This window comes from Molossus molossus, unplaced genomic scaffold (assembly GCF_014108415.1).
Source record: "Molossus molossus isolate mMolMol1 unplaced genomic scaffold, mMolMol1.p scaffold_m16_p_11, whole genome shotgun sequence".
Taxonomy (NCBI): Eukaryota; Metazoa; Chordata; class Mammalia; order Chiroptera; family Molossidae; genus Molossus; species Molossus molossus.
Genome location: NW_023425346.1, coordinates 19,108,955 through 19,682,328, shown reverse-complemented (window position 1 = coordinate 19,682,328; position 573,374 = coordinate 19,108,955). Strand labels below are relative to the sequence as shown.

At 38.7% G+C, this 573,374-nt stretch overlaps 3 protein-coding genes, 1 non-coding gene and 2 pseudogenes across 21 annotated transcripts; 3 read left to right on the top strand and 3 right to left on the bottom strand.

Moving 5' to 3' along the window:
- Window positions 1-9,444: 9,444 nt before the first annotated feature.
- UBXN4 (UBX domain protein 4) lies at window positions 9,445-55,647 on the bottom strand. Of its 2 annotated transcripts, XM_036254425.1 has the most exons (14): window positions 54,109-54,146; window positions 45,750-45,852; window positions 41,083-41,111; window positions 40,462-40,580; window positions 39,177-39,351; window positions 36,142-36,235; window positions 26,440-26,494; window positions 25,289-25,453; window positions 24,427-24,554; window positions 18,567-18,669; window positions 16,234-16,365; window positions 13,509-13,711; window positions 11,425-11,559; window positions 9,445-9,490 (listed from the first exon to the last, which is right to left on the bottom strand). In XM_036254425.1, the coding sequence occupies exons 1-14, from the start codon at window positions 54,119-54,121 to the stop codon at window positions 9,466-9,468; spliced, it is 1,479 nt and encodes a 492-aa protein (XP_036110318.1). In that variant the 5' UTR covers window positions 54,122-54,146; the 3' UTR covers window positions 9,445-9,465. The 2 variants fall into 2 exon arrangements, with proteins under 2 accessions (XP_036110318.1, XP_036110317.1); XM_036254424.1 differs by lacking the exons at window positions 9,445-9,490; window positions 54,109-54,146 and adding an exon at window positions 55,521-55,647 and having other exon boundaries at window positions 10,946-11,559.
- Window positions 55,648-88,944: 33,297 nt separating this feature from the next.
- On the bottom strand, window positions 88,945-299,490 carry R3HDM1 (R3H domain containing 1). 14 transcript variants are annotated; one of them, XM_036253690.1, is made up of 26 exons: window positions 299,341-299,490; window positions 222,040-222,248; window positions 220,212-220,422; window positions 206,075-206,116; window positions 205,520-205,609; window positions 200,896-201,010; window positions 198,629-198,707; window positions 189,812-189,871; window positions 189,588-189,728; window positions 183,830-183,938; window positions 183,646-183,741; window positions 181,255-181,292; window positions 181,121-181,171; window positions 180,786-181,012; window positions 178,442-178,696; window positions 175,579-175,730; window positions 168,959-169,273; window positions 162,703-162,829; window positions 138,709-138,863; window positions 134,321-134,472; window positions 107,452-107,555; window positions 105,322-105,494; window positions 97,008-97,152; window positions 91,793-91,875; window positions 91,292-91,376; window positions 88,945-90,267 (listed from the first exon to the last, which is right to left on the bottom strand). In XM_036253690.1, exons 3-26 carry the CDS (start codon window positions 220,380-220,382, stop codon window positions 89,906-89,908), a joined length of 3,327 nt encoding a protein of 1,108 aa, XP_036109583.1. In that variant the 5' UTR covers window positions 220,383-220,422; window positions 222,040-222,248; window positions 299,341-299,490; the 3' UTR covers window positions 88,945-89,905. The 14 variants fall into 14 exon arrangements, with proteins under 14 accessions (XP_036109583.1, XP_036109582.1, XP_036109590.1 ...); XM_036253689.1 differs by lacking the exon at window positions 299,341-299,490 and adding an exon at window positions 297,762-297,849 and having other exon boundaries at window positions 88,947-90,267; XM_036253697.1 differs by lacking the exon at window positions 299,341-299,490 and adding an exon at window positions 297,762-297,849 and having other exon boundaries at window positions 88,947-90,267; window positions 178,628-178,696.
- On the bottom strand, window positions 268,337-268,491 carry LOC118625963 (annotated as a pseudogene).
- Window positions 299,491-300,329: 839 nt separating the features above from the next.
- ZRANB3 (zinc finger RANBP2-type containing 3) lies at window positions 300,330-572,996 on the top strand. 4 transcript variants are annotated; one of them, XM_036254751.1, is made up of 21 exons: window positions 300,330-300,447; window positions 335,050-335,217; window positions 406,419-406,437; window positions 463,804-463,982; window positions 465,054-465,285; window positions 466,875-466,960; window positions 487,097-487,268; window positions 492,372-492,488; window positions 513,717-513,836; window positions 520,144-520,263; window positions 525,458-525,637; window positions 526,445-526,597; window positions 545,142-545,520; window positions 548,264-548,461; window positions 554,910-555,001; window positions 557,551-557,652; window positions 558,817-558,959; window positions 565,761-565,871; window positions 566,896-567,304; window positions 570,652-570,783; window positions 572,883-572,996. In XM_036254751.1, the coding sequence occupies exons 2-21, from the start codon at window positions 335,057-335,059 to the stop codon at window positions 572,979-572,981; spliced, it is 3,204 nt and encodes a 1,067-aa protein (XP_036110644.1). In that variant the 5' UTR covers window positions 300,330-300,447; window positions 335,050-335,056; the 3' UTR covers window positions 572,982-572,996. The 4 variants fall into 4 exon arrangements, with proteins under 4 accessions (XP_036110644.1, XP_036110643.1, XP_036110645.1 ...); XM_036254750.1 differs by lacking the exon at window positions 300,330-300,447 and adding an exon at window positions 324,792-325,003; XM_036254752.1 differs by lacking the exons at window positions 300,330-300,447; window positions 335,050-335,217; window positions 406,419-406,437; ... (2 more) ...; window positions 466,875-466,960; window positions 487,097-487,268 and adding an exon at window positions 490,201-490,433.
- On the top strand, window positions 381,525-381,734 carry LOC118625676 (annotated as a pseudogene).
- Window positions 400,536-400,696, top strand: LOC118625900. The gene has a single exon (XR_004958757.1). It is a non-coding gene; the product is annotated as a U1 spliceosomal RNA (small nuclear RNA).
- Window positions 572,997-573,374: the final 378 nt, after the last annotated feature.

Genomic DNA, 573,374 nt, shown 5'->3' with positions numbered 1-573,374 from the left:
TGATCTCACTTGGTTCACTTCACATTTTTTTCTCTGAGTTCTGAACTGCATGTAAATCCTTGACCATCCCACACTCCTGTGTGTCTTCGCGAATACTATTCTTTCTGCCTAGGGTGCCCTTTCTTCTGAAAATGCCTTCAAGTCTCAGCTCAAATATGCACTTTCCCCTCCAGATAGCTGCCCTCAATTCCCCAAGCAGACACTCCTCCTTTTACTTTGCTTGCATCTCCCCCATGACCACATTTTACTGGACCTGCAAATGTCCCTGCGAGCAGCTTCAATGGACCACGTCTCACTGTCTCCAGCAAGCACATTTTGTGTTTATTCACAAAACATATCCATAGTAGTGGTAAGAGCACAGAAAGATGTGGTCTTATCAATTCCCTAGAATGTGCTAATGAGACAGTCTAAGTGAGGAACACTTACAAACTTATTTGGTCTAGATATGTGAGAATGTTTTATTTTTAAATAAAAAGTAAAGCCCTGGCCGGGTGGCTCAATTAATTGGAGCACAGTCTCTCGTACACCAAAAAGTTGTGGATTGATTCCCGGTCAGGGAGCATACAGGAAGTAACCGATCAATGTTTCTCTCTCAAAATGAAGTTTCTCTCCCCCTACCCCAATTCCTCTGTCCCTAAAAATCAATAAAAACATATTTAAAAAATAATAATTGGGAGGGATATCTTGGCTGTGCAAGTCCCCCTGAGGAATGAGTCCCAGCCACACACAGGTCTCCCCAGCCAGGGGCACCAGTACCAGGAAGAGGTGTCCCCCTACAACATCTATCTGGCTGTGAAAACCAGTGAGGATTGTGGCCAAGCAAGATGGAGGGCTGCTGGAAACTTAGGCGCTCCTCTTAAAGCACGGAGGGGGGGGCATGCACAGACTTACCTGCACACAAACTTACTCGATCTGGGCCCCAGTGCAGGGGGAGCAGCTCAAAAAGCACCAGGTACACGAGACTAAATTGAGTAACTTCAGAGAACAGGCTGAAGGGCCAGAGTCAGGACAGCTCTCTCCAGGACGAAAGTGCTGGCCAGCTCCATTGTTCCTTTGTTGAGTGCTCCTCTCCTTCAGCCAGGAGGCTCAGACAGGTGCCAAATCTGTGCTATTAACCAGACAAGACTGACACCGTTCACACCACCCACGTGATTCCCTAAGACCTGCCCCACCCAACTCATACACCCTGACTTGCAATGGCTTTTCCACACAAGTGGCTTCAGGTTCACGCTGCAGACTTGCCCAAAATCTCTCAAAGGTCCACAAACCCAAAACAAGCAGTGTCTGACCTCGGTGTGCCTGGTAGCTCTTGCTAAGTGGCCCCAAGCCCAGCTCAAGCAATGGCTGGTCTCAACTTGCACTGCAATTCCTATCAGATGGTTCCAAGCCTAGAACATGCAGCAGCCAGTCTTGGCTAGAATGTAGCTTCAGCTAAGCAGCCCCAAGTCCCTCCCAAGAGGCTCCAGAACCAACACACACAGTGGCCAGCTTCAGTCCACACCAGAGCACTGCCCATCGAGCCCCACAAACATCACCCTCGAAGGGCAGATTTGCTGGCACCAGAGCCCTGCTAAAGCAATTCCTGCTCTGTGATGTCAGCCTGCACACAAGAGCTCATCTTTTGTAGTCACAGCCAGTTAGCCTGATGGTCAACCCCACCCACTAATGTGCCAATAGCAATCAAGGCTCAACTACAACATAAGGGCACACACAACCCACTCATGGGACACCCATGGAGCAAACAGACTCAGGTGAAAGGAAGATTGCCCCACGGGGCCCCCCACAGCACACCTACTATAAGGTCACTCTTCCAATCCCAGGAGACACAGCAGCCCTAACTAATACACAGAAACAAACACAGGGAAGCAGCCAAAATGAGAAGACAAACATGTTCAAAATGAAAGATAGTACAAAACTCCAGAAAAATAACTATATTAAGTGGAGGCAAGCAATCTACCAGATGTAGAGTTCAAAACACTGCCTATAAGGATGCTCAATGAACTTAGAGGACAAAACAGAAAAACTCAAGAGAACTTCAACAAAGAGACAGAAAACAATAAAAAGAACCAGTCAGGCCCTGGCTCAGTGGTAGAGTGTCAGTGTGTGGACCAATGAGTCCCAGGTTCAATTCCAGCCAAGGGCACATATCTCGGTTGCAGTTCGTCCATGGCCCTGGTCAGGTTCATGTGGGAGGCAACCAGTTAATGTGTCCCTCTCACGACAATGTTTCTCTCCCTCCCTTTCTATCCCTTTCTCTCTACCTGAAGATAAATAGAAAAATATCCTCGGGTGAGGATTGACAAAAAAAAAAAGTCAGAAATGAATAATTAATACAATAACTGAAATGAAGACTACATTAGATGGAATCAACAGCAGATGAGATGAAGGAGAGAATCAAATCAGCTATCTGGAAGAAAAGGTAGTAAAAAACATACAATCAAAACACTAAAAAGATGGGTGGGGGGGATGGGGAAGAGGGTGTCAATGGAGAAAATAGGAGAAACATCTGTAACAAAAATAAATGGAAAAAAAAACACTGAAGAGAAAAAAAATTTTAAGAGGATAGGTTGCCCTGGCTGGTTTGGCTCAGCAGTTAAAGCGTTGGCCCATGGACCAAAAGGTTGCAGGTTTGATCCCCAGCCCTGGTGGGGCGCATGAGGGAGGCAACCAATCAATGTGTCTCTCTCACATGGATGTTTCTTTCTCTCTCACACATCAATGTTTCTCTCTCCCCCCGCTCCTTCCCTCCTTCCACTCTATCTAAAAATCAACTGGAAAAATATTTTGGGGGGAGGATTTTTAAAAAAGAGGAGAAGAAGATATCACAAAAAATATGAGTAAGAAAATATAGGAAAAAAAAGATTCTCACTGAAAAAGGCAAACACTTGATAAAAGCAGTGGACCAACTATATAAAGCTAGTACAAAGGTTAAAAGACGAAAGTAGAAAGATAATGTGTAATTACAACAATAAATTAAGGGATACACACAACGAAAACATAAAAGAAGAGAACTGCTGCCAAACTGGGACTGACCCGCACTGCTCACGCACAGTCCACGTGCGGGGACGACCAGAAGCACTGTGCCTTGAGGCTGGACGTGGGCAACTTCTCCTGGGCTTGGAGTGTAGTACGCACAAAACAGGGATTGCTGATGCCATCTACAGTGCATCCAACGACAAGCTGGTCTGCATCACGACCCCAGGAAAGAACCGCACGGTGCTCATGGATGGCACACCCTACCGACAGTGGTACAAGTCCCTCAGTGCACTGTCCCTGGGCCGCTAGAAGGGGACACAGCTGACTCCTGAGGAGCAAACGATTGTAAACAAAACCAATAAAAAAAAAATTCAGAAGCAAAATGATGAAAAGAAAAAGAATGCCCAAATCAGCCGTCTTCTAGGGGAGCAGCTCCAGCAGGCAAGCTTCTTCCATGCCCCGCTTCAAGACCAGGCCAACACGGCCACACAGACGGCCATGCGCTCACGGGCAAGGAGCTGGAGTTCCACCCAAGGGAAATCAGCCCAGAAAGGCAAATAAATCTTCCTCCCTGCTATCTTAGCTCATGTAATAAAGGTGTTTGTTGTTCTTTGTCAAAAAAAAAAAAAAAGTCAGAATGTGGCTGAATGAGAACAACAAAACCTGTACATATACTTCCTACAAGAGACTCACTTCAGATCGAAAGACACACATGGAATGAAAAAGATGGAAAAAAATATTTCATGCAAATAAAAGCAGAAAAACAGGTGGAGTAGCAATACTTACATCAGACAAAAATAGATTTTAAAACAAAGGCTTTGACGAGACAATGGGCATTTTATAATGATAAAGAGATCGATCCAACAAAAGGACATAACTCTCATAAACATTTATGCACCCAATATAGGAGCACCTAAATATGTAAAGCAAATACTGACAGAGATCATGGGAGAGATCAACAGTAATACAATCAATAGGGGACTGTGACATCCCATTAACATCAATGGACAGATCATCCACACAGAAAATCAACAAGGGAATAGTGCCTTTAAATGACACACATTAGACCAGATGGATTTAATTAATATTTGTAGAACACTTCACTCAAAAGCAACAGAATATACATTCTTTTCAAGTGCACAGGGAACATTTTCCAACATAGACTATCTGTTAAGCCACAAATCGACTCAATAAATTAAACATTTTTTTTTCTTTACTGACTTGAGAGAGAGAGAGAGAGAGAGGAAGGGAGAGGGAAAGACAGAAACATCGATGAGAGAGACTGGCCACCTCCTACATACCCCCCCACCAGGAATAGGGCCCACAACTTGGGCATGTGCCCTGACTGGGGATTAAGCCAGTGACCTTCTGGTGCATGGGTCAACACTCAACCACTAAGCCACACAGGCCGGGCAAGACTCAATAAATTTAAGACTGAAATCATGCCCTGGCTGGTTTGGCTCAGCAGTTAGAGCATCGGCCCATGGACCAAAGAGTCTCGGGTTCAGTTCTGGTCAAGGGCAGGTACCTCAGTTGCGGTTTGGTCTCCAGGCCTGGTTGGGATCGTGTGGGAGGCAGCTAATCTCTCTCTTTCCCCCAACCCCAATTCCCTCCCTCCCACTCTATCTGAAGATAAATGGAAAAATATCCTCCATTGAGGATTTAAAAAAAAAAAGACTGAAATCATATCAAACACCTTCTTTGATCACAATGGTATGAAATTAGACGTCAATTATGAGAAAAAAATCTCACAGGTAAAACCAAAGTAATCTACAGATTCAATGCAATCAAAACACTAATGGCACTGTTCACAGAACTAAAAAAAATAATAAAAAAAAAAAAGTTTTTTTAATTCCTCACCCGAGGATATTTTTCTATTTATCATCAGATAGAGTGGAAGAAAGGGAGAGAGAAAGAGAGAGAGAGACAGAGAAACATCAATATGATAGAGCCACATCGACTGGTTGCCTCCTACATGACCCAATCAGAAGCGGGGATGAACTGCAACCAAGGTATGTGCCCTTGACTGGAATGGAACTCGTGACTCACTGGTCCTCGGGCCAACAGCTGAGCCAAACCGGCCAGGGCAACAATCCTAAAATTTATATAGAACCATAAAAACCCTAAGTAGCCAAAGCAATCTTGAGAAAGAAGAACAAAGTTAGAGGCATCACACTACCCAATATCAAACTATACAATAATACAAGGTTACTGCAATAAAAAAAAAGCATGGTACTGGCATAAAAACAGACATATAGATCAATGGAACAGAATAGCCCAGAAATGAACCCATGCCTCTATAGTCAACTAATCTATGACAAAGAAAGCAAGAATATACAATGGGGGAAGACAGTCTCTTCTATAAATAGTGTTGGGAACACTAGACAGACACATGCAAAAGATAAAATAAAAACTAAACCAGCTTCTTACACCAAATTCAATAACTCTAAAATGGATTAAAGACTTAAACGTAGGACCTGAAAACCAAAAAACTAGAAGAAAACACAACAGTAAATTATTTGAGATCGCTCTTAGCAATATTTTTTTTTACATATGTCTCCTCAGGCAAGGGAAACAAAAGAAAAAATAAACAAGTGGGACTACATCAAACTAACAAGTTTTTTGCAAAGAAAACCATCACAACAAAAAAACAACATACTGAATAGAAGATATTTGCCAATGATACAGTTGACAAAAGGTTAATATCAAAAATAATATATAAAGAACTCAAACAACTCAACACCAATAAAACACACAATCCAATTAAGAAATGGGCAGAGGACCTGAACAGACACTTCTCCAAAGAGGATGTACAGAGGCCAAGAGACATATGAAAAGATGCTCTGTTGTAGAACTGTGACCTGAAACCTGTATAATTTTGTTAATCAGTGTCGCTCAATAAATTCAATTAAAAGGGGGGAAAATGCTCAACATCACTAACCATCAGAAAAATGCAAATCAAAACCACAATGAGATATCACCTCAACCCTGTCATAATGGCTATGATCAATAAATCAACAAAAAACAAGTGTTGGTGAGGATGTGGAGAAAAGAAAACCTTTATGCAGTATTGGTGGGATTGTAAATTGTTTTCCAACCACTATATAATATAATAGAAGTTCCTCAAAAAATTAAAATAGACCTACCATATGACCCAGCAATTCCACTCCTGGGTATTTATCTGAAGAAATCCAATACACTAATTCGAAAAGATATTTGCACCCCTATGTTCACTACCGCATTATTTACAAAGCCAAGATACAGAAGCAACCTAAGTACCCATTAATAGACATATGAATAAAGAAGTGGTACATATATACAGTGGAATATGATTTAGTCATAAAAAAAGAATGAATGGACCATCTACAACAACATGAATGGACCTAGAGGGTATTATGCTAAGTGAAATAAGTTAGAGTAAAACAAATACCATATGATGTTACTTGTACAGTATGTACAATCTAAAAAACAAAATAAACAAACAAAACAGAAAGAAACTCAGAAACAGAGAACAAATGATGGTTACCAGATGAGAGGGAGTTTTTGGGGATGGGTGAATAAAGGTCAAGGGAGTAAGGACAAATTGGCACTTACATAAAGTACAGCATAAGAAATATAGTCAATAATATTGTAATAACTATGCATGGTACCAGTTGGGTACTAGAAATATCAGGGAGAACACTTTGTGAAGTATATAATTGTCTAATCACTATACTATATACCTGAAACTATATAAAATAATACCGAATATAAACTGTAATTGAAAAAAATTTTTAATTAAAAAAAATAAAGAGCATGAAAAAAAAATCAGCAGTTGCTAAAATTGTCATAGAAAAGCCCTGGCCAGGTAGCTCAGTTGGTTTAAGTGTTGTCCCGATACACCAAGGTTTCAGGTTCGATCCCCAGTATGGGCACATATAAGAATCAACCAATGCCCTGGCCAGTTTGGCTCAGCGGTCAGAGCCTCGGCCCACAGACCGAAGAGTCTCAGGTTCAATTCCCAGTCAAGGGCACATACCTGGGTTGCAGGTTCAATCCTCAGTCCCTGTTTGGGGCGTGTGCAGGAGGCAACCAATTGATGTGTCTCTCACATCGATGTTTCTTCCCTCTCTTTCTCTTTCTCTCAGTCCCTTCCTCCCTTCTACTCTCTCTTTAAAAAAAAGAAATTAATGGAAAAATATCCTCAGGTGAGGATTAACCAGACAAAAGATCCCTTGGGAAAAAAAGTGTCCCTGCAATGAGCCCCAACCTGGGAATCAGGAACTGTGGTACACAAACATTTTTCTCCATCAATAGACAGGAAAAGTTTATTAGATGGGGGTAAAGGTGGTTCTAAAACTAATATTAAAGACATTTCTTGGGTAGAAAGACAGTATTATAAGCTGTCAATTACACTTAAATTAATCTCAAAATGTAATAACCTTTTTTTGGTGGGGGGGTATGGACAAAATATAAAGTTTCGCCTTAAACTTGTAAGAAGAGCCAGGAAAAATCGGGGAAGGAGGGAAAGAATATTAAAACATTATATAACATTATATAACTAGTTATAAAAAGTAGGTTGGTAGCAGAGAAAGAATAGAAAGATCAACAAAGGAAAAGCACAGACATATGAGAATAAAGTACGTGACAAAGGTGACATGCCACATCAGTGGGAAAAATAGATTATTCCATAAATGGTGGTACGTCAACAGGTTAGATCTTGAGGATGTCAGCCACAGGAATGGGACAGGAGCCAGAGCCCTTCCTGGGATAACAAATTTACATGTAAAAAAATGAAACCATGAGAATACTAGAATAGAAGGGCAAATTTTTAAAAATTATTTTCTGGCCCTGGCCAGTGTGGCTCAATTGGTTGAATGTCGTCTGGTACACTGAGAGGTCACTGGTTCAGTTACCTGTCAGGGAGGGCACAGGCCCAGGCTGCAGGCTTGATCCCCAGTAGGGAGCATGCAGGAGGCAGCTGACAGATGTTTCTCTCTCTCTCTCTCCCTTTCCCTTCTTCTCTTTCTCTAAAATCAATAAAAACAAATTTAAAAAATTATTTTTGAAATGGAAAAGGTATTTACAAGCAAGACTTAAAACCCAGAGGCCATAAAGAAAAAAACTGATAAATATTGCGGCAAAATTACCATCAACATAACATATTCATTGAAAGATAAACACGGAGAAAATATTTACATCATTTGCTAGAAAAAGGGCTTTTTCTTAATATACTTGGAATTCATTCTTATAAGAAAAAGATGAAAAACACAAAATAAAAACTGGCAAAGAACAAACAGGTAGTTCTCAGAAAATATATCAAAATGACCAATAATATTAAAAGATGCTCAATTTCATTCATGATCAGCACAATGCATAAAAAAGTGCAGATAATTTTTCATCATATTGAAAAAGATAAAAAGGTATAATACAATGTTGGCAAGGATGTGGTAGGGATGTAAATTCATAGAGCCACAAGAGGAGGCAATTTGGCAGCATTTTTTAATAATCCAAACTGCAAACACCCTTTGACTCAATAAGCTATACAAACCTACAGGTGTATTTTCACATCTAAGAAGATACCTTCACAAAGATAATCACTGGACCAATGTTTATAATAGAAAAACAAAAATAAGAAAAAAATTATAATAACCAATGAATGGCACCAGAGCGTGGATAATAAATTTGGGGGTACATTTATCAAGCAAAATGCTATACAGCCTTTAATAAGATGAGTTAGCTATGTACTGATAGGAAAAAAGCCTCAAGACTGTAAGTAAAAAGCAAACTGTAGAGTAGTATATATATGATCCCATTTATTTAAAATATAAAGATTACATATTTGCTTATTACGCATAAAAATTTTCTGACAATTACAAAAGAAACTGTTGATAGATTAAGGTTACTTCTGGGGAATACAACTGGGGTGAGATGCAAAGAGGGAGATTTCATTTTCATTTTATAGCCTCCTCTACTGTTATGAGTTTTTCTTTACCATGTATAACTTTTTAAAATATAAAGTTGAAGAGGGATCCTCCTACTCAAAGATTGTGAACCATTCTTTTATGTACATTTTCCTAAGATCTATATTTGATTTTTTTCAAGGCAAACTGACTTAAGGTTCTCTAAGTTTTTGCAAATGTATTTCTAATAATTATTAGTAGGGTCACACCCATTTGACAGTTTTGTTTTAAAATCACATATTGAGCCCTGTTGGTGTAGCTCAGTGGATTGAGCGTTGACCCATGGACTGTGAGGTCCCAGTTTGATTCCCAGTCAGGGAACATGCCCAAGTTGCAGGCTTGATCCCCAGTAGGGGGTGTGCAGGAGGCAGCCAATGAATGTTTCTCACACTGATGTTTCTTTCTCCCTCTTCCTTTCTCTCTAAAAAAATCAATAAAAACATTAAAAAATAAATAAAATAAAATCACATATTGCTATATTTTAAACAATGACAAACCTTTACTTAAATTGTATGCTTGCTGGATTTTTCTTTTTCAAGCTCACTTTTTAAATTATGGAAGTAATTTGATAACTGCAAAAAATCAAGAAAACATAAAAGGGTGCAAAAAAGAGAAAATCACGTATACCCCCTCTTACCACTTTTAATGTTTGGTGTGTTTTCTTTGATCTTTGCATTATGTTAATGCACAGTAGTGTCTATTTAAAATGTGTTTACAAAGCTAAGGAGAGGTCATAGTGTACCTACAACTCTGTATTCTTCTTCTGTCCCCCAATATATGAGGTACTCTACAAATATATTAAAAATTGAATTGTTGAATTAGTATTGTACCATTTCTCCTCATTAAAAATTATTTCTGCACAAGGCATTATTTGGTTCCTAGTTCTTAGGTAAAATAAATAATGATGAAAATATTTATACCTAAACTTTTTCTGCATTTATGATCGTTCCTTAGGAAAATGTATGGGATCAAAGAGAATAAAATATTTTTTTCTGATAATGTTTTTCAAAAAGGTTATATCAGCTTTTACTTCGACCACCAGCGTAGCCTGTCTCACTGTTTCCTTGACAACAGTTACTATTACCATTTTAAAATGACACTGTGCCCTGGCCGGTTTGGCTCAGCGGTTAGAGCGTTGTCCCGCGGACCAGAGAGGCCAGGGTTCGGTTCCTGCTAAGGGCATGTACCTCGGTTGCAGTTTGTCCCCGGCCCTGGTTGGGATTGTGTGGGTGGCAGCCACTCGATGTGTCTCTCTCATGTCGATGTTTCTCTCTCTCTCTTCATCTCTCCCTCCCGCTCTATCTGAAAATGCAAAAAAAAAAAAAAAATTTTATTTATTTAAATGACATTGTTATTTCATAGGTGAAAACCAGAAAGTTTGCTGAGAAAATTTCTCCCTTCCATTACAAAATAAAGTCCTTCTATATGTTCACTCAAGAGTGGTATCTTCCAACCTAAAAGCAGGTTAAAAGAGGAACTGTCAAGTTTATTCCCTTTTTCAAACATTATTAGTTTAGTGGACTCTGCTACCAAAAATATATGGATAAAGTAGCGTGTAAATCAGATTAAGAATCTCTTTCATGTTCTTAAGAATAACCAAATGAGTAAAAGGCATATATTTATTCCATTCTTCCTGTCCTACAATGCAAGTATTTCAGGTCTTTGAAGTGTGATTACTGACAGCAAAACTTCAGTATAAGGGTGAGAGGACTAGTTGTAGATTAGCTGTTGTTTTGCATCTGATGAAAACAAAAACTGTAACATTATGCAAACAAAGTGATACCTCGCTGACTTAGGAGAGACAGTAACATACCATCAATGTGTGTCAGAAAATTTCTTTCTCCAGTGATATTTAAGGTAAGATGGTCAGCTACTTTCCTGAGATAGCTCCAGGGCAATACTGGGGGTAAATCAGACACATGACCTCAACGGAGCCCTGTGCAACAAAAAGATGCTAGGATAACCAAACTTAAAGCAAAAATAAGATCATTCTGATTTTTGGAAAATATTTTTTATTCAGTGTTAAAGATTAAAAACTACAAGATTTTGCTTGCAGCTGATGAGTGGAAAGAAAAAAAACATAAATTATCATCTGATTGGCTAGTTAAAACGCTCTGACTCAGAGTCAAATTACTGTGACACACAGTTACTTTGTGTGGGCTTAGTTCTGGAGCAGTCAACTCTAAACAAAACGTATTATCTGAGAGCACAGGGCTAATGGGTATCTGAAATACTGAATAAGGAAACATAAAGGGAGGTTGTGGCAGACTTCTGATTCTTTTAGGCTTCTAGCAGTTGGTTACCATGTGCAAGGACCTAGCAGCGAGTTATTTTATCTCTTGACTTGTCTGAGTTAAACAATTTTAACTCACTAAGCAGGAATAAAGAGACACTTTATAGATCAATTAGAAAACATAAAGCAGTCCCACCTCTCCAGCAGAATTTTAGTTGAATTAAATCATAAAAGAAACAATGATTATTGCACATAATGTACTTGTCACACTACATTTGTTGAGTAGAATTTCCATTCCAAGTGTTGTTTTCATCTTCACCATCATCTTGAGTCCTCAATCTATATATCTTCCCCTCCTTTTTAAAGTCTTCCCCCCGTTTCTCCAGCACTCTTTTTCTGACAGGTTCCCTGATACAACAAAACAGGGAGAAAAGAGATGATATAAAATGAAAACAGCAGTAACACAAAGCTGTTTCTTTTACCATTCCATTAGTATAGGCAACAATTATTTTAAGGAAAGTTCATGGGAAATATAATTATATCTACTACTGTAGTACTAGACTTGATACATTTTTGGCAGCTTAACTTCATCTGTTCTCCAAGACAAACCAGCTAAATCATATTTTCCATTTCCATGTATTTCTTGATGACTTTCTAAGCTTTAGAAGAGTGGGACTATCTGCCAACTACTCTTTTCTTTATTATTTACGCAAGCTGATAATATTTACTGAAACTTACACAGTACCCTAGAAGTTATTCAAAGCTCCATTCACAGCCTAATTTACAGAAATGGTCAATTAGCCATTTTAATCCTTTTATAATGTTTAATAATTTATTTATACAATTAAGAACAAACAGGATGAAAATGGGAAAAAAACGGATGAAATTTAAAGTAATTCATTCTCTAACACCAGAGGGGAAGAGAGAGAGAGCAAAGGAAAACCAACAGTGGACCACAAAGTTTTGCCTCTCAGATATACATTCACCCCATCCTTTGCCCCAATACAAGTCCTGTTCCCTTATTGAAAAATGTTTTAAAAACCCACACAGCAAGCTATCTGATAATACAATAATTCAGAATTAAATGCTTCCACCCGATGCTCAGTAAGAGTTCTAAAGTTCAGCACTAACAAGGCCTAGTTTGAATGCTGTTCTGATACTAGAGAAGAATTTTCCCTTGTCTCCATTTGAATAATGTACTAAGGCTATAATTGATCCTCCTGCCTAATAGTTCAGAAATAAATAAGATAAAAGCTAAATCAATCCAACCACAATATTTACACAAATCTTCATCTGGAGCGTCAATAGGACACAAGACTAGGGATTTCCTTACTGATGGCAGACAGGCAAGAATTTTTATTACTTATCACATAAGACTGGTATGACAATTTGCTATAATGCCTATTAACAGCCTAATAGAGTGTTTAACATAGTAGGTATATATTAAAATAAATTGTGGTATTGCCCGGCTGATGTGGTTCTGTGGATGAGTGTCAACCCATGCACCAAGAGGTCACTGGTTCGATTCCCGATCAGGGTACATGCCCAGGTTGTGGGCCAAATCCCCAGGGTGGGGCATGCAAGAGGTGACCAGTCAATGCTCCCTCTCATCAACGTTTCTATCTCTCTCCCTCTACCTCTCTAAAAATCAATAAAGAAAAAAATTTTTTTTAAATAAATTGTGCTATTATTAGAAGGGGGTATAATCTCACCTTCTAGGAAAATACTTTGTTAACCTGTTTCAAATATACAAAATCTTAATCATTAGTGTTGTCTGTTAGTATTACCTTTCTAACCTTGACCATCTGCAATAAAAGGTAGGTCTTTTGGTTAAGGAACTAATCCAAATAACTCTTTGAAGGAGGCACCATTTTAAGTGAATATCCAGTTTCTTCAGGTTGGTCCTTCTCTAAATGACCCAGAGAAGACAGCCAGCAGATCAAAATCCACTTGGGTTAAAATACTCTAGAGCACAATCCCTCTAAAGAAATTATGCAAGCTGGCTGTGAGAAATCAATGGAATGAAGTATCTTGTCAGGAAAAACATGGCTAGCAAGAAAACACACTATTTAGACCTGGGGAAAAAAAATGTGCTTATACAGTTAGGGGATGAAGAGAATCAATAATGAAATAACAAAACCAGGAGAGGTGAAATAGCTTTCTATGAACTAGGTTTCAGAAAGATGACTGAGAAAACTCAGGTGAGTTTCCCAGGAGAGATGATATAATAAATCTTCAGAACATTTGTTTTTTCCCCCATATACAGAAAGAAGGCAAAGTACCTTTAACAAAATTTTTCATTTTGAATAAGGTACTAGGCATTACTAACATTTTGCAAATGGGTAAAACACAGATACCTTTTTTCTGAAGTGCTAGAAGATGCAAGGTTTGAGGATTCTGAAGACGCTGCTCTCACTGAGGTCTGTGCAGGAGGAGGATTACTAAATAAGAAGTTGCTAATCAATCTCCAGATGGCAAGGAATGGGTAAAGTACTGTCCCCAACAATGTCCAAAAATCTCCACTGGAAGAATGTACCATAGATGTAGTTGGTCTTCCTGCCTTAAAATAAAGAAACAAACCTAGATAAAGACTGCATCAACCCAATTATATCACACTGAAGGTTCTATGTGAATCTTTTATCCGAAGAATGGAGCTCTACTTTTTATTTTTTGTTTTGTTTTGTTTTTTATCCTCACCCGAGGAAATTTTTCCTTTTGTTCAGATAGAGTGGGAGGGAGAGAGAGAAAGAGAGAGAGAGAAACACTGACGTGAAAGGGACACATCGAGCCCTGGCCTGTTTGGCTCAGTGGTTAGAGCGTCCGCCCGAGGTCCTGAGAGACCCGGGTTCGGTTCCCGCTAGGGGCGTGTGCCTCGGTTGCAGTTTGTCCCCGGCCCTGGTCGGTTGTGCGGGTGGCAGCCACTCGATGTGTTCCTTTCACATCGATGTTTCTTTCTCTCTCTCTGTTCCTCTCTCTCCCTCCCACTCTACCTGAACAAAAAATGGAAAAATGTCCTCGGGTGAGGATAAAAAAAAAAAAAAAAGAAAGGGACACATCGAGTGGCTGCCACCGCATGACCAACCAGGGCCAGGGACAAATTGCAACTGAGGTACGTGCCCTTAGCGGGAACCGAACCCAGGTCTCTCTGGACAGCAGGCTGACGCTCTAGCTCTAACTGCTGAGCCAAACCGGCCAGGGCAGAGCCGTACTTTTTTTTTTATAATAAGTCTAACTTTATTTATTTATTTATTTATTTATTTATCCTCACCCGAGGACGTTTTTCCATTTTTTGTACAGAGTGGGAGGGAGAGATAGGAAGAGAGAGAGGGAAACATCAACGTGAAAGGGACACATCGAGTGGCTGCCACCCGCATGACCAACCAGGGCTGGGGACAAACTGCAACCAAGGTACATGCCCTTAGCGGGAACCGAACCCGGGTCTCTCCAGACCGCAGGTGGACGCTCTAACCACTGAGCCAAACTGGCCAGGGCCAGAGCCATACTTTTTAAAGGAGTAATCATAACATAAAGACAAGTCATTTTTGGTAAAATGAACCAATTATTTTTAAGACAACTAAACTTTTATATTGAAATTAATAACTTTGATAAGAAAGATGCTTCTTGAATATTAAAAAAGGGGGCGCCCTGGCCAGTGTTGCTCAGTGGTTAGAGTGCCGGCCCTTGTACTGAAGGGTATCGGATTTGATTCCCAGTCAAGGGCATGTGCCTGGATTGCAGGTTTGATCCCTGCCCTAGTCCCGGTGTGTGTGGGAGGCAACCAATGGACTTGACTCTCACATCGATGTTTATCTCTCTCCCCCTCCCTTCCTCCCCGCCCCCCATCACTCTAAAAATCAATGAAAAATATTCCGGTGAGGATTAAGAATAAATAAATAAATAGGGAAAGTCTCAAACCTCAGTGAATGCAACTAATCCTGATTATTGGAGGGCTAATTGTTGCAGGAGTGGGGCTCTAGTTCAGAGCAGGTAATACTACACTAACCCAGACGCAGAAGACTAAGGCTCTCGTCCCGGCTCTGGCACATAAGGTGGTACCTCTGCAAAGTCATTTGAGCTTTCTGAGCCTCTTTTCCTCACCAGAGATTAAAATATTGTTGTATGGGTCAAATGGAATATGTTAAAAATTAATGTTGTTTTTGTTAAAATGTTTTTTAAAAATCTGGTAAACAGTATAGTAGTACACAAAAAATAGAGGAGAATTTGAGATCTTGTTCCTCTGGCAAGTGTCCATTTTGGCTCAAATAAACTCATAAAAATTCTCAAAAAAAAAACCAACCCAACAACACTGCCCTGGCTGGTTTATCTCAGTGGTTAGAGCGTCAGCCCGCAGATCAGAGAGTCCTGGGTCTAGTTCCCACTAAGGGCATGTACCTTGGTTGCAGTTTGTCCCCAGCCCTGATTGGGGCCGTGTGGGTGGCGACCACTCGATGCGTCTCTCTCACATTGATGTTTCTCTCTCTGTCTTCCTCCCACTCTATCTGCAAAAAAAAAGTCCTCCAGTGAGGATTAAAAAAACAACAACACTTAAGTCCAAGATTAGATACTCTGCATTTCTTACTTTCTTCTCTTACAGTTAATTTATTGTCCATGAAAATAAACAAGGAAAAAAGCTGAAAATTAAACTAGTGCTTCACTAGCAATAAAAATACATAAAGCACAGAATAATGGAACAATAAACTGATCTAGCCCTGGCCAGTTTGGCATAGTGGTTAGAGCATCAGCCCTTAGACTGAAGTTGTCGTGGGTTTGATTGCTGGTCAAGGGCACGTACCTGGGTTGCAGGTTCAATCCCCAGCCCCAGTCAGGGTCCTGCGAGAGGCAGCCAATAGATGTGTCTCTCTCTCCCCCTTCATTCCTTCCACTCTTTCTAAAAATCAATGGAAAAATGTTTTGGTAAGGATTAACAACAACAAAAAAACTGATCTAAAATTTTTGGACAATGTGGATTTTATATATCCACAATACACTATTCAGCTTCCTTCCTCTAAGTATAAGAAACAATAAAGAGTAGAACAAACAGCACTGTAAGAAAAGAATAAATATATGTGTGTATATACGTACTGGTAAGAGTACCACTGAAGCACTTGGGGCAAGTTCCAAATCCAATAATTTCTTTTTATAATCTTCTTTGGTAAATTCTCTCCTGGGAAACATGGTTGCTAATGAAAAATTACCATAAGTGTTGCCAACAGTCTGTAACATAATAAGTTTTAAAACATTACAACGTGCCTTTTTAAAAGGTATTACATACTCATATGCATCTAAATAGACTGCTTTAAATAAAATTGCCTGATTTTTAAAGTTTATTTAAATGTTAACTCAAAGAAAATTTATAAAAACTGGGGGCAGCTGAAAGCTGTCAAATCCAAATAGTTAAGAGCTCAAAAATGACCCAAAATTAGCAAGAATATAGTTTCTAAAACCATATAAACAAACTGAATAAAACTGAATTAGATATCTCTTTTATATATGTATGCTCCATGAGAGTTTTTACTATCCTTTACAAACTTCTATTAGTATCTTATGAATACATTTGGATTACAAATGTAAATTAAAAATATGGAATAGATCAAAATTTCCCTCATATATATAACACACGAAGTTTTTGCCTCCTCCTCTCAAAGAATAAATGGTGCATAATCAACCTATACCATACATATAATCCCAGACTCAGGAAATTACACGAAGCAGCATCAGAGCCACCCTCACAATTTTACTTGTCAAGTCTTAGACAACTGTTTATCTAGAAGATTCCAAAGAAAAAGATGAACACTTTTGTGGTTTTTGTAATTTTTCACTGTAGATCTTATACATACCTCTCATTGTTCTCACTCTAACATAAAGACATACACAAATACAAAATCAGGTCATTCAACTGGTAAGAAGTTCTAATAGGACTAAAGCAATCAAAGATCTTTTTTTCCCCCTCATGTGCCTCCCCCTCTTTACTTACCTGTGGTAGAAGCACTAAGACTCAGGCCAGGGGCACCCCCTTTTGGGAGGCCCCAGGTGAGGTTTCAAGGCAAAAGAAGAATGAAAGCAGCTATTTGGGTTAGTTCTACTATATAAAGTTTAGGGAAAGGAGTTCTTTTTTTTTTTTTTTTATCCTCACCCGAGGACACTTTTTTTTTTGCATTTTTTGTTCAGACAGAGCGGGAGGGAGAGAGAGGAAGAGAGAGAGAGAGAAACATCGATGTGAAGGGACACATCGAGTGGTTGCCACCCGCACGACCAACCAGGGCCGGGGACAAACTGCAACCGAGGTACGTGCCCTTAGCGGAAACCGAACCCGGGTCTCTCTGTACCGCAGGCCGACGCTCTAACCGCTGAGCCAAACCGGCCAGGGCGGGAAAGGAGTTCTTAAAATAAATTTTTATATTGTCCAGCCCAGCTCACCATTGGAGGAAGGCAAACAGCAGGCATCCTTCCCTCGGGATCCATAAGTGAGGTACCAGATTGAACAGAGAGATCTAGTGGAAAGATCTGAACTCTAATTTTAACACTGAAGTGATAGGAGACAAATACTGGTACCTATAATGAGCCTAGATCCTACAGGACATCTGATGCCTAGAATCCACTGAGTAAGAAATCAATCAGGAAATACAAACTGATTGGAAGTTACTCGCTGCTACTTTTCTAAGATAACAAATTTCACAACCATGCTGATTTTAGAGTAAGGGCACATTCTGAAAGTAAATTCCTAAAGAAGATACTTGTTGCCAAATAAAGATTATCGGTCTCACCCTGGCCGGTGTGGCTCAGTTGGTTGGACATCATCCCCTATACCAGGAGGTTGCAGGCTGGATCCCAGTGGGGGGCATGGCGGGCAGGAGGCAACTGACTGATGATGTACTCTCACATCAATGTTTCTCTCTCCCCCTCTCCCTTCCTCTCTCTCTAAAAATCAATACACTATTCTTTAAAAAACATGAGATAGTCTCAGTATTTAAATTATGGAAAAAAAAGATTATTGGTCTTTAGGCTTAGGCAACTGGCAGATGGTGGGAAAATGGCAGTTCAAAAGCATTCTAAGCAACTGCAGAAAATGTGGAGGACCAAGAAATACTGCATCCTTTTTACTGGGGACAACTCCCTTAGATAAGATCTCTAAATCATTTGATTCTCCTCCAGTTAAGAATACTAAGCAGTGAAAAAATTTCTAGACCTTATTGTACAATATCAACAAATTCTTATTTTTGCACGACAAACATGTTATTCCTATGTGGCACTAACTCATGAGGGAAGCTCCACAACATCCCAAAGTTGTCCTGTGCCTCCCTCCTGGGGATAAGTCATGACTTATGCACATTCTTCAAATCCTGCTTGAAAATGTTCCCCTCCTACATTTTAATAACCTATTTATCTACCTTTACTACAACTCAAGACAAATTTACCTGTGCAGCAAACTGCCTTGCCTCTTCTAGAGGAGCATCAGAAGGGAACTGATTTGTAAAGGAAGAACCATCAGGAAGACGAAATTGAATTCTTGCAACAGTGCTATGAAAAAAAGAAAATCTGAGTCAGTATCATTTACCTCTATATATTTTCAAACAATATCAAAAGGTAGAGAAAATAGAAGTAAAAATGTGCAGTAAAAATAGTTTTTTCCCCACAATGTCAGATCTTTTATATATATATATATATATGTCTACACATATATATACACGTATGTGTATATATATGTGTAGACATATATATATATATTTTTTTGTCTCACTTGAGGACATTTTTCCATTTTTTTGTTCAGATAGAGTGGGAGGGAGAGAGAGGAAGAGAGAGAGAGAGAAACATGGAGGTGAAAGGGACACATCGAGTGGTTGCCACCCGCACGACCCAACCAGGGCCGGGGACAAGCCGCAACCAAGGCACGTGACCTTAGTGGAAACCGGTCTCTCTGGACCGCAAGCCGACGCTCCAACCACTGAGCCAAACCAGCCAGACCAGATCTTTTATATTTTTTAAGAACAGCTTTACTGCACTATAATTCACATAACATAAAATTCACCCTCTTAAAGCATACGATTAATTTTTAACAAAGTTGTACAATCATCATCAATTTCTAATTCTAGAACATTTTTATCACCCCAAAAAGAAACCCCAAACCCATTAATATTATTCTCTCACCTAACTCTTGCAATCACTAATCTACTTTCTGAATCTATAGGTTTGCCTACTTTGGGCATTTTATATAATGGAATCATACAATGTGTGACTTTTTGGTAACTGGCTTCTTCCATGTACCATTATGTTTCAAGGTTCATTCACAGTGCAGCATGTGTACTTCTTTCCTTTTTATTGATGAATAATGTTCCATTGTATGGGATATACTATGTTTTGTTTATCCATTCTTCAGTTGATGAATATTTGGGTTATTACAACATTTTGGCTATGATGAAGAATGCTGCTGTAAGTATTCAAGAACAGATTTTTGTGTGGACATTTATTTTTCAATTACACATAAAAGTAGAATTGCTGGATTATCTGGTAACTCTATGTTTAACATCTTGAGGAATTGCCAAATTGTTTTTCCAAAGAAATTGCATCATTTTATAATCCCTTTAGCAATGTAGGAAGGTTCCAAATTCTCCACATCCATGCCAATACTTGTTGCTGTCTCTTTAAATGTAGGCATCCTAGAGGGAATGAAATAGTATCTCATTGTGGTCTTGATTTGAATTCCCTAATGACTAGTGATGTTTAAGCATCTTTTCATGTGCTTATTGATCATCTGTCTATCTTCTCTGGAGAAATGTTTATTCAGATCCTTTCCCCATATTTAAATTGGGTTCTTTGCTTTTTATTGTTGAATTATGAGACTTTTTATATTCTAGACATATAATCAGATATATATGCTTTGCAAATACTTCCTCCAATTCTGTGGGTTACTTTTTCACTTTTTGTTAAAATTTTTAAAAGTATAGTTGACATACAATATTATATTCCTTTCAGTTAATTAGACATTTATATACTTTATGAACTTAGCACTACAATAAGTCTAACCACCTGTCACCATACATAATGATGAGGATATTACTGACTATAGGGAATATTTCCTGCGCTGAAATCATATCCTGTGACTTATTCTATAACTGGCAGTTTGCATTTCTTAGACCCCTTTACCTTTTTAATCTCTCCTTCCGTTTTTGATGATGTTCTTTGAAACACAAAATTTTTAAATTTTGATAGAAGTCCAACTTATTGCTTTCTTTTCTTGCTTGTGATTTTGATGTCATGTCAAAGAATCCACTGCCTATTCCAAGACCACAAGATTTCCTTTTCTTTTTTCCTAAGTTTGTTTTTTTTATAATCCTCACCTGAGGATATTTTTCCATGTATCTTCAAACAGAGTGTGTGTTTGTGTGAGGGCGGGGGGAATACTGATGCAAGAGAGACACATCTAGCTCCAGCCAGTTTGGCTTAGCAGTTAAGAGCATCGGCTCGCAAACCAAAGAGTCGCGGGTTCGATTCTGGTCAAGGGCACAAACCTTGATTGCACTTTGGTTCCTGGCCTTGGTCGGGGTCATGTGGGAGGCCCACATCGATGTTTCTCTCTTTCTCCCCCTCCCACTCTGCCTGAAAATAAGTAGAAAGATATCCTTGGGTGAGGATTTAAAAAAAAAAATTAAAAAGAGACACACTTCTATGGTTGCCTCCCACACAACCCTGACCAAGGCCAGGGACCAACGCTCTAACCACTGAGCCAAACCGGCCAGGGCCTTTTTCCTAAGATTTTATACTTTGTTAAAAAACATGTTTTTATTGATATTTTTAGAGAGAGAGGGAGAGAGAGATAGAAACATCGATGTGAGAGAGAAACATCGATTGGTTGCCTCCTGCACACCCTCTACTGAGAATTGAACCCACCCACGCAAGTGCACTGACCAGGAATTGAACCAGGACCTCTCAGTCCATGGGAGGATGCTGAATCCATTGAGCTACACTGGCCAGGCAAGATTTTATACTTTCTAAAAAAGATTTTCATTGATTTTTAGGGAGAGAAGAAGGGAGAGGGAGAGAGACAGAGAAACATCAATGTGAGAGCAGAACATCAATCAGCTGCTTCCTGCACAATCCCTACTGGGGATTAAGCCCACAACCTAGAAATGTGCCCTGACTGGGAATCAAACCAGTGACCTCTTGGAGGGATGACCCTCAACCAAGAGCCACATTAGCCAGGCTGATTTTATACTTTTAACTTTTACATTTAGGTAGATGATTCATTCTGACCATTTTTTTTTGTGGGTTTGTTTTGGTGTGTGGTCAGGGTCCAAATTCATTCTTTTATGTGTGGATATCCACTTGTCCAAGCACCATTTGTTGAAGACACTATTCTTTCACCACTGAACGGTCTTGGTACACTTCCCAAAAATCAACTGATCACCCTGGCCAGTTGGCTCAGCGGTTGGAGTGTCGGCCTGCAGACCAGAGAGTCCCGGGTTTAGTTTCTTCCAAGGACACATACCTAGGTTGCAGTTCATCCTGGCCCCAGTTGGGGTAATGCGGGTGGCAATCAGTTGATGTGTCTCTCTCACATTGATGTTTCTCTCTCTCTCTTCCTTCTTCTCCCTCCGCTCTATCTGAAAATAAATGCAAAAATGTCCTCGGGTGAGGATTAAAAAAAAATTAAAAAAAATCAATTGATCATAAATGCACAGGTTTATTTCTAGAGATTCAGTTCTATTACATGATCCATCCTTATGCCCATTCCATATTGTCTTGGTTACCGTAGCTTTGTAGTAAGATCTAAAGTTAGAAAGTCTGAGTCTAACTTTGTTCCTTTTCCAGATTGTTTTGACAATTCTGGATCCCTTGCACTTCCATATGAATTTGAGGATCAGATTCCTGAAAAAAATCTCCACACACACATACACAAACAGTTGGGATTTTAATAATAATTGTGCTGAATCTACAAATCAGTTTGGGAAGAAGCACTGCCATTTTTTTTTTTTAAATCCTCACCCTGGGATATTTTTCCATTTATCTTCAGATAGAGTGGAAGGGAGAAAGGGATAGGGGAAGTGGGTGAAGGGGGAGGGAGAAAAGGAGAGAGAGAAGGACACATCGACATGAGAGACACATCGATTGGCTGCCTCCCACACAACCCCTACCAGGGTCAGGGACCGAACTCAACAAAGATACTTGCCCTTGAATGGAATCAAACCCAAGACTCTCTGGTCCCTGGGCTGATGTTCTAACTGCTGAGCCAAACTGGCCAGGGCAGCACTGCCATCTTAATAAAAGTGCAAAACTTGTACAATAAAAACTAGAAACACTGTTGAAAAAATTAAAATCTAAATACAGCCCGGCCGGTGTGGCTCAGTGGTTAAGCGTGGACCCATGCACTAAGAGGTCGCCGGTTCAATTCCCGGTCAGGGCACATGCCCAGGTTGTGGGCCTGACCCCAGTGGGGGGAGTGCAGGAGGCGGCCAGTTGATATTCTTTCTCATCGATGTCTCTCTCTCTCTCTCTCTCTCTCTCTCTCTCCCTCAAATCAATCAATAAAGAAAAAAAAAATTTTTAATAAAAAAAGGAGTTTTTAAAAGTAATTTTTATGGTTACAAAAATATGCTTGTTACTTTTCCAATATGAAAAATATAGAAAAGAGAAGAAAATAAATATTAATCACAATCCAACTAACAAGATGTACTGAAAATCTGAATTTTTATCATTGTTTTGGGAACTGCCTTATCACTGCTACATGTCACTCATTCTGGTATGATTATCAGTAACACTTCCTCCACCTCCTTCACCACAGGAGTGACCTTATCAACTACCCCAAACAAGAGAGTCCACATAAGTAGACAATACTGATTGATCTGGAGGTGGCCACATCATCCAAGCAGGGCAAATTAGAATTCCCTTCAGTGAATGATATGGGCTTTGGGAGAAAGGGTTCATCTCTCCTTCTGGAATCAGGCACTCAAGATCCTGAAGGTGCTATAAGGCCCTGGGCTCTCCTAACACCACCTAAGACGTTTCTCTGAGAATGAAGCTAAACAGAAGAAACCAAAAGATTAAAAAGAAAGAAAGAAAGTCCTAAATATCCTTTTGATCCCTGAATCTAGCTGTGCCTAACCAAATCTGTCACTGGAATTCCCAAATGCAAAGCCAATGGATGTCCTCTTTTGTTTTTATCCTATTTGACTCAGAATCTGACAACAAAAGAATCCTAATATACAAGATAATCATTATAATCATTTTGATGCCTTTTGAAAGAGTTTTTTTTTTTTTTATCCTTACCCGAGGACATTTTTCCATTTTCTGTTCAGGTAGAGTGGGAGGGAGAGAGAGGAACAGAGAGAGAGAAAGAAACATCGATGTGAAAGGAACACATCGAGTGGCTGCCACCCGCACAACCGACCAGGGCCGGGGACAAACTGCAACTGAGGTACGCGCCCTTAAGCGGGAACTGAACCCGGGCCTCTCAGGACCGCAGGCCGACGCTCTAATCGCTGAGCCAAACGGGCCAGGGCTGAAAGAGGTTTTTTAAACCTCCTTTTAAAAGTCATTTACAAACATTCATCACCTTGTAACAGGGTTATGTCCTAACAAACCCATTGTAAACTGAAAATGCATTTGTTTTCTTTATTTTTTTTATTTTATGTTTTTTTTATCCTCACCCGAGGACATTTTTCCATTTTTTGTTCAGGTAGAGTGGGGGGGGGGGGGGGAGAGGAACAGAGAGAGAGAGAGAAACATCAATGTGAAAGGGACACATCGAGTGGCTGCCACCCGCACAACCGACCAGGGCCGGGGACAAACTGCAACTGAGGTACGCGCCCTTAGCGGGAACTGAACCCAGGTCTCTCAGGACCTCAGGCTGACGCTAATACAATGAATACACTGTAGAGTATTGGTTGTTTAACCTTGTGATAGTGTGCCTGACTGGGAGCTGCGACTCTCTGTTGCTGCCCAGCATTACAAGAGTATATACCATACCACTAGACCAGGAAAAGATGAAAATTCAAATTCTGAAGTATAGTTTCTACTGAATGCTTATCGCTTTCAGCCATTGTAAAGGCTGAAAAATCCTAAGTCAAACCTTCATAAGTTAGGGACTGTCTGTACTTAGTACTATTATATTGAACACTCACATTCAATAATAAATACCACTGGCAGTTGCCAAACTGGTATGTCCTTCTAAAACTACTTATTATAGCCACAGCACACACATCAGTCTTAAAAAGCAGTCCACAACCTCTGTTCTTCTCAGCTGCTGCATATACAAAAATGTTTAAGGGGGAAATAAAGTACCTTCTTTCTCTTGCAGAAGCATCCCTCTTAACTTCCACTTCTGCCTGTTTAGCCAGCAAGGCGGCGGCTTTAGCAGCTTCTACTTCTTCCTTTGTCTTTGCAAAACGAGCTGCTCTCTCTGCACGATCCTTTAAAACAGTTGTTAGACACTAAGTATCTTTCACTGCCAGAATTCTCTATTCACACATTCCAAAACACAAGAAACAAACACGCACATGCATAAAATTCCTTAAAGCCATACACAGTTAACTTTATCACTCTGGATCTGATATTTTTTAGTTTTATCAGCTGCCAGGGACCAGAGCTGTTATTAAACAAACAGGGACTTAATTTTGGTCATTCTTGTATCACCAGAGCCTAGAACAAGGTCTAGCACACAGCAGATTAGTATTTGTTGAATAAACAAATGAACAAACAATATTAAGGTAAGCATGGATTTCATATATATTTACAACTGTTCAATTCTAAAAGCAATTGTTGTAAAACCATCCTAAGCTTCTACTTGATGTTCTAAATCCTTTGAATGTCCCAAAAGAGAATGCTTGTGACTAGAGAAAACTACTAGATAACCAATTCTTAGCTTCTTTTCTAGAGAATCTTTGAAAACTACCTTTTGAATACTGATAAAATTCGTGACATAAGGAAAATAATTAATTTGAAAAAAATAATCTCAATTTTAATATTAACTGTATTTTAATTCAATATATAATTTCTGTAAAAGGAAGCTGAGAACTGGTACTTTATGGATCACTAAAATTTACTATTTTTGTGAACAATGGTAATAAACCAAAACCATTATGTATGGAAAAACAATTTCAAAAATGTTCTAAGGTCAAGCATTAAAAATAAACTTAACACTCACCAATGCAATCTGCTGTTTTATACGCTCTCGAGCTGCCCTATCTTCTGCCTTTTCTCTGTTTCTTTCTTCTAACATCCTTTTCGTTAATTCCTCTTCTTGCTTTCTTTTATAATCCAACATTTCTTTTCCAGTTTTTCTCCTCTCAATTTCTTTCTTAATCTCTCTCTGCATTAAAGAGAAAGTTTTATGAGCCAAAAACATAACATCATAATCTGCCCTAGATATTTTTCTGTATGCACGAAAAGCTGGTTGTAGGTACAGCTAAAGGAATAAAACAACTTCAAAAAATGTAATTGCTGTAGAATTTATTAACAGCAAGGGATACTGATTAAATGTATATCAATTTATATATCTTTGCTGATGATTCTATTAAGATTATGATGTGCGTCCAGCCGGTGTGGCTCAGTGATTGAGTGGCGACCCATGCACCAAGAGGTCGCCAGTTCAATTCCCAGTCAGGGCACATGACCAGGTTGTGGGCCTGATCTCCAGTGGGAGGCATACAGGAGGCGGCCAATCGATGCTCTCTTTCATCTATGTTTTTATTTCTCTCTCCCTCTCCCTTCCTCTCTCTCTAAAATCAGTAAAGAAAAAAAAAAGATTATGATGTGGTCAGTGTAACTGAAAACAAAGAGAATTACAGGTCTTTGGTTTCTAGATATGTTACCCATCAAGGACAACAAGGCAGTCATTTATCTGGCTTAAAGAAATGATAACCTTCCTATATTAGAATTCCAGAGATGATGCAGATTAGGAATGCATGGTGAGAAAAATAAATGGTGCACTAGAATGCAGCAACCCTACAGGAAAAATTTAGCAAAATGGCTACAATTTTTTTTTCACAAAAAGGAACTAAAATTTTGATCTGCATCAAACTAAAAAATATTTTAGTTTAAGTCCCTTTATTCTTAGTATAAAAGACTCATAGCAGAAGGAGAAATGATGAGCCAATTTACTCCCAGCAATTTACAAAAGAACAGACAAAAAAGTGTACACTATGATCCTACTAGGGAAGATAGATAATCCCCTTCACTGTGCTGCAACACTGAATTATAACCAGGAAGCCATCCTAGGTTTGACAACTGAAAAGGGAGTCAAATGTTCCCTCACTTAATAAAAGAGTAAAACAATGTTCAGTGCACAAACGTTACCTGTTCTTCCTCTTTCCTTTTCTCTTCTCTCCTTTCTTCAAGTTTTTTGGTTAGTCTGTATTATAAAAATTTTTTTAAAATATGTTAACTGAGACACATCATAATAATATAAAATATACTTAGATTTATTTAGCTAAAAACAATGGGGGAAATGTAGAAAGAAACAAAAAAAGCTCTAGAAGACAAAGCAACAAATTATCTGCTTTGGCTCTGACTGCAAGAGAAATCTGTGAGAAGTCAGTGGAAGCCCACTGGGAAGCCTGCTTCCAGCTCTAAGTGTCTCCCTCCTATTTACCATTAGTTCCCCTTTTTATCCCCCCATTTGATATTGATTTTAAAATATACGTATACATCTTCAAACAAATATTTTAATCAATTAGTTACAAATGCTTTACCCCCTTACACATAAGTAAATAGCAATATGGTACAAAATTGTTAAAAATAAAAGCAAAGCCCTGGCTGATCTCAGTGGTTAGAGCGTAGGCCTGCAGACCAAAGAGTCTTGGGTTCGACTCTGATCAAGGGCACGTGCCTGGTTGCAGTTTGGTCCCAGGCCCTGGTTGGGGTCCTGTGGGAGGCGAACAATTGATGTGTCTCTTACATCAATGTCTCTCTCTCTCTCTCTCTTTCTCTCTCTCACCCTCCCACTCTATCTAAAGATAAATAGAAAAAAAGTATCCTCGGGTGAAGAATTTAAAATAAATAAATATATAAAAGCAAAAACTGAAGGCTAGCATTTATAAAAACTAAAAATAACAAAATTTATTTCCCACTGCAATAAATTCATCAATTAAAAAACTAATGGTGCAGCCCTGGCTGGTTTTGCTCAGCCGTTAGAGCGTCAGCCTGAGGAACGGAGACACCCAGGTTTGGTGTCCACTAAGGGCACGTACCTCAGTTGTATTTTGTTCCTGGCCCTGATTGGGGTTGTGTGTGTGGCAACCAGTCGATGTGTCTCTCTCACATCAATGTCTCTCTCTCTCTCTACCTCCCTCTCTCCCTCCCGCTCTATCTGAAGATGAATGCAAAAATGTCCTCAGGTGAGGATAAAAAAAAAAAACTAATGGTTCAGCCCAGCCAGTGTAATTAAGTGGTTGAGCATTGCTCAACCTATGCACCAAGAGGTCACCAGTTCAATTCCAGGTCAGGGCACATACCCAGGTTATGGACCCAATCTCCAATGTGGGGCATGCAGGAGGCGGCCAATTGATGTTCTCTCTCATCAATGTCTCTCTCTCTCTATCTTCCTTCCTCTCTCTCTAAAATCAATAAAGAAAAATTATTTAAAAAAAACTAAAAAACTAATGTTTCTGCCCTGGCTGGTTTGACTCAGTGGTTGAAGTGTCCGGTCTACAGACCAAAGGATCTTGAGTTCAATTCCCAGTCAAGGGCACATATCTGGGTTGCAGGTTCAATCCCCAAACCGGTCAGAATCGTGAGGGAGGCAACCAACTGCTGTGTCTCTCTCACATCAATGTTCCTCTCTCTCTCCCTCCCTCCCTTCCACTCTATCTAAAAAATAATCATAAAGATAAAATAAAATAATAGTTTAAAAACTAATGGTTCTGAAAGCAGACAGTGGTAATGGTTGAACAGTGTGAATATATTAAAACTCACTGAATTGTACATTTTGAACTTTATAGTATGTGAATTACATCTCAATTTCTAAAAATAATGGAACTTTAGCCCTGACCAGTTTGGCTCAGTGGTTTAGAGTGTCAGCCCATGGACCAAAGAGTCACAGGTTCTAGTCCGGTCAAGGGCATGTACCTCAGTTGTAGTTCAGTCCCTGGCCTTGGTCAGGGTCATGAGGGAGGCAACCAACTGATGTGTCTCTCTCACATCACTGTTTCTCTTGCTCCCTCTTTCTCTCCCCAACTCCCTCTCTATCACTCTATCTGAAGATAAATGGAAAAATATCCTCAGGTGAGGATTTAAAAAAAAAAAAATGGAACTTTCTCTGAGAGGGATTTGGGTTACAGGGATATATGTAGTTGCTAAAACTCAGCTGAACAACTTATGCCAGAAATCAAAGGAGTGCTCAAAGAATAATGAGACGTATGTCCAAAGCACAGAAGACCCAGTATGAAGGGATTCTACTAGTCAAATCTGGGGCAATCTGTGTACCAAAAAGAATAAGAGAAATGGCCCTGGCCGGTATGGCTCAGCAGTTAGAGTGTCAGCCCTCAGACCAATGAGTCACGGGTTTGATTCTGGCCAAGGGCACATACCTCAGCTGCAATTCGTCCCCGGCCCTGGTTGAGGTCTAGCAGGAGGCAGCCACTTGATGTGTCCCTTTCATGTAGATGTTTCTCTTTTTCTCTCTCTCTGTCCTTCCCACTCTATCTGAACAAAAATGGAAAAATATCCTCAGGTGAGGGTAAAAAAAAAAGAGCAAGAGAAATGAACTGTAATACATTAGAGAGAAAAAAGGATTCATGAAACATCTTACTGCTGAGAGGAGTTATAAACTGGTATATTGGTAAGTAACCACTTTTGGAAAACTGCCTACTACCTATGACCCAGAAATTCCCACACCTACAAATTTATCCTGAAGATATGTTCACCAAGACATGTACAATAATGTCATAGTGCCCTATTCATAATAGCCCAAAACTGAAATAATTCAAATATCCATCAACAGTAAAATGAATAAACCATACAAAAGTCAAGTAATAGACTACCACACAGCAATGACACTGCACCAACTACTGCCACATGCAACAACACAGAAGAACCTCACAAATACAATGCTGAGCAAAGGCGAGCATAAACAAGGACTACATGTGGTATGGTTCCATTAAATTCAAGATAGTGCCCTGGCCAGTTTGGCTCAGCGGTTAGAGCGTTGGCGTGCGGTCTGGAGAGACCCGGGTTCGATTCCTGCTAAGGGCACATACCTCGGTTGCAGTTTGTCCGGTTGGGTCGTGTGGGTGGCAACCACTTGATGTGTCCCTTTCACGTCGATGTTTCTCTCTCTCTCCCTCCCTCCCACTATATCTGAACAAAATATCAAAAAATGTCCTTGGGTGAGGATAAAAAAATAAAAAATAAAAATAAATAGATTCAGGATAGTGGTTATCTCTGGGAGGGAAGCAGGAATAAAGATGCATTACGCTGCCCAGCCGTTATGGCTCAGTGGATTGAGCATCGTCCCATGGACTGAGAGGTCCTGGTTCGATTCCCAGTCAGAGCACATGCTCGGGGTTCTGGGTTCGATCCCTAGGAAGGGACATACAAAAGGCAGCCAATCGATGTATCTCTTGTACATCAATGTTTCTATCTCTCACCCTTCCCCTCTAACAAAATCAATAAAAAACATATTTATAAGAAAAATATTAGGCCTCCAGTGTATGCAGTGCACTTGTAATTTTCTATTTCTTGATCTGGGTGCTGGTGTCCAATAAGAAATTTACTGAAAAAGCCCTGGCTGGTTTTGCTCAGTGGTTAGAGCATCGGCCCACAGGCCAGAGAGTCCCGGGTTCAATTCCGGCCAAGGGCACGTACCTCAGTTGTGGTTTGTCCCCGGTTGTGTGAGTGGCAGCTAATCAATGTCTCTCTCTCACATTGATCTCTCTCTCTCTCTCTCTCTCTCTTCCTTCCTCTCTCCCTCCGCTCTATCTGGAGATAAATGTAAAAATATCCTCAGGTGAGGATTAAAAAAAAAAAAGTTTACTGAAAAAATGGCAGGGCACTGGAGAGTTTGGCTCAGTGGCTGGAGCACTGGCCCACTGACCGAAGGGTCGGGGGTTCGATTCCAGTCAAGGGCACATACCTGGGTTGTAGGTTCCATCCCTGGCCACGGTCAGGGTCGTGAGGGAGGCAACCAATCAACGTCTCTCTCTTACACTGATATTTCTATTTCTCTCTGTCCTTTGGTCCCTTCCACTCTTGCTAAAAAAAAAAGCAATGGAAAAACATTCTTGGGAAGATTAACAAAAAATAAATAAATAAAAATAAAAGGATCAGGAGTGGAAATCAGGGAGAGGAGAATCAAAGAAAGCACTTTTCTATAGAAGAATAAAAGCCAGCAAATAAATGTAAAGGGAATAAAATTGGGGGGGGAATATCACCATTAAGAAAAATACGTTTTACTGATTTTTTAGATAGAGAGGGAGAGACATAGAAACAATCAATGTGAGCCCGGCCAGTGTGGCTTGATTTGTTGAGTGTCATCACACGCACCAAAAGGTCGCCGGTTTGATTCCCAGTCAGGGCATAGGCTCAGGTTTCAGACTCGATCCCCAGTAGGGGCCTTGAAAGAGGTTTAGCTCTGTGAGACAGGGAAACTAACAGCATGTTAGGGGGTTTCAGAATCCAATAACCCTGCAGAGAATGAGTAAGTCGGAGCAGAAAAGCACCACAGAGTTTACAACAGGGGACAGTGGGAATGAAGGCAAACTTAAGGGTACACAAATGATGAGCTAAGAGAACATTTGGAATAGGAATATTATACAGGTTGGTGTTTTTAGTTATTGTCATTGTCAATGAATCAGATTCCACAAAAAGAACAAAATTCCTAATTGGGTGTAACTCAGATAAATAAAATTCAGGACCTCACTCTGTGAATTATTGATCAGTATCAGGACCCAGGCTTTATTGGTTGAATCTGATAAAGAAATCTGAGCCCTGGCCAGTTTGGCTCAGCGGTTAGAGCGTCGGCCTGCGGTCCGGAGAGACCCGGGTTCGGTTCCCGCTAAGGGCACGTACTTCGGTTGCAGTTTGTCCCCGGCCCTGGTTGGTCGTGCGGGTGGCGGCCTCTCGATGTGTCCCTGATGTGTCCCTTCACGTCGATGTTTCTCTCTCTCTCTCCCTTCCTCTCTCTCCCTCCCACTCTGTCTGTACAAAAAATGGAAAAATATCCTCGGGTGAGGATAAAAAAAAAAAAAAGAAATCTGAGCAATAATTTGAAGTACTTATATGATTTTTTTTTTTATCCTCACCCGAGGACATTTTTTGATATTTTGTTCAGATAGAGTGGGAGGGAGGAAGAGAGAGAGAAACATCGACGTGAAAGGGACAAATCAAGTGGTTGCCACCCACACGACCCAACCGGGGCCGGGGACAAACTGCAACGGAGGTACGTGCCCTTAGCGGGAACCAAACCCGGGTCTCTCCAGACCGCAGGCCAACGCTCTAACTGCTGAGCCAAACCGGCCAGGGCCTTATATGATTTTTTTTTTTTTACCTCACCCGAGGACACTTTTCCATTTTTTGTTCAGATAGAGTGGGAGAGAGAGAGAGGAACAGAGAGAGAGAGAGAAACATCGATGTGAAGGGACACATCGAGTGGCTGCCACCCGCACAACCGACCAGGGCCGGGGACAAACTGCAACCGAGGTACGTGCCCTTAGCGGGAACCGAACCCGGGTCTCTCTGCACCGCAGGCCGACGCTCCAACCACTGACCCAAAGCGGCCAGGGTTGATTTTAATTATATGACCACATAACCTGGATTTTTCAAAAGTTGTGTAAGCAGCAAAGTTATTTCCCAATGAAAACTGTTTAATTATTAAGAGTTTGTCAACATTTCATGCAATTTCAGTATTAGTATCCTTTTTTAAATCCTTACCCAAGGACATTTTTCACTGATTTTTAGAGAGGGAGGAAGGAGGAGGGAGAGAGAGAGAGGTGGAGAGGGAAGAAAAGAGAGGTAGAGAAAGGGGGAGGTGGGAGGGAGAGAAACACATCAATTGGTTGCTTCCTGTCTGGAGACCAATCCCACAACCTACGTATGGGCCAGGAATCAAATCAGCAACATTCAGTGTACAGGGACAGTGCTCCATCCAACTGAGCCACATCGACCAAGGCAGCATATGCTTTTTTTAAAAAATTGCATACATGGTTCGGTCATGCACCAAGAGGTCACTGGTTCAATTCCTGATCAGGACACATGCCCAGGTTGTAGGCCCGATCCCCAGTAGGGGGTGTGAAGGAGGCGGCCAACTGATGTTCTCTCTCATCAATGTTTCTATCTCTCCCTCTCACTTCCTCTCTCTCTAAAATCAATAAAGAAAAAAAAAATTTTTTTAATTGCATACATGTATCTCCATGAGCACTTTAAAAGTTTTTTTTCAGTTTAAGGAAACTCAAACAACTGTAGACCCACTCTGGTCTGATATGCTAATTTTAAAAGTAGTAATATTCTGCCCTGGCCGGTTTGGTTCAGCGGTTAGAGCGTCGGCCTGCGATCCTGAGAGACCCGGGTTCAGTTCCCGCTAAGGGCACGTACCTCGGTTGCAGTTTGTCCCCGGCCCTGGTCGGTTGTGCGGGTGGCAGCCACTCTATGTGTTCCTTTCACATCGATGTTTCTCTCTCTCTCTCTGTCAGTTTCTCTCTCTCCCTCCCACTCTACCTGAACAAAAAATGGAAAAATGGCCCTGGCCAGTTTGGCTCAGCGGTTAGAGCGTTGGCCTGTGGTCCGGAGAGACCCGGGTTCGGTTCCCGCTAAGGGCATGTACCTCGGTTGCAGTTTGTCCCCAGCCCTGGTTGGTCGTGCGGGTGGCAGCCACTCGATGTGTCCCTTTCGCATCGATGTTTCTCTCTCTCTCTCTCTCTCTCTTCCTCTCTCTCCTTCCCACTCTATCTGTACAAAAAGTGGAAAAATGTCCTCGGGTAAGGATTAAAAAAAAAAAAAAAAAAGGAAAAATGTCCTCGGGTGAGGATAAAAAAAAAAAAAAGTAGTAATATTCCATGAAAAAAATTTAGCAACCTCAGAAGCAAAGAAAAAAATTCCTTAATTCATCTTTCATAGATACTAATAAATTTGTATGTCTTAAAGTGTCTTTGATTCATTATACTATATATAACACATGTATACCAGTGCATGTACATATAACTTTTAAAATTAAAATAATACATTATATTGTATTTATAGAACTATACAGCCAGACAGTAGACATTCCCTTACATGAGAATGGAAGCTATTAAGAAATAACAGGCCCTGGCCGGTTTGGCTCAGCGGTTAGAGCATCGGCCTGCGGTCCGGAGAGACCCAGGTTCGGTTCCCGCTAGGGGCATGTACTTCGGTTGCAGTTTGTCCCTGGCCCTGGTTGGTCGTGCGGTGGCAGCCACTCGATGTGTCCCTTTCACATCAATGTTTCTCTCTCTCTGTCACTTCCTCTCTCTCCCTCCCACTCTATCTATACAAAAAAATGGAAAAATGTCCTCGGGTGAGGATAAAAAAAAAAAAAAGAAATAACAGGAGGGAGGTTGAGGGGATGGATGAAAAAAGTGAAACAGATTAAGAAGTACAAATTGTTGACCCAGTGATCCCACTTCTAGGAATATACTCTAAGAAGCCTGAAACACCAATCAGAAAGAATATATGTACCCCCATGTTCAGAGAAGCACTATTTACAATAGCTAAGATCTAGAAACAGCCCAAGTGTCCATCAGTAGACGAATGGATAAAAAAGCTGCGGTACATATACACAATGGAGTATTATGCAACTGTAAGAAAGAAAGATCTCTTATCCTTTGAGACGACATGGAGGGAAAGTATTATCCTAAGTGAAACAAGCCAAACAGAGAAAGACAAGTATCATATTATCTCACTTATTTGCGGAATATAATGAACATAACAGTCTGAGGAATGGGGTAGTCCCAGAGACGTGGAAGTGCGGTACAGACTGACAATCCCCAGAAGAGGGGGTGGTGGGGGAGAGATAAACCACAGAACTTACATGCATGTATGCATGAACAATGGACATGGACAACAAAGCTGGGGACAGGGTGGGGAGGGAGGGGTTGAGGGGAATCAGTGGGGGGAAAAGGAGAAACATTTGTAACAAAAATAAATTAATTAAAAAAGAAGTATAAATTGCCAGTTATAAAAACAGTCATGGGGCCCTGGCTGGTTTGGCTCAGTGGTTGGAGCGTCCACCTGCGGTCCGGAGAGGCCCGGGTTCGGTTCCCGCTAAGGGCATGTACCTCGGTTGCAGTTTGTCCCCGGCCCTGGTTGGTCGTGCGAGTGGCAGCCACTCGATGTGTCCCTTTCGTGTCGATGTTTCCCTCTCTCTCTCTTCCTCTCTCTCCCTCCCACTCTGTCTGTACAAAAAATGGAAAAATGTCCTCGGATGAGGATTGAAAAAAAAAAATAAAAACAAACAGTCATGGGGATTTAAAGTACAGCACAGGGAATATGATCAATAATATTATAATAACTATGTATGGTGTCAGATGTGTACTAGACTTATCAGGGTGATCATTTTGTAAAGTATATAAATGTCTAATCACTACGTGGCACACCTAAAACTAATATAATATTGTATGTCAATTACAATTAAAAAATAAATTAAAAAAACAAACAAACATAAAACTCACCTTTCCCACTGAATTAAATAGCACCTGACCCAACCCCACAATGAAGGGATACTTGTTGTATTTCTTCTCATTCCAACCAAGTAGCCAAATCCTTTTCTTATTTTTTATTTTCCCTTCACCTCAAGGTGGTGGGTTTGGTGTTAGCAAATCAGAAGGAAACAAAAGAGGATGAGTTCCCGGGAACTCTGGTTCCCTGGTGCTGCTCCTTTAGCCTTACACCATTTCTTACTACAGTGACAGGATCTATTAAGCTTTTCACATCCTGGCCGTACCCACCTTCTTCAAAGAACAATCAGAATCTAGGCTGTTCTGAAATGAAGCTAATTTTTACAGAGTTGTGAATTAACCCAAATACCCAATGTGAGCAATCATTTTGACTCTTGTTTCTCCACAGCATCTATATGAACAAGAAATGTCAAGTCTTTCTATGTAATTCTTCTTAATGTTCATATAACATTAAGTAGTTTTAAGTCAGGATTAAAAAAATTCCTGCATATCCATTTACCATTATTAACTCATCTAACTTTTAAGAATCATAGTATAAAAGACTATGATTTACTATTTACTAAATCATTACAGTTTAAACTAGAAATCACAAACAGTAAGAAATTTGTATCTGATATCAGACCAACTAATAACATATAACATTAATAGATATCCAGTAGTCCGGCCTGTGTGGCTCAGTGGTTGAGTGTCGACCCATGTACCAAAAGGTTGCTGATTCGATTCCCGGTCAGGGCACATGCCCACGCTGTGGGCCTGATCCCCAGTGGGAGGGATGCAGAAGGCAGCCAATCAATGTTCTCTCTCATAGATGTTTCTATCTCTCTCTCCCTCTCCCTTCCTCTCTCTATAAAAATCAATGAAGAAAAAAAAAAATGCCAATGAAGACCAGCTGGTGTGGCTCACTCGTTGAACATTGACCCATGTACCAAAAGGTTGCTGATTCGATTCCCGGTCAGGGCACATGCCCAGGTTGTGGGCTCAATCCCCAGTGGGGGGCATGCAGGAGGCAGCCAATCAATGTTCTCTCTCATTGATGTTTCTATCTCTCTCTTTCCCTTCCTCTCGCTCTAAAATCAATAAAGAAAAAATATTTAAAAAATAAATAAAATAAAGATAATTTTTTTTAAAAATGCCTGTGAAAAAAGATTCTTAGAATGATCAGACCTACAGCTAATATATGAATTCAGAGATATAGAAGAACTTTACTTCCTGAATTAATCTTTATGGATACAAATAGGTCGGGTAATCACAAAATTTCAACCCAGAATTCTGAAACTTCGTTTGTACGCTTTTAGCTTTTACTGAAACTAATGAAATAACTGAAAACCACTGTCTTTTTAATAAAATACTATTTACAAAAAAAAGAGCAAACCTTTCCACTTTGACAGTGAGGTCCTCCGCAGGTCTCTGATTTGAACATCCACTAGGCTCCTGAGACGAAGTGGCATGGCCTGATTGTTCTCCTCCTTATTTATTAAATATAAAAAAATAAGAAAAATATTGCATTTAATGCCAATTTTTTAAAGGTAGAAATGTTCTACCGATAGCAAGGTTAGAACAATTGATAATCTTGTTTCCTAAACATTACATATTTTTCCTAAAATAGAACAGGAGATAAGAAATGAGCATTACTAATTCTGAACTTTGGATCTGGATACAACAGTATATAAATAGGAAATAAGGCAGTTACCCAGTTAAGGGCCACCATGGTAAAAGTTAAAAGTAAAACTTGAAGAAATATTAATCTAGCAGAAGGGGATATAATAAAAAGTAAGCATGCCGCCCGGCCGGTGTGGCTCAGTGGTTGAGCACTGACCCATGCACCAAGAGGTCGCCAGTTCGATTCCTGATCAGGGAGGCAAGCAGAAGGCATGCCCAGGTTGTGGCCCAAATCCCCAGTTGCGGGGCATGCTAGAGGCAGCCAATCAATGTTCTCTCTCATTGGTGTTTCTCTCCCCCTTTTTCCTTCCTCTCTCTCTAAAAAGCAATAAAGAAAAAATTTTCTTTAAGTTTATTTAAAAAAAAAGAAGAACAAAAAGTTATTAAGTCTGGCCAGAGTGGCTCAGTTGGTTGCCTCCCACATGCACCCCAGCAACTGATCATCCCATGCATCAGGAGGTGATTCATTTGATTCCTGGTCAGGGAACATGCCTGGGTTGTGGGCTCAATCCCCAGTATGAGTGTGCAGGAGGCAACCAATCAATGTTTCTTTCTCACATCAATGTTTCTCTCTCCCTCTCCCTCCCTTTCTCTCTAAAAATCAATGAAAATAGTTTTCAAAAACAAGAAGTTATTAATTCCCTACGAAACACACACAATGGTTTAACTTACAAGTTTTAGACTTTATAATGATGCAAAAGTGATACACATGCAGTAGAAACCACACTTCAAATTTTGAATGTTAATATTTTCCTGGGCTATTGATATGTGGTAAGATACTTTCTCATGATTCTAGGCAGCAGCTACCAGCCACAGCTCCCAGTCAGACATGGGACCACCAGAGCAAACAACCGATACTTTCCAGGGTGCTGTTGTTGCCAGTGTTTTTTTGATATTGTGTCCTGAGCACATTCAAGGTAGGCTATTCTATGCTATGTTGTTTGGTAGGTTGTGTGTATTAAACACATTTTTAACTTATATTTTCAACTTCTGGGTTGATCGGGACCTAACCCCATTGTAAGTCAATGAGCATTTGTATTCAAAAGGGAATAAAAAATTTTGGAAGTGATAAATATCCAGGTAAATGTAAAAGATAACAATTCTGCTGTACACCCAAATGGACTACTTATAATAGAGTCCCCAGTCCTATCTGCAGCCAGAATTTGAGTGATCTACGTTTTAAGTAAAACCTTAAAACGAGACTATTAAGAAGAAACCTGAGAGTTGTTCCTCAAATATTTAACAACCTGTTATGTGTAACTTCATAAGTAGCACTAAAATTAATGGAAAACTATAGGGCATCAAATTTCAGGTCAACATGAGAAAGAACTTTTCTAAAAACTAGGGCTTTGCCCTGGCAGTATGGCTAAGTTGGTTGGAGTATCATCCCTCTTAAACACAGAAAGACTGTGGGTTCGATTCCTGGTCAGGGCACATACCCAGGTTGCGGGTTCCATCTCTGGCTGGGGTGCATATGGGAGGTAACTGATGAATGTTTCTCTCTGAAATCAATATTTCTCTCTCTCTCTCTCTCTCTCCCTTCCTCTCTCTAAAATCAATAAATATATCTTCTGGTGAGAATTTTTATAAATAAATAAATATTAAAATAAATAAAGCCTAGGGCTTCAACAATAAAATAGGCTTTCTAGGCAAGGTAATGAGCTAGCTTCCTGTCATTATATGTATTCAAACAGAGGCTTGATGATTATCCAGGATGATGGAGTAGGACCATCTTTCAGGATACCAATATTCCAACTTCTTGGTTTATCTAATGCCACATGTTGACTAATACAAAGCTGTATTATACTAAACAACACTGACCATGATCTCTAATAAGCAGTATAAAATTTCTTTTGCCTTTTCTATCGACCACTCTTCAGTTACACCTCTTATTTCTGCAACCTATTTTTACAGTTGTCTTTTAATTCTAATTTTAAAAATACAAATATTATTCTCTTAAATGTATTTTATCAGTTATAAAAACAATTCCAAATACATTAGTTCATTTGGACCTTTCAAAATCCTCTGGCTGGGAAGAAATTTAAAAACAGCTGAGTGGCGGGTTGCAGTTTGTCCCCGGCCCTGGTTGGTCGTGCGGTGGCAGCCACTCGATGTGTCTCTTTCACGTTGATGTTTTTCTCTCTCACTCTCCCCCTCCCTCTCTATCTGAACAAAAAATGGAAAAGTGTCCTCGGGTGAAGATAAAAAATTTTTTTTAAATAAATAAAAACAGCTGAGTGGCCCGCCAGTGTGGTTCAGCAGTTGAGCGTTGACCCATGCACCAAGAGTTTACTGGTTCAATTCCTGGTCAGAGCACATGCCCAGGTTGTGGGGCAAATCCCCAGTGTGGGGCATACAGGAGGTAGCCATCAATGCTCTCTCTGATCAATGTTTCTATCTCTCTCTCCCTATCCCTTCCTCTCTCTCTAAAATCAATAAAGAAAAAAATTTTTTTAAAAAACAGCTGAGTGTCATAATGACAGTCCCTGAACCACAGCACAGTAGCAGAAACTACGAATCAACTATTATAGGCTGTTGCCTATTTGGGTTTGAAGGGCATATTCACTGACTTAATCCTCTTTTGTCACTAAATGACAAACACATGTATTTAAGACAACCTTACATTTAAGTTAAATGAATGTGAGGGAGAAAAAGACAGTATTTTTATTTTTAAGGATATTAATCCATAGCCATTAAAATGAAGTAAAGGAGTACTTCTACTGTACTCAAAGAGTACACTGAAATTACCTGCTGCAGAATCTGACTTTGTATCGGAAATGGGTGGTGTCTCACAAATCTCTGCATTTCCAGACTGAGAGTTTTCAGAAGTGTTGTTAGGTTCAGATGAAGTGGATGGAGTAGAGACTGAACTTTCTGACTGGTTGCCATTTGCCACTGAAGTTTCACCTTTTAATGAGTGCATCTAGGGAGAAAACACATTGAAATTTAATTAACAAATAATCTAAACTTACGATGGCAGATAAGACCAAAATATGAGTAAGTAAAAGTATACACTTTCTAAGTAGACAAATCTAAAATATATAATCCTAAACATGACAATCACGTTACAGAATTCTCCTATAAACTGACAAGAGCATAAAAAGATTTTAAAAGTACAATGTTGGTCCTGGCCGGTTTGGGTCAGTGGTTAGAGCATGGACCCGTGGACCAAAGAGTCGCGGGTTCGATTCCAGCCAAGGGCACATACCTCAGTTGCGGTTTGTCCCCAGCCCTGATTGGGGGCAGCCAGTCAATGTATCCCTCTCACATCAATGTTTCTCTCTCTCTCCCCGCCCCCCCCCCCCCGCCCACTCTATCCTAAGATAATTTGAAAAAGTATCCTCTGGTGAGGATTAACAACAACAAAAAATGCAATGGTACTTTTCCTTCTAATTAAAACCCAAGGGGAAAATTACAAGCTATATTAGTCATTTCCCCAAAGTAGATACAAATGAGAAATAGAGAAAGCTCCTTAAAACATGTCAAATAATATACCATTAGGTATCCTAATGTGACAGGAACTCTCTTTGCAACAGAGTGATATGCAGCCCTGGCCAGTGTGGCTCAGCAGTTAGAGTATCAGTGTGAGGACTGAAGGGTCAGGTTCAATTCTTGGTCAAGGGCATGTACCTGGGTTGCAGGTTCAATCCCCAGCCCTGGTCAGGGAGCATGCAGGAGGCAAGGGTTGTCTTAAATACACAATGTGTCTCTTCCACATCAATGCTTCTCTCTCCCCCTTCCCTTCCACTCTCTCTCTAAAAAAAAAAAAAAAAATCAATGAAAAAAATAGCCTCAGGTGAGGATTAACTAAAAAAGGGAAAATAAGAATTAACTTAAATATTAGGTACAAACACCTCTAATTTCATAATGGTATTTTTAAAACCAGTTCAGGAAGAGAATATTTACTACCTTTCCAATTTAATGGCATGGCAGGTTCCTGAATATACAGAGCAGTTCCAAAAATACTCCAATGTCAAGTTCCTTATAATCATTTTCACATGTTTATACAAAAAATAATTGAGTTCCTTCTCACCTGCCGGACTTTGTGAATTCTGGTAACAAGTTCATCTGCAGAAACACTTCCTGCTATTACTTCCAAGGGAATTCCACTGTCTCCAATAAAGAAACTGGATGGAACACACACTACAGGATCTGTACAGTTTAATTAAGTCTAACAATTCATGGGAAACAAGGAAATAATTTTACAAAACACTACTGATAACAAAGCAAAACAAAACATCTTTGTGAATTTCACAAAATAATCAGCTAACATGTTTACAAAATAATTTCAATTACTGCATGTGACATGGAAATTGATTTATGACTTATGTGAATTGCATATCTGTGTGGAGAACATCTACCACATTACCCTCTAACATAACTTTTACATCTATATTGCCTCTTGTCAGCTACTTCTAACATGCCAACCAAACCTGCTCCATACTTTCTAGATGCTTACAATAAACTCCTTATAATGCCATTTGCTACAATGTTCTGTCTCAAAGGACACTTAGTAATATAAAGTTCCAATAAACAAGAAGGCATGAGTTTGTAAATAAAAATGAGTAATTTCTAAATGCCATGAATTAACCAAAAGAATGTTAAATAAATCCCCAAGCAAAATATATGTAAAACCAATTCATTTAAAGGATACAGATTTGTGAAAATTGTAAACAGGCTTCACTGTAAAAAAACAAAAAACAAAATCAAACAGAAAATCACCAGATGAATGCAAGTGCTTCCCAAATACTAACTTGATTTTATAAAAATTTACAATAACAAATATAAGCATTTTTCTGAAACTACAAGTTCCTTTCATTGCCATCAGCTGGAAGGAGAAAAATATAATTCTTAATTCACAGACCTTTTTTTGTTTTATAATTTTCAGATTAAAGAACTTACTCTTGCTACCCACAAACTGATGGCTGGATCTGGTGGTTAAAACTCAAGTTAGTATCTGCCATGTTGCTTCCTCAGCAACAAGTAAGTATACCTGAATATAATACCTTGTAACAAGAAGATATTAATGCCTATGACTTACTTGTGCAAGTGATAATACAATACCTGTGATAAGAAAGGACTGAAAGCAACCTAAATATCCACCAATAAAAACGAATTAATTATGCATCATAGAAAAAAAAATTATATTGAAAAAGTATGTCAAAAGGGTACAGGGGGGATAAATGGTGATAAATGGAGACTTGACTTGGGGTGCCGAACACACAATACAGTGTACAGATGATGTGTTGTAGATTTGTGCACCTGAAACCTGTATAGTTTTGTTAACCAGTATCACCCCAATAAATTTAATAAAAAGGAAAACAAATATAAATATATTTTCTTGATTTGTTTGCCTCTAGAGAAGAGAACTGGGTGGTTAAGAAAGGGACAGGAGCTCTAGCTGGTGTGGCTCAGTTGGTTGAGCATCCTATGAACAGAAAGCTCACCAGGATGATTCCTGGTCAGGGCACATGCCCAGACTGTGGGCTCAATCCCCAGTAGGCATGAGGCAGCTAATCGATGTTTCTATCTCACATCAATGTTTCTCTCTCTCTGAAATCAATAAAAATATATTTCAAAAAAAAGGAAAGGACACTGGCCGGTTTGGCTCAGCGGTTAAAGCGTCAGCCTGCGGTCCAGAGAGACCCAGGTTTAGTTCCTGCTAAGGGCGCGTACCTTGGTTGCAGTTTGTACCCGGCCCTGGCTGGTTGGGTGGCGGCCACTGGATGTGTCGCTTTCACATCAATGTTTCTCTCTCTCTCTCTTTTCCTCTCTCTGAACAAAAAATGGAAAAATGTCCTCGGGTGAGGATTAAAAAAAAAAAAAAAGGAAAGGGAATGAAGATTTTATACTATAATGTAAGAGATATTGATCAATGTAGATGAGTAATTCCAAGAATAAATTAATGGGTCCAAGAACTAGAAATTTATTTCATTTTTTCCTTAACATATGATCATAAAAACATCTGAAAACATAACAGAAAAGTAACAGTACCAAGAATCAGCCCAGCCAGTGTGCTCAGTGGTTGAGCGTCGACCCATGCACCAGGAGGTTGTTGGTTTGACTCCTGGTCAGGGCACATGCTAAGATTGTGGGCTTGAAACCCAGTGGGGAGCATGCAGGAGGCAGCCAACTGATGTTGTCTCTCATCAATGTTTCTCTCTCTCCCTCCCCTCCTTTCTTCTCTCTCTAAATTCAATAAAGAAAGAAAAAAAAAAAGTACCAAGAATCCTGCCCTGGCCAATGTGGCTCAGTTGGTTCAAGCAAGGAAATGCTGTCAGTTAGATTCCCGATCAGGGCACACGCCTGGGTTGAGGGCTCAATCCCCAGAACAGGGATGTGCAAGAGGTAGCTGATGGATATTTTGCTCTAACACTGGTGTTTCTCCCTCTCTCTTCCTTTCTTTCTAAAAATCAATTTAAAAAACTTTAAATAAATAAATAATTACCAAGAATCCTATCTTCTCAGAAATAACCACTGTAAACTTCTAATGGATGTCCTTCCAATTTATTTTCAATGGAGACTATCTCCATAAATAAATATACACTAAAATATTCCTAGAACATTAGGTAATTTCATTATTTTTTAATGAATAGAATTTACTTTTCATAATTTAAAAGACACTAGATTTGATTAGTAGACAATCCAGAGTGAAACAAACATCAACCATCACTATATGCAGACATCCCTGTATCCACTAATAGAAACTTATTTTTAAAAATGTTAGGTAAGGCCAGCTCGTGTGGCTCAGTGGTTGAGCATCAACCCCTGCACCAAGAGGTCATTGGCTGGATTCCCAGTCAGGGCACATGCCCAGGTTGTGGGCCTAATCCGCACTGGGGGGCATGCAGGAGGCAGCCAATCAATGTTCTCTTTCATCAATGTTTCTCTCTCTCTCCCTCCCCCTTCCTCTCTCTCTAAAATCAATAAAGAAAAAAAAAAGTTAGATAAATAAGTCTAAAAATATTCTCAAGAATTCTGAAATTCTTATTTCTTCCACATTCCAAATAAAGCCTTATATTCCTCCTGCCATTACTGACTCTAAAGGTGCTCCTGGAAGGTAAGGGACAATATAAATGATAAAATATGCATTAAAATGATGGATTCTTTTTATATGTTTTATTGATTTCTTTTTCTTTTAGAGAGAGAGAGAGAAACATCTATGAGAGAGACCTATCAACTAGCCGCCCCCCACACACCCTCCACTGGGGATCGAGCCCACAACCCAGGCATGTACCGACTAGGAATTGAACCAGTATCATAGTCCATGGGACAATGCTCAATCCAGAGCCACACCAGCCAGGCAATAGTGAAAATTTTAAATAAAAAGTTTCTAAAATTACAGGTAAATGTCTGAATATTTTAATCTTGACAGTAACTGTCAAACATTATTCATTCTGAAATTATTAGTATCAAAAGGACAGCAAAACCACTTTCCAATTACTAATAAATTAATGTTTCTAGAAAATTATCATCGATGGCTGCTGCTATCATCATAAAAAGAAGTAACAAGGAATATGTGCCTTCCAGTGGGAGACATACCACCATCTATGAAGTATTCTTGAAGGGAAAAAAATCCAACCCGAATTCAACTGTCAGAAGAATAGAGTACAGAAGAACAAACTAAATAACACAACAGGGCAGCAACCAACAAAATCCATACTGGAGGAGCCCTGGCTAGTTCTGCTCAGTGGTTAAACCATCAGCCCATGGACCAATGAGTCACGGGTTTGATTCCGGTCAAGAGCACATACTTTGGTTGTGGTTCGTCCCTGGCCCTGTTCGGGTCATGCGGGAGGCAACCAGTCAATGTCTCTCTCTCATATTGATGTTTGTTTCTCTCTCTCTCTCTCCCTCCCTCCCACTCTATCTGAAGATAAATAGAAAAAAAAAAATCCATACTGGAGGAAACTATGGTACCTTCAAAAAATAAATTGCAAAGAAAAAGAGAGTGATACAGAGAGGAAGCCTACAGACTACAAGAGACTTAAGAAACATAAATACATCATAATGTGTGAAACTTGATGGATTCTGAACCAAACTAACTGTAACAAATTAAATTAATAATAAAACTACGACTCTGATGAGATCATTTAAAACTGGAACACTGGGTTAATACCCGATATTAAGAAATTATTATTTTGTTTTTGAAGTAATCCAGTTATGTTTAAAAATTAAGAATCCTTATCATTCAGAGACATACTAAAATATTTATGAAGTGATGTGACAACTAAGAAATTATATGGGATGAGTGGTAATGGGTAGGCGTATAGAAACAAGACTGACCATGAGTTGATAATTATTGAAGTAATTGACAAGTACATGGGGGTTTATTACATTCCTCAGTTACTTGTTATATGTTTGATATTTTCTTTTTTTTTTTTTTTTTTTAATCCTCACCCGAGGACATTTTTCCATTTTTTGTTCAGGTAGAGTGGGAGGGAGAGAGAGGAACAGAGAGAGAGAAACATCGATGTGAAGGGACACATCGAGTGGTTGCCACCCGCACAACCGACCAGGGCCGGGGACAAACTGCAACCGAGGTACGTGCCCTTAGCGGGAACCGAACCCGGGTCTCTCAGGACCGCAGGCCGACGCTCTAACCGCTGAGCCAAACCGGCCAGGGCATATGTTTGATATTTTCTATAATAAAAAATAAAATTTAAGCCCGGCTGGTGTGGCTCAGTGGTTGAGCATCAACCCATGCACCAAGAGGTCACCGGTTCAATTCCCAGTCAGGGCACATGCCCAGGTTGTGGGCCCAATCCCCAGAGGGGGACATGCAGGAGGCCACCAATTGATTTTCTCTCTCATTGATGTTTCTATCTCTCTCTCCCTCTCCCTTCCTCTCTCTCTAAAATTAATAAAGAAAAATATTTTCTTAAAAAACATTTTAAAGGGGGGGGGATGGATGAATTAAATAAAACAAACTGTAGATAACAAGTACTATGAAGGACCTATAAATGTCCCTATTCCTATTAAATTAACTCCATTCCCAAAATTAGATCCAAAAGAGTGGTCAACCTTTCAGAGATATTTAATATATGATTTACAGTTACTTCCAAGTTTTTAGAAGATCTGAAAAATCTTTCAGAAGAACTGAAGATCACAGTTCTTTTGTATTTCTGCGGATAGACTAGGAGAACTGAAGTTTTCCAGCAAGATATAAGGATGAATTTGGAAAACAACAATCAGAATTTAAGACCCCAACATGCCTTAAATAAAAATAATTCTTTTAATCTAAAAGTATCACCATAAATCACAACCAAAGACTATAGTGAAAATGTTTTTTAAAACTGAAAAATTAAAACATAAGCAAACCTTTTGGTATCAATTTTAATAGCAACAAAACTGTTCGAAGTTGCTTCTGTCACTTTCTCATCTTCCCAACTTGCAGCCATCTGGGTAGACTGCTCATCATCACCTATAAAACATTTCAAGGATTCTTATTACACACATAAAGCCAGTATCTGCTGATTCTTTTCCCTGGATATCTGGAACTGCAAATAAAATATAATCCAACATGTACTATTTTCTACCAAAGTGAAAACTCAATTTTTCCATAAAATGAAAAGTGTGACTATATGCACTGTTAATGAAATAAAAAACAGAAGATTGCCATTTAATTATACAAAGCATTTTCTAAAAGAAGACATCCAAATAGCACCCACAAAAATTACAAGCCATGGGGAGAAATGCAGTGACTATTTTGGCTTTTCAACATGATTGCAGATATAAATGTACAATATTCCTCCTTTATGTAGCAACTTGGTGGAGGTGCCAACAATTGGGAGAGCATGAAGAAATCTGGGCTGCTGGAAATGTTTATATCTTACCTAGATAACAGTTATACTGCTGCAGTTATATGCAGAAATTCATCAAGCTGTTCTACTTAATATATTTCATCTAATATACTGTATGTCATACCTCAATGACACAATTTTTTAAAGTTATACCTATCAAGAGATTATTTCGATTTTAGACCTATAATGTCTGTATTTTGGCATAACACTTATTGGTGGACAGAGGGAAACTTACCTGAGTAAGTCTCTGAAAAATATTTCTGAGGTTAGCAGAACTAAGCACTTTCTCAAAGGTGAGCAACCTTTGCCAATTTACAGATAAAATAGTTTTCAGGCTACATTTTTCATTTTACAAAAATGAGATCATTGTATACCTGCTCTTTTGTAAGCTGCTTTCACCCCCCAACCCACCCCTAATTTAATCCATACTTAGCCTTCCCCAGCTCAGTTTTTTGTTCATAGTAAGTCCATCCTTTCAGTTCTCAGGTCAAAAACTTTATTACCCTTGACTTCAGTGGACTCTATCTCCATAATACAGTTGACCCTTGAACAACACAGGGGTCGGGGCACCAACCCCCATAGCAATAAAAAATTCGCACATAACTCTATGTATTTATTGGGGGGAAAAAATCCACATATAAAGGGACCCGTGTTGTTCAAGGGTCAGTCGTATATCCAGATGTAACTATTTCTTACCACTTTCATTGCTACCACTCTGCTTTATGCTACCACATCTCACCTAGATGATTACAATAGCCTCCTAACTGGTTTTACTGCTTAGTCTATATTTAACACAGCAACTTTCCTTAAACTTTCCGATCACATCAACCCTCTCCTCAAAATCCTACAATGGCTCCCTATTTTCCCTCAAAGTAAAAGCCAAAGTCCTTACAAACGTCCAGTTACCTCTGTCCTCAATTCCTCTTACTTTCTTACTATTCCTTGCTTTTCTATTCCTCAAATTTGAAAGACATCTCATCTTAAGGTCTTTGTACCAGTTGTCTCCACTACCGGGAATGTTCTTCCCCCAGTATCTACATGGTTAACTCTCAACTAACATAAGTCCTTGCTCAATTATTATCTTCTCAAAAAAACCTTCCCTAATCACCACTTTAAAATTATACTCCCTACAAATATTCCCAAAGGTTCCTTATTTCCTGCTTTTTTTCTGTAACATTTATTATCACCTTTTAATAGAGTATATTTTTTTGTTTGTTTTTTTCCTCACTCGAGGTCATTTTTCCATTTTTTGTTCAGGTAGAGTGGGAGGGAGAGAGAGGAACAGAGAGAGAGAGAAACATCGACGTGAAAGGAACACATCGAGTGGTTGCCACCCACACGACCAACCAGGGCCGGGGACAAACTGCAACCGAGATATGTGCTCTTAGTGGGAACCGAACCTGGATCTCTCTGGACCGCAGGTCGACGCTCTAACCGCTGAGCCAAACCGGCCAGGGCAATAGAGTATGTTTTTTATTTATTATGTTTACTGTTTACTATTTGTACCTTCTACTAGAAAGTAGGTTCCAGAAGGGCAAGGACTGTTTTCCTTTTTACTTACTGATATGTAATAACTCAAATGCTTACAATAAAACCTGGCATATGGTAAGTAGGTGGCATACAGCAGGGTCTCAATAACTATTTTGAGAAATGAATAGCTAAGTTTTTTGGTACAGTAAGTATCTTGGCATATTTACAATACTTGACTAATGCTGCACATGAATATATTTTGTATGAGAAGAGATCCAGGAATACCAGGAATAGGGGCTTGAGAAATGTAGCCACAGAAAAATAAACAGGGACTTTAATTTAGCCACAGACCAAAAACAAAATGAATGCCCAAGCAGACTCCTATATATTGAAGAAGCAGATGGTGGGGGGTGGGGGGGCTTCATTTGTGGTGACATCATTCTAAGCACCTATCTTAAGACACTATGGCCCTGGCCAGTTTGGCTCAGCAGTTAGAGTGCCCGCAGACCAATGAGTCGCGGGTTCGATTTCGATCAAGGGCTACATACCTTGGCTACAGTTCATCCCGGCCCTGGTTGGGGTCATGTGGGAGAAAGCCACTCAAAGTATCCCTTTCATGTCAATGTTTCTCTCTCTCTCTCTCTCTTCCTCTCTCCCTCCCACTCTATCTTAACAAAAAATGGAAAAGTGTCCTCAAATAAGGATAATAAATAAATAAATAAGACACTATGGGCTGCAGAAAGATATAAAATTCAAGTCAATGACAAGAATGTCAACCTTGAAAATAGCTGTCTGGGAGCACTCTTACTACAAACACTTCTTAGAGAAGACTGTGAGACATGAGGGATTCTTTATTCTTTCTTTCTTTCATATATTCTGTATTTTTTTTTTTTTTGGTAAGTGCCCCTAGAGGGAACTGAACCTGGGACTCTCTGGTCCACAGGCTGACGCTTCAACCGCTGAGCCAAACCGGCCAGGGCTATATTCAGTATTTTATTCCACATTTACTTTGTGCTAGGCATTGGGCTATGAACTAAACATAAAACAAATGAGCCCTGGCCAGTTTGGCTCAGCGGTTAGAGCATTGACCCATGAACCAAAGAGTTGCGGGTTCAATTCCAGTCAAGGGCAGGTACCTCGGTTGAGGTTCATCCCCAGCCCTGGTCGGGATCCTGTGGGAAGCAGCCAGCCGATGTGTTTCTCTCACATCAATGTTTCTCTCTCTCCCTCCCTCCCTCCCACTCTATCTGAGATAAATAGAAGAATATCCTCGGATGAGGATTAAAAAAATAAAAAAATTAGACACCTTCTGCCCTCAATGGAGATAAAAATCTAATGGTACAGAAAAAAAGTACCTGTTTAATAAACAACTATAAATAATTATAGTACTAAATGCTGTGAGAAAAGAACACAACTATTAGAGAAAATAATGAGACCTCCTTAGATTGGTCAGAGAAGCCCTCTCTGTGGTGACATTTAAGGTAAGACTTGCCCTGGCCAGTGTGGTTCAGTGGTTAGAGCATCAGCCATGATTCAATTCTCAGTCAAGGGCACGTACTTGGGGTTGCAGGTTCAATTCCTAGCCATGGTTGGGGGGCATGGAGAGGCAACCAATTGATGTGTCTCTCTCACATCGATGTTTCTCTTTCTCTCTCTCTCTCCCTCCCCCCATCCCTCTTTAAAAATCAATGGAAAAAATATCCTCGGGTGAGGATTAACCAAAAAAAAAAAAAATTAAGACTTGCACGGCTGGTGTGGCTCAGTGGTTGAGCATTGACTCATGCACCAAGAGGTCGCCGATTCAATTCCCTGTCAGGGCACATACCCAGGTTGTGGGCCAAATCCCCAGTAGGGGTATGCAGGAGGCAGCCAATAGATGTTCTCTCTCATCAATGTTTCTCTCTCTCTCTCTCTCAAATCAATAAATCAAAAAAATTATTTAAAAAAAAAATCAGTCCTGGCCAGTTTGGCTCAGTGGTTAAGAGTGTCAGCCGGTGGACCAGAGAGTCCCGGGTTCGGTTTCCAATAAGGGCACGTACCTCCATTGCAGTTTGTCCGTGGCCCTCGTTGAGGTCATGTGGGTGGCAACCAGTTGATGTGTCTCTTTCACGTCGATGTTTCTTTCTCTCTCTTCCTCCCTCTCTCCCGTTCTACCTGAAGATAAATGCAAAAATGTCCTCGGGTAACGACAAAAAAAAAAAAAAAAAATGGTATCAGAAGGGCTAGACCCAGATCTTCTTGAGAGGCCAGATGCTCCAGGCCTGATGACAAAGGTGAAAAAAATGCAGAAGAAAGTTCAGATAGCAAATCTTCTTTTAGTGACTAAGTTTAATTTTGATAGCAATTACATATACATGTGTAGATAGACGTTACATTCTATCAGAAAGAGAGCCTAAACTTGAACTCTTTGTCAAAAAAAGAAAAAAAAAGCAAATGGCCAAATATTCACACCAAGCTTCCTCTGTGTTAAAATCATCATCATAATAAAGCATTTATAACCTGAATTTTTAAAAAAATCTTTTATAAAAAGGTAAGACTTAAAGGATGAAAGAGCTTAGCCATGCCAAGAGCCAGAAGAGTTCACTAAGCAAAAGGAATTTAGGTGTAGGAAAAGGCTTGTGTGATTGGTAGTGTCATGAACAACAAGGAGCACAAAACAAGATAAGCCTGAAGGGTTAAGAGTCAAAGATGACACCCAAACCTAGGGTTTATCAAAGTGGATTTAAGGTGATGCCATTTACTTAGGTGTAGCACACTGGGGGAGAAAACACAGGTTCAGGCAGTAATGTACTTTCAGGCCTGAGAATCCTGAGGCATCCTAGGGGGGATGTCAAGTAGGCAGCATGAATCTGCTACTTCTGAGGTTGGTGCTTTGCACTCCCTCACCTGTGTTGTACCAGATGTCACAGCCCCACTAACAATGTCTGTCATGACTCAGCCTAGCAGCTGCTGCAGCAGCTGCTTGACCAAGAGGTGTAAGGTCAAATGAAATTACTTAACTGGGTGAGAGCTTTTTTTTCCCCCTCGATCTTTATTGCTGAAAGTATTATGGATGTCCCTGTGAGAGTTCCTTTTTTTTTTCTTTATTGGTTTTAGAGGGAGAGAGAGAAAGGGAGAGGGGGAGGGGAAGGGGAGGGGAGGGGGAGAAGAGAGAGAGAGAAACATTAATGAGAGAGAACATCAATTGGCTGCCTCCTACATGCGCCCCTCTGGGGATTTGGCCCACAACCTGGGCATGTGCCCTGACAGGGAATCAGACCTGCGATCTCCTGGTGCATGGGTCAACACTCAACCTCTGAGCCACACCGGCAAGGCCCTGTGAGAGTTATCTTAACAATAGTGAGTGAAATTATCATTTGCCAACTGCAGTATCTTTTTAAATTTTTTTCTTTATTGATTTTAGAGAGAGAGGAAGAGAGAGGGAGAGAGAGAAACATCAATGAGAAAGAACATCGATTGGCTGCCTCCTGCATGTCGCTCACTGGGGATTGGGCCCACAACCTGGGCACATGCTCAGACCAGGAATTGAACTGGCGTCCTCTTGGTGCATGGATTGACGCTCAACCACTGAGCGACACGGGCAGGGCTGCCAACTTCAATATCTATAGTTTCTTAGTTTTAATCACATTATGAACTATGCTGTGGAGTTGGGTGGGCCTAAGATTTCAGGAGAAAACATTGTCTCCTTGGCAGTATCAGCAGTATCCAAAGTAAAGGTACTTAGCCCTGGCCGGTTTGGCTCAGCGGTAGCGTTGGCCTGCGGTCCAGAGACACCTGGATTCGGTTCCCACTAAGGGTACATATCTCGGTTGCAGTTTGTCCCCGACCCTGGTTGGGTCATGTGGGAGGCAGCCACTCAATGTGTCCCTTTCACATCGATGTTTCTCTCTCTCTCTCTTCCCCTCTCTCCCTCTCACTCTATCTGAACAAAAAAGTGAAAAAATGTCCTCAGGTGAGGATTAAAACAAAAACAAAGTAAAGGTACTTAAAAGAAAATAGTACAAACTCAGAAGTAAAGAATTACAGACCCGCCCTGGCCGGTTTGGCTCAGCGGTTAGAGCGTCGGCCTGCGGTCCTGAGAGACCCGGGTTTGGTTCCCACTAAGGGCGCGTGCCTCAGTTGCAGTTTGTCCCCGGCCCTGGTTGGTCGTGTGGGTGGCAGCCACTCGATGTGTCCCTTCACATCGATGTTTCTCTCTCACTCTGTTCCTCTCTCTCCCTCCCGCTCCATCTGAACAAAAAATGGAAAAATGTCCTCGGGTGAGGAAAAAAAAAAAGAATTACAGACCCTAGTAGAGCTGGCAATTCCAACTTAGAAAACCTCTATTTTATTTAATTTAAAAAAAAAGTTTTTTCTTTATTGAGAGAAGTTTAGAGAGAGATAGAAACATCGATTGGCTGCCTCCTGCATGCCCCCCACTGGGGACTGGGCCCACAGCCTGGGCATATGCCCTGAACAGGAAATTGAACTGGTGACCTCTTAGTGCATGGGTCGACACTCTGGCCGGGCGAAAACCTGTTTTAACAAAAAAAAAGGCAGTGTCTGTCAAGGAAATTTTAGCCCACTAGCAACACTAGTCAGTGAACTGACACCTTAGCTTCAGGATCCTTGTCAGATTATTCTATCTTCTCTGAAACGGGAATCAAAATTTTTCACTTTTTTTTTTTAATTGATTTTAGAGAAAGAGAGGAAAGGGAGGAGGAGGGGAGAGAAAAAGAAAAAGAGAAAGCTCTGGCCGGTTTGGCTCAGCGGTTAGAGCGTCGGCCTACGGTCCAGAGACCTGGGTTCGGTTCCCACTAAGGGTGCGTACCTCAGTTGCAGTTCAGTCCCGGTCCTGGTTAGGGTTATGCGGGAGGCAGCCACTCGATGTGTTGCTTTCACATTGATGTTTCTCTTTCTCTCTCTCTCTCTCTCCCCCTCCCTCCCTCCCACTCTATCTGAACAAAAGTGGCGAATAAAGAGAGAGAGAGAAACATTGATTTGTTGTTCTACTTATTTATGCATTCACTGGTTGACTCTTGTATGTGCCCTGATAGGAGATTGAACCCGAAACGCTGGCATATCAGGACGATACTCTATCCAACTGAGCTACCAGGCCAGGGCCCAGTATTCTTTCTTCCAATTTACATAGCTATTAATACTTTGAAAATCCTTTGTTAATTTGCTGGCTGAACTAGTAGTAATCTCTCCAGTCTCCTAAAGTCAATCCTATAATATTCTTAAATTTATCCATGAAAAGGTCACTAAATATAAACAACTTGCCTAAAATGTTTCCCACTTGAGTAGCTTTATAAACCCAAGTGACCCTTAAGACCACTTCTAGCTATAAAAATATCTCTTTAATTTTTTCTGAGTTAGTGTATTATTGTTGAGGTCTTGGATCTAAGATAATCATGAGTTCTGATTGTATGCTTCAGAGTTCTAAACAAAGGTCTAGGCAACCTTTAAGTCTTGCAGTTACAGTTTCATGACGCTATTGTCTGCAAATTCCTAGAGTGACATTAATCTTACCTAGTCTTGGACATTAACTTCCTAAAAAGCTAGAAAAGCCAACAGTATTTTCAAAGGGTCAAGGGACAGACTCTGACAGATTACTAACAGTCTTCCTGCAAACATTCAACAGTTATTGATATTCTAAAAGCACAGAAAACATGCTCATCTGTCAAAAGTTAACTGAAGAAGGTATATATGTATACACAGCGCCACAAAAACCTGTATCTTTATTTTACTATTGTAATAATTAGCACTACTGTTTCCAAATGGATTTCCAAATGTTTATTAACTAAATCTAGCATTACTTCTTTCAAATTAACTGATTAGCTCAAAAGTGCTTTCCAGAAACATTTGGACACATCAATTGTGTTTTCTGTTTAAAAACATGACTAGAGGGAGGGGGAGGGGGGATCAGTGGGGGAAAAAGGAGAAACATCTGTAACAAAAATAAATAAATTAATTAAAAAATTAAAAAATTAAAATAAAAACATGACTAGATTTCCTGATTTGTACACCAATTTCAATAATCACATAAAGTCTACAATTGTTCGGTTTTTTTCTAAAGAAACAAATAAAAAAAAACTTTTTAAGCCGCTAAAAGAATTTGTCAATATGTAAATCCTTTCTGTGATCCTGGTGCATGTCACTTAACCACTGTGGACTTAAGTTTCCTCATCTATAAAATAAAGATAACAGCCTGGCCGGTGTGGCTCAATGGTTGAGCATCGACCCATACACCAAGAGGTCGCTGGTTCAATTCCTGGTCAGGGCACATGCCCAGTTTGTGGGCCAAATCTCCAGTGGGGGGCATGCAGGAGGCGGCCAATTGATGTTCTCTCTCATCAATGTTTCTATGTCTCTCTCTCTCTCCCTCCCTTCCTCTCTTTAAATTCAATAAAGAAAAAAAAACTCACCTGAATGCTGCATTCCCACGCACTAATATATCACTATGCTGAACATAAAAAAAGATATTAAAAAAGAGAGATAATAAAATTTATTCTACCTACCACAAGAATAACTATAGATTTTATGTGATGAACACAACTTAAAATGTCATAAAATTACTATTGTACTCTTAATAAGCATAGTATCTATCTATTTATTTTCCTTTCTTTTTTGGTCTCCTTTTTTCCTGTACAGGATTACAACAGCATTTTATGTGAAATATAAACTGTAAAACAGCTAAGAGAATATGAACTACTCAAACTCTTCTAAATTAACAGCATTAGAAATTTACCTTTAAATTTGGCATCACAAAACAATAATAAATTTCAAACTTAATGGTAACTGAAAACTCTTTTTCAGCAACTTGTTCTCACTGTAGTGCATAAAGTGACAGAGCTATTATGTAGTCTCCCAAGAGTCATGAGTTAATAATGAGTAAGCCGTTATTAAACATAAATAGTTGAAATAATACACCTCAAATTAACAGTAGTCACGAACACTGATTTGATTCATGTTAACGAGAATCAGCAATACCACAGAGGCATAGGTTACTGCAAATCTAGAAGATTTCAGTAATAAAATAGGAGAGGAATAAAATACGGATCACATTAACCCAGAGCAACGCGGGGTAAATGAGTTAATACACGTTCCGGAAACTGCAGATATTACACCAGGAAGACAACAAAAAGAACCAAGGACTGAACGTCTACTCCTTCTAAACGAACGGTTAAAAAAAAAAAACAAAAAACCAATTTGCAACAAAGCAATGATTTCACATTAGACCCTCGTCACTATCCTTTTAAAAAAATCAAACCCATATAAAGCTCTGCAGTTTGAGTTTCGGGAACATTTGAACGCCAGTGACCGTGAACATCAGGTGGGCTCCCTTTGTTGCTTACCGATGACACAGCTTTCTTCCTGACAGTCCACAACTAATTACGAACCCAAATGCCTGTTTAATGGCCTGCCGTATCCCCACCCACACACCAGGAACTACACTGGGACGTTAAGGCATCCCGAAGTGGGTCCTCGGGGACAGGGCTCTATGGGGGCGTCCGGGAGGGGCAGGGGGGTCTGTCGCGCCGACTCCCCTGACGGCGCGGGCGAGAGGCTCGGCGGAGAGCAGTGGGGCTGGGCGGCGAGGGCCTGCGCGCCGGCTCTCCTCGCCTCGGGCAGAGAGGGGTCTGCGGGGCGCAGCGCTTGGGGGGCGAAGCTGGGACGGTGCCCGGGCAGGGGGCCAGGCCCGCTGTGCCGCAAACGGACGAGGGAGGCGCAGAAAGGCCAGGGACGAGCAGCCCCGGACCAAAGGCTGTGGGGCTCTGGGGTTGGAGGTAGGCCGGAGCGGGTGTCCAGCCATATCTCAGGCCCCCGCCCCCTTCACCTGCCACGAACACCACGAAGACCGCGCCGCTCCTCTTGGCCGACGCGATGGCGGCCGGGATGGCGCCCTGGAACCACAGCATCGCTCCACTCGGGTTTGGGTGCTCGCTCGAAGTGTTGTCGTCGCGGTCCCGTAGCTGGCCCCGCCCTCTCCTTCGTCGGACCCCGCGGCCCGGGAGCCCCAGCTGGTCCGCCTCCCGCCTCCGGCTCCGCAGGAACGCGCAAACTCCTCAGCGGCCTCCGGGGACGCGCGCAAACGCGCAGGCGGAGCGCGCCGCGTCACGTGACGCCACACGTCGCGGTCGGCACGGAGCGCCTTTGCCTCGTCTCCTAGGCAAGCTGGTGCGTGCGCGCGCCCGCTAGGCCTTAGGGAGCGGACGTAGGAGGAGGCCGTGGACAGGGGGCTAGACCGCTAACGCGCGTCGGCGGCGCCTGCGAGAGGCACGACGGGAACCGTGGTTTTTCTAGGCTTGTTCTTCCTTTATGGAAGAAAGTAACTGACTTCCGGGCACGGCTAAGTGGGCAGCAGTGAGAGCCGCTTCACAATCGACAAAAGGAAGGAGAGGAAGGGCCGCTGGCCTCCTGACCCGGAGATCATATGCCCTCCCCCCTTGAGACCGTAGATGGGGAGGAAATCGCACCCACGAGTGGGACCCTTGGTGGGGGGCGATGTAATTACTAGGATTAGTGGCCATTGTGTGATAGGGTTGGGTGTCTCTCGGTATGGAACTAAATGGGCTTTGTAGGGACTTAGTGAGAGGCTTTGATTTCTGTTGAACTTATTTTATCAGCCTAACCTTGACGAAAAGACAGGACAAAAACCCACGACAGTTACCGTCCGTGATGGAGTAGAGCCCACGTACCCAAGGGGAGGTAGCGGCAGAATGTAAGCCGGAGCAATTTCCTAGCCATTGACTAGAGAACAGTACAACACCTGAAAACAGCTATACTATTGCTATGGCTGCTTTCTAAAATAACCCAAAGCAGAGGATAGATAATGACTTGATTTATTTTCCAGCTACTTTCCATGGTAGTACAAAAGAGAGGAATAGATAATGATTTTGTTTACAATTTTATGTAAGAATGTTTTATAAGCAAGATAGGGCACTTTGTGGCTGGTTGTTATTAAAATGAAAACGGACCCATATTTAATTATTTTGCATGGTCTCTAATACCTACTAGCCAAAGGCATATATGGTTGATATGCCATCACATCCTACATCAATTAAATTTCTCCTCCAGCAATACAACCATTTGAAAATCATAGCAGGATTAAGGAGATGCTATGTCTGAAAATACACCTTTCCTGTAATTAAATAACCTAAAAATAGCTGACAGATTGTAATCCAATGTACTTTTTCCAATCAGGACTTTCATACAGTATTATTACAAACTGAAACAAAATACCGACTATACACAGTTGCTGCTTACATAGGACACCTTTCCTCAAGAAGAATTAGAATTGGTCTTCAACATCAGCTTTTTAAATGGATTTCTTAAGATTTGATCAACGTATACATTCTTTCAGTAGAGCAATGATTTTAATCATTCCCAATAGAATGAAATATTATAAGAATGATTCGTAATCTTTCATTCATTCATCACATTTATTGTTCTCCTAGTAAGAGGTAGGCCTTGTACTTAGCATTGGCAAGGAGGTGAAGTGGTCAGACAAAGGCCCTGCTTTTGTGACTTTAGACTGTCCTAAAGAGGAAGACAAACATCAAACAAGTGATTATGAATGCCACAAGAGGGATAATTAGGAGTGCTTCAGAGGTGTGATAATGTGACCAAACATGGATAATGGGGTTAGAAAAGGCCTTTCTGCGAAAATGACATGTCAGGAGAAATCTAGGTAGGCGAAAGAGAAACTGTTCCAGGTGGAGGAAACAGCAGTGTTAAGGCTGTGGAGCAAGTGAGAGTGGTACACTTGAAAAACTGAAGAATGTCCAGTGCAGCTAGAACATAGAAAGGAGTGTACTGCAAATGCGGCTGGAAAGATAAGCAAGGGTTAGATCATGCACAGCCTTGGAAGTCATGTTAAGGGTTGCAGACAGTTTTCTTTCTTTCTTTTTCTTTATTGATTTTAGAGAGAGAGGAAGGGAGAAAGAGTGATAGAAACATCAATGAGAGAGAACATTGATTGGCCGCCTCCTGCATGCCCCCCACTGGGGATTGGACCCACAACCTGGGCATGTGCCCTGACTGGGAACTGACTAGCGACCTCTTGGTGCATGGGTCGATGCTCAACCACTGAGCCACACCAGCTAGGCTGCAGACAATTTTCTAAAAATTGTAGAAAGCCGTTGGATTTTAAATGGAGGGATTACACACAAGACTTGTGTTTTTAGAATGCAGCTGTGCTGCGATTTCAGTGGATTGGTTTGGAAGTGGAATGGGTGAATGTGAAGAGACTGGTTAAGAGGCTGTCGTCCATATATAAGGGAGATGGAGAAGTGGATGCTTTTGATATTTTGGAAGCAAATCCAACAGGTTATGTTGATTGATTAGGTATGGAACTTGAGGAAGGAGTAGTCAAGAAGAGATCTTGGATTTCTGTAGACGGTGGCCATGAGACAGGGAACGTCAAGGAAGAGCAGGTTGGTGGGGAGGAGTGCATGAAGATGTGTGTTCAATATTAGACATGTTTACAGTGCTGGCGAGACATTAAAGTGGAAATGTTAAATTAAGTAGGCAGATAATAGATTTGGAGCTCAGAAAACTTTTTAATTTTAATTTTTTTGTTAATCCTCACCCAAGGATATTTTTCCATTGATTTTTAGGTAGAGTGGAAGGGAGGGAGGGGGAGAGGGAGAGAGAGAGAGAGAGAGAGACATCGATGTGAGAGAGATATATTGATTGGTTGCCTCCCACACAACCCCAACCAGGGCTGGGGATCGAACCTGCAACCCAGTATTTGCCCCTAATCAGGAATCGAATCCGGGTCCGAGGGCCGATGCTCTGACTGCTGAGCCAAACCAGCCAGGGCCAGAAAACATGTCTTGCCTAGAGATAAGAATTTGAGATTTGTCTCCATGCAGGGGATAATTGAGGCTCAGGTGAATGCTATCACTTACAGAGTGTGCAAAGTGAAGTGAGATAAGAGAATATGACTGATCGCTGGCCAGTTTGGCTCAGCAGTAGAGCATTGGCTCGCGGACCAATGAGTCGCGGGTTTGATTCCTGTCAAGGGCACGTACCTTCACTGTGGTTCGCCCTGGCCCTGGTCAGGGCCGTGCCAGAGGCAACCAGTTGATGTGTTCCTCTTATGTAGATGCTTCTCTCTCTCTCCCTTTCTCTCCCTCTCTCCCCCACTCTGTCTGAAGATAAAGAGAAAAATATCCTCAGGTAAGGATTAAAAAAAAAAAGAGTATATGGCCCTGGCTGGTTTGGCTCAGCGGTTGGAGCGTCCACCTGCAGTTCGGAGAGACCCGGGTTCGGTTCCCGCTAAGGGCGCATACCTCGGTTGCAGTTTGTCCCCGGCCCTGGTTGGTCGTGCGGGTGGCGGCCACTCGATGTGTCCCTTTCACATCGATGTTTCCCTCTCTCTCTCTTCCTCTCCCTCCCACTCTATCTGTACAAAAAATGGAAAAATGTCCTCGGGTGAGGACATTTCAAATCTTAAGAAATCCATTTAAAAAGCTGATGTTGAAGACCAACTCTAATTCTTCTTGAGGAAAGGTGTCCTATGTAAGCAGCAACTGTGTATAGTCGGTATTTTGTTTCAGTTTGTAATAATACTGTATGAAAGTCCTGATTGGAAAAAGTACATTGGATTACAATCTGTCAGCTATTTTTAGGTTATTTAATTACAGGAAAGGTGTATTTTCAGACATAGCATCTCCTTAATCCTGCTATGATTTTCAAATGGTTGTATTGCTGGAGGAGAAATTTAATTGATGTAGGATGTGATGGCATATCAACCATATACGCCTTTGGCTAGTAGGTATTAGAGACCATGCAAAATAATTAAATATGGGTCCGTTTTCATTTTAATAACAACCAGCCACAAAGTGCCCTATCTTGCTTATAAAACATTCTTACATAAAATTGTAAACAAAATCATTATCTATTCCTCTCTTTTGTACTACCATGTCCTCAGTATATGACTGAGGTCTTAAAACCTCCAACGTTTACAGGGTTGTATAGAAAAGTATAAACCAGAAGAGAAAATTCAGGAAAGGTAGTGGGGGGAGGGGGAGTGTATGTGGTGGAGGAAAATGGGAGAGTATGACACCAAAGAAACCAAGGGTAGAGAAGTTTGAGAAGAACAGGTGAGAAGCAGCTATACTGAATGCTGCTGTTGGATCAACTTAAATAAGATTTTTTTTAATCCTCGCCCAAGGATATATATATATATATATTTTTTTTTTTTTTATCCTCACCTGAGGGCATTTTTCCATTTTTTGTACAGATAGAGTGGGAGGGAGAGAGAGGAAGAGAGAGAGAGAAACATCGACGTGAAAGGGACACATCGAGTGGCTGCCACCCGCACGACCGACCAGAGCCGGGGACAAACTGCAACCGAAGTACATGCCCTTAGCGGGAACCGAACCTGGGTCTCTCCGGACCGCAGGCCGACGCTCTAACCGCTGAGCCAAACCGGCCAGGGCCCAAGGATATTTTTATATTTATCTTCAGACAGAGTGGGGAGGGGGAGAGAAAGAGAAACATTGATGTGAGAGAGACACATCGATTGGTTGCCACCCACGACCCCAACTGGGGTCGGGGGCAAACCACATCTGAGGTACGTGCCCTTGGCCGGAATCGAACCCTGGACTCTTTGGTCCGCAGACCGACGCTCTAACCTCTGAGTCAGACTGGCCAGGGCTCTTTGAATTTTTGATCAGGGCACATGCCCAGGTTGCAGGCTCAATCCCCAGTATAGGGTGTGCTGATCAATGTTTAGCTCTCATATAGATGTTCTTCTCTGACTCTCCCTCTCTCTCTCTCTCTCTAAAAATCAATTAAAAAAAAAAAATGTTTCCCTTTGTTGATTTTAGAGACAGAGGAAGTAAGAGGAAGAGAGAGACAGAAACACTGATGAGAGAGAACATCTACTGGCCACCTCATGCATGCTCCCCTCTGGGGATCGGGCCCACAACCTGGGCACGTGTCCTGACTGGGAATCGAACCAGCAACCTCTTGGTGCATGGGTCAACGCTCAACCACTGAGCCACACCACCCGGACGAAAAACCAATTTTTAAAAATCTTAAATGTCCATTATTTTTAGCAACATAGAAGTGATTATCATCTTAGCTTGTAAGAAGGGTTTTGGTGGGTTCTCCTGTGTGGAATCCAGATGGCAGTGGTTTGAGGAATGAGGAGAGATAAGGAAGGGGTGCCAGTAAGTGTGAAAGGAAAGAGGAAGAAAAGAAATTGCTACACAGGGATTTGGATTGGGAAAGAGCCTTTTTTAAAGATTAGAGAGACTTGTATACAATTAAATGCAGATGGAAAGGAGCTAGTCTTGGAGAGATTGAATGCACAGGAAAGAGGGAGATCCCTATGAAGATGGGATGTAAATGAAATATATGGCATATTGTGCTAATAACCCACTGAACAATTTTTTTTACCACACACCCCCCCCCCCCGCATTATTCCTTACTGGCAGAAAGGGGAAATTGCTAGGTAGTTGTTTTCTTTAGCCTACCCTTGCAGCCAGTAGGACCTTGTGAGAAATAGGGGTGGATGCGTGCAAGATAAGATTTCCTAATAAAGAGTCACATGGAAGAAAGCATAAACCTTCTTTGCTGGATGTAGTTGTGTGTATATGATGTCTGGTGCTGCTGCAGCTATTTTGTGGCCATGAGGAACAACATTGCCAACACTCTGAGGATGGTAGAATAGAATGTGGAAAGCACTTGTGTCTATGATGACACAAGTCTTGTCTTGTGAAATAACAACTGTTCACATTGGTTAAGCCACTGTAAGTTGGATATTGCTTCCTGTAATCACCACCATTCTAAACAAGCTGGAATGGAATCCAGAGCACAGGCAGACAGAAGAGACACCCTTTCCTTATTAACAGGAACAAGAGAGGGAGAGGGAAAATAATTTTGGACATAAATAAGTTTATAAGTTTCAGGACATTAAGTTGACAATAAGAAAATAAGTTTTCATATAAAAGCTGAACTTTTCCCTGTGAAGAAGTCGTTTGCTGAGAGTGACAGAGGAAGGAAGGAAGGAGATTGGTACCATGAGGATAAGGGACAAGGTTTGAAATAATATTCATGAATGTTGGGGGGCAAGGATGTGGGTGGATTGGGGGGGGCGTATAGTGTACCAGCAGAGCTGAGGGCCAGGTGAAATTGGTGGCCCTGAATTTGCCCAGTGTGGTTTGCTCCAGTGGTCACTCGATTCTTTGGACACAGGCACTGAGAAAGTGGAGATGTGGATTTATTCAGGGCTGTGGATGCTAGACAGTGCAAGAAAGAATGAAGGGACAAAGGAGTTTAGGAGATGAGCAAGAGTGAGCAATGTGATGGGGCATGAAATCTAAAGTGAATGGGAGACAAGTAAAAGTGGTCAGGAGATAATGGACACAAGAAAGAGCAGAGGGGAGGTCATGGCCTGGAGGACAGGGGCAGGCAGGAGGCTAGTCAGCAATATGGGATTTTAAATGTTAAATTTTCTGAGGGAAGGGAGGGATTCAGAATTATGGAAATTGCTGATTTCTTTGTGATTCTTGAGTTTTGAAGTCCAAAACTGTCAAATTCAGTCAGGTAGAATATATTCCTTCCTGAATCAACACACCCTTCTTTCTTCCTTCAGAGTGAAACCAGTCTGCTCCCTTTAGTCTGTGTGCAACCAGCCACAGCAACCTTTCCATTCTTTTGTTATCTTTTTTTTTTAATGCTCACCTGAGGATATTTTTCCATTTATCTTCAGATAGAGTGGGAGGGAGGGAGGGAGAGAGAGAGAGAGAGAGAGAGAGAGAGAGAGAGAGAGAAAGAAAGAAACATCCATTGGTTGCCTTCTGCACAAACCCGACCAGGGTCTAGACCAGCCACAACCGAGGTACATGCCCTTGGCCCTTGACTGAAATCAAACCCGTGACTCTTTGGTCCTCGGGCTACCACTCTAACCACTGATCCAAATCAGCCAGGGCCTTTTGTGTTATCTTTTTTAAAAGTTTTATTTATTGATTTGAGGCAGAGAGATGAAGGGAGAGAGAGACAGAAGCATGTATTGTGCCCTGACCAGGGATCAAACCCACAACCCTGGCATATCAGTACCCAGCAAGGGCTCTTTAGTGTTATCTTAATCCTTTTAGTTTCAATATGGTGGATAACCTGGTGCTCCACCCAGACCCTGCTGTAGAACCATGGCACCCACTCCCCTAGCTGCTGGGGTGTTGGTGGCTAAAGGCTCAAAGCCGTGTGCTTCTCAGAGAGTTGCACTCAGCCTAGGGCACAAAGGCCTGGGTCCCCTGCCTCATTTTGGCCTTACAAGGGTCTCCTATCTCCGGCCCTCCCCCTTAGGTCATCTTAGGCCTCTGTTACAACAGCATTTTAACCAGTGTTGTTAGCAATGTAGTTCACTCCCTAGCAAACCTCCTGCACAGATCTGTCAGTCTGTTTCTGTGAACCCAAATGAAACAGAACACTAATCACTTGAGTCATACAACTTTCCTGACTACTCTTTCTGCCTTCTCTTCAGTCCGTCCCACAAAATGATGTCACGCTATCTTTCCCTCACAGCTGTTTACCCAGGACAGGACCCCTGCTGCTCCTCCTCTTGGCAGTGTGGGACCTTCAGATGTTTGGGTCCCGCATTTGTGCTGGAGCCCATGGGCTCTGTCTGGTCTCTTGCTCTTCTTTTTGGGCCTGCGCAAAATTTTAGAAAAGTCACACCTAGTTTGTCACTCCCCTTGCACTTCTAAGCTTCACTTCTTATTTTTCTTTATTGATTCTAGAGAGAGAGGAAGGGAGAGGGAGAGAGATAGACACATGGATGAGAGAACATCGATTGGCCGCCTCCTGTGTGCCCCCCACTGGGGATTTGGCCCACAAACGTGGGCATGTGCCCTGACCAGGAATCGAACTGGCAACCTCTTGGTGCATGGGTCGATGTTCAACCACTGAGCCACACCGGCAGGGCTAAGCTTCACTTTTTTAGTTGCTCTTCAGCAGTATCAAGAATTTGAGTTTGCCAACCCTGTAGTATACATTTAGTTGGCATCAAACAAACATAAGTACACAAACAATGTGGTTGGTGTTTCACCAATCTGCTCTGTACCAGCTTTCATCTAAGAACAATTGGCCAGGTAGTGTGGCACCTCTGGAGGAAGTACATAGTTTCTCATTGTTACTTTATTCTGTGATCACTTTATTTTATTTTAGTTTTTTAAAACCTCACCTGAAAATATTTTTCTATTAATTTTTAGATAGAGTGGAAGGGAGAGAGGGAAGGAGGGAGAGAGAAACATCGATGTGAGAAAGACACATCGATCGGTTGCTTCCCCCATGACCCCATCAGTGGCTGACGATTAAACCTGCAACCCAGGTACACGCCCTTGACCAGGAATCAAACCCATAACCCTTTGGTCCGCAGGCTGATGCTCTAACTGCTGAGCTAAACTGGTCAGGGTGAACACTTTATTTTATAAATAAAATGAAATAAAAACAAAATAAGCCCTGGCCGGTTTGGCTCAGCGGTTAGAGCGTCGGCCTGCGGTCCTGAGAGACCCGGGTTCAGTTCCCGCTAAGGGCATGTACCTCGGTTGCAGTTTGTCCCCGGCCCTGGTCGGTTGTGCGGATGGCAGCCACTCGATGTGTCCCTTTCACATCGATGTTTCTCTCTCTCTCTGTTCCTCTCTCTCCCTCCCACTCTACCTGAACAAAAAATGGAAAAATGTCCTTGGATGAGGATAAAAAAAAAAAAAAAAAAATTTTTGCCCTTGCCAGTTTGGCTCAGCGGTTAGAGCGTCGGCCTGCGGTACGGAGAGACCCGGGTTCGGTTCCCGCTAAGGGCACGTACTTCGGTTGCAGTTTGTCCCCGGCCCTGGTTGGTCGTGCGGGTGGCAGCCACTCGATGTGTCCCTTCACGTCGATGTTTCTCTCTCTCTCTCCCTTCCTCTCTCTCCCTCCCACTCTGTCTGTACAAAAAATGGAAAAATATCCTCGGGTGAGGATAAAAAAAAATAAAATAAAATAAAATGGGTTTCTGTGTTCTTTCTTCTAAAAGGTGAAAAGTAGCAGCTCTACTTAATCTCTCTATCCCCCACAATGCCTTGTTTTTCTTAGTGAATTGAATGACTTATTAGTGTCGGGAGGCCAAATTTTCACCATCACAAACTTTCTACAGTATTTCTATTTGCACAGGTAAAAACCCAGCACAAACTGAATTCTTAACTCTGGTTGCTCAAATAGATTGCCATGTTCCTAAGAAGGTGAATGATTCAGTGCCAAATCTTCACTATTGCCTAAAAAAGAAGTAAAAGGGCATCTCTTACTGAAGCTGGATTGGTAATATCACCTTGAAGCATACACTCACACACCATGTAAAACACAAGACATTTTTTTTTGTAGTTCCAAAGAAATTTTTTTTTTTTTTTAATCCTCGCCCGAGGATATTTTTCCATTTTTTGTACAGATAGAGTGGGAGGGAGAGAGAGAGGGAGGGAGAGAGAGAGAGAAACATCGACGTGAAGGGACACATCGAGTGGCTGCCACCCGCACGACCCAACCAGGGCCGGGGACAAACTGCAACCGAAGTACATGCCCTTAGCGGGAACCGAACCCGGGTCTCTCCGGACCGCAGGCCGACGCTCTAACCACTGGCCAGGGCAGTTCCAAAGAAATTTGAACCTGCTTACCACTAGAGGAGGCAATATGACTTACATATTGCAAAGCCATGGTGTGTGTGTGTGTGTGTGTGTGTGTGCTTGTAAAGGAAAAATAATATTCTCTGTTTTTGTTTTTCTCTTGAGTGAAGGAGTGAAAAGTGTAAAAGAGTAAATTAAGCCCTGGCCAGTGTGGCTCCGTGGTTAGAGCGTCAACCTGAGCACTGGAGGATCTTGGATTCAATTCCAAGGCAAGGGCACATACCTGGTTTGCCTCCAACCCAGGCATGTCCCCTTGACTGGGAATTGAATCCATGACCCTTCGGTGAGCAGGCCAATGCTCTAACCACGGAGCACATAGGCCAGGGTGGGAACATATAAGGCTTATGGATGCATATAAAACTTAAAAGGGAGAGAAGGAACATTTGAATATGTTGTAAGCTTCACTCACAACAATTGAGTTTTCATAAGTAAAGATAGGATGGCACTCCTCTCTGGCTTCTCCTATAGATCCAAGTGCATAAGACAATCCAAAATGGCAAGCGCTACATTAGCAAGGCAGCCAGTAGCTTAAGAGTTAACCCCATGAACTCTTAGAGTCAGCCTGATTCGTGTATGCAGTCAATACTTAAACTAGCTGTGTGACCTTGGGTAAATGTCCTCACCTTTCTGACAGTTCAGTTGCCTCACACCTAAACTGGGATAATAATATAACTTACCTATTAGGGTTATTGTGATGATTAAATAGGGAACTTTATAAGTGCTTAGCAAGTGCTTGGCACATAGTACAGTTGACCCTTCAACTACACAGGTCAGGGGCACCAACCCCTCCCATCTCCCCACCTCTCACCTCTCTATGCAAAAATCTGCATGTATTTTTGGACTCTCCCAAAATCCAACTGCAGTCGTCCCTTATTATCTATGGGAGTTGGTTTCGTGGACACCCAAATCCACAGATGACCAAGTCCCTTATGTAAAAAGGCATACAGTCCGCATCTGCAGATTCCCAACAGTGGCTCAAAACCTGTCTTTGATCTGCCATTGGTTGAATCCCTCAGATGAACAACCCACTTACAGGGAGGGCCAAATGAATATTTATTGAAAAAAATTTGCATATAAATGAACCTGTACAGCCCTGGCTGGTTTTGCTCAGTGGTTAGAGCGTCGGCCTGCGGTCCAGAGAGACCCGGGTTCGGTGTCCGCTAAGGGCGTGTACCTTGGTTGCAGTTTGGCCCCGGCCCTGGTTGGGTCATGCGGGTGGCAGCCACTCAATGTGTTCCTTTCACGTCGATGTTTCTCTCTCTCTCTCTCTCTGTCTGTCTCTCTCTCTCTGTCTCTTCCTCTCCTGCTCTGTCTGAATAAAAAATGAAAAAATGTCCTTGGGTGAGGATAAATGAATGAATGAATGAATGAATGAATGAACGAACGAACGAACCTGTGCAATTCAAGTCCCTGTTGTTCAAGAGTCAACTGTAATTAACTGCTCTACAAATGTTGGCTGTTACTTCTGCCTGCCTGCTGAAATTATATATATGCCTTTCAGGATTCAAAGCATTTGGCTCAGCCAGATCATTTCTTCATCTAATCACTGGACAAATATTTGCTGAGAAAGGTACTGGTGGGAGCTGAGGATATGTTAGTAAACAAAAGTAATAGCCATTTTTCCTGATTATATACTGATGGATAGAAAACATTAACAACTAATTGGTCAATTACTCATATAATTACCATCGTGATTAATGCTTTGAGGAGAGAGTACAGGAAATTATTAGTCATTACTGGCCCAAGTGACTTAGTCTGGAGGACTGAAACAGGGTCTCTGGAGGAAGAGCAGGCCACCTGAAGCAGTAATATGAGTTGAGATCTGAAGTGTGAGTACAAATTAACCAGAAGTTGGACGGTAGAGTGGGAAGAATAAATGTTCCGGCCCTGGCCTGTTTGATTTACTGGTTAGAGCATTGGCCCAAGGACCAAAGGGTCATGGGTTCGATTCCCGATCAAGGGAGCATACCTGGGCTGCAGGTTCGATCCCTGGCTCTGGTCGAGGTTGTGTGGGAGGCAACCAATCAGTGTGTCTCTCTCACGCTGATATTTCTCTCTCTTTCTCCCCCTCCCTCCCACTCTATCTAAGAATTAATGGGAAAATATCCTTGGGTGAGGATTAACAACAACAAAAAATAGATGTTCCAGGCAGAAGGTAAGTTCCATGTGGAAAAAATAATCCTCAGATCACAATGGCTTAACACAAAAAAAGTTTATTTCTTATTCACTTCACAGACTAATACCAGTCAGATGTGTCAGGGTTGCTGGAGCAATGGGCTCTGCCCCCTACAGTCATTCACGAACTCTTCCTTTCCCCCACATCCCACAGATCTCCATTAGGCCCTCCACCTGCAGCCAACAAGCCAATTTCAATGTCTACAGATCACCTGAAGATCTATTATTATTATTATTATTTTCTATTTTTCAGATATAGTGGGAGGGAGAGAGAGGAAGAGAGAGAGAGAGAGAGAGAGAGAGAGAGAGAGAGAAACATCAATGTGAAAGGGACACACTGAGTGGCTGCCACCTGCACGACCAACCAGGGCCGGGGACAAACTGCAACCGAGGTACATGCCCTTAGCGGGAACCGAACCCGGGTCTCTCTGGACCGCAGGCCGATGCTCTAACCGCTGAGAAAACCGGCCAGGGCTGGAGATCTTATTAAAAACACAGATTCTGATTCAAATAGGTCTGGAGTGGGACCTGAGATTTTACATTTGTATTAAGCTCCCTGGTGATACTGATAACTACTGGTTTCTAGTCCCCCTCCCCACCACCCTTCTGATTAGCAAGGGCAGAGAGAATCTCTTAGAAGGCTTTAGGATCATGCATCATTTCTGCTTGCATTTCATTGACCAAAAACTCAGACACCTGGCTAGGTATAGGGAGGGGCTGGAAAGCCTAGTCTGACAATGTGCTAGGGAAGAGATACACCCACTCCCTGCCAAACTTTGTTTAAAAACTAACCAATCTCTGCTACAGGTGGGAAGAAACTCACCAGTTTCTGGCAGATCACCACTGTATAGAACCTGGAGATGAGGCAGTATGGCATATTTGAGGAACTTAGGGAGTCCAGTGTGACTAGAACCCAGGAAGAGGGAGATCAAGTACAAAGTAAAAGGTACGCCTGGACAGGTAGGTAGGCAAGGATCAGAGAATGCAAGGCCTGGGAGATGCTGTTAAGAATTCTGGAAAGTGGAAAGTCATTGAAGGGTGTTAAACATGAAAGTGACATGATTCCATTTGTGTTTTTAAAAGTGCATCCTGCCCTGGCCGGTTTGGCTCAGTGGTTGGAGCGTCGGCCTGCGGTACAGAGAGACCCGGGTTCGGTTCCCGCTAAGGGCACGTACCTCGGTTGCAGTTTGTCCCCGGCCCTGGTTGGTCGTGCGGGTGGCAGCCACTCGATGTGTCCCTTCACGTCGATGTTTCTCTCTCTCTCTCTTCCTCTCTCTCCCTCCCGCTCTATCTGAACAAAAAAATGGGAAGATGTCCTCAGGTGAGGATAAAAAAAAAAAAAAGTTCATCCTGACTAGAGTAGTGAGTGGATGGCAAGGGGAATGTGTGTGTAAAGAGAGAGTTCAGGCCCTGGCCGGTTTGGTTCAGCAGTTAGAGCTTGGACCCACAGACCAATGAGTCACGGGTTCAATTACAGTCAAGGGCACGTACCTTAGTTGCAGTTCGTCCCTGGCCCTGGTCGGGGTCATGCGGAGGCAACCAGTCAATGTGTGTCTCTCGCATCACTGTCTCTCTCTCTCTCTCCCTCCCTCCCACTCTATCTAAAGATAAATAGAAAAATATTCTTGGGTGAGGATTAAAAAGAAGAAAGCGTTCAGAACCTACTGCGGTTGTCCAGATAAGAAATGATGGAATTTGAGACACTACACTTGCTCTCCTTTGCTAGCAGTCTACCCCATCTCTCTGCATCTTTTTTAACTTATACTTTTTTTTCAGTTTTATTTATTTATTTTTTAATTAATTTATTTTTGTTACAGATGTTTCTCCCTTGTGACAATATAGTGACAATTCACACTTGATTTTCACTATATTTGTAGTCTTTATTAATCAACATTTATTCAGAGTCTATTGTACATAAGATTCTATTGGACATAAAAGATATACCAGACTTTATTTCAGTTTTCCAGGACAGTGCTATCTGATAAAACTTTCAGCAATAAATGATGTTTTTTTAGAGTACACCCTCTACCGATTGTGGAGGGGACATGACTGCCTGCTCCAAAGACTGTCCTCAGCCACCAGAAGTGAAGGGAACATTCTGTGTCTGCTCTGTTCCACGGGATCTTCACTGACCACGTGGCTACTAAGCCTTTGAAATGTGCAACTGAGGAACTGAATTTCTATTTGATTTCATTTAAATTAATTTTAATTTTAATCTAATTAATTTACTCCCTATATATGGCTAGTATCTACCCTTAGGGGAAAAAATTGTTTTTGAGAGAGAGAGAGAGAGAGAGAGAGAGAGAGAGAGAGAGAGAAAGAAACATCAACGGGTTATTCTGCTTATTGATGCATTCATTGGTTGCTTCTTGTATGTGCCCTGACCAGAGCTCAAACACACAACCTTGGTGTATTGGGATGATGGTCTAACCAACTGACTACCCAGCCAGGGCCTAGTATCTACCATTTTGGATAGCACAGCTTCAGGCGTGGGAATAGAGTGTTTACATGAGAGGATAACCAATAATACTGCACAGTATATGATCAAACCAAATATGCCACATAACAGTATAAACTGTGTTATATGCAATTAAGAAAGGGATTCAGAGTTTAGGGCATAGTCTCTGGAGTTCTAAACCTGATCAAATGACTTATTTGCTTATTGTTTAATCTCTGTAAGCATCATTAAAATGTTGCTCGTGATACTGACATCAATGGATTATTTTATTTTTTATATATTTTTTTCCTTTATTGATTTTAGAGAGGAAGGGAGAAGGAGAGAGAGATAGACACACTGATGAGAGAGAACACTGATTGGCCGCCTCCTGCATGCCACACCGGGGATTGGCCCACAACCTGGGCATGTGTCTTGACTGGGAATCAAACTGGTGACCTCTTGGTGCATGGGCTGACATTAACCACCGACCCACACCAGCCAGACTATTTTTATATTTTTCAATGGATTATTTTAAGAATGAAACGATCTCTGTCTTTCTATTTTTTTTAAAAAAAGAATGAAACAATCTTGCTCGGCTGGAGTGGCCTGAGTGGCTCAGTGGAGCGCTGTCCCGAAAGGTTTCAGTTTCGATCCCCAGTTAGGGCACATGAGGAAGGCAACAAATAGCAGTTTCTCTCTCACATCTATGGCTCTCTCTCTCTTTGTGTCCCCCCCCCCCCGTGTCTCTGCCTCTGTCTGTCTCTCTCTCCAAGCATGACCTCAGGTGAGAATTAAAAAAAAAAATGATATCATGTGTGTAGTATAGACATCTAGTGTTTCTGCCTATTCGGTGTTCACTTCTCCACCTGTGATTACAGCACCAAGCCTTCCCTTGGGTACTCACTCTCAGTCCATGTGGTCTGGGTGGTGCTGCCTTCATTGTTGTCCCCCAGAAATCAGCAATAAGACCAGAGCTGGTCAACCAATTTTTTTTAACCACCATGATGGTTTAGTGAGGGTCCTTCACCCAAACCAGACCAGTGACACTCAATTTCAGGATTTTTGTAGAAATTAGTAGAAAAGAACTGTTCTTCATTTGGGTTGCTAAGAGAATAGTGTAAGCTGGGTCTGCTGGTGGTTATCTTGTCAACTAATGGAAAGCATCTGTCTGTACACAGCCAACACATGGTAGAACAACTTCAGATGCAGACAGTCTCTCCAGATGATTTTGCAGAGCTCCTGGATCCGGTCATGCCTGAAGCATCTGCCTCTGATCTACTTTATTACAGTGAGCCAATACATTTCCTTGGTTGCTTTAGTCCCTTTGAGTTTGTTGTTGTTTGTTTTTATCAGTAGGGAGGCCACTAAAATAATCAAAGAGTGAATAATAAGGATTAAATTGAAGGGGTGACAGTAAGAATAAGAATGGGTTTCAAAATTAAAAGGTCATGGCCCTGGCCGGTTTGGCTCAGTGGTTTGACCGAAGAGTCTTGGGTTCCGATTAAAAAAAATTTTAAGGTCATGGCATAATCCACTGGTGCTTCATTCATTCATTTATTCGATACACATTTGCTTAGCATCACACTAAGCCCTAGAAGGACAGAAGGGAATGGAACAGACTTGATTTCTTACCTTACAGTAACCTACGCCTCTGCCCTGGCCGGTTTGGCTCAGCGGTTAGAGCGTCGGCCTGCAGTCCGGAGAGACCCGGGTTTGGTTCCCGCTAAGGGCACGTACCTCGGTTGCAGTTTGTCCCCGGCCCTGGTTGGGTCGTGCGGGTGGTGACCAATTGATGTGTCCCTTTCACTTCAATGTTTCTCTCTCTGTCTCCCTCCTACTCTATCTGAACAAAATATCAGAGAATGGCCTCGGGTGAGTGTCCGATGGCCTGGGGACTGGCGCCAGGCAAAGTGCTCGACCATTGTCTCCTTGCTCAGCCTTGCCTCCCACCCTGAACTGCCTGCCTCGAGCTTGTAGATTAACTCCCATCTTGCTCTTATCGATTCACATTCCAGAGGCTCCATGCATAGCCCCCGCAGGGCCAAACCCTAAGGAACAAATCCCAGCTGCAACAGGCAGATATAAAAGACACAAGCCCCTACATTGAGCGCGGCTTCTAGGACTTGACTCCTGGAGTCTGTGAACCCGCCCGGAGTGCACCCAATAAAGCCTGATCCCTGTTTATTCGGCTGATTGGCTCTCCAGTCTCTTCTCTGTTTTATTCGGCGGCGCCCCAGATTCCTTACATCTGGTGCCGAAACCCGGGAGGAGGGTTTTGTGACCCGGCCTGGCCTTTCTTGTCGGGACGAGAGTCCCCCTTCTCTCCCTGCGCCGCCACCCGTCTTCTGGATTCGGAATCTCCCTCGACCCAGCACCGACTTCGGAGCCAGGCTCCCAAACCGTAAGTCGTTTCACTCTTTATCTGGGGTTTTCAGAGCCAGTCTCCAAACCCATTGGAGCCAGGCTCCAAAACCGGTTCGCTTTTTTTCTGGGGTTTTGATCTGTCGTCAGTCCGGGGCTCGGGGCTCCCGTCCAAACCTTGGCCAAGTCGGGACGCCCCCGCCTCTCCGCCGGAGTTCCAGGAACTCCCGGTCTGAAGCTGCTTCGAGGGACGCCTGAGGCTTCTTCACGACCACCCTGTCCATCCAGGACAGACATCCGTCCGGGGACCAGCATTCAAAAGGGACGCCTTTTGTATGTCTGCTCTCCCGACACTCAAAGCCCCTCTAACCTGTCGCCATGGGCAATTCCGAATCCAGACTCGACTGTAAGACACCCCCTCGGGTGTCTCCTCGAAAATTTTTCCAAATTGGGATATTCTCAGAGTCTACACAAGGCACCAGAAAAGATTCTGAAGTCCCTTATATTCAGGTTTGTTGGGTACACTCCGCCCCCCCCCCCTCCCAGATAATCCCCTCAGTTCCCCTGTCGCTGCCCACACCCGGTCCCGCACACCCACGGGGCCACTGTCCTTGCCTCCCACTTCATTTCCCAGTCCGCCCCTGATATCAGAAAGAATCTCAAGAAGGTTGAGGAGGGCCCCGAAACTCCCATCCAAGACCTGGTAAAGATGGCCTTTAAGGTTTTTAATGCCCAGGAGGAGACGGCTGAAGCAGCCCGCCAGGCGAGGCTCCAGCAGAAGGTAAGCCTCCAAACCCAGGCTCTGGTAGCTGCCCTATGGCCAGCAGGGGATCCGAAAAGACACCAGACCCCAAAAGGGGGACCTCGCTCGCCTCCAGGCGCCTGTTTCAAATGCAGCAAGGAAGGCCACTGGGCCAAAGCCTGCCCACAGCCCAGGCCACCTACCAAGCCCTGCCCCCAATGCAAACAAATGGGACACTGGAAGTCGGACTGCCCGACCCTGCCTCAATGCCGGGGAAATGAGACCCAGGATTTCCCAGCATTGGAGCTACTAGGGCTCATGGACGACTGAGGCGGCCCTGGTTCTGCGACTCCAGTCATCCTCGCCGAGCCCAGGGTCACGCTCCAGGTAGCGGGTAAGTCTATTTCCTTCTTAATAGACACGGGGGCTACCTACTCTGTCCTCCCCTCCCATTCGGGCCTCACTTTTCCTTCCCAGGTCTCAGTTATGGGAATTGATGGGCTCCCTACAACCCCCAAACAAATGGCCCTACTTAACTGCATCTTCGAAGGCCACCCGTTCTCCCATTCCTTTTTAGTAATGCCTGCCTGCCCAGTTCCACTCTTGGGGAGAGATATCTTATCTAAACTCCATACTACCATCTCTTTCCTCCCCCAGCAGCTGCATCTAATAGCTTTACTCTCTGGCCCTACCCAGGCTACTGCCTCAGCTTCCGCGGTCCAGCTCTTACCGGCAGTCCACCCTGGGGTCTGGGACACAAACACCCCCTCGGTTGCCTCACATCACGCCCCCATCCTCATCAAATTAAAAAACCCATCATCTTACCCCAATCGCCCCCAATTTCCCATCTCTCAGGCTCACCGACTAGGACTCCACCCCATTATATCTAAACTCAGAAGCCAGGGCCTCCTCATTCCTACCAACTCCCCCTGTAATTCCCTCATTCTGCCTGTTAAGAAACCCTCGGGGCAGTACCGCCTTGTCCAAGACCTTCGCATAATTAATTCAGCGGTCATGCCCATCTCCCCTGTAGTCCCAAACCTCCTCTCTCATATTCCCCCCCATACTACTCATTTCTCGGTTCTTGACCTAAAGGATGCTTTCTTTACCATCCCACTACATCCTGATTCCTATTTTCTCTTTGCTTTCACCTGGGAAGATCCAGTCTCCAATATTTCCCAACAGTTAACATGGACTGTCCTCCCTCAAGGATTCCGAGACAGTCCGCACCTCTTTGGTCAGGCTCATGCTCAGGACTTAAGGGAATGTGATCTGTCCCCATCCACCCTTCTCCAATATGTAGACGATCTTCTCATCTGCTCCCCCTCTGAAGGAGATAGTATCTCAGCCACCACCGCTCTCCTCAATTTTCTTTACACCAAGGGTTACCGGGTGTCTGCACAGAAAGCCCAGATCGCGACTCCCTCGGTGACCTATTTAGGGCTCCTTGTCACTCCGACACACCGGGCAATCACCTCCGACAGGTTGCAGGCCCTTAGGGACTTACAACCCCCGACCTCGGCAATGGAAATTCAGTCCTTTCTTGGGCTTATGGGGTTCTTCAGGCACTGGATCCCCAATTTTGCCCTCCTAGCCAGACCACTCTACCAGGCAGCCAGAGACACCCCCGAGGGACCCCTGACCTCCCCTAAGGAGGTCCGCCAGGCTTTCCAGACCCTCCTTGAGGCTTTGTGCTCGGCTTCAGCTCTTGCTCTCCCCAATCCCCAACGACCTTTTCTCCTCTATACAGACGAAAAACATCACTTAGCCATAGGGGTCCTGGTTCAGCCCCTCGGCCCCACCCTGGTCCCTGTTGCTTACCTCTCAAAGCAGCTGGACCCCACTGTTCATGGATGGCAGCCTTGCCTCCGGGCCCTTGCAGCAGCAGCAGCAGAACTCACCACGGAGGCACTGAAGATCAACCTACAACAGCCTCTCCAGGTTTTCTCCCCCCACCGCCTTACTGACCTCCTAATTCTTCCAGATGCCCAAAGACTGCAAATACTGTCGAAGATCCACAAGTCTCTCCACATAGGCCCCGACGCCCTTCACCGATTCTTATCCCCAATCCTCCACCCCGACAAACTCCGGCCGGCTATCCAGGCCGCACATGCCTCATGTTCTGTCTGTTCCAGGTCCAACAGCCAAGGAGCTTGCCATGTACGCAGGCCCCTACACCAAATGCGGGGTCACCTGCCAGGACAAAACTGGCAGATAGACTTCACTCATATACCTAAACACAAACAACTAAAATATCTTTTAACCGTGGTTGATACTTTTTCAGGTTGGATCGAGGCCCTCCCAACCGCCTCAGAGACTGCAGAAACCGTAGCCACTCACCTACTGAAAGACATCATCCCTCGCTTCGGGCTGCCAAACTCCATACAATCAGACAACGGGCCAGCTTTCATCTCCAAGGTCACTGAAGCGGTCTCGGTCTCTCTTGGCATCAAATGGAAACTACATGTGGCCCAGTCCTCGGGTAAGGTTGAGCGGGCCAATGGCCTCATCAAGGAACAGCTAACCAAACTCAGCCTGGAACTCCGTCAGTCCTGGCCTGACCTGCTACCCCTGGCCCTTACCCGTCTTCGAGCCACGCCTCGGGGACCCTCTCACCTCAGCCCTTTTGAACTTCTATACGGAAGACCCTTCCTCCTTCCTACTCCGTCTATAGACTCCCCACCCCCTCTGGCCTCATACCTGCCCTACCTCTCCCTCCTTTGCTCCCTCCTCCGAGAACACGCTAACCGTACCCTTCCTAAACCTGGACCTGACCTGGGATCGGAGCTCTCCCAACCCATTTCACCCGGAGACTGGGTACTAATCAAGACCCTTTCTCCCCGACCCCTACACCCTAAATGGGAGGGGCCATACACCGTTGTTCTGACTACTCCCTCTGCAGTTAAGGTGTTGGGGATCTCCGCCTGGATCCACCTCTCTGGGATAAAGAAAGCCCCGATTCCAGAAGAGCAACCAGTCCCGGAGCCTCGCTTCACCTGCACTCCATTAGGGCCGACCAAAATCAGAATATACAAGACGCCCTAATTGGATCATCCACGATAAGTCATTATGATTCTGCTATACATCTTTCTGACTCTGGGCCTCGCCCCTGGTTGCCCACTCATTCTTGCCACCTTCTCTCCTTCGCTTCTGGAATCCTCCCATCTGTTCCGTACCCTGAATTTGACCCAACGCCCCCTCTATAAGGCCAACTCCACATTTGCGCCTGACTGTTGGGTCTGCCTATCCCTGTCCTCCTCAGCCTACTCTGCCATATGTGTGGGTCCACCACCTATATGTCTCCCCCCACTAACTGGACTGGCACCTGCACCTTGGTATATCTCACCCCCAACATCAATATAGTCCCCCAGGACGCCTCCCTGCCTGTTCCCGACTTCACCCTGACGCATTCGGGAAAGGCGAGATCAATCTTGGAGCACCTGGTTCAATTCCAACTGGGCACACTGGGTTTTGCCGCTTGTGGGTCCCCTAACTCTCCTTTTTCTAGCCTTAGCCTTCGGACCCTGTCTCCTGTGACTGCTCTCCTCCCTACTACAAAACCGACTGAAGGCCTTCACCAGCCAGACGGTGCACGAGATCATGATGCTAAGCCATTATCAACCTCTCACCAGATCCTCAGGCCCGGATCATGCCGACATGGGCCCCCTCCCCTAACGCCGCCCCTGTCCAGCTCGAAGTAGCCAGAAAGATACCTGCGCCCCTTTGTCATTATCACAGAGTCGGGAATGTCCGATGGCCTGGGGACTGGCGCCAGGCAAAGTGCTCGACCATTGTCTCCTTGCTCAGCCTTGCCTCCCACCTGAACGGCCTGCCTCGAGCTTGTAGATTAACTCCCATCTTGCTCTTATCGATTCACATTCCAGAGGCTCCATGCATAGCCCCCGCAGGGCCAAACCCTAAGGGACAAATTCCAGCTGCAACAGGCAGATATAAAAGACACGAGCCCCTACATTGAGCGCGGCTTCTAGGACTCGACCCCCGGAGTCTGTGAACCCGCCCGGAGTGCACCCAATAAAGCCTGATCCCTGTTTATTCGGCTGATTGGCTCTCCAGTCTCTTCTCCGTTTTATTCGGCGGCGCCCCGGATTCCTTACAGTGAGGATAAAAATAAAATAAAAAAATTAAAAACAGTAACCTACTCCTCTGCTAACAACCTTGCTTTTATTGGTGCTCTTCCAAGTGTCTGTGTCCTTCAGGGGAGCCACCTCAAGGGGCTGAATTTTAATTGCTTCAACTAATTATAGTGCTCTCTTTCCCCTTATCAAATAATCTCCTTAGGCAGAGGCAGACTTGTGATATAATTCTGGTGCATGAGAAGTGAAGAGAAACCTGTTGGGACTTCTGGAAAAGCCCTCCTGCAGAGATGTTCCCATGTCTGCTTCTGAATGTTGTCACCTGTGGATGACACCTACAACTATAGTAGCTATGAGAGGAAACAGCCCAAAAGGACAAGTCAACATGCCTGAAAGATGTAAGGAAACTGGATTCTTGGTGGTCTATTTGAACTGCTCCATTAACCAATCCCGGAAGCACCGCCTAAGGACTGCGTGTTGTGCGGAATACTGCTTGTGACTGTCTAAGCCTCGGTCTTCCTGTTAACTGCAGCTAAAAGCATCCTCATCACCTGGGTCATACAGTGGGTAGGGCATGGTCTCTGTCTTTGTGGAGACAGACACATGAACGTGTAACTATGATTCAGTGAACCAAGTATAACAAGTCCTGAGTCCATGGTTGCATACAATGCCAGGCAAGGGGCAAGAGTTCTGCAAGAGGTCGAGAGGCCGGAAAGTCTCTAGAGGAAGAATCATTCACTCGAGGTCTTTTTTTTAAGAATTTATTTTATTTTATTTTATTTTATTTTATTTTATTTTCTTGGTATGTGCCCCTAGCGGGAACCGAACCTGGGACTCTCTGGTCCCCAGGTCGATGTTCCAACCACTGAGCCAAACTGGCCAGGGCCACTTGAGGTCTTGAAAGCTCTGTGGACATTATCTTTTTAAAAAAATTACTACCATTATTATTATTTAAAAAACAATTTTTCCTTTATTGATTTTAGAGAGAGAGGAAGTGGGAGGGAGAAAGAGATAGAAACATTGATGAGAGAGAACATCCACTGGCCGCCTCCTGCACGCCCCCTACTGGGGATCGGGCTCACAACCTGGGCATGTACCCTGACCAGGAATAGAACCGGCAACCTCTTAGTGCATGGGTCAACACTCAACCACTGAGCCACACCGGCCGGGCCCTGTGGACATTTTCTAAGCAAAAAGGGACAAGCCTTCCTTCCTCTAGTCCAGTGGTTCCCAACCTTCCTAATGCCGCGACCCTTTAATACAGTTCCTCATGTTGTGGTGACACCCAACCATAAAATTATTTTTGTTGCTACTTCATAACTGTAATTTTGCTACTGTTATGTTTTAGGCGACCCCTGTGAACGGGTCATTTGACCCCCAAAGGGGTCGCGACCCACAGGTTGAGAACCGCTGCTTTAGTGTAAGCAAATAGGCACCTGAGTACATGATGCAGCTCAGAAACAAGAAGGGCCGAGGAAGTGGCAGAGTGCAGGGGCATGAGGCCAGAGGTAAACTGGAGCCAGAGTATATGGCATCTGAGATTCGTCCTATGGGAAATAGAAACTATTAAAGGTTTGTAAGAACGGGAGTTCATACCCAGCTGGTGTGGCTCAGTGGATTGAGCGTCGTCCCATGGACTGAGAGGTCCTGGTTCAGTTCCCGGTCAGGGCACATGTCCGAGCTGTGGGCTCGATCCCCGGTAGGGGAGCATGCAGGAGACGGCCGATCGATGGATGTTTTTCTCTCACATGGATGCTTCTATCTCTCTCGTCCTTCCACTCTCTCTCTAAAAAATCAGTCAAACTGTCAAGCCTGTGAAGAATTTTTTGTTTGAGCCAAACTGTCAACAATTGCCAGGAAGCAAAATCTTAACTAAATGGCAGTTTTGCACCTTAATGTATACATTACAATCAAAAGAGAAGACGTCTCAACGGTTGGAGAGTCGACCTGCGGACCAGAGTCCCGGTTTTGGTTCCCGCTAGGGGCACGTACCAAAAGAAAAAACAAAACAGAGAGAGAAGATGTAATGGGTTACATGAAATCCATTGGTGATAGATTAGGGAGGTGGGAGAAAGCAAAGCATAGGGGTGCGGGGGATCTCTGGGATTGGATAAAAAGTAAAATGATAGACACATCATTCTTTTACACACATGGGTACAGGATCGTTAACAATCAATAATTAACATGATAATAACAATGAGGGGATTTGTGGTTTTCCCCCTGGTGCATAGGTTGTGTCCTGAGGGGTCTGGAAAAAAAGGAAGTTACCCCACATTCCAAAGGTATGTTATCTGATGCAAAAAGACAGTAGGCTCCATTAAGGTGAAAATTGACCTTTGTCAGAGAAGATGCTGGTTTAGGACATGACCACCTGCCATAAACTGCTTTTAGTTAAAAAGTACATTTCAGACTATCCTTTGTGGTTACTTTAGGTCTTTGGGTTTGCAAGGCCGTCACGCAGTCCTTCCCTGAGCTTGTCAGGTTAGCATGTGGCCTCTTTTCATCCACAAAACAGACAGACAGACAGACAGACAAAAAAAAAAAAAAGAAAGAAAGAAAGAAAGGGAGTTCAAGTTCAAAATTTCCTACCTGACAATAAGCAATTGTAATAGCCTGGGTGAAAAACATTAAGGGCCTGAATTACAGATGATGATGAGTAGAGGATTTAAGGGACCCAAAATTGAAAATTTGGGAAAGTGAAATGGAATCCTGGTAGAGAAGGGGTTATTATTATACTAGGTTACTACGCCTTTTCTCCACCACTAGAAAAGAACAGTGGTGTCAACACCAGAATCTACTCTAGCCAGTTTAAGCAGAAAAGTGATTTATTTTTTCTTTCTTTTTTATCCTCACCTGAGGACATTTTTCCATTTTTTGTTCAGATACAGTGGGAGGGAGAGAGAGGGAGGGAGGGGGAGAGAGAGAGAGAGAGAGAGAGAGAGAGAGGAACATCAACGTGAAAGGGACACATCAAGTGGCTACCTCTTGCACGACCCAACCAGTGCTGGGGACAAACTGCAACCAAGGTATGTGCTCTAAGCAGGAACTGAACCCGGGTCTTTCTGGACCGCAGGCTGACGCTCTTATCACTGAGCCAAACCGACCAGGACAGAAAAGTGATTTATTTATTTATTTATTTATTTATTTATTTATTTATTTATTTATTTTTATCCTCACCCGAGGACATTTTTCCATTTTTTACTCAGATAGAGCGGGAAGGAGAGAGAGGAAGAGAGAGAAACATCGATGTGAAAGGGACACCTCGAGTGGCCGCCATCCACATGACCCATCCAGGGCCGGGGACAAACTGCAGCCAAGGTACATGCCCTTAGCGGGAACCGAACCCGGGTCTCTGTGGACCGCAGGCCAACGCTCTAACCGCTGAGCCAAACCGGCCAGGGCAAAGTTTTGAAATCTGGGATTCCACACAGAAACCACAACAGAAATTCTGTGTAGTGCCCGCTTCCTCCCTGTTCTCTTCCTGATCAGATTCTCCCGGGTGTGAAGGTGGCTGGTGGAGCCCCAGAGCACATGCCTGGATCTCAGCCATGCTGGGGGCCAGCTTCTCTGAGCAAAAGGGAAGTGGGAGCTGGTCACCCTCGCTGCTCTTGTGGCATAGAAAAGAAACCAGACAACAAATGGGTCCGGGCCGCGAGCCAGTTAACAAAGACAAGGTTGAATCATATCTGAGCGTTTATTCTGGTATTGCCGGCAGTATGGGAGAGCAGCCAGGCCATTCAGCAAAAATGTGCTCTGCACTCCCTCCGTAGGTGGCCGCTTATATTGGGTATTAAATGGGGAAAGTAGGCAAAAGGGAACATCAGTGCATAAAATGGTTGGGGAAGTAGCAAAGGGAATATCTGTGGGTAAAACAGCTACAGATGACAGGCATGGGGAAGTCACGGGAGCTGGGGAATGGGCTGTCTCCAGGGCACTGCCTCCATGACTCCAAGGTTGTTAGTCTTCCCACGATGGCGGGGGCGGGGGCAGTTCTCAGGTAAAGACAACGGACAGCATTCCCGAGGTAAACTCCCAGGGTGTACAGCTTCCAGCCTGGTCAGAATGGGCTTTCTTTATTCTTTTTAAAAATTTTTTCTTTATTGATTTTAGAGAGAGAGGAAAGGAGAGGGAGAGACAGAGAAACATGGATGAGAGAGAACATAGATTGGCCGCCTCCTGCACGCCCCCCACTGGGGATCGGGCCCACAACCTGGGCATGTGCCCTGACTGGGCATTGAACCGGCGACTCTTGGTGCACGGGTCGACGCTCAACTACTGTGCCACACCAGCCGAGCAGAATGGACTTTCTTTAATCAGAACGAAGCAATCATGATTAACAGAGCAAGGATGTTCAACATTTCTTATATCTATGGCTAGCATCCCATTATGATTAGTTCTCTATTATTCTATTATTCTCTCCTGCCCCCTCAGAAAGACTTTTCCTAAATATCGAAGGGGTATGTAAAGGTGTCCAAATTTGCCAAAGAGTGATTTTTTTTTGTTTTTGTTTTTAATCCTCACCAGAGTGTGGGAGACTATTTGCATGGCATCCATTTTGTTAAAATCTGCTCTGCCATCTCCTGCCCCAAAGCAGGATATCTCTGCATTCTGCATTCCTTTAAGTAACCATTTACTTAGCCTTATGCTCTGTTTGTCTTTTGTTCCACCTGTGATATTTACATGATATTTACTTGAAATGGCTTCAGGGAGGTTGCCACAAACTTATCGCTTGGCAACAAATGTTCTTGTTTTTCTGCTTCTTGACCTATATATAGTGTGGATCTCCCCAGAATAAAGGAGACTTGATCAGAGCCCTGTCTTGTCTCCATTTCTCTGTCTCTTGTCCCTTCTCCTCCTCACTCCCCCTCTAGAGTCCTTGTTGCTCGACCTGTGGGACGGGTCACCAGAGACATTTTTCCATTTTTTGTTCAGATAGAGTGGGAGGGAGAGAGAGGAAGAGAGAGAAACATCGAGGTGAAAGGGACACATCAAGTGGCTGCCACCCGCATGACCCAAGCAGGGCCGGGGACAAATTGCAACTGAGGTACGTGCCCTTAGCGGGAACCGAACCCGGGTCTCTCTGGACCGCAGGCCGATGCTCTAACTGCCGAGCCAAACCGGCCAGGGCAAGAGTGATGTTTTGGTGCAGGTGGAATGGAGGATGATGTCGACTACAGTTGGAGAGGAATAGCTTGTGGATATTAGTATGGATGTGACACAGTCAGGGCCAAACTGTGAAATGAGTATTTTGTTGGCTTTCGTACTTGAGTTTGAAGAAGCTTGCTTCTTGTTTTCATGTGCGTCAATCAAGCGAATGATACGTCAGAGCTATATGACTGTCTCATAACCCGGTGTAATAACCTCCTTCTCTCAGGATGACTATGGAAGTCCAGCTCCAGCTGGTACTTCGTTATTTCTCTGAAAATGGAGGTGCCTTAACGCTCTGCGACTCTGAGTGTGGTCCAGTACCAGCAGCACTACTGACTTGCTGAATAATTTTTAAAAAATATATAGTCTATTGATTTTTAGAGAGGAAGGGAGAGTGGGGGAGAGAGAGTGAGAGAGAGAGAAACATGGATGTGACGGAGAAACATCAATCAGCTGCCTCCTGCAGGCCCCTTACGGGAGCTTGACCCCAAAAACCTGGCATGTGCCCTTGACTGGGAATCGAACTGGAAACTCCCTGGTGCACAGGACTGTGCTCAGCCACTGAGCCACACCAGCTGGGCAAAACATATATATATTTTTAAAAATCCTCACCTGAGGGTATTTTTCTATTTATTTTCTGACGGGGGGTGATGGGGGGAGAGGGAGAGAGAGAGAAAGAGAGACAAAAATCCATGTGAGAAAGATTCATTGACTGGCTGCCTTCTGCACGACCCTGACCAGGGCCAGGGACCAAACTGCAACCGAGCTATGTGCCCTTGACCGTAATCAAACCCATGACTCCTTGGTCTGCGGGCCTACGCTCTAACTGCTGAGCCAAACCAGATAGGGCTAGAAACATATTTTTTAAAAAGGGGTGGGATTTAGTCCTAGCCTGTATGGCTCAGTTGGTTGTATGGGAGGCGACCAATCTCTCTCTCTCTCTCCCTCTCTCTAAAAGTCAATAAAAAATATCCTCAGGTGAGGATTAAAAAATAAAAAGCTCGTCTGGCCGGTGTGGCTCAGTGGTTGAGCGTCCACCCGTGCACCAAGGGGTCTCCGGTTCCATTCCCGGTCAAAGCACATGCCCAGGTTGTGGGCCCGATCCCCAGTAGGGGGTGTGCAGGAGGCAGCCAGTTGATGTTCTTTCTCATCAATGTTTCTCTCTTTCTCTCTAAAAATTAATATAGAAAAAAAAATCGCTGGTCGTTGTGGCTTAGTGGTCAGAGCATTGGCCTGTATGCTGAAGGGTCATGGGTTCAATTCCTGGTCAAGGGCATGTACCTGGGTTGTGGGTTTGATCCCAGCCCCTGTCAGTGCAAGTGTGGGAGGGAGGCAACCAATCAATGTGCCTTTTTCACATAGATGTTTCTCTCTCTCCCTCCTTCCTCTCTCTGTAAAAATCAATGGAAAAAATATCCTCAGGTGATGATTAACAATAACAACAACAACAAAAAAGAGGTAGCGTTACCAGGCCAGTGTGGCTCAATGGATTGAGCATGGTCACATGGACTGAGAGGTCCCAGTTCCATTCCCAGTCAGGGCACATGCCCAGGTGTGGACTTGATCCCCAGTAGGGGGTGTGCAGGAGGCAGTTAATTAATGTTTCTATCTCTTTCTCTTCCTCTCCCTCTAAAAAAAAAAAAAAAAAATTTTTTTAAAAGAGGTGGCTTTTATTTTCTCTACTGCAAGAGAGATTTATTTCTTCTGCTATGGGCTATAACATTTTTTAAACCAATAATATGCAACATAAATGATATTCTGGGACTTCAAGATCAGGTTTTAAGAGGATATTTCTTATTCAGCCATAAAAAACCACCAAGGTTTGGCTCAGTGGTTAGAGCGTCGGCCCGCAGACCACAGAGACCCAGGTCGGTTCCCGCTAAGGGCACGTACCTTGGTTGCAGTTTGTCCCCGGCCCTGGTTGGGGTAGTGTAAGTGATGGCCAGTTGATGTGTGTCTCTCACATCTGTTTCTTTCTCTCTCTTCCTTCTTCTCTCCCTCTCGCTCTGTCTGAGGATAAATGCAAAAATGTCCTCGGTTGAAGATAAAAAAACAACAAACAAACAAACAAAAAAACCACCAAGGAAGTTCTGCAACATGGATGAACCAACCTCGAGGGCATTATGCTAAGTAAAATAAGTGAAAGAAAAATACAGTATGATCCATCTCACACATGTAGAATCTAAAAAACTTCATGTTTCCCGAACTTTTGGAAATAGAGATTAGAGTGGTGGTTGCCAGGGGCAGAGGTGTTGGGAGGGGGGCAGAGGAATGGGTGAGGATAGTTAGAGTACAAACTTCCAGTTATAAGAAGGGCCCTTGGAGCTTAGAAGAAAGGCAAAGAAAACACACCTGGGGAAAGGCTGCCCCAGAGAGCGAGAAAGCGCTGGGTCCTTCCTCTTGAGGGTTGTTGTCTGCTTTTGCTTCTCTAAAGGCAGGGATTTTAGGGGAGGTCTCAGTGAAGGAGCTCAATAAAATATTCATCAACTTTCCAAGTGTGTCCCTTCAGGGGGGTCATTAGTCATTGTAGCTAGTCCTAATGTCCACCATGGCCTCATTTTCTCTAAAATTAATTTATAAAAATCCCACTAAATTTGGGTGGCTTGTTGAACAGCAAGAGATAACTGAAACAGTCCTTTTTTGTTTGTTTGTTTGGGGAGGGGGTAGGGGCGTTATGGAGCTAATGATTTATCTATTTCAACGCTTCCCCCTTCCCCTGCAAAGAACCAACTTTTACCAGTTTTCTGATTCAGAAGGTCCTACTGTCTTTTCCTTACATTCCTCCAATAGTCTTATGCTGATGAAATAAAACCAAAATGAATCCAAGTGTAGACACTAAAGAGGAAAATAATAAATATGCAATATGCAGTTTGAGCATATGTGGGCTTGGAGTAGATAAAATGGGCAACTGTGTCTACCTGCTTCTCATGCTGGTGAAGGGCTGTGGGCTGAATGGCTGCACCCGAGCCTTTGGTTCTTTTAGCATCAGTTCATAAAGATTTCTAGGATTCCAAGCAACATGGGGCCAGTTTTGAATCATGCCGCCATGTATAGAGCATCTTTATGCTAGGGCCATACTGGGATCCAGAAGATAGAATCTGCTGTGTTTTCTGCCTTTGGAGACTATACATCCCACATCTCATCTGTTGGACGGGCAGTAGACCAGAAATGGGGCGTCTGCCCACTTTCACAAAGGCCCTGTGTAAGTGAGGTAGTTACTGATGTGCTGGCTTGACTCTTCCCAAGACAGTCTGGCATTGTGGGTGTCTACTGAGACCTGTGTTTCCACACTATACTCAGGCCACAGGTCCCTGCCTGGTGGGATCAGAAAAACAAGTTTTTTTGTTTTGTTTTTTGGTACGTGCCCCTAGCGAGAACCGAACCCGGGATTCTCTGGTACGTAGGCCGGTGCTTCAACCGCTGAGCCAAACTGGTCAGGGCAGAAAAACAATTTTTTAGCTTGCAGCATGGATCAGATTCTTACTTGGTCATCAGCTAAGATGACAAGCTAGTTTTTTATTTTTAAAAAATGTTTTTATTGATTTTTTAGAGGGGAAGGTAGAAACATTGATGTGAGAGAAACAACAATCGGCTGCCTCCTGCACGCCCCCTACTGGGGATCCAGTCCCAAACCTGGGCATGTGCCCCGACTGGGAATTGAACCGAGACCTCTCAGTTCATGGGATGACGCTCAATCCACTGAGCCACATGGGCCAGACAGTCTAGTTATGTTTAATCACTGTTAGCATCATGACAAACACACTTTGTGCTTTAGATTCACAAACACAAACTGTAAGCCATTTTCTTAGCTTTCTAATATGTAAAGTAGCAGAAGTGGAAAGTTATTAAGTGACCTCTGCCATTCCCAAAGGGGCTGCTGGTGTTGCTAATATAGGGAGCAGCAAAAGCAAGTTTACAGTTGTTCGCATAGAAATGTAGTTAATAAATAGTAATATAAGAACAAACTTGTTTCACATACTCAAACTGTAAGCCTACTTTTGCTACACTTTGTAAAATAAATATGGTCAGTGATGTGGGAAAAGCAGTCAGAGCTGTGGGACAGTTGAAGCTATCCTTAGGAAGATTTCAAGTCTGGGTCAAATCACATCTGAAATGCTTCCTGTATGTGCTACCTTCTTCCACCATTTTTCTATAGGTAAAATCAGATTCTAGAGCAAGAACAGAGAAATATAGCTTAGAAAACGGGTCTATTTTGCTTTTTTCCATCACCATTTATCCCCTCTATGCCATCTTCCACCTCCACCCCCCCACCCTGGGTGCATTATTTTTATAATGTGTATATGGGTTTTTGGTTTTTTTTTCAATTTCATAACTATTTCCATTTGATTATCAGGGAATGGGTGGTAGTGGTGGCAGCTAAGAGCTGACTTAACAATCCTTGCTCTAATTTCCTACCTATTTCCTCTGTGTGGTCTTCAACTCTTACAGGGTAAACCAAGGATCTAAAGCAAAAATTTATGTTTTAATGTACAGCATGGTGAATGTAGTTAATACTGTGTTGTATATTTGAAAATTAAGAGACCTTAAAAGTTCTTATCACAAGAGAAAAAAAATTTTTTGTAACTATGTTAAGTGATAGATGTTAACTAGACTTGTGGTGATTATTTCATAATATATACAGATATCAAATAATCATGTTGTACAACCAAAATGAATATATCAATTATACCTCAATTTATTTATTTTTTCTTTATTGATTTTTAGAGAGAGGGAGAGATAGAAACATCAATGAGAGAGAATATCGATTGGCCTCCTGCATGCCCCTCACTGGGGATCATGCCCACAACCTGGGCATGTGCCCTGACCAGGAATCAAACTGGCAACCTCTTGGTGCATGGGTTGACACTTAACCACTGAGCCACACCGGCCAGGCAATTATACCTTAGTTTTAAAAAAGCCCCCGCCTCCAGCCCTGGCCAGTGTGGCTCAGTGGTTGGAGCATTGGCTCTGGGACCAGTGACTCGCTGGAGGCAGCCAGTCTGTGTGGCTCTATCATGTTGATGTTTCTGTCTCTCTCCCCCTTCCACTCTATCTGATAATAAGTAGAGAAATATCCTCAGGTGAGGAATAAAAAATAAAAAATAACCCCCCCCCCAAAAAAAAACCCTCTACTTAGATTTACTAGAATTTCTACTGCAGGAGTTAAATATTCAGAGAACTGAAATAAGCCATATGGTTGTGGGGTTTTTTGTCTCCATCCGCATGAATGGTTGAATAATTCTTGCTGCAATGCTGGCCCTAATTACATATACTCTAGATCTTTGACTCTATAGTAAAAAATAATAAAGATTTTTTCCTGGCCAGTTTGGCTCAGCAGACAGAGCATGGCCCGCAGACTGAAAGATCTTGGGCTCAAATCCTGGTCAAGGGCATGTTACTTGGGTCGCAGGTTTGATTCCCCTGTGGGGGAGGCAACCAATTGATGTGTCTCTCACATAGATGTTTCTCGCTCTCTCCCCTCCCTCATTCTACTGCATCTAAACAAATTAATAGAAAAACACCCTTGGGTGAGGCTTAAAAATAAATAATAAAAATTCAACAGGCCTTGGAAATGATTTTCATAGTCCTTACTTCTCCCCTCTGTGTATGGCTCCTTAGTATGACGTGGTTCAAAGGCAGCTCTGACGCATGCCCCCAGGAGTGCAGTGTTTATCCTCGGGATGCACCAGCTTGCGGGGAGGCCTAGGGTTCCCAGGGACCAAGTGTGACCGCAAAGGCTCTGGAGTGAGTGAACATGTGCCAGCCCGATAATACCTCTGCTTGAGCTCCTCCTACTCTGGGAAGGAAGCGAACCGGGCTCCAGACAAGTTGTGTATGGCGGACCTTCCCACCTTTTGGGTTTCCCAGCACTTTGCTTGGCTAGCATATAGGGAAAGCCTTCTATACAGCATTTGAGCTAAACTGGACAACTGGGTGATCAAATATATCGGCTAAGAACACAAATTCTCTGTCTAACCAAACAATGTTCTATTTTTAGTTATGTAAGTATGTCCATAGTCAAAACTGTCTACATTGATTGGTTTTAACTTTATGAAAGAACAAAATTACAGGAATCATACCTACCGGAATCACTGCCACAGAGGAAGTGATGCTTTGTAGAATGCTTTGTAAGATGAAGGGTTTACTATACAATATATAAATGATGTATTACAGAGTTGTACCCCTGAAACCTATATAATTTTATTAACCAATGCCACCCCAATAAACTCAATAAATAAATAAATAAAAAGAAAAAAAACGAAGACGAGGGATTTACTGTCTTTCATCTTCGCTAAGTCTGAAATTAAAGTCGTCAGGACAATTTAAGTCTTTATTTTTTTATTTTATTTTTTCTTAGATAGAGCAGAAGAGAGGGAGGGAGAGAGAAAGACAGAGAAACATCAATGTGAGAGAGACACATCGATTGGTTGCCTCCCACACAACCCTGACTGGGGCCAGGAATTGAACCTGCAACCCAGGTACATGTGCCCTTGACCGGAATCGAACCCAAGACCCTTTGGTCTGTGGGCCGCTGCTCTAACTGCTGAGCCAAATCGGCCAAGGCAGGACAGGTTAAGTCTTTAATACTGGTACTCATTTAAAAAGGTGATTTTAATTTACAAAAGACAAAGTTGGTCTATATTTGTAAACATTTATTCTCTTGAACTGAAAAAGGCTTGCATCAGCACACATTGTACAGCCTTTCAAATTACACAGAATTGAAAAAAAGGTTCTTTTTCATAAGTGCAATGAATCTTTGATGTCCAGTGATCTGCTGCGAACAATGTTAACAAATTTTAACTGCTTAAGAAGTTTCCAGCACTCATCAAATGCATTTCCTTAGGTGACAAAAATCCACATGGAGGGGTATGCAATAAGTGGCATTTAGTTATTGGAAAGACATTAAAAAAAAGTGTAAGTATTTTCCTGTCTAGAATGATTCCTATTCCCCTTTGAGTCTAAGTGGTTTGACTGAGAGGCCTTAAGAACATAACATAATTGACTTTACACTTAATGGTCATACTACCTAAATGAGTAAGAAAAGATCCCAATGAGGAACAAATTTTGTTTTTTCTGGAAATTGTTTGTGTTTAGAGAAGAGCAATCTGTTTGTGGACTCTCCTCAGTCATCCTTCAGCCCCTCAAAAAGACAGCACATGGTTCTGACTTGGTTATTCCTCTCCTGTATTCTTTCCCCCAAATACTATGTTGGATCACACTGTGCTGGTGGCAAAAAAGAAATACAGGTTGTAACTAACTGTAATAATTTTGAATAATTTGCTGTACAATAGAGCTCTGGATCTGATACAAGGGTTCAGAAATATAAAACAAAAGAACTATAAAAGTTAGGAGACGTAGGAACAGCATTTCCTCAGAAAAAGCTGCTAACTGCATGACTCCAACGTGGATTCCTAGTCATCTGGGGTGCACTGTGTACTCCCTCCCTTTGCTGGAACACTGGCCTGTCTTCAGAAGCTGTTATGCCATGACCACACATTCTAGGAGTCTCTATCGTGTTAACAAAAGCTCCAAACACCAAGCCACTTAAAGATGGGAGAGGACGGGGGAATCATAAAGGCCAAGGGTCCAAGGTGGCTGTTACTGAGAACTTGCCCTTTCCAAAATGTGAAAGTCATAGTGCTTCTTGCTTGTTCTCAGTTTAAATTTGTTAACCGAGTTAATCTGTTTCTTCAATGCATTCTGCGCAGCTGAAATGGAGGGGAATGTGGCTAAGACGGTGTATGTGGAGGCCAAGTCAATGGGTTTAGAGCGTTCAGAATTGACAGTGCTGTCCCCACTGCCACAGTAGAGGGGGTGACGACGTGGCTGGGACTGGGACTGGGGGTCCCGCAGCCACCGGATCTTGGCGCCAATTTTAAAGAGTTCCCCGAAAAGCTTCTCGGCTTCCATGCGAGTTATTCCATCTGGTAGTTCAGTAATTTCCAAGACTTTCCCAACAACTAAAATGGAAAAGGCGTAGAATTAACAATCCCTGTTGCTGAAGAGGGAGGCAAAAAGTATTGTAGACCCAAATATGACACAGAAAATGAACAGAATTTTCTAAAACCATTCAAATCCACAAAATTATAATTATTATGGCTACTTTGACACTGTCCCTACTTACCCCTTAGGCAAGGTGTGCAGAGCTCATGGTGCTAAACTACCCATGTCAGCCTTCACTGATAACTGCACATATAAAACTCAGCACCGCTCGGCGGCTTCTCTAAACGAGGTGTGTGATTCTGGGCAGACAGCTGCCTGGACTGCACGTTCCATTGCAAGATAAAGATAATAGCACTTGCCCTAACCACCGCAAGGAAGTTGAGTCGAAAGTTAAAGTACATACTCAACAGCATTTCACATAGAAAGGTGATATATTTGTTCATTTAGACTACCTCCAAATGGGTGTAAGAACTATTTCCTTTCTTTCTTTTTTTTTTTTTATCCTCACCCAAGGACGTTTTTTGTTCAGGTAGAGTGGGAGGGAGAGAAAGGAAGAGAGAGAGAGAGAAACATCAACGTGAAAGGGACACATCGAGTGGTTGCCACCCGCCCGACCCAACCAGGGCCGGGGACAAACTGCAACCGAGGTACATGCCCTTAGCGGGAACCGAACCCGGGTCTCTCTGGACCGCAGGCTGACACTCTAACCGCTGAGCCAAACCGGCCAGGGCCTATTTCCTTTCCTAAAGGACAGAGGCAAAGAGTTTCCTTCTACCTGTTCCTGTCACACACATCTTTTCCCTTTGGTCCCTTCACCCCTCCTAAACCCACTCTGTACCTCAATACGTTCACAAACCTGAGATGAAATAGCATTAAAAGAACATATTCAAGCACCCTACGTTATAGACGGCACAGTTTTTTATGACTTTGCAGGACTCTAGGAAGAGGAATACTCATTTCTGTGCTGTGGGGTAGTTTTAAAGGCCGTCGAACTGGTCAACTGTTCGCAGAACCACCTCCAGTTGCCTCTCAGGGACACACCTGCTTCTCCTGCACCAAGGTCAGTGGATGCAGCTTTTTTAGCTTGTTTCCTTCCTCGGTTTCCATGCCTGTTGCCAGACTGACCCTGAAAATCCACAAAAAGATGAGAAATAAAGTTAATAATGCTGAAAAAATGTGGCTGCAATGTTTAAACACCTAATACCTAACCGTCATACTCAGCCTGGGTTTTGTATTTCAGGAAAAAAACCAATCAATCCCAGGCCTTTGGAATTCTGCCTTTGTAGCAATGGCACTCGTGTCCCTCACCATGACCAGTCTCTGGGTGCCCTACACACCGCCACCACCCATCTCGGGACGGCATGCTGCCTAGTCAAGCCGTGTTCCAGCCTCCCTTGCTCTGCTCTCGATGGGCCGGGACAGCTCCGAGGCTGAGTTCTCCCTGTGCGGCGCCAGCAGGAGGCCCAGGGTGCCCACACTCAGCAACAGAAGTAGGATGTTCTGCCAACAAAGCCTAGGAGGCCAAACATCTGGCTTTCTCACCTGTTGGGTTGGCATGTGTCCATGCAGAACAGCAGGAGGGTTGTACTGCAGTGGTTGGCCAAGTAATGGATATCTGGCATCTCCTGAAAGTCAAAGGAAACGTTTTTACATTTTTCTCCACTCAGTTATAAAGTACTTCCTAGAGTTTTCTAAATTGTCTCAGTTCAGTAGGTACTGACATATTTAAAAAAATAATAAGTTTAAAATATCCTTTCAGGAGCTGGGGTAGCAAGGCCAGTGTGGCTCAGTGGATGGAGCATCGCCCTATGGACTGAGAGGTCCTGGTTCGATTCCCAGTCAGGGCACTTGCCTGGGCTGTGGGGTTGTGGGCTGGTTCCCAAGTAGGGGGCATGCAGGGGACAGCAGATCAATGTTTCTCTCTTTCCCGCTTCCTCCCTCTCTAAAAAAATCAGTACAAATATTAAAAAAAAACAAAAAACAAAAACAGCTGGGGTAAACTTCTCAAAAGACTAAGGACTAATGACAGTAGTTATGAGAGAGGGTTAAGTGGTGGGAACTGGGTTGACAAGGAGTAAGATGAAGAGAAACTTCTCTATATACCTTAACATTCCATATGTTAAGCCCACCAAAATAACTATAAATACCTCCTTCCAACCACTTGAGGTGCTAAAATCCACATTTTCTCTGATGATTAAAAATTAATAAACTTACATTTCAGGGGAAGGAAAAGACTGAAAAAACATTAAGCTCCCTAGCTCCCCAAATTCACTATTAACTACTATGAATATATGCATGTATAATATATTTACGTATATGCACACATTTTTAGAGTTTTAACCAATAGGTTTATTCATATTGTAGATATATTTACATTGCAGGCTCTTTTTAAACGAAAGCTTGTATTTATAACATTGACTTGCTTAAAAAGAGGTGCACAGTCCTTAAGGGTTATTCATGACAAGTATCCTCTTCCTAAATCAACAAGTGTGGGGTAGTCAGGATGGAGATTCTCGTTATTTTCTTTCACTCAGGAATGTCTAAAGTCAACACACGAAAAGGCTTAATAAATGCTGATTGCAAAAACCTTGTCATGGAGCCCTGGCCAGTTTGGCTCAGCGGTTAGAGCGTCGGCCTGCGGTCCGGAGAGACCCGGGTTCGGTCCCTGCTAAGGGCACTTCAGTTGCAGTTTGTCCCCGGCCCTGGTTGGTCGTGCGGGTGGCAGCCACTCGATGTGTCCCTTCACATCGATGTTTCTCTCTCTCTCTCCCTCCCACTCTATCTGTACGAACAATGGAAAAATATCCTCGGGTGAGGATAAAAAAAAAAACACAAAAAAAAACCCCCCAAAACACAAAAAACCTTGTCGTGGAGGAGAATGCTTTCATTTGTTATATTCTTGCTTTATTTTAACCACAAGGCCCTCAATTTAGGACACTCTGTGTTTGGAAGAGGGTGATAGGTAGGTGCTAGGAAAGCATCTTCAGAACTGATACATCCCCTGTCTCTTGCCAGTTTCATAACACAGAGAAGCAAGGTGTACACTTCCTACCCTTCTATGGGGCTCTTTTCTGATGGACACTGTGAAGGTGCTTGGGCACACCCATGACATACCTGCTCCTTCCCAAGCACTACTTGAGGGGCAGATATGACACAAAGGCTTAGCACTGAGATCAGACATGCACGTGTTAATCTTGAAGATGCATAAAAAATAGTGGCAGGGGGTCAATGGGGGCAAAAATGGGGAACATCTGTAATACATTCAACAATAAAGATAAGTTAAAAAAACAACTGTAAATAAATCAGAGTTAAGTTTAGGCCTATGGAGAAGTATTCTTTTCAAATATGGAGATGAGATTGTAGTCAGCAGTAACCAAAGACCCGTCTTTATAGGCCATGCTATGTGCTCCTCTTGGGGTGTTCATACTAGACAATGCATCTTGATATTGTTATATTGCCATATAGTTTCTTTTCTTTCTTCTTCTTTTTTAATCCTCACCTGAGGATATTTTCCCATTTATCTTTAGATAGAGTGGGAGGGAGGGAAGGAGGGAGAGACAGAGAGAAACATTTATGTGAGAGAGGCATATCAACTGGTTGCTTCCCACATGACCTGGAGATCAAACCTGCAATCCAAGTATGTGCCCTTGACTGGGAATCAAACCTGAGACCCTTAGGTCTGTGGGCCAACACTCTAACCACTGAGTCAAACTGGCCAGGACTTGCCAGATAGTTTCAGCCCACAAGCAGTTTCAATGTCTTTCTTTCTTTTTAATAAGAGAAATTTTATTTAGAAAGTCATAAAGGTAGCCCTGGCCGGTTTGGCTCAGCAGTGAGAGTGATGGCCTGCGGTCCAGAGAGAACCAGGTTCGGTTCCTGCTAAGGGCACATACCTCGGTTGCAATTTGTTCCTAACCCCAGTTGGGGTCATGTGGGTGGCAGCCAGTCGATGTGTCTCTCTCACATCTATGTTTCTCTCTCTCTCTTCCTCCTTCTCTCCCTCTCGCTCTATCTGAAGATAAATGCAAAAATGTCCTCAGGTGAGGATTAAAAAAAAAAAAAGTCACAGCGGTAGAAGAATTGAGCTCACGAAATAAGTTACAGAGGCAAAAGAAGGGCCCTTGGAGCTTAGGAGAAAAGGTAAAGGTAATATACCTAGGGGGAAGGAAAGGGGGAGGGGAAAGGCACAGGAGTGCTCCTGGGAGGGGTGGCCGCCTCAATTTCTTTCTTTCTTTTTTAGAGTGGGAGGGAGAGAGAGGAAGAGAGAGAAACATCAAAGTGAAAGGGACACATCAAGTGGTTGCCACCCGCACAACTCAAGCAGGGCCGGGGACAAACTGCAACCGAGGTACATGCCCTTAGCGGGAACCGAACCCGGGTCTCTCTGGACCGCAGACCGACGCTCTAACCGCTGAGCCAAACTGGCCAGGGCTCAATTTATTTCTTATAACATGTTTTATTTTTCTAGATTAAAATAACTGGCTTTGTAGAAAATTTGGAAATACAGAATTACAAAGGAGAAAATAAAAACCACCTTAGTAAATTCACCATTTCTAACATTTTGGTGTGTATCTTTTTGGTCTTTGTTCTACATATGTGTACTCATACATGTGTATATATGTGTATTTTGTAATTCTTTTAAAACTTAAGATATGCCTGGCTGGTGTGGCTTAGTGGTTGGGCGTTGACCCGTGCACCAAGAGGTCGCTGGTTGAATTCCTGGTCAGGGCACATACCCAGGTTGTGGGCCCCATACCCAGTGGGGGACATGCCGGACGCAGCCAGTTGATGTTCTCTCTCTTTGGTGTTTCTATCTCTCTTCCCCTTTCCCTTCCTCTCTCTCTAAAATCAATAAAGAAAAAAACCCAAAAACCTGAGATATAATTAACACAAAACAAAATGCACATCTTAAGTGTTAGGTTTGATGACTTCTAACAACTATAAAAGTTCATGTAACCATGATCCAAAAAAGATAATGAACACTTCCACTTCCTAAAAAGTTCCCTCAAGCTCATTTCTAGTCAACTCCATATCCCATTATCTGATTTCTAACATCATAGTTTAGTTTGCCTGTAGTTGGAGTTCACATAATTAGAAACATATAGAATGTCTTTTTTGTGTGTCTGGGTTTTTTTTCTTTATTGATTTTTTTAGAGAGAGGAAGACAGAGAGGGAAACATCGATGAGAACATTGATTGGCTGCCTCCTGCATGCCCCCCACTGGGGACTGGGCCCACAACCTGGGCATGTGCCCTGACCGGGAATCCAACTGGCGACCTCTCGGTGCATGGGTCAACGCTCAACCACTGAGTCACAACGTCCGAGCTCTGGTTTGTTTTTTGCTTAACATAACTCCGAGCTTCTTCCATGTTGTTGCATGTCATTAGTTTGCTTTGTTCATTTTCACTGTTGAGCAGTATTCCATTGTTAAGCTTCTATTGGTAGGCATTTGGGTCTGTCCAGTTTGGGCTACTATAGGTTGTTATAAATGTTTTTGTACAAGTCCTCATAACCATGTTTTCACTTCTCTTGGGTAAATACCTAGGAGTGTAATTGCTACATTGTACAAAACTCAAATCTTTTCTCAAAGTGGTTTTTTATTAAAAAAAAATATTTTTGGTCTTTATTGATTTTAGAAAGAGAGAAAGGGTGACGGAGAAAGAAATAGAAACATCAATGAGAGAGAACATTGATCAGCTGCCTCCTGCACACCCCACATTGGGGATTGCCCTGAAACCTGGGCATGTGCCCTGAAACCTGGGCATGTGCCCTGACCAGGAATTGAACTGGCGATCTCCTGGTGACGCTCAATCCACTGAGCCACACTGGCCGTGCTTTAATGATTCTTTAAAACATAATTTTTAGGTAATGCATTGTATTCCTTATATGAATATACCATAATCTAATCATTACTGAAGGGCATTTAGGTTGTTTTGAAATTTTTTCTTTGCTACAGAATAAACTCTTCTGTGCATAAATCGTTTGCATTATGTGCATTTATGCTTACAATTCCAGAAAATAAAATCAATGGATACCCTATTCTTTTATAACAATTATTTGTGTGTCTGTTCCTCCAAAAAGACTGAGAATTGAAGAAGACAGAAGACTTCATCTTATTCATTTCTATACATCAAGTGCACAGCAAGTTCTCAATAAATGTTTGTTGGACAAATTATTGAGTAAACTCCTGATATATATATTACTCTAATATAGAAATTAGAAATATTGAACAAATACAGAATATTTTTTTTATTTTATTTTTCTTTATTGATTTGAGAGAGAGAGAAAGGAAGAAGGGGAGAGATATAGAAACATTGATGACAGAGAACATCAATTGGCTGCCTCTTGCATGCCCCCCACTGGGGATTTGGCCCACAACCTGGGCATGTGCCCTGACTGGGAATTGAACTGGTGACCTCTTGGTGCATGGGTTGATGTTCAACCACTGAGCCACACCGGCCGGGCTAAATATAGAACATTTTTATGGAGGAAGAGTCTAAAGATAATAAGTTAAAACAATTTTAATTTTGTCATGTAAGTAATTACTGAATGTAAGTAATTACTAAATTAATAAATTATTAATTAGTGATGAAACATGAAGGTCAGGAGAGTATATGGTAATAAATAAATATGCCTGGATGAAGGTGAAAATGTAGTCCTGCGGAAAACTGAAAAGTAGCAATACCAAGGTAAATCATTTATTAGGTTTGAGGTGTTAACATTTTCTGAGGCTGTGACTAGTTTCATGCACACTTACCTTGCCCAGGGATAAAAGGTCTAGAGAACTGGGGTATGATGGAGAGTGGTGGTCCATTAGGACGAACAGCTTTCAGGGTGGATAGCTGAGCTGGTGCTGGAGACTGAGCTGGTGAAATAATGGGACTACTGAGTTGAGGGCTGTGCTGTAATTACAACAAGAAAGTGGGACAACATTTTAGTGAGGCTGTTTGCAAATCTCCTTTGGGACAAAAATTTTTATTTTATTTTTTATAATAAATATGGACTTGCTATACTACTGCAATTTATAGTTGTTATTACAAAAATTAAAACATTATGGACATTCGTAATTTCCAACTCCCAAAGATAAACACTGGTAACAGATTATTTCTATGCATATGCATCCATACATTCATGTTTTACAAAAATGAAAAGACTGTACATCCTATTTTTGAATCTTTATTTTGTACCTAAACAGTAATATTCTAGACACTTATTGATGAGAGAATATTTACATCACCCTCATTCTATTTTTCACATTAACTGTTTAACATTTCATTTGTAAATAATTCATCCCTGAAGAACAGTTGCAAAAATAGTACAAAGAATTCTCAGCTTTTTTAAATGTTAATCTTTTATTACATTGGATTTACCTCTCTTATTTTTTTCAGTTGTTCACCAGACCCCTCTATTCTGAAATAATGTGTCTATTTCCCCAAAACAAGAAAGTTTTCTGCCAATTGTCTCACTAATGCATTTTATAGAAAAAACAAACATAAAATGGAACTAGTCCAGAATCCAATCGAGAATCAAGTAAAGTGTTGCATTTAGTTGTCATGTCTCTTTGATCTTCTTTAATCTGGAGCAGAGCTTCAGTGTAACTTCCCTTTCATGACTTTGACACTTCTGAAGGTTATTTTGAAGATAAGTTATTTTGTAAAATGTTCCTCAATTTTGGTTTGCCTGCTGTCTTCTCATCGAAAAGTTCATGATATACATTTGGTGAGGGAATACCAGAAGTGATGCTGTGTCCTCCTCAGTGTACCATCCGAGAAGAACATGCTGTCCACCTGGCATCACAGTATTGGTGAAGTTATTTCAATAGCTTGGTTAAGGTGGTGTCTGATAGGTTTCTCCACTGATTGTAAAGTTACTATTTTTGCCTTTCTAGTTATAAATGTATCTTGTGGGGGAGATCATATCTCTGAAGAGTGATCATTTTACTTCTCTTTCCAATTTGGATGTATTTTCTTTCTTTTTCCTTTTTAAAAATATTTTTCTGTATTTTATCTAGCTCTTGTGTATTAAAGAATTCTTTTTTAAAATTTTTTATTTTCAGACAGAGTGGGAGGGAGAGATAGAGAGAGAGAAATATCGATGTGAGAGAGACACATGGATTGACTCCCACACAAGCCTGACAAAGGCCGGGGACCAAATTGCAACTGAGGTATGTGCCCTGGGCTGCAATTGAACCCGCAACTCTTTGGTCTGCTCTAACTGCTGAACCAAATTGGCCAGGGTTATTTCTTTTTAATGTCTAACTGCTCTAGGTAGAACTCATAGTATGATGGTGGTTGAGAGAAGATACTTTGTATGATATTTACCATTAAATATGTTTTTTTTATTGACTTTTTAGAGAGAGAGGAAGGGGGAGAGAGTTAGAAACATTGATGTGAGAAAGAAACATCAATCAGCTGCCTCCTGCACCACCCTCTACTAGGTATTGAGCTCGAAACCTGGGCATGTGTCCTGACCGGGAATCAAACCGGGGCCTCTCAATCCAAGGGACGATGCTCAATCCACTGAGCCACACCGGCTGGGCTCATATCTACCTTTTAAAGTCTAAGGAGACTTACTATGTGGTTTAACAAATGGTGTATCCTAGAAAAGGTCCCATGCACACCTGAGAAGAATGTTTATGCTGCTGGTGTCCAGTACAGTGTTCTTTTTATGTTTTTTAGATCTAGTTGCTTTACTGTGTTTCAATTCTTTATTTCCTTATCTTCTGTCTGGTCATTCTAACCATTATTCAGAGTGGGGTAATTTTTAATATGTTAAAAAAAAATTTTTTTCCTTTATTGATTTTTACAGAGAGAAGAAGGGAGAGGGAGAGAGAAACATCGATGAGAGAGAACATCGACTGGCCGCCTCCTGCATGCCCCCGACTGGAGATCACTCCCACAACCTGGGCATGTGCCCTGACTGGGCAGGAATCAAACAGGCAATCTCTTGGTGTATGGGTCGACGCTCAACCACTTAGCCACACTGGTCGGGACTATTTTTTTTTTTTATCCTCACCCGAGGACATTTTTCCATTCTTTGTACAGATAGAGTGGGAGGGAGAGAGAGGAAGGGAGAGAGAGAGAAACATTGACGTGAAAGGGACACATCGAGTGGCTGCCCCCCGCACGACCAACCAGGGCCGAGGACAAACTGCAACCGAAGTACGTGCCCTTAACGGGAACCGAACCCGGGTCTCTCCGGACCGCAGGCCAACGCTCTAACCGCTGAGCCAAACCGGCCAGGGCAGGACTATTTTTTAATGTATTTTTTTAAAACATTTTATTTTATTTTTTGTTCAGATAGAGTGGGAGGGAGGGAGAGAAAGAGAGAGAGAGAGAGAGAGAGAAACATTGGTGTGAAAGGGACACATTGAGTGGCTGCCACCTGCATGACCAACCAGGGCTGGGGACAAATTGCAACTGAGGTATGTGCCCTTAGTGGGAACCAAACCCAGGTCTCTCTGGACCGCAGGCTGACGCTCTAACTGCTGAGCCAAACCGGCTAGGGCTTAATGTATTTTTATTGATTTTTAAGAGATAGAAACATCAATGCAAGAGAGAAAGACTGATTGGCTGCCTCCTACATGCCCCCAACTGGGGATCAAGTTGCAATCTGGGCATCAAACCAGGCCCAAATCAGGACTACTCAGTCCATGGGAAGACGATCAATCCACTGAGCCACACTAGCTGGGCGACAGTGGGTTATTAAAGTTTCCAAATATTACTGTAGAACTGTCTATTTCTCCCTTCAAATGTGTAAATTTTTGCTTCATGTATTTTGATGGTCTCTTATTAGGTGCGTGTTTATATTTGTTATATCCTGTTGCTGTATTGAAACTTTTTTAAAAAGAGAGAATGGAAGGGAGGGAGGGAGGGAGAGAAACATCAATGTGAGAGAGACACATCAATTGGTTGCCTCCCCCATGACCCTGACAAACGCTGGGGATGGAACCTGTAACCCAGGTACATGCCTTTAACTGGGAATCGAACCTGTGACCGTCTGGTCCACAGGCCAATGCTCTAATTGCTTAGCTAAACTGGACAGGGCTGTACTGAAACTTTTATTAGATTATAATGTACTTTGTAGCTTGTGAACTCTTTTGATCTAATGTCTACGTCTGTCTCTTGACTGAATAGTTTAATCCATTTACATTTAAAATAATTACTAATAAAGAGGGACTTATTTTTGTCATTTTTCTATTATTTTTCTAAACGCCTTGCAGGTTTTTTTTTGTTGTTGTTGTTCTTCGTTACTGTCTTCTTTTGTGTTTACTTGATTTTTTTGTAGTAAAATGTTTAAATTCCATTCTCATTTCCTTCTGTATATATTCCATAGGTTTTTTTTCTTTATGGTTATCTAGGGGATTACACTTATCCTAAAGTTACAGAACTCCAATTTGAATTTATACCCATTTAACTTCACTAAAATACACACAAAAATCTGCTCCTTTAAAGTTTTCCCCATTTCTTTTGGTTGCTGGTGTTGTAAAATTATATCCTTATACACTATATGCCCCAAAACAAACTAATAATTTTCTTTTTTAAAATCCCACATGAGGACATGCTCAGAGAGAGGGAGGGAGGGAGAGTGAGGGAGAGACAGACATTGGTTACTTTCTGTAAACTAATATCTCTTTTAAGTGCATTAATCTTTTAAAGTATGTAGAAAACAAAATGTGGAGTTATAAATCCAAGTTATAAAAATACTACCATTCAGATAATTAAAAAAAATGAGCCTCTTGAATCATGCACAAATACTATTAGCTTTTATAACTGCCCATGAATCTAACTTAGCTGAGAGTTTTATTTCTTCATATGGTATTATGTTACCTTTCTAATGTCTCTCTTTTTTTTATCCTCACCCAAGGACATTTTTTATTTTTTGTTCAAATAGAGTGGGAGGCAGAGAGAGGAAGAGAGAGAGAGAGAGAAACATCGACGTGAAAGGGACACATCGAGTGGCTGCCACCCGCACAACCAACCAGGGCTGGGGACAAACTGCAACTGAGGTACGTGCCCTTAGCGGGAACCGAACCCGGGTCTCTCTGGATCGCAGGCCGACCCTCTAACCACTGAACAAAACCGGCCAGGGCACCTTTCTAGTGTCTTTTCATTTCACTCTGCAGGACTCATTTGAGAATATCTTGCAGGGTAGGGCTCAACTTTTGTTATCTAGAATTCTTAATTTCCCCCTTACTTTTAAAGGACCATTTTACGAGATGAAGGATCTAGGTTAATAGTTTTTCTTTTGTTAGCACTTTGAATATATTAACCTGCTGCCTCTAGCCTCCAAAAATTCTGAAATCTGCTGATAAACTTTTTGAGGATCCCTTGCGATGAGTCAGTTCTCTCTTGCTGTTTTTATAAGGATGATTTTATTTAATACTCACCCGAGGATATTTTTTCCATTTATCTTTAGACAGAGTGGAAGGGGTTAGGGTAGGGGGAAACATCAATGTGAGAGAGACACATCGATTGGTTGCCTCCCGCATGACCCCAACCAGGGTTGAGGACGAACTGCAACAGAGGTACGTGCCCTTGGCCAGAGTCGAACCCACAACTCAGTCTGTGGGCTGACTCTCTAACTGCTGAGCCAAACTGGCCAGGGCTCTCTTGCTGTTTTTAATATTCTCTGTGTCTTTGGCTTTTAGGAGATTGATTATAATGTGTGTCAGTGTAGGTCTCCTTGAGCTCATCTTAGAATTTGTGGAGTTGCTTGACATTTATATTTAAGTCTTTTATCAAACTTGGGAAGTTTTAAGCCATTATTACTACAAATATCCTCTCTGCCCTTTCTCTCTTCTCCTTCTGGGATGCCCACAATATGTATATTGGTGCAGTCGACGATCCACTGGTTCCTTAGGCTCTGTTTACTTTTGTTCATTTTCCCCCCTCTCTGTTCCTCTGACTTGTTACTTTCCAATGTCCTATTTTTCAGTACTCTGATTCTTTGCTCTGCCTACTCAACTCTGCCCCTGAATTCATCTAGTGAATATTTTCATTTCAATTATGGTGTTTTCAACTCCAGAATTGATTTTTGGTTTCTTTTTAGGTTTTTGATCTTTTTATTGATATTTCCATTTTGTTCACACATTGTTTTCTTTCTCTAAATTGTCCTTTAGTTATTTGAGCATCCTACAGTTATTTTAAAGTCTTTGTCTAGGAGATCATCTGCCATCAAGTCTTTTTCAGGGACAATTTCTGTTGATTTATTTTTTTTCCATTGAATGGGACATAAGTTCCTGTTTCTCTGTATACCGTGTGGTTTTGTTGTTGTTTTTTTTTTGGGGGGGGGTGCTAATTATCACCTGAGAATATTTTTTTCCATTGATTTTTTTTTTTTTTTTTAGAGTGGAAAGAAGGGAGAGGGAGGGAGAAAGGGACGGGGAGAGAGAGAGAGAAAGAGAGAGAGACATATTGATTGGTTGCCTCCTGCGTAAAACCCAGCTGGGGTGGGGATCAAAACTGCAACCCAGGCCTGGCCGGTGTGGCTCACTGGTTGAGCATTGACCCGACCCGTGCACCAAGAGGTCACCAGTTTGATTCCTGGTCAGGATACATGCTCAGGCTGCAGGCCTGGTCCCCAGTGGGGGACATGCAGGAGGTGACCAATTGATGTTCTCTCTCTTTGATGTTTCTATCTCTCTCTCTCTCTCCCTTCCCCTCTTTCTAAAATAAAGAAAAAAAAATTAAAACAACAACAAAAAAAACAAAAACAAAAAACCTGCAACCCAGGTTCGTGCTCTTGACTGGAAATCGAACCTGTGACCCTTTGGTACGCAGGCCTATGCTCTAACTACTGAGAGGCACACTGGCCAGGGTGCCTTATGGGTTTTTGTTTTTTTGTGTGATCCTCACCCAGGACATTCTTTCCATTTTTTGTTCAGATAGCGTGGGAGGGAGAGAGCGGGAGAGAGAGAGAGAAACATTGACGTGAAAGGGACACATTGAGTGGTTGCCACCTGCACGACCCATCCAGGGCTGGGGACAAACTGCAACTGAGGTACGCACCCTTAACGGGAACCGAACCCGGGTCTCTCTAGACTGCAGGTCGACGCTTTAACCACTAAGCCAAACCGGCCAGGGCTGGGTTTTTTGTTGTTGTTGTTGTTGTTTAAAACTGTATATTTGAATCTGATAATGTAGCAACAGTGGAAATCAGACTCTTGCTTTCTCAGGGTTTGCTGAAATGTTTTGTTATTGTTTTTGTTTATTGATTTTTGCAGGCTTTTTCTGTGCCAAAGTCAGCCTGAGATCTAACTTTAAGGTCTTTACGGAGCCTGTGATGAATATCAAGACTATTTCCAGTTTTTCAATGCTACAACAGGGAAGAAAGATATATCCTTGTACACATATTTCTGTAAGCTTGTTCCACAATTTTTAATAGACAAAATGATAGGAAGTGAATTTGTGGATCAAAGGCTATGTACCTTTGCCTGGCCGGTATGTCTCAGTGGTTGAGCATCGACCCATGCACCAAGAGGTCACCGGTTTGATTCCCGGTCAGGGCACATGCCCAGGTTGTGGACCCGATCCCCAGTGGGGGGCATGTAGGAGGCGGCCAATTGATGTTCTCTCTCATCGATGTTTCTATCTCTCTCTCCCTTCCTCTCTCTCTAAAAATCAATAAGGAAATAAAAATAATAAAAAAAGGCTATGTACCTTCTACATTTTGGAAAAGGGTCACTAAATTGCACTTCAAAGAGTTGTACTAATTTATAATACCACCAAAAGTGCACAAGACAGTGTGTAACCTCATATCTCTCCAACACTGCAAATTAGTAGTCTTCCTAAATTTTCCCAGTTATACAGACAAAAAAATACTCTTATATTTTTATCTGTTTAATGGCCATTGGTTATATATAGTTTGTGAGCTAGACTGTACATGACCTTTGATCTTTTTATTCTGGTATGATTTTGTCATGTGCATTGTAAACATTTTTTGCATAATCTTAAAAAAAACATTTCAAAACCTTTTAACCCTGTAAACTTTCAAATATATAGAGGTGTAAATAGATAAGTATAACAAAATTCCATCGACCCATTATCCAATTTTGTCATTTCCCCTGCTTTTTTCCCCAATAGTATTTAAAGCAAGTCTCAGATATCACAATATTTCACTTGAAAATATTTCAGTATATACATATTTCTAAGAGATAAAACTATTAAAAAGAAAACACCATTATCATACTAAAAATTAACATATTTAAATATTCGCTTTTAGTCCCAAAACATCTTTTGACTGGTTAGTATCCAAGAAAGATACATTTGTTGTATCTAATTATTATACCTTGTCTCTTTTAATCTATAACAAACTCAACCTTCATTTCAAAAATGTCATTTATCTGTTAAAGAAATGGGGCCAATTTATCCAGTAAAATAAGGACATGATACCATATAAGTTGTTTTTTTTTCCCTTCCTGGATTTTCTATAAATTACTAGCTAGAATTAATCTAACCAGATTAGGTTCAGGTTCAATTTTTTCTTTCTATTTTGATAAGAGTACATCATGGAATACTGTGTATTTACTCTACACCACACCAGGAGGCAAATAATGTTTGGTTGACCCACTTTTAGTGATGCTACAATTGATCAGTTGCTTCAAGTGTTGTCTGACTAATCTATCCATTTTAAAGTTCCCCATAAACCTTTTCCTAATGTTTCTGGCATATGCTGATGATTTTCCTTGATCTATTAGTTTAATAGGATTCTAAAATGGTGATTTTTAAATTCTACCATTGCTTTTATATTTATTAATTATATTTGTTCTATAAGAAAGAGCATTCCCTCATCAATTTTCTGGTTACACTAAAATGCAGTTTATATAAAAAAAGTAGGATACTACTTAATTCTTTTTCTTTATCAAATTCTAGATCTAATTTATCTTCTGATTAAAAAATGTTTGAATATGCAAAAGTTGAGAAATCATATTTAAATATTGAAGAAAACTGGATATAAAAAATATTCAAACTTCTGTACTTATCTGTTTGATGTTTCAAATTCATTGTTAACCTTTTTAGGTCAATTTTCTGTGACTAAAATGTTTAAAGTATTAAAATTAAATATCTTACCTGAACAATATTGTCTACATTGCTAAATTCCACACACTTCTGTCCTCTCTGGTGATCACAGTAATATTTGTTTTGTTTCCACTGTGGGGGTGAGTGGGCACGAGACTGTGGATTGTTTGGTACATTAAGCTGCATCATCACCATTCCTCCACCAGGTGGTGGAGGTGGTACAGCTGAAAATCAGAATTAGGATACCATAATTAGTATATTTTAACAAATAGCATCTTTAAACACCAAGATAAAGGCAATAATTTTACACTTTTGAAAATTTTACTATTATATATGTAAGGCAGATTTAAACCCCAGTGCTTTTTGCTGAAAGTGTTATATTGTTTAAAAAGGCATTAAAATGGACTCTGTAGATCTAAATATCTCACTTAACTTAAAAATAATAGATCTATAGTTATTTAGGGAAGTCCAATTATCTACTGCAGAAACTAGTAGAGAGAAGCATAATTGAGATATGATATATAAAAGTGCTTAATTTAAAAAAATGAATTAATTTTAAAATAGGCATTTTTCTAAATACAAAGAATAGGAAAAATGATCCTACAAAAACTTAGACATATAGTCAAAAGTTATCTTCTAATAAATCAATTCCATTCAGTGTAAAAAGTTTGGGACTTGGTAATAAAATTAACAAAGCACAATTTTAGTACCCCAAAATGTCTTATGACTCTCGGAAGAACTCCTTGGCTGACTTTAAAGATGATAACATTTATGTCAAAACACTATGCTAATTGTATAGCAGAGATAAGTGAACTATTATATCTGTCTTCTTATCTGATTTATTTCTCTTGTGTACCACTACTGCAGCACTGCTAGTATTAGGCATACACTTTGCCTGCCACTTACCACTTTAGTGTACGGTAAGGGAGGAGCCTGTGCCCTGCCAACAGGGCCACAGTTTGCGTAGTTTTCAGTTCCCTGGAAACAGAACCAACCTGACCTGGCTAGGCAAACCACAGAAGGGCCGATTGTTTGGGGATATCTCCAAGTTCTCCTCAGCCACAGCAGTACATGTAGGATGCAGCCACTATCAGTCATTTTATTTAATAATGATTTACTGTTTCTCATAGACTATATGTCAATAAATCATCACAATAAAATATGGTGTTATAATAAAGGACTGTTTAAGACACTAGGGAAGCACAGAAAAATAAGGAACAAACTCTGTTTTAAGGACTGGGGAAGCCTTTATAGAAGAGGTAATTTTTGAGTCAAAATTAAGGATGAGCAGGATTTTGGCAAGCAGAAGATGGTGGATAGGCATTCCAGGCAGAGGGAAGAATAGGCACGAAAGTATCTCTGGCATAAAATAGCATTGTATATTCTGGAAACAATTCTGTGCGAATTGAGCATATAAGCATAAATAGGAGGACTACTTGCTAGAGTTTAGATAAAGAATTCATGCAAATTTTTTATTCAGAGGAATGACACAGAGAAACTTCTGTTTCAGGACAATAGTCTTTGAACTGTCCGTGTATGTGCTTGTGTATCGGCGAGAAGAAAAGCTCTGTATAGAGGAAACATGAAATAAGCAAAAAACACTCGAGATTACTGCAGATAAGACATGAAGAGAATTGACCAAAAGTAGCAGCAGTGAGGAAGAAAAGAAGGTAACAGATTTGAGGAAATAGTGGTGGCATGAATGTGAAAGGGGAGAACAGAGAGTTAATTGTGACTATGAATTTTGTTTTAGTTCCTAGATAGGTGAGGTAAGGAATGTCCAGTGTAGTTGGCTATAGGTCCTGTCTCAGCAGAAATAAGATTTGGAAGGTGTTGGCAAAAAGCAGTAGTTGAAGCCTTGGAGGTGGTTGGATTACTTAGGAAGACCTTGAAGAGTAATGAGAGTAGCTAGGAAAGGACATAGAGAACATCAATATAGGTGAGGTCAGGAAGGAAGAAGAGCCTGAGAAGGAGAAACAGGACAGCAGTGTGGTAGTGGTAGTAGTAGAAAAGGAAGTACACTGAACCTGTTAATTCTAATTTTGCACGGTGCCTAAATATCCTGGGATACCTCAGCACATAACAAGTTGAAAACCCTTTTCTAGAAATGCCTAAGGAATTTAATTTAATTATTTCTCAAATGAAAAACCGTTATCCCTTTGTTCCGTTATCTATTCATACCTGCACACTGGTGGCTTTGAAGCTGCTGGGAATTGCACGGTGAAGTAGTTCGAGGAAACTGTACTTGTTCTGATCCTGCATGTTGTAAGTAACCTACTGATGAGCTACTGGGAGAAAAATCAAAAACAGAAACATAGCACAGAACATGAAGATGACTGTAAGAGTCTTTGAACAAAGAGTCCTACAATTTTATTTAAATAAAATTATTCCTCAAATTTAGCAGTAAAAGTAAACACTAACTTTTTTCTCTGTGAGTTATAAATAATTATCTTTTGGATAAAGAATTATCTTTTAGAGCACTATCTTACATTTATGGTAATAATACCAATCTTTTATTTATTTTTTTTATCCTCACCCGAGGACATTTTTCCATTTTTTGTTCAGATAGAGTGGGAGGGAGAGAGAGGAAGAGAGAGAGAGAGAGAAACATCGATGTGAAGGGACACATCAAGTGGCTGCCACCCACACGACCAACCAGGGCCGGGGACAAACTGCAACAGAGGTACATGCCCTTAGCGGGAACTGAACCCGGGTCTCTCTGTACCACAGGGTGACGCTCTAACCGCTGAGCCGAACCGGCCAGGGCCAATCTTTTATTTTTTAATTTAATTTTATTTTTATCCTCACCTAGAAAAATTTTTTTCAATTTTTTGTTCAGATAGAGGGGGAGGGGAAGGAGAGAGGGAGAGAGAAAGAGAGAGAGGGAGGGAGGGAGAGAGAGAGAGAAACATCAATGTGAAAGGGACACATGGAAGGTTGCCACCCCACATGATCCAACCAGGACTGGGGACAAACTGCAACCGAGATACGTGCCCTTAGCAGGAACCGAACTTGGGTCTCTCTGGACCGCAGGCCAACGCTCTAACCGCTGAGCAAAACCAGCCAGGGCTATATCAATCTTTTAAGGCCAGCAAAAAACAACCAACTCTATTGCTCTTACTCGTTTACAAATTATTCTAAATATGCCTTTTGTATTCTTCAAATAATTACTTAAAAAAATAACTCACTAACTTTATAAAGTAAAAAGGTAATTTATTTGGATTTCACTAAGCTGTATTTCAGAAAAGAGAACATGCAATTTGACAAGGATGAGACTCAGAAAAAATATTATATCGCTTAAAAATGTACTATTTAAGAATGAAGAAAACAATAGAATACTATTCTGACATATTCTAATATAAATACTGACAAACAAAAAAGGCTGTTAGTGTAAAACCATTAGGTTACAGCTGTATTTGTCAACAGTAAGTCTTTGAGAGTATGTAATTTGTCATAAGCCTTTAAATATGTTTTTATTAATTTTTTTAGAGAGTGAAGAAGGGAGAGAGAGATAGAAACATTGATGTGAGAGGGAAATATCAATTGGCCGCCTCCTGCATGCCCCCTACTGGGAATCAAGCCTGCAACCTGGGTATGTGTCCTCACCGGGAATCCAACAGGGACTTCTCAGTTCATGGGACCGAGGCTCAATCCACTGAGCAACACTGGCCTGGCTGTCATAATAAGTCTTTAAAGTTTTCTTTTTGTTAGCAAATTTTTTCAGAAACATAGTTTCAAATTACAGAGAGATACTATTAATTCTTTCTGAGAATTCTCAATAAGAAATCTTCATTTATATATAGAACTCTATTATTTACCAGTTTTTTTTCATCATTTAAATAAAATTTCTCTACCAAGTATTATTTCCTAACCTACCTTTAATAACTTTTTACACTCACATATCATGTAATGCTTTAAAATGACCACATTAGATCCAACTACTGAATTATAGAGAATACAGGGAGACATATTAAACAATACCATGATGACACAATCAGGAAAATCCAGATTACAGGACATTCTACAAGACAAAGGTGTAAAAACACAAGCAACATTTTTAGAGTAGTTGGAAACATAAATAACAATGGGATATTTGTTATAATTAAGAAACTGTGGCCCAGCTGGTGAGGCTCAGTGGTTAAGCGTCGACCCCATGCACCAAGAGGTCGCCAGTTCGATTCCCAGTCAGGGCACAAGCCTAGGTTGTGGGCCTGATGCCCTGTGGGGGGCATGCAGGAGGCGGCCAATTGATGTTCCCATTGATGTTTCTATATCTCTGTCCCTCTCCCTTCCTCTCTCTCTAAAGCTCTCAATAAAGAAAAAAAAAATTGAAAAAAAAGAAGAAAAAAAGAAACTTAAAATTTTAAAGATGTGAAATAGTGCTGTAATTATGTGACTTAAAAAACAACAACAACATCTAGTAGGCCTGGCCAGGTAGCTCAGTTGGTTAGAACATCATCCCAAAACGCCAAGGTTGTGGGTTCGATCCTGAGTCAGGGCACATACAAGAACCAACCAAGGAATGCGTACGTAAGTGGAACAACAAATCAATGTTTCTCACTCTACCCACCATTTAAAAACAATAAACACGAATTTGAAAAAGACCTTTTAGGGATACTTATATTAAAATACTATGAATAAAATTATATGATATCTGAATTTATCTCAAAAATGATAAGGAAGATGAAATGGAAGTTTAGATGAAAGGAGATTAGTCATTAGTTAATAACTGGAGAAGCTAAGTGATGGGTACATGGAGGATAAGTACACTTTGTTTACATTTATTTACTTATTTATTCTTAGAGAGAGAGGAAGGGAGACAGAGATAGAAACATTGAAGTGAGAGAAAAACACTGATTGGCTGTCTCCTGCACCGCCCCCACTGGGCATCGAGCCCACATCCTGGGCATATGCCCTGACAGAGAATCAAACCTGGACTTCTCAGTCCATGGGATGATGCTCAATCCACTGAGCCATGCTGGCCAGGCTGTTTACATTTATAAATACTTTAAAATGTCTATAATAAAGTTATAAAATGACTCTCTGATTCAAGTGACAATTCTTCAATTAGTAAGAATTAAAGTTCTATTGTTATTTAGTGGCAGAGTGGTTCAAAAAAAAGGGAAAATGGTAAAGGGAAGACTTCATAAAAACTAAGTATGACCAATGTTAAAAAAGTACTTTCTGAAATTAATGTTAGTTATGATCAGAGGATGTTCATGTATTAATTACCTGTGGGAATAATACAGCAGCTTAAGACAAGGTTTGTAAATGTGCTGTTACTGGGGAGAACAGAAAGTTTTGACACAGGGTGAAAGGATTTTTAGGTTCTGTTCTAACTGGGGTAAATGCACACTTGGGCCATGCAGTACCCTCACCCTGATCTTGTTCACTAAGCATATTCTCTAATTTTTTTTTTTATCCTCACCTGAGGACATTTTTCGATATTTTGTTCAGATAGAGTGGGAGGGAGAGAGAGAGAAACTTCGACGTGAAAGGGACACATCGAGTGGTTGCCACCCACATGACCCAACCAGGGCTGGGGACAAACTGCAAATGAGGTACGTGCCCTCAGCGGGAACCGAACCAGGATCTCTCTGGACCGCAGGCCGACGCTCTAACCGCTGAGCCAAACCGGCCAGGGCAACACATCAATGTTTTTATCTGTCTCCCTTCCTCTCTCTCTAAAAATAAATGAATAAATAAATGAATGTAAACAAAGTGTACTTATCCTCCATGTACCCATCACTTAGCTTCTCCAGTTATTAACTAATGACTAATCTCTTTTCAACTAAACTTCTATTTCACCTTCCTCCCTTATTATTTTGAAATAAACTCAGATATCATAATTTTACTCACGAGTATTTCAGTATAACAGAATTCCAAGACTACTGATCTCCCCAACAGAAAAAAGACACTTTAAGGGACACAGACTGGGCAGTAAGCAGCTCTCTTAAATCTCTTCAACACTCTATTTTTTTGTTTTTAAATTTTCTTTTTTCCCTTTATTGATATCAGAGGGAGAGATAGAAACATCAATAAGAGAGAACATCGACTGGCCTCCTCCTGCATGCCCCCTACAGGGGATTAGGCCCACAACCTGGGCATGTGTCCTGACAAGGAGTTGAACCAGCGACCTCTAGGTGCATGGGGTTGATGCTCAACCACTGAGCCACACTAGCCGGGCTTAAATGCTCTATTTTTAATTATTAGCTAATTTGCCTTCTACAAAGGCAGAGATATAACACATTAGAAAAAGGAAAAGCATAAAAGTCAGTTTTTAAACACCATTCTCATTTAAAAAGTACAAATATAGCCCTGGCCGGTTTGGCTCAGCGGTTAGAGCGTCGGCCTGCGGTCCTGAGAGACCCGGGTTCGGTTCCCGCTAAGGGCGCGTACCTCGGTTGCAGTTTGTCCCCGGCCCTGGTCGGTTGTGCGGGTGGCAGCCACTCGATGTGTTCCTTTCGTGTTGATGTTTCTCTCTCTCTCTCTCTCTGTTCCTCTCTGCCCCTCCCACTCTACCTGAACAAAAATGGAAAAATGTCCTCGGGTGAGGATAAAAAAAAAAAAAAAAAAAGTACAAATATATTTACCAAAAGAGAGCAACTTCAGAAATTTCTCCTTTGGAAGACAAGATAAAAATAGAAAGAGGGGGACTTTTATTTTTTTATCCTCACCCGAGGATATTTTTCCATTTTTTGTGCAGATAGAGTGGGAGGGAGAGAGGGAGGGAGGAAGGGAGGGAGGAAGATAGATAGATAGATAGATAGATAGATAGATAGATAGATAGATAGATAGAAACATCGACGTGAAAGGGACACATCGAGTGGCTGCCTCCTACACAACTCAACCAGGGCTGGGGACAAACTGCAACCGAGGTACGTGCCCTTAGTGGGAACCGAACCCGGGTCTCTCCGGACCGCAGGCCCATGCTCTAACCGCTGAGCCAAACCGGCCAGGGCTCTCATCGATGTTTCTATCTCTCTCTCCTTCTCCCTTCCTTTCTCTCTAAAACTCAATAAAGAAAACATAAAAAAAAGAAAAGAAAAAAAAGAAGGGGACTTTTAAATGTTAAAACACCAGACCCAATACTTGAAGTTCATATTGTGCCCTTGCACAGGAAAATAAAACATCAGTCTCATGAACCCATTTGGTCTGAAATTTCCTGAAAGGTACTCACTTAAACCTATGAATGTGTACATTAAAACTAATTAATAAAAACAACTTTCAAAGGTATTAAACATCATTGCAAGAAAAATTAGTCTTGCCACTTACACCAATTGTTTTGCCATACTTTTTAGGAGCTGCTGCTTCTCAGTGTATGAAACAGCCAATCACATTGCTGTAAAATGGCTCTACAGAATCAGCGGAGACTGATAAATGATATATAAATACCCAATAAGTTTCTTCCTCTGGGTTTTCTATAATGTTCACCTACAATCTTCTATGATAATTCATAGGGAGAAATTCTCCTTTGCTCCAGTCATTTATTTCCTCACTTTTTACTGTATTTTGGAATCAAAACCACAATGAAGAAAAAGATAAACACATTGCATAGTTTTACATATTTTAAACATCAAAAATGTACAGCAGTCTACCAAAGTGTGAAGAATTAAAAAAAAAAATCATATAACCCTTTATGAATGCCTAAAATTGGCCTCTTATGAGGTAGTATTGATGCCACTTTGATCAGCTCATGGTAATCTATCTGATATGCCATAGTATGAGTGAAAATTAATGCTTGGCATTAAGATATATTTATTAGATATTCTTGCAAATTTAAGTTATGCTACATTCCTATTTATTTATTTATTTATTTATTTATTTTGGTACATGCCCCTAACGAGAACTGAACCTGGGACTCTCTGTCCGCAGGCCAAAGCTCCAATCACTGTGCCAAACCGGCCAGGGCCATTCCTTTCTACTTTAATAACCTTTGACATTTAACACTTGACCCAGGGGAAAAGACCAAGGATTTGGGTGTCAGAAGGCAGCACAGTTTTGAGTTCAACCACTCCTTTTTTGTATGACTTTGAACATTTATTTGAATGTCAGTTCTCTCATCAATAGACAGGTGATTACCACTTGCTTACCAACTATAATAAAAGAATTGGCCAAATAATTAAAAATACAAATAGTTAAATGAAAAAATATACAACCTCATTAATAATCAAAGAGCCAAATGAAATTGAGATATGTCACCATTTATGAAACATGAAAACAAGTCAATAGCCACTGAGATTGTAAATCAAAAGGTACCAAGGACCTTAAAATCAGTCATATCTTGGAAGCAACCCAAGTGCCAATCAGTAGATGAGTGGATAAAAAAGCTGTGGTACACATATACAATGTAATATTACTTGGCCATAAAATAGAATGATGATGGCCTGAAGGATATTACACTCAGTGAATAAGTCAGTCAAGTCAGTCGGAGATGGACAAATACCATATAATTTCACTTATATGTAGAATCTAAAAAACAAAATAAATGAACAAACAAAACTGAAAGACTCCAAGACACAGGGAGTAAACTGGTGGCTGCTAGAGGGGAGGGAGGTCTGGGACTGGCAGAAAGGTGAAGAGATTAAGAAGCACAAATTGGTACCTACAAAATAGTCAAGGGGATAAAAGTAAAGCATAGGGAATAGAGTCAAAAATACAGTGATAACTATGTATGGTATCAGTTGGGGTACTGAAAATATAAAGGGGAACACTGTGTAAAGTATATCATTGTCTAACCACAAAGCTGTACACCTGAAACCAGTAAATAATAATACTTAAAGAAAACAAAATAAAAAAAAAGTCATATCATTTGACCTATTAATTGCCCTGTAAAAACTCTATGCTAAGGAAGAAATTCAAACTGCATTCAAGATGGATCAATAAAGTGGAAAAAAAAAAAAAAGGATATGACCTACATGTTCTATAACAGCTTAAATAAATTACTGTATATTCATAAAATTGAACAGTATAATCATTAAAAATTACATTTACAAATAAAAAAGTTAAAAAGAAATTTTTTTAATCCTCACCCGAGGACATTTTTCCGTTTTTTGTTCAGATAGAGTGGGAGGGAGAGAGAGAGAGAGAGAGAGAGAGAGAGAGAAACATCAACATGAAAGGGACACATTGAGTGGCTGCCACCCGCACAACCCAGCCAGGGCCCGGGACAAACTGCAACTGAGGTGTATGCCCTTAGTGAGAACCAAACCCGGGTCTCTCTGGACCGTAGGCTGACGCTCTAACTGCTGAGCCAAACTGGCCAGGGCTACAAAGAACATTTTAATGACACAAAAAACAATATATCAAATGAACAAAATATATCCAATAGAATCTCAACAATGTAAAACTATGTATTAGTCCGGCCATTGCGGCTCAGTGGTTGAGCACTGACCATTGCACCAGGAGGTCGCCAGTTCGATTCCTGGTCAGGACACATGTCCAGGTTGTGGGCCAGATCCCCAGTAGAGAGCGTGCAGGAGGCGGCCAATCGATGTTCTCTCTCATTGATGTTTCTCTCTCTCTCCCTCTCTAAAATCAATAAAGGGAAAAAAAATTATATATAAAAAGAAAAAAAGACTTATAAAAAATATGAACATGAAAACAGTGGTCAGTTTAAGGTTGCGGGGCTATGGCTGATTCTTGATACTTTATACTTTATTTTTATTTTCCAAAACGGCATGCATGTAATTTTGTAATCATAAAAAATGAACACTAAAAATATCCTATGACAACTGCTGGAAAAATTTGACTTTTAAATGTTGTATCAGGGATTTAATTTCAACTAATAGTCTGAATCTCCTTCAAAAATCTTTAACAGATGTCAGAGAGTGTGGCCAGGAGAGTTATACTGAAATTCTGCAATGTAAACCTCAATTAATTTGACGGTAAGATGCTCAGCCAAGCTTGCTATTTCTGGAAGAAAATGTTAGCTTTCTGTCTTACAAGACTTTTGCAAATCAAGGTGATTTCTGCCTTATATAGTTTTGTAATAAGGATATCTATTTAGGACAATATAAATAAGCTCTCAACTAATTAAAATTTGATTAAACTATATACTCAATTAATGAAATTAAATGTCAAATGAAACTCTTACTGAACAAAATTTTAGGTTTTCCCTTAAATGCAAATGGCCATTTTTTTCTGGGCTTTCCAGGGAAATGCTCAAATTTACAGAAATATTACCTATAGCTCACCTCTTTCCAAATGTGAAATATTTAAAAACACCAAAAAAACAGAAAGAAAATATTTAAGACAAAACAAAAAAGAAGTTGGGGGACTTTTGGTCAAGATGGTGGTGTAGGTAAATGTGGTATTGCCTCCTCCCACAACCACATCAAAATTACAACTAAACTACAGACAAACCATCATTCAAAACCTCCTGAAATCAAGCTGAATGGAAGTTTTACAACTATAAAATTAAAGAAGCCGCATCAAAACTGCAATCAAAGCTCAATTACAACAGAAGGGTGTAAAGTTCATATGATAGGTGCACCTGGAGGGCCCAGCGGGGAGACCAGGGAGGACATCTACTACAATAGGCCACCCTAGGAAGCCCAGGAGACATAGCAACTCTACCTAATACATAGAAACAAACACAGGGAGGCAGCCAAAATGAGGAAACAAAGAAACATGTCCCAAATGAAAGAACAGAACAAAACTCCAGAAAAAGAACTAAATGAAATGGAGATAAGCAATCTAACAGATGCAGAGTTCAAAACACTGCGTATAAGGATGCTCAGTAAACTTAGCGAGGGCCTCAAGAGCATAAAAAAGGATCAGTCAGAAATAACAGAGGCACTAACTGAAATAAAGAATAATTTACAGGGAATCAGTAGATAAAGCCAAGTAGGTAATAGTAGGTAAAGCCAAGAAGCAAACCATCGATTTGAAATATAAGAAAGCAAAAAACAAACAAACAAACAAACACCCAATTAGAATAGCAAAAAGAAAAAGGAATCCAAAAAAATGACGACAGTATTAAGGAGCCTCTGGGACAACTTCAAATGTACCAACATTTGCATCATGAGGGTGCCAGAAAGAGAAGAGAAAGAACAAGAAATTGAAAACCTATTTAAAACAATAATGACAGAAAACTTCCCTAACTTGGTGAAGGAAACAGACAGACAAGTCCAAGAAACACAGAGAGTCCCAAACAAGATGAACCCAAAGAGAATCACACTAAGACACATCATCAAAATGCAAAAGGTTCAAGACAAAGAAAGAATCTTAAAAGCAGTAAGTTACCTACAAGGGAGCTCCCATAAGACTGTAAGTTGATTTCTCAAAAGAAACTGTGCAGGCTCGAAGGCAGTGGCAAAAAATATTCAGTGATAAAAAGCAAGAACCTACAATCAAGATCACTTTATCCTGCAAAGCTATCATTTAGAATCGATGGACATATCAAGAGTTTCCCAGGCAAGAAAAAGTTAAAGGAGTTCATTATCACCAAACCAGTATTATATGAAATGTTGAATGGTCTTCTTGAAGAAAAAGATAAAAAATATGAACAAACAGCCCAGCCAGTGTGGCTCAGAGGTTGTGCGTCAACCCATGCACCAAGAGGTCGCCAGTTCAATTTCTGGTCAGGGCATATGCCCAGGTTGTGGGACCGATCCCCAGTGGGGGGGCATGAGGAGGTGGCCAATCGATGTTCTCTCTCATCAATGTTTGTATCTCTCTCTCCCTCTCCCTTCCTCTCTCTCTGTAATATCAATAAAGAAAAAAAAATGAACAAACAAAATGGCAATAAATACATATCTATTGACAACTGAATCTATAATCAAAATGAACAAGTAGAACAGAAACATTCTCATGGATACAAGAACATTTTGTTGGTTGCCAGATGGGAGGGGGGTTGGGGAAATGGGTGAAAAAAGTGAAGGGATTAAGACGTACAAATTGGTTGTTAGACTGACAAACCTCAACGGGAAGGGGGGGTGGGAAGAAATACACCAAAGAACTTATATGCATAAATGCATAACCAATGGACAAAGACAACAGAATGGGGAAAGGCAGGAGGGGGTCAATAGGGAAAAAGGAGGAACATCTGTAATACATTAGACAATAAAGATAAGTTAAAAAAAAAAAAGTTGGAACATGTGGGATAAGATTGTTGCTTTTATTGAGAACGCCCAATCTAGCTTTGTTTCCTGGCAGTCAAGATAAAATGGTGAACCCGGAGGATTATACAATTCTGCAAGAATGATAAAGGAAGAAAGCATTTAAGCCTCTGGCAGTTGCTGGACTACAGATATATCCCAATTGTATTCTATGATTAATTCAAAGCAAGTAGTTAATTATAGAGGAATCTAGTCCTTTGATACAAAATATAAGACATAGGTCATATTTTACTAGGAATCTGAGGGGCTGGGGTGGAAATCTTGCCTGAAGAGAGGATTATCTCCTATTTGGTAAATAGGTAGAATGCAGAAGTGCCTGCAGTAAGAGCTAACATTTTCCTCTAAAATGAACTTTATATTTGTCAAGTTCTTGTGTGAGACCCAAGGGTCTACACTACACATTTCATATAAAAGATGCCTTTGGCTTGATAATTGTAAGGGTAGCTATTATTATACACATTCAACCACAACAATATCCCTGGTGCTCCTGGGACAATGGCTGATTTTGAGAAGGGCCGTATTCTGATGACACACTGCAACTATCATCAAGCAGCTGTCAGTGGACCTGTTGGATATATAACCTTAGTAGTTTACTGAAATGGTGAAAACATCTGTCAAAGAGTAATTTTAGTTTTAGTATAGCTCTGATCCTAAGCTGTTCTTTAGGAGATAATTTAGCTACTTACTATTCATCTCCTGAGTGAGACCGTAAAATTGTGTTGGCACTGAGGACCATGCTTAAACACCAGTATGATATAGCTAAGAACATGAATCCAATTCCCCAAACAGCTTCATCAAATCTTTTAAGTATAATTTCAAGACAGGATGCTAGAATACTATAATTTCATTCTTTTAAATAAAAATTTCACCTATTACAGATTGACTTCTGGTGTGAAAGCATGAGTTGTTAACCAGCACCCCACTGAAACTAGTGAAAACTATAAAAATGCAACTACTTAAAGCCTCTGAAAATGGCCCAGAGGATGAACAGCAAATGTTTAAAAACATAATTAGAAAGGTGATTCTGGTATTTGAACCAAGAACACAGAGCTCCCTCTCCCCACAGCACACAGATGAAGGGCTTTCTTCCTAGGGGGAGTACTATATCAGCGTTCTCTTTCTGCCTCCAGGTACCTGAAGCTAAATTCAGAGTCATTGGGGTTGATAGATGAGAACCCCTTTTCTCCCATCTTCTACCCGTGGAACAGGAGGTCTGTGGTGGGTATGGCATTCTGAGAATACTGGGTCCAGGCCCAACCACTTTTTTGTCCTAGCTCCTGAAGTGGTGACCCATGTCAGGAGAGGTAAGCTGAGGACCCTAGGCTGTGGTCCTCTCACCCTCCAAGTGCTCAGCTCATAAAAAAGAGGTTGCCACTTGGAGAGAAGCTTACCATTGTCTACATCACCAGCTCCAGATACCTGGACCAGAAATTTTTCTGGGGAGAAAACAGGCCATAAAGCAGACAGCACCTAATGTCTTCTCAAAAAGAACGGTCTTAAATTGCAAAAGAGAAGGAAGAATTTCAAGCTTAAAGGTGCTCTCAAGAATAGTACAAGTTAATTAAAAAAAAAAAAATAGTACAGGTTGTAGTAAAGACAACTGGGAGGTGATCCAAGACTCAGGCTAAACTCAGGCCTGCTAGTTTGAAGGAGGGATCCTGGTAAAAAGACAGCTGGATGGCGTCTTCCTGAGGCCAGAATAAAAATCAAACTCTGATCCCAGAAAGTGCTGAATTCTATTAAACACTTAAAAAAGAAATAACAACAATTCTTCATAAACTCTTCCAAAAGATGGAAGAGAACACTTGCCAACTCATTTTATGGGGCCAGTATTACCCTGATACAAACCAAAGGCATCACAAGAAAACAACAGACAGATATTTCTAATGAATACAGGGGCAAAAATACTTAACAAGATACTAGTAAACTGAATCCAGCAATACATAAAAAGAATTATACACCAAGACCAAACAGGATTATTCCCAGGAATGCCCAGGATCTTTTAATATCGGAAAATCAATTAATGTATTACATCATTCAACAGAAGAAAAAATAAAAATTATATGGTCATCTCAATAGGTATAGGAAATATACATAACAAAATCTAACACTCTTTCATGATAAAAGTACTGAACAAACTAGGTACTGAAGGAAATTTCCTCAATCTGATACAGAGCATCTATGAAAAATCCATAGTTAACAACATAATTAAGTAAAAGACTAGATATCCTCCCCCTAAAATCATGAACAAGGCAAGAATGTCCATTCTCACTACTTTTATTGAACATTGTAATGAAGTTCTAGCCACAGTAATCGGGCAAGAAAATGAAATAAAATAGCCAGACTAAAAATAAATAAAACTATTCACAGATGACATGATCTTGTATATAGTAAATCTCAAGAAATTCACCAAAAAAGTATTAACTAGTAAATGAGTTCAACAAGGTTATAGTACACAAGATCAATATACAATAAACTGCATTTCTATACACTTGCAATAAATAATCAAAATGAAATTAAAACAATTCCATTTATAGTATAATCAAAAAAGAGAAAATACTTAGCAATAAATTTAATACAAGAGCCCAGCCAGTGTGGCTCAGTGGTTGAACATCAAGCCATGCACCAAGAGGTCACCGGTTCAATTCCCGACCAGGGCACATGCCCAGGTTGTGGGCCAGATCCCTAGTGGGGGGTATGCAGGAGGCGGCCAGTCGATATTCTCTCTCATTGATGTTTCTCTCTCTTTCTCCCTTCCTCTATCTCTAAAATCAATAAAAAAAAAATTTAATACAAGAAGTGTGAAATTAACATTGAAAACTACAGAAACATTAAAACAACAATGAGGTATCACCTCACACCTGTCAGAATGGCCGCCATCAACAAATCATCAAACAACAAGTGTTGGCGAGGGTGTGGAGAAAAGGGGACTCTAGTACACTGCTGGTGGGAATGCAGACTGGTGCAGTCACTATGGAAAACAATATAGTGTTACTTCAAAAAATTAAAAATAGAACTTCCATTTGACCCAATGATCCCACTTCTAGGAATATACCCTATGAAGCCTGAAACACCAATCAGAAAGAATATATGTACCCCCATGTTCATAGCAGCACTATTTACAATAGCTAAGATCTGGAAATAGCCCAAGTGTCCATCAGTAGACGAATGGATAAAAAAGCTGTGGTACATGTACACAATGGAGTACTATGCAGCTGTAAGAAAGAAAGATCTCTTATCCTTTGAGACGACATGGAGGGACCTGGAAACAAGTGAAACAAGCCAAGCAGAAAAAGACAAATATCATATGATCTCACTTATTTATGGAATATAATGAACATAACAGTCTGAGGAATAGGGTAGACCCAGAAACATGAAAGTAGGGTACAGACTGACAACCTTCAGAAGAGGGGGTGGAGGGGAGGGAAGAGATAAACCACAGAACTTATATGCATGTATGCATAACCAATGGACATGAACAACAAAGCTGGGGATGGGGTGGGGGGGGATGGGGAGGAGGGTGTCAATGGGGTTAAAAAGAAGAAACATCTGTAACAAAATAAATAAATTTAAAAAAAGAAAGAAAAAAAAAGAAAACTACAGAAACATTGTTGAAATTAAAGATCTAAATAATGAGGAAACATTCCATGTTCAATGGAAGATTTAACATAGTTAAGATGCCAATACTCCAAATTAATCTACAAATTCAAAGCAATCCCCATCAGAATCCTAGCTGACTTCTCTGTAGAAACTGACAAGTGGGTCCAGCTGATGTGGCTCAGTGGTTGAGCGTCGACTCATGCACTAAGAAGTTGCTGGTTCGATTCCCAGTCAGGACATGCTAGGTTGTGGGCCAATTCTCAAGCGGGGGGTGGGGAGGGGTATGCAGGAGGTGGCAATCAATGTGCTCTCTCATTGATGTTTCTTTCTCTCTCTCCCTCACTCTAAAATCAATAAAGAAAAAAAAAAACTGAAAAGAAACTGACAAGTGGATTGTAAAATTAATATGTAATTGTAAGGGACCCAGATAGCCAAAATGATCTCGATAAAGAATAAAGTTAGAAGACTCACACATCCCAATTTCAAAACTTCATCAATATAGTATGGCACTGGCACAGGAGAGACAAAATTTAATAAAATAGAACTGAGAGTCCAGGAATGAACCCAGACATCTAAGATCATCTGATTTTCAATAAGAATGCCATTCAATGGGGAAAGAACAGTCTATTCAACAAATGGTGCTGAGACAAATAGCGATGTGCAAGAGAATGAACTTGAATGCTTGTCTCACACCATTAAAAACTTATTATTATTTTTAATATGTTTTTATTGATTTTTTTAGAGAGTGAGGAAGGGAAAGAAAGATAGAAGAAACATTGATGTGAGAGAGAAACACAGATCGACTGCCTCCTGCACACCCTCTACTGGGGAGAGAGCACACAACCCAGGCATGTGCTCTGACCAGGAATTGAACTAGGACCTCTCGGTCCATGGGACAGCGCTCAATCCACTGAGCCACAATGGCTGGGCTAAAACTATAAAATGTTTAGAAAACAGAGACAAAGACATAAAGATTAAAAATGGCCCTGGCCGGTTTGGCTCAGCAATAGAGTGTCAGTCCGCGGACCAATGAGTCATGGGTTCGATTCTGTCTGAAGGCACGTACCTTGGTTGCGGTTTGTCCCCAGCCCTGCTCGGGGTCGTGCGAGAGGCAACCAGTTGATGTCTCTCTCACGCTGATGTTTCTTTCTCTCCCTCTCTCTCCTTCCCTCTCTATCTAAAGATAAAATAGAAAAATAACCTCAGGTGAGGATTTAAAAAAAAAAATTAAGAACAGCAAGAACTTTGTAATGTTGGATTGGTAATGAATTCTTTCATATGACAACAAAAGCACAAGCAACAAAAAATGGATAAACTGAAGTTCATCAAAGATGAAACTATTTTATACTTAAAAAGACTGAATCAAGAAAGTGAAGCCCCGGCTGGTGTGGCTCAGTTGGTTGGGCATCAGCCCATAGACCAAAAGGTTGCCAGTTCAATTCCTGGTCAGGGCACATGCCCAAGCTGCAGGCTTGATCCCTGGTAGGGGTCTTGCAGGAGGCAGCTGATCAATGTTTTTGTTTCTCTTTCTTTCTCTCTCTCCCTAAAAATCAAAAAAATACCTGAGGATATTTTTCCATTGATTTTTAGATAGAGTGGAAGTGAGAGAGGAAGACAGGGAGGTGGGAGTGGGGGTGGGGGGAGGAGATATTGATCTGTTGCCTCCTACATGACCTTGACCGGAGCCTGGATTGAACCTACAACCTAGGTAACATGCCCTTTCCTGGGAATAAAACCTGAGACCCTTTGGTCTTCAGGCTGATGCTCTAACTGCTGACCCAAACTGGCCAGGGCTCAATAAAAAATCTTAATATATAAAAAAAAGAAAGTGAAAAGACAACCCACAAAGCGGGGGAAAACATTTGTAAGTCATATAGCTGCTAAAGCAGCGGTTCTCAACCTGTAGGTCGCGACCCCTTTGGGGGTCGAATGACCCTTTCAGAGGGGTCGCCTAAGATATAACAGTAGCAAAATTACAGTTATAAAGTAGCAACAAAAATAATTTTATGGCTGGGGGTCACCATAACATGAGGAACTGTATTAAAGGGTCATGGCATTAGGAAGGTTGAGAACCACTGTTAAAGGATTTGTTTCAGAATATATTAACTCTTAAAATTCAATGATAAAGACACATAACCAATTAACTTGAACAAAGAACTGGAATATACATTTCTCCAAGGAAGATATATGAATGGCTAATAAGCACACAAAAAGTATTCAATGTCATTAGTCATCAGGGAAATAAAAATCAAAACTACACTATCACTTCATACACACCAGAATGGTTATTCTAAGCAATTCCACTAATTAAGAAGAGTTGACAAGGATGTGGAGAAATTGGATCACCTATGCATTGTTTGTAGAAATGTGAAATGGTGTAGCGTTCTAAAATGGTAGTGCTTTGCAATGGCATGAAACTAGAAATCAATTGCAACAAGAACATGCAAAGACATTTCAACACATGGAGGCTAAATAGCATGTTATTAAACAATGAATGGGTCACCGAGGAGATCAAGGAAGAAATTAAAAACTTCCTGGAAACCAATGAAAATGAACACACAACAACACAAAATCTATGGGATGCAGCGAAAGCAGTTCTGAGAGGAAAGTTCATAGCACTACAGGCCTACCTCAAAAAACAAGAAAAATTTTTAATTGACTGTCTAACCTCACAACTTAAAGAATTAGAAAGCAAACAAAAAGAAAACCCCAGAGCAAGTAGAAGAAAGGAAATAATAAAGATCAGAGCAGAAATAAATGACATAGAGACCAAAAAAACAATTCAAAGGATCAATGAAACAAAGAGCTGGTTTTTCGAAAAGATAAACAAGATTGATGGACCCTTAGCTAGACTCACCAAGAAACAAAGAGAGAGAACCCAAATACACAAAATCAGAAATGAAAGAGGAGAAGTAACAACCAACACCACGGAAATACAAAAGATCGTTAACAACTACTACGGACAACTATATGGCAACAAATTCGACAATCTAAGCGAAATGGACAAATTGCTAGAAACACACAGTCCCCAAAACTACTCCCGGAAGAGATAGAAAACTTGAACAGACCAATAACAACTAAGGAAATTGAAGAGGTAATCAAGACTCTCCCAGCAAACAAAAGCCCAAGCCCAGATGGCTTCACGGGGGAGTTTTACCGAACATTCAAAAAAGAACTAACACCCATTCTCCTCAAACTATTTCAAAAAATTCAAGAAGAAGGAAGACTTCCAAACACGTTCTATGAAGCCAGCATAATTCTAATTCCAAAACCAGAAAAAGACATTACAAAGAAAGAAAACTACAGGCCAATATCCTTGATGAACATAGATGCCAAAATCCTGAACAAAATATTAGCAAATCGGATCCAGAAATACATCAAAAAAAATTATTCACCATGACCAAGTGGGATTCATTCCAGGGATGCAAGGCTGGTACAATATTCGCAAATCAATAAATGTGATACACCACATAAACAAAATGAAGAATAAAAACCACATGATCATATCAATAGATGCTGAAAAAGCATTCGACAAAATCCAGCATCCATTTCTGATAAAAACGCTCAGCAATGTAGGAATAGAGGGATCATATCTTGACATAATAAAGGCCATATATGAAAGACCTACAGCCAACATCATACTCAATGGACAGAAACTAAAAACATTTCCATTAAGAACAGGAACAAGACAGGGATGTCCACTTTCGCCACTCTTATTTAACATTGTACTGGAAGTCTTGGCCACAGCAATCAGACATGAAGAAAAAATAAAAGGGATCCAAATTGGAAAGGAAGAAGTGAAACTGTCATTATTTGCAGATGACATGATATTGTACATAGAAAACCCTAAAGACTCCATCAGAAATCTACTAGACTTAATAAATGAATTTGGCAAAGTAGGAGGATACAAAATTAACGTCAAGAAATCGACGGCATTCTTGTACACCAATGATGAACTCACAGAAAGAGAAACTGAAAAAACAATCCCATTTACTATCGCGCCAAAAAAATTAAGATACCTAGGAATAAACTTAACCAAAGAAGTAAAGGACCTATTTGCAGAAAACTACAGGTCATTGAAAAAAGAAATAGAGGAATATATAAAAAAGTGGAAGCACATACCCTGTTCATGGATTGGAAGAATTAACATCATTAAAATGTCCATACTACCCAAAGCAATCTATAGATTCAATGCAATCCCCATCAAAATACCAACGATATATTTCATAGAACTAGAACAAATACTTCAAAAGTTCATATGGAACCAAAAAAGACCCCGAATAGCCACAGCAATCTTGAAAAAGAAGAACAAAGTAGGTGGGATCACAATACCAGATATCAGGTTATACTACAAAGCGACTGTAACCAAAACAGCCTGGTACTGGCACAAGAACAGGCACATAGACCAGTGGAACAGAACTGAAAACCCAGAAATGGACCCAAGGCAATATGCTCAATTAATATTTGACAAAGGTGGCAGGAGCATACAGTGGAGTAAAGACAACCTCTTCAATAAATGGTGTTGGGAAAATTGGACAGCTACATGCAAAAAAATGAAACTAGACCATCAACTTACACCATACACAAAAATAAACTCGAAATGGATAAAAGACTTAAATGTGACCCGTGAATCCATAAAAATTCTAGAAGAAAATGTAGGCAACAAAATTTCAGACATCATACGGAGCAGAATTTTCACTGATACATCACCTAAGGCAACAGAAATAAAGGAGAAAATGAACACATGGGACTACATCAAACTAAAAAGCTTCTGCACAGCAAAGGAAACAATCATCAAAATGGAAAGGCAATCCACTGTATGGGAGAACATCATTGCCAATGATGTATCAGATAAGGGGTTAATCTCCAATATATATAGAGTGCTCATACAACTCCACAAAAGGAAGACAAAGAACCCAATTAAAAAATGGGCAGAGGAGCTGAATAGACACCTCTCCAAACAGGACATACAAATGGCCAAAAGACATATGAAGAAGTGCTCAACATCACTAATCATCAGAGAGATGCAAATTAAAACAACAATGAGGTATCACCTCACACCTGTCAGAATGGCCGCCATCAACAAATCATCAAACAACAAGTGTTGGCGAGGGTGTGGAGAAAAGGGGACTCTAATACACTGCTGGTGGGAATGCAGACTGGTGCAGCCGCTATGGAAAACAATATGGTGCTACCTCAAAAAATTAAAAATTGAACTTCCATTTGACCCAGTGATCCCACTGCTGGGAATATACCCTAAGAAGCCTGTAACACCAATCAGAAAGAATATATGTACCCCCATGTTCATAGCAGCACTATTTACAATAGCTAAGATCTGGAAATAGCCCAAGTGTCCACCAGTAGACGAATGGATAAAAAAGCTGTGGTACATATACACAATGGAGTACTATGCAGCGGTAAGAAAGAAAGATCTCTTATCCTTTGAGACGACATGGAGGGACCTGGAAAGTATTATCCTAAGTGAAAGAAGCCAAGCAGAAAAAGACAAATACCACATGATCTCACTTATATATGGAATATAATGAACATAACAGTCTGAGGAATACAGTAGAACCAGACACATGGAAGTAGGGCACAGACTGACATCCCTCAGAAGAGGGGATGGGGGGGTGGGGGGGTTGGAAGAGAAAAACCACAGAACTTATATGCATGTATGCATGACCAATGGACATGGACAACTAAGCCGGGGACGGGGCGGGGATGGGGTGGGGTGGGGTTGCCAATGGGGTAAAAAATTAAAATATCTGTAACAAAAAAATAAATAAAAATTCATAAAAAAAGAAAAAAAAAATGGTAGTGCTTTGGAAAACACTAGGCAGTTCCTCATATGATTAAAACAGAGCTACCATATGACCCAGAGATTCCATTCCTAGGTATAGATCTAAGAGAAATAAAAACATATGTCCACACAAAAACGTACAAACTAATGTTTACAGTAGTACTATTCATAAGAGTCAAAAGGTGGAAACAATTTAAATGTCCATCAACGGACAGATGGATAAACACAACATGGTAGAGGCATACATAAATACTATCTAGCTACATAAAGAAACAAACAACTTAAAAACATGCTAAGTGAAAGCAGCCAGTCAGAAAAGACTACATGAGATTCCATTCATATGAAATGTCTATAACAGGAAAATCTATAGAGATAGAAAGTAGATTATTGGCTGGGTGATGATGGTGGTGATGAGGTCATGGTCAGAGGGTGATAACCAAAGAATATAGAATTCCTTTGGTATGGATGGACCTAGTGGGTATTATACTCAGTGAAATAAGTCAGTAAGAGAAAGACAGATACCACATGACTTCATTTATATGTGAAATCTAAAGAAAAAAATAAATGAACAAAATTGAAACAGAGCCCGGCTGATGTGGTTCATTGGTTGAGCATCGACCCATGCATAAGAGGTCGCTGGTTCGATTCCCAGTCAGGGCACATGCCCAGGTTGTGGGCCGAATTCTCAGTAGGGAGCATGCAGGAGATGGCCAATCGATGTTCTCTTTCCTTGATGTTTCTCTCTCTCTCCCCCTTCCTCTCTATCTAAAACCAATAAAGAGAAAAATAAAAGAGTTGTTTTAAAAAAAAAAAACAGAACAAAAAACTGAGCCCTGGCCGGTTTGGCTCAGCAGTTAGAGCGTCAGCCTGCAGACCAGAGTCCCGGGTTTGGTTCTCACTAAGGGCAGTTTGTCCCCGCCCCCGGATGCGGTTGTGTGGGTGGCAACCAGTCGATGTGTCTCTCTCACACAGATGTTTATCTTTCTCTATTCCTCCCTCTCTCTGTCTTGCTCTATCTGAAGATAAGTGCAAAAATGTCCTCGGGCGAGGATATAAAAAAACAAAAACAAACCTGAAACAGACTCAAAGACACAGAGAGTGGACTGGTGGTTGACAGAGAGAAGGGGGATTCTGGGACAGGGTGAAAGAGGTGACGGGATTAGGAAGCACCAGTTGGTAGCTACAAAATAGTCATGGGCATGTAAGTAAAGCACAGGGAATATAGTCAAACTATGTTTGATTATAGCTAGATACTAGAAATATTGGGGGGGGGAACACTTTGTAAAGTACATGCTTATCTAACCACTGTGCTGTACACCTCAAACCAATACCAAATAATATTGAAAGTAAACTGTAATTGAAAAATGAAAATTAAAAGAATATAGAGTTTCTTTCCTTTTTTTTTTACTTCCCCAGTATATTCACATTAAAAAATTTCTTTGTGGTGAAATACAGATATGATTTACCATTTTAACTATTTAAAAAGTCTTTAATACTTGAAAGGACTGCATCAAGAAGGTGAAAAAGCAACCCGCAAAAAAAGAGAATATATTTGCAAGTCAAACATCTGCTAAGGCATATGTATCGGAATACATGAAGAACTCTTACAATTCAACATAATTCAACATTCACATTGTTGTATGATCATCACCACCACCCATTTTCAAAACTCTTCTCACATGCAAAACTGAAATCGTGCCCATCAAACATTTAACTATCAGTTCTTCCTTTTTCCCAGACCCAGACAATCACCATCCCATATTCTGTTCCTATGAGTTTGACTACTTAGGTACCTTGCAAAAGTGGGATCACACAGTATTTGTCCTTTTGTGACTGGTTTATTTAAAGCATAGTATCTTCAAGATTCATTCCCATTGTAGAATGTGTCAGAATCGCATTCCTTTTTAAAGCTCAGTAACATTCCATTGTACGTGTATACCATACTTTTCCTTTTTTATTTTTTTTTATCCTCACCCGAGGACATTTTTCCATTTTTTGTTCAGGTAGAGTGGGAGGGAGAGAGAGGAACCGAGAGAGAGAGAAAGATCGATGTGAAAGGAACACATCAAGTGGCTGCCACCCGCACAACCGACCAGGGCCGGAGACAAACTGCAGCCGAGGTACGCGCCCTTAGCGGGAACCGAACCCGGGTCTCTCAGGACTGCAGGCCGACGCTCTAACCGCTGAGCCAAACCGGCCAGGGCTACTTTTCCTTTTTAAAAAAAAATGTTTTTATTGATTTTTTTTGGAGAGAGGAAGGGAGAGAGAGATAGAAACATCGATGTGAGAAATATCGATAGGCTGCCTCTAGCACCTCCCTCATTGGGGATTGAGCCCACACCCGGGCATGTGCCCTGACCAGGAATTGAACTGAGACCTCTTTAGTCCATGGGACGACGCTCAATCCACTGAGCTGTAATGGCCAGACTACAATACACTTTTCTTTATCCATTTATCTGTTGATGGGAACTTGGTTTGTTTTCACCTCAAGGTTTCTTTTAGAAGTGATGAAAATGTTCTAAAATTGAATGTGGTGATGGCTGCACATATGTGAACACACTAAACATTATTAAATTGCATACTTTAATTGGGTATTGTGTTTTTTTTAAAAATTGGTTTGAGAAAGAGGGAGTTGAAGGGAGGAAGGGAGGGAGAGAGAGAAACATTGATTTGTTGTTCCTTATTTATCATTGGTTGATTTTTGTATGTGCCCTGACTGGGGATTGAACCTGCAACCTTGGTGTAATGGTGCTCTAAATAACTGAGCTACCTGGCCAGGGCTGAGTGGGTAAATTGTATGGCATGTTATTTTTATCTCAACAATGCTGTTTACAAACTAGATAAACAAGGAAATGGCAGGATAGACAAATACTATGTATATATAAAAGGTATTTACAGCCCGGCCAGTGTGGCTCAGTGGTTGAGTGTCGACCGATGCACCAAGAGGTCACTGGTTCGATTCCTGGTCAGGGTACATGCCCAGGTTATGGGCCCGATCCCCACTGGGGGGCATGCAGGAGGTGGCCAATCAATGTTCTCTCATAGATGTTTCTCTCTTTCACTCTCCCTTCCTGTCTCTCTAAAAATCAATGAAGAAATAAAAAGTAATAAAAAAGGTATTTACAAAGAAGTTCTATTATATGAAGTTGTCCACAAAAAGGTTGATGATTTAGGAAAAGTAGTATTATGGGAAACTCGACATAAAAATGTTATTGCCATCATACCTTTTTTCTTCATGGTTTTGCAAATATCTTGATTGTGATTTCAAATTATTATATTTTTTGAGGGGAGAATAGACCCTATGTATTCTTCTCAAGCAATAATTAATTAATTTGAAGAGCAAGCCCACATCTGCCACAGCTTTTAATGGCTAATAAAGTTGATGTCTTTGAAAATTTATGAACAATTGGCAAGGTGTGCTAGGAAGTCATTTGGTCTTCTGCTTTCTTAGACCATTGGATGTCTTACTCTCAATGATAGTTAAACAAGCTTCCTGAACTTAATAACATTACTTGGTAGACACATATGCTATGACCCCTAAAGATGTTGTAAGTAATCTATAATCAATTCGAGGGCTGTAGTATCACACATTTAATTCTGTTTTAAAGAGACTGAAGCAGTTAACATAGAAGAAACACTCTGAAACTCATTGGTTCTATTGTCTGATTCACCATCTGTGACAAATAAGCAAATGTCACTATATTTAAACCAAATTTAATCCGTCAAGGAAACTGGAAACTTAAACTATCCAAAGGTTACTCCATATTTGCTTTTGGATCTTTTTTGTTGAATTTTCCTACCAATAACAGCACTCTTGTTTTGAAGCAATTTTTTTTTTAAAAGAGAGAATGTCAGGGAGGATGACAGAGGGAGACAGACAGACAGACAGACATTGATTGGTTGTCCCTGCATTACCCTGACAGGAGCTGGGGATCAAACCTACAACCCAGGTACGTGCCCTTGACTAGCACTGAACCTGTGACCCTCCAGTCCTCAGGCTGAGGCTCTAACTGCTGAGCCAAATAGGCCAGGGCTGTTTTGCAGCAATTTTAAATTTGGGGTGGTGATGGGTTATATTTGTGGTAGACTTTTAGAGGTAGAATTACATAATAATAAAGTACAGTGACTTTGTGTTTTGTTAAATATTGTCAGATTGATTTATATAAAAATGGGCTCATATGCCTAAGAAATCAGCAATGTTTGTCTTTGCACAATACTCTGTTTAATTACAACTAAACTGTTTTATCCTCCTTTTTTTGTTAAAGTTGCCTTAAATCTTATTTCTTAGTCTACTTGGGAATAACACCTAAATTAAAAATATTTGCTGCCTTAAGGACAAACTAGTGATATTTGATGGTTTCTTTCAGCTTTTGTATTTGCTTTATGGGGAAGTGTCTAGGCACCACAATAATCTGGAACAGGGCTCAGAACCAGGTAAGCACTAAAGGCATGTGAACTGTTAAAACAGATTTCACAAATTCTTCAAAGATACCACAACCATTTTTCACAGTAGAGTCTTCTAGGATCTAACTCACAGCCTTTCTTTTATAAACTAAGTTCTGCCCTGGGCAGTGTGGCTCAGTTAGTTGGTCACTGCCCCATGTACCTAAAGGTTGCTGGCTGGATTCCAGGTCAGGGCACATGCCCGGGTTGTGGGCTTGATTCCCATTAGGGGATGCGCAGGAGGCAGCTCACTGATGCTTTGCATAGATGTTTCTCTCTCGTCTCTCCTTCCTCTCACATAGATGTTTCTCTCTCCCCCCTCACTTCCTCTCTCTCTAAAAATCAATAAAAATATAAAGAAATAAAAACAACAACTTCGGATGTTGTTGGGATGATTAAGGGTCAAGATGGTGGCATAGATAAACATGGTACCACCTTCCCCCACAACCAGATCAAAATTACAACTAAACTACAGCACAACCAACCATCTTCAGAACCACCTGATATCTGGCTGAATGGAAATCTTACAACTAGGGAATTAAAGCAGTGGCCATCTGGAGATTGGTAGGAAGGGTGAAGACAAAGAATGGGGCTGGTCCTACACCCACATGTGGAAGATAAAAATTAGGAGGTATATCTCAGCTGTGGTGGTCACCCCTCAGAAGCAACGGATTCCAACCCCACACCAGGCCCCTAGCCAATACGCTAACCGATAAGCCAAACCAGCCAGGGCTCCCTTATCTTTTTTTAAAATATGTTTTTATTGATATTTTTAGAGAGAGAGGGGAAGGGAGAGAAAGATAGAAACATTGATGTGAGAAAGAAATATTGGTGGGCTGTCTCCTGCACACCCCTTACTAAAATAAAGATCGAGCCCACAACCCAGGCATGTGCCTTGACCGGGAATTGAACCAGGACCTCTCAGTCCATGGGATGATGCTCAATCCACTGAGCCACACCGGCCATGTGTCACTTATCTTTTAACTACTGTGCTTCTAAGCTATTCCTCAGGCCAAGGAGAGGTCTCAAATTTTTATTTTCCTCGGAATAGCAGGCCTAGGACTAAAAGTATGTATGGTTCATTCCAAAGCGTAGTCACCATGATGACAGAATTCAAAACTGTCTATGTGACAGCTTTGGATTCTGTCATCATGCTTAGAATAGGGCTGAAAGTAGAGGGGGTCCGGAATTGTGCTCTCTCACCTCCAAACATACTTCCAGGGCCAGGTCCCTCAGAAGTCAAGTACACAAAATCTTTTTTTGTTTCAAGGGATTGATAAATATAAGAAACATGTTATATAGATTCTTATAGGTTTGATCTCCTTCCTTCATGAAAGCCCTTCTACCCTGCATGTAGGTCTGTAAGTAGTAACATATAAAAACATATCTTGTCCGGCTGGTGTGGCTCAATGGTTGAGCGTCGACCCATGCACTAAGAGGTCGCCAGTTCGATTCCTGGTCAGGGCACATGCCCAGGTTGTGGGCCTGATCCCCAGTGGGGGCACGCACGAGGCTGCCAATCGATGTTCTCTTTCATTAATGTTTCTATCTCTCTCTCCCTCTTACTTCCTCTCTCTCCAAAATCGATAAAGGAAATTAAAAAGAAAAAAACAAAACAAAAACAGGTATCTTTTGGTCTCTGTATTAAGTAACACTTATTTCTCTTAGCCTCTGCCCTACAAAGAAATGATTACTTAGGTAATTTTCTCTCGGATAAATGACAAGTTACACTTTGGCTCAAAAAGCAGATAATTCAGCAATTTTTGCAATATCCATTTTACCTGCTTTAGCACAGAATTCTGTCTCTAGTTGACAACTCAGAAACTGAACTGGCATTACATATCCCAAACTTACATAAATTAGAAAAAAGAGGCTCAGCCCTGGCCAGTGGCTCAGGTGGTTGGAGCGTCGTTCCATACACCCAAGGGTTGAGGCTTCAATTTCCAGTCAGGGCACATATCAGATTGCAGGTTTGAGCCCTGGTTGGGGTTTGTAAAGGAGGCAACCGATCGATGGTTCTCACATAAATGTCTCTCTCAAATCAATAAACATAACCTTGGGTAAGGATTAAAAAAAAGGAAAAAGAAAAGTGAAAGAGGCTCAGATTGATAAACTCACACAACAAATGGGAAATCTAATGCAGTATACATTTCTATTTTTATTGTGCAGCAGCTCTACCTCAAAAGAGCTGGGGCTCATTACAACACAACACGCCAAAGCTGCCTGTGAGATTCACAAACTTGCTGTTTAAAGAGCCTATGCTTCTTCAATCTGTGGCAGCCACAGAGCCATATAAGTTCCTCTGAGGTGTGTGTGTTTCTGAAAACACATAAAATGAGAGCTATTTCTCCATTTCCCAAACAGATCCAATGAAGCAAGTGTATCAATCCCCTCTTCCATCTGTAACCATAACTGGGTGGCAATTTCTTATTAGCAATCATAACTAAGGACCCCTTCTTATTAAGAGCAACCTTAATAGGGATGCCATGAGAATAAATGAAGGACTGTGATACATTCTGAACAACAAACTACAGGTATCCAATTCAAAAATTACTATTTTTAACACACTGAACTTATCAGAGAAACGCCTGCTCTTCCAAGTTGAAGTAGCTAATGGAATACTTCATGACTTGCTTTAATATAGAGCTACTATCATTTGCTTCTCTTATATACCTACCTCCCCTTACTGATAAAATATGAGCTCCCCAGAGCTTGAAAAATTTCAGTATATTTTGTAGCTGACGTTACATAAAGGAAATATATTCTTGCGAAACTTCTATAAAATCCTTAAGTATTAACCAACAAACATTCTAAACTCCAAGGTCTATGGCCAACTATTTTATCCCACTTGGGTAAGTTAAAGGAGACTAGTTTTAAGAGAAATTCTGACTTTAGTTTATATATGGAATGCTTTGACTATACTGATTTTGTGAAAAGAAATATTAGAAAAATAGATTGTATTTTTTTATTCTACATTAGAGAATGATCTCAGGTAATGCCCCTGACACAACTTTAAAGTTAGCAACAGACCAAAATCCTGATAAAAATGAGAAGCTACAGGATTAGGTTTCTTAGTCATACTCACCTTAAATTATTTTGTTGGCCAGGTGGAATGACACTATAGTAAACTGGAATTCCTGTTGTGGGCATAGATCCTTGATTAGATTGATTAGGGAAAATAACAGGCTGTTGATAAGTCTGATGGGCAATTCCTTGAGAACCTTGAGGCAGTGAAACCTAAAATTTGAAAGACAATTTAAAGGGAAAAGGTTCTTTAAAACCTTGCAAATGTTAATGTCTCTAGCCTTCATAAACTTTTCAATGACAGCAAACCCTCAATTTTGTGGACCTCAATTTAACAAACTTTGGATTTAATGGACAAAAAAATCTGGTCCGAATGTCATATGTGAAAATAAATACTTTGTTCATTTTAAAATGCTTTAAACCAAGATTTGCTTATAATTAAATTAACAGGTTATTTTTGTCATTAATTCACTATTATTTTTTTTTAATTATTATTATTTTTTATCCTCACCCGAGGATATTTTTCCATTTTTTTGTACAGATAGAGTGGGAGGGAGAGAGAGGAAGGGAGAGAGAGACAGAAACATCGATGTGGCTGCCACCCGCACGACCAACCAGGGCCGGGGACAAACTGCAACCGAAGTACGTGCCCTTAGCGGGAACCGAACCCGGGTCTCTCCGGACCGCAGGCCGACGCTCTAACCGCTGAGCCAAACCGGCCAGGGCAATTCACTATTATTTTTAACAAATTTTAGCAAATAGGCCATATACTGGAAAAAAACACTGTAGTAATTTCGCCCACATAAATAAATATTATGTATCTACAACTAGTCTACATATTTAAATTCAAGAGTCATCACTCATACACAATGTTTGGCGAATGATTAGCATGTGATCACACTGCACTGCACATGGTAATTGGTTCAGTTGTGTGGTGTGACCTTCTGCAGCAGTTTTAATGAGGGCCACCGATGTTCCCAAGTTCTCTAAGCCATGCCCCAGCTGTGCACATCAGTTTATTTGTGGCGACTGGTGAATGCACATATTTACTAGACATATTCAATATAAATTTAAAATTATAGTAATACACACAGAAAACTTTTCTGTGAAATTAAATTTTTCATATATAATTTTAATTACACAAATGTGTTTACATATGTAAGTAAAAGAGGTTAACTAATTTTTCAATTTTTTAACATACACAACATTCGGAAAACCTACTTTATTTTATAACAGACTTGGCTTTAACGGACACCCCCTCACCCAAATTAGTCCATTATATTGAAGTTTTACTGTACCACCAGTTAGGAATAAGCTAAAATTGCCAATAGGCTGTCCTGATAAGTTAGCCATAACACTACCACTTTATTTCTATGTTTTTTTTTTGCTAGAAATTGTTTTTCACTAGCATTTATCAATTGTACTGTAGGCTAGATTATTTTTTAAAAAGATAAGACTCTTGACCTTAAGTAAAAGTTCTTTTAAAAAAATAAACTGTTTCCAAATAAGGATGACCATTTGATATGGAAAGAGTAATACAGTTAACTCCAGGTAGAGGTAAGTAAAACCCAGGTAGGGCACCAGTGAGATACACTGGATCAGAAGGAGTGTGAGCCTTGGAGCTTAAGATATCCAGATGTGATATCAGCTTCATCACTTTGCTACCTATGTGACACTGGGCAAATGACTTTACTTCTGAGGTCCCAGTTGCTTATCTGAAAAAATTGGATGCCACCTTCATTTCAGGGGAGGTATTATCTTTATTATAATACCCATTTACAGGTTCCAGCACAGTAGGCATTTGGTGGACAGTGGATCTTCCAATTTTGTTTTCTAAATTATTAATTACATAAAAACCACATGAGCATAATAGATTCTTCAATTCTGTATTTCAATGTTCTAATTTCTATAGTTTCTAAAATAGAAACCACACAGGTATAATGGGTTCTTAATTTACAAATATGCCACAACATTACAGTTGGATTAGAGTGATTTTGGTACATAAGGCCAATATAAAAGCTTCTGATGATTATGATGATGATGATGATGTTAGCAATAGTGGTAGCAATGATAGCAGTATTAGTAACAGTGACAACAATGAAAGATAATAATACTGAGTACTTATTGCTATGTTCAGGTTCTGTTCTAAACACTTTGTGTATTATTACATCAAGTCTTCCTAATAACCCTAGTAAGATACTTTTATCATCTTGTTTTATAGATGGGGAAAATGAGGTTAAGTAACTTGCCCAAAGTTGTATAGCTATTAAGTAGGGAAGTCAGGATTTGAACCCAGGCCATCTGGCTCCAGAACCTTAGTTCTTTATCCACTTTGCGCTGTTCTCTATAACCTGACTCCGTGATTTATAGGTTAATGATGCACTTCTAAGTCTTGCCAATACAGTATGTTTCTGAAATGTAACTGATCCTTTCAAAATACACAGTAATCTCTTAATTACTTTCAATTTGGCTCAATCATTGCAAAGAGAAAGTTACTGGTTTGATGTATCTAACTCTGTATAACACAATATATTTTAGTCTTTATGTCTACTGAAGCAGTGTTAACATTCTGAAATTATTATTTCTGATTATATCTAAGTTAATACATATACAGAAAAGATTTAGGAAAATTACACAACTCAATCTAGATGATTTAACCTGTAGAATAAATCTGTAACTAGTGGTAAAGAAACCAAACCAAACCACTGAAGTCCCAAAAAAGAAAGAGGGTGCAGTACTTGAGAATGTATAGCTAGGAATACTCTACTGAGGACAGATGATTTCTCTGGCTTATTTTTTACATAACAATTTATCAACACCCAGCTCATCTACCAAAAGCAGGAAGAAAGAGGCTGTCATTCATTGCTCATCAGAGCAACACTTCTCACAATCATTCATCCAGTATGAGGATTATATGAAATACCACAGGAAAAGAACATAGCTTGTAAAAAAGTATGCTATAGAAATTATAATAACTGTCTTAGCTCCAAAACATTTTAAATATTGAGCTCCATTTTATAAAACTACACTAACAAGGTTGTAAAAATATTATTTCTTGCACTAGACTGTGAATCACTAAAGGTCAAGGGCAAATCTTATTTACATGGTGCCTGGGCACCTTATCTAATAGATGCTCCATGTGCTGGATTAGGTAGCATGATCGGGGTGGTTGACAAGGGAGAGTTTCTGGTGTGATATCGATCCTGTTTAATATTTAGCTCTGAAGAAAGTAGGGGATGGGCAGTCTCGTGAACCTAGGCTCATGCACGGAGGATGTGAAATAAAAAGCATAGAAAACGTGAGAAAAGAAAGATGCAAAATCTAGTTTCATAATGTATCTTTTTTCCCCCCTTAGATGCTTTCAGTAATTAGGGGGCTTCAAAACTACACACACTCTTTAGTGCTCAAAAGTTCTTAACACTTCCACATTTTACACTTCAATTTCAATTTTAATTTTCTGGTTAAATGGAATATGCTGGCACCTTTGCTCATATACTTCTCTATTCCCAGAATGTCTTCCTAACCAATTTATGCCCATCTTTTTTTTTTTTTTAAGAGATAGTTTAAGATTTCTATCTTCCCAGAAGACTTCTGTATCACGTCTCTAATCTGTTCATGGCTGTATTTCACAATTATTTCATTTGCCAGTCTGTATACTATCACAAATTTGTTTGATTATGTTTAGATAACATACATGTGCATTTATCTTCCCAACTAGATTGTTTTTACTTTGTGGAGATGAATTAAAATAACATTTGGATTTCTTAACTTTAGACTCAGTCATGGAAAACCATGAGGTTAATAAAACAAACCCACCTGCAAGTCATTCCAGAAAGATAAAGGGAGATAAAACAAATTTCTGAAAATGTGGCATGTTAAACTAAAAAATCTGACTTATTTATGAAACGATAGGTATTTCTACTTTAGAACTATACATTAAAATCCATGTCATTTTTAATAAATGTGTTTCTTTTTGGGATTCAGGTGGGAAAAAAATCAGTTCCACCATGGGCAACTCCACAATCTCCTCTATTCTAAACACTGATAGACAGTCTGTACTCTATTTTACAATTTCAAATACCTACTCTCATTGCTATTTCCCCTCGCATTCCACTCTCTCCTACAAAGAGACTTTGTAAGAGGATGAATTATAGAATAAGACACTTGCTTATATACTTATGTAGTTGGAAACAGTCAATGCAAGATAGAATTTACTTGTCAATATCAAAGTGGTTCAGATATTTAAAAAAAAAATTAATGAAGTGAATAAATAAAGTAATAAAATGAGGATAAAACAAAACTGCTATTATTAATAAAACTCTTGAAACTACCAAGCTACGTATTACAGAGCATTACCCCTACATTAAAAGAAGAGAGAGAATGCATAGTAGCTATACATTTTATTTATTCAAAATTACCTCTACCCAAAAGAGGTGAGTGATAACGTACCTGATATGATGGCACTGAAGGATAGGGGATGACCACTCCTTGAATCTGATTTCCAATGCTGTTGGGTTGGCCACTAACAAGGCTCTGACTCTGGGGTTGCTGAATTCCAACTATTCCTTGGTAGTTTTGTTGCTGGTTGGGCATAACTTGATAACCTGTAATGGCACAATGAATTAAATCCTGCTTTAAATTTATTTTATTTCATCTAGTAGGATGTTTTTATACTTTAAGCAAGTAATTTGTGTTCTAAAATGACAGGATTTTGTTTTAAACAATCAACCCTCTACTATGAGAGTTAACATTTAAAAGGTTTACTATGTAGGTAACCCATGTCAGCTACATTTTTCCTCCTTAAAATACATTCAAATAAAATTTGTGAACAAAGATTTCCTTTGCAGTTTTGGAAATTTATAGGGCCAAAGACTTGGTTTACAGAGACAATTACTATTTAGTATGTATTAAAATCTATTATGACTAGTTTTGGGGGACCAATGCAAAAAACAAAAACAAAAGTAGGGCACCTTGCTAAAATATTATTGAGAATTTTATAGTGATAACAGTAGAACACCCCAAGCACAGGGCCCTGTGTAACTGCAGAGGTTGCATACCCAGGAGGTTGGCATTTCTGGAGGCCAAAAAAGGGGAGAGAAGGATCACTTTCAAAGAATGGTTGCATGTTTAAAAAAAAAAAAAAAAATCACACTAAGATATAAATCCTTGTATTAGAAATGTGTCAAGGACACAAGGAAAATGAAGTTATTTAGTAATATTTTTAAGATTATTTCCTTATTGTGTTATAAGGTCACTAGACAGAAACAGATGCATAAAGAGATTAATCTGCCAGAAGTCACAAATCAAAGGAAAGAGGAAAACACTTTCCTAAGTTGAAGGCCCTGTTGATAATTTAAGTAGTCAGTGAAGAGTATAAATTTACTTTAATCAAGTGAATTTATCAGTTATTTAAATAAGAATCCACAATGATAAGTTTTTAGTGAATATGAATTATATTTTGTCTCTTGGTCCTAAGAGGATTCCTTTAGGTAAATCAATTAGTTTAAGTCTTACGTAAATTATTAGAAGCTGCAACAAATCCGTTGTAGAAAACAAACAAACAAAACACCCATAAAAATAAATAATCAACCTTCCAGGTTCAGGGTATTTAAAAGTTTCTACAAAGATGAACCAAACTATGGCATTACTTATACAAACTTGCATCAATAAAGGTCAGTGAAATGATTTCTCTGATAACACCATAAATATATTTTGCTATCTTATAAATATCAGTTTTCATTTTCATCCTTATCAATCCCTAAAGCAACAGAAATGGCAAAGGTCTCATCTCAGGTGTTGATTGTAGATAATAGCATCACTACAGTTACCCAGAAGCCTTGCTGAATCTGCTCAGTGACTAAATAACTGAATAAAATCTAGCATCAACCTTCCCTAAAGACATAAATACAAAGTACATTTGGTAACTAAGCAACATATTAACAACAAAGTAAAAATCCAGTTACAGTGAATCCTTTAATAGTGAAGGGTTTTGGAAAATGATGCTCTTTCTAAGGCAGCAGTGCTTTATGGCCATATTTCAAATGACTTTTCAACAATTTAACTTTGTACAAAAAAATGTATATTCTAGTCCTGGCCAGTTTGGCTCAGTGGTTAGAGTGTCGGACTGCAGACCAAAGAAACACAGTTCGATTGCGGTCAAGCACATATACCTGGGTGGCGGTTTGGTCCCCAGCCAGGGTCGGGGTCATGTGGGAGCCAACTAATCAGTGGTCTCTGTCACATCGATGTTTCTCTCTCTCTTCTTCCCTCCCATTTATTCTGAACATAAATGGAAAAATATCCTCGGGAGAGGATTTAAAAAAAAGTATATTCTAGTCCTTATCTGTAATAAGTGATTGATAATATGCTATTTCTTTTTTCTTTTATTTTAATCCTCACCCAAGGATATTTTTCTATTTACCTTTAAGTAGAGAGATAGGGAGAGAGAAACATCAATGTGAGAGGGACACATTGACTGGCTGCCTCCCACAGGACCCCAACCAGGGCTGGGGATGAACCGCAACCGAGGTATATGCCCTTGGCTGGAACTGAACCAGGGAACTCATTGGTCCGCAGGCCAATGCTCTACCACTAAGCCAAACCGGCCAGGGCAATATGCTATTTATTTCTTATGCTATTTCTTAAACCTTTCTCCCTGTCAATTTCCTATAGTACTTAAACTTGCAGGCAGATAAAGGATGAGCAGAAGAAACTTCTTTCTTGCTCTTTAGTATAATAATAGATATTCAACCCTATTTTTGGTTTATCAAATGACAAGTACTTCAGATTCATACCTTAAATACCAAACACTGTCAAAAAATACGATGACACATTTCCACCTCTAGGAAAATAAAGGGCAGAAGTGAAAATAGGATGTGAATATAACATGTTTTCTTGTGCTGGAAATGCCATCTCTGAACACACACATGCACACATGCATATATTGCAGCATTAGAATTTGGGTTTAATTCTTTACAAACTGGGAAAATAACTTCCTCGGCTCAGCAGTTAGAACGTCGACCCGCAGACCGGAGAGTCATGGGTTCAGTTCCCACTAAGGGAACGTACCTCGGTTGTACTCTGTCCCCAGCCCTGGTTGGGGTTGTGTGGGTGACAACCAGTCAATGTGTCTCTCTCATGTTGATATTTCTCTCTCTCTCTTCCTCCCCCTCTCCCTCCCACTCTACCTGAAGATAAATGCAAAAATGTCCTTGGATGAGGATTAAAAAAAAAAAAAAATTGTTTTGCCCTGGCCAGTTTGATCAGTGGTTAGAGCATTGGCCTGTGGTCCAGAGAGACCTGGGTTCGGTTCCCGCTAAGGGCACGTATCTCAGTTGCAATTTGTCCCCAACCTTGGTTGAGTTGTGCATGTGGCAGCCACTTGATGTATCCCTTTCACATCGATGTTTCTCTCTCTCTCTCATTCTCTCTCTTCCTCCCACTCTATCTGAACAAAAAAATGGAAAAATGTCCTCGGGTGAGGATAAAAAAATTGTTTTGAATGATTTTTAGAGAGAGAGGAAGGGACAGGGATACATTGATTGGCTGCCTCCTGTCCCCCCCACCCCCCCGCCCACTGGGGATTGAGCCTGCAACCTGGGCATGTGTCCTCACTGAGAATTGAACCGGCGATCTCTTGGTCCATGGGTCGATTCAACCACTGAGTCACACCAGCTGGGCTGGGAAAGTAACTTCTCACAATGAACTTGTCAGAATTACAGTCCACTAAAATTTAAAAGAAAAATGTGGACACCTGGCAGAAATCAGTGTAATATAATCTGACTTAAAATACCTTGAATAAATAATTTCTAGTGTTTTCGAATTACATTTGTAGTTTATTCATAATATATTCAAAGTTATAGGTTACTTTGAAATAAAACTGAAAAAAACAAAACAAAAGCTCATTTACGTGCAAATGTGCTTCTGATTTCCTTTATCTAAACTTACCCCCTAAAAAAATGCTACTTCCCACAAACTTAAAACTAAATCATTTAATAGTTAATAAGTTATTTAAAAAATTCCATGTGAAAAATTTAAAGGTATGAGTATTTAAATAAAATACTTTTAAATGAAAAAATTTTTACTAATTTTTGGAGATTCACTTTGGAGACCTCCTGCCTAAAATTCTCTCTTATGAAAGGAAAGTCTGACACAAAAAGCTTTAAAGCTACAAATTTCATGCCATACTGGTGTAATGCAGTCACTTGGACACTACACTACACTATGGAATTAGCATCAGGGAATTCCCAGTGGTATTTCAGATTCCTGAATGCAACAAAATCTCCATTAATATCCATGACTACTAATAGATTTACATATACATAATATGTACACATTATATATATACATATATATAATATGTGTGTATCTCCACACATGTGACAACATAACATGACATCTAAAACACCTGACTCCAGCACCTAGTCATTCGTTACAGAGGGTAGTAAAAACAATGCTATGAGCTGAGGATGTGTCTGGTAGGTGATATAAAGATGAGTAAGACATGGCCCCTATCTTTGAAATTAGGAGTTCTTAGCCATTACATCATATCAGAATAGCAGAATAAACAGGGTCTTATAAAAATGAGAGGGAGAAATTAATCTCGACTGATATGAAGTAGTGATATTTGGGCTTGGACTTAAAGAAAAAGAAAAAAGTCTGGAAAAAGTAAAAATTGAATAGTATGTTTGAGAAATAGGGAATAGTCAGGAGTGGCTGGATATGGTATATGGAATGAAAAGCAGAAGATGAGGTAGAACAGAATACTGGTGGAGCCCTGGCCGGTTTGGCTCAGCGGTAGAGCGTCGGCCTGTGGTCCAGAGAGACCCGGGTTCGGTTCCCGCTAAGGGCATGTACCTTGGTTGCAGTTTGTTCCCGGCCCTGGTTGGGTCGTGCGGGTGGCAACCACTAGATGTGTCCCTTTCACGTCGATGTTTCTCTCTCTCTCTCTCTCTCCCCACTCTATCTGAACAAAAAATGGAAAAATATCCTCGGGTGAGGATAAAAAAAACAAAACAAAACAAAACACTGGTGGAGAAACAAAGAGTTTACAAGTGAAAGAGCAGTGAGAATGAAACAGAAGTTCTAGTTTTTCAAGATTATAGAAGTAAAAAAATAAAAATAAAAAAATTAAAAAATAAAAATAAAAATAAAAAAACAAGATTATAGAAGTAGAAAAGTAACTAATATTAGAAATTCATTTAGAAGTGGCATAAAAAAAATGGAAACATGTTCTTAAATAATAGTGGACTATAAAAAATAAGAATGCTATCCCGGTCAGTTGCTCTGTGGTTAGAGCATTGGCCTGTGGACCACAGGTTCGATCCCAGGATCTGTCGGGGACATGCAGGAGGCAAACAATCCATGTGTCTCTCTCACATCAATGTTTCTCTCGCTATTTCCCTCCCTCTCTTCCACTCTATCTAAAAATCAATGGGGGGAGTGGGGAGAATGCTGAACACTTTAAAAGAAAATATCTTCCTTAAGAAGCTCTCTTATTAATCTCATAATTTTGTTCATTGCCTTATTTAAGAGTTTTTATCTCTTAAAACTCTACAGTTAACATAAAATTGTTCTAATTGATCACTCATGGTTTATGTATGCCTTTAAAAAACCTGAAATATGGTGTGCCTTTTAAGGGTGAGGTCAGAAACATCACCCCCCCTTAAACAATAACAAAACTCTAAATCACCCATATTGGCTATCACACAGCCACGCTAAAAGAATGGGCACTCAATATTTATGCTTATTCATTAAACAGTATAGAAAAACACTGTGAACAGAATAAAATCAAAATAATATATGATTTTGACATATATTACTTTCAACTAATAATATATGTAAAATTATAGACATATAATGATTATAAAAGGATGGACTCTTATGTACAGAGAAGGTATTGCCTTTGTCTTTTTTTGTGTGTGTGGCATGTGCCCCTAATGGGAACCGAACCCGTGACTCTCTGGTCCGCAGGCCGACGCTCAACCGCTGAGCCAAACTGGCCAGGGCCGAAGGTGTTGCCTTTGGAGAGGAGCATGGGTGGTTTACCTAGTGACAAGTGGGAAGATGTTGCATGTGGAAAAGTGTCTTTAAACAGAAACATACAGGAGTGACATCAGAGGAATGGTGTGAGAGATCCCCTTGAAGATTCAACAATTTTAACAGCTATAACTCAACAAGGATTCTCTGCTCAATGCAAAGCACACCTGAAAGATCCGTGCACTGAAACACCTAAAGGTGGGCAAGTGGGAACAAAAGGGAAAGGTGAGAAGGAAGAAGTGCTGAGATGAGCCATGGTGCAGCCCAGATCTCACATCTGGGCCTGGAGAAGGGAGGAATCAGGTTGTGGCTGGCATTCCCTTCAGCTGAGAGGAGCAAAGAGATTAGGTGGGGATTCCTGCAGGTGTGAGAGCTATGTGCTGAGCCCAGAGACCTGGGAAGGATACAGCCCAGGAGTGCAACTATAACTGTTGGGTCATCAGCATTCCAGGCAGAGAAATCCATGGAACCCTACCGCTCCCCATAGCCTCCCAAAGCTTACCTCCCATCACCCTTGGTGTTGCGTTGCAGAGCACATTACCTAAAACCCCAATAACTAGTACTACAGAATCACTTTTTCCTGAGCAAACAGGGCATTCTGTTTCTGGTCCCAGAGTTAGGACACAGGGGGTACCTCACTGAGGTCTGAGGTCACCATTACCAGGAGGGCAAAACAACAAATAAGCTGGCCAGTTCCCCCAGCATATCCCACCCCCATGCATCGTGGCTAAACTGCGCTACACTGAGGGCTGCAGGGATTTCACAGAGCTAAAACAACTTTTGATACAGCCCTGGCCAGGTAGCTTTGTTGGTTAGAGGGTCATCCCAATATGTCAAGGTTATGGGTTTGATCCCTAGACTGGGCACATACAAGAATCAATCAATGAATACATGAATGGGTGGAACAACAGAGTAGTCTGTCTGTCTCTCTCTCCTTAAAATAACAAACTAATTTGCTAGAGAAGTGCTACTCATACATAGATGCCTAAACAGAGAAGCAATCCATCAAATACCATGAAAACCAAGGTAGTAAGGCAGTTCAGGGAAAAAAAAAAAATCCAGAAAACAAACTTAAAAACATGGAAATATATGACATAAATGACAGAGAATTCAAGATTGTATTTCTGAAAATACCCAATGAGATGCGACAAAACAGAGACAGGCAATTTAACATGCTTAAAAATCAAGTAAATGAACAAAACAAGTACTTTGCCAGAGATTGAAACTTTAAATGAAAACCAAATAAGCCTGGCCAGTGTGGCTCAGTGTACTGAGCATTGTCTCATGGACTGAGAGGTCCCGGCTTGACTCCTGGTCAGGGCACATGCCCAGGTTGTAGGCTCGATCCCCAGTAGAGGGTGTGCAGGGGGCAGCTGATCCATGTTTCTCTCCTACATCAATGTTTCTACCTCTCTCCCCCTTTCTCTCTCTCTAAAAAAAATAAATAAAATTAAAATTCTGAAGATGAAAAACTCAATAAAAGAGATAAAAAGTGAACTGGCAAGTGCAGAAAATAGAGTGGACCAGATGGAGGAAAGGATTAGTGATATCGAACATAGAAATCTAGAAATGACGCAAAAGGATGAAGAGTGACTTGCGCATAAAAAGAAATGAGAGAACTCTACTAGAACTATCTGACTCCATCAAAAAGAGTAATGTAAGAATAGGCATACCACAAGAAGAAGACAGGGAAAAAGGAATGGAGAGCCTATTCAAACATAGTTGATGAGAACTTCTGAAACCTATGGAAAGAGCTAGATCCTTGAATCCAAGAAGCAAACAGACCATGTAGTGACCTCAATCCAAAAAGGCCTTCTCCAAGGCATGCTGTATTAAAATAATCAAAATTTAATGACAAAGAGATCTGGCCAAGTGGCTCAGTTGGTTGGAAGATCATCCTGTACACAAAAAGGTTGTGGGTTTGCTCCACTGTTGGGGCATGTATGGAAAGCAACCGATCAATGTTTCTCTTTCACACTGATGTTTCTCTCTTTCTCTCTCTGCTCTCCTTCCTCTCTCTCTAAAAATTAATATTATTAATAATAACAATAACACCCCAAATCCTTGGGTAAGGATTAAAAAAGAAATTAATGACAAGAAAGAATTCTCAAGACATCCAGGGAAAAGAAGAAAGTAATCTATAACAGAAAGCCCTTTAGGTTATCACTGGACTTCTCAGCAGAAACTCTAGAAGAAGCAAAAAATGAGTGGAACCAAACATTGAAACTACTAAAAGAGAGAAATTACCAGCCAAAAATAAAATAGCCAGCAAAGTTATCCTTTAAATATGAAGGAGGAATAAAGGCTTTTCCAGACATACAGAAGTTGAAGAAATTTATCACCATAAAACCTCCACTGCAGGACAATACTCAAGGGGATTATTGTACCTGAAACAAAGAACAAAAGGTCACAAAACTATGAGTAATATCATCAAAAAACTTATAGCACAAACAGGGATAATCTGTGACAACAAAAACATAGAAGGGGAGCGGATAAAGGAATGATTTTTGCAAAGGAGGATGGAGATCAGATGCAGTAAAAAAAAAAAGGACTACTATATATATGAAACTTTATTTTTCATAAAACCTAATGGTATCACACACAAAAATCCCCAAATTGAGGTACATAGCTTAAAAAAAGGAGGAAATGGGGGTAAGAAGTATGGAATACCACCGAACAAAATAACAAACACAAAGGAAAAGAAACAATGGAGGCACAGAACTACCATAAAATAACGGGTAAAATGACTATAGGAAATCCTCATACATGAATAATTACCCTAAATGTAAATGGACTGAATTCACTAAAAACAGGCACAGAGTAGAAGACTAGACTAAAAAACAAAACCCAACCATATGCTGTCTTCAGGAGACACAACTAAGCTGCAAAGACAAAATTAGACCCAAAGTGAAAGAGCAGAAAATGATTCTCCAAGCAAATAACATCTAAAACATCTCCAAAAAAATAACAGAAAAGCAGGTACAGCCACAATTATACTTGACAAAACAGATTTCAAGATAACAAAGGTAACAAGAGACAAAGATAGATATTTTATAATGATAATGGAGACATTACATCAAGAAGACATAACACCTTTTAAAATACATGCACTCAATCAGGGAGCACCAAAATATATAAAGTAACTACTAACAGAACTAAAGGGAGAAACAGACAAAAAACACAATCATAGTTGGGGATCTCAATATGCCACTGACAGCTCTTGGTACATCACCCAAACAGAAAATCAGTAAAGAAATATTGGCCTTAAATGACACAAATGGACATAATTGACATTTATAGAGCCATTCATCTCAGAACATCAGATTATACATTCTTCTCCAGTGCACATGGAACATTGAAGGATATACCATATGTTGGCCACAAAACTAGCCTTAACAAATCCAAGGAGGTTGAAATTATACCAAGCATATTATCTGACCACAATGCTTTGAAATTAGAAATCAACTGCAAAAGGAAGTAAAGAAACCCATAAATATGTGGAGATTAAATAGCATACTACTAAAAAATGAGTCAACGAAGAAATAAAAGGTGATATAAAGAGATACATAAAGACAAACGAGGACGACAATATGATATATCAAAACTTCTGGGATGCAGCAAAAGCAGTACTAAGAGGGAAGTTTATATCATTACAGGCCTATTTCAAGAAACAAGAAAAATCCCAAGTAAACAACCTAACATTGCATTTTAAAGAACTAGAAAAAGAGAAACAAAGCCACCAAAACTCAGGAGAAAAAGAAAATAATGAAAATTACAGCAGAACTGAATAAAATGGAGAACAAAAGGCTATACAAAATATTAACACAACAGGGGAGGGGCAGGGCAAATATGGAGGGGGATAAAAGAGTGAAAAAGGGGGGACATCTATAATACTTTCAACAATAAAGATAAACAAAAAAAATACAACAAAGAATTAGTTCTTTGAAAAGATTAATAAAATTGACAAACCCCTGGCTAGACTCACTAAGGAAAAAGAGAAAAGATCATATAAATAAATCAGAAATGAAAAAGAAGTTGCCACATATATCACAGATATATAAAAGATCATACTAGAATACTATGAAAGATGACATGCCACCAGATCAAATAACCTAGAATAAATGGGTAAGTTCCTAAAAATATATACCCTTTCTAGACTGAATCATGAAGAATTATGAAATCTAAATAGACTGATCAGCAGTGAGAAAATTGAAATAACCATCATAAACCTCCCCCAAAATAAAAGTCCAAGACCCAACATTTGATACCCATTCCTCTCAAATTCTTTCAAAAAGAAGAAGAAGAGGTAATACCTCCTAATACATTTTATGAGTCCAACAAAACCTTGCTACTAAAACCTGGCAAGGATAAAACAAATAAAGAAAACTACAGACCAATATCTCTGATGAATACAGGCACAAAAATCCTAAACAAAATACTAGCAAATCAAATATAACAATACATTAAAAAAAATAATACATCATGATAAAGTGGGGTTCATTCTGGGAGCACAAGAATGGTTCAAAATATGCAAACTGATCAATGTAATACAGCACATTAACAAAACAAAGGATACCAATCATATGATCTGATCAACTGATGCAGAAAAAGTACTTTATAAGATACAACATGCATTTAAGATTCAAACATTCAATAAAATGGGTATAGAAGGAAAGTACCTCAACATAATAAAGGCCATGTATGACAAACCCTCAGCCAATCATACTCAATGGTGAAAAACTGAAAGCTTTTCCTCTAAAATCAATAATAAGACAAAGATGCCAACTCTCACCAATCTTATTCAACATAATTCTGGAAGTCCTAACCACAGCAATCAGACAAGAGAAAGAAATAGCCCTAGCTGGTTTGGCTAAGCGGTTAGCAGTGGTTCTCAACCTTCCTAATGCCGCAACCCTTTAACACAGTTCCTCATGTTGTGGTGACCCCCAAACACAAAATTATTTTTGTTGCTACTTCATAACTGTAATTTTGCTACTGTTATGTCTTAGGCAACCCCTGTGAAAGGGTCATTCGACCCCCAAAGGGGTCATGACCCACAGGATGAGAATTGCTGGGTTAGAGTGTCGGCCCTTGGACTGAAGGATCATTGGTTCGAGTCCCAGTCAAGGGCATGTACCTGGTTAGAAGTTTGATCCCTGGTTTAGGTTGGGGTAGTGTCTCTTTCATATCGATTTTTCTCTTTCTCTCCCTCCCACCATCCCTCCCTTCTACTCTATCTAAAAATCAGTGGAAAAATATCCCTGGGTGAAGATTAACAACAACAACAACAAAAAAGGGAGACAGAAAGAAATAAAAGCCATCCAAATAGGAACAGAAAAAGTAAAAGCATTATTTTTGCAGATTACATAACTGTGTATATAGAAAATCATAAAGACTGCACCAAAAAACTATTAGAAATGATAAACAAATATAGTAAAGGTGCAGGATACAAAATCAATGTACAAAAATCCACTGTTTTGCTATATACTAACAATAAAACTTCAGAAAAAGAAATGAAAAAATTCCTTTTGCAACTGCAACCAAAAGAACAAAATACCTAGGAATAAACTTAACAAAGGATGTAAAGGACACATATATTGAAAACTAAAAGTATTATTAAAAGAGATTTACATAGATTTAATGCAATCTCCATCAAAATCCCAATGTCATTAAAAAAAAAAAGAACAAGAAATCATCAGATTTGTATAAAATGACAAAAATCCCCAAATAGCCAAAGCAATCCTGAGACAAAAGAATGAAACCAGAGGTATCACACTGCTTGACTTCAAATTATACTACAGAGCTGTGATAAACAGCATGTTATTGGTAGAAAAAATAGACACAAAGATAAAAAGAACATAACTGAGAGCCCAGATATAAAATCACAGGTATATGGGTAGATAAGTTTCAATCAAGGAGACAGAAACACACAATGGAGGAAAAAAAGCCTCTTAAATAAATGGTGCTGAGAAAATTGGAAAGCCACATGCAAAAGAATGAAACTAGTTTACAGTTTGTCCCCATGTACAAAAATTAATTCAAAATAGATCAAAGACCTAGATATAAGATCTGAAACAATAAACTATATAGTAGAAAACATAGGTACTAAACCTAAGGACCTTGGTCATAGAGAACATTTTATAAATTTGACCCCAAAGGCAAAAATAAATTAATGGGACCATATTAAACTAAAAAACTTCTGCACAGCAAAAGAAACCGACAATAAAAAAAAAAGGCAACCAACTGAGTGGGAGATGATATTTGCAAACAACAGCTCCGACAAGGGGTTAATATCCAAAATATACAAAAAAACTCATACAACTCAACAATTCAATTAAGTAATGAGCAGAGGACCTGAACAGACACCTTACCCAAGAAGAATACAAAGGGCCAACAGATATATGAAAATATTTTCAACTTTATTAGCTATTAGGAAAATGCAAATCAAAACTACAATGAGAGCCTGGCTGCTATGGCTCAGTGGTTGAGTACTGACCCATGTACCAAGAGGCCGCCGGTTCGATTCCCAGTCAGGGCACGTGCCCAGGTTGTAGGCCTGATCCTCACTGGGGGGCATGCAGGAGGTGGCCAGTGGATGTTCTCTCTCATCAATGTTTCTCTCTCTCCTTCTCCCTTCCTCTCTCTCTAAAATCAATTAAAAAAAGTTAAAAAAACAAAGACAAAACAAAACTATAATGAGATACCATCTCACACCTGTTAGAATGGCTATTACCAACAAGGAAGGTGATAACAAGTGTTGGAGAGTTTATGGAGAAAACAGGAACCCTCATTCACTGCTGGTGGGAATATAAACTGGTACAGCAACTATGGAAAACAGTCTGGCAGTTCCTCAAATAATTAAGAATAGAGTTACCATATGACCCAGCAATCCCTCTTCTAGGGTCCTCCTGAAAAACTAGAAAATATATGTATTCACAAAGATATATGCATCCCTAGGTTCACTGTAGCATTTATGGTGGTCAAGACATGGAGACAACCAAAGTGTCCTACGATAGAGGACTGGAAGGGGAAAAAAAGATATGTGTGTGTGTGTGTGTGTGTGTGTGTTATGGAATACTACTCAGCTGAAAGAAAAGATGAACTATTGCCATTTTTGACAACATGGATGGATCTTGAGAATATCACGCTAAGCAAAATAAGTCAGAAAAAACTAAGAACCATACGATTTCACCCATATATGGGATATAAAACTAAACTCAGAGACACAAAGAAGAGTGTGGTGGTTACCAGAGAAAAAGGGGGTGGAGGGGTTGGGACTTTGGGTGATGGGCACACAATTCAACATACAGATCATGCATCATAGAAATCTATACCTGAAACCTATATAATCTTATTAACCAATGTCACTCCAATAAATTTAATAAAAATAAACAGAAGCATACATTAAAAATACATATGTATATGTTACACAAAACCAGGGGCTTACTACGTGCTGACAGACTGAGTGAGAATGGCCAGTTTTTTACTGTCTATATTTAGCAAATGGCTTCTGATACCAAAGGTAAACTTAGGTTTTAAGGTAACATGTTTATAATGAGGTTAAACTCATTTAATTGTCTTTTCATTGAAATGAAACTCTTTTTAAAGAGTTCTTTTTTATTTTTTGGAGAGAGAGATAGAAACATCGATTTGAGAGAGAAACATCCCCTACTGGGGATTGTGCCCTAAGTGGGAATCAAACCAGGACCTCTCAGTCCATGGGATGACAATCTACTGAGCCATACCAGCCGGGTTTAAAATGAAACTTAATTCAATGACTACAAATCAACCTCAGTTTAGAATTCATGGATCACTTATTAGGTTTCTCCTCGAAAAATGCACAGCAGCTAAACCACAGATGTCATGTAATTAACTCAAAGTGCTTACTTGATAAAGGAAGAACACAGAACTGTTTTAGTTTATATCTAATATGCAAAACTTGAAAGGAAGGTTTTATTTCAACATTTCTGGAAGAAAAAAAGGACTTTAAAGATCTTATAAAAAAAAACACCTTAAACTATTTGATTATAAAATAAGTTTCCATGAAGGAAAATTTAAAAAATACAAAACAAAGGAAAAAAACACTTTGAAAAAAAACTTTTTTGTGAAAACAATCAGAGATAATCACTATTTACATGCTGTATATGTAGCTAGCTTTACTTTCTATGCATAGAGAGCAACATATTTACCCACCTATGTTATGTATAGAAATGGGACCATAAGACACATGCTCTTTTTAAAACCTTTCTCCATGTAATGTTTCTCAGGTGATTAACAGGGATTTTACAAGGCTATGGGAAGGAAGCATTTAAGTAAATTTTCCTAGAACATATTTAGAGTTCAAGTTAACAATCAAAGGATGAGAAAACAACTCAACTAGTCTGAACTCTCTACGGCACTTTAAGAAGGAATGTTTCAAGAAGCTAACAAGACAAAAGACTAAACATTTTAGAACAAACTTTATCAGTTTCTCGTGTCACTCTGGAGTTCAGCCCAAACAAAAATTTAGCCCCAAATTCCTACGCCTTTTGATTTAGAATAGTACATAATTTTCATTTCTTTGATGGTATAAGACATTTATTGGGTTTCAGGCACTGTTCTAAGTACTTTACACATGATAATTCATTTAACGTTCATAATCTCATGAACTAGGTACAATTATTATCCCCATGATTCAGATGAAGAAACAAAAGCACAGAGTGGTTCATACCTTGTGCAAGGTCACCAGCTGATGAGTGCTGTAGCTAGGATGTGTACACAGCAGTCTGATTCTAAATTTTACTTTTCTCAGGAACAAATGTTGAAGTAGAAAGAATATTCCAATAATACTGTTCAAATAAGCAGAACACTAAATACCTGGCCTCTTTCCATTTGGTTAATGAAGACTTACTGTAGTTTAACGTATCCAAGTCTCAAGATAAACTTGAGAGGAAAACAGAGAATTATTGCAAATAACCAATCAATTAGGAAACTTTTTTTCATTTGAATCAAAGATTATGTGAGGATAAGCACTGTTACCCAAATTAGAAATCAGAGTGAAAGACTGTTGGATAGTTAGTTCAGATGGTAGCTATTTGAACTTGGGGGCTGAAAAAAGAACAAGTGTCTAAGAGTTGATATGATCAGCCAATAATGTCCTCTTTCTGAGAGGGACTCTCCTTCATTTATTTAGCCCACGGTATGTGACCTCTGTATTTCAGGTTCCACACCCCTTGGTCTGTGCTTCTCAGTCTAATTATTGCCATGTCAATCTCCAAAGTTCCTGTTTGGGTTTGAACTTTGCTATTTTGCATTAAAGGCTCCCTTTGCTCAAAATGCATACCCTGTTCCCACATTCCCTATGAGTCGACAAAAGATTTCTCTAGTAGAATTTTCATAAGTTTGGCTTTCTTCTCTACAATTTGAGCTGCTCTGCCAAGAAGTGAGACTTTACTATTGTAAAAATTCCTTTTAAATGGTATAAAAAAAAAATTAATGTACTATATTTGAGGTGGTAGAATTATTGCTGATTAAAATAAATTCTACTTTGCTGTATTTTCCAGTTGTTATGGTATTACTTTTATAAGGAGAAAATAAACCGGGAAAAAAAAAAAAAATATATATATATATATATACATATATATATATATATAAAACCTCAGATAATGACATTGGTTGACCTACTTTATTATTTCATATTTTATAAGTGCTACTGAAAGTTGTATGTGGAAAATGAAAATTTGGGTCTTGGCATATTGCTACTGGATTGTTAATTTCTGAAGCAACTGATCAATAGATTCAGTTACTTCTTGTGGTCTCAGGTTACTAACAGAGGGGAAGATTTCTGCATTTTCATCTATTGTGCCAGGATCTGGTTCAGGCTGTTTAGGTATGGATAAGGTGAGGAAGAGCTTTGGAAACAATTGTATTAAATCTCTTGCCTAGCCGGTGTGGCTCAGTGGATTGGGCATTGACCCATAGACTGAGAGGTCCTGGGTCTGATGCCCGGTCAGGGCACATGCCTGGGTTGCCGGCTCGATATCCAGTAGGGGGTGTGCAGGAGGCAGCTGATCAATGTTCCTCTCTCACATTTATGTTTCTCTCTCTTCCTTCCTCTCTCTCTTTAAAAGAAAACAACATATTTTAAATTTCTTTGGGGGTTAGAATATGTTCTATGAAGGTTCATCCCTTTGTACTCCAGACATCTCTGCAATGAACTGAATGTTTATGTCTCCCCCAAATTCCTATGTTGAATATGGGGGAGACATGATCACCAAGGTAACAGTATAAGAGAGTGGGGCCTTTTTGAGGTGATGAGGTCATAAGGGAAGAGCCCTCATGAATGGGATTAGTGCTCTTATAAAAAAAGACCACAGAGAGATCCCTTAGCCATGTGAAGACACAATGAAAAGACATAGTCTATAAATCAGGAAGTGGGTTCTCACTAGACAATGACTCTGCTGGTACCTTTTTTTTTTTTGGTTAATCTTCACCCAACGATATTTTTCCACTGGTTTTCTAGAGAGAGTGGAAGGGAGTGAGGGAAGGAGAGAAAGAGAGAGAAACATCGATATGAGAGAGACACATCGATTGGATCAGTGCCCTTGACTGGAATCAAACCCGTGACCCTTTGGTCCACGGGTCGACACTCTAACTGCTGAGCCAAACCAGCCAGGGCATATGCTGGTTCCTTGATCTTGAAAATCTCAGCTTCCAGAACTATGAGAAATAACATTTTTGTTGTTATATATATAAAAGAAGTCAGACTTTACCCAGTGGGGCAATGCTAGTTTTAACATGGACATCTTGTGTACAAGGGGTATATTCTGTATTATGGGTGAAGCAATGGCTCTTTTCTATACACTGAATAGCTTTATATTCATTTTTACATTCAAGGTAGGAAAACCCACCCGGTTTGACCCTCACTGAGCAGGAAGTTATCAGGGCTTGAGGAATCTTTCTAAGGTTGTCACAGCTAAAATAAAAAGCATCATTTAACATTTGATGCTTTGTATAACTGGTACCTCACCCAGGAGGCAAATTCTACTGTCACTAAGACAGGGTCCTAAACTGTTTTTCCAGCAGTGAAATGAGATGTTGGACTATCCATTCTAATAATTACAACAAACAAATCACAGCCCAGTAACTGGTTAAAAAGCATGTAATTTTGGAATATATTCTCTAAAGAGCTGAATATATTTTTAAAAAATTTTCTTTATTGATTTGAGTGAAATGAGATGTTGGACTATTCATTCTAATAATTACAACAAACAAATCACAGCCCAGTAACTGGTTAAAAAGCATGTAATTTTGGAATATATTCTCTAAAGAGCAGAATATATTTTTTAAAAATTTTCTTTATTGATTTGAGAGAGAGAGAGAGAGAGAGAGAGGGAGAGACACTGATGAGAGAGAACATCGATTGGCTGCCTCCTGCATGTGTCACACTGGGGATTTGGCCCACAATCTGGGCATATGCCCTGACCAGGCATTGAACCAGTGAGCTCTTGATGCATGGGTTGATGCTCAACCATGAGCCACACCAGCTGGGCTAAAGAGTAGGATATTAAAAGTTGCAAGAAGATTACTGAACTTTTTCAAATGACAGAAGACCATGGGCTCTATATTGGTTAAAGTTACTATAATCACTAGCAAAACTAGAAATATTCAGTTGGAGTGCACTAAAAACAAACAAAATATCCACAATACCATTCTACTAACCCAATTAAAGATAAGAATCTTACTATAGTCTTTGTAAGACAAAATCATTAATAAAATAATTTATTAGCAACCTAAAAGATCATCTAACAACATGCCTCACTTTATGTACACTGACTTTTTTTTTAATATCCTCACTGGAGGACATTTTTCCATTTTTGTGTACAGATAGAGTAGGAGGGGGAGAGAGGAAGAGAGAGAGAAACATCGACGTGAAAGGGACACATCGAGTGGCTGCCTCCTGCACCCGGGGACAAACTGCAACAGAGGTACGCGTCCTTGTGGGAACTTAATCAGAGTCTCTCTGGACCGCAGGCCCACGTTCTAACTGCTGAGCCAAACTGGCCAGGGCTATGCACAGTGCCTTAATAAAATTTACATCTTAAAAGAAGTGTTCAAGGTGCTCACAAATTCCTCTGAACCTGTGTTTAAACATTCAGGCTGCTGAGCATCAGTTGTTACAGTGGCACTTAGAGAAGTGGCAAGGTGCTTCAAGTTCATTATTTATTATTGAGACAAAGGAAGGGGAGGGACAGAGTTCTGAGTTTCAAAAGTATAGTTTGAAGACTGCAAGCATGAGAAAAAAATCCAATGTTCTGCAAAAGAGGGAGAAGTTGGAAGATTAGGAAGAATGAAGTAGATTCCTAGAGAATGAAAAGTACCATCACATTTAAAATGTATTACAAGCCCTGGCCAATTTGGCTCAGCAGTTAGAGCACTGGCCCATGGACCAGAGAGTCCTAGGTTCAGTTCCCGCTAAGGGCATATACCTTGGTTGCAGTTTGTCCCCAGACCTGGTTGGGGTCGTGTGGGTGGCAACCAGTTGATGTGTCTCTCTCACGTTGATGTTTCTCTCTCTCTCTCTCTTTCTTCCTCTCTCCCTCCCGATCTATCTGAAGATAAATGGGGGGGGGGGGGGGGGGGAAGTCCTTGGGTGAGGATAAAAAAAATAAATAAATAAAAGCAAAATGTATTACAAGAAGTGTATTCTCAGTATTCTGACAAGATATGTCCAACTTGGCAACTACCTAAATTATTCTTTCTGCAATAAAAAGCATGTTTCAGTATATCGGAATTAAAAAGAAATCCTTCCTGTGATATATCTGGATTTAACCTAGAAGTCAGAGGACAACAAAATATCCTTTATGGAAATCTGTGTCAATAATGCGGGAAAACAATGGTTTCAGAAAGCAAACAACGCCAATTTAAGTGATACCAAGCAGAAGAAACACCCAGATCTCAATATAGGTGTTATTTAACACTGCCATTCTCCTTTGTTCAAGGACTGTATGTTGCAATATTATACCATTTCTTCCAGCACTTTCAGAGGAAAGCGCAATCGATTCTGCAAGCGGAGAGAACTAGGACAATATAAACTGATGGCTCAGGCACATCCCTGGAGGGTTCCAAAGAATAGTCTATTTTTAACTCTCTTTCACGCCAACAGAGAAGAGAACAAGAAGGAAATAGTGTGTTCAGCAGAAAAGTATTGACCAGGCTGTAACAGGCTAGTTTTATTTTATATAGGTGACCCAAACTAGCATTTGTGTTAAAGGAAAGCACTCTTAATATGGATTAGATATAATTAGAAAGATAAAAAGAACTGAAAAACTGCTTAGTCAAAATAGCCATAAATCTAAGGTTTATTACATTTTATTACTGAAAATTTTCAAGACTAAACTTATATAGCTGAAGCCCTTTGAGGGTAGTTTTTTTAAGAAGCCATTTTGCCAACTTTAAATTTATTGGTAACTAGTACAAGACAATATAGAAGAACCATTTACAAATCATCAAAACCTCAAGTGTGTTATCCTGGTCTGTCTTATGTCTGTGGCACTATTTTAGTGAGCAGGCAAGTTCAACTACCCTTTAGTGAATTTGGAAGAAGACACAGTTCCCAGCACATCTTCACTATTCTTTCTCCTCTATTGCACTCTGGACTCCTACCTCTGTGCCTAAAATAAACATAAATTCAAACAGAAAAAACAAATCTAATAAAAACAGCCAGAGATCATAGCTGACAACTATTTAAATGACAGTCCTATGGAAGAGTCTATACAACTCAAGAAAATCTATGGGTACTTACCAGATACATTTGGCTCCAGATTTCAGTGGCGGCAGGTTAATGGAGAAGGGAAAAGGGAAATAGGTGGATTTGTAGGTATTACACAATGTCTGAATCTGTGCTGGTCATACAATACTAAGAAACGCTCACAGAATCAATGGAAAAATGATAGCCAAGGCTACCAACCTAGTAATATAAATACAAAATTCTTACTACACCCACCAAAAGTTGTCAGTAAAGAAAATGACTTTGTGCCCAAGGGCCCTATTTGATAAAGCTAAATCCTTTATCATTTTACCCTCCCATGCTTATGCAACAGGGCCCTTTCTTCCTTGCTTGCCTTTTACATCCTACTTACTTTAAATTTGCAACTTGCAGTGCTGCCAATATTCTGTGTATCTTACAGACTGTTTATCCTAAAGTGCTCTTCCTACAGTGCAGTTCATCAGGACCCTACCATAGTTTGCTAGTAATAAAAATCAGTTTGGAACCACACGGCTCTGAGTTATATGAAAAGCTGATATTCTTTTAATTTATCAACTGGTTGCAAAACTAAAATTATATTTAGTTTTACAGTCATTTTGCTTCCCACATGCATACAGTATCACGGTTTGGGGGAAAAAACATGGAATTATATCCCTGGTCAGAGCCCACTAGCTTCAAATGCTTTAGGTATCTTATTTGATAGCATGCTTTAATGAATAATGATCCTAAAAAGTTATTTAGCAATAGGAAAAGAGATGTGTTTGACTTTTGCTAATGAGTCTGGCATACTTAAGACATTAAACTTTTAAGAAAAGCTCTGTACCAAACTGAATCTGCCATCCAAATCTGCTTTGAAAAAGGAATTAAAGCAATAGCTTTCACAAAATTTTAAAAGGTAAATTAAATTACATTAAGCCAAGGTTGTCCTTTAAATTCAAATCCCTGTTGCTGAGTATGATGCATGATTAACAGGCATTACAATTAAAGGAAAATATAAGCAAATGTCAACACCTTAATACAGCATTAAAAAAAAAGAAAAAGCAAACGGAAAAAAAAAAAAAAATAGGCAGTGGAAACCTGAGTAAAAAGAAGCCAGGAAGCAGCTGAAAAAGAGACCGGTTCACTGTGAGAAATGTAAACCTCTCAGACAGTGCTACGGCCCCGAATCCAACAGCTCAGGAACAAGGCCAATTATTGCAAAATATTAAACATATATGGTGAAGCTGCAAACTTTTCAAAAGAGTCATAAGAATGAAAGCAGCTACATAGAAAACAGCCAGGGCCTCATAAAATCTTTGCTATAATCACTACCTGCTGAAATAGGTTTCTTTATAAGCATACCTAGTTCCTTATATGTAGTATACTTTAGAGTCTCCAAGCTGTAAATTTTATGATATAGGGTTAAGATAACAAATCCTTATTATTGCAACTGGCAAGTAACCAGATCTTTTGAAACTCAGTTCTTGATAGTAAGTCACTCTTGCAAACCAATTCTCTGATATTCCCACCTTTCTGAACTAGAAACGATTCAGTCAGACAGACACAGAATCATGGAATTTTAGGGTACACAGAGGCTTCAACAGACAATACATTAAAACTCCCTTATTTGGAAAATTAGTATATTGAAACCCAGAGGCTTTAAGTGATACACCTAAAACCAGTTAAAAATAACTAAGGGCTCTCTTACCCTCTGAGATGACGTGGAGGGACCTAGAGAATATATTATGCTAAGCAAAATAAGCCAGTCAGAAAGACAAGTACCACATGATCACATTTATTTGTGGAATATAATGAACAAATAAGCTGCTGAACAAAATAGATCCAGAGATATGGAAGTAGGGAAGAGATCGACACACCTGAGGGAAAGAGGAATGGGGTGGGGAACGGAAGAGATAAACCAAAGAACTTATATGCATAACCAGTGGACACAAGACAACAGTGCGGTGAAGGGGGCGAGCACAGGAGCAGGGAGGAAGATGTCAATGGGGGAAAAAAGAGGGACATCTGTAATACTCTCAACAATAAAGATAAATAATGAATAAATAAGGGCTGCCTGGATATGACTTTTATTTTGTTTTCTTTGATGTCATACACTACTACCACTGTCCAAAAAGCCTTATGTAGCCAGGATTTTTTCTGCTTCTGTTGACAGAGATTGATTCTACCTTGATTTGAATGACCATGGTTGTTTCACATTCATAACAAAAGATTTGTATATTCATTCCCCAGCAGTAATGTCAGTACTGATTTCAATTTAGTTCCCATAACAGGCTGGAGGTTTATTGTTAAGGAGACCAATAACTATTGTGGTCCTCTGGCACACACGTGGATAAAAGACCAAAGCATTTTATCCTTTCTCTCTTTTTCCAAAAGGGAAAATAAGAGAAAATCCTATAATTTACTGCCCATAACCTACCTGGTCAAGAACATTTGATTCAACTGGGTTGTTAATTTATGGCAAACATTTCCTTAAAGTTATATACAAACATTTAAAAATTATTTATTTGTGCCTCAGTGAAGAAAAATTGTTCCAAATCTATCAATGCTTTCATTATTTGGTTGAATAATTAGTTTCACTCTTTCAGGCAATAAAAGAAAACAATATGCTTAACGCAATGTTGTTTGAAGAAAAAAATGTAAGATGTGACAGTTTCTAATTTTAATTGGATAGGGATAGTAGAATGTAGGGAAATATAAAGAAAAAAATAAGAAAAAGAAATTCAGGAAGCCTGATGTTTACATATAAAAATGTAAATAACTGAGACAGCAACTGCTATAAATCTGTGAAATAAAAAAACAGAAACAAAAAACTGCCTGTCCCATTTCCCAGTGCATTTTACTTTTCTAACTATTCAGAGATATTTTCTCTGGGTCTGTATTATCCAGATACAATCTAACTTAATCATTGTTTTATTCTTCTCACCATAACTAGCATTAGAAAAAGCTCCCTAATTAAAATATGACTGATGATAAACATATGCTATCTGTCATACACATATTTTGGCCTTCCATTAGGAATGTAATTTTCCGTTATTTTCCATATATAAGTGGGAATATTTTTTTCAAGCATGTACTTGTACAAGTACACTTGGTCCTAAGGAACTACGTTAATTAGTCACACACAAGGTACTTGAATGGGGAACATGAAGGTAAATTTCATTTTTTATTATCATGGCATTAGCTATAATCGTATTATTATCTTCAGAGAAAAAAATCAGGAGAAAAACATTATGCAAAGTTAGTCACTGACTGAGTTTCTAGGAAAACTCAAAAAACAACTTCTATAAGAATAAAACATGTACTAAAGCAGTGTCACAACCAGTGTTTCTATGTATAATGAACAACTTTTGATGCCCTTCAAAATTATAGCATATAATTTTACATTATAAGTGAACTATATTTAACTTCAGGAAAACATGAAACTAAAGAGCCATACTGAAGACAGAGGGCAAATTCTAAGTTGGCTGAAAGGACCAGTGCTTGTACTCAAAATCCTTTAGAAGAATATGTCACACATAAAATTGAGGGCCAGTAACACACAAAAAAGGAAGAACCTACATACTAAGTACAAGACAACTCCTAGAAGCAACAGATTAAGGACTCCACAGATGATTAAGTAAGATGCATATCTTACCAAGGGAAGTTGGTAAGTCACAATGACCACTGAAGACTGCATAAGTGGTAAGAAACAAGAACACTTCTCATCTGATTGCCCAGTGCAGAAGTCTTCCTTCTGAAACTGTGGTACCCTTTAAGAGTTCTACGCAATGTCAAGAGCAAGAAACTGCCTACCAAGAAACTGTTGGAGGAATATGTGGCCTTAGTGAGTCATGCTGACATAGTCTGAAAGTCTCCAATGGTAACAAGCAGTTTAAAAGGCTCCAAAGAAACCAATAAAAATTCTACTTCAACACCTAGAGTTATGAAAGGCTGAAAAGCAAAATACTTTATTAAATATCTAGGGCAGAAGAATATATCTAGGTGGGAAGCACAGAGAGAAATTAGTTTAGTAAAATAAGATAGTTTTGTACACTGAGATCAATTGTTTTCATTGAATGCTTGAAGAAAATTTGAAAGGGGCAAAAAAAAAAATAATCTTTTGAATTTTAATATATTTGATATATATATAGTATTAGATTGTATTTAGTTTTAAAATACCTTTCACTAAACTGAAAAACAAAACACAAACACAGATGTGTTAAGAACATCATTCATTTTAAAGGCATTCATACTGATACTGAGACAAAAAATTTTCACTAGGCTAGAGTTCTCAATCAAATTTAGGTTCAGGAAACATTTTGACTTGCCTTGCCTCTCTTTTGTTGTTACCATTGGTGGATTAGTAGGCTGCAAAGAAGGCTTCAACTACAATGGCAGTGAGCACCAGGAAGCTGTTCATCATACTGCTTAGCCTGGCCCAACCTTATTATGTCTCCCAACCCTTTAGCATATAAACCTGACATTGTGGTATTTGCTAGCAGGTGCTAAGATTTGCCTACTCTTTTAATATCACTGGTTTGCATATTTATATGTATGCACATATCTGAGACCCTTCATAGACTGAGTGCGGCAGTATCTTAACAGTAAGATTGAAATAAGGCAGGTGAAAAAAAAGCAATATTCGAGCACTAAGAATTAATGACAGAAATACTACTCACCTGTCTGCTGTGCAGGCTGTAGCAGTGGTTGTTGGTTTAGATGTGAACTGTAATGGATAGAAGGAACTGGGCGATACTGAGGTTGACTGGAGTGATAGTGGCCTGGAGCACAATAACAGGCTGGCATCTAGAAAAAGTATTGAGGTAAAAATCAATTTTACCTACAATAACTTTTTTTTTTTTTTTCTGTGATGCACATCAGAGTGTAATGAGTAATAATTCTTTCCAACACCAATCATCTAAAAACTGATTTTCTTAGCTTTAACTACAAAATTAAAAAAAAAAAAAGCAAACACACAGTATAAAACACCTACCAATATGCCCACCAATCAAATTTAGTAGATTTTAATTTCTTGGCCATATTTGATCCAGATTTTCCTTTCTCTTTTACAAAATCAAACACTACTGAAATAGCTGAAGGATCACTCCAACATTGCCTTGCTCCACAAAAAACCCATTGTATTATTCCTACAAGTGTTTTTAAATGTTTAATGGCAATCATTATATAAGACACTTTATCCATTCCCACATTAATACAGTTGTACTGTCCCCATTCCTTACATTTTCTAATGCAAATTAGAACACCAATATACAAATTTTATTTATAAATTATACCTTAATAAAGGTAGAAAAGAAAGCCAGTAAGACTAGCTTGATTTAGTTTTCTTTCCAGAGCTATTTAAAAAAATTTTTCTTTTATTGATTTTAGAAAGAAAGGAAGGGAGAGGGAGAGACATAACCATCGATGAGAGAGAACATTGACTGGCCGCCTCCTGCATGCCCCCCACTGGGGATCTGGCCCACAAACTGGGCATGCGTCCTGACCAGGAATTGAACTGGTGACCTCTTGGTGCAACAGGCGACCTCTTGGTGCATGGATTGGTGCTCAACCACTAAGCCACACTGGCTGGACTCCAGTGCTATTTATATCAGACTTGATTTTCTCTGAAAATAATCTCATCTATTTTGGGGTGAAGAATAATCCAGTGATGTAGAAGTATGTGGTAGTAAATGCTATTTGATTCAACGGCTCTCTCAGACTTCGCTCTTCCTGATTGAGTTACTGCTAAAAGACAGAGATCTGTGGAGAGCTTAAAGAGTGCCCATTTCTTTTTATTAAATCTTCACCTTAGGATATTTTCCCATCTATTCTCAGATAGAGTGGGAGGAGGGAGGAAAGAGAAAGAGAAGGAGAAAGAGACATCCTAGGAACATGCCCCTGACCGCAGTCGAACCCGTGATTCCCTGGTCCACAGGCTGAAGCTCTAACTGCTGTAGCAAACTGGCTAGGGCAAGAGTGCCCATTTCTTTAGGAAACCAGCCAAGTAGAGAATTTCCAGATCAGCTAAAAGCCAAGAACACCCCATATTTCCTGTAATATTCTTCACTCTTTTATTTTTATATAATTTTTATATATTTTTTTCTTAACGTATGATAGTGTATTTATTTATTTATCTATCCTCACCTGAGGACATTTTTGCATTTATCTTGAGATAGAGTGGGAGGAAGAGAGAGAGAAAGAGAGAGAGAGAAACATCGATGTGAGAGAGACACATCGAGTGGTCACCACCCACGCAACCAATGTACGTGCCCTTAGCGGAAACCGAACCGGGGCCTCTCTGGTTCGCAGGCTGATACTCTGACCTCTGAGCCAAACCAGCCAGGGTGAGTCTTTTAAACATTAGATACAAAACAGAGGTGATTCATTAGTATTTCTTAGAGATATCAGCAATCAATAGATACATCTTGATTTAAGATCTTATCCATTATTATACTTTTCTGTATGTGTGTAAGAATATAAACAATATTATCTTTTTTTTTATCCTCACCCAAGGATATTTTTCTATTTCCTGTTCAGGTAGAGTGGGAAGGAGAGAGAGGAAGAGAGAGAGAGAGAAACATCGACGTGAAAGGGACACATTGAGTGGCTGCCACCCGCACGACAACCAGGGCCGCGGACAAACTGCAACGGAGGCACGCGCCCTTAGCGGGAACTGAACCCGGGTCTCTCCGGACCGCAGGCCAACACTCTAATCACTGAGCCAAACCGGCCAGGGCTATTATTATCTTTTTCTTAAATAAACAAAAGACATCACTGAGTATGGCAAAAATTATCACTAATTTTCTGTTTATAATGTACATACATGATATATATATATGACAACAATGGATAGAGGGTAAAAAGAATTATACTGCTAACGTGACTAGGACATAGTACTTGCAGTTTCAGATAAACATGAGGCAGATTGTGATAAGCTAAAAATATATATAGTAGTCCCTAAAGAAACTACACAAAAACAAGATTCAAAGGGCTATAGATAAAGAAAAAAGCAAAAGAAGAAATACAATGAGACACTAAAAGCCCTGGCTGGTGTGGCTCAGTGGGTTGGAGTGTTGTCCCTTACACGGAAGGGTGGTGGGTTTGATTCCCAGTCAGGGTGTGTGTGGGAGGCAATCAATAGATGTTTCTCTCTGACATCAAAGTTTCTCTCTTAAATCAGTAAAACGCATATCCTCAGGTGAGAAAAAAAAGGAAACACTAAAAGGGTTCAAATAATACAAAAAGCAGAAAAAGTAGACAGAAATAAAATACAGCTAGGACAAATGGAAAACAAATAGCAATGTAGCATACCTGCATCTAACTATATCAATACCTACATAAAAGAATAAAGAACTAGACACTCTATTCATACTGGGTAAAACAGCAAAAAAACCCCAACTGTATTGTATGTAAAAGACATTTTAAGTACAAAGGTTGCAAATAAGAGACTGAAAAAACCATGCCATTTAAATGCTAATAAAATGAATGCTGAAGTCACTATATTAAAGCCAGATAAAACAGGTTTCAAGACAAAGAATAGTACTAAAAGCAGAAAACCATTTCATAATGATATGAGTCAATATAGTAGAAAGTTATAATAAATAGGAATTGCTTAATATAGATTCAAATACTATAAAAAGACTGATAAAATTTCAGGGAGAAGTAGATAAACCCACCATCATTTTTTGTTGTTCCAATTTTTATTAATTTATTTTTGTTCTGTATTTTTTTCCTTTTTCCCCCCTAGATACCCTCCACCCAATCCCCCCTCCAGCATTGTTGTCTATGTCCATTGGTTATGCATACATGCATGTTAGTTCTTTGGTTTATCTTATCCCCCTACCCCTACCCCCCTCCTCTGAAGTTTGTCAGTCTGAACTGTACTCCTTTCTATGTCTCTGGGTCTGCTTTGTTCATCAGCTTATTATGTTCACTATATTCCACAAATAAGTGAGATCATGTGGTATTTGTCTTTCTCTGATTGGCTTATTTCGCTTAGCATAATGCTCTCCAGGTCCCTCCATGTTGTCTCAAAGGATAAGAGATCTTTTTTTCTTACAGCTGCATAGTGTCCCATTGTGTGCTGCAATGAACACAGGGGTAAATATAAGGGGCTAATTTCCAAAATACATAGAGTACTCATACAGCTCAACAAAAGGAAGACAAAGAACCCAATTAAAAAATGGGCAGAGGACCTAAATAGATATATCTCCAAACAGAACATACAAATGGTCAAGAGGCATATGAAAAAATGTTCAATGTCACTAATTATCAGAGAGATGCAAATTAAAATAATGAGGTATTACCTCACACCTGTCAGAATGGCCACCATCAATAAATCATCAAACAATTGCTGGCGAGAGTGTGGAGAAAAGGGGACTCTAGTACACTGCTGGTAGGAATGCAAACTAGTGCAGCCACTATGGAAAACACTATGGCGTTACCTCAAAAAATTAAAAATAGAATTGTCATTTGATCCAGTGATCCCACTTCTAGGAATATATCCTAAGAAGCCTGAAACAGCAATCAGAAAGAATATATGTAACCCTATGTTTACAGCAGCACTATTTATAATTGCTAAGATATGGAAACAGCCTAGCAGCAGATGAGTGGATAAAAAAGCTGTGGTACATATACACAATGGAATACTGTGCAGCTGTAAGAAAGAAAGATCTCTTACCCTTTGAGACGAAATGGAAGGACCTGGAGAGTATTTTATGCTAAATGAAATAAGCTAGACAGAGACAGACAAATATCACATGATCTCACTTATTTGTGGAATATAGTGTACATAATAAGCTGATGAACAAAATAGATCCAGAGACATAGAAGTAGGGTTCAGACTGACAAACCTCAGAGGAGGGGTGTAAGGGAGAGGATGAGATAGACCAAATAACTTATATGCATGTATGCATAACCAATAGACAAGACAAGGGGGGGGGGGGTAAGAAGGAGGGTGTCTGCAGGGGGAAAAAGGAGAAACATCTATAATACAAATTTATTAAATAATTAAAAAAAAAAGATACCTGCCCTGGCCGGTTTGGCTCAGCGGTTAGAGCGTCGGCCTGCGGTCCAGAGAGACCCGGGTTCGGTTCCCGCTAAGGGCATGTACCTCGGTTGCAGTTTGTCCCCGGCCCTGGTTGGTCGTGTGGGTGGCAGCTACTTGATGTGTCCCTTTCATGTTGATGTTTCTCTCTCTCTCTCTCTCTCTCTCTCTCTCTCTCTCCCTCTCCCTCCCACTCTATGTGTACAAAAAATGGAAAAATGTCCTCGGGTGAGGATAAAAAAAAAAAAAAAAAGATACCTTGAAGAAAAAACAAAACAAAATAGTCACAAGGATGTAAAGTATAGTATAGGGAATATAGTCAATAACATTGTAATAACTGTATATGGTGCCAGCTGGGTACTGGAGGGGGGATCACTTTGTAAATTATATAAACAATCACTATGTTTGTATACCTGAAACTAATATAATACTGAATGTCAACTTTAATTGAAAAACACAATCTCCTTCTCCTTTAGAATATTTAAAAACATTAACTACTTAGGGGTTATATTTAATAAAATATGTGTAATACCTGTATAATGAAAACTACAAAATACTGTTGAGACAGTGTATGGAGTCATCTTAGAAGACTGTCCCCATCCCTGAACCACCTTTCTACTTAGAGATGATGGCCATCTTCTAAGGTGACTTGTCAGCAAGTTTATCAGGTCCCCTTGGTAATGAAGATCATCTGTTGCCAACCACTCAAGAAAATCATGTTACACAATGTTGGAGATGTAGATTCGTGGAAGAAGCTTATGGAGAAGGAAGACGAGGGGCTATTCAACCGCCTAGGCATTGGTAGTTTAGTTCCGTATCAGATGGTATCTTTCTTCTTGGTCCATAGAGAAAGAAAGCCTTCCTTGTTGCTGGCACACTGGTTCTGGGCACCCTAACTCAGCTGTGCAGCTACACACAGATCATATGGGACACTAGGTGTTTTCCATCCAGGGAACTTGGCAGTTGGAGCAGAGCTCACAGAGGAAGTGTGTTTAGGATTATTGCGACTCAGGGATGCTGTTCTTGAATGGAAGATCCGGGACACTGTGCCAGCAAACTGTGACAGAGAAGTCTTCCCATCATATGCTTTAAGCCTTCTCTAAAACAGCAGTGAGGTTCTAACTCTACGTCTTCTACCCTGAAGGTCATACACTCTTTCTCACTCAGTCTTATCTCTAAAATAGGAAATAAGGTACTGCTCTTAGGTCAACTTCTACTCAGAACATAATATATTCTGGGCTCTAGAATCAGAGATAAGTAAATTCAAATCACTACTATGCTTACGCCACATTCTATTTCTGATGCTGGAGTGCTAACTCAATTTCTCTGAGTCTTCCTTGTCTCCGCAGCAGCTTTGGTAGAGCCATAACTTGGAGGGGAGTTAGGAAGGGAAAAGGAACTGTAGATAAAAAGTCCCTTCTGTATTCCTTGTCATTCGTAGTAGGTGCCGAATAAACGCTAACTCTAAATAAAAAAAATACTGTTGAAAACAATGAAGGAAGATCTAAGTACATGGAGAGAGATAACATGTTCCTGTACTGGAAAATTCAATAGTGTTAAGATGTTAACTCTCCCTAAACTGATCTATCTCTTCTTGAAATGCATTTTATTTTTATAGTGCACCCACTTTATTGCGCTCCTCCTAATTGGATTATAAAACAGGCCACTGAGAGTCAAAAGGAAGCGCCAAGAGGACATAGTTTACTCACTTGTCATGTGGTTGTCTAGCATACACTTGAAAATTTCCAGAGAAAAGAAAATTATGGCAAGTTTCACTTATACATTTCCACAAATTCTTTCCCCATGAAATAAAAAATAAACACTCTAATGTTAAAACTGATCTTAAATGAGAAGCTTCCATGGTGGAGAAAGATGAAAAAGGGACATACCTGTGGTGAGGGCTGCTGAATATATCCCTGCTGCTGGAGCACAGGCTGGCTGACAGGATGACCAGAAGCAGAATAACCAGCAGTAGGTACTGGCTGCCCAGGTGGTAGAGGAGGAGGGGGAGGGGGGGGAGGGGGAGGAGGGGGAGGTGGTGGTGGCGGTAGTGGTGGTGGAGGAGCTGCTGTCATGATATAACCAGACTGCTGTGGGGACTGAAGAACAACAGTAGACTGGAACATGGTAGCATGAGGGTCAGAACCATCTGCAGATGGCTGGCGGGCAAGACTCATGTGGCTAAACTGAGACCCAAGGTTGTCCTAATAAAAAGGAAAAAGTTGAATCAGTACACCTTCCATATACAGACCAAACTGATTAAAGAAAAATACTTCCTGTATTTTAAGATAAGTAGCAGTAGTGTATATTATGGAAATCATGTATCTATAACAGTCATGATTTAATAAAAGAACTGCTTCAAGAAACTTAAAACTCTAAGGCAGGAAGGTAGGAATATTGTAATGCTGTCGTTACAAATTACTTGTAATGGAAATGCATAGCACGCAGAAGAGTAGGGTATAACAACATTTCAAACACAAAAAGTGAAAAAAACTCTTATTTAAATGAAGATTAAAAGCACATTAGGATGTGAAAGTAAAACTGAAAGGAGTTCAAACCCCAGGTAACTAGCATGGTATAGTACTAATTATTCTGCACTTTAAATCATCACCCCTCTTCCTAGAAGGCAAGATCCACTAAGCATTTTTGTATCTCCTATCATACCTAACAGATATTCTAGAAGTTAAATAAAATTAAAATCTATCCATCCTTTTCTTCTCATTAATCTCTCAAAAATAATTTAGAATAAATTCTATTCTTCCCTATTGTGTTTCAGTTTGGTCCTTAAGTCACATGTCAGACAAATATAATCCAAATGACAGTTTCCTACTGCTTTTGCTACTGGGTGAGCAGGCAATGGTGCCCATCCAAGATAGGGTTATGATTTATGTTACCTGACATATGTTTCTCTGGTTCAACAACACCATAAAGACCAGTTCTGACTATTCTAGAGAAATATCACTGGAATCAAAATAACAGGATTAAAATGGCATTTTCCTGTTCCCAAGGAGTCGCAGACTGGCAACAATATACAGTATACCACATTTAGCTAAGAGGAAAAGCGTAAAAAAAAAGTTACTTAAAGTATTGTGGCAATGGAGTTGTCAGATCAAAGTTGACATGTCTGCAATTTCTATAGTCTACTGGTTTTGCAAAGTAAATGAAGGCTATAGCGAAGATAAGGAATTGAAAAGGGGAATCTGATTTAATCTGAAAATATATAGTTTTACTCCTCCCAAAATGGCTTCTCTGTTCTCCTAACTCAATGCATAGTTTCAAAAGGGAAAAATATACCTAAATATACTAGTTGTAATTACAAAGTAATATGGCCAATATTTTAAAAAGAGATACCATAACTGTACACCACCAATACAGTCACCATGGCAAAAAGTGAATTTTGTCATTCTACAGATCTGCCCTTCTAAAAAACATTTTTGAGGCTTTTATTCTATTCTTTTTAATGTTGTCTTTCTCAATGCTGGCAAAATTTCACTCTTTCAGACTGGAAGTGATTTTTGAAAATCATTCAGAGCCAAGACTGGTAAATAAAGTTGCCCCCAGGTCAAAACAAAACTACCCCAAATAAAACAAACATTTCTAAAAAGTGTAGAGTGATTTTAAGATATACCTAGTAACTTAACTTGGAAAGCAACTTCAAAATGTGATGGCTATGCAGCCTATGAAATAACAACATTACTGGGAAAAGAATGTAGGCTATCAGGGAGACTCATTTTAAGGGAAGGAAATTAATATTTATTGACTATTTCACGTTAGGCACTATATATTGCTGTCTCACACAGTTACTAATTATAGAAGGTCACACACAAAGCACATGGCAGTGGTATGCCTCAGCTCTTACGGAGCGATATAACTTGGGGCATACTTTGTATTAAAGGAGGTCCCATTACTTTATAGTCACAGATAAAATATCAGAGACCTTTCTTAGAAATTTACTTAGGAGGATGTCTCCTGTAGTTATAAGCTTCAATTCACCCTAGTGAACTGGTACTAAGTCTACTAGGCCTGTGGCATTGGGGAAAGAATAGAAAGCCTAAACCCAGGTGAAAGCTGCCACCCCAGGATTGCAGAGCACTACACTGAGCTCAATAAGAAAAGTAGTTAAAACATGTTAGAACGAGAATAGTCAACATAAAAATTATTTGATTATGAAAGACAGAAAAAGATTGGGGTTTAAACAATCACTGTGATAAGCCAATATAACAAATATTTTATGGAAGATAATTAATTTATTTCTAATATAGGTTAGAAACACTTTTCAGTATATATGTATCCCTGACTTTAAAATAATTACAAAAGATCATATCACTTTAATCCCATTCACGAGCCTTCATCACACATCCACCCACAGAAACCACACAGGAGGTGAACAGAGATATAGTACCACGGAGTATTGCTGGGTGGGTGAGACTGGCAGGAGCGGGGATGGGTAAGGGACTGTAGAGTACTGAACAGGCTGTGAAGAGGACTGCAGAGGACAAACAGGCTAAGGAACAACAGGTTGGCAAACAATGTTAATGTCAGAATAAAATATTAGAAATGCATAAAACAGAAAGTTACACTTTTTTGGCAATAGTTTAAACTACACTTATACAGTCATCTTCAACTCAACAGTGTAGGAAACATCAAAACAAGGCTAAACAAAGAAACTCTACATAGTAAAATTCTTGAGAATATACCTATGCTTAAATTTATACACAATAGAAAGTTAACTGAAATTCACTGAAACAAGTAATTCAAATCCTATTATATAACCAAGACCCCTGGTTTAAGTCGGTAAAAGCAAAGACACTTATCCTTCCTTCCTGATTTGATGGCAAAGGGCTGCTCTGTTTAGTTATATTAATGCTAAAATAAAACTTCACTTACTTTGTTATCAGACAGTAGTAACTTACATAATATCTATGCCAATCACCCTCTTTATTTGATATGGCATGATGAGGTACTCTTTTGGGACTAAAGTGACTAAATTTTAGCAATTTTTAAAGAAAACTATTGAAGATACTATTAAGAACAAAAGCCTAAAGAAACAACACACATACAGGCACATGCAGACATATACAGAAAATAAACATATTTTTATATACAGAAGATAAATATATTTTTCTTATAACTGAAAATTTTTATTAAAAGCTGAAAAACCAGTTCTTGAAATTTTTCCACTAACGGAATACTCTTGCACTCGAAGAAAAAAGTTTCCCAAGGGCACTCAAAAAACAGGTGTTTTTTTTTTCATTCATCTTCAGATAGAGCAGGAGGGAGAGAGAGAGAGAGAGAAACAGTGACGTGAGAGAGACACATTAAGTGGTTGCCACCCACACAACCCCATCTGGGGCTGGGGACAAACTGCAACTGAGGTACTTGCCCTTAGCGAGGACCGAACCCGGGTTTCTCTGGACCGCGGGCCGACGCTCTAACCGCTGAGCCAAACCAGCCAGGGCCAGGTGTTTTAAAAAATAAAAAAGATTTTAACAATTTCTAAATCTATGGAATATAACTGACCACCTATAAACTAACACTAACATCTGATTCAGCTTTCCAATCTTTTATTTACATAGTTTATTACAAAGGGGGTAATAAACACATTGGCTTAAAGATGATCATAATTCATTTTATAGGTAGCAAGCAGACTAAGGTGAGTGAAGTGACCTGTAGACAGTTGTATAAGCAAGCACTGGAGGAACCCATGTAATTTTATCTAATAAAAACTCTTACTTTTGGTCAAAATGTATATATATGAATCTCCCTCTGGAATATTTCCAAAAAGAATACTTCAAAATTGCAAAATAAACTAACTGAATAAGACTACCCAGGGAATAATCTAAATAAGAAAATCTTATACCAACTAAGATGTATAAACAATGAGTTGCCTTTTTACCACAAAGTCAACTCAATAGTTTCTAAAAATACCAAAGGCTTATATTAGCTTAGAACCCCACAAAAAAATCTAGAACTAAAGTAAAAGTACGAAAAAAGGTAAAACCTGAAAGATCTATCAAGTAGCCACTGGTTCTTCACTCATTTCTCATCCAGAAATTAGCAAGCTTCCTAATGGATGACAGCACCTATTACACTAAATGAGATGTAGTAGTTTTAGAACTTCCAAGCATAACTTATTCAATGTGTTATGAAGGCAGACAACCAACCATTAAGACATAACTTTCTTCCAGACAACCTGATCTACTATGTAGGTGTTAGAAGAAACGAAAGCTTTAGTCTGCTATGGAAAAAAAGAATAGTATTATGAGCACCATGAGTATGAATTAATGTCTGCCATGGCATCAAGTGGTAAAAAGAAAAATGTGGGCTAAGAAGATTGGCTGATCAAAGTAAAATTTTGATACGACTTAGAAAAGAAAAAGCCTGAGAACTTCCTTTTGCTACTTAAATTGCAACTGGCTGGCTGCAAAACAACACCCACTTAAAGTGATTGGTTTCAAGAAATGTAGCCCATCTGCAGGCTTTGGAAATCACAGCATTCTTTTGTTTGGTTATTAGAAATTTTGTGGATGGATTACCTCACTGTGCAAAAGATAGTTACTGAGTATTATTTGTTCATCAATTCTCTATTTTTGTAACTGATGATGAAATTACCAAAATCATGTGAAGCAATGCCAGGAAAAAAAGAGCTATGGGGTTTGATAAATACCCCAAGATTTCAAATGACAGTCCATTACAGCATTTATTTCTAAACTAAAACTGTCTACACCTTCACTTAGAATCGTCTCATAACTAAATCAGTTACTTCTAAGAGATATATAACCATAGATAAATCCTTAGAATTTTTTTTTTTTTTTATCCTCACCTGAAGACATTTTTCTATGTTTTGTTCAGGTAGAGTGGGAGGGGGAGAGAGGAAGAGAGAGAGAAACATCGATGTGAAAGGGACACATCGAGTGGCTGCCACCCGCACGACCAACCAGGGCCGGGGACAAACTGCAACCGAGGTACATGCCCCTAACGGGAACCGAATCTGGGTCTCTTGGGACCGCAGGCCGACGCTCTAACCTCTGAGCCAAACCGGCCAGGGCTCCTTAGAATTTTTTGAAGCTACTAGACTAACATTATTTTCACTGAATGAAATGAAATAAAAATCGTCCTATAAAGCTCCTAGTGAAATACACAGTGATGCATAAATAACCCAGGATAGCAAAATGCAAGAAAAACACGACCAAGTTGAATGAAGCCAAGGCAGAGAATAGGGATGAAGTTTTATGTAGTCTAATAATATAACTGAGTGTATGTAATCAAAAGTGCTTGGGAAATGAGAATGAGAGTCTTTGGAAATAGTTTTAGGCAATTTCCTCTACATATGTGAATTCATATTTATAGTTTTAGAAATGCAACAAAAACCTTAATGTCCATTTACTTTAGATAAACTGCCTTGCCCAGTATTAGGAGTGCTAATTGTCAGAGGAACAATTATTTTCATGCCCTTCAAAATATCTGATAACTTTATCAAACTGCTCGTACATTCTTTATCCCTGCAATACAAATGCTGTAACTTATGAGCAAAACTAATACAATTTCTCCAGCTGAAGTTTATCACCATACTTCTTTCACAAGAAATTATTCTGCATTTTCTCATCAGTGGAGTTTTTAGAGGGTCTTAGAGGGAAAAAGAGGTGTAACTAACTGTACATACTGTTTTTAATATGTTACACAACCTTTAAGACAAAATGAAATAAGAATTCACACCGGTATAATCAAGTTCTGCAAGGATGAGTAACACATCTACAGGGGAAAAACCTGAATGTGAAAATCTGTGTGTAAATCCTAAACATTTAAACAAATTCAAGATATTAAGTGCTTTTGTGAATTTTTCTTTTTAACTTTTTCTTTATTTATTTTTAGACAGAGAGGGAGGAAAGGGTGAGATAGAAACATCGATGAGAGAGAACATCGACTGGCCGCCTCCTGCATGCCCCACACTGGGGACTTGGCCCACAACCTGAGCATGTGCCCTGAATGAGAATCAAACTGGTGACCTCTTGGTGCATGGGTTGATGCTCAACCACTGAGCCACACTGGTCGAGCTGCTTTTGTGAATTCTAACTTGAGATGTTTATGTCTCTAACTTTCATAGTAGGTGGGATGGAGAGCACACTGCAGAACTTGAGCAATTCAACTCAGCTTCTTCAAACTGATTTACTGAATTTTAAACAACTGACTGGGATAATAAACAACCTTAGTTTTGTTTTTATGACTCTTGTCCATTTCTTGCTGTTGTGAAATAGAAATAAAATACTCACCACAGAGGTTCATGAGATACAAAATTCGCTTTTTTCCAATATATATGCTATATTTATTACCTGAAAAGCCCTTGAAGTTAACCTCTCTTCCCACAAGTAGTGAATGGGATATCACTGGTGGAGAATATTCAAGTTCTAAGAGATACTTACGTGGGCTATCTCAATTATAATTAGTGAATTTAGTCCCAACTATGCAAAGGTGGGTGAATTTAGCATTATGTAATCGTGGATATGTGCACCTGTGAGAAAATGTGATTAGCTGCTTGTTGTTGAGGTGGTGGGGGTGGCAGAGGTGGCTGTGGAGGTCCAGGCACTTGGGTTCTGACTGGTTGTTGAGTCATAGGAGGATTATACACAACTGGACTCCCATCTGGATTTATGAAGGGCTGACCTAAAAAATTTAAAAGGATGAAAAAATTTAATTTACAATAGAATTTGAAAATAGGTCATTCTAGTAACAATTTGCAGTACACGTCTACAATCCTTATGCATAATTTTAAAGCTTCAAGCTTTTGAAAACCAAAAGATTTTCCTACATGAGGAGTCAAAGTCAGACCTTATATGAAGCTATTAACAGTCTTTATTTTTCTCCCCACTTAGAGTGAATATTCAAACGTTTGCTCAGTGTTTTACTGTAAGGGTGCTGCTCCAGAATCTACTCAAGTTATTTTCTAATACATCGCACCTTCCAAAAACCTCTGAATTCTGCATACATCTTGCTCCAGAGTTTAGTTACAAGATTATGGTGCATTAGTGCTGTAATACATTTCATTTTCAAGAACAAAATGCTTGATTTTGGGATACTGAAACATTATTAATCAGCCTCTATTAGGGAGTGGAAAATAGCTAATTTATAGGCCACAATGCATATATTTAACTAACAAAATTAAAACAATGAAAATGGTTGACAGCTTCAAATTTCAAGTGTGGATTTCATGGCAGTATCCTTACTTTGTAGCTTCTAACTTATTAAAAGTTGTAAATAACTTTTAAATTCTAAATTGTTTTCTAAAATAATCTGTTTTAATTCCAGTAAGATTTATTCATAGGTAAGAGAGAAAACTAGAAAGAACTTTAATATTGATTTTGAGGCTCATTTTTAGGGCTTACTAATTACCAGAGGGATATTTTAACTGAGTAAATTTTACTCTTTTACTACACACATTCTAAATAACATTTATTTAAAAAAAAAGCAGTATTTTTATTGTGGGAAAATAACAAACATAGATACAAAAGAAAATAAATCCCCCATAATCTTATCATTAACGATTTGGATATCTTCTTCTAAACTGTTTTTGAATGCACATCTAGATTCAAAGATTAGCATTTTTCCTCACTATATACTAGATTATTTTTTTAAAAAGAAGGGACTATGTGAAATAAACTGACTATTGACTATGATATCCATTTAGTATGGGGTTAATACAAAAGAAAATAAGAGAATTTTGAATAATAGTTTCTTACATTGCCTTCAAAACATCCTTTCTTTTAGATAAATCCCTACTTTTTAAAAACCTTATGATACATAATAATATTTGGAAGAGAAGAATCCACTGCTCCATTATTATCAAGTGGGAAAAGTCCTCCAAAGTCAAATTATTCTCATCAGTTAGTTTCCTGACAATTTGTGTTGGTTATAAATAACTAGAAACAAGTCATGCTGGACATTTGTTGATTGTTAACTTTGAAAATAAAATGGAAGGAAAGATTTAGGGTAAAAGCATGTATGAAAGTAACTTAAGGACTGTCTGAAAAAAGTTAGATGTGTTGTAACACTGCTCTCAAAAAGCAGAGAGGTCACTTTTCAACTCATTTAAAATTAAGAATACAATTCAATTTCAGATTGATTAGTTCCCCACTCTATTATTCACTACTAAATAGACTCATGTTACCAGAAATATATTAACTGATGTACTTTGAATGAAAAAGAGTAGGAAATAGTAAAATATTAAATCATCCTATTTCCCACAAAATAGGAAATTTAATAATATAAAAAACCTGAAGGCTAAGAAGATAACTGTTAATAAGCAAAAACAAAATTTGTAAAGAATCAGTTATTTATGCTAATTCAATTCTTATATAGAAACAAAGAAATCTGAAGGCAGTGAATTCATAGCCATGGTTTTTCTCTACAACAAACAAAAGTTAACACTCAGAGACCCCAACACTCTCACCTATATCTACCTTACTACTATGTTGATGTGACCATGTCAGCTAAGTTTGTAAATTTTTAAGAAAGGTTATCAAATGATGTAAGGTTGTTTTCATTATCTTACCAAACGACTGGGCTGTGTTATTTTGAAAAGAGACCCAAACTTCTTGTGATCTTTTAAAAGATCACAGTTTTTCTATAAAAGTCATTTTTTACAATGTATGTAATGAAATATATTACAATTGTATCTCTCAGAGGTTGTTTCCCTATCTGTAAATGGGGGTTTAACCTACTAAGTAGTGTTGTCATAGTGATAACTAATGTATTTAAAGCACCTTATACAGTATATGACACGTAGTAAATGCTTGATATATGCAACTTATTATCTAATTGCAAAGAATACGTTAATATTAATTCATAATGACTACCTATTTACTTGTACTAATATAATCTCCTTTAGCTTTTCCTCAGTAGTAAACAATTATCATATTCAGAAGAACAATTACTTATAGGTTCTTTCCACTTCATTCTATACCGAGTAGAGTTGTTAACTCCCACTCTACATGAAATGCATACTATTTCCCCCAGAATAAAGTTTTTATCAAATAAAACTCTTTCTAAAAATCAAAGCTTAATCAAATAAAGTTCTTTTAAAAGGTGATTATCTCATTTCCAGGAAATAAGTTGTTTTTAATTTAATTACAGTTAGGCCATTATTTGGCCTAAAAGATGATGTCATAATGAGAAAAATACTTCCTGATATAAATATATCTTTTAACATTTTCTAGCATTAAGTGTTTTTATTAAAGTGTAGGGAAAATGCTAATTACACATGAGAAATAAATAGCTGACAGCACATATACAGACATTTCATTTAACATGTATTCTTTAATTTTCAGATAACTCCTGATATCTCAACTGAAATAAACACCTTTTTTTGGGATACCAACCTGTTTGTGGGTTGATCAGAATACTGCCAGGTGGTATGCCTGCCGCTTCCAAGGGAAGCAAAAAGAAGCTAGTGCTAGGAGATGCAACTTGCCCATTTAGGCCACCATCAAAGGAAAGAGAACTATGAGTGCTGACAGTTGGATAGACGACAGGTGCGCCATGAGAAGACTGGCTGAGAGCTGTACCTGGAAGAGGCTGCTGGATGTGAGAAAGAGAGCCCGTAGATGACCCTACACTACCAGAAGACTCAGAACCTAGGGGAGGAGTAATGAAAAATATGGATTTTTTAAACCTCACATAAAAACGCAGGTTTTAAATATGTAACAATAAAATTCACATTGCATAACATGCAGTTACCGCATAAAAACATAGGCTATTTTTGATTTACTGTACAATTTTGCTTTCCCTCCCCACAAAAACAAGTTTAATAGAGCTATCTGCTCACATAAGTTGTTAGAGAAGTCATGGCCAAAACATGCAATTAGCACATTTATAATAACACCAGCCTCAGACAATCACAAAAAGCACATTCCCCAAACAACAAAGTTACATATATTTTACCTTTCAGATTAACACCTAGGAATATACAAATTATAATTTTCCCACAGGAAAAAGAATTTAGCACAGCCAAATGCCTCAAACCATTTATATCAGAAATCCCTTATCTATTAGAACACATAAAGATTAAGAGTAGTGTAGGAATGATAAATAAAATAAAATTTTCTATCAAGAGAAATAATTGTCGTCTCGTTGAAGAATTTCATTTTTAGCTCATAATCATTGTATCTTCCTATAATGTAAAGTCACCTTTCAATTTTTTATTGTATCAAGGGACAAAGATAGCATGGAAAATATCCAAGCACTTACATTAGCATCAGCTTAAAATTTATTTCTCATTGTATTTAATGAGCTAATTTTATAATTTATTTTTAATTGCTTTTGTGCCTGCAATGATTTCATTTTCTATTACACAGACACAGAAAATGTCACTGACTTTCAGTATAATGGCTAAAGGTGAATAATAAAAATAAAAAATAAAAAAAAGATTTTGATAATGTACACAGTTAATCAAGTTTTGCAAAACAGAGTTGACTCTGGGATAAAGAATTAATCTTTAATAAATAAACAGATATGAGTATACTATACAGATTTCCTCTGAGGGATAACTTCTAAATTGTGCCAAAATGACTATTGACCAGAACTATATAAAAATAATTTTTTCCTACTGAGTTAAATAATATTTTTATCTCTAAAGATAATATAGATAATAAATGAATAGTACGAATACTTAAAATGTTTTAATTTGGCACTGTCGGAATGATGTTTCTCATGACACATGAGTAGTTTTTTTCTGTTATGAAGCTTAGGTGGCCATTTTTCTAGTAAATGCATATTTGGCCTATATGCATACTTCTTATATTCATAAAACTTACCTATTTTTAGCAATATTCTATCACATATATCAAAAACAATTTAAATAGCTACAATATAAGTTAAAAATGTGACAAGTGCAATTCTCAAGCCTTGATATTTAAAGCACTGACTATAGTAAGGGATTAAAATAAATACTGTCCCCTTCAAATATACATCTCTCTTCAATTGTTATCTGTACAACATCAAATGTTTAAGCTGACCCAAATAGACTAAAGGGAGGTAGCCACTTCTGCTGATGTTCATGCTTATTTTCAAATAAAGATAAGGACCTACAAGGATCCTAAGAGAAACAAGAGCTTTTTATAAGCCAGTCCGTGACAGTGGAAAGAGAAAATGTTATGAGCCTAAATGTTATGTACTCTAAATGTGAAGAAGCTAAGAGAAAGAGGATGTTAATTAAAATTTTCACTCATTCATAATAATTACATATTATCTTCTTTAGTTTTTAAGTTCCTCAAAAACTCAGCAATTTCATTCAGTTTTGAGTGGCAAAGAAAGAACTTTATCATGAAAAAATGCAATCACTAATTGATGATATTAGCTGAAAACACAATCACTATTAAATAATCCTAGGTGAGAACAATGCCTTCCAACTATAAGCAATGAAGACTTTCCTGCCACCTCTGGGTACTCAAACAAGAGATGACATTTCATTGAACCAACATTACTAAGTTTATGTCACAATAGAAAATTCTTATTTTAACTGATATTTGTAAATCTCTCATACAGAGAATAAGTCATTATGTCAATAAACATTTTATCTCTTAAGTACTTTGGAAGTGCTCAATACACTACTGATAGGAATTTCATATTTTAGGATAATTACATAAGCCATATGACACATAAAGAGCTCAGATAACATTAGGGAAACTAATGTTTTGATTGCCCATTCTAGACAGATATTTATACCTGTTTTCGAAAGCCTGCTTATGCTTTTGCTGCTTCCAGAACTATCACCTCTTGTCAGGACTGAAATTCCACTAAAGCTGCTGGCTTTGGTTACAGCAGGCTTGAAGTTTCGGAGAGAGCTGTCTGAATCTGTGCTGCTCCAGGGTCGTGGCTCAGAGTACTTCAGTTCGTTCTCAGTGCTGCTTTGATGGCTATTTGTTGATCTCCCTGAAGCATCTTTATTAACTCTGTAATTTAGAAATAAAACTTTGAAAAGCGAATAGAGACAAAAACAAAAAGAATAAAGAAAAAATGCTTTAATTTTTTAATACTGCATGAAAGCATGCTTACAATACCTAAATATTTGGCGCCTCTGTTGGGTACCACTAGCATCCTCATCTTGGATTCTGTTGGCATTTTAATAAGACATTTTTATTTCTATTAGTATCAGTCAGACAGTTACCAATACAAATGTTAAAAATTCCCTCACCTTTTGTCAATAATATAATTCTCTTGGGAACACAGGGACTAGAAAAAAGAATAAATATAAAAAGTTGAGCTCCTGTCAAATACACAATGCCATCTGTAAACCAATGATGACAACAAAGTCATGTGTAACAATATTTAAAAAGTATCCCTCCCAATCCACATGGTCATAAAAGAACACAAATAAATGATAATGGAATTTATATTGGCTTGGAGATACTATGCTTACTTTTAACCAACATGCATCTTGAAGCCATTCATTTTTGCAGTTCAAATTAATTTCAAATTAAATTATCCTATTCCAAACAAATGAACCCATTATTATTATATTCAAGGTATACACCAGTCTGTAGATTCCACCTCATTCACTCAACAAATATTTTGAACAGCTGTATAAGCAGCTATGCCTCAACACAGCTTTTCTAATGTTATGAACCTAGTGCAGTTCACTATTATTTTTGTTTGTATAATTACAACAGCCTTCTAACTAGTTTTCCAGCCTAAATAATGGCTGGAAAGTCACTAAATTATGGCCAGACCTGGTTTTTGCAAATAACGTTTTATTGGAACACCACCATGACCACTCATCTTTATACTGTCTATGGCTGCTTTCACATTAAAAAGGCAGTTCAGTTGTTACAATGAAGACTATATGGCTTGAAACAGTCTAAAATACTTATGATCTGGCCCTTTATAAGAAAAAGATTGGGACAGTTTGGCTCAGTGGTTGGAGTATCGGCCTGCAGTTCAGAGAGACCCGGGTTCGGTGTCTGCTAAAGGCATGTACTGTGGTTGCAGTTTGTCCCTGGCCCTGTTTGGGTCGTGTGGGAGGCAGCCACTTGATGTGTCCCTTCCACATCGATGTTTCTCTCTCTCTCTCTCTCTTCCTCCCACTCTATCTGAACAACAACAACAAAAATGAAATAAAAGAAAAAGTTTGCTGACCCCTGCTCTAGGTAAAAGCCCACCTACCTTAACTAGCTTTCAGGGTCAAGTCAACTGCCCCCTGCTCATTTCTCCAGTACAAACCTTCCTCACTTCCTATGTCACCTCATGATAATCCAGGTACTCTGAATCTTTCAATTCTTCATTGTCAAATTGCCCTTTATGTCTGGGCTTCTGTAAATACTGACCCTCTGCTAGGAACCTTTCAGTCCTTTAGTCCCCTCTTGGAAGCTAACTCTCATTCCTCAGCATTGGTGTGTGGTGGTTCTCTGCTGTGTCCTTATTTTACCTTTATGTCTCTACACAAATCACACACCATATCATCGTCTGGCTACTCATCTATCCTATAAACTAGAGAGAAATACATCTCATTTAGGCTATGAGTTCAGAAGACCTAGGCTGAAATCCCAACTCTGTCATTTTTTAGCTGTATGATCTTTGGCTATTTTACTTAGTCTCTTAGAGCTTCAGTTTTCTTACCTATAAAACAAAAACAATAATAGTACCTACCATATGAAAGCTGTTTGGGAGATATATCATTGTAACTACTCACAGGTATGCTCTACTATGCCTAGCATAGCACCTACTATATTAATTGAAAAATCAATTAGCTTTATTAAAAAAACACACAAATTATTTATCAAGAAAATTCCACTAATAAGTAGGATTTAGAGCACACATGATTTTGTAGACAGTGACCAATGTTCTAAAAATCTGAAGCCTCGAAGAAAAAAAAATTATAAGAACTATATACTCAGTCCAGTATAATACTCCTAAAGTAGATCTGGTACTAACTTTTATTTATTTGTTTAAAAATATTTTTTAATGATTTTTTTAGAGAGAGAGGAAGGGAAAGAAACATAGGTGTGAGAGAGATACACTGATCAGCTGCCTTCTGCACGCCACCTACTAGGGATCAAGTCACACCTGGGCATGTGCTCTGACTGGGAATCGAACTGGAACCTCCCAGCCCATAGGAGGATGCTCAATCCAGTGAGCCCCACTGGCTGGGCTGCTACTAACTTTTAAAAACCTTATATAACTCTTGCAATATAGTATTGTATACACTATTAAATTCTTAACATGAACAAGAAAGAACTCAATATTTCTAAAAGGTGACTCGATATGTAACAAATGTGGTTCAAAATGTGATCACTCTCGACTGGTGTGGCTCAGAGGTTGAGTGTTGACCCATGCACCAAGAGGTTGCTGTTTTGATTCCTGGTCAGAGCACATGTTCAGGTTGGGGGCCCGATCTCCAGTAGGGGGTATGCAGGAGGCAGCCAATTGATGTTCTCTCTCATTGATGTTTCTCTCTCTCTTCCTTCCTCTCTCTCTACAGTCAATAAAGAGAAAAAAAGTAATCAGTAAGTAGATTAAGAAAGAAGTGAGCCCCTACAATGCAATTAGTGTATATTCTAACATGAAGAGCTAAAGTAACAACACATACATCTTGGGAAAATATACGGTCTCTAGCTCTCTGGTATTCTTCTTCTCTCTCTTCTATAGATTTGCTTCTTCTGTCATCTTTCAAACGTATTCTTATCTAAAGAAAAGAGAAAAATTAATTCTTGGAAAAATAATCTGCTGGTATGTCCTGTACATATTAAAATGCTCAAACTGTGCTAGATTACCTGATTATCATCTTTGTCAAAGCTAGAGTTATCTCTCTTGAGGATATATCGTTTCTGAAAGTCTTCACCTTTATCATCCTTAATATGTTCATTAAATTTCTGATCAGGTCTAAACAACAGAAACAAGGGAACAAAAAAGGTAATATACAAAATTTACAGGTAAATGTAACATTTTATGAAAAGTAACAGAAGTAATTAAAGTTATCACTCACTGGTGCCATTAATAGATTATCTTATTTCACTTACACTTAACAATAATCTAAGAAAATATGAACTATCCTGTTATGTGTCAAAGGCCATATGAAATACAGTGTGGGTTCTAGAATCAGACTTGCATTCAAATATCCAGCTTTACCAATTTACTTGCTTTGGGACTTGCACAAGTTACTTAACTTTTATATTCCCTAGTTTCCTCAATTGTAAATGGGAATTACAGTGTATCTACTTCATAGAGTTATTCTCAAGATGATTTAATAGATAAACAGCATTTAAAATAGCAAAAACCCACTAGAAGTGTGTTACTATTATAAATATTACTTAGAAAACAGATTCAAATGGCTTAAGCAACTGTCTAAGGTAAAAGGGCAAGTACATGACTGACTCATAGTTAAAGCCCTGGTATGTAAGACCCAAAGACTATATGTCCTCTTTGCACTGCCTCCTTTAAATCTAAGAAAAAAAATCCAGGACAAAAAAAAAAATATACCACAGTATCATGTTATATTCCTATAGCGCTTAGTTTGGTGTTATAGAATTGAAGTAATCAAAGTTTGTGGTTGAATTGACAAATTAAGAGATTACTTCAACGTAAAAATTCTAGAAGAAAATGCAGGCAATAAAATTTCAGACATCACATGCAGTAGAATTGTCACTAATACAATGCCTAATGCAACAGAAACAAAGGAAAAAATAAACACATGGGACTACATTAAACTAAAAAGCTTCTGCACAGCCAAAGAAATAACCATCAAAGCAGAAAGGAAACCCACTATATGGGAGAGCATAATTGCCAACAATATACCAGATAAGGGGCTAATTTCCAAACTATATAAAGTACTCATACAATTAAACAAAAGGAAGACAAAGAACCCAATCAAAAAATGGCAGAGGACCTAAATAGACACCTCTCCAAACAGGACATAAAAATGGCCAAGAGACATATGAAGAAATGCTCAACATCACTAATCATCAGAGAGATGCAAATTAAAACAACTATGAGGTATCACCTCACACCTGCTAGAATGGCTGCCATCAACAAATCATCAAACAACAAGTGCTGGCGAGGGTGTGGAGAAAAGGGGACGCTAGTACACTGCTGGTGGGAATGCAGACTGTTGCAGCCACTATGGAAAACAATATGGTGTTTCCTCAAAAAATTAAAAATGGAACTTCCATTTGATCTAGTGATACCACTTCTAGGAATATATCCTAAGAAGCTGGAAACACCAATCAGAAAGAATATATGTACCCCTATGTTCATAGCAGCACTATTTACAATCGCTAAGATCTGGAAACAGCCCAAGTGTCAATCAATAGATGAATGGATAAAAAAGCTGTGGTACATAACACAATGGAATACTATGCAGCCATAAGAAAGAAAAATCTCATATCCTTTGAGATGACATGGAGGGACCTGGAGAGTATTATGCTAAGCACAATAAGCTAGTTATAGAAAGACAAGTATCACATGATCTTTCTTATTTGTAAAATATAATGAACAAAACAAGCTGAGGAACAAAACAGACCCAGAGACATGGAAGTAGGGTACAGATCGACAAACCTCAGAAGAGGCGACGTGGGGGGAGGGAAGAGATAACCACAGAACTTATAGGCATATATGTGTAAACAAGGACATAGACAATAATGCTGAGGCGGAGAGTGGGGTTTGGAAGAGGGTGTCAATGGGAGAAAAAAAGAGAAACATCTGTAACAAAAATTTTTTAAAAAAGAGACTACTTCAAAACACAAGCAAATTATTAAGAATTTTAATTACAGCAGGATACATCTTTGTTTTATGTTAATTGAAACCAGTAACAGAAAAGTTCTTATTGGAGGTTAATGTTATAACTAAAGTAATGATTTTCTTTTCTTTTATTTTTTTTTAAATCCTCATCTGAGGACATTTTTCCATTTTTTATTCAGATAGAGTGGGAGGGAGAGAGAGAGAGAGAGAAACATCGATGTGAAAGGGACACATCGAGTGGCTGGCACCCGCACAACCCAAGCATAGCCAGGGACAAACTGCAACCGAGGTACATGCCCTTAGCAGAAACCGAACCCGGGTCTCTCGGGACCGCAGACTGACGCTCTAACCTCTGAGCCAAACCGGCCAGGGACAAAGTAATGATTTTAAAATCTTAATATATTTTATGACTACCTGGTTTTTCCTCTATGGAAAAGTTACATGTTCAACTGAGATCCTGAAGACAAACATAAGGTGTGGCCCTTGGAAAATTACAATTATGTAAAATTTCACTTCCTCAAAATCATTCATTCAACACTTAAAAAATTTTATTTTTAATTTGTTGATTTGAGAGAGAGAAAAAGAATAAAAACAGATTTGTTGTTCTGCTTATTTATGCATTTGTTGGTTGATTCTTGTATGTGCCCTGATGGGTAGAATCCGCAACCTTGGCGCATCAGGACAATGCTCTAACCAAATGAACTACCTGGCCAGGGCTAACACTCTTGTTTTATCCTGTCAAAAACTGGAATTGCTCATTTGAAATATATGATATATACAAATATATTTAGAAGTAAAAAAAAAAAAGTCCAATTGAACCCTCAAGTAGTTTTTTTACATATAGTTAAAAAATAAATTATACAGTCACATAATATATTATGAATATCATTAAGTAAATTTCTAAACCAAACAAATCTGAATAATGACATTTTCAACAAACTGACCAGATATTTTATTATACGTAGTACCTAAATAACACTTTTAAATATTTGTTTTAACCTAGTGAATTTTTAATAAGGTACATAAACCCCTCTCAAATTATGCAAAAAGATTTAAAATGAGAATTATCTAAGTAAACTGAAGAAATCTCTTTTTAAAATGTACTAGATAAGTGAAACAGAGCAGATCTCCACATAAAACTATATACAGAACTAAAGAGAAAAATACAGAGTAAAACCAGTTTCATGACCAAACTCATGAGAAAAAGACTGCTTTCTTTAGGAGTTTGAAAGATTGTCTATGTAGTTCTGACAATGGCACATGATCAGCCTGTTTACTTATATCAATTATCTTTGTAGCTATTTAAAGTCACATTTTCCTTTAAATTTTTCTTGCTCCTTTAACTTGAACATTCTTTTTTTTTTAAATTTTTTTAAAATGTTTTTATTGATTTTCTGAGAGAGAGAGAGAAGCATCAATGTGAGAAACATGGACAGGCTGCCTCCTGCATACCCCCTACTGGGGATCGAGCTCACAATCCAGGCATACCCTGATGGGGAATCGAACTGGGACCTTTCTGTCCATGGGATAACGCTCAATCCACTGAGCTACACTGACCAGGCTATGTCACATTTTCTTATTGTACTTGGGTGAGAGATTGTTATTTTAAAGTGAACTATAAGGTTTAACCAAGGGCCTGGCAACTTTTCTAAGAGCCACTAGACTCCCATACCAAATAGCATCAGCAGGCATTTCAGCTAACCTTAAGACTGTCTTACCTCTTTCTTTTATAGATGCCTGAATTTACTGCCCTGCAATCGCCAACTTCCCGCTCCATTGAGATACCCCAGTGGACACCGGGTTGTTGACATCCACAACACCACTGGTTCAAGGCTGGAGCGGGTAATCTGCCTATGAGGAAAAGGTAGGTTCGTTTTTATTCAACATGGAGCAGATCTCTAAGGTTTTCTGATTTACAACCTTCATATTGCAGAAGATACAAGAATACAGTGTAACCTCAATGATTTGAAATTTCTACTTATAATTATGCTATTGATCTATTCTTCTTTTAATATATAATAAATATCTGTGTTTAGCTGAACTTTGACAACCTTGATTAAGAGAACCCTAAAGCTTTCTGACATTTATAGCATTCAAATAACTGAGGTTACACTCTATTGAAAACCTTAGAGAGTCACCAGTCAAAATGTTAGTCAAAATGCCTGCTAATATGCATGTGCTTGGGTATCCAGTAGCTCTGAGTAAAGTTGAAAGGTATTGGTTAGATTAACTAGAGTTCTATTCACCTTCAGTCCAGTGGATATGTTATGGTTACTATCCTACTTGAGCCATGATATAACTAATTGGGAAAAGACTAATTGATGGGGATATTTAAAAAAGACTAAGGGATGGGCAGAGGAAAATTAAATCAGATTTACATTTGCAGGTAAAATTTAATCCCTAAAGAAAGATATGATCCTTTTCATAGACATTTATCTGCATTAATTTAATCTTAGTTCTAGAAACAGTCATTTAAATTTACTAGGTTCCATCAATATACCTATTTTGTTGACAACATTTTATTTAAAATAGAAGAAAAATAATGAACTGAAAAGTATTGACTGCTGCTCAATACCACAGAATCATTGCCACACATAAATTGATACAGAAAATTCTATTGAGTCCAGATGATGTGGCTCAGTGGTTTAGCATCGACCCATGCACCAAGAGGTCGCCGGTTTGATTTCCAGTCTATCTGGCTCAGTGGTTTAGCATCGACCCATGCACCAAGAGGTCGCCGGTTTGATTTCCAGTTAGTGCACATGCTCAGGTTGTGGGCTCAATCCCCAGTTGGGGCATGTTTCTATCTCTCCCCCCCCCCCCCTAAAATCAATAAAGAAAAAAAAAAGCCCTGGCCGGTTTGGCTCAACGGTTAGAGCGTCAACCTGTGGACCAGTGAGTCCCAGGTTCGATTCTGGCCAAGGGCACGTACCTCGGTTGCAGTTCGTCCTCAGCCCTGGTTGGGGTTGAGCAGGAGGCAACCAGTCGATGTGTGTCTCTCTCACATTGATGTGTCTCTCTCCCTCCCTCTCTTTCTTCCTCCCTGAAGATAAACAGAAAAATATCCTTGGGTGAGGATAAAAAAAAAGAAAAAAAGAAAATTCTATTGCTAGGCAGATCACCACCAAAGCATAAATTTTAATTGAACTCGTTTTAGGATTAGGTTTACAAATAGGCAGAAGAGGTGTTGTGAACATGATATAATTTTAGGTGCCCATGCGTTGGGCCTTTTGCTCCCAAATGCCAGCACTGATGATCTATTTCACCAACAGTGTAGACCTATCACTTTTGAAAGAAAATGGCGTCTCCTAACTCCTTAAAAAATTTCCTCAGTAAATTATTTATAGCTCAGAAGACGGTTAATCCTTTATTAACCAATAGACTCACCTTCTGGGGATTTGTAGCAGAAAAGGAGCAAAACCAGAGGTGGAAAGGATGGTAAACTGACAGAAGATTAAAGGTAATTGTGTCAAAATTTGTGTCACTCTATGGCCTAATTTGCCTAAGGTAAGACATAGTATCTAAATTACATTAATTTAAAAATCCATAAGAGACTGGCTGTCAAACATCACTGATATTATGACCTCTGAGGTCATCCATCCACTTCATTTCAGTTTAGACTGGTGCATTTTGAATCTAGTGAGTGAAAAGTATTTTTGATCCAATCATATAAGTTTATTATAGAGCTTAAATAGGTTGCTAAACATGTGGAAAACCTCAGATGAAAGGTGCTGTAAAAAGAGAAAGTACTGTTACACGCACATGCAACATTTACCTCTGTTTCTTAATACTTACATTCTTGTATTACTAGTTTTGTTTACTATGACAGACTTTCCACTCTGATCAACATTGTGGTCTAATCCAAAGTAAGCAGCTACTCTGTGTAATAGCATCCTATGGTAAGATGTCATGGGGGGGAATTTCTTGCGTGGAGACCTAGAAGTAGGAAAAAAACGAATTTAGTAGATCAAGGAAAAGTGTGATGACAATTTCTTTTCTTGTTAAATGTCAGGACTTACTCATTATTACCAATGAAATCTAAAATTTCTTGTTCCAATTTCAACAGCATCATTCTGTCCCTGAAACAAAATATGAAGACTCTTATATGTAAAACTTAACACTGAAATAATCATGTTAATTTATACTGCTAAATATTTGTCTTAAAAATTGTACATTGAAGACTACTATAAGCTTGATGCTAGAATATTTAAATGCTTTCTAAAAAAGTAATGTTTCAAAAAATAAAAGATGACTTTTTGAATTTAATTTTTTATTATGGAAAATGTTACACATACACAAATGTAGAAGGAATAGTGTAATGAACTGCAATATAGCCTTCACCCAACTTCAACTAGCAACATGTTGCCATTCTTAAAATAGATGTATTTTTATCTACCAAGTATCATTATATTGGAGTCTGTTCTGTAAATAGAGGTGTGGGGCAAAAGTAGGTTTACAGTTGTGACTACATGAAACAGTTTACTCATGTATTATCATTTATTAATTATTTTCCATACAAACAACTATAAACCTACTTTTGCCCCACCCTGTATATGGATAATAAGAGCATATTACATTTTTATTTCTTCACTCAATAAAGCTGAGAGGTGGTAGCAGAAAAATAGGCATCTTTAATTAGACTCATGACTTTGTTATCATGCTGAACTCCATAGAAACAGTATTCAAAAGAAAATGCAATGGCAGTAACAACAGGAAAACTCCTATGGGAATCTAAAGCTAAACAGAACCATAGCAGAGAAGTGTGAACTACATTACTAACTCTAATTCAGGAGAGGACTTACTTTTCAGATCATTCTGTAAATTGCTATCATATATTTTTAAGATTTGGAAATTTTGCCCATAAAAATCAAAATGAACCAAAAGCCTCCAACAGGTAAATAAATAAGGACTCTAGGGAGTACCTGCATGTGCTCCTTTAGACCACTAGGGACCTATTTAGTGCACTTATGGGCTGTAACAATTTAGTGGTACCCCTCCCCAAAGGACCTCCTTGCTCACACACCAAGAATGTGGCTCAAGACAGTATTCCTGTGCTCACTATAAATGTCACATGCCATGTGGGAACAAAACAACATAACACAAAATGAGTAACTCATAGAACCTTAAAGCTAGAAGTACCTTTACAGATCATTCAATTTTGTTCTTGAAATTTTATAGATTCATAAAACTAGGCCAAGAGGTTATTGTTTTCCTTCCAAATAAACGTTATTTAGATCCCTCTTAAATTCTAATAGAGGAGACGATGCTCCTAGTTTAAGTTGCCTGAAAGTCTATACATCTGCCTGTGCTTCATCCTCCCTCCATGTTATAGAGGAGGTCTCATTAAACAGAGTACTATTTGACCATACATTTAAAAATATTTGTTGAAAAATCAAGAGAAAAACATGCCAACCTGGTGATTTCAAATCTAAACTGAATACAGGATTGCATTTTAACACAAATTCTAGCACCATTCAATTTTGCCCCCAAATCTGGTCCTTGTTTAGTATTCCTCACTCCAGTAAGTGGCACCCTTTCACCCAGCATACTGTACTAGAAGCATTTTTGGCCTGTAATAATCCTTTTTACTAATTTTCCTGTGCAGTTAATTACTACCACAAATTTTAGCTACCTTCTACCTATTGTTCTTCTGTTTCCACTGGACCCATGCAATCAGGATCTGTGGATGAACCACAGCACAAGAGTAGTTAATTGTCTGTCATTATCTTCCCTTGTTCCCTTCCAAATCTATTCTACCTAAAGCATCCATAATGACTGACCTTTAAAAACACTCGGGAACACATGTCATTGCCTTGGTTAAATATTTACCATAGGTTTCCCACTGTTCTTAGGTTAGAATTGACCATCTGTAATGTGGCCTACTAGATAGGCATAACCTGCTCTTTGTCTACTTCTTTAGCCTCACCTGCTGCCTTGTCCTCACAAAACTCATCATCTTGGCTTACCTCTGAATTTGTCAAGTTCCTTCCTTTCTCAGCTTCCTTGAACATGCTGTTCCCTTTGCCTAAAACAACTTCTTATATTCTTTTGTAGACTCTGTTTCTTTCATACTTTTCTTTACTATCACTTATCACAATTATCATTATATAGTTATCTATACTATATGCAGGACTTCAACAAATGTATTTGCATGGACTTAATAAAATTATTTCACCCAAGAGGTCTTTCAATATTTTTTCCTTAAATTTTTGGAGGATAAGAAATTTTTACCTTATAGGGTTTCCCCCTGAAAAGGACTTACTTAACTATAAGACTCTCTTTTTCAGAGATCCAGAATCATGGAAGTAGGGAAAAGACCTACAAATCTCAGATGGATGGGGGTGGAAAGAAATAAACCCAAGAACTTATATGCATATATGCACAACCAACAGACATGGACATTAGACTGGTGAAGGTAGGAGTAGGGTGGGACCGGAAAGGAGGGCATCAATGGGGAAAAAAGGGGGACATCTGTAATACTTTCAACAATAAAAAAAAAATAAGACTCTCTTTTTCATCTAACTTTTAGGGGTCAATTTGTCTTGATGTAATTTTCAGTAACTTGCCTGATATATTTTATATACTTATTATAAGGGCGGAAAAAGAATCAGAGGCAGGCAACTTATTCAGCATTCATAAAACAGTGCATTCAAATTGGTTTCTTTTGTCTGACTTAAACAGCAGGTATAAAATACGTGATGTTCTTCAGTGAATGTACTGCCATTGAAAAAAAATTATGTTGTCTCCATGAAAAAAACACACACACATAAAATCTATCACTTTTACTATCCATTGATATAAAATCAGGTTTTTTTTTCCCCCTTTCACATATAGATCTATGAGTTGCAGAGGATTTTCTATGATTATTTGGACCACTTGTTATTTAAATTAAGTTCCCCTTCTGTTTACTAAACTTTTAGTTACTAACAAGTAGAACTTGTTAGAAACATAAGGCTAATAACTTACCTAAGTTCTAAAGATTGACACTTCCTGCCTTTTATCAGTATAGCTCAGTCCAAGCCCCCAAATTTTCAAATCTATAATTAAGGTTAGATATTTTGGTAATGGTTGTAAGACAAAAGTAATATAATAATACATTAATATAGAATATATATGGGACTCACACTAAAGATCCACAAATTCCTTTTCTTAAGACGTAAGGTTTATTAGCACATGAACCTAAAAGTAGGCAACTTATTGTGTAAGTTTTATTTTTTTATTTTTTATTTTTTTCTATCCTCACCCGAGGATATTTTTCCATTTTTTTGTACAGATAGAGAGAGAGGGAGAAAGAGGAAGGGAGAGAGAGAGAGAAACATCGACGTGAAGGGACACATCGAGTGGCTGCCACCCGCACGACCAACCAGGGCCGGGGACAAACTGCAACTGAAGTAAGTGCCCTTAGCGGGAAGCGAACCCGGGTCTCTCCGGACCGCAGGCCGACGCTCTAACCACTGAGCCAAACCGGCCAGGGCTATTGTGTAAGTTTTAAAAGAAACCAGTATAATATAAATAGCTAGTCATTATGTTGTACACCTGAAATGAATATAGTATTGTATATCAACTGTAATTGAAAAATTTTATAAAAGGAACCAATATATGGTGTTTATTATTAAAGAAATAAATAGAAACAAAGATTTAATCAAACTGATCATTAGCCACTACCTAAAGTTAAAGTGAACAGGCAACAATCTTTATCAGTGTTCCAGTCATTACACCAGAACCAGCTTTAGAGAAAGTGTGTGCAGCTAGCAAACCAGTGGCAAATTAAAAAGAAGCAAACAACAATGCTTCCATCTGACCACCCTTTCCCAATGTTCTGTATGACCTTGGTCAAATATCTTCAACAGATAAGAAATAAAATAACTTAAACATTACCTCCAATAAAAGTAGCTTTTCAAAGTATTTCAAACAGAACAATTATATGATGTTCCCCAGAGCAAAATAAATTATTTAAAAAAAAAAATCCATTCTCAGGATTAATCCATGGGATTGTTCCCCTTCACTAGTAACCTAATACAGTTACCCTTATTATCCATATTTAATACATATGAAATTTACACAAAATGGGTATAACATTAACACAAAAACAGTATAAAATCATGTTAGTGAGTGTAATCTCTATCAAGGACAACTTCAGATTCCTAGGTTCTAATTTAGTAATGACTAGTTAGTGTAGCATCTGAAAATATTCAGACAGGTATATTTACAAACAGGAGTTCCAGATAAGTTACTATTTAACATCTGAAGTTCAGTTTATTTACTGGGCTGAGAACAAGATAAAAATTTAATGATCTGAAGAGAATTTTTGAAAAGAATTCTCTGAACAATATTCATTCTCGAAAGCTTTAGTGGAAATCTGCTACTTATTACTACTTTTGCAGCATGTGTATCTGGCAATTAATTGTGTTTCATTGAGAGAACACTGAGAAATCAATTAAGCAAATCTTAGTTCTGACAAAATTTAACATTAGCTACAACTACCTACCATATTGACAATAGCAGTAACTTAAAAAAATTAAAAACTTTCTATAATTGTAGTGATGGTTGCACATATCTGTGAATATATTAAAGCTCATTTAATTTTATAATTTAAAATGTACATAAAGATAACTTAACAAACTTTTGCATTTGTGGAGGAAAACAGAACTGTACTACAATACAAAAATGTTTTGAAATGCATAAAAATAGATTTCTAATCTTTGTGCTTAATGTCTCTCCTATAGGTTCAAAGGAAAGAAAAATTCTGCCTGTTTAGGATCCTATCTTGTTTTATTCAAACTAGTTATGTATTTTCTACCTTCCCCCTTATTTTTTAAACCAATGAGTTGTGGTTTCCACCATCTTACTCTATACGAAACAGCTTGTTAATACAGCTAAGAAGCCCTGGCTTATTTGCTCAGTGGTTAGAGCGTTGGCCCACAGACCAATGAGTTGCGGGTTTGATTCCCGTCAAGGGCACGTATCTTGGTTATGGTTCATTCTCCGCCCTAGTAGGGGTCGTGCGGGAGGCAACCAGTCGATGCAGCTCTATCACATTTATGTTTCTCTCTGTTTCTCTCTCTCCTTCCCATCCTCCCACTCTATCTGATAAGTAGAAAAATATCCTCAATGAAGAATAAAAAAAATAAAATAAAAAAAGCTAATAGAGTCCTCCCTTGCCACTTCGCATTTCGACTTTCGCGGCTTCAAATACTATAGTACTTGAAAAACTGCGATAGAGTGAAGCAACAAAAGTCAACGTGCGAAGTGGCGAGGGACGACTGTGTACAAATAAAGAATCCTACTTCGCAGAAATTCATTTATCGTGGTAGAGTCTGGAACTGATTAACCGTGATAAATGAGGGCCCACTTTAATAACTTCCTAGTTTCTCAATCTAACAAATTGTGTTTGGTACTTCTATTGCATCTTCCATGAAACTGTGATCCATGGCTGACTCTAAGACAAAAATTCGCATAGCTCTTCTGCTATCTTTAGGACTCAGTGTCTTCCTTCTCAACTACCTTTTATATATGGAGTTTCCATGGAATTTTGTCTTTGTCACTTATTTCATCTCTCTGGGCAAACTCATTCATAGCAAACTTCACTTCCACTGATGACTCCTCAATATAACTCCAGCCAGGCTCATTTTCTTGAAACCCACAGCCTCTTAACTGCAAACAGACCTCACCTTCTGGCTTACCTTTAGGCATCTCAAACTATACTTACTTATGATAGAACTTGACCTATTCCATTCAAGCTTGCCCCTTATTTGTCTGTTAATGAGACTAGCTGTCAGTCCATCCAGAAATCTAGGAACCATTCTGTTCTACCCATTCTATCATCCCAATACTTTCCCATATCCAAACGATCACCAAGTACTTCCTGAACACTTTTCAAATGTATCCTTTCCTCTCTAATTTTCTCTATGGTCTTCCTTCATACTCCTTGCTTATGATGATCTTGGCCCCTCACTGCTGAATTAACTTATCTAGTATACGATGACATTACCTATTTAAAATCCTGTAATTACTCCTCAACTTAGCATGCCATACTCCGTATTTCTCAAATGGTGCACTACTGGCATTTCTTTTTTTTCTTAAAAAATTTTTTTTCTTGCCCTGGCCGGTTTGGCTCAGCGGTTAGAGCGTTGGCCTGTGGTTCGGAGAGACCCGGGTTCGGTTCCCGCTAGGGGCAAGTACTTCGGTTGCAGTTTGTTCCCGGCCCTGGTTGGTCGTGCGGGTGGCAGCCACTCGATGTGTCCCTTTCACATCGATGTTTCTCTCTCTCTCTCTCTCTCCCACTCTATCTGTACAAAAAATGGAAAAATGTCCTCGGGTGAGGATTAAAAAAAAAAAAAATTTTTTTTTCTTTATCGATTTTTAGAGAGAGAGGAAGGGAGAGGGAGGGAGAGATAGAAATATTGATGAGAGAGAACACTGATTGGCTGCCTCCTGCATGGCCCCCGCTAGACATGTGCCCTGATTGGGAATAGAATTGGCGACCTTTTAGTACATGAGTCGATGCTCAACCACTGAGCCATACCGGCCAGGCTGGCATTTCAGTAAGATTGTTTTTCATTGTTTATTACTGTCTTATAGATCTTTTTAGCACCCTTGACATCCCAGTAGCACTCCACAGTCACTAGGACTCATCACCCAGAGTGTTGGTAGTACCTTAGGTTCAGAACAACTAGATATCATCTGTCTTCACATCCTACCAACTCCTTCCCCCCATCACTTTCTAGAATTACTTGACACATACCTCCCTCCTAGAGCCAGAGAGTACAATCTTGTCTTTCCTTGAATATACCACTTCTCCTTGAACAATACTATGCCTTGGCAATGCTCTTTGCCTCTATCTGGAATGCCTTTCTCATGCTTCTCTGTATAGATAGTTTCAATTTAAAGCACTCTGATTTCAAGACTCAGCTCAGGCATTATCTTTTCAGTGAAGTCTTCCCATATCCTTTCACACAGAGGTTGGGGCCCCCACCCTGTGTTTTATAGTGCCTTGAAAAAGTTCTTTTACAACATCTATTTTAATTATATATCATGTGCTTTTTTTCTAGCAGAGAGATGGTGAATGATTTAGGGCCAGAGATTATATCTTGCCCATCTTTTAAAAAAAAAAAATTTTTTTTTTATTGATTTTTTTTTAGAGAGTGAGGAAGGGAGAGAGAGAGATAGAAACATCAATGTAAGAGAGGTACTTCGATTGGCCGCCTCTTGCACAACCCCAACTAGGGATCGAGTTTGCAACCTGGGCATGTGCCCTAGCCAGGAATCAAACCAGGACCTCTCAGTCCATGGGACAATGCTCAATCCACTGAGCCACACCGGCCAGGAGCTTACCCATCTTTATATCTACAGTGTTTAGCACAACACTTATTAGCACAACACTTATTAGCACGTGACAGATGCTCAAGAAATGCTGTTCATTAGATTCCACATATGAATGAAATCATATGGCATTTGTCTTTCTCTGACTGGCTTATTTCACTTAGCATAAGGTTCTTCAGGTCCATCCATGCTGTTGCAAAGGGTAAAATTTTCTGGAATGTAATGAACAAATTGAACTACCAAGCAAAATAGAGACAGACTCATAGATAAGAGAGTAAGCACACAGCTTTGGTGGATAAGAGGTACTGGGGGTGAGTTTAGGGTTTGAGCATAAAGGAAAGTTGACTATCTTCTTCCTCACTTCATACCTATATTCCTTCAATCCATATTACAAGGAGACCATTTTTCATTTTGGCAGTTCTTCTTTGGTGGTTTATGCTAAATGTAAACTAGAAAATCAAGATGGTACTCAATAAAAGAAGCCCTGAATTAAAATAAAGGTTTATCTTCGGTATGATGTAAGTCTCAGTGAGACTTAAAGAGAGCTGTTCATGTTTTCTTCCATATGCACATAACAAATAAAACTATTTTATTTTTATTGCAATGTATATAAAATAACTACAACTCTGGAAAGCTAACATATAGAGGATGGGTTCTTAATCTGGGGGTCTTCTACCTCATGAAAGCATTGGTGAAATATTTTGTGGATAAGGATTTTTGTGGGAAAATCAAAGGGGTCAATGACCTGCCAAAAAGTTAAAATCGATTATTCACCACCCTGGTAAAACAAAGGAGTTCACAATTAGTTAAAGTTGTGACTCGAATAAGTACTTTAAAAATACTTAAAAAATTTTTTTTTTTTATTGATATTAGAAGAGAAAGAGGAAGAAAGAGGGAGAGAGAGAGATAGAAACATCAATGAGCAACAACATCAAGTGGCTGCCTCCTTCATGCTCCCCACTGGGGATTTGGCCCACAATCTGGGCATGTGACCTGACCAGGAATTGAACCGGCGACCTCTTGGTGCATGGGTCGATGCTCGACCAATGAGTCACACTGGCCAGGCAGTACTTTAAAAATCTTTGGGTTGAGGGTTCATAAACTAAGAAAGAAGGAACAAATATTCTGAGTTTAACTAAGTTCAAAAGCTCATTATAAACAAATATACTAAGCTCTTATTCAGTTGAGTGCATTATCATGAGAATATTTCTCTTTTTTTTTCATGATTAATGTTACTTCTGTATTTCAATTGCATCAAAATTTCTTAGTAATTCTGTATTTCCCTAAATCCCTACAGAGGATAAATTATTTTTATATCATGGTGACATATAATGCAAAAAGATATTTACAGATGTACATATAGTAGACCAACAAGATCATAGCCCTAAGAATCTAAAATGTTTCTGGTGTACTTTAAATACTGCAATCTTATTATTCTAACCCAGTAATGGAAACAAATATAGCAAATTATGGTACTCTAAAAACAATGAAAACCTTATAAATTTAATTTTTACCTGGGATTGTTTTTTAATGTATTTACTAAAAATTCATGTAGATCTATGCCAGTTGAATCAGTGTATTCTTGACTGGAATCTAAAAAACAACACAAAACGCAGTATAAAGTTGTTTGAAAATAAATTCCTTTCCCTTTACACATTATACATATATTAAATAAAATGAGATGCCCCACATTAAAAACATTAACAAAGTAGGAAAAGAAAAGTTATGATGAACTAAGATGGCCACAATTTTTCTATTTCCATGTAATGAACAGACATGGGTTTATATAACTGAATGTACACGCATATTCTTAAAACAATTTCTCTCTCGCCAGGCTGGAGTGGCTCAGTTGACCAGGGCATCATCCCGAGCATCAAAGGTCACTGGTTTGCTTCCTGGTCAGGGTATATATGCCTGGGTTTTGGGTTTGATCCCCAGTCAGGAGAGTATAAAAGGCAGAGGAATGATGTTTCTCTTTCTCCCCCTTATTTTTTCTAAGCATGTCTTTGGGTAAAGATTTTTTTTTTTTTTTTTTATCCTCACCCGAGGATATTTTTCCAGTTTTTGTACAGATAGAGTGGGAGGGAGAGAGAGGAAGGGAGAGAGAGAGAGAAACATCGATGTGAAGGGACACTTCGAGTGGCTGCCACCCGCACGACCAACCAGGGCCGGGGACAAACTGCAACCGAAGTACGTGCCCTTAGCGGGAACCGAACCCGGGTCTCTCCGGACTGCAGGCCGACGCTCTAACCGCTGAGCCAAACTGGCCAGGGCTGGGTAAAGATTTAAAAAAAATTTTTTTCTCTCTCAAATGTGGCAGTTCAATGTACTCTGAAGTCTTTAAAGATCCTTTTATATACTCACCACAATCCTCATTTTCTAAAATGCCTCCTTAAATTAGAGTGATTTATATAATTAACTACACTAGTCACAAATTAAGACAGCTTAGTTTAGCTGTGAACATAGGTGGAGAAAATAATTTGGAGGTAGCTAGAAATTTTAGTTCTGAAAGAATAGTAACTTAATTAGATTTGATCAAGTTTATCACTAAAGACTTACTTTCAATATATTTTTTCAAATATTCATGTTTAGTTTTTCTTCTTATGCTGCTTCTTCCTTTTTTTTAGAATTGATTTTAGAAAGAGAGGAAGGGAGAAGGAGAGAGAGAGAAATATTGATGAGAGAGAACATCGACTGGCCACCTCCTGCATGCCCCACACTGGGGATCGGGCCCACCACCTGGGCATGTGCCCTGACTGGGAATCGAACCGATGACCTCTTGGTGCATGGGTCGACACTCAACTAGTGAGCCACACCAGCCAGGCTTTTCTTATGCTGTTTATAATACCAATCAGCATAATTAAGTTTGTAAATTAAGAAATCATTTTTATAGATGTGCAATGCTAGAAATGGTAGAGCCCCTTAAAATTTATTATGAAATATTCTGGATTCCATGAATATTCTTACTGGGTACAGAATATTTAGCTATCAGCTCTTTTTTCTTTCTTTTAAATTTTACCTAAGAATATGTTTTTATTGATATTTTAGAGAGAGGAAAGAGTGGGGGGAGAGAAACAGTGATCAGTTGCCTCCCCTATGCACCATGACCAGAGACTGAACCCGCAACCTAGGTACGTGTCCTGACCGAGAATCGAACCTGCCACCTTTTACTATACAGGACGACGCTCCAAAAATTGAATCACCTGGCCAGGGCATCAGCTCTTTGTATCATAAGGAATTAAATAATAATATTTTTAGAGATATCAGTATTCATGTTATAGTAATCGATTATTTCAAAGACAGATCAATAAAAGATCAAGCCAGTTATCTTCCTCAGTGACTCTGGAATATGTTGCAGTTTATTTAGCTAAAGTATCTTACTGATATTCAGAATTGTGTTATTCCATCTTGCCCAGATACAATACTGTATTGTCCCTTGTCTTTTCTGTATTATTATTATTATTAGTATTATTATTTTCTTTTCAGATAGAGTGGGAGGGAGAGAGAAAGAAAGAGAGAGAAAGAAACATTGATGTGAGAGAGGCACATCAAGTGCCTGCCACCCATATGACCCCAACCCGGGCCAAGGACCTTAGCAGGAACTGAACCCAAGACTCTTTGGTCCGCGGGCCGACGCTCTAACCACTGAGCAAACCAGGCCAGGGATCTGTATTATTTTTAATACAGATATCCTATATAAGTGATTATTGGTAGGGAAAAGGATGGAATTACCAACAGTGACATTAAAACTTTGTTTAAAAACCAAAAATAAATTGCAAACCTCTTGATAACATTTTTCTGGGTAACTTATCACTGGCTTTTTCTTTTTCTGCTTCATCTTTTGAGGGCTTCTCCTCTTTTTCAAATGATTGTGTTAACTGGATCTGAATTTTCTCCTGTTGGAAAGTAAAATCAGTTTAAATAAAAATATAAAGCAATCCAGTTAATACCACATATTTGTAGTAACACAAAACTATATGGAGGAAAAAAATATTATTTTATCCAATTATATTCTTCAAAGTAGAATACAACTTAAAAATATTTTTTACTATTTCTAGCAAAGTCTAGATAGCAAATGTTAAAATGTTGAATATATCAATCAAAATATGTCCTGAAAATTATTTTAGAGAAAATAATTATTTTCTATAATAGTTTCAATGTATCTACATGCAAAACCTCTGGAGAATCAGAACCAAGGTCTTCTTTACCTAATTTTGCAATGGAGATGTAAGGCAAAAATAATTATCATCATCAATCATGACAAAAGGAACAAGTGTCAAGACAACACTTAATAAAAAGTATTTTTTGAGTATTCACTATAATCTCATATTCCTTCATTCTCTTGACATACAAAAAATTGTTAAGTACAAAATATCCAAAACCAAATTTACATGACTTTCATTATTTTCTATTTGAGATTTATACATCACTGTTCTTTCTTCCTCAATCACCAGAAAGACTAGAAAGGTTTCAAGCAAGACTGCTTTCCTTCATGATACACAGTAATTCATTGTAAAGTAGCCACATGTATAAGACTGAAAAGGAGAACTAATTCTACATTTCATTTTTAAAACAATGTCATTACATGCAATATCAGAACCCAAAGAATTATTGAAAATTAAGAAACATCTGTAACAAAAATAAATTTAAAAAAATTATTGAAAATTAATTCATATAGCCTAAAAAGGTACATGTCAGTCACATGGCTCTGTTTATTCAGGCAAAATTATAAAGAAAGGCAAAAGTAATAAAGAAAGGTAGAATGAACTTCCAGACCATTTCTACTTAAGATAAAGGTGTAGCTTAGTTGCAGACTAAATTATACTGTTGTTCCATAGTGATGAATAACATCAGTCAATTACTTGGCTTCTCTGAGAGATGGTTGTTGGTGGAAGTAAATACAGTAAGTCAATTATCAAAGGGAATATAAATTTCAGGGTTCTTAAACTTGCTGCCACCAAGATTTCTATTAGACATTTCCCCCCACCACATAATTTTTTTTGAGATAGTATTTGGCAGGAAAATTTCAGATCAGATATAGTATTTTTTCCTATAGGGTTGCTGACTGCTATCTTTGCCTCTTCAATTCTGCTTCCCCTTCCAGCTCAGCTCACATTTGTGCTAAAAATATAGGGCAAAAGCCATGTATGCACTGGCAATTTTCACTAAAACGATGAACACTTGCTTTAAGCCCTTGCTAAATTTCATACATTTATCAACTGGCAAGCCATTTTTCTCATTATGACTTATTTTCCTTTTTAAAAATTAAATATATCAGGGTAACACTGGTTTATGAATTTCAGGTGTACAACGTTATAATATATCTGCATATCTTATTGTGTGCTAACCACTGGAAATCTAGTTTTTTTCAGTCATCTCATATTTGATCCCCTTTACCTTCCTGTCTTGGCTCTACCCTCTTTCTCCTGATAACCACTATTGTTTACTGTAGCGGGTTTTTTGTTTGTTTGTTGCTTTTTTGGTGAAATGATATGGTTCTTATCCTTTTCCATTTGACTTGTCTCATTTAGCATAATATTCTAAAAATCCATCTATGTTGTCTTATGACTCATTTTTCTAATCTACTTTCCTTATTTTTTAAATAATTACAAAATAGATATTTAAAAATGAATCCCAGAAGTATGTTTTGGAAGTAGAATACTGGAAGTTTTCCTGACTTACAGCTTCTATTTCTGTTACTCAAGGATAATCTAGGAAAGGCAGGTTGGAAGAAAAGGTTTCACATTTAGACTGCCACAGAAAGCACTGCCAATGACTATCAGGTTGCATTTCTAAATTCTCCTCCTAAAGCTGTACCTTACAATTATAGATATTAAACTATTTTATCAAGATGAACTGCATTAAAAGATCTAGTAGGCTTAATGTACTGAGACCTAGTTTTCATTAACAAATAAACAAGGCACATTTTAAATGTGCTGAAGTCTGTATATGCAAACTCTACTGACTATAAATAAGCCACATCTCTATAGGAAGTTATAATTCCTTTACTCTTCTTCACTCTGTCACTGACATTTGTTACTGAGGTCACTTCCTTCTCATAAGCTTCCACCATGCACAAGTAACATCTCTCTTTAAATTGCCTCTCAACATTTTGAATAATGAGTTTTATTCCGGATTAATTCCTCAAAAATCACATTCTGAAGCAAGCAATAGTTGGAAAGTGTCTCTACCATCAAGGATTAGATATTAGCACATTTCATAAGAAATAATTTATTTCTATTCCCATTCAGGTACAATTTAGTTAACTCAAGACTTGGAAAAAGGAGTATCTTTTGTTCAGTAAGGGTTAAAAGTAGGTTATTATCCCCAAAGAAAAAACCTACTGATTTCAAGAGAAATTGATAATGAATGTATTAAGTGGAATAACTGAATCCTAGCATAGCAACTTTATTCATATAACATATCATATAACAGTTTTTTGAACTATAAATGCAAAAATTATTACCTGCGGTCAATAGTATATATGTTAATTTACAATATATACTCCTGATATTATTTTCTCTCATATAAATTTTCACTGGCTAAATTTATGTAGCACTAATTTTCAGATAGGTAAAATGTATTCGAGAAAAAAAAAGATGACATTACAGTTTTTCTCAAAAAGAATACATCTTTCTATATTAACAGTCTTATGGAATGACTGACCCTTCTCACTTTCTCAATCTCCTTAGAATAATTATTCCATGAGGCTAAGATAGTGTAATATTTGGACAACAGAATGAAGGAATAAAAATTTAAAAAACATTATATTGTCCACCGCTTCACTCTGAACAGGCATATTCTTTACTCTGACTTGTACAAAAGAACTTATTAAAACTGCTTATTGAATTTCTTTCAGAGTATATCATAACTCTTCAGCCTTATCAATAACCATGCAAAAGCCAAAGGTTAACATGTGAAATGTTCTCAGGCAACACTTCTTAGTAAACTATCCTGATTGTATTTCTTCTTTTTCTAAGAAAGTTGTTATTTTATTGTTAAAAATATCTACTTTATAAGCATATTTATAACTCTCTTCTGTTTATGTAGTTAAATTTTATTTTTATTTTATTCCTCACCTGAGGATATTTTTCTACTTATTATCAGACAGAGTGGGAGGGAGGGGGAGAGAGAGAGAAACAGAGAGAAACATCAGTGTGATAGAGCCACATCGACTCATTGCCTCCCGCACACCACCACCAGGGCTGGGGATGAACTGCAAACGAGGTACATGCCCTTGACTGGAATCGAACCTGTGACTCACTGGTCCGTGGGCTGACGCTCTAACTGCTGAGCCAAACCGGGCAGGGTATATATGTAGTTAAATTTTAAATAAATCACAAATAAATTTTGAACCCTATATTCCTGACACTTGAACACAGTTCAAAAGAAACTGATTTTAAGGCATTTAACTGACAAATAATCTATTTAAAAAACCGTCCTCTTCTCAAATTTTGAAAACAAAGAAGTGTAGAGAACATATTCTAAATATGTGACAACTATCTTCAGTATCTATAGTAGGTTTTTAAGAGCATCATCTTCTAAATCAAGGCAAAGCATAGGTCTTTGTTTGAATCAACAAATGTATAATTGCAATTTATTAAAAATAGATACACAACTTCTCATGGCCTTTCGTTCTTTCAAGTTACACTTCTTAAATAACCAAAAAGTTGCCTCAAGTCTTTGGAAACTAATTGTTGGGATATAGGGGGTTTTTACATTGCTTAAACTAGTAAAAAGTAAACAAGCCATTAACAGGCAAAGTTATCACAGACAAACACTGGTAAAAGGTCCAAACATACTTAGTATAAAATACTCAAAAAAGGCAAAGATCCATCCATAGCTGAGACTAACAGAAAAGTAGTCATAGCATTAAAAATACAAAAGCAAACCAACCGTTTGATTGATCCTCAGCAGTTCTATATTTTATAAGCACAGACAGAAAAGAAAAAGTTTTAGACAACTATTAGAGCCAAGCTAATATGAGAATTGGCTTCACCAGGCATATCAAGCAGGGAAGTCTTGGATAGTCTCCTCCTTACACACATGCAGTATTTGACAAACTATAAAGGCCAAAATCAAAAGGGCAAATTTCATCACCATTACATTAATTGAAAGTACTACTTTTCTAATATAACTTATAACTCCCTTAAAGCCATATTCCCAGTTAATTATATTATCCCTAAGTTCTTCCAGAGAGAAATCATTATACTAACTCTTAGACTGATGTAATAAGGTTTTACCACTTTTCATGTGTATCTTGGGTGCAAGTATTATCAAATCAATTCTCTTAGTAAAAACATATACACATGCACATACAAATTTTATGTAATCTATGAAAAAATATTCTCCAGGAGGCAGGTTATTCCACTATTTCTGTAAATAATGATTTTTTTTTTTTTTACCTGGTTCTCCTGTGATATCTCTGCTGTAGGGGGTGGTGGTGATTCTTCACACACTGCAAGGCTCCGAACTAGCTTTAACTTTGAGCTTGACTAAAGAAAAGTATTTAAAATTAACACTACATTTCACAAATCTAGGGTGTATATCCAAAAGCCCCCTAGAGTTTCTTAAGTCTCTATAGTTTCTGCCATGTGTAGGTGTAGGTGAAATGTGAAAGTTAAATATACCATTAATTACCCCTAATACCCTTCATTAAGAGGGAAAGCAAACAATTGCAGTTTTGAAAAGTATAGCAATAGCAAGAATGAGAATAATTCCAATTCAAAACCCAAAGAATGGTGAGAAAGCCATTTTCTCTATAGATAAAGAACCATTAAAGATACAAAAGCAATGCACAAAAGCGACTAGGCAAGACAAAACCCCAAATAAAACAAAATAAGCTTTCTGCCCCAAACAAAATATGACAAAACTAAACTTATGCAGCACTATATGAAAACAAGGATTCATCAAGCATGAAGGACGGCCCTTGGCATGCCAGCACAAAATATTTACTATACCTTAGACCTTTTTCCTGTCTGTCCAAAGGACTGCAATGGCCGCTGAATACACAAGAAAGATTGGTATTAAATTTCATACTGAAACAGTGTTTTCTTCTTAAGTCATAATCCTAAACCACAGAGAAACTAACTGCTCAAAGAATAGAAAATGAGAAAATCAAAGTTGGTTTTAAGTAAAAAAAAAAGTACTGATTCCTCCCCAAAGCACACCTGTAGAAGATTCTCTAAAATCCTTCTGTGGATTGGCATATTCTACAAGCGAGTAAATTACAACTTTTGTGTTAATTGAGCAAAATGGAACTTATGACTTCTTAGGTAGTAGCAAAATAAAATATACTTCTTCAGTATTTTGTAACATATTACACTTTGGGTAAAGTTAGGAGGAAAAACCCCACAAAAATCCTAAGGAATTTAAAGTAGGTATGCTCCTCAAAATTCCAAACATACTAAGGAGAATGTTGCAAATGCACATTGAGTCAGAGTCCAAATACCTATCTACTGAGCCTTTCCAGCACTGTATGAAGTACATCACCAATTTATTAGTCACAGAACTCTGTTTGCCTGGTCTAGGGTAAGGCAATGAGGTAGATACAAAGAAAAGAGATCAAAGTTCCAATATACATGCCCAACATGATTGTCAAATCATCAATCACATCATTGGGTAACACAGTGGAGTAAAAGCCCTAGGGTGTGATACCAGGCTTTGGTTTGGGAAGGCAGGTGAAGTGCCTGTGAATTGGAGCCAGATAGGTGTTTTGTTTTGTTTTGTTTTGTTCAGATAGAGTGGGAGGGAGAGAGAGGAGGAGAGAGAGAAACATCGACGTGAAAGGGACACATCGAGTGGCTGCCTCCTGCATGCAGGACCCAACCAGGGCCAGGGACAAACTGCAACCGAGGCACGTGCCCCTAGCGGGAACCAAACCCGGGTCTTTCTGGACCGCAGGCTTATGCTCTAACCGCTGAGCCAAACTGGCCAGGGCTGGTTTTAAACACGCTTTCCTTCCTCCAACCTCGTTCTGATCAATCTCTCTAACCCCAATCAACCCCAATCCCAAACAGTGCAAGGTCCAGGTACCTAACATTTATTTATTTTTAAATATGTTTTTATTTATTTATTTATTTTTTAAGAGACAGGGAGGGAGATAGAAACACTGATGTGAGGAACATTGATTGGCTGCCTCCTGTATGCCCCCCACCGGGGATCAAGCCTCCACGTGTCTGCCACTGGGAATCAAACTGGGACCTCTCAGTCCATAGGATGACATTCAATCCACCGAGGCACATCGGCTGGGCTGGGTACCTATCATTTATTCTCAATAAAGCCAGGGAGCCACTTTGGTACCAAACATAAATCAGATAAAAAGTCCTTAATATCTAGATTAGCGTGCTTCATGTATAAAAAAAACTCTTATCATTCTAACATTGAAAACAGCCTTCTTTGTAGAACCATCAGACATAAAGATCTGCAGTACCAGTATGTACTGTCCCCCATTTTGAGCCCAAAGTTCTTGAGATAAGAAGCATTGTATTTTTGAGATTTTGACCTTGGATTACGCACACTACATACAAATTAGCAGTAAGAAACAGAAAAGGAAAGTAGAAAAATGACTTCCTATTTCCAACAGAGAAGAAAATGGCTCGTACACTTGTACACACACGCACAACACACAGCAATGCTGCCTAAGAGCTTCTGCATGTCAGTATTGTCTTGTTTCTATTTATTCTCTAATTTGTTCAAGAAAATTTCTAATTGTAACTCATACCCAAAAGTAGAATTAAAAAAAGTTACGTTACACAGAGTAAGGATTTAAAGGGAAAAAAACTGAGAGAAAATCAATAGATGAATGCTAGCAAAAAAGGAGCACAAGGAAAAAGAATTTATGACTTACTCCTGTTCTCTGCTTTAGTTCCTTACAATTCTAAGTATCAAGAGTACAAAACTGTTTATTGATATTGTTTAAAATAAAAGACGATTAACTGACAAGTAAAAACTGCATTCATATGTAGAGTTGAATTTAAATTTCTGGCTTTGCTTCTTCTTAGTAGGTGACCTGGGTCAAGTTATTTTTAGTTTACTCTTATCTGTATGAAAGTTCATACTATTTGTACTAATTCTCAAGTTCTTGTAAAGATTCAATAAAAGGGTAGATTAAAGGGCTTTGTGAAAACTAAAGCACTATATAAATAGGTTATTAAAGGTTAGACACCTACCATGTCGGGAGACCAATGTCCCACTTACGCTTACTATGAGATTTAACTTAAAAAAAATCTATGAAATGGGGATACTGCACATTGTTTCTATAGTAATAATTTAGAATTTTCACTGCATTTAACAGCCCTGGTATTAATTCATAAGAAGCCTTTGATGAAAATGAAGATTAAACAAGACAAAGAGAGGTAAAATTATCTGTGTGACTTTAATTAATACATTCTGAGTTCCTGCTATACACCACACTATGCCACATACTGGGGCTATAAAGATGAACACACAGTTCCTGGTCTCAAGAAGGTCACATTCTAGGCTCAGAGTTACTAACAGAACCCAAGACTTTTAGAATCTTAGCCCCGTGCACTTTACATCACACCTATAAAAACCTTCTTGTGGATCAAATACTACTTAAGGTAGAGAGAATTCCAAAGACAGCCTCCCAACACTCCCATCCTCTGGTTATTTAAGCAAACACTAATTCAAGTAAGGATGGAAAGGAGTTTCAAAGATGTAATTAAAGTCCCAAGTCAATTGGTCTTAAGATACAGACATAATTCGGTTGGGTCTGACCCAATCAAGTGAGCCATTTAAAAGCTGATCCGTATTCTTCCATTGGGAGCAAAAAGGCAAGTCAGATTCAAAGGGTGAGAAGGAACCAACACATCATTGCTGGCTTTGAAGATAGAGGGGCTGAGTGAGAAGGTCTGCAGGCAGCCTCTAGGAGCACAATGGCCCTTGGCCAACAGTCAACCAGGAAATGTGGACCTCAGACCTATAACTGCAAGGAACTGAGTTCTGCTAATAACTAGAAGCAGCCCAGAAGCAAATTCTTCCCCAGTCTTCCAATAAGGGTCCAGTCCAGCCAACACCTTTGATTTCAGCCTTGTGAAATCCTAAACCGAGAAATTATCTGAGCCCAAACTAAATTCTAACACACAGATCTGATATCTACAACAGAGTTGATATTTGGGTATTGTTTTACGCCTCTCAGTTTGTGATAATATGCTATGCAGCAATAGAAATTGAATACACTACTACATAAGTATAAACTGCCAAAGTGCCCTAGCCGGTTTGGCTCAGTGGTTGGAGCGTCGGCCTGCGGACCAGAGAGTCCTGGGTTCGGTTCCCGCTATGGGCACATACCAAAAATAAATAAATAAATAAATAAATAAATAAACTGCCAAAGTGGCATTATTCAATAAAAGTCATATTATTTCATTTCAAATAGCAGAACTGAAATTACATAATATATACCAGAAAGTTTACCATATACACATGCACACACAATAAAGCAGAGAAAACAAGTTCACTTTATTAAAGAAAATAGCCTTTATATTTTTGGTGTCAATTTGGTAGCTAGATTTGGCTTTAAATAAAAATAAGATTATTTTAAAAATGAATTTTATTATTTAGACCACACCTTTCACCTTTTCCCATTTTATTATGGAAAAATATGCACAACATAAAACTTAACATTAACTATTTCCAAGTGTGCAGTTCAGTAGTATTAAATACACTAATATGCTGTGCAACCATCACCACTATCCATATCTATAACTCTTTTCATCTTGTAAAACTTAAACTCTGAACCCATTAAACATAATTCCCATTCTCCTCTCCCTGTCAACCCATGGCAACCACCATTCTACTCTCTGTCTCTATGATTTTGACTACTCTTTAATTAATCTAAGTTGAATCATACAGTATATGTCTTTTTGTAACTAGCTTATTTCACTTAGCATAATTACCTCAAGGTTAGTACATTTTGTAACATATTGCAGAGTTTTCTTCCTTTTTAAGGCTCAATAATATTGCCTACTTGAGGGTGAATATTATTGAATAATGTTCAATACAATGAAATATCTATTCATTTGTACATTTGGGTTGATTCCATGTTTTAGCAATTGTGAATAATGCTTCAATGAACATAGATGTATAAATATCTCTTCCAGATGTCAGCAAATGTTTTAGCATCTACAAGACTCAGCAAAGAGTCTGAGTTTATTGTAATATGCACTGAAACACAGATGCTGCTTTTAGGGTAGTCAGGTCAAATGAGGCTGGGAAAGCACTATGGCAAGGTGCTCTGGAAAAAACACATGAAAGTACACTAGGACTGAGTCCTGGCTGTGCCACTGGCTCTCTAGGTGACCATGGAAATTTATTTCCATGAGTGCAGGTCTCTGGAAAATGGAAGGGTTGCTCAGATCAACTTCGAAACTTTTCAGCTGTGACTCTTGGAATTCTACGAATCTAACTCCAAAATGGTCAATCATTAAGCTCCTCTTAACAACTCAGGATCTTTTTTGGCAATGTCATCAGATGGATGAACAGAGGGCACCCCTCTCTGGGGCATTTCTTCCTCAGGTTCTTCTTCCATGAAGGGTGATGGGAGTGAAGATAACCTCCACAGATGGCCCTGGTTTTCATATAAAAACCCACCCACCCTGAACCCAAACACACACTGTTAGTTCCCTGAGACCTGGTATGGCACAAGGTACGGAGCCCACTTACTGATGGTCAGGCCTCAGACACTGGTGTTGACTCTTTTCTTGGAAATGCCACAGTCCCTCTCTGGTAAAAGTGAACTAGCTCAGTGGCTTTTTTCCATTGTCTGTGGGGCCAGGAACAGCCTGTCACTGCTCTGGGTTGTATGTTTCTGCATGTCACAGAGGGACTGTGCTCTTGGAAAACAGCCAAGGGGCAGGGAGTCCAGTTTCCTTAATCATTTGATTAGAGTAGCTTCCACAGCTTAACGGTTGTTTTCCTTCACCAGTACTGCTACATACATTTTTTATATGCTCACTGTTCAAAGTACTGCCCATAGGCCTGTTTACGGGCAACACTGGTGTCACTTGCGAGCTTGCTGAGATGCAGAATTTTGGTGGTCTCACCCCACACCTTCTTTAATCTGTTTTGTGGTTCTGCAGTCTTCCACCTTTGCCTTTCTTAAAGTTGTCAACTTTAAATGGCTCTCACAGCTCTGACTCCTTGGCTTCTTCCCTCTTGGGTGAATTTACAGGAGATACTCTTGGGAGGTAGGAGTGCCTTGGGGGTGGGGCTGGGGACTGAGAAAGCCTTCCTGACTGGCTCCTTTGGTGTCACATCTAAGATCACTGCCAAATCCAATATCATAAAATTTCTCCCATATTTTCTTCTAAGACTTTTATTTGCGTTCTTATGCTTAGGTTTCTGATTAATTTTCTGTTAAATTTTGTAGATGGTGCCAGGTAAGAGTGCAACTTCAGTCTTTTGCATATGGATATAGAGTTTTCCCAGCACCAGTTATTGAATAGAGTGTCCTTTCTCCATGGTCTTGACACCCTTATCAAATTTCATTTGACCATCTAAGCATGGGTTTATTTCTGAGCTCTCTATTCTATTCCATTGGTCTGTATGTCTGTCTTTATGCTAGCACCACACCTGTTTTGCTTACTGTAGCTTTGTAGTAAGTTTTGAAATTGGGAAGTGTGACTCCTCCAGTTTTGTTCTTCTTCCAGACCGTTTTGGCTACTCCAGGTCACTTGGGATTCCACATGAATTTTAGAATGGGATTTTCTATTTCTGCAAAAAATGTCATTTTGATTTTGATAGGGAATTTATTTAATCTGTAGATTTCTTTGGGTAATATTGGCATTTAACAATAGCAAGTGCTCCAACCCATGAACATGGGATGTGTTATTGTCTAGTTATGCCGTCTTTAATTTCTTTCAGCAATGTTTTATAATTTTTATTATACAAGTCTTTCACCTCCTTGATTAAGTTAACTCCTAAGCATTTTCTTCTTTTAGATACTACTGTAAATGGTATTGCTCTTCTAATTTCCTTTTCAGATTGTGCACTGTTGTATAGAAATGCAAATTTTTTTTTGCATGTTGACTCTATATCCTGTACTTTACTATATTCGTTTATTAGTTCTAACAGTATTTTTGTGGACTCTTTAGGGTTTTCTACACATTAGACTGTCATTTGCAGGAAAAAAAAAGGTAATTTTACTTCCTTTCCAATTTGGATGCCTTTTCTTTTGCTTGCTTAATTGCTCTGGCTAGAATTTTCAGTACTGTGTTAAATAGAAGTGGTGAAAGCAGGCATCCTCGCTTTGTTCTTGGTCTTAGAGGAAAGGCTTTTAGTCTCTCATCATTGAGTATAATGTTGAATGTACATTTTTCATATATGGCTTTTATTATGTTGACGTAATTCCCTTCTATTCCTAGTTTTATGAGTGTTTTGATCATAAAAGAGTGTTGGGTTTTGTGAAATGCTTTTTCTGCATCAATTGAGCCAATCAGATGTATTTTCCCCCATTTATTTTCTTAATATGTATTTCATTGATCTATTTTCATATGTTGAACCTCCCTTATATTCCAGGAATAAATCCCACTTGGTCACGGTGTACAATCCTTTTAATATGCTGCTGACTTTAGCCCTGGCTGGTTAGGCTCAGTGGTCAGAGCACCCGCCCATGAACTGAAGGGTCTCAGGTTCGATTCCTGGTCAAAGGCATGTAGCTAGGTTACAGGTTCAATATCCGGCCCCGGTTGGGGTCGTACGGGACTCTCCTACATCGATGTCTCTCTCTCCCTTCTTTGCACTCTATCTAAAAATCCTCAGGTGAGGATTAACAACAACAAAAAATGCTGCTGAATTTGGTTTGCTAGTGTTTTGTGGAAGATTTTTGCATCACTGGTCAAAAGGGCTATTAGTTTATACAGTTTTCTTGTAGAATCTTTGTTTGGATTTGGTATCTGGGTAATGCTGGCCACAAAGAATGAATTAGGAATTGTTCCTTCCTCTTTAATGTTTTTTTAAATATTTGAGAAAAGTTGGTATTAGTTCTTTGGTAGAATTCACTTGTGAAGCCATGAGAGAGCTAGGGCTTTCCTCTGTTGAAAGATTTTTTTTAGTACTGCTTCAACCTCTGTACTAGTTATAAGTCTATTATCTCTTTCTTCACGATTTAGTCTGGTTAGGTTTTGTGTTTCTAGAAATTTGTACATTTCATCTAGATAGCCATTTTTTTTTTTGGTATATACTCGTTCATCGTACCCTCTTATAATCCCTTTTATTTTTCAAAATTGGTAGTAATGTCCCCACTTTCATTTCTTATTTTAGTAACTTGAGTCTATATTTTTTAGTCCATCTATGTGAAGGTCTGTCACCTTTGTTTATTTTCTCAAAGAACCGACTTTTAGATTCACTGATTTTTCTTTACTGTATTGCTTTTGACTTTTAACAGAATTTCACTGTCAAAGTAACAATTTAGCAGCTTGTCTAACAAACATTTATTATGCTAGAAAGATACTAATTAAATGAGAATTTAGAAAGTTTAGGGACAAAGCCCCCAATTTATAATTTACATTGTTTGATACTGAGATAAAGGACAAGAATTAGGCCAATAAATAGGTCCAGAACATGAAACGTCCTTAACGGAATTTCAGTTTGAAACTGATATTAATATATTGTCAGAACTACTACTTGCTTCTAGCTTGGAGAAAAACTGAAGTTCAATAATAAATGGTTAAGGTATAATATTACAATAAACATAAACTTTTTATTTTATTATGCATTTATCTTCAAATGGAACGGGAGGGAGAGAGGGAAAAAGAGAGAAAGTGGCTGCCACCCACACGACCCCAACCGGGGCCGGGGATAAACTGCAACTGAGGTACGTGCCCTTAGTGGAAACTGAACCCGGGACTCTCGAGTCCGCGGGCCAACGCTCTAACCGTTGAGCCAAACCAGCCATAGCAACATAGACTTTTAAAATGTACTGCCTTGTAGATCTGAGAGCAAAGAGAAATAAACATGGTTAATGATTTCAGTACTTTGGTCTTTTGTTTACAGTAAAGGAACTTTAAACAGATTTAAAATGTATTTCAGAATATGAATCAGAAAGAATCCTCAAAAGACTATTTCTATCTTAATTACTACTCCAAACCAAAGAGCTTTAAAACTAGTAACAAAAGAAATAATAAAGAAATCTATGTAGTACACTTCATAAAGGGTTGATATATAGTTTTGTTTTCTAATGTTTCCTTGCTTATCATAATATCTCTTCGATCTAACATTTTCAGTAATTTTTTTTGCCTATCTTGTTTCTGCTAAGATTTATTTAACATTTCTTTATGACCATATGAAAGACAAACAAAAGTACTGCTTTCATAAACTATAAAATGTATTGTATTGCTAAGAAATAACAATAATCCTTGAGTTGCACTGTATGATAGGATACAAAATATCACTCAATTAATAGGAAATCTAACTTACTTTAAAAAGAGGATCAATTGTCATTGTAATTATTATGAACAAGATAAAATGTAACAGTTGACACCTTTAAACTAAGACCCTTAATACACCTTGAAGAGCTTGCTAATTCTCACTATTTTTCAAGATAACATTTAAGGACTAATAGTAAATTATGTGGAAGAAGATAATGTATTGAAGTGTTAAATGTCAAGCTAAAGGTCAGGAGCAGTGAAAACAACACAGGCCAGGTTGATAATTTCCACTGGAATAACAGAAAAATAACAGTTTTCTGAGTTGAGATAGTGGGTTTTTAAAAAAGTTAAACTCATTGAATGTTACAAAAGTATAATATACAGATAGGGAACTTAATACAAAGAACAAAAACTATTGCATTACAGGTTGGGGGAGCTTATGTAAACAAATAATTTTTACCTTTTATTTTACTGCCAAAGAAAAAATCTATGTTGCATGATAATAAAAAGACCAACTGGAGGAGCCATACAGTTGTGCTACTGCTAATAATAAGATATTTATAAATATTTATAAGTAGCATTATATTATTATTAAATCTACACCCAAGGATATATGTTTATTGATTGTAGAGAGAAAGAAGGGAGGGAGGGACAAAGGGAGGGAGGGAGAGAGGGAGAGAGGGAGACATCAATGTGTGAGAGAAACATCCATCAGTTGCCTTCCATATGCATCCTGTTGAACCCGAAACCTAGGTATGTGTCCTGACTGGGAATTGAACCCACAACCCTTTGGTGTACAGGACAATGTTCTAACCAACTGAGTCACCCAGCCAGGGCAGTGATATATTATTAATAGCATCTACCATTGTTGGGTTCTAACTGTGTACCAGGTATATTACATACATCATTTTTATCTGTTAGACAAATAGGAAAATAGTTAAGATTTGAATCATTTTATATAGACAGACTTTTATTGAACCCTTTAAACAGAACCTTCTTCGCAGGTTTCATCAATTAAGAACTTTGATGCCTATTTACCTCACTGCTGGAGAAATGTGGCTGGTACCCTGAGTTTTTCTGATAATATTGTATAGCCATTGCTTTCTTACCCCTTTTAAAGAAATGCAAAAGAACTTGGGGGACGTAAGATTTTGTGAAAGTCTCACCTTAATTATCAAAGGGCTTATCGCAGAAACTGAGAATATACTAAACACGTGCTTCAACTGATTACTTATATGGAAAATTCACTCATATATATCAGAAGCTGTCCATACATCCTGACACATAAAGCCCAGTTAACAAAAATCGGTTCTTTCCCCCTCCACAACAAGGGTTACCAACACAATTTGGACTGGTCATCCTATTGTTCAATAGTTAGTGGGAAGAGGGATTGTTGTTTGAACTTTTCCAAAATATGTTTTGATTCATGTCTATATGCTCATATGTACAGATGAAAATCCCTAGACAAAGTATGCATCAAGTATAAAGATACAAATGTAAAACAATGGGAAAGTTGAGTTTGAATCTTTAATAAGTAAGCAGAATACAAGATTCCTAATTTTATATTTCAGCTAAATGACAGTAAAAACCAACACAAGTAATTCACTTAAATTTAATCTGAGAAATCTCTCCCTGAGGAAAATCCAGCAATAGAGGCCATATAAATAAGTTATACAAAGGGAAACAAAGCAACCTGCCCCATTTTTCCTATAGTAAAAACCAGGCCCTGGCTGGTTTGGCTCAGCGGTTGGAGCGTCGGCCTGCGGTCCAGAGAGACCTCAGTTCAGTTCCCACTAAGGGCATGTACCTCAGTTGCAGTTTGTCCCTGGCCCTGGTTGGTCGTGTGGGTGGCAGCCACTCGATGTGTCCCTTTCACGTCGATGTTTCTCTCTCTCTCTCTCTCTCTCTCTCTCTCTCTCTCCTCTCTCTCCCTCCTACTCTATCTGAACAACAAATGGAAAAAAAAATGTCCTCAGGTGAGGATAAAAATCAGTAGTAGTCTACCATATTAATTTTTTTCTGGATTTAGAAATCTGATACCTCACCATCCCAAAATTCCAAATACTTAATGACTGTAAAAAATCTAACATATAATTTTTGCAATTGAATTAGTGTGTGGCAGTAAAAAAGTTACTAAGCAAAAACTCTTTTCACAATTACTTGAGACCATCATCAACCTTTAGAACAACTTCATAGCAATTATTGTGAAAGTTAACTTCTTGACATTAACACACACAGTGCTTAAAACAGCTCTAAAGTATTCTTAACCTGTTAACCGGGGAATTCCCTTTTTACTGTATGCAACGTTTGACGTATTTATACGTCCCGCTCGGTTAACAGGTTAAGAAATTCTTTAAAAAGTAGTCCTAAAACATATATAAAAGACATCCAATATTTTTTAAAGAATAAAGCTTTACACAGAATTATTGCCCTGGCCGGTTTGGCTCAGCGGTGAGAGCGTCGGCCTGAGGACCAGAGAGTCCTGGGTTCGGTTCCCGCTAGGGGCATGTACCAAAAAAAAAAGCATTATACAGAATTATTATTATTTGTTTTTAATCCTCACCCAAGGACATTTTTCCATTTTTTGTTCAGATAGAGTAGGAAAGAGAGAGAGAAGCATTGACGTGAAAGGGACACATGAAGTGGCTGCCACCAGCACGACCAACCAGGGCTGGGGACAAACTGCAACCAAGGTACATGCCCTTAGCTGGAACTGAACCCTGGTTTCTCTGGACTGTAGGTCGATGCTCTAACCACTTAGCAATCTGGCCAGGGCACACAGAATTATTTATAAATAAAATGGTCAAGGAGTTCTATGAGATAACCTCCAGATGAAACCATCAAAGGTGATGTCTAATATTTGCTGGCCTCTCTCTAGTTTGAACAAATTTATTTATTTATTTATCCTCACCCGAGGACATTTTTCCATTTTTTGTTCAGGTAGAGTGGGAGGGAGAGAGAGAAACAGAGAGAGAGAGAGAAACATCGATGTGAAAGGAACACATCGAGTGGCTGCCACCCGCACAACCGACCAGGGCCGGGGACAAACTGCAGCCGAGGTACGTGCCCTTAGCAGGAACCGAACCCGGGTCTCTCAGGACCGCAGGCCGACGCTCTAACCGCTGAGCCAAACCGGCGAGTGAGAAGAAATTTATTTTTTAAATGTAAATGCTATCCTTAACAGATAGCAGAAAAGAAGATTTCTTCACAGTATAAAAGAAGCTATGATAACCGCTCATTTAAAAATAAGTTTTTCTAAAGGGATGGTCAGTAAATTAAGACTTGAAAATGGATGGCTCTTTAGGAAAACACTTCCATTAGCCTAAGTCACTTTAAATATTACTATGATGAAGCAAGACAATAGACATAAATTATATTCACAGCAGCTGACTTGCAGGAATGACAGAAGAAATACTTGGTTTATTCAAAATTCTTATTAGGAAACCTACATTAATTGGCACACACATCTAAATTTGAATAAAAATAATAGTTCCTAGTTAAAATTAAACTTTAAGGCAGTATCTTAGAGGTACCAAAGAAAGATGAAATACCTGGTGGTATGTTAGAAAAAAGATATTTCAAAATAGGTCCTCCATAGTAGGTTGAAAGGTGACTTCAACTGACTTCATTTTACATTATATTAGAAAATTTTTCTTCTAGTTTTATTTACTAATATTCATTACTTAAATGTCTTCGGTGTAAGTTATTTCAACTCTAAGCCCCTTGGCAGACACCTGGCACGGAGGCATCTTGGACCTCATAAAGCTCCAAGCAGGTAAATAGTCCCTCATACCATATTATTCTTAATAAACATTTGAATAAACCATGCATATACCATCCAATGGATTAACATGAAATGAATTCTCGTATTCTCTGTTCCTCCTTCCAATCTTTATAGTCACCATGCTATACAAAAGTGATGTCAGAGACCATGCCTATTTTTGCTTACTACAGTATTTCCTTGGGCATAGAACAGGTTTTCAGTAAGTGGAAAATGCATGAAATCTTCCAATAGTATGAACAACTGGGCCATACTATAGTGGTCCATCTGATAGTGGTTATCAGAACATTTTTGTACTTATTGGCAAGAGCAACACAATAGACATGGTAGGAAATGCAATAATCCAAGTTAATCGATTGTTTCATAAGCATAACCTGGAAGAATGAACATTATGTATAGAAAAGAGACTAAAAGAAAATCTTTTAGTATTTCAAACACGAATGCAATAGAATTTTAGCAGATTTTCTCTGATTTAATCAGGATTCTGGCATGCTGCCATCATTGAGTATACTGACTTACAGGCATGGCAATTTTTTTGTTTTAAAAAGTGCTATTATTAAAAATGACTAGAAAAAAATATACATTGCTCCTAATTTTTTAGATAATTACCACCTGACTCTACTTAACCAGTGGAGCCTAAATGCTTTTTTATAGGCATATGAATTACTATCATTTTTAAACACATTTCTGGCACATAACGGGGAATAAAAAAATTACTGACTGAATGAAGAAAATAACCTTCAAAAAGAGCCTTCTTTATTTATCATAAAAAAATGAAGGCATAATTTTTAGCACAGAGCTCTCAAGGTCTTTAGGATATAGAAAGAATGATGGAATATTTCTGTCAGAAGCAGAATTCTTTATTCATAGGGTTAAACTAAAACAGAAGCGTTAAAGACAGTATTTTATGACACCTTTTTGTAGTAGATAAAAGGTCTTTCCTATTGACAGGTATCATCAAAAGACAACAGTGGAAGTGGCATTCTGGGACTTTTGAGCCTAGTCAAAAGAGACCTTGCAGCTTTGCTTGGCTATTTTACCATTCTTTCTGGGATCCCTGAGTCACCATAAATCTGACTACCCTGGGGCCTGCATGCTGGAGGGACTACAGGTAGGTGTTCCAAGCTTCAGCTAGCCGATATTCCAGCCATTCACACCAAAGTGCCAGATATTCCAGTGAACCAGTTTTGGACCTTCTAGGCCAGCCCATCCACCAGTTAAATATTAGTGAGGGCCTTTTTTTTTTATTCCTTGTATAATAGAAAATGTACTCAGCCAAGCCCTATTCCATTTTCCAACTCACAAATCATGAGATATTAAAAAATAAAACACAATAGAGTTTTAATAAATTCTGTTTTAAAATTGCTGGCCCTTTGATGGAACACTTAGAACTAAATACTGTTAAGTACTACTTGAAATGACTTTTATCTATCTTGAATCTGTTGACCAAGTCCTCAATTTCATTCTATGCCTGGAATTAAAAGCCTTGTCAGTGGTTAGTTCTAGCCTTAAGTGACATTTTTTCCCCTCTCCAATCTTTTATTTCTCAGTCATGGTTGATTGTTTCCCTTGAAGGCTGTTTTTGCAAAAGAACTGCAGTTTCCATCTCTCTATTCTTCTATCCTGTAAGAGCTCTTAGGTTAAATTCTGAACTCTCACAATACTGATAAGGTGCAGAGTAGAATAAAAAAGCAGGAAGCCAATAGAAAACATATTGGCCACATAGAAATAAAAAGAATTATATTACATAACACAACAAATCAAAGAGCTAGACTCAACAAGCTAATCCAGATGGCTGAAAACTTGGCTGATAAGCATATTCCAATGGGTTAACTTATCCTTTTAGAATTCTGAAAGTGGGGTTTGTATTGAGAATAATTATATATTGAATATTCAGTATTTTTAGCCAGAGAGAAAAATCCTTTTTACCTGAAAATCAATATTGTTGTCAATACAATGTTCATTCTTCTCTTCCAAAATCTTCCCATAATTCTCTGATTTGGTAAGATTTTCAACTCTGTTTGTATCTTTCACTTCTGCCTCCAAATCCTTCATTGTTTCAGTTTCATTTTTTACAGTAACAGTATCAGACATCCTCATCAGCAAAGGTTACTTTAGAATTCTACAGGGAACTTGAAGCCTTAGCAAAAAAGAAAAAAAAAATGTAATTTAGTTTGAAACATTTCTTACATTTAGTTACCACATACTGTTGACTTAGTACTTTCTGTGTTCCAGAAATAATGCTGTGTATTCTCAGATGGAAGAAAAATTCTTGCTTTCAAGGAATATACAGTTTAGTGGCAGACCGATCCAAATTAAAAAAAAAAATCATAATACGAGAAGAACTACAATAAGGGTATGAGGTGATTCTAATGTACAGACAACTTGTGAAACTTGTTAAGAAACATGAACCACATTGAGATGAGAAGCAATGGCTAGGGTATAATAGATGTATATTTAGATAACATTAGAAACTTTATTTTATAAAGGGATATTATAAGTATCATCTTGTGAGAAACATATTTTCTTTCCTATCATAGCTTTTATCTAGATTTCCAAAATTTCAAATTTGTTAAATTACCCTGAAATTCTGAAAGAAAATAATTTAAAAAATAAACATTAACATTTTATAGAAAACACAATTGTAGATCTGGATTAATAACTGTTTGGCTTTATGAATCAAGTATTTAAAACTCTCCTGACATGTGATTCAGTGAATAAGACATATTACCAGATAGTCTAGTATATGGACTCCATAGGAGAGCAAATACATAGGATACCAATATATTTTATGTTTTTAGCAAGTTTAAGAAAACAATGGGGACTTTGATATTATTGAATATCAAATAGAAAGGTATCAGAGATAGCTGTCACTTTAGAAAATGTGAACCTGAAGAGCAGAAGTTGATGTAAACATTTCCTTTCTAGCTTTATAATCATGTGTAGGTTTAAGGTGTATGCCATGATGTCTGGATACATATATCACTAAATGATTACCATAATCCATCAACTCATATAATTGTAATTACTTTTGTGGTGAGAACAAGAACAACTTATTTTGAAATGCATCAAAAAAAAAATTAAGATAAATTGATGGCTAGATAGAGGAATGGCTACAGATGGACAGGTATAGGTTAAAGTATGATAAAATGTTAATGGTAGAATCTAAGAGAGGTTATGTGGTTGCTCACTGTAAAATTCTTTCTACTTTTCTGTATTTATGGAAATTTCATGATAAATTCTTGAAGGGGTAAATACATCTGAAAAGTTTTTAAAAAGAGAGCATCCGGGCCAGTTTTTCTCAGTGGTTAGAGAGTCAACATGTAGATTGAAGGGTCATGGGTTTGATTCCTATTCAAGGGCACGTACCTGGGTTGCAGGTTCTATCCCTGGCCCTGGTTAGGGTCGTGCAGGAGCAACCAAGTAATGTCTGTTTCACATCCATGTTTCTCTCTCTCTCTCTCTCTCCCTCCCTTCTAGTCTATCTAAAAATCAATCAAAAAATATCCTTGGGTGAGGATTAACAACAACAAAAAAGATAGAAAAAATAAATTCTGAAGTCACAGGTAGACTCAACTGAATAAAAAACATGTCATCCTAGATTATATTCCATACCAAGGTTAAATGTTTCATTCTCAAAACAATAGGCTTACTAATGAGGAGAGGGTTACTTAAAATACTCTGGCTCCTTGCTATTTATATGTAAGATTTTGAAAGAAAAAGGGATGTGTTTTTCTCAAGTGACAGGAAAGGTTACCTGATGTGTTTTATGGATTTTGGAATGTGGTGTCCCACAAAAATAAAATAAAATAATCCAAGGTTCTTTTTCACAGTTGTCAGCCAGGATGTCAATTGTATTGAACCATCTGGAATCTGGCAGGAGGAGTCCCATGTCCTTGTCACCACTGTAGATTCCTGGACTGAAATGAACTGTCGTGGATCAAATATTTCATACCTTTCACCGGCCTAAAATTGAAATAAAAGAAAACATTTTAATAAAATATCCCAGTGAAATGGAATATTATACAGTAATTTGAAAATTAAAGATATTACTATTGGTGATATTATTTTCTTGTCCTACACAACAGTCAGAACACTTAGTTTCAACGAATTCTAACATGTATTGATTTTGTGAGTATGGATAAGTCACTGAGGCCACCTAGAGAGTTTAACAGTAAAAACAGAAGGGAGAAGATAGCAGATAATTAACATATAATAAGTACCTACTATGTGGTCAGTGTTGTAAGGGAGATATTACTTCACTTATAAAGAACAAAAAAAGATGCCTGGCCGGTGTGGCTCAGTGGTTGAGTGATGACCCATGCACCAAGAGGTCATTTGTTTGATTTCTGCTCAGGGCACATGCCCAGGTTGTGGGCCAAATCCCCAGTAGGTGGCATCCAGGAGGTAGCCAATCGATGTCTTCTCTCATTGATGTTTCTCTCTCTCTTTCTCCCTTCTTGTCTCTCTAAAAGCAATAAAGAAAAAGAAAAAAAAAAGGCTTGCCCAAGATCACAACTAGGATGATCTGACTCCAAGAACTATGACTTTTAGAGTTTTCTTCCAGAGCTATAACTCCTTAGAATTAAGAGAAGGGTATAATTTTGAAGAATCACACTCTTGACTTTCAAAAGAATACAGGGCTATAATAAGCCATTTAACATTTTCAAGGAAACCCACATTGTCTGTTAAAAGCAAATGTTTCTAAAGGATGGAATGACTATTTTTAAAGGCATCTGAAAGATCAATGCCTTCCAGAAAGATCAATTCTCTGTTTTCATCAGCTTCCCCCTCTCCCCCCATGTCCAGTTTTCATTCTGAAATCTTTGTAAAGTTCTTTTGAATTAAAGTACAGTTGACATACAATATTATATTAGTTTCAGGTATACTACAGTGATTTGACATTTATATCTCTTACAAAGTGATCACGAAAAGGTCCAATACCCAGCTTCCGGTCAAGATGGCGACAAAGGTAAACACAATACTAACCTCCTCCCACAACCACATCAAAATTACAACTAAACTACACAACAACCGTCATTCAGAACTGCCTGAAATCAAGCTGAATGGAAGTCCTACAACCACGAAATTAAAGAAGCCACATCGAGACTGCAATCAAGACATAATTCCAACAATAAAGGGTACAGTGCACACAAGGGGTGCACCTAGTGGGCCCAGCTGAGGATAACAGGGAGGTATAGCAACTCTACCTAATACAAAGAAACAAACACAGGAAGGCAGCCAACACGAGGAGACAAAGAAACATGTCCCAAATGAAAGAACAGAACAAAATTCCAGGAAAAGAACTAAATGAAATCGAGATTAGCAATCTAACAGATGCAGAGTTCAAAACACTGGTTATAAGAATGCACAATGAACTTAGTGAGAACATGAAGAAACTTAGTGAGAACCTCAAGAGCATAAAAAAGGACCAATCAGAAATGAAAGATGCAATAACTGAAATAATTTGCAGAGAATCAATAGTAGAGTAGGCAAAGCCAAGAAGCAAACCATCGATTTGGAATATAAGGAAGCAAAACACACCAATAAGAATAGTAAAAAGAAAAAAGAATCCAAAAAAATGAGGATAGTGTAAGGAGCTTCTGGGACAACTTTCAGTGTACCAACATTTGCATCATGGGGTGCCAGAAGGAGAAGTCAGAAAGCCAGAAATTGAAAACCTATTTGAAACAATAACGACAGAATGCTTCCCCAGCTTGGTGAAGGAAACAGACATACAAGTCCAAGAAGCCAAGAGTTCCAAACAAGATGAACCCAAAGAAGCCCACACCAAGACACATCATAATCAAAATGCAAAAGGTTAAAGACAAAAAGAGAACTTTAAAAGCAGCAAAGGAAAAGCAGTTAGTTACCTACAAAGGAGCTCCCATAACACTGTCAGACAATTTCTCAAAAGAAACTTTGCAGGCCAGGAGGGATTGGCAAGAAATATTTAAAGTGATGAAAAGCAAAAACCTACAACCAAGATTACTCTATCCTGCAAAGCTATCATTTAGACTCGATGACCATATAAAGAGTTTCCCAAGAAAAAGCTAAAGGAGTTCATCACCACCAAACCAGTATTATATATGAAATGCTGACAGAGAATTTTTTGATGGTTGCCAGATAAGAGGGGGCTTGGGGGAATAGGTGAAAAAAGTGAAGGGATTAAGAAGTACAAATTGGTTGTTAGACAGACAAACCTCAAAGGGAAGGGGGAAGGGGGAAGGGGGGAAGAGATAAATCAAAGAACTTATATGCATATATACATAACCAATAAACACAGACAAGAGTGTGGGGAAGGTAGGAGGGGGGCAGGAGTGGGGAGGAAGGGTCAAGGGGGAAAAGAGGGGGGACATCTGTAATACATTCAACAATGAAGATAAATTTTAGATGAAAAAAAAAAAAGTCCAGTATCCGTCTGTCACAGTACAAAGTTACTGTGATATTATTTTATTTTACTTTTTATCCTCACCTGAGAACATTTTTTTTTTTCAGCTACAGTAGGAGAGAGAGAGAGAGAGGAAGAAAGAGAGAGAGAGAGAGAGAGAGACATCGACGTGAAAGGGACACACATCAAGAGGTTGCCACCCACACGACCCAACAAGGGCCGGGGACAAACTGCAACCGAGGTACATGCCCTTAGCAGGAACCAAAACCGGGTCTCTCTGGACCACAGGCCGATGCTCTAACCGCTGAACCAAAATGGCCAGGGCATACTGTGATATTATTGATGTATTCCCTATGCTGTATTTTACATCCCCTTGACTTATTTATGTTTGTTCTTAAAAAAATTTTAAATCCTCACCCGAGGATACTTTTTCATTTATTTTCAGACAGCGTGGGAGGGAGAGAGAGGGAGAAAGAGAAAAACACCAATGTGAGAGAGACACGTCGATTGGTTGCCTCCTGCATGATCCCGACCAGGGCTGGGGACTGAACCACAACCAAGGTACGTGTCCTTGACTAGAATTGAACCCACGACTCTTTGGTCTGAAGGTCAACGCTCTAACCACTGAGAAAAACCGTCCAGGGCTAAGTTTGTACTTCTTAACCCCTTTTACCATTTTTTTTAATCCTCACCCGAGGACATTTTTCCATATTTTTGTTCCAATACAGTGGGAGAGAGAGAGAGAGGAAGAGAGAGATAGAGAGAGAAACATCGACATGAAAGGGACACATCAAAAGGCTGCCTTCCGCACAACCCAACCAGGGCTGGAAACAAACTGCAACCAAGGTACGTGCCCTTAGCGGGAACTGAACCCAGGTCTCTCTGGGCCGCAGGCCAACGCTCTAACTGCTGAGCCAAACCGGCCAGGGCCCTTTTACCATTTTTGCCCAGGAGCCCCACTCCCCGCCAAGTATACATTTTTCTGTATCTGTGAGTCTGTTTGTTTCTTTACTCATTTAGTTTTTTAAATTCCACATGTAAGTGAAATGATATGGTATTTGTCTTTTTTCTGATTTATTTCACTTAGCATAATACCCTCTAGGTCTATACATTTGTTGCAAATGGCAATATTTCATTCTCTTTCATCACTGAATAATACTCCATGGTGGGGAAAAGTAGGTTTACAGTTGTGAGTAGGTAAAACAGAGCTTTATTATTGTATTATTTATTAGTTTTTCTATTATTTTCCATACAAACAACTATAAATCAAGTTTTGCCCCACACTGTATATATATCCATTTCTTCTTTATCCATTCATCTATTGTACACATAGGTTGCTTCCATATTTTCGTTATTGTACATAATACTGCAGTGAATATAGGGCTCTGTATATCTTTTTGAGTTAGTGTTTTATTTTCTAGAGATAAATGCCCAGAACTGCTGAGTTCTTCTTTGTCTCTCGTTATAGCTTTTGTTTTAAAATCTAGTTTGTCTGATATAAGTATTGCCAACCTAGCCTTTTTTTCCCCCATTTTCATGAAGTATCTTTTTCCATCCCTTTGCTTTCAATCTCAATGTATCCTTTGATCTGAAGAGAATTTCACGTAGGCAGCATATGTAAGAGTTTTGTTTTTGTATACATTCGCCCTATGTCTTTTGAATGAAGCACTTAGTCTATTTACATTTAAAGTAATTATTGATAGGTATGCACTTAACTGCTATTTCAATTGTTTTCATACTAGATTTATAAGTGGTTGGTCTACTATCTTCACTATATGTTTGCCTTTACTAGTGAGATTTTTTCTTTCATGTATTTTCTCAGTGTGGTTTTTTCTTTATATCTGTAGTTGTAGAAAATCTGCTCTACTAGTCTTCAGGTACATCCTCAGAGACAGTTGTTCTATATGTAGTTGTACTGTAGATGTTAATGAGAGGAGGTGAGCCAAGGATCTTCCTACTTGATCATTTTGAACTTGAAGCCAGAAGCCTTGCTCCTAAATGAGAATTTAGCTTGTCTGTGAAATACCATTCCTTCCAAGTGGTATGCTGCCCCTACAACAAATGTCTAGTGTCATCTGTTTTTTTTTTTAATTTTAATTTTAATTTTTTTATCCTCAACCGAGGACATTTTTGCATTTATCTTCAGATAGAACGGGAAGGAGAGAGGGGAGAAGAGAGAGAGAGAAACATCGATGTGAGAGAGACACATCGAGTGGTTGCCACCCACACGACCCCAACCAGGGCCGGGGACAAACTGCAACCAAGGTACGTGCCCTTAGCGGGAACCGAACCTGGGACTCTTTGGTCCGCGGGCCAATGCTCTAACCGCTGAGCCAAACCGGCCAGGGCTAGTGTCATCTGTTTTTAACATCGATTTCATTTTATGTTTTTTGGTGCAAGTGAATATATCATAGCAAATAAACAACTCTAAAAATCCTATATAGGATCTGGAAACAGCCCAAGTGTCCATCAGTAGACGAATGGATCAAAAAGCTGTGGTACATATACACAATGGAGTACTATGCAGCGGTAAGAAAGAAAGATCTGTTATCCTTTGAGACAACATGGAGGGACCTTGAAAGTGTCATCCTAAGTGAAACAAGCCAAACAGAGAAAGACAAATTTCATATGATCTCACTTATTTGTGGAATATAATGAACGTAACAGTTTGAGGAATGGGGTAGTCCCAGTGACGCGGAAGCGGGGTATAGACTGACAATCCCCTAAAAAGTGGGGAGGTGGGGGAGGGATGAACCACAGAACTTATACGCATGTATGCATGAACAGTGGACATGGACAACAATCTGGGGAAGGGGCAGGGAGGGAGGGGGAGGGGGGAATCAGTGGGGGGAAAAAAGGAGAAACATTTGTAACAAAAATTAATCAATAATAATAAAAAAAAATCCTATAGAGGTTTTCCAACTTCCTTTGGGAATTTTGTTGTCTATAAACAGAATAGTACAGTTTAAAGGTGAAACAAGCATAATGAGATCTAACCACCAAAAGATATAATTCTAATACTGCCAAATATGCATCATAGAACAATTCACATCTTATGCTATCTTAAAAAACTACTTTGAAATATCATAATTCAGAATCCTAATATAGATTCGCATTAATTTTCACATCTCAATTGCACTGTGTTTGACTAAGAGATAATAGAAAAGGTGGTATCATAAACAAATGTCAAAATTATTTTTCAACTGACATTGTTATCTCAATCTGCACAAGGTTATAGGACCACTAAATCAAACGACTATGAGTTTTTTGTTATTTTTTTAATTCTCACATGAGGATATTTTTCCATTTTTGTTCAGATAGACTGGGAGGGAGAAAGAGGAAGAGAGAAAGGGAGAGAAACATTGATGTGAGAGGGACACAATGACTGGTTGCGTCCTGCACGACCCAAACTAGGGCCGAGGTGGAACGAAAACCGAAGTACATGCCCTTGACTGGAATCGAACTCGTGTCTCATTGGTCCACAGGCTGAGCCAAACTGCCCAGGGCTAGGTGTTGTATTTTTTGTTAAAGTTCTACCATGAGAAAAGAGTGAAAAAATAAACTGGAGTCACTATAGTCAAGCTGCTAAATGACTTACATGAAGTAGGCTGAAGAATGAAAAAATGATTCTATTTTTGCTTTAACTAGTCTAGGAACTTAAACTTTTGAACTTTCAGTAGTGCATCAATGCCTGGAGACACACACACACACGCATATCCACTATCCAGACCTCTGGCTGGACATCTTAAGTTTACCATCTCATACCAATCCAGAGGCTAATAATGCAGGGCTGGCTCTGGCTGGTGTGGCTCAGTTGGTTGAGCATCATCCCATGCACCAAAACGATGCCAGTTCAATTCCTGGTCGGGACACATGCCCAGGTTGTAGGCTCAATCTCCAGTAGGAGGCGTGTTTTTCTCTCTCTCTCCCTTAAATAAATAAAAACATATTGAAAAAAAAAAAAGACTGCAGACTTGATTCTTCTCAAGAATGTACTTTTGCCCTGGCCGGTTTGGCTCAGTGGTTAGAGCGTCGGCCTGCGGTCCAGAGAGACCCGGGTTCGGTTCCTGCTAAGGGCACGTACCTCGGTTGCAGTTTGTCCCCGGCCCTGGTCGGTCGTGTGGGTGGCAGCCACTCGATGTGATCCTTTCACGTCGATGTTTCTCTTTCTCTCTCTGTTCCTCTCTCTCCCTCCCACTCTACCTGAACAAAAAATGGAAAAAATGTCCTCAGGTGAGGATAAAAAAAAAAAAGAATGTACTTTTCACTATAAGAACTCAATTTTTCCCTTTTCTTCAGAACACTCTAGGTATTTGTTACCTGGTAGATTTTCTGATTCACAAATCTCAAGAGGCTTGAATAAATCTTTTCCACTTATTTCTAGCCAAAGCCTCTTGACATTTTGTGATGGACTGACAACCAAAAACAAAGAATAAACTAATTTAGTATAGTGTTTCCTCATTTTAACTATTTCTCTCATAAAATGGTAGACACAAGATGGCAGCATTTACTAAGCAGCCAAATTTTGTTTTTTGTAAACTGACTTTGACTTATCAAGAATCATTCAAATCTGAAATTTTAAAAAAGCAAGTTGTGATCCATTTAAGCCGTGTAGGTAAACGTGCTACTCGCCTCCTCCCACAACCACATCAAAATTATAACTAAACTACAACACAACCATCATTCAGAACCACCAGAAATCAAGCTGAATGAAAGTCCTACAACTACAAAATTAAAGCAGCAGCAACACTGAGACTGGTAGGAGGGGCGGAGGCGAACAGGCTGGTCCCAACCCACGTGGGACAGATAAAAATCAGGAGAGACCTGGCTGGAAAGGTCCTCCCTGAGGAGTGAGGGGGTCCCACTCCCACACCAGGAGCCTAGCTCAGGGTTCCAGTGCCAGGAAGAGAATCCCCATAACTTCTGGCTGTAAAACCCAGTGGGAACTGAGGCTGAAAGAGGCTGAAGCTGCAGGAGCCCCAGGCAGCTCCTCTTAAAGGACTCACACAAATCCTTAATCAGACTTGCTCCCTCTAAGCTTGGAGGGGAGGACGCTTGAGGGGCGCCAGAGATGTACAGAGAAGAACTGAGCTGTTTGGCCTCAGGACGAGGGCTGGAGAGGCGACTTTCTCCTGGACAGAGGTGCTGGTGGAGACTGATGTTCCTTTGGTGAGCCATTCCCTGGGACTGCAGACAGCTGCCATATCTGAGACTCCAGCAACCTGGCTCACACTGTTTGCCCTGCCTTTGCCCAACCCAAGCTGTTTCCAAAGGCTTTACCATAGGATTGGCCTGTCTTGGATCCTGCTTCAGAGTTTCCTAAAACCTCTCAAACAATAGCATCTGGTCTCAGTGAGCCCCATACCTCTTGTTAAGTGGCCCCAGGCCTGGCACTAGAAGCAGCCAGCCTTGGTTCACAACTTGGCTTTTCCTAGGCACCTCTAAGCCTAGAACAAGAAGTCGCCATTGGAAGATCACTGTAGTTTATGCCGGGTGGCCCCGGATAGAACACAGGCAGTGGCTGACCTTGCCCCAGAGCCAGCACACCCAGTGGACAGCTTCAGACCACATGAAAACACCACGACCCAACCACATCCACAAGTGACACACTCAATGAGTGGACTCGGGGGGTACCAGAGCTCTGCTGAACTAAGTCTTGCTCTGTGTGGTGGACACCTACAAAGCTGATCCTCCAAGGTAGTCAGATGCCAGGGGTCACTGGGTACAGCCAGTCCTTGCAGCTGATCAGCCTTAGTAAATCACTCCCATTGATGTGCCAATAGCAATCAAGACTCAATTACAACAGAAAGGTGTACAGTCCACACTATGGGTGCACCTCAAGGGCCCCGCTGGGGTGATCAGGGAGGTTGTGCCACAGGATTCTACAGGACACCTGAAACAATAGGCCACCCTACAAAGCCTAGAAGACATAGCAACTCTATCTAATACATAGAAACAATCACAGGGAAGCAGCCAAAATGAGGAGACAAAGAAGTATGTTCCAAATGAAAGAAAAGAACAAAACTCCATGAAAAAAATTAAGTAAAATTAAGATAAGCAATCAATCAGATACAGAGTTCAAAACACTCGTTATAACGTTGCTCAAGGAACTTGGTGAGACATTCAAGGAATTTAGTAAGACCTTCAAGGAACTCAGTGAGAACATTAACAACATCAAAAAAGACCAATAAAAAATGAAGGATCCACTAACTGAAATAAAAAATAATTTATAGGGAACCAATAGTAGAGTAGGTAAAGCCAAGAAACAAACCATCAATTTGGAATATAAGGAAGCAAAAACCTCCTAATCAGAACAGCAAAAAGAAAAAAGAATCCAAAAAATTGAGGATAGTGTTAAGGAGCCTCTGGGAAAACTTCAAGTGTGGTAACATTTGCATCATAGGGGTGGCAGAAGGAGAAGAGAGAGAACAAGAAATTGAAAATCTATTTGAAACAATAATGACAGAAAACTTCCCTATCTTGGTGAAGGACACAGACATACAAGTCCAGGAAGCACAGAGAGTCCCAAACAAGATGAACCCAAAGAGGTCCACACCAACACACATCATCATCAAAATGCCAAAGGTTGAATACAAAGAGAGAATCTTAAAAGCAGAAAAGGAAAAGCAGTCCGTTACCTACAAAGGAGCTCCCATAAGACTGTCAATTTCTCAAAAGAAACTTTGCAGGCAGAAAGGAGTGGCAAGAAATATTCAAGGTGATAAAAAGCAATGACCTACAACCAAGACTACTCTATCCTACAAAGCTATCATTAAGGATTGATGAACATATCAAGAGTTTCCCAAATAAGAAAAAGCTAAAGAAGTTCATCACCATCAAACCAGTATTATATGAAATGTTGAAGGGTCTTCTTGAAGGAGAAGAACAAAAATAAGAACAATAAAATGGCAATTAATACTCATCTATCAATAACTGAAGCTACAAACAAAATGAGCAAGCAGAACAGAAACAGATTCAGATACTGAGACCATTTTGTTGCTTGCTAGATGGGGGGATGGGTGAAAAAGATGAAAGAATTAAGAAGTATAAATTGGTTGTTAGACTGATGAACCTGAAAGGGAAGAGGGGAGGGAAGGCAGGATGAGATATTCCAAAGAACTTTGTGCATATATGCAAAAACAATGGACACTGACAATAGTGTAGGGAAGGTTGGAGAGGGGTGGATTGGGGAGGAGGGGGGTCAATAGGGAAAAATGGGGGGACATCTGTAATATACTCAACAATAAAGATGAGTTTAAAAAATTAAAATTGCATAAGAAATGATTAAAATATAGACTAAGGCAATAACAGCAAGAGGTAATGAAGAAGAGGCACAATGTAAAAAGGTGAACCATCAGCCCAGCCGGTGTGGCTCAGTGGTTGAGCATTGACCCATGACCAAGAGGTCGCCAGTTCGATTCCCAGTCACAGCACATGCCCAGGGTGTGAGCCAAATCCCCAGTGGTGGTAACTGATGTTCTTTCTCATTGAGGTTTCTCTCCCTCCCTCCCTCTCCCTTCTTCTCTCTCTAAAATCAATAAAGAAAAAAAAAAAGTTAACCATCAGAATTCTAACAGGATCAGAAGATCCTGTTAGGACCACATGAAGCCTTAGAGATTACCTAGTCCAATCTTGTAATTTACCATGCAAGTTATTAATGTCCCAAGGTCAAATGATTAATCCAGAGTCATACAACCAATATATATGACTAATATTTGCTAATATTCCATATCACTTGATAACAAACCGAATGAATGAATGATTCTGAACCAAAATGACCAGTTATTGCCTGGAAGGAGACAATGGTACAACAGAGAGATCAAGCATGCTAGCATTAGACCTGAGTTTAAATCGTAGCTCTCGCAGTTAAGTCTTTGGTAATTATATAGTCTGCCTGAGCTAATTTTATGACATATAAAATGGGAAAAAGAATATTTAACTCATAACTTTGTTGGGAGGATGGAAAGATTTACATGCCTATCACAGATCTCTCAGACTGTGCACTCCAAAAATGTTAGCTCTCTTCCCAGGTCAGAATCACTCTAGGAAAGAAGTTGGCTGAAGCTGAGTTTGCTGTGTCCTGGCTGCACCCTGCAGATTGAAAGGAGGCCCACCATGGGTATACAGTATTTCTGCATACCTCATTTTTTTATTCATATACCTTACAAAAATCAATAGAGGAGAATGAAACTAGAGTTTGAGTAAATGTGTGTGTATATGGAGAGGAAGATGCTGACCTAAGTGCACAGCCTCAAGCAGTTCTCATTTTGACTCTTCTATTTCAACATTTAAAATTCACACAAACTTTGCATTGTTCTCCTAAATATTAGTGTTTTTTTTTTTAAAAAAGATAAACAAGATTGACAAACCTTTAACCAGACTAAATATTAGTGTTTTAAGTAAAATGTTTTTTTCCTCTTCAAACCTTCAAGTAAAAGAGATACTCCAACATTTTGCACTCACTAAAAAAAACCCAAAATATTTATCTTGGCAAAAAGCCTACATTTTTGAGATTACCTAAGGGTGTATGGGCATGTGGATATCAAATAGACATGGCACATCACGTGTCTGCCACAATATTTAATGGTCAATTAAATGTACCACCCTAATGTAATAAATAGCTATACAGTAAGTGAAAATGATAAAGAAAGTTATATGAATTTGGTGAGTTTCTACAATAGAAAGAAAACTTAGAGAAAAGAACAAAATTTAAGCATGTATTAAGTGCATTTATCTCAGTATCTACTGTGAATTGACATTTAAAAATTAAATTTCTCAGAATCTGTTTCAATCTAAAAGAGATGGATATGTGTTCAAAATTCATATTCAAGTTTGAAAAAACTTCATTTGAAGTCAGAGATTTGTATACATACAGTTTCTAAGCTATCAGGTAGCCAACAAAAGAGAAATGCCACATGTATATGAATTCATAACAAAATCTTCAGAAGCAAATTCACGAAAAGGTTGGCAAAATTAAAGATCATAACCTAAAAAAAATAAAACTAAGAAAGTACTAGGAAATACAGGAAATATTTTTATAATTACTGGGTGGGAGAGTCCTTCCCAAGCATGACATGAAAATCTAGAAGCCATCAGAAGAAAATTTTAACAAAACTTAAAATGAAGTTTTAATATTTCTGTGTGACAAAATATAACAAAGAGATTAAAAGGTAAAAGATATAATAAAAATATTTCTAAAACAAAAGGGTCAAAATCTCTACAGAAGTTCTTATAAATAAAGGGGGGAAAAGAGAGAGAAAAATGGGTTGCAGTTTGCCCCCGTCCCCAGTTTGGTCGTGTGGGTGGCGACCACTTGATGTGTCCCTTTCACATCGATGTTTCTCTCTCTCTCTCTCCCCCTCTCACTCTCTCTAAACAAAATATCAAAAAAAAAAAAAAAAAGTCCTCAGGTGAGGATAAAAAAAAAAGAGAGAGAAAAATGGGAAAAGGCAATGTACAAAAGAAATACAAATAACTACTTCCAAAAAAACAATAATAATATATAGCTTGCCATATGGCAGGTACTGTTGTAATAATAACTTTCATAGTTAATTCACTTACAATAATTCTAAAAAGCAGGCCCTTTTATTACCCTTGTTTCACAGATTAGGAAACCAAAGCAGAGAGAAATTAAGTGATTTGTCCAAGGTCACATAGCTAGTAAGTGGGGGAATCAGGACATAAACAGGGCAGACAGGTGCTGCACACCAGGCTCTTACCTACAATGCTATGTCATCTTTCATATGAGCCAAGAAGAGGGGCAATTTGGGCTTATAGAGCACCTGTATTTCAAAAATACTTATAACATGCAGTAACTCTTTAACATTGTATTCAAGACAGAAAGTAAACTTAGCCTTTTCACATGGATAGGTACAATGTACTACTTTATATTAATGGTCAATAGGGCTAATTACTACTGAATTATCTGAACTGCCAGGTAACCATCCAGTTTCCCTTAATCTCCCTTTCTCCTGTGATCTTAAGTGATATGAACTCAGTTTGTGGTTAAGGGACAATGTGAAGCCTACTGGTTTAAAAATGATAAAATATCCATAGCTAAGGTAACAAAGCAGGGCAGAATTAGAACCAACATTTGGAAAGGCAGACAAGGACACTCACTCTATGAAGGAATGGTTTCTCTAGTGAAAATTTCAGATAGAATTTTCTTTTCTTTTTTTCTTTTTTATTGATTTTAGAGAGAGAGGAAGGGAGAGGAAGAGAGATAGAAACATCAATGTGAGAACATCGACTGGCTACCTCTGGCATGCTCTCCACTGGGGATTTGGCCCACAACCTGGGCAAGTGCTGGGATTGGGAATCAATCTGGTGACCTCTTGGTGCATGGGTCGATGCTCAACCACTGGCCCAGATAGACTATTCAGCAACAAAAATGCAATATTGATACTGCCAATTCAAAGGATCACTTGATTATGCCTAAGGCCTAATTTTTAGTTCTATTGCACAAATGAATTAAAAAGTTAGTCAATTAAAAAGTAAATATTCTAATTTCACACAATGAAATACAGTTTACTCTAGGTTAAACAAAAAATTAAAAAATCATTTAAATTATTACTTTTTTATAGGAAAGAAATCTGATTCTTACAGGTAAAAATAAAGAGTTTTCAACGTTTGAAAACGCTATATCTCTAAGTGATTTATAAGCAGTTACTGTCGTCAAAGAAAAAGAGTTACATTATCGAAGTTATCTGACTAGAATTTCCAAAGACAATGCACTGTCCTTCCCTTATGACTACCTGATTACTCCATATCATTTCATTAGATGGACACAATGCTATATTTCTTCCCTTAGGCAGAGGTTCTCAACCTGTGGGTCGTGATCCCTTTGGGGGTCTAACGACCCTTTCACAGGGGTCGCCTAAGACCATCAGAAAACACATTATTTCCAATGGTCTTGGGAACTGAGACACCGCTCCTCTATCCATCTCCAGGCGGGTCTGCCCACATACAACATGAGGAACTGTATTAAAGGGTGGGGGCATTAGAAAGGTTGAGAATCACTGCCTTAGAGGAAAAAAAAAATGAAGCAGGCACATTTATAAAATAAACACAATACACAAGACCAACATATGTCATGTCATCGTTTACAATTAATGACACAACCAATTGTTCAAGGGCCTCTAGTGAAAGGCAAGGAAAACTGTTCATGCTTTATTCAGAAATAGTAGAAATTCCACCCGCCAGTGTGGCAGAGCGTCGACCCATGCACTAAGAGATCGCCAGTTCGATTCCCAGTCAGGGCACATGCCCAGGTTGTGGGCCCAATCCCTTAGTTGAAGGCATGCAAGAGGCGGCCAATCAATGTTCTCTCTCATCCATGTTTCTATCTCTCTCCCTCCCCCTTCCTCTCACTCTAAAAATCAATAAAGAAAAAACTAAAATAAATAAATAAATAAATAAATAAATAAATAGTAGAAATTCACATTCCAATCGCTTGTCATTACTTAAACAAGAATATAAGCAGCACCATTTGAAAATGTTAAATCTCTAGGTGATTTATAAACAGTTACTGTCATCCAACAAAAATGTACTGAGTGACCCCAGAGTTCAATATGGCTGCAATATTAGCTGTATTTGAAAAGAGCAAAAAGAGAAAGAACTACCTTGACCTAAAAGAGTTTTCAATTAAACTGAAAAAAAGAGGTCAATAATGACCTTAATCAAGAAATATACAAAATAATTTTATTTATTTATCCCTCACCTGAGGATATTTTTCCTTTATCATCAGATAGAGTGGGAAGGAGGGAGAGAAAGAGAGACAGAGAGCAACATCGATTTGACAGAGCCACATCGACCGGTTGCCTCCATGTCACATGACCCGACTAGGGCCGGGGATGAACCACAACCAAGGTACATGCCCTTGACCAGAATCAAACTTGCAACTCATTGGACCGTGGGTCGCCACTCTAACCACTGAGCAAAACTGGCCAGGGCCACAAAATAATTTTAAAAGGATATTTAAAAAGAGAGAAAAAGATGTCTTGGTAAGTTGAAAAATGGGAGGAAATAAATTTTTAGTGGAGTCCTATAAGACTATGAGACAAATTACTTTTAGGAAAAAAGCTATATGAAAAAGTAAGGTTTTATACAAATATGGTGCATTCTGAATGAAGAAATAAGGAAGATAGAAAGAAAAAAGCCCATTTAATAGACATAGAGAATATGAATTTGGGATGAAGACTAAAAAAATTTGATGATATCTAGAGTTAGCAAGGGCATGGGGAACGGGAACTCTCAAACACTTGAGTTCAACTTTGGTAAACAATTTGAGATATCAAATGAGGTTTAAATTCCTCAAGTCCTAGTGCCCAACATTTCCACTTCTAGACCTACACACTAAAGAAGACTCACGTTCATGAGGAGACAGGTACAAAAATATTCACTGCACTGTTTTATTTAAAAGCAAATGGAAAATATCAAATATCTATCAATACAGAAGTTGATTTTAACAAAAGCATCACAACTGTGGAGTACTTATATTGTACAATATAAAGCAAATACAGTGAATGAACCAAAGCTATATAAAAAAGTTCCCAAAAGAATGTTAGAATGTTTAGTGAAAAATGAGAATGATCTCTGCAGTACAATTAATTATCTCTAGAGAGGGAAAGGAAGAATTTTAGGTGAGATAGAAAAGGGATGTCAATGATGACTTTATTATTTTATTTCTTAAAAAAAATCTGTAGCAAATATAAGAAAAGGTTAGCATCTGCTAATTCATAGTAAGTACTGAATGTTTGTTGTAATGCTTGTTTTCCTGGTATCGACATTTTCCACTTATGTTCTAAAAACAAACAACAGAGGAGGAGGGTATCTGGGGGGGGGAGAAGAAATATCTATAACAAAAATAAATTCATAAAAATTGCAAAAAATAAATAAAAACAAACAACAGAAAAATAACATCAAAGGTGGCTATATTTGAAGTTAAGATTAGAAGTTTAGTCTTGATCTCATGATAGATGTGAAAGCCCAGATAACAGAGAATCTATTCTAAAAGAAGCTATGAAGAATTATTTTAACTATAATATAGATAAACTATGTTCTAGCAGGTAAAATGTTATGAGAGTTGTGATGGAAAGTAACTAGAGGATAGACAAAGGATTAGGAGGTGATGGCTGAAAAGGAAAAAAGAGATTTCATTCATTCTAATCTTTTGCTCTAAGTGCTGAGGATATAGCAGTGAACCAGGCAGACAGGATCCTAGTACTCAAGATGCTTACATTCTACTGCAGACAAATAAACAAGATTAATTACTGATTATGATATATACTTAAAAACCAATAATATTAATAGCAAACTCTTAAATAACTACTTTTTCACAAAGCACAATTTCCAATATTTTAACAATATTAATTCGTTTAATTCTCATAACGACCCTATCAGGTAGATGGCTCTTATTATTCCCATTTTATAAATGAGGAAACTGAGGTAGAGAAAGATTAAGCAGCTTGCTGAAGATTACAAGAATAATAATTGGCAGAGTTAGGATTTGAATTCAGGTAGTCTGGTTCTAGAGCCCTCGCTGTTTAAGACACTACCTATACATACAGTCACTAGAAACGAAGAGGTTAATATAGCAGAAACTAACTAATTGAAGGAAGCTAACTAGACACAGGGGTGGTTAGGGATAAAGTTAGGGCTGTGATAGCTGGAATAGTTATGACAGGACACAATGAAGGTGTAGGTGGTGCTTGCTACCCATTAACATAAGAAATATTTGAGGAGGAAAAAGAGAATTTGGTACAGAACAATCTGTTTTATACAGAGTAATTTAAAGTGCCTTCAGGACATTCAGTTGGAGAAATCTAATAGGGAATTGGATGACTTGGAGCTAAGGAGAGAAAGCAGGGCTGATATTATTTGTTTGGGTAGACTCAATGTATAGATGAATTATCAACATAGATGAAGGTGCCCAGGAGTCACTGAGTAAGAAAAGTGTCTTGGGATAGATGAGTAGGGAGGTGAAGGACCAAAAATACCTACTGAACATTGCAACAAGGATAGCAAGAAATGCAAAGTTGGGGAAAGATTATCAGGATGGAATGTATATAGGCAAAAGAGGAAAAGCCAGTAAAAGGAAGGAGACTGGCTGGAGGTTTAAGAGTAAAAAAGGATGAGGATGAAAAGGAGTATCTGAGGTGGAAAGAAATGGGAAAATGGGTAGAGAAGTACATGTGGAAGGATAAGCCTTTAAAATGTTTATTGTCTTCAGAAACTGAAGAAATTGTGACAAGAAGCAGAAAAAATTCATATCTAATAAATTCTTTTTATGTTTTATTTTACCCAGAATATTATCTGCTAGAAGTGAGGAAGTTGGGATGGCTATGGGGTTTGGGGAGAATACTGGGTGAGGATAAACACTGGAGTGAGTCTCTAAGGGAATAATACCATCCAGTACTGTTTAGGTGAAGTCCTTTGTGGGAGAAGTCTGTAGATAAGACTACAAGACTGAAGGTTTCTGCAATTCTTTTAATGAGGTCAGTGCAATGGGAGTAATTTAAATGAAACAGCTCAGGTACTACTTGTCCTTAGAAAAGGCTAAATGTCCTTTCACAGCCATTTCCAGATCTGACTTTACATCACTGTGTGGTAGAGTGCTTAAAATGCTTAATAACACCAAATCAAAATGTAAAAAGTTAGAAATCAGGAATGTTAGTGTACTAAAAGAACTCTACATATACCCTTATGTAGCAGGGGGCCTAGTTTGAGCCAAAGCAGAAGCTAAAGAAAGTGTCATTAGAGAACCAAAGTAGGGGAGCCGTGGAAAGCACATAGCTCACGGTGCTCAGGCAATCAAGCTCTGCACAAAAGATTCCAGTCAATATGGTACCCTGAAGACTAATGACACTGTAGCTCTAGGAGACAAACCCTTTGGCAGGGATATGAGCAAATTTATGGCAAGCACTAGCTAAAGTGGCAGTGGGCCAGAGAACAAAGAAACTAACTGCAAGAGTATGAAAGAGCTGTTCATATACTCACAGAAAAGACCTTGGAGAACCCTGGGATAACTTGGTGAGATTCTGAAGGTATTTTAGATAATGGCAGATGAAGGCAAGAGACAATGCAATAAAAACAGGGCCATTAATATAACTCCATACCTGAAGGCTTTATTAATTACTTTCTAATGTAGTTCTAGCAAGGGTAAAATTAATTTTGCCTTAATTCTAAACCTCAAATTATACCAGGAGCTCCTTATGTATGTGTTAAATGCAAAATGAAAAGAAATCAGGTTGTAATAAGATCTCTTGGCACATAATAAAATATCTTTTAAAGACTACATGGGGAAAAAAAAGGATGGTCTTACCATCTGATCATGCTTGGGGAAATAGAGAACACTCAAAGGTTTAGATTCCTGGAAACGGGGCACAGATAATGAGGATGTGAGAGGAGAACTTAAGATAATGGGCATGTGCCCTGGCCGGTTTGGCTCAGCGGTTAGAGCGTCCGCTGGCGGACCAGAGAGGCCCGGGTTTGGTTCCCACTAAGGGCACGTACCTCGGTTGCAGTCTGTCCCCGGTCCTGGTTGGTCGTGCGTGTGGCAGCCACTCGATGTTTCCCTTTCACGTCAATGTTTCTCTCTCTCTCTCTTCCTCTCTCTCCCTCCCCACTCTACCTGAACAAAAAATGGAGGAATGTCCTCTGGTGAGGATAAAACAAAAACAAAAAAAGATAATGGGCACGTAAGAAGAGAGAATATAGATTTTTGTTCCATACTGAATTTGAATTGATAATAATTAATTCTTCAAACTATATATTATCTACTTACAGATACTTTTCAGCTATGAAACTGGCTAGAGGGAACTGGTTAAGAGAAAAAAATCTATTTATTCTGTTGACCTCTCAGAGTTATCTCTTATAATGAGAACTAGAAAAGTAAAATATTTCCCTAATACAGAACACCAAATACACTGTCAATAGTTAGTGTCAATAGCCCTGGCCGGTTTTGCTCAGTGGTTAGAGCGTTGGCCTGCAGTCCCAAGAGACCCGGGTTCAGTTCCCGCTACCGGCATGTACCTCAGTTGCAGTTAGTTTGTCCCCGGCTCTGGTTGGGTCGTGTGGGTGGCAGCCATTCGATGTGTCCCTCTCACGTTGATGTTTCTCTCTCTCTTCCTCTCTCTCCCTCCCACTCTATCTGAACAAAATTAAAAAAAGGAAAAATGTCCTTGGATGAGGATAAAAAAAAAAAAAAGTTAGTGTCAGTAAAGACAGTATCAATAAAGAATTTGGCTGGCCTTTGTCCCTGGATCCTGGTAGGTAGCTTCTAAATCCTTGGCACTGTGGAGTGATGGGAATGTCTGTTATTGATGGTGGACCTAATAGTTTATGTTGTTGACGTGACTCATGGTACGCCCCTACATAGTTTATACTAATGAGATGACACAGGATGGGGATTTGCCACATCAGAAAGACTAACCATGTGATTAGATAATTGGGGTTTTAGCCCTGTGATATCTGCATGGCCTCTGGGAAGGGAAGTAGGATGAGAGACTGGGTTCAACTGAATGGCCAATAATTCAACCAACCATGCCTACCTAACAAAACCTCAACAAAATCTCTCAATGCTGAAGCTTCGGTGAGCTTCCCTGGACAACAATATTCTGCATATTGTCACATATCGCCGTACCAAGGGTGTAACACATTCTAATGCACAGGAAGAGGACAAGGAAGTTTTGCATTTGAGACCCTCCCAGACCCTGGCCTGTGTCTCTCCTTTTGGTTTGTCCGATTTGTATCATTTATAATAAAATTGTAGTCATAAGTATAGAACTTGGTAAAGTTGGTGTCAGAAGTCATTAAAGTTATCAATAATTTGCATAGTCTAGTCTCATAACATTATATTCTTTCTTTTTTTCAATTATGGTTTACATTCAATATTACTTTGCATTAGTTTTAGGTACACAGCATAGAGGTTAGACAATCATATACTTTACAAAGTCTTATCCCTGCTATTTCCAGTACCCACCTGGCACCATACATAGTAATTACAGTATTATTGACTATATTCCCTATGCTGTATTTTACATCCCCAGGACTATTTTGTAACCACCAATTTGTACTTCTTAATCCCTTCACCTCTTTCACCCAGTCCCCCAACCCCCCCGCCCCTCTGGCAACCACCAGTCCGCTCTGTGCCATGAATCTGTTTCAATTTTTTGTTCTTTAGATTCCACATATAAGTGAAATCATATGGTATTTGTCTTTCTCTGACTGCCTTATTTCACTTTGCAAACTATCATACATTACATTCTTTACTAATGTATTTTGTGCTAGGTTCATAGCATGATAATATCTGGAGTTTATAGTTCATGAATAAAAAATGAACAGCCTCATGAGCATAATCCCAGTTTCTTTATTCAGTCATTCCTAATGTCAATAATGAGAAGGCATATGCTTTACAAAGACTATGGCAAGTGCTAAGCCATCTTATAAGAAACCTTCAGTCTTTATTGTTTTTTTAGTTAGGTTTTGATGTGTCTCTTTACTTCTTCAAAATTCTATTTCACTTGATGTTTTTCTCTGTACTACTAATATAAATAAATGAATTTATCTTTGTGTATTTTTAACCCATGACTAGCATTTCATTCTTATCACAGGATCACAATGAAAACCGTTAAAGTATTAAGCTCTGTCATCAGACTCTTAGCAGAACTCATGCCAGACTCCTGGAATATTTATCTAATGCACCCAAAGGTTCTTTGATAATTTAATGAGTTTCACCAACATGCGGAACTTCATATTCTTTAGCATTTGAATCAGTAGGTCTAACATGACCCATTTCCTTCTATGACAAAAATCTGTCCCCTTTGTATCATTTTAATTTAGGTTACAATAGACATTCTGTTTTAGAACTACTGGTGTACCACCCTTCACTTCTTGAATTGTCCACTACATTCTTTCTAACAAAGGATCACAGACCTCTTTTAAGAAAGCACATAGGGATTATGTTCAGAACAAATGGCTCAAAAATGTTTTATTTCTCCTTTCAGTCAGAGAGCATATCGTGGTCAGTAAAAATAGCTTAAAAACAGCTTGAGGTAGAAGAGGTGTCTTTCAGTTACCATCACCTACTTCGTACTCTATAAAAGGATACGTGCATACACTTTTATAGCTTGAAGATGCTCCTGGTAGGCATCAGTGCACCCCGCTGAGAACCTCATGATCTCTAGAAATTCACACTATACACTTTATTTGTAGAGTGAACAAATATAACTTCTCCTTAGAGCACCTACGATTCTGTCCAATTTAATTGGTTATCAGCTCTCTATTACCTTGCACAAAATAAATTCAGATTCTAATACATTTCAGATTTGATTTCTAATGGTTTTTTTTCATTATTTCCTAGTGATGATGTGTACTACATCAAATTGTTTTAGTGGTTATTAATAATTAATTTCTTTGGTTTTCTTTACAATTGCCTCATTGGAGTTCAATGGAGGTATACAGTCTTCAACTTTTGTTGTAATTCTTTCTTTAGCAGCAAAAAGAAGTTGTGGTTTAGTTGGCACTTTGAAAGTACTTGGTACTATTATCTCTCTTTAGTTATCTCGTATTGTAGTATAGTATGAGATGTGCTTGGTAATTAATCATTGCATGTGTTCACACTACTTGAGAAAAGCTGCATGTGAGTTTTGTGGAGTTACCTGTTGTTGAAGGAGGAAATCATATACCCTTCTAAGCACAGAAAATAAAGGAAAAGAGGAAAGATGTCAAATCAATGTAGTAGATTGAGTAAATGTAGCATCCATATGTGTGTATGTTCACAGACAATTTCAGGATTTCTTGGTTCTCCAGATGCCTATATGTGAATTCTGGTTAGTGCATTTCATGTATTATACATGTTACATATACAGGTGTGTGTGTATAGATATGTGTATGTGTACAAATGTACAGTTGGCCCTCTGTATCCACACCTACAACGATTGCATCTGTACTGAACATGTAGATACTTTTTTCTTGTTATTATTGCCTAACGATATTTACAAAGCTTTTATATTGTATTAAGTATTATAAGTAATTGAGAGATGATTTAAAATATATGGGAGTATTCACCATTTTATTAAAGGAACTTGAGCATCCTTGAAATTTGGTATTCGAGGTAGGTTCTGGAACTAATCCTCTGCAGATACCAAGGGACGATTCTCTGTGTGTGTGTTCACACACACACATTTTTTTATACTAACTCGCTCTGGTCAAGTGAGAAGCTGGGGCTGGGTTGAGAAACAACTGGGCTTCAGGCTTTTCTCTAGTTCCTAAATTACATCTATGGAAATCTAAGGCTTAGAGCAACTAAGATTGAAAAAATAAAAATCACTGTACTAACTCCATTGATAAGATATATAAATCAGAATGAGGACTAGTCAGCTATGCAGATGTATAAGAAGTTTACAGAGATAATGACTTTTTGGTCCTATTTCATCCCCACTCCATGCTCTACACAATGAGGAGTCTAATTATATAGCAGAGAAGAGAGAACTATACAAGCATCAAAAGAATGTAGAAATGAGAAGTGCTACATAATTTCAGAGAAGGAAGTTATAGGGAAATGACATTTGACTCAGCTCTGAAAAGATTTTCATCTTACACATCTTTCTTTGCTTCTTACACATATATAATCGAACAATAAATTTAATTTTCTTCCCTGATAGGTCTATGCTAGTTACCATAAACCACAATGCTATTAAGATATACTATGCCTTCATAAAATTGCTGTCTTAATCTGCTTTATAAAATAAATTAAAACAATATGATGACAGTTGCTAGGTTTGTGATTACGTAAATAGGTAAGTGCTAAGTTTTTGTTCTTCATATTTAAATACTGAGATATGAGATACAAAATCTTGAGGGAAATATTTTAAAATGTTAAAAATCTTTAAAAACATACATGGGGCCCTGGCCGGTTTGGCTCAGTGGTTGGAGGGTCGGCCTGCGGTCCAGAGATACCAGGGTTCGGTTCCCACTAAGGGCACGTACCTCGGTTGCAGTTTGTCCCCGGCCCTGGTTGGTCGTGCGGGTGGCGACCACTTGATGTGTCCCTTTCACGTCAATGTTTTTCTCTCTCTCTCTTTTCCTCTCTCTACCTCCCACTCTGTCTGAACAAAAAATGGAGAAGTGTCCTCGGGTGACGATAAAAAAAATAAATAAAAACACACATGGGACCTCTCTCTATTATTTTTGCTACTCTCTATGAACTTATAATTATTTCAAAATAAAGTTAAAAAAATGAATGAAAGCCCGGCTGGTGTAGCTCAGTGGACTGAGCGTTGTCCCTCAAACTGAGAGGTAGCGGTTTGATTCCCAGTCAGAGTACATGCCTGTGTTGCAGAATCGATCCCCAGTTGGGGGTGTACAGGAGAGAGCCAATCAATGTTTCTCTCTCAGGATATTCTTTCTCTCCCTTCCTCTCTCTAAAAAAGATCAATAAAAACATATTTAAAAAATAAATGAATGAGCCCTGGCCAGTTTGGCTCAGCGGTTAGAGCGTCGGCCTGAGGTCCGGAGAGACCCGGGTTCGGTTCCCGCTAAGGGCACGTACTTCGGTTGCAGTTTGTCCCCGGCCCTGGTTGGTCGTGCGGGTGGCAGCCACTCGATGTGTCCCTTCATGTCGATGTTTCTCTCTCTCTCCCTTCCTCTCTCTCCCTCCCGCTCTATCTGTACAAAAAATGGAAAAATATCCTCGGGTGAGGATAAAAAATAAATAAATAAAAAATAAATAAATAAATGAATGAAAAACACCTGAACATATATCTACTATAACATTTGAAAAATACAGAATGATATATAAAAAAGCCATATAAGTGAAAAAAAAAAAAGTTTACCCATAACCAGAAGCATAATTATGAAGTGGGATATTAAGTATCTTGATAAGTAAAAATTAAAAAACAAAAACAAAAAACAAACAAACAAAAAAACCCAACCTGACAAATTAATGGAAAAATCATTGAAGAGAAAAAGAATTCCCTTTAACAATCTAAGATGTGTACCTTTGGAAGACAAAACATTTTAAATTATAATTTTAATATGAGTTAATCTCAATCCACTTGTAAGTCCTAAACATATGTTTCTAAAAATTAAAGAAATTGAGCAGAGAGTAAAATCTATTCAAAATATATTAATTATATACCCAATAATTTCTTTTATAAAGTACAGAGTTTAACATAAATTAAAATGTATTCATTAATTAACCAAAATAAAATTGAAACTGAAACTGGTTTCAATGAAAATTGAAAACCTGTATGACAATAAAAATCTGGAGAGTGTTATGCGAGTAAAGCTTGGGCAGGGGAAAGATGTGGAGGTAGGGAGAAAAGTGAGCAAAATGCCAAGAGAGGTAATAATAGAGGCAGAAAGAATGACAGAAAGAACAGCAGTCAGAGAAACCAAAAGACACAAACAGGAATAGTGAGGAAGGTAGGAAGAGAGGCACAGAAGAACAAAATAAGAATGAGAGAGGAAGAAGGAAGTGTTGGGAACAGACAGAAAGAGGGAGAAAGGGAACACTGAAAAACAGAGAGAGGGAGAGGGAAAGATGGACAAACAAAAAAGGAGAGGAAGAAAGATACAGAGAGGAAAAACAAGAGACAGACACAGGGAGATACAGAGACAGCTTCGCAGGAAGAGAGATACCAGGGAAAGGAGAATCAGACACGCAGAGTAGGAAAGACAGATAGATATACACATACAGAGAGAAAGAGACTGAGACAACATGTAGAGATGGACAGAAAGGCAGTGACCTAAACAAAGTGGGAAAGACCAATGACTGGAGAAGGGAGGGAGAGAGAGGGAGAAAAGACAGGCAGAGAGGGAGAGGCAAACACCAGGAAGGCACACACACACGTGCACACACACGGTACAGGGGGTACACAGAGAGACACTAACAGAAACCTAAGGAAAAGAAAGGAAAAAGGAAGGTTATAAAAAAGGAAAAAAGCAAAATGTGACAAAGGATGGATAAAACCAGCTGTAGGCAAGAACGGAAAGTATGTGCTATTTATTTTATTTTTTCTTTTGTAGTTCTCAACATAAAACTTAAAAGAATACCAGAAGCTTAAAAAAAAAAACCCTCAGTAATCAAGATGAATAATATTCTAATGTACTACTTTAAAATTTCAAAATCAATGCAGAAACATCTTTGCTGAACGAAATATCCAAAATTTAAGCAGAAGCTTAAAAAAAAAAAGAAGATAAAGTTCTCTTGGCATTAGGCTGAAATAATGAATCTGATAAAAGACCCTCATTTTAATAATAGCTGTTAATATTTTCATGATCTTAATTACTTAGAGAGTTGCAAATCAGAAAGAAACAAATGAAAGAGTAATGCTATTCAGCACTGATGAAAGGCCATTTAGTGATTTTCCTGTTATCTCATCTATAAAAGTTATTTATCAAGATCAAAATAATTGTTTCATATGAGAAAGATAAAAAATATCACAGCAATTTCAAATACTGTTAAAATTTTGGCTAATTCCAGGTAAAAAGCAAGCAAAACTTTCAAAAACCTTTCAAATAAATCAGCTACACACAAATGGACATATTTTTGTTATTCAGTATCTCCAATATGGTGAGATACCAGTTTGAAGAATCACAAAATATCAAAATAAATGTCAAAGTTTTCAGACAGTACGATTAAAAACCAGTTCTAAAAAACTTAGTTGATTAGCATTTGCTCTCTTTTGCAATGTGGTATTTGATTATGCTAAATATAGAAATGACAGATCTAGGTTATGCTGTTATGAGCACTTTAAAAATTATTCTACCTTTTTCCCCTACAAAAAGGGTAAAAAAATTAACATAAATTTTGAAAGTTAAGCTTCTTACTTTCTTAATTCCCAAAAGAAGGCTCTCATTCACACTGTATTTGTTCTACAATGAAATTTAAGATTGAACAAGCTGTACAGCATGCCTATTTTAAGATGAACCTGAAAGAGAAGTCATTTTTCTAACCAACAATTTGTTCTGCTATATACAAATACCAATGAGCACACATATAAACCATTCTATCAACAGGGTACAAGGAGTATCACAAATTTGGGGGGTAGGGGAGAAGAAACTTATACTAAGAAGCAAATGACTCCTACTCCTCATTCTATGAGCCTAAACAAATAGATCTTTGCAAAAATAAACAAAAACCTTGGACATGGCAAGAATTTTACCACACATGTCCCTAGCAAAAATTATTGTACTAAGCTAACATAAATAACTCTTCATATATAAGATTACCTTTTATACATGTTTAGCAAATGAATTAAGAGTCACATACCTTCATTGTACTGGTATTTGCTTCATCAATGAATGAAAATGTACTTTGCATAGTATCTTTATACTGATGCTCTGCATTGCTCCTCCAGAGCTCATCGCACACACAGCCAGCTGATTAGTCCGGCATTGGGAGAGTGCTGCTTAGAGCAGTCTAAAGCACTTGCTGACGACTCAGAGACAATAGAAAGTCAACAGCTGTATGTTGTGATGTCATTAACATTCTAGCCAGTCACCACCCAGAATATCTGAAATGCATCAGAAGCTATATTGAGCTTTTCATTAGCAATTCAGAAGCAATGATGCAAAAGCCCACAACAATGAACTGTGCCGATTGTCAGGATTTTTGAGATTTCTCACTATTAAAATTTTGTTGTACACTAATGCTTGACCTCACACAGATGAAAAAAGTTGAGATAATGATATTTTCCTCTAATTCTCTAAGGAACAAGATGTATGGAATCTACGCATGGTTAATACATCAGATTTTAAGTAACTCTTTTTGACACTTCAATATCCCTAACAAAATGCTTAAAAAAAAAAATCAAAGACCAATCTGTCTACAAAAGCTGACATACCATGATAGTTTTGCATCTTCAAACTGACTTAATTGTCGCAAAGAAAAAAAATGCATTAAGAGCATAATTCCTTATTTCTTAATTTGTTTTTGCTAAAATTAAAATGAGTTTGCTTATTCTGGCAGGAGCATTACTTCATACCAACAGATGGAGACAGCAATAGTACTGTGATCAGAGGACAATTCTGCCTGTCAGATGCTTGTCTGTATCAGCTCAAGTGGTGAACTTACAAGAAAAGGAATCAACTGAAACCAAATTAAAAAAAACTCAACATTCAATAACTATAAGAACATAGACAAAATAAAATGAAGAAGATACAAAACAGATTGTGTCTACTGGGCAGAATACTGAATAAGTGTACATGTGTATTTAAAAAAAATTCTAACCACTGATTTTTGTGATAGCTGGGCAAAGCACCTGCCTGTGTTTCCCGTTTTGTGAAACAAAGATTATATTTTCTATTAGCATATAGGAATGCTGTATAAGGATTCTATATCAGACAAGGCTCATCATTACCTGTAGTATTACAAGAAAAAATGAATACCACTAACCAGAAATACTACTTTTCTTTGCCACTAAAAGGTTAAGTTTTATAGTTTATATAACCCTACAGATCAGCAGTATTCTATATACCAGCCTAGTAAACAGCAAAATAAAACACCGACTTTGTAACTTGTAAATGTTATTGCTTTTTCAAAATAGGCTCAATTTCAGCCCTGTAAGTAGATTTAAGTTAATAATAGATATAAATCCACAAAACCTTCCCTGACCATTCAAACAACAAAGGTGGTAAGACAGCTAATATCAGTGATTCTTGTTTGAGAGCTTTCACATTAAAGTTTCCCCAAAGACCTATTTTCCAGTGTATAGTACTTTACCATGCCCTGTACTTTTTGGTACCCAGATGCTTACTTGCAATAGGTAAAAATTAAGTACCAGCCTGAGCACCCCAAAAACAAATATCTAAAGCCCTGACTTTTTCAGAAATGGTTCAACTTTTATCAAAGGGTACAAATGATTTTTTTTCTCAGATAACATCTTCGTTACTTATGAGAAACATATATTCGAGGCAACTTTCCTTAAAAACTGTAATAAGAGCTGTTGTTATGAAACAGATGGACAAACTAAAATGCAGAATAATGCACTTTTATTGCAGCAAAAATTAAAATGAGTATTTCTACTAGTCAAAAAAAATCAGGATAAATTCACTTGTGTACATGAAATGCTAATATTTCAAATGATTCTATTTCTCTTTGAGTTATAAAAATTGTCAGGTCTTATAAATTCAAGTAATTCTAAATTAGTGAAAAATCATAGTTAAAATATTTTAAGATGTAGTAATTACTACTGTCAAGTAGAAGCATCCCTCTAATTCCGAAGGGAATGGACTTAGCTGTTAATCATGAACTCTGATAATGAACGCTTAATTTAGGAACAACCTACAACTAGCTAATAAGACAGAAACGTCAATATTATCTTTGGATACTACACCATTAATTACATATGTTAGTTTTAAGTGTTTAGTGTGAAATTTGAAACATTTAGAAAGGTTTCTAATGATGTCTTATAACTGTGCTTAAAACATGCTACCAATGTCAGGTAAAAAGACAAACTTTCAAAGAATAAATTCTCAAAAAGAGAAATATGAATTAAACATTGATTTTGTGCTTGCATCTAAATTTCATACTGTATTTCTTAGAATATTCAGCAACTTCATCTGCAAAAACAGAGGCACACTGACTCTATTAACACAGTGTTTAACTAGAGTTATAAGGTAAAGAGATAACTCCCAACTGAATTATAGGAACTGGGGCAATGATGGAAGTAATAACAGAAATTTAATTGTCTAAATCTAATTATTGACACTGCTGATAAACTTTCTAAATTTTCTGATGCCTTAGTTCTTACATGGCTTTTTAAGTACTCGACCTTTAAAAGTGAAAATAACATTTGAACCTAATTCTCTCACATATTGCCCAAGACATTCTAAATAAAAAAAAGCAAATGAGCATGGCTGGTGTGGCTCAGTGGTTGAGCATCGACCCATGCACCAAGATATTGCCAGTTCGATTCCTGGTCAGGGCATATGCCCAGGTTGTGGGCCAAATCCCCAGTGGGGGGCATACAGGAGGCAGCCAATCAATGTTCTCTCTCATCGATGTTTCTATCTCTCTCTCCATCTCTCTCTAAAATCAATAAAGAAAAACTACACACAAAAAAGCAAATGATTATCATTACTAAGGGCCATCTTATGAGAACTAATTTTTTTAGAAATTTAACATTTTCTGAGCAGAAAATCAGTATTTTGTGACTACTAATTTAATAACATTCTGACAAGGATCATGAATAGATGACAAAACCCTATTAGGTGTTATTAAACAAGACATTCTCTACCTTAACCAAGTGATCAAGTTTAATACTACTAATAATATGACAGGCTAACCGTATATGCTTCCTGATCACCTACACAGTATTCCTCTGAAAACATTTAATCTGAATCTAATCGTAAGGAAACAATTTGACAAATTTAGACTGTGGATCATTGTGTAAGACAGCTAGCTTGAACTCTTCAAATATCAATATTATGAAACAAACAAAAAATAGGCAAAATTATAAAAGACTAGAGACACGACAACAAATATTAAGCATTATATCTGACCAGATTCTGTTTTGTCAAAAGCTATAAAGGAGAACAAGTGGAGAATATAAATATGGTTAGTATATTAGATGCCAATATTTTATCAATGTGAAATTCTGGGGGTGTGATAAAAATATGAGAGAGAGACCCTTCCCCCCAAAAAAGGGACAAAATGTTAAGAACTGGTAAAGCCAGAGGCTGATGTTCATTACACTATCTTTAAACTCTTTTGGTCAACCTTTTCCAGAAATCTTTTTTTTTCTTTTTGAGATCTTATATTTACCGTCGCATTTTTGTATATTAGGAATTTTTAAATATGTTTGTTAATTTTTTAGGGAGAGAGGAAGGGAAAGAGAGAAACATCTATCAGCAGTTTCCTGCACGCCCCCTACTGGGGATCGAGCACAAAACCCGGGTATGTGCCCTAACTGGCAATCCAGCCAGGACTTCTCAATCCATGGGATGACACACAATCCACTGAGCCACACCAGTTGGGCAGGAATTTAATATACCTTTTAAACTGTACTTTAATGTGAAGTAAAAATATCACATTTTAAATTATATTTTATTTTTTTCAGTCACCATTTATCCCCTCTATGCCCTCTTCCACTTCCACCTACCCATCCCCATCCCGCCATCACCATGCTGTTGCCTATGTCCATGAGTTCTTTTTTGCTCGGTCCCTCTACCTCCCATAATACACACAGAGCTGCCTGCCTATTCTCTAAGTCTGTCTCTAAAAAATATCACATTTTGAAGTATAAAATATAGGATACAGAGGACATTATCCTGCTAAGGAAGGGTTCTTTCTACTAATTCATGCCTGACAATGTGGGTTTCTGCACCAACACCCACAACCCACTCCTTGTTTTAAGATACTCTCCCCATGTGGTATTGTGTGTTAAGAGACATATGGCAATGGCCCAGAGAACACAAGATAACCAAGGCATCTGGACCCTGGAAATTTCCTCATTCCCATAAAATTCTGTTACTTTTACTGAATATGAAATTACAGTAACATAAAAGATAGAAATTCATTTCCTGTGTTCTATTTTTATTTATCAGCCAGAATAGGTCACTCAATAAAAACATTTATTTATAATAATTGTCAATAAACTATAAAAGTATAAAAATCTTGAGTTGGCTTGGTCAGCACAGTTCTATTTATATTATACACTATTAGTAAAATGCTTTCTTTGGTTTATGAAATACTAATAGTAATTTTACACTTGCAATGAACCTCAGAATCCTTCAACGCTGTTTTATAGTTCAGGAAACTACAGCTCAGAAGTGAAATGACATAATGACTGTCTTAAAATAAAATGGATAGCAGTCTTTTTTTTTTTTTTTTTTTATCCTCACCCGAGGACATTTTTTCATGTTTTGTTCAGAGAGAGGGAGAGAGAGAGAGAGAGAGAGAGAAACATCGACGTGAAAGGGACACATCGAGTGGCCGCCACCCGCATGACCAACCAGGGCCAGGGACAAACTGCAACCGAGGTACGTGCCCTTAGCAGGAACCAAACCTTGGTCTCTCTGGACCGCAGGCCGACGCTCTAACCGCTGAGCCAAACCAGCCAGGGGTGGATAGCAGTCTTAGCATAAACTAGCCAATCAGATTCTATAACAAGTTTCTATCACATATTACTCGGACATGGCCCAACATTAACCTGGCCTAACCTACTGATTTGTTTTTTCTTACTAGATTTGATAAATTGCAAAGGTATATAATATAAATATGAAGGAATTATGTTCCTCATAGCAAGGATTACTTTCACCTTGTGAACCATGAAGTTCATTCCTAGACTGCTTTTTCCTATGTCCTGTCACAATGAGTCTCCAGTAGTCTTATTACTTATATTTAGATGCCATGTTGCACCTGAGTCTTTTCTCTCCTGAAGTGGAGGTACTTCGTGATGTGTTTCCTGTCCAATTAATACAAATGTGCAGTTAGATGAAAAAAATGGTGCTTCAGTAGCAATCACCTAAGATTAATGTCAATTTATTCTTATTTCCTACTTATGTCATAAAAATGTGGCATATGTAGTATGCCAGGTAGTAAGTAGCTCAAAAAATATTAATTTAATTAGTCCTCATAACAATAACCCTAAAAGAGACATTATTATCCCTATTTTGAAGGTGAAAAGACAAGAGGTACAAATAGATTAAGTGACTTGACTCGTGTAGTGTTAGGGTAGTGCCAAGGAATGGTAAGTTTTTTGTGAGCCTGAAGATGAGAGAGGAGTAAAACAGGCAAGGACTTGTGAGTGAAGTTGAAGACCTGGAACTTTTCCTGAGACTAATTAGAGAGACAATAAAGACATTTAGGTTAGTGACATGAACAGATTTTTTACTTAGAAAATAGCTGATGCCAAATAAATGGATAAGCCCTCTAAGGGAGAGTATATACAGAGAATAAGTAAGGAGTTGAAGGCTGACTCCTGGGGCATAAAAAATTCTATTTAAACTGTTTCAGTAATACTGCAACAAAAACATCAATAATACATGCATCTTGTGAATCTATGTTTATCCTAAGTTCAACTAATAAGAGTTCTGATAGCAAAGGTTATTGTTTTATCAAAATCTATCTGGTTTCTCTGTTTTGGTAACAAGAGTTCAGGTATCAAGAGATACCTGTATCTTAAACCCTTACCTGTTTTAAAAACTTATTTGGAGCACTGGTTGGTTTGGCTCAGTGGTCAGAGCGTCGACCTGCAGACCAGAGAGATCCAGGTTCGGTTCCTGCTAAGGGCACATACCCCGGTTGGGGTCCTGTGGGTGGTAACCAGTAGATGTATCTCTCTCACATGGATGTTTCTCTCTCTCTCTCTCTCTCTCTCTCTCCCCCACTCTATCTGAAGATAAATGCAAATATGTCCTCGGGTGAGGATTAAAAAAAAAAAACTGATTTGGAAATAATTTGACTTGGAGAAAAGTTGTGAAAATAGAATACTGTACACTCCATTCAACTTCCCCAATGATAATGATACATAATTATAGTGCAATTACTGAAATCAGAAAATTAACACTGAGAGAATACTATTAACTAATCTACACACCTTATTCAAATTCCTTTAGCAAATGAATTTTCCAGTTCCCCACTAATATCCTTTTTTCTGTTCTAGAATCCAATCCAGGATCTCACATTGCATTTAGTTGTCATGTCTGCTTAATCTCCACCATACTGTGAGTTCCTCAGACTTTGTCTCTCATAATCTTTGTAACTCTGAAAAACACTGGTCAGTTATTTTGTAGTATAACCAGTTTAAGTTTGCTCTATCCTAATTAGAGTATGCAGTTTTGGCAAGAATACCACGAAATGAAATTATGCCCTTCTCAGTGTACCATATCTGAATATATACAAGTTGATATGTCTTACAATTGGTGATAATTTACTTTGTAACTTGGTTAAGGTGTTGTCTGCCATGTTTTTCCTAGAGTTACTATTTTCCCCTTTGCAACTAATAAGAATCTTGTGGGGGGGAGGTATTTTGTGACTTTGAAAATATCCTGTTTCTCATAATTTCACTCACTGATTTTAGCATCCATTGATAGTTCTTGCATGCAGTAATTATTACCGTGCTGTTTGCCGAATGGTGATTTTAATTTCCCTCTTTTCTTCTATACTAATTAGAATTCCATTGTAAGAAAGTGCTATCCATACTCCCCATTTATTTATGTATTTATTTATATGTATGAGTATCTGTATATATATTTTATTCTATGGGTCATAATCCAATACTTTCATTTTTAAAAATTACATTCTGGTACCATGAGATGTTCCAGGCCCATCTTGTATTTTCCCTACCCCAGCTTCAGGCTTAACCATTTCTTCAAGGATTCAGAGTTCCTTTCTCTGGAGAATATTTAGAGAAGATCTGGGCATTCATGTGCTCACTGTGATGAGGTCTCACTGCTCTTGGCCCATCTCAGGACAGAAGTAGGACATATACATTCATACATCTATATTTATTTCTGTATTTCTAAATCTGCATATATAAAAAAGCATGGGTTTATATGAATATCTCCAACTCTAGTCAAAGAAAACAGGGTTCATTCTAGCCTATTCCTTTCTTTATCTGTAACTGCTTACTCAAAAGCAAGAAATCATACTTTCATAATTCATAATATATTCATTTACTTGTTCAATCTCAGAATATACAAAAGAGTTTCAGAATTCCTAATATCTCTGTGAGAAACACATTTATTACGCAGACTACAATATTTGTTCCTTTTGTCTTTAACCTTAGAGTACATAACCAAAACACTGTTTTCCAAAGTTACTTAGTTCCCTCTCTTCCCTACTCAAGTCAGCATGATTATGGTATTCATTTTTAATACAGTAAGATTCATTTGTTACTGTTTTGATCCCATTTTGGAATACTCCCTCCCTTAGCCTTCCCCAAACACACATCCAGACTTATTTGTATTTATTTTCATAGGGTATGTGATAAATTACTAGAGTTATAAGTGTCAGACTTACAAAAAAAAGTACAGTTGGAAAAGTGTTGCTCCCCTCTCATCTCTTGTATCTCATTCCCATTAGCTCCAATCTTTCTATCCCTTCCTACCCATTCCCATTCCCTGTAGGAAACTAATTTCATTCTTTTGTACAAATAAGCAGATACATGTGCATACATCTTTCTTTATATACATTCTTCATGAAGAATAGCATGCTAGACACTCTTTGTGCTTTACTCTTTTCATTTAATTGCACCATAACAGTTGAGATCTTCCTCAATCTTTCTTACAGGTGCATAGTACTCTGTTGTGTGGTTGTACCTTAATTTATTCAGTCATTCTTCGGTATGGGCATTTCAATATTTTGCAATTACACTCTTAAAATGAATACATTTGTGATATGGAAGGAAGTCTTTAGAGAAGATTTCTAAGAACTAGAGTGTTGGGTCAAAAGTACGTATGTAGATTTATTAGGTATTGCCAACTGCCCTCTGAAAGGCAGTTTGTATTTCCATCAGTAGTGTATAATAAAGGGTGCCTACTTCCCAATAGTCCCGAAACAGGACATGTTGTCATTCTTTTTAATTTCTGCCAATTTGATAGATAAGAATGCTGTTTTAAATTGTATTTTTTAAATTTTGAGGATGTGTTATTTATTTTGGTATTAAGGGTTATATTTACATTGTGTCAGTTATCCACTTATGTCTTTTTAAAAAAAATTTATTTATTTTTATTTTTAAATCTTTATTGTTGAATGTAGAATATATTACAGATGTTCCTCATTTTCCCCCCATTAACTCCCTCCTCCCCACTCCCGCCCCTCTTCCGCCTTTTTCCACACTGTTATCAGTGTCCATATGCACATAAGTTCTTTGCTTTATTTCTTCCCACCCCCCAACCCCTATCCCTTTGAGGTTTTTCAATCTAGCAATGAATTTGTACTTCTTAATCCCCTCATCTTTTTCACCCATTCCCCCAACCCCCCCTCCCATCTGGCAACCAACAAAATATTCTCTGTATCTATGAGAATTTTTCTGTTCTACCTGTTCGTTTTGTTTGTAGATTCCATTGTTGATAGATGAGTATTCATTGCCATTTTGTTTGTTCATATATTTCTTTTTCTTCAAAAAGACCCTTCATCATTTGATATAATACCGGTTTGGTGGTGAGGAATTCCTTTAACTTTTTCTTGTCTTGGAAATTCTTTATATGGCCATCGATTCTAAATGACAGCTTTGCAGGATAGAGTAATTTTGGTTGTAGGTTCTTGGTTTTCATCACTCTGAATATTTCTTGCCACTCCCTTCTGGCCTGCAAAGTTTCTTTTGAGAAATCAGCTGACAGCCTAATGGGAACTCCCTTGTAGGTAACTAGCTGCCTTTCTCTTGCTGCTTTTAAGATTCTCTCTTTGTCTTGAACCTTTTGCATTTTGATGATGATGTGTCTTGGCGTGGGCCTCTTGGGGTTCATCTTATTTGGGACTCTCTGTGCTTCCTGGACTTGTATGTCTGTTTCCTTCACCAAGTTAGGAAAATTTTCTGCCATTATTGTTTCAAACAGCTTTTCAATTTCTTGTTCTCGCTCTTCTACTTCGGGCACCCCCAAGATGCGAATGTTAGCACGCTTGAAGTTGTCCCAGAGGCTCCTTACACTGTCCTCATTTTTTTGGATTCTTTTTTCTTTTTCCTGTTCTGATTGGGCGTTTTTTGCTTCCTTATATTCCAAATCGATGGTTTGCTTCTTGGATTTATGTACTCTACTATTGAATCTGTGTAAATTATTCTTTATTTCAGTTAATGCCTCCTTCATTTCTGACTGTGCATCCTTCATTCCTGACTGGTCCTTTTTTATGCTCTTGAGGCCCTCACTAAGTTCACTGAGGTTCTCACTAAGTTCATTGAGCATCCTTATAAGCAGTATTTTGAACTCAGTATCTGTTAGGTTGCTTATCTCCATTTCGCTTAGTTCTTTTCTTGGGGTTTTGTTCTGTTCTTTCATTTGGGACCTGTTTCTTTGTCACCTCATTTTGGCTGCCTCCCTGTGTTTGTTTCTGTGTATTACTTAACGAACAGTATGGGGCTGAGACCAGATGCTGCTTGTTTGAAAGAATTTAGGAAAAACCTGAAGCAGGATCCAAGACAGGACAATCCTATGGTTAAGCAAGTGGCAACAGCTTAGGTGGGCCTTAAAGTAAGGTGGGGCGGGGCCTCAGGGAGTCAGCAGGGCGGGGCCAACAGTGTGAGCCAGGTTGCTGGAGTCCCAGATATGGCAGCTGTCTGCCGCCCCAGGGAAGGGCTCACCAAAGGAACAAAGGCGTCTGACAGCACGTTTGTCCCGGAGAAAGCCCCCTCTCCAGTCCTCACTCCAGTGCCAAACAGCTCAGTTCTTCCCTGTGTGTCTCTGGTGCCCCTCGAGCTGCCTCCCCTCCAAGTTTAGAGGGAGAGAGTCCGATAAGTCCGTGCGCGGGCCCTTTAAGGAGCTGCCTGGGGCTCCAGCCGCATCAGTTTCTCTGAGCCTCAGTTCCCGCTGGTTTTTCCAGCCAGAAGTTATGGGGACTTCTCTTCCTGGCACTGGAACCCTGAGTGGGGCACCTGGTATGGGACGGGGACCCGTCAGTCCTCAGGAAGGACCTTCCCAGCCAAGGTGTCCTCTTGATTTTTATCCGCCACACGTGGGTGTGGGGCCAGCCCTTCGCGCCACCGCCCCTCGCGCCTCGCGCCTCTGCCCCTCCTACCAATCTGGATGTGGCTGCTGCTTTAATTCCGTAGTTGTAGGACTTCTATTTAGCTTGATTTCAGGCGGTGTTGAATGATGGTTGTTCCGTAGTTTAGTTGTAACTTTGATGTGGTTGTGGGAGGACGCGATACCGCGTTTACCTACGCCGCCATCTTGACCGGAAGTCTTATCCATTTATGTCTTTTCCTCATTTTTCTATCACATCTTTGGTCCTCTGTCTCTCAATATTTTTTGTCCTTTAATTATTAAGAGTGCTTTATATACTAAGGATATCAGCCATTTGTCTGTGGTATATGTGAAAATATTTTCTTCTAGTCTGTCGGCTGTCCTTTTGACTTTTTCACAGTTGTTTCCGCCAAGCAAAACTTTATTTTTATGTAGTCAAATTTACCAACCTTTTACAGATTCCGGATTTTGAGTTACAGTGACAAAGTCTTTCCATACACCAGTATTTAAGAAGAAAAGCCAATGTCTGCTTCTAGTACTTGTTCACTGTCTCTGTCTTTCTAACATTTGGATTCTTTTGTCTAGTTTTTAATCCCCACCCGAGGACATTACTCCACTTTTTGTTCAGACAGAGTGGGAGGGGGAGAGAGGAAGAGAGAGAGAGAAACATGGACGCGAAAGGGACACATTGAGTGGCTGCCATCCACACGACCAACCAGCGCTGGGAACAAACTGCAACTGAGGTACTCACCCTCAGCGGGAACTGAACCCAGGTCTCTCTAGACCGCAGGCCGATGCTCTAACCGCTGAGCCAAACCGGTCAGGGCCTAATATTTGGATTCTTAATACATTTGGAGTTTATTTACTTATTTATATTTTGGTAACAGCTCTATTTGCTATATAATTCATATAGCACGCATTTCAACCATTAAAGTATCTAATTCAATAATGTTTAATATAGTTATAGAGTTGTACAACCTTCACCACAACCAACTTTAGAATATTTTCATCATCCCAAAGAGAAATACTGTATCTCTCAGCAGTCACTCCTCTTTACCTCCAACTCCCTCAGCCCCGGGAATCTACTATGTGTTGCTATATTTTGCCCATTATGGACATTTCATTTAAATAGAATACAATAGGCAGCCTTTTGTGACTACCTTCTTTAACTTAGAATGTTGTCAGATTTCTTCCATGTTATAGAATGTATCACTACTTTCTAAAAAATATATATTTTTATTGATTTTCCTTAGATGAAAGGAAGGGAGAGGGAGAGAAAGAGAGAGAGAAACATTGATTAACTACCTCCTGCACAACCCCAACTGGGGATCAAGCTCGCTACTGAGGCATGTGCCCTGACAGGGAATCGAACTGGTGACCTGCTGGTATATGGGAAAACACCCAACCAACTGAGCTACACTGGCCAGAGCTGTATTTCCACTTTTTATTGCAATATAATATTCCATTGTATGGATACACAACATTTTGTTTATCCACTTATCAGCTTATAAGACATTTGGGTTGTTTCCTCTTTTTGGCTATTAAGAAAAATGCTATGAACATCTGTGTATAGATTTCAATGTTAAGCTTATTCTTGTACAAGATTTGGATCTAATTTATCTCTTTCCAAATGGCTACACAGATATCCTGGCACTACTCACTAAAAAGTCCATCTCTACCTCAGTGATTTGAAAATGCCACTTTTATTGTTTCTACTTATAACTTGGTTTCTTTCTTTTTTTTAATCCTCACCCAAGGGCATTTTTACATTTCTTGTTCAGATAGAGTGGGAGGGAGAGAGAAGAAGAGAGAGAGAAACATCGATGTCAAAGGGACACAGCGAGTGGCTGTCACCCACACAACCAACCAGGGCCGGGGACAAACTACAACCGAGGTACACGCCCTTAGCAGGAACTGAACCCGGGTCTCTGGACTGCAGGCCAATGCTCTAACCGCGGAGCCATACTGGCCAGGGCATAGCTTGGTTTCTTTCTGGGCTTTCTATTCCACTGCTTTATTGTTTATTCATGTGTCAATCAATAGGACATCTTTAACTGTAGAAGATTTATAGTACAGTTGTTACCTCTTATCCAGTTTCACTTTCTGTTACTTGTGGTCAACTGTGGCCCAAAAAATATTTAAACAATTCAAAAGTTTTAAATCATGTGATGTTGTGAGTTGTGTGGTAAAATCTCCCACTGTCCTGCTCTGACCTGCCCAGGAGGTGAATTGTCCCTGTCCAGCATATCCACACTGTATGTACAGTACAGTAAGATATTCTGAAAAAGCCCTAGCTGGTTTGACTCAGCAGGTACATGCCCTTAGCGGAAAACAAACCTGGGCCTTTTTGGTCCAAGGGCCAACACTCGATCTGCTGAGCCAAAATGGCCAGGGCTAAAAATTATTTTTAAAACATATTCTGCAAATTCTATTTTCCTGAGTGTGCATGTGTTTTGTATTTTACTTTTATCATATACAGGTGAAATTTTTTTGAAGGCTCTTTTAGTATCTGAGGAGATAAATTTTTCTTCCCAAATCTATTAATATGGAATATGATATTAATGGGTATCCTAATACTGAACCATCTCTGTATTCCTGAAATAAATCTCACACGGTAATGGTGTATTAGTTAATAATAACAATGGTGTTATTTTACTTAGTATTTTTGCATCAATATTTACAATGAATATTGGTTCACAGTTGTTTATTTTGTGCTTTTCTTATCAGTCTTACATATGAATACTATATTTGCTTCAATTAAAGAATTAGGAATCTTTCTATACTTTCAATGCTCTAGAATAATTTATACAACAATGGAACTATATGGTCTTTGAAAGTTTGGTAGAATTCCTTTGTGAAACCATCTGGCTTTTTAGCTGATACTCTTTAGTGGGCTAATTTCTTAATAACATTCTTTATTTCTTCTATGGAAATTAATTGGTTTAATTTTGCCAATCTGCTTTCCCTAGGAAATTATTCATCCAGATTTTCAAACTGTTGTGAGGTCTGCTATATAGTCTTTTGTGATTTAAAATTTTTTAAAAATGGTCTTCAATAGTTATTTTCACCCCTATTATGCATACTTTTGTGTTATTCCTTTACATGATCAAGGAAGCTAATAATTTGTCTATTTTGATAATTTAAAAATTCAAAATATAGCTTAATTCGGTCTACTATTTTTCTAATCTCTACCTTATTAACTTCTAATCTTACTGTTATTATTTGTTTCCTTGTGCTCTGCTTAGGTTTGATTTATTGCTGTTCTTCTAGATTTTGTTTTGAGCTGGAAACTTAATTCACTTATTTTCATTTTTACAGATAAATGTGTTTGAGGTTATAAATTTTCATTTGAACACTAGTTTACTGATAAACAGATTCCTAATTTAATGGTGCCCTCTTCTGTCAATATTGCAAAGTCCAGATATTTCAGCCAATTATTTTGTTCTGGGAGGAAAAGTTGGTTATGAATCTTGCAATTTTGTGGTTCTCTTTGTTTTGCTGGATTCTCAATTTCCTCACTTTGTTTTATTTTCTTTTTTTATTAAATTATATTTTATTTTATTGATGTTAAGAGAGAGGAAGGGAGAGGGATAGAGATAAAGATATCAAAGAGAGAGAACAGCGATTGGCATGCCCCCCTACAACCTAGGCCCTGACCTGTATTCAAACTGCCAACCTCTTGGTGCATGGGGCGGGCTATTTTCTATTTAACAACCCAAATACGAAAGGATGCTTCTTCGCTTCTCCCTTCCCTATGTACCTTTTTCTCTCTCCTAGAAACTATGAATTTTGAAGACTATTGCTTCAAACTGTATTTTTCTTTTTGTTTTGTTTTTTTTTAATCCTCACCGGATGATATTTTTCCATTTATCTTCAGATGGTATGTGTATGTGTGTGTGTGTGGGGGGGGGAGGCATCAATGTGAGAGAGACACATTAATTGGTTGCCTCCTGTATGATCCCAACCAGGGCCGGGATCTGAACAGCAACCGAGGTACGTGCTCTTGACCGGAATCAAACCCGCAATTCTTTAGTCCACGAGCTGACACTCTAACTGTTCAGCCAAACTGGCCAGGGCCAAACTGCATGTATTTTTGAGTCCCTTTCCTACTCTGATCTGGATCTTTTTTAAGTTTTATTTATTGATTTGAGAGAGAGAGAGAGAGAGAGAGAGAGAGAGGAAAATATCAATTTGTTGTTCCACTTATTTATGCATTCTTTGGTTGATTATCCTACAATTCCTAATCAGGGATCACACCTGCAACCTTGGCATTTTGGGATGACGCTCTAACCAACTAAGCTACGTGGCCAGGGCTCTTTTCTTCTTCTTTCCCAATTTTCAGGATAGACCTTCTTTTTCTGGTGTTTAGATCGAGCTTAGCTTCTCTGTTTCGCCCTCTCCTTTTGTTTATTTGCCTTTCCTTGCCACAAAGTCTTAGGGCAGGTAGGAATGAGAGTGTGAAAGATTACACACTGGATTTGGTAGGATTTTTTGTTTTTACTTAAATTCTCTCAACTTATGCTGTCTTCAAATTTTTGTAGATTTATTTTACTTATTCAATATGTTTTGAATAAAAATGGGGAGACAGTAGCTAGCCAACTCATCTTCAATTATTTGTAAGTCCTCCTTAAAATTTATGTTTGGTAACAGCTTTGAGACATAATCCACATACAATATAATTGCCCATTCAAAGTGTAAAATGGAAAAATTTGTAGTATATTCACAGAGTTGTGTAACTATCACAATAAATTTTAGAACATTTATATCATGTCACAAAGAAACTATACTGTTTAGCTATTATCTTCTAATTAATACATTTCTCACCCAACCCTAGATAATCATTAATCTACTATCTCTATAGATTTCCCTATTCTTGGAATTTCATATATAGCTTTTCATTAGTTAACCGAGGACATTTCTGTTTCCATCTTTTGGCTATTATGAATATGCTGTGGTGAACAGTAATGTATCAATTTTTATGTGCACGTATGTTTCATTTCTATTGGCTATATGTATCTAGGAGACAAACTGTTGAGTCAAAATGACAACTCTGTATTTTCCTAAGTGGCTGTACAATTTTATACTCCAACCAGCAGTGTAGGAGAGTTCTAATTTCTCTACATCCCTGCAAATTTCATTATCTGTCTTTTTTATTATAGTGGGTATGAAGCGGTATTTCACTGTGGTTTTGATTTGCATTTCTTTCCCTTGATGGCTAATGATGCTGAGTATCTCTCCATGGTTTATTGACCATATGTATATCTTCTTTGGAAAAAGGTCTATTCAGATCATTTGCCCATTTTAAAATTAGGTGATGTGTCTTATTTTAAATAGCTGTAGGAGTTCTTTTTGTATTTTCTGTCTACAAGTCCCTCCTCAGGTAAATACAGGGGTGGTACAAAAGTAGGTTTACAGTTGTGAGTATGTGAAAGACAGTTAACACTTGTATTATTATATATTATATTATTTTCTATATGAAAAACTGTAAACCTGCTTTTGCCACACTCTGTATTTGCAAATATTTTTTCCTTTACTGTGGGTTGTCTTTTACTTTTCTTTAGAGTGTCATTTGAGATACAAAACTTTATAATTTGATGAAGTTCAATTTATATCTAACATATTCGAAAAGTAAATTCTAACAAACATTTTACACTCCTCATTAACAACAACAACAACAAATTATACTAACTTTAGGAATTCTGGTAGTATGGACATGTGTTAAAGAACAATGTATAGTTCTTTTTGGGCTCAAGAGAGGAGAGTCAAAGAATGATAATAAGGTGTATGTTGATTTTTCTGAGGGGTACAAAGGCAATTTTTTATAAAGCCATTGCCTAATAAAGTCTTACAGAAGGAATCTGGCCAAAAAGTACACATGTATCAAAAACAGTTTTGAAAATGAGACAACCAATACAAATCAAGACCAAAGCACCTTGAAAAATCAAAATGTACAAATGATCTCATGCAAGAGCAAGAAGACCTCTGGCAATACTGGTGAGCAGCTTTGTTATACACATCTCTACAACAATGTATAAGAATTACTTAATTTCTTTCTTTGTATGTTTATTTCTACAACTTTGGAAGAACCAGATTCTGCAAAGGGAAATTGATTCTTAATTATTACACTAGGTGTGGGATGCATAATGTAATCAATAAGCTCTCCCCCAAAGTTTTCTGGCAAGTTGGTGGATTTCCTGTGTTGATCATCACCTTCGTGGCTGATAACTAAGTTATACAAAATAGATTTCTGAGAGGTGAAGGTAACCAATTATGATGCAGACATCTTATCACTAAACACAAATGAATAAAAGATAATTGTTTGCCAAGGGTAGGACCAAGGCAGGAATCGCTTCCGCATTCCTAAATATTAGAGATATTATGACACGAAATAACACTTTAAGAAATGCTTTAAGTCCTGGCCAGTTTGGCTCAGCGGTTAGAGCATCGACCTGTGGTCCAGAGAGACCCGAGTTCGGTTCCCGCTAAGGGCATGTACGTCGGTTGCAATTTGTCCCTGGACCTGGTTGGTTGTGCGGTGGCAGCCATTCGATGTGTCCCTTTCACATGGATGTCTCTCTCTCTCTCTCTCTCTCTCTCTCTCTCTCTCTCTCTCTCTCTCCCCCTCTCCCTCTCCCTCTCTCTCCCTTCCACTCTATCTGAACAAAAAAAATGGAAAAATGTCCTCGGGTAAGGATAAAAAAAAAAGAAATGCTTTAAGATAACACATGATATTTAACACCTGGATCACTTAACTTCTACAGCAAATAACAAAGTTGGAGAATTAATCCAGAATAAAATGACGAAACACAAGTTTAAGTAGCAGAAAATAAGAATAATTTAGTTGCTTAAATCTTGAACTATACATCTCAAATAACCTATTTAATATAAAAGCTGTTGACAAAAAAATAATCAGATCTAAATTTATCAACAGAGGAACAGATTCTTCTAATTCTTAAACAAAAACAACAGAAGGATCAAGAGCTATTGCTTACAAAGGTTTTACTATGTGACAAGTATATTCTAAGCATTCTCTATGAGGCAAGTAGTATAAGTATCCTTATTTTATTTTAAATTAAATTTATTAGGGTGACAATGGTTAATAAGATTATATAATGTCAAGTGTACAATGGAAAATAGAATGGAGGCTTCTTGAAAAATTAAGAATAGAATTACCATATGACCCAGCAGCACTCTCCTAGGCATCTATCCAAAAATTTTGAAAACATTTATTCGCAAAGATATATGCACCCCTATGTTCATTGCAGCATTATTTACAGTGATCAAGACAAGGAAACAACTGACGTGTCCTCTGATAGATGACTGGATAAGTATCCTTTTTCTGTTGTTGTGAATCCTCAACCAATATATTTTTCCATTGATTTTTAGGTAGAGTGGAAGGGGGGGGGGGCATCAGAGTAGAGAGACATATCGATTGGTTGCCTCCTGCATGATCCTGACCCGGTACTGAATCTGCAACCTAGGTATATGTCCTTGACCCAGAATTGAACCCACAACCCTTCTATCTGCAGGCCGACGCTCCAACCACTGAGCCAAACTGGCCACAGCAAGTATCCTTATTTTAGAGTTGAGAAAACTGAGACATAGATTAAATAACTTGTCCAAGGTCACACAACTAGTGAGTGGTAAAGCAAGGATGTGAAGGCTCTGGGGTCCATGTACTTAATCACTTTGACATATTACCTATTTCTCTGTGATTGCATAATTTGTAAAACATTTCTACATTCTTAATTGGTTTAATTGACAAATATTATAATCTATTCTTTTTTTTTTTTTATCCTCACCCGAGGACATTTTTCCATTTTTTGTTCAGGTAGAGTGGAGGGAGAGAGAGGAACAGAGAGAGAGAGAGAGAGAAACATCGACGTGAAAGGGACACATCGAGTGCCTGCCACCCGCATGACCAACCAGGGCCGGGGACAAACTGCAACCGAAGTACGTGCCCCTAGCGGGAACCGAACCCGGGTCTCTCTGGACCGCAGGGCAACGCTCTAACCGTTGAACCAAACTGGCCAGGGCTATAATCTATTCTTAGTTGTTCCCTTCTGCAGTACAGAGTAGGGCAAGTCTGGCCCATATATTCCAAATTAAGCCAGTGGAAATTTAAAAACCAGCCTCCATGGCAAAATCTGTAGGAGATGGACTGGACTGGGGAGGATAGAGACAATAAATAATGCCCAAATTTCTTTCTTGAGCAACTGGGTGTACAGAGGTGAGTTCTGTTAAGATCAGGATTCTCTGGGGTCAGGGTAGGAGAGCAGGAGTCTTTCCCTTTGCTGTCTGTCCCCTTAAATATTCTTTGGTTTTCAGGGCAGAGAAATCCCAGGACTTAAATGGTTAGACCTCTCATCTACTTGAGCTGGTTTCCTATGTGCAACTGTTCCCTTAGTGGCCAAGTGACATCTCCTTATCTCCTTCTTCTAACAGGTCATTCATATTCCCTTTGAATAGGTTTCTTTTAATAAAAACTTTAAAAAGGATTGTTAAATTTACATTAACACTGAACTCCATTTCACAGAGAAAATAGAAAAAGACAGAAAAGCTATATCCAGAAATAAACCCTTAAATGATACTAGTAGACGATTCTTGGGCATGATTTAACCCTTCAATGAGAAGGTGTTGTTATGAATACTATGACAGTTTAGACATTTAATTAAAAATAAAAACAGCTAACCTTTACTTTTTAAAAGGGAAGATACAATGCTGCACCTTGATAAACTCTGGGATACTCTGCTCTGCCAGTGTGTATATCAGCTTTACTACACTTGGCGGTGTGTCAGGCAAGCAGTTAGCCCCTCACTCCCTCCTGTGCAGTGGTTAAAAAGACTATACTCTGGGGATGAAAAGTAAGGCTTATGGTGTTGTGCGCATGCACACACAAAATTTAACTACCCACCTTTAGAAATAAATCAAGTTATTGTCTGTAAATATGACTCCAGAGTTTAATAGCATGCAAAGTACCTGGGCATAAAAACTCAAGGAGTGAATGCTAATTATATTGGGCCCTAACTGGATCAAGTCTATAAAGAGAAGCAAGATGGTTAGGCTATAGCAGGAATTACCAGACTATGGGCTACAGATTGCTGGGATGCCACTGAGTTACAGTAAAGGATTCACACATCCATCTATTTATTTTAAAAATATGTTTTCATTGATTTTTTTAGAGAGAAAGGGAGAGAAATAGAAACATTGATGTGAGAGAGAACCATACATCAACTGCCTCCTGCACGCCCCCTACTGGGGATAGAGCCCACAACCTCAGCAAGTGCCCCAACTGGGAATCGAATCGGGACCTCTCAGTCCATGGTATGATGCTCAATCCACTGAACCACACTGGTCAGGCCACACATCCATCTACATGCCAAGTACAAATACTGACCCTTTTGAAATTAAAGAGAAATTGTTTCATACTTGAAAAAGTTGAGAACCTGACCTTGAAGATAAGTAGTACCAATTCCAATAATGGAGAAACCATCTTGCCTAGGCCTACGGATTTGACTGTTTCCTTCCCTAGGACAAGTATATTCTTACCAGACCATTTAACCAACCAATTCACTTTAGTCTGAACTCCCATTCTCCAAATGACCTTTTAATTGTAATTTGACTAGCCCATGGCTATTAATCTGAAGAGAATGCACTGATAATGCTGGCAGAAGAACTCAACTCTCACAGTAAATTAATAATCTGACATCCAGATTTATTGAGTCTCCATAACTTCATTAACATATATAACCTGAGTACCTGATTTACTTTATGTGAGGCTACAAAAACAAAATTTCTGCGTTTTCAAAGCTGAGGCCCCAAATACCAGAGTTGTGTAAATCTATCAACATAAATGGTATTCTGTGAGGTCTTCTGGCAGTACCACTCTTACCCCTAACTCATGCCCTTTCCAATAAGGGAAACATGTAAAATAATATCAAGAGGTTTATACATATCCTAGTTCAGTATTCTAAAGCAACTGTCAAGTTTACAAAAAAGAAAGAAATCTAGTTTTCTATTTACTTAAACAGCATGTGTCTAGCTCAAGAAGAACAGTTATTCAGGAGAGCCTGTCAGATAAAATAAGATGCAACAGTGATATCTGAATCATAAATTATTTAAGAAAGTTTTCAATATTATTAAGAATAGATATCACACTTGATCTTAGCCAAAAGGCTAAGATGTGATTCAATTTTATTATACATATATCTGCATTTAAGTTTCAAACATATCTTTTTATTGCATAAGGTAGTAATTTAATTTATTCTTACAGTGGAAATGCAAAGACTCTTCAGTTAGCTCTGGCAGTGATTTCTACTAACAAAATTTAAAAAAAAATTTTTTTTTTCTTTATTGATTTTGGAGGGAGAGGGAGAGAGACAGAAACATCAATGAGAGAGAACATCAATTGGCTGCCTCCTGCATGCCCCCACTGGGGATCTGGCCTACAACCTGGGCATGTGCCCTGACTGGGAATTGAACCGGCAACATCTTGGTACATGGGTTGATGGTCAACCACTGAGCCACACTGGCTGGGCTCTACTAACAAAATTTAATAAATACTATTAAAGGACATTTTTATTTTGCAAATAAAGAAGAAAAATAAGAACATACCTGTATAATATAGCAAACAAATTTTTTTTCACAGAATAGACATTAAGGATTTTTTAATTAAAGAAATGCCATTGTTTAAAAATAGCATTTCTTTTTTTTTTTTTTACTGGCAAAAAGATAGAACTCTGCCAAGTGCAGGTAGGATATTCTCATATACTGTTGGGAGTGAAAAATGGTCCAGAATTTTTAGAGGTCAATTTAGCACTAAGTATCAAAAGCCTTATGCTGAACAACAAATCCTTTAATCCAGGAAGAGCATGTAGACTAATTTTATCCTAAAGAAAAAAATTACAATGTATATCATAGATAGCATTGTTTAAAACACTGAAAAATTGTAAACACTATAAGAATGGTTGAGTAAATGGAAATACACTCAATAAACTGCAGACATTCATTTATTGGCAACTAAGATGATGATGACATTTTTATTTATTTATTTTTAAATGTTTTCTCTTTTTATATCCTTACCTGAGGACATTTTTCGTTCAGATGGGGGAGGGGGAGAGAAAGAAACATTAACGTGAAAGGGACACATTGAGTAGCTACCTCCCCCACGACCCAACCAGGGCTGGGGACAAACTGCAACCGAGGTATGTGCCCTTAGCAGACACCGAACCCAGCTCTCTCTGGACCGCAGGCCGACGCTCTAACCACTGAGCCAAACCGGCCAGGACTTTAAATGTTTTCTTTATTGAGTTTTAGAGAGGGGAAGGGAGAGGGAGAGAGAGATGGAAACATCAATGAGAGAGAACATCGACTGGCCACCTCCTATATGACCCCCACTGGGGATTGGGCCCACAACCCGGGCATGTGCCCTGACCATGAATTGAAACAGCGACCTCTTAGTGCATGGGTCAACGGTCAACCACACCAGCTGGGCAACATGACATTTTAGATAAAAGAAAAAACAAACTGGACCACAAAACAGTATGTACAATATGATTTGATTTTTTGTTAAAATAATAATAATAAAAAAGAAGTGACTTATTTAGTGAGAACTATGTGCCAGGGAATGTGAATAACACATTTTTAAAAGTCTGGAAGGATACACATCCAATGTTACATTGGTTTTTCTCTGGGTGATAGTAATGTATTAGTGGCTAGTTTTTATATTTTTGTTTAGATTTGCTTATTTGTCTTTATGAACATATATTAAATATTTATTCATAAAAATATCAACAAAAATCTATGTGTTAGGATCTATATTTGTGGGAAATGTGACTCTTTCAGACCCATTTTACTCTGTTCTCTTTTATTTCTAAGCACAATACTTTGTATATAGTAAATAAGCAACTGCTCCTAACTTATTGCCTAGGCAGAGATACAGTACACTGGCTAATACCTAATAAAGAGCCAAACAGTAAGCATTAAAATTTACTTTAAGATTAGTATTGTAGAGCTAGCTTATTTTCAGTGATTTGTCTTTTTTTCTCTATATCAGGGTTATAGAGGCATTGCACTGGGCTTTGAGTACTTTCTCCACTCAACCCGAGTTTATTTAAAAGATAATAGTGATTAATATTTGAGTGCCAAAAGGTACCTGTTATGATTCTATATCAAATACCTTGCCAAGAATTTAAGACGACTAACAAAGAGCCAAATAGTATACAATAAAATCACTCTCACAAAATCACATATGGGAAGACATATGTTAGCCATCAAAACAGCTAATACTCAAGTTTGAGTCTGAGTGTCATAACAGCAAGGGCAAAAGGGATACAAAATAGGCATACAGTTCTCATTCTAGAAAATAACCAAATCTGCCCTGGCAGATTTAGTTGAGTGATAGAGCATTGTCCCAAGGACCAAAAAGTCACGGGTTTGATCCTGGTAAAGGTTGTACAAGAGGCAACCAGTTGATGTGTCCCTCTCATGTCAATGTTTCTCTCTCCCTTTCTCTACCTCTCTCTCCATCCCACTCTATCTGAAGATAAATAGAAAAATTCCCTTGGGTGAGGATTAAAAAAAAAACAAAACAATAATAATAAAAGAAAATAACCAAATCCTTCAGAACAGAGATAATTTTTCTTTCTTTAAATTAAAGAGTAATACTTATATTCGCTATGACAGTGCATAAACAAAAACTAGATTATATGGCTCCTGTACAAAGATAACACATACATACATGAATTATTCCCCATGGTAATGCCAGGGAGCCCAAGTATCATCTCATAGACTAATTGTTGTTATAAGACATAAAGGAAGAAATCAGGTTGCTCTCAGCCAAATAATACAAGACATTTCTGCCAATCATTGCTAAAAGTGAATGACAGAGCCCTGGCTGGTATGGCTCAGTTGGTTGGGCCATCCCATGCAATAAAAAGGTTGCTGGTTTGATTTCAGGTCAGGTCACATGCCCAGGTTTCAGTTTCCATCCCTAGAGGGGTGTGCAGGGGGTAGCCAATCAATCTGCTCAAATCAATGTTTCTCTGTCTTGCTCCCTTTCCCTTCCTCTCTCTCTAAAAAATCAATAAAGATACACATTTTTAAAAAAGTGGTCTGGCCCTGGCCGGTTTGGCTCAGCGGTTAGAGCGTCGGCCTGCGGTACTGAGAGACCCGGGTTCGGTTCCCGCTAAGGGCACGTACCTCGGTTGCAGTTTGTCCCCGGCCCTGGTTGGTTGTGCGGGTGGCAGCCACTCGATGTGTCCCTTCACATCGATGTTTCTCTCTCTCTCTCTTCCTCTCTCTCCCTCCGCTCTATCAGAACAAAGGATGGAAAAAATGTCCTCGGGTGAGGATAAAAAAAAAAAAAAAAAAAAAAAAGTGGTCTGGAACTTCCGGTCAAGATGGTGGTGTAGGTAAACACGGTATCGCCTCCTCCTATAACCACATCAAAATTACAACTAAACTACAACACAACCATCACTCAGAACCACCTGGAATTGAGCTGAACGGGAAGTCCTACAACTACCAAATTTAAGAAACAGCCACACCAAGATTAGTAGGAGAGGCAGAAGCGAGGACGAGCTGGTCCTACACCCACATGTGGTGGATAAAAATCAGGAGGAACACCTTGGCTGGAAGGTCCTCTCTGAGGAGTGAGGTGTCCCCGTCCCACACCAGGCGCTCTCCTTGGGGTTCCAGTGCCAGGAAGAAAAGTACCTATAACTTCTGGCTGGAAAAACCAGCGGGAACTGAGGCTGAGGGAAGCTGAGGCTGCGGGAGCCCCAGGCAGATCTTAAAGGGCCCGTGCACAGACTTACTCCCTCTGAGCTTGGAAGGGAGGCAGTTTGAGGGGTGCTAGAGACATGCAGGGAAGAACTGAACTGTTTGGCCTCAGGATGAGGGCTGAAGGGGCAGCTTTCTCCTAGACAGAGGTACTGGCAGAGGCTGATGTTCCTTTGGTGAGCATTCCCTGGGACGGCAGACAGCCACCATATCTGTTTGCCCTGCCCTGGTGATTTACTAAGGCCCTGCCCCACCCAAGCTGTTTCCAAAGGCTTTACCACAGGATTGGCCTTTCTTGGATCCTGCTTCAGAGTTTCCTAAAATCTCTCAAACAACAGCATCTGGTCTCAGTGAGCCCCATACCTCTCGTTAAGTGGCCCCAGGCCTGGCACTAGAAGCAACCAGCAATTGTTCACAACTTGGCTTTTCATGAACACCTCCCAGCCCAGCACAAGATTCAGCCATCTGCAGATCACTTTGTAGCTTATGCCAGGTGGCCATGGATAGAACACAGACAGTGGCTAACCTTGCCCCAGAGCCAACACACCCAGTGGACAGCTTTAGACCACAGCAAAACACCACCAACCAAACACCTCCACAAGTGACACACTCAATGTGCGGATTCAGTGGGTACCAGAGCCCTGCTGAAGTAAGTCTTGCTCTGTGTGGTGGGCCCCTACACAGCTGATCCTCCAAGGTAGTCAGAGGTCAGTGGCTAGTGGGCACAGCCAGTCCTTGAAGCTGATCGGCCTGAGTAAATCCCTCATTGATGTGCCAACAGCAATCAAGACTCAATTACAACAGACGGGTGTATAGTCCACACTATGGGTGCACCTCAAGGGCCCACTTGGGGTGATCACGGAGACTGTGCTATTGGATCCTACAGGACACCTACAACAACAGGCCACCCTATGAAGCCTAAAAGACATAGCAACTCTACCTAATACATAGAAATAATCATAGGGAAACAGCCAAAATGAGGAGACAAAGAAACATGTCCCAAATGAAAAAAAGAACAAAACTCCAGGAAAAAAACTAAACAAAGTGGAGATAAGCAATCAATCAGATGCAGAGTTCAAAACACAGGTTATAAGGTTGCTCAAGGAACTTGGTGAGACATTCAAGGGACTTAGTGAGACCTACAAGGAACTTAAGGAAACCTCCAAGGAAATAGAAAGAACATCAACAACATAAAAAAGGACCAGTCAGAAATGAAGGATGCACTAACTGAAATAAAGAATAATTTATAGAAAATCAATAGTAGAGTAGATAAAGCCAAGAAGCAAACCATCGATTTGAAATATAAGAAAGCAGAAAACACCCAATCAGAACAGCAAACAGAAAAAAGAATGCAAAAAAATGAGGATTGTGTAAGGAACATCTGGGACAACTTCAAGCGTGCCAACATTTGCATCATAGGGGTGCCAGAGGAGAAGAGAGAGAGAACAAGAAATTGAATACCTATTTGAAACAATAATGACAGAACACTGCCTAACTTGGTGAAGGAAACAGATATACAAGTCCAGGAAGCACAGAGCGTCCCTAACAAGATGAACCCAAAGAGGTCCACACCAAGACACATCATCATCAAAATGCCAAAGGTTAAATACAAAGAGAAAATTTTAAAAGTAGCAAGAGAGAAGCAGTCTGTTACCGAGAAGGAAGCTCCCATAAGACTGTCAGTTGATTTCTCAAAAGAAACTTTGCAGGTCAGAAAGGAGTGGCAAGAAATATTCAAGGTGATGAAAAGCAATGACCTAGAACCAAGATTACTCTATCCTGCAAAGCTATCATTTAGAATTAATGGACATATAAAAAGTTTGCCAGACAAGAAAAAGCAAGAGGAGTCCATCACCACCAACTAGTATTACGTGAAATATTGAAGGGTCTTCTTGAAGAAAAAAAAGATAAAAAATATGAACAATAAAATGGCAATTAATACATATCTATCAACAACTGAAACTACAAACAAAATGAGCAAGCAGAACAGAAACACACTCATAGATACAGAGAATTTTTTGTTGCTTGCCAGATAAGTGGGGGCTGGGGGGACGGATGAAAAAGATGAAGGAATGAAGAAATAGAAATTAGCTGTTAGACTGATGAACCTGAAAGGAAAGGGGGGAGGGAGGGCAGGATGAGATAAACCAAAGAACTTCTATGCACATAAGCATAACCAATGGACACTGACAACAATGTGGTGAAGGCAGGAGGGGGGTGGGATTGGGGAGGAGGGGATCAATGGGGAAAAAAGGGGTGAACATCTGTAATACATTCAACAATGAAGATGATTTATAAAAAAAATAAAAAAGGTTGCCCTGGCCGGTTTGGCTCAGCAGTTAGAGTGTCGGCCCGTGGTCCAGAGAGACCCGGGTTCGGTTCCTGCTACGGGCATGTACCTCGGTTGCAGTGTGTCCCGGGCCCTGGTCGGTCGTGCGGGTGGCAGCCACTCGATGTGTCCCTTTCGTGTCGATGTTTCTCTCTCTCTCTCTGTTCCTCTCTCTCCCTCCCACTCTACCTGAACAAAAAATGGAAAAATGTCCTCGGGTGAGGATAAAAAATAAATAAATAAATAAATAAAAAAGGTGGTCTGGCTGGTGTGACTCAGTGGTTGAGCATAAACCCATGCACCAAGAGGTCACCAGTTCAATTCCCGGTCAGGACACATGCTCAGGTTGTGGGTCCGATCCCCAATGGGGGACATGCAGAAGGTGTCCAATTGATGTCCTCTCTCATCATTGTTTCTCTCTCTCTCTCCCTCTCACTCCCTCTCTCTCTAAAATCAATAAAGGAAAAAATATTTTTTTAAATCCCAAAAAACAATTGCCATAAAGTATACACTTTCCCCAGAGGCAGAAACGGAACCAACAGATAAAATGGAACCAAGACTTGGCTCACTTAAAAAGAGAAAAGTTTCTTACAAATAGAGTTGTCTAACAATGGAACAGGCCATTTCAGAAAGAATGTGGTATGAGATAAGATACCTGACATCAGAAGCATTCTTCAGGAATCTGGTGGGATAGGGGAGTCAGATGAGATCAGCTGGGTATTAGTCAAGTTATGCTATGATAATCAACAGCTACAATTCACTGCGTTAATACAGAGACATTGTCTCACTTGCACCACATATTTGATATCAGTCAGGTGACTCCCTAGTACAGATGTTAGTAAACTAGGGCCTACGGCCTATTTTTGTATATCTCATGAGCTATGAATGGCCTTTTCATTTTTAAAGATTTGTGGAAACAATACAAAACAAAGAAAAAGAAGAATATGTGACAGAAATGGTATGTAGTCTGCAAAGCCTAAAATATTTACTATCTGTCTTTCTTGTGGTGACTCAGATTCAGGCTACTTCCATCTTGTGACTAACTCCTTGCTTCTTTCTCTGACTGGCTCTGCCAAATCTACACCTATCTTCCACGATAGTCTGTCTCTTCTGCTCACACTACAGAATGAGTCATTTGGCCCCACCTAACTGCAATGGGGCTGGGAAGTGTCTTGTTCCAACTACCCAAGGAAACAGATTATTGGCATGGAAAAGCATTGCACATCTCTACAACTTGTACATTTTATTCTCAGTCAGAGTCTATAATTCTAAACATTTCAAATTAATTTTCATTTTTAGTATAAATCTTAATGAAATGGTTTTAATATTACAACTCATGATAAAGTAAAAATGCTTTATATCTGAGAACAAAGGAACCTAAATATAATCTATGACATGTCTAGATTAAATTCTTCAGTTTACATAGCCTTCAATTTTTTAGTATGCCCACAATATTACTAATGAATCATAAAAACTTGAAATTTTAAACATTAACATGATTTGGAACAGAAGAATTGACAGTTTTGCAGAAAAATATGTATGTACACTGACTTTGTAAATAAAGATCAAGTATGTTCTATGCCATCACTGCAGGGAAAACTTGGTAATTTGGTCATTTCAAAATCTCAACACTTCTCACTGGATTGATTTAGTAAATTATGGAGCATTTGCAAGCTGAATTATACACAATGATGGTGAAATACTTATAGATTGTCCAGCCACATCTACAGGGCATATAAAAAGACATAAATTAGAGTATCTCATTTTCCTTTAATTTAGCAAGTGAATGTTTCATTATTTGGTAAAAAGAACTAATTTATACAAACATATCAAGCTTTAAAAAATTAGTTCATAGGTCAAAATAGGTTTAAAAAAACAAACAAACACACAGGTCAACAGACTCACCCTATCCCAATCTGTCAGGTATAATAGGAAACTATATAAATACGATTAAATTAAAAAAAAACAAACAAAAAAAAACTCACACCAAAGATTAAATGACAGGAAAAAGGGGAAATTAATAATTTCAGAATGTTATTAGATTAAAAAAACTAAAAAAACAATTTAAGAACCTACACCTGCCCTGGCCAGTTTGGCTCAGCGGTTAGAGCGTCGGCCTGAGGACCAGAGAGTCCCAGGTTTGGTTCCCACTAAGGGCACATACCACGGTTGCAGTTAGTTCCCGGCCCTAATAGGGGTCATGCAGGTGGCAAACTAATCAATGGGTGTCTCTCTCACATCGATGTTTCTCTCTCTCTCTTCCTCCCTTTCTCCCTCCCACTCTATCTGAAAATAAATGCAAAAATGTCCTCAGGTGGATTAAAAAGAAACAACAAAAAACAGTCTTCACCTCACAAGCAAGTGACAAGACTAGGATTGCCTGTTCATAAGATGATATTAATAATCAATAATCAATTATCAATATCCAAAATGACAAAAGAAGTATGAGAAATTAAATGAGGATGAACTAAAACATATGATAACCAATATTACTATGAGACAGCTACAGTTAATTTCACATTTCAAAAAGATAAAGGACATACTTCAAACATTCTTGGAAATAAATCTTTTAACCAACTAGTGGTTAAGGGACAACCAACTACTAAACAACTGTCTAAAATATTAAACTGTAGACAGCAGACTGGTAGATGAGAGTTTGAGAGGTAGAGAAATGCAAGGGACTCAGTAGTTTGACACTACTTAAGTAATTAATAATTGATAATGTAGCAATTAAGGTATTAATTATTTTTAGTCAAGGATTGATGGAAAAAATTACAAAAACCAAAGAAATCAAAAGAAATGCAAGATGAACCCAGAGATCTTTCTAACATCTCAAAACATTTGACGGGATAAAATATTAAACTAATGTTCAGAAATGAACACCAAAGATTAAGAGATCTTAGTTTTAAGGTTTGATTAAACAAGCAATTTTAAAATGAAAGTAGATTAAAAAGTAGTACTCTATGTTTAACTGAGTTTTCAGACTTTCAGGGAAGAAAATCCTTAAACGTTCTGCCAAAGATGTCAATTAGTAAGGCCCTTGGTATTACTGGCAAATAATTTATTATTTTTAAAAACATGATTATCACTTTAAAGGTTTAAAAATACATTTAGCCACCTTATAAATGGAAAATACTGAACAAATTACCATGAAGTATGTTCAGAGACTTTAGTTTGATAAAAATAAAAATTTCCCCACCTCTCTTGGCAACTAGTTCCAAGAGTTGACAATACAGTAAGACTTGAAATGTTCTTCCCTAAATCTCCTCAAATTACCCCATTCTCTGTACTCAGTCAATAATGCTCCAAGTGCTACAGCTCCAAAGACCTTCAATAAAAAATTTTCATTGTTGCAACTATTCATTCCCTTAGCTCCCATTCCAAGGCGGTGAAATGATGACAGTAAAGATTATAAATGACTAATTAACACTTGAGTGCCATATGCCAGGTGCTATAGTTGGTCTGAATGTTTGATCCCCCTAAAATTCCCATTAAAATACTAATGTCAAATGTGATGGTGTTAGGAGGTAGGGCTTTTGGAGGTACTTAGGTCACAAGATCACAATTAATGGAACTCATGTGAATGGGATCAAAGCTCTTATAAAAGAAACCCCACAGAGATCCCTGGTCCCTTCTACCATGTGAGGACACAACCAGAGGTTGGCAGTGTGCAGCCCAGAACCCAAGCATGCGGACTCCCTGATCTTGGACTTCCAGCCTCCAGAACTGTGAGCAATAAATTTCTGCTGTTCATAATCCACCCAGTCTTTATTTTGTTATAGCAACTCAAACTGAAAAGACAAGTGTCAAACACAGTTGCATAACTTAAGTCATTTAATCCTCAAAATAACTCATTGAAATGGTTGCATATTTATCCCCATTTTAGGCAAAGAAGGTTTAAAACTGCCTAATGCATTAAAGCTATCAAATAGAGGGGGCAAAATATCATTCAACTGTATTCCAAGTCTAGAGAGCTATACTGTCTAATAAGGTAGCTACTAGCTCCATGTTGCTATTTAAATTAATTAATGTAAAAAAAATTAAAAATTCAGTTCTTTAGTTATACTAGCCACATTTCAAGTCTCGGTAGCCACATGTGGCTAGTGGTTACATGTTGGACAGTGCATATAAGGAATATTTCCATCACTGTACGAAGTTCTATAAAACAGTACATATCTGTCTGCATTCTTAGTCACTACATAAGATTACCTTACTTGTATGTGAAAACTGATGTGTGCTTATAGAATTGGTTAATCTATTAATTAGTTAATAGATAAATCAATTAATCTATAGTTCAATATTTCTAGTGTTTTATTGTTATTTTTTCCCTCTTTTAACTATACCTACCACTCTGGATCTCTTAAAATATATACTTCTCTAGCACTGTGGATTCCATGCCTCAGTTTAAAGAACTGTAAGTCAAATGTATTCTAAGATTTGATGTCAAAATTTATTTTGGACTTATATTGTATTTTGTTCAATTCTGACTATGAGTACTGGCTTCTGTTATTTCTGTCTAACGGAATTTAATTGAATGCCCTGTTCCTCTACTTCTGGTAGTAGTATCAGTCCTCAAGGGCTTTGCCCAGTACTTGACTCAACTTCCACTTCAAGCCCCAGGGAACATGACCATAAGTGAGAACATGACCTAGGCTTGTACTATACTCCAATCTCTGGTCACACTTCAGGGTTGAACTTGTGACTTAAGCCATAAGAACCAAATAAACCAGGATTTATAGCAACCAGTTTTTCCTGGTGAGATGGATGAAGCTATCTATAGAATGCCTGTCGAGAGGAAATAGGAGATTATAGTATTTGGGGCCTGTACCTAACTGTTTTCTTTACTTCTGGATCCAGTATTCATGAGTCAGTATAGCCCCCTTTTGTTGAGTTAGTATACTTTTGATTTCTATTGCTTAAAACTAAAAGAGCAGGAGAAGAGTAATCAAAGATAAAGAGTTCAAAGACCCTTGGTATTATTCAGGAAGGAGAATGAGGCACTAAAAATATACTTATGGGAAAAAGGGTATAACTACTAAATTAGTAAAGTGAAAGCAAAAAATAACAAAAACAAAAAACCAGAAGTAAACCAACAACAAAAAATATTATGCTAAGATAACCATATTGCTAATTACACTGTAGAACAAGTGGGACAAAATGGGCACTTCTCCTGAACTCCCAGTTCTGGGTCTCTGACTTACAGCCAAGTGGGGGTTTAAAAGTCATGAATTAAGAAAGAAAAAATAACCCCTGCATGATCTTAGATTTTAGTGTCTTATGAGTTTCAATCTTTAAATATAGGTACCTTTCCTACAAGGGTAGCATACATATCTATCGGGCTATAGCAATATGATGTATGTATAGGAGTAACTGAAAATTATAAGATCTATAAAACCCAAGTGGAGAAATTTTAATAGTGTTTTCTCCCCTTCATCTGAATTCCGATGAGCGTTACTCCAAAATGACTATTCTGATTTATGTTTTATCAAAGTTAGTTGTTAATGAGTCTGTCTCTGCAACTAAGAAGGAACCTAAGTCTCATAGAAGTAGGGATCAGGCTGACAAAACTGGGGAGGTGGGGGAGATAAACCAAAGAACTTATATGCATATATGGATAACCAATGGACACAGACAATACTGTGAACGGGGGGTGGGGGGGTGGGGGGGGGGGGGGTGGGGAGGAGGGTGTCAATGGGAGAAAGAGAAACATCAATAATAAAAATAAATTAATTAAAAAAAAAAAAGAACCCAAGTCTCTCAATCATCTTTTCAATCCTAGCATTTAACAAAAAACCTGAAATACATCATGTGTAATGCATGATCAATCAATTGTGCCTCTGACCACAAATTACTGTGATTTTATCATGTGTTTCATTCTTTTAAAACTGCTTTATTGGTATCATTCTCATACCATACAATTCATCCATTTAACAGTATATAATTCAATGGCTTTTAGTATATTCAAAGTAGTACAGTCAATTTCAGAACATTTTCATTACCCCAAAAGCCATCCTATTCTTTTTAGCCATCATCACTCGAATTCCCCCGATACCTGCAGCCAATGGCAACTACTAATTTACTTTGTGCCTCTATAGATTTGTCTACTCTGACATTTCACATAGACCACACAACATGAGTTTTTTTGTGTCTTTCTTTACTCAGCATGTGTTCAAGGTTCACCTGTGTTGTACCATCAATCAGTACTTCATTCCTTTTTGTTGCCATATTATATTCCACTGCATGGATATACTACCTTTGGTTTCTTCCTCCATCAATGATTAGACATTTTGGTTGTTTCTACTTTTTCATTATTATGAATAATGCTATCATGAACATTCATGTACATGTTCTGTGCAGTCTTACAAGTTCGTTTCTTTGGGTTATGCATGAAGAGTGGAATTCCTGAGTCATATGGTTTATTCGTTTAAATGTTAAATTATGAGGAACTGCCAGAGTTTTTCCAAAGTGGCTGTGCCATTTTATGTTATCACAGGTGGTATATGAGAGTTCCAAATTCTCTATATCCTCAACAATACTTGTTATCTGACTTTTTTATTATAAATATCACAGTATGTTTGCAGTAGTATCTTACTGTAGTTTTGATTTGCATTTCCTGGATGGCTGAATGTGACAGGAGAATTATATCATCAGCACAAAGGGGGGAAGGGGTGTTCTGTATATTTATTAGGATAGAATGAACATAAACTACTTCATGTTTGTATTAATTTCCGACGGCTGCCACAATAAAATACTACAATTGTGTAGCCTGAACAACAGAAATGTATTGTCTCACAGTTGTGGAGGCCAGAAGTAAAAAAAAAAAAAAAATCAAGGTGCTGGTAAGGTTTATTTCTTATGAAGTATAGGTTCCAGGCCTTGCTCTCTGGCTTGTAAATAGTGGTATTCGTGTCTATGTGGCAATTTCCTTATATAAGTATCTATCTTCACATTTCCCTTTTTATAAGGACACCAGTTGTATTGGATTAAGGGCTCATCCTACTACAGTATGACTTCATCTTAACTAGTTACACCCGCAATGACCCTATTTCCAAATGAGGTCACATCTGAGGTACTAGGGGTTGGACTTCAACAAAAGAATTGGGGGAGGGACAATTCAACACATAGCAATATTTTTTAAATTTATGATTTTAAAAGACAATGTAGAGGAAAGGACACAGCTCTGTCTTAGCCTCCCTTTTAAAACTAAATCTTGCTCTGTCAAAATGCCTCTTCCATGGATTATGATTCCTATTGGTACTGTTACGAACATTTTCCCGCAATAACAGAAGCTTGAGACCTTTATTTTGATCACATGGCTTGGCTCATAACCTGTTCCTGTCCATGAAACCAAAAGAAGCTAATTATAGTGGAGGATCTCTTAAAGAAAGAAACATAAGTCTCAAAAACACCCCACAACAGTACTATATTTCAAAAGCTTTTGGAAGTTCACAGGCTTTCAACTTTTTGATTACTGCCCTACTTTTCACTTTCCCAAATACAAAAGCCTTTTGTTGTTATAAAGTTTTGAAGACTAGAAATAAAAATGAAAAAGGTTAGCCCTGGCTGGTGTGGCTCAACAGTTAGAGCGTCGGCCTGCAGACCACAGAGTCTTGGGTTCGATTCCAGTTAAGGGTACTTACCTAGTTTTTGGTTTGATCCCCAGCACTGGTCAAAGTTGTGCAGGGGGCAGCCAATCTATATGTCTCTCTCACATCTGTGTTTCTCTCTTTCTCTCTTCCTCCCTGCCTCCCTCGCACTCTATTTGAAAATCAAAGGAAAAATATACTCAAGGTGATTAAAAAGAAAAATAAAGAATAGTTATAAAAAATTTAAAAAAAGAAAATGAAAAGGTGAAAAACAAAAACACAAAACACTGAACTTAACCCACATGTGGAGATTAAACTATTTATAAAATAGCCCTGGCCGGTTTGGCTCAGTGGTTAGAGCATTGGCCTGCGGACCAGAGAGACCCGGGTTCGGTTCCCGCTAAGGGCACGTACCTCGGTTGCAGTTTGTCCCTGGCCCTGGTTGTGTTGTGTGGGTGGCGACCACTCGATGTGTCTCTCTCACGTCGATGTTTCTCTCTCTCTCTCTCTCCCTCCCACTCTATCTGAACAAGAAATGGAAAAATGTCCTCGGGGGAGGATAAAAAAAAATAAATAAATAAAATAGCCAACTGACTGGCACCAGAATTTTGGTGTCAGCATTCCTTATATGCCTCACACTTTTAACTTTAAAAGTGTGAAAATTCAGCCCTGGCTGGTTTGGCTTAGCGATAAGAATGCTGGCCTGCAGACCTAAGGTCGCAAGTTCAATTCCTGGTCAAGGGTGCATACCTGGGTTGAAGGTTTGATCCCTGGCCCTGTGTTGATGTTTCTCTCTTTCTCTCCTTCCCTCCCTCCCAGCCTCTCTATCTAAAATTCAATGCAAAATATCCTTGGGTGGAAAACTCAAATTTTAAGACAGTTATATAATGCCTCTTAAAAACCATTTCATTTATTAAGACAGAATTTTAATTTAAACTTAAAAAACTCTTAGACTTGGTTATTACAAATGAACTAAAAACTAAAATAAAAGTTAATCTGCAAACCATATATAATGAGTATTTTTTCACGCCTAACTTAGTCCTCTGAAAATAGCTTGGAGATATACAGTATCTAATTATATTTGTGATAAATAGCCTCAATTGTTGCTATGAAAAAAATATACCAATACTCCTGATTATATAATTATTTTACAAAGTATCCAATATTAGGGTTCTAGTTACATGTATAGCACGTTTTAACACATTTTATGCATTAAATAATAACAGAATCTGACTTTTAAAAAAAATGTATTGCCAAAACCAGAAGCCCAACAAAGCTATGATAAAAACAGAAAATACCTACAACTCAACAACAAAAACCAAACAGCCCCATTAAAAACAGGCAAAGAATCTGAACAGAAATTTCCTCAAAGATATACAAATGTCCAAACAAGCACATAAAAAGATGCTCAACATTATAACACTAGGGACATGCAAATAAGAGATACTACCTCACACACAAAGGATACCTACTATAAACAGAGCAGAAAATAGCAAGTATTGGTACAAGTGTGGAGAAACTGGAACCTCTCTGTGCTTTGTTGGTGGGAATGCAAAATGGTACAGGTGAAAACAGTATACTGAAAACAGTATGGTGATTCCGCAAAAAGTTGAAAATGGAATTACTATATAGACCTAGCAATTCCACTTCTGGGTATATAACCCAAAGAATTGAAAGTGGGGTCTCAGATGTTTGTCCATCATGTTCACAGCAGCATTATTCACAATAGCCAAAAGCTAGAAACAACTTAAATGTCCACCAACAGATGAATAAACAAGATGTGGTATATAGACACATTTATATATATGTCTTTAAAAAGGTCATCATGATACATGCTGAAACAGAGTAAACCTTGAGGACATTATGCTAAAAGTGAAATTACTCAGTCACAATAATATAAATATTGTATGATTCCATGTAAGGTACTTAGAGAAATCATATTAATAGAGACAGAAAGTAGAATGCTGGATTCCAGGAAATGGGAAAGAGGGCCATGAGGAGGAGTTGTTTAATGGATATAGAGTTTCAGTTTTGCAAGATGAAAAGAATTCTGGAGACTGGTTGCACAGCGATGTGAATGTACTCAACATTGCTGAAATGTACACTTAAAGATAGTTAAGATAGTAATTTTTTTTTTTTATCTTCACCCGAGGACGTTTTTCCATTTTTTGTTCAGATAGAGTGAGAGGGAGAGAGAGGGAGAGAGAGAGAGAGAGAGAGAGAGAGAGAGAGAGAGAGAAACACTGATGTGAAAGAGACACATCGAGTGGCTGCCTCCTGAACGATCCAACCAGGGCCGGGGACAAACTGCAACCATGGTACGTGCTCTTGCAGGAACCAAACTCGGGTCTGTCTGGACTGCAGGTCGACGCTCTAACCGCTGAGCCAAACCGGCCACAGCAAGATAATAAATTTTGTTGTGTACTTTACCACAATAAAAATACTTCTGTATCTATAATACCACCCATGTATCTAGATCACCATGTGGGTGATCTAGAAATGAAGTTCAGGCCCTGGCTGGTTTGGCTCAGCGGTTAGAGTATCGGCCTGTGGTCCAGAGAGACCCGGGTTCGGTTCCCACTAAGGGCACGTACCTCGGTTGCAGTTTGTCCCCGGTCCTGGTTGGGTCGTGTGGGTGGCAACCACTTGATGTGTCCTTTTCACGTCGATGTCTTCTCTCTCCTCCTCCCACTCTATCTGAACAAAAAACCAAAAACCAAACACCAAACAAAAAAGAAATGAAGTTCAGGACACTGGCCTCAGTGTCCCATTTTGTTTCACAATAGGAGAGCAATGAGTGTTTACTATGAAACAAAATGGGTTAGCAAGTGGCTATCTCTCTGAAAAGTTCTTAGTGAGGTAATTTTAATGTGGCTTGATAGAACAAAAGTATACTATAAACCATGTTTTCCAGCTTACTATTCTTTATTCTTAGTGATTATATTACCAGTTCCTTCTATGGCAAAATTCAAAACAGGACAACGTTAATTAACGCAGTTTCAAAAACCAATTCTCCTAAATAGGCAGAAACACAAGTTCCCTAAGCAGCCCTGAAGACATGCCTTAGTCCAGAAGAAAAAAGTAAGAATATCAGGAAGAATAATAACAGTCCAGTGTTCATGACCAAACTGATCTACTGTCAGTACTGAGACTGGGATACGGTATTAACTGGGATATGAACATGAGGTTAATGGGATGTGAGTTATCAGCTCATTAAAAAAGGGTATCTATCTATCAGCTAACAGATTATAATAATTTCTTAATAGAGTCACACTTAACCCAAGGGAGAAGACTTTTATTCAAGTTAACAATTTGATAGCATTTTAGCTTGAAATTGAAAATGTCTGAATTTATGAAAAGGAAGTTTCTTTTTCTAAATCTGTCACTAAATAAAATATTCTAGAGGTATAACCTGATCTATACTTTATTTTCTAACTAACACAAGATATCTAATTACATTTCAATGTACAAACATTTACTAAGGGCAACAGTGTAGAAGCTATTATTTTCATCAAGCTGACCAAGTCATTGACCTCAGGTAAGTTTGAGATGGAGCAGTATAGGGGAAGGCAGGTTTTAGTGGCGGTAGGGCTGTACACATGATGAACTATGCATAATAGGAGTTATGAAAATGACACATTAAATACAGTGCCACAGGAAAATATATGGCATTTAAAAACAGGTTATGGAAACATGTGACATACATAATGGGGAGAGAGGTAAATGGTTATTCCAATTAGAATAAATATGAGCAAAGACTCAGAAGTGAGAAACTTCATGAGGATTTTAGGGAATGCTCACTTGTTTGATTTTAGGTAGAGTTATCCCTAAGGGTTAAGAAATGATAAGGTAAGAATTAAGGCAGGATGTTGCTCCCATTGCACCCTGTATTTATCTCAACATACCTTTTTAAAAAAAAACTTATCGCCCTGGCCAGTATGGCTCAGCAGTTAGAGCGCTGGCCTGCGGTCCAGAGAGACCCAGGTTCGGTTTCCGCTAAGGGCATGTACCTCGGTTGCAGTTTGTCCCCGGCCCTGGTTGGGTCGTGTGGGTGGCAACTACTCGATGTATCCCTTTCATGTCGATGTTTCTCTCTCTTCCTCTCTCTCCCTCCCACTCTATCTGAACAAAAAACAAAAAAATGTCCTCGGGTGAGGATTAACAAAAATAACAAAACACCAAAAAACACCAAACTTATCAAGCGGATTTATAGTAACTTACTAGCTTGCCTCTCCTATTAGATTGAGTTCCTACAGGACAAAAGTCCAAATCATTTATTTCTGTGTTCCCCAAGCCAGGGCTAGGCACGTTGCAGATATTCACCAATTATTGTTTTCAAAAAATGGCATGGTGTTATTTTATACAGTTGCATGAGAAGCCTTTCTGGATGAGGAAATATTGGGCCTAGACTTCAAGGTAGTGCAGAAAAACCATCTCAGGCAGAGAAAAGAGCAAGTGTGCATTCATTAGTTATATTCCTTCTTCTCTGTCTTCACTCACATCATGATATACTTTCTTTCTCACATTTTTTTTCCTAACCTCTCCAGTCCAGCCACTCATTATTCTTTTGAACTTCTCAAGCATTTATTATTTCAAGTCCTTCATTTGGCATGTAATTATTTGCTCTCATTCTCTCAGTTAAATATGTACAAATGAAAAGTCACTAGCCCTTGAATTTTGGAGAGGAAAGGACCTATTCCACAAATTTGGACAAGTCTTAATAATTATCCAATGTAAAACACCTTTCTGTGGATAATTCATGACAGTTTCCTCAAGTTAAATTAATAGGCCATTTCATTTCTCCACCCATATGCTTAGAAGACAAATTATAATGACGACTTGCCATAGTATCAGTCTGGAAAAAAATCAGCATCTCTTCAAAATATATTATTTGAATACATGCAGTTTATTGTATGTCAATTAATCTTCAAACTTCAAGAGTTTCAAATGAAATATTATGGTACAAGTAATTATATTTAAAACATGTTGCTTGGTATTATAGCCATAGAAGAACTGTCTCTAGGTTCTGACTAATGGAGACACCATGGGCCAACAGCTATTCCTGGATACAGGTAAGTTGCAACCTTTCCAGCCATTTGTTATTTCTTAACTATGTGCCATTGGTGCTAAAAGGTAATCAAATGAGCAAGTGTGAATGGTTCAGTACAAGAACCTCCATAAATTATAAGTGCATATTATTTTATTGAGTCAGATGTGTTCACTCTCAAATTAAAGACAAAGTTAAACAGTTAGCAAAATTTATATCTTAAAACCCAAATGGGCATCTCTCACACCTCTATAAAAATACAGGTGTCTAACAAGTACCTGACTTACAAATGAGCATTTGTGCAAATATCAAATCCTACTGACCCCCAAATAAAAACCATTTCATTTTCCTTTTAACATGGCCTCAGAATCTGCAAGTATTTTTTCCACCTCATTCTTCCCATTAATTCTTACTTCTAGTTCTCAGGTATGAAGAGCGTCATGAAGGCAGAGGTATGTATATTTTTAAGGACAGAAGTAATTAGTAGCCATTTCTACTGATCTTAGTGTATCTTTCACAAACAAGAACATCAATTATACCTTATCTTAGTAACAGCATTTTTGTAAACATTTTCACAAACCCCACATAAACTGAGAAAAACAAGAAAAGATGACTAAGTCCTTCCTAAAATTAAAAAATAGGTGTTAGATGCTAATAAAGTACAGGTAGATAGAAGTTGCTTTAACATTTAGGTCAATCCTCTTAATCTGTCACCTATTTTATGGGTTTTCTATTTAAACAGTAAGGTAAATGCAAATGAAAAGTTGTGTAGCAGCTGTATGCAGTTGTCAGAAAAGCCATAAAGTAATTTTCATATGCCACAAATACAGCTTGAACACTAGACTAAAAAACATTACCCCTTTTCTGCTTTAAATTTTAAAATCAGCATTTATTAAAAAGAAAATCAACATTCACAAAAAGCTGTGGAATGTGTACACTGGACATTATACCAGGATAAAATAATGTTAACAGGAGAACCAGAAAATTTCATTCTTAATTTATCATATGGATTTAACAAAATTTTATAGCTGGAAAAGACTCTCCAGATCACAAATATATTTTAAACTGCCATTCTAAAACTATAACAAGTAGCCCTGGCTGGTCTGGCTTAGAGGTGAGTGTGTTAGCCTGAGGACCGGAGGGTCGCAGATTCGATTCTCCGTCGGGGTTATGACGAAGGCAACGAATCGATGTTGTCTCTCTCACATCGATGTTTTTTTTCTCTCTCTCTCTCCCTCCCTAGTACACTATCTAAAAATATCAATTAAAAATATCCTCAGGCCCTGGCTCAGCGATTGGAGCATGGGCCCACAGACCAGAGAGTCCCGGGTTCATTTCCCGCTAAGAGCACATACCTCAGTTGCAGTTTGTCCCTGGCCCCGGATGGGGTCGTGTGGGTGGCAACCACTTGATGTGTCTCACTCACATTGATGTTTCTCACTCTCTTCTTCCCTCTCTTCCTCCCACTCTATCTGAAGATAAATGCAAAAAAAGAGAAGTCCTCAGGTAAGGATAAAAAAGAAAAAAAAAATCCTTCGGTGAGGATTAACAAAAAAATTAAAAATAAAACTATATCCGGCTCTTGTGGCTCAGTGGTTGAGCATTAACCCATGCACCAAGAAGTCTCCAGTTCGTTTCCTGGTCAGGGCACATGCCCAGATTGTGGGCCAAATCCCTAGTGGGGGGCATGCAGGAGGAGGCCAAATGATGTTCTCTTTCATTGATGTTTCCATCTCTCTCCTTCTCTCTAAAATCAATAAAGAAAAAGAAATTTTTTAAATAAATAAATAAAACTATAACAAGTAGAAATGACAACCTTTATTTAAAAAACAAGCAAAATGCATTCATAATGGGAAAAGTCATGCCTCTCTGGATCAAGGGTGATTCATATATAAAGTTAATGTCAGACTAATGTATTCTTTGAAAACTTCTACTTTTAAAATCCAATGACTTTATATGCTGAAATGCTAACATCTAGGAAAGACACACTCTTAATTACAACTAATTACCTATAAAGTCCTAAATAGACTAGAAAAAAAAGGTCAATTCTAATGTTTCAACAAAAATGTTCAAAATTTTTAAAAGGGGGAATGATTTTAAATAATCTTCATACTTGCTCTTCACATTACTGAGAATAGCAAGAAATCATAAAAAGCATGACAGTATTTTCAGCTAAGTTACGACTTAATTTTGTATTCATCAAAATTTAAGAACAAGAAAAAGAATGGATAAAGAAATGAACAAATGGATTTTTGTGCAGCATACCGCATGGTAGGCATTTAAAGCATATTCTCAAATACTCTTGTGAGTCACACAGCTTTAGTTATAATAACTAAAAACCAAAAATAGCACATAGGTGGCCATCATCAGAACAAAAAAGAATTGTATATTTGCACAAAATATTATTCTGTAATTAAAATGAACTATTGATACATGCAATGACACACATAAATCTAAAATACATGTCAAGTGAAAGAAGCCTTACACAACACTCATATAAGGTGGGGCAAAAGTAGGGTTACAGTTGTTTGTACGGAAAATAAGAATAAGAATAAACTGTTTCACATACCACAACTGTAAACCTACTTTTGCCCCACCCTGACTATACAATTCTATTTACATAGGTCCTAGCACAGGAAAATATAACATATGGTGGGAAAGAATCAGAACTTTTGGTTGCTGTTCATTGGGGTGATGGTAATGTTCTATATTTTAATACACTCATAGGTTCTGGGGATGTATACAATTTGTTAAAACTCACTGAACGGTACACTTGTGATTTGTGCATTTTCTGTATGCCTATCTATCTACAAAGAGAAATAATCAAATATTGAACTCTAATCAATTATACGTATGCCAAAATGTTCAAGAGTGCAGTATTATGATTCTTGAAATTTTGAAATGCAGCAAAACAGATTGACAGATAGATATAGGATAAAACAAACAGTGCAAAATGTTAATAATTACAGAATTCAGTTAGATCAAATTTTGTGTATGCTTGGAAAATTTCAGCAGCAGATGTCACAAAAGCAACCCAGACACTAGAAGACACCAGTGATAAGTGTAAGTAAAGGGGAAAATGATTCTAAACTTAGCATTCTATACAAGTGATTTTAAACCAGTGTGCAGAATTTTTAAAACATGCCAATACCTGACTATCTAGTCAGGGGAACTGACCTCTTTTCCCTCTTTTGCTGTCAAATAAAAAGACAACAGCCAACACAAAAATGGCTGTCAGGTGTGAATGCCCTGTCTTGAACTGTAAATATATAGGTCATATAAGAGTTGCACCTTAGCCCTGGCCGGTTTGGCTCAGCATTTGGAGCATTGGCCCACAGACAAGAGAGTCCTGGGTTCGGTTCGCGCTAAGGGCATGCACCTCGGTTGCGGTTTGTCCCCACCCCAGTTGGGGTAGTGTGGGTGGCGGCCACTTGATTTATCTTTCTCACATAGATGTTTCTCTCCCTCCCTCCCTCCCGCTCTATCTGAAGATAAATGCAAAAAAAAAAAGAGTTGCACCTTATTAGTGGGAGGGTTTTTCTGTGGGCCCTCTATTGGAGTTGATCTCTTTGGCTGTTTAATTTTTTTTATATTGTATTTTTCAAATTTGTTGTATGGTGCCATGTGAGCATCAAGTACCACCAAATGAATAAAACTTTAAAAAGAAAAAAAAAAAGAGTTGCACCTTATTGATCATGTTGCATAGTAAGGTTGCGTCTGTTTGGTTAATTCTTGGTACCAGATATCCTTATATATAAGTATAGCTACCTGATTTTTAAAAATGTCATTCTGGAGCAAAAAGGGTAAGTAATTACCATTATTAATTTTTTGTAAGTCAATCAAAACTACACTTATTTTTTTGTCAGACAGGTAAAAAAATTTTTGACGTGCTGCAAAATTTTAGTAATTAGTTTATGTGTGCCAGGAGATGAAAACGTTGAAAATCACTGCCTTATACACTATCAGGTATGATGGCAGAATAAAGACTTCAGGCATATAAGGTTTCAAAAGGTTTACTTAGTAAGCAACCTTTCTTGGGAAAATACCTGAGGCTATTCTTTACCAAGGAGGAAGGATCCCAGTATTCAGCAAACAGGTGATGTCAACCTAGGAAGGCAGTGAAAGGAAGTCCCAGGATGAGAGCAGGACACAAGAATCCAAGTGAAAATCTTTGAGGGAAAGAGGCCTCCATGAAACAAAGACTGAATAACTCTGAGGATATGTCGATGGTACATTATTGTTTGTCATTCAGAAAAAAAGAAAGACAATTTAAATCTGCAGGAAAGGTGAAAAAAATTACAGGATTTCAATGCTGTAACGTGTAATAAAACAATGTCACATGAGTTTGATAAACTGGTGAAAGCTAAAAAAAAAGACTCCATTTGATTTCTGGTGCTAAGAACATTCTAGCTCACGAATCCTGGTAATAAAAGAGTAGATAAGGAAATGATAATCAATTACAGATCCACTATATTGTCTGACTTTTATGTGTATACACTGATTTTTTTTTAAAAAGTTTTGCATAAATACAGACTCCAAAAAGTTAATTTTAGAAATGTAATAAGTTCCACACTGACTCAGTTTTCTATCTCAGTCAAAAAATAAAGTTTAAAATCTCTCGAGTATATTGAACAGTAAACATCAATGTCTTCAAAAGACACAAACGTTAGCAAAATTACTATAGTAAAATCACTTAAGTCTGAGTATCATTTCTCTCAAATCAACTTGTTATTCCAATGATCTAAAAATAGGTTTTAAAACTGTCCTTCAAAACATTTCTTTCCTATGGGTCCTAACACCCTAAGTAAGAGAAAACCTAAAATCACAATGATATCATTATGGTCTACAGTAGTTCCTCGCCACTTCACGCTTCGCGAGTCGTGGCTTCTCTCTATCGCAATAAAAATCCACGAAGTGGCAAGGGACGAATATAAAGAATCCTACTTCACAGGAATTCATTTTTGGCGGGAGAGTCTGGACCTGATTAACCGTGATAAACGAGGGCCGACTGTAGTTGTCTGGTTCTGTGACATGATCTGATGAGCTCTGAGGACTAGATCTAGTTTCTCAGCCAGTCAACAATATGGAATACAACTTGGCAAGCCTACGGAGGGTGATAAATAACCAGAGGGAGTATAAAGGGGAGACAAGTACCTATTGAGGATATCGATAGGGTTATCCTTCCACCCTTTCCTGCCTTTTAGGACAACTGGGCCAGGTAGGAGGGTCTTGGTGAGCAGGAGTCTCCCATTCCTATCCACACTTTGGTTTCTACTCTCTGGGGGCATGAAGGTAGGAGACAAGACAGGTGACACTGATATTGATGTACCTTTATGATAATATTTTAATTGTATCTGGGACCAGATGAACCACCTCTTTTCTATGCCCACCCCCATCAAATATGTGTGTGTGAGAGTATCTGTTAAATGAAGACCCAGAAACAAGGAAATATAACATAGAGACACCTCTGTCACTAGAATAGTTCAGGCAAAGGCTAAATTTTATCTGCCTGATATCTCTTCCAACAAGAGCTTGTTCAAAAATCACAAGCCTTTCATAGCAAATGAAAACTGAACAGAAGAGACGATCGATACCAGATTCTTTTTAGTTTATATGATAAGGGGTTGGAAAGTGAAAGAGCAACAAGGCCTGATAAAAGAAGACTGAAAAAAAGAATTGGTGCCCTGGCCGGTTTGGCTCAGCGGTTAGAGCGTTGGCCTGTGGTCTGGAGAGATCCGGGTTCGGTTCCCGCTAAGGGCACGTACCTCGGTTGCAGTTTGTCCCCGGCCCTGGTTGGGTTGTGCGGGTGGCAGCCACTTGATGTGTCCCTTTCACGTCGATATTTCTCTCTCTCTCTCCCTCCCACTCTATCTAAACAAAATATCGAAAAATGTCCTCGGGTGAGGATAAAAAAAAAAGAATTGGCATTTAGGACAAACAAGGACATAAAATGAAAATGGAAACTGCATCTTGGACATGTTTGATGTAGGGGTATTTCCACTGTGCTCAGATACATGTCAATATGACTTAGTAAAAATAACACAAATGAACAACTTGAAATGTATGAATTGTATTTTGCAGAGAATATGTTTAAACAGACACTTTATTTCAACACTGTACAGGAACATATATATAAGTAATGGGTATTTTTTGTACTTGACGTTCTAATTTTTAAATAATTATATTACAGAAAGTTGGAAAAAAAACACACAAAAAACCGGAACAGCAAACTCTTATGTACTCTTCATCCAGTTCCCCTCAATAACATTATGTAAGTATGGTTCAATATCAAAACCAGGATTGACACTGATATCCACATAATCTTATCCAGATTTTACCAGTTTTGTTTTGTTAATCTTCACCCCAGGATATTTTTTTTCCATTAATTTTTGGAGGGAGAGAGAGAGAGAAACATTGATATGAGAGAGAAACAGATCAGTGCCTCCTACACCTGCCCGGACCGGGGCCGGGAATTGAATCTGCAACCCAGGTACGGGCCCTTGATGGGAATCAAACCCAACATCTCTTGGTGTGCAGGATGCTCTAATCACTGAGCCACACCAGCTCAGTGTAGATTTTACCAGTTTTAAATGAACTCATTTGTGTGTCTCTATACGACTTTACCACATGTTTAGATTTAGGTAATTACCACTACAATCAAGGTACAGAGCTGTTCCATTATCACAAAGATTCCTCATGCTATTGCTTTATCGTCACAACCATCCTGCTCCCCCGATGATATCCTAATGCCTGGCAACGATTCATCTATTCTCCATCTCTATAATTTTGTCATTTTGAGAACATTATATAAATGGAACCACATGGTTATTAGAGGTCCATCCAAGATGCTGCACATGGCAATGGTCTGTCCTTTTTATTGCTGCATAGTATTCCATGTTATGAATATAGCAGTTCAACCATTCACTCACTGAAGGGCATTTGGTTTGTTTCTAATAAAAAGATACTTATTTTAAATATAGCAATTCTGTAATAAGTAACCTTCTTTCCCAAGAGGAATTTTCAAATGAGGGCCTTATGTTAATTTATGCCATAGCTTGGCATACATATACAAAGATATTTTTCTTCCCACATTAAAATTAAATCCCACAGCTTCTCTCCCTAGTGAGGGCCATTGCAGAAAGGTAAATCTGCAGTTAAACTTCCATCTCATACTGTAAGATGATATTTTATACCTTTTATGGGACTTCTTTCAAGTAGAAAACAGGGTAGTAACATTGTAAAGTTAATTGTACAACTAACCCATGAAAATAATTTATATCCATCACTGATCAAACTAAAGTTGGAGAAATAAAATTATAGTACCTTAAACCCGTAGACAAGACAATAGCAAAGTACTGTATTTTAAGAATAAAGGTCAATCCCTGGCCGGTTTGGCTCAGCGGTTGGAGCGTTGGCCCACGGACCAGAGAGACCCGGGTTTGGTTCCCACTAAGGGCATGTTCCTCGGTTGCAGTTTGTCCCCAGCCCTGGTTGGGGTTGTGTGGGTGGCAACCACTGGATGTGTCTCTCTCACATTGATGTTTCTCTCTCTCCCCCCCTTCTTTCTCTCCCACTCTATCTGAAGATAAATGCAAAAATGTCCTCAGGTGAGGATTAAAAAGAAGAAGAAAGGTCAAGAATAAAAACAAATGTAGTTTATTTCCCCAATTTAATTTCTTTTGGAGAGGAAGTAGTGTCAGGGAGTTGTAGATGAAAGCAGCAGTCAAACAGGCTATAAAAGCAATCATTTACACATGCTACATGGTCTAGTATTTTGAAATAAGGTTCAACTTGGTCCAAAGGTTGTGGGTTAGTGTTAAGCTGAAATAAGGCTCAAAATTTTACAACTTGCCTAGAAGTGAGCTTACAGGTAGAAAATTTTTTAAAAGTTAAATATCGGCCCTGGCTGGTTTGGCTCAGTGGTTAAAGCATCAGCCTGCGGACCAGAGAGTCCTGGGTTCGGTTCCTGCTAGGGCACGTATCAAAAAAAATAAAAAGAAAAAGAAAAAGAAAAGTTAAATATCTACATTCTAGAAGGCACAGACACCACCTCCACCAATCATAAAGCACAGGCTTTCAAATGGAAAAAAAAAATGTTAATAGGCATGTGTGGAGACTAAGAAGGTAAGAAAAGGCAAAATATAAAAGGATAAAATCTAGGGATAAGCCCTGGTTGGTTTGCTAAGTGGTTAGAGCATCAGTCTGCCATCCAGAGAGACCCAGGTTTGGTCCCTCCTCAGGGCATGGACCTTGGTTGCAGTTTGTCCCTGGTCCTGGTTGGGGTTGTGCGGGAGACAGCCACTCAATGTGTCCCTTTCACGTCAATGTTTTTCTCTCTCTCTTCCCCTCCCAGTCTATCTAAACAAAAATGGAAAAATGTCCTTGGGTGAGGATAAAAAAAAAATTTTTTTAAATCTGGGAATAGCCCTGGCCGGTTTGGCTCAGTGGTTAGAGTGTCAGCCTGCGGTCCAGGGAGACCCAAGTTCAGTTCCCACTAAGGCATGTCTTGGTTGCAGTTTGTCCCCGGCCCTGGTTGGGTCGTGCAGATGGCAACCACTCGATGTGTACCTTTCATGTCGATGTTTCCTCTCTCCCTCTCCCTCTCCCTCTCCCTCTCCCTCTCTCTCCCCCCATTCCTCTCTCTCCCTCCCACTCTATCTGAACAAAAAAATGACAAAATGTCCTCGGGTGAGGCTAAAAGAAAAAAAAATCTGGGAATAAAATAACAAGCTGCTGGAAAATTAGGTAGAGAACTAGCTTTGAGCCCAGATTAAAGAATTAAATTCTGGAAAAGATACACATGCTCATACCTTATCAGGTATGAACAAATTTGTTTAATTATATAACATATCCTTATGGAAGAAGGAAAGTTAACTTAAAATTTTATTTGATTATATGATTTTATTTTTGCACACATCTATAGTATTAGTAAACATTATCAGAATTCACAAATTGCAAGATTATTTTACTTAAAGAAAATTTTTTATTGATTTTTAGAGAGAGAGGAAGAGAGAGGGTGAGAGAGAAAGAGAAACATTGATGTGAAAGTGCAACATCAATTGAGCTGCCTCCTGCACGCCTCCTACTGGGGATTGTGCCTGAAACTTGGGCATGTGCCCTGACTGGAAATTGAACCAGCAACCTTTTGGTGCATGGGATGACGCCCAACCATATTTTACTTAAAAAAAAAAAGATTAATATTATGTTGGGAAAAAACGGACACACTCCTTTCTCTTTAAGATAAAACCATCTTAGTTTAGTTATCTCAAGTTATAAATAATAAGTTATCATCACTGTATACAGGTGTCACTATAAAGACAGAGTACTGATTCTGTGGTTTGGGGCTCTGAGACCTATTTGAAAAGTTAACTGCCATTTGCAACCACACCTCTTTGACTCAGACTGCCCAACATATTTAGAACAGATCATGAAAGTGTTAAGGGAAATTTTCTAATTCAAATAGCAACAATATTTATTATTGTATCATTTTCAAGAATGGAAAAAATACAACTGTTATCAGCTCTTAATGCTTCTTTATTTTGAGGATTTAAACTTAACATTAACTCAAATGGCTATAATCAGCTATTCTAAAGGGCCAGTACAAGAAGATCTCTCTTATTACTTGGCAAGCCATGACAATGCATCTTCTGCCTAATATTTGAAAAAGCTTATTTTGATCTTATAAAATTTTCTACTGCTGCTGTCATGTAAGGCTCTTGAAGAAGCATCCAATTGTACTGGGTTCAATAAGTTGGGAAGCCTGCCATAACATTATGTACCTCAGATAAGGTGCAGCTGCCCTGAACCCTGGCCAGATATTACTGTCAGAAGACTTCAGAATACAATTGTTTTCATGCTAACCTTAAATTTGTCTAACTGTACAAACTCTAAGGACACTGTATGGGATCATCGATTTCCCACATACCTTTAGCTTTGCAAATGGCTAGCTACAAACTGCACTTCACTTAAGTCACTGTATAAATGAAAACCCTCATAGTACTCCTCACTAACAGAACATATTCTGAGGCTGCAATACCTATGAGTGTGAAGAACAAACTTACTCTCTTAATATCCATGAAAATAGCAACAGCTGATATTTAATCATACATACTATGTGTTAGGCACAATGCTAGGACTTAATCTACTTCATCTCTTAAGCTTCACAACTCCGTGAGTTAATCATCCTCACTTTATTGTTTTGTTTTATTTTTTTTATCCTCACCCGAGGACATTTTTCCTTTCTTTGTTCAGGTAGTAGGTAGAGTGGGAGGGAGAGAGAGGAACAGAGAGAGAGAGAGAGAGAGAGAGAGAGAGAGAGAGAAACATCGATGTGAAAGGAACACATTGAGTGGCTGCCACCCGCATGACCGACCAGGGCCGGGGACAAACTGCAACCGAGGTACGTGCCCTTAGCGGAAACCAAACCCGGGTCTCTCTGGACCGCAGGCCGATGCTCTAACCGCTGAGCCAAACCTGCCAGGGTGTAATCATCCCCACTTTAGATGAGGAAACTGAAATGAGGCTCATAGAAGGGTCCCACAACTAGTAAGAGAATACAGAAGATTCCTGTATTTTTATCAGCCCTTTCTAGACATAAAGCACATGAAATCTGAAAACAACAATTATATAATTTATCAATTAACAAACAAGTTTTAGAAAATACTAGGCTGAGCGATGTACACTACTGGTACTTTAGGGAACTGAGAGGACTTACCATTCAGGGTTATGCATTCCATTGTAACACATCCAAATTTCTTCCGGGTCCTGAATCTATGGATCTATGCCAATTCTGTATCTAGGTGTATTAATTATGGAATATGGAAGATCATTAAGCCAGTGTAATCGGCTCAGACCCTGAAGATACTGTCTAACATTTAGTCAAAACTTGCATTTTCTTCAGAACCCAAGTTTACTCTGGTAACAAGCCTCAGAAGTGGGCCTAGAATTTTATCACTAATTACAGGCATGTCTACTACAAATTGTAGACTCCATTATTTAAGGACATATTTACCTAGGCAAAAAAGCAAGGAATGAAAAAATGAGCACTCATTATGTGAGGAAGAAGCTATTTGGTCTCAAATATGGCCAAATATGCCAAATTTTGTTAAACTGAGGTGTGTCCAATTACCCTAATCATGACAGTATCCTACTATATTAAATATTACACAGATCTTGCTGTTTCAAATATTATACATTGGTGGGCTTCCGGTTTGACTTTAACCATCTTTCTCCATTACTTAAAAGTTCTTGTAATCAACAACATTTAAGCTAAAAGCAAAAGGTTTCTTCAGAATCACAATGAGGCAAATATAACCATATATATTTACTATATGCACAAAAAATAACCATACACACGCACGCACACACACAATTTTTCCTTGGACAATCTTATTAGAAAAAATCATCTGCTCTTTACGAAGCCTTACTATTTTACAAAGCACCTCTTCACCTTTTGCTTAGTTGACTTGCTATCCCAGGACAAGTATACACGAGGCATGGTAGCCTCAACCATCTAAGTTTCTACATAAAAAAGCAAGCTCAAAGAACAGAGAGGCACTTTCCTCTGCATCCAGGAACATAAAAAAGAGAGCGATAAAAAACTTCAAACACACCGGGATTTGGGGGGCAGCCTAAGGCTCAAAGATAACGTGTGTAAATCTGATCTCTGGAGTCCGTGGCACTGACAGTCATTCAACTTTCCCATTGTGCTTTTTCTGGTACCACAAGCAAGATGTACCTACATTTCACCAACCAGTCGAAATGCCTTATTTTCTTTCTAAAAATTCTCGCAGTGCAAGGCCGGGGGCCAGGGAACCGGGGGCAGCGGCGCCAGCCACTGGAGAGTAGAACCACGCGCGGCACCCGTTCCTGGCAGGCCTGCTGTGGCTGGTTCCCGAGTCCCTGGGGCTGCAAGGGCAGCGGCAGCAGCCATGGCAGGGACTAGGGAACCTTTCCCCTGCCTCCTCCGCTAGGCCTCGAGGGGTTTGCTTTTCGCATGGCCCCCGGGTGGGGGCGGTGGGCACAAGGTAGTGGATGCAGTTGCACCCGCAGCAGCGGGCCAAGAGAGCCGGACTCCCTCAGAACCCGACCTCCTGGTGGGCTGGCAGCAAGCACCTCGGCGGGGCCCTGGCTGGAGCGCCGACGGCTCGTCTGGGAAGGCCACCTTCTCACACACCACATCTCTCCCCTGCCTGACTCCTTCTCCGTTAGCGCTACCGGTTGGCTGGCGGGGGAGGGGAGCGGGGCGCGTTATTCCCGGGGAGCTGGAGGGGGGAGGGGAGGGCATCTCTTACCCGCGTTACTGAGGAGGAGGAGGCGGTTGGAGCGCGGCGTGGCGGGGCGACGGCGGGGCTGGGTGGGTGCAAGTAAGAGTCTTACGAAAGGGAATTAACCCCATCACCAGCCCGGACACCGGCTCCAGCAGCAGCCGCGGCTGGCAGAATCCCGCCCCTTCCCACCACGCACTAGCCCCGCCTATTCGTTCGCTTTGAAGGGCAGTCGACAAATCATAAGGTATACACCCTTGGAGTGATGTGAGGATCATCCAATCACGCCTAGACAAACGGCCTGCTCTCCACCCCTTTATCTCCTCCAGGGCCGCGGGAGAACAGTGCCAAATCTTCCTCCACCCTCTAGGGAAAAAGAACCAATCGGTGCTTAGTAACCGCCCTTGAAGGACGCAAAGGGTAACCAATGATAAAACTAAGAGGACAGCCATTTTGCCCACTTGAAAAAGAGCCTTTTCCCACGAGTTGGAGCCTGAGGTATGGGAGTTCTGGGAGTTTTCACTGATCTGGAGATATTGTGAAAACAACCATTTTTTAAAGACTATTTATAATGCTTTATGGGAGTAAAGAAAAATTTTCATCCTCTATATGGGGAGAAGAGAAGAATGTTGCTTAAAGGATTGGCTCCTCCCCTTAGCGGTAATGGGTTCTAAACCGAACACCTGGTTTCTCAAGCCAAGACTGAGAAGGTGGGGGTGATTGCTCTTTTCGGTCTGGAGTGGACTACATTTCCCAACATGCTTTGCTCCCGCTTGCATCCTTTTCTGCATTTACTTTCCTCGGCATGACGGGAATTGTAGTTTTTGGGAGGAACCCATGACGCTTCATTGTCCAATGAGAAGGTACAAACTTTTGAATAATTTGGACTTTGGGGAGGAGAGCAAGTTGTCTCCAAGCTGTGGTGAATCCTTTTTGCCGCCGTAACAGAAGAGATGAGGGATAGAAGAGCAAAGTAGTTAGAGCACAGTTTCCTCGGAACACCGTTCGTGATGTAGATTCCAGGTGTTTGAACTCTGTTATTTTCAGTTTGTCCCTTTGAAGTCACTTCCGCTTTGGGGCGGACACAAGCCAAACCTGTGGCGGGAGTTGGAGATTCTTCAGCAAATACACCAGGTGTGGCCGTCTGGGAGTCGGGTGGCGGGTAAATCGGTAGTTTCTTGCATTAGAGATAGGAAATTGAATGGAATTTAATTGCACTTTACGAAAGAGTGGGTGAAATGGGTTAGGGATAGTTCCCAAGTCCTTAATGCCATTCTCCACGCAGCCTTCAATCCCAGAGTTCCATTTTTCTTGGTTTTTGACTTGCTGTTGCACCCATATATTTGTTGTGGGTGCCTCTAATGCCTATAAACGATGTCTAGACTTCACGCCATCAGTTGGACTAAAAAGAACCGGCTCTGAAATTCTGAGCCACCTCCGCCCACTTTTACAGACTTCTGAAGGCTGGTTCAAAGGGAAAAAGCTTCAGAAGGGCTCAGGATTGATACTCAAAAATGGTGACTTCACCTTTTTGTTGTTGTTGAGTAAAGCAAACAGCAAACAAGTGGCCAATGAATAAAGACATTTAAATACTTTGCAGCCCATAGCGTAAGTTTAGCCCATTAGGCTCTGGCTTATGCTCCCCCCACGCCCCAGCCCATGCAAAATTGTGGGTTTTTTTTTTTCTGTTTGACGTTCCCTTTGAGTTACCTTGAGAAATTCATTGAAGGAAGAAGACGCAGTAGTTATCAGAAAAGGCCTTTATTCCTCAAGACTTTCTCAGATACATTCTAACTTGTTTTCCCCTTGGTCTCACTGAGACAACTTTTATAAATAATGTTGTATATATTTATTTAGCGCTCATACTGTATTATTTACTATACCAGACTTTGGGGATAAAACACTGCCAGAAAGACAGGTTCCTTCTTTGTCCAAAAGTAGTGAGGAAGACAGAGGCCAAAGAAAATTAATGATAACGTTACTTGTTCATTTTTAATCTCTGTAAATTAAGTCAGGTTTTCACTAGTCATGTTTTGTGGATTTAAACCATCACCTCTTTCCATTCTACTGTGGATTAAAGTAAGCACATTTTCTCTCTCTCTTTTTTAAATTTTTTTTTTTTTTTTTTTTTTTTACTGAAGCACTAATAAGCCTTTGTCCAATAATCATAAGTGGTGTTTATGCACCAATTAGATGATAACATTTATAGTTAATGCTTCTAGATACAGGGACAGAACCATACCTTTCAGCCAGTGTTGTTGGCTCCACTAGACAAAGCTTTGTCTCTTATTTTTTAATGCAGTTGAAATTTTCAGTATAATTAAGCAGTATAGACTTCTATAGATGCTTAGTTCCTGTTTTGTGATTTCTTCCAGTGTAAATCAAGTTAATAAATAGTAATGCCAGCCATAATTATATTGAGTGTTTCCTCTGTGCCAGGAGTGATGTTAAAGTGCTTAAAGTACATTTTCTCTGCAATTCTCCAAATAGTGTTACTTGATGTTTTATAATTGAAGAAATTGGGGCTCAATGAAGTTCAGTAAGATTTAAGTCCTTGATCAGTAAATTTTGGAGCTGAGATTCAAATCCAGGTCTGTCTCATCAATGAGCTCTTGACCACACTGTTCATCATTTAATAAATAATTATATATTTATTAATCTCCCAATGGGCCAGACACAAAACGAAAGAAATGAAACATTCCACCTCAGAATTTTGGAACCAATGGTGGCAGTCACTTCCTTTTTTGAACTATCCTTTGCCACTCATAAACTACATAGTCATTGTATTTAAAAACACAGGAAAATAGCCCTGGCTGGTTTGGCTCATTGGTTAGAGTAGCGGTTCTCAACCTGTGGGTCGTGACCCCTTTAGGGGTTGAACGACCCTTTTACAGAGGTCGCCTAAGACCACTGGAAAACACATTTCCGATGGTGATTCCTAACAGTAGCAAAATTACAGTTATGAAGTAGAAACAAAATAATTTTATGGTTGGGGGTCACCACAACATGAGGAACTGTATTAAAGGGTCGCAGCATTAGGAAGGTTGAGAACCACTGGGTTAGAGCGTTGGCCCTCAGCTCAATGAGTCTGGGGTTCAATTCCGGTCAAGAGCAGGTACCTCGGTTGCTATTTGTCCCCTGCCCTGGTTGGGGTCATGCGGGAGGAACTAGTCGTTATTGTCTCTCTCACATTGATGTTTCTCTCTCCATTCCCTCCCCCTCCCTTCCATTCCATCTGAAGATAAATAGGAAAATATCTTTGGGTGAGGATTAATAAAAACCACACAGGCCCTGGCCGGTTTGGCTCAGCGGTTAGAGCATTGGCCTGCGGTCCAGAGAGACCCAGGTTCGGTTTGTGCTAAGGGCATATACCTCAGTTGCAGTTTGTCCCCGGCCCTGGTTGGTTGTGCAACCACTTGATGTGTCCTTTTCACATCGATGTTTCTCTCTCTCTCCCTCCCACTCTATCTGAACAAAAAAAATGGAAAAATGTCCTTCAGTGAGGATTAAAAAAAACCCCACACACACATACACACACACACACACACACACACACACACACACAGGAAAATATAAAAAAGAAAATAAAGGTAATCTGTAATCTTGTTACCCAGAGATATCACTATTATGTTTTGGTGAATATCCTTACAGATATCTCAGTCTGGGATCTCTCAGTCCATGGGACATTGCTCATTCCACTGAGCCACACTGGCCGGCTTTTTAAAAAAAACTCTATAAGAGTTTATTTGAGCCAAACTGAAAACATATGCTGAGGAGCAAGATCTCAGATGCTCCCCTGTAAACTTTTTTTTAACTTAGGCTGTGGATATGACTGAATAAATATCTAGATTAACGTTTTTGATGGCTATCTGGTATTTCATTTTGTCTCTAATGTAATCAGTTCTTAGGTGATGGATATCTACATTATTTTTGATGAACTTTTTAATCATTGTGGTAAAAAACATAAAATTTGCCATGACCCATTTTTTTATTGTTGACACTATTTCAGATGTCCCCCATTTCCCTCTTTGTCCCCCACCACCTAGCCCTCACCCACCTCCCCTCAGTGTATATAATACAATTGTGTTAAGTATATGCACCTGTCATGTAAAAGATTTTGGAACTTTTTCATCTTAAGAAACTGAAACTTTGTACTCATTGAACAACAACTTCCCATTTACCTTCCTATAACTCCTTGGCAACCACTATTTTTTCAGTTTCTAAGAGTCTGACTACTTTATTGATTTTTTTTTTTTTTTTAGAGAGAGAGAGGAAGTTAGAGATAGAAACATCTATCAGCTGCCCTCTGCACGCCCCCTACTGGAGATTGAGCTGGAAACCCGGGCATCTGCCCTGATGGGAAATGGAACTGGGACCTCTCAGTCCCTGTGACTATACTCAGTTCACTGAGCCACACTGGCTGGGCGAGTTTGACTACTTTAGATTCCTCATATAAGTGGAATCCTGCAGTATTTGTCCTTCTGTGTCTGGCTTATTTTACTTAGCATCATGTCCTCAAGGTTCATCCATGTTGTAGCATACAACAGGATTGTTTTCCTTTTTTTAAGGCTGAATAATAGTCCAGTGTGTGTGTGTGTGTGTGTGTGTGTGTATGTATTTTATTTATCCATTTATCTATCAATGGACATTTAAATTGGTTCTACTGATTGCCTGTTATGAACACGCTGCAGTGATCATGGGTGTGCAGATATCTCTTCAAGATTTTTAATTCTTTTGGATATATACACAAAAGTTGGATTTTTGTATTAGTTACTATTAACTTTTAAAAACAGTGCTTTTGTGAGCTCCACCCTTGTGTGCTTGTCTGATTATCCTTAAATTTTGTTGCCTACATTTTCTTCTAGGATTTTTATGGATTCATGGGTGACATTTAACTCCATTTGGAGTTTATTCTTGTGTATGGTATAAGTTGGTGGTCTAGCTTCATTATTTTGCATGTAGTTGTCCAGTTATCCCAGCACCATTTACTGAAGAGGCTGTCTTTACTCCAATGTATGCTTTGCCACTTTGTCAAAAATTAATTGAGCACATTGTCTTGGGTCAATTTCTGGGTTCTTGGTTCTGTTCTATTGATCTATATGCCTGTTCTTGTGCCAGTACCAGGCTGTTTTGATTACAGTGGCTTTGTAGTATAACCTGATATCTGATACTGTGATTCCTCCTATTTTATTCTTCTTTTTCATTTATTTATCTTTTTTTTATCCTCACCCGAGGACATTTTTCCATTTTTTTGTTCAGATAGAGTGGGAGGGAGAGAGAGGAACAGAGAGAGAGAGAGAAACATCGATGTGAAAGGAACACATCGAGTGGCTGCCACCCACACGACCGACCAGGGCCGGGGACAAACTGCAACCGAGGTACGCGCCCTTAGCGGGAACCGAACCCGGGTCTCTCAGGACCGCAGGCCGACGCTCTAACCGCTGAGCCAAACCGGCCAGGGCTTATTCTTCTTTTTCAAGGTTGCTGTGGCTATTCAAGTTCCATATAAAGTTTTGGAGTATTTGTTTTAGTTGTGTGAAATATGTCATTGGTATTTTGATGGGGATTGCATTGAAGCTATAGATTGCTTTGGGTGGTATGGACATTTTAATGATGTTAATTCTCCCAATCCATGAACACGGTACATGCTTCCACTTTTTATATCTTCCTTTATTTCTTTTTTCAATGACTTGTAGTTTTCTGTGAAGAGGTCCTTTACTTCTTTAGTTAAGTTTATTCCTAGGTATCTTAATTTTTTTGCTGCAGTGGTAAGTGGGATTTTTTTTTTTTAGTTTCTTTTTCTGTGAGTTCATCATTGGTGTATAAGAATGTCATTGATTTCCTGACATTAATTTTGTATCCTACTACTTTGCCAAAATAATTTATTAAATCTAATAGATTTTTGATGGAGTCTTTAGGGTTTTCTATGTACAATATCTTGTCATGTGCAAATAATGACAATTTCATTTCCTCCTTTCCAATTTGGATCTCTTTTATTTTTTCTTCACATCTAATTGCTGTGGTTAAGACTTCCAGTACTATGTTAAATAAGAGTGGTGAGAGTGGGCCTCACTGTCTTGTTCGTGTTTTGTTTTTTTTGTTTTTTTGTTATCCTCACCTGAGGACATTTTACGATATTTTGTTCAGATAGAGTGGGAGGGAGAGAGAGAAACTTCGATGTGAAAGGGACACATCGAGTGGTCGCCACCCACACGACCCAACCAGGACCAGGGACAAACTGCAACCAAGGCACGTGCCCTTAGCGGGAACCAAACCCAGGTCCCTCCAGACAGCAGGCCAACGCTCTAACTGCTGAGCCAAACCGGCCCGGGCTTGTTCGTGTTCTTAAGGGAAATGCTTGTAGTGTTTGCCCATTGAGTATGATGTTGGCTGTAGGTCTTTCATATATGGCCTTTATTATGTCACGATATGATCCCTCTATTCCCACATTGCTGAGCGTTTTTATCAGAAATGGGTGCTGGATTTTGTCGAATTCTTTTTCAGCATCTATTAATAAGATCATACGGTTTGTACCTTTCATTTTGTTTATGTGATGAATTACATTTGTTGATTTGTGAATATTGTACCATTCTTGCATGCCTGGGATGAATCCCACTTAGTCATGATGAATAACTTTTTTGATGTATCGCTGGATCCTATTTGCTAATATTTTGTAAAGGATTTTGGCATCTGTGTTCATCATGGATATTGGCTTGTAGTTTTCTTTCTTTGTAGTGTCTTTATCTGGTTTTGGAATTAGGATTATACTGGCCTCATAAAATAAGTTTGTAAGTCTTCCGCCTTCTTGGAATTTTTGGAATAGTTTGAGGAGAAGTGGGTGTTAGATCTTCTTAGAATGTTCAGTAAAAGTCCCCTGTGAAGCTGTTCAGGCCTGGGTTTTTGTTTGCTGGGAGTTTCTTGATTACATCTTCAATTTCTTTAGTTGTTATTGGTCTGCTCAAGTTTTCTATCTCTTCCCAGTTTAGTTTTTGGGAGCCTCTGTGTTTCTAGAAATTTGTCCATTTTGCCTAGATTGTCCAATTTGTTGGTGTATAATTGTTTATAGGATGTTTTGATGATCCTTTGTATTTCTGTGGTGTCAGTTGTTACTTCTCTTTGGGTTCTGATTTTGTTTATTTGGGTCCTCTCTTTTTGTTTCTTGGTGTGTCTGGCTAAGGGTCCATCGATCTTGTTAATCTTTTCAAAGAACTAGCTCTTTGTTTCATTGATCTTTTGAATTGTCTTTTTAGTCTCTGTGTCATTTATTTCTGCTCTGACCTTTACTATTTTTTTACTTCTACTTGCTCTGGGTTTTTCTTTTTGTTTACACTCAAGTTCTTTAAGTTACAGGGTTAGAAAGTCAGTTAGGAATTTTTCTTGTTTCTTAAGGTAGGCATGTAGTACTATGAATTTTCCTCTCAGGACTGCTTTTGCTGCATTTCATTGATTTTGCATTGGTTTGTGTTCATTTTCATTGGTTTCCAGGACGTTTTTAACTTCTTCCTTTATCTCCTTGGTAACCCATTTGTTGTTTAATAACATACTACTTAGCCTCCATGTGTTTGAATGTTTTTGCTGTAATTGATTTCTAGTTTCATGCCATTGTGATCTGAGAAGATGCTTGATATGATTTCAGTCTTCTTGAATTTATACAGACTTTGTGTTCTAACGTGGTCTGTCTTCGAGAATGTCCCATGTGCACTGGAGAAGAATGTATATTCTACAGCTTTATGGTGAAATGTTCTATAAATATCAACTAAGTCCAGTTGATCTAGTTTGTTATTTAAGGACTGTTGTTAATTTTTGTCTAGAAGATCTATTCAGTGGTGTCAGTGGGGTGGTAAAGTCACCCACTATGATTGTATTGATATTGATCTCTCCCTTGAAGTCTTCCAGAAGTTTTTAAATATATTTTGGTGCTCCCTTATTTGGTGCGTATATGTTTACCAAGGTTATATCCCCTTGTTGGATTGATCCTTTTAAAATTATGTAGTGACCTTCTTTGTCTTTTATTATGACCCTCATTTTAAAGTTTGTCTTATCAGATATGAGTATTGCTACCCCAGCCTTTTTTCATTTCCATTTGCTTTGAAAGTTTTTTTCCATCCCTTCAGTTTCATCTTGTATGAGACTTTTGTTGTGAGGTGGGTCTCTTGTAGACAGCATATATATGGGTCGTATTTTCTTATCCAATCAGCTACACTATGTATTTTTTTTGAAAGGCAGACTGCCACATGCAGTGCCTCATTTGCATGTGTCTGGAGTTTTGTAAGCTTGACTACCCTACATTCTTCTACAAATGGACCTTGAGAGCTTGTTTTGGAGGTTCTAGCAGGGTAGCACAGCTACTCATATACCCTTGACTGAAGACTGGTCCTCTCCCCTGGGGGAAGATTGTCCTCTTCGACTGAATACGCACCTTCAGGAGGATCGCACATGGATCTGTGAGGGACGAGGGGACACTCGCCTAGCCAGCCAGATCAGCCCAATCAACCCTGGCGATCACTGGGGTGACAGATGTTGCAGCCAGATTGCCCTCACAACCACATTATGTCTTTTGATTGGAGCATTTAACCATTTAAATTTAAGGTTGTTATTGATAGATAGTTATTAGTTGCCATTTTTATTTTATGCCTGTGTTCTTCTTTCTCTGTTTCTTCTTCTTATTGCAGTCCCTTCAGCATTTGTTGCAGTGCTGGTTTGGTGGTGGCAAATTCCTTTAGCCTTTTTTTTTTTTTGTCTGTGAAGCTTTTTACTTCTCCTTCAATTTTAAATGATAGCCTTGCTGGATAGAGGAATCTTGGATTCAGACCCTTGCCTTTCATTACCTTGTATACTTCCTGCCACTCCATTCTGGCCTGCAGTATTTCTATTGAGAAATCAGCTGACAGTCTAATGGCAGCTCCCTTGTAGGTAACTTTCTGTCTCTCTGTTGCTTCCTTTAAGATTCTTTCTTTGTTTTTAATGTTTGCCACTTTAATTATAATGTGTCTAGCTGTGGGTCTTTTGGGGTCATCTTGCTTGGGACTCTGTATTTCTTGGACTTGTGTGAGTTTTCTTTCACCAATTTAGGGAAGTTTTTTGACATTATTTCTTCAAACAAGTTCTCTATTTCTTTCTCTGATTCTTCTCCTACCGGTACCTCTATGATGTGAATGTTGTTACATTTTGTATTGTCCCAAAGCTCCCTTAATTTCTCCTCCTGCTTTTTAATTATTTTCCCCATTTGCTGCTTTATTTAGGTGTTTTTTCCTACCTTGTCTTCTAACTCACTGATTCTGTCTTCAGCTTCTAATCTATTATTGAATCCTTCTAAGGTATTTTTCATAACAGTTATGTCATTCTTTATTTCCTATTGACTTTTATTCATAGCTTCTATCTCTTTTTTTTAAAGCTGATGTAGTTTCCACTGAGCTCTTCATAATTTTTATTAAGTTGCTTGTAGTTCTCACTAAATTGTTTGAGCACCCTTAAAATCATTGCTTTGAATTCTTTATCTGACAAATTGCTTTCTTCCATTTCCTGTAGTTTCTTTTCTGGTGATTCCTCCTTTTCTTTTATTTGGGTGTTGTTTCTTTGTCTCACCATTTTAGCAATCTGGTAGTTCTAGGCCTGGTGAGGGATGTTGGCATGTGTAGGCAGGTCAGTGTGTATCAAATAAGGTCGCTGTGCCTCCCAGACTGTTTTGGTGTATGGCGCCTCTTGCCTGCTGTGGGTCCTGGAGGATTGAGAAGTGGCAGCTGGTATTGGTCTGTTGTGCTGGTCTTGGCTGCCCGAGTGTTGCTGCTGTTTGGGCTGGGGTGCCACTCCTGATCAGCCTCTGCTGATGCTGCTGTGAATGGGTCTCAGCTGCTGATTTGTGCTGCTGCTACCTGGAGTGCATGTGTTCAGCTGGTGTTCTTCTGGGGTGCGTGGGTCCCGCTAGTGCATGGTGGGGTAGATGGGTCCAGCTAGTATGCTGCTGTGGTGGGTGGGTTCAGCTGGTGCACTGCTGCGGTGCATGGGTTCTGCTGGTGTTCTCCTGAGGTACTCTGCTGTCTGGTGGGGCTTAGCTCCTGATCAATCACTGCTGGGGGTGAGTGTCAGCTCCTGGTTTGCACTGCTATTGCTGGTGCTGTTGCCATTGAGTGCTTTCAGCTCCCAACCCCCTGTTACTGTTGGGGCTGAGGATGCTCTGCTCCCAGGACTTTGCTGCTGACAGGGGAGCGACTCCACTCCAAATCCGCTGATGCAGTTGTCAGGGGCAGGTCTCAGCTGCCGGAGTCTTGCTGCTTCTTGGGCTGGGGCACTGCTCCTGATCGACCTCTGCTGATGCCAATGGGTATGGGTCTGAGCTGGCGATCTGTGCTGCTGCTGCCTGGGGATGGATGTCTGCTCTGCAATCTCTGATGCTGGGGTTGTTTCTTGGCCCCTGAGCCTCAGCTGCTGTTTGAGTTGTGGCTCCACTCCTGCCCACTGCTGCCGTGGGGGAAAGTGCTGGGCTCTAATCAGGCTGCTGTTGTGGGGGATGGTGCTTGGCTCCTGGCCAGTTGGGGCTACTGGAGCAGGCACCTCGATAGCTCTGCTACTGCGTGCTGGTCTGTGTTGACACAGTGTGGTCACCTGGTCCGATGGTGAAAGGTTCTCTGGAGGACTCAGGTCACTCAGCCCTAGCCTCTGCTTGCTGGCCTTCTCCCAGAGAAGACGAGGGATCTTCCCAAACTGCAGGGCCTCTCAGCCTTGCAAGGGGAAGTTCACTTTTGAGCCAGCTGCTTTCTGTCCACAGCATAGGAACCTTCTGCCCTGCGTTTCTGCACTGTTCAAGGTTGCTTCTTCACACTCATGTCGGCTCACACTCTCACACTTGCTTACACTCTCACACACGCACCCTCGCTCCGGTCCTGCCCACCACCATCTTCCATTTCCATCTTTTATTCTACCCAATCAGGTTGTTAAAAGTGATCCCTCATAAATTTAATTTTTATTAATTACATTCTGTTGATGTTAAGTGTTTTTTATATCTATTTGTCCATTTTTGTTGAATCTCTTTTGGGTAGCCTGCTATCTATCATAGTCTCTTAATATTTTTAAATAAATTACTTCTTGTATTTTTAACTCTTTACCACATATGTTCCAAATTTTTACTCCTATTTTGAAAAGTGTCTTTTTACTTTTCGATGCTGTTTTCCCAAGACATAGTTTTAATTATTTTAGTCTTGAAAGTTGTCTTTTCCTTTGTAATTTCTAGTTTATTTGTGATGCTTAGAAATGAGATACACATATATATATAAATTTTCATTGGTTTTTACATTTAATTTTACAATTTACATATACTTGGTTTTATCTGAACTCTGTTCTCTTTCATTTTTGTCTTGTGTTGTTTTTCTTTTTTTTTCAAATCTTTATTGTTGGATATAAAATGTATTACAGATGTTCCACATTTTTCCACCATTGACCCCCTCCTCCCCACACCCGCCCCCCTCCCACCTTTTCCCACACTATTGTCTGTGTCCATTGGTTATACATATAAGTTCTTTGGTTTATTTCTTCCCACCCCCCCAACCCCTTTCCCTATGAGGTTTGTCAGTCTAGCAATGAATTTGTGCTTCTTAATCCCTTCACCTTTTTCACCCATTCCCCCAACCCCCCTCCCAACTGGCAACCAACAAAATGTTCTCTGTATCTATGAGAATGTTTCTGTTCTACCTGTTCATTTTGTTTGTAGATTCCATTGTTGATAGATATGTATTCATTGCCATTTTGTTTGTTCATACATTTTATCTTTTTCTTCAAAAAGACCCTTCACCATTTCATATAATAACGGTTTGGTAGTGATGAACTCCTTTAACTTTTTCTTGTCTGGGAAAGTTTTTATATGGCCATCGATTCTAAATGACAGCTTTGCAGGATAGAGTAATTTTGGTTGTAGGTTCTTGGTTTTCATCACTCTGAATATTTCTTGCCACTCCCTTCTGGCCTGCAAAGTTTCTTTTGAGAAATCAGCTGACAGCCTAATGGGAACTCCCTTGTAGGTAACTAGCTGCCTTTCTCTTGCTGCTTTTAAGATTCTCTCTTTGTCTTGAACCTTTTGCATTTTGATGATGATGTGTCTTGGTGTGGGCCTCTTGGGGTTCATCTTGTTTGAGACTCTCTGTGCTTCCTGGACTTGAATGTCTGTTTCCTTCACCAAGTTAGGAAAGTTTTCTGCCATTATTGTTTCAAACAGGCTTTCGATTTCTTGTTCTCTCTCTTCTCCTTCTAGCACCCCCAAGATGCGAATGTTGGCACGCTTGAAGTTGTCCCAGAGGCTCCTTACACTATCCTCATTTTTTTGGATTCTTTTTTCTTTTTTTGCTGTTCTGATTGGGCATTTTTAGCTTCCTTATATTCCAAATCGATGGTTTGCTCCTTGGATTTACATACTCTATTATTGAAGCTGTGTAAATTATTCTTTATTTCAGTTATGCTCCTTGGATTTACATACTCTATTATTGAAGCTGTGTAAATTATTCTTTATTTCAGTTAATGCCTCCTTCAATTCTGACTGTGTATCCATGATTTCTAACTGGTCCTTTTTTATGCTCTTGAGGCCCTCCCTAAGTTCACTGAGGTTCTCACTAAGTTCATTGAGCATCCTTATAAGCAATATTTTGAACTCAGTATCTGTTAGGTTGCTGATCTCCATTTCGCTTAGTTCTTTTCTTGGGGTTTTGTTCTGTTCTTTCATTTGGGACCTGTTTCTTTGTCTCCTCATTTTGGCTGCCTCCCTGTGCTTGTTTCACTGTATTACATAATGAGAGGTATGGGGCTCGGTGAGACCAGATGCTGCTTGTTTGAAATAATTTAGGAAAAACCTGAAGCAGGATCCAAGACTGGCCAATCCTATGGTTAAGCAAGTGGCAACAGCTTGGGTGGGCTTGAAAGTTGGGTGGGGCGAGGCGGGGCCTCAGGGAGTCAGCAGGGCGGGGCTACCAGTGTGAGCCAGGTTGCTGGAGTCCCAGATATGGCGACTGTCTGCTGCCCCCGGGAAGGGCTCACCAAAGGAACAAAGGCCTCTGACAGCACGTTTGTCCCCAAGAAAGCCCCCTCTCCAGCCCTCGCTCCAGTGACAAACAGCTCAGTTCTTCCCTGTATGGCTCTGGCCCCCTCGAGCTGCCTCCCCTCCAAGCTTAGAGGGAGAGAGTCTGATAAGTCCGTGCGCGGGCCCTTTAAGGAGCTGCCTGGGGCTCCCGCCGCCTCAGCCTCCCTGAACCTCAGTTCCCGCTGGTTTTTCCAGCCAGAAGTTATGGGGACTTCTCTTCCTGGCACTGGAACCCTGAGCGGAGCACCTGGTGTGGGACGGGGACCCCTCAGTCCTCAGGAAGGACCTTCCCAGCCGCGGGAGCCTCCTGATTTTTATCCGCCACACTTGGGTGTGGGACCAGCCCGTTGCGCCGCCGTGCCACTGCCTGTCCTACCGGTTTGGATGTAGCTGCTTTTTTAATTCCGTAGTTGTAGGACTTCCATTCAGCTTGATTTCAGGCGGTTTTGAATGATGGTTGTTCTGTAGTTTAGTTGTAACTTTGATGTGGTTGTGGGAGGACCCAATACTGCCTTTACCTACCTGCCATCTTGACCGGAAGTCCTTTTTTTTTTTGGTGGTAAAATGTACATAAAATTCATTATTTTAACTATTTGTAAGCATATATTTTGTGCCATTTAAAAACATTCACAGTGTTTTGAACTAAACTGACATTTTATTTTTAAATTATTATTATTTAAATATATTATACAATTTTAATTAATTATTTACTGTATTTATTTTTTAATTTTATTTTTGTTACACATATTTCTCCTTTTTTACCCCATTGACACCCTCCTCCCCCTTCCCCACACTCCGTCACTGGGTTTGTTGTCCATGTCCATTGGTTATGCATACATGCATATAAGTTCTGTGGTTTATCTCTTCCCTCCCCTCACCACCTCCTCTTCTAAGGGTTGTCATTCTGTACCCTACTTCCATGTGTCTGGGTCTCCCCTATTCCTCAGACTGTTATGTTCATTATATTCCACAAATAAGTGAGATCATGTGGTATTTGTTTTTTTCTGCTTGGCTTGTTTCACTTAGGAAAATACTTTCTAGATCCCTCCATACTGAGAAATTTTGTTGGTTGCCAAATGGGAGGGGAGTTGGGGGAATGGGTGAAAAAGGTGAAGGGATTAAGAAGTACAAATTGATTGTTAGACTGACAAACCTCAAAGGGAAGGGGGGTTGGGGGTGGGAAGAAATAAACCAAAGAACTTATATGTATATATGCATAACCAGTGGATACAGACAACAGTGTGGGAAAGGCAGGATGGGGGCGGAAGTGGGGAGGAAGGGGTCTATAGGGGAAAAATGAGGAACATCTGTAATACATTCAACAATAAAGATAAGTTTAAAAAAATAGTAATAGCCCTGGCCGTTTTGGCTCAGCGGTTAGAGCGTCGGCCTGCAGTCCTGAGAGACCTGGGTTCGGTTCCCGCTAAGGGCGCATACCTCGGTTGCAGTTTGTCCCCGGCCCTGGTTGGTTGTGTGGGTGGCAGCCACTCGATGTGTTCCTTTCATATCGATGTTTCTCTCTCTCTCTCTCTGTTCCTCTCTCTCCCTCCCACTCTACCTGAACAAAAAATGGAAAAATGTCCTCGGGTGAGGATAAAAAAAAATAAAATAGTAATAGCCCTGCCGGTTTGGCTAAACAGTTGGATCATTGGCCTGCGGACCAGAGAGTCCTGGGTTCAGTTATCGCTAGGGGCACTTATTAAAAAAAAAGTAATAATAACGAGTTAATATGGTAGTTTAGGAAGAGTGAGAAATCAAGAATGAACCCAGGTTGCTGGTTTAAGTAACTTGCATGATTCTACTATTACTGAGAGACTGGGCAGGGAGCACACAAATTTGATGGAGAAATCAAGATATTGGTTTTGGACATTTATGCTAGAAATGTCTGTGAGAACGAAAATGTCATGTAGGTGATTAGATATAGGAGTATGAAGCTAAGAGATTATAAATTGTATTAGCTGGAGTATTGTGGTAGCCTTCTGAAAGATAGTCCCTGTCTCCACATCCATTCTTCCAAATTTGACAAGATGATCTTTGTAAAATAGTGACCTGATTAAACACTAGGAAAAGTTACCAATTTCTTGCATAATAAAGTTCAAACTCTTTTAGCATGGCATATGAGTACCTCCCTGAGCTGGCCTGTTTTTGCTTCTTTACCACTTGTCACAGCATCTTACTTTTTTTAGCTATAGTAAACTGCTAAGGATTTTCTGAAACTTTGTGCTTTTGCAAATATGGCTTCTTTCTTTCTAGAATATTTTTATCTTGATTCTCCATCTGCACATTCCACTCTTCCTGTCGTTTCAAATTAAGAGTTACATCAAATATTTAAACAAGTTGTATTATGTACTAAGCATTTTTTCTGCTAAATGAAGCCTTCTTTGATTGTTTGCTATGTTACCCAGAGTCAACACTCCCACATATATATGGTATTTTTATATATACTCCTTTCATAATACTCATTACATTGTGTTGCTGTTATTTGTTTGTAACTCCTATTTCTGTCCCAGACTGGGCTAGGAGGTGAGGACACAATGACACGGATTTATCTTTGTATACCTGGTACCTTCTGCAATGCTTGGTTCAAAATAGGATGTAATTATTTATTGAATGAGTGATTTTAAGAGGCAATGTTGCATAATGGGAAAAAAATCAGACTTTTAAATTAGGCCACTTTGAGATCCAGGCTTAATATCACCAATATTTTCTATTGTCCCTAATATGAGAATAATAATACTTACCTTTGTGAGTTATTTTGAGAATTACAGGAGATTTTCTAAAATTTCCTAACATAGTACTCACAGAAAGATGTCATGTAATAAGTGGGAGTTATTTTACCATTATTCTAAAAACAGTTGCCTATATAATGAAAGATTCTAGTGTCCTTGCTTTTAAAGTAGTTAGATATTAGATAAGGCAGTTTTTAAAGCCCCATCAGTGACATTGAAAATATTATATACTTGTAAATACTGAAATTGTTCTTTTGTCAGTTTAGAATATTCAGTTTCACTAACAATATTATTTCAATTTGTTAAATTTAGGTGTAACTTAATAACAATCTATCAATATAGCTATATCAGTTATAAACATGTAAATTGAATGTACACTGTGGTATAAGCATGGAGTGTGTTAAAATATAGAATAGATTCCCAAGTGCTGATCAAATATGAAACATTTCTATTATGATTTTGTGTACAATGATTTCAAAAATATTTGACTAGATAAGTAGGCATCTTCATTGATTACCTGTTTTTTTGTTTTTTTTTTTTCTTTTTATCCTCATCCAAGGATATTTTTCTATTTATCTTCAGATTGAGTGGGAGGAAGGGAGAGAGAGAAACATCGATGTGAGAGGGACACATCGACTGGTTGCCTCCTGCACAACCCTGACCAGTGCCGAGGACAAACCACAACTGAGATATGTTCCCTTGACTGGACTCAAACCCAAGACTCATGGGTCTGCAGGCTGACGCTCTAACCACTGAGCAAACCCAGCGAGGGCCATTGGCTACCTTTTTAAACTCATAATCATTCATAATCACAAACTGTCATTTTTGTGTGAGTTCATGCTTTCTGGAATCCATTTAATTTAAACAAGAGGTGTCCAATAGACCTCCATATTCACTACTTGTGGGAACTGCCAGTTTATTCAAGCCAAATTTGTGTTTCCTATAAGTAACTTGGAATTATTTATTTTATTACATGGTTGTTTCTGTACTTACTTAATTGGGGAACTGTATTTTCCTAAGGTTACAAGCTTCTAGTCCTCCTCCGTCACCTCTGTCCACTTGCTTTCTATTATCAGTGAAATGGGAGGAGGGGAGGAGTGAGTAATCAAATCCCTTTTCCTAGGTCACCCAGGATTTGTTTAAGATATTTCATTTCACAGCATTTACTGGTTGTGTCTGTGTAGCCAAATTACCATAGTAATTAGGATCATTTCCATTGTTAATTTTTGTTTGACTAGGATAAATTTATAAAATTTAGTTATCTAGATTAACTTAATTTGTTTTTAAATTGAACATATATGCCTGATACTAGGTATTGAAAAGAATTTCATTTATAGCACTCCTTTCTATCTTAGAACTTTCTAGGATGTTCTAATACCATAATATCACAATAAGAATCCCTAACCTGTATTTAATAATCTATCTCCCTCTAATCTTTTTTTTAAACTCATCTTTATTGTTGAATGTATTACAGATGTTCCTCCCTTTTTTCCCTCATTGACCCCCTCCTCCCCAATCCCACCTCCCTCTTGCCTTCCCCACACTATTGTTGGTTTCCATTGGTTATGCATATATGCATAGAAGTTCTTTGGTTTATCTCATCCCGCCCTCCCTCCCCCCTTCCCTTTCAGGTTCATCAATCTAACAACCAATTTGTACTTAATTCTTTCATCTTTTTCAGCCATCCCTCCAGCCCCCACCCATCTGGCAAGCAACAAAAAGTTCTCTGTATCTGAGTCTGTTTCTGTTCTGCTTGCTCATTTTGTTTGTAGATTCAGTTGTTGATAGATATATATTAATTGCCATTTTATTGTTCATATTTCTGTTCTTCAAGAAGACCCTTCAACATTTCATGTAATACTGGTTTGGTGGTGATGAACTCCTTTAGCTTTTTCTTGTCTGGGAAACTCTAGATATGTCCATGGATTCTAAATGATAGCTTTGCAGGATAGAGTAATCTTGGTTGTAGGTCGTTGCTTTTCATCGTCTTGAATATCTCTTGCCACTCTCTTGTGGCCTGCAAAGTTTCTTTTGAGAAATCAGCTGACAGGCTAATGGGAGCCCCTTTGTAGGTAATGATCTACTTTTCTCTTGCTGCTGCTAAGATTATCTCTTTGTGTTTAATTTTGGGCATGTTGATGATGATGTGTCTTGGTGTGATCCTCTTGGGGTTCATTTTGCTTGTGACTCTCTGTGCTTCCTGGACTTGTATGTCTGTTTCCTTCATCAAGTTAGGCAAGTTTTCTTTCACTGGATCCTACAGGACACCTACAACAATAGGCCACCCTACAAAGCCTAGGAGACTAGCAACTCTACCTTATACGTAGAAACAATCACAGGGAAGCTGCCAAAATGAGGAGACAAACAATCATGTCTCAAATGAAAAAAAAATAACAAAAATCCAGGAAAAGAATTAAGCAAAATGGAGATAAGCAATCAATCATATGCAGAGTTCAAAACACAGGTTATAAGGTTGCTCAAGGAACTTGGTGAGACATTTAAGGGACTTGGTGAGACCTTCAAGGGACTTCAGGAGAACTCCAAGGAACTTAGTGAGAACATCAACAACATAAAGAATCAGTCAGAAATGAAGGATGCACTAACTGAAATAAATCATAATTTACAGGGAACCAATAGTAGAGTAGGTAAAGCCAGGAAGCAAACCATCGAATTGGAATATAAGGAAGCAAAAAACACCCAATCAGAATAGCAAAAAGAAAAAAGAAGTTGTAAAAATGAGAATAGTGTAAGGAGCCTCTGGGACAACATCAAGTGTGCCAACATTAGGATCATAGGGGTGCCAGAAGGAGAAGAGAGAGAACAAGAAATTGAGAACCTGTTTGAAACAGTGAGAGAAAACTCCTCCTCTAATCTTAATCACTCTGTAAATTGTGTCCCCAATTTTCGTGCTATAACTTAAACTTGGCTTACTGTCTTTCTGTAAGTGTGGCTTCTACATTTGAATGTACAGCCCAGCTGACACAACATGCTAGTTTCTTAGTTCCTAGATTGCTAGGTCTCCTGTGAACTTGATTTTCACACTAGCTCAGCCATCACTCCTATGATTCTACCTTATACTTTCTTATCTCTAGGTACTATTCTTCCTCTAAACTCTCTAATCATGCTCCGTGTCCTTGAAGATTTAATAATGAATAATATTGAGTTCTTAGTGCCAGGTACATGGAATATACTAGGAAACAAACAGATATAAACTTCTGTCCTTATGGAGCTTACATCCTAGTGGGGAGAGTAACAATAAACAAAAATCATAATAAGTAAATTAAAGCATTTTACAAGGTGATAAGTGCTATCAAGAAAGAAAAATTAGCCCTGGCTGGGTTGGCTCAGCAGTGCAGGGGTGGGGAACCTTTTTTCTGCCAAGGACCATTTGGATGTGGATAATATCACTGGCAGGTCATCCAAAATTATCAGCTTAAAAAAGATCCTGCTATATTTGCTTAGGCTAATTTGGTGAGGTATGTGATGTTAGTTGGTATTGATTTCGTGAGCCTTATATGGCCCATGGGCTGGATGTTCCCCACTCCTGGTTAGAGTACTTGCCTATAGACAAAAGGGTTGTGGGTTTGATTCCTGGTCAAGGACACATAACTGGGTTGCAGGTTCAATCCCCAGCCACAGTCAGGGTAATGTGGGAGGCAACCAATCGATGTTTCTCTCTCTTCCACTCTCTAAAAAAAAAAATCAGTGGAAAAAATATCCTCAAATGAGAATTAACAAAAAGAAAGAAAGAAAAAATAGAGCAGGGAAGAGATAATGTAGAAAGTTGCAATTTTTTGTTTTTAAATTTTTAAATTTTATTCTGCAATAATTTAAGACTTATAGAAAGTCACAAGAAATATAGTCCCATTTGTTTATTTTTTTGTTTCTCTTGCCCTAGGCAATTTATTAGTGAAAACTCTGCTACATGAGATATCTGAGATTTTACTACCTGTGGTTTCTTCTAGGATTGTTATACTTTCACAATTTACGTTTAAGTCTTTTATCTCTTTTTAGTTTATTCTTGTGTATGGTGTAAGTTGTGGTCTAGTTTCATTTTTTTGCATGTACCTGTCCAATTTTCCCAACACTGTTTATTGAAGAGGCTGTCTTCATTATATGCTCTTTCCTCTTTTGTCAAATATTAATCGAGCATAATGGCTTGGGCCAATTACTGGGTTCTCTATTCTGTTCCATTGATCCGTATGCCTGTTCTTATGCCAGTACCAGGCTGTTTTGATTACAATGGCTTTGTAGTACAGTTTGATATCCAGTAATATGATCCCTCTTATTTGTTCTTGTTTCTCAAGATTGCTGCTGCTATTCAGGGTCTTTTTTGGTTCCATATACATTTTTGGAGTATTTGTTCTAGATCTGTGAAATATACCATTGGTATTTTAATAGTTATTATGTTGAATCTATAAATTGCTTTGGGTAATATGGACATACTGAAGTATGGTCCCTCTATTCCCACTTTGCTCTTAGTTTTTATAAAAACTGGGTGCTGGTTTTGTCAAATGCTTTTTCTGTGTCTATTGATATGATCATACAATTTTTATCTTTCATTTTATTTACATGATGTATCACATGTATTGATTTGTGAATATTGTACCAGACTTGCATCCCTATGATAAATTCCACTTGGTCATGGTGAATAATTTTTTTTTTATATATAGTGCTGGGCCCAATTTGCTAATATTTTGTTGAGGATTTTGGCGTCTATGTTCATCAGGGATATTGGCCTGTAATTTTCATTCTTTGTAGTGTCTTTATCTGGTTTTGGAATTAAAATAATGCTGGTCTCATAAAAAGAGCTTGGAAGTTTTTCTTTCTCTTGAATTTGTTTAAATAGTTTGAGGAGGATAGGTGTTAGCTCCTCTTTGAATGTTTGGTAAACTGACTGGTTTACCTGTGAAACTGGTCCAGGACTTTTGTTTCCTGGGAGTTTTTTGATTACTGCTTCAATTTCATTAGCTGGTTTTAGCCTATTCAGATTTTCTGATTCTTCCTGATTGTTTTAGAAGATTGTATATTTCTGTGAATTTGTCCATTTTTTCCAGTTTGCCAATTTGTTGGCATATAGTTGTTTATAATATTTTCTTACAATCCTTTGTATTTTTGTGGTGTCAGTTGTTACTTCACCTATTTCGTTTCTGATTTTATTTATTTTGGGTCTTCTCTTTCTCTCTCTGTTTTTTTTTTTTTTTTTTTTTTTATGAATCTGGCTAGAGGTTCATTGATATTGTTTATCTTTTTAAAGAACCAGCTCTTGGTTTTATTGATCTTTTGTAATTTTTTTTTTTTGTCTCTATGTTATTTATTTCTACTCTGATCTTTGTTATTTCCTTTCTTCTACTTACTCTGGATTTTCTTCTTCTTGCTCTCTTTCTAATTCTTTTAGTTGTAGGGTTAGATAGTTTACTAGAGATTTTTCTTGTTTCTTGAGGCTGTCCTACAGTGCTATGAACTTTCCTCTCAGGACTGCTTTTGCTGTGTCCCATAGATTTGGGGTTTTGTATGTTCATTTTAATTTGTTTCCTGAAAGTTTTTTATTTTTTCTTTGATCTCATTGGTAACCCATTTATTGTTCAATAACATGCTATTTAGCCTCCACGTGTTTGAATGCTTTTGAGTGTTTTAATTGTAGTTGATTACTAGTTTCATGCCATTGTGATCCAATAAGATACTTGATATGATTTCTGTCTTCTTGAACTTGTAGATACTTATTTTGTGTCCTAACATGTGGTCTATCTTTGAGAATGTCCCATGTGCATAGGAGAAGAATGTATATTCTGCATCTTTGTGGTGAAATGTGCTGTAAATATCAGTTCAATCCATCTGATCTAGCATATTGTTTAGGGTTGCTGTTTCCTTGTTGATTTCTTTGGTCTGGAAGATCTAGCCTATGAAGTCAGTGGGTTATTAAAGTCCCCTACTATGATTGTATTTCTGTTGGTCTTTCCCTTCAAGTTCTACAAGAATTTTTAAAATATATTTAGATGCTCCTATATTGGGTGAATGTATATTTGCCAGGGTTATATCCTCTTGTTGCATCAATTCCTGTGGTATCATGTAGTGACCTTCTTTGTCTGTTATTATGGCCTTTGCTTTGATGTCTATTTTGTCAGATATAAATATTGCTACACCTGATTTTTTTTCTTTCATTTACATTTGTGTGGAAAATTTTTTTCACCCCTTCACTTTCATCCCATGCCAGTCTTTGTTTCTGAGGTCAGTCTCTTGTAGATAGCATATAGTGTGTGTGTGTGTGTATTTGTTGTTGGTTTTTCTCCTTCTTACAGCAGTCCCTTTAACATTTCTTGCAATGTTTTTGTTTTTGTAGTAATAAACTCCTTTATCCTTTTTTTTTTTCTATCTGGGATGCTCTTTATTTCACCTTCAGTTTTGAATGAGAGCCTTTCTGGATAGAGTAGGCTTGGTTTCAAATCCTTGCTTTTCATTACTTTGAATACTTCATGCCATTCCCTTCTGGCCTGTAGTGTTTCTTTTGAGAAATCAGCTGACAGCCTTATGGGAGCTTCTTTGTAGGTAATGACTTGCCTTTCTCTTTCTATCTTTAAGATTCTCTGTCTCAATAGTTTTGGGAAAGCAGGAGGGGGTAAGAGTGGGGAGGAGGGGGTCAATGAGGGAAAAAAGGGGACATCTGTAATACTTTCAACAACAACAAAAAGATTCTCTGTCTTTAATTTTTGGCATTTTAATTACTATGTGTTTTGGCATGTGCCTTTTTGAGTTCTTCTTCCTTGGGACTGTTTTTGTTTCCTGAACTTGTGTGACTTTTTCCTTCACCAGATTTTCGTCACCAGAGTTTTCTGCCATTATTTCTTCAAATAGGTTCTCTATCCCTCAGTCACTTTCTTCTCTTTCTGGTACTCATATGACACAGATGTTGTTATGTTTCATGTTGATCCAAACTTCCTTAAACTGTCCTCCTTTTTTTTAAAACTTATCATTATTGTTGAATGTATGACAGATATCCCTCCTTCCCGCCACCCCCATTGACCCTCTCCTTCCCAATCTCGCCCCCTTCTTGCCTTCCCCACACTATAGTTTGTGTCCATTGTTTATGCATATATGCATAGATTTTCTTTGGTTAATCTCTTCCCACCCTCTGACCTCTCTTTCCTTTGAGGTTCATTAGTCTGACAACCAATTTGTACTTCTTAATTTCTTCATCTACTTCATCCATCTCCCCAGCACCCTCCCATTTGTCAAGCAACAAAAAGTTCTCTGTATCTGAGTGTTATTCTGTTCTGCTTGCTCATTTTGTTTGTAGATTCCATTGTTGATAGATATGTATTTATTGCCATTTTACAGATATGTATTTGTTCCTCTCCTTCAAGAAGATCCTTCAACATGTCCTCTTGTTTTTTCATTGTTCCTTCTTTTTGGTTCTCTGATTGAGTGCTTTTTTCCTACTCTTTTTTTAATTCACTGATCAGATCCTTGGCTTCCTCTAATGTGCTCTTTATTCCTTCCAGTGTTGTTTTTATTTCTTCTATAGCATTCTTTATTTTCAACTGATTGTTTTTCATAGTTTCTATGTAATTTTTCATGCTGTTGAGCATTTTTATAATCATTACTCTGAACTCAATATCTGATAAATTGCTTGTTTCCATTTCATTTAATTCTTCTTCTGGAGAATTCTCTTGTTCTTTCATGTGGGGTTTGTTGTTTTGTGTCCCCACTTTGACCGCCTCTTCATGCTTGTGTCTGTTTATTAGGTATATCTGATATGACTCCCAGTCTTGGTGGACTGGCCTTCTGTAGTGGGTGTCTTGTGGGACTCAGTGGTGTAGTCTGCTTGATCTTCTTAGCTGGGTACTCTAGAAATGTCCCTTGCATGGTTTATGTGGGCCCTCCTGATTGCTCTTGTTCCTTTTATGGGTGGTCATGGTCCTTGGGCTGGCTGCCTATGAGGTTCAACCCCAACCATGTTGTGACAATTGTTATACTGGTGCTGAATAAGACATGACAAAGTAGGACCAAACCCAAAACAGTACACACACACACAATAAAAAAATAATAACAAGAATCTGGACAACCCCACCACCAACACAAAAGTATAAGAAAAGAGAAGAGGAAGAAAGAGAAATAAAAAGGAATATAATACAAGAGACCAAAAGAATTAGAGCAGAAAGAAGGGAATGAAAGAGGAGACTGGGAAAGAAAAGAAGGGGAAGAAAAGAAAGAAAAAAAAGTAGAAGATAAATAAATAAATAAACACACACACACACATATATATGGGATAATAACTTAAAAAGTAATAATAATGAATAAAGTAATATATGAAATAGAATGAGAAAAAAAACGGAAAAAAATTTAAAAGCAAAGAGAAAGAATAAAATAGATGGAGAAATAATGTATATGAGAGGAAAAAATATAAAGCAGAAATAAGTTGAAATCTAAATAAAATAGAGAAGATAATATACAAAATAATATTAAAGAGAGCAAAAGAGAAAAAAAATGGAGTTTGGCTCCACCGATTTCAGTGCATCTGTGTTCAGCCTTTGGATCTGCTATTAATGGCACTCACTAGATTTTATTCAGATATTGTCCGAAGTTGGCCGTTGGTGTGTCAGCCACCAGCCTCCTAGTAGGTTCTTTGGTGCAATCAATATCAATCACTATCCCTGCCTGGCTTTTGGCCACCAGTCTGACATTTGGCTAAGCAGAGTCCCGGACAATTTGGTGGGCAGGCCCTTTGAAGCCTAGAGGCTTGGTCTGCCTTGGGACCCACCTTGAGTGTCCCTGCTCTGAGTTGCTCTCCCTTCCCCCATGGATCTTCATTTTGTGGGGGTATCTGGAACCTGGGTGAAGTGTTTTAAGCATACTCATGTTGAGGGAAGTGCTTACAATCTGTAGGAGTAGGGGCGGGCACTTCCTATTTTTCCAAGGTCTGCCCTGGCTGGCTGTACTCACTGGGAAGCTCAAATCTTCTTCCCTGTAATGTTTCAGAAAGGCCCAACACTTGCCCCTCTGTCTCCAGAACAGAAACACAGCCAGGCAGAAACCAACCCAGGAGCAATACCTCAGCTCTGCCTGGCTTCCTGACACTCCCTTGCCACCTCTAAAGAGTAGGAGGGGATAGCCCTGGCCAGTTTGGCTCAGCGGTTAGAGCGTCGACCTGCGGTCTAGAGAGACCCGGTTCGGTTCCCGCTTAGGGTGCGTACCTCCGTTGCAGTTTGTCCCCGGCCCTGGTTGGTCGTGCGGGTGGCAGCCACTCGATGTGTCCCTTTCCCATCGATGTTTCTCTCGCTCTCTCTTCCTCTCTCTCCCTTCTATTTGAGCAAAAAAATGGAAAAATGTCCTTGAGTGAGGATAAAAAAAGAAAAAACTAAAAGGAGGGGATCAAAAAATAAACAAAAAGACAAAAAAAATATAAAAATCAACTCTACTTTGTACTTCAATCTCTCTGTACAGCTGGCCTCCTTCAGTGTGGCTTCTGTCCAGGCTCCCAGTGGCCAATGTCCTTATCCCTCATGCCATCAGACTGAGCCATATAAGTGCAGATTTTTAGCCCCACACCATTTTCCTTTGTTTTGATTCACTGTAGAATGGGGCAGATCTAGCAGATTCGCAGGTTGGGGGCAGGGCATCTTCAGTGAATTTGAGGTGGAAGTGAATTCATATCTCTTTTTTTTTTCCCCCTTCGGCACACATACCAGCCCTCATCTGGGTCTCTACCCAATATTCTATCAGGGGCGAAGGCCCTCTCAGTGTCACTGCTGGGTGTACTGCTCAACTCTCCCTACAGCTAGGCTTTGTGATGCGGAACTTTGCCACATGGCTCTTCCTCCAGTCCCAGATCACAGTAATCATTCCTGGTGATGCAACAAAGAGATCACTCTTTGCCTGGGATGTTGCAGTTTGAGCTTCTAAGGTGAGCTGAACCTCCAGTGCTTCCCACTGCCTGATGCATATAGTTCCCCTTCCCTTCTCTGTTTTTCTGAATCTGACATCACTGCATGGGGCTTAGAACTTTCACTCCCAGTGAGGAGGCAGGGGTTCTGCTGCCACAATATCTCTCTAGCTTCCTAGCTGTGCACCTGCCCGAATTGGCTCACTCTCTCTGCATTTCCTCCTGTCTTTTCTCTGTGTTCCCTCTTTTAATATTTCAGATCAGCTTAATTTCAACTGGTTTTTCATGCCAGTTGCCCTGCATTTCAGCCACAAATCTGTCTGGTGTTGGGAGCAAGCAGTGGGAAGATCCGCCTACTCTGCAGCCATGATGGACCTCCCATTTATATTTAATATCTCTTCTAGTTCACAAATTCTCTTTTTGTCTATATCCATTCTGCTGTATACTCCATTGAATAAATTCTTTCTTTTTTCTATTGTTGACAGTATTACAGATATCTCCCATTTTCTCCCCTTTTGTCTCCTTCCACCCAATCCCTTCCCCACTCCAGGCCTTCCCCACACTATTGTCTGTGTGCATGGGTTATGCATATATGCGTATATGTTCTTTGGTTAATCTCTCCCCTTTCCCACTCCTCCTCCACTGAGATCTGTTATTCTGTTCCATGCATCCATAGCTCTGGACCTATTTTTTGTCAGTTTATTTTGTTCATTAGATATCACATATAAATGAGATCACATGATATTTGTCTTTCTCTGACTGGCTTATTTTACTGAGCATAATACTCTCCATTTCCCTCCATGCTGTGTCAAAGGGTAAAAGTTCTTTTTTACAGTTGCATAGTATTCCATTTTGTAAATGTACCACAGCTTTTTTATCCATTCATCTACTGATGGGCACTTGGGATATTTCCAGATCTTAGCTATTGTAAATAGCACTGCCGTGAACATAGGGATGCATGTATTCTTTCTGATTGGTGATTCAGATTCTTAGGCTATATTCCCAGAAATGAGATAGCTGGGTCAAATTCCTTTTTTTTTTAATCCTCACCTGAGTACTACATTTTTGCATTTATCTTCAGATAGAGTGGGAGGGAGAGAGGGAAGAAGAGAGAGAGACACACATCAAGTGGTTGCCACCCCACAACCCCAACTGGGACTGGAGACAAACTGCAACCGAGGTACGTGCCTTTACGAGATCCAAACCGGGGACTCTGGTCCGCGGGCCGACGCTCTAATCGCAGAGCCAAATCGGCCAGGGCGCTAGGTCAAATTATTAATTAAAAAGTATAAAATTAACACTATCTCCTCAAAGTATATAATTTCTCTGACAAGCCATTTGCTTATTATTCCCCAAATGAATCTCTTAGTATATTTTAACAATATCTGATTCTCCTTAACACAGTTCTATTATTTACTTAAGACTGCATCAGTAAATTCCAATTGAATTTACCTTGTTCCCCATCGCTTACAGAAAACCATCTTGCTCTTAAAGATTGAAAATTAAAACTTTCCTTCAATGTCTTCTCAAGTGTTGCTTATCAAGAGAATTGCTCAGAAAATGAGTTCTGCTTGATTCTGCTTTCACTAAATTTTTCTAGCCAATAGTTATGTTCATAACTTTAATACAATGATCTTAAAAGTTACGTATTACTGGTTTCATCTTGGGGGTGGGGGGAGAAAGGTTTATTGATTGAGAAGGCACCAACCAAGAAGAATGAAGAACTAATTCTCAGAACCATCTTAAGAGAGTCAGGAAATCAGGTGCCTTATTTTCAAGGGACTGGAGGAGGGGCAAGGGAAGAGGTGGGCACTGCCTTATACAGATCACATGGAAAGGGGTGGAGGAGGAGCTCAAAATTTCTAAATCCTTTTGTTCCTGGTCAACCCAAACCCATTTTAGTCCAGTTCTGGAGAGTTACTTTGTGTATATTTCCCCATCCCTTCAATGACAAAGGAGCTGCTTAAGCCTCCAGTAGAATTCCTTCGGTTAATTAGCATATCTATAGCATGAGCTGTTAGCCTGAAGGCCACCAGAAAGATAAGCATTTCACTGTTGCAATTCCATCTTTTCTGTTGATTCCTCAATCTTGAGGGATATAGGGCAACTGGTTTCAGGTTCAATCAAGAGGGAGGATTCCCTTGTAAGATGGAATTGGGTTTGTCTGCCTATCGTTACCCTCTTATCTGGCTCTTATAATCTCAGACATCTCTTCCATGATGGAGACATCTATCTCTTCCATGATCGTCCCTGAGCCTTAGAGGGGGCATTTTGGACGTTCAAATTATGAACAGAGACCGCAGCAACAGTAGAAGAAGCAGTAGGCCAGGATACCTATACCCTAAGTAACTAAAAGAGCAAACCATAAGCCAGACTGAATCTGTAAGCTGGCTCCATCTTTGTAGTTCACCAGCCTTATAACAGTAAACTAGTATAAGTAAACTGAATGAAACCTTTTTGCTAAATCTCTGAATTAAGTCCTCTACAGTCTTCTTCTTCTTTTTTAATTAGGAAAGGGAAAGGAAGGGAAGAGGGAAGGGAAGAGAAGGGAAGGGAAGGGGGAAATGAGGTTGCAACCAAGTCCTCTACAGTCTTCATGATTAGAGAGACATGGGCATCTATTATAACTGTTAGTTTCTTGAGGAGCTAGAAAGAAGATTAAGCCTGATTCTTCTGTTAATAAAATACTGGTTACAACTGACTTGTTGCATCAAGTAAACCTATATGGCTGAACTACATGAGACTTTTTTTATTATAAAATAATAATTTTTGGACTTTAAAAAGATAGTATAAATGGGGAAGGGCTTTTTAAAATTATTTTATTTTGAGTATTTACTAAAACATTCATGGTCTAGTAATTAGGTTGAACCACTGCATATTTTTCATTACCTATTTGAATCATCCGTGAACTAGCCACACTATGATTTTAGTTTAATTAAAATTTTTTTCTAGCCCTGGCAGGTTTTGCTCAGTGGTTAGAGCATTAGCCCTCTTACCAAAAGGATTGTGGGTTGGATTCCTGGTCAAGGGCATGTACCTGTCATTTGAGAAGCGAGCAATCGATGTGTCTCTCTCATGTTGATGTGTTTCTCCCTCCTTCCCTCTTTTCATGCTTTCTATAAATCAATGGAAAAATAGCCTCTGGTGAGGATTAACAAAAAAATAAAAATAAATAAATAAATAAATAAATTTTAAAACATTTTAATACTACTTTAGACTTCTATAATCTTGATATTTAAATAATTACATTTTCTTTTTTGTGTGACTCTGTTAAAACAATTTTTTTTTTTTTTTATCCTCACCCGAGGATATTTTTCCATTTTTTTTGTACAGATAGAGTGGGAGGGAGAGAGAGGAAGAGAGAGAGAGTGAGAGAAACATCGACATGAAGGGACACATCGAGTGGTTGCCACCCGCACGACCAACCAGGGCCGGGGACAAACTGCAACCGAGGTACGCGCCCTTAGCGGGAACCGAACCCGGGTCTCTCCGGACCGCAGGCCGATGCTCTAACCGCTGAGCCAAACCGGCCAGGGCTTAAAACAATTTTTAATTAAAGTGGCTTTAGTTTCATTGTTTATTTTTATAAATATAGTGCCTGTTTCAGTTCTCATAAAATAAACCACATAGGTTATAATGTAACCTCATTTTAGCAGATTTTTTTTTCTTGGAGTGTTTGTTAAATTTTTTACCTTGTGAAAAAAGCAAACATAATAGACAATAAAATGTTTTTTGTTTTTAAATGTTTTTCTTAGCTTCATGCCAGTTTTTCATGTATAAGCCTGGTACCCCTTATACTCTTGACCCGGAGAAGAGCGTCTTAACCCCTATTACTTCTGGAAAGTGGACATGCCTTTCTGCTGTTGCCTCTCTTGCCAGAATGCGTTTCACTTAATCCCTGCTCCTTTGAGTTTTGACTTTCTAGATTATAGTCCAGAATGGGTACATCTGATTATCAAGCCCCAGTAGCTATAAGGCAGGCTGGAAATGCAAGAAGATGATATTTACAGCTTTTTTATTGGGAGGTGACATCTGATTCTCATTCATATTTGTAATGTGAGGAAGTTCCTAAACATAGCAGGGGTCCCAGCTGTTGAGTGGCCTCTACTATCCCATGTGGACTCCCAAATAACACGTATGCAGCCTTGTTCTCTCCCTAGAGTTCCAGATGTATATATTTCCAAGCCTATTTGACATTTCCATTTCATATCTATCTATCTATCTATCTATCCATCCATCTAATTTTTTTATTCTTACCTGAGGACTTTTTTCCATTTTTTGATCAGCTAGAGGTCTGAGTCATAAATCATTTCGTAATCCAGTTTGCCTACTTGAAGCAATGGTGGCTTTGTGGACTTGGCCTGTCTTGTAGGGACATTTATCCCCTGCCCTATTGATAACTTTGTCTTCTACTGGTAATTTTTAAAATGCAAGTCAAATTTTATCACTCTGCTGCTTAAAATTCACAGTAAGTGCTGTTCAATATAACTTTCAGTGTCGATAGAAATGTTTTATATCTGCACTGTTCAGTATGATAGCCACTAGCCATATGTGGACGTTGAGTACTTGAAACATAGTTGATGCAACTGAAGAGCTGAATTTTTTTTTTTTTTTTTAATCCTCACCCGAGGACACTTTTTCACTTTTTGTTCAGATAGAGCAGGAGGGAGAGAGAGGAAGGGAGAGAGAGAAAGAGAAACATCAACGTGAAAGGCACACATCGAGTGGCTGCCACCCGCACGACCCAACCAGGGCCGGGGACAAACTGCAACCGGTTTACATGCCCTTAGCGGAAACCGAACCCGGGTCTCTCTAGACAGCAGGCTGACACTCTAATCGCTGAGCCAAACCGGCAAGGGCAAGAGCTCAATTTTTTTTTTTTTTCAATTAATTAATTAATTTTTTATTTTTTGTTACAGATGTTTCACCTTTTTTACCCCATTGGCACCCTCCTCTCGATCCCCCCAGCTCCGTCCCAGGCTTTGTTGTCCATGTCCATTGGTTATGCACACATGCATATAAGTTCTGTGGTTTATCTCTTCCCACCCCCCACCACCTCCTCTTCTGAGGGTTGTCAGTCTGTACCCTACTTCCATGTTTCTGGGTTCACCCTGTTCCTCAGACTGTTATGTTCATTATATTCCACAAATAAGTGAGATCTTGTGGTGTTTGTCTTTTTCTGCTTGGCTTGTTTCACTTAGGATAATACTTTACAGATCATCTCAAAGGATAAAAGATCTTTCTTTCTTACAGCTGCATAGTACTCCATTGTGTATATGTAGCACAGCTTTTTTATCCATTCGTCTACTGATAGACACTTGGGCTATTTCCAGATCTTAGCTATTGTAAATAGTGCTGCTATGAACATGGGGGTACATATATTCTTCCTGATTGGTGTTTCAGGCTTCTTAGGGTATATTCCTAGAAGTGGGATCACTGGGTCAAATGGAAGTTCAATTTTTAATTTTTTGAGGTAACACCATATTGTTTTCCATAGTGGCTGCACTGGTCTGCATTCCCACCAGCAGTGTATTAGAGTCCCCTTTTCTCCACACCCTTGCGAGCACTTGTTGTTTGATGATTTGTTGATGGCGGCCTTTCTGAGAGGTGTGAGGTGATACCTCATTGTTGTTTTAATCATCTCTGATGATTAGTGATGTTGAGCATTTCTTCATATGTCTCTTGGCCATTTGTATGTCCTGTTTGGAGAGGTGTCTACTTAGGTCCTCTGCCCATTTTTTAATTGGGTTCTTTGTCTTCCTTTTGTTGAATTGTACAAGTACTCTATACATTTTGTATATTAACCCCTTATCTGATTATCATTGGCAATTATGCTCTCCCAGCCAGTGGGTTGCCTTTCCATTTTGATGGTTGTTTCTTTTGCTGTGCAGAAGCTTTTTTTAGTTTGATGTAGTCTCATGTGTTCATTGTTTCCTTTGTTTCTGTTGCCTTAGGTGATTTATCAGTGAAAATTCTGCTGTGTAGGATGTTCGAAATTTTGTTGCCTACATTTTCTTTTAGAATTTTTATGGATTCACAGGTCATATTTAAGTGTTTTATCCATTTTGAGTTTATTTTTGTGTATGGTGTAAGTTGATGGACTAGTTTCATTTTTTTGAATGTAGCTGTCCAATTTTTCCAACACCATTTATTAAAGAGGCTGTCTTTACTCCACTGTATGCCCTTGCCACCTTTGTCAAATATTAATTGAGCATATTACGTTGGGTCCATTCCCAGGTTCTCTATTCTGTTCCACTGGTCTATATGCCTGTTCTTGTGCCAGTACCAATCTGTTTTGTTTACAGTCGCATTGTAGTATAACCTGATATCTGGTACTGTGATCTCACCTACATTGTCCTTTTTCAAGATTGCTGTGACTATTCGGGGTCTTTTTTGATTCCATATGAACTTTTGAAGTATTTGTTCTAGTTCTGTGAAATATGTTGTTGGTATTTTGATGGGAATTGCATTGAATCTATAGATTGCTTTGGATAATATGGACATTTTAATGATGTTAATTCTTCCAATTCATGAAGAAGGTATGTGCTTCTACTTTTTTATATCTTCCTCTATTTTTTTTTTTCCCAATGTCCTGTAGTTTTCTGCAAATAGGTCCTTTACTTGTTTGGTTAAGTTTATTCCTAGGTATCTTAATTTTTTTGCAGTGATGGTGAGTGGGATTATTTTTTTCAGTTTCTCTTTCTGTGAGTTCATCATTGGTGTATAAGAATGCCATCAATTTCTTGACATTAATTTTGTATGCTGCTACTTTTCCAAATTCATTTATTAAGTCTAGTAGATTTTTGATGGCGTCTTTAGGGTTTTCTATGTATAATATCATGTCATCTGCAAATAATGACATTTCACTTCCTCCTCTCCAATTTGGATCCCTTTTGTTTTTTCTTCCTGTCTGATTGCTGTGGCTAAGACTTCCAGTACTATGTTAAATAAAAGTGGAGAAAGTGGACGTCCCTGTCTTGTTCCTGTTCTTAAGGGAAATGTTTTTAGTTTCTGCCTATTGAGTATGATACTGGGTATAGGTCTTTCATATATGGCCTTTATTATGTCGAGATATGATCACTCTATTCCCACATTGCTGAGCGTTTTTATCAGAAATGGATGCTGGATTTTGTCGAATGCTTTTTCAGCGTCTATTGATGTGATCATGTGGTTTTTATTCTTCATTTTGTTTATGTGGTGTATCACATTTATTGATTTGCGAATATTGTACCAGCCTTGTATCCCTGGGATGAATCCCCCTTGGTCATGGTGAATAATTTTTTTGATGTATTGCTGGATCCAACTTGCTAGTATTTTGTTCAGGATTTTGGCGTCTATGTTCATCAGGGATGTTGGACTGTAGTTTTCTTTCTTTGTAGTGTCTTTTTCTGGTTTTGGAATTAGAATTATGCTGGCCTCATAAAACGAGTTTGGAAGTCTTTCTTCTTCTTGAATTTTTTGAAATAGTTTCAGGAGAATGGGTGTTAGTTCTTTTTTGAATGTTTGGTAAAACTCCCCCATGAAGCCATCTGGGCCTGGACTTTTGTTTGCTGGTAGAGTCTTGATTACCTCTTCAATTTCCTTAGTTGTTATCGGTCTGTTCAAGTTTTCTATCTCTTTGCCCGGTCCAGTTTTGGGAGACTGTGTGTTTCTAGAAATTTGTTTATTTCACTTAGATTGTCTAATTTGTTGCCATATAATTGTTCATAGTCCCTGTTAACGATCTTTTGTATTTCTGTGGTGTCAGTTGTTACTTCTCCTCTTTCATTTCTCATTTTGTGTATTTGGGTTCTCTCTCTTTGTTTCTTGGTCAGTCTAGCTAAGGGTCCATCAATCTTGTTTATCTTTTCGAAAAACCAGCTTTAAAGTCCTCATTTTGGCCTTCTATGATTTGACTCTTGCTTATCTCAATCGCTTCATCTCATACCATTCTTTCTCTTGGTTCAGCCACATTGGCTTTCTTTCTGCTCCTAGGGAACACCAAGTCCTTTCTCAACTCAGGGCCTTTGCTTATGCTATCTGGCAACAATCCTCTTCTTAATTTTGAACCTGGCTGTCCCTTTCCTGTCCTTCAGACTGTAGGTTAAGCATCACCGATAAGAGGCTTTTCCTGGTCAGCCCATCTTAAGTGGCCATTACCCTTTTAAGTTTCTTCATGATATTTGTACCATACTGTTGTTAATCATCTTATTTATTTTATTTTTATTCTCCCCTGAAGAATGTAAGCTCTGTGACGGTGTGGACTTTTTTTCTCTAGACTGTGATAAGTAGTACCTATTTTTAAATTAATAAATACTTGTTGAATTCCTAAGATTCTTAGACATTTGACACAGAGGTTGATTACTTTTCTGAGGAGGAAGAGAACTAAAGTTTGTAAGTCTACAAGTAATTGAGTAAAAAAGAAAATTTGTTTTAAAGATGGAATGAGATTATATATAAACAGATGAAGAGGTACTATCTAAATACAAAGTATTATTATTAGAGAAGGTTTATAGTTTAGTGATTTATAGGACATTTTCTTACGGAGGTCTAACAATTTATAACTATGAATTTTTTATGTGGTAGAAAAGTAAAGTTACATCTGAAAACCCAGTGGTGAGAAAGGTGCTAATCAGGCACAGTTTATACTGTATTCAACTGATTTAAAGCAATTCATTTTATTTTTTTTAATTTTTTTTTATCCTTACGAAAGACATTTTTTTGCATTTTTCTTCAGATAGAGTGGGACGGTGAGAGGGAAGAATAGAGAGAGAGAAACATCGATGTGAGAGAGACACATCTACTGATTGCCACCCACACAATCCCAACCGGGGCCAGGGACAAACTGCAACCAAGGTATGTGCCCTTAGCAGGAATCGATTCAGGGTCTTCTCTGGTCCGTGGGCTGACACGCTAACCACTGAGCCAAACCAGCCAGGTCTAAAGCAATTCATTTTCATAATTAAAAATCAATCTCATTTAATAATAATGTTCACTTAATTCAATTATTATAAATTTGGAGTTAATGTCTATGTATTTTATAATTTTTTAAATGCAGATTATCCCATTATTAGAAAATATGATGTGGTACAACAGTCTAAATCTAGCCCAGCCTGTGTGGCTCAGTGGTTGAGCATTGACCCATGGACCCAAGTGGTCGCTGGTTCGATTCCTGGTCAGGGCACATGCCCAGGTTGTGGGCCAAATCCCCAGTGGGGGATATGCAGGAGGTGGCCAATTGATGTTTCTCTCTCTGTCTATTTCTCCCTTCCTCTCTCTCTAAAAGTCAATAGAAAGTATATTTAAAAAAAACAATTGTTATAGTATAAAAAATGTACATCTGTAAATTATGAAAAGATTTATCTTTCTTAGCAAATTTTTTCTTTATTTTAGAAATTATTCATTTGATTAAAATGTAGTTGATTTAGCCCTGGCCGGTTTGGCTCAGTGGTTGGAGCGTCGGGCTATGGTCTCCCAGGTTTGTTTCCTGCTAGGGGCACGTACCAAAAAATAAAATAAAATAAAATATGCCCTGGTTGGTTTTGCTAAGTGGTTAGAGCATCTGCGGTCCATAGATACCCGTTCAGTTCCCACTAAGGGCATGTACTTCGGTTGCAGTTTGTCCCTGGCCCTGCTTGGGTCGTGTGGGTGGCAGCCACTCGATATTTCTCTTTCTCTCTCTCTCTCTTTCTCTCTCTCCCTCCCGCTCTATCTGAACAAAAAATGAAAGTAAATAAATAAATAAAATAAAATAAAACCTACTAGAAAAACGTAATTGATGTATAACTTTTCAGTAATGTATTTATTGCTTAAAATAGGGTTATGGTTGTATTATGGCTGTTAGAAATATAATAATGAAAAGAGGTTGCTGAGTTTTTAGATAGTGAATTAAGTAATTGCTTTTGGTTTGAGTGCTTTGAATTTTCTTAATAGCTAATTCTGGGAACAGGATTAATTCATATCTATGTAGATAGTTTATCAAGGCTACTGATAAGTATGTTAATATTTTTATTTATGTTTAAGTCTCTAATGCAGTTAGTAATATCTGTTTCTCCATCCCCTTCCCTTTGCGATTTCTTTGATTTTAGGATCATCATGCCCAGAGTTCATAACATAAAAAAGCCTCTTACATCTCAGATTTCTTGCTTGACAAGTCAATCTTATAAAGAGCTGGATTTTTTGCCTGACAAACTAAGAGCAAAGCTGCTTCCTTTTCAGAAAGAGGGCATCAGTTTTGCCCTTAAAAGAGATGGCAGGTAAGTTACTTTTTTCAAGAGATGCTAAAAATATTACATTCCTGGCAAGTGTATAAAAAACAAAGCTCTGTTCAAAGCTGTGTGTGTATGTTTATAGTCTTCTGTTAGTTTTTTTTTTTTACTGAATCATGAAATAATAATTTAGAGATATATCTTATTTTGCCTTCATTTGTATATGGTGGGCATACAGCTTTATTTTGATTCTTGTTTTTTTCTTAGCACTTTGAAAGTTATAATCTCATGTCTTCTAGTTTCCACATTTGCCATTAAAAGTGCACTCCTGAGTCTCAAAATAGTACCCTTTAGGTGACTTATGAATTTCAAAGGGAAAAATTACAAAATGAGTAATGTTAGTATCACCATTAGTGGGACCCCTACAGGCATAATGTGGTGCACCAGAGGTGTACAACCTTCCTCAGTGGTGTTCTTCCTGGAACTGCTTGACCTGATAATCATAAGGAAGCAGGGAAACCAGTTCAGAGTGTGTAACATTTTTTTTCAGTACAAAGATAAATTTCAAAGAACATTTTTGGGGTAACTGGGAAAATTTCATCTGAACTCTATATTAGAGTTATGTTATTGAATTAATGTTGATTATCTTAGATGAGGTAATGGTGTTATAGTTGAATAGAAGAATGTTGTTATTCCTGGGATAAAGAATTTTGGGGTGAAGACTCCTGCTATCTGCAGCCTACTTTCTTCGTTTTCCCAAAAGGGAATATCATGTGTTATGTTTTGGAAAACATTGGGTGGGTCAGCCGAAATATTAACAGAGTGAATCTGGTGAGTGGTATTGTATTATTCTTATTGGTTTTTCTGTGAGTTTGAAAATTTTCCAAAACAAAACAAAACTCCCCCACAGAGCAATCAGTCTAATTTATATTCCTTTGTAGATCAATCTGTCTTTTATCTGTGTCTAATTTTAAGATTTTCTCTTTGTCTTTGGAGTTCGACAGTTTCACTATAATGTATTCAGTATGTTTTTTTAAAATCCTGTTTGGGATTATTGTGCATTTTTTAAATTTTTTATTTATTATTTTTTTATTTTTTTCTATTTTTTGTTCAGATAGAGTGTGGAGGGAGAGAGAGAGAGAAACATTGACGTGAAAGGGACATGTCGAGTGGTTGCCACCCACACAACCCAACCAGGGCCGGGGACAAACTGCAACTGAGGTACGTGCCCTTAGAGGGAACCGAACCCGGGTCTCTCAGGACCGCAGGCCGACGCTCTAACCGCTGAGCCAAACCGGCCAGGGCTATTGTGCATTTTTAATCTGGGATTTATATCATGTTAATTCTGGAAAATTCTCAGCTATTACGTCTTCAGCTATTGATTCTTACCCATTCTCTTAATTATCTTCTACAATTTTAATTAGACTTATAATTTACTTTTTTCACTGTATTCTATACTTTTATTAGTAGTTCCTATATTTTCTGTGTCTGTGCTACATTATGTCTATTTTCATTTTTTAAATTTAAAAGCTGTGGGTTTTTTCTCCACTTATCTTTACTGTTGAAAGTATTACAGATGTCATCCCTTTTTTGCCCCACAGATTCCTCCCTTCCCACTCCCATCCCCCTCCTGCCTTCCCCACACTGTTGTCTATGTCTATTGGTTATGCATATATGCATATAACTTCTTTGGTTTATCTCTTTCTGCCCCTTTCCTACTTCCCTTTGAGATGAGGTTTATCAGTCTAACAACCAATTTGTACTTCTTAATCCTTTCACCTTTTCACCCAACCCCCACCCTCCTCTCATCTGGCAACCAACAAAAAATTCTCTGTATCTATGTTCTGCTTGTTTATTTTGTTTGTAGATTCAATTGTTTTTTTTTGTTTTTTTTTTTTTTGTTTTTTTTTTTTTTTTTATCCTCACCCGAGGACATTTTTCCATTTTTTGTTCAGGTAGAGTGGGAGGGAGAGAGAGGAACAGAGAGAGAGAGAGAAACATCGATGTGAAAGGGACACATCGAGTGGTTGCCACCCACACAACCGACCAGGGCCGGGGACAAACTGCAACCGAGGTACGTGCCCTTAGCGGGAACCAAACCCGGGTCTCTCAGGACCGCAGGCCGACGCTCTAACCGCTGAACCAAACCGGCCAGGGCTGTAGATTCAATTGTTGATAGAAATGTACTTATTGCCATTTTATTCATATTTTTGTTCTTCTTCTTCAAGAAGACCCTTCAACATTTCATGTAATACTGGTTTGGTGGTGATGAACTCCTTTAGTTTTTTCTTTTCTGGGAAGGTATATGTCCATCAATTGCTTTGCAGGGTAGAGTAATCTTGGTTGTAGGTCATTGCTTTTCATCACCTTGAATATTTCTTGCCACTCCCTTCTGGCTAGCAAAGTTTCTTTTAAGAAATCAGCCAGCAGTACTCTTATGGGAGCTCCCTTGTAGATAACTAACTGCTTTTCTCTTGCTGCTTTTAAGATTCTCTCTTTGTCTTTAACTTTTGGTATTTTGATGATGATATATCTTGGTGTGGTCCTCATTGGGTTCATCTTGTTTGAGACTCTCTGTGCTTCCTGGACTTGTATGTCTGTTTCCTTCACCAAGTTAGGCAGTTTTCATTCATTTTTAAAAATAGGTTTTCAATTTCTTACTGTCTCTCCTCTCCTTCAAGCACCCCCATAATGCAAATGTTGGTACACTTAAAGTTGTCCCAGAGGCTCCTTACACTACCCTCATTTTTTGGATTCTTTTTTCTTTTCGCTGTTCTAATAGGGTACTTTTTGCTTCCTTATATTCCAAATTGATGATTTGCTTCTTGGCTTTACCTACTCTATTATTGATTCCCTGTAAATTACTCTTTATTTTAGTTAGTGCAGCCTTTATTTCTGACTGGTTCTTTTTTTTGCTCTTGAGGTCCTCACTAAGGTCATTGAGCATCCTTACAAACAATGTTTTGAACTCCGAATCTGTTAGATTGTTTATCTCAGTTTTGTTTAGTTCTTCTTCTGGAGTTTTGTTCTGTCCTTTCATTTGGAAGTGTTTCCTTGTCTCCTCATTTTGGCAGCCTCTCTGTGGTTGCTTCTATGAGCAGCTTCATAGAGCTGCTATGTCTCCTGGGCTTGACAGTGTAGCCTAATGTAGTGGTGTCCTGTAGAGTCTGGTAGCACAGCTTCCCTGATCACCCCACTTGGGCCCTCAAAGTGCACCTCGCATGTGGACTATACACCCTTCTGTTATAATTGATGTTTTTAATGATCTCCCTTATAGTTCATGATTCAGTTATTTAATCTACTGTTTAACTCACATACTCAGCTTGTAAAAAACTGAGAAAAAAGTGAAGATCATAAGTGTACAACTTGAAAAATTTTCACCAAGCCATCACCAAGATCAAGAAATAGAATTATATTACCAACATCTTAGAAATCTTCCTCTTGCCCCCTCCCAATCACTACTACCTCCCTCCTCTCCAAAGGTCACCACTATCCTGCCCTCTAACACCATAAATTACTTTTACATGTTCAGCTACTTCATTGTAATTATCCATATATATACTTTTTTGTGTTTGACTTCTTTCACTCAACATCATTGTGAGATCCTTTCATATTGTGGCATGTGGTTGTACTTGGTTTATTCTCATTGCTATATAAAATTCTATTGTGTAAATATACCATGTCTTAGTTATTGATGCTACTGTTGATGAGCATTTGGGTTGTTTCTAGTTTGCGGCTCTTAGAAAAACAATGCTGTGAACATTCTTATACAAATCTTTTGGTAAATATAGATACATTTCTTTTGTGCATATACCACGAAGAGAAATTGTTCAGTCATAAAATATGCATGTATTCCACTAAGGTGGCTATTGCCTATATTAGTTTGCTAGGTTTCTCTTAACAAAATACCATAACCCGGTGGTTTAAACAGAAATTTATTGTCTCACAGTTCTGGAGGCTAGAAGTCCAAAATCAAGGTTTGGCAGGACTGATTTCTTCTCAAGGCCGAGAAGGAAGTATCTGTTCTAAGTCTTTTCTCCTTGGCTTGTAGATGGCTGTCATTTTCCAGTGACTTTTTGCATCATTTTCCCTCTATTTGTGTCAAAATTTTTCTTTTTTAAAAAGGACACCAGCCCTGGCCGGTTTGGCTCAGCGGTTAGAGCGTCGGCCTGCGGTCCGGAGAGACCCGGGTTTGGTTCCCGCTAAGGGCGCCTACCTCGGTTGCAGTTTGTCCCCGGCCCTGGTCGGTTGTGCGGGTGGCAGCCACTCGATGTGTCCCTTTCACGTCGATGTTTTTCTCTCTCTCTCTGTTCCTCTCTCTCCCTCCCACTCTACCTGAACAAAAAATGGAAAAATGTCCTCGGGTGAGGATAAAAAAAAAAAAAAAAAAAAAGGACACCAGTTATATTGGGTTAGGGCCCACCCTAATTTTAAGTAATTATATCTACAATAACCCTATTTCCAAATTAGGTTACATTCTGAGGGACTGTGATTGTACTTGTACTTGTATCAACAGTGTGTAAGAGTTCAGTTATACCACATCCTCACCAACACTTTATATTGTCTACATTTAAATTCATTTTCGATATTCTGTTAAGTATATAGTGATATTTATTGAGGTTTTAATTTACATTTTCCTGATGACAAATGAAGTTTATCACCTTTTCATGTGCTTATTAGCCAATTGGACATCCCCTTTTGTTAAGTTTCTACTCAGTTTTCTGCCTGCCTTTTTCTCACTGTTTTCTAGGAGTGTTTTGTCAATTTATATTTTAGATGAGACCTTTTTCAGGTTGTAAATAAATTTTCTCAGGCTGTGGCTTCCCTTTACTCTCTTTTAATGCTGTTTTTGATAAGCAGAAGCATTCAATTTTAATGTCATCATAAATACTCTATTAGTATTGTCTTTTATGCCTGGCATTTTTTGCATCCTATTGTAGAAATTTTTGTTTACTACAAGGTTGTGAAGATAATTTCCTATGTTTTCTTCTAACATCTTTATTGTTTTATTTTTTACATTTAGCTCTCCAGTCAGTTCATTTGGATTTGACTTTTTTATATGGTATGAGGTAAGGGTCAGACTTGATTGATTATATTTATTTATCAGAATTTATAGAAAAGACCAACTTTTCTTTGCTGCAATAGAGGGTCCCCTTTGTCATAAATCAAGTTTTCTAGGTGTATCTCTCTAGATAAGTGCTCTCTAATGGAACTTTCTGCCATGATGGAAATTTTTTTTTTTAATCTTCACCAGAGGACATTTTTCCATTTTTTGTTCAGATAGAGTGGGAGGGAGAGAGAGAGATAAACATCGATGTGAAAGGGACACATCGAGTGGCTGCCACCGCATGACCAACCAGGGCCGGGGACAAACTGCAACCGAAGTACGTGCCCCTAGCGGGAACCGAACCTGGGTCTCTCCGGACTGCAGGCCGATGCTCTGACCGCTGAGCCAAATCGGCCAGGGCCAGGGCAGATACATTTTATTTTTATTTTATTTATTTATTTTTTTGTGGTACGTGCCCCTAGCGGGAACCGTACCCGGGACTCTCTGGTCCGCAGGCTGACGCTCAACCGCTGAGCCAAACTGGCCAGGGCCATAATGGAAATTTTTGTGTCCTGTTCAATTTAGTAGTTATTAGCTACATGTGGCTACTGAGTTCTTGAAATATGGCCAGTACAACTAAGGACTGAATTTCTAATTTTAGCTAATTTTAATTAATATAAATGTAAATAGCCACATGTGTCTAGTGGCTACCATATGGGGCAGTGCAGGTGTAGATAGATTATTCATTCTATTTGTCTGATTGCAATCTTTGGGTTTATGCCATACTTCTTAATTACTATAACTTTATAAAGATATTTTGGTATGAGTTAGCATATAGCTATGTTCTTTTTTAAAAATCATCTTGGCTATTGTTGGCTCTTTGCAATACCTGTAAATTATAGAAAACATCATTTTTCACACAAAAAAGCTGCTAGGATTGTGCATGCGATTGTTTTGCTTCTGTAAATCAGTTTGCGGAGAATTGATATATTTACAAGATAGAGTATTTTAATGCAGGAATGTGAATTATTCTTCGATTTATTTCATTTTTCTCCATTTACTTTCGTCTCAATTATTCCTCCTTTTATTTAATCTTAATAAGGTTTTATAGTTTTCACTGTGTAGTTTTTTCACATATATCATTAAATCTATACCTAGGTATTTAATATTTCTGATGCTATTACAATTTGTCATCTCCCCACTCCCCCAGCTGTTTTCTGTTTATTTGTTTTAGGTTTCCTCTTTGTTTGACTATCCAGAATTTTTATTATGATTTGCCTAGGTATGGTTTTCTTTGCATTTACAGCTTAATCTGTGGGTAGATGTCATTAATTAATTCTGGAAAATTTTTAATATCTGTCTCTTCAAATACTATTTTACCCCATTTTTTCTGCTCCTTAATCTCCAGTTATAACAATATTAGACCTTGTCTTGGTGTTCTTGTATCTGTCTTTTTTCTATTTTCTTGATTTTTAAAATTTATGTGGTTCAGTTGAATATTTTTTGTTTACTCATATTCTTTTCTTTAAACTTATCTTTATTGTTGAAAGTATTATACATGTCCCCTCTTTTTTCCCTGTTGACCCCCTCCTCCCCAATCCTTCCCCACTCCTGCTTGTTCCACGCTATTGTTTGTGTCCATTGGTTATGCATATTTGCATAGAAGTTCTTGGATTTATCTCATCCCGCCCCTCCCTCCCCACTTCCCTTTGAGGTTCAGCAGTTTAACAACCGATTGTACTTCTTAATTCCTTCATCTTTTTCACTCATATTCTTATTTACCAATCCTGTCATTTGTTGTTAAATAAATCTATTGAATTCTTGTAAGGAAGAGACCATCACTCATAATTTCTGAAACCAAAACCATTCAATATATCTGAAACAAAGAAGTGGAATTTATTACTTGCTAAGCAGGGAAGAACTGTGCTAGTTAGACACAGGATCTTTAAACAAAGGAAAGAGTTGGTATAGTTTAGGGATTAGCTGACTAATGTCAAAGAACAGTCAGTCCTTTCCTTTCTTGTAATTGGAGAATAGGAACATTTTATTTTCTGTTCTTGATGTCAGATAGTGTATTTTTAAGTCCTAGAATATCCAGTTCTTGTCTGCCTGGTTATGTTGATAGTATCTTGTTTCTCACCGTGTTTTCATTCTATCTCTTATTTCTGTAAATATTTATAACATACTTATTTTACATATCTGAAGTCCTTTGCAAGCGAACTTTGCTTTTTGTTGATGGTGATGGTTCATTTCCCAATGTATTTTCTAATTTTTAAAATTTTTGTTTTAATTATTAGGTAACCTTAATCTCTGGGAATCTTGAAGAGACCTAGAGAATGGATAAATTCTTTTAGGGAGGATTTGCAAAATTAAGTTCCTAGTTTAGGGTTTCCCAGGTCATATAGGCAGTTTAAATTCAAAACCTCAAATTTATTTTCAGGTATGCTTATGATTATGAATTGTGATTATTTTCACCTCATGTTAAACTTTATGTTTCCTTATTGCCTTTTAAAAAAATTAGGTATAATTAAATTTAATAAAATGCACAAGGTTTAGGTTTCCAGTTCAATGGATTCTGATATATGTATACACCTGTGTTTTCAAACACCTCAGTCAAGATATAATATACTTTACCCAGAATAGGCCTCTTTCTAATCAACTTCATCCCCATGAATTTGGCAACCACTGATCTGATGTCTATCACCAGAACGTATCTTTTTATAGTTACTTGATTCTGTCTTTATTTTTTTATTTGCAAATAGCTTCAACTTTTAGAAAAAATTATTATTTTTTTAATCCTCACCCGAGGATATGTCTTTTATTGATTTTTTTTTTTTTTTTTAGAGAGAGAGAGAAACATCATTTGGTTGCCTCCTATGTGCTTTCTGACCAGGGGTTGAACCCAAAACCTAAGTATGTACCCTGACTGAGAATCAAACCCACAACCATTTGGTGTATGGGATAACACTCCAACCAACTGAGGCACCTGGCCAGGGCTAGAAAAAGTTATTATTACTTTTTAAAATATGTTTTAATTGATTTTTTTTTTAGCAAGAGAAGAAGGGAGAGAGAGAGAAAAACATCGATATGAGAGAGGAACATTGATTGGCTGCCTCCTACACAACCCTTACTGGGGATCGAGCCTGCAATCCCTGCATGTGCCCTGCATGGGAATTGATACTCCCCCACCCCCCCAGAATCTCTCAGTCCGTGGGGTGATGCTCAATTCACTGACCCACACTAGCTGGGCTAGAAAAAGTTATTTTTGAAAGTGTAGCAACAATTATCAAGTGTGGGAAATTTAACTTCTATACAATACTTTAATCTACATATATATTGTCAGTTGTACCAATTATATCATTTTTAGCTTTTTTTTTTTAGCATAAGATCCAGTCCAGGACCACTGATTTATTACATTGAGTGATATCTCTTTCTTTTAATGTAGGACAGATCCTTAGCCTTTCATGACATTGCCTTTTTTTTTTTTTTTTTTTAAGAATATAGGCCAATTTATTCTATATAATTTACATCAAATTTTTTTGTTTTGTTTATCTTCATTTGAGAATATTTTTCATTGATTTTTGGGTAGAGTGGAAGGGTGGGAAGGAGAGAGAGAAAGAGAAACATTGATGTGAGAGAGACACATTAATTGGTTGCCTCTCACACGACCCTAACTGGGGCTTGGGATCGAACCTGCAACCTAGGTATGTGCCCCTGACCGAGAATCGAACCCATGACCCTTCAGTCAGAGGACTGACATTCAACAGCTGAACCAAACTAGCCAGGGCTAAAGCTTACCTTTTGATTCTCCTTATGGTGTCCTTTGATGAACAGACATTTTTAATTTTCATAGAATCTAATTTGTCAAGTTTTTCTTATATGGTTAGTTCTTTTATGTTAACAGAAGCGTTTTCCTACCCCAATATGGTCTTCTATGTATTGTATTGGAAACTTTATAGTTTTAGCTATTAGTTTTTGATGTAAGAATCATTTAAATTAATTTTTATGTATGGAGTGAGATAAGAGTTCTAGGTTCAGTTTTCTTTAATACTGATATTCATTTATTCCAATGCCATATGTCGAGAAATCTATCCTTTTCATAAATTACCTTGTCATCCTTGTGAGAAACCAATTGAATATATATGTGTAAATCTATTTCCCGGTGGTGTCCTTTTGCTATGTATCTCTTTTTCTATTGTCACCCCTTTTCCATTTTCACTTTTTTTGTAACATTCTTGGGCTCAAGTTTTCTTTAGAAGTCTCATTTCTACTGTGTACTTTGTGTAGATCTAAGACCTATTCCTATTTTTCTGTTAAGCTAAGTCTTAAGTTTCCCTGTTGATGGTGTCTGCAGACACCTTCATTGTGTCCTGTAGATTTGACTTTCTGCCCTCTGTAAATTTTTTTTAGTTTTCTTCAGACCTCTCTGCATTTTAAAAGATAATATTTTATCTCATTTAGCATTTCTAAGTATTTGCAAAAGGAAGGGTTTTTAGAATATCTAAACTACTATGGCACTGAGAACAGAAGTCTTACTGTCTAATTTTCATTCATTTGGGATTATACTCGTTATCATTATAAAATACCCTTAGAACATTACTTAATTCTTTCCTTCTGTACCCTGAATTTAGTCTTGTGTAATTACTATCCCAACAACTGTTTCTTTCTGACCATATTTTCCTAAGATGTCTTTAACTATTTTCCTTTTTTCAATATTTTTGAGACACTTCCTTTAGATGAGTTGTTAAGTTCCAAAATTAGATTTCACTTTGTGATTCAGTTTGTCTTTTCTATTATGTAGTATCAATCTCATTTTCATTAATTGACATTAGAGCTGTATTTAGTTTTAATTCTGTCATCATAGTATTTGTCATGATTTCTGTTCCTAAAACCGTGTCACTATATAATCACTAGATGATCCACTAAATACAGGGTGGAGCAAAAGTGGGTTTATAGTTGTTTGCATGGAAGATAATATAATAATTAGTAAATAATAATGTAAGAATGAACTCTGTTTTGTGTACTCACCACTGTAAACTTACTTTGTCCCACCCTGTGTATGACTATGCAGTTCAAGTGTTCTTCATGTTTAATATGCACTTTTAGTCATTTGAAAGGTTTGGAGTTTGAATCCACTGATAATCTTTATAACTTACAGCTTTATATAATGTACTTGTTTTTCTATTTTATTAGGCAGTGTTTTCTTATTCCCAATTATATGCAGTGACATTTGATATATTGCTTTTTTCTCTCTTTCTTTCTTTCTTTCTTTCTTTCTTTCTTTCTTTCTTTCTTTCTTTCTCTCTCAGCACATATTAATTAGTTAAATTATTTTTCTTGATGTTCGTCTCTGTATCTTTAAAAAATACTTAAAATTTATTCCTATAAAATACTTATATTATTTTTTATACCAACTCTAAGTGACCTTTTTTTTTTCCTTTTTATTCTTGTTAGGTATGTAATTTCTGTGTCACTGTCTGTAACTTCTATGTACACAGATTATTATTTTTTTTTTATCCTCACCCGAGGACACTTTCCCATTCTTTTGTTCAGGTAGAGTGAGAGGGAGAGAGAGGAACAGAGAGAGAGAGAGAAACATCGATGTGAAAGGAACACATCGAGTGGCTGCCATCCGCACGACCTACCAGGGCCGGGGACAAACTGCAACCGAGGCACGCGCCCTCAGTGGGAACCGAACCCGGGTCTCTCTGGACCACAGGTCGACGCTCCAACTGCTGAGCCAAACCGGCCAGGGCTGTACACAGATTATTTAAACGGCTAAATCATTTCACCACTTCCCTCCAGTTCATTTGGTTTCTGCAGTGTTCTTTGGTTGAAGTTTTCTTCTCAAAGTTTTTTAGACAGGCTAATGGAAAATCAGTTTGCCAGTTTCTTGCATTTTAAATATGTCTTTTGACTGAGTTTATACTAAATGACAAATTGGCTGGGTAAGAAATTTCTTAGTTCCACTTTCTTTTCTAGCTGGTATTGTAGGCATTGCTCAACTCCACTGTTTGCTGTACACAAGTCTGAGGGCTGCCTCGTTTTTCTCTCCTTAGAGGTTATTTTTTCTTTCTTGTTTTTGTCACATTATCCATTTGGGCATTCCAGTAATAGAATGTGTCTTGGTGTTGATTCTTATATGTCTCTTTCCTGGTGTGCTATATTATTTTAATCTGCAGTTTACAGTTTTCTTTAGTTCTGGAAACTTTTCTTGAATTACCTTGAGAACAATTTTTCAGTTTATTCTAGTTTTCTTCTTTGAAGACATCAAGTATGCTCATGTTTGTTGATTCATCTTGGCCTGTCATCTATATTATTTGTACTTTCTGTCTTTTTCTTTCTTAATTTTTTTCTTCTCTGAAACTATTTTGGCCTTTCTTCATTCCCTTTGAAAATTTCCTTTCAATCCTGTCCTGTGTATACTTTTCTGTGTTTTTAGCAGTGCCTGTTCTCTCTTCTGCTTCCATTTGGTCTTCATTTCAGTGCTGTTTATTTTTCTTTTGCTTCTTTGACTTGTCAGTTCATATTTAATTTCTTCATTTTTCTTACCATAGCTTCCTGTATTTTTAGCATTGATTTTTTAAAAAAAATCACTACTTGCCCTGAGTAGAGCATTGGCCTGAGGACCAAAGAGTCGCAGGTTCGATTGTGGTCAAGGGCACGTACCTCATTTGTGGTTGGGTCCCCGCCCCTGGTCGGGGTTGTGCAGGAGGCAACCAATTGATGTGTCTCATGTCGATATTTCTTTCTCTCTCTCCCTCCCACTCTGTCTGAAAATAAATGGAAAAATATCCTTGAGGATTAAAAAATTATAATAAATATATATTTAAAAAAAATAATCACAGCTTATCATTCAATGGGAAATGTTTTTTCCTGAGCCTACTTGCAGAAGATTGTCTCATGGAGGACTAGAGTAATGTTCAAGACTAATACCTATTCTCTTCATGACACTATTTTTGTGTGTAATATATTTATTTTGAAATAAATATAGTCGGATAGCTAATGGTGCCAAGTCTCTCATTCCTGCCCAGGCCTCCCTCTGCTTTCCAGCCATTGAGGTTTGTCATTGAGTCTTGCTTCCTTTTCTTCTCCTTGTAGCCAGACTGGACCCTGCCATACTCTTTTCTACCTATACTCTTCCTGATAAAAAGAAGGGATTTTTGACTTTGCAATGCAATTATCCCCCTCACTTTGGAACTGTGTCCTGCTGTTTTGTTTTGTTTTGTTTTCTTGAGATGTTTAGCCAAAGTGTTCTTTCTGGTTATACTCCCTCAGTTGTTGTTATTGTTGTTGCTGTTTTTAATATTTAACATTTTTTGTTAGCCATCCTCTTGTTTTGTCTAGTTTTCAAAGATTAAAAACCAGTTAAATTTTTGAATCTGTGCTCTACCTATTTCAGTGTTAGCTACATTACTTAGGTATTTATTAAATTATTATTTATATATGTTTTTATGGCTGAATATACGTGGTTAAACATAATAGGCAAACTTATTAATATATGAAATTTTAGTGTATAGTTGAAAAAGAAGTTTTGCTATATGTCATTTACTTATTCATATCTGATGAGCTATAAGATGCCTGTCACTGAACAAATTATTAGGCTTAGCATTGCACATTGTCCTTGTTATATTCATCCTTAGTTAATGCTCTTTGGGTGTCCTGTAATATTTCATTTCTTCTGGAAATCCTGGTGAAACAATTTGTTTTAATTATCTGCCTGAAGGAAGAGAAGGCTTTGTGGTATTTAAGTCTTTTACAAAAAGTATGAGATTATTTTGTAGTAATTTGTATTCGTTAAAGGTATTATTTAACGAAACCTAAAATCTTTCATTGTTTTCTTTTGTCTCCTAAAATTGAAGAATTTCTGTTATATTAATTATTTTGATATACTGCTTTTATAGTATTATAATCCTTACTTGTTTGGCTGAATGTAGATAGCATTACTGCATCAGTTAACAGAAATACTAAAACACCTGGTAGTTTTGCTACAAGATTTTTCTGTTAAATCATTTAAATATTAGGGTATAAAAAACCATGCTTGCCCTGGCCGGTTTGGCTCAGCGGTTAGAGCGTCGGCCTGCGGTCTGGAGAGACCCGGGTTCGGTTCCCGCTAAGGGCATGTACCTTGGTTGCAGTTTGTCCCCGGCCCTGGTTGGTCGTGCGGGTGGCAGCCACTCGATGTGTCCCTTCACGTCGATGTTTCTCACTCTCTCTCCCTTCCTCTCTCTCCCTCCCATTCTATCTGTACCAAAAATGGAAAAAATATCCTCGGGTGAGGATAAAAAAAAAAAAACAAAAAACCATGCTTACTTATCTCAATTTAATAATATAAAGATAACTAGGTAAAAGTATGAATGGACCTTGAAGTACGTGTATAAAAAGCTAGAAGAAATAAGTTACAAAAATGTACTTATTAATTTATACAGCCCAAGTCTTCTAATTAATGAAAAACCAAATCTTGTCATTTTAAATTGTATTAATTTGTGTTTTAGGATAATATCATTGTTTTGCCTCCGCCCCAAATAGTGAGGACCCTATCAGAGTCTAGAGAGAGACGGAGCTGTGTTAAAAGTGTTATTGATGCATAATCAATAGGTGTACATTTTGCACAAGCAAAAATAAATAAGTGGGACTATATCAAAAGTAAAAAGCTTCTCTGCAGCAAAGGAAACAAGCAGCAGAATGAAAAGGTAACCTACCAAATGGGACAAATGATTATAAATCATTATACATCAAGTGGTTAATATTTAAAATATATAAGAAATTCATACAACTCAATAGCAATAAAATAAGTCAATTAAAAAATGAGCAAAGGACCTGGATAGATATTTGTACAAAGAAGACATACAAAGCCGACAGATGCATGAAAAGGTTTAGTATCACTAATCATCAGAAATAAAAATCACAATGAGATATCACCTCATACCTGTTAGAAAGGCTATTATCAAAAAGACAAGAGATAACAAATGCTGGGAAGATGTGGAGAAAAGGGTACCCACTGTTGGTGGGAGTCAATATATTGGCACAGACATTATGGAAAACTGTGTGGAGTTTCCTCAGAAAAGGATAAAATGAGCTACTATATGATCCAGCAATCCCAGTTCTGGGTATATATCTGAAGGAAATGTTATCACCATCTTGAAGAGATGTCTGCATCTCCTTGTTCATTTCATCATTATTCACAGTAACCAAGACATGGAAACCACCTATGTGTCCACTGATGAATGAATAAATAGACCACCTCAGTGTCCACTGATGATAAATTAATATCTATTCATTAGTGGTGGCTACTGATTGGGGGAAATGGGGAGATGTTGGTCAGAGGGTACAAATTTTTAGTTATAAGATTAATATGTTTTGGCCCTGGCTGGTTTGGCTCAGCGGTTAGAGCGTTGGCCCGTGGACCAGAGAGTCCTGGGTTCGGTTCTCGCTAAGGGCAAGTATCTTGGTTGCATTTTGTCCTCGGCCATGGTTGGGGTCCTGTGGGTGGCAACCACTCGATGTGTCTTTCTCACATCGATGTTTCTCTCTCTTCCTTCCTCTCTCCCTCCCTCTCTATCTGAGGATGAATGCAAAAATGTCCTCAGGTGAGGATTAAAAAAAAAAAAAAGATTGTAAGGATACTCAAGAGACTTAGTGAGGAGTTAAACAAAGAGATAGCAAACATAAAAAGGAACATAGAGCCCTGGCTGGTTAGACTCAGTGGTTAGAGAGTTGGTCCACTGACTCAAGGGTCGCAGGTTTGATTCCTGGTCAAGGGCACATATGTCAGTTGCAGGTTGATCCCAGGCCCCCGTCAGGGAACATGTGGGATCCATGTGTGTCTCTCACATCAATGATTCTCTCTCTCTTTTACCCTCTCTCCCTGTATCCCACTCTCTCTAAAAATCAGTGGAAAAAATATCCTCCAGTAAAGATTAACAACAACAAAAAAAACATAAAAAGGAACATAGAAACCATAAAAACGAACCAGTCAGAAATGAAGAATACAATATTTAAAATGAAGAATATACTAGAAGGAATAAAGAGTAGGTTGGATGAAGCAGAGAATTGAAATAGCAATTTGGACAACATGGTAGCAGAAAACACACAATCAGAGCGACAAAATGATAAAAGAATTTTTAAAAATGAGCATAGTTTAAGAGACCTGTGGGACAACATGAAGCTTAACAACATCCACATCATAGGGGTACCAGAAGGTGAAGAGAGCAAGGCATCAAGTACCTATTTGAAGAAGTAATGACTGAAAACATTCCTAATCTGCTGAAGAAAAAAGACATAAAAATACAAGGGGTTGCCCTGGCCGGTTTGGTTCAGCGGTTAGAGCGTCGGCCTGCGGTCCTGAGAGACCCGGGTTCGGTTCCTGCTAAGGGCGCGTACCTCGGTTGCAGTTTGTCCCCGGCCCTGGTCAGTTGTGCGGGTGGCAGCCACTCGATGTGTTCCTTTCACATCGATGTTTCTCTCTCTCTCTCTGTTCCTCTCTCTCCCTCCCACTCTACCTGAACAAAAAATGGAAAAATGTCCTCAGGTGAGGATAAAAAAAAAAAAAAAAAAATACAAGGGGTTATAAGGAAATATTACAATCAATTATATGCCAACAAATTGGACAATCTGGAAGAAATGGATAAATTCCTAGAAACATATAATCTTTCAAAATTGAGTCAAGAAGAAACAGAAAATCTGAACAGAACAGTACAATGAATGAAATTGAAGCAGTCATTTTAAAAAACTTCTAAAAAACAAAAGTCTTGGATCAGATCGCTTCACAGGCAAATTTAACCAAATATTCAAAGAAGAACTAACACCTATCCTTCTCAAACTATTCCAAAAGAAAATTGTAGAGGAGGGGAAACTAGAAAGAAAGCAACATGTAGGCCATTATTCCTAATGAACATGTATACTAAAATCCTCAATAAAATATTAGCAAACCAGATCCAGAAATAAATTTAATATATCATACACCATGGTTGAATGGGATTTATTCTAGGGATGCAAGATGGTACAATACTCACAGATCAATAAACATGATGTACCGCATAAACAAAATGAAGGATATAAAGTACAAGATCATATCTATAGATGCAGAAAAAGCATTTAATACATTCCAGCACTCATTTATGATAAAAACTCTCAGCAAAGTGGGAATAGAGGGAACATGCCCCAAACAATAAAGGCCATATATGACAAACCCACAGCCAACATCATACTCAATGGGCAAAAAGTAAAAGCTTTTGCCTTAAGATCAAGAACAAGACAGGGATTCCTATTTTCACTACTTTTATTCAACATAGTACTATAAGTCCTGTGAGCCCTTCAGACTAGAAGAAGATATAAAAAACATCCAAATAAGAAAGAAAGAAAGAAATATAACTCATTATTTGCAGATGATGTGATACTATATATAGGTAACCCTAAAGATTCCACCAAAATACTAGAACTGATAAATGAATTCAGTAAAGTAGCAGGATACAAACTATCCAGAAATCAGTTTCATTTTTATACACCAGACATGAGCTATCAGAAAGGAAAACAAAGAAAATCATTCCATTTACAATTGCATGAAAAATAAAATAAAATACCTAGGAATAAATTTAACCAAGGATGTAAATGACCTGTTATTGAAAAATTATTAGACACTGAAGAAAGAAATGGAAAAAGATACAAATAAGTGGAATCATGTACTATGCGCTCATGGATAGAAAGAATTAACAACATTAAAATGTTCATACTACCCAAAGCAAGCTATAGATTGAACTAATTCTTATTAAGATACCAATGACATATTTCACAGAACTAGAACAAATATTCCAAAAATATACATGGAACCACAGAAGACCCTGAATGACCACAGCAGTCATGAGAAGGAAAAACAAAGTTGGAGGAATCTTACGAACTGATATGAAACTATACTACTAGGCCATCGTAATCAAAATAGTCTGGTTTGATATAAAAACAAACATATAGATCATTGTTACCAGATAGAGAACCTATAAGTAAACCCACACCTTTGTGGTCAATTAATATTTGACAAAGGAGGAAAGAACATACAATAGGATAAAGACAATTCAAAAAATGCTATTGGGAAAGTCAGACAGATACATGCAAAAAAATGAAACTAGACCACCTTCATATACCATACACAGCAATAAACTCAAAATGGATTAAAGAATGAAATCTAAGTCTCGAAATCATAAAAATCCTAGAAGAAAACATAGGCAGTAAAATTTAGGATATTTCTTTTAGCAGTATTTTTTCTGATGTATTTCCTCAGACAAGGGAAACAAGAAAAAAAATGGGACTACATCAAACTAAAAGGCTTTTTGCACAGCAAAGGAAACCATCAACAAAATAAAAAGACAACCCATTGAATGGGAGAACATATTCACCAATGGTACATCTGATAAGGAGTTATTAGCCAAAATATGTAAAGGACTTATACAACTCAACACCAAAGAAACAAACAATTCAGTTAATAAATAGCAAAGGACCTGAATAGACACTTTAAAGGCTAATGGCTAATAGAAATATGAAAAGATGCTCAATGTCACTAATTATCTGAGAAATGCAAATTAAAACCACAATGATATATCACCCCACACCTATCAGAATGGCTATCATTAATAAACCAACGAACAAGTGTTGACGAGGATGTGGAGAGAAGGGAACCCTTGTGCATTGTTGGTGGGGATGCAGATTGGTGCAGCCCCTGTGGAAAGCAGTATGGCGTTTCCTCAAAAATTTGAAAATGGAACTGCCTTATGACCCAGCAATTCCATTTCTGGGAATATATCAGAAGAAACCCCAAACACTAATTCTAAAGAATATATGCACCCCTATGTTCATTGTAGCATTATTTACAATATCTAAGATTTGGTAGCATCCTAGTTACCCATCAGTAGATGAGTGGATAAAACAGCTATGGTAAATTTACACAGTGGAATATTACCCAGCCATTTCTATGGTATGGATGGACTTGGAGAGTATTATGCTAAGTGAAATAAGCCAGTCAGAGTAAAGACAACTATGATATGATTTCACTTATATGTGGACTCTAATGAACAAAATAAACAAACAAAATAGAAACATACTTCTAAATACAAAAAACAGACTGACAGCTATCATAGAGAGGAGTGTTAAGGGAGTTGGGTGAAATAGATGAAGGGATTAAGCAAAATAACAAATAGACACAGAGAAGAGTGTGGTGATTAACAGAGGGAAAGTTGTGTGGAGGTGGGTGGATGAGGGTAAAGGGAGGATAAATGGTGATAGAAGGAGACTTGACTTTGGGTGGTCAACACACATTACAATATACAGCTGATGTTATAGAATTGTACATTGAAACCTATAATTTTATTAACCAATGTCACCCCAATAAATTCATAATTTAAAAAAATTTTTGGTCAATCTTCATCTGATTTTTAGAGAGAGAGGAAGGGAGAGAGAGAGAAAGAGAGAGAAACATCAGTGATAGAGAATATCGATTGGCCGCCTCCTGCACACCCCCCACTGAGGACTGGGCCCACAACCCAGGCATGTGCCCTGACCAGGAACCAAACTGGTAACCCTTTGGTGCGTGGGTTGATGCTCATCCTCTGAGCCATGCCAGCTAGGCATCACCTGAAGATATTTTTTTCATTGATTTTTAGATAGAGTAGAAGGGAGGGAGAGAGAGAGAAACATAGATGTGAGAGAGACACATTGATTGGTTGACTTCCACACGACCCCAACTGGGGCTAGGGATCAAATCTGCAACCAGGGTGTGTGCACGTGATTGGGAATTAAACCCATGACCCTTTGGTCCGTGGGCTGATGCTCTAACTGCTGAGCTAGACCGGCCAGGACAATAAATACTTTTTATTTTATTTTTTTAAATTTATTTTTTTAAAAATTTTTTCAATTTTTAATTTTTTGTTACAGATGTTTCTCCTTTTTTACCCCATTGGCACCCCTCTCTCCATCCCCTCCCCCACCCCGTTCCCGGCTTTGTTGTCCATGTCCATTGGTTATGCATAGATGCATAAACGTTCTGTGGTTTATCTCTTCCCACCCCTCCACCCCCTCTTCTGAGGGATGTCAGTCTGTGCCCTACTTCCATGTTTCTGGGTCTACCATATTCCTCAGACTCTTATGTTCATTATATTCCGTATATAAGTGAGATCATGTGGTATTTGTCTTTTTCTGCTTGGCTTATTTCACTTAGGTTAACACTTTCCAGGTCCCTCCATGTCGTCTCAAAGGATAAGAGATCTTTCTTTCTTATAGCTGCATAGTACTCCATTGTGTATATGTACCACTGCTTTTTTATTCATTCATCTACTGATGGACACTTGGGCTGTTTCTAGATCTTAGCTATTGTAAATAGTGCTGCTATGAACATGGAGGTACATATATTCTTCCTGATTGGTGTTTCAGGCTTCTTAGGGTACATTCCTAGAAGCGGGATCACTGGGTCAAATGGAAGTTCAATTTTTAATTTTTTGAGGTAGCACCATATTGTTTTCCATAGTGGCTGCACCGGTCTGCATTCCCACCAGCAGCGTACTAGCGTCCCCTTTTCTCCACACCCTCGCCAACACTTGTTGTTTGAATTAAATACTTTTTAATTTAATTAATTTTTTAAAACAAATTAGAATATTTGTAATTTAAAAAAAATTTTTTTTCCTTTATTGATTTTAGAGAGAGAGAAAGGGAGAGGGAGAGAGAGATAGAAACATCACTGAGAGAGAACATTGGTTGGCCACCTCCTGCATGCCCCCCACTGGGGATTTAGCCCACAACCTGGGCATGTGCCCTGACCAGGAATCGAACTGGCGACCTCTTGGTGCATGGGAAGATCCTCAGTCACTGAGCCACAGCAGCCAGGCTTACACCATAATTTTCTTTTCTTTATTGATTTTAGAGAGAGAGGAATGGAGAGGGAGAGACAGATAGAAACATGGATGAGAGAGAACATTGATTGGCTGCCTCGTGCATGTCCCTCACTGGGGATTTGGCCCACAACCTGGGCGTGTGCCCTGACTGGTAATTGAACTGGTGACCTCCTGGTGCATTTACACCATTATATTGATTAGTTAATGAATGTGTTTTTTCTAGCCTAAATACTTTAACATATATAAATCATTTTTATACTGTCCATATGTATGCATTTATTTCTTTTAGTTTTTTTTTAGTTTTTTTGTGTTACTAAGTATAATGCCATTGTGTTGTTTGACACCATATATATGTATATGCGTGTGTGTGTGTGTGTGTGTGTGTATATATATATATATATATATTTTTTTTTTAATTTCGGAAGAATTTATTTGAACTAAATTGATGACATATGCTGGGAACATGATCTCAAATGCTCCCAATTATTTGACTCTTTAAAATATATAACTGCAGAACAATAATTATATGATACTACTTATATGAGGAACCTAGAATAAGTCAAATTTATAGATATAATAAAGTAGAATAGTAAATGCCAGGGACTGGGGATAGGAGAGAGGTAATGTGGACATGTCACATTAATTGTTTAATTCGTACAGAGTTTCAGTTTGAGATGACAAAGAAGTTGAAATGATAGTGGTGATGGTTACACAACAATGCAAATGTTCTAAATGCCACTGAAATTGTACACTTTAAAATGATTTAGCCCAGCTGGTGTGGTTCAGTGGGTTGAGTGACGTCCCATGGACTGAGAGGTCCTGGTTCGATTTCTGGTCAGGGCACATGCCCGGGCTGTGGGCTCTTGATCCCCAATGGGGGTTGTGCAGGAGGCAGCAGATCGATGTTTCTCTCTCATATTGATGTTTCTATCTCTCCCTTCCTGTCTCTGTGAAAAATCAATAAAAACATATAAAATAAAATAAAAATAAAGTGATTTAAGTGGTATATTTTATATTATATATAACTACATTAAGAACGTATTACAGTCCTAGTAGTATTGAATGGTACACTTTTCTAGGGCATAGGAATGAACAAGTATGTGAATTTAATTTTAAAAAGAACATGTGCTAGAAACTTCACATATATAAGGTTATACAACCCTATGAGGTATGCAGTTATTGCTAGCTTTCTTTTACCCATTAAGAAGTTAAAGGTCATAAAGGTTTATTTATAACTAAGTTACTAACAGCTCACGGTTTGCTTAACTCCCAGGTAATTTGTCTGCTGTATAATACCTATTAGCTGGTAAAAGATGTTGAGATTTGGACCTATTTGTGCTTGACTCTAAGGCAGGCTCTCTTTCTGTTTTACCACCTAGCCTTCCATGAGAATATTCAACTTCATGTTAGTAAAACATTGACATGGCATTCTGTTATATTGTATGTAGATTCTGACATGTCATGATTCAAGACCAGAAAAAAAAGTCATAGCAACCATGTGAGCAGCAATTCTTTGTGTACCCTGAGATAACCCCGAGCTGTATGTAACATATGTGGGCTTTAAACAAGTCATGTCTAATTTTTGTACACTGTGTAAGGTGGAAATGACTCATGTTCCATGAGGTCATCTACTATAGTAATTTTTATTTTAAATTAGTTTTCTATCAGATATACAGTTGGTGCTTCTCTTCATAACATCGTGAGTCTCTAAGGGAGGAGATTCATTTTTGTAATGTATTTGCTATTTTATTTTTTAATTTTTGTTTTCTTTATTGACGTTAGAGAGAGAGGAAAGGAGAGGGAGAGAGAAATCTTCGATGAGAAAGAGCATCGACTCTCCACCTTCCTGCATGCCCCCCACTGGGGATTTGGCCCACAACCTGAGCATGTGCCCTGACCGGGAATTGAACCAGGGACCTCTTGGTGCATGGGTTGATGCTCAACCACTGAGCCAGGCTGTACTTGCTATTTTAAATTGCATCCTTCATTCCTTCTGTTTTTCTTTCTTCCTTTGGAGAGTCCTGCTTCCCAAGAAAAGAACCCTAAAGTCGTCTCATCGTGACAAGTAATTTAATAGAAAATGTCTCAGTATAGTAATGATTTTGAAACTATTCATGGAACCACTATTCTGTAGTACTGCTATAAGTGAAATAATTTTAATATAAAAAAATATCTGGACATTCCCTTTATATTTGTGGTTATTTGATTTTACACGTTACTCTTCAGAAATGGAATATATATATATATATATTTTTTTTTATCCTCACCCGAGGACATTCTTCCATTTTTTACTCAGAGTGAGAAGGAGAGAGAGGAAGAGAGAGAAACATCGACGTGAAAGGGACACATCGAGTGGCCACCACCCACACGAACCAACAGGGCCGGGGACAAACTGCAGCCAAGGCACATGCCCTTAGCGGGAACTGAACCCGGGTCTCTGCGGACTGCAGGCTGACGCTCTAACCGCTGAGCCAAACCGGCCAGGGCGGAATATATATATTTTTAAGCATACATTTTTTTTCCCTTTATTGATTTTAGAGAGAGAAGAAGAGACAGAGAGAGAGAACATTGATGAGCGATAACATGGATTGGCTGCCTCCTGCGTGCCCCTCACTAGGGATCAGGCCCACAACCTGGGCATGTTCCCTGACCGGGTATTAAACTGACGACCTCTTGGTGCATGGGTTGATGTTCAACCACTGAGCCACAGCAGCCGGGCCAGAAATGGAATATTTTATACTGTAGAAAAAAACAAAATCAATCCTACTTTTCTTGAACCCTGGTACCTAACTATCTTTAGTAGCCATGGAAATAATTCCTCAGTATTCTTACTGTAATTGCTAAATTATTGCCTAATTACTTGAAATTCTCTATATACAAAAATGAGTACTACTTGGTAAAACATCTAGCTTTTTAAATAAAGTTTTGGTATTTAGGTACAGTGAAACAATTTACATATTTTCTGAACATGTTCCCCAAAGCTTACTGAAACACACTGGGATGCTTCTTTGGAAGCCAAGGTGCTTGTTGCTGATATAGTAATAATTTGCTTGTTTGCAAATTTAATAAAATATTAAAATGGACTGAGTTACCATATTCTTAAATAACTAATGGTGAGATGTTATCTCTGAAGTGTTGGCTTATGAGTAGGAGGGAAATTATATGTTACAGTGTTATATAAAACTGACTCATATGAGTAGGTGAAAAATCCCAAGAATACCAGGACACCCACACTCGAAGAAGCCAATATGTGCTGATTCTCTTTGCACCATGTTCCAACAGGCTGCTTAATGGAGCTGTATTCATTACAAAAAAGTCTTGATAATTTCTTTCATTGCCTTGGTGAATATATTCTTGTTTAAAAAAAAAAAGTGAAGTACCATTTTTTACCATTAAAAAAAGGCATTGTTCAGAGGACAAAAAGTTTGATTCAGAATTTGAAGTAATTTACATACTGTGCTTCAGTTTTTTGATTAGTTAAAATGAAGAGACTTAAATACACCTCCTTTTGAAGTATTTTAGAATATTTGTTAAATCCTGTATAAATACAATTAAATGATTTTTTAACAAGTCGTATTCTAGTTTTGATAAACAGCTCATGATGTTTTACTGATAAAAAACAGTATATTGTATAGGAATGTTATCTCAGATTCAGTCTATTTGGTATTAAATTTTAATCATGCTATTATTATTTTTTTAAATATGTTTTTGTTGATTTTTAGAGAGAGAGAAAGGGAGAGAGAGATATAAACGTTGATGTGAGAGAGAAGCATCGATTGGCTGCCTCCTGCACTCCCCCTACCTCATATATATATGTTTATCTGTGTGTGTATCAGATTAAATTTTAATTAGACTGTGTTGCACATGTAGACAACTATTGATTTGCCATTCTTCCTGAGTCTTTTCTTAGTCAATGAAGAGTTAATTTGATCAGCAGGGACCTCAGAGTTTTAATTTTAAATTATAATCAATCATACTTGCGTATGGTAATCATTGCTTGGATTCAGTAGCATCTTCATTTTTCATTTACATTTTAATTTCTATGATCTCATCTTAGATGTTACTCCTACTGTATGGAGAAAGATATGTTGAGGTGGGTAATTCTTGATGATTTTCTCAGTGTTGCATAGTATCAGTAGTAGTCAAGCTGTTTATGACAACTGATCCTTAGTTCTCTCTACTAAATCATTGTTCTCAAATATGTCTATCAGATCTATAATTTTTATTTTGTCTTTTTATCTTAATGGTAAAAAGTAAGTCATATAGGTTAAAACTAATTTTAAATAATAATTTCCCATTGGAATACATTTTCATAGAATTGTACTTTTTTTCTTAATCCAGTGTTCCTCAAATCAGATTCAAAATACCTTTTTTTTTTTAATGAGGTCATTTCAGATACATATCCACTGAGTAGCTAGTTTTGGGCGCAGAGAGGCCCTTGGCATACAGAATGAATAAGACGTCTTATCTTCAAGAAATACACTGCCTAGTAGCGGAACTTACATAAAGAAATTTTATTACCTTGTGATAGATGTCACTATAGAAAGATGTTTGGGTGCAGAGGGCATACTGATTGAGGATGGAAGCATGGAACAAAGGTGATATGAGAATGCTTCTCAGGAAACTAATGCCTAAGTGGGTTTTATTTTATTTATTTATTTTAAAATTAAAACATTTTAAAATTTAATACGTTTTTATTGATTTTTCAGCGAGTGAGAGGAAGGGAGAGAGAAATAGGAACATCGATGTGAGAGAAAAACGTTAATCGGCTGCCTCCTGCACGGCCCCCACCAGGGACTGAACCTGCAACTCCAGCATGTGCCCTGACTGGGAATCGAACCGGTACCTCTCTGTCCATGGGACAATGCTCAATCCACTGAATCACTCTAGCCCGGCATCTAAATGGATTTTAAAGGACAAATGTGCATTCACTAATGGTGAATATAGGTGGGAATTTTCATGGGATTGTTTCAGGCAAAGCAAACAGTGTTTAGGGAAACTCCATATAGAAGAAGAATCCACATATTATTCCAGAAGGTTAATTTTAACACGATTCTTCTTGCTTTTTAAGTAAACATTACAGTAATTTACATTAGAGCATTTATCAAGTAGTACTTGCACTGATCTAAGTTTCCAACCATCTCTGATCACTACTAAGCATTAATGGTGGTACTAATGAATGATAAAATAACTAAACAGCATGTAATAAGAGGGAAATTGACAGATAAAATGCCTAGATTATCTGCCAACTTTTTTTTTTTTTTTTTTTACTTATTTTTTTTATCCTCACCTGAGGACATTTTTGCATTTATCTTCAGACAGAGCGGGAGAGAAAGAGGGAGGAAGACAGAAAGAGAGATACATCGATGTGAAAGATACACATTGACTGGTTGCCACCCACACGACCCCAACCTGGGTGGGGCCAAACTGCAACTGTGGTATGTGTCCTTAGCGAGAACCGAATCAGGATTCTCTGATCCGCAGGCCAACACTCTAACTGCTGAGCAAAACCGGCCAGGGCTCTGGAACTTTTTTTTTTTGGTACGTGCCCCTAGCAGGAACCGAACCCTGGACTCTGGTCTGCAGGCTGACGCTCCAACTGCTGAGCCAAACCGGCCAGGGCTTCTGCCAACTTTTTATATATAACTTTATTATAGTTAACTGAAAATTTAACTATATGTTGTTTAAAGTATAAATTCTGTGCAGGATTTATGTATTCAACACATTTATGTTGATTGAGCCGGTATCCTCACTTGAAAAATGATTATCCTCACTTTACAAGCCAGAAAACTAAGGTACAGAGATTAAGTAATTTTCCTATGCTTACTAGTGTAAATGGAGGAGCCAGCATACATTTTGATTCCAGAGCCAGTGCTTAAAGGAATTGTGAAAAGGTCAGTGTGTATGGAGTGGTGGGAGCGAGAGAGAGAGGCACCAAAGGAGTATGGAAGCTTGGCTGAAGATGTGGGAGAGAGTGAAGTGAGAGAGGCAAAGTAAAGACCAGGGAGGCATTCTTGTTTGTTTTTAACATGGTTAATACATAGTATGTGTAAATGCTAATATAAACGATTGAGCAAAGGCAGAGAATTAGAAGATACAGGTGACGGCCCTGGCCAGTTTGGCTCAGCGGTTAGAGCGTCGGCCTGCGGTCCGGAGAGACCCGGGTTTGGTTCCCGCTAAGGGCACGTGCTTCGGTTGCAGTTTGTCCCCGGCCCTGGTTGGTCGTGCGGGTGGCAGCCACTCGATGTGTCTCTTCACATCGATGTTTCTCTCTCTCTCTCCCTTCCTCTCTCTCCCTCCCACTCTATCTGTACAAAAAATGGAAAAATATCCTCGGGTGAGGATAAAAAAAAAGAAGATACAGGTGACAGACATATTAATCAATGCTGAAGGTTGTGAGCATATAAAACAGGGTGGGACACCTTCCAAGAAGGAAGGAGATGTGCATGATACAGATGCAGGTGAGTTAAGGTTGGTGTTGGGTAGTTAGAGGTGGCTAATATATCATGTGTATCAGCCTGTTGGGCTGCTTTGCTTGTGCACATTTTCCTTCTCTGATATCTGTGATGGATACCTGAAAGAACAACCACATATGGTTTAGAAGTGCTCATGGAATTCATCCCAACAGAAGAAGATGGTATAGGAGGTTTGGTGTTTGGGTGTCTTAAGGGAGAAAGTTGTTGCTGCTTTAGTACAAGAGGGAAGATGAGATAACACTGTTTTGTTGTTTCAATGAAAGTCACTTAGTACAGTCTCAAGCCTGGGTCTAGGTAAAGGCATAGCAAGAAACACAAACTCAGCCAGCAGAAGAGGAATTGGACTGAGAGAGACATACCTTCTACAGCTCAACCACCTGAAAGGAAATTAAAACCAGGTATCTACAGTAGTAGTGATAGCATCACACTTAAGGAATCTAAACTTTTCCTAAGAGCTTTCATATGCAAGAATGTTTCAGATCACTGAATCATATAGAATTCTAAAGCTGAAAGATCTTTATGTGCTGTTATTGTCTATTTAATAGAGAGGTTAAATGACTCATTTCTGATCTGAAATAGTGTTTAGTGCAAGGTCCAAATTTGAGCTACAGGTTCTTAACTCACAATGTTTCCCACCACACTGTGCTGCCTCCCATTTCAGCAACTTATTAAAACTATTTTTGCAAGGTCCTTACATGTAATTGAAGATCGCCATCATGCCTGCTCCTCACCTTTCCAAATGGTTTTCTTCTTATTTATCTGTTCTTTCTATGTTGTGATCTTTTTAGATTCTTCACTGTCCTAGTGACTCTCTTCTTAGTTGTCAGCATTTAATTGGTATTTCTCTTCAAGTACCTAATCTAGATTGTCAGCTACTTGGTCTGCAAAACACCAATTAGATGAAAATACCAACTTTATTTTTCTATTCAGCAAATATTTATGACATGGTGGAATACATATTCTCAGTGGTTATTTATGTTTTAATTACTTTATTTAAAAATTATACCAGGGCATCCTTTTATTTATTTATTATATTTTTAATCCTCACCCAAGGATATCTTTTCCTTTTATCTCCAGATAGAGTGGGAAGGGAAAAGGGAGAGAGAAAGAAACATCGATGTGAGAGGGACACATCAACTGGTTGCCTCCCACACAACCCCAACCAGGGCTGGGAACCAAACTGCAATGACGTATGTGCCCTTGACCTGAATTGAACCCGCAACTCTTTGGTCTGTGGGCCAGTGCTCTAACAACTGAGCCAAACTGGTCAAGGCTCAGGGCATCCTTTTAACATTTCAATTTTATCTTTAACTTTTTTCTTCATTTGGGAATCTTTTCATGAAAACCTTTTAAAGTCTAAAAATTTAGGTCAAGTGACAGTTCATCATTATTCTCAGAATATAAACAGACTTGCTGTTCCAAGGGGGATTTGGTGAACAAATGCATCAGTGACATTTAATATATTCTGAATTTCTGTTTTTTCCCTTTGGTGAATTGAATCAATTTGCAGAACATGAAACTGGACATATATACAAAGTTGAAAATAAATGTTTAATCACTCAGATTTGTACTCCTGGATATAGATTTTATTAAGTTTTCATAGGAACAAATGGGTAGGATGATGACAAAATTAGGTAACTGCCAGTTAAGGGGGAAATGTTTACATGAACTTTAAAACACAGTGAGAACTAAGAATTTCTGAATCTAAGATATTTTGCATGGTGTCCTTTGATAAGTCTGTTTAGAGTGCATTTTCTTCATCAATAGAACGAAGAGGTTTATCCATGCATTCATGCAGGAGTCATTACGATAGCCCTACTACCCATCAGGAATTGGGGAGTACCATTGCAATTCTAATCTTCTTTTATGCTGTTCTCCTTCTGCTCTCCTGTGAAATGTTAGCAACTAATGTGAATTTCTAAAAAGCACTCTTGGGTCAAAGCAGACTCTTCTTGTAAGCCAGAATGCCAGTTTGGAACCTCTGCTGTGAGGAGAACAGTGTGGCGTGGATCTCTGGACCTCCACATTGCCCCACCTGCAGCCACTGCCATTTCTACCCTGGCTCTGAAGACATTTTAGGGCTCTGGTCTGTTAAGGAGGTGGGAACTTATTTAGCTACGTTGCATTACTTCAGCTCTTCTACCCTTTGAAGGGGAAAAACATTAAATAAAAGTCCATTTTCCTCTGAAAAACACTTTGTTGGGGGGGTAAGTTTATGTCAAATGATAGCTCAGTTGGTTTCAAGAATTGACCTTACCAGTCTGTTGAAATTGATTATAGCATATCTTCCTAAAGTTATGAGTTGTAGATATTTGCATTTTCCACAGATGAAGCAAAGTTGAACATATAGAAGCTCATGGCTTTTAGAGAATGGATTTGGAACGTTTTCCTCCAAAGTCAAAATACTTGATTTTCTCAAAATTAAACTTAGGTCTAATATGACAAAGCTTGTAATTCCAAAGTTAGTTTGGTGGCCAATGCTTTTGTCAGTCGAGAAACTTTCTGATACATTTTATGGAAAAATAAAAGAAAAAGCTGGGGGTAATTAGCAGTTGTAAGCAAGACTTAATGCATTTTATAGAAAAATAAGAATATTGTAACTCATCCAATAAAAAATTTCTAGTTACTATGTCATCTTCCTATGAAGAAGAATATAATGAACTTTGATGTACCTATCAGCTTTGATAATTACCAACCCCAGTGGATTCCTCAAGCCCTATCCTCCTACTATATTTTTTTAAAAGAACAAATCACAGGCTTTTAAATACTGTGTGTGCTTGTACGTGTACACTCATCTTTGTTACATAGAATTGTAGCCATAGATTATTTCTATAACTGGATACAGACTTTGGGAACATGTTTTTAAAGTAACCCGTGGGGTCTCATTTATAGGAAAGTAGGAGCTTTGTAGTACTTGTGATTAACCAAAGTAAAGAAGAGTCCTACACTAGTTGGGGAAAGTGCCCATCGATTCCTTTGTTTTTATCCAGTCCTTCAAATGTCTATTAATGGCACAATGGTTTATTTATATATATGTACAAGTGTACCTATCTGAAGATTGAATAAATAAGGTAATTAATGTTCTTGTTCTACTTTAAATTCCATTCAGTCTTTTGTGGGCTAGAAATGTTTATTGAATTCTTTTCCTAGAGATTCTGCTAAATGGTTTACATGGTTTAAATTATTGATTCCTTTTAACAATCTTTTGAGACATATACTATTGTCTAGGTTTTGTAAGGAATAAACTGGTCTCAACAAAATTAATGTTTCTCATCCAGAAAATGACAGAATCCTTATTTGAATAGCTTAACTTAAGAACTAATGTCTTTTCGTCACACCCCAATGACAAAGAGCCTATTGGGAGTTGTCTGGTCTGTGTAAGTACAGAATTTTCAGTTTATAAGTTCATGGTTTTAGACCCATACTTGCTTGTAGTACTAAACTATAACACCACAATCTACTATAAAATTAATAGTGATAATATTTCTCATTATAACTTGTTATCAAACCAAATTTACAGGCATTTTGTTTACCACTTACTTAGTTGTGAATTATAAGCAAGAACTTTTCCTGGTCTGGAGATTGTTCCCTCTAACCTTTCAATGGATTCTTTCCCTATACTCAGGTATTTGCTCACAGGCATGCCCTGATTAGTACTTGGCCAAGGAGGGGACCCTCTGTAGATCTCTGGAGCTCTCTCTCTGGTCAGCTCTTTCCTCCTAGGTACTCTGCCCCATGAAATTTAATCTTGGTCTCCTCAGACTTCCAGTACAGTCTCTTCAACTCAGAGAGACTGTGGAGAGTACCAGACTCTGCCTGGGGTCCTCTTGGAAGCTCTCTCCAGGTGATAAGCTTTGGCACTTTTAGAGCTCACGTCCTTTGATTTCTATCTTTCAGGGATAACTGCCCTTTGTTGCCTCATGTCCAATATCTTAAAAGTTATTGTTTAGTTTATTTTGCACCTTTTTGGGTTGTTTTAGGTAGGAGGATAAAGCTAGTGTCCATCTTTTCTGAACTCTTTCTGGGATTTTAAGAATAATGTACAGGCAATGAAAGAAGCTCTAAAGCTTTCTTGCTTCAGTTTATTAGCTGAGCTTACGTTATTAGAGAGCTTACGTTAACTTGCTCCACTTATTAGCTGTTTGACTTGGAGCAAGTTAACGTAAGCTCTCTGTGCCTCAACTTTTTAATCTATAAAAGGAAAATAATAGTATTACCTATATCGTTGGGCATTTGTGGGGATTAAAAGAATTAGGATATATGAAATGCTTCAAAGAGCAACTGGCATATAAGCTCTCAATAAATGGGTTGTTATTATCAAGAAAATTTCTAATGCAGTAAAAAATCCAAGTTTGGAGTGAGGGAGATCTTTGTTTCAGTATCAGCTCTACTTATTGTGGCCTTATTCAGCCTCTATTAATCTTATTTTGTCATTATGAAAAAGTAGATAATTACTCATTAAATAGTTGTGTGGTTGAAGTAAAATGATCATTGTAAAGCACTTGACACAGTGACTGGCACAGATTAGATGCTCAGTGATTGTTATTTCGATTATCTACTGCTGCATAATTGCCACAAAGCTTAGTGACTTAAATAGTGATTATTATTTTATCATCTGGAATGGATCAGAGGCTAGAGTGGTCTCAGCTGAGCAGTTCTCACTCAGGATCTTTCAGGCGGCTGTCCTCAGACAGTGGCAGGGCTGCAGTCATCTGGAAGGCTTTCGTAGCCACGGCTCAGGCAGCTGATTCAGGCCCTTGGCGGAGATCTCTCCACTTCCTCGTGGTGTGGTGACTGAATTCCTCAAACAAGCATCTCAAAAGCATTAGGCAGAAGCTTGGAAGTCACCTAGTGTTACTTTAGCTGTAGTTATAGATCCACCTAATTTTAAGAGGAGTGTCAACATCACCTTACAAGAAGAACATTGTGTAATGGGAGATATTGATGCAATCATTTTTAGACAATACAACCTGCCATAGTTAGCTATTATTCATGTGCATGTTTATTTATATGCAAACATTTTACATAAATTTTTGGTTCCCTCAATACTCACACTTTATAGTTTTCCATGTACTTTCTGTAAGCTCTTGTCCATATCTCAAGTATCTCGTGGCCAGCAGGTGGTGTTGGCATTCTTTTAGCTTCCAGTTTAGACCTATTAAATCATTAGTCGTTCATCAGAGTTCAACTCCATCTTTAAGGCTAATGCCATCAATTTCTTCTCATTGCTGTCATGTGCATGGGACAACATTCAACCAACCGAGCCACACCAGCCTGGACCCTCAAGGAATTTTTTATGTTAGTTATTGTATTTTTCAATTCTAGGATTTTTGATTGGTTATTTTTTATAATTTCTATATTTTTATTAAGATGTCCAAATTGGATAATAGTCATCATATTTTCCTTTAATTCATCGAACATATATAAGATAGCTACATGGACTTCTTTTTTTTGTAATTGTTGAAAGTACTACAGATGTCCCATCCTGCCTTTTCCCCACCATTGACACCCTCCCCTTCTCCCACTTACACTGACTTCTTTAAAAAAATTTTTTTCTTTATTGATTTGAGAGAGAGAGGAAGGGAGAGGGAGAGAGAGATAGAAACATCGATGAGAGAAAACATCAATTGGGCACCTCCTGCCTGCCTCCCACAGGAGATTTAGCCCACAACTTGGGCATGTGTCCTGACCGAGAATCGAACTGGCAACCTGTTTGTTGGTGCATGGGTTGTTGCTCAACCACTGAGTCACACCAGCCAGGCCTACATTGACTTCTTCATCTGCTAAATTCACCATGTAGGCCTACTCTGTTTTTAGTAACTGCCTTTTTTCTTCTTATTTGTATGTCTAGTAAATTTTGTTTGAAAACTGTACATTTTACATAATATATTATAGCAGATCTCGATTCTTTACAGCCTAGATTTCTAGGTGTTATCTCTCTGTCTACAATGTAGCCATCAGTCAATGATTTGGGTGGAGATTGTGCTTAAAAATCTTGAACCCATAACGCTTCTACCTGCTGCCTAACAATTTCTTTGTGAGTTGAGGTTCTCATTTCTCCAGGCCTTCTTCATTTTACTTTTCACCAGGCTCTCTGAAGTCTCTCCTGTGCATGTGTCTGTAGTTTCCAAGTCAGCCAGGGACTGTGCCGGAGAACTTATCTCAGCCCTTTTATGACTCTTACCTCTAGGATATTTCATGTAATTTCTGGTTTGTCCATTGCTTATCCCAGTTGGGATCACAACCTTAGATGTAGCAAAGTTGCAGATTTTTTCTGTTCATTTTCATTTAAGTCCACCACTTTTTTTCCACTTGTATTTTTTATTAATAGGATAATACATTTGCAAGGCAGAAAGCCGATGTGTTCTTACATAAGTATTACTGAGGCTGACATCTAATGCTAATTCCAATATGTATGTTATATAATGAAAACTTAAAAAATGTCTTTCTGGTAAGTTATTTTATATATTCCCCTCTGTTACTTGACAATCTTTAAAGTGGTAATTCCATCACTTTTAAAGGGCAAAGCCACAGGTTTTTTTGTCCTCCACCTCTGAGTCCAACAACTTTGGCAGCAAAGCTGCTGGTTTTCACTGTCAGACCCATGGTGATAAAAACTGTTGTTCTTAGAGTATTCAAATTCATAGAGACAAAAAATAGAATGGTGGTTGCCAGTGGCTGGGGGAGAGGGGGAATAGACAGTTGTTTATTTGCAAGATGAAAAGTTTTAGAAATCGGCTGCACAACAATGAGAATATACTTAACACTACTGAATTGTACAGTTATACTGATACACTTAAATTGGTTTTATGTTTTACCACAATTTAAGGCCACACCGGGTACTCTGTGAGTCTTCTGCTTCTCACTGTAGTGTGCAAGCTCGGGAATCCTCAGCCCACCACACTTCATTCATTGAAGGAAAGGCAGGAGTTTAAACTTTGTTCTTGCCCTGGCCAGTTTGGCTCAGTGGTTGAGCGTCAGCCTGCGGACCAGAGAGTCCCAGGTTTGGTTCCTGCTAGGGGAACATACCACCAAAAACAAACCAAAAGGCAAAACTTTGTTCTTGCTTGGAAAATTGTATATCCTTGTCTAGCTCGTAAAAATGATCGACTTGTGACTTTTCTTTGAAGATGTGAAATGAGTATACATACCTTAACAGTTCTTACCACCTTATTTGCCAGTAACCGGATTTGACAAAATGAGTTACTTTTACCCTGTTTTGTTCATCTATTTGTAGAAATGTTTAAATCTTATATTCAACTAGGTACTGATGACCTGAAGGTATATTCCCTAGTAAGATGGTCTTTCTCAAAATCTGAGGACTGCATGGTTGGTATATCTTAAATGTTAATGTTTAGATTTTAAATTTTATTTAAGAGGATTAAAGACCTAATGTTTATCTTTCTAAAAAAATAAAAATAAAAACAAAGAGACTTGTTCTTGCCAACAGAACTGAGGTGTATGGAGGGTAATACAGGTGGGACCAGCCTCAGTAAAAAAAAGACCATTTTTCTACTTTTCTTATCTGAAGCCTTATTATGATTTCAAGAATGTTTTTAATCCTTCCCAGAGAAGAAAAAGCTGAAGGAGTTCATCACCACCAAACAGTATTACATGAAATGCTAATGGGTCTTCTTTAAGAAGAAGAAGAAGGAAAAAAAGAGAAAAACATGAACAATAAAATGGCAATAAATACATATGCATTAACAATTAAATTTTAAAAAACACACAAAATAAACAAATAAGCAGAACAACAACAAGAAAACCAAAAGAAGATACCACATCCAGCGCAACTGACCCAAAAGTTCAATGAGTACAAGTTCCAGATGACATATGTGCATCAGGCAAGAGAAGCAATCAGACCGTATTAAAGTAGGAATTCAGTTGTGACTAAGAAGATGAATAAAAATTGATAAGAATAAATAACAGGCAGGATAATGTTGGGATTGGTTAAATAGACATAGTTCTTATCTCAATAAAAATGAGAAATGTGGTCAGAAAGTTCAGGAAAAACAAAATAACTGGGTAAGAAAGTTAATGTCCAGATATTACATAGACGCAAAGCAATATGGTTTTGAGAAATTAATGGAGTATAAATACTTCTGACTTTGAGGTAGCATAGAGAAAGAAATATAACCTGAGCGCACTTCTTGGTCATGCCTTGAACAGTATTTGTATAAGCTCTAATATTGTACATGCTGTGTCTGTACTGATTTTCATTTCTTTAGAAAAGAATTTTCTATCCAAAGTATGAAAGTCTTAATTATGATGATAGAATATAACCTATATTTTATAATCCTAAAAAATGTAAAAAAATAAACATGTGACAGAAGTTGGGATGGACAGGCATGACTGCTACTAAATTCTTCATGATATATAGCCATTCTCAAACTTTGTTGCACATTAAAGTCTCCTGGGAAGCTTTCAAAATCTTCAAGCCCAAACTGCATGATACTGATGAAATGAAAATCCTTGCCCTGGCAGATTTGGTTCAGCAGTTAGAGCATCGCCCTGTGGACCAGAGAGTCCCGGGTTCAGTCCCCAGCCCCGGTTGGGGTTGTGTGGATGGCAACCAGTCAATGTGTCTCTCTCACATCGATGTTTCTCTCTCTGCCCCTCTCTCTCCTTCCCGCTCTATCTGAAGATAAATGTCCTCGGGTGAGGATAAAAAAAGAAAAGAAAATTCTTGATGGTGGGACCTAGGTATCAGATTGTTTATTGTTTTAAGTTTGCCAGTTTATTTCAGTGTGTGGTCATATTTGGGAACCAGTGGTCTAAAGTTTATGGAACTAAAACTAAAAGCTGAAATATATTTTGTCAAGTTACGAATGTGATGAGTAGTATAGTCATTTTTATAACTATCTCATTGGGGAAAAAGAAGGAGGAGATGAGGTAGGAGGGTGCTGGTAGTGAGCCAAATTTTCTTTAGTGGGAAGTGAAATCTATTCTAGTAGTGGGATGTGACAATCAAATCTTACATTTTGTTTCAAGGTTAGTCTGTTAGTCATTTATTTGCAATGAAGAAATACCCCTTTAGTCATGTTCCTAAGTTTCTAAGAATCTGTACTATCTTTTTATATAGACTGAGTTAATTAGAGCTAGGTCAACGAAGTCATTATGAATAAATTATCTGGATGTTAAAATCAACTTCCTATGGCAAACATACTTTACATTTTTTTAGTGGATAGACAGTTTTCTATAAAACACATTTCAATAAATAGAGATTTCTCTTGCAAATATTATATTTTTAAAATTATTTTTTTATTTTTGTTACAGATGTTTCTTCGTTTTTCCCCCACTGACATCTTCCTCCCAATCCCGCCCCCCTCCCTAGCATTATTGTCTGTGTCCTTGTTTATGCATACATGCATTGAGTTCTATGGTTTATCTCTTCCCTCCCCCCACTTCTACCTCTTCTGAGGTTTGTCAGTCTGTACCCCACTTCAATGTCTCTGGGTCTTTTTTGTTCCTCAGCTTGTTTTGTTCATTATATTCCACAAATAAGTGAAATCATGTGATATTTGTCTTTCTCTGATTGGCTTCTTTCACTTAGGATGATACTCTCCAGGTCCCTTCATGTCATCTCAAAGGATAAGAGATCTTTCTTCTTTATAGCTGCATAGTATTCCATTGTGTATATGTAGCACAGCTCGGTTTTTTTTTTTTGGTTTTTTTTTACATGCCCCTATAGGGAACCGAACCCGGGACTCTCTGGTCCGTAGGCCGATGCTCCAACCACTGAGCCAAACTGGCCAGGGCCTGTACCACAGCTTTTTTATCCACTCATCTATTGATGGATACTTGGGCTGTTTTCAGATCTTAGCTATTATAAATAGTGCTGCTATGAACATAGGGGTACATATATTCTTTCTGACTGGTTTTTCAGGCTTCTTAGGGTATATTCTTAGAAGTAGGATCACTGGATCAAATGGCAGTTCAATTTTTAATTTTTTGAGGAAACACCATATTGTTTTCCATAGTGGCTGCACCATATGTTCATTTTTTCCTTTGTTTCTCTTGCCTTAGGCATTATATCAGTGAAAATTCTGCTGCGTGTGCTGAATGAGATTTTGTTACCTGCATTTTCTTTTAGGATTTTTATGGATTCATGGGTGACATTTAAGTCTTTTATCCTTTTGGAGTTTATTCTTGTGTATGGTGTAAGTTTGTGGTCTAGCTTCATTTTTTTGCATGTAGCTGCCCAATTTTCCCAACACCATTTATTGAAGAGACTGTCTTTACTCCAATGTATGCTCTTGCCAACTTTGTCAAATGTTAATTTGAGCATATTGTCTTGGGTCAATTTCTGGGTTCTCTGTTCTGTTCCATTGATCTGTATGCCTGTTCTGGCTGTACCAGGCTGTTTTGATTACTATGGCTTTGTAGTATAACCTGATATCCATATTGTGATTCCCTCCTACATTGTTCTTCTTTTTCTTTTATTTTCTTTTTTTTTTTTGTGGTATGTGCCCCTAGCGGGGACCGAACCCGGGACTCTCTGTTCCGCAGGCTGATGCTCAACCGCTGAGCCAAACTGGCCAGGGCCCTGTTCTTTTTCAAGATTGCTGTAGCCATTTGGATCTTTTTGGTTCCATGTAAACTTTTGGAGTGTTGGTTCTAGTTCTGTGAAATATGTCATTGGTATTTAATGGGAATTGCGTTGGGTAGTATGGACATTTTAATGATGTTAATTCTTCCAGTCCATGAACAAGGTATATGCTTCCACTTTTTTATATCTTCCTCTATTTCTTTTTTCAGTGACCTGTAGTTTTCAGGGAATAGGTCCTTTAATTCTTTGGTTAAGTTTATTCCTAGGTATCTTAATTTTTTTGCCGTAATGGTAAATGAGGTTGTTTTTTTAGTTTCTCTTTCAATTAGTTTGTTATTGGTATACAAGAATGCCGTCGATTTCTTGATGTTAATTTTGTCTCCTCCTACTTTGCCAAATTCATTTATTAAATCTAGTAGATTTTTGGTGGAGTCTCTAAGGTTTTCTATGTACAATATCATGTCATCTGCGAATAATGACAGTTTCACTTCCTTTCCAATTTGGATTCCTTTTATGTTTTCTTCATATCTATAATAGCTGTGGCTAAGACATCAGTACTATGTTGAATAAGAGTGGCAAGAGTGGGCATCCCTGACTGGTTCCTGTTCTTAAGAGAAATGCTTTTAGTTTTTGCCCATTGAGTATGATGTTGGCTGTAGGTTTTTCATATATGGTTTTTATTATGTCAGGATATGACTCCTCTATTCCCACATTGTTGAGCATTTTTATCAAAAATGGGTGCTGGATTATGTCAAATTCTTTTTCAGCATCAACTGACATGATTATATGGTTTTTATCTTTCATTTTGTTTATGTGGTGTATCACATTTATTGATTTGCAGATATTTTATCAGCCTTGCATCCCTGGGATGAATCCCACTTGGTCGTGATGAATAATTTTTTTGATGTATTGCTGGATCCGATTTGGTAATATTTTGTTGATTTTGGCATCTGTGTTCATCAGGGATATTGGCCCGTAGTTTTGTTTCTTTGTAGTGTCTTTATCTGGTTTTGGAATTAGAATTATGTTGGCCTCATAAATGAGTTTGGAAGTCTTTCATCTTTTTGGATTTTTTGGAATAGTTTGAGGAGAATGGGTGTTAGATCTTCTTTGAATGTTCAGTAAAACTTGTCCGTGATGCCATCCGGGCCTGGGCTTTTGTTTGCTGGGAGTTTCTTGATTACATCTTCAATTTCCTGAGTTCTTATTGGTCTATTCAAGTTTTCTCTCTTCCCAGTTCAGTTTTGGGACACTGTGTATTTCTAGAAATTTGTCCCCTTTGCCTAGATTGTCCAATTTGTTGGTGTATAATTGTTTGTAGTATATTTTAGTGATCCTTTGTATTTCTGTGGTATCAGTTGTTACTTCTCTCTGGTTTCTGATTTTGTTTATTTGGGTCTTCTTTTTTTGTTTCTTGGTGAGTCTGGCTAAGGGTCCATCGATCTTATTTATCTTTTCAAAGAAACAACTCTTTGTTTCATTGATTTTTTGAATTTTTTTTTAGTTTCTATGTCATTTATTTCTGCTCTGACCATCACTATTTCTTTTCTTCTATTTGCTCTCAGTTTTTCTTTTTGTTTACTTTCTAGTTCTTCGAGTTGTAAGGTTAGAAAGTCAATTGGGAATTTTTCTTGTTTCTTAAGGTAGGCCTGTAGTGTTATGGACTTCCCTCTCAGGACTGCTTTTGCTGCATCCCATAGATTTTGTATTGTTTTGTGTTCATTTTCATTGGTTTCCAGGAATTTTTTAATTTCTTCTTTTCTTGCAAATATTTTAGACACAAGTTTGTTAGTAGTTCTTAGAACCATCAAAATAAAACTTTCAGTGTTTTAATGAAGTCATTTGTCTTTCTTAGCAAATTACTTAGGCAGAACCTGAACTTTTTCTATGCAAGGTGCAAAATAATTATGGTTTTATTTTAAATTTTATAGTAACAGGAATATAAATGCATTACAACCTTTTTCTTCTATAATTGCTTCAGCCTTTATCAACCTTGAATATGCATTAGAATCCCTGAAATAGTTTTTTTTTTTTTTTACCCTCACTCGAGGACATTTTTCCACTTTTTTGTTCAGATAGAGTGGGAGGGAGGGAGGGAGGGGGAGAGAGAGAGAGAGAAAGAGAGAGAGAGAGAGAGAGAGAGAGAAACATCAACATGAAAGGGACACATTGAGTGGCTTCCGCCCGCACAACCCAACCAGGGAGGGCCAGGGACAAACCGCAACCAAGGTGCATGCCCTTAGTGGGAACCGAACCCGGGTCTCTCTGGACCGCAGGCCAATGTTCTAACCACTGAGAAAAACCAGCCACGGCTGAAATAGTTTTAAAAAATTAGTATTCTGTTTTCAAAAATTCTTTATTAGCAACTGTTAACTGAAGCCTAGTGCTCTGACCTCCGAGATACTATGTAGTGAGGCTCAAATTAAAGAATATGAATTTATGACATTCTGTTTCCATAGAAGTCAGTAGATAACATCTAGAGTTGATGAATAATGAAATTGCAAAATAAGCATATTACTTAAGATTATCAAATTTGCCGTTCAGGAGTAGTATTGGGTAGAGGGTGAGAACGGATGAAGGTGGAGACAGCTGCTCTTCATTATATACTCTTCTGTGCTCTGTGCTTTCTAAAAATAAAAACTATGTTCATGAACTACATTGATTAAAAAATTAATGGATAAAAAGTATCATTCCATTACATTTTGAAATAATAAAATGTTCTGTATGAGAATCAAAATTAAAAAAAATTTTTTTCTTTATTGATTTTTAGAGATAGAGGAAGTGAGAGGGAGAGAGAGACAGAAACATCAATGAGAGAGAACATCGATTGGCCACCTCCTGCATGACCCTGACTGGGGACCGGGCCCACAACTTGGCCATGTGTCCTGGCTGGGAATCGAACCGGCAACCTCCTGGTGCATGGGTCGATGCTCAACCACTGAGCCACACCGGCCAGACGAGAATCAAAATTTATAAAATTAATTAGGATGTCATTTTGTATTGAAAAATAATTTGAAACATATAAAAGGTCTTTTTAGGAAGTTTATTATTGAATTTCTAAAGTAAACTTTCTACTAAAGTATATCACATGTACAGAAAGTGCTGTCATTATGAGTGAATAGTTCTGTGAATTTTTGACAAGGTGAACACTCTAGTATAACGAGCATCCAGATCAAGAATTATATATTGTCCAAACTCAGATGTACAGGGTGTGCTGCCTGCAGTCACTGTTCTCTTCCTCCAACCACAATTCTGACTTTGAAAACTATTGGATAGTTTTGTTTTGTTTCTGAATGTTATATAATTGGAATCATACATTATGCACTCATTTGTCTTTGGCTTCCTTCACTGAACATTATGTTTGTGAAATGTATTCTCATATTGTATAGTTGTAGTTGCTCATTCTCATTGCTGTGTAGAATTCTGTTTATAGTTGTAGTTGCTCATTCTCATTGCTGTGTAGACTTCTGTTTATAGTTGTAGTTGCTCATTCTCATTGCTGTGTAGACTTCTGTTTCAAGGATATGGCACAATTTATCCATTCTACTATTGATAGACATTTATATTGTTTCCGCTTTTAGTCTATTATGAAGAGTACTGCTGTGAACATTCTTGTGCATAGCTTTTCTGTTAGTAGAGTTGCTTAAAATAATTTTAGGAGCTATTGCCAAGGAAATTGCAATCAGATATTAAATGATTATGAAAATGATCATAAAATTAGGTTTTCATTTACAAAAGCCTTGTATGTGGTTTTAAGAACGCATATGTAGCCCTGGCCAGTTTGGCTCAGTGGTAGAGCGTCGGCCATGGACCAATGAGTCTCAGGTTCGATTCTGGCCAAGGGCATGTACCTCAGTTGCGGTTTGTCCCCGGCCCTGGCCCTGGTCGGGGTTGTGCGGGAGGCAACCGGTTAATGTGTCCCTCTCATGTCTCTCCTTCTCACTCTACTTGAAGATAAATAGAAAAATATCCTCGGGTGAGGATTAAAAAAAAAAAAAAAAAAAAAAGAATGCATATGTTGCATACCCCTCTATCATCAGCTTCTTTATGGATAGTGAGGACTGAACTAATTTGTAATCTACAAATATGTAGTTGGGGCCTGTGTAGTACACTTGATGTTAAATGGTAAAACAGGATTGGTAATAGTAAAGCACTATATATGTAAAAATTAGCCTATGTCTCCTCAGGTTTCCCAGCAGCCTGGGGGATAATAATCAATGGGTAAAGAGTAACAGGCTCTGAGTCTGATATCCGAACTATAAGGCAAACTCTGTTCCTTTATTTATTTTTTATTTATATTTTAATCCTCACCTGAGGATATTTTTCCAGTTTAGAGCAAGTAGGAGGGAGGGAGGGAGGGAGGTAGGGACAGAGGGAAAGAAACACATCAATTGGTTGCCTCTTGCACAACCCTGACCCGGACCTGGAATCAAACCCTTTGGTCTATGGGGCAACACTCCAACCACTTAACCAAACTGGCCAGGGCAAACGCTATCCCTTTAAATCCTCACTTCTAGCCTTGTGTTTGAGGTGTGCTAGAGCACACTTTTAATAGGTAGACTGTGTTCCTAAACTACCCCTCCACTTGCTCACAAGCCAGTATTTCAGGACATGTCATCTAATTCTGGCTTTGCTCTCTAATCCTTTTTCTGTTCTAATTCACCCCTTCAGCCTTTGCACCATTCAGTCTTCTCTTTATTTACTCATAATCTTCCTATTTTATTTTTTGGGCAATCATTGTTCCCCTTACTAGAGTATCTCCACAGATGAATAAACAGACAAGGGATGTACATTCGCTTGTCAATTTTTGGGCATTAACATATGTCTCCTCATGGCCAATCCTGACTGAGGTTGCCCTCAATCAGCTTTCCATCCCAAATTGTCTTTGCTTGCCAAATTCATCTAGTGGTTTTTTATTTTTTATTTTATTTTATATATTGATTTGAGAGAGAGAGAGAAACATCGATTTGTTGTTCCACTTATTTTTGCATTCATTCGTTTATTCTTGTATGTACTCTGACCAGGAATGAAGCCCGCAACCTTGGTGTATCAGCATGACGCTCTAACCAACTGTGCTACCCAGCCAGGGCTCTACTAGTGTTTTTAGTTTGAGTCTGAGAATTTTAAACTTCCACCACATAGTACTCCCTGAAAGGAGAAAGTCTGTGTGTCTATTCTCACTGCTCATTTAACTTTGATTTCTGTAAAAATCAATTTTAGGAGATTCATTTCTTCCTTATCCACATAGAATACCATGTGTGTGATCTGCTTCAGCTTACCTAGACCTGCCAGAGTTTCAGTCAGGTTACATGGGTTAGACTACCAACCCTGGCACTCGATATGGTCTCTCCAACTGTAAAATATGCAAAGTCATCTCTTTCACCCAATGATTTCTCTTTCGAGCAGGGGAGAAATAAGCACTTCAGTCTACCTTGGCCTGGTTTTCCAGAGACACAAACTCCTAATGCCAAATAGCTATGGTTATTTGCAGTCAGGACGCATCTTCTCTCGGTATACTCGAAACAATGACGTCGAACATTCTTGCCAGCCTGTGGAGCAGGGGCCCTCTTTATGAAGGCAGAGCCCTTCAGCTCCATTGCCCCCTTTTTCATTTGCTCCTTTTTGCTTTGATTAAGATGTTTCACATAAGACTTTCCTGTTTTTCAGATGTTCCTCTTTGAGTTAACTGAAACCTGGAGGAGGGAAGGGGATGGAAAAATAGTTCGTTTAAAGGTCAAGATCTACCTCAGTGCCCACCTATGAAAATACCTGGCATCCATACATGTTATCAGTTCAGCTTGTCAGCTACCTTTACCTCCTAAAACTGCAAAACTTACCAAACTTTAGAGCCATGCTTTCTTAGTATTGTCAGAAAATCATTCTTTTTTTATCCTCACCCAAGAACATTTTTGCATTTATCTTCTAATAGAGCAGGAGGAAGAGAGAGAGAAAGAGAGAAGCATCGATGTGAATGAGACACATCGAGTGGTTGCCACCCACACAACTGCAACCAGGGCCGGGGACAAACTGCAACTGAGGTTCGTGCCCTTAGCAGGAATTGAACCTGGGACTCTGGTCCGCTGACCAACGCTCTAACCGCTAAGCCAAACTGGCCAGGGCAGAAAATCATTCGTATATAATCTCCTTTTACTCTCATTTTTAGATTTTTTTGTTGTTGTTTTTGATTGCTTATTTTGACTTGAATTTTTAGAGCAAAACAGTGTTATTTTTACAACTTGACAACACTAAAAATCCCAATTTTTATATAAGTGTTTTATTTATTTGAATAAATGTTTATTTTAATAATTTCTCTAGAAATACTTGAATTCTTACTTTTTTATTGTGGTCTACTTGGGATTTTTATTAACAGCTAAAAAAATACAAAACCCAATTGTGTAATCAATAGATGCTCAAAGGTGTTATTTTTGTATCCTTAACTTCGTGATTGCTTCTTTTTCTTTCTTCTTTTTTTTAAAATCTTTATTGTTGAATGTACTACAGATGTTCCTCATTTTTCCCCCAATGACCCCCTCTTCCCCCCTCCTATCCCCCTCCTGCCTTTTCTGTGTCCATTGATTATGCATATATGCATATAAGTTCTTTGGTTTATTTCTTCCCACCTCCCAACCTCCCTTCCCTTTGAGGTTTGTCAGTCTAACAACCAATTTGTACTTCTTAATCCCTTCACCTTTTTCACCCATCCCCCCTCCCATCTGGCAACCAACAAAATGTACTCTATATCTATGAGAATGTTTCTGTTCTGCTTGTTCATTTGTTTGTAGATTCAATTGTTGATAGCTATGTATTCACTGCCATTTTGTTTGTTCATATTTTTTATCTTTTTCTTCAAGAAGCCCTTCAACATTTCATATAATAATGGTTTGGTGGTGATGAACTCCTTTAGCTTTTCCTTGTCTGGGAAACTCTTTATATGGCCATTAATTCTAAACGACAGCTTTGCAGGATAGAGTAATCTTGGTTGTAGGTTCTTGATTTTCATCACTCTGAATATTTCTTGCCACATCCTTCTGGCCTGCAAATTTTCTTTTGAGAAATCAGCTGAAAGTCTAATGGGAACTCCCTTGTAGGTAACTAACTGCTTTTCTTTTGCTGCTTTTAAGGTTCTCTCTTTGTCTTGAGTCTTTTGCATTTTGATGATTATGTGTCTTGGTATGGACCTCTTGGGATTCATCTTGTTTGGGACTGTCTGTGCTTTCTGGACTTCTATGTCTGTTTCCTTCACCAAGTTAGGGAAGTTTTCTGCCATTATTGTTTCAAATAGGTTTTCCATTTCTTGTTCTCTCTCTTCTCCTTCTGGCACCCCTAAGATGCAAATGTTGGTACGCTTGAAGTTGTCCCAGAGGCTCCTTACACTATCCTCATTTTTTTGGATTCTTTTTTCTTTTTGCTGTTCTGATTGGGTGTTTATTGCCTCCTTATATTCCAAATCGATGGTTTGCTTCTTGGCTTTACCTATCTGTGTAAATTATTGTTTATTTCAGTTAGTGCATCCTTCATTTCTAACTGGTCCTTTTTTTATGCTCTTGAAGCCCTCACTAAGTTTGCTGAGGTTCTCGTTAAATTCATTGAGCATCCTTATAAGTAGTATTTTGAACTCAGCATCTGTTAGGTTGTTTATCTCCATTTCGCTTAGTTCTTTTCCTGAAGTTTTGTTATGTTCTTTCATTTGGAACCTGTTTCTTTGTCTCCTCATTTTGGCTGCCTCCCTGTGTTTGTTTCTATGTATTATGTAATGAGAGGTATAGGGCTAGCTGAGACCAGATGCTGCTTGTTTGAAAGAATTTAGGAAAACCTGAGGCAGGATCCAAGACAGGCCATTCCTATGGTAAAGCAACTGGCAACAGCTTGGGTGGGCCTGAAAGTTGGGTGGGGCACGGCCTCAGGGAATCACCAGGGCGGGGCCAACAGTGTGAGCCAGGTTGCTGGAGTCACAGATATGGAGGCTTTCTGCCACCCCAGGGAAGGGCTCAACCAAGGAACAAAGTCCTCTGACAGCACATCTGTCCAGCAGAAAGCCCCCTCTCTAGCCCTCGCTCCAATGCCAAGCAGCTCAGTTCTTTCCTGAATGGCTCCTGCGCCCCTCAAGCTGCTTCCCCTCTGAGCTTAGAGGGAGGAGTCTGAATAAGTTCGTGTGTGGGCCCTTTAAGAGGAGCTGCCTGGAGCTCCAGCCGCCTCAGCCACCCTGAGGCTCAGTTCCTGCTGGTTTTTCCAGCCAGAAGTGATGGGGATTCTCTTCCTGGCACTGGAACCCTGAGTGGGGCACCTGTTGTGGGACAGGGACCCCTCAGTCCTCAGGGAGGACCTTCCCAGCCAAGGTATCTTCCTAAGTTTTATCTGCCACATGTGGATGTGTGGGACTAGCCCTTCCCCTCTGCCCTTCCTACCAGTCTTGATGAGGCTTCTTCTTTAATTTTGTAGTTGTAGGACTTCCATTCAGCTCGATTTCAGGCGGCTTTGAATGATGATCGTTCTGTAGTTTGGTTGTAACTCTGATGTGGTTGTGGGAGGACGCAATACTGCGTTTACCCACGCTGCCATCTTGACCGGAAGTCTCTCCTTTTTTTCTCTTTTGCTCAACTCCTCCACCCCCATACACCCTGCCCCCCAAATTGCCCCACACACAACTATCAGCCTGCTCTCTATCTATGAGTCGGTCTCTATATTGCTTGTAAATTCATTTTGATTGCTTCTTAATTATTCATTCTAACATTCTCCTGTTACCTTTAAAATCTTAAGGCAAGAAGACTATCTCATATTAAAAATTACTTGAGTACATAAAACATGTTGACTTTTATTAGCTTTATACATGATCTCAATAATTTGAATTCACTGACATTTTTATTGCTAGTACAATAATGGTTATTAAAATATTTTTTAAAGACAGGTTTATTGAAGTATAATTTACATATAGTAAAATCACTCTTTTAAATTGTAGTTTGATGTGTTTGGACAAATTTTTACCATTGTGTAACCACCATCAAAAGCAAGATGGAACCTTGGCCAGTTTGGGTCAGCAGTTAGAGCGTCGGCCTGCGGTCCAGAGAGACCCAGGTTTGGTTCCCGCTAAGGACACGTACCTCGGTTGCAGTTTGTCCCCGGCCCTGGTTGGGTCGTGCGGGTGGCAACCACTCAATGTATCCCTTTCACGTCGATGTTTGTCTCTCTCTTTCTCCCTCCCACTCTATCTGAACAAAAAATGGAAAAATGCCCTCGGGTGAGGATTAAAAAAAAAACACAAGATGGAGGTCTGGGAAGAAAAACATCTAGAGAGGAAGAGAGAGAGAGAGAACATCTATATGAGAGAGAAACATCAATCAGTTGCCTCCTGCCCACACTCTGCCTGGCGATCAAATCTGCAACCTAGGAAAACCTGTACCAGCAATTCAGACATGGCAGAAGTGAAGTCCATGTTCCGGGAAATTCTTCCAAAATAAGGGCAGTTGTCTGTGGAAGATATAACCACAGTGGTGCTATGTAAACCCAAACTTTTACCTTTAAAATCTCTGACTTTGGAGAAACTGGAGAAAATGCAACAAGCAGCACAAGAAACAATTTGTCAACAAGAAATGGCAGAAAAGGAACCGCAAATAGCTCACTAATAATTTAGCACTTCTACAGAACACCCTACCTTCCTTACTATTAATAGCAGCTAGAAAAGAATCCGCCTGCATGCTGAAAGTGTGTTAATAAAACTGACATAGGGGGTTGCAGGGGGAAATAAACCACAGAACTTACATGCATGTATGCATAACCAGTGGACATGGACAACAAAGCTGTGGACAGGGCGGGGAGGGAGGGGGAGGAGGGTGTCAATGGGGAAAAAAGGAGAAACATCTGTAACAAAAATAAATAAGTAAATAAAAAAACTAAAAAAACAACAACTGATATTCATATAGATAATATAAAAAAGCCAAGACTAAAGAAATTTGTATGGTGAATTTAAACACTCTGGTTGTATTGAATATAAGACATTAAAAATCTATCCCAGCCCAGGCCGGTTTGGCTCAGCGGTTAGAGCATCTGCCTGCAGTCCCGAGAGACCCGGGTTCGGTTCCCGCTAAGGGCATGTACCTCTGTTGCAGTTTGTCCCCTGCCCTGGTTGGGTCATGCGGGTGGCAGCCACTCGATGTGTCCCTTTCACATCGATGTTTCTCTCTCTCTTCCTCTCTTTCCCTTCCACTCTATCTGAACAAAAAAATGGAAAAATGTCCCCGGGTGAGGATTAAAAAAAACCAAAAAACTAATCAAAATCTTATGGTTTTGTTTTTATTCTTTTTACCAAAGTTTTTAGAACTGCAAATTAAATTAGTGTTCACCATTCCTATTACTGTTTTATAGATAACATTCTAAGTCACAAGCGACTAAATGCAACTTTTATATTCAGAGAATCTTTACATATTTATTAAAAACTTAACTAAAAGATACATTTTAATCTTGTATTATGTATTCATGCTGGGCTTTTACATTACCTAATTTTAAAACTTTTAATGAATTTAGTGTGATCTATCATGTTTAAGGCTGTTTGGCCTGACCAACTGATTCTACTAATCACAAAACTCTATTTCTTAAAATAAATTTCATCTTTTTTTAAAATCCTCATCTGAGGATATTTTTCCATTGATTTTTTTTTTTTTTCAGATAGAGTTGGGAGGAGGAAGAAGAAGGAAGATGGGGGGAGAAGGAGAGAGGTTAGAGAGAGAGAGAGATCAATTGGCTGCCTCCCACAGGAGCCCAACCAGGGCCAGGGATCAAACTGTAACCCAGGTACTCTTTGGTTCTTGGGCCCAGTGCTTTAACCACTGAACTTAGCCGGCCAGGGCAAAATAAACTTCATTTTAAAAAACCCTCACCTGAGCTTTTAATTATACTGATTGTAAGGACTTAATGAACTACTGGCCACATTTATCATCCATGTATCAAAATCCTAGAAATGGAAAGTAATGTGGACTGAAAAGAGCTCATGAGAAAAACATGAAATTTCAACTTGTAGTGTTAGTTCTAAAAGACTTTGAAACCTGTAACAGGTATATTCCTAAAAATACCTTTGTAAATTCTGAATATAATTTTTGGTTGGTTGGCTGCAGTCAATAATAGACAATATAAATTATCATAGACCTTAAGGCCTTGCTGAGTAATTAAGGCTTTGCAAAAGAGGTTAGAAATGTGATCATTCTTTAGATAATGATTTATTGGTGGCTACAGTTTTTCTCAGACACTGAATAAATGTAAAACTTTGAGCCTCTAAAGAATAATTTGTTGTAACACAACATTTGGTAATAGAATTTAAGAATGTTGAGAGGTAATATGTATTTTATAAATTTCATTAGACTATAGATAAAATTTTTTAAAAGCGTCCATGGGGTTCCCAAGTGTAATAATATTAAAAGAAATTATTTTCTGTTGTACTTTTGATTTTAAAGTTTGTAAGAAGCAAAGTTTAAATTCACTAGGTTCAATTATTTTAAATTTACTGTGTGAAATAAAATTATATTTTAAAAACCTAAAATAAATATACTCACAATAAAGAAAAATAAAAAAATAAAAATAAAGCAAGATGGAGAAGACTTCCATCGCTCTAGGAAGGTCCTTTGTGCCCTTTGTAATCAATCCCTTCCTTAACTTCTGATTCTTGACAGCTGATCTGATTTTTGTCTCTATAGTTTAGTTTTCCTAGACTACCATATGAATGGAATCGTACAATATATAACATTTGAGTCTGGCTTCTTTTTCTAACATAATACTTTAAGATTGACATATTTGTTGAATGTGTCATTTCTTTTTATTGATGAATAATATTCTATTATAGATATGCCAAAATTTGTCTAGCCGTTTTCCTGTTGATGGACATTTTGGTTTGTTTTCCATGATTACGAAAAAGGCTACCATAAAAATTCACATGCAGGTCTTTGTGTGGACATGTTTTTATTTCTTGTGTAAATACTTAGGAGTGGGATTGCTGGGCCATATGGTAAATCTATGTTTAACTGTACAAGAGACTACTGTGCTACTTTTTAAAGTGGATATATATTTTTCATTCCTACCTGCAAATATATGAGGGTTCCAGTCACTCTGCATACTTGCTAATATTTGGCATTATAAATTATTTTCAATTTTAGCCATTTTATAGAATTAGGTATGTGATGGTATTTTATTGTGGTTTTAATTTGCAGTTCTCAGATAGCTAATGATGTTGATCACTTGTTTTTGTGCTTACTGGCCATCTGTACATCTTTGTTGAAGTTCTACTCAAATCTTTTGTCCATTTAAAAAATTAGATTATCTTATTGAAATATAAGAGTTATTTATATATTCTGGTACAAATCCTTTATCATTTTCACATATTCTCCTAGCCTGTGGCTTGTTTTAGCAGTGTCTTTTGAATAGATGTTAGTTTTGACGAAGTCCAATTTATCTTTTTCTTTTTCGGTATTTTGTGCTTTTGATGTCTTACCTAAAAAAAAAAAAAAAGCCTAATCCAAGGTCACAAATATTTTTCTTGTCTTTTGTTGAATACATTTAATAGTTTTATCTTTTATATTAGTTCTATAATCCATTTGAACTTAATTTTATATATGGTGTGAGATACAGGTTGAACGTTTTGTTTTGTTTTGTTTTGTTTTGTGTATGCATGTCTAATTATTCTAGCACCATTTATTGAAAAGACTGTCCTTTCCCCATCAAAGTACCTTGCTCCTTTTGTATAAAATCAATTGACTTTGCATATGTAGGTTTATTTCTCCACTCTGTTCTGTTCTATTGATCCATTTATTTATCCTTATGCAGATGCCCCATTGATTTGATTATTGTAGGTTAGTAAATCTTGAAATTTGGTTTATTCTTATTTTGGGAAAACTAGTATTGAGCTGGGTTTTTTCTATCTGTAGCTTCTTCCCACTGGTCATATGTATGCCCTTTAGAATAGGATTACCTCATATTTTATATATGACAGTCCTACATCTGTTTAAATAAATGTTTACACATTTTAATTTGGACTAAAGCTATAGACCTTTTCATCTTAAAATGTTTTTCTTTTTTTATTTTCAGAGCTTATTATTATATTAGGAGCTCAATTAAACTGAGTTGAACCCCCTAAAGTAACTGTTTATTAATGTCCTTAAAGCACATTACTTGAATTCAACAGAGAAAAAGCATAGTTCCTGTGATAGTTAAATCATTCATAAACCACTGTTCATTTTTTTTAAAAAATTTTATTTATTAATTTGTTTTTGTTACAGATGTTTCTCATTTTTCCCCCATTGGCACCCTCCTCCCCTTCCACCCTGCCCCATCCCCAGCTTTGTTGTCTATGTTCATTGGTTATGCATACACGCATGTAAGTTCTGTGGTTTACCTCTTCCCCCACCAACCCCCTCCTCTGAGGTCTGTCAGTCTGTACCCCACTTCCATGTCCTTGGGTTAATTTTATTCAGCATTTTGTTTAGTTCATTATATTCCACAAATAAGTGAGATCATGTGATATTTGTCTTTCTCTACTTGGCTTGTTTCGCTTAGCATAATACTCTCCAGGTCCTTCCATGCCATCTCAAAGGATAAGAGACCTTTCTTTCTTACAGCTGCATAGTATTCACATGTACCACAGCTTTTTTATCCACTCATCCACTGATGGACACTTGGGCTGTTTCCAGATCTTAGCTATTGTAAATAGTGCTGCTATGAACATAGGGGTACATATATTCTTTCTGATTGGTGTTTCAGGCTTCGTAGGGTATATTTCTAGAAGTGGATAACTGGGTCAAATGGCAGTTCAATTTTTAACTTTTTGAGGTGTTTTTTTTTTCTTGATGCATTTTTTATTTATTTTCTTTTTTTTTAATTTTTTATTTATTAATTTGTTTTTGTTACAGATGTTTCTCATTTTTCCCTCATTGACACCCTCCACCCCTCCACCACCACCCCATCCCCAGCTTTGTTGTCTATGTTCATTTGCTATGCATACATGCATGTAAGTTCTGAGCCACTGTTCTCTTAATCAAGAAATGAATACTGCTGGACAATTACAATATATATAACTGGTCTGTTTTTTAACCTACTGGAAAAGTCTTTATTTTATTTTCAATTTTACTTTTTATTTTTATCAAAGAATTATATTTATAGTTTAAAGAATCAGTAGCTCTTTTTTTCTAGTAATAGTTTATTTTATTTCATTTTATTTTTTCCATTAGTAGTTATTCCCTCTATACCCTCTTCCACCTCCACCTACCCACCCCATCCCCTGCAGTCACCACACTGTTGTCCATTTCCATAAGTTATCTCTCACTCTTTTTTCCTTTTTGCTCAATCCCTCTGCCTCCCCCAACACCTCTTCCCCCACTAGAGCTGTCTGCCTGCTCTCTATGAGTCTATCTCTGTTTTACTTGGTAGTTCAATTGGTTCATCAAATTCCACATATAAGTGAAATCTTGTGGTACTTGTTTTTCTCTGACTGCTTTATTTCACTTAGCATAATGTTCTCCAAATCCATCCATGTGGTTGCAAAGGGTAAAATTTTTTTTCTTTTCATGGCAGAGTAGTATTCCATTGTGTAAATATACTACAGCTTTTTTATCCATTCATCTCCTGAAGAATCAGTAGCTCTGAAGATTCCTATGAAATAACAGCCGTATCCTAATACCCCTAACTTTCTTCTCTATAGTTTCTAATTCCTCAGAGCTATCACTTTCAACTCATTAAATCTTTAACTATTCACACCATATCTCTAAATAATGTGCTTATGGTGCAACTTTTTTCCCCCAGTTTTAGACATTATCTATTGTGTTATTTTTATACTTTGTACTAGATACTGGTTGGCTCAATTCAGCATGGAAACTCGTTCCCTTTAGTTGGGGAATTTTAAAATAATTATTAATATTGCCCTGGTTGGTGTGACTCAGTTGGTTGGAGCATCATCCCATACACCAAAAGGTTGTCGGTTTGATCCCTGGTCAGGGCATATACCTGGGTTTTGGGTTTTGTCTCGGGGCACATACAAGAGGCAACTGATCAATGTTTCTCTCTCACATCTCTCTCTCCCGCCTCCCTCTAAAAAGTCAATAAAGGGCATATCCTCAGTTGAGGGAAAAATTATTACTATTATTTATATGTCGTCCCTGTTTTCTCTTTTCTTTCCACATTATTCAGATACTAGATACTTTGAATTTGTTATCTCATGTTCTTATCTTTTTTTTCCTGTTTTTAAATCCATTTTCTTTTTTACCTCCTTTGTGAGAGTTTTTGTCAACTCTTTTTTCTTTTTAAATGTATCTTAATTGTTGAATATATTACAGATGTCCCTCCTTTCCCCCACCCCTTCCTCTCCACTCACGCCCCTCTCCTGCCTTCCCCAAACTATTGTTTGTGTCCATTGGTTATGCATATATGCATATAACTTACTTGATTTCTCTCTTCTTGCCCCACCTGCCCCCTTCCCTTTGAGGTTTGTCAGTCTAACAATTAATTTGTACTTCTCAGTCCCTTTATATTTTTCACCCATCCTTCCAGCACCCTCCCATCTGGCAAACAACAGAAAGTTCTCTGTATCTACGAGTCTGTTTCTGTTCTGCTTGCTTATTTTGTTTGTAGATTTAATTGTTGATAGATATGTATTTATTACCATTTTATTGTTCATATTTTTAAAATTTTTTTCTTCTTCAAGAAGACCCATCAACATTTCATTTAATACTGTTTTGGTGGTGATGAACTCCTTTAGCTTTTTCTTGTCTGGGAAAATCTTGATATGTCCATCGATTCTAAATGATAACTTTGCAAGATAGAGTAATCTTGGTTGTAGGTGGTTGCTTTTCATCACTTTAAATATTTTTTGCCACTCCTTTCTGGCCTGCAAAGTTTCTTTTGAGAAATCGGCTGACAGTCTTATGGGAGCTCCATTGTAGGTAACTAACTGCTTTTCTCTTGCTGTTTTAAGATTCTCTCTTTGTCTTGAACCTTTTGCATTTTGATGATGATGTGTCTTGGTATGGGCCCCTTGGGGTTCATCTTGTTTGGGACTCTCTGTTTTCCTAGACTTGTGTTTCTGTTTCCTTCACCAGATTAGGGAATTTTTCTGTCAAATCGATTTTCAACTTCTGGTTCTCTCTCTTCTCCTTCTGGTACTCCCATGATGCCAATGTTGGTATGCTTGCGATGGTCCCACAGGCTCCTTATACTATGCTCATTCTTTTGGGTTCTTTTTTCTTTTGCTGTTCTGATTGGGTGTTTTTTGCTTCCTTATATTCCAATTTGATGGTTTGCTTTTTGGCATCACCTACTCTACTATTGATTCCCTGTAAATTATTCTTTATTTCAGTGCATCCTTCATTTCTGACTGTTTCTTTATCATGCTCTTGAGGTCCTCATTAAGTTTCTTGAAATTATCATGAAGTTCCTTGAAATTCTCACTAAGTTCCATGAGCATCCTTATAAGCAGTGTTTTGAACTCCACATCTCCATTTCATTTAGTTTTTGTCCTGGAGTTTTGTTCTTTTCTTTCATTTGAGACATGTTTTCTTTTGTCCTAATTTTGGCTGCCTCCATGTGTTTGTTTCTATGTATTAGGTAGAGTTGCTGTATCTCCTAGTCTTCCTAGGGTGTCCTGTAGGGTCTAGTGGCACAGCCTTCCTGATCACTACAGCTGGGCCCTCAAGGTGCACCCCTTGTGTGGAGTTTACACCATTCTGTTGTAATTGAATCTTGATTGCTATTCGCACATCAATGGGAGGGATTTACTCAGGTTGATCAGTTGCAAGGAATGGCTGTGCCCACTGACCACCGACCTCTGACTACTTTGGATGATCAGCTGTTCAGGGGCCCACCACACAGAACAAGTCAGCAGGGCTCTGGTACCCACTGAGTCCATTCCTTGAGTGTGTCACTTATGGACATGGTTGGGTGATGGTGCTTTGACATGATCTGAAGTTGTGCACTAGGTGTGCTGGCTCTAGGGCAAGGTCAGCCACTGACTGTATTCTACCCGGGGCCACCAGGCATAAGCTACAAAGCAATCTGCCAATGGCTTCTTCTTGTGCTGGGCTTGGAGGTGTCCAGGCAAAGCCAAGTTGTGAACCAAGGCTGGCTGCTTCTAGAGCCAGGCCTGGGGCCACATAGTGAGAGGTATGGGGCTCGCTGAGGCCAAATGTTGCTTGTTTGAGAGAAATCTGAAACAGGAGCCAAAACAGGCCAATCCTATGGTAAAGGCACTGGAAACAGCTTGGTTGGGCTTGAAAGTTGAGCTGGGCAGGGCCTCAAGGAATCTCCGGGGCAGGGACAGTGTGAACCAGGTTGCTGGAGTCCCAGATATGGCACCCTACTGCCGGTCCCATGGAGGAAGGGCACACAAAAGGAACAATAGCCTCCAATAGCAGATTGGTCTGGGAGAAAGCTGCCTCTCTAGCCCTTGCCCCAATGCCAAACAACTCAGTTTGTCCCTGTATGCCTCTGGTGCCTTTCAAGCTGCCTCCCCAATACTGGAGCCCAGAAAGAGTGAGTGTGAGTAAGTACGTGTGTGGCCATTTAAAAGGAACTGCCTGGGGCTCCAGTAGCCTCATTTCCCACTGGTTTTTACAGCCAGAAGTTATGGGACTTTTCTTTCTGGCACTGGAAACTTTACTAGGGGCCTGGTGTAGCACAGGGACCCCTTGCTCCTCAGGGAGGACCTTCATAGCTGAGGTGTCCTCCTGATTTTTATCTGTTACATGTGGGTGTGGGACCAGCCCATCCTCGCCTCTGCCCCTCCTACCAGTCTCGATGTGGCTCCTTCTTTAATTTTGTAGTTTTAGGACTTCCATTCAGCTTGATTTCAGGCGGTTCTGATGGATGTTTGTTCTGTAGTTTAGTTGTAATTTTGGCGTGGTTGTGGAAGGAGGCAATACCTCATTTACCTACCTGCCATCTTGACCAGAAGTCTCACCTCTCTTTCCAGTTTTTCTATTGAGCTTTTAAATTCTGCTGTTATATTTTTAATTTCCAAGTGCTCTTTTTAGTATTTAGCTGTTACTAGTATTCTGTTCTAACTTCATGTTAAGATTTCCTCTCTGAGGATATTAATGACAATTTTTCTTGAGTTATTTTCTCTTTAAATTGTCATTGTTTCTTTCAGCTTGCTTCCTTTCTGTGCATTTTGAATTCTGTTTTTCATAATATCAGCTGTTCTTAAACATCTAGTGACATATCTCTGTCTATTGATACACTCTGTTTCACCCTCTCCAGAGGCTAAACGCTGACCTTTGATAGTAAAAGGTCTGAACTGGCGGGAGATCACATCCACAAAACAAGGCCAAGGTAGAGCAAAACGGTTTTATCACCAGGGTGCAGGCGGGCTGAGCTGAAGAGGGTTCAGCCTTGAATAACAGTTGGGGTGTAGGTTATATATTCTACTTTTAGCTTCTCACAGTTCTTGCTGATGTACTCTGCCTGGCCCATTTTCCACTCTGCAGTTGGACTGGTCTGGTATCTCGTCCTGCAGCTGCTGGGTGATTCATTGCCTTGTGGATAATCCAGATAGTCGGTACTCAACAGAAGGCTGAGCAAAGGTCATGCAAGCAACACAGTTTTCCAGTTTCTGCCTTTTGCAAGCTTTTACCTTTACTCTTTAAAGCATTACTAACCCTTTCAGATAGGGTGTGGGACGATACTGTATCAACTAGGGGACCTGGCAGTCTAATTGTTTCATTAACTTTTAACCAAACATCCTGTTTGTTGAGAAAACTGGATATCCACATGCAAAAGAATGAAAATGGATCCTTATCTTACACAGTACATAACAATAAACTGAAAATGCCCTGGCTGGTTTGGCTTAGAGGTTAGAGCCTCAGCCTGCAGACCAAAGAGTTGCGGGTTCAATTCCAGTCAAGGGCACATACTTTGGTTGCAATTCGTCCCCGGCCCTGGTTGGGGTCATGCGGGCAGCAACCACTCAATGTGTCCCTTTCACGTCGATGTTTATCTCTATCCCTGAGGATAAAAAAAAATTAACTCAAAATATATCAAAGATTTAAATGTAAGATCTAAAAAAGTACATTTAACAGGTGACATTAAATATGCCATCAGCTAATATTGAGAGATATTTAAAATATATACCATGTTGTAGGAAATAAAAACCACAGACTCAAGGTTTAGATGATTCTTGTTCCCTAAGCTGCACCCAGGAAAGAATGAGGGTGACGACATATAAACTGTACTTAGTTGACTAGACACCTCAATTCTTAGATTGGCTTTTATAGACGTTCACTTTATGTTCTTAGAAGCATACAAGATTTGACAGCAGATTTTTTTTAGGCACAATAAATTACAAGGTGATGATGCTAAAATTTTATAAAAATATTACATTGCTTAATATTCTGTGTTCACTTATAATTGAGTTGTAGATTGAGTGTTGTTTGTAAAAAAATGCTGATAATATGCTTTTGAAAGAGAAGGATTTCAATATTTGAGTAGTGGGATTGAAACAAGATTATCAATATGAGATACTTTTTCTCTAATTGGCTCTCTCTGTGACATTGTAGCTCTTTCTATGTGTGGGATCTGATTTCTCTTAACTATTATTATATAAGTAATAGTTTTATATTTTTTCAATTCTGAGTGTATAACAATTCTGTTTTATTTATTTTTATTATTATTATTTTTTTTAATCCTCATCCAAGGACATTTTTCCATTTTTTGTACAGACAGAGTGGGAGGGAGAGAGAGGAAGAGAGAGAGAGGGAAACATCGATGTGAAAGGGACACATCGAGTGGCTGCCACCCGCACGACCAACCAGGGCCGGGGACAAACTGCAACCGAGGTACATGCCCTTAGCGGGAACCGAACCCGGGTCTCTCCGGACCGCAGGTGGATGCTCTAACCGCTGAGCCAAACCGGCCAGGGCAACAATTCTGTTTTATACTCAAGCATAGTATTTTGAATTTATTCTTATAAAATTACTTCTATTGGTATAGGCTCTGTGTTCACTCTTCTTTCAATCTATATTTTTGTTTCTTCGTCTATTTTCTTTCTTTTAAAACCTTAATAGAAAGATTTTATTTATCAAACCAAATTTATAACCCTTTGGCCCTGTATTAGAAACTTCCTTCAGGTCACCAAATCTTAAAAGGTGGTTCATGGATGTATCTAAGACAGAGATTGGCAAATGTTTTCCATAAAGGGCCAGATAATATTTTAGACTTTGCATGCTGTACAGTCTCTGTTGCTACTATTCAACTCTGTTCTTGTTGCACAAAAACAGCCACTAGCAATATGTAAATGAATGACCAGGACTGTGTTCCAATAAAACATTACAGTAGCTTCCCCTTTATCTGTGGGGGATATATTCCAAGCCCCCAGTGGATGCTTGAAATGATGAGGAGTACCAAATCCTATACATAATAGGTTTTTTCTATATATACGTACCTATGATAGCATTTAATTTATAAATTAGGCACAGGAAAAGATTAACAACAAATAATAAAGTAGACTAACTTTGTGAATTATAACATTTCACAAAGGTGTGTGATTTGGTCTCTCTACGTTGTTGTAACCATCCCTACTCACAGTAAATGGCTTCGTGTCACTCGTTTCAGGGGATCCCTCTGAAGTCATCCCATAGGACAGCGACTTTCAACCTTTCTCATTTCATGGCACACAAACTAATTACTAAAATTCTACAGCACACCACAAAATATATTTTTTGCTGATCTGACAAAAGAAATAGATATAATTTTGATTCATTGATACAGGGAAGCTGTTGTGTTGGCTGTTGTCATTTTTTTAAATTAGACAATCTAAGGGAAAAGAGGTCAGGTATTGCACATTTTAAAAATACATGCAGCACATCAGTGGGCCTGCCGGGGTACCCCGGTTGAAATTCGCTGCTGTAGGCTTAATGCTTTCTGGTGCAACATGTTGTTGTCAGTTGGAACACTTTTTCTGTTCATATTTTCCACCTACAACTTTAATGTGTTTTCTATCTTAAGAAAACACTTTTGACAAACTGTGCCTGTAACTTTTTCAGTTTAAATTCGGACAGCAACACCAGCAATATTAGCATGAATTTGTTTTTCCTTCGTCACAATTTTACAGATAGATTTGTTCTTACTGTAGATCTTAGCAACCTCAGCATATTATTTTTTTTCTTTCCTAATTAAGTTGAGAACTTTTACCTTTTTCCTAAAGGAAACATGTTACAAAGGCTTCTCTTTGGCATGTCTGAATTACCAGCATCACTACCATTGTACTTTTGGGCCATTATTAAGTAAAATAAGGGTGACTTGAGCATAAGCACTGCGATACCATGATAGTTGATCTGCTAACTGAGAGGGCTAAGTGACTAAGAGGCAGATGGCATATGCAGCATGGATATGCTGGACAAAGGGATGAGTCACGTCTCAGGCTGGTTGAAGTACACTGTGCGATATTTCATCATGCTACTCGGAATGGCACACAATTTAAAACTTATAAATTGTTCATTTCTGTAATTTTCAACTAAATATTTTCAGACTGCAGGTAACTGAAACCTCTGATAGCAAAATTGCAGATAAACAGGACTACTGTGTTCTAAAGCAGAATACCAAATACATAGATGATACTGAAAGCCAGGAGACCGAATATGATCACTTAGGGATTAAGAGTATAGGGAGAAGAGAAGAGAGCTATCTATTGACTGAGCTCCGGGGCACTCTAACAATTAGAGATCGCAAAGAGGAGAGGGATTTAGCAAAGCAGACTGAGGAGGAGTATCCAGTAATGTTAAAAAAATGCAAGGATGTGGTGCCCTAAAAGCCAAGTAAAGAAATTGTTTTGAGAGAGGGAATGAACAAGTATAGCAAATGCTGCGAAGTGTAGTAAATGAGATCTGAAAATTGACCATTTGATTTGTCAGAGATTATTTATATCTCTGATAAGAGCAACTTTAATTGCAATGGTAGGGGATGAAAGCCTCACTTGAGTGGGCTCAAGAGAGAATAGGAAGCCCTGGCTGGTGTTGCACAGTGGGTAGAGCATTGGCCTTCAGCCTAAGGGGTTTGATTCCCGGTCAAGGGCACATACCTGGGTTGCAGGTTCAATCCCTGGCCCTAGTTGGTGCATATGTGGGAGGCAACCAATCGATGTGTCTCTCTCACATTGATGTTTCTCTCTCTTTCTCTCTATCCCCCTCCCTCCCTCCCTTCCATTCTCTCTAAAAAAATCAATGGAAAAATATCCTTGGGTGAAGATAAAAAAACAGAGAGAAAATAGGAAGAGAGTAAGTAAATATGACTGTCTCAAGGAATTACTGCAGAGAGGAGCAAAGAAACATGGTGCTAAATGGCAGGAAAACTAGGGTCCAGAGAAGATTTTTTGAATAATATGATAGTATAATAACCCAATAAATATCTTATTGACTCTATGAGTATAACATCTAGCAGGTATATGTAAATGTGGATCAAGAACTTGGGAATAAAATCAAGACAATGAATAAAAATGACAAAGTAGCTATACATGAATGTGATAGTAGAAGTAGAAATGAGTGGTGTTCTCATGTGTAAATTGTAAAAAAGAGGGCAGAAATTTTTCATGGCGAGAACCTTGGGAAGCATTGTCATTTAGAAAGCAAAGGGAAGTAAGTATTCAAAGAAGAAGAAGAGAACAAGGATCAGGGTCTTAGAGGCCCAGGGAAAGCCATGTACAACAGAGTAAATGGGTTAACTGTCAAATACCACAAAGATGTTGCAAAGGATGAGGGCTTAATAAGGCCATTATACTAAGTTATCAGGAGCTCACTTGCAAGCATTATGCAAAGTGATTAAGAAGATTATGGATAGTAAAAATGGAGGCAATGGATATAGTAATGTCCAAAAGGAATTTGGGAGCAAAAAAGAAAAAAATATTCAAAATAGGGCAGTAGCTAGAGAACATGTTGGAAACCTGAAGAGTGGGCAAGGAATCAATCTTTAGAAAGAAAAAACAAGAAAGACGACTAACAGAGACATTAATGTGCTGCCATAATTTAAAAAGGGAAAATACGGCTAATACGATTTCTCACTTCATGGAAATTTTACACCACATTTGAATGAAACTAAAGTTTACTTTGTAGATGAAGGACTGTCTATAATCACAGTTATCCATGGAAATAAAGTCTTTTTTCCCACTGAGAAATGGCAAGTACAGTTTGAGTTATAGAAAGTTTACCCTACAGCTAAAAAGAAAACTTGCTTCATTAAAGAATATTCATTTTATTTGCCAAACCTGGTTTGGTGTGCCAACAGTTATGCAATTCCATCTGAATTTTACAACCAGTTCAGTTTTTCATTGTTACAAACAATAAATAATATTCTTTGGTTCAAATTTATTACTTGCTTGAATTATAATTTATCCAGTATGGCTGCAGACATCAAAAAGCAGCTTTTCTTTTCACTGAGTTGTTTCCAAAACCTTGAGGCTCCTTACATTAATCATCCACTTAGAATATCAAGACATACATACTTCAGAGTATACAGTAGCCATATCTTTGGATGCACATGCTCTGTGTTTGCTATTTTTAACCCAGTTGTCATGCAGATAGAAAAGAGAAAACTGAACAGCATTATACATTTCTGAGAATCATTTTACACACTAGCTAAATTTTAAATGCAATACTCTCAGAACTGAACAATTTGAGCTTAACCTGAAGTTTTTCAATTTCTTTATGTTAAATAAACCACCTTTTCTATAATTAGCACCCATATCTCTTTTGAATAAATCATGTCTGTAAAAGTAAAATAGCAAAACTCTCCAAAAGAATATTTTGATTGCATTGAGAATTTAATGAAGTGAACATATATAATATGAACACTCTACTTGTGTTTTGAATCATAACTACAGGATTTAGGACTTTGTACCTGAAAACAGGATCTGCTTAGCCTATTACACGCATGTCTCAGCCTCAGAGGAGGGCTAGTACTACAGGGATAATCACCTTTTGGATGTTCATATGTAATCTGTCCATTAGCACTAATCAACCACTTAGCCTATAAACGACTCATGACATTCTGTATCATATTATACACCATACCACTCTTTAGTATGGTATATTTGGCCAATGCGAACTTAATGTTACTTTAATAAATTCCACCCACTCTCTCCTGTAGACCAAGCCACAGGGACCACAGTTTCAGAGGACCAAGTCATAACATTTTTTTCCAGCCACAGCAATGTCTTAAAATACTTCCCCTGTAACTGTAAAAATTCAACATGATAAAATAGCCTTTACTTTATTTGTTTAGCTTTAATATTATTTATTTTTGGAATTGAGGATACAGTCATATGTACATAATTCAAGAGATATAAAAGTGGAAAGTCTCTAATCTCTATTCCTCAAGTGTGTCCCAGACATAGGCTGTTCTAGAGGCAACAAAATTACCAATTTCTTCTGTAGCCTTCCAGAAATATTCTCTGTAAGTGCAAGTTCATATATGTTACAAATAATAATATAAGATTTATACCTTTTGTGATCTTGTGTACAATTCCTAAAATGCACAATATAGTATTGTAACATGATACTAACATGTAACATGAAAAAGAATAGGAAAAACAGTGAGGTTGAAAATCATAAATAAGACTGTTTTTCATTGCTTTGGCAAATGACCAGTATATGTAATCAGGAAACCTTCAGCTTCAGCTCTCGTCTAGCTTGGTCTCTTTGTGGTGCCTGGGATGGAACAGCCACTTCCTGGGAAAGCTATCCCGGGCTCCCAGCTGCTTTGATTCTCCTCCTAGCTCTTATCTCTGCCTCCTTTGCTGATGCATACTCCCCTGTCCATCCTTCACAGTGTTCAGTCTTCAGTGATTCTTTTCATGCTCAACCTAAATTTCTAAAGTTCTCGTCCATTCTCACAGTTTTAAGTACCACCCATATACAAGTTCTTGATCAGTACCTAAGGCTTTCAACTTATGCTCTAGGTTTACATTTAAAACCTCTTTTTGGACATTTTTAAAAAATGGATATCCTGAAGTTACTGTGATGTATGTTGCGTGTTGATACTTGAAACTAAAGCTAATTAAGACCTAGACACAATAACAAAAATCTCTAAAGGGGTTAAACAGTTGGTTTGAGTATGTGATTCTTATCCTTGGTTCAGAAATTTCTGTTAAAATGAAAACTACAAAGCACTGTATATTTTGGTTGCATATCAAATCAGTCTGCTGTATTTCTCTAAAAGCTTAATGTGGTGCTCTTATTTGCAAACATATAATTTGAAATATCTTAGACCTCTATATCCAGCTTCTTAGTCTCATCTGTTTTATGAGATGACTGAACTAAGCCAACTAAGCTGAGCTGTGATCAAATGAGGTAAGATGGTACTTTGTAAATTAAAATATACTATAAAAACTTTATTGTTGTTATGATGGTGAAGATACATTCAGTTAAATAAAAACCAAATAACCATGTTCACTGTCAGTGATAAATACTGGCAATGGATGTCCCTACAGAGGACAGTAACTTCAAATTTAGCTGTTATAAAGAAGGAAGTGTGATTGACTTTAAAAACTGGTTTTGCAAACACTGTTTTTGTTAGGATGCTGTGCAAGAATAGAAACTCAATTCAAAATGGCTTAATCACTAAAGAGAATTAATTTTTCCTATAATACATAACAAGAAATCCAGGAGTGGATGATTCCAGGGTGGTTCATTCAGTGGCCTACACATGTCATCTTTCTACTCTGCCATCATAAGTAGTTCCAGACAATACATCCTTACCCAGCAATGTTCAGAAGCACATGGAAAGTATACCCAAATTCTAGTCTGTAATAGTGAAATAAGAGGAGAAAGACTAGGGGAAGCAACCCACGTTTGCTGCTTATATTATGACTTTGAAAAACAAGTTGCAATAACATTTAGTGTTTTGTTTTTAGTTCTTTTACCCATTATGAAACACCAGTGACATACAGGATAGACATAAAAGCCTGTGATAATTTCAAATGTATAAGAGATTTGGGTTTTATAAACAAAACCTGTGTATACCAAAATCCAATTAAGTTTTGAAAATAATTGCTTTAAAAAATTAAACTAGTCTCTATTGCTTGATTAGATATGGAAAATATTATTCTTCATTAGCACAAAATTACCTATAATTTTTACTAATAACAAACTTTTTACTAATAACAAACTTTTTACAGACTGACAAACCTCAGAGGGATGGGGGGTGGGAGGGGTGAGGAGAAGAACCAAAGAACTTATATGCATATATGCACAACAAATCAACACAGGCATTAGGTTGGGGAAAGCAGGAGGGCTTGGGAGTGGGAAGGAGGGGGGTCAATGGGGGAAAAGGGATATATCTGTATGTATTGCTTTCAACAATAATAAAATTTTAAAAAGTAAAATAGAAAATAGTCTCAGCATCCTCCTAGATGGTTTTTTTAAAAAGGTGTATTTCAGCTGTTTTCTGAGAATTATTGTTTTTAGCGTGTATAATCCCACTGGACCATTATATCACGTTAACTTTATACAATTATTTATTCTTGTTTATAAAGCTGCAGGTCAGAAACATTGATTATTCCTGCAGCAATTAGTAGAGAATTTATAGGGCTTAATTGACAGTAACATTCATTATAATATTTTGGACTTACAAACAAAAATGTAGTTTAAGAGTCTCATGCTCTGCCGACTGAGCTAGCCGGGTGCTGAGAAATATAGTTTATATAAAAAGCAACTAAGAGGTAAGGTCTGCTTGATCTAGTGATTTTATAAGTAGAAAAAATGAATAACGGTATTAAATTTGCTTTCTTAATAAAGACTTGTGCATTATTGATACTTAAATGTTGATAGGTAGATGGAGAAATAAGTTAGTTTTATCACAAACTGAGAGCCTCTCTCAGAATATAGTAGGACACTATCCTTTATGAATTCCTTTTTATGCCTGGTTTTTGGATTTATTGAATTATATGTTAATAAAACCTGAACACTTCTATTATAATCTTATTTTTTTACTTTTAATAACCACCAGGTACACATTCACCAAATATAACTTTGAGCAACAGATATAGTGCTAGGCCCTTAGTCTGAGCAAGTGAACTAAATGTTACTGTAAGACAGGGTAAACACTGTAAGACAGAAGAGGGGAGTAGTCACTTCTATCCAAATATGCAATAAAGGTTACAGGAAGAAAGATGTGGTGAAGCATTAAAATATTGTCTGGATTCAAAATGAATGCCTCTGCCTCACCCTCAAGCAGATCCTCACACCTGAGTAATCATCAAACTAGTTTCAAAGGGAAAAAAATCCCTTAAACCCCTATTGTTTATTAAAAATGTTTATATTAAACAGAAATCCCAAACAATGTCCAACTTCCTTATACATATAGGTTTTAGAAAATATTTTTAAAAGGAAAACATATTCATAAAATTAAGAGTAAACCACAAAATAAAAGACAGTTCAGTTTACCAATATTAATTTAACATGATGGATGACGTTATTTTGTGGAAAGTAAATTGATGCTGTTGGGTTTTATAGTGAAAAGAAATAGCCTCATATCTATTTAGTATTTAAATCGTATTCATATTCTGTATTTGCTTTTTAATGGTAGGGACTTGAGTCCAGCTACTCAGAACAAAAAACCAAATGGTAATGGCTATTCCCCTCAGCAGGAAGTGTGCAGTTAGGTAGTCTGTGCTGGAGCAGCAGCCAAGATGTCCCAGCCAAACCTCTGCCATCTTCTTGTCCTTTCCTTCCTGGTAGGTCAAAAGATAGCTGTTACAGTTCCAGGTTTGGCATCATTGTTTGATGCTTGAAGAGAGGAAAAAGACAAAAGGGCACTTGTCTTGAGTGACCCTATTTTAACAAGTTTCTTCAGAATCACCACCCAATGACCTTTACTGTCTCATCGGCCACACATTGTGTCACATCCACTTCTGGTTGAAATGGAGCTTGGAAAAGGAGGGTTTTAGCTGATCACCTAGACCCCACCCTCAGGTTGTTATTAGTGAGGGAAAGGGGAAGAAAGGATTTGGGGAAAGCAGCATCAGGCTCTGCCACAAATTCCAAGGCCATTTTTAATGAGGAGTGATGTAGAAACACCATAGCCACCTCTGTCACATAGAGATCAGTCCAGCTCTGAGGCATTATCGAACTCTCTATCAAACAGGTCCATTAGTGTGATTGTAATCAAGAAGAGTAAAATCATTTCATACTGACTATCATAACTACGCTAATGAAGTTGAAAGTTTGGAGCTGAAAAAAAAATCAGTTTCTTTATGAGTGATCCACATTTCTCTGCTAACTAATATTTATACATTCAGCATTCCACAGTAAGAAGGATTTGGTGTGGTGTGTAGGGGAGAATATATGCCTCATACAATCCTAAATGCAAAAGAGAATACTAAATATACACACACTCGATTTTTTAAAATGTTTTCATTGATTTTTTTTTTTTAGAGAGTGAGGAAGGGAAAAGAGAGAGAAACATCGATGTGAACATTTACCTGGCAGGGGAGGTACCATGATCACGAAGGTGGTTTTCCCAGGGCGAGGCTTATCCATTGCACTCTGGGTGTGTTGACTCCTTTGATTACCCCAAAGGTGGGAAACTCAACTGCATAATTTGTGGTAGTGGGGACTGTGTTCCCGCTCTCCAATGAAAAAAAATAAAGAAAGGAAGAAACATCGATGTGAGAGAGAAACATCGATCGGCTGCCTCCTGCATGCCTCCTACTGGGGATTGAGCCCTCAGTCCGGGCGTGGGAACCAAACTGAGACCTCTCAGGTATGGCTGACAGTCCACTGAGCCACACTGGCCGGGCTACACACACCCAATTTTAAAGCAGTTATTCAGTTAATCCAGAATATTCTTTTTTTTTTTTTTTTTTATCCTCACCAGAGGACTTTTTTTTTTTTGCAGTTATCTTCAGATATAGTGGGAGGGAGAGAGGAAAGGGGAGGGAGAGAGAGAAACATTGACATGAGAGAGACACATCTACTGATTGCCACCCACACGTCCCCAACCGGGGCCAGGACGAACCCCAACCGAGGTACGTGCCCTTAGCGGAAACCGAACCCAGGACTCTCTGGTCCGCAGGACGCTCTAACTGCTGAGCCAAACCGGCCAGGGCTAATCCAGAATATTCTTATAGTATTATTTTTTAAATTGTAATCCAAAGGAAAATTCAGATTTTTTCTAAAAAGAGAATTCTGACTCTCTTAAAACAAGAGTTTACAAATTACTCTCCATGGGCCATGTCTGGCCTATCATTTACTTTTTGTAAATACATTAGTCCTCATCTCTAATCCCAGGTTTTGCTTTCCACAGTGTCAATTACCAACAGTCAGTTTAGTTCAAAAATATTAAATAGAAAATTCCAGAAATAAACAGTTCATTAGTTTTAAATTATGTGCCATTCTGAATAGTGTTATGAAATCTCACGCCATCCTGCTCCATTACACCCGGATGTGAACCATACCTTTGTCCAGCGTCTCCACAGTGTAGATGCTACCTGGCAGTTAGTCACTTTGTAACTCTCTCAGTTTCCAGACCTACTGTTGCAGTATCGCAGTGCTTATGTTCAGGTCACCCTTATTTTACTTAATAATGGCTTCAAAGCACAAGAGTAGTGATGCTGGCAATTCAGATATGCCAAAGAGAAGCCTCTGTGAAGTACTTCCTCTAAGTGAAAAGGTGCAAGTGCTTGACTTAATAAAGAAAGAAAAAAATCATATGCTGAGGTAGCTGAGATCTCCGGTAAGAATGAATCTTCTGTCCATGAGATTATGAAGGAAAAAGAAATTTGTGCTAGTTTTGCTGTAACACCTCAAACTGCAAAAATTACAGCTACAATGCATAAGTGCTCAGTAAAGATGGAAAAAAACATTGAATTAGAGGGTGGAAAACATGAACAGAAAATGTTTCTGACTGATGGTATCATGTTGCTCCAGAAAGCATTGACCCTATAGGAAGACCAGCAAGGGATCCCCTGAAAAAAATGACACCAGGCCATTAACTACAGGAATGGTAACGCAGATTTCAGGTGTCAGTTTGGAGTGAAAAATCTTAAAAATTACTGGAGAGAGGGAGAAAGGAAGAGAGACCACATTCACATAATTTTTATTACAGTATGTTATAATTATTCTATTAGTTATCATTGTTAACCTCTTACTCTGCCTAATTTATAAATTAAACTTTATCATAGGTGTGTATAGGGAAAAAAGCATGTATAAAGCTCAGTATTATCTGAGGTTTCAGACATCCCTGGGGGTCCTGGAACATATCCTCCACAGATAAAGGGGCACTACTGTACTTTAAGCACCCCTCTTCTTTGTTACCACCCTTCAAATGTGCACATTCAGCTTTTCAGAACGTCCCACTTCTGTTTCTAGAGTCCTCATTTATAGTACACATTTTCCATTAAAGTCATGTATATCAATCCAACCTGAAACCTGGTTACCCTTTCCAATTATCTACCAGAGATGTTTCTTCAACCCAGAGAAATTTTCTTTTATTTACTTAATTGTTGCCTCTCCTTTACATGATGTCTTTTCTCTTTTTGAATACTTTTTTAAATGTTAGTTTTTTAGACCTATCCTTCAAGTCATTTCTTTTCCTTTAATATTTTTATTTATTTTACCTTCTACTCTGTGCTTTGAGATAGTCCTTGTACTTCATCTTCCAGTCTACTTATTAGATGTCAATAACAATCATCCTTTTCTTTTAAAAAAAATTCATCTACTCCTTTTACTTTGATAATCATGGCTTTGAGCTTTACACGGTGTGTGTGTATGTGTGTGTTGCATTAGAATTTACTTAAGTGCTCAAACAGTTTTTGTGCAGGTGTTTGTCTTTCTTTCTAGTACTTCTTGTTCACAAGATATGTGTCCTGATTATTCACTCTTATGTTGCTCTTTCAAATGTTGGCACCTCTCACATGGTCACTTATTTTTCTATGATAGCTCATTGGAAATCAAGTCTGACTGCTGAATTATCCTTAATATCAGGAATCCCGTGCATTGCAATAGGAATAATGCCTGAAGTTTAAGGCGAGTCAGTACCCCCCCCCCCCCCCGAGATACCAGAAGGAAGCCTAATACTCTCTAATCTACTTGAACTCTCCTAGTTTCTAAAATAGGAAGACCCACCTGTCTGAATTAGGAAAATACAGCATATTCAGAGGGATGGAAGGTAATCTTCACTGGGGTCTTCAGATACCTGAAAGCCAATCTATTTTAGTGATCCACAGCCCTCAGTTTTTCCCAGGATTCTAATGTTGCTTTTCACTTGGTTAGCCACTCACAGGGCAATTTAGCTACGTTCCATTTGACTCTGATGTTGCCCTTCTGTAAGCACCATTCAACAGACTGCAAGTCTTAGCAGCTGCTTAATTTTTAAAAGTTAAGGAACATGGAGTTAGATGAGAACAAGCCACAGTTGAGTTTCAGAATACCCTGTATCCTTACTCATTCCAATGCCATTTACATTCTGATGACTCTCAAATTTATCAAATCTCCTGTCCCTATCATTCCCCTAACTCGCATATCCTACTTAACAGTTCAACTTGGATGCGTGATGGGTACCACAAAGGTTGATGTCCAAACTGAACTTTATTGTTATATTGTTTTTTAATCTGCACCCGAGGGGTGTGTGTGTGTGTGTGTGTGTGTGTGTGTGTGTGTGTGATTGATTTTAGAGAGATAAGGAAGGGAGAGAGAGAGAGAGAGAGAGAGAGAGAGAGACATCAATGTGAGAGAAACAGTGATCTGTTACCTCCCACATGCACCCCTACTGGGTATCAATCCCGCAATCTGGGTATGTGCCCTGACCAGGAATTGAACCCACAACCTTTTGGTGTATGGAATGATGTTCCAGCCAACTGAACCACCTGGCCAGGGCCAAAATGAACTTTTGAGTGTTGTCCCCAAAACTACTTTTCTCCCAGCCTTTTCTGTCTCAGTGAATGGCATCACCACCATTTATCACAGTTAATTGCTTGAGCCAGTATCTCCAGATATATTCTGGACTTCTCTCTATTATTTTTACATTCACATCCCAATTGATCATCAAACCCTATTAGCTGTGCTTTCTAAAAGTACATAAACTGACCACTTCTCACCTCCACCTCCACCTCCACCACTCACCCTTACATTGTACCCTTACATTGTTGTTTCTCTCCTGGTGTATTGCAGATGCCTCCTGACTGCTCTCTGCTTCTGCTCTTGCCTCAGGGTTTACTCTCAGATTTCTAAAAGTAAATGTGTTGCTTCCTTCCAAAGGATTCAAAGAAAATCCAAACTTTATGCCGTTGCTTATAAGGTTCCCCATGGTCAGGAGCCTAGCTGCGTTCCAATCTTTATTGTCAAGGTCCTTGGACTTGCTGATCACTTTGTTGAGGTCAGATTATCCTCATAATTTCCTTCCTCATTAAATTTATATCTTGCCAAATTGCCTAATCATAAGGACTGTTCCTGACCACTCCATGAAATAGATTTTCCCCTACATTCCCTAGTCTACCTTAACTTGTTTTATTTTTATTTTTGTTAATCCTTACTCAAGGGTATTTTCCTTTTTCTTTTCTTTTTAATCCTCACCCAAGGACATTTTTCAATTTATCTTCAGATAGAGTGGGAGAGAGGGAGGGAGGGAGGGAGGGAGAGAGAGAGAGAGAGAGAAACATCGACATGAAAGAGACACATTGATTGGTTGCCTCCCGCACAACCCCAACAGGGGCCAGGGATGAACCTGTAACCTAGGTATGTGCCCTTGACTAGAATCGAACCCGAGACCCTTTAGTCTGCAGGCTGACACTCTAACCACTGTGCAAAACCGGCCAGGGCTTTTTTAGTTTTTTAAATAGAACTTATCACCACTGGAATCATGTGCTTGTTTATTGTCTTCTAGTCACCCTCTATGGGGGAAAGACTTTAATTCACTGCTACATCCCTAGCACTTAGATCAGTGCTGGATACATTGTAGACGCTCAATAAATAGTATATATTTCAAACTTGACATCTTTATCAAGTTTGAGTTGGATTTCAAAATGAAAAAGTAGGCAAACACATGAATTCTCCTGGAAATAAATCATGATTCTCAAAGTATTGCTTTTTTATTTCTGTGTTTTAAGCTTGTTTACAAAAAATGTAATAAGCCTTTTACTCTTGCATGTACTTTAAATTTTAGTTAAAGTATTTGTATTTTATTTTCCCATAAAAATACTTTTTAGGTAACCTGACATGTATTTTCTTTTTTAAGAACAAAATTTCATTTTACCTGTAACTTATTCCTTAATAATATATTTATTATCAAGTTCTTAATTTGTGTTTTATGTTAAAAGAAACCTTATAAAATTATATAATGTCAATACCATTGGAGGAAAAAAAATAGAAATAGGGACTTTATTGTTTTCAAACTTTTGTAACATTTCAGTGTTTTATAGGTTGCCTGGAAATACCCTTAGTTAAGTGATTGTTTTGTTCTAGTAGTGTAGTCACTGTGTCTAAGGGACCCCTCGTGATCCTGGCTATATCTTTTATTCTTCCTTTTTGCTCTTTTCTTTTTCTTTTACCTAGGACCTCAGTTTATGCCCCTAACCTCAACTTTTAGTGGGTAGAATTTACTCCTATAGGCTAATAAAAAAGGATAGAAAATTTAGCAGAATAATAGTAGAACCCCAGTTTAGCTTGAAAATAGTATGTATATTATAGCATACTAATATGTGGCTGACATTTATTTTCTTGCACTTTATTTTTATTTTTTTATTTTTTATTTTCTTATCCTCACCCGAGGACACTTTTCCATTTTTTGTACAGATAGAGTGGGAGGGAGAGAGAGGAAGGGAGAGAGAGACAGAAACATCGATGTGAAGGGACACATCGAGTGGCTGCCACCCGCACGACCAACCAGGGCCGGGGACAAACTGCAACCGAGGTACATGCCCTTAGCAGGAACCGAACCGGGTCTCTCCGGACCGCAGGCCGACGCTCTAACCGCTGAGCCAAACCGGCCAGGGCTATTTTCTTGCACTTTAATATAGCATTCTTCTAATCTCTAGGGAAGACCAATTTTAAGGTTTAATGCTAAGGAGGGAACTCAGTGGTACAGTCACTTGCATTTTGCTTACACTGTTGAAGGGTCATTGTAGCTGTCGCCATGCTGGGCAGTGGGGAACAGCACATCTGAAGCTCTAACACTCCCACATAGCCATATGCCGTTGGCAGCTGGAGAGCCTTGTAGAATCTGCACACTTATAAACACCTCTCTCTGGCTTAGTATTTAACATTAGTAAACTATACTGTGGCAAGCATTTAATCAGAACTTTAAAATGGTTGACTTAGATAATTAAGAAATTAATATGGTTTTCTTTTTCTTTTTTCCAGGTGCATGGTGGCTGATGAAGTAAGTGTTTTCATGATTTTTATGTCTTTTATTAAATTCTACAACCAGTTTTTACTGTCTACTATGTACTCTGTCTATCTATATGACTATATGTTTATATATGGAAAGAAGGAGAAGGGTAGAGAGAGGAAGGAGAGGGGGATAGCGAGAATAAAATGAGAATAGCCCTGGCTGGTGTTGCTCAGTTGGTTGGAGCATTGTCCTGTATACAGAAAGATTTCAGGTTTGATCCCCAGTTGGGGCATGTACAGAAGTCAACAAACCGATGTTCTCTGTTACATCAATGTTTCTCTATCTCTCCCTTGCCCTCTCTCTAAAATAAGCATATCCTCAGGTGAGGATTTAAAATAAATGAATGAGAATGTGTATGTGTGTGTGTGCGCATGTGCACGTGCGTGCAAGGTGTGTACTTGGAACATGTTATTATATTAGTGATCCAAAATTCTATATTGTTGATATAGATATATATATAGATATATCAACAATATATGTTGATTCTATATTGATGAATATGCTTTGAAATGCAGCCCCAAATGAAATTGAATTCTTTTCTACTTGTCATAATACTGCTTGCTTAAAAGCTAGACTTGTAAGATTTTGCTTTAAAGGTTAATTGTTTCATATAAAACTTACTGTTAAAATGGTACTTTATTATCACTAAACAATATGATACATTTAAGTTGTGTGTACTTGTTATATATTCATATCCACGTTTTCTCACTGAAATGGAAATTCTTGTTATATATACTATGGTACTCTTTATGTACATTCTCAGAGTAATATAGATCAATAAAATTCTAATTTTACATCAGTTTGAGAAATGCACTACTGTTTTCATGACACCTTTAAAGCATATAACAGCAAAACATATACTTAAAATATATTAGAAAAGAAGAAAATGAATACTGAATTTTTAAAAAATATAAGTGGCACCATATAAGATTCTGCCAATTGTCTTTCAGTTTTGGTTACATATAGACTCACCAATGGTTTCTTTCTGTAGTCTCTTCTTTAGAAACAAAAATGAGTAAGATGTGAATGTGACGGCTATACAAAAGGTTGAGAAAGGGTTTCTTGGTTCATGCTGATATTTAATTATCTAAGTTTTTAGTTTGAACTCTTTATTCTATAGGCATTTGTTTAGACTGGATGTTATAATTAGAAACATAGTCATTGCCTGTGAAGGACTTTGACAGTATAATTGAAGAGATATAGGACATAGATATTTAGGAAACAACAGAAATTTCTATTTTGGAACAGGATTAACTAAAAAATACTCTTAATAAAATAATAAAATTGAGAGCCCAAAATGACTGAAAGCGGTATATATTTTATTCTCTGAATATGTTTGCACCAAATAGGAATGTAAAGTCATCACTCAAAATCTCAAAGTTAGGCATAAACATCTTATATAACATCTGTAAAATACATATTTGTGATATTTGTATTGATGTGTGTATTAATAATTTTTGTAAACAGACTAGTTTTATATTTACAGAAAATATATTATAAAAGGTCAAAGGTAACACCATCTTAATAGTCTCTCCATAAACAGTTCTTAGGGAAAGTCAGCAGCTATGGCGTATCATTGCTGCCTTGTTCTTCATTCTGATATCAGGAGATTTGAATAGGCCTTAAATCTGTGGAATCATTCATGGATATAAATAAACACTTAATCAGCACTTTACTCTTCTATTTTCCAACAATCTTTTATCTTCTTCTCAGTTAATATTACACTAAGGATTATGGAGAGTTCATGATGAACCCTTAGCTAGCTGGAGTTTTTTCATTATACCAATTGCTTTTCCTCAGCTCCTATTATTTACAGTCACACAGCACTTATCACATGTTGAGTGATTTGTGATCTTCCTTTCAAAGCCATTGTTATTTTTTAGTTTAATAAGCTTAAAAGAATTTATTTTTTAAAAAAACCATTTAATATTTTCTCAATACTTAAAAAATAGGTCTCTACTTTTGTGTTCATCATAATTAATTCTCTGTTTTCACCAGTATTTTATTTTATGTTTTATTAAGATGTGTGTTTATGTATATATGGGTGTTGGTGGTATTTGAATACACCCCTAACCCCACACACATACAAATACAGTGGATACTCATATGTAAAGTAGTTTATTGCTCAATTTATTTTAGATTGCATGTTTTTTTTTATCTTGAGATTTTTTTTTATTGTTGAAATTATTATAGATTGTCTCCCTTTATATTCCCCATTGACTCCCTCCTCCCCACTCTCATCCCCCTCCTGCTTTCCCCAAACTAATGTCTGTGCCCATTGGTTGTGCATATATGCATATTTGCATATAAGTTCTTTGGTCATCTCCCCCCCACCCCCACCCATTACTCTGAGGTTTGTCAGTCTGTTTTTTACTTCCATGATTCTTGATTTATTTTGATCAACAGCTCATTTTGTTCATTATATTCCATAAATAAGTGAGATCATGTGGTACTTGTCTTTCTCTGACTCGCTTCTTTTGCTCAGCGTAACACTCTCCAGATCCCTCCATGTTGTCTCAAAGGGTAAGATATCTTTCTTTTTTACAGCTGCATAGTACTCCATTGTGTATATGTACCACAGCTTTTTTTTATCCACTTATCTACTGATGGACTCTTGGGTTGTTTCCAGATCTTAGCTATTGTAAAATGGCGCAGCTATGAACATAGGGATGCATATATTCTTTCTGATTGGTGTTTCAGGCTTCTTAGGATGTATTCCTAGAAGGATCACTGGGTAAAATGGCAATTCCATTTTTAATTTTTGAGGAAGCACCATATTGTTTTCCATAGCTGCTGCACAAGTGCCGCAGTCCAGCTGCAGCAGGATCCAGGGGGGCCCGAAGGTGGTGAGGCATCAGCGCCGGGAGACAGATGATTACACGACTCAAAGGAAGTGTGACACTGTTTCGATTTATTGCAAGTTTCTATGTGCTTATATACTTTCTTTTTTGGCATAAATTTAACATTTGAGGTTAAAGAAGCAGGGAGTTACATTCCATAGTACCAGGATGTTAGTTTCATTTTTTTATCAGAATTTATTTATAACTTTCTGTGTTTATAGATACAAAGAAGGGAGTAGATAACCTGTAAGGTGAGACAGAGTTTTCTTTCTTTTTTTTATTTTCCATTTTTTTTTTGTTTTGTTGTTCAGGTAGAGTGGGAGGGAGAGAGAGGAACAGGGAGAGAGGAGAGAAACATCGACGTGAAGGGACACATCGAGTGGCTGCCACCCGCACGACCAACCAGGGCCGGGGACAAACTGCAACCGAGGTACGTGCCCTTAGCGGGAACCGAACCCGGGTCTCTCAGGACCGCAGGCCGACGCTCTAACCGCTGAGCCAAACCGGCCAGGGCGAGACAGAGTTTTCTATAGGCCCTTTGTCTGAGATTAATAGTTGACCTTTATTTAAAATCTAGTTCTGGGTTTTTAGATCAGCTAGTTTTTTATTTACCTCCCTAACTCAGGACAACATTTCTTATAAAACCTATTCAATTGCAATGATTGAGATTTTTTTTGTTCCTATGTGCATAAACACCAAAGGGGACCTTGGCGTGCCAATCGTTCCATGAAGTCAAGCTTGCATAAGGAACATGTAGTCTGTCTTTGTTAACTATTCTTATTCCATCTTCATTATATGCTCCTGTAAAGGGCAAGGGAGGGTCAGGATCCTTTGTATACTTATAGCCCCTCTAGGTGGGTACCATAGTTTTCCTATTATCCAATAAGCTATATAAGGAAACCCTTGAGCAGTGGATAGGGGTCGGTACAATTTTCTTTTATTCTCTTGAAATACTCTTTCTATCTGGGGATAGCAGGTGGAGTTTCTTCAGAGTTTAATTGAAGAGGCATGATTTCAGATACCTTGTTTGTTATTCCTAGGTTAGTCATATAGTAGAATAATAATTATTATAATTCCCGTAATGCCGATTAATCCCACTCCCATGCTACGTCCTCTTCCTAGAAGATGCATTTCTTGAAGTTTTCTTCTCCATATCTGGACTTTGTCAGACAATATGGTTGGAAGAGGACGTGGCACACAAGTCTGCATTCCCACCAGCAGTGTACTAGAGTCCCCTTTTCTCCACACCCTCGCCAGCAGTTCTTGTTTGAGGATTTGTTGACGGTAGCCATTCTGGCAGGTGTGAGGTGATATCTCATCATTGTTTTAATTTACATCTCTCTGATGATTAGAGATGTTGAATATTTTTTCATATGTCTTTTTGCCATTTGTATGTCCTGTTTGGAGAAGTGTCTATTCAGGTGCTCTGCCCAATTTTACATTGGATTGTTTGTCTTCTTTTGTTGAGTTGTATGAGTACTCTATGTATTTTGGAATATTACCTCCTTATCTGATATAGCATTGGCAAATATGTTCTCCCAGAGAGTGGATTCCCTTTTCATTTTGGTGCTGGTTTCTTTTTCCATGCAGAAGCTTTTTAGTTTGATGTAGTCTCATTTATTAATTTTTTCCTTTGTTTCTCTTGCCCTAGGCAATATATCAGTGAAAATTCTGCTGCATATAATGTCTGAGATTTTTCTGCCTACATTTTCTTCTAGGATTTTTATGGTTTCACGAGTTACATTTAAGTCTTTTATTCATTTTGAGTTTATTCTTGTGTATGGTGTAAGTTGGTAGTGTAGTTTCATTTTTTTGCATGTACCTGTCCAATTTTCTCAACGTCATTTATTGAAGAGACTGTCTTTTCTCCATTATATGCTCTTGCCTCCTTTGTCAAATATTAATTGCACATACTGTCTTGGGTTGATTTCTGGATTTTCTTATTCTGTCCCATTGATCTATACACCTGTTCTTGTGCTTGTGCCGGGCTATTTAGATTATGATGGCTTTGTAGTATAGCTTGATATCTGGTATTGTGATCTCTCCTACTTTGTTCTTCTCTTTCAAAATTACTATGGCTATTCAGGGTCTTTTTTGGTTCCATATAAACTTTTGGAGTATTTGTTCTAGATCTGTGAAATATGCCATTGCTACTTTAATGGGGATTACATGAAATGGGGATTGCTTTAGGTAGTATGGACATTTTAATGGTGTTTATTCTTGTGATCCATGAACATGGTACATGTTTCCACTTTTTTATATCTTCCTCTATTTCTCTTTTCAATGTCCTATAGTTTTCTGAGAACAGGTCTTTTACCTCCTTGGTTAAGTTTATTCCTAGGTATATTATTTTTGTTGTTGTTGCAATGGTAAATGAGATTTTTTTAAAGTTTCTCTTTCTGGGTGTTCATTATTGGTGTATAGGAATGCCATTGATTGCTATTTGTTAATTTTATATCAGTACTTTGCTGAATTCATTTATTAAATCTAGTTGTTTTTGATGGAGTCTTTAGGGTTTTCTATGTACAATATCATATCATCTGTGAATAATGACAGTTTCACTTCCTCCTTTCCATTGTGGATGCCTTTTATTTTTTCTTCTCGTCTAATTGCTGGGGCTAAGATTTCCAATACTATGTTAAATAAGAGTAGCAAAAGTGGGCATCCCTGTCTTGTTCCTGTTCTTAAGGGAAATGCTTTTAGTTTTTGCCCATTGAATATTATGTTGGCTGTAGATTTTTCATATATGGCCTTTATTATGTTGAGATATGATCCCTCTGTTCCCATTTTGCTGAGTGTTTTTATCATAAATGGGTGCTGAGCCTAGCCGGTGTGGCTCAGTGGTTGAGCATTGACCCATGCACCAAGAGGTTGCTGGTTTGAGTCCCGGGCAGGGCACATGCCCAGGTTGTGGGCCTAATCCCCAGTGGGGGGCATGCAGGAAGCGGCCATTTGCTTTTCTCTCTCATCAATGTTTCTCCCTCTCTCTCCCTCTCTCCTTTCCCCTCTAAAATCAATAAAAAAACAAATATCGAAAAAAAGAAAGAAAGAAAAAAAGAAATGGGTGCTGGATTTTATTCAATGCTTTTTTAGTGTCTGTTTCACCAGCATTTTAATGACTCTCATTCTTTTAACCTATTCTACTTTACAGGGCTTATTATATCAAATCCTGTTAATAAAGCTAATTAAGAAAAAGCATCCTCAACTTTACAAATGAGTACAAAAACAGGCTACAGAAATAAACAGTATGATGTACAAGTCTGAGATCCCAGCTCACAATCATTGATATCCTTTGATGGAGTTAAAATGTCATTTTTATGGAATTTTTACTGAGCTAGTGTGGATAAAAGTTAGTTAGTAAATTAAAAGTATTGAAGTGGAAAGAACTTATATATATGTAAATTATGTGAACTCTGGTTTGACCTTCATTCTATTTCCTAATACTGTTCTCTTTCTCTTGCTCTTATCACAAAATTGTGGTGAAATCAGAGAAGGAAATGCAGTTTATAATTTGGAGGTCAACCACCTTTTGATTTTCAAATAAAAAATATAGTTTGGTATGATGAATATTTGACTCATCTAATAGATAAAAGCTTTAGAAGATCAATTTTGCATCTCTGTTATTGGATTTCCTATTTTTAGACGCTTGAATACTCACTTGGAGTATTGTGTAATTTAGTTGTCTGCTGTGATTTTTCCTCCCTCATTTTAGAAACAAATGATTTCCTTCACTGGTATTACTAACCCTTCTTCTAGTATTTTTCCATTATTATCTTTTTCTAATGTATTCAGTCTTTGTGGAATTATATAATACACTGTATAAAGGTAATCATTAACTTTAAATTGGAAAGATGATTTAAGTTCTGTTTAATTGTCTAATTGTGTGATCATTGTGTATTCAGTTATAAAATGATACTTTAGGTAACCAGCAATGGTATAAAATTAACTTTGCAAACATACCTTTAGCAGTTTTTTGTTTTTTTTTAATCCTCACTCAAGGATATGTTTACTGATTTTAGAGAGAAAGGAAGGAAGAGAGACAGACATCGATTTGAGAGAGAAAGATCTATTGGTTGCCTTCTGTACAGACCCCTACCAGGGATTGAACCCACAATCTAGGTATGTTCCCTGACAAGGAATTAAACCCACAACCTTTTTATTGTTTTTACTTTTATTTAAAAAATTTTTTAAACATTTTTTTCCTTTTATTGATTTTAGAGCAAGAGAAAGGGAGAAGGAGAGAGAGTGAGAAAACATCCATAAGAGAGAACATCGATTGGCTACCTCTTGCATGCCCCCGACTGGGGATCTGGCCCACAACCTGAGCATGTGCCCTGACTGGGGATTGAACCGGCGACCTCTTGGTGCATGGGTTGACGCTCAACCACTGAGCCACACTGGCTGGGCGAACCCACAACCTTTTTAGTGTACTCGAGATGACACTCCAACCAACCGAGCCACCCAGCAAAAGCTAGCTTAAACTATTTTAATTATTTCTCTTCTCCCCCTTTTGGTTTAATTCAATTAAATATTATTTCAAGAGCTATGTAGTGAATATACAGAATCTCTTGTGAATTTGTATTACATAAATAATGGAATTCAGACCATAGTCTGCAGTCAAGCTGTTGTACTATTATCTTAATTGCTTTTCTGTAATTACTTTTGAACCACTGTGTACTTGTACTATTGTTCTCCAGTTGAAAATAATTGAAAATATTTATTCATAAAAGATTTTAAATGTGAAAAATAATTTCACATTAACACAAACCAGGTAATTTACTTGGATATACATGGGGAAAAATATTAATCCTACACACTTCCTACCTTATTTGTCAAGTATTTAAAGGCAATTATTACTTGCAGAAACTTAGTCTTTAGAAAATTTTGTAATATTTGTTTTTCTTACAGAAATGGTATTAACATGTTGGATTTATACGACTAGCTTAATATTATGTCCTAATGGACAAAACTTTGTCAGTACATGGATTCTGTCTTCTCTTGTCTATAGTATCTATTATCAAAGTCAGAAAATTTCTACTTTCCTTTTATTTGATATTTTTTTGTTAGTGTTCTACTTTAGCCCTGTCCCAATTATACACACACACACACATACACACACACATACAATTTTTTCAATTTTCTTTCCTGTTACTTGTGGGGTGAGCAGAATGGGATATCAAATAAAGTATTGTTTTTCTTCCTTTTTCAAATAAAAGAAAACGTTTTGTCAAGGCCAAGCTACTTGGCTTGGCTTCTTTTGTGGCTATTTTGTGACATAGTAATAGATAAATATTTGGAAGAGAGGCCCTATCATCATCATCATGAGTGCATTTCTTTTGGTCAGAGTGCTTCTCTTGAACAGAAATTAGGATGGGAGAGGTGATGGGACCTATTCAGTGTGGTAGAAGCATTTCTGCGGGCTGCAGTCAAGCTTGAAAACCCTTGTCAGTTTCTCTGCAGGCAGAAATGTGTAGGCATCTGGAAACACTGAAGAACCCCTTTGGAAGGTTATTTCTACAGAGAAGACCTTAAAATTGAATCTGCGATACAGACTTTGCCAACATCAATGTTTAGGTTTGAGGATTAAGAAATTAAACTAAATGTGAAAAATTTTAGTTTTCATAACGCCTAGTCTGGTTTGACAAGGTAAACTGTGATGGAAATTTTTATTCCATTTGCTTTCACAAATCCTAGTTTTCCTTTACCAGGCTAAGTTGAATTTAATATATCCTTTTTCGAGCTCTTGCTCTTTAGAATTCTTAACCTTTCTTGGTTGTTGGCACATTTTTGTTGAATGAAAGAACTGATTAAATTGTTAACAATTAAGACATATATGCCAGGTTCTATTCTAGTTCTTTACGTGTATTAATATATTTCATGCTCAGAACAATTCTGTGAGGTACTATTATTATTCTCATGTTGCATATGAAAAAGCTGAGGCACAGAGAGGTTAAGAAAATTGCCCAAGAATATACAGGTAGAATATGCTAGGAGCTGATAGTTGACCTGAAATAATCTAGCTCCCAAGTCTCTCTGTCTATTACTATTCTATACAAAGTCTCCAGGTACCAGACTTTCTATATTTTGAAATAGGATTCTTGATGACAGAAGAATCTTAAAGGCAACAGTGCTCAAATGAATGAAGCTGAATGTTAGAATGAAGGTGATAGCATTAAAATTTTGTGCTGGTGAGACTGTCTGTACTCTTTTAAATCAGTAACATTTGCCTGCTTCTTTCCTTTCCTCATTTCTTTTTATGTTTTAATCCTCACTCAAGGACATTTTTGCATTTATCTTCACATAGAGAGGGAAGGAGAGAAGGAGGAAGAGAGAGAAGCATCCACATAAAAGAGACACATTGACTGGTTGCCACCCACAGGACCCCAACCAGGGCTGGGGACAAACGGCAACCGAGGCACATGCCCTTAGCGGGAACCAAATCCAAGTCTCTCTGGTCCGCAGGCCAATGCTCTAAACACTGAGCAAACCGGCCAGGGCTCTTTCCCTCATTTCTAAAGCCAGTTTTATTGGTTTTGGGATGTCCTTTTTAAAAGTAAATTTAAAATTGTATAATGATTTTAGTTTTACAGAATTGTGAAAACCAATTGTACTCTATGTCCCCTATTGTTCATCTTAGATTGGTATGGTCTATATGTCTCAATTAAAGAACCAATATTCATATATTATTGTTAACGAAAACTATGCTTTATTTAGAGTTTCTCACCTTTTTTCTCATGTCCTTTTTCTGTTCTAGGATTCCATCCGGGATACCCATTAGTTTAGTAGTCATATCTATTTAGGCTTCTATTGGATGTGATGGTTTCTCAGACTTCCCTTGTTTTTGAATATCTTTACAGTTTTGAGAATTAATGGTTCAGTATTTTATTGTATTGTATTGTATTTTTTTTTTTTTTATCCTCACCCGAGGATATTTTTCCATTTTTTGTACAGATAGAGGGGGAGGGAGAGAGAGAGAGAGAGAGAGAGAAACATCGACGTGAAGGGACACATCGAGTGGCTGCCACCCGCACAACCAACCAGGGCCGGGGACAAACTGCAACCGAAGTACGTGCCCTTAGCGGGAACCGAACCCGGGTCTCTCCGGACCGCAGGCCGACGCTCTAACCGCTGAGCCAAACTGGCCAGGGCTATTGTATTGTATTTTTTAATGGTTCAGTATTTTATGGACTATCCATTAATCAGGATTTGTCTAATGTTTTCCACAGACTGCGTTAATGTATTCAAGATTACTGTGGCTATTCGGGGTCTTTTTTGGTTCCATATGAACTTTTGAAGTATTTGTTCTAGTTCTGTGAAATATGTCATTGGTGTTTTGATGAGGATTGCATTGAATCTATAGATTGCTTTGGGTAGTATGGACATTTTAATGATGTTAATTCTTCCAATCCATGAACAAGTTATATGCTTCTACTTTTTTTATATTTTCCTCTATTTCTTTTTTTAATGTCATGTAGTTTCCTGTGAATAGGTCCTTCCTTTAATTAATTTCCTTGATTAAGTTTATTCTGAAGAATCTTAGTTTATTGCCACAATGGTAAATGGGATTTTTTTTTTTTTAGTTTCTCTTTCTGACAGCTCATTATTGGTGTATAAGAATGCCATCCATTTCTTGATGTGAATTTTGTATCCTGCTACTTTGCCATATTTGTTTATTAAATCTAGTAGTTTTTTATGGAGTCTTTACAGTTTTCTATGTATAATATCTTGTCATCTGCAAATAATGACAGTTTCACGCTCTCCTTTCCATTTTGGATCCCTTTTATTTTTTCTTCATGTCTAATTGCTGTGGATAAGACTTCCAGACCTGTGTTAAATAAGAGTGGTGAAAGTGGGCATCCCTGTCTTGTTCGTATTTTTAAGGGAAATGTTTTTAGTTTTTGCCCATTGAGTATGATGTTGGCTATAGGTTTTTCATATATGGCCTTTATTATGTCAAGATATGATCCCTCTATTCCCACATTGTTGAGCGTTTTTATCAGAAATGGATGCTGGACTTGGTCAAATGCCTTTTCAGCATCTATTGATATAATACAGGTTTATTTTTTTTAACATTTTTTTAATTGATTTTTTTAGAGAGAGAGGAAAGGAGAGGGAGAGAGAGAGAGAAACATCAATGAGAGAGAACATCAATTGGCCGCCTTCTGCATGCCCCCCACTGGGGATTGGGCTTATAACCTGGGCACGTGCCCTGACCAGGAATCTAACCAGCAACCTCTTCTTGCATGCCACACGGCCGGGCTAATCATATGGTTTTTATCTTTTATTTTGTTTATGTGGTGTACCACATTTATTGATTTGCAAATATTGTACCAGCTTTGCATCCCTCAGACGAATCCCTCTGGTCACGGTAAATAATTTTTTTAATGTATTGCTGGATCTGATTTGCTTATATTTTGTTAAGGATTTTGGCATCTATATTCATCAGGGATATCGGCCTGTACTTTTCTTTCTTTTTAGTGTCTTTTTTTTTTTTTTTTTTTTATCCTCACCCGAGGATATTTTTCCATTTTTGTACAGATAGAGTGGGAGGGAGAGAGAGGAAGGAGAGAGAGAGAGAAACATCGACGTGAAGGGACACATCGAGTGGCTGCCACCCACACGACCAACCAGGGCCAGGGACAAACTGCAACCGAAGTACGTGCCCTTAGCGGGAACCGAACCCGGGTCTCTCCGGACCGCAGGCCGACGCTCTAACCGCTGAGCCAAACTGGCCAGGGCTCTTTTTAGTGTCTTTATCTGATTTTGAAATCAGAATTATGCTGGCCTCATAAAACAAGATGGGAAGTCTTCCTTCTTTCTGAATTTTTTGGAATAGTTTGAGGAGAATGGATGTTAGTTCTCTGAATATTCGGTAAAACTTCCCCATGAAGCCATCTGGGCTCACTCAGGCTTTTATTTGCTGGGAGATTCTTGATTACATCTTCAACTTCCTTAGTTGTTATTGGTCTGTTCAAGTTTTTTATCTCTTCCTGGTTCAGTTTCAGGAGACCTTGTTTCTAGAAATCTTTCCATTTCGCCTAGATTGTCCAATTTGTTGGCATATAATTGTTCATAGTATTTATTAATGATTCTTTGTATTTCACTGATATCAGTTGTTACTTCTCCGTTTTGATTCTGATTTTGTTTATTTGGGTCCTCTCTTTGTTTCTGGTGAGTCTAGCTAAGGGTCCATCAACCTTGTTTATCTTTTCAAAGAACCAGCTCTTTGTTTCATTGATCTTTTAAATTGTTTTTAGTCTCTGTGTCGTTTATTTCTGCTCTGATCTTAACTATTCTTCTACTTACTTTGGGTTTTTCTTTTTGTTTGCTTTCTAGTTCTTTAAGTTGTGGGATTAGATAGTCAATTAGAAATGTTTCTTGTTTCCTGACATAGGCCTGTACTGGTATGAACTTCCTTCTCAGGACTGCTTTTGCTGCTTCCTATAGATTTTTTTTTGTTGTGTGTTCATTTTCATTGATTTCCAGGAAGTTTTTAATTTCTTCCTTGATCTCCTTGGTAACCCATTCATTGTTTAATAACATGTTATTTAGCCTCCATGTTGTGTTTGAATGTTTTTGCTATAATTGGTTTCTAGTTTCATGCCATTGTGATCTGAGAAGATGCTTGATATGATTTCAATCTTCTTGAACTTGTAGAGACGTAGTTTGCATCCTAACATGTGGTCTGTCTTTGAGAATGTCCCATGTACACTTGAGAAGAATGTGAATTCTGCAGTTTTGGGGTGTAATTCTCTGAAGATATCTGTTAATTCCATTTGATCTAGCACTTCATTTAGAATCTGTGTTTCCTTGTTAATTTTTTGTCTAGATGATCTATGCACTGATGTTAGTGGTGTGTTGAAGTCCCCTGCTATGATTGTATTGCTTTTGATTTTTCCTTTGAAGTCCACCAGAAGATTTTTAATATAGTTTGGTGCTCCTATATTGGGTGCATATATGTTTCCCAAGGTTATATCTTCCTGTTGGATAGAACCTTTCAATATTATGCCCTGGCTGGTTTGGCTCAGTGGTTGGGGTGACGGCCTATGGATCAGAGAGTCCCGGGTTTGGTTCCCACTAGGTGCACGTACCAATAAAAACAAAAAAAAAAATGTCCTCAGGTGAGGATTAAAAAAAATATATTATGTAGTGGCCTTTCTTGTCTCTAGTTATGGTCTTCATTTTGAAATCTACTTTATCAAATATGAGTATTACTACCGCAGCTTCTTTTTCCTTTTTGTTTGCTTGAAAGATTTTTTTCATCCCTTCACTTTCAACCTATGTGAGTCTTTTGTTGTGAGGTGGGTCTCTTGTAAACAGCATATATGTGAGTCATGCTTTCTTATTCAGTCAGCTACTCTGTCTTTTTATTGGAGCATTCAAACCATTCACATTTAAGGTGATAATTGATATGTACTTATTTTTTGCCATTTTTGTTTAGTGTGGTTATATTGTTCTTTCTATTTCTTCTACTAATGACAGCAGTCCTTTTAGCATACCTTCCAGTGCTGGTTTGGTGTTAATATATTCCCTTAGTCTTTCTTTGTCTGGAAAGCTCTTTATTTGACCTTCTATTTTGAATGACAGCCTTGCTAGGTAGAGTAGTCTTAGATTCAGATTCTTGTTTTTCATGACCTTGATTACTTCATGCCACTCCCTTCTGGCCTGGACTGTTTCTGTTGAGAAGTCAGCTGAGAGCCTTATGGGGTTTCCTTTGTAGGTAACCTGTTGCTTATCTCTTGCTGCCTTTAGGATTCTCTCTTTGTCTTTAATTTTTGGCATTTTGATTACTATGTGTTTTATTGTGGGCCTGTTTGGGTTCTTCTTACTTGGGTCTCTATGTGCTTCTTGAACTTGAACGCCTTCTTCCTTCATGAAGTTAGGAAAGTTCTCTGTTACTATTTCTTCAAACGTATTCTCTAACCCTTGCCCATATTCTCCCTCTTCGGGGACTCCTATGATGCGAATGTTATTACGTTTCCAATTGTCTCATAGTTCTCTTAGGCTGTCTTCCTGTTCCTTAATTGTTTTTTCTTATTGGTTCCCTGATTGGGTGATTTTTTTCTTCTAATTCACTGATCTGATCCTCAGCCTCCTCTACTCTGCTGGTTAGTCCTTCCAATGTGTTCTTTATTTCTGCTATGTCATTCTTTATTTCCACTTGGTTGGTTTTCAGTGTTTCTATATTTATACTCATGGTGCTGATGTCCTTACTCATGCTGTTGAGCTTCCTCAAGATCATGGCTCTGAACTCTACCTCTGGTAATTTGGTTAACTGCATTTCATTTATCTCATCTTCGATAGAGTTCTCTTGTTCTTTCATTTGGGATTTGTTTCTTCATTTCACCATTTTGACTATCTCTGGATTTTGGAGCCTGCCATGTTTTCCCTGTAGGTGTTGGTGTTCTGCTTTTTGTGGCTCCCTCTACTGGGTTTGGATGAGCCTGGGTGGGACCACATTACACACCACTGTTAAGTCTTACTTTCCTTGGGAGATTTGCAAGCCCAGGAAAGGTTTAGTTATCCTCTAGCTTTTTCCTGGAGGCTAGTAGTCTCAGTTACTCAGTGCCTTGGAATATAGTGCTGGTGTTCTACATAAGAGGATTTCCAGAGGGTGGGATAGATGCTGGTTGTTAATGAGACTCAATTTGCATTTCCTTGCCTCACCTGGGAAAGGCTGAATCTCCGAGGATGGGGCTGCTGCTTTTCCCCACAACTCTGGAAAGGAGCAAACTGGCCACCGTTCATTGTGGCCGCAACTCAGCAAAAATTCTAAGTGCCCTCCAAATCCTGGGTGTTCCCATAGAGTTCCAGCCCAGTCTTCCCTTCCTCTGACTTAGCCCCCAGGTGAGTGGCTGTGGCTTTTTTAGCACTCTGTCTTTATTCCCCAAGGGCACTGCTCACAGCTAAGACTGCTCTATCCGTGGGCCCTCTTGCGCCTCCACAGATCCCACCAGTGTCCCTGGTTACATGGTCCTGTCCTGCTGCTTTTTTGTTGCTTATTTCCGAGGACTTGTCTTTATTTTAGTTGTAATTCCTGTTTGGTCCTGGGAGATTGTCTGTGTAGCTTCCATTCACTCCGACTCCATTTTCACATCCTCTATGCCTGTCTTGGGTGCAGCTGGGTTTCACAGGCCTCTCTGGTATCCCCCCACCCTGCAGGTCCTGGTGGTAACTGGATAGTACAGCCCCTTTGGGGACCCGGCTCTATGCCTTTTATGGGCTGCTGGGTCACACAGGCCTCTCTGTTGCTTCAGCACCCCCAGGTCCCGCGGGTATCTGGATCGCACAGTCCCTGCTGGGTCACAGAGGCCTCTCTAGTACCCCTGCACCCTGCAGGGTCCATGAGCATGCACATGGATCGCACCAGTCCCTCTTGTGTTCCGGTTTCCCACTGCTCTTGTGAGCTGCTGGACTGACCATACAGGCTTTTGTGGAGCCCCAGGTCCCACCGCTGGTGGCTGGGGAGTGCTGGTGCCCCGTGGGGCTCAACTCCTGCTCAGATTTTGATGTAGTTTTGGGGATGGGTCTCAGCTGCTGGTCTGTGCTTCTGTTGCCTGGGGATGGATGTCTGTTCCCCAGACTCTGTTGCTGGGGGTATATCTCCACTCTGATCTGGCTGCTACTGTGGGGAATCATGCTGGGCTCCCGGCTGTCCACGGCTTCCGCAACTGGCACCTTGGGAGTTTCACTACTGTGCACTGGTCTGTGTTGACACAGATTGCCCACTGTTCAGATGGTGCCAGGTGCGCTGGTGGGCTCAGGTTGCTGGGCCCTTGCCCCTCCCTCTGCCTCCTCCCAGGGAAGACCCAGGATCTTTCAAAATGGTGGGACCTCCCTACAGCACAGGGAGAAGTGCCCTGAAGGGCCGCTTACCACAGTAGCCAGCTGCTCCGTCCACAGCAAAGGAACTTTCTGCTCCATGGCTCTGCACTGCTTGGGTTTGGTTGTCCACCTTCACGTCCACTCACACTCTCTCACACACTCACTCACTCTCTAACACACTCACCCTCCCTCCGGTCCTGCCAGCCGCCATCTTCCTATGTTATTCCATTTGTTGAAAAGACTATTCTTTCTCCATCTTTTCTTCTTTGTCAAACATCAGTTGACTACTTGTATGGGTCTATTTCTGGGGTCTCTCTTCTGTTCCATTTATCTATGTCTGTTATTTCACATGTTCCACACTGTCTTAATTACTATAGCCTTATAGAAGTTCTTGAAATTGGGTAGTGTGAGTTGTCCAACTTTGTTTGTCTTCTTTAGTACTATGTTGGCTATTCTAGGTTCTCTGCCTTTCCATATACATTTATAACAATTTTATTTTCCAATTATAGTTGACATTCAATATTATTTTATATTAGTTTCATGTGTACAGCTTAGTGCTTAGACAGTCATATAATTTACAAAGTGATTCCCTGATTTTTCAAGTATCCAACTGACAACATACTTAGTTATTCTGATATTATTTACTGTAATCACTATGCTGAGCTTTGTACCCTTGTGACTATTTTGTAACTACCAATTTGTGCTTCTTAATCCCTTCACCTTTTCCATATACATTTTATTTATGTATTTATTCATTTCTTGTCCATTTTTTTTCTTGAATATTATTTTATTATTTTTTTAAAATTTTATTTTTGTTACAGATGTTTCTTCTTTTTTACCCCATTGACACCCTCCTCACCATCCCCCCAACCCCGTTCCTGGCTTTGTTGACCATGTCCATTGGTTATGTGTACATGTGTATAAGTTCTGTGGTTTATCTCTTCCTTACCCCCACAACACCCTCTTCCGAGGGTTTCAGTCTGTACCCTACTTCCATGTTTCTAGGTCTACCCTATTACTCAGTCTGTTATGTTCATTATATTCCACAAATAAGTGAGATCATATGCTACTTGTCTTTCTCTGTTTGGCTTGTTTCACTTAGGATGACATTTTCCAGATCCCTCCATGTCGTCTCAAAGGATAAGAGATCTTTCTTTCTTACAGCTGCATAGTACTCAGTTGTGTATATGTACCATTACTTTTTTATCTATTCGTCTACTGATGGACACTTGGGCTGTTTCCAGATCTTAGCTATTGTAAATAGTGCTGCTATGAACATGGGGGTACATATATTCTTTCTGATTGGTGTTTCAGGCTTCTTAGGGTATATTCCTAGAAGCGGGATCACAGGGTCAAATGGAAGTTTAATTTTTAATTTTTTGAGGTAATACAATATTGTTTTCCATAGTGGCTGCACCAGTCAGCATTCCCACCAACAGTGCACTAGAGTCGCCTTTTCTCCACACTCTTGCCAACACTTGTTTGATGATTTGTTGGTAGCGGCCTTTCTGAGAGGTGTGAGGTGATACTTCATTGTTGTTTTAATTTACATCTCTCTGATGATTAGTGATGTTGAGCATTTCTTCATATGTCTCTTGGCCATTTGTATGTCCTGTTTGGAGAGGTGTCTATTCAGCTCCTCTGCCTATTTTTTAATTGGGTTCTTTGTCTTGCTTTTGTTGAGTTGTATGAGTATTCTATATATATCGGAAATTAACCCCTTATCTGATGTATCATTGCCAATGATGTTCTCCCATACAGAGGGTTGCATTTCCATTTTGATGATTGTTTCTTTTGCTGTGCAGAAGCATTTTAGTTTGATGTAGTCCATGTGTTCATTTTTTCCTTTGTTTGTGCTGCCTTAGGTGATGTATCAGTGTAAATTCTGATGTGTATGATGTCCGAAATTTTGTTGCCTACGTTTTCTTCTAGAATTTTTATGGATTCGCAGGTCACATTTAAGTCGTTTATCCATTTTAAGTTTATTTTTGTGTATGGTGTAAGTTGATGGTCTAGTTTCATTTTTTTTTTGTATGTAGCTATCCAATTTCCCAGTACCATTTATTAAAGAGGCTGTCTTTACTCCATTGTATGCTTTTGCCTCCTTTGTCAAATATTAATTGAGCGTATTGCCTTGGGTCCATTTCTGGGTTCTCTATTCTGTTCCACTGGTCTATAAGCCTGTTCTTGTGCCAGTACCAGGCTGTTTTGATTAAAGTCGCTTTGTAGTATAACCTGATATCTGGTATTGTGATCCCACCTACTTTGTCCTTCTTTTTTAAAATTGCTGTGGCTATTCGGGGTCTTTTTTGGTTCCATATGAACTTTTGAAGTGAAAGTTCTGTGAAATATGTCGTTGGTATTTTGATGGGTATTGCATTGAATTTATAGATTGCCTTGGGTAATATGGGCATTTTAATGATGTTAATTCTTCCAATTTATAAACAATGTATGTGCTTCCACTTTTTTATATTTTCCTCTATTCTTTTTTCAAAGTCCTATAGTTTTCTGCATATAGGTTCTTTACTTCTTAGGTCAAGTTTATTCCTAGGTATCTTAATTTTTTTGCTGCGATGGTAAATGGGATTGTTTTTTCAGTTTCTCTTTTTGTGAGTTCATCATTGGTGTGTAGGAATGCCATCGACTTATTGATGTTAATTTTGAGTACTGCTACTCTGCCAAATTCGTTTATTAAGTCTAGTAGATTTTTGACAGAGTCTTTAGTGTTTTCTATGTATAATATCATGTAATCTGCAAATAATGACAGTTTTACTTCCTCCTTTCTTATTTGGATCCCTTTTATTTTTTCTTCCTGTCTGATTGCTGTGGCTAAGACTTCCAGTACAATGTTAAATAAGAGTGTTGAAAGTGGACAACCCTGTCTTGTTCCTTTTCTTAAGGGAAATGTTTTTAGTTTCTCCCATTGAGTATGATGTTGGCTGTAGGTCTTTCATATATGGCCTTTATTATGTTGAGATATGATTCCTCTATTCCCACATTGCTGAGCGTTTTTATCAGAAATGGATGCTGGATTTTGTCGAATGCTTTTTCAGCGTCTATTGATATGATCATGTGGTTTTTATTCTTCATTTTGTTTATGTGGTATATCACGTTTATTGATTTGCGAATATTGTACCAGCCTTGCATCCCTGGAATGAATCCCACTTGGGCATGGTGAATAATTTTTTTGATGTATTGCTGGGTCCAATTTGCTAGTATTTTGTTCAGGATTTTGGCGTCCATGTTCATCAGAGATATTGGCCTGTAGTTTTCTTTCTTTGTAGTGTCTTTTTCTGGTTTTGGAATTAGAATTATGCTGGCCTCATAGAACAAGTTTGGAAGTCTTCCTTCTATTGGATTATTTGGAATAGTTTGAGGAGAATCGGTATTAGTTCGATAAAACTCCCCCCTGAATACATCAGGTTCTGGGCTTTGGTTTGCTGGGAGAGTCTTGATTACCTCTTCAATTTTCGTAGTTGTTATTGGTCTGTTCAAGTTTTTTTTTTTTTTTTTTTTTTTTTATCCTCATCCGAGGACATTTTTCCATTTTTTGTACAGACAGAGTGGGAGGGAGAGAGAGGAAGGGAGAGAGAGGGAAACATCGATGTGAAAGGGACACATCGAGTGGCCGCCACCCGCACGACCAACCAGGGCCGGGGACAAACTGCAACCGAGGTACGTGCCCTTAGCGGGAACCGAACCCGGGTCTCTCCGGACCACAGGCAGACGCTCTAACCGCTGAGCCAAACCGGCCAGGGCGGTCTGTTCAAGTTTTTTATCTTTTTCCGGTCCAGTTTTGAGGACTGTGTTTCTAGAAATTTGTGCATTTCTCTTACATTGTCAAATTTTTTGCCATATATTTGTTCATAGAAGCTGTTAACGATTTTTTTTATTTCTGTGGTGTCAGTTTTTAACTTCTCTTTCATTTCTGATGTTGTACATTTGGGTTCTCTGTCTTTGTTTCTTGGTGAGTCTAGCTAAGGGTCCATTAATCTTGTTTACCTTTTCGAAAAACCAGCTGTTTTGTTTCATTGATCCTTTGAATTGTTTTTTTTGTTTTTGTCTTTTGGTCTCTGTCAATTATTTCTGCTCTGATCTTTACTATTTTCTTTCTTCTACTTGCTCTGGTGTTTTCTTTTTGTTTGCATTCTGATTCTTTAAGTTGTGAGGTTAGACTGTCAATTAGAAATTTTTCATGTTTCTTGAGGGAGACCTGTAGTGCTTTGAACTTCCCTCTCAGAACTGCTTTTGCTGCATCCCATAGATTTTGTGTTGTTGTGTGTTCATTTTCATTGGATTCCAGGAAGTTTTTAATTTCTTTCTTGATCTCCTCAGTAACCCATTCATTGTTTAATAACATGCTATTTGGCCTCCATGTGTTCAAGTGTCTTTGCATGTTTTTGTTGCAATTGATTTCTAGTTTCATGCCATTGTGATCTGAGAAGATGCTTCATATGATTTCAATCTTCATGAACTTGTAGAGAGTTAGTTTGTCACCTATCATGTGGTCTATCTCTGAGAATGTCCCATGTGCACTTGAGAAGAATGTGAATTATGAAGTATTGGGGTGTAATTTTCTGTAGATATCTATTAAATCCATTTGGTCTAATGCTTCATTTAGAGTCTCTGTTTCCTTGCTAATTTTTTGTCTAGATGATCTATCCAGTGATGTCAGCATGGTGCTGAAGTCCCCTGCTATGAATGCATTGCTGTTGATTTCTCCTTTGAAGTCCTCCAGAAGATTTTTAATATATGTTGGTGCTCCTCTCTTGGGTGCATATATGTTTATCAAGGTTATATCTTTCTGTTGGATAGATCCTTTCAATATTATGTAGTGCCCTTCTTTGTCTCTAATTATGGCCTTCATTTTGAAATCTATTTTATCAAATATGAGTATTGCTACCCCAGCTTTTTTTTTCCTTTTCGTTTGCTTGGAAGATTTTTTCCATCCCTTCACTTTCAACCTATGTGAGTCTTTTGTTGTGAGGTGGGTCTCTTGTAAACAACATATAGATGAGTCATGCTTTCTTATCCAATCAGCTACTCTGTGTCTTTTTATGGGAGCATTCAGTCCATTTATATTTAAGGTGATTATTGATATGTATTTATTTATTGCCATTTTTGTTTAGTGTGGTTATATTTTTCTTCCTATTTCTTCTACTAATTGCAGCAGTCCTTTTAACATTTCTTGCAGTGCTGGTTTGGTGCTAATATATTCCCCTAGCCTTTTTTTTTGTCTGGGAAGCTCTGTGTTTGACCTTCTATTTTGAATGACAGCCTTGCTAGGTAGAGTAGTCTTAGATTCAGATTCTTGTTTTTCATGACCTTGATTACTTCATGCCACCCCTTCTGGCCTGGAGTGTTTCTGTTGAGAAGTCAGCTGAGAGCCTTATGGGGTTTCCTTTGTAGGTAACCTGTTGCTTATCTCTTGCTGCTTTTAGGATTCTCTCTTTGTCTTTAATTTTTGCATTTTGATTACTTTGTGTTTTATTGTGGGCCTGTTCGGGTTCTTCTTACTTGAGGCTCTCTGTGCTTCTTGAATTTGAATGCCTTCTTCCTTCACCAAATTAGGGAAGTTTTCTGTCACTATTTTTTCGAATACATTTTCTAACCCGTGCTCATTTTCTTCCTTTTCAGGGACTCCTATGATGCAAATATTATTAAGTTCCAGTTGTCCCACAGTTCTCTTAAGCTGTCTTCTTGTTTTTTAATTGTTTTTTTCTTTTGGTTTTCTGATTGGTTGAATTTTTCTACTCTGTCTTCTAATTCACTTATCTGGTCCTCAGCTTCCTCTACTCTGCTGTTTAGACCTTCCAATGTGTTCTTTATTTCTGATATGTCATTCTTCATTTCTTCTTGGTGGTTTTTAATTTCCAACTGGTTGGTTTTCAACATCTCTTTGTCCTTACTCATCCTGTTGACCTTCCTCAAGATCATGGCTCTGAATTCCAGCTCTGTTAACTTGCTTAACTGCTCCACATTTACCTCATCTTCGGTAGAGGTCTTTTGTTCTTTCATTTGGCTTTTCTTTCTGTGTTTCACCATTTTGGCTGTCACAGTGGGCTTTGGAGCCTGCCAAATTTTCCCTGTGGGTGTTGGTAATCTGGTCTTTGGGGCTCCGTCCCCTGGGTTTGGATAAGCAAGAGAGGACCCACGTTAAAAACCACTGTCAAGTCTTACTTTCCTGGTTAGAGTTGCAAGCCCCGGATGTTACAATTATCCTCCGTGTTTTTGCCTGGAGACTATCAGTTACCTGAAAAGCCTTGGGTTCTCAGTTGATTGTAAAACTCCCTCAGGTGCTCAGCATAAGGGGATTTCCCGAGGGTGGGGCAGATGTTGGTCGTTAGTGAGCCTCAATTTGCATTTTAATGGCCCACCTGGGTGGGGTTGGATCTTTGAGGGAGGGACCGCCTTTCCCCAGAGCCCTGGGAAGGAGTAAGATGTCCACTGTCCTACGTGGCTGCTACTTAACAGAAGCTCTGAGCCCCCTCCAGATCCCTAGTGTCCCCACACAGTTCCAGTCCAGTCTGCCCTCCTTCTGCCAGAGCCCAAGGTGAGTGGCTGTGGGCTATTTTAGCTTCTGTCTTGGCTCTGTGCTGTGGAGCCGCCTGGGAGTGTAACCCAAGGGTGCTGCTCACAGCTAAAGCCTCTGCTGTCTGTCGGCTCCTTGCCCCCTCTCATGCCTCCACAATCCTACCGGGATCGCGTCAGTGTCTCTGGTTATATGATTCTCACAAGCTGGTTTTCTGTTGTTTTTTCCTTTTGATTTGTCTTCATTTCAGTTGTAATTCCAGTTTGGTGCTGGGAGATGGTCTGTGTAGCTTCCATTCACTCTGCCGCCATTTTGGAATTCCTCTATACAACATAATTTGATATTTGTATATATTACGAGCTTTTTTTTAAAAATGGTGTGTGTGTTTTAATTTATTTATTTATTTACTTATTCATTTATTTTTTAAATCCCTCCCCGAGGATACTTTTTTCCATTTATCTTCAGATAGAGGTTTGAGGGGAGAAAGAGAGAAAGAGAGAGAGAGAGAGAAATCAATATGAGAGAGACACATTGATTGGTTGCCTCCCACACGAGTCTAACCAGGGCTATTGATTGAACCACAACCGAGGTACATGCCCTTGACTAGAATTGAACCTGTGACTCTTTGTTCCATGGGCTGATGCTCCGACTGTTGAGCTAAACTGGCCAGGGCATATTATGAGCTTTTTAAAATATGTTTTTATTGATTTTACAGAGAGAGGAAGGGAGAGGGAGAGAAACATTGATCAGCTGCCTCCTGCATGCCTCCTAATGGGGATCAAATCTAAAACCCAAGCATGTTACCTGACCAGTAATCGAACCGGTGACCTTTTTGTATACAGCACTATGCTCAACCAACTGAACCACACTGGCCAGGGCAGATATTTGTATATATTTTGAAATGATCACCACATTAAATTAGTTAACATCTCTCACCATACAATTAACTGAATTTTATTTTCTTGTGTTGAGAACTTTTAAGATGTATTCTCTTAGCAACTTTCAAATATGTAATGCACTGTTATTGACTGTATTCACCATGCTGTATATTTCATCCCTATAACTTACATATTTCATAACTAGAAGTTTGTACCTTTGCTTTCACCCATTTCACCCACTGACAACCCCTCCCTCTGGCAACCAAAAGTCTGTTCTCTGTATCTATGAACTCAATTTTGGTTTTTTATTTTATTTTATTATAATTTTTTTTTTTTTTATCCTCACCCGAGGACTTTTTTCCATTTATCTTCAGATAGAGCAGGGGGGAGAAAGGAAGGAAGAGAGAGAGAGAAACATCGATGTGAGAGAGAGACACCGAGTGAGTGCCACCCACGTGATTTCAACCAGGACCAGGGACATACTACAACCGAGGTATGTGCCCTTAGCAGGAACCAAACCTGGGCTCTCTGGTCTGCAGGCCAACGCTCTAACCGCTTAGCCAAACTGGCCAGGGCTGGTTTTTTATTTTAATTTTACATATAAGTGAGATCATATGATGCTTGTCTTTCTGTGTCTGACTTATTTTGATTAGCACAATCCCCTCAAGATCCATCCATGTTGTAACAAATGGCAAGATTTTATTCTTTTTATGGCTGAATAATATTCCATGTGCCACATTTTTTTTATCCATTCATCCATCAGTGGACACTTAGGTTGTTTCCACATCTTCGCTATTGTGAATAGTGCTGCAATGAACGGGGGTGCAGATATTTCTTTGAGATAGTGTTTTTGTTTTTTTTGTTTTCTTTGGATAGATACCCAGAAATGGAATTGTGGATCATATGGTAGTTCTATTTTTAATTTCTTATGAAATTCCATAGTGGCTATACCAAGGTAAATTCTCACTAGCAGTGCACTGGGTTCCTTTTTTCCACATCCTCACCAACATTTGTTATTTCATGTCTTTTTGATGATAGTCATTTTAACAGGTATGAGGTGATATCTCTTTATGGTTTTGATTTGTATTTCCCTGATCATTAGTGGTATTGAGCATCTTTTTATGTAACTGTTGGCCATTTGTATGTCATCTTTGCAAAATTGTCCATTCAGGTCCATGCCTCATTTTATAATCAGATTGTTTGTTTTTTTGCTATCAAGTTGTTTGGATTGTTTATATATTTTGGATAGTAACCCCTTATTAGTTACATGATTTGCAAATATTTTCTTCCATTCAGTAGATCACCTATTCATTTTGTTGATGTTTTCCTTTGCTGTGCAGAAGCTTTTTAGTTAGACATAGACCCACTTGTTTATTTTTGCTTTTGTTGACTTTAATTTTGGTGTGACATCTAAAAAATCATCACCAAGGCAGATGTCAAGAAACTTACCGCCTGTGTTTTCTTCTGGCTTTATGGTTTTCCAGTCTTGCATTCAAGTCCTTAATTCATTTTGAATTAGTTTTTGTGTATGGTGTAAAATAGCTGTCCAGTTTTGTTTTTTTGCATGTTGCTGTCCAATTTTCCAAACACCATATATTGAAACAAACTCTTATTTCCCCATTTTATATTCTCGCTTCCTTTGTCATAAATTAATTGACCATATAGATGTAGGTTCACTACTCCATTCCATTGATCTATGTGTCATATTTTATGCCAGTACCATATTGTTTTAGTTACTATATTTTTGTAATATAGTTTGAAATTAGGGAGCATGATACTTCCAGCTTAGTTCTTTCTCAAGATTACTCTGGCTATTAGCAAACTGTTATGGTTCCATATAAATTTTATAAAATTTTCTATTTCTCTGAAAAATGCCATTGTAATTTTGATAGGGATTGTACTGATTCTGTAGATTGGTTTAGGTAGTATGGACATTTTAACAATATTAATTCTTCCAAATCATTAGTATAGAATATCTTTTCATTCATTTGAGTCTTCCTCAGTTTCTTTCATCAGTATTTTATATTTTTCAGTGTACAAATTTTTCACCTTCTTGGTAAATTTATTTCTAGGTATTTTATTGTTTTTAATGCAGGTTTAATAGGATTGTTTTCTTAATATCTCTTTCTGATAGTTCTTGTTAGTGTATAGAAGCACAACAAATTTTTTTTTAAATGCTCTTTTTGTGTCCTGCAACTTTCTTGAATTCATTTATTAGTTCTAAGTTTTTTATTTTGGTAGGGTTTTTTGGGTTTCTATATCTAATATCATGTCTAGAATCTATATATTTGTTAATTCTTTTTCTTGTGTTTATAGGTCTTCTAGTGCAATGTGGAATAGGAATGGCGAGACAAGACATCCTTGCTTTGTTCCCTATCTAATGGGGAAAGAGTTCACTTTCTCACCATTAATTATGATGTTAGCTATAGGAGTTTTTTTTGTTGTTGTTGTTTTTATCCTCACCCGAGGACATTCTTTCCATTTTTTGTTCAGATAGAGTGGGAGGGAGGGAGAGGAAGAGCAAGAGAGAGAGAAACATCGACGCAAAAGGGACACATCGAGTGCCTGCCACCTGCATGACCCAACCAGGGCCAGGGACAAACTGCAACCAAGGTACATGCCCCTAGCGGGAACCAAACCCGGGTCTCTCTGGACCGCCGGCTGACGCTCCAACCACTGAGCCAAACTGGCCAGGGCAATTTTTATTTGTTTTTTAAATTTTTTTTCCTTTATAGATTTTAGTGAAAGAGAAAGTGAGAGGGAGAGAGAGAGAGAGAAACATCAATGAGAGAAAACATCCATTGGCCACCTTCTGCATGCCCTCCACTGGGGATCACCCACAACCTGGGCATGTATCCTGACCAGAAATCGAACCAGCAACCTCTTGGTACATGGGTCAACGCTCAACCATTGAGCCACACCAGCTGGACTCTGTAGGTTTTTTTGTAGATGCTCCTTACCAAAATAAGGAGCTTCCCTGGTATTCCTAGTTTCCTGATTGCTTTTGTCATGAATGGGTGTTGGTTTTTATCAAATGCTTTTTCTGAATTAATTGATTTGATCATGTGATTTTTTTTCTCTTGCTAGTCCATTGATGTGGTGGATTACATTTATTGATATTCAAGTGCTGAATCAGTTGGATATACTTAGGATAAATTCCACTTGGTCATGTTATATAATTGTTCTTATACATTGTTGGATTTCATTTGCCAATATTTTATTGAGAATTTTTACATCTATGTTCATGAGAGGTATTGGTCTGTAGATTTTTTTTCTTATAATATCTTTGTCTGTTTTTGGTGTTAGGGTAATGCTGACCTCAGAGAATGAGTTAGAAAGTTTTCCCTTTGTATTTCAAAGCTGCGTCAAATGAAAACAACTATTGTTTATCGCACTAGAGTTATATTCCTAAACTTCTCCATTACTTTCTGTTGCCTATGGAGTAAAGCACTTCACAAGCTAGTCACTACCTCTTTCTTACATCCTCTATTCTGCTCTTCTCCAGCATAAATTTTACTGACATTTTCATCTCTTTAGTTACTGTAATATCTACCACTTAATATCAGTGTCATATTGGACAGGCTAATTAATCTCTCTGAGCCTCAGTTTCCTTATGTTAAGTAGGGAATAAATACTTTTCTCATGAGATTACTTATGTAAGGAACAGGACAAATACATCTCAGCTTTTCATATCCCTTTTTCTTCTATTCCTGAACACCATGACTTTTTATGCTTTGATATCTGTATATAGGCTGGCTTTTTTTCCTGATTACTTCCTTTCCATTTGTATTCAGTTTTCTCCCTATTCTATCTAATAAAATCATCATTCAAAATCCTCTTTAATTATCACTTCCTCTGTATCACCATCCTTGGTGCCTTTTATTGTTCTGTGCTCTCAATTCTACTATAGTTTGAATTATGTCCTACTGTGCTTATCTGGGTCTCTCCCATAGATTGGAACTCCTAGGACTCAAGCCATGTCAACCTAGCAGTGCCTGGGGAATAGATTCCTAACTAATGACTTCTGAATAAATGAATAAGAGAGGGAAAGATAAATAATATCTTCTGTTTTATTAATATTTTGTTGTTGTTGACTTGAGACCATTTGAACTCATCAAGATATAATCTCTTCATCTGAACAAGAGGGACATCTTGTCTACTAGTTAGCAGTGATTTAAATCAAGTCCACAGCCCACTACTACCCACCTCCAGTTATCCAAGGCCATGAAGGAAATGGAGAAAAGATTCTTTTAAGTGAGTTTGGGGGTATGGGGATATATTTTTTAAATACTTTATTAAAATGCCTAGCATAGTCTTCTTGCTGTCCTTCAAGTCATTCTTCATCTGAAATTTTTTATGTTGAACAATAACAATGTACAAATGCAACTGATTACATTTTCAATTTTAAAGAAGTTTACCCTGATTTCTTTGGAGGCTGATGTAATTTTGTTTAGGGCTCCTGCTGTTTTGTACAGCTGGGTTATTACAATGTTCTCTTAGTAGTCTTGGACAAAATTCAAAATGAAAAGCAATGGTGAGACAAGACATCCTTGCCTTGTTCCCTATCTAAGGAGGAAAGCGTTCATTTTCTTACCATTAAGTATGCTAGTTGTAGGGGTTTTTGTAGATGCCCTTTACCAGATTATCTCTACTCAGAATCAGACACAAAGCATCTTCCTGTTTACCATTCACGTAAGCATTTGAATGGCACATAGCACTAATTGCCATACCCCCTTTAAATCACTGTTGTTATACACTAACACTTCCAAGTGTGTTGTAAGGAGGATGCTGCAAACATTCCTGCCTCACTAGTTTTTATTAAATGGATTGTTCTTAATGAATAGAAATCATTTAAAATCAGCAGGGGCCCTGGCCGGTTTGGCTCAGAAGTCAGAACGTCGGCTTGCGGAACCTGGGTTCGGTTCCCGCTAAGGGCACGTTCCTTGGTTGCAGTTTGTCCCCAGCCCTGGTTGGTCGTGTAGGTGGCAGCCACTCGATGTGTCCCTTTCACGTCAATGTTTTTCTCTCTCTCTTCCTCTCTCTCCCTCCCACTCTGTCTGAACAAAAAATGGAAAAATATCCTTGAGTGAGGATAAAAAAGAAAAAAAGAAAAATAAATAAAAAATAAAATAAAATCAGGAGGGGTGGTTAAACTTAAATATCAGCCTATAATCTGCTTTTCCTTTTTTAGTAATGAGTTTATGTTTCCACAAAATTTAAGATCCCAAAGGGGCCACAGCTGCACTGGGAATTGGACAACAATTATGAATATGCATAAAGGCTCCAGACTTTTCAGAGAGCCACTAGGGACTGTTATCAGTCCAGGTCTTATTTCTTTACATTAGAACATTTTAAAGCCATTTTTTCCTTTAGCCAATGATCAACCTACCTTTTACTCCTATACAGTCGTCCCTCGCCACTTTGCGTTTCCTACTTTGCGGAAATTCATTTACAGAGGTAGTGTCTGGAACTGATTAACCACCATAAACTAGGGCTGACTGTACACTGCATTTTTAAAGTTTAAGAACTGCCTCTCTAGATTCTTAGTGTCTTCTTTTTTTTTCTTTTAATCCTCACCTGAGGATACTTTTCTATTTAACTTTAGATATAGTGGGAGGAAGGGAGAGAGAGAAATATTGATGTGAGAGGGACACATCGACTGGTTGCCTCCCACACAACCCGACCAGGGCTGGGAACCAACTGCAACGAGGTATGTGCCCTTGGCCAGAATCGAACCCATGACTCATTGGTCCAAGGGCCAGACTCTCTACCACTGAGCCAAACTGGCCAGGGCTTCTTTTTCTATATTATAGTGATGTGAAGTATGTGTCTTTCTTAGCCTTTATCTAATTTTACTCATAAGAGTTTCAGATTTTTTAGTAGAATGATTCAATCTTTCGCATTTTCTGAAGGTTTTAATATCATTTTCTTCTTTCAAGCTCTAAAATTAGACAATTTAATTTAGAAATTTATTTCTATTTATTTATTTATTTATCCTCACCCGAGGACATTATTCCATTTTTTGTTCAGGTGGAGTAGGAGGAGAGCGAGGAAGAGAGAGAGAAACATCGACATGAAAGGGACACATCAAGTAGTTGCCACCCACACAACCCAGCCAGGACCGGGGACAAAGTGCAACCATGGTACATGCCCTTAGCGGGAACCGAACCCTGGTCTCTGTGGACCACAGGCTGATGCTCTAACCGCTGAGCCAAACTGGCCAGGGCTAGAAATTTATTTCTTTAATGATGATAATATTTCCCTTTTTGAATGTTTATGTATTTAAGCCTATAGGAAATGAGATATTTCCAGAGAGTCAATGTTTTTAGGACGACCAAGCATCCAAATCTTTTTTTACCATAACAATTTTGAAGGGAAGACTTTTCATATGCTCTCTATATAGTCCTGCTTCTTTAAACATCATACACTACCCATAATATAACCTTTTTTCATTTAATAAGGATATCAACTGCTGAGACAAGTTGGGCTCTTTCCTTAAATCTCTTAGACCATTTTAAATTGTGTCTGCTGCTTATTCTACATTTTTGCCACTCCAAGGCCTTTTTCTCCCTGTGCTGAGTTTCCAAAAATGACTCTATTTTTATTAATATTAATATTAGTACTGAGGCTATTAATGACAACTGATATTAGAAAAGATAAATAAATACTATCAACTGAATATTCTTATCATTTTTCAGTACATTTTTGTTAAAATCCATATTTTATGTTATTTCATAATATCTTATTTACTCATCAATTGAGTTGGTTATCTTTATAAATTCTAACTTTAATTCCTAACATTGATTATTTTAACATTTTCACTATATTTTTTATTTTCTTTACCTCATTAGTTTATGACATAGTATTAACTATGAGTTTAATGAACTATTTTCTCTACTTTTTTCTTTTAAATCTGTTTTTATTGGTTTTCAGAGAGAGAGAGAAACATCAATAGGCTGCCTCCTGCACGTCCCCTACTGGGGATCGAGCCTGCAACCCAGGCATGTTCCCTGACTAGGAATGGAACCAGGACCTCTCAGTTCGTCGGATGATGCTCAATCCACTAAGCCAAACAAGCTGGGCTATTTTCTCTACTTTTAATGTCACATACTTCAGTAAAATAAAATGAAGCCCAGGTTTAATCTTAACATAGCATCTTCCTCATAAAAATTGCCTATTGTTATTTATTTATTGTTATAGTTATTAATACTTTGCAGGTAACATTTATTTATTTATTTTTATTTTATTTATTTATTTTTTATTTTATTATTATTATTTTTTAATTTTGTTTTTGTTACAGATGTTTCTCCTTTTTTACCCCATTGACACCCTCCTCCCCATCTCCCCCGCCCCGTCCCGGGCTTTGTTGTCCATGTCCTTTGGTTGCATTTAAGTTCTGTGGTTTATCTCTTCCCTCCCCCCACCACCCCCTCTTCTGAGGGTTGTCATTTATTTTGATTCAAAACCCAATTTAAGCCCTGGCCGGTTTGGCTCAGCGGTTGGAGCGTTGACCTGCGGTCCAGAGAGACCCGGGTTCGGTTCCCGCTAAGGGCACGTACCTTGGTTGCAGTTTGTCCCCAGCCCTGGTTGGGTCGTGCGGGTGGCAACCACTTGATGTGTCCCTTTCACATCGATGTTTCTCTCTCTCTCTCTCTCCCTCTCACTCTATCTTTTTTTTTTTCTTTTTCTTTTTTTTTTTTTATCCTCACCCGAGGACATTTTTCCATTTTTTACTCAGATAGAGCAGGAAGGAGAGAGAGGAAGAGAGAGAAACATCGATGTGAAAGAGACACATCGAGTGGCCACCACCCACACGACCCAACCAGGGCCGGGGACAAACTGCAACCAAGGTACATGCCCTTAGCGGGAACCGAACCCGGGTCTCTGTGGACCGCAGGCTGACGCTCTAACCGCTGAGCCAAACCGGCCAGGGCTCTATCTTAACAAAATATCGAAAAATGTCCTCGGGTGAGGATAAACAAAACAAAACAAAACAAAACCCAATTTAAATTTTACTTCTTAGGAAGATTTTCTTAGATGACATCTTCATTAAATTTTCTGGAAGTTGAGATATATTATATTTTCTCTAGTCAACTGGTTCCACAAAACCAGTCATTTTTAATTTTAAAAAAATTATCTTTATTGTTGAGTCATTTTTAAATTTTGATATGGATAATATTTAATAAATGAGAAATGTGACTAGCATATGATGCCATTATCGTAATTGTGACATATATTATTTCTTTTTATAGATTAAAATTGAATTCCTAATGTAATAATTGATGGATTATACTCTTTTGAGCCTTTTTGTACAGAGATTCTTTTAAGAAATTTGGAGCCGGTAATAGTGCTAGTAAAAGACAAATGAAGAGAAATAAAAGAAAAATTATCCAATAACATATTTAATTATATTGAAAAAAAAAGGGGCATCCCTATCCAATAAAAATGTCAGAAACCAAATATATTTCACCTTGCTATAATAATTCTCTGGGGTTATTGTATCATAGGAGAAAGTACCTATAACTTTGTCTAATATAGAAGCAAACTGTACAGTGTCTACTCTAGAGAAGTAGACTATATAGTTTGGACCTAGGAAAATTTTGTGTGTCATATAATGGAAGAAAGTATAATTTATATATACTGATCTGGGTTTTAATAGAAGATTCTTTTTTCTCAATTCTGATGTCTTAAAATTAATTATAGTATTGCCACATAATAAAGGATATAAAGCACCACACTCACATTATTTACAATGCTAAGTGAGGGATTTATTCATCTTACCTTTTTTTAAATCTCTAGCTGAATTGATCTTTGATTGTTACAGGCACTAATCAGTTCACCAAGTGCAAATGTTCACTGTCTGCTCTTCCTTTCTGAGTCATGTTTTCAGATACTTCTGTAAGACTCCTTTGTTTACATTTGTGATCAGCATATTACAGTATTATTATACAACATGAAATATTTTGTATTTTTCATACATTTTTCTTTCTTTTAAGAATGCATTATATTTGATTTCTCTATGTTCATTCTTAGAAATTTTAGCGATGTAAGTTATTTATTCTTTAAATTATTAAACAATTAAGTTTTGGTCATAGCTGCTTAACTGTAGTACTTTAATTGATTACCTAAAATAATAGGTAATCAAAGCAATGTACAAATTATATTCCCTTTAACAGCTTTTATTAAACTTTTAAAATCAGTCCTTTTTATTATTATTAAATTGTTAGTTCATCAAAATAAATTGTTAAGTTAAAGCCAAACTAGTGTGGTTGTATTTTCAGCTTCATACAGGTAGTGTGCATTTATTGAAAATTTTCTTTACTGACAATGGTTAAATCAAGACTCCAAATTACAAAATGTGATGGCAGTTGAGACTTATAAAAGTTTTTCTGTATACTGTATAGCAAAGTAGAAAGCACTGTGTTGATCTGGCCTTGGAATTGTAATTGAAGATCAGTCAGGGAATAAGATTCCCTCAGAAATTAATAAGTTCAATAATAAAAATCTGAAAGTGTTAATTTTGCTTTCATTTTTTTTTTTTTACCTGAGGAGAAAATGGCCACAAATTAAGCAAAGCACTCTAAGATTTTTTTTCCCCCAAGGTTTAATTTTCAGAGTAGTTAATCTCAAATAAAGCTTAAAAGCCATCCACTGGACTTATTTTAAAAATTCAGGTCTAGCCCTGGCCGGTTTGGCTCAGCGGTTGGAGCGTCGGCCTGCGGTACAGAGAGACCTGGGTTCGGTTCCCACTAAGGGCACGTACTTCGGTTGCAGTTTGTCCCCGGCCCTGGTTGGTTGTGCGGGTGGCAGCCACTCGATGTGTCCCTTCACGTCAATGTTTCTCTCTCTCTCTCTTCCTCTCTCTCCCTCCCGCTCTATCTGAACAAAAAATGGAAAAATGTCCTCAGGTGAGGATAAAAAAAAAAATCCAGGTCTATTGAGTCAGAATTTGGGGATTGGTGTCCTGAAGTCTGAATTCTTAACTTGTATTCCAGTGGTTCATAAATATAACAGATTTTAAGAACCTAGAACATAACCAAAAGATGGGGCCACTTTTTTTTGGCTATTTGTATATCCTTTTTATTTTAATTTTTTTTAATGAATTAATTTATTTTTGTTACAGATGTTTCTCCTTTTTCCTCTGATACCTTCCTTCCTATCCTGCCTCCTACCCCGACCCCGCAAGCATTGCTGTCTACTTTTTGTTTCCCCTTTCCTTTTCTTTCTTTTTCCCTCAGTACCTATAATTGTGTTCTTTATGTTGTGTTGGGCTCTTATTTTCAAGAAATCCCCTAGGTACTAATCCCATAATACATATGGAGAAAATGAATGGAATCTTAATATAGATTTTTCACCTGTTTTTTATTTTATAAAACAGATTTTAAAAGATAGAAAAATATAAGGAAAATCTACTTCTGACCTATTGAGCATTACTGATCCACATTATTCTGTCATTATCTTTCATTTATTCACATTTCATCTTAGGAGTGGTACTGTTTGAATGAATAATACATATTCATCTAAGCATTTCACATTATAGTTAAGTATCTCATTTTCACTATGTCTTGTGACTCTAAGATTAAATATGAATGTAGAGGAGGAAAAGTAATTTTCCCTTTATCCTTGTGCGTTCTTGGCTGAGACTCCCTGTAATAAAAGATAGATGAACAAGAGAGACAGAAACAGAAGTTTCTTAACATGTATACTTCATGTACACGGGGAGATACCCAGGAAAAGTGAATACACTCCCTGAGTTGGCCTAAGCCACCAACTTAAAAAGCATCTTCAGCCACACAGAAGAAAAAGATCCATGTGCGGGCAGTTATGGGAATTTACCAGGTACAGCATGGAAAATAAGGGTGAGGTTTGTTACACAGATTGTAGTCAGGGCCTTCTCCGTGGCCATCCCTCCCTTCCAGGTACACACAGGGAGAGACACTCTTACAAATAGAGATTGTCTTCATAAATGTAAGTTTTTCTTACAAAAGGGTAACTTCTACCCCATCTGCAGAGTTTTTCCTGTATCTGCTGTTTATCAAAGGTAATAGGCTCAAAGTAATCCTTATTCTAAGGAGGCATATTTTGGAGTGGCATATTAAGCCACCCTTTAGTAAACATCACTGAAGATTGTCAGTTTGATAAGAACAGATTGCTATTCATATTAGAGATAGAACTTAAAATTCTTCTAAAACATTATAGTCTGTTCATTGTTCTTTTTTCAGTGTTTTAAAACTCAAAATAATGAGATTGTTTTTTCTTTTACTGAGTGAAATAATATAAATTATTCCTTATACAGCTTCCCACTTATTCCTTTGAAATAAGTAATAAAATACAAAGTCTCCAGATTGTTATAGGTTTAAAATCCAAGCAAATTAAGGAAAAGTGATTTAAACTGAGTCTTGACCTAATAATCATCAGCAGAAATAGGAGACAGAATCATGCAGCCCAAGCTTCTTCATTTTTTGCTGCTTCATTTATCTTCCAGTATATGTTTGACCAAATTTTTTTTTAAAGCTCTTTTTTTCATTATACACTTACATATTTGTGTTTAATTTGTCTCCCTCTCTCTTCATGTCTCTCTCCCTACCTTCTCTCTCTCCCTCCTCCAAATGTTCCACCCCCAAGTCAGAATATATCCTGTAGACTATGACTTTGTATTATTAAGGTCATAAGTGATGTTCAGATTTTGGCAGAAATTTGCTGTACCTCAGAGTTTCTTGGATAGTTTTAAAAGAAGTTTCTCTCTCTGTCCTTTACCGCCCCCCCCCCTACAAATAATATTTGTTCAGAGGGAATATGTACACATGGAAGACTTAATATATGCTCAAGTCTGTATTTTCCTTTCCTCTCTATCCCTGCAGTCCAACCCTCCAATGGTGACACTATTAACAGTTCCTTCCTTCTCCCTCTGTCCCCCTCCCTTTCCCTTCTCCTTTTCTCTCTTTCTTCCTCTTTTGTTCTCCCTCTGAATACTCACTATATTATTCATATTCACCATACTATTTTTCTTTTTTTTTTAATTCTCACCTGAGGACATTTTTCAATATTTTGTTCAGATAGAGTGGGAGGGAGAGAGAGAGAAACATTGATGTGAGAGAGACACATCAAGTGGTTGCCTCCTGCATGACCCCGACCAGGGCTGGGGAATGAACTGCAACCGAAGTAAGTGCCCTTCACTGGAATAGAACCTGAGACTCTCTGGTCTGCCAGCCGACGCTCCAACCACTGAGCCAAACTGGCCAGGGCCTCTTCTGCTTTATTCCTCTTTTTAAAAAATTATTCCTTCCAAGTTTCAAACTCTTTTTCATCATAATCTGGAACTAGCCACTTACCTAAATTTTATTGGGTGTTACTACCAATAGTAGTGATCATTTTCGTACTGATTCATTTGGTTTCTAAGTATTAGGTCACATTATCTGCAACTAATACACTTTTTGCTTATCTGTTGTAATATTTCTATCTTGAATTTCTTTCTCCTATTTCTGGTACTAATGGGAATGTCTTTTTCCTCCATTAAGCATGAAATAGCCTTTTTGGCTAAGATACATACTTTTTCTCATGTGGAGAGATTATCATTTCAGTAATAGTTAATAATAAAGAGCTTTTATCAAGAATGAAAATTGAATATTTTAGTTGCCTTTTTGACAGCTAAAGATTAGCATATGACACTTTCCTTTTTGATTTATTAATATTGTGAATTATAGTATCATACTTTTATGTTGAACAGTCTTTTTATTCCTGGACTTGAACTTCTCATGGTCATGTTATTCTTTCAGTGGTCTACTGAATTCTGTATTCTAATAATCTACTTAAAATTTCTGTACCGATATTAACACGTGAGATTGATCTTTGATTACCTTCTGTGCTGCCTTTCATGTTGTAGTATCAGTATTGTGTTGACTTTTTAAAATAATTTTCAGCCCTGGCCAGTTTGGCTCAGCGGTTGGAGCATCAGCCCATGGACCAATGAGTCATGGTGGGTTTGATTCCCGTCAAGGGCATGTACCTCGGTTGCAGTTTATCCCTGGCCCTGGTCGGGTCATGTAGAAGGCAACCAGTCGATGTGGCTCTATCACATTGATGTTTCTCTCTGTCTCTCTTTCTCCTCCCCTCCCATTCTATCTGATAAGAAGAAGAAGAAGAAAAAAGAAAATAATTTTCAAACAATTTAAAAGTTTTTCTCTGAGTACTGTCTGGGATAGTTTAGTAGCATTTTCTCTTGGCCACTTTTTTTTTAAATAGGACAGCCCTTTGGTCCTTCCTTCCCAGCACAAGTGATACTAGGTTGTAGACCTGAAACTTTGTTTATCCAGCTTTTTTTTTTATCCTCACCCGAGGACATTTTTCCATTTTTTGTTCAGATAGAGCGGGAGGGAGAGAGAGGAAGAGAGAGAGAGAGAAACATTGAAGTGAAAGGAACACATCAAATGGTTGCCACCCGCACGACCAACCAGGGCCGGGGACAAACTGCAACTGAAGTCCATGCCCTTAGCAGGACCCGAACCCGGGTCTCTCTGGACCGCAGGCCAACACTAACCGCTGAGCCAAACCGGCCAGGGCTGTTTATTCAGCTTTTTATTTGAAAGTTATTTCATCCTTTTAGAACATTTGCAAAAATATGAATAGTACAAAAAACATCCATATACTCTTACGCAAATTTATCTGTTGATAACATTTTATCCCATTTATAAAGATGTGACTTTTAATTAAACCTTCCTAGAGACTTGGGAAGAATAAAATTATAATATTAAAAGTATAACATTTAACTACTAATACTAGAAATGGCTGTTCTTTAAGTACATTTGCTCAGATCCAGCCTCTGCCCATTGCTGAACCTTTTCACTGCTTTGCTTTGTGCTCTCCCCGACGTGGGCCTCAGTAAGCTGTGCTTGGGGCATAGTCCTACCTAACTTGGGCTAACGTCCTCAACTAATGTCTTGTCCTTAGAGAAGTTTTTCATCCCATCCAGCTTCCCTCTAAGGCCAACCTCCTTTCTAACCTCACCCGACCCAGTGTTTTCCCTTCAGGAGAAAGCTTGCTCCCGCACATGAAGGAAAGCCAGGCCATCAGGGAAGTGTGACAGCACATATCCCAAAGTGTGGTCTCTTTAACCTTTTTTTGTTTTAATTTTATTTATTCAATTTATTGGGGTGACATTGGTTAATAAAATTCTATAGGTTTCAGGTATACTGTGATAAAATACATCCTCTGTACGCTGTTATTATGTGTTCAGCACCCAAAATCAAGTCTCCTTTTATCACCATTTATCCATTACCCTCTTCTACCTCCCCTCACCTTCGTTTCCCTCTGATAATCACTATACTATAGTCTGTATCTATGAGGTGGTGTTTGTTCTTTGCTTAATCCCTTCACCTTTTTTATTCAGTCCCTCCAACACCCCTCCCCCTGACAGCTGTCAGACTATTCTCTGTATCTATAAGTCTATTTCTATTTTGTTAGTTTATTTTGTTCATTAGATTCCAAATATAAATGAAATTATATGGTACTTGTCTTTCTCTGACTGGTTTATTTCACTTAGTATAAAGTACTCTCCAGGTCCATCCACGCTGTCACAAAGGAGAAGATTTCCTTCCTTTTTTATAGCCTAGCAGTATTCCATTGTGTAAATGTACCACAGCTTTTTTAATTCACTCATCTGTTGATGGACACTTGGGCTGCATCCCAGTCTTGGCTATTGTAAACAACACTACAATGAACATAGGGGTGCATATATTCTTTTGAATTAGTGTTTTGTTTTGATCTTTATTCCCCAAAGTACACTGGGTTGTAAGGCAGTTCCATTTTTAATTTTTTGAGGAAACTCCATACTGCTTTCCACAGTGGCTGCACCAATCTGCATACCCACCAACATTGCACAAGGGTTCCCTTTTCTTCACATTCTCACCAATACTTATTTGTTTATTTATTGATGATAACCATTGGACAAGTGTGAAGTGATACCTCATTGTGGTTTTAATTTGCTTTCTCTGATGATTAATGATATTGAGCATTTTTTCATATGTCTGTTGGCCATCTGTATGTTCTCTTTGGAGAAGTGTCTATTCAGGTCATTTACCCTTTTTTTAAAAATTTTTTTTTTCCCTCTATTGATTTTAGAGAGAGAGGAAATGAGAGGGAGAGAGAGATAGAAACATCGATGAGAGAGAACATCAATTGGCTGCCTCCTGCATGCCGCACCCCCAACTGGCGATCAGGCCTACAACCTGAACATGTGTCCTGACCAGGACTTGAACTGGCGACCTCTTGGTACATGGGTCAGTGCTGAACCACTGAGCCACACCAGCCAGACTCGTTTACCCATTTTTTAATTGGATTGTTTGTGGGGGGTTTTTTGGTGTTAAGTTTTATAAGTTCTTTATAAATTTTAGATATTAACCACTGTCGCATGTATCACTGTTGGTCATGTTATTCCATTCAGTGGGTTGTCCTTTTATTTTGTTGATGGTTTCCTTTGCTGTCCAAAGACTTTTTAGTTTGATATAGTCCCATTTGTTTATTTTTTCTTTTGTTTCGCTTGCCCAAGGAGATATAACCTAAAAAATATTGCTATCAGAAATATCCGAGATTTTACTGCCTATGTTTTCTTCTAGGATTTTTATTATTTTGAGTCTAACACTTAAGTCTTTAATCCATTTTGAGTTTATTCTTGTGTATGGTGCACATATCTGTCCAATTTTCCCAGCACCATTTATTGAATAGACTATCTTTAGCTCATTGTATATTCTTGCCTCCTTGTCAAATATTAATTAACCATAAAAGTGTGGGTTTATTTCTGGGCTCCTTATTCTGTTCCATCGACCTATATGTCAGTTTTTATGCCAGTTCTATGCTGTTTTTTTGTTTTGTTTTGTTTTAATCCTCACTCGAGAACATTTTTCCATATTTTGTTCAGATAGAGTGGGAGGGGAGAGAAACATCGATGTGAAAGGGACACATCAAATGGTTGCCACCCGCACGTCCCAACCAGGGCTGGGGACAAACTGCAACCAAGGTACGTGCCCTTAGCGGGAACCAAACCCAGGTCTCTCTGGACTGCAGGCCGATGCTCTAACCGCTGAGCCAAACTGGCCAGGGCCAGTTCTATGCTGTTTTGATTACTATGCCTTGTAGTTTAGTTTGATATCAGGTAGCATGATTCCTCCAACTTTGTTCTCCCTCAAGATAGCTGAGGCTATTCAGGGTCTTCTATGGTTCCATATAAATTTTTAGAATATTTTTTCCAGTTCTGTGAAATTGGTATCTTGATAGGCGTAGCATTGAATCTGGAGCCACACAACTCATTCTCTTTCAGATTCTGCCCAGAGCCCTATCTCAGCAGGGCTGGGCCACCGGGAGTTGGGATGGTGGGGCTAGTGGACCTCCCATTAGGAGGAGGGTAGGCTTGGGGGATGGTGGAGGCAGTGGCCCCCACCCCAGAACCACACAACTCAGTCTGTCCTGGATTCTGCTCAGCCTTCTATAGGGTGGAACCACCCGGAGCCAGGAGGGTGGGGCTGCTGGGAGCCTGGAGAGTGGCACTAGTGGATCTTCCACGAGGGTGAGATGCCAGTCAGGTTTGTGTCCCAAAGCCACACAACTCAAGTCACTGACACCCGGAATCTGTCCAGACCTCTGCCCAGGCAGCTGACTTTTCAGCATGGTGCAAGCTCCGCAGGATGGGGCAAGAGGGAGTCCAGAGTTTGGGGCTATTGCATTCCCCCAAGAAATTCTGCATCTGTAGTGTGAGAGCAGAACTCAGCTTAGGGAGCCTGGTGGCTGTCCTCTCAGGTTTCTCCCCAGAGCCACACACCCCAGTCTTTCCTCACATGACTCTTGTCTGCTGTGCCCTCACTCCGCTAGAGCCCAGGGTGAGTGGCTGCAAATGAGATTTTGTGTGTTAGCCCTTTAAGAGGGTGCCTGTGTCTCTAGCAGACTCCCACCTTTCCCTGGCAGACAGAATCCCTGCTGATTTTCACAGCCCTGTGCGCATCTCTTCCCGGCCCTGGTACTCTAGGCAGGGGAGCCTGGCTTGAGGTTGAGACCCCACACTTCTCAGAAGGAACCCCTGCACCTGAGATAGCCTTCCTGAGTCTAGTCCCAGCCGGTAGGAGCAGGGCCAGATCTTTTCACATCTCTGCCCTTCCTGCTATTCTCAATGTGGCTTCTTCTAAATCCTTGGTTGTAAGATTTCTTTTCAGCTAGTCTTCCATTGGTTATTCAGGTTGATTGTTCTATAATTTAGCTGTAATTCCAGTTTGTTACTGGGAAGAGGTGAGTGTACCTTCCACCTAGTCCACTGCCATCTTGGATCCTAAATTTTCCATACCCTGGCCTCTTTAGTCTTCAATAAAGAAAAGATTGGGCCTGTGTGTCCATCTCCCTGTGGTTTGTCCCCTGCTCCTTGTCTCCTATGAACCAATACCATAAATGAATACACACACACAATAATTTTCAGACATACCATCTAAATTTCCCTATAGGAAAGAAAATTATAACTTAATCTACAAGAATAAAGAAATAGTTCCTTAACAACAGTAACTAATAGAACATAAGATTTCAGTCTGGCATTTTCCTATGTGGCTTATTTAATTAATTTAGTTTTTCATTAAGATTTTAAATCTGCATACCTGAAAGGATCTTCAAAGGAATCTCTTTTGGAACAAAGAGGCAACCCCTATTCTAAAGACAACCCCACCTCCTATCCTAAAATGTATACAGACTGCTAATGGCTTTAAAACTGTCAAACTTCGAATGGATAGAAAAGCAGTGGTACATATACACAATGGAGTACTACACAGCTGTAAGAAAGAAAGATCTCTTATCCTTTGAGACTACATGGAGGGACCTGGAAAGTATCATCCTAAGTGAAACAAGCCAAACAGAGAAAGACAAGTATCATATGATCTCACTTATTTGTGGAATATAATGAACATAACAGTCTGAGGAACGGGGTAGTCCCAGAGACGTGAAAGTGGGGTACAGACTGACAATCCCCAGAAGAGGGGTTGATGGGGGAGAGATAAACCACAGAACTTATATGCATGTATGCATGAACAATGGACATGGACAACAAAGCTGGGGACAGGGCAGGGAGGGAGGAGGAGGAAGGGGGAGGGGGGAATCAGTAGGGGAAAAAGGAGAAACATCTGTAACAAAAATTAATTAATAAAATAAAACTGTCAAACTTTCCAGTTTTAAAAAATTCTTAATCAGCAGGCATCTTCTGCATACATACAATTACTGTATAAAAGCAATCACAATATAAAAACTTAAAACTGAAATTATTTATGTCAGTTAGTATCATTGTTATTTAATTGCTCTTAATAATTTTATAGAATAAGGCATTAAGAAAACCAGAAATTATTCTCCTAAGTAAGAGTGATTTATTATTATGAAAACATTGATAAAATGAACCCTTGAAGTAAATGTATTCTATTTAATTCTTCTCATGCAGTTGCTTATACAGTTGTACTACTGTAGAGTCACAGCTTTGGTTCTTAATAGGTGATTTAGCTTTAAATGTGATGAAACTTTGGATGGTTCCCTTTTAACAAATTCTATTGCAGTTAGATCCAAGAGCTTTGAATCACCTATTGAGTGTAATTATTTCTTTATACCTAAATTATTTGACATATATTACTGATTTTATAATTGAATTATGCTATTTAAAAATTCTTTGCGCCCTGGCCGGTTTGGCTCAGCGGTTGGAGCATTGGCCTGCGGACCAGAGAGTCCCGGGTTCGGTTCCCACTCGGGGCACGTACCAAAAAAAAAAAAAAAAAAACCAACATAAAAATTCTTTGCAAAATACTTAAATCTAAGTACATGTTTTAAAAGTTTGTTTCTGGGAAAAACAATAGTTCCAGACAATTATTTTTCTATTTCCAAATTTTAGAACCCAGTTATCTTATGCTATGTATAATTCCTTTCCTTAATGGGGATTTGAGATTACACTAATATACTTTTACTTTCTAATTTGGAATCATGTTTTATTTGAGTTTGTTCCATCAAATTTTATCTTTTACTGGGTGATGCCTCCAAAAGTAACAGTCATCAGCAAATACATAAGTAACTGAGCAATGGACTGCTTTACTTTGTGTTGATAACTATCTTACTAATTTCCACAAGTCACTGTTAGTTATTTAGCTGCATGATCTTTTAACTGAAGAGATGCTGAAAAAAAGGTTTGGGGTTACCATTCGTTAGGTGAATTCCCTAACCTGCACAGGGTATTTTTAGATATGTAGATTCAGAAAATCATTCTTCTTAGTGATTCCAAGTTGATCAGATTCTGAGATTTTTCACTCAGGCTAACAAAGCTCAAAGAAAACTTTTCATATAAATCACAATGCCTGCTTATTAACATATATTGAGAAATGGCTTTTCCTTTGTTATGGTCATCTTAGAAGAGGCAGGTGGACTCTAACTCCAAAATTTGGTTCAGATGTCAAGAATGATGATGCCACATAGATGAACATAGGGTATGAAAAAGTTTATTACTCACATAATAAAGCTTTCCTGGGAGAGCAGGGGAGGATCCTAAGCAGATGAAACAGTTTGAGAAAATGAAAAGTAGACTAGCTTTGTTTTTAAATGAATGTATCAGGTAGGTCTAGGATGAGGGTTCTCTGCATGTGGGCTGAGCTAATGTGGTTAAATTTTCTTCAGGTGACAAAGGAAGTAGCACCCATGTTTTCTTATCACCTTCCCCAAATTTGGGGCAGACAGGTAAAGGAGACCAATAGTGCTTAAAAGCTGTTGGCATTCGAACATTAAAAATGGAGTCAAACTCTTTATTATACCCTTTTCTTTGTTTCCGTTGTTTGTTCTTGTATTCAACACATTATCTCCTTAGCTAGATTAACCCTTCCATTAGTTAAACTCAAGACTTCTTGGCTTAGAAACTATTCTCTCTTTTTTAAAGCTGTCTCCTTATTTTTTAATTGATAATATTTTAAGTTTAATAGTTAAAAGGCAATCATAATTTTTATGTTATTAGGAAAGTGTGTGATAAGGTAGCTGGGAATAGTAAGAAAATGTTTAGAATTTTCTAAACGTAATAAAGTAGTACAAAATTGGCATTCCATTCTTTTTTTAATTATGTTTTTTATTGATTTCAAAGAAGAAGGGAGAGAGGGAAAGAGAAACATCCATTGGCTACCTCCTGCATGCCCCCTACTGGGAATCTAACTGGAGACCTCCTGGTGCATGGGAGGATGCTCAACCAACTGAGCCACACCCCGCAGGGCTAGTTTTCCATTCTTTCTCAGCTGTCTAGATGCATCACTGAATGTTCAGTTCCTTCTATTCTTAAAGCCATAAGCCACATAGTTGAAATAAGCTGCTTAACTAGTTTCCATCTGAGACTGCTGCTCTGTCTAGCTCTATCTCCTAAACTATGTAGTGTACCGTTGGGAGACACAAAGAGAAAAATATCAGGAAGAAAGAAACTTGAGTGAAAGACTCCCAAAACCTGCATACATATTACCTTCAAGTACTTAGCCATCTCCTAAACTGCACATGCACAGGATGAGGCCTTTATCAACGTTCACTTAGTAACTAATTTTTAAATGGGTACAGCTTAGAGATGGGGCAGTATGGTATAAATAAGTGTTAAAGAATCAAATGGGAGGACACCAGACACCTGGGCTCCAGATATTATACTAGTTTTCCAGCCAGTTAAGTGTTAAGTTGAACAAATAATTTAATCCTTCTGTGCTTTTTTCTCCTGTAAAATGTACTTGATTTAGAGCTTATTCTAGCTTTAAAATAACATGATTTAGTAGTTTAAAGGTAAGACATTTGCTCTTGTGTTCTCTAAGAGGAGAAATTATAAATAGTAACATAAATCTTTACAAAATTAAGTTATATGAAACCAGTGTAACCAATATATATATTTAATGTTTATTTATTTATTTTTGTTACAGTTTCTGTTTTCCCCCCATTAACACCCTCCCGCCAAAACCCAACCCCAGCATTATTGTTTATGTCCTTGTTAATGCATACATGCATATAAGTTCTGTGGTTTATCTCTTCCCTCCCCCCACTTCCACCTCTTCTGAGGTTTGTCAGTCTGTACCCCACTTCCATGTCTCTGTGTCTATTTTGTTTCTCAGCTTGTTTTGTTCATGATATTCCACATATAAGTGAATTCATGTGATATTTATCTTTCTCTGATTGGCTTGTTTTGCTTAGCATAATGCTCTCCAGGTCACTCCATGTCATCTCAAAGGATAAGAGATCTTTCTTTCTACAGCTGCATAGTATTCCATTCTATATATGTATCACAGCTTTTTTATCCACTCATCTACTGATGGACACTTGGGCTGTCTCCAGATCGTAGCTATTGTAAATAGTGCTGCTATGAACATGGGGGTACATATAATCTTCTGATTGGAGTTGCAGGCTTCTTAGGGTATATTCCTAGAAGTGGGATCACTGGGTCAAATGGAAGTTCAATTTTTAATTTTTTGAGGAAACACCATATTGTTTTCCACAGTGGCTGCACCAGTCAGCATTCCCACCAGCAGTGTACTAGAGTCCCCTTTTCTCCACACTCTTGTCATCACTTGTTGTTTGATGATTTGTTGATGGCAGCCATTCTGACAGGTGTGAGGTGATACCTCATTGTTGTTTTAATTTGCATTTCTCTGATGATTAGTGACGTTGAGCATTTTTTCATATGTCTCCTGGTCATTTTTATGTCCTGCTTGGAGAGGTGTCTCTTTAGGTCCTCTGCCGATTTTTGAATTAGGTTCTTAGTCTTCCTTTTGTTGAGCTCTATGAGCACTCTATGTAGTTTGGAAATTAATCCCTTATCGGATGTATCATTGGCAGTTATGCTCTCCCTTATAGTGGGTGCCTTTCCATTTTGATGGTTGTTTCTTTTGCTGTGCAGAAGTTTTTGAGTTTGATGTAGTCTCATGTGTTCATTTTTTCCTTTGTTTCTTTTGCCTTAGGCATTGTATCAGTGAAAATTCTGCTTTGTCTGATGTCTAAAATTGTGTTGCGTGCATTTTCTTCTGTGAGTTTTATGGATTCATGAGTCACGTTTAAGTCTTTTTCCATTTTGAGTTTATTTTTGTGTGTGGTGTAAGTTGGTGGTCTAGCGTTATTTATTATTATTTTTTTGCATGTAGCTGCATAATTTTCCCAACACCATTTTTTGAAGAGGCTGTCTTTACTTCATTGTATGCTCTTTTTTTTTTTTTAATGAATTTTTTATTTATTTTTTTGTTACAGATATTTTACCTTTTTACCCCATTGGCACCCCTCACCCCACTCCCCCTCCGCCCCGTCCCCGGCTTAGTTGTCCATGTCCATTGGTCATGCATACATGCATATAAGTTCTGTGGTTTATCTCTTCCCACTCTCCCACCCTCTCTTCTGAGGGATGTCAGTCTGTGCCCTACTTCTATGTTTCTGGGTCTACTGTATTCCTCAGACTGTTATGTTCATTATATTCCATATATAAGTGAGATCATGTGGTATTTGTCTTTTTCTGCTTGGCTTGTTTCACTTAGGATAATATTTTCCAGGTCCCTCCATGTCGTCTCAAAGGATAAGAGATCTTTCTTTCTTACCGCTGCATAGTACTCCATTGTGTATATGTACCACAGCTTTTTTATCCATTCGTCTACTGGTGGACACTTGGGCTGTTTCCAGATCTTAGCTATTGTAAATAGTGCTGCTATGAACATGGGGGTACATATATTCTTCCTGATTGGTGTTTCAGGCTTCTTAGGGTATATTCCCAGCAGTGGGATCACTGGGTCAAATGGAAGTTCAATTTTTAATTTTTTGAGGTAGCACCATATTGTTTTCCATAGCGGCTGCACCAGTCTGCATTCCCACCAGCAGTGTATTAGAGTCCCCTTTTCTCCACACCCTCGCCAACACTTGTTTGATGATTTGTTGATGGCGGCCATTCTGACAGGTGTGAGGTGATACCTCATTGTTGTTTTAATTTGCATCTCTCTGATGATTAGTGATGTTGAGCATTTCTTCATATGTCTTTTGGCCATTTGTATGTCCTGTTTGGAGAGGTGTCTATTCATCTCCTCTGCCCATTTTTTAATTGGGTTCTTTGTCTTCCTTTTGTTGAGTTGTAGGAGCACTCTATATATATTGGAAATTAACCCCTTATCTGATGTATCATTGGCAATGATGTTCTCCCATACAGTGGGTTGCCTTTCCATTTTGATGATTGTTTCTTTTGCTGGGCAGAAGCTTTTTAGTTTAATGTAGTCCCAATGGTCTATATGCCTGTTCTTGTGCCAGTACCAGGCTGTTTTGGTTACAGTCGCTTTGTAGTATAACCTGATATCTGGTATTGTGATCCCACCTACTTTGTTCTTTTTTTTTCAAGATTGCTGTGGCTATTCGGGGTCTTTTTTGGTTCCATATGAACTTTTGAAGTATTTGTTCTAGTTCTATGAAATATGTCGTTGGTATTTTGATGGGGATTGCATTGAATCTATAGATTGCTTTGGGTAGTATGGACATTTTAATGATGTTAATTCTTCCAATCCATGATTTGAGTTCTCTCTCTTTGTTTCTTGGTGAGTCTAGCTAAGGGTCCATCAATCTTGTTTATCTTTTCGAAAAACCAGCTCTTCGTTTCATTGATCCTTTGAATTGTTTTTTTGATTTCTCTGTCATTTATTTCTGCTCTGATCTTTACTATTTCCTTCCTTCTACTTGCTCTTGGGTTTTCTTTTTGTTTGCTTTCTAATTCTTTAAGTTGTGAGGTTAGACAGTCAATTAGAAATTTTTCTTGTTTTTTGAGGTAGGCCTGTAGTGCTATGAAATTCCCTCTCAGAACTGCTTTCGCTGCATCCCATAGATTTTGTGTTGTTGTGTGTTCATTTTCATTGGTTTCCAGGAAGTTTTTAATTTCTTCCTTGATCTCCTCGGTGACCCATTCATTGTTTAATAACATGCTATTTAGCCTCCATGTGTTGAAATGTCTTTGCATGTTCTTGTTGCAATTGATTTCTAGTTTCATGCCATTGTGATCTGAGAAGATGCTTGATATGATTTCAATCTTCTTGAACTTGTAGAGATTTAGTTTGTGTCCTATCATGTAGTCTATCTTTGAGAATGTCCCATGTGCACTTGAGAAGAATGTGTATTCTGTAGTTTTGGGGTGTAATTGTCTGTAGATATCTATTAAATCCATTTGGTCTAGTGCTTCATTTAGAGTCTCTGTTTCCTTGCTAATTTTTTGCCTAGAGGATCTATCCAGTGCTGTCAACGGGGTGTTGAAGTCCCCTGCTATGATTGTGTTGTTGTCGATTTCTCCTTGGAAGTCCTCCAGAAGATTTTTAATATATTTTGGTGCTCCTATATTGGGTGCATATATGTTTATCAAGGTTATATCTTTCTGTTGGATAGATCCTTTCAATATTATGTAGTGGCCATCTTTGTCTCTAGTTATGGTCTTCATTTTGAAATCTATTTTATCAGATATGAGAATTGCTACCCCAGCTTTTTTTTTGCTTTCCATTTGCTTGCAAAATTTTTTTCCATCCCTTCACTTTCAACCTATGTGAGTCTTTTGTTGAGAGGTGGGTCTCTTGTAAACAACATATAGATGAGTCATGCTTTCTTATCTAATCAGCTACTCTGTGTCTTTTTATGGGAGCATTCAATCCATTTACGTTTAAGGTGATTATTATTATTATTATTTTTTTATCCTCACCCGAGGATAACCTTCCACTTTTTGTACAGATAGAGTGGGAGGGAGAGAGAAGAAGGGAGAGACAGACAGAAACATCGACATGAAGGGACACATCGAGTGGCTGCCACCCGCACGACCAACCAGGGCCGGGGACAAACTGCAACCGAAGTACGTGCCCTTAGCGGAAACCGAACCCGGGTCTCTCCAGACCGCAGGCCGACGCTCTAACCGCTGAGCCAAACTGGCCAGGGCTAAGGTGATTATTGATATGTACTTATTTATTGCCACTTTTGTTTAGTATGGTTCTATTTTTCTTCCCATTTCTCCTGCTAATCACAGCAGTCCTTTTAACATTTCTTGCAGTGCTGGTTTGGTGCTAATGTATTCCCTTAGCCTTTTTTTGTCTGGGAAGCTCTTTATTTGATCTTCTATTTTCAATGATAGCCTTGCTGGGTAGAGTAGTCTTGGATTCAGAGTCTTGTTTTTCATGACTTTGATTACTTCATGCCATTCTCTTCTGGCCTGTAGTGTTTCTTGTGAGAAGTCAGCTGAGAGCCTTATGGGGTTCCCTTTGTAGGTAACCTGTTGCTTGTCTCTTGCTGCTTTTAGGATTCTCTCTTTGTCTTTAATTTGTGGCATTTTAATTACTATGTGTCTTGCTCTGGGCCTGTTTGGGTTCTTCTTACTTGGGACTCTGTGCTTCTTGAACTTGAATGCCTTCTTCCTTCACCAAATTAGGGAAGTTTTCTCTCACTATTTTTTTGAATATATTCTCTATCCCTGGCTCATTTTCTTCTTCTTCGGGGACTCCTATGATGCGAATATTATTACGTTTCCAGTTGTCCCATAGTTCTCTTAAGCTGTCTTCCTATTTTTTAATAGTTTTTTCCTTTTGTTTTTCTGATTGGTTGATTTTTTTCTACCCTGTCTTCTAATTCACTGATCCGGTCCTCAGCTTCCTCTACTCTGCTTTTTAAATCTTCCAATGTGTTTTTCATTTCTGATATATCATTTTTTATCTCTTCTTGTTGGTTTTTAATTTCCAATTGGCTTATTTTCAGTGTCTCTATGTCCTTACTCATGCTGTTCAGCTTCTCCAATATCATTCCTCTGAATTCTCGCTCTGTTAACATGCCTAATTGCTCCACATTGATCTCATCTTCGGTGGAGGTCTCTTGCTCTTTCATTTGGCTTCTGTTTCTGTGTTTCACCTTTTTGGCTATTGCTGTGGGCTTTGGAGCCTGTCAAGTTTTCCCTGTGGGTGTTGGTGTTCTGCTGTTTGTGGCTCCCTCTCCTGTGTTTAGATGAGTGAGGGAGGACCCACATTGAACACCACTGTAAAGTCTTACTTTCCTGGTTAAAGTTGCCAGCCCAGGAAAGGTACTGTTATCCTCTAGCTTTTTGCCTGGAGGCTAGCAGTCTAGGTTACTTGATGAGTTTTGGGTTGTCAGTTGATTGAAAAGCTCCCTCAGGTGCTTAGCACAAGGGGATTTCCTGAGGGTGGGGCAGATGCTGGTTGTTAGTGAGCCTCCATTAGCACTTCAATAGCCCACAGGGTGGGGTTGGATCTCCGAGGGAGGGGCTGCTGCCTCTCTCAGAGCCCTGGGAAGGAGCAATGTGGCCACCGTCCTGAGTGGCTGCACTCAGCCAAAGCTCTGAGCGCCCTCCAGATCCCGAGTGTCCCCACACAGCTCCAGTCCAGTCTGCCCTCCCTATGCCGGAGCCCAAGGTGAGTGGCTGTGGCTGTTTCAGCCTCTGTCCCGGCTGCGCTGTGGAGCCGCCTGGGAGTGTAACCCGAGGGCGCTGCTCCCAGCTAAGGCAGCTGCCGAGCTGCCCACCGTGGGCTCCCAACCCCCGTCTCGCGCCTTCGCAAGCCTACTGGGATGGAGTCAGTGTCCCTCATTATATGGTCTTCCAGGCTGCTTTTCTGTTGCTTTTTCCCGTTGATTTGTCTGTGTTATAGTTGTAATTCCAGTTTGGTTCTGGGAGACGGTCTGTGTAGCTCCGTTCACTCCGCCGCCATTTTTTCCTCCTCCATTGTATGCTCTTGCCACCTTTGTTGAATATTAGTTGAGCATAATGTCTTGGGTCCATTTCTGGGTTCTCTGTTCTGTTCCACTGGACTATATGCCTGTTCTTGTGCCAGTACCAGGCTGTTTTGATTACAGTAGCTTTGTAGTATAATCTGATATCCAATATTGTGATCCCACCTACTTTGTCCTTCTTTTTCAAGTTGCTGTGGCTATTCAGGGTCTTTTTGGTTCCATATAAACTTTTGAAGTATTTGTTCTAGTACTATGAAATATGTCATTGGTATTTTGAGGGGATTACATTGAATCTATAGATTGCTTTGGGTCATATGGACATTTTAATGATGTTAATTTCTCCAGTCCATAAACAAGGTACGTGCTTCCACTTTTTTATATCTTCCTCTATTTCTTTTTTTCAATGACCTGTAGTTTTCTGCAAGTAGGTTCTTTACTTGTTAGGTTAAGTTTATTCCTAGGTATGTTAATTTTGTTGCTGCAGTGGTAAATGGGATTGTTTTTTCAGTTTCTCTTTCTGGAGTCATTATTGGTGTATAAGAATGCTGTCGATTTCTTGACGTTAATTTTGTATCCTGCTACTTTCCCAAATTCATTTATTAAGTCTAGTAGATTTTTGATGGAGTCTTTAGGGTTTTCTATATATAATATCATGTCATCTGCGAATAATGACAGTTTCACTTCCTCCTTTCCGATTTGGATCCATTTTATTTTTACTTCATGTCTGATTGCTGTGGCTAAGACTTCCAGTACTATGTTAAATAAGAGTGGTGAAGGTGGGCATCCCTGTCTTGTTCCGGTTCTTAAGGGAAATGCTTGTAGTGTTTGCCCATTGAGTATGATGTTGGCTGTAGGTCTTTCATATATGGCCTTTATTATGTTGAGATATGATCCCTCTGTTCCCACGTTGCTGAGTATTTTTATCAGAAATGGATGCTGGATTTTGTCAAATGTGTTTTCAGTGTCTATTGATATTATCATGTGGTTTTTACTTTCATGTTGTTTATGTGGTGTGTCACATTCATTGATTTGCAAATATTGTACCAGCCTTGCATCCCTGGGATGAATCCCACTTGGTCATAGTGAATACTTTTTTTGATGTATTGCTGGATCTGATTTGCTAGTATTTTGTTCAGGATTTTGGCATCAATGTTCATCAGAGATATTGGCTTGTAGATTTCTTTTCTTGTAGTGTCTTTTTCTGGTTTTGGAATTAGAATTATGCTAAGTGAGGAGAATGGGTATTAGCTCTTTGAATGTTCGGTAAAACTCCCCCATGAAGCCATCCAGGCCTGGGCTTTTGTTTGCTGGGAAAGTCTTGATTGCCTCTCAATTTCCTTAGTTGTTATTGGTCTGTTCAAGTTTTCTGTCTCTTCCTGGTCCAGTTTTGGGAGACTGTGTGTTTCTAGAAATCTGTCCATTTTGCTTAGATTGTCGAATTTGTTCCCATATAATTGTTTATAGTATTTGTTAACGATCCTTTGTATTTCTGTGCTGTCAGTTGTTACTTCTCCTCTGTCATTTCTGATTTTGTGTATTTGGGTTCTCTCTGTTTCTTGGTGAGTCTAGCTAAGAGTCCATCAATCTTGTTTATCTTTTCGAAAAACCAGCTCTTTGTTTCATTGGTTCTTTGAATTGTTTTTTTAGTCTCTGTCATTCTGCTCTGATCTTTACTATTTCCTTCCTTATACTTGCTCTGGGGTTTTCTTTTTGTTTGCTTTCTAGTTCTGTAAGTTATGAGGTTAGATAGTCTATTAGAAATTTTACTTGTTTCTTGAGGTAGTGCTATGAACTTCCTCCTCAGAACTGCTTTCACTGCATCCCATAACTTTTGTGTTGTGTGTTCATTTTCATTGGTTTCCAGGAAGTTTTTAATTTCTTCCTTGATCTCCTCGGTAACCCATTCATTGTTTAATAACATGCTATTTAGCCTCCATGTGTTCAGATGTCTTTGCATGTTGTTGTGGCAATTGATTTCTAATTCTAGTTTCATGCCATTATGATCTGCGAAGATGCTTGATATGATTTCAATTTCTTTAACTTGTAGAGACTCAATTTGTGTCCTAACATGTGGTCTGTCTTTGAGAATGTCCCATGTGTACTTGAGAAGAATGTGAATTTTGTAATATTGTGTGTAATTGTCTGTAGATATTTATTAAATCCATTTGGTCTAGTGCTTTATTTAGAGTCTCTGTTTCCTTGTTAATTTTTTGTCTAGAGGAACTATCCAGTGATGTCAGTGGGATGTAGAAGCCCCCTGCTATGATTGTATTCCTGTTGATTTCTCCTTTGAAGTCCTCCACAAATTTTTAATATATCTTGGTGCTCCTCTATTGGGTGCATATATGTTTACCAAGGTTACATCTTCCTGTTGGATAGATCCTTTAAATATTATGTAGTGCCCTTCTTTGTCTCTAATTATGGCCTTCAGTTTGAAATCTATTTTATCAAATATGAGTATTGCTACCCCAGCTTTTTTTTTCCTTTTCGTTTGCTTGGAAGATTTTTTCCATCCCTTCACGTTCAACCTATGTGAGTCTTTTGTTGTGAGGTGGGTCTCTTGTAAACAACATATAGATGAATCATGCTTTCTTATCCAATCAGCTACTCTGTGTCTTTTCTTTTTTTAAATCCTCATCCGAGGACATTTTTCCATTTTTTGTACAGAGTGGGAGGGAGAGAGGAAGAGAGAGAGAGGGAAACATCGATGTGAAAGGGACACATCGAGTGGCTGCCACCCGCACGACCAACCAGGGCCGGGGACAAACTGCAACCGTGGTACATGCCCTTAGTGGGAACCGAACCCGGGCCTCTCCGGACCACAGGCGGACGCTCTAACCACTGAGCCAAACCGGCCAGGGCTACTCTGTGTGTTTTTATCGGAGCATTCAGTCCATTTACATTTAAGGTGATTATTGGTATGTACTTATTTATTTCCATTTTTGTTTAGTGTGGTTATATTTTTCTTCCTATTTTTCCTACTCATTACAGCAGTCCTTTTAATGTTTCTTGCAGTGATGGTTTGGTGCTAATGTATTCCCTTAGTCTTTCTTTGTCTGGGAAGCTCTTTATTTGGCCTTCTATTTTGAATGCGTAGAGTAGTCTTGGATTCAGATCCTTGTTTTTCATGACCTTGATTACTTTATGCCATTCTCTTCTGGCCTGTAGTGTTTCTGTTGAGAAGTCAGTCTTATGGGGTTCCTTTGTAGGTAACCTGTTGGTTATCTCTTGTTGCCTTTAGGATTCTCTCTTTGTCTTTAATTTTTGGCATTTTAATTACTATGTGTCTTCGTGTGGGCGTGTTTGGGTTCTTCTTACTTGTGGCTCTCTGTGCTTCTTGAATTTGAATGCCTTCTTCCTTCACCAAATTAGGGAAGTTTTCTGTCACTATTTCTTCGAATATATTCTCTAACGCTTGCTCATTTTCTTCTTTTTCGAGGATGCCTACGATATGAATATTATTATGTTTCCAATTGTCCCACAGTTCTCTTAAGCTGTCTTCCTCTTTTTTAAGTGTTGTTTTCTTTTGGTTTGCTGATTGATTTATTTTTTTCTACCCTGTCTTCTAATTCACTGATCTGGTCCTCAGCTTCCTCTACTCTGCTGGTTAGTCCTTCCAATGCGTTCTTATTTTCTGCTATGTCATTATTCATTTCTACTTGGTTGGTTTTCAGTACTTCTATACTCATGGTGTTGAGGTCCTTACTCATTCTGTTCAGCTTCTTCAAGATCATGGCTCTGAACTCTACCTCTGATAACTTGCTTAACTGCATTTCATTTATCTCATCTTTGGTAGAGGTCTCTTGTTCTTTCATTTGGGATTTGTTTCTTTGTTTCACCATTTTGGCTATCTCAGTTGGTTTTGGAGCCTACCAAATTTGCCTTGTGGGTGTTGTTGTTCTGCTGTTTGTGGCTCCCTCTGCTGGGTTTGGAAGAGCGTGAGAGAACTCACATTAAACACCACTGTCAAGTCTTTCTTTCCTGGGTAGATTTTCAAGCCCTGTAATGGGTCAGTTATTCCCTAGATTTTTGCCTGGATGCTATTTGTCTCTGTTATTTGAAAAGTGTTGGGTTCTTAGTTGAATGAAGAACTCCCTCAGATGTTCAGCATAAGCTGTTTTCTTGAGGGTGGGGCAGATGCTGATTGTTAATTAGCCTCAATTTGCATTTTTTGGCCCATCTGGGTGGGGTTGAATCTCCGAGGGAAGGGCCGCCACTTCTCTCCAGAGCCCTGGGAAGGAATAAGATGGCTACTGTCCTGTGTGGCCACAACTTAGCAAAAACTCTGAGTGCCCTTCAAATCCCGAGTATCCCCACACAGTTCCAGTCCAGACTGCCCTCCTTCTGCCACAACCCAAGATGAGTGGCTGTGGCTAATTTAGTGCTCTGTTGCGGCCCTCTGCACTGTGGAGCCAGCTTGGGATTTTAACCCTAAGGGTGCTGCTCACAACTAAGACCTCTGCTGTCCATGGGCTCTCAGCCCCCCTCTCACACCTCCACAATCCAACTAGGATCAATTCAGTGTCCCTGGTTATATGGTCCTCACCAGCTGCTTTTCTGTTGCTTTTTCCTGATGATTTGTCTTTATTTTAATTGTAATTCAAGTTTGGTCCTGGGAGATGGTTTGTGTAGCTTTCATTCATTCTGCTGCCATTTTGGAATCCTATGAGGTAGCAATATTGATACCTTATGAGAGACAGAGTCTTCCTCCTGCTCGGTTACCACTGATGTCAGAGGTGTGGGTCCTTTAGGGTAAACAGAACCTAGTAGGGATGGTTGGGTTTTCTGACCTCCTGGGGGAATTCCTGTATCATTTCTTCGAGGTCAATATCCGGTCTTTCCTGTATCTGCCATTATAATCCCAGTTTCTATGTCATTTATTTCTGCTCTGGTCTTTACTATTTCTTTTCTTCTACTTGCGCTGGGTTTTTCTTTTTGTTTACTTTCAAATTCTTTAAATTGCAGGGTTAGAAAGTCAGTTAGGGATTTTTCTTGTTTCTTGAGGTAGGCCTGTAGTGCTATGAACTTCCCTCTCAGGACTGCTTTCACTGTGTCCCATAGATTTTGTGTTGGTGTGTGTTCATTTTCATTGGTTTCCAGGAAGTTTTTAACTTCTTCCTCGATCTCCTTGGTAACTCATCTGTTGTTTAATAACATACTATTTATCCTCCATGTGTTTGAATGTTTTTGCTGTAATTTATTTCTAATTTTATGCCATTGTAATCTGAGAAGATGCTTGATATGATTTCAGTCTTCTTGAATTTGTACAGACTTTCTGTCCTGACATGTGGTCTGTCTTCAAGAATGTCCTGTGTGCACTGGAGAAGAATGTATATTCTGCAGTTTTATGGTGAAATGTTCTGTAAATATCAATTAAGTCCAATTGATCTAGTTCGTCATTTTGGGACTCTGTGTCCTTGTTAATTTTTTCTCTAGAATATCTATTCAGTGGTGTCAGTGGGGTGGTAAAGTAACCCACTATGATTGTATTGCTATTGATCTCTCCCTTGAAGTCTTCCAGAAGTTTTTAAATATATTTTGGTGCTCCCATATTTGGTGTGTATATGATTACCAGGGTTATAGCCTCTTGTTGGATTGATCCTTTTAATATTATGTAGTGACCTTCTTTGTCTCTTATTATGGCACTCATTTTGAATTCTATCTTATCAGATATGAATATTGCTACCCCAGCTTTTGTTTCATTTCCATTTGCTTGGAAAATTTTTTTCCATCCCTTCAGTTTTATTCTGTGTGAGTCTTTTGTTGTGAAGTGGGTCTCTTGTAGACAGCATGTATATAGGTAGTGTTTTATTATCCAATCAGCTACTCTATGTCTTTTGATTGGAGCATTTAAGCCATTTACATTTAAGGTTATTATTGATAGATACTTATTAGTGTCCATTTTTATTTTATGCCCGTGTTCCTTTCTCTCTGTTTCTTCTTCTTCTTACAACAGTCCCTTCAGCATTTCTTGCAGTGCTGGTTTGGTGGTGGTAAATTCCTTTAGCTTTTTTTTGTCTGTTAAGCTTTTTATTTCTCCTTCAATTTTGAATGATAGCCTTGCTGAATAGTGTAGTCTTGGATTCAGACCCTTGCGTTTCATTACTTTGTATACTTCATGCCACTCCCTTCTGGCCTGCAGTGTTTCTATTGAGAAATCAGCTGACAGTCTAATGGTAGCTCCCTTATAAGTAACTTTCTGTCTCTCTGTTGCTTCCTTTAAGATTCTTTCTTTGTCTTTAATGTTTGCAATTTTAATTATGATGTGTCTACCTGTGGGTCTTTTTGGGTTCATCTTGCTTGGGACTCTGTGTTTCTTGTACTTGCATGACTTTTTCCTTTACCAATTTAGGGAAGTTTTCTGCCATCATTTCTTCAAACAGGTTTTCTATTTCTTTCTCTGATTCTTCTCTTACCGGTAACTCTATGATGTGAATGTTGTTACATTTTGTGTTGTCCCAAACTCCCTTAAACTCTCCTCCTGCTTTTTAATTATTTTCCCCATTTGCTGCTTTATTTGGTTGTTTTTTTCTACCTTGTCTTCTAACTTGTTGATTATGTCTTCAGCTTCTTCTAATCTACTATTGAATCCTTGTAAGATATTTTTCATAACAGCTATGCCATTCTTTATTGCCTCTTGATTTTATTTATAGCTTCTACCACTTTTTTTAAGCTGATGTAGTTCCTACTGAGCTCTTTATAATTCTTGTTAAGTTGCTTGTAGTTCTCAATGAATTGTTTGGGCACCCTTAAAATCATTGCTTTGAATTCTTTATCTGACAAGTTGCTTTCTTCCATTTCCCATAGTTTCTTTTCTGGTGATTCCTCCTTTTTTTTCATTTGGGTGTTGTTTCTTTGTCTCACCATTTTAACTTTCTGGTCATTCTAGGTCTAGTGAGGGATGTTGGGATGTGTAGGTTGGTGTGTATCAAATAAGGCTGCTGTGCCTCCCAGACGGTTTTGATGTATGGCACCTCTTGCTTGCTGTGGGTCTTGGAGGATTGACTACTGGCAGCTGGTATTGGTCTGTTGTGGTAGGTGCTTTTTCTGGGGCACATGAGTCCCGCTGGTGCCGCGGGCTGCTGGGTTGCGTGGCTCTCTCTGGTGCCACAGGCTGCTGGGTCACATGGCCCCCTGCTGGTGCTGCAGGCTGCTGGGTTATGCTGTCATGCTGGTCATGGTTGAGGTGTGCTGCTGCCTGATGGGGCTCAACTCCCGATAAGCCTCTGCTGATGCTGTTGTGGATAGGTCTCAGCTGCCGTGCTGCTGCTTGGGGATTGATGTCTGCTCTCGAGCCTCTGCTGCTGAGGGTGTCATAACTAATATTTTAATGTAGGGTTCATTTTGTCTCTAAGTCTGATCACAAATGATGTGAAAATAATATAACTTTTCTAATGACTTTTAAGGGTCATCATAATCTTGAGCATTTAATTAACTGTGTAATACAATTGACTTTACATTGGAAAATTATTTTGATAATACTTTTAAATAAAATACTTGATATTTTCTTTCAAAATATTTTATCCTTAATATCTATTTATCTTTTGTTTAGATGGGTCTAGGAAAGACAATCCAGGCAATTGCCATTGCTTACTTCTATAAGGAGGAATGGCCGCTTTTAATAGTGGTTCCTTCATCTCTGAGGTACCCTTGGACAGAAGAAATAGAGAAATGGATCCCAGAGCTAGATCCAGAAGAAATCAGTGTTATTCAAAATAAAACGGATGTTGGGTAAGAACAACTTTTTTATATTTATGGAGGGAAAAGCACCAAACATTGATGTATACCAAATAAATCCCTATATTAAGGAGATTTATCCAGTGCTTAAAATACAGTTGTCATTATGAAAAAAAAAGTGTGATTGCTGTGTTGCTACTGGCTATATAGGTGCTTTTCTATTTCTATTACAGGTAGAGAACTGCAGAAGACTGACTGTGTTCTGTTTTTCACTGGTGATATAGAAAATGCAAAGTGACATGTTTTATTTTGAATTCATTCATTTGTCTAAGCATTAGTTCTACAGACTCCTTGGGATCATAGCAGTGTACATACAAAAGTGATTAAGACATATCCTCTGCATTCACCAATCTTATGATATAGTAAGGGAGATAAATATGTAAATGAATAATTTAATTATAGAATATTATAGAATTACATAGTATGAATTACAGAGATAGTTCAAAAGATCAGGGATCATTTAACCCAATGTTACCTATCATGCGGTAGCAACCCCTCTTTCCCCCATACTTCATTGTCCCAGAGCCAGGGGCATTCTTGTTGTCATTGTGACAGGGACTCTACTGGCCTTTAATGGGAGGGTCCAGGAATATGAAATGCCCCTTCAGGGTACTGGATACCTGCAATACTAAGTATTGTCCTGCTGAAAATCCCGGTAGCACCTGGCTTAAAAAATACCACTGTCCTCTTTGCGGGAAGGCTTCATGGAATAGCCAACTAATATTTGAGTATCTATTCACGATCATAGGTGCGTGGACACAAATGTTCTCAGAAAGTAATGTTTTTATCCTAGTAAAATGTGGCTTGCTGGATGTCAAAATATTCCAAAGACCATTTAACAACAACAACAAAAACATTGGATTTGATTAACCAAATTTTAAATTTGGATTCTGGTTTGTTATATTTGAAGACTATAAAATTTTAAGAGAAACTGTTTTTCAGTGACGATATCATCTGCTCTTATTTTTCTTCTTTTTAAAAAAATTTCTTCCCAAGGAGCTGTATTATTTATGATAAATTGGTTACTACAATAGTATTTCTACAGTACATGGATTTCTTTTCTAGGAGAATATCGACCAGCAAAGTGACGGTTCTGGGTTATGGTCTCTTAACGACAGATGCAAAGACTTTGATAGATGCACTGAATCATCAGAACTTCAATGTAGTGATAGTTGATGAATCACACTACATGAAGTCCAGAAATGCAACTCGAAGCAAGATTCTATTGCCCGTAGTACAGAAATCCAAACGAGCCATTCTTCTGACAGGAACTCCAGCTTTGGGAAGGCCTGAAGAGGTATTGAAATCCTATGTGCTTTGGGCTTTTTTTTTAAAAACCAGAAAACTGAATCCATCACGTGTGAAATGTTAAAGTAGATGCCTCAAATGACAGAAGATTACTTTGGGAATTTCTAGATGGCTCTTCATGATTAAATGTATCTTTTACTGTACTCACTACCTATTTGCAAGTGAACCATAGCCATGCTTGTGAGTACCTGCTATAACACAAAACAAAACTTTTACTTTATTTTACTTTTATTATAAGTGTTTCATGTTTAGTACAAATTTGTAAATAACATTTGTTCTTCTGGTTATTTTATAGACTTAATCTTCATTTTATCCAGTCTATTTTATATTATAAACTCTTTAGAATCAGAGTTAAACCAACGTTATATCTTTTATAAAGACATATCTTTGTATATTTTATCCTCTTTCTGTTTCTCTTTCATTTTAAGATGCATGTTTGGAAAGGTAGAGAATTTATGTGCAGGCCAAATAGAGTATCTACTTAGAATGGAGGAATCAGGCATTTGTGTGATGCTCCATTTATTTTTTACCACTGTGAGAGGCAGGTGGGGCATGGAGTAATTAAAGAATTGGGAAGAAGAAATAATGGGTAAAACACTATGAGTCTGTAAGGGTTGTTGTAACCCAGAGAAGCCCTGTCTATTAACACATTTACCCTAAACTCACCCGTTTCAATTTTTAAAATATACCCTCCAAATCCATCTGGTAGAAATACAGATGGATGGATAGCTAGGTGATTGATAAATGTCGATGTAGTATATATACCTACACCAACATATATTTCATATATGCACACATATACACACAGACCTACATTGTTATTAATTTTTGTAATTACATAAACGCTAGAAACAGCCTATATAGCCATTAAACATTTTACAGTACATCTACATAATGGGTTGCTATATAGCCTTTAAATGGTGATTTATTACTGTAGTACATTACTTAAGAATTTTTAAAACTAAGTAAAAATAAATATATATGTACTTTAATGATGTCTATGACATGTTTTGGGGTACAAATTCTAGTTGTGTATGTATAATATCTGATTCATGTGAACAAAAGAGAACATGTACATATATTTATATAGGTATAGAAAAATAGCCCTGGCCAGTTTGGCTCAGAGGTTAGAGCGTCGGCCTGCGGTCCGGAGAGACTCGGGTTTGGTTCCTGCTAAGGGCACGTACTTCGGTTGCAGTTTGTCCCCGGCCCTGGTTGGTCGTGCGGGTGGCAGCCACTCGATGTGTCCCTTCACGTCGATGTTTCTCTCTCTCTCTCCCTTCCTCTCTCTCCCTCCCACTCTATCTGTACAAAAAATGGAAAAATATCCTCGGGTGAGGATTAAAAAAAAAAAAAAGAAAAAGAAAAATATATAAATGTATATCTGAGAAAGGGTGGCAATTACCCTGAAGAATAGGATGGTAGGAATGAAGGGATGGAGAGTAAGGAGAAGCCTTGAGGAAGAAGAGGTGGATTTCCTTTTTTCACTTTTTACTATTTTATTAACTGAATTTATCATTGTAATAATAACTTACTTGAAAATATTAACACATATTGAGAACTTTTATATTGTTACAGCTTTTTATGCAGATTGAAGCTCTCTTTCCACAAAAATTTGGAACATGGACTGACTATGCCAAAAGATACTGTAATGCACGTGTCAGGTAGGACAAACTATTTTCTATAAACTTTAGTCCTCACATATTTTCTGTGAACATTAAACTTGATTAGTCATTCCTTATCCCAGTGTTTTTCAAACTTGTGGCAGCTCATATCACAATAATTTCAAGTAAATCTTATGTGATGATCTATGTATTAAATAAATAAATAAAAGGAGTAGATAATGGCAGTTTTTCTTTATTTTTATTTTTTACCTTCCACTTACTTTATTTTTGGTACGATTTATTTGTATTAACTAGCTGAGCATGCACATTGTAGAAAAGTGACAGACAGCCTTTCCCCTCTGCAGGTAACCAGTATTGGCAGTTTCTTGTGTATTCTTGAGGTACTCTGTGCATGAAAAAGCACACATGATTGTATATATATAATATCATATCATTTAATTTCTCCATGTATAGCAGTATAATGTACACTCCGTTCTGCAGTTTGCTGTCTTCAGCTAATGTGTACTGGAGATCCTTCTGATCAGTTACTGAAAGAGCGTTGGCATTCTTTTTAAATGCTGTATGTGTTCCACTGTTTGGATGCACTATAATTTATTTATCTAGCCTACTGCCAATAGACATTTGTTTGTAGTACACAGCTGTTGCATACAATGCAGCAGTGATTATCCTTGCACATGGTGAGAGCCAGTAAGTATAGTGGCAAAAAGCATCTCCAGACTAGAGGTAGACCACTTGTGTTTTATTTTTACATTCAGTACTCACCACATGTTTCATGTTAGGAAAGTAACTTTACCTCTCCATACCTTAGTTTTCTCAGCTCTGAACACAGAGAATAATTACTTGTGCCTCAGAGAGTTATTATGAGACTGACATGAGCTAACATTTGTAAAGGACTTGAACAGTGACTGGCACATAGCAAGCACTCAATAATTATTAGCTATTTTATTTATTTATTTATTCTATCCTCATCTGAGGACATTTTTTCATATTTTGTTCAGATAGAGTGGGAAGGAGAGAGAGAGAAAAACATTGACGTGAAAGGGACACATCGAGTGCCTGCCACCCGCACGACCCAACCAGGGCCGGGGACAAACTGCAACTGAGCTACATGCCCTTAGCGGGAACCAAACCTGGGCCTCGCTGGACTGCAGGCCGACGCTCTAACCACTGAGCAAAACCGGCCAGGGCATTATTAGCTCTTTTAATATTTCATGTCACACACAGGAATAAACCTGTAAGATAAATTTATACAAATAGAATTGCTGGTACAAAGGGCATATATTTGCATTTTACTATTTTATAGATTTTTACAAATTATGCTTCACAGAAGTTATATCAATTGATATTCCCATGAGCAGTAACATTGTCTGTTTCCCCCCACTTGGCCAACATGTGCTAATCTAAAGTATTTCATTCTTGCTAATGTGATCTGATAGTAGTTTTAATGCACATTTGTCTTCTTATGTTATTAAATGCAGTCAAGCATTTTTTCATACATATAAGAATCATTTGTGCTTTTTTTCTGTCAATTGTTTATGTTGTTTGCCATTCATTCTACTGAATTTATTGGCTTTTTTTCTTATTGATATACTGGAAATCTTTATATACTATAGAAATCAGCTCTTTGTGATATGAGTTTCTTAGTTAAGACTATACAACAAAAAAGAAAGCAAGGACCTTTTCTACTTAAGACTATAAATGTAGAAATTTTTAATATTAGTATAATTCAGAAACTGATTAAAAGGTCTAATATATTAACCATAAGCAAATGGAATTCTTATGAGGAATGCAAGCATAGTTTAGTATCAGGAAATATATTAATATAACTAGCCAAGGAAAAACTTTGTCATCTCCATATTTGTTGAGAAGTAATTTGATAGAATTCAGCATCCACCCTTAATTACATAGTCTTTAATAAATTTAAGGTGTATGTATGTGTGTGAGTGTAATTATAACTGTATACACAAATATGCAGTGTGTGTGTGTGTGTTTAAGCCCAAAGCCACCATCTCATGAAACACTAAAATGAAGGCAAGGATGTTCACTTTATTCTGGAGGCACTAATGAGTTCAACTACTCAAAAGAAAAATAAGAGGTAAATTATTACTCTTTGCCACTGATAATTATTCATTTGGAAGACCTGAGAGGATCAGTGAAAAATGTTCAGAACAAAAAGGAATTCATTAAGGTGTCCTAGCACAAAGTTGCTACAAAAATTTTTGTTTTTCTCTACTTAAATAATAATAAATCATTTTAAGATACAATGCCAAATAGGCATGATACCCAATATTGTTGGCAAGCCCTTAGTCATAATTCCTGCAGACTATAAACACCAAAGTTTGCCTACAGAAAGCTAATGTTAACTAGATTAGAACTTGTCATATGGTTGCAGAAGTGTGTGCCTGTTCCTTTCTTGGTTATTTACACAAACGCTGTTTCAAAGAAAAGTTTATCTTTATGAAGTGCATTATGATTGGGAAGATTGTGTCCTATTTCCTGTTTACTAGAGAAAGTCATTTCAAGATTACTTTTGTGCTTCTCAAATGGCATTTTCTTCCAGATTTCATTTCTAAACTTTTATGTTATTTCTTTATTTCTTTACTTTAAAAGCACTATGATTTCATAGACTCTGATTCAGATCAAGTCACTTCCTGGCATTCTAAGTTGGTCTGTGGAATGTTAAATTTTTTCCCATAATGTTTTGATTCTATGAAGGTGTCATTTTCACACTATAATTTTGCAGAAAGCAAGTTATGGTTAGTTATTCAATTCTAGACTTATAGTTTATATTTGAAATGTCATGACTGTATTCAAAATAAAGTTAAGTGAAGCTTGGGCAAAAATATAACTTTGCCATTATAAAGCTTATTAAATAAATGTGAGATCACAAACAGAAGTATACTCATGTGAATGTAGTTTGGAGATGAGAAGTGTAGATACAGGTAACCACCTTTGATTTGGAGGCACAGAGAGAGTATAACTCAATCACAACATCCCATATCCAAAAATCCCTTACATCATTCACTCTACAAGGTTATATTTAGAGGAAGATATAAATGCAATATGATCTGGAAAAGGAAGCACATCCAGTTGTCAACCATTAGCACTTTAGAGCTAGAAAGACTTTACAGATCACCCTGTCCCCTCAGTTGTTTTCTAGACACCTGCCGAGCTTAATGGCTTGCCCTGCATCTGACTTCCTATTAATTTTTTTTTTTTTTCAGTAAGAAATACTTAGGGAATGGGAACTTTAATAAATGTTCTTTTACATAGAAAAAGAGGTCACATAGATAATCCAGCCAAGGACCCTGTTATCAGCAGTCACCTTCAAAAGCCACACCGTGGGAAGACGTATTTGCCTTCCCTAATGTCACACTTAAAAGTTAATAATATCCCAGAAGGTCTTTATAGTAATTTATCACATTTCTCAACCGAGGTACATGCCCTTAGCGGGAACCGAACCCGGGTCTCTCCGGACCGCAGGTGGACGCTCTAACCGCTGAGCCAAACCGGCCAGGGCTCTAAACTTTCTTTATCATTGTTATTTTGTGTTGGTTTCACCTCGTAGAAGAAATAGTTGTTTAAATTTTTATGAGAGGGAAAATTGTGGGTAGTAATACATATTAAATATATTTATAGCCTTTCCACCAAAGTATTAATTAATAGGTCATTGTCAGCTTCAAGAAATGTCTCTTACAAAATTGTACAGTACTTTGTCCTCAGCATTGTCACATTTAATTCTCATCCATGGCTAAATAGAGGTCAGGTCTATTCCATTTGCAGATGGCTCAAATCTGAGAGAAATGGTTAATATACTACTATATGGCAGAGATAAGCTTGAAAAATAATTAGGTAAAATTAATGGGATAAATTCTGCACTTATGCTTAGGTCTGTTTTATGTGGAAGGAATCTGAGAAATTTCCACCTATTATTAGTAGTACAGTTCAAAAAGATTTCTAGTTTTGAATAACCCTACACTAAATGGAAGTCATCTGTCATAACTGATAAACATAAATTAAAGTAATATTAGAACACATTCATCAAAGAAACATCAGCATAAGGGCTGGTTCTAGTCCACTCATCGATTAGAATACATCTGGAGTATGGTTTAATTTTGAATTAATCCATTCATTCAAAAAATATGTGTATGTTACCTGTTACATGCCATGCTTTGTGCTAGGCATTAAGTATACATTAGATAACAAGACCCATATGGTCCCAGCCTTCACTGAGTTTTTAATTCAACTAACTAGGTAATGACAGTTGCAATGAGTCATAAAAGGGAAGTAAAGGACACTATGGCAGAGGTTAGCATAGTGAACTGATCAAGTAACAGAGAACAGAAGAAAGCATTCTGTAAGTGACAGATACTTAATTGCATTCCAGAAAGAGAACTATATATGTGAAGGCCTAATGTAAGAGACTGCTATGCCTTTGAGAAACTAAAAGAAGTTTAGTTTAGCTGAATATTCTTGAGCTAATGGAGTCTTGGTCAGAGTCTTGTTCTTTATCATAATAGCAGTAGGAAGTATTGGAGAGTATTTTGTTTAGTGTTTTAGTTATCAGTATTGTGGGAGTTTTTTATTGTAATAAAATATGCATAAGAAAATTTACTGTTAGCTTTAAAAAAAAAAGGAAACATCAATTGGCTGCCTCCTATACGCCCACTTCTGGGGATTAAGCCCGAAACCTGGGCATGTGCCCTGACCAGGAATTGAACTGGTGACCTCTTGGTGCATGGGTAGATGCTTAACCACTGAGTGACACTGGCTGGGCTCTTTTAGCTATTTTTAAGTGTAGAGTTTGGTGATATTAAGTACATTCACATTGTTGTGCAACCATCACCACCATCTCCAGAACTCTTTCATCATTCCAACTAAACCTCTGTGTCTATTAAATGATAACTCCCTAGTTACCCCCGACCCAGCCCATGGATTTTAAAGCATGAAAAGGACGTGCGTGATTATATTTACTACTTTTGTTATTATTTTGGACAATATTTTGACATAGGGTACTGAGTAGATACTTTGAAGAAATCTTCCTTTCACCTCAGTTTTCCTCCTTTTAGGCAACTATATATAATTTTTTATTTTCTGTTTAAAAAAATTTTTTTATTGATTTTTTTTTTTTTTTTTTTTTTTTAGAGAGAGAGGAAAGGAGAGAGAGATATAGAAACATCGATGAGAGAGAACATCAATTGGCCACCTCCCACATGCCCCCCACTGGGGATGGGGCCCACAACCTGGGCATGTGCCCTGACCGGGAATCAAACCGGTAACCTGTTGGTGCATGGGTTGACGCTCAACCACTGAGCCACACCGGCCGGGCTAGTTTTTTACTTTCTATATGGAGTTTTTAATTTTTCACAGAAATTGTGTGCATTTTCAAGTAAAGTTATATTTTTTATATAAATGCTAGTATATTATAAACATATTATAAACATAAATGTTGTTTTATACTTATTTTTTATATAAAAATAACTTAATCCTTTTTATGGCTGCATAGTATGTGGTTGAGAATATATCAGTTTCTGAGGTGGTGGGAAGTTGGGTGTTTGCATATGATGGTTTTTATTTTCTCTGTGAAATGAGAAGGGCATTCATGTGTTCAGAGAAATGGAAAAGTGGAGGGTTAAAAGTTTGATGAATGTTGACATGGTTTGAAATTTTGCCTAGTGGGAGAATAGGATAATGAGACTACTGTTTTAGAATTGGGAACAGTCCTGAATAACTATATTGAGATCAGTAGTTCTACATTTGTAGAGGAACCAGTGTTTTCTGAGGGACGATTTCCCCAGCAACACCCAGCAGCCTAGGTACAGGCCTGGAAAAGGCTTACTAGTTGGAATCATCAAAGATATTTTTCCATGAGCTTGTGGGACAAGAGAAATTATGTTATTCTGATAATAACTTGGAGATGAAAACAAGGTGAGGATAGATGTGCAGATAGGAAGGATATTGTGGACAAGTGTAAGTGGAGCGGGTGACTGAACGATCCTGATGATATAGGAAAGATATAGTGGGCCTAAATGAACAAATGGGCTAATTTGAATTTATCAGGTAGAGCTGTTTTTCAGGGCTTTATAGTCATGGGCATGGAATGAATGGTTGGAGTAGATTTTAGATCATTGGAGATAAGAAATACAAGGAATTGAGAGGGAACTAGAAGTCCTATGTTAAGCATGTTAAGAGCCCTGGCCTATGCTGCTTAGTTGGTTGAGCTTCATCCTGTGCTCCAAATGTCACCAGTTTGATTCCTGGTCGAGGCACATACCCAGGTTTTGGGTTTGATTCCCCAGTTGGGGTGTGTACAGGAGGCAACCAGTGGATGTTTCTCTCTCCCTCCCTCTTCTTCTACTCTCTCTATGATCAATAAAAACATTTAAAAATAAAGAAGCAGCATGTTAACAAACGAAAACATATCTGGGAAAGGATGACCAGAATAATGAGGGGGTTTCATATTCAGCCGTACAAATGCCTAATATTATTTATTGCCTACTATATTTAAGCCATTATTTCAGAGCTGCTGGCAATAGAAAGATGAGTAAGACATAGTGTCTGATCTTAGGAAGCCTATAGGAATTTGAAAAAGAAGACCTAGAGGGAACAAGTCTTTAAATATTTAAAGATCTGTCATTTTGCAAGAATTAGACTTTTGTCTTTGTGGCCTCAGAGGGCAAAACTATTATCAAGTGAAACTTAATAGAGTAGTAGATTTTAGTTTAATATGAGTAAGAACTTATAAAATATACATACTTATATATGTATTTTTGACAATAAAACAATAAAAATGTATAACACTATAACAATAAAAAGGAAAAGGAAAACTGCCATGATCAACTATACTAACAAGTAAATTGGTTTCACTTTTTCTTTATTTCTACCTGACTATAGATCTAAAATTTTTTACATAGTTCTAATAAAACCTGGTTGTAATGCTATCATCTGCTAATTTCACTTTCCATCACCTTGTCCCATGCTTTAAAATTACCTTTATAAGTGTTTCTATTTTCGTTATTTTTACTAATTTATAGATAGTTTATTGCTTTTGGGAAAATGATTCATACTTATTTTAATAAGTCAAACAAAGAGAAAAAAATTTTAATTAGTGAAAAACCAAATGAAATAGCAATATCCAGAGATAACTATTACTAATGTGTTTTGGTAACTTTCCCTCTAGGTAGCAAGGATAGATAGATAGACAGACAAGACAGACGGTTGGGCAATTTTATCTCAGTAGAGCCGTATTATACATACTCTTGTGTAATATGCTTTTTCATGCAACACTACTTTTTTTTAAATCCTCACCTGAGGACATTTTTTGCATTTATCTTCAGATGGGGGGGGGGGGGGGGAGAGAAGGAGAAAGAAAGAGAAAGAGAAACATCAATGTAAGAGACACATCGACTGGTTGCCACCCACAGGACCCCAACTGGGGCCAGGGACAAACTGCAACTGAGGTACGTGCCCTTAGTGGGAACTGAACCCAGGACTCTCTGGTCCATGGGCAAACGCTGTAATCACTGAGCAAAATTACTTTTAAGATGTCTTCTATATCAATAACTAAAACACATAATTTTCATTGGTTACGCAATATTATAAGGTACCTTATAAGGTACTGTGCCATGTATTTTAGATGTATTATCTTGAACAAACTGAGATTTGGAAAGGTTAAGTAACTTGTCTGCTAAAAGTAAAAGGTAAAAGAGCAATAATTGGAACCCCCTTGCCACTACTTCCCTTCCATGCTCTTTCCAGTGTTTGAGTTATTTGGTAATTTAGTGTTTGTGTTTATATTGACTGAATAAATAGAATAAGTGGACTAAATAAATCAATATTCTCTAATGAATCAAGTAATTAACTGTTTCTTTCTTGGTCAACTTTAATCTTATAATTATTTCTCTCCCCAACCCCTCATCTTTTGGTTTTCTATATAGCCATCACTTCTTTATTTACTCAAAGACACCAACAGTTCTGTCAACTTCTAAAAGGTCTTACTAGCTCATAAATAAACTTTGTTCTTTTTCCTGGAGGCCTCCCATCCTACAGCCTTCTGTTCTACTCCAGGCTGGATGGTTTTCCTTGGGCATGGTGCAGAGCCGTCATCCTTCATTTTCTTTTGCCATTCTACTCTATTAGATTCCCAGGTTCCTGAATTCCATGACTTTTGTTTTTTAGTTTATTTTCTGGACTTCTTTGTAATACTTTATTATGGAAAAAATTCAATAGGTACAAAAGTGGACAGAATAGTATAATGACCCCACCATATACTCTTCTTCATCAGCTTTGACATTTATCAACAAATGATCACTCTTGGTTTACCTATACTCCTATCAACCCTCACTATCCTGTATTGTTTGGAAACAAAGCCTAGACATCACACTTTGTACCTAAAATATTCAATACATATTCCTAAATAGTAAGGACTCATTAAATAAAATAATTACAATACCTTTATCATGTCTAAACAATTAAAATTAATAATAATCTCTTAGCCTGGCTGGTGTGGATTGAGTGTTATCCCATGGACTGAGAGGTCCCAGTTCAATTCCCAGTCAGGGCACATGCCTGAGTTGCAGGCTCAATCCCTAGTAGGGGATGTGCAGGAGGCAGCTGATCAATATTCCTCCCTTCCTTTCTCTCTAAAAAAAATAAAAAATAAATATTTAAAAAAATAAATGTCTTAATATAATTTTTAAAAACTAGTAAATGTTCAAGTTTCTACTTATATTGTCACTATCATAATTTTAGTTCTTTTTAAAAAAAATTTTCCCCCAAAGTTTGTTTGAATCAATACCTAAATCAAGGCTCACATGTTATAAATGGCAGGTATCTCCTGTGTCTCTTAATCTCTGGATATAATTTCTTAATATCCTCTATTTTCTTGTTTTATTTATTTATTTTAATTTGATGAAGAAACTAAATTACTATAATCTGGATTTTTTGTCTTCCATGGTGCTATTTAACATGCTCCTTTTTTGTTGTTCCCTCTATTCCCACTTTGCTGAGAGTTTTTATCAGAAATGGGTGCTGGATTTTATCAAATGCTTTTTCTGTCTATTGATATGATCGTGTGATTTTTATCCTTTATGTTGTTCATGTGATGTATCACATTTATTGATTTGCAAATATTACCAGCCTTGCATCCCCAAATAAATCCTACTTGATCCATTCAAAGGAAAAAATAAGTAAACAGAAACTCTTGAAAAAGACCAGATGACAGATCTCATAGGCAAAGACTAAGATAATCATCTTAAAGATGCTCAAAGAAATAAAGGAAGATGTGGAGAAAGTTTTTTTAAAAAAAGTATAAACAAAATGGAAATATTAATAAATAGATAGAAAACAAATTGAAAATGTAATTCTGGAGCTGAAAGTACAATAATTGAACTGAAAATTTCACTAGAAGGAACCAAAGGTAGATTTGAGCCGACAGGAGTAAGAATCAGAGAACTCGAAGATAGGACAGTGGACGTTTTCCAGTCTGTGGGACAGAAAAAAAAAGCATGAAGAGAAGTGACAACTTAAGGGACCTGTGTGAACCATCAAACTTATCAACACATGCATTGTAGAAGTCCTAGAAGAAGAGAAAGGGGCTGAGAGAATATTTGAAGAAATAAGTTCTAAAAACTTCAGAAATTTGGTCTAAGACATATTTTATAACATCCAAGAAGGTCAATGAACTCTAAATAATATGAACTCAAAGTGACTAACACTGAGACACATTATAATCAAAACTTCAAAAGACAAAGAGAATCTTGAAAGCAGCAAGAGAGAAGCAACTCATGACATACAAGGGATACTGAAAAATATCATCAGCATATCTCTCATCAGAAACTTTGGAGGCCAGAAGGCAGTGGCTAATATGATCCAGCAATTTCAATTCTGGGTATATACCCAAAAGAATTGAAAGCAGGGACTTGAAGAGATATTGGTGTACTCATGTTCAGAGCAGCATTATTCACAATAGCTAAAATGTGAAAGCAACCTAAGTGTCCATCAAAATGGATGATTAATAAGCAAATTGTGGCTTATAATACAATTGAATACTATTTAGCCTTAAAAAGGAAGGAAATTCTGACATATGCTGCAACATGTATGAACCTTGAGGACTAAATGCAATAAGCCAGTCTCCAGAAAACAAATTCTGTATGGTTCCATTTATATGAGGTACTTAGAGTATTGAAAATTACAACCAGAACATAGAATGGTAGTTGTCAGGACGAGGGGTAGAGAGCAATGAGGAGTTAGTGTTTAATAGGTATGGCATTTCAGTTCAAAAGATGAAAAAAGGGTGATGGTTATACAATAATATGAATGTATTTAATACTGCTGAAATGTTCACTTAAAATGGTTAAGATGGTAAATTTTATGTTATGGCTTTTTACCACAATTAAAAAATTGAAAAAAAAATCAGTTAAATTTGGCTTGTAAGGCAAATGTTAGGTTAGGCAAACATTTTTATGTAAGACTCAAAACACATGAACCATAAAGGACAAAAATAATTTTACTTCGTCAAAATTGAAAATATCTCTTCCAAAGACACTGTTAAGAGAATGAATGGACAAGTCACAGACTAGAAGAAAATTTTGTAAAGCACATGTTTAATAAAGGAATATATGTTTATATATACGTATAAATATACAAAAGGAATTTATGAATATGATTTAAAAATATGAAATCTTTCAAAACTCAAAAATAAAACAAAAAAATGTTAATTTTTGATAGAGTTAGAGGACATCGTCTAAGAAGACATGTGGAGGTCAAATAAGCACTTGAAAAGATGCTCAACCCATTAGTCATTAGAGAAATGCTAGTTAAAACCACAATGAAATACCAGTACATCTGCACTAAAATAGATAAAATTTTTACAAACTGATAATACCAAATGTATTATCAATGCTGAACAATTGGAAATCATGTACATTGATAGTAGAATGCAGAATGGTATAGGAACTTTGGAAACCAGTATGCCAATTTCTTATAAAGTTAAACATATATTTACCATACAAACTAGCAATCCCACTTTGGGTATTTATTTAGTCAAGATAAATGAAAACATATATTCACTAAAAAATCTGTATGGAAATGTTTATAGCAGCTTATTTGTAGTTACCTGTACCTTGAAGTGATCCAGATGTCCTTTACCTGGTGAATGCACAAACAATTGTGATATATCCATGGAATATATTACTCAGCAATAAAAAGGATGAATTACTCATGCACTTAACAACATAGATGAATCTCAAATACTAAGTGAAAGAAATCAGATTTAAAAGGCTACATGCAGAATATACTATTCTGGAATGTGCAAAACTATAGGAGCAGAAAATAAATTAGCGTTTCCCAGGAGCTGGAGATGGGAGGAAGAGATTGTCATAGAGGGACATGGGAAGTTAACTTAAAAAAAAGTTATGGAAAATGCAGTATCGGGTCCTCCCACAACCACATCAAAGTTACAACTAAACTACAGAACAACCATGATTCAAAATCAGCTGAAATCAAGCTGAATGGAAGTCCTACAACTACGAGATGAAAGAAGCAGCCACATGGAGACTGGTAGGAGGGGCAGAGGTGGACGAGCTGGTCCCACACCCACATGTGGTGGACAAAAATCAGGAGGGACACCTCCACTGGGAAGGTCCTCCCTGAGGACTGAGGGGCCCTGTCCTACACCAGGCTCCCAGCTCAGGGTCCCAGTACCAAGAGAGAAGTCCCCATCACTTCTGGCTGGAAAAACCAGTGGGAACTGAGGCTGAGCAAGGCTGAGGCTGCTGGAGCCCCATGCTGCTTCTCTTAAAGGGCCCGTGCACGAACTTACTCGGACTCACACCCTCTAGGCTCCAGCATAGGGGAGGCAACTGGAAAGGCACCAGAGACATATGGGGAAGAAATGAGTTGTTTGGCATTGGTGACAGAACTGGAGAGGCAGCTTTCTCCTGGACAGACCTGCTGTCAGAGGTCTTTGTTCCTTTGGTGAGCCCTTCCCTGGGGTGGCAGACAGCTGCCATATCTGGGACTCCAACAACTTGGCTCACACTGTTTGCCCCGCCCTGGTGATTCCCTGAGGCCCCGCCCGACCCAGCTTTCAGGCCCACCCAAGCTGTTGACAGTTGCTTTACTATAGGAGTGGCCTGTCTTGGATCCTGCTTCAGGTTTTCTTAAAGGTTTTCAAACAAGCAGCATCTAGTCTCAGCAAGCCCCACACCTCTCATTAAGTAATACATAGAAACAAACACAGGGAGGCAGCCAAAATGAGGAGACAAAGAAACAGGTCCCAAATGAAAGAACATAACAAAACTCCAGGAAAAGAACTAAGCGAAATGGAGATAAGCAACCTAACAGATGCAGAGTTCAAAACACTGCTTATAAGGATGCTCAATGAACTTAGTGAGAACCTTAGTGAACTTAGTGAGGGACTGAAGGGCATAAAAAAGGACCAGTCAGAAATGAAGGATGCACTAACTGAAATAAAGAATAATTTACACAGATAGGTAAAGCCAAGAAGCAAACCATCGATTTGGAATATAAGGAGGCAATAAACACCCAATCAGAACAGCAAAAAGAAAAAAGAATCCAAAAAAATGAGGCTAGTGTAAGGAGCCTCTGGGACAACTTCAAGCATGCCAACATTTGCATCTTGGGGGTGCCAGAAGGAGAAGAGAGAGAACAAGAAATGGAAAACCTATTTGAAACAGTAATGGCAGAAAACTTCCCTAACTTGGTGAAGGAAACAGACGAAGTCCAGGAAGCACAGAGAGTCCCAAACAAGATGAACCCCAAGAGCCCACACCAAGACACATCATCATCAAAATGCAGAAGACTCAAGACAAAGAGAGAATCTTAAAAGCAGCGAGAGAAAAGCAGTTAGTTACCTACAAGTGCGTTCCCATAAGACTGTCAGCTGATTTCTCAAAAGAAACTTTGCAGGCCAGAAAGGTATGGCAAGAGATATTCAAGGTGATGAAAAGCAATGACCTACAACCAAGATTACTCTATCCTGCAAAGCTATCATTTAGAATCAATAGCCATATAAAGAGTTTCCCAGACAAGGAAAAGCTAAAGGAGTTCATCACCACCAAACCATTATTATATGAAACGTTGAAGGGTCTTCTTGAAGAAAAAGATAAAAAATATGAACAAACAAAATGGCAATGAATACATATCTATCAACAATTGAATCTACAAACAAAATGAATACGCAGAACAGAAACATTTTCATAGACACAGAGAACATTTTGTTGATTGCCAGATGGGAGGGTGTTGGGGGAGTGGGTGAAAAAGGTGAAGGGATTAAGAAGTACATATTGGGCCCTAGCCGGTTTGGCTCAGCGGTTGGAGCGTCAGACTGTGGACCAGAGAGTCCCGGGTTTGGTTCCCACTGGGGGCACGTACCAAAAAACAAAACTACAAACTGGTTGTTAGACTGACAAACCTCAAAGGGAAGGAAGGTTGGGGAGTGGGAAGAAATAAACCAAAGAACTTATATGTATATATGCATAAACAGTGGACACAGACAACAGTGTGGTTAAAGGCAGGAAGGGGGTGGAAGTGGGGAGGAGGGGTTCAGTAGGGGAAAATGAGGAACATCTGTAATATATTCAACAGTAAAGATAAGTTTTAAAAAAAAAAGTTTTGGACCCTGACTGCTTTGGCTCAGCAGTTGGAGCATCTGCCCATGGACCAAAGAGTCGTGGGTTCAATTCCCGTCAAGGACACGTACCTTGGTTGTGGTTCAGTCCCTGCCCCTGGTTGGGGTTTTGTGGGAGGTGACCAGTTTATGTGTCTCTCTCACATGAATGTTTCTCTCTCTCTCTCTCCCTGCCTCCCTCCCACTGTATCTGAAGATAAATGGAAAAATATCCTCAGGTGAGAAATAAAAATAAAAAAAAGTTAAGGGTTTGCCCTGGCTGGGTGGCTCAGTTGGTTGGAGCATCATCCTGTGCACCAAAAGGTTGCCAGTTTGATCCCCAGGCAGGGCACATAGCTAGGTTTTGGGTTCATTCCCTGCAGGACCCATGTAGGAGGCAATTTATTGATATTTCTTACATTGATGTTTCTCTCTCTATCTTCCTTCCTCTCTCTAAAATCAATAAACACGTCCTCGGGTGAGGGATAAACATGTCTTGAGGTAATTTCCAAAGTTAACTAGGTGTGTGTGTGTGGGTGTTTGTATGTGTGTGTTCATGTATGTGTTCATGAATACAGATAAGCATGCATGTTCTTGGTCACATATTTTGAGTAGACATAACATTTTCATTACTATTTTATCATCCTAAACTAACATTAAGTACCCATTGGAAAGTGCCTTTTTTATTATATATTATCAAAAAGAAAAGTAAAAGAAGTTTGTGTTTATTTTTATTTAGAAAAGAAGAAATAATTTTTACTTTGTAAATCTGAGAAAGTCTATATTAATTTCAAAGGTTCATGTTTGATAACTTCTTTGGAGACAGTTGGAATTTTGTTGTTAATTATATATAGGTTGTTAGAAATTGTTTCCTTTGTGGTTAATTCTACCCTAAACCATATAGCTGCTACTTTGTACAGCGTGAGGGGTAGTGGTTTGCCCTGTGACCTCACTTCTCTGAAAAACCTAAGAAGAGTTGTTGATTTTTCAATTTGTTTAGATTTTTTTCTTGTTAGGATGGAGTGGCAACTTCTAAGCTCCTTACTTGACATTTCTCTAACAAAGATATACAGATTGTGAACAAGCAAATGAAAAACTTCTTGCCATCAATTAGTCATCAGGGAAATGCAAATCAAAGCCTCAGTGAGATATCACTTCACACCTTCTGGGATGGCTAAAACTATAAAGTTGGATAACAAGTGTTGGCAAAGACATGGAGAAGTTGGAACCCCTTGAGCACTGCTGGTTGGAATGTAAACAGGTCCAGCTGCTTTGAAAAACAAACTGGCACTTCTTCAAATGATTAAGAATTACCATATGACCTAGCCATTCAACTCTTGGGTATATGCCTGCAAGGAATGAAAATTTGTGCCCACACAAAAACTTGTGTATGAATGTTCATAGCAGCATTATTCATAAAAGCCAAAAGTTGGAAACAATCAAAATCTCTTTCAACAGATAAATGGATAAACAAAATGTGATATATTCACACATTGGAATATCCTTGAGCCTTAAAAGAAAGTACTAATACATTTACAACATGGATGAACCTTGGTAATATTATGCTAAGTGAAAGAAGTCGGTCACAAAAGACTACATACTACGTGATTCATGTATATGGAAGTTCAGAATAGGGAAATCTTTATCACGGTTAATCAGTTCCAGACTCTACCGCAAGAAATGAATTTCCGTGAAGTAGGATTCTTTATTTATAAATCGAATATTTTTGCAGTTAGAGCATAGAAAACCTGTTTACGACCTTCTAAATATGTTTTTAACATTATTAGAACCCTCTAAACATGAAACAATACCCTTTAGTCACCATTATACTTGTATTACCCAATATATTAGACAAAATAAGAGAAAATAAGATATATTAGACGTTACAAATATCATATTATTATTTTACATTTAGTTACACACACACACAGTTCTTACACACAACCACTAACTTATGAAAATAGTGTAACTTGTTCGATGATGAAGCGATGAAGATGAAGAGATGTACTGCACAGCAAAGAAGAGCAAGGTTACTGCTCCTCTGAAGCCATGACCTCAGTAGGAGAGTCTTCAGGTGGTGCAATATCTTCAGTAGGTGCATCGTTGTCCTCTTCTGCTGAAGGAGAACTAGGAGTGGGCAGTGGGTGTCTGGGTGCTGAAGAACATCGTGGTAGGCAATTGCTGGCGCTGTCTTTTCATACACATGAGGAGGCTTTTGTAGGGTTCTATCGCTCCATCAAGTGCATTCCAGAACTGCAATGCACACATCATTTGTGGGTCCCATTCGCCAGTCATGTCCTTTACTACCTTAATAGTACTCACGACTTGCGAGAGATGCTCAAGTGTAAGGCCAACTTCTTCCTCCTGACCCCCAGGAACCTCTGGCTGCTCTTCCTCCTCCTCACTCACAGACTTAGTCATCTCCTCGTCAGTTAAGGGATCCGAATGTGTCTCCAGCAGCTCATCCACGTCATCACAGGTCATTATCCGTGAAACCTTCTCCTCCCAGCATCTGGGCTAGCTAACTGCCTTATCCACTGCCGAGTTGCTTATATCCTCTGGGGTGAATCCTCTGTAGTCGTGGACAATTTCAGGTCACAACATCTCCAGCTGACCTTCATGGTCTCCATCTTTATGTCCTTCAACATGGCCTAGATGTTCTTCAGGCAGGTTGCAATGTTATACTGCCACCAGCACTCCTTCAGCAATAAGTTCTCCTCAAGGTCCATGCCTTTGACGAGGTGCTGCAGGGTGTTTCGCGTGTAGAGGGACATGAATGCGCAAATAATGCCTTGATCCATGGACTGGATCAGTGAAGTGGTGTTGAGAGGAAGTAACTAATCCGCACACCGTCATAGGATAGGTCTTGCGCATGACCTCCAGCATTGTCCACAAGGAGAAGGACATTAAACTCAAGTCCCTTCTCCGTGAAATACAGCTTGACTTGGGGGATGAAGCACTCGTGGAACCAGTCCGATGACAGCTGCTCCATGATCCAGCCTTTGTCATTCTGCATCCAATGCACTGGCCGCAGGTTCTTGTTTTTACTCTTCAGGGCCCTAGGGTTCTTGGCCTTGTACATAAGAGCAGGCTTGAGCAAAAATCCCTCAGCATTTCCACACATACGATAGTCACGTGATCCTTATATGCCTTGAAACCACGGACCTAGGCCTCATCCTTGAAAATGAATGTCTGGGAAGGCCTTCTTTTCCAGAACAGTTCTGTTTCGTCCATATTGAACACGTGTTCTGGATGATACTCGCCCTCCTCAAGGATCTTCTGGAACGTGTTGTTCACATAGTCCTCTGCTGCAGGCTGGTCTGCAGAAGCAGCTTCTCCATGAAGAACGACACTCTTCAGATGTTACCCCTTCTGGAACTTCTTGAACCAACCCTTGCTCGCCGGGAAATCCATGAATGTTGCAGAAGAGGGTCCTGATTGAGGTTCATTTGCCATAAAGCACTGATAGAGCTGTCTCACCTTCTCCTGGATGACCAGCAAATCCGACAGAATGTTTTTCTTGTGGCTGTCGCTGATCCAAATGGCTAGGGCTGACTCCGTTTTCACAGTGAACTTATTACGACTTATCACAATACGCTTTGCTTCCTTGTTGAAAGAGACAGTAGCCGTTGCATGGATGTTCTTTTCATCTTAACAGATGGAGCAATCTGTAGACTCATTCAAGTTATAATGGTGGGCAACCTCCACGATTTTCTTGCCGTCTTTGATCATATCCAAGAGTTTCACCTTCTCCTGGATGGTAAGCATCTTCCTCCAGTGCTTAGTTTCATCATCAGAAGGCTTAGAAGAAGTAGCACTTTTAGGAGCCATCATGAGACTTAGATAAAAGTTCTCAGAAATCGCTAACACAAGAGCAAAGATGCTTCTGATGCGTAGCGATGTAGAAGCGTGTATGAGAGAAATTTGCGTGAGGCTGAGCCAATCAGTGGCCAGGATAGGAAGAGGATAGGATAGCCAATCAGTGAACAGCACACTCTGATTGGCTTGGTTTCACCACACCCGATTTTTTGGAAAAATGTTATTGCCCACACACAAGGAGTGGTCTAGCGGCTGCACCTGGCGTTGAAGGATTTGCAGGGGTGCTCGAATACATAGGCCTACAGTCCATACGTACATTAATTTTAATTGTAATTGTAATACAGGGATGTATAATTGACTCAGACAACCTAGCGCGTGCTGTATCATTTTCACTGTCTTGATCACCTTTTTAATGAATACATTTGAAAAAAACCATGATAGAGTGAAGCCGCGAAAGTCAAAGCGCAAAGTGGTGAGGACGACTGTAGTGGATGCATAGTGCTGGGAAGGCAGGACAGCAGTTAAGAGAATGATAGCTAGAGGATACAGGAGGCCCTTTTCGAAATCATGAAAACATAATATTTACCACAGTGATGATTGTGCTATCTGTGAATATGTTAGAAACCACTGAATTGTACATTTTAAATGAGTGAACTCTATTTCATTATGAATTATATCTTAATAAAGCTGTTGAATTAAAGAGATTAGGATATTCCAAAAAGTATGTGTACTAACCATCAAACTGAATGGCAAGAGACCAACTGTTTACAGGTGGCAACTATTCCAGCCCTCCTTCCCCCTCTCATTTCCTTTTGCACTCCAAACCTGGTGGTGGGGGTTCAGCAGCATGTGGTGCTGCCAACACTTTCTAGAGTCATTGCCACCTCTAGTGGTCTGACTCAAGCTGAAAGAGAAGAGGGTGGGGGTAGGAGAAAGGATTTCTAAACCATGGCTCATATGGGCATAGGGCTTGCAATCAACCAGTGGTAAATCACTCAGGAGGCAACAAAAGCTTCTCTCAGTAGTACACTCTCTCCTGGAGGGGTGAAGAGACCTTATCCTTACAAGCCTGGTGCTGGCATGTTTGATTAGATTGCTCTGACTTCACAACAAGCCCTTGTTTCTGGAGCACAGCTATTGGTGCCCTGCAGGAGGCCAGTGAGCCTATGGTGGCCTGTTTGAAGGTACCTGTGTGCTGTCTGTGCCAGTGTGGAACAGTTGTGCTGTAAGACTTTTGCCAAGCATATTGTATACCTGAAGAATGTCACCTGGATGGAGAGTGTGTTTAAGAATCCATTTTAATTGCAACATTTCATTTTCCACCACCCTCCCCCCGCAAGCCCAGTCTCTTTTCCCCATCATTGATAGTTTTGAATATTAGACTTTTTTTTTTCCTGTGAGGTCAAAATGTACCTAAATATGTTTGGGAATGGCAAAATAGGTGACCGAATTGAGTATTGGCAAATATTTTTTTATTTTCATTAGTGTGTGAATTTTTAATATAAATATGGGGATATAAAGCATTAAAGAAAATAAAAATATTTTAATGATTTAGTTTCAGTAATTTTATTTATAATCTTTCTATAATGCTAATGCAGTTGCTTTTTAAACAAGTAAATTTCTTATTGATGACAACTGAATTGTGCCTGTCATTTTATCATACTCATTTACTGTACTTTTCTAATCAATTCTACATGCAAGTACATGTTTTAATGTTGTCGGTATTACTCCAGTATGTTTGCTATCAAAATACATGTAATTTTTAAACTTGCTAACATGAAAATTCATGTCAACGTTTTAACTTTCTCAAATTGACACCTGTTTGAGCTAAAATATCACCAAAATCCCATTAAAATGATAGTTATTTAATTATTAATATTAGTAATGATAATATAGCCTAGAAAGAATTTTTCCTTTATTCATTATTCTCTAACAGCTAATTTTCAATAGTATGGGCCCTCAGAAGATGATTGGGAATTTTGTGGGGAAGTGTTTGGGTTGTCACAATGCTGTCCCAATGCCTAAGTTTAGTAGATCCACCAGATCTAAATATTTATATTTCAACCCTTGTCTTAACAGCTGCCCACAGTGCTTAATCCTTCCAACTCCTGATCTTCTTAGAGGTTCAGGGGATAAGTTACCCTTTGCACGCATTTTAAGTTCTACCTTCCTTTCTTTTACTAAGTCAGCGACCACTTGTCTGTCTGCATTGACTTATAAACATTTTATCCTCTGTTTCTCCTCTCCCATTCTCTCTTTCATAGTGAGTTTGAGTGGTTTTTATTTATTTATTTTTATTTTCTTTGCTGTCCGTGTGAGATACTATCTCCTAGAGGCTGTGGAGATGTTTTAGGTGGTTTGGTTATTGACTGGCTAGTGTATTGGTGGTTAGTGCCAGGTTAGGGCTATGTCTGCTAAACACATTGCCCGCCCTGTGTGAGTCCACCCAACATGCCAGTGGTAGTCAGAGTTCCAATTCATCCCAGCCTTGCATGAACTCAGTATAAACAGTATGTTGAGACACTAATATTTTCTATAGAGAGTTATGTATAATCTTATTCATTATTATTTCTCAAGCTGAGCTTTTTGAAATAAATTTGCATTAAAAAGTAACAGTAAAAGCAGTGTCATGGCTTCTTATCATTAAAGGGAATAACACATTGGATAAATTGGTTTTTTACTCTACCATTCAGCTTTGCTACATGTTTTTTTCTTCCTATTGACAGATATTTTGGTAAAAGGCCTCAGTGGGATTGTAGAGGGGCATCAAATCTTAATGAACTTCATCAGTTATTAAGTGACATAATGATCAGAAGGCTAAAGACTGAAGTTTTAACCCAGCTGCCCCCTAAAATCAGACAGCGTATTCCTTTTGACCTTCCATCAGCGGCAGCCAAGGTGAGAACCCTTTGATTGAAAGTCTTATTTTAAATCATTTTAAAATTATACTAAGAAATATTGTACGTATTTCACATTTTACAGAAGGAAAAGTCTGCTTTCTTAAAATAGGTTTAATTAATAGAGACTATGAATTGGCTTTGTGTTATTTCAAGAAGCGAGCAGGAAGAATTTAATTTTAGTCATATAATGTGAAAAGATTCAGTACCCTTGTGATTAAAAAATATATTTCTACTGAATACAGAAAAAAAGCACTTCAATTACAACACAGATTTAGTATTAAGAATTCTAAGTATTTATCAAGTGTGAAGCAAGGGAAGTTGTGTTTCTTTCTGTAGGATTTTTTAAAAACTCGTCTTTATTGTTGAATGTATTAACAGATGTCCCACCTACTATCGCCTCATTGACCCCCTCTACTCCAATCACGCCCCCTCCAGCCTTCCCCACACTATTGTAGGTGTCCATTGCTTATGCATATATGCATGGAAGTTCTTTAGTTTATCTCATTCCATCCCCCCTTCCCTTTGAGGTTCATCAAACAATCAATTTGTACTTCTTAATTCCTTCGTCTTTTTCACCCATCCCTTCAGCCCCTGATCATCTGACAAGCAACAAAAAGTTCTCTGTATTTAAGAGTCTGTTTCTGTTCTGCTTGCTCATTTTGTTTGTAGATTCAATTGTTGAAAGATATGTATTAATTGCCATTTTATTGTTCATATTTTTTATCTTCTTTTTCTTCAAGAAGACCCTTCAACATTTCATTTAATACTGATTTGGTGGCAATGAACTCCTTTAGCTTTCTCTTGTCTGAGAAACTCTTGATATGTCCATCAATTCTAAATGATAGCTTTGCTGGATAGAGTAATCTTGGTTGTAGGTCATTGCTTTTCATCACCTTGAATATCTCTTGCCACTCCTTTCTGGCCTGCAAAGTTTCTTTTGAGAAATCAGCTGACAGCCTTATGGGAGCTCCTTTGTAAGTAATGAACTGCTTTTCTCTTGCTGTTTTTAAGTTTCTCTCTTTGTCTTTAAACTTTGGCATTTTGATAATGATGTGTCTTGGTGTGGACCTCTTCGGGTTCATCTTGTTTGGGACTCTCTGTGCTTCCTGGACTTGTATGTCTGTTTCCTTGACCAAGTTAGGGAAGTTTTCTGTCATTATTATTTCATATAGGTTTTCAATTTCTTGCTCTCTCTCTCTCTCTTCCCCTTCTGGCATGCCTATGATGCAAATGTTGGCATGCTTGAAGTTGTCCCAGAGGCTCCTTACATTATCCACATTTTTTTGGATTCTTTTTTCTTTTTGCTGTTCTGATTGGGTGTTTTTTGCTTCCTTATATTCCAAATCGATGGTTTGCTTCTTGGCATTACCTACTCTACTATTGATTCCCTGTAAATTATTCTTTATTGCAATTAGTGCATCATTCATTTTTGATTGGTCCTTTTTGATGTTGTCAATGTTCTCACTAAGTTCCTTGGAGGTCTCCTTAAGTTCCTTGAAGGTCTCACTATGTTGCTTGAATGTGTCACTAAGTTCCTTGAACAACCTTATAACCAGTGTTTTGAACTCTGCATCTGATTGATTGCTTATCTCCATTTTGTTTAGTTCTTTTCCTGGAGTATTATTCTTTTTTTTTCATTTGGGACATGTTTGTTTGTCTCCTCATTTTGGCTGCTTCCCTGTGATTGTTTCTATGTATTAGGTAGAATTGCTATGTCTCTTAGGCTTCATAGAATGGCCTGTTGTTGTAGGTGTCCTGTAGGATCCAGTGGTACAGCCTCCCTGATCACCCCAGCTGGGCCCTCGAGGTCCACCCATTGTGTGGATTGTCCACCCTTCTGTTGTAATTGAGTCTTGATTGCTGTTAGCATGTCAATGGGAAGGATTTACTCAGGCTGATCAGTTGCAAGGACTGGCTGTGTCACTGACCACTGGTCTCTGACTCCCTTGGAGGATCAGCTGTGTAGGGGCCCACCACACAGAGCAAGTTTTACTTCAGCAGGGTTCTGGTACCTACTGAGTCCACTCATTGAGTGTGTCACTTGTGGAGGTGGTTGGGTGGTGGTACTTTGATGTGGTCTGAAGCTGTCCACTGGGTGTGCTGGCTTTGTGGCAAGGTCAGCCTCCACCTGTGTTCTACCTGGGGCCACCCGGCATAAGCTACAAAGTGCTCTGAAGATGGCTACTTCTTGTGCTGGGCTTGGAGGTGCCCAGGAAAAGCCAAGTTGTGAATCAAGTCTGGCTGCTTCTAGTGCCAGGCCTGAGGCCACTTAACGAGAGGTATGGGGCTCACTGTGACCAGATGCTGCTTGTTTGAGAGAATTTAGGAAACTCTGAAGCAGGATCTAAGACAGGCCAATCCTATGGTAAAGCCTTTGGAAACAGCTTAGATGGGCACAAAAGTTGGGAGGGGCAGGGCATTAGGGAGTCACCAGGGCAGGGCAAACAGTGTGAGCCAGGTTGCTGGAGTCCCAGATATGGTGCCTGTCTGCTACCCCGGGGAAGGGTTCACCAAAGGAACAAGGGCCTTAACCAGCATGTCTGTCTGAGAGAAAGCTGCCTCTCAGCTCTCATCCCGAGGCCATACCGCTCACTTCTCCCCTGTGTGTCTCTGGTGCCTTTCAAGCTGCCTCCCCTGCACTGGAGCCCAGAAGGAGCAAGTCAGAGTAGGTCTGTAGGGTCCTTTTTTTTATTCATTTATTTTTTAATGTTCAGTGATCTCTGAACTTTTTATTGGCCTCCTACCCCATCAAGGGATGCCCCACTTCTGCTGCCATTAGCGCCTCAGAACTTTGGTGTTGTTGAACTCAGACACTACTTTGCCATCCACAATCTTGCGGGTGGTGGTCTTTTGGACAGATTGTATGGAGTGGCTGCTGTCCAGGGCATCACTAAGACTGAAGTCCTCCCCTTCTTCCAGCAGGCGGCAGTAGGTGGCAATCTCAGCCTCCAGCTTGACCTTGATGTTCAGCAGGGTCTCGTACTCCTGGGTCTGGCGCTGCCCATCTGCCCAGGTCTGAGCCAGCTCTGACTCCAGGTGCAGCAGGATCCCGTTGAGCGGTTCCATCTGCATGGCATAGCGCATCTCCACCTCCCTCATGCTGTTCTCCAAACTGGCCTTCAGATTTCTCCTTGAGTCCAGGTCGATCTCCAAGGATTGGACCGTACGTTTGAGCTCTGTGAGGGTCATCTCAGCAGCTCCTATCTCAGCGGTCTGCGAGGTGACCACTGTGGTGCTCTCCTCAATCTGCTGGGACCAGTACTTGTCTAGCTCCTCTCGGTTCTTTCGAGCCAGCTTGTCATACTGGGCCCGGATGTCTGCCATGATCTTGCTGAGGTCCTGAGATTTGGGGGCATCCAACTCCACGGTCAACCCAGAGCTGGCAATCTGGGTTTGTAGACCATTTACTTCCTCTGTAGGGCCCTTTAAGAGGAGATGCCTGGGGCTCTAGCAACCTCAGCCTCCCTCAGCCTCAGTTCCCACTGGTTTTTACAGCCAGAAGTTATGGGGATTCTCTTCCTGGCACTGGAACCCTGAGCTGGGCGCCTGGTGTGGGACAGGGACCCCTCAGTCCTCAGGGAGGACCTTCCCGGCTGAGGTCTCTCCTGATTTTTATCTGCCACCGTGGGTGTGGGACCAGCCCCTCCGCCTCCGCCCTCCTACCAGTTTCATTGTTGGCTGCTTTAATTCTGTAGTTGTAGGACTTCCATTCAGCTCGACTTCAGGCAGTTCTGAATGATGGTTGTTCTGTAGTTTAGTTGCAGTTTTGATGATGTTGTGGAAGGAGGCGATACCACATTTACCTACCCGCCATCTTGACCGGAAGTCTCAGGTGTTTTTTTTCTAAGTTTGAATAGCTGTCCTCTAGAATAACTTAGATAAAGCCCCGTTCTTGAAATCTTAATACTTTGTGATCCTGTAAGATATGAAGTTAAATATATCAGAAAGCCAAATTGTGTGTTAGCAAATCTTTATATACATTTTGCGTAGTGCAATGCTTATATATTCTCTGAAATTTCTTCAAATCTGGACATAACTTTGTTGACAAAGACTATTGCATTGTTGTTGTTGTTTTCTTTATTGATTTTTAGAGAGAGAGAGAGAGAGGAATGGAGAGGGAGAGAGAGATAGAAACATTGATGAGAGAGAACATTGATTGGTTGCCTCCAGCATTCCACCGCCTGGGGATTTGGCCCACAACCTGGGCATGTGCCTTGACAGGGAATCAAACCGGTGACCTCTTGGTGCATGGGTCAACGCTCAACCACTGAGCCACACCAGCTGAGCTATTGCATTGTTTTATTTTGAAATATTAAAGTAAACAGTCTGTAAACATTGAGCAATATGTTGTTTGAAAAGTAAGAATGATCCGCCCTGGCCGGTTTGGCTCAGTGGTTAGAGTGTCGGCCTTCGGTTCCGAGAGACCCGGGTTCGGTTCCCGCTAAGGGCGCGTACCTCGGTTGCAGTTTGTCCCCGGCCCTGGTCGGTTGTGCGGGTGGCAGCCACTCGATGTGTTCCTTTCACATCGATGTTTCTCTCTCTCTCTCTCTCTCTGTCCCTCTCTCTCCCTTCCACTCTACCTGAACAAAAAATGGAAAAATGTCCTCGGGTGAGGATAAAAAAAAAAAAAGTAAGAATGATCCAATTTACTTTATCTACTATTTTAGCATTAGAAAGAAAAAAAGAGAATATATGATTATATTTTTATTTAATATCCCTAAGTCTTTATGCTTGATTTTATTTAAGTAAGATCATATCATTTTATAAAAATACTTTGCTATTATATACATTTTCTTCCTTGCTTATGTAGTTAAATTATATTTACTTTATAAAGTGTTTCCCCTTAAGAGGAAGCTATAGTTGTTTGATAGCAAAGGGCTTGGTTTTCACCCACAGCTTGTCATTACTTTCTATCATTGCTGTGAACATGTGGCTGACCTGCCTCCATGTTGATGTTTTTAAGTGAAAACATTGGCATCTTTGGGAATTTTCTTTTTATATCTTTATATATAAAAAAGAATGTAGGACATGATTCATTGCTGCATGAACTGTTTTGTTCCTTATGCTGCATTTCTAAACATTGTTGTTTTCTCCCACATAGGAATTGAATGCCAGCTTTGAAGAGTGGGAAAAATTAATGAGAGCTCCGAATTCTGTTGCTACTGAAACTGTTATGGGGTTGATTACGCGCATGTTTAAACAAACTGCTATTGCCAAGGTATTCATTGCTGGGCCATCATATGTCTTGATACAATGTATTTAATGTATTTTAATGTTTTTACTTAAGCAGCTTACCTGCATATTGTAATATGTCTGCTATTTCATTTTTTAACTCTTTATAATTAAAATAATTTAGATATATTTTATATTGAACCCCATTATATGTATGCATATATTTGATCCTTTCTGATATAAGGGTACACTTTGATGATGTTTTATACTTTATATGCATATATTCATCTTGTTATCAGCTTTTTCCATGGTTTTACTACATAATTGCTACAAATAATCTTTTTTATTTTGTCAGTTATTTTAAATTGGTGTTATGTTTTTAGTTCCCTACAGAGATAGATGTGCTCATGTTCTGTTTGTTTAAAAAGTGTTAGATTTTTGGCCCTGACTGGGTGGCTCAGTTGGTTGAAGTGTCATCTCATACACCAAAAGGTTGTGGGTTTGATTCCCGGTCAGGGCACATACCTAGGTTGCGGGTTCAGTCTCCAGTTGGGTTGAGTACAGGAGGCAACTGATCAATGTTTCTCCCTCATATCGATGTTTCTCTCTCTCTCTCTCTCTCTCTCATTATCTCTCCTCCTTCCTCTAAAATCAATAAAAATATATCTTCAGGTGAGGATTGAAAAAAATTTTTAAGTGTTTGGATTTTTAAGTCTCATTAAGCCTATCATGTAAACTTCACGCATTGTTGTTTTCACCAGCACGGTGGAACTTAAACATCCTAATGGATGGCATCCCTCTCCAATTCTGAAATATTTTATAACATATTTTTTCAAGTGAGGTTTATTGGGGTATAATTTACATACTGTGAAATTTGTTCTTTTTATTTATTTATTTTCTTTATTGATTTTAGAGAGAGAGAGGAAGGGAGAGGGAGAAAAATGGAAATATTGATGAGAGAGAACATCGATTGGCTGCCTCCTGCATGCCTCCATAACTTGAGCATGTGCCCTGACCGGGAATCAAACCCAGGACCTCTTGGTGCATGGGTCAACACTCAACCACTGAGCTACACTGGCTGGGCTGAAATTTGTTATTTTAAAATGTATAGTTTGACGAGGCTTGACAAATATATTTAGTCAGGTAATCACTACTACAATCACGATAAAGAATATTTTCATTACCCTATAAAAGTTATTTTATGTACCTTTTATTTTTCAATTCTTTGTTTCTTTTTTTTTTTTTTATCACCATTTATTCCCCCATACCCTCTTCCACCCCCACCCACCCCCCTTCACTGGTCACCACTGTGTTGTTCGTGTCCATGAGTTCTTCCTCTTTTTTTTTCATTTTTGTTCAATTCCTCCACCATCGCCCCCTGCCGACACCACCTCCCCTCCACCAGAGCTGTCTGGCTGCCCTCCATGAGTCTGTCTCTGTTTTGCTTCTTAGTTCCTTACATACATTTGCAGTCATTTCCCTTTCATGCAGCCCTCTAGACCTTAGCAGTCACAGATCTGGGTCTATCACTAGAGTTTTGCATTTCCCAGAATGTCACAAAAATGGAATTATATAGTATGGTAGCCTTATGTCTGGCTTCTTAGCGTAAAGCTTCTGAATATTGATCCACGTTTTTTCATGTCAGTAGTTTTTTCACTTGTATTGTTGAGTAATATTCCAATGTATGGATATAACAATTTTCAAAATTCCTTTGCCAATTAATGGCCTTTTGGAGTATTCTCAGTTTGGGCTCTTATGGATAAGCCTATTATAATCATTCACATACAGGTCTTCGTATGGATATTGTTTATTTTCCTTGAGTAAATAACTGGAAATGGGACTGCTGGGTCATATGAAAAATTTAAGTTTACCCTTGTAAAAAGCTTTCATATTGTTTTCCAAAGTCCTATATACCATTTTGCGTTCCTGTAGGCAAGTATGAGATTTCCAGTTGTTCTAAATTTTTTGTCCTCACTTGGTACTATCAATCTTTTTAATTTTAGCTATTCTGGTATATAGTGGGATCTCATTTTTATTTTCATTTGTCCTTTCTAAATGACTGATGACCTTGAACATATTTTCATATGCTTTTTAACCATTCATTTTCTTTTGAAAAATGTCTATTCTTATCAAGCCCATGTTTATATTGGGTTATAAGAAGAGCTCTTTATATATTTTAGAAACAAAGTCATCTAACAAATATTTCATTTCCAAATATTTCTTCCAAGTCTGTGGGTTCCATTTTTATTTTCTTAACATTGTCCTTGAAAGAACAGACATTTCACCCTGGCTGGTTTGCTCACTGGTTAGAGCGTCAGCCCACAGATCAAAGGGTTGAAGCTTCAATTTCGGGCTAAGGGTATATACCTGGGCTGTGGGTTTGATCCCTAACCCTGGTCTGGGTCATGCAGGAAGCAACCAATCCATGAGAGACACATCAATGTCTGTCTGTCTGTCTGTCTCTCTCCCCGACCCTCCCTCCCTTCCACTCTATCTAGAAAATTTGTGGAAAAATATCCTCAGGTAAGGATTAAGAAAAATAAATAAATAAATGAAAGAACAGAAATTTTAAAATTTTAAACAGTCCAATTTATCAATTTTTCTTTTATATTTTGTGCTTTTGAGTCCTAATTAATTTTTGCTTAATGTAAGTTTACAAAGATTTTCTTCTAAAAGTACTATAACTTTAGATTATATATGTAGGTATATGCAGTATTTTGAGTTTATTGTTTATGTGGTGCAGAGTAAGGGTGGAGAGTGGGTTTGTTTTTGCTTTGTTTGCATACAGATTTTCCATTGTTCCAGCACTTTTTGTCGGAAAGACTGTTTTTCCCCTCATTGAATTAACTTGGTACCTTTATGAAAAGTCAATTGGTTATATATGTGTGTAGATCTGTTTCTGAAGTCTCTATTCTGTTTCATTAATCTTACATCTAACCTTACAGAACACTTCAGTGGCTTGATTATCTTTATAACAAGTCTTGAAATAATATATTCTGTTTCTACTCTATTCTTTTTTCAAAATTGTTTTGTCTAGTGTAGATTCTTTGCTTTCCTTTATGAGTTTAAATATTAGCTTGTTAAGTATGTACAATTTTGATTAGTATTGTTTTGAAAGAATTAACTTATTTTAAATTGAGGAATAACTGGCACACATTATTTTGGTTTCAGGTGTACAACATAATGATTTGATTTTGTGTACATGGCAAAATGATCACAATAAATATAGATAACATTCATCACTATATATATTTATGATTATTTTTTCTTATGATGAGAACCCTTAAGATTCACTGTCTTAGAAACTTTTGAAAATGTAGTGCAGTATTATTAAACATAATCACCATGTTACATATTATATCCTCATGGCCCATCTACTTTATAAATGTAAGTTTGTACATTTTGGCCTCCTTCACCCATTTCTCCACCCCTCCTCCCCCACCTTCCACACACACACCTCTGGCAACCACCAATCTCTTCTTTGTATCTATGAGCTCAGTATTTATTATTATTATTATTATTGACTTTGGAGAGAGAGAGAGAGAGAGACATCAGTGAGAGAGAACATAGATTGGCCCACAACCTGGGCATGTGCCCAATTAGGGAATCAAACTGGCAACCTCTTGATATATGAGTCGATGCTCAACCACTGGGCCACGCCGGCTGGGCCAGCTCAGTATTTTTTTTTAAGATTCCACATATAAGTGAGATCATACAGTATTTGTCTTTCTCTAACTTATTTCACTTAGCATAATGCCCTCAAGGTCCCTCTATGTTGTCATAAATGGCAAGATCTCCTATTTTATTGCTGAATAATATTCCACTGTGTGTATATACCACATTTTCTTTATCCATTCATCCATCGATGGACGCTTAGGTTGTTTCCATGTCTTGGCTATTGTAAATAATGATGCAGTAAACTTGGGGTGCATATATCGTTTCGAGTTACTGTTTTTATTTTCTTTTGATAAATATTCAGAACTGGAATTACTGGACCACATGGTAGTTCTAGCTCTAATTTTTTAAGGAATCTTCATACTGTTTTCCATAGTGACTGCCCCAATTTTCATTCCCACCGACAGTGCACAAAGGTTCTTTTTCAGGGCATCCTCACCAACACTTGTGATTTCTTGTCTTTTTTTATAATAGCCAGTCTAACAGCTATGAGGTGATGTTAAGAATTGATTTCTGCCCTGGCTGGTGTGGTTCAGTTGGTTGAAGCATCATCCCATGCACCAAACGGTCACAGGTTCGATTCCTGGTCAATCCCCAGTTAGGGTACATGCTGGAGGCAACACATTGATGTTTTTCTCTTACATCGATGTTTTTCTTCCTTTCCCTTCCTCTCTCTCTAAAATCAATAAGAACATGTCCTTGGGTGAGAATTAAAAAAAAAAAAAAAGAATTGACTTCTTAAGTATTGAATCTTCTGATCTATAAAAAGAGTATCTCTCTTTCTCTCTCTTTTAATTTAGGTCTTCTTTAATTTCTCCTGGCAGTGTTTTCAGTTTTCTGGATGCTGGGTAGAAACAAAAGCTGTCCACTGCTGGACATTGGGCAGGAAACTTTGTTGAATCAAGGCCTTGCACTTGACAGCGATCTGTTACTGCAGGAGGAGAGTAGGAACATCTATCCTGCCCAAGAGCATTCACAGTTATGAAACATAGTTTAGTTGCCACAGGGAAAAGGGGAGGAAACAGCGGGAAAGTCCCATCCTCAAGACTCAGCTGGAACAAAGGGCCTGCATTTATACTGAGCTGGTATGAGGAGGCCCTAGAGCCCCCTGCTCCCTACCATGAACTGAACACTGAGAAATCATCACGGTCAATCTGGGGGAAGAGAGACACCTATTTATAGTACAGACATTCAGGGACTCATGAAAGCTAAAAATAGAGCTGAGATACTTAGAAAACCCTGGTACATACTAGCACAAAGTAGGGAAATTCAAAGTCTGTAGTGCCTTTAAGGTAAATATAACAAGAGAAGCTAAATGCAACTCAATACTGACTAGATTGTCTTAGTCCCTCCTATACTGTCACCCTGAGAAAAATAAGCATGCTCATTTCTGGTGTAAGCATCATTTATCTCAGTCAGTCCTGTTCTTCTAGACATAATTTCTGGCATTAAATAGAAATTATGAAATAAAAAAATTTCTAAAAAATCCATGGTTAAAAGATAAAACAATCAATAATGCCAATTGGAGAAATGACCCAGATTGTAGAACTATTACACGAGGAATTTTTAAAAAGCTGTGAATAATATGTTAAAGGATGTAACAGAAAAAAATAAAGAACAGACATGAAAAGGAGAATTTCAGAAGAAATATAAAAACAATAAAGACAGTAAAATGGAAATGCTAGAAGTAAAAAAAAAAAAAAAAACAGTATCTGGAAAAAAAAAATTCTTTTAATCATCCTATAAGCCAGTAGTGGAGATAAAATGTAGTCATAAAAAATATAAATGTCCTGGATATTTATCCTAGAGAAGTGAAAACTTAGATTTATACTTTTAATACTTCATCAGTATAATGGCATACTCAATGAATTGGATGAATCTCAAAAGCATTATACTGAGAGAAGCCTATCTCAAAGTTTATGTAGATCATGAAACTTTCTTTGGTTAATTCTTACCTGAGGATATTTTGTCCACTGATTTTTAGAGAGAGTGGAAGGGAGAGAGGGAGGGGGGTAAAGAGAGAGAGAAATAACAATGTGAGAGAGTCACATTGATTGGTTGTCTCCCTCACAGGCCGCAACGTGGGCCTGGGATCAAACCTGTAACCCAGGTACATGCCCTTGACTGGGAATCAAATCTTCAATACTTTGGTTCAAGAGCTGATGCTCTAATCACTGAATCAAACCAGCCAGAACCATGACACCATTTTTATAACATTTTCAAAACAGTAGAATTTTAATGATAGTAAAATATTATTGTACCAATGTCATTTTCCTGGTGTTGATATTGTAATATGGTTATATAAGAAATTATAAATAGAGGTGATAGGTTAAGAATACACAGAAACTCTATTTTTGCAACCACTAGTGTGTCTAAAATTATTTCAGAATAAAAGTTTAAAATGTATATATAGTGGACACAATAAAGCAATTGAATGACAGAAAAAAATTCTAAGTTAATCCAAAAGAAGTCAGAAAAATGAACAACTGGGTCAAATAGAAAATAACTAATAAGATGATAGGTTTAAATCCAGTTATATCAATAATTACATTAAGTGTAAATGATCTAAACTCACTAATTAAAAGGCAGTAATTGTCAGATTGCATAAAGCATATGATATCTACAAGAAGATCTCTCTAAGTATGAAGTTAATGGTTAAAAATAAATGGCTGAAAGAAGATATATCATGTACACAATACTAAAAAGAAAGCTGAAGTAGATATGTTAATATCAAATAATGTAGACTTCAGATCAAAGAATATTATCAAATAAAAGAGGAGACTTGTGTAATGATAAAGAACTCAATCAATTACACATAATAGTCCCAAATATGTATAAATTTAATAACTGAAACTAACTACTAGAACTCATATTAGAAAACAGAAAAGGAACAAATACCTCTCAAGTAATTATGTGAATCCAGGATTACCCTGATACTAAGACCAGACAAACACATCATGAGAAAACTACAGGTCAATATCTTCATGAATGTGAAAATCCTTAATAGAATAGTAGCATATCAAATTCACCAATAGGTAAAAATGTATACCAGCAATCCAAGATTTGTTTAACATTGCATTAATCAATCACTATAATTCACCATATTAATGATGGAAAATGGAAAACTATAAAATTATTCCAATTACATTCATTCCTGATAAAATGTCTTGGCAAAGTAGGACTAAAAAGAGACTTCCTCGTTCCAGTAAAAAGAATTTATGAAAAATGTACAATTACTGTCATACTTAATGCTCAAACACTAAATGCTATTCTCCTGAGATCAGGCACATGACAAGAGAGACTGCTCTTACCACTTTTGCTCAACATTTTCTTATAACTGCGTAATAAGGCTAGAAAAAGAAATAAAAGGAATGCAGATTGTAAAGAAATAAATAAAACTGACAACCTGATGGTCTACATAGAAAGTCTAGGAACAGTCAAGCTACTAGAACTAATGGGTGCATTATTGAGGTAGCAGGATTCATGTGCAATATAAAAAAATCATTTGTAGTTCTATATACTAACAATAAAAAATTAGAAATTGAAAAATTTAAAATATAATTTACAATAGCATCAATAAACATGAACTACCCTAGGATAAATTCAGCAAAATACATGCACTGAAAACTACAAGACATTGTTTAGATAATGGAAAGCAAACTTAAATAAGATAATGTTCACAAATCAGAAGATTCAATATTGCTAAAATGCCAGTTCTTTATAAATTAATTTATATATTCAACACAATGCTAATAAAAGTCCCTGTAGTCTTTTTTTTTTCTTTTGTAGAAATTGACAACCTGAATGTAAACTTTATGAAACAATACAAAGGACTTACTATAGCCAAAATAATTCTCAACAAAGTTGGAAAACTCATACTATATGATATAAACACTTTCTGTAAAGTTACAGTAATCAAGAATTTGTAGTATTAGCATAAAGAGAGACATTTATATTAATGAACCAGAAAAGTGAGTCAAAAATAGACCTTTACATAGATTGTCAATTGATATTAGGAAAGGAGGTGAAATAACTATCAATGGGAAATGATAGTTTTTCAACAAATGGACAATTGGATATCCTCAAGGAAAAAAATGAGCTTTGACCATTATTTCACACCATACATAAAAATTAACTAGAAGTAGGTCAAAGTCATAAATATAAGCTAATTTATAAAAAATGTAATAGCATACATACATAAAAATATTCCAAAACTTTGGGTAACAGGTTCTTTTTAGATAGGGTACAAAAATGCATACTCTTTTATTATTAAACTTAGTGAGATAACATTAGTTAATAACATTATATAAACTTGATATGTGCAACATTTTAATTCAACAGCTGTAAAAGCACAGACTTCAAAGGGAAAAAGTGGGCCTTGGCTGGTTTGGCTCAGCGGTTAGAGTGATGGCTGGCAGACCAGAGAGTCCTGAGTTCAGTTCCCACTAAAAGCACATACCTTGGTTGTAATTTGTCCCCGGTCCCGGTTGGGGTCGTGTGGGTGACAACCAGTCGACGTTATCTTTCACATCGATGTCTCTCTCTTTCTCTCTCTCTCTCTCTCTCTCTTCCTCCCGCTCTATCTGAAGATAAATGCAAAAATGTCCTTGGGTGAGGATTAAAAATAATAATAATAAAGGGAAAACGTGGGATTCAAAACTAAAACTTTTGGTGCTTACAAAAGTATAAAATATGAAAGACACTTATAAATGCAAATGCAAAATACAGAGTAGAAGAAAGTATTTGCAATATATTTACCCAGCTTCATTTCCCCATATCATAATTTTTATCATAATTTTTGGTTAGATCAGTGTTCATTGTTTACAATGTAATATAATAACTCAGTTAAGCTCTGGCCGGTTTGGCTCAGCGGTTGGAGCATCGGCCTGTGGACCAGAGTCCCAGGTTCGGTTCCCGCTAGGGGCACATACCAAAAAAAAACAAAAAAACTCAAACATTTCAAAGTTGACTATAATTATATATATTTTTTTGACAACTGTTATTTTTCATAGAGTTATTAACTATCTTGTTTTTTGTTTGCTAGCTTGCTTATCTTTCTTTGCACTTAATACTGAGTACAGAATACTTGTTTAAGTGAAAAGAATATATATGAGAACCGTGTATATAATTTCCTAACTGTGACAGGAAACTCTTGTTGGAAGTCAGAAGTGTTGATACTCAGTAGGAAGTTGGTACCTAATTCCTAGGATTCTTGAAGGACTAGAAGAGAGATGAAAAGTCAGTCCTGATTGGAACATGTTACCAAAGGTAATGGCAGCAGAAGACCAATCCTCACCACCCCAATTCCCTAGTTTTTAGTCATTTTTCATTTCCTCCCTATTAGAACCTCTGTCCTCAACCACTTATATCATTTGGAACGATATATTTCTTTTCCTGGGCTGCAGCTAGAAATAATTAGTTCATGGTGTTACTAATTTGGAATTCTTCATACATTTTTCTCCACATCTGAACTGAAAAGAAAGGAATAATTCAAAAGTTATAAGATGGTGAATCAATAGATATTGGTGATTGACTGAATATGGAGGGGAAGGAGAAGTAGAATCTGGGTTTCTTGCTTGGGTCACCTAAATCGATGTTTATGCTGTTCACTGAAATGGAGGAAAACAGGAGATATAGTTCATGCCCAGTCCCCCATTAGGTATGATCTGTGCCAAACTCAGCAAGACGCAGGCTGCTAGATAATAGATTCCTTTGTACTGTGCAGCATCATATCAGAAATACTTCTCTCTTCATTGAATCATTTGAACAATTATGTTGAAGAATTTGAAAATAAATATCTAATAGTTTATCTAGATTTGAAAACCTTGATAAGAAGATTTTTTTTTTAAATTCTCAGTCTTTATTCTTTTTTTTTTTTTTTATCCTCACCTGAGGACATTTTTTGTTCAGATGGAGTGGGAGGGAGAGAGAGGAAGAGAGAGAGAAACATCAACATTAAAGGGACACATTGAGTGGCCGCCACCCGCACGACCCAACCAGGGCTGGGGACAAACTGCAACCAAGGCATGCGCCCTTAGCGGGAACCGAACCCGGGTCTCTCTGGACCGCAGGCCGACGCTCCAACCGCTGAACCAAACCAGCCAGGGCAATAAGAAGATTTTTAAAGAAAATAAGTTTTCAAGTAAATGCATTTGTGTGAGTATATAGTTACTTATAGGATATGCTATTTTTGGAGGCACATACCTTTATTATTTGTAGTATTTAATTTTTTTATCCTTATCCAAAGATATGTTTATTGATTTTAGGGAGAGAGGAAGGGAAAGAGAGAGAGAGAGAGAAAGATGTGAGAGGGAAACATTGATTGGTTGCTTCTCATACATACCCCAACCAGGGATCAAACCCATAACCTAGGTGTGTGTCCTGACCAGGAGTCGAACCCACAACCTTTTGGTGTATGGGATGGTTCTCCAACCAACTGAGCCACCCGGCCAGTGGTATTTAAATACCAGGTTTGTGGTATTTAATTTTAATAGACTATAGCTATATAATAAATAATGTATAAAGTGTAAAATCTTTTTCTTGTCAGCTCTTCTGGGGAAGTGCATACTACCCACATCCATTTACATGACTATTTTAACACTGTGCATTAATTGTGGTTAGAGAACAATGAGCTAGAAAGGACCACTGAGGGTCATCCATCTTCTTCCTTTGCTCCAGGCAGAATTCTGTCTGAAGCCTTCAGACAAATGTGTCTCCTTCTATTCTAGTTTTATAGAGCTCCAGGACAGTGTTCCTTTTCTGCTCTAATCTTCTCTCTTCTTTGTATCATATCCTACAGTGTCTTCTAGGCTGACAGGAATATAGTACCAGTGCTTCAAATTAGGTCACGTCAGCAAATTAGGTCATACTGATACGGTCATTTTTTTTTTTATCCTCACCCGAGGATATTTTTCCATTTTTTGTACAGATAGAGTGGGAGGGAGAGAGAGGAAGGGAGAGAGAGAGAGAAACATCGATGTGAAGGGACACATCGAGTGGCTGCCACCCGCACGACCAACCAGGGCCGGGGACAAACTGCAACCGAAGTACGTGCCCTTAGCGGGAACCGAACCCAGGTCTCTCCAGACTGATACGGTCATTTTTTACATATACAACGCTGTAGTGCCATACAGTTATGGTACTGACATATGTCACCTATATTCTGTGTAAACATGTATGCTGGTCTGCCTTTCGAGATTAAGTCCTTGTATGTCTTAGGAGGACAGAGGCAGTATAAGGTTTAAGTATGTTTGTTATTATCGTCTTAATTTTGTCATTACATTATTGAGATCTCTTTTTCAGATATTTTTTTATAAGAAATTTAATAATGATAATAAGCAGTAATTATGATAAATACTAAACAAAGGAAATGAACAAAAAATAATCAGTGTTACTGGTAAAAGGTCAACTAGTGAAGGATCTCATGCTATTAAAATTACTTTTCTGTATTATTCTTATTGCTTTATTTATCGAGAATACAGTGGATATAAATGAGCAGATCTTTAACATTTATGATTAGTACAATACTCTCCTAGGGTAAAACAAAAAACAGATATAAGTGGTATGTATGGTTTAGCCAACTTTTAGCTATTTTCCAGTACATTATAACAACATCTGATTTTTAGAGGAGACCATTTTAAGAGAAATGCCAGTTATTTTTCTATGATTAAACTAAGCCATAATTTAAATTTCTCAGTTATTTTGGGAATGGCAGCATTCCTTAGTGCCTTAAAAATTTTCCAGAGCCCTGGCCGGTTTGGCTCAGCGGTTAGAGCGTCCGCCTGCGGTCCGGAGAGACCCGGGTTCGGTTCCCGCTAAGGGCATGTACCTCGGTTGCAGTTTGTCCCCGGCCCTGGTTGGTCGTGCGGGTGGCAGCCACTCGATGTGTCCCTTCACATCGATGTTTCCCTCTCTCTCTTCCTCTCTCTCCCTCCCACTCTGTCTGTACAAAAAATGGAAAAATGCCCTCGGATGAGGATAAAAAATAAAATAAAATAAATAAAAATTTCCAGAAGTCAAACTGATTTAAACACAGTTTCATTCTGCACAAAGTGCATTTCCTCTTTGCTGTTTTGCCTCAGCAGCTTAACCCAGGTAGATTCCTATGTATGACATGCAGTGACATGGAACGAGGCCACTGGATAGTCTGCTGCACAGCGACTGGGATATTGTGAGACTGGAGAGCCTCTTCCTGGGCCAGGTCTTCTGTTCAGTAAAGGGTCTCTGGCTCTCACCAGGCACAGTCTGCCTCCTGTTCATTGGTAAGGAGACAGTCAGTAATAATAAATCACAGTAAAACAATGTTATCATTTTAGAGGAGTAAAAAAGATAGTGTGTTAGCCATGTGGTCATGTGGAATGGAGGAAGGCTCTGTTAAAGTTAAAGGTCCACTCAAGAAGATAGTGGTGTAAGGATTTTGAGGTGGCTGGACGGGTTAAGTTTGGACTCACAGGTGGAGGGATTTGCCTTAGAGAAGAGAAGAAATATCTCTCTTGCTACAAAAGGAAAGGAAATTATGATGAATAAAAGTAAGGAAAGGTAATGGAATTCTCAGATGATAAATTCTGTTTTCTCTGGGCAGTGGGAAGTTTTGAGAGCCAAGAGGGACATTTCTGATTTTGAAGAAAGTGATATAGGTTGAAGCTGTTCTTGCAATTTACTGGAGAAATATAGTGATAATAATAGCTAACACTTCTACAGTGTTTACTGTGCTAGGCACGATTCCAAGCATATTATATGCACTAATGCATTTACTTCTCACCACCACTCTATGGGGTATAGGCACTTTTTGTACCCTTTTATAGATAGGGAAATAAAAACACAGTTTAAGTGTCTTGCTCAAGGACTCTCAGATTATAAATGATGGAGGTAAGATTTTAACCCAGTTTGGCTTCAGAGTACATGCACTTACTATCATTCCCATAGGATAGCTGAATAAATTTAATAGTTGCTAATGACTATGGGTTTAAATCCCTGTTAGTGATTTTTCAGCATTCTTGTGCAGACATGGAGAAGATACAGAATTTTAAGGTCTGTATGTTCTATGTGTTACCATTTTTAATACTCAAATAAGATTTATTCTTACCTATACTTTAGTAGTACAAAGTTGATTATCTTTTTGACATAACCAGTAGATGGAGTTTGGAAAGAAATCGAGGATGTTATAAAATTGAATTCAATTTTAAAAGACTTAGATTCGCTGTTTTGATTAATGACTTTTATGACCAAACTTCCATGAAATCAATTTTTATGAAAATAATTTTTTAGAAGGCCATAAGACTATTGGCTTTAGTTTCTAACTTTCTCTAAATTTGAGTAAACCGAATAGAGTATGTGAGTAATGGGAATGTTCTCTCTCATCTATTCTATATTAGGCAGAATGATTAGATAGAATGATTGCTTTATTATATCTTGTCCGAAAAAGTTTCATGGGAACGTTTAGGATCCCAGGGTTGTTGGTTTTTTGTTTTTATTTTTGTAAAATTTTGTTGGTTAAGTTATTAAATTGAACTTGCTCTCTTAACACTGGATTGTAGCCCTTTTGCTTCTCAGTGTGAAATGGGCTGCTTGTGGAACTTGGTTAATGTCAAAAGATTAGGTGTATTAGAAGTACTAGATTTCTACTTACAGATATAGTCATAAACATACCTAAAGATAAGGAAATAATATTTACTATAGTTCACCCAAACCACCTTTGGAAGTGAAACTATTATTTTCTATGGGAAAATTTTGGCATGGACCTCTGTGAAAATTTCAAAAACACTGACATTATACTATGGAACTACCAATCTTTTCCTGAAGGCTGATAGGACCAGATCGGAAAATATTTTCTCAGGTTGGTGAAATGGTTTCTAAATTAAGAACCATGAACAGCCCTGGCCAGGTGGCTTAGCTGGTTGGAGTGTCATCCCATACACCAAAAGGTTTCAGGTTCGATTTCGGTCAGGACACATACCTAGGTTGTGGGTTTGATACCAGGTTGGGGCACATCGGGAGACAACTGATCAATGTTTCTCTCTCACGTAGAAATTTCTCTCTCTCTGTCTTTCTTTCTCTCTCTCTCTCCCCCCTCCCTCCCCCACTCTCACTCTCTCTCTCTCTAAAATCAATAAAAACATATCCTTGAGTGAGGATAAAAAAAAAAACCATGAGCAAAAGGGAAGGGACAGTGGAAAACAAAAATTCCCAGCCTTTCTGTGGGGTATGGTGGGGCAAGGGGTGAGCAAGGCATATTCTCTTTGACTTTAGTACTTTCCTTTTCTTATTTAAGGTCATTTTAAAGGATAAAAGGTAAACTGACTATCACAAATAAATTAATTAAGAAACAGTGTAAGGTGAACTAGATAAATTAATAAAAACACGAAGGGCAGAAAGGCTATCAACTGGTTAATGGACAAATAAAATGTGGTTTATCTATACAGTGGAATAGTACTTGGCAATAGAAATTACATACTGATCCATGCTACAGCATGGATTGAAAACATTATGCTAATAAAGAAGCCAGTCACACAAGACTGCATATTGTATGATTCCATTCAAATGCACTGTCCAAAATAGTCCATGCCACAGAGACAAAGTAGATTAGTGTTTGCTTAGAGCTAGGGGTGATGCGGGGACCTGGAGTGGGAGGTGATGGTTAAGAGGTGAAGGATTTATTTTTAGGGTAATGAAAATATTCTAAAATTGTTTGTGGTGATGGATGCACAATTTCGGTGAATATACTAAATGCCAAACTGAATTGTACACTTTAAATAGGTGAATTGTATACCTTGTGAATTATATCTCAATAAAGTTGTATGTGTTTTTTAGAACCTAGTTCCTTTGGCTGACCTAGTTCACCACTTGTCCTCAGTGGCTTCCATAGTAACCCCAAGAAGACTGTGGCATTTCATGTATCATGTGCAGGCCATAATGCCTAAAGCAATGAAAAGCTTTCTAATAGTCCCTTTGTCAGTGAGGATTTTTTTGAAGCCTGCAGTAGACTTTCCACATTTCTTATTAGTCAGAATCAGAGGGAATGAAAGTGCTAGGCTCGCTTAGACCAGTCACAGTTCACCTCCTACTGATTGAGAAGGACGTAAAGAGCTTAAAGCATATGGCTACCAGATCCCTAAACAAACTGCCATTTAGTCTGGGGCATGAGGACTTCAGAATTTAGAGAAACTTCTTTGGGGCTCACATTCCCTTTGCTAGAATTTATAGCAATTTAAGAAAAAATTATTCTGACACTTGTTAAAATGGTAGGAAAGACTTCATTCAAAATCATTGCAGTAGGAATCAACTCTATTGCAACTGTGGAGAGAGCTCGCTCAACCCTGAAAACAGCAAGGACAGGTGGGGATTTATAGCCAACCAGCAGGAGTAAGGGAGCTGGTGGATGGAAAATTACGAAGAGGAGTCATCAAGCATAGGGGAATTCTTGCTAAACTGACCTAATAGGATTCTTGCTACAGGAAGGCCAAGGACTTAGACATCAAAAGTGGGCAATGAAAAACTTGATCAGATATCAAGGGTTGATCACGTATCAAAAGTGGGGATATTCTCAATAACTGACTTAGCAATTGTTTTGTTACGAATGGACTCTGTAAGCCTGGCAAGGAGGCCAGATTCGGAAGGCCAAGGTTAAGGCCAAGTCAAGAAGAGGGCTCTGAGCAGCCTAACTAAAGTTTGGTCGAGGAGAGAGTCTTTGTCATAGCTGAGGTTTGATGTCTTTTTCATTTTTCCTTTCTCCCTCTTATTTTTTGATCAAAAGCTGACAATTTAAAATCAAGTAACTTTCAACAGATCTTTAATGCAATGTAGATTTTTCTTGAATTATTTGTACTTCAAAAATTATAATGTGCACCTAGTCACTGAAAAAAATAGTTAAAAAATTTTACAACATATTCTCTTCATTTCTGTATTTCTTTAAATGAAATGTAGTGGGTAGTCTTCAATAATCATTTAAATGAGCCCTGACCGGTGTGCCTCAGCGGTTAGAGCATCAGCCTGTGGACCAGAGTCCCAGGTTTGGTTTCCGCTAAGGGCACGTACCTCGGTAGCAGTTTGTCCCCGGTCCCAGTTGGGGTCGTGTGGGTGGCAACCACTCAATTTGTCTCTCTCACATCGATGTTTCTCTCTCTTTCTTCCCTCCCACTCTCCCTCCAGCTCTATTTGAAGATAAATGCAAACATTTTCTCTGGTGAGGATAAAAAATAATAATTATTATTTAAATGAGATCTTTGACTAACAAGCACATTACTGACAGGCCAATTTCAATAAAATAAAAGAGAATTGTGAATAAATATATGCATTTTCTATAACTTCTATAAAACCTGAATCAACATAACCTGATCATTTAAGAGAGTCTGCCATTCCATATAATATCCACCTAAGATAGTTTGAAAGCAGGTTTCTGCTTGGATAACTTAAACTATGATAATGCAGTAACAGTTTTAATCAGAATAAAATGATAATAGTTAATAATGCATGTATAGTATGTTTTAACAATTTTTTTTTCTTTATTGATTTTTAGAGAGAGAGGAAGGAGAGGGAGAGGGAGAGGGAGAAAGAAACATTGATGAGAGAGAACAAAGATTGGCTGCCTCCTGCATGCCCCCCACTGGGGACTGGGCCCACCACCTGGGCATGTGCCCTGACTGGGAATTGAACTGGCGGGTGACCTCTTGGTGCATGGATTGACACTCAACCTCTAAGCCACACTGGTTGGGCGTGTATGGTATGTTTTGGAATGCAAACCTATGCAATCCCAACCACATCCCTAAAATAATCCTAAAGTGTGTTCCATAGTTATTTTGGTTTTCCAAATACATTTTCTCCTAAGAAACAATATCACAATGATGATGAAGTTACTAGTTTAGTCCCAAGAGATTGTTTAGCCCATAATATGATTGAACTTTATAATATTAAGAGTAACCATAAAATATTGTGAACCAGTGATTGAAAGGAGTTAGGAGCAGAGGCTCAGGCTTTGGCATCAGCAGTTTCTGGTTGTAATAAGGAGGGGCGATATCAGTGGAGGATTCTGGGAGAAATGGCTTTCTTATGAAGAGGCACAGAATGCATCAGAGACTGGGGGACGGTGATTATATAGTCTGCAATGGATGGTAAGTGAATGTACCTTAAAAATATTCCAACTTGACATGCACTTTTTGAAAGGCTTATCACAGTAAATATAGCTCTTTAGGCAAACATGAAGTTTATTAAAGTGGTTCAGTTACCATGGCAACATGTCTGGAATTTATAGCTCCTTATTTTGAGAGGGCTTCATTTCCACTTTCTGAGGCACTGAAATCCAAGGCTAAAGTTCTTAACAGCCTCCAATCTCATTGAATGATGAATATCTATTGTTTAGAAAATTTAGACTTACAAAATGTAGCTTGCTTATTATTATAATGAACAAAATAAGCTGATGAACAAAATAGACCTGGAGACATGAAAGTAAGGAAACCTTAGAGGGAAGAGGGGTGGGAAGGTAGGAAAAAACAAACAAATGAACAATGTAGCTTGTAAAATCAGTCTTGTGACTTTACAGTCATATGTACAAATTTTCAACTTTGAAATGCCCATTTTTATTTATTTTTTATTACCAAAGCTACATATGGTCATAGTTTAATTAGGAGAAATAGCCATTTCAAAAAATAACAGTCCCCTAAACTTACCCCACAAAGGCAACCACTTTCTATTCTTATCGCTGATTTTTTTTAGTATTTTCCTCATCCCTCAGCTATGTTTACCTTGCTTCTTGGTTTGTATTACTATTTTGCTTTGTAATTTTAGCTGTCACTAATTGGCGTTCCAATGTGGAAGATGAGATTTTAGCTCTTTCAGCCCTCTGCCCACCCTCACACCCAGATCTTTCCTGTATTTCCATTCTCCCAGCAAAGTGATAGGTAGGTAGGTAGATAGGTAGGTAGGTAGGTACCTGGATGGGTGGGTGGGTGGGTGGGTGGGTGGATGGATGGATGGATGGATGGATGGATGGATGGAGTTATACTTTTACTAATTTTTTGGCTTGATCAATATTCACCATGTATTAGTAGAACCATGTTTATAATATTTACAGGTGAACCATGCAATGTACTATGATTATGTTTTCTTTCTTCTACAACTCATTTTCAATAATTTATCTTTAAACTTCTCCCTAGTGGTTTAACTTACTCTCAATATCTTTAAATGTTAACATTGTATTAATTTTATCTACATAAAGAATTTACCCTATAGCCTTAGATCAGCTCCAGTCTGCTGCAGAGCTCTCATCCTAGGGATTTTCTTTATCTATTCCTTGGGCTGAATTACCTCTTTATTTCATATTGTTTTCTTTATTTGTTTACTCCCTTGTTTTGCTGGACCACATTCTTCAGTAGCCTCCTAAGAAAGTGTACATTAGAGGTAAATTACTTGAATCCCTGCATATTTGGAAATACTTTAAATCTATTTTTATATCTGATTTTTAATTTGGCTGAATATAAATTCTTGGTTAGAAATTATTTTCTCTTAGAATTTTTAGCATTGATATTGAGGTATCCAATGTAGTTCAAAATTTTTATTCTGTTTTGATTTTGCTAAATCCTTTTTTCCCCTTTCTGAAAGCTCACAGAATTTTCTTTGTCCCCAATATTATAAAATTTCATGATGACCTTGCTCTGGGTCCCCTTTCATCCATTGTGAAAAATCTTCTTGGGCCTTTTCCATGTTCCATTTGGAAACTTATGTCCTAAGACTTGCCTACCTTCCTTCCTTCCTTCCTTCCTTCCTTCCTTCCTTCCTTCCTTCCTTCCTTCCTTCCTTCCTTCCTTCTCTCTTTCTCTCTTTTTCTCTTTCTCTCTCTCTTTCTTTTCTCCTCACCCAAGGACATTTTTGCATTTATCTTCAGATAGAGAGGGAGAGAGAGAGAAAAAAAAAAAAACATCCATGTGAGAGAGACACATCAACTGGCTGCCACCCACACGATCCCAACTAGGGCCAGGGACAAACTGCAACTGAGGTACGTGCCCTTAGCAGGAATTGAACTCGGGACTCTCGGGTCTGCAGGCTGATGCTCTAACCACTGAGCAAACCAGCCAGGGCAACATTCTTTATTTCTGTCCTCTGCTTTCTCTGCATTGTTTTCTAGAACATTTTATTAATATATTGCCCTCGTGGCCTGGTCTTCTAATTTTCTTGTATTTTATATATTTTTAATGATTTTTCATCTACTTTCTGAAGATTTTCTCATCTTAATACCAATGAATTTTTAATTTTTGTTATTATATTTTTACCAAGAGTACTTCCCTTTCTCCCTAATTATCCCTTTTTTGTAGCATTCTATTCTTGTTTTATAAATGTAATCCCTTCTAGTTTTCTTCTCACTGTATGGTTGATCTGTTCATATAGATTGCTTTCTGCAAATGCCTGGTGATCCTTGGTTTGCTTTTATTTACAAGTAAGACACTAAATGGTGGCTGGAAACTGTTTGTGGATATGGCTTGTATACTATAGATTTCAATAAAGGGTGATCTGACTCGGAATTCTTGCTGAGGAACCCCCGATATCAATAATATTTAGTCTTTCCTCTTTGGGTGGTCAGATTCCTCAGAAAAGAAGCATTTTATATGACTCTGTTCTTCTGCCTAGTGATTATAGGACTATTTATCTGTTTTGGACCTGTGCAGGGTAAGAAGGTTGAAGGAGAAGAGCAGATCTCAGCATTTATTATGTAACTTTCATTTAATACCCATGATTTTTATAGGGTAGCCTACCATCAACATGGGCTTCCTCCATCCTGATATTCTCTGTTTTACCCTCTCTAGAAAATAAATCTCTGGTCTTCTGCCAGGATGGGTTGGGAAATCACTTATTGTGTGGAATGGGCAGAGACAAGATATGGATGAGTTTTGCACATAATCAACTACTAACATTCTTTCAGCCAACCTTCCTGTTTTAGCCACATCCCCATCCTCCTTCCAGAGGTGCCATTTCCTGGACTTTTTAAGACTACTACGTTGTGAACCAGGTGCTTCTCAGTTTTTCATACTGACAGCTTAGGAGCTGTTGTTAGGTTAGCTGATCAGTTACCAGGCATCTATCTACTTTTCAGCTTCTAAAGTTTTATTGCTACTGATCCGTCTACAGTTCTCTTTCTCCCTATACGCTTTGCTCTTACTGAAATAAAGCACTGAGAAGGGGTGGAGGTTAAATGTGTTCAGCCTACTGTCTTTTCCCAAAATTTCAAAGTAACTAGTTTTTAACAGATGAGAGGCTATATTCATGCTTTGGATTGAATTCATGCTATCCACTTTAAATTTGTCTTATTTGATTCATCTCATATTGATTTCTTACTCTTAACAGGTAACTAAGAAAACAGGCCTCTAGTTAACTAAGAAAAGCCTATTCAATCTGCGCTTTTAAAATATTTTTCTTTTCCACCCAATAATTTCTTTGTATCTCCCCATTTTCTCGGCCCTCCCTTCTGAACTCTTAATCTCGTTGCTCCGGCCTCTTCTGTGACTTTCTCCATCCGGGAGACAAACTAAACTTCTATTTCTCCCTAAAGTGCCCTATTTGTAAATCTACTTAATTTTTTTAGCTTAAAAAATGAGTTAACCACTTTCTTATTCTTTTTTAGTCTTCCCTTTCAAAAAAATGCTATTCATCTCACTATTTACCTTTCATTTTCCATTTAGTTTTCTTTTTTTCTTAATCCTCACCGAGGACATTTTTCCCTATTTTGTTCAGATAGAGTAGGAGGGAGAGAGAGAGAAAAAAACATCGATGTGAAAGGGACACATCGAGTGGCTGCCACCTGCACGACCAACCAGGGCCGGGGACAAACCGCAACCGAGGTACATGCCCTTAGCGGGAACCGAACCCGGGTCTCTCCGGACCGCAGGCCAACGCTCTAACTGCTGAGCCAAACCGGCCAGGGCCCATTTAGTCTTTTGTATGAACTTTTTTGAAAATTACCCTCAAAACAAAACTCGCAGCCTCTCCATGGCCATAGTCTACTTGAGTACCTACTTTCCATCTAAACTCTTCTCGTCTTTCTTTTTCCTTCTAATTCTTATACCATTCTTATTTTCTGTCCCCCCCCCCCTTTTTTGTCCCTTTTCTCCCACCTAGATGTGAGCTTCTACTTCTTTAGGCTACTTAGAAAACAAATAAGTTAGAAGTTCATAGAAACTTATTGATGTTTGAGTTTTTCTTGATTTATTAGAAGAAAATAAAATGAGCCCTGGCTGATTTGGCTCAGTGGTTAGAGCTTGGGCCCGCGGACCACAGAGTCTGCAAAATGCAAAAATGTCCTCAGGTGAGGATAAAAAAAAAAAGAAAAAGAAAAGAAAATGATGTTTTTTTTCTTTATTGATTTTTAGAGAGAGAGGAAAGGAGAGGGAGAGATATAGAAACAACGATGGAGGAGAATATTGATTGCCGCCTCCTGCATTCCCCTCACTGGGATTTGGCCCACGACCTGGGCATGTGTCCTGACCGGGGATCGAACTGGTGACCTCTTGGTGCATGGGTCGACACTCAACTACTGAACCATACTGGCTGGGCAGTAAAATGATTTTTAATAAACATTTTATGACATTAAGAATAAGTTTTAACTTTTAATATTTAGGCAGGTGCTGTAAAGGATTATATTAAGATGATGCTTCAGAACGATTCACTTAAATTTCTGGTTTTCGCTCACCATTTAATCATGCTCCAAGCTTGCACAGAAGCAGTCATAGAAAACAAGGTATGTTACCATTTGTCTATAAAGTACTTTAGGATGCAGATTTTTAATATGCTAAACATCAATTGTTTTATAATTGAGTTTTTTTTACCTACTTTACATGATGGTATATAAATTGTCATTAAGTATTTTTCCTGAAAGTTATGCTAATATTATATTACTATTGGGTTGATGGTATCCTGTTAAAGTTTGCCTTTTATACTAGTCTTATAATTTCCACTAATCAACTGATATGAATTGATTAAAATATGCTGCTTTGATAGGCTATAATGTGAATTTTATTTTTTGTTTTTTACTTTATTGATTTTAAGAGAGAGAAGAAGGAAGAGGGAGAGAGAGAGAGAGAAACATCAATGAGAGAGAACATCATTTGACCACCTCCTGCATGCACCCCACTGGGGACCGGGCCCACAACCTGGGCATATGCCCTGATTGGGAATCGAACTGGTGATCTCTTGGTGCATGGGTCGACGCTCAACCACTGAGCCACACCAGCCGGGCTGGGGTTTTTTGTTTTGTTTTGTTTTTTAATGGCTATACTGTTTGAGATTGGTATAGGCAGTTAAAAGTTAAATTTTTGTTTACCTGAAAGGCACCCCTGAAATGTGGGTGATGTTGAGAGGAAAGGAAGAATGAATTCCCACTGATTTTTGTGCCCAGCTATAGTCATACTTTTTAAACTCCAGGCAGCATACACTATAAATCTTATTATTAAGATTTTTAAGTGAGCCTGGCTGGTGTGGCTCAGTGGTTGAGTGTTGTGCCATGCACCAAAAGGTCGCCAGTTCGATTCCTGGTCAGGGCACATGCTCAGGTTGTGGACCAAATCCCCAGTGAGGGTCATGTAGGAGGTGGACAATTGATGTTCTCTCTCATCAATGTTTCTCTCTCTCTCTCTCTCTCTCTCTCTCTCTCTCTCTCTCTCTCTCCCTCCCTCCTCCTCTCTAAAATCAACAAAGAAAATAATAAAAAAATAAATAAAAAGATTTCTAAGTGAATTTATAACACATGGCCCAGGTCATCTATCAGGTAAGCTCCAACAAACCTGCTGCTGGCTTTATTGCATTTTTTTAGGTCTACCTCATTTCCCAACAGTTCTGTCAGTGACAGCAGCTTCTATTTTTTCTTTCAAAGTGTAAACCTGTCATCCCTCTTTATGTGCAAGGGCTTCTAGAGATGCTCAGCAGCAGCCAGATAAAATTTCCTGACAAATTGTGTGAGCATAATGTACACATAACAGCACTACCTCTCGCCTGTGTAGGTAGATTTTTTTTTTTTCTTTATTGATATTTTAGAGAGGGGATGGGAGAGGGAGAGAGAGATAGAAACATCTATAAGAGAGAACATCAATTGGCTGCCTCCTGCATGTCCCCACTGGGGATTTGGCCCCTAACCTGGGCATGTGCCCTGACCAGGAATCAAACTGGCGACCTCTTGGTGCATGGGTTGATGCTCAACCACTGAACCACACCAGCCGAGCAGTAGATTTTTTTTAAATGAAGGAATAAAACCATATTTTTAATTAGTTTGTACAGTATAGATTTTTCAGGTACTAGCTAATAGGCTCATTAACATTACCAAAAAAGTAACACCACTGTTCCATTTATTGAAAGATTTATGGTAATATAATAAAGTGATGTACATTGACAGGTGCTTTCTCCTTGATTATCTTACAGTGTCAGTAACACACTGTCTGAGGAAGAGTTAACCTTAGAAATAATTTTTAAATGATTGGACAGTAGTATTAGATTCATAATATTTTCTTATTCTGATTCCATTATGCATTAAAATTATTGGAATCTATTCCAAGAATAGCTCTTTTTCCCAATTCTGCTTTACTGATGAATTTAGAATCCCATTTATATCTCTAGGAGTTAAAAATGCAGGTAGTCATGGTAGAGGTGAATTTCTCTCAAACACTCCAGAGTCTGACAATGTGTTTTCTTTAGAAAGACCCTGAGAAGATTTTATAATCTCCCTTAATGGACAGTAAATGTATCACTGGTCAATTTATATCTGTTTTGTAAAGACAGAGAAAGTTAATAAGGGACATTCTATTTAATGCTAAATTGACTATCTTCTTATATAAGTGAATATTTCTGTCTCAACTATTTAAGGCTAAGCTTTCCATAAAAGTGCGTATATAAATGAGATTATTTAAAATTCAGGGTTTATACTTGTTACACAAAATTGAGTAATAAATTCTTTTAGCTATTCTATTGCACAGATTGCTTCCTTTCCTCGGCTCACATCATTCTTAACGACAGCACTGTTCAGTTGAGCACTTCATGTCTCCCTACTTTTTAAAAATGTGGGTGGGTGTCTTGGTCCCCACCTCAGTGGAGATGACCATAACACATTTTTCTTTTAGATTTAATTATGTGGGAAAAAAAGAGAACTTAAGTGGTACATTAAAAAAGATATTTTCCCAGTTAATATTAGGATATTTCAGAAATAGATGTACTACTCTTCATAAACGTCTTATACAGTGATTCTCAACCTTCGTAATGCCATGACCCTTTAATACAGTTCCTCATGTTGTGGCGACCCCCAACCATAAAATTATTTTTGTTGCTACTTCATAACTGTAATTTTGCTACTGTTTGAATTATAAATATCTGATATGCAGGATGTATTTTTGTTACAAATTGAACAGAATTAAAGCATCGTGATTAATCACAAAAACAATATGTAATTATATATTGTGAAATATTTATTTCTAATTAGAAATAAATGAAATTTTGTCTTGAAGCATGGTGTAGCATGGGTAACAGTCTTAATATAACAACAGTAAACTCCATTGCTATATTTTGCTACAGTATGCATAAAAAGCCAACATCAGTGCGAAGGTTGAGATTGCTTCTTTCTAACCAGATCAGGAATTCTCGGGGCAGTCTTTGCAAGAGCACAATGAGGATCATCTTCCACAACAAGTCTACTTCTGTATTTAGACTTGATAACCAGCAAGCTGGAAAGCCCTGTTTCACAAAGATAGGTTGTTGGAAATGAAAGAAGAAGGCACAACACAGTCTCAGACAGAACAGGATATGACTGCAAACACTTGATCCAGAATTTTGTAACTGGCATTGTAGAGAAATCAGTTCTCGCTGCATTGCTGTTAATTAGTTCAATGAACTCCTCTTGTGCTGTCTCAGGAACATCTTCAACTTTGACAGTGAATGGTCTTCTGGCAAGTGCAAATGGGGTGTCAGGTAGATTTGGAAAGTACGATGAAATTTTGTCTGCAAGCATGTGCAAGTGTTCTTTCACAGAAATTATCATCGTAATCCTTTTGTCTGGTTCAATGTCATGTTCCTCAAAGAAAGCAGATAAGGTAGGCAACATGTAAATTTCATTTTCATCCAATTTTTTTTTTTTTTTGCCAAACCTGAAGTTTCATTTGGAATGATCGGATCTTTTCAGACAAATTGAGGCTTGTTGCATTTGGTCCTTGCAGTGATAAATTAACTCATTCAAGATGGCAAAGATGTCAACCAAATAAGCTATTTTCTGCAGTTTACTTTTATCGCTGAAAAGTGCTTCGAACTGCAGTCTTACTTTCTGATTAAAAAGCGTTGGGTTCATCACGAAACTCAAAAACACATTTTAAAGCTTTTCCTGTCGACAACCATCTCACTTCAGTGTGAAATAGCAGAGCATTGTTCAGCGCATCCAACTTGTTGCTCAGTTACAAAAACAGTCGACTGTTTAAAGTGCTTGCCTTTACAAAATTGACAGAACTTATGATGCTTTTCATTACTTCTTGTAACTCTTATGGCAGCGTCTTTGTTGCTAATATTTGCCGATGAATCATACAGTGAGTTCCAATGACTTTTGGTGACTCATTCAGTACCAAACATTGAAATCCAGATCGACATCCTAGCATAGCTGGAGCACCATCTGTGCAAACACCACAAACCTTTTCCCAAGAGATCTTATCCTCTTTCAGAAATGGACCAACTGTGTCAAATACATCACGTGCAGTAGTTGTCGTTTTAAGAGGTTTACAAAAAAGAAACTCATCTTTAAAGTCACCATCATTAATATACCTCATGTAAACCAGTAACTGAACAGTTTGCAATGTCTGTAGATTCATCAAGCCGGATGCTAAGTATTGGAAGTGGAGCAGATTTAATTTCCTGGATTACCAGATCAAGAATATCAGCAGAGCCCTTGCCGGTTTTGCTCAGTGGTTAGAGCATCGGCCTGTGGTCCAGAGAGACCCAGGTTCGGTTCCTACTAAGGGCATGTATCTCGGTTGCAGTTTGTCCCCGGCCCGGTTGGGTCGTGTGGGAGGCAGCCACTCGATGTGAAAATTGTGTCGATATTTCTTTCTCTCTCTCTCTTCCTCTCTCTTCTTCCCACTCTATCTGAACAAAAAATGGAAAAATGTCCTCGGGTGAGGATTAAAAAAACAAAAAGGAATATCAGCAGACATGTTGTCTATTCTTCTGCAGACAGTGTCTTTAGATAAGGAAATTGCATTCAATTTCATAACAAATTTGTCTCTGATCATAATTTGAACAATGTCTTTGGCTGCTGGCAACAGTAAATCCTCAGCAATGGTGTGAGGTTTCATAGCTCTGATGATTCTGAGTGCCACCAAATACGAAGTTTCAACGGCTGCTATGTTTGTTTGTGGTACTTGCCACCAGTGTCAAGTCTGGGTTTCTTGAGTCCATCAGCTTTGCTTCTGAAATAATTAGTATCCTTGCCAGCAAAGCTCAGATGCTTGCTATCAAAATGGCATTTTAGTTTGTTCAGCTTCTTAGATTCGGCTGATAGAACTTCACAACAAATAACACAATGCAGTTTCTCAATTCCTGCTGTAATTATTGAGGTGAAACCATACTGTAAAAAATCCTCACTATATTTTCTTTTCTTAACCTTCTTCTCTACACAATCCATTGTCATGGGATGGTTTGCTAATGAAAATAATATATAACAATAGCTTTAATAATACAAAAAATGATACATGGCATAGTTTAGTCAATACAGTTCATTAAAGTTTCCTATGATTTACCATTCTCTGTGTTGTTGGTTTTTTTACATACCTGTTACTATCATAAGGGGCAGTATTCACATCAACCACAGCTGAATATAAAAAGACCGATCAGCATCCAAATTAAGTTCCATGGTACAGATTTTTTTTTTTGCAGTAGTTGATGATTTTACAGTACATGATTTTACATTTACCCAGTGATTATAATTCATGAAGTGTCATTTTACCTCCAATACTGCTGCTTTCAACACAGTAGCTGCTTTTAACAGAGTAGCTGCTTTCTATACAGTAACTGCTCTCTACATGTGTGACTGGTCTGCATAAGTACATTATGGCACCAACCTTATCACATACACCTGTATTTGTATGGGATGTATGTGATAGGGTTGGCGTGATGATGTCATCACACCAGGTACTCATCTGTGGGCGTATCTGTATGTGTGCATATCTGCATGAGGGCGGACCCACCTAGAGACAGATAGAGGAGCGGTGTCTCAGTTCCTAAGACCATTGGAAATATGTGTTTTCCGATGGCCTTAGGTGACCCCTCTGAAAGGGTTGTTCAACCCCCAAAGGGGTCACAAACCACAGATTGAGAACTGCTGGTCTAATACATGGACAAGTCTTTTTCCTCTCTTGCATGTCTGATCTTACTTTTACTTTGGAGTTAGTGATCCTATAACTTGAAAGTTATCCTGATACATCATTAAATTGAAAATTGGCATATCAATTTACATATAATTTTACTGTCAACATTAGCTTAATTCAGTCATGATCTATGGAACTCCTGTTATGTACAAGGCATTGCGCTTGGCAGTGATGGTATAACGAAGAATTAGACATAGCTCCTACCCTCAAGTAGCTTAAAAGAGTAAAAAATATATAATTATTAGGCCCTGGCTGGTGTGGCTCAGTTGGTTAGAGCATCATCCCATACACGAAAAGGTGATGGGTTCAATTCCCAGTCAGGGCACACACCCAGGTTGCTGGTTCTATCCCCGTGTGGAGGCAACCAATTGATATTTTTCTCTTACATTGATGTTTCTCTCTCTCTCTCTCTCTCCAAAAATGAATAAAAATTAAAAAAAAAAAAAACTTGTAAATATCTTGAAAATAAAACTCAAATAATAAAAGATACAAAATTGTTATCAAAAGCTATTAAGAGATTCGGTTAAGATTCTTCTTATATAACATTTACCAACCTGTCATCTTAAGTGGTTTCTATTTTATTATGTGAACATAAAGGTAAGTGGTAAAGGTGTACATAGTAGCTTGTCCTAATTTTCCCATTTCCTTTGTTAATGCTAGACTCGTTATGTTAGGATAGATGGAAGTGTTCCATCCTCAGAAAGAATACATCTGGTTAATCAGTTTCAAAAGGATCCTGAGACTCGTGTGGCCATCCTAAGCATCCAGGCTGCTGGTCAGGTAAGAAATTGCAGGCCTTGACTTGATAGTAAAATGTCTCTGAGAAAATAAAAAGGCTCCGACTTCCGGTCAAGATGGTGGCGTAGGTAAACGCGGTATCGCGTCCTCCCACAACCACATCAAAGTTACAACTAAACTAAAGAACAACCATCATTCAAAACCGCCTGAAATCAAGCTGAATGGAAGTCGTACAACTACGGAACTAAGGGGAAAAAAAAAAGCAGCTACATCCAGACCGGTAGGACGGGCGGCGGCGCGAGGGGGGGCGGCGGCGGCGCAGCGGAGGCGGAGCGCGCAGCAGCTAGACGGGCTGGTCCCACACCCAAGCGTGGTGGATAAAAATCAGGAGGATCCCGCGGCTGGGAAGGTCCTTCCTGAGGACTGAGGGGTCCCCGTCCCACACCAGGTGCCCCGTTCAGGGTTCCAGTGCCAGGAAGAGAAGTCCCCATAACTTCTGGCTGGAAAACCAGCGGAAACTGAGGCTCAGGGAAGCTGAAGAGGCTGGAGCCCCAGGCAGCTCCCTAAAGGGCCCGCGCACGGACTTATCGGACTCTCTCCCTCTAAGCTCGGAGGGGAGGCAGCTCGAGGGGCACCAGAGACATACAGGGAAGAACTGAGCTGTTTGGCACTGGAGCGAGGGCTGGAGAGGGGGCTTCCTCGGGGACAAACGTGCTGTCAGAGGCCTTTGTTCCTTTGGTGAGCCCTTCCCGGGGGCGGCAGACAGAAGCCATATCTGGGACTCCAGCAACCTGGCTCACACTGGTAGCCCCGCCCTGCTGACTCCCTGAGGCCCCGCCCCGCCCCCGCCCCACACAACTTTCAAGCTGGTGCCACTTGCTTAACCATAGGATTGGCCGGTCTTGGATCCTGCTTCAGGTTTTTCCTAAATTCTTTCAAACAAGCAGCACCGGGTCTCAGCGAGCCCCATACCTCTCATTAAGTAATACACAGAAACAAACACAGGGAGGCAGCCAAAATGAGGATACAAAGAAACAGGTCCCAAATGAAAGAACAGAACAAAACCCCAATAAAAGAACTAAGCGAAAGGGAGATAAGCAACCTAACAGATACTGAGTTCAAAATACTGCTTATAAGGATGCTCAATGAACTTAGTGAGAACCTCAGTGAACTTAGGGAGGGCATCAAGAGCATAAAAAAGTACCAGTTAGAAATCATGGATACACAGTTAGAATTAAAGGAGGCATTAACTGAAATAAAGAATAATTTACACAGCTTCAATAATAGAGTATGTAGATCCAAGGAGCAAACCATCGATTTGGAATATAAGGAAGCAAAAAATCCCCAATCAGAAGAGCAAAAAGAAAAAAGAATCCAAAAAAATGAGGATAGAGTAAGGAGCCTCTGGGATAACTTCAAGCGTGCCAACATTCGCATCTTGGGGGTGCCCGAAGGAGAAGAGAGAGAACAAGAAATCGAAAACCTGTTTGAAACAATAATGGCAGAAAACTTTCCTAACTTGGTGAAGGAAACAGACATACAAGTCCAGGAAGCACAGAGAGTCCCAAACAAGATGAACCCCAAGAGGCACACACCAAGACACATCATCATCAAAATGCAAAAGGTTCAAGACAAAGAGAGAATATTAAAAGCAGCAAGAGAAAGGCAGCTAGTTACCTACAAGGGAGTACCCATTAGGCTGTCAGCTGATTTCTCAAAAGAAACTTTGCAGGCCAGAAGGGAGTGGCAAGAAATATTTAGAGTGATGAAAACCAAGAACCTACAACCAAAATTGCTCTATCCTGCAAAGCTGTCATTTAGAATCGATGGACATACAAAAACTTTCCCAGACAAGAAAAAGTTAAAGGAGTTCATCACCACCAAACCGTTATTATATGAAATGATGAAGGGTCTTTTTGAAGAAAAAGATAAAATGTATGAACAAACAAAATGGCAATGAATGCATATCTATCAACAATGGAATCTACAAACAAAATGAACAGGAAGAACAGAAACATTCTCATAGATACAGAGAACATTTTGTTGGTTGCCAGTTGGGAAGGGGATTGGGGGAATGGGTGAAAAAGGTGAAGGGATTAAGAAGCACAAATTCATTGCTAGACTGACAAACCTCAAAGGGAAAGGGGTTGGGAGGGTGGGAAGAAATAAACCAAAGAACTTAAATGCATAACCAATGGACACAGACAATAATGTGGGAAAAGGTGGGAGGGGGGCGGGAGTGGGGAGGAGGGGGTCAATGGGGGAAAAATGTGGAACATCTGTAATACATTTTACATCCAACAATAAAGATTTGGGAAAAAAAAAAAAAAAAAAAAAAAAGAAAATAAAAAGGCTATTAACCTATAATGATAACTTTATATCGGATATCTAGTGTAATCAATATTTATTCTATTTTGGAGCGTGCTGGAAAGTATAATAGAAGGAGATCTCAACACCTCTGACTGAAATCTTCCTAAATTTTCAAAGAAAGAAATTTCTAGAAGAATATGGTTCATTTGGTTGTAGTACTTTTCAAGATTGTTTTTCCTTCCTTTGAATTTGCCAAGAATTTTCCCATCCCTTTCTTATTAGCACTTATCTTACTTGGTTATTTTCCTCAGAGTTTGTGAGGCAAGATGGCCTGAGGAATAAGAACTCTTCTGTCGGATACTTTTATGGGTTGCCTCTGGTTTGTCCCTTAGAATTACATTCGGCTGCAAGTAAAGAAAAGCCAAGTTAAGAAAGCCTTACATAGATAAAGCTTTATTCTCTCGTGTAGCCAGACTGAGGCTAGCATGGTGGAACCCCAAGGCCCTTAGGACTTAGGCTCCTCCTGGCCTTCTGCTTCACCACTCCTAGCAGTCCCCTCTTTTCTACCTTCCTTTTTTTAAAAAATCCTCACCCCAGGACATTTTTCCATTTTTTATTCAGATAGAGCGGGAGGGAGAGAAAGGAAGAGAGAGAGACATTGATGTGAAAGGGACACATCGAGTAGCTGCCACCCGCACGACCCAACCAGGGCCGGGGACAAACTGCAACCGAGGTACGGTTCCTTAGTGGGATCCTAACCCAGGTTTTTCTGGACCACAGGCCGACGCTCTAACCACTGAGCCAAACCGGCCAGGGCCAGGCCGCTCTTTTCTAAGAGGGCTGTTGGAGTTCCTCCAGCATAGCTGCCATCCAGACAGCGGACCGGAGAGAGGCATGCCGCCTCTCACTGGCCGGCAGTTAGTCCCGGGGCCACAGCTAACTTGCAAGGCAAGCTGGGAAAAGTAGCCTTCTTTCCAGGTAGTTATGCTAAAGATCAGGTGTCACATTGCAAAGGAGTAAGAAAAGATTAGGTACAGGGGAAAGCAGCAACAGTCTCTGCCAAACTATGAAAGAGAGAATCTTTCTGGGCTTTTTTCTACTAATATTCTGAAATATTTTGATGTAAATGTCAAAGTCAGGATATTTAACATGGGGAAATACTGAGCATATTGCTGTTCATTTAACTTGGTGTATGCCATATCTAGCATCTTCTGTGGACTTGAATGTGAACCAGAGTTAAAGATCTGCTGTTACCCAGGAAATTGATATATGTATATAAAATGTATATAGAGAGAAACTCCATGAGGATTTACACACACACACAAAATTTTGCATGATTCTAGAACTCACTAGGAATTCTAACCAAAAGTAGAATTGTCTCAACACCTCCCTCATGTTGGATTAAACTTCTAGTAATCTGAGTTTTGTATTTGTTAGAATATTCCAGACATAGAAAATATCATCAAAAAGAGCTTAAAATTAGAAATGGAGTACTCATAACATGGGAGACGAAATGTAGGAGGGAGCCAAGCAGGAGAGTTTGAGAGTGGCCTGATAAAAAACCTTGAAATTAAGATTGCACATTTTATTCAAGACTGCGCTTCTAAAGACCTGTATAATTCAAAACTCATATACTTGAACACTGGTATCTTCATAGGCGTCAAGGAAAGTAGAAAGAGCTTTGTTTTTGGAAGATGTGAGTCTTCCCTTGTAGTTTAGTAGTGTCTTAGAGTGATGCTGATCTTGTCAGCATAGTTTCCCTTCATTCTTATATGGTCATATGATGCTTTTTACATGACTAAAGGCGTCCCTCTTTAAATATGACTTCTTATTTTGGGGGATTGTCTTTAATATTTTGTGCTAAATAGCAGCACCTTGTCCTAAATAGCAGCACCATTTAGCATAGTGGTGGTTTGGCTCTTTCCATGTTTTTATTACTTCTAACATCTGTTCCAAAGTGATTGATTTTCAGTGAATTTTTCAGCTTGAGAACTAGTGCCATCATTTAGTGACTGCTAGCATGATGTTGTTATGTGTATATAAAAATAGTTTAAGTTAAAATAATGTGTCAAAATAACAGCATAGCAGTCACAGAAGTCACTCTCTCCAAGTTCCAGTGCATGTGAACAGCAGCATGGATTAGACAACACTCTCAAAGGAGTGCAGGTATTTCTGTCAACCACCTATGTGTGGCAGTAGCTTGAGCATGGTTCACATTCTACTCAACCTGCCAACTTTAACATCATGCGTTTGTTTACTCAGTTTTAGTTAGAAGAGATGTGCTTATTTCATATATGGCTTCTAAAACAAGACAGTTAATAGTTTTAATGTTGCACCATTTCATACTGATGGAAAATGCAATTGCACAAAAAATGCAATTGCGTTATATATATTGAGATACAACCTAGTAAACTTCAGGGCCTTTGGAACGTAACATAAGAAATTTCACAAGAACAGAATGACTGGAGACATGATTTTCTTGCTCTATAGAACAGCAGTGTGTGTTGAATGAACAGAGGATGTCATTGCTCTCTGTCTAGTTGCTATGGATACCATGTGTTAGAAATTATATTCTCATTTATAATGTATTTTATTCGATTTTCCAGTGGTAATGTGAATCCAGTCTTCATCAGAGAGTAAAGTGATTCTGTATATATATATATCCATCAAACTGACTTCTGAAATATTGAAATACATTTTAAATGTATGTTTTGTAGTTCACCTGGCTGTCTTGCAGTAAGCAGTCTTCATTTGCCTTTTGTGAATTAAATTTTCTTAATTTGGCTTAGTATGAAAGATTGATTTGTTTTCAAATCCTTCACTATTCTCTTGTCCATTTAATGTGTTCAGAAAGATTATTATACATAGCTCTATGTTATATTCTCAGTTTATTTACATCTCAGTTTCTTCACTTTATTTTGCTAAGGGTTTGACCTTTACTGCTGCAACTCATGTTGTATTTGCTGAGTTGTACTGGGACCCTGGGCATATAAAGCAAGCAGAAGACCGTGCTCACCGAATTGGACAGTGCAGTTCTGTGAATATTCACTACCTCATTGCAAATGGGACTCTAGACCCCCTTATGTGGGGAATGTTGAATCGCAAGGTAAGGTTTGAATTTAAACCAGGTTACCAACTTACTTGTTATTATCCATAGCCTACATGAGTTAAGAGGTTGAGTTTTAGTATTTTCAGGCAAAGGATACTTAAATACACTAAGATATTGATGTTAATAGAAAAGGTAGTACCTTACCTGCTGTCCTCGGTAATAAGAGACAGGTATGAATTTACGTGTATTCTATTGTCTTTCAAGCCCTTCTTCTACCATGTTAGAGGCTAGAGGAGAGGGTTAGCTAACAAGGAACCACAATGCTTTCAAGCACCAAGTCTTTTTCATAAATAAAGAATAAACCCTTTCTCAGAAGGATTCTTGAATTCAGAGCCTAATATTGGATAGAGAGAACCCTGCACCCAGACGCTAGAAAAGGTAAGAGACATTGCTTGATCTATCCCCTGACCTGTCTCTTCTCCCAACCTTGAGGTATTTTTATAGAAAGGATTTGACTAAGGATTAAAAGATAGTTTTCAAGCACTGAGTATAGATATTCAAAATGGCCAATCATATGTGGGTTCAGTTTCAAAGTTTATAAATATTAGAACAAAAGTTTTTATGGGAAAAGCAAATAGGGTCATTTCTTTAGTCAGACCTTTTCCTCATAAGAATAGGAATCATTGACTTGGTAATTTGGTTGTGATTTTGAATAATTATATTACTATAGTCTGTGATATGTTGAAACAATAAGATTTTCTTTAATGGATTGCTTATGATTCAAATGCAAAATCAAATTATTGCTTAGCAAATATCAGCTGTGAGGTGAATGTTATAAAGTTCACGGGCTTTTCCATCCTACAGGCTCAGGTGACCGGGAGCACACTGAATGGCAGGAAGGAGCGACTTCAGGCTGAGGATGGTGATAAGGAAAAATGGGATTTCCTGCAGTTTGCTGAAGCCTGGACTCCAAATGAAAGTTCTGAAGGGCTCGGGAATGAAATTTTGTTCACTCATGTAAGATTATATGACTTATTCTTTTCTATTTTTTAATATCCTGAAACTATAACTTTATTGTATATTGTTTTAAATAGCAATCTTCTATTATTCATGCTACGGAAAGCAGCTTCCACATGAAGCTGAAAAACCTCTTCGCTTAGAACCTAAAGACAGCTGATGGAAGGAGGCTGCGGCAGGGGCTTGTATCTTCCCACAGCAGTGACAGTGCCTCTTTCAGCTCTTAGGAAAATAAGCTAAGTAGAATCCAACTTCAGAAGAAAATATAAGAGGCTGTCTTTATGCCCCTGAGGGTAGGGAAAGATGTATTAAATTCACCACAAAATGTAACATAAACAAGTTACAGTCCCAGTAAAGATATTTACATTACAGTGTCTACACCCTAAAAAGAATTTATACAATTCAATTAGTAAAACACAAAGAAGCCAACAGAAAAACAGGCACAAAATGTGAGCATCACAGATCTAAATAGCCAATTAACATGAAAAGAAGCTCAGCCTCACTAAAACAGTGTTTTTCTAATTCCGTTATTGCTTCTATATTTATCAGCTGGCATGTTTCTATAAAGAGGAACTTTACTTCTCATTAAAAAAATCACTAAACTTGGGAATTCTATTACTGTTATTTAATGTGTGATAATCCTTCACTTAAAGAAGAAAAATCTGACTAGTGAATGCTTCTTTTAAAAAAAAAAAAAGTTTCTTTAATTCTCTCAGTGTTTTTTGCTTTCTGACAAACAATACATACTATTCCGGATTGACTGTGTATTTTCTTTGCCCAGGTCTGGAACTGGACATTTCTTTAAGGAGCGTGTCTCCTTTTACTGGCAAATGATATTTAGAAATTAGGAGTTTTTTACTGCTCTGAGATGTCATTGCTTCTGCAGTATTTTTACACAAATACACAGTTTTGCATGATAAGTAAACATGTCTATGTATCTGTATGTCTGTATATATGGTATATATGTCTGCATTATTAAGTCATAAGTTCACACAAATTCTTTCAGTTCAATCCAGCACCACCAAGTTCTTCTTCACCTTCTCCATATATCTATACAAATATAAATATCTGTATCTACCTATCAAACAGTGAGAACTCTGGTTCCTGATATTATCAACATATTTACTAATTTGATCTATCCTTCCATACCTGTAAATACTTTTAAAATTACAATACTAGCCCAGCCAATGTGGCTCAGTGGTTGAGCGTTGACCCATGTATGAAGAAGTCACCAGTTCGATTCCCGGTCAGGACACATGCCCAGGTTGTGGGCCAAATCCCCAGTGGGGAGCATGCAGGAGGCGGCCAACTGATGTTCTCTCTCATCGATGTTTCTATCTGTCTCTCTCTCTAAAATCAATAAAGAAAAGTAAATAAATAGAATAATAAATAAAATTACTAGCCCTGCCTGATTTGGCTCAGCAGTTGGAGTGTTGACCTGCAGACCAAAGAGTCATGGATTTGATTCTGGTCAAGGGCACATACCTCAGTTGCGGTTCATCCCCAGTCTCTCTCTCTCTCTCTATCCCTCCCTTTCACTTTATCTGAAAATGAATGGAAAAATATCCTCGGGTAAGGATTAAAAAATAAATAAAATAAAATAAAATTACTATGTTAATACCACTACCAACAGCTAAGTAAAATTCAAGATTTCTTAGCAGTGTTAAATATGTTATACTAAAGGTATGTAGTCATGGTGGTATTCTGTCCAAAAGTTACTTAAGTTGTTGTTGTTTTTTCTATGTGGTATCTTACCAATTTGATAGGCATTTAGGTTCACTTGTTTCTGTGTGTATTTAATTGTAGGATTTACCTTTTTTTTTAATTTTTATTTATTTATTGATTTTAGAGAGAGGAAGGGAGAGAGAGTTAGAAACATCGATGAGAGAGAACATCGATGGGCTGCCTCCTGCATGCCCCCCACTGGGGATTTGGCCCACAACCTGGGCATGTGCCCTGACCAGGAATTGAACCAGTGACCTCTTGGTGCATGTGTCGACACTCAACCACTGAGCCACACTGGCCGGGGTCCTTGCACAGATTTTCCAATGAATAGCTTTATACACACATGGTTTTATAGAGAGCTCTGCCCCCTTATCTTCAGTTTTGCTTTCCCCTGTTTGTTACCCATGGTCAAGAGTAGTCCAAAAACATTAAATGGAAAATCCAAAAGTAAACAATTCATAACTGTTAAGTTGTGCCACCATTCTGAGTATCTTGATGAAATCTCACACCAACCAGCTCCATTCCATCCAGGATGTGAATCACCCCTTTGTCCAGCACCTCCATGTTGTATGTGCTCCCTGCCCATTAGTCACTCGTAGCTATCTGGATTATCAGATCGACTGTCAGTATTGCAGTGCTTGTGTCAAGTCACCCTTATTTCACTCAACAATGGCCTCAAAACACAAGAGTAGTGATGTTGGCAATTCAGATATGCCAGAGAGGAGCCGGAAAGTGCTTCCTTTAAGTGAAAAGGTGTGTGTAGAGAAAAACACATAGTGTATACAGGGTTTGGTACTATCCTCCGTTTCAGGCATCCACAGGGGATCTTGGAATGTATTCTCCGTGGACAAAGGAGGATGACTGTATCAGAATCTTGTAATATAGAGAATATTTGTTTTGCTTTGTATTTGTTTGTTTTTTGGGCCTGCATGTGAAATGTTTTTTGAATGACTGTAGATGAGAATGCGACATACCACTTTCTCTTTACATCGTCCAGCTTCATGCATTTTAAGAAATGTTCAGTTTGTTGAAAGGTCCTAAAAAGTAGTCTACTGACAAACATATTTTTCTTCTGAATGTTGCCAAAATCAGCATTTCCTGTGGGAATTTTTCTATTTATACTGATATCTTTCTGATCCTTTTTTAAATCCTTTAAAAATGGTTTCCCACATTTGGCATTTTAGGCTATTTCTAATTTTGTTAATTAAACTTTGCCTAATTAAATTTGCCATTGTCATTAAAAAAAAAAAAAAAAAAACTTGTTTAACTGAAAAGTTTATAACGGTTCTAATTAGATGGCTTTGAGCAGCTTGTGACTTCTGAGTGCCGGCACTGTAAGGTGTTCGTCTCGTCTCTGTGCAGCGCTCCGCTGCTGCAGCTGCGGGCTCCAGCTGCGCAAAGAGCAGGGACCCCCCACTCTGTGCCTGTCAGTCAGCGCACGACTCAGCTCAGGCTGCAGCCCGAGACAGGGAGACTGAGGGGCCCCCAGGGGAGGAGACCAAGGAGCAGAGAGTAAGCCCCAGGGCAAAGAGGGGATAAACTGAGGCAGGAGGCTCAAGTACCCTGGATCCCTAGCTCCCACAATCTTCTCAACCCTGCCAACCCATCACATTCAAAAGATTGTGAAGTCGCCCTGGCCGGTTTGGCTCAGCGGTTAGAGCGTCGGCCTGTGGTCCTGAGAGGCCCGGGTTCGGTTCCTGCTAAGGGCATGTACCTCGGTTGCAGTTTGTCCCCGGCCCTGGTTGGTTGTGTGGGTGGCAGCCACTCGATGTGTTCCTTTCACGTCGATGTTTCTCTCTCTCTCTCTGTTCCTCTCTCTCCCTCCCACTCTACCTGAACAAAAAATGGAAAAAAAAAAAAAAAAAAAGATTGTGAAGTCTATGAATGACTTTTAGAAAACCAATCAATTTGGTCAATTTGACAAATTGGTCTTCAGTGAATTTTAGTATGATTATGGGCACTGGGGACAGGAAGACCTGTGGTGAAGGAGAAGATGAGGAAAGTGAGAGAAAGTTTTTGTGGATAAAATTTTTCTATTAGTTTTGGTAATTTCCTGGCTTCTTTCTCCCCTGGTGTTCATTGCCCTTTATAATGTATTATCTTTATCTCCTTCCTCTCTTAATCAGAATTCTCCTTCTGTCACATAATTCAGCTATTAGGGTAAAAATAATATGTGGAACCAAGACTGGTACTCTCCCAGTATAAGTGTACTGGTTGTTAAAATATTAACTATTTTGGCGATGGTTGGTAAACAGACACTTCTTCGATCTCCTTCACCTCACTACTAGGGTCTTATGGACCTCCCCCATGATCCAGCTCAGCGAGGGGCCTCTGGGGCTCTGCTTCAACTCAATACTAGTTAATGCCCCCACTATAGCTGTTGTTAAATATTTGAATACTCACCTGCATGGAATTAATCCACAAATGTGTGAGTCACAATTCTCTACTCATCCCAGATATATTTACATTTTTTAAAGACATTATTTATTAACCTAAATAAAACTCAAGTTGAAGTCCAACTCAGATGAAGAGCAAACATCCCATCACCACAAGGACAGTACCTTTGCGCAGCCCAGTTGGTCTCTTAAGTCCTGCCTGGGAGTCCACCACCAGGGTCACTGCCTCAGATGTGGTCCATTTTCTCAGCCTCATTTCTTCTCCATCTGAATGCGCATGACATCTTCTGGTTTAGAGATGTTTTGATTTTCCTATATAGACTTCCACTGAATGATAAAGTAGGTCATCTCCAGATGGAAGGAGAGAAATATGGACTATATTAGTCTATATTATCATTTCCAAGAATTAAATAAAGGTTGTTTACAAATGAAACAGACCAAGTGGAGTTCTCAGATAACCTCCCTCTTTCTCTGATTTCATGTCTGCCTCCATCATCTGAGGGGTCTTCTTTCCTTTAGCTGTAGCTATGGGAAACTTGGTTCTTCTCTTAACCTCTTTGGGGACTTTTCCCCACCCTCTTTGGCCCTCAGTGGGTAATCAGCAGCAGCATTTATTCAGCCATTGAGTTCGTAGAGGTTCTTTTCAAGTATATAATTTATACTTTATAATATTATAAAGTATCTGAAGAGAAACTTGATGCCTAAGTGATTAAAAGTGAGCAGAAGGAAGGACTCTTAGCGTGGGTAACAAGTGCAGCTCCTGCTTCAGACCAGTCTTCTTTCTGCTTGATTTCCCTTCTTCAAATCTCAGTAAGAAGAGCTGCTCGTTTTTCCATTTTGGAACAGATTTCCAAATAGTTCCCAAATTCCACCATACCTGCAGTCTCTGCTTTCCCTTACTGATTGTGTTCACTTTGTGGGCTCTTAGTGCAGTGTCTCCCAGTTTTCCTTTCTCCTCATTAGCCTCTCCTGGTTGTCTAGCCTTCCTTACCCCACCCCAGTTCTTATGTCTTTGACCTGGCTCACACCGCCACCTTTTCTATTGTCCTCCAGGCCTTCTAGAACATCTTTACCCAAAGCAAATTTGCATTTCAGACACCCACATTGGCATTAAAAATGTATAGGATGGTTGCTGGTTTGCTCCAAAAAAATGCTATGTAGTTGGAAATGAAAGCTCTCCAGCACAGCCATGAAATTTTAAAGCATGCCCTCAAAATTCATAAACAAGCTTTGCATTTTTATTTTTATTTATTTATTTATTTATTTATTTATTTATTATTTTTTTTAATCCTCATCTGAGGACATTTTTCCATTTTTAATACAGAGTGGGAGGGAGAGAGAGGAAGAGAGAGAGAGGGAAACATCGATGTGAAAGGGACACATTGAGTGGCTGCCACCCGCATGACCAACCAGGGCCGGGGACAAACTGCAACCGAGGTACATGCCCTTAGCGGGAACCGAACCCGGGTCTCTGGACCACAGGCGGACGCTCTAACCGCTGAGCCAAACCGGCCAGGGCAAGCTTTGCATTTTTATTAAGTGCCAACATTATATGAAATATTTGTTTTGTTGTGGACTAAAAAGTACAAATAAGAAATTGTCTCATTTACATATATATAGTGGCTAGTTGGAAAAGTGGTAACAGCAAAAAGACAGCTGACAGCAGGAGCTGTGGCATTCATAAAGTCTACATTTTTCTTATCTAAAACCTCTTATTTCTGAATATGTTAGAACACTGGTTTTTGAAGCTAACACTTTATCTAATATGTATATTAAAATTTAGATCACTCTGTAAACATTACGTAATTAGTCTGCATAATAGCCTAATGATAAGGACATGAGGGAAGCCTCATTGTTACGTAGACATACAAATATCTCTGTCACTGGCTTATATCACATAGTGCTGTTATTAGGCATTTGTCTTGTTTACCTTTATCACTTCAATTCACTCAGTAATAATTGACATGCACTGAGTGGTTATTCCGTGCAGTCACTGTGCTGAGCCTTTAAATTCATGATCTTATTTAAGCTTCATAGCTAGCTACACTGTGAGGTAGGTACTGTCACCATGTCTCAGAAAGGTGAAGTAAGCTGGCCACAGTCAGGAAATGGCAGAGCTGGGATTTGAACCCATGCCTTTCTGCTCTAAAGTCCACCTTCATAACCTTGCCAAACTATAATAGATGCATTAGAATTAGTGCATTGTAGGCCCTCGACTATTTGTGGAATGAATAGAACATTGAAACACTTCAATTTGGCTTAGCCAGTATATATGGGATGTTAACTACATACAGTGCATTCAAAGATAATTCATTATATATGCACATACATATATATACACACACATATAATTATATATATATTTATTAAGAGTATATTAAATGCAAATCAAAACCACAGTAAGTTACCACTTCACCTCCAGTAGGATGACTACAATTAAAAAGACAAACAACAGCTCTGGCCAGTTTGGTTCAGTGGTTAGAGCGTCAGCCCATGGACCAGAGAGTCCTGGGTTTGGTTTCCGCTAAGGCAGTGGTTCTCAACCTTCCTAATGCCACGACCCTTTAATACAGTTCCTCATGTTGTGGTGACCCCCAACCATAAAATTATTTTTGTTGCTACTTTATAACTAATTTTGCTACTGTTATGAATCGCCATCGGAAATATGTGTTTTCCGATGGTCTTAAGCGACCCCTGCGAATGGGTCGTTCGACCCCCAAAGGGGTTGCGACTCACAGGTTGAGAACCGCTGCTCTAAGGGCACTGCCTCGGTTGCAGTTTGTCCCCGGCCCGGTTGGGGTCGTGTGGGCACTCGATGTGTCTCTCTCATGTCGATGTTTCTCTCTCTCTTCCTCCCTCTCTCCCTCCTGCTCTGTCTGAAAGTAAATACCAAAAAAAAAAAAAAAAAAAAATGTCCTCCGGTGAGGATAAAAAAAAAAAGACAAACAAGTATTGGCAAAAATGTGGAGAAATTGGAACACTCATCCATTGCCGGTAGGAGTGTAAAATGGTGCAGCCATTTTGCAAAGCAGTCTGGCAGTTCTTTAAAATAGTAAACCCAGTAATTCCACTTCCAGTGAAATTAAAAACATGTCCACACGAAAACTTGTACTTGGATATCATAGCAGCATGATTCATAATAGCCACAAAGTTAGAACAGTTCAAATGCTCCTCAGGTGAATCGATAAAGTGTTGTCAGGGGAGTGACAGCTTCATTGGCATGCGGTTTCTTTTTGAGGGTGGTGAAAATGTTTTCTAATTAAACAGTGGCAATAGTTACATAATTCTAAATATACTTAAAAAATCACTGAATGGATACCTTAAAAGAGCGAATTTTATAAATAGACTTTCTCAATAAAGCTGTTATTCATAAAAGACTATATGCTAGATGCAAAGGCAAGGAAAACCGCTCTCTTTCCTTCGGTGCTTCCTCTAACTGAGAGAGTATTGTAAGCAAGTCATTTAAATGTCATATGATAAGTGTGAAAATAGAGATGTGTAAACTAGGCTCTGGGAACACAGGACAGAATAAGTAACTACCTGGGGCATGTGGGAAGTTTTCCTTCGGAAATGGGTTCTGAAGGATGAGTTCAGAGAGGGGTGCTGGTTCAGGCAGAGGGAGCACCAAGAGCACAGCAACCTGAACAGACATCAGTCATTCTGGGAATGGGGATCCCGTGTGCATGTGTGCGCAGAGGGCACAGGAGGACTGAGTCACAGTAGAGAAAGCCGACACTGTGCAATCGGGGGACGGGGGGCACCCATGCTATGCCGAGAATTTGGACGTTATCCCGGAAACAGTGTGGTGTCATCAGAAGCCTTTCCTTCCTCCCTTCCTCCCTTCCCCTATTCCCCCCTTCCCCCCTTCCCTCCTTCCCCCCTTCCTTCCTTCCTCCCTTCCTCCCTTCCCCTATTCCCCCCTTCCCCCCTTCCTCCCTTCCCCTATTCTCCCCTTCCCCCCTTCCCTCCTTCCCCCCTTCCTTCCTTTCCTCCCTTCCTCCCTCCCTCCTTCCTTCCCTCCTTCTTTCCTTCCTTCTCTTTCTTTCTCTCTTTTCTTTCTTTCTACTTCCAACTGATTCATTTTTTTTTTCTTTTTAAAAGAATAGTTTAGCCCTGGCCAGCTTGGCTCAGCGGTTAGAGCGTCCGCCTGCGGTCCGGAGAGACCCGGGTTCGGTTCCCGCTAAGGGCATGTGCTTTGGTTGCAGTTTGTCCCCGGCCCTGGTTGGTTGTGCGGGTGGCGGCCACTCGATGTGTCCCTTTCACGTCGATGTTTCCCTCTCTCTCTCTTCCTCTCTCTCCCTCCCACTCTGTCTGTACAAAGGATGGAAAAATGTCCTTGGGTGAGGATAAAAAAAAAAAAAGAATAGTTTATTGTTTAGAGGCACGGGGAAAGGGAAAAGAGAGAAACATCAATTAGTTGCCTCCTGCACACCCTGTACTGGGGATGGAGCCGGCAACCAGGTATGTGCCCTGACTGGGAATCTAACCACGGAGCCACACCAGACAGGAGGCATCAGAGGCTTTTAAGCAAATGAGTGTCATGATCACATTTCCATTTTCAAAGCAGTGAATTGTTGGGGTACCGATTATTTTTCTGCCCTCCCTCCCATCCAACTTCAGCCTGCGGTAAAGGGATTTTTCAGTCTGCAGTCCCTCTCGGGGCTTTCTCCCCTGCCCCTGTAGGAGGAGCTGTTAATCTGATTTTTCAGAGCCTGGGGACCTGGTTGGGCCTCAGTAAAGGCTAATGGGTCCCTGTCCTCCGCAGAGCAAGGCCTCCCCTGCACTCGTGTCTCCACTGCAGCAGAGCAGAGGCACTTGCCCCGTCCGGCCCTGTAGTCTTCTCTACTCCTGGATTGGGGTGAATAGTGGGAAGGCTCACTGTGGCCTTCAGCTGGTTTCTTTAATGCACCTTTCACTAACATTTTACTTTGGTGCTGTCAGGTCTATTGATAAAGCCCGTTCCTTTTTATTAGTAAGGTTATTACTACATAGAGGTCTCCTTTGTCAGGGATTCCCAAGTGGGATTTTGGGAACTAAATATCCTGAACTCCTAACAGTGATAGTGGTGATAGAATGAAAGAGAAAAATTTCAGACATTCCAGAGGTAGAATCAACACAGCGAGGCCTGTGGAACCCTGACTAATAGCATTATGTTCAGTAAGAATAGAGGGGATTGAAACAGGTGCTTAAGGGAGATGCCATAACCAGAGGCATGTAAGTAGGTAAGGGGAAGACAAGCTGACGTGCTAGGAGGTGCTCCAGTCCAGTGCACAACTGGGAGAGCCATAGCAGAGGACTTCACAGTTCATTTGGTCAGCAGGTGAGGGCAAGAGACTGTGATGGTAGGAGAGGAGCTGACCTACAGGTAGTGTGGAGTCCCTTTGGGACCTTGAGTTTGAGGAGTATCTGAACCGTTCAACTGTCTAGGAGGCATTTGGGCGTCAGGGCTAGAGCTTAAGGGAGAGGTTGTGGCCCTTCAGCTCTGAATAACTCACCCTGAGTCCCATTCCAGCAATCTGTGCATCATATCATAGAATTTTTTGCTGTACATGCTAATTGTTTTTGTTGAAGAGAGCCATTCCCAAAGACATTTGCCTATATTCCTCTTGATGTCATCTTTAAAAATAAGTAATAAGGCCCTGGCCAGTTTGGCTCAGCAGTAGAGCATCGTCCCACAGACCAATGAGTTGCAGGTTCGATTCCGGTGAAGGTCATGTACCTTGGTTGTGGTTTGTCCCCAGCCCTGGTCGGGGTCATGCGGGAGGCAACCAGTCGATGTGTCCCTCTCATATCAATGTTTGCCTCTCTATCTTCCTTTCTCTCCCTCTCTCTCTCCCTCCCACTCTATCTGAAGATAAATAGAAAAATATTCTTGGGTGAGGATTAAAGAAAAAAAGAATATCATAAAAAAGTAATATTTTCATTTTTACCATTTTGTTTTAATCAGAGTTTTATTTTTGTTTTGTTTTCTCTATGCTCACAGAGAAAAACATGTTATGCCTAAGAGTGGATCACTGTCAAAATTTTATTTAACTACATGGGAATGAACATTTTGCAAAATCTGGAAAATTCAGTCATTTCTTTTTTTAGGAGAATTTTAATTCTTTTTTCCAGTTTGATGATTAAAACCCTACTTTTGTCCCTCTATATCCTCTGACTTGTTTATAAATGTAGGAAGGCTTCTTAGTTCCAATTTCAATCATCATTCATCCATTCAGGAGACTAGCAAAATGTCCCAATCCCCCATTTGTAACACAGCAATTTTGTTAATTCTTTTAGAAGCAGGAAATGAATGACATGAGGCAGTGATGGTTTCTACCAGAGCTGCCCTTTGATCGAAGTCTGTTAAGCCCACGTCCGTGTTTCTGTTGGTGGTGTGTGCTGAGCTGGCTAGCACCAGGCTTTGAAGTGTTTTATTGGTTTTTTATGAGTTTTACTAGATTTCTTTTTCTTCACCTTCAGTTCTAGTAACTGACTTTAATCCTATCATCATGGCCAGGGGATTTGTCTCCAAAGAGATGTGGGTTTGCCATGCTGCAAAGCAGAGCAAATACATTAGTTCCCTGAACCTTACAGATAAAAACATGCATTTTGCCACCATAAGCATTTTGTAGTTTTTATTCCCAGCACTTCTCACCACAAGCAATATTTTTTTTTCTTTTGTTTTTCAAAAACAATATTGAACAAAAGACAGGAACACAGTAACTGAGTGTCAGCAATATAACTGAAGAGAGGTATATGTTCTTCCATTTTCCATGTCATTGCTTATGACGTGGGTGTGCTGACTTAACTATATTTTTCCCAAAGCCTTTTGATAAAATTTGCTGTAAGCTCAGATTGCTCCTTCTATTTAGAAACACCTACAGGTTTCTTATTTATTACATTAAAAGTTAGGTAGTTATTTCTTTACAAGTACCATCATGATGAGTTAGGACCTTTGTCAGTGATTTGTTACCATAATGTCTCTTCTAAAGCAAGAATGTAGTTTTAAAAGGCAAAAGATTTTTTAGCTTAATCTTGCTAGTAAGTAACAAAGCTTTCCTAGGCCATAAAACCACTTTGTCTTGCTGTGTTCCTGTCTATCTTTACCACTGAGAAATGCTGGTCACATTAATACGCCAGTAATTTTTCAAATGTCTGCCTGCCACAACAATGTGGGTGCTGAATATTTAACTATCAGTGTGACTTGTAATTTGAGGATTCTGGGCTATGTTGGTGAGACTGATAAAGCTTGCTCCTACAGGGAGTCATGGTATTGTTAAATCTAATATTTTTCAAAAATGTGTTTATTTGGGGAGCATTTTGTTTACAATTTTTTTTACGACTTTTTTCTCAGATGCTGTATTCAGTGGATCCACATTCACTTTTTAAAATTAATTAATTTTTAAATTAAAATAAATTTAATTTTAAAAAGAACAAAAGAAAATATTTAGAAGCATCTGAACAGATAGGAATTTTGCGTTCATGTTTAGTATCTGTGTCTATAAGTCTTGTTCAAGGTCACTTCCTTGTTTTATTAACCAGACATGTCCCACATGGTATCTACAGGAGGAGCTGTGGATGGTACGTCCCTGTCTCAAATCATCAAGGAGTGTGTTTTGTTTTAGGCTCAGCTACGTAATATTATACCTTGGAGCCCTGCCAGCACAGTCATGTCTCCTAGAGTTCCCTAGCCTTTGCAGTCCATGCAATTTCTTCTCACCTCAGCAACAGTTCTCCGTTTTGACTGTATGAGTGCTCCCAGGTCATTTGCTCAGAGCCCGGTTACAGTGCAGACAAGTAAGCTAAGCGAGCATCTTTCATGCCTGCACAGAAGTTACTGTGTTTTGGTATTATTCAGTTTTAAAAAAATTATTATTTGAGATCAGCTAGAGGGATCCTCATTACTTAAGAGAATTTATGAATTTGTTTCTCTTTAAAAAAAGTTAGTTCACCACCCATGTGTACATTCATATATGAGCCCCCGATCTCTCTTTACCTCTAAAAAATTAAGGACAGAAATGGAGCTACTCTAACCTTATGTGCATCTTCAGATATTTTATTCTAACCCAGTGGCTTTTAACCTCTGTTGGGTCCTGAATCCCTTTGAGACTGTGGAGAGTAAGGAACTGCTCTCCAAAAATGCACGTACAATGCAGACAACATTTCCTAGGCACTCCTCAGGCTCACTGATGGCATCTGAGGTCTAGTGGGAGGCCCATGAATCTCAAGGTAAGAACTTGTATTCAGTAAACCTGTGACTCCTCTGTTCCAATCTAACACGGACAGTTATCATTAGGATGTGTCAAAGAGATTTTCTCGCCCATTTTTCTGCCGGTCACAGCTAAGTGTCAAAGAAATCTCATCAGCCAGCTTCCTGCCTGATTGCTCAGAGGCTACAATCAGAAAATGTAACTGATGATATTATCAGCTTTCTAATAGACGATCTCAGAAGAAGTTTTTATTCCTGTCGCGCCTCACAGCTTTCTGGCAACCCCATGGTCAGGGCCCTAACTTGTAACGTTCACTTCCTGTAACCACATGCATCATTGTCCAATTTAACCATCATAACATTAACTGAAGTAGTTGCTACTGATTAATCTCGCCTTCTCCCTTTTCTAAAATTACATTCTGTGTATCCTTTGGTTCCTGAAATTATATAAAAATAGTTCCCTTTCCATCTACCCACTCCTTTTCTGAAATTTACATGCTATATTCTCAATTTATTATTATCCAGACAGCCATAGTTTCAAAGTAGCACCTGTACTGATTACTCCCAGGCACTGTGAGTAAACCTACCTGGTGGCAGAGGGCTATATCAATTTCTGATTACCGTCAATTGATGTTAACCGTGACCTTCAACCTGCCTCTGGCACAGACTGGGAATTTCTCAAAAGCTAATTTTTAAATCTAGTCGTTGCTTAAATAGTAAAAGAAATTCTTTTTAAAATAGCTTAATTGGAGAGATCAACTGTAAAAGCTGATACCTTTTTTTTTTTTTTTTTTAAGCTGATATTTTAAGGCCCTGAGAATTTTTTGAAGGATATCTTAGGTTTTTGTTTTGTACTATTGGAGGGTTGCTTTTTTTATAAATAAATCTGAAACAGTTTTCCTTTTTTAAAATTGTGGTGGGGAGATGGAGAAATTAAAATGTTTTAAAGAAACAAATTATTTAAAATGTAAAATGAAACAAAAGTTCTGTTTTTATTTTATTTTTTTTTTGTTATCCTCACCCGAGGATATTTTTCCATTTTTTGTACAGATAGAGTGGGAGGGAAAGAGAGGAAGGGAGAGAGAGAGAGAAACATCGATGTGAAGGGACACACCGAGTGGCTGCCACCCGCACGACCAACCAGGGCCGGGGACAAACTGCAACCGAAGTACGTGCCCTTAGCGGGAACTGAACCCGGGTCTCTCCGGACCTCAGGCCGACGCTCTAACCGCTGAGCCAAACTGGCCAGGGCCAAAAGTTCTGTTTTTAATTGTTCAGTGTAAGTGACAATGGCCTGTTATTGTATATTTTGTTTGTATTATTTATTTAGTTAGTTAGTTAGCTTTTTATTTGCTCTTCTTTTAAAATGTCTTTGAAATGATATCTAGGAAAAGAGCCAGATGAGGGAGGGGGTAAAGGCAGAAAATTGAAAAGAAGCATATTAAGTGAAAGACTCCTTAATTAATGGTGAAATCCTTAGCACCCTCCTGATCAGCTCCTGGGTCACGGGTAGCCAACATTGTTTCCTCCAAGCTGGAGATTGGAAGACCCCTTTCTGGAGAAACTGACTGGACTAAAAAATAAATAAGGGAGACTGAAAGGGATACCCAGACGGTCACTGACGACCCCTCAGCGAAGTTTCCCACGTGGAACGTCCAACTTTAATGTCATTCTTAAATACGAATGGCCAGCAAGGGCACCAGGCATTGAAGAAATCCTCTCACATGAAACAGAAACCAGAACACGCGTGTAAGCCAAGAAAGGCATACAAAAGCAACAGAGACAATGCAGTGAGCTGAAGAAAACTACAGAACACTACAACCACCATTAATATTTACAGAGAAGTAGAAAAAAGTATTGCACTCATGAAACAAGACAAGAAAGGAGAAAACATGGAAAAGCTCTTAGAAATTGAACCTGTACCTTAGAAAATAATAACTCAGCAAGGATGGGAAAAAAAAGATAATGAGGAAACCACACAGAAAGTGGAACAAATAGAGATGGAAATGTGAGAAAAAGTGGAGAAAATCAGATGATCAGTTCAGAAGTTTTTTGCCTAATGGGAATTACAAAAAGAGCAGACAGAGAAAATAGAGGAAGAACGAATACTGTAAGAAAATGCCTCAGAACTGAAGGACATGGGTGTTCCTGTTGAAAGTGCTCACTGAGCAGCGAGGAGAAGGATGGAAAACCAAGGCGGATGCACTCGAAAGCCACCACTCCTGATTTTCTACCCTTTTTACTGTCCCTTTTCTGTTTCTTCTCAGCATCTCGTCCTCATTCCAACCTTAATGTTGTTCCTCTGCTTTCTGTCTGTGACTTTCCCTTTTCCACTTCCCCTCCCTTCATGAATCAAGACATGCAGTTTGATGGCCCTAACCACCTCTATATGCCAGTGCTTCCCAGAGGCGTGAATCCAATCGGCTCTTTCTCTTGAACCCCACACCTGTTTCCTGAAACGTCCCCTCCCGACCCCCTGCCCAGGACCCAACAGTCCTCACACGTCAGAAAGTAAATTTATTTCCTCATCTCCTCTCTTTGTGCCTTCTAATGAGCTCATTTATCTTTCTGTAATCCCTATTACAGGACTGAAAATAGCATTACTACAGTGTTACAACTCATAAATTTAGGAGTCTGGGGACCACCTTCATGTAGGCCTGTAAGTAGTAACATATAAAAACAGGTATCTTGTCCAGCTGGTGTGGCTCAGTGGTTGAGTGTCGACTCATGCACTAAGAGGGCACTGGTTCGATTCCCAGTGGGGGGCATGCAGGAGGCAACCAATCGATGTTCTCGCTCATCTATGTTTCTATCTCTCTCTCTCCCTCTCTCTAATATCAGTCAATCAATAAAAATAAACTAATACAAAAACTGATCCTAAGGATAACTTTTAAAAACCCAAATTAGTAGCCTCATATTTCAGATATGAGGAAATATAAATAAAATCAAAATACCATGAAAAAGGGAACAGGAACAAGAAGGAACATCTAGAAATTAAAAATATGACTGCCAAAATAAAATAATTCTATAGAAGAGTTGAAAGATAAAATAGAGGGAAACTCCAAGAACTTAGAAGGAAAAAAAAAAACAACAAAGAAGGGAAATATGAGAATAAAAGACATAAGTGTGTAGGTCCTACATTTTGCTAACAGGAATTCCAGAAAAAGAGAAAAGGAGGAGGAAGAAATAATCAAAGAACAATAGAAATGTCCAAGAGCTAAAGATAATACTTTTCAAAGTTAAGGTATCCTAGCAGAAGGTATATAGATATCTAGATATAGATGATACAGACATGGACATATAAGTACAGATCGTTGTGAAATTTTAGAGCATCTGGGATAAAAAGGTCCTGAAAACCTATAAAACAAATAAAAAGCTTCAATCTAGGAAGGAACATCCTCAGCCTCATTGACTATTGGAAGAAGTAGAGCAATGTCTTTAAAGATTTAAGAATTGTATGCCCAACAAAACTACAAACTGAGGGTTAGGGCAAGATCAGCTCATTTCCAGACATGCAAAGACTCGGAGAGTTGACCTCACATCATCGTTTAAGTAGAAATAGCTGGTAGCATTTGTTCATGTTTGCCGAACATTTGGTAATATTTTAAAAATCTTGTAAGCCCCCTTTGCAGTCCTATTACATGGATAGACCATTTTCTTTAATTTTTTATCTTTGTTTCTTCATTTCTTTTTTAAACTCCAAACTCTATTAAGTCTGCTAATTTCTCTGCTTTTCTCCATTCTTTTCTTAGAATTTTCTTTGTACATTGTTTTAAAAATCTGGTCTCATTATTACTTCATTCTTTATATTTTTAACTAAATTCTGTAACTTCCACAACAATTAGATAAGCTTTTTATAGTACGTGAAGATGTATAAATAACAGCCATATAAAATAAAAGTAGTAATTATTGGGGGAGGAGCTTTTTTTCTATATCCGTTTTAATTTTACTAATATGGGAGGACCCTAAATCTTCCTCTCTCCCTTCCTTCCATTTTGGGGAGGGGGCAGAATTGAAGATTTTAAAAAAATGTATGAATAGCCCAGGCCGGTATGGCTCAGTGGTTAGAGCGTTGGCCTGCGGTCCAGAGAGACCCGGGTTCGGTTTCCACTAAGGGCACATACCTCGGTTGCAGTTTGTCCTCGGCCCTGGTTGGGTCGTGCGGGAGGCAGCCACTCGATGTGTCCCTTCACGTTGAAGCTTCTCTCTCTCTCTCTCTCCCTCCTACTCTATCTGAATAAAATATGGAAAAATGTCCTCGGGTGAGGATTAAAAAAAAAAAAAAAATGTATGAATACACACACACATACAGATGGACAAAAGTAGGTTTACAGTTACACTGTGACATTCTTTTGAGTTAAAAAAGTTATTGTAATAATCATAACCTGCATGTCTTTCCCCATACAAATAACTGTAAGCCTACTTTTGTCCACCCCTGTATAATCATAAAATTTGTCTTTTAACCATTCTTAAGCATAGAATTCAGTAGTAATGCCACTTGATATTACGTGAACAGGGTTGTGCTATCGCTGCTGTTTTCATTCTCCTGAGCAGAGACTCTGTAACCGGTTGGCAATAACTCTCCATTGTCCTTTCCCACCGCCCCCAGTAACCACTAATCTTCTGTCTCTACGACTTTGCTAAATCTTTCTATTTATGCAGCACTACCAAGAATTACAGATGAGATTTTTAAATATCTCTTTACAGTTTATTATATTGTGCTTTCATTATCTGTAGTGCCTTTCCTTGTTATTCGTAACAAATAACCCCCAAACTTAGTTTCTTCAAACAATAATAGTCATGTGTTATTGCTGATGGTTTTTGTGGGTAAGGAATTCAGCCAGGGTATGATGGAGATGACCTGTCCCTGCTCCATGATGACTGGGATCTGGAAACATCCGAAGGCTCATTCACTCACGTGTCCAGCAGCTCCTGCTGGCTGTAACCTGGGGACCTAGCTGGGGTGGTCAGCTTGGACATCCACACGGGGTTTCTCCATGTGGCCTGGGCTTTCCCACACATGGTGGCTGGGCTTCAAAGACAAGCTTCCCGAGGCAGAGAGAGAAAGAGAGCGAGACAGTGTGCCATCAGCCAAATGGAGGCCATGTTGCCTCCGATGCCCCAGCCTCAGAAGTCGCGCAGCGTCCCTTCACTGCGTCCTGCTGACGGAGGCAGTCACGAAGGTCCAGTCAGGTTCCAGTGAGGGCAAGACGGACACCACCTCTAAACATAGGCGTGTGAGTGCCACACTGGAGAAGAGCATGTGGAAGGGGATGAAACTGGTGTGGCGTCTTTGGAAATGCAGACTGCTGCGGTCTGTGTGTTCACCACAGGCCCAGCGGGCCGGGCAGGGCTTCTCTGAAACTGATTCCTGTACTGTGCCTCAAACCGCCAGCTCATCAGTTGAGAAGATGCTACTTTCTCTGATTAGGAGGTGAGATGTACACATCAAAAAGAAAATAAAAAACATGAGATGATGATGTAGCTATTCTTAGAAAAGAAAAACATATTTCCTGAAGACAAGATAATTATTAAAATATGTCTGTTAAACTAGCTGTTCTAATTCAATGCTATTTTAAAATTTCTCTCTAGTCAAGAAAAAAATTTTAATATGAAAAACATACTGTTTATGAATATTGTGTTTATAGTCTGGGTGTGAAAACGTTTTTTTAGGCTCTTGATTGACCTGAAATATTTAAATACACAGTTGCCTTCTTTCCCTGATATACATCTGGAAGAGATAGTTTATGAAGCACATTTTAATTATACAACTTTAAGGTGAGGGAGCAGGATCAGCAGGAGAGTGTCAATGGGGGGAAAAGGAGAAACATCTGTCACAAAAATAAATTAATTAATAAAAAAAATAGTAATTACACAACTTCTATAGCCAATTTACCTAACCTCTCTAAAACTCTAGTGTCCTCAACCTAAATATGGGAATAATAATAGTACCTGCCTCACAGCAGGCCTGGGGATTAAATGAGTTAATATATGTAATGTGCTTGGTACATTGTAACTGCTGGAAAAAAAAAATTTGCACACAGGAAGTATGTGGATGTGTTCATGGTATTCTGCATCTATGCGTATACGAAGTCACAGCAAAATGGAACTCATTTCCAACAAGGTATTCTAGACAAAGGATGCAGTCAATGAAAGCAGTTTGTTAAGCTGTTTCATTTAGGAAGCACATGTTAGACTGCTTGTCAATTTGATAACTGTTTGTTTTTCCTAGTTTGAAAAAGAAAAACAGCATGATATCCGATCATTCTTTTTACCAAAACCTAAAAGAAGTCAGTTGGCAACCTCCTGTGATGAATCAAAGACATTCGTTGAGAAAAATATTGTAGCGCCAACAGACCCTGGAAAAATACCTACAAGAGATATCACTGATTATGAAAACAATATTGAACCTGGAGCTAAAAGACTGAAGTCAGTCACCACCGATGACCGCTGCAGCCCCCAACAGGGGCAGCCACCATGGCCTCCGCAAACCACAGCCCTGGAAAGGACTTCCCTTCCTGGAAAGAACTGGCAGTGTGGTTTGTGCACCTATATCAATAACACATTGCTACCTTACTGTGAAATGTGTGGGAATCCTCAGGGCAGTGCTGGTGAGTACACAAAGGGGACGGGTGTGGTGTCTTCAGTAACTGGTTTTAGAGATGACTGCTGCTATCAGAGGGTAGTGGAACTCGGCACTGGCTTCAGCTTTTAAGCTAGAGTAACAACTTCACATAGTGAAGTGAATTTACCCCGTGTGGAATGTCGAAGCTCCTCGTTCTCTCAAGAATATGTTATAACCCCCAGCATTTGTGACTTGGCATTAATTTGGCGCAAATGGACATTTCTGATTAATGCCAGCAGGATGTGGATTCAGTGGGCAGGAATAGAAGCTCTGTTGCTATGGCAGCAAATATGCCTCATAGTCACAGACCTCCTGTTTTCTTTACTCTATGGATACTTGTTTTTAAAGAAATTATAGATTATTTTTGTTCAAATAGTAGTCCAGGGTAGCTTCTTTGTCTGGTAAAATATACACTGTGCCACGTGTCTTGCTTGACAGTCATACAAATTCCTCTACAGATCTTTTTTAAGAACCAATTTGATATCTGTTTTATGAGCTTATTCTTTTTCAGACATGCTATTTTAAAAATAGAAATTATAAACATACCTCAGAGTGTGTTTTTATAGCATAAAATGCCATTTTTTAATGTTTTGTTTTTGAATTGATTATTAATACCTCGGTTGTCTTAAGAAAAAGAGCATTCATACTCCTTTTGTTTCCAATTCTCCAATGTTAGAGATCATTTTTATGGTAACTCAAAATGCCAAGTTGACAATTTTGGAAACTGGAAGAAGTCATTTTGTTTTATCAAGTATAATAATTGTTCATATCTACTTGTCCATCAAATGTGAATTCTTCAGATTATTAGCATTAACAAAGACTCAGCAAAGATAAGTTGAAACTGCAGTTCCTTCTTGCCTGCCTTGCTTCCGTCTTAGCTTTGATTTGAAAGAAAATGTAATCAGTAGCTGAGTCTTTCCTCTTTCAATTCTGGGTGTTCCTACCAAAACTGACAAGGCTGCCATCTGGGTGGTTATATTTGTAACGTGGACACCTGTTGTCTGTGCACTAAATTGGAACCACAAGCTTATCCCATATAATCTGTCTCACAATTTGCATTATCTCATTCAATTTCCAACTGCTACAGGCAATAAAAATAAAGTATCTCGTGACTACAAAGTAATGTCAGTTCACATTAAGTATGTAAGTTGAGCGATTTAACAACAAAAATTGTAGTTTAATAGGGTTTTATAGTTCTGAATTTTCTGTGATGATACCAAGAGCAACAATGAAAGTTTCTAGATCCATGAAATAATAAGCAAACTCTCAAGCAATCTAAACAAAAACAAAACACCTTTTGTGAACATAGAATTGTCTGATGAAAGAGAAATATATATTCTAAATAAGAGTGATATTACTGTGTATAAATTATTAGATTAATATTACTGTAATTTGGCATAGTGATTTTTAATCTTGATTTGGATATACTTCAAAATAATTGAAATGCAAAATTAATTTTAATTCATCTAAAATTTTAAGCTGTTGCCTGCCATATAACATGTTGAGGAAACAGTGGAATCCAAAAACTTAAAGGAACAATATTAGAATATTACAGTTCTATAAAGATCACTAATGCAGGCTCTAGTACATTAGATAAAATTTGGTATAATTCGCTAATGAACAATAATATTTGTCAATATGTAACACTTCTCTTGTACTTTGTTCTTAAAATCTATATTTTTACTTGACATCTTACAATACATATGCCCAGATTTATATCTCTCGCTTGAATTCAGACTGGATCTATCCAGTAGTCTGTGTAACATCTCCACCTAGATGTCTAATGGGTACCTTGGCTTAAAATACCCAAAATGGAATTGATTCACCACCAAAACCCAAATCTTCTCTTCCCCTATCTTCCCTACATTATGCGGAAAACCTAGGCAGCATTTTTTATTCCTGTCTCTCCTCCCATACTTACACCAGGTTCTGGTGTAACCTCTAAAATATATTTAGTTCTAGCCACTTTATCTTTATTGCTACCATCCCGCTGGAAGCCACCATTTTTTCTCTCCCAGGCCTTCGTAACCTCTTTACTATTGTGGCTCAGTAAATTGAGCATCATCCCATGCCTGAAGAGTTTGCCAGTTCGATTCCCAGCACAGCCTGGGTTGTGGGCTCGATCCCCAGCAGAGGGTGTGCAGGAGGCAGTTTCTATCTCTCCCTCCCCACACTTCTAAAAAAATCAGTAAAAACATAAGAAAAACACACAAACAAACTTAGATCAATGTATTCCTTTGCCTAAAACCCTCTAATGGCTTCTAGCTACATTTAGAATCTAATCCAAGAATATAGACCAGGGCCAGGCTACCTAGATTCATGAACAGCTCTCAGCACAAATGGGGCTCTTCCAAGAGCTCGTCCCTGCTGACTTTTGGCCCTTACTTACAAAACCCTGTTTTAGTCTCGTTGTTTGAAAAGACCCTATTTACTTGTTTGTTTCCCTGTTTATTGTCTATCTTTGCCACTTAGAATGGAATCTTCAGGAAGGAGCGACTTATCTGTCTTGTTCTTTCTTCCTCTCTAGCACCTAGAGTAGAACTTGGTATTTAATGACTTCCAATCAATGTAGCCAAAGAATGAGCAAACATTGTTGATTTTGTTTCTTTTTATAAGAACTACTGTGACTCTTTTTAACTTTCCTTTTTAAACTGGGCTTAGGGTAACTAATCACTTTAACTAAATTTATGTCTAAATTATTTGTTTGATTTTTATAATTCTACAAATAGATCACCGCAACTGTACCCAGGATAAAAACAAAAATGAAAAAGATGCTTCTCAGGAAGACACATCTAAAAACATTTGGACCAATTCAGGCTGTGAAAAACAAGTGCTTCCTCCGTCAGAACCTGAGCCTGTGGCTGAGAGCGAGGAGGAAATCCCGGGAATCGAGAGGGAAGACGGACTCTCACCCCAGCCCGGTGATGGTAAGTCTTGCTCCCATTTCCATTGTCCAGATAATAACCATGTGCTTCGACACATAATACTGTTAGTAGATTTGTGATTACTACCTGATTCCAACTTCCTTGTAGTCTCATTTATATTAAAAATAGAAACAAACAAAAAATATATATATAAACCACAGATTTCTGGTTAAGAAGGCGGTGTAGCCCTGGCCGGTTTAGCTCAGTGGTTAGAGCGTCGGCCTGCAGTCCAGAGAGACCCGGGTTCGGTTCCCGCTAAGGGCATGTACCCCGGTTGCAGTTTGTCCCTGGCCCTGGTTGGGTCGTGTGGGTGGCAACCACTTGATGTGTCCCTTTCATGTTGATGTTTTTCTCTCTCTCTCTCCCTCCCACTCCATCTGAACAAAATATGGAAAAATGTCCTCAGGTGAGGATTAAAAAAAAAAGAAAAGAAAAAAAGAAGGTGGCTTAGGTAAATACGGTATAGCCTCCTTCCACAACCACATCAAAATTACAACTACAACCACATCAAAATTACAACTAAACTACAGAACAACCATCATTCAGATTCCTGCTTCAGAATTTTCAGAAATTCTCTCAAACAAGCAGCATATAGTTTCAGTGAGCCCCATACCTCTTGTTAAGTAGCCCCAGGCCCAGTACCCATCTAAAGATCGCTTTGTAGCTTATGCCAGGTGGCTTTGGATAGAACACAGGCAGTGGCTGACCTTGCCCCAGAGCCAGCACACCTAGTGGACAGCTTCAGACCATGTCAAAGTACCATCATCCAACCACCTTCACAAGTGACACACTCAAGGAATGGACTCAGTGGGTACCAGAGCCCTGCTGAAGTAAGTCTTGCTCTGTGTGGTGGGCCCCTGCACAGCTGATTATCCACGGTAGTTAGAGGTCAGTGGTCAGTGGGCACAGCCAGTCCTTGCAGCTGACCAGCCTGAGTAAAACCCTCTCATTGATGTGCCAACAGTAATCAAGACTCAATTACACAGAATGGTGTAAAGTCCACACAAGGGATGCACCTCGAAACCCAGCTGGGAGACCAGGAAGGCTGTGCCACTGAACCCCACAGGACACCTACTACAATAGGCCACCCTCGGAAGCCCAGGAGACATAGCAACTCTACCTAATACATAGAAACAAACACAGGGAGGCAGCAAAAATGAGGAGACAAAGAGCCAGGTCTCAAATTAAAGAACACAACAAAGCTCCAGGAAAAGAACTAAAAGAAATAGAGATAAGCAATCTAACAGATGCAGAGTTCAAAACACTGCTCATAAGGATGCTCAATGAACTTAGTGAGGGCCTCAAGAGTATAAAAAGGACCAGTCAGAAATGAAGGAGGCACTAAGTTAAATAAAGAATAATATACAGAGATTCAATGATAGACTAGGTAAAACCAAGAAACAAACCATCGATTTGGAATATAAGGAAGCAAAAAATACCCAATCAGAACAGCAAAAAGAAATAAGAATCCAAAAAAAATGAGGGCAGTGTAAGGAGCCTCTGGGACAACTTCAAGCATACCAACATTTGCATCATGGGGGTGCCAGAAGGAGAAGAGAGAGAACAAGAAATTGAAAACCTATTTGAAACAATAATGACAGAAAACTTCCCTAACTTGGTGAAGGAAACAGACATACAAGTCCAGGAAGCACAGAGAGTCCCAAACGAGATGAACCCCAAGAGGCCCACACCAAGACACATCCTCATCAAAATGCAAAAGGCTAAAGACAAAGAGAGAAACTTAAAAGCAGTGAGGGAAAATCAGTTAGTTACCTACAAGGGAGCTCTCATAAGACTGTCAGCTGATTTCTCAGAAGAAACTTTTCAAGCCAGAAGGGAGTGGCAAGAAATATTCAGTGATGAAAAACAATGACCTACAACCAAGATTATTCTGTCCTGCAATGCTATCATTTAGAATCGATGGACATATAAAGAGTTTCCCAGACAAGAAAAAGCTAAAGGAGTTCATCACCACTGAACCAGTATTATATGAAATGTTGAAGGGTCTTCTTGAAGAAAAAGAAGATAAAAAATATAAACAAACAAAATGGCAATAAATACATATCTATCGACAATTGAATCTACAAACAAAATGAACAAGCAAAACAAAACATTTTCACAGATACAGAGAACATTTTGTTGGTTGCCAGATGGGAGGGGGAATGGATGAAAAAGGTGAAGGGATTAAGAAGTACAAATTGGTTGTTAGACTGACAAACCTCAAAGGGAAGGGGGGGGGGGGTGGGGAGGGAATAAACGAAAGAACTTACATGTGTAACCAATGGACACAGACAACAGTGTGGGGAAAGGCAGGAGGGGGGCGGGAGAGGGGAGGAGGGGGTCAATGGGAGGAAAAGGAGGAACTTCTGAATACATTCAACAGTAAGGATAAGTTTAAAATATTTATATATATAAACCACATACTTAAACACCACGTGGCTGGAAGAGCGGAGCTGTTGGCCTTCTGATATCACACAGAGCAGAACCAGCACCTGGCTGATGTGCTGCCCCAGGCCTGCCACCAGCCTCAGCTGTGCCGGCCTGTTCACACTTCACCCAGTGAGGGGTGCTTCTGACATTTGCGAGGTTCTTATGGGCCAGACAGTAAGGTTGGCAGATTATTAACAGCCACTTAGCAGATGATTAATTCTTTACACATGTATTTCTTTTAAATGTCTACAACTAAGTGACATTTTAAATTTAGAGTTGGGGTTTGTTTTTAAGAAAATGTTTTTAAGGAACATAATTTCAAGAGTATATGAATCAAGTGATCATTTTGTTAAGTATATAAATGTTGAATAACTATGTTGTACACCTGAGACTAATATAATATATTTATTTTTTATTGATATTTTTATTGACTTTTAGAGAGAGAGGAAGGGAGCAGAAGAGAGATAGAAACACTGATGAGTGAGAACATCAACTGACTGCCTCCTGCATGCCCTCACTGGGGATTGGGCCCACAACCTGGGCATGTACCCTGACCAGGAATTGAACTGGTGACTTCTTGGTGCACGGGTCAACGCTCAACCACTGTCCCACACCGGCCAGTTAATAGTTAATAATTAGCTATTAACTATATTTTAATTTTTAAAAAACGACTGTCTGAATCATGACTGTACTTGGAACCAACCATATAGTGTTTCAGATTCATTTACTTTTTGGTTGATTCCATTTTTTATGTATAGCTGTGATGGGTGGCAAATACCAGCCTATATGTCATACATCACTATCTTTATGGGCCAGCTGGCGAGAGATTGTGAGTACTTTGGGGTTATTTTCTTTGTTATTCCGTTAGTGACCATAGTAACTCACTGATTAATGTTCTCATTATAACAACCAAAAATTGTTGGGATGGACTGTTGAAGTTTTTTTTCTAAATTTGTCACTTTATTTTTTATTTTTTTATTTTTTTTATCCTCACCCGAGGACATTTTTCCACTTTTTTGTACAGATAGAGTGGGAGGGAGAGAGAGGAAGAGAGAGAGAGAGAAACATCGATGCGAAAGGGACACATCGAGTGGCTGCACGACCAACCAGTGCCAGGGACAAACTGCAACCGAGGTACATGCCCTTAGCGGGAACCGAACCCGGGCCTCTCTGGACCGCAGGTGGACGCTCTAACCGCTGAGCCAAACTGGCCAGGGCTAAATTAGTCACTTTAAAACATAGATAGAATTTGGAGTCAGATATGTGCCTTTAAAATAAAAATGTTTATTTAAGAATTTCCTAGCCCAGGGCACCCTGCTTTCTTCTTCCCTCAGCTGTCCTCTCCTCTAATTCCTCCAGGTCTTCCCCAAGAATATCTTGGAATGGGTCCTATTTAGGTTTGTTCATTTTGACAGCCTCTATGTAGACATTTTAGACTCAGGGTGGTCCACCTTTTATATATTAGCTTTACTTACACATACTTTTCAGAGATCACTAGACTTTTAGAAATTCTGTTCTGCAGGTGAAATTTGCATAGGCCTCATCCACTCCAGACAACACCCGCATTTCCCTGCACCCCATACAGCCATGTACTTCACATCTCCCCACCAACACGGATTTCCATGAACAACAAACAAAGTGAAGAAACTGTGTTAAAATGTTTTTCTACCAACATATGCTCTTGTAGAAATCGAGTGGTATGTACTACGCTGGAACTGTAGTTTGGGAATTCTTAGGTTCTGGAAGGGTGAAATCTTCAAAAGACGTCATCTGTATTCTCAAACCATTAAGTTATACTTCATGGAAATGACAAAAAGAGAAATGTATTCCCCAGTATAACTGTTTGCTACCAAGAATATCAACTGATTTGGAATTGTTCTGATAGTGCTTTTCAATCAAAGAATAACATCTGATCTTTGCACATTACTGCTTCAACCATGGTTCTTTATATCTAAGGACATGGTGATTATGAGAAGCACTTATTTTATGTACATTAAGAAAGAAAATAAACTCTGCCAATTAAAATATAACACCATATCTTAACGATAGCCTGGGCCAGGTCATATCACCCCGTTGCTTTGACATTCCCTTCATTGGTTCTGAGGGATTTAGCAGTTTCTCCTGTCTTCAGTGGCTTTGTTTGGCATGTAATAGGCAACCCTTTTGCACATCTCAGTATCCAACTGTAGGACAGCTTCCTCTGTCTGCAGGGATGTCCTTCTCTTAGGTCCCATGAGGCACGTGGTTATTCATTTGCAAGAATATAAAAAGAATTGGCTATTCCTCCCATGATACATATTTGCTTCTTTAATATCAAATGTATGCTATTTTTCTCTGTATTTAAGATTTTTTTGTATACATGATTACTTTTTATTTTAATACCAAATAATAGAGAAACATTTTAAGAGTAATTAAACTCAACACATGTAGTAACAACAATGCATGTACCTCAAGTGTAGTTTTGAAGTAACAGGAGTATTCTCGTCTGACTAAGCTTATGCATGGTCAGGCAATGCCAGCTACTTCACAACTGCTCCCTGGCCAACAATGATTCTAAAATGCCACAGTCGTTGACTGTAAGACATGCCAGTTTCAGAGATGTTAAAGTGTTGGGAAAATGTACATTTTAAAATTTGTGAAATATAGGAATAATCCACAAACCAAGTTTTTCAAGTGACCAGTCCCTTCATTAGAAAAATAAAAATATAATAATATTGCCCAGCTGGTGTGGCTCAGTGGATTGAGCATCATCCCATGGACTGACAGGTCCCAGTTTTATTCCCCGTCAGGGTACATGCCTGAGTTTCGGGCTCAATCCACAGTAGGGGCGTGCAGGAGGCAATCGATTAATGTTTCTCTCTCGCACTGATGTTTCTATCTCTCTCTCTCTCTCTAAAAAATCAATAAAAATATATTTTTTAAAAAATGATAATATTGCCCTGGCCAGTTTGGCTCAGCAGTTAGTGCATTGGTGCGCAGTCCGGGGAGTCCCAGGTTTGATTCCTGCTAAGGGCACATACCTCAGTTGAATTCATCCCTGGCCCCGGTTGGGGTTGTGCGGGTGGCAACCAAAGTGTCTCTCTCACGTCAATGTTTCTCTCTCTCTCTTCCTCCTTCTCTCCCTCCCACTCTACCTGAAGATAAATGCAAATATGTCCTTGGGTGAGGATAAAAAAATAATAATAACAATATTGCCAAGTAGTGTGGTGAACAAATCATACAGTTCTAGATTGCAGAAATCCTTTCAAAGGTCACTGTGGAACTGTGGCAAAGGTGAAGGGCACAGGCCTAGAGCCAGATTACTGGGCTTCAGCCCTCTGACTCGTGGTAGGGCCTTGGGCAAGTGAATGCGCCTCAGTTTCCTCCTCTGTGTAACGCACCACTTCCTTCTGGGGCATGTTAATATATGTGCTTAGACCAGTGCCTGGAACACAGTAAGTACTTAGTAAGTGTTGACTATAATTATTATTTAGGTCAGTGTTGATAGCCCTATCTTTCCTTCAGAATATATTGGTCAGTGGAACTGAGAAAGGAATAAATAAAAAGATAATGAGGGAAGAAGCTTGTCCACTTGTTTCCTTGTGAAGGGGAGGCAGGGAGCCGTGGGCGTCAGGCCCATAGGGGACCCTCCACCGAGCTGTATTGCTGCTGACCATCCGAACGGTGCTCCTTCGGCCTCCGCTTCGGTCGGCTCTAGCGAGAGTCTAGAGGCGAGACTCCTTAACTCTTGGTGGCAAGAAATTCTCCCTTAGACCTGACTTGTAACTTTTCAGCTAATTCTAAATCCATTTCTTTCTTTTTGGGTCAGTAGCAAAAGTATGTAACAGCTGGTGCCCATGTGAGCCAGTATGCTCTGCCACGGCCTCCCCGGAGTTCTGTTTCAAGCCCACACACATGTTCTTTGTCACAGATGTTGATATCGTTGATAAAACGATTACATTATTCTACCCTGTAGAAGACTGAAATAAGCTATTTTGGAGGGTAGATAAGCCTTCAGGTTTTCTTTTACCTTCTTTGTTAGAATGGTCGCAGCGTTCAGACACTCTGCCGGTGTATGATATGCTCATGTTTCGTGCAAGCAAGCATACTGACCGGATTCACCTCTACACCAAGGTAAGCGTCACGCAGATTCTGTTGCTTGACTCGTACAAAAGGCTTCCTTTTTTTTCATATTTCAATAACACTTTTTTTTTATTAACAAAGACATTGGCATCAAGTTCCTTTTCTCCTTAAAGCTAATCATCAAATTCCGATGATAAGTCAGATAGAGGCAAAGAGCATAGCAGTGGAGAGCAGGGACTTCAGCGCCAGAGCCTCGGCTCGGACCTGTTACTAGCTGTGGAGTCTTAGACGCCTCACTGCTCTGCTCTGCGCCTCAGCTTCCTCGACTGAAAATTGCGGGGAAGAGCAGAAGCAAGGGTGGAATGAGCCAGTTCCTGGAAGCACTCACACAGTGCCTAGCCACAGTGAACTCACTGAATGCTGGCTCCTGCCTGACCATCTGTAGCAGCGGCAACAGTAGCTCTTTACAGAAGCCTCCACCTGCCCATCACGCTCACTAAGCTCCATGAGGACTAATGATGAGACTGCTCCGATTGCTGCCAGAGCCTAGGCAAGCGGTGCTCCAGCGTCCCAGTCTCCGGAACTCGCACTCAAAGTCTGGTGCGGACCCCAAGTTTTTGTTTACGTGCGTCATATCTACTGATATTTTTATTATATCTAAAGTGAAAATGGAAACGCTTAGAAATACTCATTTATTATTTTAAGAGTAGCCATAATATAAATATGCATATTTATATCAATAGCATATTTTCATGACAATCAATTGTTTTCCAAAACAAAAATCACTTTCCATGAACATCCATTTTCTCTAAAGTCTCAATAGAAGAGAGTGGGATTCTCAGATCTGCCTGTGTATAGGGAACTTCACTGGATAGTCGTGACAGAATGAGAATGAAAAAAGGAAATAATGTTTTACTATTATTACAGAAATGCTTTGACTTAGAGACCCCTGCAGGCATCTCGGGGGCCATGTGAGAATCTTTGGCCTAGGTTAACTGGTATGACTATTTGAGGAAAAATTGCTGAGATTATGCATACTTTTGTTTGGACTGTATTTTCAAACTTCTAATCTTTATAAGTATAGGAAAATGATATTTGTAACTTTTAAACTCGTGGGCCATTTTTTCTGTAAGAATGGCTTTTTAAAGATAATTTATGTTGGAGCTGCCCAAACTCAGTTACATGTTCCTACTACACCAAATATAGATAGAGATAGATGGTGTACCATGTAACCATTTTCAGTTCTAACTGGAGATCAGAAGAGATGGATAGAAGATCAGGAGGTGGCGAGGATCGTGAATACGAAATCCCACAGCCTGTCAGGGGGCCACAGCCGGGAGAGGGACACAGAATGAACAGAGGCACTTAACAGCACCCCTCTTACAGACCTGGACCCCAGGCCGCCATGTGTGGAGCCACCTAGACTTGGGAAGAGCTCCCGGACTCCTCTGCTCACCTAGAGGCAGATCTAAGCACCTGAGCCACCCTTGTCCCCTGGGGGAGGGAGCTCCAGGCCACGCTCCCCAGACCATTGCCCGAGAGTAACAGGGAACTCAGACCCAGCTGGGTTTGAAGGTCAAGAAGCCGGAAGTCAGATGCCAGGAAGAGCACATCACAGGAATTCAGGAGCCCTTAAACTCTTCTACTCTGTACAGTGCAAGTTCTGCGTCCTAAATGATCTGATTAGTGTTTCTCCCTGTTTGAGTGGAGACGGGAGAGAAACTGCAACCTCCTGGTAGAGGGTACAGTGTGCCTGCTGCCCGGCCAAATGCAGTGTCCGCCTCGATGACCCACCTTCCGGCTCTGCCACCAGCCTGAGTAGCACGGGCCACCTCTGTTGACATCTGTCTTATTAGTTTCAAGTGCATTTGTATGACTATTCTAAATACTTAATGTCCCTTACCATAAAACATTATTCAGTTAATTTCCTAAACACGAGGCGCAAAGCAGATGAAATGTTAATGGGTCTGCACAGCTACAATAGAGTTTAAATGAAATCTTTCCTTTTTACCTTAGAAGAGCTGAAGTAGAAATTTGCATAAAACCCCAGTTCACTGCCTAAAAGAACATCCCTTAAAATGAAGAGCAGCAGTAACAGATATTTAGCATTTTATGTTATATTAACAGTATAACGCTAAGAACTGTTCATTTCAGGCAGAATTCCAAGTCTGATTGGGTTTAGAACAACAATTATGTATCTAAACTTATAATCTACATGTAATTCCTTTTTGTGTGTTTTTTCCAAAGTGACTGGAGCTGGAGTGTTTCTCTTTAGCAGAGAAAGTTAGACTATGATTCAACTCTTGTTGCTATAATATGTTTTCATGTACAGAGATTCTTCTTCCCCTTTAAAAAAGAAATACTTCCTGTTTCAACCTTTTGTTTAAATGACTGTCTGCCCCCCCCACCCCCCCACCCCCATGGTATTTTCACCCTTTCCGGGGAGCTGTGTAGGTAGAATCTTGTCTAGAATGTGCCACCCTCAGTTTATCTTTGAGGGGACTGGGCTATGATGTCATAATATAATTCTTTACTTTTAAAATAATTACTAGTGTCCACAGACAAAATGGATTAATAATGCCTTCTTAATCTATAATCAGGATGGAAACCAGATGAACTGTAATTTCATTCCTTTGGATATAAAATTAGACCTTTGGGAAGATTTACCAGCAAGCTTTGAGCTGAAACAAAATCGCTCCCTGGTAAGAATAGTTCTGTGAATTTGTTTTAAATTGAAATTGGAGTAATTTTAATGACCATTTGAGTCTAATAAAAGCAGAGCACTCTGTGGCCTGTTTCAGAATCACACCACTAGTTGCATGTTAATCAGCCCAGGCAGTGCCTAAGATTACCCCGTGCTAAGAATATCTGTGAAATCCGTTTCCTTGGTGAGTGATCACACCTAGGGTTGCTGTTTCTGTGGATTGAATCACCCTCACATCATTTAAATTCTCATTCACAGGAGTAGCAACTGCGATAGCTGTACCCATAGAATCGCACTGTGTCTTTGAAGGTTAGGCTCTGACAATGACAGGTTCTGAGAGCAGACCTAAGGCCGTGCTGGGCGGCTCTCAACTCGGTCAGCAGCACCAGCAGGGCTGCAGGCCAAGTACTTGCCAGGGAGGCCTCAGTGCTCATCTGTGCCCGATTCACCTTCACTGCTAAGAGGGGTCAGCATGTGCAGGGCTGACCCAGCATGCAGTGTACCGCTTTCTACAAGAAAACAGCGATTATGTTTTGCCCTTTGAGTGGAAATCAAACATTGCCCATGGGTTGGCTGCACCTGTCTTAAAGGAAAAGGCAACAGTGAGTTATTTTCTTTAGTGTCCTCTAATCCCGACTCCCAGATTCCTGGAAAATAGCCAGTTATGTATACTTGACTAATAAGTAAGATTAATAGTACTCTCATAAAAGTGTTCCAGGATTATTGATGGCTGTCTTCCTGGGATAACTTAAGATGTGGGGTACAAAGCAATTCTCAGAAGTTGTGGTGTGTGTCAGTCAGTCATGACTGCCACACCTGTTGTCCCCAAGATCAGCTTTGCCTCGGCCACTGCTTCCGCCAGCCAGCCGTCTTTGGGCCTCACTGAGCACAGGACAGCAGTTGGTCCTGTGTGTGTTAGGGACAGGTGCTGGGTGCCCCGGAACGTGCCAGCACAGACTCTGCATTGAAGGAGACACCTGCAGAACTGGCTGAGATGGTTCACGAGAAAGACGTGAGAGCTGCATCAAACTGAAGGGAGCCTTAAGTTGTGACTTTGAGGGATATAATAAAACTTCAGTGTGCGGTGTTATAAGTAGCCTCATTTGAAAGGAAGATGACTGGTGAGCTGTGGACACTCTTTCATCGCCTCATCTCCCGCCAGATTTCGAGGTTTGTGCGCGAGTGGAGCAGTCTAACTGCCATGAAGCAAAGGATCATCAGGAAAAGTGGGCAGCTGTTCTGCAGTCCAGTTCTGGCTTTTGAAGAGATCACAAAGCAACAAACCAAACAAAATAGCACAAAAAGGTATGGGTCGTCTTTCTCTCTTTATTTTGTATTTTATTACTTCTCATGGTTATTTCTTAGGGGGATCTGAGGCATTTATGTAACCACGAACGAAATCCTGATGAGCAAAGAGAAAATATACATGACAGCTTGTTTTATAGCAACATAATTAGATACTTTGTGAATGTGATCAAATCTGCTGGAAAAGGTTAGGTTGTCCGGATCTTGCTCATCATGAGTCTCACTCATCAGAAGGCCAGAGTTGCAGGTTGGTGCGGCCTGGGACCCGCCACACCCAGGACACTTAGTAACAACAGCACAGACCTCTGGGCCCTGACCGCCCTGCCCTCCTGGGCATGGATCTTGGGTGCAGCAGGGCAGCTGGTTCTCTTTGGACGCACCACCACTCAAGTGGTGGGAAGTAACCTATGCCTGTGGTTGGAAACTAAAGGGAAGGGAAGGTTAAGGCTTGGTGTTTGTAGCTGTTGGCCTTTATCATCACAGGTCACTTTCTAATCTCTGTACACGTACTTTCCTCTCTTGGCATCATCATCTTTGCCTCACTTAGGTATCGTATGCCCTGGCGTGATGCCCACTCTGCCGATTCTTCCCTCAGCACGGAGCCGATGCCCAGGAAGGGCAGGCAGCTGTGTGCTGCCCACTCTCGCTTTGGACGAGATCACAGAGCACCAGCAGCACGTGGCAGGAACACCCTGTGGCCCCTGCTGTGTCCACACGGCTGTGCTGTCTTTACCCACATCCGTCGTTCTGTGATCTCTAACCTTGTCCATGCACACAGGTGGAAAAATTTATCAGTGGGTACGAGGGGGTGTGTTTACATAAATTATGTCCCCACGTGGTGAAGAATCTCTTCAGCTGTTTCAAAATACGGCATGTGATGTATCCATATGGGAGAACAGGGAATGCTACTGTGATAAGTCGTAAGGGTAAACATAAGTATTAAAAAAGATGGAGACACAAGTATATGTAATTGCTATTATTGACATAGAAAGTGTCTGGAAGGATACTTTAGAACATCTTACCAGAGGTTTCTCTAGGACAGGGGTTCACAACTAAGAGCAGTTTTACCCCCAGTGTGACAATGTTAGGAGACATTTTAGTTTGTCAAAATTAGGGGATACAACAGGGGAACATCTTGCTAAAAATCCCACAGTGAATAGGACTGCACCCCCAGCAAAGAGTTCTTGTTTCACGGTGTTGGTACTGCCACTATGGAGGAATCTCACTCCGGACCCTGGGTTAGGGCGTTTGTGGAGATCGTTTATGCCCGGATCCCAACCTAAGGAAGGAAACAAAGCAGGAACCGTAAGTGGATGGATGAGGTCTGCTGTAAAACTAGAAAAAGATGGGGTAGGAGGTGGAACTGTGGCAACTTGGAAAGTGCCTAACCCATCTAACATCATTCTATTCAAATTTAAAAATAAAATACTGCATGAGTCAAATAAATCCCTTTGACGAGCTGGATTTATTTATGAGCTGCCAGTTTTGGACTCTTGTGTAACCTCTCTGGTACTGATTGAATTTTTCTCAGGAGCATATATTACTTTATATAAAAAATACATTTAAAATATATTGTGTAAAAAAATAAATAGAATAAAATATGTGTATTTATAAATACAAACACCTACACACACACACGTATGCACACACATATAACAAGAAGCATGAGCTTATTTAATTTTTCTCAATACTTCTTCCAGTCCTCTCCATTTTCTCATTTTTATAGCACAGTCTTAGTTGAAGTACTGGTCTTCTCTTTGTACAATTCCCTTCTTAACAGAATCTGTTGCCCACTCCAGTCATGTCTAGTTGCTTCTCCATCAGACATGGATGACCACTTAAAGAACCTCCTGAGAAAGCTGGCTGATCTGGGTAAAAGCAAGTCATAAAATTGATAAAAGTAAAGTTACTTATAAAATTATATGCAGATAATATCTTACAGATAACACTTGTGTTAAGAAGCAGCAGAGTAGATAATGGGGCTTATATTTTTAAGAGCTCGCTGGCAGTAGTTGGAAGGTTAGATTAAAAGGGTGAGACATGCCCTGGCCAGTTTGACTCAGCGGTTAGAGCATCAGCCTGTGGACCAGAGAGGCCCGGGTTCGGTTCCCGCTAAGGGCACGTACCTTGGATGCAGTTTGTCCCCGGCCCTGGTTGGAGTCGTGTGAGTGGCAGCCACTCGATGTGTCTCTCTCACATTGATGTTTCTCTCTCTCTCTCCCTCCCATTCTATCTGAAGATAAAAGCAAAAAAACAAAAACCAAAAAAAAACTGGGGAGACAAGCTGAGTTAGTTCTCTGTTGCTACCATAACAAATCATCAAAATATAGCGGCTTAAAACAACAGCAGTTTGTCATCTCACAGTTTTGTAAGTCAGAAGTCTGAGTTGGCTCTACTGGTTTCTCTTCTGGATTATATAAGGCTGATATCAAGATCTTGGCCAGCTGGGCTCTCACGATAGTCTGGGAAGGATCCATTCAGGTTATTGACAGATTTCAGTTCCTTGTGGCTGTAGGACTTAAGTTTCCTTGCTGGCTCTCAGCGGGGGGTTACTCTTAGCTTCTTCCTAGTTCTAGCACAAGGAGCCAGCTGAGTTGTATGGACTTGTGCTTGGAATTGTTCCCTATCTTAAGGTCAGTTGATTGGTAAACTTAATTAAATCTGCAAAGTCTCTTTATAGTATTACCTAAATGAGTGATTGATTGGATATGGGGACAGGATCCTAGGGAGATATCTTTAAAATTCTGCCTACCACACAAGTTAAAAGACTACTGTAGTAGACTTGGAAAAAACAACAGATGAGGACTTATATTGAGGCATATTAGCAATGGGAACGGAGAAAAGAAAATGAAGAGCAGTGTTAAGGTGGTGGGTCTAGAGACTCTGGCCCTTGATCAGAAGAGGGAGAGCTCCAGGGAAACTGACTCAGCAGAGCCATGGCAATGGCACCCGTGTCCCTGTAGAGGGCGATCCTTTGAGGAAGCATGCCGATTCTCGCCACGGAAGCCCCTCAGTCTCAGTAAATCGCAGTGACTGTGTCTCTGATGGCAGGAGTAAAGGACAGGGCTGTACAACAGCACAGACCGGAAGTCTGTGTGAGGAGGGTTATCAGGGCTGCCTTTCCCCTCCTGTCCTACCAGTTTGCTTTCTAGAGAAACTGAACCAAAGGAGCACCAGGCTTGGAAACACCAGGGCCAGTGTGTTTCCATATTCTTCACTCTACTGCAGAACAGCAGCGGCCACATTTTATTTTCTAGGCAGAAGAGCAGACGATTCATCTCTGAACCAATGGAATGGCCTCAGAATAAAGACAAGTGGATACTGGTTTTAGGAATTCCCCTCAAACCAATGTTTAAATCTCCAGCCAGATTATCCTCCAGTGATGTCCACCAGTTTTCAGGCCCATCCAAACTCAGGGCTTGTAGTCAGTTTTTGAGTAGTTCACTCTCTTTTTTTTTTTTTTTTTTTTGCATTTATCTTCAGATAGAATGGGAGGGGGAGAAGGAGGAAGGGGAAGAGAGAGAGAGAAACGTCAGTGTGAGAGAGGAACATTGACTGGTTGCCACCCACACGACCCCAACCAGGACCAGGGACAAAGGGGCCAGGGACAAACTGCAAACGAGGTACATGCCCTTAGCAGAACTGAACCCGGGACTCTGGTCTGCAGGCCAACGCTCTAACCACTGAGCCAAACTGGCCAGGGTGAGTAGCTCACTCTTTTTTTTTTTTTTTTTTTTTTTATCCTCATCCGAGGACACTTTTCCATTTTCTACTCAGAGCGGGAAGGAGAGAGAGGAAGAGAGAGAAACATCGATGTGAAAGGGACACATCAAGTGGCCGCCACCCACACGACCCAACCAGGGCCGGGGACAAACTGCAGCCAAGGTACATGCCCTTAGCGGGAACCGAACCCGGGTCTCTGTGGACCGCAGGCTGACGCTCTAACTGCTGAGCCAAACCGGCCAGGACAGTAGCTCACTCTTAAATGTGAATAGAAGCAAGGATCACCAGCCATTGTTCTGTTTCTTAAGTGAGTTCCTGTTATCAGAGGCAGGCCTGATTTAGTTGGAGCTCTGTTGGGTTTAGGATGCCAACTAGTTATCCTCTAGCCACAGCTGATCTCCAGAGCAGGTCAACGACCTAGAGCAACAGTGTTTTCATTGGTGTGAACCACTTTCCAACATTCACTCCTCCCCTCACGACACTTGCCATCTTCTCCGCGCAGCCCCATGCCGAAAGTACGTAGTCAAAATTGGGATTTGCCATAATCTTTTTGAGAGTTGATGTACTTGCATGAACTTCCTAGCAAACCTCAGTGGAAAATTAAATATCGCTAACTCACAGCTATGTTTGAAAAGTTGACACATACCCTACACCCCCCGACTTGGAGTTGATTGATCTGTTCCTTATGGTTTCCCCAAATCTCTGCTGAAAACTCTTGTAGGAAAGGTTATTTTTAGTTCTTAACTCTCTGAATAGATTTCTCTGCATCTTTTAAAGTTATTGAATTAGGTTTCAAAGCCTTTAGACATTGAATAATACCTATGGCAAGGCTTAATATCCCCTTGCCCCTCAAACTAGGAACCTTTTGAGTTCATTTAGAATCCACAGAAATACTTTAGTGAAATGTTTTTGTCGAGGGAATAAAATAGTTGAAGAAATGGGGGGTAAGGGGAGTTTAAGAACTAAAATTAGAGAATTTTTAAAAATTCACTATGATTCTTTATTGCTTTATGAAAGACACGCAGTAGAGATGCAAATGTACGAAAAGATAATCACCCTTACTCTTAACAGGAAAAATGCAAATTTAAAGCTATAATGAGATACCTATCACCATTAAAAGAGAAGTTTAATTTTTTATTCTTTTAAAAAGATTTTTATTGATTTTTTGAAAGAGAGGGGAAGGGAGAGGGAGAGAAACATCAATGTGAGAGCAAAACATCAATTGGCTGCCTCCTGCACTCCCCCAGTAGGAGATCAAGGCTGAAACCCAGGCATGTGCCTTGACCGGGAATCAAACCAGCAACCTTTTGGTACATAGGATGACACCCAACCAACTGAGCTGCACAGGCCAGGGCAAGAAGTTCCCAGCCGACTTGCCTTGTGCTAGTGAGAGCGTGAGGAAACAGGGCTCTCATTCATTGCTGGTGGATCTGGATGCTGGTACAGACCCACATGAGAGCACTGTGTCAAAAACTGTCCAAATTCAAAGCACCCAAGACTTTGACCAGCAGTTCTACTTCTGGGAATTTATTTTACATATATTTATGTGTTGAAAATACCATGTATAGGAGTATCTATGACAGAATTGTTTGTGATAGCAGAGACTGGAACAACCAAAATGCCTATTAATCAGAGGCTGGTTAGATACATGTTTTATCCAAATAATGGAATATTGCAACCATCTAAAAAATAGGGCAACTCTGTGTGTACTGCTACGGAGAGGTCTCTGCAATGTGTTTAGGTAAAAAGAGCGAGGCAAAGATGAGTGTGTAAATGATGCTGTCATTTGTTTTTAAAGGCAAAGAGTATAATGGGGAGTGTCTGCTAATGAGTTTGGGTTTCCTTTTGAGGTGATAAAAATGTTCCGGAATTAGGTAGTGGTGATGGTTGTACAACCCTGTGAATATACTAAAATGCGCAGAATTTAAAATGTGAAATTCAGTGGTATGAGTTATGCATCAATGAAAATACAGAGATAAATAAAATGTATAACCTATATGCAGAAAAAAACTATTTCTAAGAGAATATATAAAAACTAGCAGCAGAGGTAGCTTCGGGGGAAGTGAGAAGAAGGATCGGAGTGCGAGGGAGACTTCTTCCCACACACACTGTTGCGTGCCTTTGAATCTGAAACGCGCAGTTTGTATCACTGAACTGAAAAATTAATAGTTTATAAGGAGGAAACCTGTTTAAAGTAGATTATTCTATCTACTTTAACAACATAAAAGCGGATTTCTAAAATTTTACCTACAATTGTAGAAAAATTCCATTGTGATTTAGCTTTGATTTTGTCAAGTTCCCAAATGAAGTACTCAAAAATATGAAGACATTTGTTTAAACTGATTAAAAAAAAACTACAATAGGTGTTAACTACCAGAAAAACTGGGCCATGCTAATTAGAAGGATTTAATTGGATAATTGCATTTCACCTACTTAAATTCCCCCGTCACCTTTAACTGGAATAACTTTCCTCTTCACTCCCATCCCTAAACCATTGTGCGGTATTGATAGTGTTGTGTGACGAGGTTTTCAGCCCCGCATCAAGAGTGGCTTCGCTGCGGTGGAAGATTCCGTAAACCCCATATGGGCTGATAATAATGGAAACAACCTTGAGAGTATAGAAGATGTGATTGAACCTGTTTAACAAGAGAATCACTTTACCTGAAATGCTGAATACCCTATTATAACTGATCGAGATGACTTGAGGAACCTTGAAGAGAAGGCCAAGAGGAAGGAAAAAATGCAGTTAGAGGTTTTCTGCAGTTGATTATTTCTTATTCCTACACCTACTCCTGTTTTTCCTCTAAGTGAAAATTGGTCCATAGAATATTGAATGACTCTTGAATTTCTAAGAAAAATAAATCTTGATGAAACTAATGTGGAAGAAAGAGTTGTGTTTCCCACACGTGGAGACCAGTATAAAGGAAGAAAATTCCATTCCCGAACTGTAGCATTAGCACAACGAATAGATTTATGTCTTGCTTTTTCTCCTGTTGCTTTTGCAAGGAGCAGTATGAACATGAAAGGGAGAAAGTCTTACAGGAGGGAGGAAATCCACTTGACTTGTCATTGTTCTAGATACATAACCAAAGAAGATGTTGCTGTGGCCTCGCTGGACAAGGTGAAGAATGATGGGGGCCATGTCCGTCTGATCACAAAGGAGGCCAGGCCACAGGACACCTCTACAAAGTACGGTTTGTCTACCAGTCGGGCATAGGAGAACTGAGACTACTCCTTTCAATTTTTGTGTTCAGTTTTGCAACAGTACTTTACCTGTGTGTGGCCACTTCCCAGGTTGTAAAGCATTTGCACAATGTAGTGGCTCTTCAGTCCTCCTAGCAGCCCCGTGAGGCACAGAATGTCTTTGCCTGAGAAATTAGAGATGGGACGGTTATTTTGAGGGCCCTGAAACTAGGTGGACCAAGTGACCTGCCCCAGGCCACTAAGATGCTAGGAGACCTGAGGTCAAATATGAGCTCTACACCCCTAATCCTGAGCTCTTTCTTTCATAAGTTCTAAATAAGCAGCCATAGAAAATGGAAAGCAGTTGTTGTAATTCCAATGTAGCGCTTGTCAACATAATTGAGTAATATACCTTTTCCTTTTATCCTAGCAAATTGAGCCCACGTCCTATCCTGGTTCATGTCTAGTTTTAATTAAGTCAGACTCTGAGTTTTCCTGTAGGATGCACATGTTTAGCAAGTCTTCAGTTCTTATCCCTGTCAATGCTGTTAGCTATTTGGCTCGGTCACTTTATGGAGGTGACTCTGTTCCCTGCAGGCCAGCAGCGCCTGGAGGACAGGTTTGTGAAAGCCTTAGGATTGGCCTCTGTCCTGGTGAGGTGTGTCACATTTGGGGGGATGGTGGCCACTAGCTTTAGTTGGGATTTCATATTGGCCTGTCCTTTCCCAACCTGAAGAAGCATTTTCTAACTTCTCCAGATGTTTTAAAGTCTGATTATTTAACTTGACCATGTCTAAATTCCCAAGAGAGGCAGCATATTTGGATTCAAATGAACTTTTTTAAACACACCATTCTTTCCTTTATTTGGCATGGAGCAGAGTGCCAACCGTAGCTGTTTCATTTCCACGCTGAATCTTAGAGCCTGGGGTCCTGCGTTTTCTGTTTATGAGCATAGACATCTTGAAGACCTTTATACGAAGGTATGTGTAGTTAGACTAGTGTAAGTATTTATTAGCTATGTTTTGTTCAGTTCTAGAAAGTTTCTTGAAGAAGGAGCGTCTGTGCCATTCCTGAATCCCTGCCTAGCCCAGGCTGATCTCACTGTGAAGCCTTCTGCGTCCAAAGGCTACTTGCAGGCTGTGGATACTGAAGGCAATCCGCTCTGCCTCCGCTGTCAGCAGCCCACCGGCCAAACTGAGCAGGAATACAAGGCAAACTCTTGGGATTCACGCTTTTGCTCTCTGAAATGTCAGGAGGAGTTTTGGATTCGTTCTAATAACAGTTACCTGCGAGCCAAAGTATTTGAAATTGAACATGGTGTGTGTCAGCTGTGTAATCTGAACGCACAAGAACTCTTTTTACGTCTGAGAGATGCTCCTAAAAGTCAGCGGAAGAGTCTTCTGGATATTACCTGGGCCTCAAAGCTCCCTTTAGAACAGGTAAGTTACAGTTATGTGACAGACAGAAGGCAGCATTGTGCCGAGTGACGGATAGTGACTTGCTTTCCTTTTAACTTTTTAACATGGGAATTTTCTAAGATATATGCAGAAGTAGAGAGAATAATGAATACCCATCTCCCAACCTTGACGGTTATCGACATTTTGCTTCCATTTTCATCTGTCCCTTACCTCAATTCTTATTTTCTCTTGGAATTATTTTAAAGAAAATTCCAGACATTTTATTTCCTCATTTTGTTATGTATCTCTCACAGATTAAGACTTCCTTCCTCTTTCCCTTCCTCCCTCTTTCTTTCTGTCTTTGAAATATAATTTCTTGCTTATAATAAGTCCATGTTTGGTTTACCATATTGTCTCAAAAATATCTTTTTGCAGTTGCTTTGTTCAAATTAGGATCAAAATGTGACCTACACATTGCATTTAGTCATCATGTCTCTTATGGTCTCTTTGATCTATATTCCCCCATTCCGTTTTACACCATTGGTTGTTGGAGAAACTGGATAATGTGCGTGTAGGATTTCCCATATTCTGAATTCGTCTCTCCCTGGATTCTCATGGCATTATCGGACACGTTTCTCTATCCCCCTGATTTCCAGAATAATGGTTGTAAGATATAGAGGCTTAATTAGATTCTGATTAAATTATTTGGGGTAGAAATATTAACAGATGATCCATTGCATCAAGAAGCACCTGTGGCCCCGGCCAGTTTGGCTCAGTGGTTAGAGTGTCGGCCTGTGGTCCAGAGAGACCCGGGTTTGGTTCCCGCTGAGGGCGTGTACCTCGGCTGCAGTTTGTCCCCGGCCCTGGCAGATCACTTGGGGCCAGTGGTGTCCCTTTCACGTCGATGTTTCTCTCTCTCTCTCTTCCTCTCTCCCCCTCCCACTCTATCTGAACAAAAAATGAAAAAATGTCCTCGGCTGAGGATTAAAAAAAAGAAGAAGCACCTATGAGGAAACTCCATAGTGTTTTCCATAGTCGCTGTACCAGTTTACATTCCCACCAGCAGTGTACAAGGGGTCCTTTTTCTCCACCTCCCCAATAAATTTAATTTAAAAAAATAAAACCTATGTTCCAGTTGCTCCACTTTTCATGATGTTAGTATCGAATGACAAGGGACAAACAGATAACCCTAAAAATGTAGTTCACTGCAATGAGAAGGAAACATATATGTTCATCTGTTGTAAAATATAATTTTAGCAGAGCAATTTATGACAAAATATTATTCTTACTCTCATCAATATTCACTTTGATTCCCAACCCAACTAGATTTCCAATGTTGTGACCTAATCAGTTCTAAACTTTAAACTAAAGCAAAATGTGTAATTCTGCATATATATTTCTGTTACTTCTCATCTGAGAATATTTTTTTAGAGAGTAGAAGGGAAGAGGAGAGAGAGGGAGAGAGAAACATCGATGTGAGAGAGACAAATCCATTGGTTGCCTCACACACATCCGACTGGAGCCAGGGATCAAACCTGCAACCCAGGTGCGTGCCCCTGACAGGAATCAAACCCAAGACCCTTTGGCCCATAGGCCGATGCTCTGACTGTTGAGCCAAACCAGCCAGGGCTTTTAAAAAACATTTTTATTGATTTGTAGAGGAAAAGGAAGGGGAGGAAGAGAGAGGAAAAACTGATTGGGTACCTCCTGCATGCTCCCTACCAGGGATCAAGCCTGAAACCCCAGCAAGTGCCCTGACCAGAAACCGAACCCGCAACCTTTCGGCGTGCGGGGTGGGGGGGGTGGGGGGACGCCCAGCCGAGCCTCACTGGCCAGAGCAGTGAGCTTAATGTTTAAAACATCACTCCTGAGACACTCTCTGCCCACTAAAATACTCAATAAATTCCTGCCAGTTAGTCAAACCATATATTTTTATTTACCTGGTATTGCTGAATTATGACAGAATGAATTAATAAGCATTTCTGCAAAGATGAATTTGCACAACGTTGAGAACTGGGTGGATGCACCATTTTTAAATGGTATCCAGAGTTCCTGAAATGTCACCCATCCCAGGGGTGTCATCCAGACTCCAGTTATTGTCTCCTGCCTCAGTGTGGAGGCTTCTAGGTGCCGTGCAATGAAAGGACTCAAGGACATCTTGAAAGCAGCCTGTCCAGAAGGAACGTTGTCTCCACCTAAAACAGAAGTGCTCACAGGATTAGGAGCACATGGGGCTCCGGTGGGGAGGACCCGTCAGGGAGAGAGCGACTTTCTCAGGGTGTCGAAGACTGGCCCCAAGTGGTCTGCCAGTCACTAGGAAGACTAAAGAAACACCCTCCGGATCATAGAGTCTGTTACACTAGAGAATGTTCAGAGCAAAAGAATTGGTTACGAAAGGCAGAACCAAAGTTTCCCCTAAGAATGTTCCATTTGCTCGGAGCGTAAGACTTCCATTTATAGTTGCTCCCAGCAGTGCCAACCACAGCTGGACGAAGGGCGCTGCTGCAGCCTGCTGCCACTCGGGGCTCCTGCCTGGCGGGGCACTGCTGCTTCCTTAAAAGTGCTTTAGCACTACAGCGTAGCTCTCCGTGCTGGCAGCCTTAAAGTCGCTTCTGATTTCTTCCTAGTTCAAGACCAAGAAAATAAAAACATCCTTCACACTCATCTTTGTGATGTTTAAACAACTGCAGGGCTCTGCTGTGAGCTGCTTCCACTACCTCAGGTTAAAATGCAGCCCATTTGAACGCAGGTCATCATTGGTTAAATATAAAGTGTGTGTATGTGCACTGGCTACATCATGCCTGCTTTAAATGGACATCTTTGTTTATTCAAAACATGCAACTTATAGGGGTTTGTTCCAGAAATGTTATGAGTCCTTGCAACTTGGAGAGTCCCAAGTTTACACTTTAATAGCGTAAAGTTCCAGGTGATAGCTATTAATATTAAACTGGCATCGGCCTCACAGTGAATGCATTCAGGTCAACAATTAAAGATTGTTCGAGTCAGTAATATGCTGAAGTTTTAAGTTCTAATCTGTTCTGATCCTTTTCTCAGTTTTGTTTTAGTGACTAAATGAACTAGCTCAAAAGTGCAGAAGCAACTGGTTTTTCCCAATCTGCCAGGAGTCCTGGTATTTTATACTTGCTTGTAATTTTTTCAAAATGGTTATGTAGGTAAAGGAAAAATAACTTTTTTCAGAAACACATTTTATTGCTTTCAAATTGCTAACCTAGAGGCTTTATCCTATTCACACACACAAAAAGGCTATAAAAATCCATCCTAATATATTTTTCCCTGTGGTTTTGCTGTATAAACACGATTGCACAATGAAAAACCAACAGTTCCCACAGCATATGTAAAAAAGTGCTGACCTTGTGTTCTTGTTGCAGCTTAACGAAATGATAAGAACCCCAGGGGAAGGGCATTTCTGGCAGGTGGACCACATCAAGCCCGTGTTCGGTGGAGGAGGACAGTGCAGCCTGGACAACCTGCAGACGCTCTGCACGGTGTGCCACAGAGAGGTCAGTGACGCTCACACGCTCGACCCCCCGGGACACCCAGGTGCACACCATGCATCCAGCTGTGGAAGAGCGTGTGGGTGAAGCTATATCCCTGGGCTGGGATCCAAGACGCGTTTTAGTTCTTTCATCACCTAACACATTTGTTTCCTCTCAAGGCCTAGTTCTCAGTCACAGATGGAAGAGACGCTACTTGCCTTCTAACTCATCCTAGACCAGGGAATTTCACCACCACCAAAACAGTGGTTCTCAACTTTCCTAATGCTCGACCCTTTAATACATTCCTCATGTTGTACGTGGGCGTATCTGCATGTGGGCGGACCCGCCTGGAGACGACAGAGGAGCGGTGTCTCGGTTCCTAAGACCATCGGAAATATGTGTTTTTCGACAGTCTTAGGGGTCAAAGGGGTCGCGACCCACAGGTTGAGAACCGCTGACCTGGAAGAAAATGAATGCGGTGTACAATTTGCATAGTCTAGAAGAGACCCAGACCTTCCAACCAGAAGGTTGGTGAACTGGGGCAGCGACATGTGCTCACATCTGCAGCTGAGGACGTCCTGAAATGTCTAAGACCATTAGCAAATCATCTCTAGGACCAACTCAGTTCAACATGCAGACATCGCACTCTTGGCCAAAGTATGAAACCTATTAACCTTGGCACATCTTTGAGCAGTTAATTACCTGTTGCTTAAAACGAGAGGGAGGAAAATGACAGTATTGTTTATCAACTAGGCTGAATTTTTAACAGGCAGTGCAGCAAAAGGAAGCAGGAACTTCCTGTTGGGATAATCTTAGAAAGAAGCATGTATCCAATACGAACGTTTGTATCCAGCTTCTTTTTCACTTACGGCAGATGTAAGCATTTCCCACATTCCCGTGCTGAGCATTCACAGGGTTCATTGTCTGGGGTGGCTGCACCGTGCCCTGCTGGTGGATCCCTACCGCAGCTCATTTAGTCGTTCCCAACTGATGAGCATGGAACTTACTTTCTTTTTGGTTCTTATACATAATGTTGCCAAGCACTTTTTTTTTTATATACAAACTGTGGGGTTTTTTTATGTTTTGAGGTCATTCCTTAAGATAGATTTTTAGATCTAAAATATCACTGAGCCAAGTGTTTGGATATTTTTGACGCTGATTTTTTTCTCTACAAGCTGTTTTCCAAAAGATTACAGTGTTAGGCTCCTCCCAGCTGTCACTGAGCCGAGTGCCCATTTGACTGCATTAACTAGTGCTGAGGAGGGGAGAAGAATGGTCTGCCCACATTTGTTCACTAGAGACACGGATGTTTTTTAAAATGCTAATCAATTGTATTTACAGTTTTGAGATCTCTTCTGACTCTTTACCAGTGTTCACAGTGTATGAGCATTTTCATAGCTTTCTTTTAATATTTTAGATTCCTCTCTTCACAAACAGGATTACATCACACTGGCAGGGTTTTTGTTTGTTTGTTTAGTTGGCACCCTCTTTGCTTTCCTCACCCTCCACCTGGATCGCTTCAAGGGGGCATGAGCTCCATTTGGGGGAGAAGTCATCCGATTTCTCAGCTGTCAGATTATTAGCACATTTAAATAAGAGAATTAAGATATAGCAAAATAAAATGCTGGCCCTTCTTGTAATCACTTTTTCGGATCTCATGAAAAATTTTATTTGTGTGAAAGACAGAAGAATCCAGTTCTTGTCTATCTCATTCTGTTTTTCTACACTGGTTTGGGAATTCCAGACGAGAGGATGGGTCTTGTGCGCACTGCTCTCTGGGAGATCCTAAGATGGCTTACAAACTCCCTCTTGGAAGAGGAGAATCATGGCCAATTCCTGGGGCCCCAAATGAGGGATGCACGGATCTCATTGGTTAGCATCCCCCAAAAATGTATTTTCTCTCAGCGTCTGGTCCTAAGTGAACCTAGGACCACAGGGCACTTAGCAGAGCTCCTTGGGTCTGCTGCTTGAGGGTTGGTAACCCCCCTCATGGCAGAGCTCTGGGAAGTGGGTGTGGTGTCATGTAGATTTTCCCAGACTAACAGAATCCAAAGAGTTTTTGACTTTCTGTGGCCGGTGCTTTTTTCCCAACATGTGAAGAATTCTTGTTTCTTAACTTTTAGAGAACTGCCCGCCAAGCCAAGGAAAGAAGCCAGGCGAGAAGACAATCCCTGGCGTCGAAGCATGGAGCCGACATCACACGATTTTTGGTGAAGAAATGAAGTATAAAAAACTGTGACTGGATAACAGATGGCTTACATGTGGAGGAGTTTAACTCAATTTTTTTTTCACGTTTAGTATTTTAAGAGTGAAATTTTTCATCAAATCGAGAATTCAACTTCCGTTTTCATATTAAATGCTTTTAGTGCTCAATACCTTTGAAAAGTACTTAACAGAAATCCTGAGTACAGTACTGTTTCTGTGGTCTTGGTTTCAGGCAGACACCCAGTTATGCTTCGTAAGGTTTGGGTTAGCTTTCGCTTCACCCCTACTACACCTTAATCACGGCGTTATACACAGAGTGCATTTGAAAAGATATTCTCAGTTACTTGCAAATGCTGCCGGATTGGGATTGGTTTTGGACTGCTGTATGTATAAAATGGGACATTGCAAAA

Bases quoted from the DNA above. Each gene is read 5' to 3' on its own strand.
- UBXN4 (XM_036254424.1), bottom strand. From the start codon at position 55,602: ATGCTGTGGTTCCAGGGCGCCATCCCGGCCGCCATCGCGTCGGCCAAG. The intron at 40,581-41,082 runs GTATCCTTTAAA...TAAACTGTACAG, and splicing joins TTTACAATTTTCACAAATCT to ATCCTGTAGTGTGTGTTCCA. The intron at 24,555-25,288 runs GTGAGTGTTAAG...ACTGTTTTAAAG, and splicing joins TAAAACAGCAGATTGCATTG to GATCGTGCAGAGAGAGCAGC.
- R3HDM1 (XM_036253690.1), bottom strand. From the start codon at position 220,382: ATGAGGATGTCTGATACTGTTACTGTAAAAAATGAAACTGAAACAATG. The intron at 201,011-205,519 runs GTAAAAAAAAAA...ACTTTCCAACAG, and splicing joins AGATATCACAGGAGAACCAG to GAGAAAATTCAGATCCAGTT. The intron at 181,293-183,645 runs GTATGTGTTGTT...TCTTTTTTCTAG, and splicing joins ACCGTATATTTTCCCAAGAT to TCCCTGTGTTCCCAAGAGAA.
- ZRANB3 (XM_036254750.1), top strand. From the start codon at position 324,951: ATGCAACAAAGAGATCACTCTTTGCCTGGGATGTTGCAGTTTGAGCTT. The intron at 487,269-492,371 runs GTGAGAACCCTT...TCTCCCACATAG, and splicing joins TTCCATCAGCGGCAGCCAAG to GAATTGAATGCCAGCTTTGA. The intron at 567,305-570,651 runs GTAAGTTACAGT...TTCTTGTTGCAG, and splicing joins CAAAGCTCCCTTTAGAACAG to CTTAACGAAATGATAAGAAC.